The sequence below is a fragment of the Ambystoma mexicanum genome, chromosome 2p (assembly GCF_040938575.1).
Source record: "Ambystoma mexicanum isolate Mex_15411 chromosome 2p, UKY_AmexF1_1, whole genome shotgun sequence".
Taxonomy (NCBI): Eukaryota; Metazoa; Chordata; class Amphibia; order Caudata; family Ambystomatidae; genus Ambystoma; species Ambystoma mexicanum.
Genome location: NC_090923.1, coordinates 737463948 through 738040663, shown reverse-complemented (window position 1 = coordinate 738040663; position 576716 = coordinate 737463948). Strand labels below are relative to the sequence as shown.

General features: G+C 49.5%; 1 protein-coding gene across 2 annotated transcripts; it reads left to right on the top strand.

Annotated features, from left to right (window-relative positions):
- The first annotated feature begins 255974 nt into the window (after positions 1-255974).
- PSMD8 (proteasome 26S subunit, non-ATPase 8) lies at positions 255975-507267 on the top strand. Of its 2 annotated transcripts, XM_069644355.1 has the most exons (7): positions 255975-256239; positions 289036-289108; positions 290383-290485; positions 303522-303687; positions 358663-358763; positions 466547-466658; positions 506671-507267. In XM_069644355.1, the coding sequence occupies exons 1-7, from the start codon at positions 256108-256110 to the stop codon at positions 506806-506808; spliced, it is 825 nt and encodes a 274-aa protein (XP_069500456.1). In that variant the 5' UTR covers positions 255975-256107; the 3' UTR covers positions 506809-507267. The 2 variants fall into 2 exon arrangements, with proteins under 2 accessions (XP_069500456.1, XP_069500457.1); XM_069644356.1 differs by lacking the exon at positions 466547-466658 and having other exon boundaries at positions 256054-256239.
- The last annotated feature ends 69449 nt before the right edge of the window (positions 507268-576716 follow it).

Below are 576716 nucleotides of genomic sequence, written 5' to 3'. Positions count from 1 at the left end.
AATACCATGGTTGTGGCTGGCCCTGCCTCCAATACCATGGTTTTGGCTGGCCCCGCCTCCAGTTACATGGATTTGTCAGGCCCTGCCTCCAGTTACATGGATTTGGCTGCCCCCGCCTCCAATACCATGCTTTTGGCTGGCCCCGCCTCCAATACCATGCTTTTGGCTGGCCCCACCTCCAATACCATGCTCTTGGCTGGCCCAGCCTCTAATACCATGGTTTTGGATGGCCCTGCCTCCAATACCATGGTTTTGGCTGGCCCCGCCTCCAGTACCATGGTTTTGGCTGGCCCTGCCTCCAATACCATGGTTTTGGCTGGCCCCGCCTCCAATACCATGGTTTTCACTGGCCCCGCCTCCAGTTACATGGATTTGGCTGGCCCCGCCTCCAATACCATGGTTTTGGCTGGCCCTCCTCCAGTTACATGGATTTGGCTGGCCCCGCCTCCAATGCCATGGTTTTGGCTGGCCCCGCCTCCAATACCATGGTTTTGGCTGACCCCGCCTCCAATACCATGGTTTTCGCTGGCCCCGCCTCCAGTTACATGGTTTTCACTGGCCCCGCCTCCAATACCATGATTTTGGCTGGCCCTGCCTCCAATACCATGGTTTTGGCTGGCCCTGCCTCCAATACCATGGTTTTGGCTGGCCCTGCCTCCAATACCATGGTTTTGGCTGGCCCACTTCTAATACCATGGTTTTGGCTGGCCCCGCCTCCAATACCATGATTTTGGCTGGCCCTGCCTCCAATACCATGGTTTTGGCTGGCCCTGCCTCCAATACCATGGTTTTGGCTGGCCCGCCTCCAATACCATGGTTTTGGCTGTCCCCGCCTCCAATACCATCATTTTGGCTGGCCCTGCCTCCAATACCATGGTTTTGGCTGGCCCCGCCTCCAATACCATGGTTTTGGCTGGCCCCGCCTCCAGTTACATGGATTTGGCTGGCCCCGCCTCCAATACCATGATTTTGGCTGGCCCCGCCTCCAGTTACATGGATTTGGCTGACCCCGCCTCCAATACCATGGTTTTCGCTGGCCCCGCCTCCAGTTACATGGTTTTCGCTGGCCCCGCCTCCAATACATTGGTTTTGTCTGGCCCTGCCTCCAATACCATGGTTTTGGCTGGCCCGCCTCCAATACCATGGTTTTGGCTGGAGCCGCCTCCAATACCATGGTTTTGGATGGCCCCGCCTCTGGTTACATGGTTTTGGCTGGCTCCGCCCCAATACCAAGCTTTTGGCTGGCTCCGCCTCCAATACCATGATTTTGGCTGGCCCTGCCTCCAATACCATGGTTTTGGCTGGCCCGCCTCCAGTTACATGGATTTGGCTGGCCCCACCTCCAATACCATGATTTTGGCTGGCCCCGCGTCCAGTTACATGGATTTGGCTGGCCCCGCCTCCAATACCATGATTTTGGCTGGCCCTGCCTCCAATACCATGGTTGTGGCTGGCCCTGCCTCCAATACCATGGTTTTGGCTGGCCCCGCCTCCAGTTACATGGATTTGTCAGGCCCTGCATCCAGTTACATGGATTTGGCTGCCCCCGCCTCCAATACCATGCTTTTGGCTGGCCCCGCCTCCAATACCATGCTTTTGGCTGGCCCCACCTCCAATACCATGCTTTTGGCTGGCCCAGCCTCTAATACCATGGTTTTGGATGGCCCTGCCTCCAATACCATGGTTTTGGCTGGCCCCGCCTCCAGTACCATGGTTTTGGTTGGCCCTGCCTCCAATACCATGGTTTTGGCTGGCCCCGCCTCCAATACCATGGTTTTCACTGGCCCCGCCTCCAGTTACATGGATTTGGCTGGCCCCGCCTCCAATACCATGGTTTTGGCTGGCCCTCCTCCAGTTACATGGATTTGGCTGGCCCCGCCTCCAATACCATGGTTTTGGCTGGCCCCGCCTCCAATACCATAGTTTTGGCTGACCCCGCCTCCAATACCATGGTTTTCGCTGGCCCCGCCTCCAGATACATGGTTGTCACTGGCCCCGCCTCCAATACCTTGGTTTTGGCTGGCCCTGCCTCCAATACCATGGTTTTGGCTGGCCCGCCTCTAATACCATGGTTTTGGCTGGCCCCGCCTCCAATACCATGATTTTGGCTGGCCCTGCCTCCAATACCATGGTTTTTGCTGGCCCCGCCTCCAATACCATGGTTTTTCACTGGCCCCGCCTCCAGTTACATGGTTTTCGCTGGCCCCGCTTCCAGTTACATGGTTTTGGCTGGCCCGCCTCCAATACCATGGTTTTGGCTGGACCCACTTTCAATACCATGCTTTTGGCTGACCCCACCTCCAATACCATGCTTTTGGCTGGCCCCGCCTCCAAAACCATGCTTTTGGCTGGTCCTGCCTCCAATACCATGGTTTTGGCTGGCCCCGCCTCCAGTTACATGGATTTGGCTGACCCCGCCTGCAATACCATGGTTTTGGCTGGCCCCGCCTCCAGTTACATGGTTTTGGCTGGCCCCGCCTCCACTACCATGCTTTTGGCTGGCCCCGCCACCAATACCATGCTTTTGGCTGGCCCTGCCTCCAATACCATGGTTTTTGCTGGCGCTGCCTCCAATACCATGGTTTTCGCTGGCCCCGCCTCCACTTACATGGTTTTCGCTGGCCCCGCTTCCAGTTACATGTTTTTCGCTGGCCCGCCTCCAATACCAGGGTTTTGGCTCGCCCCGCCTCCAGTTAGATGGTTTTGGCTGGCCCACCTCCAATACCATGGTTTTGGCTGGCCCCGCCTCCAATACCATGGTTTTCGCTGGCCCCGCCTCTAGTTACATGGTTTTCGCTGGCCCCGCCTCCAATACCTTGGTTTTGGCTGGCCCTGCCTCCAATACCATGGTTTTGGCTAGCCCCACCACCAATACCATGCTTTTGGCTGGCCCTGCCTCCAATACCATGGTTTTTGCTGGCCCCGCCTCCAATACCATGGTTTTCGCTGGCCCCGCCTCCAGTTACATGGTTTTCGCTGGCCCCGCTTCCAGTTACATGGTTTTGGCTGGCCCGCCTCCAATACCATGGTTTTGGCTGGACCCACTTTCAATACCATGCTTTTGGCTGACCCCACCTCCAATACCATGCTTTTGGCTGGCCCCTCCTCCAAAACCATGCTTTTGGCTGGCCCTGCCTCCGATACCATGGTTTTGGCTGGCCCCGCCTCCAGTTACATGGATTTGGCTGACCCCGCCTCCAATACCATGGTTTTGGCTGGCCCCGCCTCCAGTTACATGGTTCTGGCTGGCCCCACCTCCACTACCATGCTTTTGGCTGGCCCCGCCACCAATACCATGCTTTTGGCTGGCCCTGCCTCCAATACCATGGTTTTTGCTGGCCCTGCCTCCAATACCATGGTTTTCGCTGGCCCCGCCTCCAGTTACATGGTTTTCGCTGGCCCCGCTTCCAGTTACATGGTTTTCGCTGGCCCGCCTCCAATACCAGGGTTTTGGCTCGCCCCGCCTCCAGTTACATGGTTTTGGCTGGCCCACCTCCAATACCATGGTTTTGGCTGGTCCAGCCTCCAATACCATGGTTTTCGCTGGCCCCGCCTCCAATACCATGGTTTTCGCTGGCCCCGCCTCTAGTTACATGGTTTTCGCTGGCCCCGCCTCCAATACCTTGGTTTTGGCTGGCCCTGCCTCCAATACCATGGTTTTGGCTGGCCTGCCTCTAATACCATGGTTTTGGCTAGCCCAGCCTCCAATACCATGATTTTGGCTGGCCCTGCCTCCAATACCATGGTTTTGGCTGGCCCTGCCTCCAATACCATGGTTTTGGCTGGCCCCGCCTCCAGTTACATGGATTTGGCTGGCCCCGCCTCCAATACCATGGTTTTGGCTGGCCCCGCCTCCAGTTGCATGGATTTGGCTGGCCCCGCCTCCAATACCATGGTTTTGGCTGGCCCTGCCTCCAATACCATGGTTTTGGCTGACCCCGCCTCCAATACCATGGTTTTCGTAGGCCCCGCCTCCAGTTATATGGTTTTCACTGGCCCCGCCTCCAATACCTTGGTTTTGGCTGGCCCTGCCTCCAATACCATGGTTTTGGCTGGCCCGCCTCCAATACCATGGTTTTGGCTGGCCCTGCCTCCAATACCATGGTTTTGGATGGCCCTGCCTCTGGTTACATGGTTTTGGCTGGCCCCGCCTCCAATACCATGCTTTTGGCTGGCTCCGCCTCCAATACCATGGTTTTGGCTGGGCCTGCCTCCAATACCATGGTTTTGGCTGGCCCCGCCTCCAGTTACATGGATTTGGCTGGCCCCGTCTCCAGTTACATGGATTTGGCTGGCCCCGCCTCCAATACCATGATTTTGGCTGGCCCTCCCTCCAATACCATGGTTGTGGCTGGCCCTGCCTCCAATACCATGGTTTTGCTGGCCCCGCCTCCAGTTACATGGATTTGGCTGCCCCCTCCTCCAATACCAGACTTTTGGCTGGCCCCACCTCCAATACCATGCTTTTGGCTGGCCCAGTCTCTAATACCATGGTTTTGGATGACCCCGCCTCTAATACCATGGTTTTGGCTGACCCTGCCTTCAATACCATGGTTTTGGCTGGACCCACTTTCAATACCATGCTTTTGGCTGGCCCCACCTCCAATACCATGCTTTTGGCTGGCACCGCCTCCAAAACCATGCTTTTGGCTGGCCCCGCCTCCAATACCATGATTTTGGCTGGCCCTGCCTCCAATACCATGGTTTTGGCTGGCCCTGCCTCCAATACCATGGTTTTGGCTGGCCCCGCCTCCAGTTACATGGATTTGGCTGACCCCGCCTCCAATACCATGGTTTTGGCTGGCCCCGCCTCCAGTTACATGGTTTTGGCTGGCCCCGCCTCCACTACCATGCTTTTGGCTGGCCCCGCCTCCAATACCATGCTTTTGGCTGGCCCCACCACCAATACCATGCTTTTGGCTGGCCCTGCCTCCAATACCATGGTTTTTGCTGGCCCCGCCTCCAATACCATGGTTTTCGCTGGCCCCGCCTCCAGTTACATGGTTTTCGCTGGCCCCGCTTCCAGTTACATGGTTTTGGCTGGCCCGCCTCCAATACCATGGTTTTGGCTGGACCCACTTTCAATACCATGCTTTTGGCTGACCCCACCTCCAATACCATGCTTTTGGCTGGCCCCGCCTCCAAAACCATGCTTTTGGCTGGCCCCGCCTCCAATACCATGATTTTGGCTGGCCCTGCATCAATACCATGGTTTTGGCTGGCCCTGCCTCCAATACCATGGTTTTGGCTGGCCCCGCCTCCAGTTACATGGATTTGGCTGACCCCGCGTCCAATACCATGGTTTTGGCTGGCCCCGCCTCCAGTTACATGGTTTTGGCTGGCCCCGCCTCCACTACCATGCTTTTGGCTGGCCCCGCCACCAATACCATGCTTTTGGCTGGCCCTGCCTCCAATACCATGGTTTTTGCTGGCCCTGCCTCCAATACCATGGTTTTCGCTGGCCCCGCCTCCAGTTACATGGTTTTCGCTGGCCCCGCTTCCAGTTACATGGTTTTCGCTGGCCCGCCTCCAATACCATGGTTTTGGCTCGCCCCGCCTCCAGTTACATGGTTTTGGCTGGCCCACCTCCAAAACCATGGTTTTGGCTGGCCCCGCCTCCAATACCATGGTTTTCGCTGGCCCGCCTCCAATACCATGGTTTTCGCTGGCCCCGCCTCTAGTTACATGGTTTTCGCTGGCCCCGCCTCCAATACCATGGTTTTCGCTGGCCCCGCCTCCAGTTACATGGATTTGGCTGGCCCCGCCTCCAATACTATGGTTTTGGCTGGCCCCGCCTCCAATACCATGGTTTTGGCTGACCCCGCCTCCAATACCATGGTTTTCGCTGGCCCCGCCTCCAGTTACATGGATTTGGCTGGCCCCGCCTCCAATACTATGGTTTTGGCTGGCCCCGCCTCCAATACCATGGTTTTGGCTGACCCCGCCTCCAATACCATGGTTTTCGCTGGCCCCGCCTCCAGTTACATGGTTTTTGCTGGCCCCGCCTCCAATACATTGGTTTTGGCTGGCCCTGCCTCCAATACCATGGTTTTGGCTGGCCCGCCTCCAATACCATGGTTTTGGCTGGAGCCGCCTCCAATACCATGGTTTTGGATGGCCCTGCCTCTGGTTACATGGTTTTGGCTGGCTCCGCCCCCAATACCAAGCTTTTGGCTGGCCCCGCCTCCAATACCATGATTTTGGCTGGCCCTGCCTCCAATACCATGGTTTTGGCTGGCCCGCCTCCAGTTACATGGATTTGGCTGGCCCCGCCTCCAATACCATGATTTTGGCTGGCCCCGCGTCCAGTTACATGGATTTGGCTGGCCCCGCCTCCAATACCATGATTTTGGCTGGCCCTGCCTCCAATACCATGGTTGTGGCTGGCCCTGCCTCCAATACCATGGTTTTGGCTGGCCCCGCCTCCAGTTACATGGATTTGTCAGGCCCTGCCTCCAGTTACATGGATTTGGCTGCCCCCGCCTCCAATACCATGCTTTTGGCTGGCCCCGCCTCCAATACCATGCTTTTGGCTGGCCCCACCTCCAATACCATGCTCTTGGCTGGCCCAGCCTCTAATACCATGGTTTTGGATGGCCCTGCCTCCAATACCATGGTTTTGGCTGGCCCCGCCTCCAGTACCATGGTTTTGGCTGGCCCTGCCTCCAATACCATGGTTTTGGCTGGCCCCGCCTCCAATACCATGGTTTTCACTGGCCCCGCCTCCAGTTACATGGATTTGGCTGGCCCCGCCTCCAATACCATGGTTTTGGCTGGCCCTCCTCCAGTTACATGGATTTGGCTGGCCCCGCCTCCAATGCCATGGTTTTGGCTGGCCCCGCCTCCAATACCATGGTTTTGGCTGACCCCGCCTCCAATACCATGGTTTTCGCTGGCCCCGCCTCCAGTTACATGGTTTTCACTGGCCCCGCCTCCAATACCATGATTTTGGCTGGCCCTGCCTCCAATACCATGGTTTTGGCTGGCCCTGCCTCCAATACCATGGTTTTGGCTGGCCCTGCCTCCAATACCATGGTTTTGGCTGGCCCACCTCTAATACCATGGTTTTGGCTGGCCCCGCCTCCAATACCATGATTTTGGCTGGCCCTGCCTCCAATACCATGGTTTTGGCTGGCCCTGCCTCCAATACCATGGTTTTGGCTGGCCCGCCTCCGATACCATGGTTTTGGCTGTCCCCGCCTCCAATACCATGATTTTGGCTGGCCCTGCCTCCAATACCATGGTTTTGGCTGGCCCCGCCTCCAATACCATGGTTTTGGCTGGCCCCGCCTCCAGTTACATGGATTTGGCTGGCCCCGCCTCCAATACCATGATTTTGGCTGGCCCCGCCTCCAGTTACATGGATTTGGCTGACCCCGCCTCCAATACCATGGTTTTCGCTGGCCCCGCCTCCAGTTACATGGTTTTCGCTGGCCCCGCCTCCAATACATTGGTTTTGTCTGGCCCTGCCTCCAATACCATGGTTTTGGCTGGCCCGCCTCCAATACCATGGTTTTGGCTGGAGCCGCCTCCAATACCATGGTTTTGGATGGCCCCGCCTCTGGTTACATGGTTTTGGCTGGCTCCGCCCCAATACCAAGCTTTTGGCTGGCTCCGCCTCCAATACCATGATTTTGGCTGGCCCTGCCTCCAATACCATGGTTTTGGCTGGCCCGCCTCCAGTTACATGGATTTGGCTGGCCCCACCTCCAATACCATGATTTTGGCTGGCCCCGCGTCCAGTTACATGGATTTGGCTGGCCCCGCCTCCAATACCATGATTTTGGCTGGCCCTGCCTCCAATACCATGGTTGTGGCTGGCCCTGCCTCCAATACCATGGTTTTGGCTGGCCCCGCCTCCAGTTACATGGATTTGTCAGGCCCTGCCTCCAGTTACATGGATTTGGCTGCCCCCGCCTCCAATACCATGCTTTTGGCTGGCCCCGCCTCCAATACCATGCTTTTGGCTGGCCCCACCTCCAATACCATGCTTTTGGCTGGCCCAGCCTCTAATACCATGGTTTTGGATGGCCCTGCCTCCAATACCATGGTTTTGGCTGGCCCCGCCTCCAGTACCATGGTTTTGGTTGGCCCTGCCTCCAATACCATGGCTTTGGCTGGCCCCGCCTCCAATACCATGGTTTTCACTGGCCCCGCCTCCAGTTACATGGATTTGGCTGGCCCCGCCTCCAATACCATGGTTTTGGCTGGCCCTCCTCCAGTTACATGGATTTGGCTGGCCCCGCCTCCAATACCATGGTTTTGGCTGGCCCCGCCTCCAATACCATAGTTTTGGCTGACCCCGCCTCCAATACCATGGTTTTCGCTGGCCCCGCCTCCAGATACATGGTTGTCACTGGCCCCGCCTCCAATACCTTGGTTTTGGCTGGCCCTGCCTCCAATACCATGGTTTTGGCTGGCCCGCCTCTAATACCATGGTTTTGGCTGGCCCCGCCTCCAATACCATGATTTTGGCTGGCCCTGCCTCCAATACCATGGTTTTGGCTGGCCCTGCCTCCAATACCATGGTTTTGGCTGGCCCGCCTCTAATACCATGGTTTTGGCTGGCCCCGCCTCCAATACCATGATTTTGGCTGGCCCTGCCTCCAATACCATGGTTTTGGCTGGCCCTGCCTCCAATACCATGGTTTTGGCTGGCCCCGCCTCCAGTTACATGGATTTGGCTGGCCCCGCCTCCAATACCATGATTTTGGCTGGCCCCGCCTCCAGTTACATGGATTTGGCTGGCCCCGCCTCCAATACCATGATTTTGGCTGGCCCTGCCTCCAATACCATGGTTGTGGCTGGCCCTGTCTCCAATACCATGGTTTAGGCTGGCCCCGCCTCCAGTTACATGGATTTGGCTGGCCCTGCCTCCAGTTACATGGATTTGGCTGCCCCCACCTCCAATACCATGCTTTTGGCTGGCACCGCCTCCAAAACCATGCTTTTGGCTGGCCCCCCTCCAATACCATGATTTTGGCTGGCCCTGCCTCCAATACCATGGTTTTGGCTGGCCCTGCCTCCAATACCATGGTTTTGGCTGGCCCTGCCTCCAGTTAAATGGTTTTGGCTGGCCCCGCCTCCAGTTACATGGTTTTGCCTGGCCCCGCCTCCAATACCATGCTTTCGGCTGGCCCCGCCACCAATACCATGCTTTTGGATGGCCCCGCCTCCAATACCATGGTTTTCGCTGGCCCCACCTCCAGTTACATGGTTTTCGCTGGCCCCGCTTCCAGTTACATGGTTTTGGCTGACCCTGCCTCCAATACCATGGTTTTGGCTGGACCCACTTTCAATACCATGCTTTTGGCTGGCCCCACCTCCAATACCATGCTTTTGGCTGGCGCCGCCTCCAAAACCATGCTTTTGGCTGGCCCCGCCTCCAATACCATGATTTTGGCTGGCCCTGCCTCCAATACCATGGTTTTGGCTGGCCCTGCCTCCAATACCATGGTTTTGGCTGGCCCCGCCTCCAGTTAAATGGATTTGGCTGACCCTGCCTCCAATACCATGGTTTTGGCTGGCCCCGTCTCCAGTTACATGGTTTTGGCTGGCCCCGCCTCCACTACCATGCTTTTGGCTGGCCTCGCCTCCAATACCATGCTTTTGGCTGCCCCCGCCACCAATACCATGCTTTTGGCTGGCCCTGCCTCCAATACCATAGTTTTTGCTGGCCCCGCCTCCAATACCATGGTTTTCGCTGGCCCCGCCTCCAGTTACATGGTTTTCGCTGGCCCCGCTTCCAGTTACATGGTTTTGGCTGGCCCGCCTCCAATACCATGGTTTTGGCTGGACCCACTTTCAATACCATGATTTTGGCTGGACCCACCTCCAATACCATGCTTTTGGCTGGCCCCGCCTCCAAAACCATGCTTTTGGCTGGCCCCGCCTACAATACCATGATTTTGGCTGGCCCTGCCTCCAATACCATGGTTTTGGCTGGCCCTGCCTCCAATACCATGGTTTTGGCTGGCCCCGCCTCCATTTACATGGATTTGGATGACCCCGCCTCCAATACCATGGTTTTGGCTGGCCCCGCCTCCAGTTACATGGCTTTGGCTGGCCCCGCCTCCACTACCATGCTTTTGGCTGGCCCCGCCACCAATACCATGCTTTTGGCTGGCCCTGCCTCCAATACCATGGTTTTTGCTGGCCCCGCCTCCAATACCATGGTTTTCGCTGGCCCCGCCTCCAGTTACATGGTTTTCGCTGGCCCCGCTTCCAGTTACATGGTTTTGGCTGGCCCGCCTCCAATACCATGGTTTTGGCTCGCCCCGCCTCCAGTTACATGGTTTTGGCTGGCCCACCTCCAATACCATGGTTTTGGCTGGCCCCGCCTCCAATACCATGGTTTTCGCTGGCCCCGCCTCCAATACCATGGTTTTCACTGGCCCCGCCTCTAGTTACATGGTTTTCGCTGGCCCCGCCTCCAATACCATGGTTTTCGCTGGCCCTGCCTCCAGTTACATGGTTTTCGCTGGCCCCGCCTCCAATACCTTGGTTTTGGCTAACCCTGCCTCCAACACCATGTTTTTGGCTGGCCCAGCCTCTAATACCATGGTTTTGGATGGCCCCGCCTCCAGTTACATGATTTTGGCTGGCCCCGCCTCCAGTACCATGGTTTTACCTGGCCCCGCCTCCAATACCATGCTTTTGGCTGGCCCCGCCTCCAGTTACATGGTTACGGCTGTCCCCGCCTCCAATACCATGGTTTTGGCTGGCCCTGCCTCCAATACCATGATTTTGGCTGGTCCCGCCTCTAATACCATGGTTTTGGATGGCTCCGCCTCCAGTTACATGGTTTTGACTGGCCCCGCCTCCAATACCATGGTTTTGGCTGGCCCGGCCTCCAATACCATGATTTTGGCTGGTGCCGCCTCCAATACCATGCTTTTGGCTGGCCCCGCCTCCAATACCATGCTTTTGGCTGGCCCAGCCTCTAATACCATGCTTTTGGCTGGCCCCGCCTCCAGTTACATGGTTTTGACTGGCCCCACCTCCAATACCATGCTTTTGGCTGGCCCCGCCTCCAATACCATGCTTTTAGCTGGCCCCGCCTCCAATACCATGCTTTTGGCTGCCCCAACCTCTAATACCATGGTTTTGGATGGCCCCGCCTCCAATTACATGGTTTTGGCTGGCCCCGCCTCCAGTACAATGGTTTTGGCTGGCCCTATCTCCAATACCATGGTTTTGGCGGTCCCCGCCTCCAATACCATGCTTTTAGCTGGCCCTGCCTCCAATACCATGCTTTTGGCTGCCCCAACCTCTAATACCATGGTTTTGGATGGCCCCACCTCCAGTTACATGGATTTGGCTGGCCCCGCCTCCAATACCATGGTTTTCGCTGGCCCCGCCTCCAATACCATGGTTTTCGCTGGCCCCGCCTCCAGTTACATGGTTTTGGCTGGTCCTGCCTCCAGTTACATGGTTTTGGCTGGTCCGCCTCCAATACCATGGTTTTGGCTGGTCCCGGCTCCAATACCATGGTTTTCGCTGGCGCCGCCTCCAATAACATGGTTTTCGCTGGCCCTGCCTCTAGTTACATGGTTTTGGCTTGCCCCGCCTACAATACCATGGTTTTGGCTGGCCTCACCTCCAAAACCATGGTTTTGGCTGGACCCGCCTCCAGTTACATGGTTTTGGCTGGCCCCGCCTCCAATACCATGGTTTTGGCTGGACCCGCCTCCAGTTACATGGTTTTGGCTGGCCCCGCCTCCAATACCATGATTTTGGCTGGCTCTGCCTCCAAAACCATGGTTTTGGCTGGCCCCGCCTCCAATACCATGGTTTTGCTGGCCCCGCCTCCAATACCATGGTTTTGGCTGGCCCCGCCTCCAGTTACATGGTTTTGGCCGGCCCCGCCTCCAGTTACATGGTTTTGGCTGGCCCGCCTCCAATACCATGGTTTTCGCTGGCCCTGACTCTAGTTACATGGTTTTGGCTGGCCCCACCTCCAATACCATGGTTTTGGCTGGCCCCGCCTCCAAAACCATGGTTTTGGCTGGCAACGCCTCCAGTTACATGGTTTTGGCTGGCCCCACCTCCAGTTACATGCTTTTGGCTGGCCCCGCCTACAAAACCATGGTTTTGGCTGGCCCCGCCTCCAATACCATGCTTTTGGCTGGCCCAGCCTCCAGTTACATGGTTATGGCTGGCCCCGCCTCCAATACCATGCTTTTGGCTGGCCCCGCCTCCAATACCATGCTTTTGGCTGGCTCAGCCTTTAATACCATGGTTTTGGATGCCCCGCCTCCAGTAAAATGGTTTTGGCTGTCCCCGCCTCCAATTCTGGCCCTGTCTCCAATACCATGGTTTTGGCTGTCCCCGCCTCCAATACCATGGTTTTGGCTGGCCCCGCCTCCAATGCGATGGATTTGGCTGGCCCCGCCTCCAATACCATGGTTTTCACTGGCCCCGCCTCCAATACCATGGTTTTAGCTGGCCCTGCCTCCAGTTACATGGTTTTGGCTCGCCCCGCCTCCAGTTACATGGTTTTGGCTGGCCCACCTCCAATACCATGGTTTTGGCTGGCCCCGCCTCCAATACCATGGTTTTGGCTGGCCCCGCCTCCAATACCATGGTTTTCACTGGCCCCGCCTCTAGTTACATGGTTTTCGCTGGCCCCGCCTCCAATACCATGGTTTTCGCTGGCCCTGCCTCCAGTTACATGGTTTTCGCTGGCCCCGCCTCCAATACCTTGGTTTTGGCTAACCCTGCCTCCAACACCATGTTTTTGGCTGGCCCAGCCTCTAATACCATGGTTTTGGATGGCCCCGCCTCCAGTTACATGGTTTTGGCTGGCCCCGCCTCCAGTACCATGGTTTTACCTGGCCCCGCCTCCAATACCATGCTTTTGGCTGGCCCCGCCTCCAGTTACATGCTTACGGCTGGCCCCGCCTCCAATACCATGGTTTTGGCTGGCCCTGCCTCCAATACCATGATTTTGGCTGGTCCCGCCTCTAATACCATGGTTTTGGATGGCTCCGCCTCCAGTTACATGGTTTTGACTGGCCCCGCCTCCAATACCATGGTTTTGGCTGGCCCGGCCTCCAATACCATGATTTTGGCTGGTGCCGCCTCCAATACCATGCTTTTGGCTGGCCCGCCTCCAATACCATGCTTTTGGCTGGCCCGGCCTCTAATACCATGCTTTTGGCTGGCCCCGCCTCCAGTTACATGGTTTTGACTGGCCCCACCTCCAATACCATGCTTTTGGCTGGCCCCGCCTCCAATACCATGCTTTTAGCTGGCCCCGCCTCCAATACCATGCTTTTGGCTGCCCCAACCTCTAATACCATGGTTTTGGATGGCCCCGCCTCCAATTACATGGTTTTGGCTGGCCCCGCCTCCAGTACAATGGTTTTGGCTGGCCCTATCTCCAATACCATGGTTTTGGCGGTCCCCGCCTCCAATACCATGCTTTTAGCTGGCCCTGCCTCCAATACCATGCTTTTGGCTGCCCCAACCTCTAATACCATGGTTTTGGATGGCCCCGCCTCCAGTTACATGGATTTCGCTGGCCCCGCCTCCAATACCATGGTTTTCGCTGGCCCCGCCTCCAATACCATGGTTTTCGCTGGCCCCGCCTCCAGTTACATGGTTTTGGCTGGTCCTGCCTCCAGTTACATGGTTTTGGCTGGCCCGCCTCCAATACCATGGTTTTGGCTGGTCCCGGCTCCAATACCATGGTTTTCACTGGCGCCGCCTCCAATTACATGGTTTTCGCTGGCCCTGCCTCTAGTTACATGGTTTTGGCTTGCCCCGCGTACAATACCATGGTTTTGGCTGGCCTCACCTCCAAAACCATGGTTTTGGCTGGACCCGCCTCCAGTTACATGGTTTTGGCTGGCCCCGCCTCCAATACCATGGTTTTGGCTGGACCCGCCTCCAGTTACATGGTTTTGGCTGGCCCCGCCTCCAATACCATGATTTTGGCTGGCTCTGCCTCCAAAACCATGGTTTTGGCTGGCCCCGCCTCCAATACCATGGTTTTTCTGGCCCCGCCTCCAATACCATGGTTTTGGCTGGCCCCGCCTCCAGTTACATGGTTTGGGCCGGCCCCGCCTCCAGTTACATGGTTTTGGCTGGCCCGCCTCCAATACCATGGTTTTCGCTGGCCCCGCCTCCAATACCATGGTTTTCGCTGGCCCTGACTCTAGTTACATGGTTTTGGCTGGCCCCACCTCCAATACCATGGTTTTGGCTGGCCCCGCCTCCAAAACCATGGTTTTGGCTGGCAACGCCTCCAGTTACATGGTTTTGGCTGGCCCCACCTCCAGTTACATGCTTTTGGCTGGCCCCGCGTACAAAACCATGGTTTTGGCTGGCCCCGCCTCCAATACCATGCTTTTGGCTGGCCCAGCCTCCAGTTACATGGTTATGGCTGGCCCCGCCTCCAATACCATGCTTTTGGGTGGCCCCGCCTCCAATACCATGCTTTCGGCTGGCTCAGCCTTTAATACCATGGTTTTGGATGGCCCCGCCTCCAGTAAAATGGTTTTGGCTGTCCCCGCCTCCAATTCTGGCCCTGTCTCCAATACCATGGTTTTGGCTGTCTCCGCCTCCAATACCATGGTTTTGGCTGGCCCCGCCTCCAATGCGATGGATTTGGTTGGCCCCGCCTCCAATACCATGGTTTTCACTGGCCCCGCCTCCAATAACATGGTTTTAGCTGGCCCTGCCTCCAGTTACATGGTTTTGGCTGGCCCTGCCTCCCATTCCATGGTTTTGGCTGGCCCCGCCTCCAGTTACATGGTTTTGGCTGGCCCTGCCTCCAATACAATGCTTTTGGCTTGCCCCGCCTCCAATACCATGCTTTTGGCTGGCCCCGCCTCCAGTTACATGGTTTTAGCTGGCCCCATCTCCAATGCCATGGTTTTGGCTGGCTCAGCCTCGAGTTACATGGTTTTGGCTGGCCCCGCCTCCAGTTACATGGTTTTGGCTGGCCCCGCCTCCAATACCATGGTTTTGGCTGGCCGCGCCTCCAGTTACATGGTTTTGGCTGGCCCCGCCTCCAATACCATGATTTTGGCTGGCTCTGCCTCCAATACCATGGTTTTGGCTGGCCCCGCCTCCAATACCATGGTTTTAGCTGGCCCTGCCTCCAGTCACATGGTTTTGGCTGGCCCCGCCTCCAGTTACATGGTTTTGGCCGGCCCCGCCTCCAGTTACATGGTTTTGGCTGGCCCTGCCTCCAATACCATGGTTTTCGCTGGCCCCGCCTCCAATACCATGGTTTTCGCTGGCCCTGCCTCCAGTTACATGGTTTTAGCTGGCCCCGTCTCCAATACCATGATTTTGTCTGGCTCTGCCTCCAAAACCATGGTTTTGGCTGGCCCCGCCTCCAATACCATGGTTTTGCTGTCCCCGCCTCCAATACCATGGTTTTGGCTGGCCCCGCCTCCAGTTACATGGTTTTGGCCGGCCCCGCCTCCAGTTACATGGTTTTGGCTGGCCCGCCTCCAATACCATGGTTTTCGCTGGCCCCGCCTCCAATACCATGGTTTTCGCTGGCCCTGCCTCTAGTTACATGGTTTTGGCTGGCCCCGCCTCCAATACCATGGGTTTGGCTGGCCCTGCCTCCAAAACCATGGTTTTGGCTGGCAACGCCTCCAGTTACATGGTTTTGGCTGGCCCTACCTCCAGTTACATGGTTTTGGCTGGCCCCGCGTACAAAACCATGGTTTTGGCTGGCCCCGCCTCCAATACCATGCTTTTGGCTGGCCCCGCCTCCAGTTACATGGTTACGGCTGGCCCCGCCTCCAATACCAGGGTTTTGGCTTGCCCTGCCTCCAATACCAGGGTTTTGGCTGGCCCCGCCTCCAAAACTATGCTTTTGGCTGGCCCCACCTCCAATACCATGATTTTGGCTGGCCACGCCTCCAATACCAAAGTTTTGGCTGGCCACGCCTCTAATACCATGGTTTTGGCTGGCCCCACCTCCAGGTATGCCATGGTGTTGGTTGGCCCCACCTCCAATACCATGATTTTGGCTGACCCATCCTCCAATACAATGGTTTTGGCTGGCCCCACCTCCAGTTACATGGATTTGGCTGGCCCCGCCTCCAATACCATGGTTTTGGCTGGCCACGCCTCCAATACCATGGTTTTGGCTGCACCCCGCCTCCAGTTACATGGATTTGCCTGGCCCCGCTGTTAGGCAGAAACCTGTGCAGTTCCTCCAGCGGTGGCAGTTGTTCCTGGCAGTGGGTGCAAGTCGCATCATCGTCCAGAGGAAGAGAAGATCTCGACGTGGAGGAAAGATGAAGGTCGTTGCACTGCCAGGGAAGAAACCAGCCGCGGAGTTTTCCGGTTAAAGGTACTACCCTTTGATTCGCGGTAGTGGTAAAACGTGGTATCCCGGTTGCCGGGTGCTTGGCACAGGCAAGGCAGCCACGAGATGCTCCAGGAAGCGAAAAAGGAAGCAGACTGGTTATCCCCACCAGTCGAAGGACGAAGACTCTCCGGGCTGGAGATCTCCTCTGTCGTTGGGAAAAGTGGTGAGACGGTTCAGAAGGGCTCCACCGGTGGTGTCGTCGTAGCAGGTCAGCTCAGCTTTTCCCTCGTCGGATTCTTAGGTCCTGTGGCGACTTCTGAAGTTCCAGTCCCCAAAGCCCTGCTTTTATGCAGAAAACCCCCATTCACTCAGCCTAGCTGTCACTCAAACATGCTAAGTGGTGAGCCAGCCTGCTCACCACTTGGGCCAATCAGGACGGAGTGCGACTTGAGTTGCCTAGGCAACTCAGTCCAGGGTGCCTAAATCCCCCTCCATCCCTCCTAAGTACCCCAGACAGAGTGGCACCACTTTGGAGGGCTTCTGTGGAGAAGCCTGCCAAAAAGTGGAACAAAGGGCTCAATTTGGGTTGGAGTCACAGAAGGGAACACAAACGCCCTTTTAGAACTGAGTTCTGGCAAAAAATACCAATGAGTATGTTCGAGGCTATAGGAATTAAATAATTAAAGTTGGTAGCCTCGAACAATGGGAAATCCCATAGGGATATATTCGCGGTCGAATATAAAAAGTAGTATCCACTGCCACCATCCAAAACTCGACCAGGAGGGACATAGACGTGCCCCCTCGACTAACAGACCCCGGGGCAATCGAATTGCCCCGGCCAGTACGTCCACAATATGATAGTTTGTACTGGTTCTGTTCAGAATTTGTAGACTAGTAAAGTCAATGGTGACTTTACATGCCCTGGGAGACAGTAGTCAGTCCCAGGGTATGGAGTCTATACTGGGGGGTCACTATGACACCCCTGTGTTACTGCACTGAGGGTGCTGTGTAACACACATCACAAAAACACATGATGCCCTATGGAGTAAAAGACCCCATAGCCCATTAAACACATATAGAATCAAAGAGATACACTCAAATCATGTCCAAGAGTGAGGGTAAAAGAGTCTCACTCTTGGCAGGAGAAAAAAATAAACCCCAAAAATCCAGCAAAGCTGTTGGGGGACTCACTAGGTTAGGAAAATCAGCCTAAACAGAGAATTCTCCCTAACACTCGCCCCCCCAGACTAAGGGACAGGAGGATTTAATCCACTCCTGGATGAACCTCATACCTCTAGTCGATGACATACATCCTAGCGAGTCCATCAGCATTTTGATGGTGACACCCTGACCTGTGCTCAATGGTGAAATCAAACCCTTGAAGGCAGATTGACCATCTCAATAGTTTTGGATTTTCCCCTTTCATTTGCATCAACCATCTCAAGGGTTGGTGGTCAGTCTGAATGACAAAAGTAGAACCATACAAGAATGGCCTAAACTTCTTCAGTGCCCACACAATAGCAAAGCACTCTCTTTCGATTGTTGCCCACCTTGTCTCAGGATCCTTCAGTTTACGGCTGATGAAGCAAATGGGGTGCTCCCTACCCTTCTCATCCAGTTGGCTTAGGACTGCACCTATACTTACATTGGAAGCATTAGTCTGTACAATGAAAGTTTGGTGGTAATCAGGAGCTCTTAGTACTGGTGCTTGGCACAGAGCTTTCTTCAGGTTTTCAAATGCCTGATTGCACTCCTCATTCCATTTGACCTTCTTAGGGAATTTTGGAGAGGAGATTACATTCAGTGGAGAAGCTATGGTCCTATAGTTCTCTATGAAACTCCTGTAATACCGAGTGAGGCCTAGGAAGGCTCTCACTTGGGTTTGCGTAGTAGGTGTTGTCCAATTCTGCACATCTTCAATCTTGCTGAGCAGAGGCCTTATTTCTCCACCTCCTACCTCATGCCCAAGGTAGACCACTTTACTCTGTCCAATTTGGCATTTACTTGCCTTTATGGTCAGATGGGCCTGCTCAAGAGCCTGCAAAACATGTCCCAGGTGGTTCAAATGTTCCTCCCAGGAGTGGCTGAAGATTGCAATGTCATCCAAGTATGCCATGCAGAAGTCCTCCATCCCAGCTAGAACTTGGTTTACCATCCTTTTAAATGTAGCAGGTGCATTTTTCAGTCCAAAAGTCATAACCTTGAATTGGTATAAGCCAACTGGTGTAGAAAATGCAGTTTTCTCCTTGGCATGGTCTGTCAGGGCTATTTGCCAATAGCCTGACGTAAGGTCAAATGTGCTGAGGTACTTGGCTGCACCAAGCCTATCCACCAACTCATCTGTCCTTGACAAAGGGTGGGCATCAGTCTTGGTGACTGCATTAAGAGCTCTATAGTCCACACAGAATCTCAACTCTTTGGATCCTGCCTTTGGTACTAACACAACTGGGCTAGACCATGGATTAGTAGAGGGCTCGATTACCCCGAGATCAAGCATCTTCTTGACCTCACCTTTGATGTGGGTTCTGACATGTTCTGACATTGTGTACCCTCTGCTTTTGACTGGCAGACAGTCACCAGTGAGAATATCATGCTGGCCTCAAGGGGTCAAGCCTGGTGAAAGTGAGAACAGGGAGGCAAACTGATTTAACATAGATTTGCACTCCTCTTGTTGCTCAGGTGTCAGATCTGAAGAGAGATTAACTCCTTCAACCTTTTCGTCCAAAGGTAAGCCTCTAAGGAGGTCAGGTAGAGCTTCACTCTCCTCCTCCTCTTCCGATGAAGCTAGAAGCAAGGCTCCTACTTCAGGTCTAGAGACATAGGCTTTGAGGCGGTTGGTGTGGAAGACTCTGGGAGCTTCCCTCGGTTTGCCCAGATCCACCAGATAGTTGACCTCTCCAAGTTTTCCCACAACCTTGAAGGGTCCCATCCATTTGTCTTGCAAGGCCCTCTGCCTTGTTGGGAGCATAACGAGAACTAGCTGGTCTTAAGTGAACTCAACCATGTTAGCATTCTGATCATGCCAATGCTTGACCAGAGCTTGTCCAGCTTTCAAGTTGTCATTTGCTTCTGCCATCATGTGGGACATTCTCTGTAGGAGACCTATCACATAGTCAGTCACTCAGACTGGCTTGGGGGAAGGAGCACTCTCCAACCCCTCCTTGATCAGGGCCAATGGACCTCTGACCGGATGGCCATTAAGAAGCTCAAAGGGAGAATAACCCACTCCCTCCTGAGGGACTTCTCTATAAGCAAAGAGAAGGCATGGCAGTAGAAGGTCCCACTTTCGTTTAAGGGGTTCCTCTAAAGCACCTATCATGCTCTTCATGGTTCTGTTAAACCTTTCTACCAATCCATTTGTCTGAGGGTGGTATGCTGTTGAGAACTTGTAAGTAACTCCGCAGGTTTTCCACATGGCTTTCATGCAGTGGGACATAAAATTTGACCCCCTGTCAGAGATTACTTCCTTGGGAAACCCAACCCTGGTAAAAATACCAATACCAAGGAGGGCCTTAGCCACAGCGGGAGCTGTAACAGTCCTCATAAGAATTGCCTCAGGGTACCTAGTAGCATGGTCTACTACAACAAGGATAAACCTGTTGCCTGAGGAGGATGGGGGATCAAGGGGACCAACAATGTCAATCCCTACCCTCTCAAATGGGACTCCCACAACTGGGAGAGGCACTAAGGGTGCCACATTCTTGGAACCAACCTTACCAGAAGTCTGGCAGGTATGGCAGCTCTTACAGTACTTATCTACTTCAGCTCCCATCTTTGGCCAATAAAAGTAGAGAGAGAGTCTTTCCTTGGTCTTCTTGAAACTCAAGTGACCAGCCAAAGGTATCTCATGGGCTAGTTGTAAGAACTGTTGTCTGTTTTCTTGAGGTAATACAAGGCGCTTGTAGTCTCCAGGTTCAGACTCAGTTGGTTCACTGTAGAAGAGGCCATCTTCAAGTGTAACCTGTACTTCCCAGGCTCTTGCCCATCAGCCTGAGAAGTTGCCTGTTGGCGGAGACCTTCCAGAGTTGGACATTCTCTTTGGCCCTTACGGAAAGCTGATCTGCTGGGTCCACCTTCTGCCTGTAAAGACTGCAGCTCAGGATGGTCAGCTGGGTCTAAATCTCCAATAAGGTCTTGGCCTCCTACTAGCTCTTCTTCAGAGTCTAGTTCCACCACACAGGGTTCAACCATCCTCTCAGCCTCAGCTGGAGGGGGAGTTACTGGTGTAACTTTGGACATCCTAGGGGAAGTCCTTGTTGGAAGCACTGGAGTGCTTGCTGCAGGCTTTTTCCTTGGAGTCTTGGGTTGCCCCTTGGCTCCTGATCTGGTTGAGACTTCAGTAGTTTGCCCCAGTGGAGGAGAGGTGATATCTTTCTTCATCATCTCCTGAGAAGAACCTCTCAAGGTTTTCTATCTTGCAGGTTTAGTGAGCTCCTGTAACCTTTTACTAGGAGGTCTGGGGGTATGTGACACAACTCCAAGAGCTTTCAGGTCATTACCTAACAGAACCCTTCCTGGCACCTCGCATTGTACACTGACAGGTATCTTTACAGTCATATCATTGCACTGGATGAGAACTGGTAACTGGGGACACATCTTCACAGGCCCTCCAGCTAACTTGGTGAGGCATTTGGGTGCCTTAGCAACATCCTCTGCCTTGAAAAATGATTCATCCACCACAGTTATGCTGGCCCCAGTGTCCCTAATGGCAGGAGTCTCCTGACCATTCACTTGGACACTGTCTTTATAATACTCTTTAGTATTATCTGGGATAGAATTATACACATCTAAATTCTGTTGTTCCCACAACCCCAGAGAGACTAAAGAAACACTGGCTGAGACTCCCATGGGTTCAACAGCCAGCAGTAGAAAGTTTCCACTTGCTATTGGGACTTCCTCTTCTTGAGCGAAGGCTAAGGAGGCAAGTTGGATCCCTGAAGGTTTGCCCATACATCTGGGATCTCCTTTCAGGTGGTCAGTGGCCTTACAAACATAACAAGAGCCAAAGGCTCTCTGGAATGAAGGCTTGTTATGACCTCCTTCTGGTCTGGGACCAGAAGGTACACTAGCCGGATTTGGTTTCCCTTGTGGCTTACCTTTATGGTTTTGTTTGGGGCCCTCTTTGGAATTTGTACTATTGGAATTCTCTTTGGAGTCCTTTTTAGGCTGTCTCCCCTCATCCTTTTTCTGAGTTACCCCAGAATCCTTGTGAGTGGCCCGGTTGGCAACCCACAAGTCAGCAGCCTTAGCTAGTTTTCTGGAATCTATTTCCTTTGAATCAGCAAAGTGCTGTCTGTGCTCAGGAGAGCAGACATCATAAATTGACTCCAACATAAACAAATTTCTCATACCTTCATAAGTGTTCACCTTGTAACCCTTAATCCATCCCTCTAAGTTTTTCAACCCTTCACTCACCCAGGTAGCCCAAGGGGTACCATCATGCTTTTTGAGGGTTCTAAACCTCTTAAGATACTGGAAAGTGGTCTTCCCAAATCTAGCTATCAAAGCTAGTTTCACACATTCGTAATCCTTCTTATCCTCCTCCCCCATTTCCATTACCACATCAGTTGCAACAGGGGGAAGCCTATAGAGCAACCAGGTGAGTAAGTCATTTCCTGTGATGTTCTGGAGCCCATGATTATATTCAAACAGAGACAACCAATCCAACACATCCAACTTAGGCTCATACATACCAATCAATTCCTTAGTCATCCGGGGTCTTTTAGGACTGGAACTTCTAGAGGAGTCAGAGAGAGAAGCATTGCCTACAGATAATTTCTTCATTTCTAGCTCGTGCTTGAGCTCCATTTCCCTTAGCCTGAGTTCTTGATTCAGTTCCTGGTGTCTTTGTTCAGCCTGAATATTCTGTCTCTTGAATTCTAATTCAAGTTTCATTTTCTCTAGCTCAAGATATTGAGGACTAAGTGTGGGACCTGGTAAAAGTCCAGTAGGTACAGCTGGCAGAGCAGACAGAGGCCCAGGGGGGACAGTCACAGCAGCCTCACCCTCCTCTTCTGACTCTTCCTCAAGATTATCAACATTTTGATCAACATCAATCTCTATACTGTTATCTACAGTTCCTGGCATGGTAGGTTCCTCTGAACCATCATCCAAACTTTGGTTAGCTAACAACCTTTCTATCAATTCCATTTTCTTGCCTTTAGTCAGGAGATTCTTATGCTTACAGAGAACTCTTAAACAATCAGCAGTTTTTGTAGCAAGGGACTCTTGACTATAATTTTCCATAGTTGACATGTTAGAAAGATTACTTTTTCAGTGCTAAGCTTTGTGGTTAGTTCCACTAAGGTCTCTTAAAGCCCTCTAAAGTGTATACTCAATACAAATCCCACCGCTGTACACCAGTGTTAGGCAGAAACCTGTGCAGTTCCCTTGGGGACCACTGCAAAAGATTTAGGACTACAGGTGTTGGCAGTAAACCCACTTGGTAGCAGTCTGTACCACCCAGATTTACCTGGTAGCTGTGGCTGAGCAGTCAGACTTCCCTCAAGAAGAGATAGGCAGTATGCAAAGTATACCCAATAGGCACTCAGATACAATAGCACAAGCAAACACTGACCAGAGCTTTGGTATCAAGGTATATAATTATTTATTTAAAAACACACTTATTGAAACACTCCAGCACTATTATGGTAAATCACTCTAAACACAGTTACTATTATTATATATACATCCCTTATTCCTTAACAGACAAGTCTTAATTAACACCACTTATTTCCAGACAGAGGTGAGCGCTTAACTATAGATGGCCCTCCAATAAGTTAACGAAAAAGGGAGGGAAAAAGACAGAATGTAGGAAAATACACCACACTAATACTTAGGAACTCTTAAGCAAGGCAGGAAAGTCAAAAGTTACTTGTGAGCCAAAGTCCATAGGCCGGGCCCACTCTTGGAGAGAGCAGGGCACAAATGCACCCGAGATCACACAATGACAACAGGCTTAAAAAGTCTTGCAGGGAGTTCGGAAAGGTTTTAGTTAGGCTCAGAAAAGTTTAGCCAGGGTGTCCCAGGCTAACCCAGGGTTGAAAGCCGGGGGCTAAATCTACACCGTACAGTCAGTTGCAAGGGAAGCCAGGCGGAACACGGTACCTTATGTGGAAAGGATCCTCCAGCGGGGGCAGTTGTTCCTGGCAGCGCGTGCAAGTTGTGGCGTCGTCCAGAGGAAGAGAAGATATTGACGTGGAGGAAAGATGAAGGTCGTTGCACTGCCAGGGAAGAAACCAGCCGCGGAGTTTTCCGGTTAAAGGTACTACCCTTTGATTTGCGGTAGTGGTAAAACGTAGTATCCCGGTTGCCGGGGTGCTTGGCACAGGCAAGGCGGCCACGAGATGCTCCAGGAAGCGAAAAAGGAAGCAGACTGGTTATCCCCACCAGTCGAAGGAAGAAGACTCTCCGGGCTGGAGATCTCCTCTGTCGTTGGGAAAAGTGGTGAGACGGTTCAGCAGGGCTCCACCGGTGGTGTCGTTGTAGCAGGTCGGCTCAGCTTCTCCCTCGTCGGATTCTTAGGTCCTGTGGCGACTTCTCAAGTTCCAGTCCCCAAAGCCCTGCTTTTATGCAGAAAACCCCCATTCACTCAGCCTAGCTGTCACTCAAACATGCTAAGTGGTGAGCCGGCCGGCTCACCACTTGGGCCAATCAGGACGAAGTGCGACTTGAGTTGCCTAGGCAACTCAGTCCAGGGTGCCTAAATCCCCCTCCACCCTAAGTACCCCAGACAGAGTGGCACCACTTTGGAGGGCTTCTGTGGAGAAGCCCGCCAAAAAGTGGAACAAAGGGCTCAACTTGGGTTGGAGTCACAGAAGCGAACACAAACGCCATTTTAGAACCGAGTTCTGGCAAAAAATACCAACCAGAGAATTAATGTTAAATAAATAAACCGGCGGTATGTTCGAGGCTATAGGAATTAAATAATTAAAGTTGGTAGCCTCGAACAATGGGAAATCTCATAGGGATATATTCGCGGTCGAAAATAAAAAGTAGTATCCACTGCCACCAGCCAAAACTCGATCAGGGGGGACGGAGAGGTGCCCCCTCAACTAACAGACCCCGGGGCAATCGAATTGCCCCGGCCAGTACGTCCACAATATGATGGCTTGTACTGGTTCTGTTCAAAATTTGAGACTAGTAAAGTCAATGGTGACTTTACATGCCCTAGGAGACATTAGTCAGTCCCAGGGTATGGAGTCTATACTGGGGGACTCACTATGACACCCCTGTGTTACTGCACTGAGGGTGCTCTGTAACACACATCACAAAAACACATGAAGCCCTATGGAGTAAAAGACCCCATAGCCCATTAAACACATATAGAATCAAATAGATACACTCAAATCATGTCCAATAGTGAGTGTAAAAGAGTCTCACTCTTGGCAGGAGAAAAAAATAAACCTCAAAAATCCAGCAAAGCTGTTGGGGGACTCACTAGGTTAGGAAATTCAGCCTAAACAGAGAATTCTCCCTAACACCCGCCTCCAATGCCGTGGTTTTGGCTGGCCCCGCCTCCAGTTACATGGATTTGGCTGGCCCCGCCTTAAATGCCATGGTTTTGGCTGGCCCCACCTCCAGTTACATGGTTTTGACTGGCGCCGCCTCCAATGCATGGTTTTGGCTGGCCCCGCCTCCAATACCATGGTTTTGGCTGGCCCCGCCTCCAATGCCATGGTTTTGGCTGGCCCCACCTCGAATACCATGGTTTTGGCTGGCCCCACCTCCAGTTACTTGGTTTTGGCTGGCCCCGCCACCAATACCATGGTTTTGGCTGGTTTTGATGGCCCCGCCTCCAATACCATGGTTTTGGCTGGCCCCGCCTCCAATGCCATGGTTTTGGCTGGCCCCGCCTCCAATACCATGGTTTTGGCTGACCCCGCCTCCAGTTACATGGATTTGTCTGGCCCCACCTCCAATGCCATGGTTTTGGCTGGCCCCGCCCCCAGTTACATGGTTTTGGCTGGCCCTGCATCCAGTTACATGGTTTTGGCTGGCCCCGCCTCCAATACCATGGTTTTGGCTGTCCCCGCCTCAAATACCATTCTTTTGGCTGACCCCAACTCCAGTTACATGCTTTTGGCTGGCCCCGCCTCCAAAACCATGCTTTTGGCTGGCCCCACTTCCATTACAATGCTTTTGGTTAGCCCCGCCTCCAATACCATGGTTTTGGCTTGCCCCACCTCGAATACCATGGTTTTGGCTGGCCCCGCCTCCATTACCATGGTTTTGGCTGGCCGTGCCTCCAGTTACATGGTTTTGGGTGGCTCTGCCTCCAATACCATGCTTTTGGCTGACCCCGACTCCAAAACCATGCTTTTGGCTGGCCCCACTTCCAATGCCATGGTTTTGGCTGGCCCCGCCTTCAATACCATGGTTTTGGCTGGCCCTGCCTCCCGTTCCATGGTTTTTGCTAGCCCTGCCTCCAGTACCATGGTTTTGGCTGGTTTTGGCTGGCCCTGCCGCTAATACCATGTTTTTGGCTGGCCCCACCTCCAATACCATGGTTTTGAATGGCCCCACCTCCATTTACATGGATTTGGCTGGCCCCGCCTCCAATACCATGGTTTTGGCTGGCCCCGCCTCCAATACCATGGTTTTGGCTGGCCCTGCCTGACATTCTGTATCCTCTGCTTTTGACTGGCAGACTGTCACCAGTGAGTATATCAGGCTGGCCCCAAGCGGTCAAGCCTGGTGAATGTGAGAACAGGGAGGCAAACTGATTTAACATAGATTTGCACTCCTCTTGTGGCTCAGGTGTCAGATTTGAAGAGAGATGTACTCCTTCAATCTTTTCATCCAAGGGTAAGCCTCTGAGGAGATCAGGGAGAGCTTCACTCTCTTCTTCCTCCTCTGTTGAAGCTAGAAGCAAGGCTCCTACTTCAGGCCTGGAGAGTTACGCCTTTAGTCTGTTGGTGTGGAAGACTCTGGGAGCCTCCTTGGGATTGCCCAAGTCCACCAGATAGTTCACCTCTCCAAGTTTACCCACAACCTTGAAGGGTCCCATCCATTTATCTTGCAAGGCCCTCTGCCTTGTTGGGATCATAACTAGAACTAGTTAGTCTTGAGTGAACTCAACCATGTTAGCTTTTTGATCATGCAATGCTTGACCAAAGCTTGTCCAGCTTTCACGTTATCACTAGCTTCCGCCATCATGCGTGACATTCTCCTCTGGAGACCTATCACATAGTCAGTCACTCTGACTGGCTTGGGGGAAGGAGTACTCTCCAACCCCTCCTTAATCATGGCCAATGGACCTCTGACTGGATGGCCATAAAGAAGTTCAAAGGGAGAATAACCTACTCCCTCCTGAGAGACTTCTCTATAAGCAAAGTGAAGGCATGGCAGTAGAAGGTCCCACTTTCTTTTAAGAGGATCTTCCAAAGCACCTATCATGCTAGTCATGGTTCTATTGAACCTTTCTACCAACCCGTTTGTCTGAGGGTGGTATGCGGTTGAGAACTTGTAAGTAACTCCACAGGTTTTCCACATGGCTTTCATGTAGTGGAACATAAAATTTGACCCCCTGTCGGAGATTACTTCCTTAGGAAACCCAACCTTGGTAAAAATACCAAGGAGGGCCTTAGCCACAGCCTGAGCTGTAACAGTCCTCATAGGAATTGCCTCAGGGTATCTGGTAGCATGGTCTACTACAACAAGGATAAACCTGTTGCCTGAGGAGGTTGGGGGATCAAGGGAACCCACAATGTCAATCCCTACCCTCTCAAATGGGACTCCCACTACTGGACGAGGCACTAAAGGTGCCACATTCTTGGACCCAACCTTACCAGAAGTTTGGCAGGTGTGGCAGCTCTTGCAAACCTTATCTACCTCATCCCCCATCTTTGGCCAATAAAAGTAGAGTGAGAGCCTTTCCTTGGTCTTCTTGAAACTCACGTGACCAGCCAAAGGAATCTCATGGGCTAGTTGCAAGAACTGTTGTCTGTTTTCTTGAGGTACTACAAGCCGCTTGTAGTCTCCAGGTTCAGACTCAGTCGGTTCACTGTAGAAGAGGCCATCTTCCCACTGCAACCTATACTTCCCAGGCTCTTGTCCATCAGCCTGAGAAGCTGCCTGATGGCGAAGCCCTTCCAGAGTTGGATATTCTCTTTGTCTCTTACTGAAGTCTTCCCTGTTGGGTCCACCTTCTGCCAGTAAAGACTGCAGCTCAGGATGGTCAACAGGATCCAGATCTCCAATAAGTTATTGGCCTTCTACTAGCTCTTCTTCAGAGTCTAGTTCAACCATACAGGGTTGTACCTCCCTCTCAGCCTCAGCTGGAGGTGGAGTTACAGGTGTAACTTTGGACAACCTAGAGAAAGTCCTTGTTGGAAGCACTGGAGTGCTTGCTGCTGGCTTTTTCTTAGAAGTCTTGGGTTGCCCCTTTGCTTCTGTTGATTTAGAGACTGCAGTAAGCTGCTCCAGTGGAGCAGTGATATCTTTCTTCATCATCTCCAGAGAATAACCTCTCATGGTTTTCTCTCTTGCAGGTCTGGTTAGCTCCAGTAACCTTTTACTAGGAGGTCTGGGGGTGTGTGACACTACTCCAAGAGTTTTCAGGTCATTTCCCAACAGAACCTTTCCTGGCACCTCACATTGTACACTCACAGGTATCTTCACAGTCATATCATTGCACTGGATGAGAACTGGTAATTGGGGGAGCATCTGCACAGGCCCTCCAGCTAACTTGGTGAGGCGTTTGGGTGCCTTAGCAACATCCGCTGCCTTGACAAATGAATCATCCACCACAATTATGCTGGCCCTAGTGTCCCCAATGGCAGGAGTCTCCTGACCATTTACCTGGACACTGTCCTTATAATACCCTTTAGTATTATCTGGGATAGAATTATACACATCTAAATTTTGTTGTTCCCACAACCCCAGAGACACTAAAGAAACACTGGCTGAGACTCCAATGGGATCATCAGCCAGTAGTAGAAAGTTTTCACTGGCTATCTGTACTTCCTCCTCTGGAGCGAAGGCTAAGGAAACAGTGTGGACCCCTGAAGGTTTACCCTTCATCAAACCATCATACAGGCAGGAGACCCTCCAGAGTTGGACATTCTCTTTGTCCCTTACGGAAAGCTGCCCTGCTCGGCCCACCTTCTGCCAGTAAAGACTGCAGCTCAGGATGGTCCTCAGGGTCTAGATCTCCAATAAGTTCTTGGCCTCCCACTAGCTCTTCTTCAGAGTCTAGTTCAACCATACAGGGTTGTACCTCCCTCTCAGCCTCAGCTGGAGGGGGAGTTATGGGTGTAACTGTTGGAAGCACTGGAGTGCTTGCTGCTGACTTTTTCCTAGGAGTCTTGGGTTGCCCCTTTGCTCCTGATCTGGTAGTTACTGCAGTGAGTTGCTCCAGTGGCAAAGGAGTGATCTCTGTCATCATCTCCTGAGATAACCCTCTCAGGGTTTTCTCTCTTGCAGGTTTTGTGAGCTCCTGTAACCGCTTACTAGGAGGTCTGGGGGTATGTGACACAACTCCAAGAGCTTTCAGGTCATTACCCAACAGAACCCTACCTGGCACTTCACATTGTACACTGACAGGTATTTTCACAGCAATGTCATTACACTGGATGAGAACTGGTAACTGGGGACACATCTGCACAGGCCCTCCAGCTAACTTGGTGAGGCATTTGGGTGCCTTAGCAACATCCTCTGCCTTGAAAAAAGATTCATCCACCACATCCTTTTTCTGATTTACCCCAGGATCCTTGTGAGTGGCCCTGTTGGCAACCCACAAGTCAGCAGCCTTAGCTAGTTTTGGGGAATCTAATTCCTTTGAATCAGCCAAGTGCTGTCTGAGCTCAGGAGAGCAGGCATCATAAATTGACTCCAACATAACAAGATTCTTCATACCTTCATAAGTGTTCACTTTGTAACCCTTAATCCATCCCTCTAAGTTTTTCAACCCTTCACTCACCCAGGTAGCCCAAGGGGTACCATCATGCTTTTTGAGGGCTCTAAACCTCTTAAGATACTGGGAAGGGGTCTTCCCAAACCTATCTATCAAAGCTAGTTTCACACATTCATACTCTTTCCTATCCTCCTCCCCCAACTCCATTACCACATCAGTTGCAACAGGGGGAAGCCTAGAGAACAACGTTAGGTGAGTAAGAAATTTGCTGTGATGTTCTGGAGCACATGATTATATTCAAACAGAGGCAACCAATCCAACACATCCAACTTAGGCTCATACATACCAACCAATTCCTTAGGCATCCGGGGTCTTTTAGGACTGGAACTTCTAGAGGAGCCAGAGAGAGAAGCATTTTCGACAGACAATTTCTTCATTTCTAGCTCATGCTTGAGCTCCATTTCCCTTAGCCTTAGTTCTTGATTCATTTCCTGATGTCTCTGTTCAGCCAGAGTATTCAGTCTCTTGAACTCTAGTTCAAGTTTCATTTTCTCTAATTCGAGATGTTGAGGACTTAGTGTGGGACTTGGTAAAGGCCCAGTAGGTACAGCAGGCAGGGCAGACAGAGGCCTAGGAGGACAGTCACAGCAGCCTCACCCTCCTCTCCTGACTCTTCCTCAAGATTATCAACATTTGGATCAATATCAATTTCTATACTGTTATCTACATTTTCTGGCATGGTAGGTTCCTCAGACCCATCATCCAGACTTTGGTTAGCTAACAACCTTTCTATTAACTCCATTTTCTTGCCTTTAGTCAGGAGGTTCTTATGCTTACACAATACTCTTAAACAATCAGCAGTTTTTGTAGCAAGGGACTCTTGGCTATAAGTTTCCATAGTTGACATGATAGAAAGATTACTTTTTCAGTGCTAAGCTTTGTGGTTAGTTATACTAAGGTATCCTCAAGCACTCTAAAGTGTCTACTCAATACAGAACCCACCGCTGTACACCAGTGTTAGGCAGAAACCTTTGCAGTTCCCTTAGGGACCACTGCAAAAGATTTAAGACTACAGGTGTTAGCAGTAAACCCACTTGGTAGCAGTCTGTACCACCCAGATTTACCTGGTAGCTGTGGCTGAGCAGTCAGACTTCCCTCAAGAAGAGTTAGGCAGTATGCAAAGTATACTCAATAGGCACTTAGATACAATAATACAAGCAAAAAATGACCAGAGCTTTGGTATCAAAGTATATAATTATTTATTCATAAGCACACAGTGAAACACTCCAGCACTCTTATTGTAAAATATTCTAAACACAGTTACTATTATGATATATACACCCCTTTTGCCCTTATTAGAAAATCACAGTAAGACACCACTTATTTTCATACAGAGGTGAGCGCTTAACTAGATTGCACTCTACTAAGGTTGTGAAAAAGGGAGGGAAAAAGGCAGAATATGCAGGGTTACACCACTCTACGATTCAGGAACACTATTAGCAAGGCAGAGAGCAAAAAGTCACTGGTGAGCCAAAGTCCAAAGGCTGGGCCCACTCTTAGAGAGAGCAGAGCACAAATGCGCCCAAGATCACACAGTTACACTAGGCTTAGAAAGTCTTGCAGAGGGTTCAGAAAAGAGTTTAGAGAGGCTTTAGAAAAGTTTAGCCAGGGTGTCCCAGGCTAACCCAGGTTCGAAAGCCGGGGGCTAAATCTACCCGTACAGTCGGTTGCAAGGGAAGCCAGGCGGGACACGGTACCTTAAGTGGGAAGGATCCTCCAGCGGTGGCAGTTGTTCCTGGTAGTGGTTGCAAGTTGCGGCGTCGTCCAAGGGAAGAGAAGATCTCGACGTGGAGGAAAGATGCAGGTCGTTGCACTACCAGGGCAGAAACCAGCCGTGGAGTTTTCCGGTAAAAGGTGGTACCTTTATCTCGCAGTCATGGTAAAACATGGTATCCCGGTTGCCGGGGTGCTTAGCACGGGCAAGGCGGCCACGAGATACGTCGGGAAAGCGAAAAGACGGTGAAACTGGTTATCCCCACCAGTCAAAGGAAGAAGACTCTCCGGCAGGAGATCTCCTCTGTCGTTGGGAAAAGTGGTGAGACGGTCCAGCAGGGCTCCACCGGTCGTGGTGTCATGGCAGGTCGGCTCAGCTTCTCCCTCGTCGGATTCTTAGGTCCTGTGGCGACTTCTGAAGTTCCAGTCCCCAAAGCCCTGCTTTTATGCAGCAAGCCCCCATTCACTCAGCCTAGCTGTCACTCAAACATGCTAAGTGGTGAGCCAGCCGGCTCACCACTTGGGCCAATCAGGACGGAGTGCAACTTGAGTTGCCTAGGCAACTCAGTCCAGGGTGCCTAAATTCCGCTCCACCCCGCCTAAGTACCCCAGACATAGTGGCACCACTTTGGAGGGCTTCTGTGGAGAAGCCCGCCAAAAAGTGGAGCAAAGGGCTCGACTTGGGTTGGAGTCACAGAAGAGAACACAAACGCCATTTTAGAATCAAGTTTTGGCAAAAAATACCAACCGGGGAATTAATATTAATTAAATAAACCAGCGGTATGTTCGAGGCTACCGTAAATAATTAAATAAAGATAATAGCCTAAAACAATGGGAAATCCCATAGGAAAATATTTGCGGTTGAATATAAAAAGTAGTATCCACTGCCACCAGCCAAAACTCAATCAGGGGGGACGGAGACGTGCCCCCTCGACTAACAGACCCTGGAGCAATCGAATTGCCCCACCCAGTACGTCCACAATATGATGGTTTGTACTGGTTCTGTTCAGAATTTGAGACTAGTAAAGTCAATGGTGACTTTACATGCCCTGGGAGACAGTAGTCAGTCCCAGGGTCTGGAGTCTATACTGAGGGGTCACTATGACACCCCTGTGTTACTGCACGGAGGGTGCTGTGTAACACATCACAAAAACACATGAAACCCTATGGAGTAAAAGACCCCATAGCCCATTAGACACATCTAGATTCAAAGAAACACACTCAAATCATGTCCAAGAATGAGGGTAAAAGAGTCTCACTCTTGGCAGGAGAAAAAAAATAAACCCCAAAAATCCAGCAAAGCTGCTGGGGGACTCACTAGGTTAGGAAATTCAGCCTAAACAGAGAATTCTCCCTAACACTGGCCCCACCTCCAATACCATGCTTTTGGCTTGCGCCGCCTCGAATACCATGCTTTTGGCTGGCTCCGCCTCCAATACCATGGTTTTGGCTGGCCACGCCTCCAATACTATGGTTTTGGCTGGCCCCGCCTCCAGTTACATGGATTTGGCTGCCCCTGCTTCCAATACCATGGTTTTGGCTGGCCCCGCCTCCAATACAATGGTTTTGGCTGGCCCAACCTACAGTTACATTGATTTGGATGGCCCCGCCTCCAATACCATGGTTTTAGCTGGGCCCGCCTTCAATACCATGGTTTTGGCCGGCACTGCCTCCAGTTACATGGTTTTGGCCGGCACCGCCTCCAGTTACATGGTTTTGGCTGGCCCCGCCTCCAATACCATGGTTTTGGCTGGCCCCGCCTCCAGTTACATAGTTTTGGCTACCCCGCCTCCAGTTACATGGTTTTTGCTGGCCCCGTCTCCAATGCTATGGTTTTTGCTGGCCCCATATCCAGTTACATGGTTTTGGCTGGCCCCGCCTCCAATACCATGGTTGTGGCTGGCCCGGCTTCCAATACCATGGTTTTGGCTGGCCCTGCTTCCAATAGCATGGTTTTGGCTGACCCCGCCTCCAATACCATGGTTTTGGCTGGCCCCACCTCCAATACCATGGTTTTGGCTGGCCCTGCCTCCAATACCATGATTTTGTCTGGCCCTGCCTCCAATACCAGGGTTTTGGCTTGCCACGCCTCCAAAACAATGCTTTTGGCTTGCCCCGCCTCCAATACCATGGTTTTGGCTGGCCGCGCCTCCAATACCATGGTTTTGGCTAGCCACGCCTCCAATATCATGGTTTTGGCTGGACCCCGCCTCCAGTTACATGGATTTGCCTGGCCCTCGCTGTTAGGCAGAAACATGTGCAGTTCCCTTGGGTACCACTGCAAAAGATTTAGGACTACAGGTGTTGGCAGTAAACCCACTTGGTAGCACTCTGTACCACCCAGATTTACCTGGTAGCTGTGGCTGAGCAGTCAAACTTCCCTCAAGAAGAGTTAGGCAGTTTGCAAAGTATACAAAATAGGCACTCAGATACAATAGCACAAGCAAACACTGACCAGAGCTTTGGTATCAAGGTATATAATTATTTATTTAAAAACACACTTATTGAAACACTCCAGCACTATTATGGTAAATCACTCTAAACACAGTTACTATTATTATCTATACATCCCTTATTCCTTATCAGACAAGTCTTAGTTAACACCACTTATTTCCAGACAGAGGTGAGGCTTAACTATAGATGGCACTCCAATAAGTTAACGAAAAAGGGAGGGAAAAAGACAGAATGTAGGAAAATACACCACACTAATACTTAGGAACTCTTAAGCAAGGCAGGAAAGTCAAAGGTTACGTGTGAGCCAAAGTCCATAGGCCGGGCCCACTCTTGGAGAGAGCAGGGCACAAATGCACCCAAGATCACACAATGACAACAGGCTTAAAAAGTCTTGCAGGGAGTTCGGAAAGGTTTTAGTTAGGCTCAGAAAAGTTTAGCCAGGGTGTCCCAGGCTAACCCAGGGTTGAAAGCCGGGGGCTAAATCTACCCCGTACAGTCGGTTGCAAGGGAAGCCTTGCGGAACATGGTACCTTATGTGGAAAGGATCCTCCAGCGGGGGCAGTTGTTCCTGGCAGCGGGTGCAAGTCACGGCGTCGTCCAGAGGAAGAGAAGATCTCGACGTGGAGGAAAGATGAAGGTCGTTGCACTGCCAGGGAAGAAACCAGCCGTGGAGTTTTCCGGTTAAAGGTACTACCCTTTGATTCACGGTAGTGGTAAAACGTGGTATCCCGGTTGCCGGGGTGCTTGGCACAGGCAAGGCGGCCACGAGATGCTCCAGGAAGCGAAAAAGGAAGCAGACTGGTTATCCCCACCAGTCGAAGGAAGAAGACTCTCCGGGCTGGAGATCTCCTCTGTCGTTGGGAAAAGTGGTGAGACGGTTCAGCAGGGCTCCACCGGTGGTGTCATCGTAGCAGGTCGGCTCAGCTTCTCCCTCGGCGGATTCTTAGGTCCTGTGGCGACTTCTGAAGTTCCAGTCCCCAAAGCCCTGCTTTTATGCAGAAAACCCCCATTCACTCAGCTTAGCTGTCACTCAAACATGCTAAGTGGTGAGCCGCCGGCTCACCACTTGGGCCAATCAGGACGGAGTGCGACTTGAGTTGCCTGGGCAACTCAGTCCAGGGTGCCTAAATCCCCCTCCACCCCTCCTAAGTGCCCCAGACAGAGTGGCACCACTTTGGAGGGCTTCTGTGGAGAAGCCCGCCAAAAAGTGGAACAAAGGGCTCAACTTGGGTTGGAGTCACAGAAGCAAACAAAAACGCCATTTTAGAACAGAGTTCTGGCAAAAAATACCAACCAGAGAATGAATATTAAATAAATAAACCGGCGGTATGTTCGAGGCTATAGGCATTAAATAATTAAAGTTGGTAGCCTCGAACAATGGGAAATCCCATAGGGATATATTCGGGGTCGAATATAAAAAGTAGTATCCACTGCCACCAGCCAAAACTCGATCAGGGGGGACGGAGACGTGCCCCCTCGACTAACAGACCCCCGGGCAATCGAATTGCACCGGCCAGTACGTCCACAATATGATGGTTTGTACTGGTTCTGTTCAGAATTTGAGACTAGTAAAGTCAATGGTGACTTTACATGCCCTGGGAGACAGTAGTCAGTCCCAGGGTATGGAGTCTATACTGGGGGGTCACTATGACACCCCTGTGTTACTGCACTGAGGGTGCTGTGTAACACACATCACAAAAACACATGAAGCCCTATGGAGTAAAAGACCCCATAGCCCATTAAACACATATAGAATCAAAGAGATACACTCAAATCATGTCCAAGAGTGAGGGTAAAAGAGTCTCACTCTTGGCAGGAGAAAAAAATAAACCCCAAAAATCCAGCAAAGCTGCTGGGGGACTCAAGGGTTAGGAAATTCAGCCTAAACAGAGAATTCTCCCTAACACCCGCCTCCAATGCCATGGTTTTGGCTGGCCCCGCCTCCAGTTACATGGATTTGGCTGGCCCCGCCTCCAATGCCATGGCTTTGGCTGGCCCTGCCTCCAGTTACATGGTTTTGACTGGCGCTGCCTCCAATGCCATGGTTTTGCCTGGCCCCGCCTCCAATACCATGGTTTTGGCTGGCCCCGCCTCCAATGCCATGGTTTTGGCTGGCCCCGCCTCGAATACCATGGTTTTGGCTGGCCCCACCTCGAGTTACTTGGTTTTGGCTGGCCCTGCCACCAATACCATGGTTTTGGCTGGTTTTGGCTGGTCCCGCCTCCAGTACCATGCTTTTGGTTGTCCCCGCCTCCAATACCATGGTTTTGGCTGGCCCCGCCTCCAGTTACATGGTTTTGGCTGGCCCCGCCTCCAATACCATGGTTTTGGTTGGCCCCACCTCCAGCTACATGGTTTTGGCTGGCCCACCTCCAGTTACATAGTTTTCTCTGGCCACGCCTCCAATAGCATGGTTTTGGCTGGCCCTGCCTCCAATACCTTGGTTTTGGCTGGCCCTGCCTCCAGTTACATGGTTTTGGCTGGCCCCGCCTCCAATACCATGGTTTTGGCTGGCCCCGCCTCAAATACCATTCTTTTGGCTGACCCCGACTCCAGTTACATGGTTTTGGCTGGCCCCACCTCCAATACTATGCTTTTGGCTGGCCCCGCCTCCAAAACCATGCTTTTGGCTGGCTCCGCCTCCAGTTACATAGATTTGCCTGGCCCCGCCTCCAATGCCATGGTTTTGGCTGGCCCTGCCGCCTGTTACATGGATTTGGCTGGCCCCGCCTCCAATGCCAAGGTTTTGGCTGGCCCCGCCTCCAATTACATGGTTTTGGCTGGCCCCGCCTCCAATACCATGGTTTTGGTTGGCCCCACCTCCAGCTACATGGTTTTGGCTGGCCCCGCCTCCAAAGCCATGGTTTTGGCTGGCCCGCCTCCAATACCATGGTTTTGGCTGGCCAGCCACAATACCATGGTTTTGGCTGGCCCCACCTCCAATACCATGGTTTTGGTTGGCCCTGCCTCCAGTTACATGGTTTTGTCTGGCCCTGCCTCCAATTTCATGGTTTTGGCTGGCCCCTCCTCCAATACCATGGTTTTGGCTAGCCCCGCGTCCAATACCAGAGTGTTGGCTGGCCTGGCCTCCAATACCATGCTTTTGGCTGGCCCCGCCGCCAAAACCATGCTTTTGGCTGGCCCTGCCTCCAATACCATGGTTTTGGCTCGCCACGCCTCCAATACCATGGTTTTGGCTGGCCCCGCCTCCAGTTACATGGATTTGGCTGGCCCCGCCTCCAATGCCATGGTTTTGGCTGGCCCCGCCTCCAGTTACATGGTTTTGGCTGGCGCCGCCTCCAATACCGTGGTTTTGGCTGGCCCCTCCTCCAATACCATGGTTTTGGCTGGCCCTGCCTCCAGTTGCATGGTTTTGTCTGGCCCCGCCTCCAATACCATGGTTTTGGCTGGCCCCGCCTCCAATACCATGGTTTTGGCTGACCCCGCCTCCAATACCAGGGTTTTGGCTGGCCCTGCCTCCAAAACCATGGTTTTGGCTGGCCCCGCCTCCAATGCCATGGTTTTGCCAGGCCCCGCCTCGAATACCATGGTTTTGGCTGGCCCCGCCTCCAGTTACATGGATTTGGCTCGCCCCGCCTTCAATGCCATGGTTTTGGCTGGCCCCCCTCCAGTTACATGGTTTTGGCTGGCGCTGCCTCCAATGCCATGGTTTTGGCTGGCCCCGCCTCCAATGCCATGGTTTTGGCAGGCCCCGCCTCGAATACCATGGTTTTGGCTGGCCCCGCCTCCAGTTACATGGTTTTGGCTGGCCCCGCCTCCAACATCATGGTTTTGGCTGGCCGTGCCTCCAATACCATGCTTTTGGCTGGCCCCGCCTCCAATGCCATGGTTTTGGCAGGCCCCGCCTCGAATACCATGGTTTTGGCTGGTCCTGCCTCCAATACCATGGTTTTGGATGGCCCTGCCTCCAGTTACATGGTTATGGCTGGCCGTGCCTCCAATACCATGCTTTTGGCTGGCCCTGCCTCCAATACCATGGTTTTGACTGGCCCCGCCTCCAGCTACATGGTTTTGGCTGGCCCGCCTCCAGTTACATAGATTTGGATGGCCCCACCTCCAATAGCGTGGTTTTGGCTGGCCCTGCCTCCAATACCATGGTTTTGGCTGGCCCCGCCTCCAGCTACATGGTTTTGGCTGGCCCGCCTCCAGTTACATAGTTTTGGATGGCCCCGCCTCCAATAGCATGGTTTTGGCTGGCCCTGCCTCCAATACCATGGTTTTGGCTGGCCCTGACTCCAGTTACATGGTTTTGGCTGGCCCCGCCTCCAATACCATGGTTTTGGCTGGCCCCGCTTCCAGCTACATGATTTTGGCTCGCCCCACCTCCAGTTACATGGTTTTGGCTGGCCCCACCTTGAATACCATGGTTTCGGCTGGCCCCGCCTCCAATACCATGGTTTTGGCTGGCACCGCCTCCATTTACATGGTTTTGGCTGCCCCTGCCTCCAATACCATGGTTTTGGCTGGCCCCGCCTCCAGTTACATGGTTTTGCCTGGACCCTCCTCCAATGCCATGGTTTTGGCTGGCCCCGCCACCAATACCATGCTTTTGGCTGGCCCTGCCTCCAATACCATGCTTTTGGCTGGCCCCGCCTCCAATACCATGCTTTTGGCTGCCCCTTCCTTCAATACCATGGTTTTGGCTGGCCCCGCCTCCAGTTACATGGTTTTGGCTTGTCCCTCAACCAATGCCATGGTTTTGGCTGGCCCCGCCTCCAATACCATGATTTTGGCTGGCCCAGCCTCCAATACAATGGTTTTATTGGCCCCACCTCCAGTTACATGGATTTGGCTGGCCCTGCATCCAATACCATGGTTTTGGCTGGCCCCGCCTTCAATACCATGGTTTTGGGTGGCACCGCCTCCAGTTACATGGTTTTGGCTGTCCCCGCCTCCAATAGCATGGTTTTTGCTGGCCCTGCTTCCAGTTACATGGTTTTGGCCGGCACCGCCTCCAATTACATGGTTTTGGCTGGCCCCGCCTCCAATACCATGGTTTTGGCTGGCTCCACCTCCAGTTACATAGTTTTGGCTACCCCGCCTCCAGTTACGTGGTTTTTGCTGGCCCCGTCTCCAATACCATGGTTTTTGCTGGCCCCACCTCCAGTTACATGGTTTTGGCTGGCCCTGCCTCCAATACCATGGTTTTGGCTGGCCCTGCCTCCAGTTACATGGTTTTGATTGGCCCCGCCTCCGATATCATGGTTTTGGCTGGATCCACCTCCAATTACATGGTTTTGGCTGGCCCCGCCTCCAATACCATGGTTTTGGCTGGCCCCGCCTCCAATACCAGGGTTTTGGCTGGCCCGCCACCAATACCATACTTTTGGCTGGCCCCGCCTCCAATACCACGGTTTTGGCTGGCCACGCCTCCAATACTACGGTTTTGGCTGGCCCTGCCTCCATTTACATGGATTTGGCTGCCCCTGCCTCCAATACCATGGTTTTGGCTGGCCCCGCCTCCAGTTACATGGTTTTGGCTGGACCCTCCTCCAATGCCATGGTTTTGGCTGGCCCCGCCACCAATACCATGCTTTTGGCTGCCATTGCCTCCAATACCATGCTTTTGGCTGGCCCCGCCTCCAATACCACGGTTTTGGCTGTTAACGCCTCCAATACTATGGTTTTGGCTGGCCCCGCCTCCAGATACATGGATTTGGCTGCCCCTTCCTCCAATACCATGGTTTTGGCTGGCCCCGCCTCCAGTTACATGGTTTTGGCTGGACCCTCAACCAATGCCATGGTTTTGGCTGGCCCCGCTTCCAATACCATGATTTTGGCTGGCCCAGCCTCCAATACAATGGTTTTACTGGCCCCACCTCCAGTTACATGGATTTGGCTGGCCCCGCATCCAATACCATGTTTTTGGCTGGCCCCGCCTTCAATACCATGGTTTTGGCTGGCACCGCCTCCAGTTACATGGTTTTGGCTGGCCCCGCCTCCAATACCATGGTTTTTGCTGGCCCTGCTTCCAGTTACATGGTTTTGGCCGGCACCACCTCCAGTTACATGGTTTTGGCTGGCCCCACCTCCAATACCATGGTTTTGGCTGGCCCCACCTCCAGTTACATAGTTTTGGCTACCCCGCCTCCAGTTACATGGTTTTTGCTGGCCCCGTCTCCAGTTACATGGTTTTGGCTGGCCCTCCCTCCAATACCATGGTTTTGGCTGGCCCTGCCTCCAGTTACATGGTTTTGGTTGGCCCCGCCTCCAATATCATGGTTTTGGCTGGATCCACCTCCAATTACATGGTTTTGGCTGGCCCCACCTCGAATACCATGGTTTTTGCTGGCCCCACCTCCAGTTACATGGTTTTGGCTGGCCCTCCCTCCAATACCATGGTTTTGGCTGGTCCTGCCTCCAGTTACATGGTTTTGGTTGGCCCCGCCTCCAATATCATGGTTTTGGCTGGATCCACCTCCAATTACATGGTTTTGGCTGGCCCCACCTCGAATACCATGGTTTTGGCTGGCCCCGCCTCCAATACCATGGTTTTGGCTGGCACCGCCTCCAATACCATGGTTTTGGCTGGCCCCGCCTCCAATACTATGATTTTGGCTGGCCACGCCTCCAGTTACATGGATTTGGCTGTCCCTGCCTCCAATACCATGGTTTTGGCTGGCCCCACCTCCAGTTACATGGTTTTGGCTGGACCCTCCTCCAATGCCATGGTTTTGGCTGGCCCCGGCTCCAATACCATGATTTTGGCTGGCCCAGCCTCCAATACAATGGTTTTGGCTGGCCCCACCTCCAGTTACATGGATTTGGCTGGCTGTTAGGCAGAAACCTGTGCAGTTCCCTAAGGGAACACTGCAAAAGATTTAAGACTACAGGTGTTGGCAGTAAACCCACTTGGTAGCAGTCTGTACCACCCAGATTTACCTGGTAGCTGTGGCTGAGCAGTCAGACTTCCCTCAAGAAGAGTAGGCAGTATGCAAAGTATACTCAATAGGCACTCAGATACAATAGTACAAGCAAACACTGACCAGAGCTTTGGTATCAAAGTATATAAGTATTTATTTAAAAACACACAGTTGAAACACTCCAGCACCCTTATTGCAAACTTATTCTAAACACAGTTACTATTATGATATATACACCCCTTTTTCCCTATTAGATAAATCACAGTAAAACACCACTTATTTTCATACAGAGGTGAGCGCTTAACTAGATTGCACTCTAATAGGTTTGCGAGAAAGGGGGGGAGACAGAATATGAAGAGGTACACCACTCTATGGTTAAGGAACACTGTTAGCAAGGCAGAGAGCAAAAAGTCACTGATGAGCCAAAGTCCAAAGGCTGGGCCCACTCTTAGAGAGAGCAGAGCACAAATGCACCCAAGATCACACAGTTACACTAGGCTTAGAAAGTCTTGCAGAGGGTTCAAGAAGAGTTTAGAGAGGCTTAGAAAAGTTGAGCCAAGGTGTCAGGCTCCTGTTGTCTGGCGCAGAGGCAGCACAAACACCTGCCTCCCCGTTGGGTCTTAGCACCTGGATTGTAAAAACCACAGGCCACCTTGACCCGCCGGGGAAAGAGGGTTAGGGTCCGTTGGTTTGGATGGGTAGAGGGAGTTCAGGATAACCGGAAAGAGGGTTAGGAAGTTGTTATGGATAGGTGGGGGTTCTTTAGGGAAACATACTCCTCGGCTCCTGTGCGCCGCTCCGATGGACAAACTCCGCCCATGCACTCATGCACCTCACCCACACTGTGTGCCCTTCGAAGGGAGCCTTTGTACTGGAGCTCCTAAACCAGGACACTACGACATTAGAGTACTGACCAGTGCAGTAGGACACTTATGACATTAAAGTGCTGACCAGTGCAGTAGGACACTTATGACATTAAAGTGCTGACCAGTGCAGCAGCAACATGAAGCACACCGGCATTAACTCATGCAGCATGCTTCCCAAATCATGTGCGTGAACACCAACCCCCCTCACATTATTCTCATGCACCAAAAACTGCACTTAGCTCTGATTGCTGGCTGGTGCCTCCGATCCTCCTGACTTGTTTGTGTGCGCTCAGCCGAAGTACGCTCAGCTTTCACTGCAAAATACCAAAACACATTGTTAGTGCGGGCGAAAACAACTCGTAGTTGACTTCACTCTGAGTTGCCTCAGGAATGTTTTCCCCGCATTCAGTGCGTGGGCAATTAGTCACGGCATTGCCCAAATCATGCAGGGTCTATGTATGGATTCCCAGTTTACAAGGGGACTCGTGCGCGATGCTTCTCGTGCCTCTGCCCCAGTTCGCGGTTCGGTATCTAAACCGACAATCCCAGCCGAAAGCACAGTCGACAACAAGTGCTTCAAAAAGAGAAACTTATCTTTGGTTGTGCGCGGGGCCTGGGGTGTTCAGGCGGAAGCTTATGCCCCGCGTAGGCGTGCCTGCCGGAGCTCGGATGAAACACGTCTTCTCTCCTCTGCGTCCGGAATTGCGAGCGTCGTCCCGATGGCGCGGCTCGCGCATGCGCATTAGCGCGGGCGTGGCATTTCCTGACAGCAGGCTCGTGCAAGGCACGGCCTGCTGGGAAATGTAGTTCCAAGGCGGTTCTCCATCCCAGGGACTTCTTTCTGCAAAAGGGATGGAGAACCCGCCTTGAGTACTGGGTAGGGCTTTTTAGGGGGGCTAACACCCCTTCTGCAGCCCCCACAATGGCTGCAATCTGCTTTTTGGCCCCAACACGTGGCCCAGCCCTGACAGTACTCCCCCTCCCTTTTGCAGGCCCTGGTTTAGTGGGGTACCTAAGATGGAATTGGCGAAGGAGTCGAGGAGCATGGATGTTTTGTGCCGGTTCCCAGGATTGATCCTCAGGGCCGTACCCCTCCCAGTCTATGAGGTACCATAGCTTCCCCAATCTAAAGCTTGAATCCAAAATAGCCCCTACTTCGTATTCCGGATACCCATCCACCAACATGGGTGGGGGCCTTTTTGTTTTTACAGAAGCCGGGGCTGGTTTTAATAAGGCCACATGGAATACCGGATGTACCTTCATATGTTGTGGTAATTATAGTCTGACCGCCACTGGATTGATGATTGACGTGATCGGGAACGGGCCAATGAAACGAGGTTGGAATTTACGAGGCCCTTGTAGGTGGAGGTTTCGAGTTGAAAGCCATACCCGATCTCCTGTCTTATAGGGTGGGCTCACTCTCCTTTTCTTGTCGGCATAATGTTTATATGATGATTTTGCTGAGTTCAAGGTATGTTGTATGGACAGCCAAAGGGTTTCAAGCTGTCTTTTTCGTTCCTGCGCAGCTGGTACTTCCGGTACATCGACCTGCGGTAATGGCTGGAAACGTGGATGGTATCCATATGAACCATAGAATGGTGTTACCTTGGTTGACGAGTGGACAGCGTTATTATACGCCATCTCTGCCAGCCAGATGACCTCCGCCCAGGTATTGTCTTTGCCTTGAATGAGACAACGCAGGTATTGCTCCAGTGTCTGGTTTAAGCGTTCCGTTTGTCCATCCGTCTCTGGATGGTAAGCAGTGGACAAACGTATATTCATTCCTACAGTGCTACAAAATGCTTGCCAAAAACGTGAAGTGAATTGTGGCCCTCTGTCCGAGATTACATTATATGGGATTCCGTGCAGTCGAACTATGTTCTGCAGGAACAGATCGGCCAGTTCACTAGCTGTTGGCGTGCTCTTACAGGGTATGAAGTGAGCCATCTTGGTGAGGTAGTCTACGACTACAAGGATGGATGTGAATCCGTGGCTGAGGGGTAACTCCACTATCAAGTCTAAAGAAATGGTATGCCAAGGAGTTGGCGGTGTTGGCAATGGTTGCAGATGTCCTGCTGGTTTCTTATGTTCGGATTTGTTTCTCATACAAGTATCACAGTTGGAAATGTAACATTGCACATCCCTCTTCATGCCCGGCCACCAAAAGTGCCTCCTTAGTAGTTCTATGGTTTTTGTCGAGCCGGGATGACCTACAAAAGGCGAGTCATGACACCACTGAATTGCTTGTCGTTGAAGTGGTGTAGTGGGTATGTATAGGGCTTTTTTGAAAAAAGGCAATCCATCCTTGATTGTCCGATCCGCATCCTGCGCCATCCATTGCGCTAAATCTAGTACAGACATTGCTTTCCGGATGTCTTCAAACATGTTGTCTACTACGATGCTTCCTACAATGCAACTTGGTTTTATTATTGGCTTGACCTCTTCCTTGGGTTCTGAGTGTTCAGTGTTGGGCTCGGGATATCGTGACAGAATGTCCGCTTTCCTATTGTCTATGCCCGGACGATATGTTACAACAAAGTCAAACTCTGAAAAGTACATGGCCCATCGTAGCTGTCTGGGACTAAGGGCCTTGGCCGACTTCAAGAATTGTAAGTTACGATGGTCAGTAAATATAGTGATGGTGTGTCGGGCCCCCATTAGGTAATGGCGCCATTCCCCAAAGGCTGCTTTGATGGCTAACAGCTCCTTGTCTGCTATTACATAGTTCCGTTCTGCAGGTAACAATGTCCTGGAGTAATAGGCGACGGGGTGCAACTGTCCGTTGTCATCACGTTGTGACAGGATGGCGCCGATGGCATAGCTTGATGCATCAGTCTCTACTACATAGGGTTTGGTTGGATCTGGATGCATGAGAACCGGTGCTGTGATGAACGTGTCCTTCAGGGCTCGGAACCCTGCTTCTGCCTCTGCATCCCACTGGAATGGTATTCCCTTTCGTAAGAGACGGGTAATAGGCTGAACCTTTTTAGCAAATCCCTCTATGAAGCGACGGTAGAAGTTCGCGAAGCCTAGCACCGTCTGGACGTCCTTTACTGAAGGTGGAGATGGCCAGTCGATGATAGCTTGTACCTTCTTCTGGTCCATATTCACTCCTTGGGGTGACAAAATGAATCCCAGAAACTCTACCGTGGATTGGTGGAACTCACATTTTCTAATTTAGCGTAGAGCTGGTGCTCCCTCAATCTCTGCAACACTGCCCTCACATGGCCCCGGTGTTCTTCCATGCTTTGTGAATAGATCAGTATATCATCGATGTACACCACCGCGAACACATCCAGATATCCTCGTAGAACCTCGTCCAGGAAGTGTTGGAATGCGGCAGGGGCGTTGCAAAGTCCAAAGGGCATAACTTGGTACTCGTATAGGCCGAATTTTGTGCGGAAAGCTGTCTTCCACTCATCCCCTTGTCTTACTCTCACAAGGTGATATGCCCCTCGCAAATCAAGTTTCGTATATACCGTCGAACCACGCACCTGGTCTAATAACACTGGAATCAAGGGAAGAGGGTAGCGGTTTTTGATGGTAATGCGGTTGACCGCTCTGTAGTCGATGCATGTCCTGAGTTCTCCGGATTTTTTGGGCACGAAAAACAGGGGCGAAGAGACTGGAGATGTTGAATGCCTAATAAATCCATTTGCCAAGTTGGTGTCAATGTATTCTTTTAGATGTTCGTTTTCTGACTCCGTAAGGGCGTAGATTCTACTGCAGGGGAGGATCGCTCCATCCTCGAGATCGATCCTGCAGTCAAACGATCGGTGTGGAGGCAAGGTCTCAGCTGCCACTTTACTAAAAACATCCCGGTAATCTGCATATACTTCCGGCAACACTGTCTCCACGCCTCCTATGAAGTGAGACGAATCCCCCGGCGTTCCGCAGATCCTACGGCAATGTCTTGACTGGAACAGCAACGTTCCCGAACTCCAGTTGACGGTGGGGTTATGGAGCCTTAACCATGGTAACCCCAAAATGAAGCCAAACTGTGGAGCTGCAATAACATCGAATTGTATTGTCTCTTGATGACACTTTCCGCATTCCAGGTGTAAGAGATGAGTTTGCTGGGTAATGGGTCCTGAGATTAGGGGTGAACCATCCACCGATTTAACTTCTTCTTTCAGTGCCTTGTTGCTCAACGGAAGACCTAATCTTAGCGCTACCTGCTCGTCTACAAAATTGCCTGTAGCTCCAGAATCTACCATTAAAGACACAGGAATGCGTTTGCCTTGCCAACTTAGATTGCCTGGAAGCATGACATGTGCTGCCTGGTTGTGTTGAGTATTGGCCAGTAGCCTCGGGGTGTTTTTAGTTTCGCTCGTCCTTGCCACCCTCATGGGCGAGCTGCGGCGTTTCCCGAACCCCCTTCTTTAGGTGGTTTGGCAGAACATTCACGTACGAAATGGCCAGCCTTACCACAGTACAAGCATAATTTTTCTCGTCTTCTTTTGTCCTTTTCCTCCTTGGACAGCGGGCCGCGAACCGTCCCGATCTGCATGGGTTCGTCAGCCGCTCTTTCCACCGCTCTGTAAGTTTTCTGCTGATCCAGTCGTGCCAAGGGTTTAGTATCCCACTTACGTTTATCCAGCCGGCGTTCACTCTGCCGTTGCTCCAAGCGGAGTGCTAAGTCTATCATTGTGGAGCATGTTTCAGGCTGTGGGTCCACCTGAGCAATGAGGTCTTTTAGATCTTCCCTAAGGCCTTGATAAAACAGAGCCATTCTTTTGTCCTGTGGCCAATCGGTCTCCATAGCCAATCGGTTGAAGGCTGTCACGTAAGACACTAGGTCTCTGCTTCCTTGCTTTAAAGTGAGTAGTTCCCTGTCCTTAATCAAGGATGCTGAGCGTCGATTGAATATTTTGCCAAACTCCTCCAGGAACGTGTCCCAATTGTATAGCAAGGCGTCATCTTTACGAACCAAGGGTGTGGCCCAAGAAGCAGCATCCCCAGTGAGGTAGGAGATTACAAACGCCGTGCGCGCTTGAGCTGTCCTGAACACAGCTGGTTTAGTCAGAAAGTGCAATTGGCACTGCATGACGAATTGGTTGAATTGTTGGGGGTCTCCATGGTACCTCTCTGGGGCAGCTAAGGGTAAGGGTGGCTCCGTGGACACCTGCACCTGCACGGGGGTTTGAGGGGAAGCTCTGGGTAAGGGGGTTGCTTTGGCCTGGGTTTGAATCGTTAGGTTGTGTACTTGCCCTGCCAGGTCTTGATAATCCTGTCTAGTTGCGGCTAATTCCGCCTTTAGTTCCTGAAGTAGGGTCACTACGTCAGCCATGGTTGTACTGCCCGGGCGCCTAGTATACTTGGGCTCGCAATTCTGTCAGGCTCCTGTTGTCTGGCGCAGAGGCAGCACAAACACCTGCCTCCCGGTTGGGTCTTAGCACCTGGATTGTAAAAACCACAGGCCACCTTGACCCGCCGGGGAAAGAGGGTTAGGGTCCGTTGGTTTGGATGGGTAGAGGGAGTTCAGGATAACCGGAAAGAGGGTTAGGAAGTTGTTATGGATAGGTGGGGGTTCTTTAGGGAAACATACTCCTCGGCTCCTGTGCGCCGCTCCGATGGACAAACTCCGCCCATGCACTCATGCACCTCACCCACACTGTGTGCCCTTCGAAGGGAGCCTTTGTACTGGAGCTCCTAAACCAGGACACTACGACATTAGAGTACTGACCAGTGCAGTAGGACACTTATGACATTAAAGTGCTGACCAGTGCAGTAGGACACTTATGACATTAAAGTGCTGACCAGTGCAGCAGCAACATGAAGCACACCGGCATTAACTCATGCAGCATGCTTCCCAAATCATGTGCGTGAACACCAACCCCCCTCACATTATACTCATGCACCAAAAACTGCACTTAGCTCTGATTGCTGGCTGGTGCCTCCGATCCTCCTGACTTGTTTGTTTGCGCTCAGCCGAAGTACGCTCAGCTTTCACTGCAAAATACCAAAACACATTGTCAGTGCGGGCGAAAACAACTCGTAGTTGACTTCACTCCGAGTTGCCTCAGGAATGTTTTCCCCGCATTCAGTGCGTGGGCAATTAGTCACGGCATTGCCCAAATCATGCAGGGTCTATGTATGGATTCCCAGTTTACAAGGGGACTCGTGCGCGATGCTTCTCGTGCCTCTGCCCCAGTTCGCGGTTCGGTATCTAAACCGACAATCCCAGCCGAAAGCACAGCCGACAACAAGTGCTTCAAAAAGAGAAACTTATCTTTGGTTGTGCGCGGGGCCTGGGGTGTTCAGGCGGAAGCTTATGCCCCGCGTAGGCGTGCCTGCCGGAGCTCGGATGAAACACGTCTTCTCTCCTCTGCGTCCGGAATTGCGAGCGTCGTCCCGATGGCGCGGCTCGCGCATGCGCATTAGCGCGGGCGTGGCATTTCCTGACAGCAGGCTCGTGCAAGGCACGGCCTGCTGGGAAATGTAGTTCCAAGGCGGTTCTCCATCCCAGGGACTTCTTTCTGCAAAAGGGATGGAGAACCCGCCTTGAGTACTGGGTAGGGCTTTTTAGGGGGGCTAACACCCCTTCTGCAGCCCCCACAGTGGCTGCAATCTGCTTTTTGGCCCCAACACGTGGCCCAGCCCTGACACAAGGTATCCCAGGCTAACCCAGGTTCCAAAGCCGTTGGCTAAATCTACCCCGTACAGTCAGTAGCAAGGGAAGCCAAGCGGGACACGGTACCTTAAGTGGGAAGGATCCTCCAGCGGTGGCAGTTGTTCCTGGTAGTGGGTGCAAGTTGCGTCGTCGTCCAGGGGAAGAGAAGATCTCGACTTGGAGGGAAGATGAAGGTCGTTGCACTACCAGGGAAGAAACCAGCCGTGGAGTTTTCCGGTTAAAGGTGGTACCTTGGTTTCGCAGTCGTGGTAAAACGTGGTACCCCGGTTGCCGGGGTGCTCGGCATGGACAAGGCGGCCACGAGGTACGTCGGGAAAGCGAAAAGACGGTGAAACTGGTTATCCCCACCAGTCAAAGGAAGAAGACTCTCCGGCGGGAGATCTCCTCTGTCGTTGGGAAAAGTGGTGAGTCAGTCCAGCAGGGCTCCACCAGTGGTGGTATTGTGGCAGGTCGGCTCAGCTTCTCCCTCATCGGATTCTTAGGTCCTGTGGCGACTTCTGAAGTTCCAGTCCCCAAAGCCCCGCTTTTATGCAGCAAACCCCCATTCACTCAGCCTAGCTGTCACTCAAACATGCTAAGTGGTGAGCTGGCCGGCTCACCACTTGGGCCAATCAGGATGGAGTGCGACATGAGTTGCCTAGGCAACTCAGTCCAGGGTGCCTAAATTCCCCTCCACCCCTCCTAAGTACCCCAGACATAGTGGCACCACTTTGGAGGGGTTCTGTGGAGAAGCCTGCCAAAAAGTGGAACAAAGGGCTCGACTTGGGTTGGAGTCACAGAAGAGAGCACAAACGCCATTTTAGAATCAAGTTTTGGTGAAAAATACCAACCGGAGAATTAATATTAATTAAATAAACCGGCGGTATGTTCGAGGCTACCGTAAATAATTAAATAAAGATAGTAGCCTAAAACAATGGGAAATCCCATAGGAAAATATTTGCGGTTGAATATAAAAAGTAGTATCCACTGCCACCAGCCAAAACTCGATCAGGGGGGATGGAGACGTGCCCCCTCGACTAACAGACCCTGGGTCAATCAAATTGCCGCACCCAGTACGTCCACAATATGATGGTTTGTACTTGTTCTGTTCAGAATGTAAGACTAGTAAAGTCAATGGTGACTTTGCATGCCCTGGGAGACAGTAGTCAGTCCCAGGGTATGGAGTCTATACTGGGGGGTCACTAAGACACCCCTGTGTCACTGCACTGAGGGTGCTGTGTAACACACATCACAAAAACACATGAAACCCTATGGAGTAAAAGACCCCATAGCCCATTAAACACTTCTAGGTTCAAAGAAACACACTCAAATCATGTCCAAGAGTGAGGGTAAAAGAGTCTCACACTACCATGGTTTTGGCTGACCCCGCCTCGAATACCATGGTTTTGACTGGCCAAGCCTCCAGTTACATGGTTTTGGCTGGCCCTGCCTTCAACACCATGGTTTTGGCTGGTTTTGGCTGGTCCTGCCTCCAATACCATGGTTTTGGCTGGCCCCGCCTCCACTTACATGGTTATGGCCGGCCCTGATCCAATACCATGCTTTTGGCTGGCCCCGCCTCCAATACCATGGTTTTGGCTGGCCCCGCCTCCAGTTACATGGTTTTGGCTGGCCACGCCTCCAATACCATGGTTTTGGCTGGCCCAGCCTCCAGCTACATGGTTTTGGCTGGCCCGCCTCCAGTTACATAGTTTTGGATGGCCCTGCCTCCAATAGCATGTTTTTTTCTGGCCCTGCCTCCAATACCATGGTTTTGGCTGGCCCTGCCTCCAGTTACATGGTTTTGGCTCGCCCCGCCTCCAATACCATGGTTTTGGCTGGCCCCGCTTCCAGCTACATGGTTTTGGCTCGCCCCGCCTCCAGTTACATAGTTTTGGCTGGCCCCGCCTCCAATACTAGGGTTTTGGTTGGCCCCGCCGCCAATAACATGGTTTTGGCTGGCCCCACCTCCAATTACATGGTTTTGGCTGGCCCCACCTCAAATACCATAGTTTTGGCTGGCCCCACCTCCAATACCATGGTTTTGGCTGGCACTGCCTCCAATTACATGGTTTTGGCTGGCCCCGCCTCCAATACCATGCTTTTGGCTGGCCCCGCCTCCAATACCATGCTTTTGACTGGCCCTGCCTCCAATACCATGGTTTTGGCTGGCCCCACCTCCAATACCATGGTTTTGGCTGGCCCTGCCTCCAGTTACATGGTTTTGGCTCGCCCCGCCTCCAATACCATGGTTTTGGCTGGCCCCGCTTCCAGCTACATGGTTTTGGCTCGCCCCGCCTCCAGTTACATAGTTTTGGCTGGCCCCGCCTCCAATACTAGGGTTTTGGTTGGCCCCGCCGCCAATATCATGGTTTTGGCTGGCCCCACCTCCAATTACATGGTTTTGGCTGGCCCCACCTCAAATACCATAGTTTTGGCTGGCCCCACCTCCAATACCATGGTTTTGGCTGGCACTGCCTCCAATTACATGGTTTTGGCTGGCCCCGCCTCCAATACCATGCTTTTGGCTGGCCCCGCCTCCAATACCATGCTTTTGACTGGCCCTGCCTCCAATACCATGGTTTTGGCTGGCCACGCCTCCAATACTATGGTTTTGGCTGTCCCCGCCTCCAGTTACATGGATTTGGCTGCCCCTGCCTCAAATACCATGGTTTTGGCTGGCCCCGCCTCCAGTTACATGGTTTTGGCTGGACTATCCTCCAATGATATGGTTTTGGCTGGCCCCGCATCCAATACCATGGTTTTTGCCGGCCCTGCTTCCAGTTACATGGTTTTGGCCGGCACCGCCTCCAGTTACATGGTTTTAGCTGGCCCCCCCTGAATACCATCGTTTTGGCTGGCCCTGCCTCCAGTTACATAGTTTTGGCTACCCCACCTCCAGTTACATGGTTTTTGCTGGCCCCGTCTCCAATACCATGGTTTTTGCTGGCCCCACCTCCAGTTGCATGGTTTTGGCTGTCCCCGCCTCCAATACCATGATTGTGGCTGGCCCGGCTTCCAATACCATGGTTTTGGCTGGCCCCGCTTCCAATACCATGGTTTTAGCTGACCCCGCCTCGAATACCATGGTTTTGGCTGTCCACTCCTCCAGTTACATGGTTTTGGCTGGCCCCGCCTCCAACACCATGGTTTTGGCTGGTTTTGGCTGGTCCTGCCTCCAATACCATGGTTTTGGCTGGCCCCGCCTCCACTTACATGGTTATGGCTGGCCCTGCCTCCAATACCATGCTTTTGGCTGGCCCCGCCTCCAATACCATGGTTTTGGCTGGCCCTGCCTCCAGTTACATGGTTTTGCCTGGCCTTGCCTCCAATACCATGGTTTTGGCTGGCCCCGCCTCCAGCTACATGGTTTTGGCTGGCCCGACTCCAGTTACATAGTTTTGGATGGCCCTGCCTCCAATAGCATGGTTTTGGCTGGCCCTGCCTCCAGTTACATGGTTGTGGCTGGCCCCGCCTCCAATACCATGGTTTTGACTGGCCCCGTCTCAAATACCATTCTTTTGGCTGGCCCGGCCTCCAGTTACATGGTTTTGGCTGGCCCCGCCTCCAATACCATGGTTTTGGCTGGCCCTGACTCCAATACCATGGTTTTGGCTGGCTGTCACGCACTCACGGCTCCGTTCAAGTACGCCAGTCATACACCCCTCATCCTCACACAGCTCTCACACACGCTCTCATGTCCGGGGGGTGTCACGTGAGCAGGCTCATCTCTGGGGTCGGAAGCACCAAACAACCAGGTACAATAGGAGCTTTCCATACCTCCACTGGCGGCTTCCATGGCGCTTACGGGACAGCAACTACAGACAAACGCCTCGGCATTCGTCAACACAGTTCCGGCGTGCACTTCCTGGTCCCGGGTCACGTGACACGCTCACCTGTCCCGCTCGCGGATCAGCTGACACAGGGACACACAGGATTTAAACGCTGGACTCCCGCGAAACAGCGCTTCACAGCTGTTCGCACCGGAGGACTCTGTTCAGCTATTCTGCTTCTTGGATTCACGGCTTTTGACACGGATTTCGACTCTGGACCTTGCTCTGCTCCTCTGCCCCTCCTGACTACTTGTTTGCTTTGGAACGTTTTTCGGAATTGCCTTTGGATTGCCCCTTACGGATTTTGTGTCTCGGATCTGGCTTCTCGCCATTCCAGCTTGCGCATATATCTCTGCAGGTTGGTTGGGTGGACCCTCGCACGACATTGGTCTTGATACTACTGGGAGGCCAGCTCACTTGATCACCCCCCCTCTCCACGAAGTATCCCAGCATAGGTATACGGCATACCAACTCTCCACATAGGTAAGACTCTGCCTTCTGTTTTCATCAGTGTGTTTTATTGTGCTCGCTTGGTAACTAATCAGACCTTTTTCTACAGCTGGGTGGGGTCAGCAGTTTCGTGGTATTAGACCGGCGAGGGAAACCCACCTGTGGCCCCAAAAACCGCAGAGGGAGTGCTTCTACTCTTCCTCTGTGGTGCTTGGGGACGGAGGTTCCATACTCTGCATGACAATCAAGAACAGAACAGACTGTGAAGCCTCTTGTCGTGCGGAGTATGGAGGGTTCTGCGAATGACCCCATGGAGGCCTTAGTGCAAGCGATCACAATACTCAGAGCTGACATGGCCGCAGAAACCACAGCCCTTCATCAGCGGCTAGACACCCTCAAAAGCACACGCCACCCTCTGCCCGTTGATACGGAGTTCGGAGAGACGGTACCACCATTGTCCACGCCCCGAGGCTCGACCTCGACTTCGCCCTCTCCCCTGGTTCTCCCTACTCCTTTCCCCCTGGCTGCACCCGAAAGGTTTCAAGGGGACCCTGACAAGTACCGCACGTTTATCAATCAGTGCAAGCTACACTTCCTTTGTCGTCCCACTTCCTTCCCCGATGCCACCTCAAAAGCTGCCTTTTTGTTATCACATCTGACTGGTACCGCGGCAGCCTGGGCTAACCCCCTACTCGAAAGCAATAGCCCAATGTTATACGACTTTGATCTTCTTGTAGTCGAAATGTCACGCATCTTTGATACTCGCCACAAGGTACAATCCCGGGATTTGGAACTCTTGTATCTCCACCAGGGCAAGGGAACACTCATTGAGTATCTTACGCGGTTTAACCAGTTGTCCGCAGAGACTTCCTGGCCAGAGGGTAAGAAAGCCGTCGTCTTTTATAAGGGCTTGAACAATTCCATGAAAGACGCGCTTACCGCAGTGCCTTCCCTGCCCACTTTGTTCCCTGATTTAGTGGACCTGGCTCTTCAGATCGATGCCAGACGTCTTGAACGCCGATCCGAAGCCCAGTTCTCTGGTCACGCCTCTACCACTGTCTCTCCGTCCTCCGAGACTACTGCGGAGCCCATGCAAATCGGAGGGCTCCGTAGTCCGTTAACTTCCTCCGAAAGGGAGCGCAGGAGACAGGACAATGCCTGTTATTACTGTGGGTTACTGGGACATTACGTAAAAAACTGTCCTCGTCGTCCCAAGCCCGGGATGCAGGGTTTTCGGGAGGCTCGACCCTAGAATCGGGGGCAGGATCGAGCACTGTTTGTCCTTCCCCGAACCCCTCGCCTGCCTTTGGTACCATCCGACCCCTTGCGGTGCAGGCTTTGTTACAACCTAGTACAAACAACCAACACCCAGTCACCATCATCATAGACTCAGGTGCCACTGGCAACTATATGGACATTTCTTTGGCCCTCTCTTACAACTTGCCGCTTATCAACAAAACCCGACCAGAGAAGGTACACTCCATTGATGGCAGCACGTTGGTCTCTGGGCCTGTTAAACACCAGACAGCCCCCCTTATGTTGATCGTACAAAGCATTCACAAGGAAACCATTAGTTTTGAATTGATTACCATGCCACAATACGGGGTCATCTTCGGTATTCCATGGCTACGGCTACACAATCCACTGATTGATTGGAAAGCGGGTACGGTACACTTTGAGTCGGATATTTGTCAGGAGTTTTGCCTATCGACTCCCCCTGGTGAGGATTCCCCTGCCCAGGTCCTTAGCTCCATCGCGCATCTCTCCATGGAGGTACCTTTCACCTCTGGGCTCGATGCACACACAGTGGGTCTGGTTTCTGATGTAATTCCCGAGGCTTACCGTGACTATGGCGATGTTTTTGATAAAGGGTCCTCGGAACTACTCCCTCCTCATCGGGAGTACGATTGTCCCATCGATTTGCTTCCTGACTGGGATTTGACGGTGCGGGACGGCCTGCCCTTTTTCCATGACAAACTGTTTTTGCCCACTTCTGATGCCCGGAACCTGGCCCTCGAATGGTCACATGACCTTCCTGTTCACGCACATCCTGGTCAGCGTCTGACTCTCTCCTTGTTACAGCGGTGGTGCTGGTGGCCCTCTATGAGGAGAGACGTGGAGTGCTACGTCAGCACCTGCTCTGTCTGTTCCCAATGCAAGCACCGGAGAGGCCGTCCGTTAGGCTTGCTTCAACCCCTGCCCGTCCCTCCTCGGCCTTGGCACACTTTGTTGATGGATTTCGTAACAGACCTCCCCTGGATCCAGGGTTACGATACTATCTGGGTAGTGGTTGACTCCTTCACCAAGATGGCACGGTTCATCCCGTGCACTGGTATCCCCTCGGCCCCGGCGTTGGCAGGGTTGTTTTTTCGTTCCGTCGTCTGTCTCTTCGGTTTGCCGTCTGTCTTGGTATCCGACAGGGGTTCCCAGTTCACCTCCCGCTTTTGGCGAGCCTTGACCACGTTAGTTGGGATCGACTCCCGCTACTCTTCGTCATATCATCCCGCGACGGACGGCCAGACCGAAAGGGTCAACCAGACTATGGAACAATACTTACGCTGTCTGACCCTCCAACACCAACGGTCCTGGTTGCGCATCCTGCATTTAGCCAAATTTGCCTATAACAATGCAACTCATTCATCCACAGGGTTCACCCCATTCTACGCCTTGTATGGCCAGCACCCTAAGATCCTGCCCATTCCCGACTATTCGCTATCTGGCAATCCGGCCGCCTCTTCGTGCATCCGTGATATCTCTGCTGTCCACTCGCAGACCCTGGTGCATCTCAGAGAGGCTCAGGCCTCGATGAAAGCCTCTGCGGATCTGAAGCGCTCTGACGCTCCTTCCTTTTCTGTTGGGGATCGAGTGTGGCTCTCGTCCCGTCACTTGCATTTGCGGGGTTGTTGCAAGTTGATACCCCATTTTGTGGGCCCTTATCTGGTCTCTCGGGTCATCAATCCGGTGGCTTATCGCCTTCGGGTCCCTTCCTCTTGGCGGCTGCATCCTGTCTTTCACGTTTCTCTCCTCAGGCCATGTCCTAGCCCTACTCGTCTTCGCTTCCCTGCTGCCCCGGTTTCTCCGTCCTCTCCGGACGTTTTTGAGGTGTCTGCCATTCTAGGTTCCCGTCTTTTTCGGGGGGGTCTTCAGTACTTAGTGGACTGGGTCGGTTATGGTCCAGAGGAGCGGTCTTGGATCCCTGCTGGGGATGTCTCTGCCCCTCGTTTAGTCTCCCGTTTCCATAGGGATAATCCGTTGTGCCCACGGGGTCGTGGGCCTTTGGGGGGGGCTCTGTCACGCACTCACGGCTCCGTTCAAGTACGCCAGTCATACACCCCTCATCCTCACACAGCTCTCACACACGCTCTCATGTCCGGGGGGTGTCACGTGAGCAGGCTCATCTCTGGGGTCGGAAGCACCAAACAACCAGGTGCAATAGGAGCTTTCCATACCTCCACTGGCGGCTTCCATGGCGCTTACGGGACAGCAACTACAGACAAACGCCTCGGCATTCGTCAACACAATTCCGGCGTGCACTTCCTGGTCCCGGGTCACGTGACATGCTCACCGGTCCCGCTCGCGGATCAGCTGACACAGGGACACACAGGATTTAAACGCTGGACTCCTGCGAAACAGCGCTTCACAGCTGTTCGCACCGGAGGACTCTGTTCAGCTATTCTGCTTCTTGGATTCACGGCTTTTGACACGGATTTCGACTCTGGACCTTGCTCTGCTCCTCTGCCCCTCCTGACTACTTGTTTGCTTTGGAACGTTATTCGGAATTGCCTTTGGACTGCCCCTTACAGATTTTGTGTCTCGGATCTGGCTTCTCGCCATTCCAGCTTGCGCATATATCTCTGCAGGTTGGTTGGGTGGACCCTCGCACGACATTGGTCTTGATACTACTGGGAGGCCAGCTCACTTGATCACCCCCCCTCTCCACGAAGTACCCCAGCATAGGTATACGGCATACCAACTCTCCACATAGGTAAGACTCTGCCTTCTGTTTTCATCAGTGTGTTTTATTGTGCTCGCTTGGTAACTAATCAGACCTTTTTCTACAGCTGTCTGGGGTCAGCAGTTTCGTGGTATCAGACCAGCGAGGGAAACCCACCTGTGGCCCCAAAAACCGCAAAGGGAGTGCTTCTACTCTTCCTCTGTGGTGCTTGGGGAAGGAGGTTCCATACTCTGCACGACAATCAAGAACAGAACACTGGCCCCGCTTCGAGCTACATGCTTTTGGCTCGCCCCACCTCCAGTTACATAGTTTTGGCTGACCCAGCCTCCAATACCATGGTTTTGGTTGGCCCCGCCTCCAATATCATGGTTTTGGCTGGCCCCACCTCCAATTACATGGTTTTGGCTGGCCCCACCTCAAATACCATGGTTTTGGCTTGCCACGCCTCCAATACCATGGTTTTGGCTGGCACCGCCTCCAATTACATGGTTTTGGCTGGCCCCGCCTCCAATACCATGCTTTTGGCTGGCCCCGCCTCCAATACCATGCTTTTGGCTGGCCCCGCCTCCAATACCATGGTTTTAGCTGGCCACGCCTCCAATACTATGGTTTTGGCTGTCCCCGCCTCCAGTTACATGGATTTGGCTGCCCCTGCCTCAAATACCATGGTTTTGGCTGGCCCCGCCTCCAGTTACATGGTTTTGGCTGGACCCTCCTCCAATGCCAAGGTTTCGGATGGCCCCGCCTCCAAAATCATGATTTTGCGTGGCCCAGCCTCCAATACAATGGTTTTGGCTGGCCCCACCTCCAATACCATGGTTTTGGCTGGCCCGCCTCCAATACCATGGTTTTGGCTGGCCCCGCCTCCAATACCATGGTTTTGGCTGGCCCGCCTCCAATACCATGGTTTTGGTTGGCCCCGCCTCCAATACCAGGGTTTTGGATGGCCCTGCCTCCAATACCAGGGTTTAGGCTGGCCCCGCCTCCAAAACTATGCTCTTGGCTGGCATTGCCTCCAATACCATGGTTTTGGCTGGCCACGCCTCCAATACCATGGATTTGGCTGGACCCTCCTCCAATGCCATGGTTTTGGCTGGCCCCGCCTCCAATACCATGATTTTGCCTGGCCCAGCCTCCAATACAATGGTTTTGGCTGGCCCCACCTCCAATAGCATGGTTTTGGCTGGCCCGCCTCCAATACCATGGTTTTGTCTGGCCCCGCCTCCAATACCAGGGTTTTGGATGGCCCTGCCTCCAATACCAGGGTTTAGGCTGGCCCCGCCTCCAAAACTCTGCTCTTGGCTGGCATTGCCTCCAATACCATGGTTTTGGCTGGCCACGCCTCCAATACCATGGATTTGCCTGGCCCTGCCTCCAATGCCATGGTTTTGGCTGGCCCCGCCTCCAGTTACATGGATTTGGCTGGCCCCACCTCCAGTTACATGGTTTTGGCTGGCCCCACCTCCAGTGCCATGGTTTTGTCTGGCCCGCCTCCAATACCATGGTTTTGGCTGGCCCCGCCTCCAATACTATGGTTTTGGCTGGCCCTGCCTCCAGTTACATGGTCTTGGCTGGTCCCACCTCAAATACCATGGTTTTGGCTTGCCCCGCCTCCAATACCATGGTTTTGGCTGACACCGCCTCCAATTACATGGTTTTGGCTGGCCCCGCCTCCAATACCATGCTTTTGGCTGGCCCCGCCTCCAATAACATGGTTTTAGCTGGCCACGCCTCCAATTCTATGGTTTTGGCTGTCCCCGCCTCCACTTACATGGATTTGGCTGCCCCTGCCTCAAAAACCATGGTTTTGGCTGGCCCCGTCTCCAGTTACATGGTTTTGGCTGGACCCTCCTCCAATGCCATGGTTTTGGCTGGCCCCGCCTCCAATACCATGATTTTGGCTGGCCCAGCCTCCAATACAATGGTTTTGGCTGGCCCCACCTCCAGTTACATGGATTTGGCTGGCCCCGCCTCCAATACCATGGTTTTGGTTGGCCCCGCCTTCAATACCATGGTTTTGGCTGGCACCGCCTCCAGTTACATGGTTTTGGCTGTCCCCGCCTCCAATACCATGGTTTTTGCTGGATCCGCTTCCAGTTACATAGTTTAGTCTACCCCGTCTCCAGTTACATGGTTTTTGTTGGCCACGTCTCCAATACCATGGTTTTTGCTGGCCCCACCTCCAGTTACATGGTTTTGGCTGGCCCCGCCTCCAATACCATGATTTTGGCTGGCCCCGCCTCCAGCTACATGGTTTTGGCTGGTCCCGCCTCCAACACCATGGTTTTGGCTGGTTTTGGCTGATCCTGCCTCCAATACCATGGTTTTGGCTCACCCCGCCTCCACTTACATGGTTATGGCTGGCCCTGCCTCCAATACCATGCTTTTGGTGGGCCCCGCCTCCAATACCATGGTTTTGGCTGGCCCCGCCTCCAGTTACATGGTTTTGGCTGGCCTCGCCTCCAATACCATGGTTTTGGCTGTCCCCGCCTCCAGCTACATGGTTTTGGCTGGCCCGCCTCCAGTTACATAGTTTTGGATGGCCCTGCCTCCAATAGCATGGTTTTGGCTGGCCCTGCCTCCAATACCATGGTTTTGGCTGGCCCTGCCTCCAGTTACATGGTTTTGGCTGGCCCCGCCTCCAATACCATGGTTTTGGCTGGCCCCGCCTCAAATACCATTCTTTTGGCTGGCCCCGCCTCCAGTTACATGGTTTTGGCTGGCCCCGCCTCCAATACCATGGTTTTGGCTGGCCCCGCTTCCAGCTACATGGTTTTGGCTCGCCCCGCCTCCAGTTACATAGTTTTAGCTGGCCCTGCCTCCAATACCATGGTTTTGGTTGGCCCCGCCTCCAATATCATGGTTTTGGCTGGTCCACCTCCAATTACATGGTTTTGGCTGGCCCCACCTCAAATACCATGGTTTTGGCTGGCCCCGCCTCCAATACCATGGTTTTGGCTGGCACTGCCTCCAATTACATAGTTTTGGCTGGACCCTCCTCCAATGCCATGGTTTTGGCTGGCCCCGCCTCCAATAACATGATTTTGGCTGGCCCAGCCTCCAATACAATGGTTTTGGCTGGCCCCACCTCCAGTTACATGGATTTGGCTGGCCCCGCCTTCAATACCATGGTTTTGGCTGGCACCGCCTCCAGTTACATGATTTTGGCTGGCCCGCCTCCAATACCATGGTTTTTGCTGGATCCGCTTCCAGTTACATAGTATTGGCTACCCCGTCTCCAATACCATGGTTTTTGCTGGCCCCACCTCCAGTTACATGGTTTTGGCTGGCCCCACCTCCAATACCATGGTTGTGGCTGGCCTGGCTTCCAATACCATGGTTTTGGCTGGCCCCGCTTCCAATACCATGGTTTTGGCTGACCCCGCCTCCAATACCATGGTTTTGGCTGGCCCCGCCTCCAGTTACATGGTTTTGGCTGGCCCCACCACCAATATCATGGTTTTGGCTGGCCCCGCCTCCAATACCATGGTTTTGGCTGGCCCCGCCTCCAATACCATGGTTTTGGCTGGCCCGCCTCCAATACCAGGGTTTTGGATGGCCCTGCCTCCAATACCAGGGTTTAGGCTGGCCCCGCCTCCAAAACTATGCTCTTGGCTGGCATTGCCTCCAATACCATGGTTTTGGCTGGCCCCGCCTCCAATACCATGGTTTTGGCTGGCCCGCCTCCAATACCAGGGTTTTGGATGGCCCTGCATCCAATACCATGGTTTTGGCTGGCCCCGCCTCCAGTTACATAGATTTGGCTGGCCCTGCATCCAATGCCATGGTTTTGGCTGGCCCCACCTCCAGTTACATGGTTTTGGCTGGCCCCGCCTCCAATGCCATGGTTTTGTCTGGCCTGCATCCAATACCAGGGTTTTGGATGGCCCTGCCTCCAATACCAGGGTTTAGGCTGGCCCCGCCTCCAAAACTATGCTCTTGGCTGGCATTGCCTCCAATACCATGGTTTTGGCTGGCCCCGCCTCCAATACCATGGTTTTGGCTGGCCCGCCTCCAATACCAGGGTTTTGGATGGCCCTGCATCCAATACCATGGTTTTGGCTGGCCCCGCCTCCAGTTACATAGATTTGGCTGGCCCTGCATCCAATGCCATGGTTTTGGCTGGCCCCACCTCCAGTTACATGGTTTTGGCTGGCCCCGCCTCCAATAAAATGGTTTTGGTTGGCCCCACCTCCAGCTACATGGTTTTGGCTGGCCCCGCCTCCAATGCCATGGTTTTGTCTGGCCTGCATCCAATACCATGGTTTTGGCTGGCCCCGCCTCCAATACCACGGTTTTGGCTGGCCCTGCCTCCAGTTACATGGTCTTGTCTGGCCCCGCCTCCAATACCATGGTTTTGGGTGGCCTCGCCTCCAATACTATGGTTTTGGCTGGCCCCGCCTCCAATACCAGGGTTTTGGCTGGCCCTGCCTCCAATACCATGCTTTTGGCTGGCCCCGCCTCCAAAACCATGGTTTTGGCTGGCCTCGCCTCCAATACTATGGTTATGGCTGGCCCTGCCTCCAATACCATGCTTTTGGTTGGCCCCGCCTCCAATACCATGCTTTTGGTTGGCCCCGCCTCCAATACCATGGTTTTGGCTGGCCCCGCCTCCAGTTACATGGTTTTGGCTGGCCTCGCCTCCAATACCATGGTTTTGGCTGGCCCCGCCTCCAGCTACATGGTTTTGGCTGGCCCGCCTCCAGTTACATAGTTTTGGATGGCCCCGCCTCCAATAGCATGGTTTTGGCTGGCCCTGCCTCCAATACCATGGTTTTGGCTGGCCCTGCCTCCAGTTACATGGTTTTGGCTGGCTCCGCCTCCAATGCCATGGTTTTGGCTGGCCCCGCCTTAAATACCATTCTTTTGGCTGGCCCCGCCTCCAGTTACATGGTTTTGGCTGGCCCCGCCTCCAATACCATGGTTTTGGCTGGCCCCGCTTCCAGCTACATGGTTTTGGCTCGCTCCGCCTCCAGTTACATAGTTTTGGCTGGCCCTGCCTCCAATACCATGGTTTTGGTTGGCCCCGCCTCCAATATCATGGTTTTGGCTGGCCCACCTCCAATTGCATGGTTTTGGCTGGCCCTGCCTCCAGTTACATGGTCTTGGCTGGTCCCACCTCAAATACCATGGTTTTGGCTTGCCTCGCCTCCAATACCATGGTTTTGGCTGGCACCGCCTCCAATTACATGGTTTTGGCTGGCCCCGCCTCCAATACCATGCTTTTGGCTGGCCCCGCCTCCAATAACATGGTTTTAGCTGGCCACGCCTCCAATACTATGGTTTTGGCTGGCCCCGCCTCCAATACCATGATTTTGGCTGGCCCAGCCTCCAATACAATGCTTTTGGCTGGCCCCACCTCCAGTTACATGGATTTGGCTGGCCCCGCCTTCAATACCATGGTTTTGGCTGGCACCGCCTCCAGTTACATGGTTTTGGCTGGCCCGCCTCCAATACCATGGTTTTTGCTGGATCCGCTTCCAGTTACATAGTATTGGCTACCCCGTCTCCAATACCATGGTTTTTGCTGGCCCCACCTCCAGTTACATGGTTTTGGCTGGCCCCACCTCCAATACCATGGTTGTGGCTGGCCTGGCTTCCAATACCATGGTTTTGGCTGGCTCCGCTTCCAATACCATGGTTTTGGCTGACCCCGCCTCCAATACCATGGTTTTGGCTGGCCCCGCCTCCAGTTACATGGTTTTGGCTGGCCCCACCACCAATACCATGGTGTTGGCTGGCCCCGCCTCCAATACCATGGTTTTGGATGGCCCTGCCTCCAATACCAGGGTTTAGGCTGGCCCCGCCTCCAAAACTATGCTCTTGGCTGGCATTGCCTCCAATACCATGGTTTTGGCTGGCCAAGCCTCCAATACCATGGTTTTGGCTGGCCACGCCTCCAATGCCATGGTTTTGGCTGGCCCCGGCTCCAGTTACATGGATTTGCCTGGCCCAGCCTCCAATGCCATGGTTTTGGCTGGCCCCGCCTCCAGTTACATAGATTTGGCTGGCCCTGCATCCAATGCCATGGTTTTGGCTGGCCCCACCTCCAGTTACATGGTTTTGGCTGGCCCCGACTCCAATAAAATGGTTTTGGTTGGCCCCACCTCCAGCTACATGGTTTTGGCTGGCCCCGCCTCAAATGCCATGGTTTTGTCTGGCCTGCATCCAATACCATGGTTTTGGCTGGCCCCGCCTCCAATACCACGGTTTTGGCTGGCCCTGCCTCCAGTTACATGGTCTTGTCTGGCCCCGCCTCCAATACCATGGTTTTGGCTGGCCTTGCCTCCAATACTATGGTTTTGGCTGGCCCCGCTTCCAATACCAGGGTTTTGGCTGGCCCTGCCTCCAATACCATGCTTTTGGCTGGCCCCGCCTCCAAAACCATGGTTTTGGCTGGCCTCGCCTCCAATACTATGGTTATGGCTGGCCCTGCCTCCAATACCATGATTTTGGTTGCCCCCGCCTCCAATACCATGCTTTTGGTTGGCCCCGCCTCCAATACCATGGTTTTGGCTGGCCCCGCCTCCAGTTACATGGTTTTGGCTGGCCTCGCCTCCAATACCATGGTTTTGGCTGGCCCCGCCTCCAGCTACATGGTTTTGGCTGGCCCGCCTCCAGTTACATAGTTTTGGATGGCCCCGCCTCCAATAGCATGGTTTTGGCTGGCCCTGCCTCCAATACCATGGTTTTGGCTAGCCCTGCCTCCAGTTACATGGTTTTGGCTGGCTCTGCCTCCAATACCATGGTTTTGGCTGGCCCCGCCTCAAATACCATTCTTTTGGCTGGCCCCGCCTCCAGTTACATGGTTTTGGCTGGCCCCGCCTCCAATACCATGGTTTTGGCTGGCCCCGCTTCCAGCTACATGGTTTTGGCTCGCTCCGCCTCCAGTTACATAGTTTTGGCTGGCCTTGCCTCCAATACCATGGTTTTGGTTGACCCCGCCTCCAATATCATGGTTTTGGCTGGCCCACCTCCAATTACATGGTTTTGGCTGGCCCCGCCTCAAATACCATGGTTTTGGCTGGCCCCGCCTCCAATGCCATGGTTTTGGCTGGCACTGCCTCCAATTACATAGTTTTGGCTGGCCCTGCCTCCAATACCATGCTTTTGGCTGGCCCCGCCTCCAATACCATGCTTTTGGCTGGCCCCGCCTCCAGTACCATGGTTTTGGCTGGCCACGCCTAAAATACTATGGTTTTGGCTGCCCCCACCTCCAGTTACATGGATTTGGCTGCCCCTGCCTCCAATACCATGGTTTTGGCTGGCCCCGCCTCCAGTTACATGGTTTTGGCTGGACCCTCCTCCAATGCCATGGTTTTGGCTGGCCCCGCCTCCAATACCATGATTTTGGCTGGCCCATCCTCCAATACAATGGTTTTTGCTGGCCCCACCTCCAGTTACATGGATTTGGCTGGCCCCGCATTCAATACCATGGTTTTGGCTGGCACCACCTCCAGTTACATGGTTTTGGCTGGCCCGCCTCCAATACCATGGTTTTTGCTGGATCCGCTTCCAGTTACATAGTTTTGGCTACCCCGTTTCTAATACCATGGTTTTTGCTGGCCCCACCTCCAGTTACATGGTTTTGGCTGGCCCCACCTCCAATACCATGGTTGTGGCTGGCCTGGCTTCCAATACCATGGTTTTGGCTGGCCCCGCTTCCAATACCATGGTTTTGGCTGACCTCGCCTCCAATACCATGGTTTTGGCTGGCCCCGCCTCCAGTTACATGGTTTTGGCTGGCCCCACCACCAATACCATGGTTTTGGCTGGCCCCGCCTCCAATACCATGGTTTTGGCTGGCCCGCCTCCAATACCAGGGTTTTGGATGGCCCTGCCTCCAATACCAGGGTTTAGGCTGGCCCCGCCTCCAAAACTATGCTCTTGGCTGGCATTGCCTCCAATACCATGGTTTTGGCTGGCCACGCCTCCAATACCATGGTTTTGGCTGGCCACGCCTCCAATGCCATAGTTTTGGCTGGCCCCGCCTCCAGTTACATGGATTTGCCTGGCCCAGCCTCCAATGCCATGGTTTTGGCTGGCCCCGCCTCCAGTTACATGGATTGGGCTGGCCCGCATCCAATACCATGGTTTTGGCTGGCCCCGCCTCCAATACCATGGTTTTGGCTGGCCCTGCCTCCAGTTACATGGTCTTGTCTGGCCCCGCCTCCAATACCATGGTTTTGGCTGGCCTCGCCTCCAATACTATGGGTTTGGCTGGCCCCGCCTCCAATACCAGGGTTTTGGCTGGCCCTGCCTCCAATACCATGCTTTTGGCTGGCCCCGCCTCCAAAACCATGGTTTTGGCTGGCCCTGCCTCCAATACCATGGTTTTGGCTGACCACGCCTCCAGTACCACGGTTTTGGCTCACCACGCCTCCAATACCATGGTTTTGGCTGGCCCCGCCTCCAGTTACATGGATTTGGCTGGCCCCGCCTCTAATGCCATGGTTTTGGCTGGCCCCGCCTCCAGTTATATGGTTTTGTCGGCGCTGTCATGGTTTTGGCTGGCCCCGCCTCCAATACCATGGTTTTTGCTGGCCCCGCCTCCAATACCATGCTTTTGGTTGGCCCCGCCTCCAATACCATGCTTTTGGCTGGTCCTGCCTCCAATACCATGGTTTTGGCTGGCCCCGCCTCCAGTTACATGGTTTTGCCTGGCCTCGCCTCCCATACCATGGTTTTGGCTGGCCCCACCTCCAGCTACATGGTTTTGGCTGAACCGCATCCAGTTAGATACTTTTGGATGGCCCTGCCTCCAATACCATGGTTTTGGTTGGCCCTGCCTCCAGTTACATGGTTTTGGCTGGCCCCGCCTCCAATACCATGGTTTTGGCTGTTCCCGCCTCCAATACCATGGTTTTGGCTGGCCCCGCCTTCAATACCATGGTTTTGGCTGGCCCCGCCTCCAGCTACATGGTTTTGGCTGGCCCGCATCCAGTTAGATACTTTTGGATGGCCCTGCCTCCAATACCATGGTTTTGGCTGGCCCCGCCTCCAGCTACATCGTTTTGGCTGGCCCGCCTCCAGTTACATAGTTTTGGATGGCCCCGCCTCCAATAGCGTGGTTTTGGCTGGCCCAGCCTCCAATACCATGGTTTTGGCTGGCCCCGCCTCCAGCTATATGGTCTTGGCTGGCCCGCCTCCAGTTACATAGTTTTGGATGGCCCCGCCTCCAATAGCATGGTTTTGGCTGGCCCTGCCTCCAATACCATGGTTTTGGCTGGCCCTGACTCCAGTTACATGGTTTTGGCTGGCCCCGCCTCCAATACCATGGTTTTGGCTGGCCCCGCTTCCAGCTACATGGTTTTGGCTCGCCCCACCTCCAGTTACATGGTTTTGGCTCGCCCCACCTTGAATACCATGGTTTCGGCTGGCCCCGCCTCCAATACCATGGTTTTGGCTGGCACCGCCTCCAATTACATGGTTTTGGCTGGCCCCGCCTCCAATACCATGGTTTTGGCTGGCCCCGCCTCCAATACCAGGGTTTTGGCTGGCCCCGCCACCAATACCATGCTTCTGGCTGGCCCCGCCTCCAATACCACGGTTTTGGCTGGCCACGCCTCCAATACTATGGTTTTGACTGGCCCCGCCTCCATTTACATGGATTTGGCTGCCCCTGCCTCCAATACCATGGTTTTGGCTGGCCCCGCCTCCAGTTACATGGTTGTGGCTGGACCCTCCTCCAATGCCATGGTTTTGGCTGGCCCCGCCACCAATACCATGCTTTTGGCTGGCCCTGCCTCCAATACCATGCTTTTGGCTGGCCCAGCCTCCAATACCATGCTTTTGGCTGCCCCTTCCTCCAATACCATGGTTTTGGCTGGCCCCGCCTCCAGTTACATGGTTTTGGCTTGTCCCTCAACCAATGCCATGGTTTTGGCTGGCCCCGCCTCCAATACCATGATTTTGGCTGGCCCAGCCTAATACAATGGTTTTACTGGCCCCACCTCCAGTTACATGGATTTGGCTTGCCCTGCATCCAATACCATGGTTTTGGCTGGCCCCGCCTTCAATACCATGGTTTTGGGTGGCACCGCCTCCAGTTACATGGTTTTGGCTGTCCCCGCCTCCAATACCATGGTTTTTGCTGGCCCTGCTTCCAGTTACATGGTTTTGGCCGGCACCGCCTCCAGTTACATGGTTTTGGCTGGCCCCGCCTCCAATACCATGGTTTTGGCTGGCCCCACCTCCAGTTACATAGTTTTGGCTACCCCGCCTCCAGTTACATGGTTTTTGCTGGCCCCGTCTCCAATACCATGGTTTTTGCTGGCCCCACCTCCAGTTACATGGTTTTGGCTGGCCCTGCCTCCAATACCATGGTTTTGGCTGGCCCTGCCTCCAGTTTTGGCTGGCCCTGCCTCCAGTTACATGGTTTTGGTTGGCCCCGCCTCCAATATCATGGTTTTGGCTGGATCCACCTCCAATTACATGGTTTTGGCTGGCCCCGCCTCCAATACCATGGTTTTGGCTGGCCCCGCCTCCAATACCAGGGTTTTGGCTGGCCCCGCCACCAATACCATGCTTTTGGCTGGCCCCGCCTCCAATACCACGGTTTTGGCTGGCCACGCCTCCAATACTACAGTTTTGGCTGGCCCCGCCTCCATTTACATGGATTTGGCTGCCCCTGCCTCCAATACCATGGTTTTGGCTGGCCCTGCCTCCAGTTACATGGTTTTGGCTGGACCCTCCTCCAATGCCATGGTTTTGGCTGGCCCCACCACCAATACCATGCTTTTGGCTGCCCCCGCCTCCAATACCATGCTTTTGGCTGGCCCTGCCTCCAATACCACGGTTTTGGCTGTCCACGCCTCCAATACTATGGTTTTGGCTGGCCCCGCCTCCAGATACATGGATTTGGCTGCCCCTTCCTCCAATACCATGGTTTTGGCTGGCCCCGCCTGCAGTTACATGGTTTTGGCTGGACCCTCAACCAATGCCATGGTTTTGGCTGGCCCCGCCTCCAATACCATGATTTTGGCTGGCCCAGCCTCCAATACAATGGTTTTACTGGCCCCACCTCCAGTTACATGGATTTGGCTGGCCCCGCATCCAATACCATGGTTTTGGCTGGCCCCGCCTTCAATACCATGGTTTTGGCTGGCACGCCTCCAGTTACATGGTTTTGGCTGGCCCCGCCTCCAATACCATGGTTTTTGCTGGCCCTGCTTCCAGTTACATTGTTTTGGCCGGCACCGCCTCCAGTTACATGGTTTTGGCTGGCCCCGCCTCCAATACCATGGTTTTGGCTGGCCCCACCTCCAGTTACATAGTTTTGGCTACCCCGCCTCCAGTTACATGGTTTTTGCTGGCCCCGTCTCCAATACCATGGTTTTTGCTGGCCCCACCTCCAGTTACATGGTTTTGGCTGGCCCTCCCTCCAATACCATGGTTTTGGCTGGCCCTGCCTCCAGTTACATGGTTTTGGTTGGCCCCGCCTCCAATATCATGGTTTTGGCTGGCTGGATCCACCTCCAATGACATGGTTTTGGCTGGCCCCACCTCGAATACCATGGTTTTGGCTGGCCCCGCCTCCAATACCATGGTTTTGGCTGGCACCGCCTCCAATTACATGGTTTTGGCTGGCCCCGCATCCAATACCATGGTTTTGGCTTGCCCCGCCTCCAATACCAGGGTTTTGGCTGGCCCCGCCTCCAATACCATGCTTTTGGCTGGCCCCGCCTCCAATACCATGGTTTTGGCTGGCCACGCCTCCAATACTATGATTTTGGCTGGCCACGCCTCCAGTTACATGGATTTGGCTGTCCCTGCCCCAATACCATGGCTTTGGCTGGCCCCGCCTCCAGTTACATGGTTTTGGCTGGACCCTCCTCCAATGCCATGGTTTTGGCTGGCCCTGGCTCCAATACCATGATTTTGGCTGGCCCAGCCTCCAATACAATGGTTTTGGCTGGCCCCACCTCCAGTTACATGGATTTGGCTGGCTGTTAGGCAGAAACCTGTGCAGTTCCCTAAGGGAACACTGCAAAAGATTTAAGACTACAGGTGTTGGCAGTAAACCCACTTGGTAGCAGTCTGTACCACCCAGATTTACCTATTAGCTGTGGCTGAGCAGTCAGACTTCCCTCAAGAAGAGTAGGCAGTATGCAAAGTATACTCAATAGGCACTCAGATACAATAGTACAAGCAAACACTGACCAGAGCTTTGGTATCAAAGTATATAATTATTTATTTAAAAACACACAGTTGAAACACTCCAGCACTCTTATTGCAAACTTATCCTAAACACAGTTACTATTATGATATATACACCCCTTTTTCCCTATTAGATAAATCACAGTAAAACACCACTTATTTTCATACAGAGGTGAGCGCTTAACTAGATTGCACTCTAATAAGTTTGCGAGAAAGGGGGGGAGACAGAATATGAAGAGGTACACCACTCTATGGTTAAGGAACACTGTTAGCAAGGCAGAGAGCAAAAAGTCACTGATGAGCCAAAGTCCAAAGGCTGGGCCCACTCTTAGAGAGAGCAGAGCACAAATGCACCCAAGATCACACAGTTACACTAGGCTTAGAAAGTCTTGCAGAGGGTTCAAGAAGAGTTTAGAGAAGCTTAGAAAAGTTGAGCCAAGGTATCCCAGGCTAACCCAGGTTCGAAAGCCGGGGGCTAAATCTACCCCGTACAGTCGGTAGCAAGGGAAGCCAGGCGGGACACGGTACCTTAAGTGGGAAGGATCCTCCAGCGGTGGCAGTTGTTCCTGGTAGTGGGTGCAAGTTGCGTCGTCGTCCAGGGGAAGAGAAGATCTCGACTTGGAGGGAAGATGAAGGTCGTTGCACTACCAGGGAAGAAACCAGCCGTGGAGTTTTCCGGTTAAAGGTGGTACCTTGGTTTCGCAGTCGTGGTAAAACGTGGTATCCCGGTTGCCGGGGTGCTTGGCACGGGCAAGGCCGCCACGAGGTACATCGGGAAAGCGAAAAAACGGTGAAACTGGTTATCCCCACTGTTAGGGAGAATTCTCTGTTTGGGCTGAATTTCCCTACCTAGTGAGTCCCCCAGCAGCTTTGCTGGATTTCTGGGGTTTCTTTTTTTTCTCCTGCCAAGAGTGAGACTCTTTTACCCTCACTCTTGGACCTGTTGAAGTGTGTTTTCTTGGTTAAACCTTGTGTTGAATGGGCTATGGGGTCTTTTACTCCATAGGGCCTCATGTATTTTTGTGATGTGGGTTACACAGCACCCTCTGTGCCGTGACCCAGGGGTGTCCTAGGGACTCCCCAACATAGACTCCATACCCTGGGACTGACTACTGTCTCCTAGGGCATGTAAAGTCACCAAAGACTTTGCTAGTCTTGAATCCTGAACAGAACCAGTACAAACCATCATATTGTGGACGTACTGGCTGGGGCAATTCGATTGCCCCAGGGTCTGTTAGTCGAGGGGGCACGTCTCCGTCCCCCCTGATCGAGTTTTGGCTGGTGGCAGTGGAAACTACTTTTTATATTCGACTGCGAATATTTCCCTATGGGATTTCCCATTGTTTTAGGCTAACACATTTAATTATTTATTTACGGTAGCCTTAAACATACCGCCGGTTTATATATTTATTATTATAACTCCGGTTGGGACTTTTTGCCAAAACTTGATTTTAAAATGGCGTTGGCGTTCGCCTCTGTAACTCTGACCCAAAGTGGAGCCCTTTGTTCCACTTTTGGCGGGCTTCTCCACAGAAGCCCTCCAAAGTGGTGCCACTCTGTCTGGGGTACTTAGGAGGGGTGGAGGGGGATTTAGGCACCCTGGACTGAGTTACCTTGGTAACTCAAGTCGCACTCCGTCCTGATTGGCCCAAGTGGTGAGCCGGCCGGCTCACCACTTAGCATGTTTGAGTGACAGCTAGGCTGGGTGAATGGGGGTTTGCTGCATAAAAGCAGGGCTTTGGGGACTGGAACTTCAGAAGTCGCCACAGGACCAAGAATCTGACGAGGGAAGAGCTGAGCCGACCTGCTTCGACGACACCACCCGGTGGAGCCCTGCTGAACCGTCTCACCACTTTTCCCGACGACCGAGGAGAACTCTTAACAGAGTGGCTCCTTCCCTTGACTGGTGGGGACAACCAGTTTTCGCCTTCTTTTCGCTCCTCGAGGTATCTCGTGGCCGCCTTGCCCGTGCCAAGCACCCCGGCAACCGGAATACCACACTTTTACCCCTAACCGCGAAAGTCGGTACAACCCTTTAACCGGAGGACTCCGCGGCTGGTTTCTTCCCGGGCAGTGCAACGACCTTCTTCTTCTGCTCTTCAGCGAGAACTTCTTCTCCCCTGACCGACGTTGAGCCTTGCTGCCACTGCCTGGAACAACTGCCACCGCTGGAGGATCCTTTCCGCTTAAGGTACCGTGTTCCGCCTGGCTTCCCTTGCCACCGACTGTACGGGGTAGATTTAGCCCCCGGCTTTCGAACCTGGGAGTGCCTGGGACACCCTGGCTAAACTTTCTAAGCCACTCTAAACTCTTTCTAACTCGTTGCAAGACTTTGAATCCCTAATAACAGTGTGATCTTGGGCACATTTTCGCTCCGGCTACTCTAAGAGTGGGCCCTGCCTAGTGACTTTTGCTCACCTGTGACTTTTTACTTCTTTGAGCCTATTGCAAGTGTTCTGGACCTTAGAGTGGTGTGTCTAACCTATTTCTGTTTCTTTTTATCCCTTTCTTGAATCTACTAGAGTGTCATCTAACGTTAAGCACTCACCTCTGTTCGAATTATGTGGTGTTAACCTAGAGTTGTCTAGATAGGAGTAAGGGTTGAAACTGCTTTCATTATAGCTGTGTTTGAAGTGATTTTTACTATATTTTGCTAGAGTGATTTCAACTTATGTGTGTTTAATAAATAAATAACTATATACTTTTGAAACCAAGCTCTGGTCAGTGTTTGCTTGTGCTATTGTATTTGAGTACCTATTGTGTATACTTTACATACTGCCTAACTCTTCTTGAGGGAAGTCTGACTGCTCAGCCACAGCTACCAGGTAAACCTGGGTGGTGCAGACTGCTACCAAGGGGGTTTACTGCTATACCTGTAGTCTTAAATCTTTTGCAGTGTTCCCTAAGGGAACTGCACAGGTTTCTGCCTAACACCCACCAGTCAAAGGAAGAAGACTCTCCGGCGGGAGATCTCCTCTGTCGTTGGGAAAAGTGGTGAGTCAGTCCAGCAGGGCTCCACCGGTGGTGGTATAGTGGCAGGTCGGCTCATCTTCTCCCTCATCGGATTCTTAGGTCCTGTGGCGACTTCTGAAGTTCCAGTCCCCAAAGCCCCGCTTTTATGCAGCAAACCCCCATTCACTCAGCCTAGCTGTCACTCAAACATGCTAAGTGGTGAGCTGGCCGGCTCACCACTTGGGCCAATCAGGATGGAGTGCGACATGAGTTGCCTTTGGCAACTCAGTCCAGGGTGCCTAAATTCCCCTCCACCCCTCCTAAGTACCCCAGACATAGTGGCACCACTTTGGAGGGGTTCTGTGGAGAAGCCTGCCAAAAGGAGGAACAAAGGGCTGGACTTGGGTTGGAGTCACAGAAGAGAACACAAACGCCATTTTAGAATCAAGTTTTGGTGACAAATACCAACCGGAGAATTAATATTAATTAAATAAACCGGCGGTATGTTCGAGGCTACCGTAAATAATTAAATAAAGATAGTAGCCTAAAACAATGGGAAATCCCATAGGAAAATATTTGCGGTTGAATATAAAAAGTAGTATCCACTGCCACCAGCCAAAACTCGATCAGGGGGGACGGAGACGTGCCCCCTCGACTAACAGACCCTGGGTCAATCAAATTGCCGCACCCAGTACGTCCACAATATGATGGTTTGTACTGGTTCTGTTCAGAATGTAAGACTAGTAAAGTCAATGGTGACTTTACATGCCCTGGGAGACAGTAGTCAGTCCCAGGGTATGGAGTCTATACTGGGGGGTCACTAAGACACACCTGTGTCACTGCACTGAGGGTGCTGTGTAACACACATCACAAAAACACATGAAACCCTATGGAGTAAAAGACCCCATAGCCCATTAAACACTTCTAGGTTCAAAGAAACACACTCAAATCATGTCCAAGAGTGAGGGTAAAAGAGTCTCACACTACCATGGTTTTGGCTGACCCCGCCTCGAATACCATGGTTTTGGCTGGCCAAGCCTCCAGTTACATGGTTTTGGCTGGCCCTGCCTCCAACACCATTGTTTTGGCTGGTTTTGGCTGGTCCTGCCTCCAATACCATGGTTTTGGCTGGCCCCGCCTCCACTTACATGGTTATGGCCGGCCCTGATCCAATACCATGCTTTTGGCTGGCCCCGCCTCCAATACCATGGTTTTGGCTGGCCCAGCCTCCAGCTACATGGTTTTGGCTGGCCCGCCTCCAGTTACATAGTTTTGGATGGCCCCGCCTCCAATAGCATGTTTTTTTCTGGCCCTGCCTCCAATACCATGGTTTTGGCTGGCCCTGCCTCCAGTTACATGGTTTTGGCTCGCCCCGCCTCCAATACCATGGTTTTGGCTGGCCCCGCTTCCAGCTACATGGTTTTGGCTCGCCCCGCCTCCAGTTACATAGTTTTGGCTGGCCCCGCCTCCAATACTAGGGTTTTGGTTGGCCCCGCCGCCAATATCATGGTTTTGGCTGGCCCCACCTCCAATTACATGGTTTTGGCTGGCCCCACCTCAAATACCATGGTTTTGGCTGGCCCCACCTCCAATACCATGGTTTTGGCTGGCACTGCCTCCAATTACATGGTTTTGGCTGGCCCCGCCTCCAATACCATGCTTTTGGCTGGCCCCGCCTCCAATACCATGCTTTTGACTGGCCCTGCCTCCAATACCCTGGTTTTGGCTGGCCACGCCTCCAATACTATGGTTTTGGCTGTCCCCGCCTCCAGTTACATGGATTTGGCTGCCCCTGCCTCAAATACCATGGTTTTGGCTGGCCCCGCCTCCAGTTACATGGTTTTGGCTGGACTATCCTCCAATGATATGGTTTTGGCTGGCCCCGCATCCAATACCATGGTTTTTGCCGGCCCTGCTTCCAGTTACATGGTTTTGGCCGGCACCACCTCCAGTTACATGGTTTTAGCTGGCCCCCCTCAATACCATCATTTTGGCTGGCCCTGCCTCCAGTTACATAGTTTTGGCTACCCCGCCTCCAGTTACATGGTTTTTGCTGGCCCCGTCTCCAATACCATGGTTTTTGCTGGCCCCACATCCAGTTGCATGGTTTTGGCTGTCCCCGCCTCCAATACCATGGTTGTGGCTGGCCCGGCTTCCAATACCATGGTTTTGGCTGGCCCCGCTTCCAATACCATGGTTTTAGCTGACCCCGCCTCGAATACCATGGTTTTGGCTGTTCACGCCTCCAGTTACATGGTTTTGGCTGGCCCCGCCTCCAACACCATGGTTTTGGCTGCTTTTGGCTGGTCCTGCCTCCAATACCATGGTTTTGGCTGGCCCCGCCTCCACTTACATGGTTATGGCTGGCCCTGCCTCCAATACCATGCTTTTGGCAGGCCCCGCCTCCAATACCATGGTTTTGGCTGGCCACGCCTCCAATACTATGATTTTGGCTGGCCACGCCTCCAGTTACATGGATTTGGCTGTCCCTGCCTCCAATACCATGGCTTTGGCTGGCCCCGCCTCCAGTTACATGGTTTTGGCTGGACCCTCCTCCAATGCCATGGTTTTGGCTGGCCCTGGCTCCAATACCATGATTTTGGCTGGCCCAGCCTCCAATACAATGGTTTTGGCTGGCCCCACCTCCAGTTACATGGATTTGGCTGGCTGTTAGGCAGAAACCTGTGCAGTTCCCTAAGGGAACACTGCAAAAGATTTAAGACTACAGGTGTTGGCAGTAAACCCACTTGGTAGCAGTCTGTACCACCCAGATTTACCTATTAGCTGTGGCTGAGCAGTCAGACTTCCCTCAAGAAGAGTAGGCAGTATGCAAAGTATACTCAATAGGCACTCAGATACAATAGTACAAGCAAACACTGACCAGAGCTTTGGTATCAAAGTATATAATTATTTATTTAAAAACACACAGTTGAAACACTCCAGCACTCTTATTGCAAACTTATCCTAAACACAGTTACTATTATGATATATACACTCCTTTTTCCCTATTAGATAAATCACAGTAAAACACCACTTATTTTCATACAGAGGTGAGCGCTTAACTAGATTGCACTCTAATAAGTTTGCGAGAAAGGGGGGGGGACAGAATATGAAGAGGTACACCACTCTATGGTTAAGGAACACTGTTAGCAAGGCAGAGAGCAAAAAGTCACTGATGAGCCAAAGTCCAAAGGCTGGGCCCACTCTTAGAGAGAGCAGAGCACAAATGCACCCAAGATCACACAGTTACACTAGGCTTAGAAAGTCTTGCAGAGGGTTCAAGAAGAGTTTAGAGAAGCTTAGAAAAGTTGAGCCAAGGTATCCCAGGCTAACCCAGGTTCGAAAGCCGGGGGCTAAATCTACCCCGTACAGTCGGTAGCAAGGGAAGCCAGGCGGGACACGGTACCTTAAGTGGGAAGGATCCTCCAGCGGTGGCAGTTGTTCCTGGTAGTGGGTGCAAGTTGCGTCGTCGTCCAGGGGAAGAGAAGATCTCGACTTGGAGGGAAGATGAAGGTCGTTGCACTACCAGGGAAGAAACCAGCCGTGGAGTTTTCCGGTTAAAGGTGGTACCTTGGTTTCGCAGTCGTGGTAAAACGTGGTATCCCGGTTGCCGGGGTGCTCGGCACGGGCAAGGCCGCCACGAGGTACATCGGGAAAGCGAAAAGACGGTGAAACTGGTTATCCCCACCAGTCAAAGGAAGAAGACTCTCCGGCCGGAGATCTCCTCTGTCGTTGGGAAAAGTGGTGAGTCAGTCCAGCAGGGCTCCACCGGTGGTGGTATTGTGGCAGGTCGGCTCAGCTTCTCCCTCATCGGATTCTTAGGTCCTGTGGCGACTTCTGAAGTTCCAGTCCCCAAAGCCCCGCTTTTATGCAGCAAACCCCCATTCACTCAGCCTAGCTGTCACTCAAACATGCTAAGTGGTGAGCTGGCCGGCTCACCACTTGGGCCAATCAGGATGGAGTGCGACATGAGTTGCCTTTGGCAACTCAGTCCAGGGTGCCTAAATTCCCCTCCACCCCTCCTAAGTACCCCAGACATAGTGGCACCACTTTGGAGGGGTTCTGTGGAGAAGCCTGCCAAAAGGAGGAACAAAGGGCTGGACTTGGGTTGGAGTCACAGAAGAGAACACAAACGCCATTTTAGAATCAAGTTTTGGTGACAAATACCAACCGGAGAATTAATATTAATTAAATAAACCGGTGGTATGTTCGAGGCTACCGTAAATAATTAAATAAAGATAGTAGCCTAAAACAATGGGAAATCCCATAGGAAAATATTCGCGGTTGAATATAAAAAGTAGTATCCACTGCCACCAGCCAAAACTCGATCAGGGGGGACGGAGACGTGCCCCCTCGACTAACAGACCCTGGGTCAATCAAATTGCCGCACCCAGTACGTCCACAATATGATGGTTTGTACTGGTTCTGTTCAGAATGTAAGACTAGTAAAGTCAATGGTGACTTTACATGCCCTGGGAGACAGTAGTCAGTCCCAGGGTATGGAGTCTATACTGGGGGGTCACTAAGATACCCCTGTGTCACTGCACTGAGGGTGCTGTGTAACACACATCACAAAAACACATGAAACCGTATGGAGTAAAAGACCCCATAGCCCATTAAACACTTCTAGGTTCAAAGAAACACACTCAAATCATGTCCAAGAGTGAGGGTAAAAGAGTCTCACACTACCATAGTTTTGGCTGACCCCGCCTCGAATACCATGGTTTTGGCTGGCCAAGCCTCCAGTTACATGGTATTGGCTGGCCCTGCCTCCAACACCATGGTTTTGGCTGGTTTTGGCTGGTCCTGCCTCCAATACCATGGTTTTGGCTGGCCCCGCCTCCACTTACATGGTTATGGCCGGCCCTGATCCAATACCATGCTTTTGGCTGGCCCCGCCTCCAATACCATGGTTTTGGCTGGCCCAGCCTCCAGCTACATGGTTTTGGCTGGCCCGCCTCCAGTTACATAGTTTTGGATGGCCCCGCCTCCAATAGCATGTTTTTTTCTGGCCCTGCCTCCAATACCATGGTTTTGGCTGGCCCTGCCTCCAGTTACATGGTTTTGGCTCGCCCCGCCTCCAATACCATGGTTTTGGCTGGCCCCGCTTCCAGCTACATGGTTTTGGCTCGCCCCGCCTCCAGTTACATAGTTTTGGCTGGCCCCGCCTCCAATACTAGGGTTTTGGTTGGCCCCGCCGCCAATATCATGGTTTTGGCTGGCCCCACCTCCAATTACATGGTTTTGGCTGGCCCCACCTCAAATACCATGGTTTTGGCTGGCCCCACCTCCAATACCATGGTTTTGGCTGGCACTGCCTCCAATTACATGGTTTTGGCTGGCCCCGCCTCCAATACCATGCTTTTGGCTGGCCCCGCCTCCAATACCATGCTTTTGACCGGCCCTGCCTCCAATACCCTGGTTTTGGCTGGCCACGCCTCCAATACTATGGTTTTGGCTGTCCCCGCCTCAAGTTACATGGATTTGCTGCCCCTGCCTCAAATACCATGGTTTTGGCTGGCCCCGCCTCCAGTTACATGGTTTTGGCTGGACTATCCTCCAATGATATGGTTTTGGCTGGCCCCGCATCCAATACCATGGTTTTTGCCGGCCCTGCTTCCAGTTACATGGTTTTGGCCGGCAACACCTCCAGTTACATGGTTTTAGCTGGCCCCCCCTCAATACCATCATTTTGGCTGGCCCTGCCTCCAGTTACATAGTTTTGGCTACCCCACCTCCAGTTACATGGTTTTTGCTGGCCCCGTCTCCAATACCATGGTTTTTGCTGGCCCCACCTCCAGTTGCATGGTTTTGGCTGTCCCCGCCTCCAATACCATGGTTGTGGCTGGCCCGGCTTCCAATACCATGGTTTTGGCTGGCCCCGCTTCCAATACCATGGTTTTGGCTGGCCCCGCCTCCAACACCATGGTTTTGGCTGGTTTTGGCTGGTCCTGCCTCCAATACCATGGTTTTGGCTGGCCCCGCCTCCACTTACATGGTTATGGCTGGCCCTGCCTCCAATACCATGCTTTTGGCAGGCCCCGCCTCCAATACCATGGTTTTGGCTGGCCCCGCCTCCAGTTACATGGTATTGCCTGGCCTCGCCTCCAATACCATGGTTTTGGCTGGCCCCGCCTCCAGCTACATGGTTTTGGCTGGCCCGCCTCCAGTTACATAGTTTTGGATGGCCCTGCCTCCAATAGCATGGTTTTGGCTGGCCCTGCCTCCAATACCATGGTTTTGGCTGGCCCTGCCTCCAGTTACATGGTTGTGGCTGGCCCCGCCTCCAATACCATGGTTTTGACTGGCCCCGACTCAAATACCATTCTTTTGGCTGGCCCGGCCTCCAGTTACATGGTTTTGGCTGGCCCCGCCTCCAATACCATGGTTTTGGCTGGCCCTGCGTCCAGTTACATGGTTTTGGCTGGCCCTGACTCCAATACCATGGTTTTGGCTGGCCCCGCTTCGAGCTACATGCTTTTGGCTCGCCCCACCTCCAGTTACATAGTTTTGGCTGGCCCAGCCTCCAATACCATGGTTTTGGTTTGCCCCGCCTCCAATATCATGGTTTTGGATGGCCCCACCACCAATTACATGGTTTTGGCTGGCCCCACCTCAAATATCATGGTTTTGGCTTGCCACGCCTCCAATACCATGGTTTTGGCTGGCACCGCCTCCAATTACATGGTTTTGGCTGGCCCCGCCTCCAATACCATGCTTTTGGCTGGCCCCGCCTCCAATACCATGCTTTTGGCTGGCCCCGCCTCCAATACCATGGTTTTAGCTGGCCACGCCTCCAATACTATGGTTTTGGCTGTCCCCGCCTCCAGTTACATGGATTTGGCTGCCCCTGACTCAAATACCATGGTTTTGGCTGGCCCCGCCTCCAGTTACATGGTTTTGGCTGGACCCTCCTCCAATGCCATGGTTTTGGCTGGCCCCGCCTCCAATATCATGATTTTGCCTGGCCCAGCCTCCAATACAATGGTTTTGGCTGGCCCCACCTCCAATACCATGGTTTTGGCTGGCCCGCCTCCAATACCATGGTTTTGGCTGGCCCCGCCTCCAATACCATGGTTTTGGCTGGCCCGCCTCTAATACCATGGTTTTGGCTGGCCCCGCCTCCAATACCAGGGTTTTGGATGGCCCTGCCTCCAATACCAGGGTTTAGACTGGCCCCGCCTCCAAAACTATGCTCTTGGCTGGCATTGCCTCCAATACCATGGTTTTGGCTGGCCCAGCCTCCAATACAATGGTTTTACTGGCCCCACCTCCAGTTACATGGATTTGGCTGGCCCCGCATCCAATACCATGGTTTTGGCTGGCCCCGCCTTCAATGCCATGGTTTTGGCTGGCACCGCCTCCAGTTACATGGTTTTGGCTGGCCCCGCCTCCAATACCATGGTTTTTGCTGGCCTTTCTTCCAGTTACATGGTTTTGGCCGGCACCGCCTCCAGTTACATGGTTTTGGCTGGCCCCGCCTCCAATACCATGGTTTTGGCTGGCCCCACCTCCAGTTACATAGTTTTGGCTACCCCGCCTCCAGTTACATGGTTTTTGCTGGCCCCGTCTCCAATACCATGGTTTTTGCTGGCCCCACCTCCAGTTACATGGTTTTGGCTGGCCCTCCCTCCAATACCATGGTTTTGGCTGGCCCTGCCTCCAGTTACATGGTTTTGGTTGGCCCCGCCTCCAATATCATGGTTTTGGCTGGCTGGATCCACCTCCAATGACATGGTTTTGGCTGGCCCCACCTCGAATACCATGGTTTTGGCTGGCCCCGCCTCCAATACCATGGTTTTGGCTGGCCCGCCTCCAATACCATGGTTTTGGCTGGCCCCGCCTCCAATACCAGGGTTTTGGATGGCCCTGCCTCCAATACCAGGGTTTAGGCTGGCCCCGCCTCCAAAACTATGCTCTTGGCTGGCATTGCCTCCAATACCATGGTTTTGGCTGGCCCAGCCTCCAATACAATGGTTTTACTGGCCCCACCTCCAGTTACATGGATTTGGCTGGCCCTGCATCCAATACCATGGTTTTGGCTGGCCCCGCCTTCAATACCATGGTTTTGGCTGGCACCGCCTCCAGTTACATGGTTTTGGCTGGCCCCGCCTCCAATACCATGGTTTTTGCTGGCCCTGCTTCCAGTTACATGGTTTTGGCCGGCACCGCCTCCAGTTACATGGTTTTGGCTGGCCCCGCCTCCAATGCCATGGTTTTGGCTGGCCCCACCTCCAGTTACATAGTTTTGGCTACCCCGCCTCCAGTTACATGGTTTTTGCTGGCCCCGTCTCCAATACCATGGTTTTTGCTGGCCCCACCTCCAGTTACATGGTTTTGGCTGGCCCTCCCTCCAATACCATGGTTTTGGCTGGCCCTGCCTCCAGTTACATGGTTTTGGTTGGCCCCGCCTCCAATATCATGGTTTTGGCTGGATCCACCTCCAATTACATGGTTTTGGCTGGCCCCACCTCGAATACCATGGTTTTGGCTGGCCCACCTCCAATACCATGGTTTTGGCTGGCACCGCCTCCAATTACATGGTTTTGGCTGGCCCCGCATCCAATACCATGGTTTTGGCTGGCCCCGCCTCCAATACCAGGGTTTTGGCTGGCCCCGCCTCCAATACCATGCTTTTGGCTGGCCCCGCCTCCAATACCATGGTTTTGGCTGGCCACGCCTCCAATACTATGATTTTGGCTGGCCACGCCTCCAGTTACATGGATTTGGCTGTCCCTGCCTCCAATACCATGGTTTTGGCTGGCCCCGCCTCCAGTTACATGGTTTTGGCTGGACCCTCCTCCAATGCCATGGTTTTGGCTGGCCCTGGCTCCAATACCATGATTTTGGCTGGCCCAGCCTCCAATACAATGGTTTTGGCTGGCCCCACCTCCAGTTACATGGATTTGGCTGGCTGTTAGGCAGAAACCTGTGCAGTTCCCTAAGGGAACACTGCAAAAGATTTAAGACTACAGGTGTTGGCAGTAAACCCACTTGGTAGCAGTCTGTACCACCCAGATTTACCTGGTAGCTGTGGCTGAGCAGTCAGACTTCCCTCAAGAAGAGTAGGCAGTATGCAAAGTATACTCAATAGGCACTCAGATACAATAGTACAAGCAAACACTGACCAGAGCTTTGGTATCAAAGTATATAATTATTTATTTAAAAACACACAGTTGAAACACTCCAGCACTCTTATTGCAAACTTATCCTAAACACAGTTACTATTATGATATATACACCCCTTTTTCCATATTAGATAAATCACAGTAAAACACCACTTATTTTCATACAGAGGTGAGCGCTTAACTAGATTGCACTCTAATAAGTTTGCGAGAAAGGGGGGGGAGACAGAATATGAAGAGGTACACCACTCTATGGTTAAGGAACACTGTTAGCAAGGCAGAGAGCAAAAAGTCACTGATGAGCCAAAGTCCAAAGGCTGGGCCCACTCTTAGAGAGAGCAGAGCACAAATGCCCCCAAGATCACACAGTTACACTAGGCTTAGAAAGTCTTGCAGAGGGTTCAAGAAGAGTTTAGAGAGGCTTAGAAAAGTTGAGCCAAGGTATCCCAGGCTAACCCAGGTTCGAAAGCCGGGGGCTAAATCTACCCCGTACAGTCGGTAGCAAGGGAAGCCAGGCGGGACACGGTACCTTAAGTGGGAAGGATCCTCCAGTGGTGGCAGTTGTTCCTGGTAGTGGGTGCAAGTTGCGTCATCGTCCAGGGGAAGAGAAGATCTCGACTTGGAGGGAAGATGAAGGTCGTTGCACTACCAGGGAAGAAACCAGCCGTGGAGTTTTCCGGTTAAAGGTGGTACCTTGGTTTCGCAGTCGTGGTAAAACGTGGTATCCCGGTTGCCGGGGTGCTCGGCACGGGCAAGGCCGCCACGAGGTACATCGGGAAAGCGAAAAGACGGTGAAACTGGTTATCCCCACCAGTCAAAGGAAGAAGACTCTCCGGCGGGAGATCTCCTCTGTCGTTGGGAAAAGTGGTGAGTCAGTCCAGCAGGGCTCCACCGGTGGTGGTATTGTGGCAGGTTGGCTCAGCTTCTCCCTCATCGGATTCTTAGGTCCTGTGGCGACTTCTGAAGTTCCAGTCCCCAAAGCCCCGCTTTTATGCAGCAAACCCCCATTCACTCAGCCTAGCTGTCACTCAAACATGCTAAGTGGTGAGCTGGCCGGCTCACCACTTGGGCCAATCAGGATGGAGTGCGACATGAGTTGCCTTTGGCAACTCAGTCCAGGGTGCCTAAATTCCCCTCCACCCCTCCTAAGTACCCCAGACATAGCGGCACCACTTTGGAGGGGTTCTGTGGAGAAGCCTGCCAAAAGGAGGAACAAAGGGCTCGACTTGGGTTGGAGTCACAGAAGAGAACACAAACGCCATTTTAGAATCAAGTTTTGGTGACAAATACCAACCGGAGAATTAATATTAATTAAATAAACCGGCGGTATGTTCGAGGCTACCGTAAATAATTAAATAAAGATAGTAGCCTAAAACAATGGGAAATCCCATAGGAAAATATTCGCGGTTGAATATAAAAAGTAGTATCCACTGCCACCAGCCAAAACTCGATCAGGGGGGACGGAGACGTGCCCCCTCGACTAACAGACCCTGGGTCAATCAAATTGCCGCACCCAGTACGTCCACAATATGATGGTTTGTACTGGTTCTGTTCAGAATGTAAGACTAGTAAAGTCAATGGTGACTTTACATGCCCTGGGAGACAGTAGTCAGTCCCAGGGTATGGAGTCTATACTGGGGGGTCACTAAGACACCCTTGTGTCACTGCACTGAGGGTGCTGTGTAACACACATCAAAAAAACACATGAAACCCTATGGAGTAAAAGACCCCATAGCCCATTAAACACTTCTAGGTTCAAAGAAACACACTCAAATCATGTCCAAGAGTGAGGGTAAAAGAGTCTCACACTACCATGGTTTTGGCTGACCCCGCCTCGAATACCATGGTTTTGGCTGGCCAAGCCTCCAGTTACATGGTTTTGGCTGGCCCTGCCTCCAACACCATGGTTTTGGCTGGTTTTGGCTGTTCCTGCCTCCAATACCATGGTTTTGGCTGGCCCCGCCTCCACTTACATGGTTATGGCCGGCCCTGATCCAATACCATGCTTTTGGCTGGCCCCGCCTCCAATACCATGGTTTTGGCTGGCCCCGCCTCCAGTTACATGGTTTTGGCTGGCCACGCCTCCAATACCATGGTTTTGGCTGGCCCAGCCTCCAGCTGCATGGTTTTGGCTGGCCCGCCTCCAGTTACATAGTTTTGGATGGCCCCGCCTCCAATAGCATGTTTTTTTCTGTCCCTGCCTCCAATACCATGGTTTTGGCTGGCCCTGCCTCCAGTTACATGGTTTTGGCTCGCCCCGCCTCCAATACCATGGTTTTGGCTGGCCCCGCTTCCAGCTACATGGTTTTGGCTCGCCCCGCCTCCAGTTACATAGTTTTGGCTGGCCCCGCCTCCAATACTAGGGTTTTGGTTGGCCCCGCCGCCAATATCATGGTTTTGGCTGGCCCCACCTCCAATTACATGGTTTTGGCTGGCCCCACCTCAAATACCATGGTTTTGGCTGGCCCCACCTCCAATACCATGGTTTTGGCTGGCACTGCCTCCAATTACATGGTTTTGGCTGGCCCCGCCCTCAATACCATGCTTTTGGCTGGCCCCGCCTCCAATACCATGCTTTTGACTGGCCCTGCCTCCAATACCCTGGTTTTGGCTGGCCACGCCTCCAATACTATGGTTTTGGCTGTCCCCGCCTCCAGTTACATGGATTTGGCTGCCCCTGCCTCAAATACCATGGTTTTGGCTGGCCCCGCCTCCAGTTACATGGTTTTGGCTGGACTATCCTCCAATGATATGGTTTTGGCTGGCCCCGCATCCAATACCATGGTTTTTGCCGGCCCTGCTTCCAGTTACATGGTTTTGGCCGGCACCGCCTCCAGTTACATGGTTTTAGCTGGCCCCCCCTCAATACCATCGTTTTGGCTGGCCCTGCCTCCAGTTACATAGTTTTGGCTACCCCGCCTCCAGTTACATGGTTTTTGCTGGCCCCGTCTCCAATACCATGGTTTTTGCTGGCCCCACCTCCAGTGCCTGGTTTTGGCTGTCCCCGCCTCCAATACCATGGTTGTGGCTGGCCCGGCTTCCAATACCATGGTTTTGGCTGGCCCCGCTTCCAATACCATGGTTTTAGCTGACCCCGCCTCGAATACCATGGTTTTGGCTGTCCACGCCTCCAGTTACATGGTTTTGGCTGGCCCCGCCTCCAACACCATGGTTTTGGCTGGTTTTGGCTGGTCCTGCCTCCAATACCATGGTTTTGGCTGGCCCTGCCTCCACTTACATGGTTATGGCTGGCCCTGCCTCCAATACCATGCTTTTGGCAGGCCCCGCCTCCAATACCATGGTTTTGGCTGGCCCCGCCTCCAGTTACATGGTTTTGCCTGGCCTCGCCTCCAATACCATGGTTTTGGCTGGCCCTGCCTCCAGCTACATGGTTTTGGCTGGCCCGCCTCCAGTTACATAGTTTTGGATGGCCCTGCCTCCAATAGCATGGTTTAGGCTGGCCCTGCCTCCAATACCATGGTTTTGGCTGGCCCTGCCTCCAGTTACATGGTTGTGGCTGGCCCCGCCTCCAATACCATGGTTTTGACTGGCCCCGCCTCAAATACCATTCTTTTGGCTGGCCCGGCCTCCAGTTACATGGTTTTGGTGGCCCCGCCTCCAATACCATGGTTTTGGCTGGCCCTGCGTCCAGTTACATGGTTTTAGCTGGCCCTGACTCCAATACCATGGTTTTGGCTGGCCCCGCTTCGAGCTACATGCTTTTGGCTCGCCCCACCTCCAGTTACATAGTTTTGGCTGGCCCAGCCTCCAATACCATGGTTTTGGTTTGCCCCGCCTCCAATATCATGGTTTTGGCTGGCCCCACCTCCAATTACATGGTTTTGGCTGGCCCCACCTCAAATACCATGGTTTTGGCTTGCCACGCCTCCAATACCATGGTTTTGGCTGGCACCGCCTCCAATTACATGGTTTTGGCTGGCCCCGCCTCCAATACCATGCTTTTGGCTGGCCCCGCCTCCAATACCGTGGTTTTAGCTGGCCACGCCTCCAATACTATGGTTTTGGCTATCCCCGCCTCCAGTTACATGGATTTGGCTGCCCCTGCCTCAAATACCATGGTTTTGGCTGGCCCCGCTCCAGTTACATGGTTTTGGCTGGACCCTCCTCCAATGCCAGGTTTTGGCTGGCCCCGCCTCCAATATCATGATTTTGCCTGGCCCAGCCTCCAATACAATGGTTGTGGCTGGCCCCACCTCCAATACCATGGTTTTGGCTGGCCCGCCTCCAATACCATGGTTTTGGCTGGCCCCGCCTCCAATACCATGGTTTTGGCTGGCCCGCCTCCAATACCATGGTTTTGGCTGGCCCCGCCTCCAATACCAGGGTTTTGGATGGCCCTGCCTCCAATACCAGGGTTTAGGCTGGCCCCGCCTCCAAAACTATGCTCTTGGCTGGCATTGCCTCCAATACCATGGTTTTGGCTGGCCACGCCTCCAATACCATGGATTTGGCTGGACCCTCCTCCAATGCCATGGTTTTGGCTGGCCCCGCCTCCAATACCATGATTTTGCCTGGCCCAGCCTCCAATACAATGGTTTTGACTGGCCCCACCTCCAATACCATGGTTTTGGCTGGCCCGCCTCCAATACCATGGTTTTGTCTGGCCCCGCCTCCAATACCAGGGTTTTGGATGGCCCTGCCTCCAATACCAGGGTTTAGGCTGGCCCCGCCTCCAAAACTATGCTCTTGGCTGGCATTGCCTCCAATACCATGGTTTTGGCTGGCCACACCTCCAATACCATGGATTTGCCTGACCCTGCCTCCAATGCCATGGTTTTGGCTGGCCCCGACTCCAGTTACATGGATTTGGCTGGCCCCGCCTCCAGTTACATGGTTTTGGCTGGCCCCACCTCCAATGCCATGGTTTTGTCTGGCCCGCCTCAATACCATGGTTTTGGCTGGCCCCGCCTCCAATACCATGGTTTTGGCTGGCCCTGCCTCCAGTTACATGGTCTTGGCTGGTCCCACCTCAAATACCATGGTTTTGGCTTGCCCCGCCTCCAATACCATGGTTTTGGCTGGCACCGCCTCCAATTACATGGTTTTAGTTGGCCCCGCCTCCAATACCATGCTTTTGGCTGGCCCCGCCTCCAATAATATGGTTTTAGCTGGCCACGCCTCCAATACTATGGTTTTGGCTGTCCCCGCCTCCACTTACATGGATTTGGCTGCCCCTGCCTCAAATACCATGGCTTTGGCTGGCCCCGCCTCCAGTTACATGGTTTTGGCTGGACCCTCCTCCAATGCCATGGTTTTGGCTGGCCCGCCTCCAATACCATGATTTTGGCTGGCCCAGCCTCCAATACAATGGTTTTGGCTGGCCCCACATCCAGTTACATGGATTTGGCTGGCCCCGCCTCCAATACCATGGTTTTGGTTGGCCCCGCCTTCAATACCATGGTTTTGGCTGGCACCGCCTCCAGTTACATGGTTTTGGCTGTCCCCGCCTCCAATACCATGGTTTTTGCTGAATCCGCTTCCAGTTACATATTTTTGGCTACCCCGTCTCCAGTTACATGGTTTTTATTGGCCACGTCTCCAATACCATGGTTTTTGCTGGCCCCACCTCCAGTTACATGGTTTTGGCTGGCCCCGCCTCCAATACCATGATTTTGGCTGGCCCCGCCTCCAGCTACATGGTTTTGGCTGGCCCCGCCTCCAACACCATGGTTTTGGCTGGTTTTGGCTGATCCTGCTTCCAATACCATGGTTTTGGCTGGCCCCGCCTCCACTTACATGGTTATGGCTGGCCCTGCCTCCAATACCATGCTTTTGGTTGGCCCCGCCTCCAATACCATGGTTTTGGCTGGCCCCGCCTCCAGTTACATGGTTTTGGCTGGCCTCGCCTCCAATACCATGGTTTTGGCTGGCCCCGCCTCCAGCTACATGGTTTTGGCTGGCCCGCCTCCAATTACATAGTTTTGGATAGCCCCGCCTCCAATAGCATGGTTTTGGCTGGCCCTGCCTCCAATACCATGGTTTTGGCTGGCCCCGCCTCAAATACCATTCTTTTGGCTGGCCCCGCCTCCAGTTATATGGTTTTGGCTGGCCCCGCCTCCAATACCATGGTTTTGGCTGGCCCCGCTTCCAGCTACATGGTTTTGGCTCGCCCCGCCTCCAGTTACATAGTTTTGGCTGGCCCACCATGGTTTTGGTTGGCCCCGCCTCCAATATCATGGTTTTGGCTGGCCCACCTCCAATTACATGGTTTTGGCTGGCCCCACCTCAAATACCATGGTTTTGGCTGGCCCCGCCTCCAATACCATGGTTTTGGCTGGCACTGCCTCCAATTACATAGTTTTGGCTGGCCCCGCCTCCAATACCATGCTTTTGGCTGGCCCCGCCTCCAGTACCATGGTTTTGGCTGGCCACGCCTAAAATACTATGGTTTTGGCTGCCCCCGCCTCCAGTTACATGGATTTGGCTGCCCCTGCCTCCAATACCATGGTTTTGGCTGGCCCCGCCTCCAGTTACATGGTTTTGGCTGGACCCTCCTCCAATGCCATGGTTTTGGCTGGCCCCGCCTCCAATACCATGATTTTGGCTGGCCCAGCCTCCAATACAATGGTTTTGGCTGGCCCCACCTCCAGTTACATGGATTTGGCTGGCCCCGCCTTCAATACCATGGTTTTGGCTGGCACCGCCTCCAGTTACATGGTTTTGGCTGGCCCGCCTCCAATACCATGGTTTTTGCTGGATCCGCTTCCAGTTACATAGTATTGGATACCCCGCCTCCAATACCATGGTTTTTGCTGGCCCCACCTCCAGTTACATGGTTTTGGCTGGCCCCACCTCCAATACCATGGTTGTGGCTGGCCTGGCTTCCAATACCATGGTTTTGGCTGGCCCCGCTTCCAATACCATGGTTTTGGCTGACCCCGCCTCCAATACCATGGTTTTGGCTGGCCCCGCCTCCAGTTACATGGTTTTGGCTGGCCCCACCACCAATACCATGGTTTTGGCTGGCCCCGCCTCCAATACCATGGTTTTGGCTGGCCCGCCTCCAATACCAGGGTTTTGGATGGCCCTGCCTCCAATACCAGGGTTTAGGCTGGCCCCGCCTCCAAAACTATGCTCTTGGCTGGCATTGCCTCCAATACCATGGTTTTGGCTGGCCACACCTCCAGTTACATAGATTTGGCTGGCCCTGCATCCAATGCCATGGTTTTGGCTGGCCCTACCTCTAGTTACATGGTTTTGGGTGGCCCCGCCTCCAATAAAATGGTTTTGGTTGGCCCCACCTCCAGCTACATGGTTTTGGCTGGCCCCGCCTCCAATGCCATGGTTTTGTCTGGCCTGCATCCAATACCATGGTTTTGGCTGGCCCCGCCTCCAGTTACATGGTTTTGTCTGGACCCTCCTCCAATGCCATGGTTTTGGCTGGCCCGCCTCCAATACCATGATTTTGGCTGGCCCAGCCTCCAATACAATGGTTTTGGCTGGCCCCACCTCCAGTTACATGGATTTGGCTGGCCCCGCCTCCAATACCATGGTTTTGGTTGGCCCCGCCTTCAATACCATGGTTTTGGCTGGCACTGCCTCCAGTTACATGGTTTTGGCTGTCCCCGCCTCCAATACCATGGTTTTTGCTGGATCCGCTTCCAGTTACATATTTTTGGTTCCCCCGTCTCCAGTTACATGGTTTTTGTTGGCCACGTCTCCAATACCATAGTTTTTGCTGGCCCCACCTCCAGTTACATGGTTTTGGCTGGCCCCGCCTCCAATACCATGATTTTGGCTGGCCCCGCCTCCAGCTACATGGTTTTGGCAGGCCCCGCCTCCAACACCATGGTTTTGGCTGGTTTTGGCTGATCCTGCCTCCAATACCATGGTTTTGGCTGGCCCCGCCTCCACTTACATGGTTATGGCTGGCCCTGCCTCCAATACCATGCTTTTGGTTGGCCCCGCCTCCAATACCATGGTTTTGGCTGGCCCCGCCTCCAGTTACATGGTTTTGGCTGGCCTCGCCTCCAATACCATGGTTTTGGCTGGCCCCGCCTCCAGCTACATGGTTTTGGCTGGCCCGCCTCCAGTTACATAGTTTTGGATAGCCCCGCCTCCAATAGCATGGTTTTGGCTGGCCCTGCCTCCAATACCATGGTTTTGGCTGGCCCTGCCTCCAGTTACATGGTTTTGGCTGGCCCCGCCTCCAATACCATGGTTTTGGCTGCCCCCGCCTCAAATACCATTCTTTTGGCTGGCCCCGCCTCCAGTTACATGGTTTTGGCTGGCCCCGCCTCCAATTACATGGTTTTGGCTGGCCCCACCTCAAATACCGTGGTTTTGGCTGGCCCCGCCTCCAATACCATGGTTTTGGCTGGCACTGCCTCCAATTACATAGTTTTGGCTGGCCCCGCCTCCAATACCATGCTTTTGGCTGGCCCCGCCTCCAATACCATGCTTTTGGCTGGCCCCGCCTCCAGTACCATGGTTTTGGCTGGCCACGCCTAAAATACTATGGTTTTGGCTGCCCCCGCCTCCAGTTACATGGATTTGGCTGCCCCTGCCTCTAATACCATGGTTTTGGCTGGCCCCGCCTCCAGTTACATGGTTTTGGCTGGACCCTCCTCCAATGCCATGGTTTTGGCTGGCCCCGCCTCCAATACCATGATTTTGGCTGGCCCAGCCTCCAATACAATGGTTTTGGCTGGCCCCACCTCCAGTTACATGGATTTGGCTGGCCCCGCCTTCAATACCATGGTTTTGGCTGGCACCACCTCCAGTTACATGGTTTTGGCTGGCCCGCCTCCAATACCATGGTTTTTGCTGGATCCGCTTCCAGTTACATAGTATTGGAAACCCCGTCTCCAATACCATGGTTTTTGCTGGCCCCACCTCCAGTTACATGGTTTTGGCTGGCCCCACCTCCAATACCATGGTTGTGGCTGGCCTGGCTTCCAATACCATGGTTTTGGCTGGCCCCGCTTTCAATACCATGGTTTTGGCTGACCCCGCCTCCAATACCATGGTTTTGGCTGGCCCCGCCTCCAGTTACATGGTTTTGGCTGGCCCCACCACCAATACCATGGTTTTGGCTGGCCCCGCCTCCAATACCATGGTTTTGGCTGGCCCGCCTCCAATACCAGGGTTTTGGATGGCCCTGCCTCCAATACCAGGGTTTAGGCTGGCCCCGCCTCCAAAACTATGCTCTTGGCTGGCATTGCCTCCAATACCATGGTTTTGGCTGGCCACGCCTCCAATACCATGGTTTTGGCTGGCCCCGCCTCCAGTTACATGGATTTGCCTGGCCCAGCCTCCAATGCCATGGTTTTGGCTGGCCCTGCCTCCAGTTACATAGATTTGGCTGGCCCTGCATCCAATGCCATGGTTTTGGCTGGCCCCACCTCTAGTTACATGGTTTTGGGTGGCCCCGCCTCCAATAAAATGGTTTTGGTTGGCCCCACCTACAGCTACATGGTTTTGGCTGGCCCCGCCTCCAATGCCATGGTTTTGTCTGGCCTGCATCCAATACCATGGTTTTGGCTGGCCCCGCCTCCAATACCACGGTTTTGGCTGGCCCTGCCTCCAGTTACATGGTCTTGTCTGGCCCCGCCTCCAATACCATGGTTTTGACTGGCCTCGCCTCCAATACTATGGTTTTGGCTGGCCCCGCCTCCAATACCAGGGTTTTGGCTGGCCCTGCCTCCAATACCATGCTTTTGGTTGGCCCCGCCTCCAATACCATGCTTTTGGTTGGCCCCGCCTCCAATACCATGGTTTTGGCTGGCCCCGCCTCCATTTACATGGTTTTGGCTGGCCTCGCCTCCAATACCATGGTTTTGGCTGGCCCCGCCTCCAGCTACATGGTTTTGGCTGGCCCGCCTCCAGTTACATAGTTTTGGATGGCCCCGCCTCCAATAGCATGGTTTTGGCTGGCCCTGCCTCCAGTACCATGGTTTTGGCTGGCCCTGCCTCCAGTTACATGGTTTTGGCTGGCTCCGCCTCCAATACCATGGTTTTGGCTGGCCCCGCCTCAAATACCATTCTTTTGGCTGGCCCCGCCTCCAGTTACATGGTTTTGGCTGGCCCCGCCTCCAATACCATGGTTTTGGCTGGCCCCGCTTCCAGCTACATGGTTTTGGCTCGCTCCGCCTCCAGTTACATAGTTTTGGCTGGCCCTGCCTCCAATACCATGGTTTTGGTTGGCCCCGCCTCCAATATCATGGTTTTGGCTGGCCCACCTCCAATTACATGGTTTTGGCTGGCCCCACCTCAAATACCATGGTTTTGGCTGGCCCCGCCTCCAATACCATGGTTTTGGCTGGCACTGCCTCCAATTACATAGTTTTGGCTGGCCCTGCCTCCAATACCATGCTTTTGGCTGGCCCCGCCTCCAATACCATGCTTTTGGCTGGCCCCGCCTCCAGTACCATGGTTTTGGCTGGCCACGCCTAAAATACTATGGTTTTGGCTGCCCCCGCCTCCAGTTACATGGATTTGGCTGGACCCTCCTCCAATGCCATGGTTTTGGCTGGCCCCGCCTCCAATACCATCATTTTTGGCTGGCCCAGCCTCCAATACAATGGTTTTGGCTGGCCCCACCTCCAGTTACATGGATTTGGCTGGCCCCGCCTTCAATACCATGGTTTTGGCTGGCACCGCCTCCAGTTACATGGTTTTGGCTGGCCCGCCTCCAATACCATGGTTTTTGTTGGATCCGCTTCCAGTTACATAGTTTTGGCTACCCCGTCTCTAATACCATGGTTTTTGCTGGCCCCACCTCCAGTTACATGGTTTTGGCTGGCCCCACCTCCAATACCATGGTTGTGGCTGGCCTGGCTTCCAATACCATGGTTTTGGCTGGCCCCACTTCCAATACCATGGTTTTGGCTGACCTCGCCTCCAATACCATGGTTTTGGCTGGCCCCGCCTCCAGTTACATGGTTTTGGCTGGCCCCACCACCAATACCATGGTTTTGGCTGGCCCCGCCTCCAATACCATGGTTTTGGCTGGCCCGCCTCCAATACCAGGGTTTTGGATGGCCCTGCCTCCAATACCAGGGTTTAGGCTGGCCCCGCCTCCAAAACTATGCTCTTGGCTGGCATTGCCTCCAATACCATGGTTTTGGCTGGCCACGCCTCCAATACCATGGTTTTGGCTGGCCACGCCTCCAATGCCATGGTTTTGGCTGGCCCCGCCTCCAGTTACATGGATTTGTCTGGCCCAGCCTCCAATGTCATGGTTTTGGCTGGCCCCGCCTCCAAAACAATGGTTTTGGTTGGCCCCACCTCCAGCTATATGGTTTTGGCTGGCCCCGCCTCCAAAGCCATGGTTTTGGCTGGCCCGCATCCAATACATGGTTTTGGCTGGCCCCGCCTCCAACACGATGGTTTTGGCTGGCCCTGCCTCCAGTTACATGGTCTTGTCTGGCCCCGCCTCCAATACCATGGTTTTGGCTGGCCTCGCCTCCAATACTATGGTTTTGGCTGGCCCCGCCTCCAATACCAGGGTTTTGGCTGGCCCTGCCTCCAATACCATGCTTTTGGCTGGCCCCGCCTCCAAAACCATGGTTTTGGCTGGCCCTGCCTCCAATACCATGGTTTTGGATGACCACGCCTCCAGTACCACGGTTTTGGCTCACCACGCCTCCAATACCATGGTTTTGGCTGGCCCCGCCTCCAGTTACATGGATTTGGCTGGCCCCGCCTCTAATGCCATGGTTTTGGCTGGCCCCGCCTCCAGTTACATGGTTTTGGCGGCGCTGTCATGGTTTTGGCTGGCCACGCCTCCAATACCATGGTTTTTGCTGGCCCGCCTCCAATACCATGCTTTTGGTTGGCCCCGCCTCCAATACAATGCTTTTGGCTGGTCCTGCTTCCAATACCATGGTTTTGGCTGGCCCCGCCTCCAGTTACATGGTTTTGCCTGGCCTCGCCTCCCATACCATGGTTTTGGCTGGCCCCGCCTCCAGCTACATGGTTTTGGCTGGCCTGCATCCAGGTAGATACTTTTGGATGGCCCTGCCTCCAATACCATGGTTTTGGTTGGCCCTGCCTCCAGTTACATGGTTTTGGCTGGCCCCGCCTCCAATACCATGGTTTTGGCTGGCCCGCCTCAAATACCATTCTTTTGGCTGACCCACCTCCAATACCATGGTTTTGGCTGGCCCCGCCTTCAATACCATGGTTTTGGCCGGCATCGCTTCCAGTTACATGGTTTTGGCTGGCCCCGCCTCTAATACCATGGTTTTAGTTGGATCCGCTTCCAGTTACATAGTTTTGGCTACCCCGCCTCCAGTTACATGGTTTTTGCTGGCCCCGCCTACAGTTACATAGTTTTGGCTGGCCCCGCCTACAGTTACATGGTTTTGGCTGGCCCCACCTCCAATACCATGGTTTTGACTGGCCCTGCCTCCAATACCATGGTTTTGGTTGGCCCCGCCTCCAATACCATGGTTTTGGCTGGCCCCGCCTCCAGTTACATGGATTTGCCTGGCCCCGCCTCCAATACCATGGTTTTGTCTGGCCTGCATCCAATACCATGGTTTTGGCTGGCCCCGCCTCCAATACCACGGTTTTGGCTGGCCCTGCCTCCAGTTACATGGTCTTGTCTGGCCCCGCCTCCAATACCATGGTTTTGGCTGGCCTCGCCTCCAATACTATTGTTTTGGCTGGCCCCGCCTCCAATACCAGGGTTTTGGCTGGCCCTGCCTCCAATACCATGCTTTTGGCTGGCCCCGCCTCCAATACCATGCTTTTAGTTGGCCCCGCCTCCAATACCATGGTTTCGGCTGGCCCCGCCTCCATTTACATGGTTTTGGCTGGCCTCGCCCCCAATACCATGGTTTTGGCTGGCCCCGCCTCCAGCTACATGGTTTTGGCTGGCCCGCCTCCAGTTACATAGTTTTGGATGGCCCCGCCTCCAATAGCATGGTTTTGGCTGGCCCTGCCTCCAGTACCATGGTTTTGGCTGGCCCTGCCTCCAGTTACATGGTTTTGGCTGGCTCCGCCTCCAATACCATGGTTTTGGCTGGCCCCGCCTCAAATACCATTCTTTTGGCTGGCCCCGCCTCCAGTTACATGGTTTTGGCTGGCCCCGCCTCCAATACCATGGTTTTGGCTGGCCCCGCTTCCAGCTACATGGTTTTGGCTCGCTCCGCCTCCAGTTACATAGTTTTGGCTGGCCCTGCCTCCAATACCATGGTTTTGGTTGGCCCCGCCTCCAATATCATGGTTTTGGCTGGCCCACCTCCAATTACATGGTTTTGGCTGGCCCCACCTCAAATACCATGGTTTTGGCTGGCCCCGCCTCCAATACCATGGTTTTGGCTGGCACTGCCTCCAATTACATAGTTTTGGCTGGCCCTGCCTCCAATACCATGCTTTTGGCTGGCCCCGCCTCCAATACCATGCTTTTGGCTGGCCCCGCCTCCAGTACCATGGTTTTGGCTGGCCACGCCTAAAATACTATGGTTTTGGCTGCCCCCGCCTCCAGTTACATGGATTTGGCTGCCCCTGCCTCCAATACCATGGTTTTGGCTGGCCCCGCCTCCAGTTACATGGTTTTGGCTTGACCCTCCTCCAATGCCATGGTTTTGGTTGGCCCCGCCTCCAATATCATGGTTTTGGCTGGCCCACCTCAAATTACATGGTTTTGGCTGGCCCCACCTCAAATACCATGGTTTTGGCTGGCCCCGCCTCCAATACCATGGTTTTGGCTGGCACTGCCTCCAATTACATAGTTTTGGCTGGCCCTGCCTCCAATACCATGCTTTTGGCTGGCCCCGCCTCCAATACCATGCTTTTGGCTGGCCCCGCCTCCAGTACCATGGTTTTGGCTGGCCACGCCTAAAATACTATGGTTTTGGATGCCCCCGCCTCCAGTTACATGGATTTGGCTGCCCCTGCCTCCAATACCATGGTTTTGGCTGGCCCCGCCTCCAGTTACATGGTTTTGGCTGGACCCTCCTCCAATGCCATGGTTTTGGATGGCCCCGCCTCCAATACCATCATTTTTGGCTGGCCCAGCCTCCAATACAATGGTTTTGGCTGGCCCCACCTCCAGTTACATGGATTTGGCTGGCCCCGCCTTCAATACCATGGTTTTGGCTGGCACCGCCTCCAGTTACATGGTTTTGGCTGGCCCGCCTCCAATACCATGGTTTTTGCTGGATCCGCTTCCAGTTACATAGTTTTGGCTACCCCGTCTCTAATACCATGGTTTTTGCTGGCCCCACCTTCAGTTACATGGTTTTGGCTGGGCCCACCTCCAATACCATGGTTGTGGCTGGCCTGGCTTCCAATACCATGGTTTTGGCTGGCCCCACTTCCAATACCATGGTTTTGGCTGACCTCGCCTCCAATACCATGGTTTTGGCTGGCCCCGCCTCCAGTTACATGGTTTTGGCTGGCCCCACCACCAATACCATTGTTTTGGCTGGCCCCGCCTCCAATACCATGGTTTTGGCTGGCCCGCCTCCAATACCAGGGTTTTGGATGGCCCTGCCTCCAATACCAGGGTTTAGGCTGGCCCCGCCTCCAAAACTATGCTCTTGGCTGGCATTGCCTCCAATACCATGGTTTTGGCTGGCCACGCCTCCAATACCATGGTTTTGGCTGGCCACGCCTCCAATGCCATGGTTTTGGCTGGCCCCGCCTCCAGTTACATGGATTTGTCTGGCCCAGCCTCCAATGCCATGGTTTTGGCTGGCCCCGCCTCCAAAACAATGGTTTTGGTTGGCCCCACCTCCAGCTACATGGTTTTGGCTGGCCCCGCCTCAAAAGCCATGGTTTTGTCTGGCCCGCATCCAATACCATGGTTTTGGCTGGCCCCGCCTCCAACACGATGGTTTTGGCTGGCCCTGCCTCCAGTTACATGGTCTTGTCTGGCCCCGCCTCCATTACCATGGTTTTGGCTGGCCTCGCCTCCAATACTATGGTTTTGGCTGGCCCCGCCTCCAATACCAGGGTTTTGGCTGGCCCTGCCTCCAATACCAGGGTTTAGGCTGGCCCCGCCTCCAAAACTATGCTCTTGGCTGGCATTGCCTCCAATACCATGGTTTTGGCTGGCCACGCCTCCAATACCATGGTTTTGGCTGGCCACGCCTCCAATGCCATGGTTTTGGCTGGCCCCGCCTCCAGTTACATGGATTTGTCTGGCCCAGCCTCCAATGCCATGGTTTTGGCTGGCCCCGCCTCCAAAACAATGGTTTTGGTTGGCCCCACCTCCAGCTACATGGTTTTGGCTGGCCCCGCCTCCAAAGCCATGGTTTTGTCTGGCCCGCATCCAATAGCATGGTTTTGGCTGGCCCCGCCTCCAACACGATGGTTTTGGCTGGCCCTGCCTCCAGTTACATGGTCTTGTCTGGCCCCGCCTCCAATACCATGGTTTTGGCTGGCCTCGCCTCCAATACTATGGTTTTGGCTGGCCCCGCCTCCAATACCAGGGTTTTGGCTGGCCCTGCCTCCAATACCATGCTTTTGGCTGGCCCCGCCTCCAAAACCATGGTTTTGGCTGGCCCTGCCTCCAATACCATGGTTTTGGCTGACCACGCCTCCAGTACCACGGTTTTGGCTCACCACGCCTCCAATACCATGGTTTTGGCTGGCCCCGCCTCCAGTTACATGGATTTGCCTGGCCCCGCCTCTAATGCCATGGTTTTGGCTGGCCCCGCCTCCAGTTACATGGTTTTGGAGGCGCTGTCATGGTTTTGGCTGGCCCCGCCTCCAATACCATGGTTTTTGCTGGCCCCGCCTCCAATACCATGCTTTTGGTTGGCCCCGCCTCCAATACCATGCTTTTGGCTGGTCCTGTCTCCAATACCATGGTTTTGGCTGGCCCCGCCTCCAGTTACATGGTTTTGCCTGGCCTCGCCTCCCATACCATGGTTTTGGCTTGCCCCGCCTCCAGCTACATGGTTTTGGCTGGCCCGCATCCAGTTAGATACTTTTGGATGGCCCTGCCTCCAATACCATGGTTTTGGTTGGCCCCGCCTCCAATACCATGGTTTTGGCTGGCCCGCCTCAAATACCATTCTTTTGGCTGACCCACCTCCAATACCATGGTTTTGGCTGGCCCCGCCTTCAATACCATGGTTTTGGCTGGCATCGCTTCCAGTTACATGGTTTTGGCTGGCCCTGCCTCCAATACCATGGTTTTAGTTGGATCCGCTTCCAGTTACATAGTTTTGGCTACCCCGCCTCCAGTTACATGGTTTTTGCTGGCCCCGCCTACAGTTACATGGTTTTGGCTGGCCCCGCCTACAGATACATGGTTTTGGCTGGCCCCACCTCCAATACCATGGTTTTGACTGGCCCTGCCTCCAATACCATGGTTTTGGTTGGCCCCGCCTCCAATACCATGGTTTTGGCTGGCCCCGCCTCCAGTTACATGGATTTGCCTGGCCCCGCCTCCAATACCATGGTTTTGGCTGGCTCCGCCTCCAGTTACATGGATTTGCCTGGCCCCGCCTCGAATGCCATGGTTTTGGCTGGCCCCGCCTCCAGTTACATGGATTTGGCTGGCCCCGCCTCCAATGCCATGGTTTTGGCTGGCCCCGCCTCCAGTTACATGGTTTTGGCTGGCCCCGCCTCCAATACAATGGTTTTGGTTGGCCCCACCTCCAGCTGCATGGTTTTGGCTGGCCCCGCCTCCAAAGCCATGGTTTTGTCTGGCCCGCATCCAATACCATGGTTTTGGCTGGCCCCGCCTACAACACCATGGTTTTGGCTGGCCCTGCCTCCAGTTACATGGTCTTGTCTGGCCCCGCCTCCAATACCATGGTTTTGGCTGGCCTCGCCTCCAATACTATGGTTTTGGCTGGCCCCGCCTCCAATACCAGGGTTTTGGCTGGGCCTGCCTCCAATACCATGCTTTTGGCTCGCCCCGCCTCCAAAACCATGGTTTTGGCTGGCCCTGCCTCCAATACCATGGTTTTGGCTGACCACGCCTCCAGTACCACGGTTTTGGCTCACCACGCCTCCAATACCATGGTTTTGGCTGGCCCCGCCTCCAGTTACATGGATTTGGCTGGCCCCGCCTCTAATGCCATGGTTTTGGCTGGCCCCGCCTCCAGTTACATGGTTTTCGCGGCGCTGTCATGGTTTTGGCTGGCCCCGCCTCCAATACCATGGTTTTTGCTGGCCCCGCCTCCAATACCATGCTTTTGGTTGGCCCCGCCTCCAATACCATGCTTTTGGCTGGTCCTGCCTCCAATACCATGGTTTTGGCTGGCCCCGCCTCCAGTTACATGGTTTTGCCTGGCCTCGCCTCCCATACCATGGTTTTGGCTGGCCCCGCCTCCAGCTACATGGTTTTGGCTAGCCCGCATCCAGTTAGATAATTTTGGATGGCCATGCCTCCAATACCATGGTTTTGGTTGGCCCTGCCTCCAGTTACATGGTTTTGGCTGGCCCCGCCTCCAATACCATGGTTTTGGCTGGCCCCGCCTCCAATACCATGGTTTTGGCTGGCCCCGCCTTCAATACCATGGTTTTGGCTGGCCCCGCCTCCAGCTACATGGTTTTGGCTGGCCCGCATCCAGTTAGATAGTGTTGGATGGCCCTGCCTCCAATACCATGGTTTTGGTTGGCCCTGCCTCCAGTTACATGGTTTTGGCTGGCCCCGCCTCCAATACCATGGTTTTGGCTGGCCCGCCTCAAATACCATTCTTTTGGCTGACCCACCTCCAATACCATGGTTTTGGCTGGCCCCGCCTTCAATACCATGGTTTTGGCTGGCATTGCTTCCAGTTACATGGTTTTGGCTGGCCCCGCCTCCAATACCATGGTTTTAGTTGGATCCGCTTCCAGTTACATAGTTTTGGCTACCCCGCCTCCAGTTACATGGTTTTTGCTGGCCCCGCCTACAGTTACATGGTTTTGGCTGGCCCCGTCTACAGTTACATGGTTTTGGCTGGCCCCACCTCCAATACCATGGTTTTGACTGGCCCTGCCTCCAATACCATGGTTTTGGTTGGCCCCGCCTCCAATGCCATGGTTTTGGCTGGCCCCGCCTCGAATATCATGGTTTTGGATGGCCCCGCCTACAGTTACATGGTTTTGGCTGGCCCCACCTCCAATACCATGGTTTTGGTTGGCCCCGCCTCCAATACCATGGTTTTGGCTGGCCCCGCCTCCAGTTACATGGATTTGCCTGGCCCCGCCTCCAATACCATGGTTTTGGCTGGCTACGCCTCCAGTTACATGGATTTGCCAGGCCCCGCCTCCAGTTACATGGTTTTGGCTGGCCCCTCCTCCAATGTCATGGTTTTGTCTGTCCAGCCTCCAATACCATGATTTTGGCTGGCCCCGCCTCCAATACCATGGTTTTTGCTGGCACCGCCTCCAATTACGTGGTTTTGGCTTGCCCCGCCTCCAATACCAGGGTTTTGGCTGGCCCCGCCTCCAATACCATGCTTTTGTCTGGCCCCGCCTCCAATACCATGCTTTTGGCTGGCCCCGCCTCCAATACCATGGTTTTAGCTGGCCACGCCTCCAATACTATGGTTTTGGCTGGCCCTGCCTCCAGTTTCATGAATTTGGCTGCCCTGCCTCCAATACCATGGTTTTGGCTGGCCCTGCCTCCAGTTACATGGTTTTGGCTGGACCCTCCTCCAATACCATGTTTTTGGCTGTCCCAGCCTCCAATACAATGGTTTTGGCTGGCCCCACCTCCAGTTACATGGATTTGGCTGGCCCCGCCTCCAATACCATGGTTTTGGCTGGCCCCGCCTTCAATACCATGGTTTTGGCTGGCACCGCCTCCAGTTACATGGTTTTGGCTGGCCCCGCCTCCAATACCATGGTTTTGGCTGGCCCGCCTCCAATGCCATGGTTTAGGCAGGCCCTGCCTCCAATACCATGGTTTTGGCTGGCCCTGCCTCCAGTTGCATGGTTTTGACTGGCCCCGCCTCCAATACCATGGTTTTGGCTGGCCCCGCCTCCAATACCATGGTTTTGGCTGGCCCCGCCTCCAATACCAGGGTTTTGGCTGGTCTTGCCTCCTATACTATGCTTTTGGCTGGCCCCACCTCCAAAACCATGCTTTTGGCTGGCCCCGCCTCCAATACCCTGGTTTTGGCTGGCCCCGCCTCCAGTACCATGGTTTTGGCTCGCCACGCCTCCAATACCATGGTTTTGGCTGGCCCTGCCTCCAGTTACATCGATTTGGCTAGTCCCACCTGCAATGCCATGGTTTTGGCTGGCCCCGCCTCCAGTTACATGGTTTTGGCTGGTGCCGCCTCCAATGCCATGGTTTTGGCTGGCCCCGCCTCCAAGACCATGGTTTTGGCTGGCCCCGCATCCAATGTCATGGTTTTGGCTGGCCCCGCCTCGAATAACATGGTTTTGGCTGGCCCCGCCTCCAGTTACATGGTTTTGGCTGGCCCCGCCTCCAATACCATGGTTTTGGCTGGTTTTGGCTGGTCCTGCCTCCAATACCATGGTTTTGGCTGGCCCTGACTCCAATTCCATGGTTTTGGCTGGCCCCGCCTCCAGTTACATGGTTTTGGCTGGCCTCGCCGCCAATACCATGGTTTTGGCTGGCCCCCCCTCCAGCTACATGGTTTTGGCTGGCCCGCCTCCAGTTACATAGTTTCCTCTGGCCCCGCCTCCAATAGAATGGTTTTGGCTGGCCCCGCATCCAATACCATGGTTTTGGCTGGCCCTGCCTCCAGTTACATGGTTTTGGCTGGCCCCGCCTCCAATACCATGGTTTTGGCTGGCCCCGCCTCAAAAACCATTCTTTTGGCTGACCCCGACTCCAGTTACATGGTTTTGGCTGACCCCACCTCCAATACCATGCTTTTGGCTGGCCCCGCCTCCAATACCATGGTTTTGGCTGGCCCCGCCTCCAGTTACATGGTTTTGGCTGGCCACGCCTCCAATACCATGGTTTTGGCTGACCCCGCCACCAGCTACATGGTTTTGGCTGGCCCGCCTCCATTTACATAGTTTTGGATGGCCCCGCCTCCAATAGCATGGTTTTGGCTGGCCCTGCCTCCAATACCATGGTTTTGGCTGGCCCTGCCTCCAGTTACATGGTTTTGGCTGGCCCCGCCTCCAATACCATGGTTTTGGCTGGCCCCCCCTCCAGCTACATGGTTTTGGCTGGCCCGCCTCCAGTTACATAGTTTCCTCTGGCCCCGCCTCCAATAGAATGGTTTTGGCTGGCCCCGCATCCAATACCATGGTTTTGGCTGGCCCTGCCTCCAGTTACATGGTTTTGGCTGGCCCCGCCTCCAATACCATGGTTTTGGCTGGCCCCGCCTCAAAAACCATTCTTTTGGCTGACCCCGACTCCAGTTACATGGTTTTGGCTGACCACACCTCCAATACCATGCTTTTGGCTGGCCCTGCCTCCAGTTACATGGATTTGCCTGGCGCCGCCTCCAATACCTTGGTTTTGGCTGGCCCCGCCTCCAGTTACATGGATTTGGCTGGCCCCGCCTCCAATGCCATGGTTTTGGCTGGCCCCGCCTCCAATTACATGGTTTTGGCTGGCCTGCCTCCAATAGCATGGTTTTGGCTGGCCCCGCCTCCAATACCATGGTTTTGGCTGGCCCTGCCTCCAGTTACATGGTTTTGTCTGGCCCTGCCTCCAATACCATGGTTTTGGCTGGCCCCACCTCCAATGCCATGGTTTTGGCTGGCCCCGCCTCCAATACCAGGGTTTTGGCTGGCCTGCCTCCAATACCATGCTTTTGGCTGGCCCCGCCACCAAAACCATGCTTTTGGCTGGCCCCGCCTCCAATACCATGGTTTTGGCTGGCCACGCCTCCAGTACCATGGTTTTGGCTCGCCACGCCTCCAATACCATGGTTTTGGCTGGCCCCGCCTCCTGTTACATGGATTTGGCTGGCCCCGCCTCCAATGCCATGGTTTTGGCTTGCCCCGCCTCCGGTTTCATGGTTTTGGTTGACGCCACCTCCAATGCCATGGTTTTGGCTGGCTCCGCCTCCAATACCATGGTTTTGGCTGGCCCTGCCTCCAATGCCATGGTTTTGGCTGGTCCCGCCTCGAATACCATGGTTTCAGATGGCCCCGCCTCCAGTTACATGGTTTTGGCTGGCCCCGCCTCCAATACCATGGTTTTGGCTGGTTTTGGCTGGTCCTGCCTCCAATACCATGCTTTTGGCTGGCCCCGCCTCCAATACCATGGTTTTGGCTGGCCCCGCCTCCAGTTACATGGTTTTGGCTGGCCTCGCCTCCAATACCATGGTTTTGGCTGACCCCGCCTCCAGCTACATGGTTTTGGCTGGCCCGCCTCCATTTACATAGTTTTGGATGGCCCCGCCTCCAATAGCATGGTTTTGGCTGGCCCTGCCTCCAATACCATGGTTTTGGCTGGCCCTGCCTCCAGTTACATGGTTTTGGCTGGCCCCGCCTCCAATACCATGGTTTTGGCTGGCCCCGCCTCAAATACCATTCTTTTGGCTGGCCCCGCTTCCAGCTACATGGTTTTGGCTCGCCCCGCCTCCAGTTACATAGTTTTGGCTGGCCCTGCCTCCAATACCATGGTTTTGGTTGGCCCCGCCTCCAATATCATGGTTTTTGCTGGCCCCACCTCCAATTACATGGTTTTGGCTGGCCCCACCTCAAATACCATGGTTTTGGCTTGCCCCGCCTCCAATACCATGGTTTTGGCTGACACCGCCTCCAATTACATGGTTTTGGCTGGCCCCGCCTCCAATACCATGGTTTTGGCTGGCCCCGCCTCCAATACCAAGGTTTTGGCTGGCTATTAGGCAGAAACCTGTGCAGTTCCCTTAGGGACCACTGCAAAATATTTAAGACTACAGGTGTTAGCAGTAAACCCACTTGGTAGCAGTCTGTACCACCCAGATTTACCTGGTAGCTGTGGCTGAGCAGTCAGACTTCCCTCAAGAAGAGTTAGGCAGTATGCAAAGAATACTCAATAGACACTTAGATACAATAATACAAGCAAACACTGACCAGAGCTTTGGTATCAAAGTATATAATTATTTATTTATAAACACACAGTGAAACACTCCAGCACTCTTATTGTAAAATATTCTAAACACAGTTACTATTATGATATATACACCCCTTTTGCCCTTATTAGAAAATCACAGTAAGAGACCACTTATTTTCATACAGAGGTGAGCGCTTAACTAGATTGCACTCTACTAAGGTTGTGAAAAAGGGAGGGAAAAAGGCAGAATATGCAGGGTTACACCACTCTACGATTCAGGAACACTATTAGCAAGGCAGAGAGCAAAAAGTCACTTGTGAGCCAAAGTCCAAAGGCTGGGCCCACTCTTAGAGAGAGCAGAGCACAAATGCGCCCAAGATCACACAGTTACACTAGGCTTAGAAAGTCTTGCAGAGGGTTCAGAAAAGAGTTTAGAGAGGCTTTAGAAAAGTTTAGCCAGGGTGTCCCAGGCTAACCCAGGTTCGAAAGCCGGGGGCTAAATCTACCCCGTACAGTCGGTTGTAAGGGAAGCCAGGCGGGACACGGTACCTTAAGTGGGAAGGATCCTCCAGCGGTGGCAGTTGTTCCTGGTAGTGGTTGCAAGTTGGGGCGGCGTCCAGGGGAAGAGAAGATCTCGACGTGGAGGAAAGATGCAGGTCGTTGCACTACCAGGGCAGAAACCAGCCGCAGAGTTTTCCGGTAAAAGGTGGTACCTTTATCTCGCGGTCGTGGTAAAACGTGGTATCCCGGTTGCCGGGGTGCTTAGCACGGGCAAGGCGGCCACGAGATACGTCGGGAAAGCGAAAAGACGGTGAAACTGGTTATCTCCACCAGTCAAAGGAAGAAGACTCTCCGGCGGGAGATCTCCTCTGTCGTTGGGAAAAGTGGTGAGACGGTCCAGGAGGGCTCCACCAGTCGTGGTGTCGTGGCAGGTCGGCTCAGCTTCTCCATCGTCGGATTCTTAGGTCCTGTGGCAACTTCTGAAGTTCCAGTCCCCAAAGCCCTGCTTTTATGCAGCAAGCCCCCATTCACTCAGCCTAGCTGTCACTCAAACATGCTAAGTGGTGAGCCGGCCGGCTAACCACTTGGGCCAATCAGGACGGAGTGCGACTTGAGTTACCTAGGCAACTCAGTCCAGGGTGCCTAAATTCCCCTCCACCCCGCCTAAGTACCCCAGACATAGTGGCACCACCAAAAAATGGAACAAAGGGCTCGACTTGGGTTGGAGTCACAGAAGAGAACACAAACGCCATTTTAGAATCAAGTTTTGGCAAAAAATACCAACCGGAGAATTAATATTAATTAAATAAACCGGCGGTATGTTCGAGGCTACCTCAAATAATTAAATAAAGATAGTAGCCTAAAACAATGGGAAATCCCATAGGAAAATATTTGCGGTTGAATATAAAAAGTAGTATCCACTGCCACCAGCCAAAACTCGATCAGGGGGGACGGAGACGTGCCCCCTCGACTAACAGACCCTGGGGCAATCGAATTGCCCCAGCCAGTACGTCCACAATATGATGGTTTGTACTGGTTCTGTTCAGAATTTGAGACTAGTAAAGTCAATGGTGACTTTACATGCCCTGGGAGAGAGTAGTCAGTCCCAGGGTATGGAGTCTATACTGAGGGGTCACTATGACACCCCTGTGTTGCTGCAAGGAGGGTGCTGTGTAACACACATCACAAAAACACATGAAACCCTATGGAGTAAAAGACCCCATAGCCCATTAGACACATCTAGATACAAAGAAACACACTCAAATCATGTCCAAGAGTGAGGGTAAAAGAGTCTCACTCTTGGCAGGAGAACAAAAATAAACCCCAAAAATCCAGCAAAGCTGCTGGGGGACTCACTAGGTTAGGAAATTCAGCCTAAACAGAGAATTCTCCCTAACACTCGCCCCCCCAGACTAAGGGACAGGAGGATGTAATCCACCTCTGGATGAACCTCATACCTCTAGTCGATGACATACATCCTAGAGAGTCCATCAGCATTTTGATGGTGACACCCTGACCTGTGCTCAATGGTGAAATCTAACCATTGCAGGCAGATTGATCATGTCAATAGTTTTGGATTTTCTCCCTTCATTTGCATTAACCATCTCAAGAGTTGGTGGTCAGTCTGAATGACAAAAGTAGAACCATACAAGTATGGCCTAAACTTCTTCAGTGCCCACACAATAGCAAATCATTCTCTTTCTATTGTTGCCCACCTTGTCTCAGGATCCTTCAGTTTACGGCTGATGAAGCAAATGGGGTGCTCCCTACCCTTCTCATCCAGTTGGCTGAGGACTGCACCTATACCTACATTGGAAGCATCAGTTTGTACAATGAAAGTTTGGTGGTAGTCAGGAGCTCTCAATACTGGACCTTGGCAAAGAGCTTTCTTCAGTTTTTCAAAGGCCTGATTGCATTCCTCATTCCATGTGACCTTTTTAGGGAATTTTGGGGAGGAGATTACATTCAGTGGAGAAGCTATGGTCCCATAGTTCTCAATGAAATTCCTCTAGTACCCAGTGAGGCCTAGGAAGGCTCTCACTTGGGTTTGAGTAGTAGGTGTTGTCCAATTTTGCACAGCTTCAATCTTGCTGAGCAAAGGCCTTATTTCTCCACCTCCTACCTCATGTCCAAGGTAGACCACCTTACTTTGACCTATCTGGCATTTACTTGCCTTAATAGTCAAATTGGCCTGTCCAAAAGCCTGCAAAACATGTCCTAGGTGGTTCACATGATCCTCCCAGGAGTGGCTGAAGACTGCAATGTCATCCAAGTATGACATGCAGAAGTCCTCCATCCCAGCTAGAACTTGGTTTACCATCCTTTGGAATGTGGCAGGTGCATTTATTAATCCAAAAGGCATGACCTTAAACCGGTACAAGCCAACTGGGGTGGAAAATGCAGTTTTCTCCTTGGCATGGTCTGTCAAGGCTATTTGCCAATAGCCTGACGTAAGGTCAAATGTGCTGAGGTACTTGGCGGCACCAAGTTTATCCACCAACTCATCTGTCCTTGGTAAAGGGTGGGCATCAGTCTTGGTGACTGCATTAAGAGCTCTATAGTCCACACAGAATCTCAAGTCTTTGGATCCTGCCTTTGGTACTAACACACCTGGGCTAGACCATGGACTAGTAGAGGGTTCTATTACCCCGAGATCAAGCATCTTCTTGACCTCCCCCTTGATATGGGTTCTCACATTTTCTGACATTCGGTATCCTCTGCTTTTGACTGGCAGACAGTCACCAGTGAGTATCTCGTGCTGTCCCCAAGGGGTCAAGCCTGGTGAGAGTGAGAACAGGGAGGCAAACTGATTTAACATAGATTTGCACTCCTCTTGTTGCTCAGGTGTCAGATCTGAAGAGAGATTGACTCCTTCAATTTTTTCATCCAAAGGTACACCTCTGAGGAGGTCAGGGAGAGACTCACTCTCTTCTTCCTCTGCTGCTGAAGCTAGAAGCAAGGCTCCTACTTCAGGTCTGGAGATGTACGCCATCAGTAGGTTGGTGTGGAAGACTCTAGGAGCTTCCCTGGGTCTGCCGAGATCCACCAGATAGTTGACCTCTCCAAGTTTTCCCACAACTTTGAAGGGTCCCATCCATTTGTCCTGCAAGGCCCTCTGCCTTGTGGGGAGCATAACGAGAACTAGCTGGTCTTGAGTGAACTCAACCATGTTAGCCTTTTGATCATGCCAATGCTTGACCAAAGCTTGTCCAGCTTTCAGGTTATCACTAGCTTCTGCCATCATGTGTGACATTCTCCTTCGGAGACCTATCACATAGTCAGTCACTCTGACTGGCTTGAGGGGGGAGTGCCTTCCAACCCCTCCTTAATCAGGGCCAATGGACCTCTGACCGGATGGCCATAGAGAAGTTCAAAGGGAGAATAACCTACTCCCTCCTGAGGGACTTCTCTATAAGCAAAGAGAAGGCATGGCAGTAGAAGGTCCCACTTTCTTTTCAGGGGTTCCTCTAAAGCACCTATCATGCTCTTCATGTTTCTGTTAAATCTTTCTACCAGTCCATTGGTTTGGGGGTGGTAGGCGGTTGAGAACTTGTAAGTAACTCCACAGGTTTTCCACATGGCTTTCATGTAGTGGGACATAAAGTTTGATCCCCTGTCAGAGATTACTTCCTTAGGAAACCCAACCCTGGTAAAAATACCAAGGAGGGCCTTAGCCACAGCCGGAGCTGTAACAGTTCTCATAGGTATTGCCTCAGGATTTCTAGTAGCATGGTCTACTACAACAAGGATAAACCTGTTGCCTGAGGATGTAGGGGGATCAAGGGGACCAACAATGTCAATCCCTACCCTCTCAAATGGGACTCCCACAACTGGGAGAGGCACTAATGGTGCCACATTCTTGGCGCCAACCTTACCAGAAGTTTGGCAGGTATGGCAGCTCTTGCAAAACTTATCTACTTCGGCCCCCATTTTTTGGCCAGTAGAAGTAGAGTGAGGGCCTTTCCTTGGTCTTCTTGAAACTCAAGTGACCAGCCAAAGGAATCTCGTGGGCTAAGTGCAAGAACTGTTGTCTGTTTTCTTGAGGTACTACAAGGCGTTTGTAGTCTCCAGGTTCAGACTCAGTTGGTTCACTGTAGAAGAGGCCATCTTCCCAGTGCAACCTATACTTCCCAGGCTCCTGCCCATCAGCCTGAGCAGCTGCCTGCTGGCGGAGACCCTCCAGAGTTGGACATTCTCTTTGTCCCTTACGGAAAGCTGCCCTGCTGGGCCCACCTTCTGCCAGTAAAGACTGCAGCTCAGGATGGTCCTCAGGGTCTAGATCTCCAATAAGTTCTTGGCCTCCCACTAGCTCTTCTTCAGAGTCTAGTTCAACCATACATGGTTGTACCTTCCTCTCAGCCTCAGCTGGAGGGGGAGTTACAGGTGAAACTGTTGGAAGCACTGGAGTGCTTGCTGCTGACTTTTTCCTAGGAGTCTTGGGTTGCCCCTTTGCTCCTGATCTGGTAGTTACTGCAGTGAGTTGCTCCAGTGGCAAAGGAGTGATCTCTGTCATCATCTCCTGAGATAACCCTCTCAGGGTTTTCTCTCTTGCAGGTTTTATGAGCTCCTGTAACCGCTTACTAGGTGGTCTGGGGGTATGTGACACAACTCCAAGAGCTTTCAGGTCATTACCCAACAGAACCCTACCTGGCACTTCACATTGTACACTGACAGGTATTTTTACAGCCATGTCATTACACTGGATGAGAACTGGTAACTGGGGACACATCTGCACAGGCCCTCCAGCTAACTTGTTGAGGCATTTGGGTGCCTTAGCAACATCCTCTGCCTTGAAAAAAGATTCATCCATCACAGTTATGCTGGCCCCAGTGTCTCTAATGGCAGGAATCTCCTGACCATTTACCTGGACACTGTCTTTATAATACTCTTTAGTATTATCTGGGATAGAATTATACACATCTAAATTCTGTTGTTCCCACAACCCCAGAGAGACTAAAGAAACACTGGCTGAGACTCCAATGGGTTCATCAGCCAGTAGTAGAAAGTTTCCACTTGCCATTGGGACTTCCTCTTCTGGAGCGAAGGCTAAGGATGCAAGTTGGATCCCTGAAGGTTTACCCTTGCATCTGGGATCTCCTTTCACATGGTCAATAGAGCCACAAACAAAGCATTTACCAAATGCCTTCTGGAATGGAGGCTTGTTCTGACCTCCCTCTGGTTTAGCACCAGAGGAGACGCTATTCTGCTGTGGTTTCCCTGGTGGCTTATCCTTCTGGTTTTGTTTGGGGCCCTCTTTGGAATTTGCAGTATTAGAATTCTCTTTGGAGTCCTTTTTAGGCTGTTTCCCCTCATCCTTTTTCTGAGTTACCCCAGCATCCTTGTGAGTGGCCCTGTTGGCAACCCACAAGTCAGCAGCCTTAGGTAGTTTTGGGGAATCTAATTCCTTTGAATCAGCCAAGTGCTGTCTGAGCTCAGGAGAGCAGGCATCATAAATTGACTCCAACATAACAAGATTCTTCAGACCTTCATAAGTGTTCACTTTGTAACCCTTAATCCATCCCTCTAAGTTTTTCAACCCTTCACTCACCCAGGTAACCCAAGGGGTACCATCATGCTTTTTGAGGGTTCTAAACCTCTTAAGATACTGGGAAGGGGTCTTCCCAAACCTAGCTATCAAAGCTAGTTTCACAAATTCATACTCTTTCCTAACCTCCTCCCCCAACTCCATTACCACATCAGTTGCAACAGGGGGAAGCCTAGAGAACAACCAGGTGAGTAAGTCATTTCCTGTGATGTTCTGGAGCCCATGATTATTTTCAAACAGAGACAACCAATCCAACACATCCAACTTAGGCTCATACATCCCAACCAATTCCTTAGGCATCCGGGGTCTTTTAGGACTGGAACTTCTAGAGGAGCCAGAGAGAGAAGCATTTTCGACAGACAATTTCTTCATTTCTAGCTCATGCTTGAGCTCCATTTCCCTTAGCCTTAGTTCTTGATTCATTTCCTGATGTCTCTGTTCAGCCAGAGTATTCAGTCTCTTGAACTCTAGTTAAAGTTTCATTTTCTCTAATTCGAGATGTTGAGGACTTAGTGTGGGACTTGGTAAAGGCCCAGTAGGTACAGCAGGTAGGGCAGACAGAGGCCTAGGGGGTACAGTCACAGCAGCCTCACCCTCCTCTCCTGACTCTTCCTCAAGATTATCAACATTTGGATCAATATCAATTTCTATACTGTTATCTACATTTTCTGGCATGGTAGGTTCCTCAGACCCATCATCCAGACTTTGGTTAGCTAACAACCTTTCTATTAACTCCATTTTCTTGCCTTTAGTCAGGAGGTTCTTATGCTTACACAATACTCTTAAACAATCAGCAGTTTTTGTAGCAAGGGACTCTTGACTATAAGTTTCCATAGTTGACATGTTAGAAAGATTACTTTTTCAGTGCTAAGCTTTGTGGTTAGTTGTACTAAGGTATCCTCAAGCACTCTAAAGTGTATACTCAATACAGATCCCACCGCTGTACACCAGTGTTAGGCAGAAACCTTTGCAGTTCCCTTAGGGACCACTGCAAAAGATTTAAGACTACAGGTGTTAGCAGTAAACCCACTTGGTAGCAGTCTGTACCACCCAGATTTACCTGGTAGCTGTGGCTGAGCAGTCAGACCTCCATCAAGAAGAGTTAGGCAGTATGCAAAGTATACTCAATAGGCACTTAGATACAATAATACAAGCAAACACTGACCAGAGCTTTGGTATCAAAGTATATAATTATTTATTTATAAACACACAGTGAAACACTCCAGCACTCTTATTGTAAAATATTCTAAACACAGTTACTATTATGATATATACACCCCTTTTGCCCTTATTAGAAAATCACAGTAAGACACCACTTATTTTCATACAGAGGTGAGCGCTTAACTAGATTGCACTCTACTAAGGTTGTGAAAAAGGGAGGGAAAAAGGCAGAATATGCAGGGTTACACCACTCTACGATTCAGGAACACTATTAGCAAGGCAGAGAGCAAAAAGTCACTGGTGAGCCAAAGTCCAAAGGCTGGGCCCACTCTTAGAGAGAGCAGAGCACAAATGCGCCCAAGATCACACAGTTACACTAGGCTTAGAAAGTCTTGCAGAGGGTTCAGAAAAGAGTTTAGAGAGGCTTTAGAAAAGTTTAGCCAGGGTGTCCCAGGCTAACCCAGGTTCGAAAGCCGGGGGCTAAATCTACCCCGTACAGTTGGTTGCAAGGGAAGCCAGGCGGGACACGGTACCTTAAGTGGGAGGGATCCTTCAGCGGTGGCAGTTGTTCCTGGTAGTGGTTGCAAGTTGCGGCGTCGTCCAGGGGAAGAGAAGATCTCGACGTGGAGGAAAGATGCAGGTTGTTGCACTACCAGGGCAGAAACCAGACGCAGAGTTTTCCGGTAAAAGGTGGTACCTTTATCTCGCGGTCGTGGTAAAACATGGTATCCCGGTTGCCGGGGTGCTTAGCACGGGCAAGGCGGCCACGAGATACGTCGGGAAAGCGAAAAGACGGTGAAACTGGTTATCCCCACCAGTCAAAGGAAGAAGACTCTCCGGCGGGAGATCTCTTCTGTCGTTGGGAAAAGTGGTGAGACGGTTCAGCAGGGCTCCACCGGTTGTGGTGTCGTGGCAGGTCAGCTCAGCTTCTCCCTCGTCGGATTCTTAGGTCCTGTGGCGACTTCTGAAGTTCCAGTCCCCAAAGCCCGGCTTTTATGCAGCAAGCCCCCATTCACTGAGCCTAGCTGTCACTCAAACATGCTAAGTGGTGAGCCGGCCGGCTCACCACTTGGGCCAATCAGGACGGAGTGCGACTTGAGTTGCCTAGGCAACTCAGTCCAGGGTGCCTAAATTCCCCTCCACCCCGCCTAAGTACCCCGACATAGTGGCACCACTTTGGAGGGCTTCTGTGGAGAAGCCCGCCAAAAAGTGGAACAAAGGGCTCGACTTGGGTTGGAGTCACAGAAGAGAACACAAACGCCATTTTAGAATCAAGTTTTGGCAAAAAATACCAACCGGAGAATTAATATTAATTAAATAAACCGGCGGTATGTTCGAGGCTACCTTAAATAATTAAATAAAGATAGTAGCCTAAAACAATGGGAAATCCCATAGGAAAATATTTGCGGTTGAATATAAAAAGTAGTATCCACTGCCACCAGCAAAACTCGATCAGGGGGGACGGAGACGTGCCCCCTCGACTAACAGACCCTGGGGCAATTGAATTGCCCCAGCCAGTGCGTCCACAATATGATGGTTTGTACTGGTTCTGTTCAGAATTTGAGACTAGTAAAGTCAATGGTGACTTTACATGCCCTGGGAGACAGTAGTCAGTCCCAGGGTATGGAGTCTATACTGGGGGGTCACTTTGACACCCCTGTGTTACTGCACGGAGGGTGCTGTGTAACACACATCACAAAAACACATGAAACCCTATGGAGTAAAAGACCCCATAGCCCATTAGACACATCTAGATTCAAAGAAACACACTCAAATCATGTCCAAGGGTGAGGGTGAAAGAGTCTCACTCTTGGCAGGAGAAAAAAAATAAACCCCAAAAATCCAGCAAAGCTGCTGGGGGACTCACTAGGTTAGGAAATTCAACCTAAACAGCCTAAACAGAGAATTCTCCCTAACACTGGCCCCACCTCCAATACCATGCTTTTGGCTTGCGCCGCCTCCAATACCATGCTTTTGGCTGGCTCCGCCTCCAATATCATGGTTTTGGCTGGCCACGCCTCCAATACTATTGTTTTGGCTGGCCCCGCCTCCAGTTACATGGATTTGGCTGCCCCTGCCTCCAATACCATGGTTTTGTCTGGCCCTGCCTCCAGTTACATGGTTTTGGCTGGACCCTCCTCCAATGCCATAGTTTTGGCTGGCCCCGCCTCAAATACAATGATTTTGGCTGGCCCAGCCTCCAATACAATGGTTTTGGCTGGCCCCACCTACAGTTACATTGATTTGGCTGGCCCCGCCTCCAATACCAGGGTTTTGGCTGGGCCCGCCTTCAATACCATGGTTTTGGCTGGCACCGCCTCCAGTTACCTGGTTTTGGCTGGCCCCGCCTCCAATACCATGGTTTTTGCTGGCCCCGCTTCCAGTTACATGGTTTTGGCCGGCACCGCCTCCAGTTACATGGTTTTGTCTGGCCCCGCCTCCAATACCATGGTTTTGGCTGGCCCCGCCTCCAGTTACATAGTTTTGGCTACCCCGCCTCCAGTTACATGGTTTTTGCTGGCCCCGTCTCCAATGCCATGGTTTTTGCTGGCCCCACATCCAGTTACATGGTTTTGGCTGGCCCCGCCTCCAATACCATGGTTGTGGCTGGCCCGGCTTCCAATACCATGGTTTTGGCTGGCCCCGCTTCCAATACCATGGTTTTGGCTGACCCTGCCTCCAATACCATGGTTTTGGCTGGCCCCGCCTCCAGTTACATGGTTTTGGCAGGCCCTGCCTCCAATACCATGGTTTTGTCTGGCCCCGCCTCCAATACCATGGTTTTGGCTGGCCCCGCCTCCAATACCATGGTTTTGGCTGGCCCCGCCTCCAATACCAGGGTTTTGGATGGCCCTGCCTCCAATACCATGGTTTTGGCTTGCCCCGCCTCCAAAACAATGCTTTTGGCTGGCCCTGCCTCCAATACCATAGTTTTGGCTGGCCGCGCCTCCAATACCATGGTTTTGGCTGGCCACGCCTCCAATACCATGGTTTTGGTTGGACCCCGCCTCCAATACCATGGTTTTTGCTGGCCCCGCTTCCAGTTACATGGTTTTGGCCGGCACCGCCTCCAGTTACATGGTTTTGGCTGGCCCCGCCTCCAATACCATGGTTTTGGCTGGCCCCACCTCCAGTTACATAGTTTTGGCTACCCCGCCTCCAGTTACATGGTTTTTGCTGGCCCCGTCTCCAATGCCATGGTTTTTGCAGGCCCCACATCCAGTTACATGGTTTTGGCTGGCCCCGCCTCCAATACCATGGTTGTGGCTGGTCCGACTTCCAATACCATGGTTTTGGCTGGCCCCGCTTCCAATACCATGGTTTTGGCTGACCCCGCCTCCAATACCATGGTTTTGGCTGGCCCCACCTCCAGTTACATGGTTTTGGCTGGCCCTGCCTCCAATACCATGGTTTTGTCTGGCCCCGCCTCCAAAACCATGGTTTTGGCTGGCCCCGCCTCCAATACCATGGTTTTGGCTGGCCCCGCCTCCAATACCAGGGTTTTGGATGGCCCTGCCTCCAATACCAGGGTTTTGGGTTGCCCCGCCTCCAAAACAATGCTTTTGGCTGGCCCTGCCTCCAATACCATAGTTTTGGCTGGCCGCGCCTCCAATACCATGGTTTTGGCTGGCCACGCCTCCAATACCATGGTTTTGGCTGGCCACGCCTCCAATACCATGGTTTTGGCTGGACCCCGCCTCCAGTTACATGGATTTGCCTGGCCCCGCTGTTAGGCAGAAACATGTGCAGTTCCCTTGGGTACCACTGCAAAAGATTTATGACTACAGGTGTTGGCAGTAAACCCACTTGGTAGCAGTCTGTACCACCCAGATTTACCTGGTAGCTGTGGCTGAGCAGTCAGACTTCCCTCAAGAAGAGTTAGGCAGTATGCAAAGTATACAAAATAGGCACTCAGATACAATAGCACAAGCAAACACTGACCAGAGCTTTGGTATCAAGGTATATAATTATTTATTTAAAAACACACTTATTGAAACACTAGCACTATTATGGTAAATCACTCTAAGCACAGTTACTATTATTATCTATACATCCCTTATTCCTTATCAGACAAGTTTTAAAATAACACCACTTATTTCCAGACAGAGGTGAGCACTTAACTATAGATGGCACTCCAATAAGTTAACGAAAAAGGGAGGGAAAAAGACAGAATGTAGGAAAATACACCACACTAATACTTAGGAACTCTTAAGCAAGGCAGGAAAGTCAAAGGTTACTTGTGAGCCAAAGTCCATAGGCCGGGCCCACTCTTGGAGAGAGCAGGGCACAAATGCACCCAAGATCACACAATGACAACAGGCTTAAAAAGTCTTGCAGGGAGTTCGGAAAGGTTTTAGTTAGGCTCAGAAAAGTTTAGCCAGGGTGTCCCAGGCTAACCCAGGGTTGAAAGCCGGGGGCTAAATCTACCCCCTACAGTCGGTTGCAAGGGAAGCCTTGCGGAACATGGTACCTTATGTGGAAAGGATCCTCCAGCGGGGGCAGTTGTTGCTGGCAGCGGGTGCAAGTCACGGCGTCGTCCAGAGGAAGAGAAGATCTCGACGTGGAGGAAAGATGAAGCGCGTTGCACTGCCAGGGAAGAAACCAGCCGCGGAGTTTTCCGCTTAAAGGTACTACCCTTTGATTCGCGGTAGTGGTAAAACGTGGTATCCCGGTTGCCGGGGTGCTTGGCACAGGCAAGGCGGCCACAAGATGCTCCAGGAAGCGAAAAAGGAAGCAGACTGGTTATCCCCACCAGCCGAAGGAAGAAGACTCTCCGGGCTGGAGATCTCCTCTGTCGTTGGGAAAAGTGGTGAGACGGTTCAGCAGGGCTCCACCAGTGGTGTCATCGTAGCAGGTCGGCTCAGCTTCTCCCTCGTCAGATTCTTAGGTCCTGTGGCGACTTCTGAAGTTCCAGTCCCCAAATCCCTGCTTTTATGCAGAAAACCCCCATTCACTCAGCCTAGCTGTCACTCAAACATGCTAAGTGGTGAGCCGGCCGGCTCACCACTTGGGCCAATCAGGACGGAGTGCGACTTGAGTTGCCTAGGCAACTCAGTCCAGGGTGCCTAAATCCCCCTCTACCCCTCCTAAGTGCCCCAGACAGAGTGGCACCACTTTGGAGGGCTTCTGTGGAGAAGGCCGCCAAAAAGTGGAACAAAGGGCTCAACTTGGGTTGGAGTCACAGAAGCGAACACAAACGCCATTTTAGAACTGAGTTCTGGCAAAAAATACGAACCGGAGAATGAATATTAAATAAATAAACTGGCGGTATGTTCGAGGAAATAGGAATTAAATAATTAAAGTTGGTAGCCTCGAACAATGGGAAATCCCATAGGGATATATTCGGGGTCGAATATAAAAAGTAGTATCCACTGCCACCAGCCAAAACTCGATCAGGGGGGACGGAGATGTGCCCCCTCGACTAACAGACGCCGGGGCAATCGAATTACCCCGGCCAGTACGTCCACAATATGATGGTTTGTACTGGTTCTGTTCAGAATTTGAGACTAGTAAAGTCAATGGTGACTTTACATGCCCTGTGAGACAGTAGTCAGTCCCAGGGTATGGAGTCTATACTGGGGGGTCACTATGAGACCCCTGTGTTACTGCACTGAGGGTGCTGTGTAACACACATCACAAAAACACATGAAGCCCTATGGAGTAAAAGACCCCATAGCCCATTAAACACATATAGAATCAAAGAGATACACTCAAATCATGTCCAAGAGTGAGGGTAAAAGAGTGTCACTCTTGGCAGGAGAAAAAAATAAACCCCAAAAATCCAGCAAAGCAGCTGGGGGACTCACTAGGTTAGGAAATTCAGCCTAAACAGAGAATTCTCCCTAACACCCGCTTCCAATGCCATCGTTTTGGCTGGCCCCGCCTCCAGTTACATGGATTTGGCTGGCCCCGCCTCCGATGCCATGGTTTTGGCTGGCCCCGCCTCCAGTTACTTGGTTTTGGCTGGCTCCGCCACCAATACCATGGTTTTGGCTGGTTTTGGCTGGTCCCACCTCCAGTACCATGCTTTTGGTTGGCCCCGCCTCCAATACCATGGTTTTGGTTGGCCCCACCTCCAGCTACATGGTTTTGGCTGGACCGCCTCCAGTTACATAGTTTTCTCTGGCCCCGGCTCCAATAGCATGGTTTTGGCTGGCCCTGCCTCCAAAACCATGCCTTTGGCTGGCTCCGCCTCCAGTTACATGGATTTGCCTGGCCCCGCCTCCAATGCCATGGTTTTGGCTGGCCCCGCCTCCTGTTACATGGATTTGGCTGGCCCCGCCTCCAATGCCATGGTTTTGGCTGGCCCCGCCTCCAATTACATGGTTTTGGCTGGCCCCGCCTCCAATACCATGGTTTTTGTTGGCCCCAACTCCAGCTACATGGTTTTGGCTGGCCCCGCCTCCAAGGCCATGGTTTTGGCTGGCCCGCCTCCAATACCATGGTTTTGGCTGGCCTGCCTCAATACCATGGTTTTGGCTGGCCCTGCCTCCAGTTACATGGTTTTGGCTGGCCCCGCCTCCAATACCATGGTTTTGGCTGGCCCCGCCTCCAATACCATGGTTTTGGCTGGCCCCGCCTCCAATACCAGGGTTTTGGCTGGCCCGGCCTCCAATACCATGCTTTTGGCTGGCCCTGCCTCCAATACCATGGTTTTGGCTGGCCACGCCTCCAGTACCACGGTTTTGGCTCGCCACGCCTCCAATACCATGGTTTTGGCTGGCCCCGCCTCCAGTTACATGGATTTGGCTGGGCCCGCCTTCAATGCCATGGTTTTGGCTGGCCCCGCATCCAGTTACATGGTTTTGGCTGGCGCCGCCTCCAATGCCATGGTTTTGGCTGGCGCCGCCTCCAATACCATGGTTTTGGCTGGCCCCACCTCCAATACCATGGTTTTGGTTGGCCCTGCCTCCAGTTACATGGTTTTGTCTGGCACCGCCTCCAATACCATGGTTTTGTCTGGCCCCGCCTCCAAGGCCATGGTTTTGGCTGGCCCGCCTCCAATACCATGGTTTTGGCTGGCCCGCCTCAATACCATGGTTTTGACTGGCCCCACCTCCAATACCATGGTTTTGGTTGGCCCTGCTTCCAGTTACATGGTTTTGTCTGGCCCCGCCTCCAATACCATGGTTTTGGCTGGCCCTGGCTCCAATACCATGGTTTTGGCTGGCCCCGCCTCCAATACCAGGGTTTTGGCTGGCCCGGCCTCCAATACCATGCTTTTGGCTGGCCCCGCCTCCAAAACCATGCTTTTGGCTGGCCCTACCTCCAATACCATGGTTTTGGCTGGCCACGCCTCCAGTACCACGTTTTGGCTCGCCACGCCTCCAATACCATGGTTTTGGCTGGTCCTGCCTCCAGTTACATGGATTTCGCTGGCCCCGCCTTCAATGCCATGGTTTTGGCTGGCCCCGCATCCAGTTACATGGTTTTGGCTGGCGCCGCCTCCAATGCCATGGTTTTGGCTGGCCCCGCCTCCAATACCATGGTTTTGGCTGCCCCGCCTCCAATGCCATGGTTTTCTCTAGCCCCGCCTCGAATACCATGGTTTTGGCTGGCCCTGCCTCCAATACCATTTTTTTGGCTGGTCCTGCCTCCAATACCATGGTTTTGGCTGGCCCTGCCACCAGTTACATGGTTATGGCTGGCCCTGCCTCTAATACCATGCTTTTGGCTGGCCCCGCCTCATATACCATGGTTTTGGCTGGCCCCGCCACCAGTTACATGGTTTTGGCCGGCCTCGCCTCCAATACCATGGTTTTGGCTGGCCCCGCCTCCAGCTACATGGTTTTGGCTGGCCTGCCTCCAGTTACATAGTTTTGGATGGCCCTGCCTCCAATAGCATGGTTTTGGCTGGCCCCGCCTCCAATACCATGGTTTTGGCTGGCCCTGCCTCCAGTTACATGGTTTTGGCTGGCCTCGCCTCCGATACCATGGTTTTGGCTGGCCCCGCCTCCAATACCATGGTTTTGGCTGGCCCCGCCTCCATTAACATGGTTTTGGCTGGCCTCGCCTCCAATACCATGGTTTTGGCTGGCCCCGCCTAAAATACCATGGTTTTGGCTGGCCCCGCCTCAAATACCATTCTTTTGGCTGGCCCCGTCTCCAGTTACATGGTTTTGGCTGGCCCCGCCTCCAATACCATGGTTTTGGCTGGCCCCGCTTCCAGCTACATGGTTTTGGCTGGCCCCGCCTCCAATACCATGGTTTTGGTTGGCCCCGCCGCCAATATCATGGTTTTGGCAGGCCCCACCTCCAATTACATGGTTTTGTCTCGCCCCACCTCTAATACCATGGTTTTGGCTTGCCCCGCCTCCAATACCATGGTTTTGGCTGACACCGCCTCCAATTACATGGTTTTGGCTGACCCCGCCTCCAATACCAGGGTTTTGGCTGGCCCCGCCTCCAATACCATGCTTTTGGCTGGCCCCGCCTCCAATACATGCTTTTGGCTGGCTCCGCCTACAATACCATGGTTTTGGCTGGCCCCTCCTACAAAATTATGGTTTTGGCTGGCCCTGCCTCCAGTTACATGGATTTGTCTGCCCCTGCCTCCAATACCATGGTTTTGGCTGGCCCCGCCTCCAGTCACATAGTTTTGGCTGGACCCTCCTCCAATGCCATGGTTTTGGCTGGCCCCGCCTCCAATACAATGATTTTGGCTTGCCCAGCCTCCAATACAATGGTTTTGGCTGGCCCCACCTCCAGTTACATGGATTTGGCTGGACCCACCTCCAATACCATGGTTTTGGCTGGGCCCGCCTTCAATACCATGGTTTTGGCTGGCACCGCCTCCAGTTACATGGTTTTGGCTGGCCCCGCCTTCAATACCATGGTTTTTGCTGGCCCCGCTTCCAGTTACATGGTTTTGGCCGGCAGCGCCTCCAGTTACATGGTTTTGGCTGGCCCCGCCTCCAATACCATGGTTTTGACTGGCACCGCCTCCAGTTACATAGTTTTGGCTACCCCGCCACCAGTTACATGGTTTTTGCTGGCCCCGTCTCCAATACCATGGTTTTTGCTGGCCCCACCTCCAGTTACATGGTTTTGGCTGGCCCCGCCACCAATACCATGGTTGTGGCTGGCCCGGCTTCCAATACCATGGTTTTGGCTGGCCCGGCTTCCAATACCATGGTTTTGGATGACCCCGCCTCCAATACCATGCTTTTGGCTGGCCCCGCCTCCAGTTACATGGTTTTGGCTGGCCCCGCCTCCAATACCAGGGTTTTGGCTGGCCCTGCCTCCAATACCAGGGATTTGGCTTGCCCCGCCTCCAAAACTATGCTTTTGGCTGGCCCCGCCTCAAATACCATGGTTTTGGCTGGCCACACCTCCAATACCATGGTTTTGGCTGGCCACGCCTCCAATACCATGGTTTAGGCTGGACCCCGCCTCCAGTTACATGGATTTGCCTGGCCCGCTGCTAGGCAGAAACCTGTGCAGTTCCCTTGGGGACCCCTGGAAAAGATTTAGGACTACAGGTGTTGGCAGTAAACCCACTTGGTAGCAGTCTGTACCACCCAGATTTACCTGGTAGCTGTGGCTGAGCAGTCAGACTTCCCTCAAGAAGAGTTAGGCAGTATGCAAAGTATACACAATAGGCACTTAGATACAATAGCACAAGCAAACACTGACCAGAGCTTTGGTATCAAGGTATATAATTATTTATTTAAAAACATACTTATTGAAACACTCCAGCACTATTATGGTAAATCACTCTAAACACAGTTACTATTATTATATATACATCCCTTATTCCTTATCAGACAAGTCTTAGTTAACACCACTTATTTCCAGACAGAGGTGAGCGCTTAACTATAGATGGCACTCCAATAAGTTAACGAAAAAAGGGAGGGAAAAAGACAGAATGTAGGAAAATACACCACCCTAATACTTAGGAACTCTTAGGCAAGGCAGGAAAGTCAAAAGTTACTTGTGAGCCAAAGTCCATAGGCCGGGCCCACTCTTGGAGAGAGCAGAGCACAAATGCGCCCAAGATCACACAGTTACACTAGGCTTAGAAAGTCTTGCAGAGGGTTCAGAAAAGAGTTTAGAGAGGCTTTAGAAAAGTTCAGCCAGGGTGTCCCAGGCTAACCCAGGGTTGAAAGCCGGGGGCTAAATCTACCCCTTACAGTCGGTTGCAAGGGAAGCCAGGCGGAACACGGTACCTTATGTGGAAAGGATCCTCCAGCGGGGGCAGTTGTTCCTGGCAGCGCGTGCAAGTTGCGGCGTCGTCCAGAGGAAGAGAAGATCTTGACATGGAGGAAAGATGAAGGTCGTTGCACTGCCAGGGAAGAAACCAGCCGCAGAATTTTCCGGTTAAAGGTACTACCCTTTGATTCGCGGTAGTGGTAAAACGTGGTATCCCGGTTGCCGGGGTGCTTGGCACAGGCAAGGCGGCCACGAGATGCTCCAGGAAGCAAAAAAGGAAGCAGACTGGTTATCCCCACCAGTCGAAGGAAGAAGACTCTCCGGGCTGGAGATCTCCTCTGTCGTTGAGAAAAGTGGTGAGACGGTTCAGCAGGGCTCCACCGGTGGTGTCGTCGTAGCAGGTCGGCTCAGCTTCTCCCTCGTCAGATTCTTAGGTCCTATGGCGACTTCTGAAGTTCCAGTCCCAAAGCCCTGCTTTTATGCAGCAAACCCCCATTCACTCAGCCTAGCTGTCACTCAAACGTGCTAAGTGGTGAGCCGGTCGGCTCACCACTTGGGCCAATCAGGATGGAGTGCGACTTGAGTTGCCTAGGCAACTCAGTCCAGGGTGCCTACATTTCTCTCCACCCCTCCTAAGTACCCCAGACAGAGTGGCACCACTTTGGAGGGCTTCTGTGGAGAAGCCCGCCAAAAAGTGGAACAAAGGGCTCAACTTGGGTTGGAGTCATAGAAGCCAACACAAACGCCATTTTAGAACCGAGTTCTGGCAAAAAATACCAACCGGAGAATTAATATTAAATAAATAAACCGGCGGTATGTTCGAGGCTCGTTTTTACATAAACGGCAGCGGCTTTCGGTTCCATTTCTTCTTAAAGTTATGATCTCTCTCATAGGGAGGAGGTTGAATATGGCTCTCATGACAGAAATTCTCAGCTTCTTATTTGGAAACTTTACACAGTACTGGAGCGTTTTTTTCCCCTTGTTGAAAGTGGGTGGGAGATGTTTCAGGAGTTTGTTTTCCACCGCCTTTTCTGTTGTCACAATCCAGTCCATGTTTTCCGTCTTTTTTTTAATTCTTTCTGGGTTTTCTATTAGCTCTTTCTCGGTGCATTCAACTTTTCTCAGATCATTCTTTCTCGCTTCCACCCATTTATTCAAAGCCGTATATTTGCCTAAATCAATTTCTTCCCGTATGGTATTATAAATGGGTAGGGTGTCAGACATGATGATTCGTCTGTAGAGGCGCAAGGCGCTTTGATCCACTGTCGATGCTAATGATATGAGCCCCAACTCTCTCCTTATGGCTGGCATGGCGGTAGATTTGGGTAGGCCTAAGACCGTTTTCCAGAGGTGGCCTTCGATTCTGCTCCAGATGTTGCGCTGGAGATATAGCACACACTCCGTACCATACGTCAGGGTCGGAACAACCTTAGTGTTATAGAAAGTTATAGCCGGGATCAGGGAGAATTTGCCATATTTGCGGTCTACTGCTCTGGTTTGAGTAGTCAGTCTTTTCACTTTTTCCCAGATCTGGTCAACAAGGCTCTTTTCCACACCTGAACTGTCTAATTGAATCCCCAGATATTTAAAGTTGGTTACGATTTCAATTTTTGACTCGTCCAGGAAGATCTTTAGATTTTATGTCTTTTTGCAGGGGACTTTCTCGAGCACCATGACCTTTGTCTTCGATTTGTTGAGTTCCAGCTTATTTTCCAGGATGTAGGCCTCCAAATTACGGAGTTTTCTTTGCAGGCCCACCTTCGTCTGGTCGATCACAATGATGTCATCTGCATAGAGTAAACGTGGGATCTCAGTTTTCCCGATTTTGGGGGGAAAAGATCAAATTTTTTCTTCGGAGAGTTGATAGTCTCCCAAGAAAGCTGTGAACAGTACCGGTGCCAAAGGACATCCCTGCTTTACTCCTTGTTTAACATTTATCTCCTCTGAGAGCATGCCCTGATTGTTGAGTTTAACTCTTATTTTGGTGTTCGAATGGAGCGCTTTTATTGGCTCCAATATTTTTGCCGGGCAGTTCCAATCTTGAAGCTTCGTCCACAGGCTTTTTCTGACGATCTTATCAAAGGCCTTTGAGAGGTCCACGAATGCCAAATATACTTTAGGCGCCCCCTCTTTGACTTTGGCTTTCATGATGTTAAGTATGAGAAGGTTGATTGATGTACACCCATTTTTCTGGAAGCCAGTTTGAAGCTGATCTTTGGCCTGGCTGACTTTTTCCCAAGCTCGAAAATGGACGAGTAGCAGGGTCGCGTAGATTTTACCCAGAATGTCCAAAAGGGCGATTGGTCTATAACTCGCCGGTTCTTGTCTTGTTCCCTTTTTATAAATCGGGACAATTACTGCTTTCTGCCATGATTCCGGCACCATGTTGGTTCTACCACATTCCGAATAGATACCACTGATCATTTCGGCCCATTTTTTCGGGAACATTTTCAGGTCCATGTTGGAGAGTCCATCAGGGCCCGGCGCTCTAGATGTTTTCAGGTTCCGTATGGCTGTTTCGATATCCATAGTATTAGACAGATCGACCCACGTTATCACTTGGTTTTGCTTTGCCCCTTGGCTATCACTGGTGGGGCCGTCGAATTCAGCCGTAAAATATTGGATCCAGTTTTCTTCCGCTACAGCATTTCCCATTGCGGCGGACAGGGGCCTGTTCATCTCTTTTATTAAACCCCAAAAGTCACTAGATTTTTTTGTGTGAAGTTTTTGCATCATCGCCTCGGCATCGTTTTGGTACAGAGTGGCTTTGTGATGTTTATGCCAATTTTTGTAGCTTAAATTTTCCTTGCGCCAATTTTCCCAATCAAGCTCATCGTTGGATTTCTTAGCTTTTCTTCGCAAACGACGGACAATTTTTCTTTTTTCTACCACCGTCTTATCATACGTGTGATTGTTCTGGGGCATATTCTTCGCTTTCCCTGCTCCTTTGACCTGGAAAGCTAGCAATAACGGTAGGTAGTTTGGTCTTTCTCTCTTGTCTGTCCAAGCCTGATCTTTTACTCTCATCTCCCAGGTATTTCTAATTTTCTCAATATCTCGTTCGGTTAACCACAGGCGAGTCTGTTGCTGGTTTACCTCTGTCGTCCAATTGTAGGTTTTGGATATCCTGGTAGTGATACTCCATGAACAGCACAGAAGGTTGTGATCACTATGGATGGTTTTTTTGACCTCGAAACCTGACAGCTCCTGGATGAAGCCAATGGAGATAAAGATGTAGTCCAAAGTTGCTTTGGATTCATTACGTTCCCATGTTGGACAGTTAATTTGATAGGGGAATAACCTCGCCACATTTTGGACATTTCTTTTACTCATAACTTCGTTCAAGGCTTTGCCTCTTTCGGTAGCAGAATCCATGTCTCCCCAATGGACCCTCGGAATGGACTCCAAGACCTCGGTACATTTGGCGTTCATGTCGCCGCATATGATGAGCTCGATTTTATCAAATTCTGCATATAGCTGGTCAATTGTTTCGGCGATGTTGTTGCAGAATATTTTGGTAGACATTCGCTGGGGGTTCCAATAGCAGTTTATAATAGCTATCGTAGCTATCGTCTTCTGATGGCCATTTTTCCTTTTGATCTTTCCCTGGGATATGGATGTCAAGATGACAAGCATTTCGTAGGACTGTTTCCAGTTTTTAGGTTCACTCAGTCCTGTCCCTGTTTTTATAGCTGTAAGTAAACCCGATGATGGTCTACCTAAGAGGCCTTTAACTGCAGGAGAGATCTTCACGGAGAACCCGTCCAGAAACGGTTGATGGATGAGCCAGGTTTCTTGGAGGCAGAGAATATCATAGGCGCCCAGATCGACATCTCCCGGTGACGTGAGGTGCATATGGCCTCTCGTGTTCCATGAGCCCAATTTTAAGGCTGCCATTTCGGGTTGCTCGTTGCATTTATCGTTGCAGGTTTTATTAAAGTCACTGCGACAAGCTAACCCAGGTCGTTGCTATTTGTCATTCTTTTTCGACCAATTTAACATGAGCCACTTCCATGGGCCTTTCGGTTTTCTTTCATCTTCCATATTTTTCCGATGATTGTCAGAACTATTTGTGAACACTTCGGGCGATAGACAGTCCGATCTGGAGGAGTATTTAATCGATCTCTGATCATTTTTATTGCTTTTTGCAGTGTTTTCTATCCAGTCACAGTGTATTTTGGTGTATTGGCTGTGACTTTGGTTTATATATTCTCTCCCCCTCCTATCTGAGGGCCGTCTTGTACCCCGGCCTTGGTAGAAAGGTCGCCTGTGCATCTCCCTACTTTCTCGAGTGTTATACCCTCGGGTTTGCTGGTATAGATCCTCCATTTTCGATCTGTAGTGAATTTGTCGTTTATATTGTTCTGTCCTTTCCTCTTCGGGTTCCTGGTACTCCGTAATTCTCTTATGTTCCATCAAGGACAGGCCTAGTTGCTGGAATTCCTCATAGACTGCCTCGTCGATATGTTCGATGGCAGCTGATTTCAGGTGTATAAATGCTTTCGCCTTCTTTTCCCTATGATAGGGTTCGGCAAGCACCAGATCCTCTGTCCTAAGTTTTTTTAGGGTTTTCATTTTTTTTGTTATCTGGAGTATTGTTGGTCTATTCAAAATATGGAAGTTTCTCTCCAGTTCCCTTTGCTCCAGCTTGAAAATTCGTATCGCTTCTTTGGGTACCTTTCTGTTACCCACATCTCTTCTTTCCGTTCGATGCTTACGTGGACTTTTTTGAGAGTCTTCACCTTCATACCATGATCGCTGTTTGTGAGGGCTTTTTCTTGATTTCTCACCCTCCGTTTGAATTTTTTCACTTTCCGGCATTGGTTGAAAAACAGCTCCCTGTCCACCAGACAGACTTGGTGCAGTCTTTTCCATCTGGCTAGGTCTCTCACTGTCATTTTTAGACTTTGCTGTATATGTTTCTGCAAGATCTCTGTACTTTTTCGCCCCTACTTCTTTGTTGTTCTCCTTTAGTTTAACTGACCCATTATCTGAATGAGTAGAGATATTCATTAAGTCAGTGCATTGTAGGAAATCCTCTGTTGATCGTGGTGATCGCGTCAGGCCAATCGCCTCTGATTTAGTGCTTGACTCTTGTAGTTTTTTACTCGCCAGCGGTTCGCTGGGCCTCGGCCCCAAGCTGACTTCTTTATCCGCTGATATGGCTTCCTTTTGTTCATTTATTATTTTCTTACTCAGATCTGTTTTTACGAGATGCGTCTTTTGTGCTTTAGCCTGCAGCCTACCATCTGGTTTGTCTTGAGCCAGAATCAGCACAGTTTTCTTTTTTCCATTCGCGTGGGTCAGTGACTCATCTGCACCTTCGTCGGAGATCGTAGGGATGGTTGAGAAACCTTTATTCAAGGTTTCCAACCTTTCGATCTTTTTTTCCAATGCTTCAAAGTTGGTTTCCCAAGTTGTTTTCTGATTTGGCCACATTTGCGATCTGTCTATCGCTCTCTCACCTTGGGTCCCCGTCGCATTTTTCAAGTTCTCAATCTTTTTTTCCAATGCTTCAAGTTTCCTTTCATACGAAAGTTTCTGATTGAGCATGAGGTCTGCATTTCCTGGTAAATTGGACCCCATCTTGGCTAATTTAGCCATTAGGTTGGAAAGGATTGCTGCATTGTCTTGTACGCTGTCTTTAATTGTTTCGTACAGCTTGCAGAAAGGGGCCAGTACGATTGTCATAGCTGACATGATGGCAATCATTTCTGGTTTTTTATTTGGCGATTCGTTTTGTAGAGCCACAGCGATTTCACTGAGACGTCTCTTTTTTGGTGACTGTTCACTTTTGTCAGATCTTCTTGAAGGTGTTGAAGAGTTAAGATCCGGGCGTTCCCCTCTCGTTTCTGTCGTTGTTAGGGGGGTTTCTTTGAAATCCGGAATTCGTCAATAAAGGCGGAGACGCAGCGTCAGCCCTCCTGGAAAGATGGGGTTTTGTCGAAGCCAAACGCTCTTCTTTATCTTGCTGTATCTGATTCGTTCGGTTGGCCTCCCAGTCGAGACTCGCCCCCTCAGAGGGCTCTTCTTACTGATCATTATCGGACACTAAGATCTCCTCTATAAATTGATGAACCCCTTTAGGCGTGGATATAGTCTGAGGCATCTCGGTCCTACCTCTTTGGGGGACCTTTTTGCCCACTTGGCTAATTTCAGTGGTTTCTGATTCTTTAACTTTTTTGATACCACTATTTAGATTTGAGATAGCCATGATTTTATCCTGCACACATCCATTTGGCCGGACTTGTTTATCTGTTGCCGCTACAAGCGGTTCAGTTTTTCTCTGTTTTTGTACCGGCTGGGTTAGGTTTGCTATTTCCAACATCTCTGCGTCCGATACTTCGGTATCGGCGCTCTGTTTTCTTTTCTGTTGTAGTGTGAAAAAGGCTTTTAGCGGGCGTGAAAGTAACGGCTTTGGCAACCCTTTTTTGTTTAATTTTCTCGCTTTTTGATCCCCCAGAGTGGTATTTTTTTGCGCTCGTATTTTCACTGTTTTTTTTGCTCCTTGAGGCCCAGATTTTACTATGGTGTTTGCTTTGCCTCGTTTTTTCTTTTAGGGCAAGAGCCCATTTTTAGCTGTTCCCCATCTGTTTCTTTATTGGAGTCATCCGGCTCGCCCTCAAGAGAGTTTTCACTCTCAGAGTCTTCATTATCCGAATCCGTGTCTTTATCATGATCGGGAGTTCTCACACAGTCACTGGCTTCCCTTGAGAGCTTTGCAATCTTTGCCTGGTTTTCCCCCAGGCCTTGCGCCATTTTTTCGGTGTCCTGCTCCAATGCGTGGAGCTGGGCTCGAATGGCTATCCCATTAGGCATGGAGTTTTCCTTTAGTGAAACTAAGGGTAGTTTAGTCGCCCTTATTCCTTCCACTTCAAGACTTATTTCCCCCTCCTCACCGGGTTTGCTGTGACTTGCTGTTTCTCTTTTTTCTGATTTGTCCGATATTTTTTCTTGGAGCGCTATCCCCCTTGTCCCTTCTGAGTCACCATTGGCAATAGTAGCATTTCTCAGTCCAGTCCGTCTCACCTCTTTAGATGAGACTGGATTGGAGAGGGGAGGTGTTGCAGGGCACTCACTTTTTTCATCAGGTTGCGCGTCTTTCAGGTCTTTCTCTCCACTGTGACTCAACTGGCTGTATGGATCCTGCTGGTCTGTCTCTTCCGCCGCACCGGGCTCCTCTCCGAGCCCACACCTTGGACTCAGGTCAACGTCCCATGAGCTGAGGACGGCCGCCGACCGCGACGCCCGGATACTCGAGAGCTGATTTTCTGCTCTTGTCGTCGTCGGCGGCGGCGGCGGCGGTAACGGTAGCGGCGCCAGTAGGGGAACCGCCACCCCGACAAGCTCCCCCACTTGTCCTCGTGGGTCAGGTATGGTCGTCATTCCTGCTTTGGTATTCTCTGGCGTCTCGGACGCCATGGCTGCGTCTTGAGTATTCCTCAGTGCCTTGCATAAGGCAGGCTTCGAGTTTTGCTGCTTCGTGTGTAACAATTCTAGAATCGATAGAGGCACCGTTTGGGAGGCCCCCAGCCCAGGAGTCGAATCGGACTTGCTCCTCCTCCACCTCATATCGGGGTTGGATTTCCCCTCCGGGTATGCCGATTTTTTTGGGTGCGACTCTTTCAGGAGTGTTTTTGGGCTCTTGAATACTTTAGAGGTTTTCAAAGGACATGCTTCTGGACGTACCTCTGGCTCCATTTGGCTTTGGCTTCGCGTCCGCAGCGTCCGCAGCGGACTGCAGTAGACTGGCTCACACCTCAGGCTCACAGCTTCCCTCACCGCTCCGCAGTGTATCTCAGCAGAAATAGGCACTTCCTGCTGGTTTAGCACAACGATGTGGATAGCTGCAGTAGACTGGCTCACACCTCAGGCTCACAGCTCCGCTCACCGCTCCGCGGTGTATCTCAGCAGAAATAGGCACTTCCTGCTGGTTTAGCACAACGATGTGGATAGCTGCAGTAGACTGGCTCACACCTCAGGCTCACAGCTCCGCTCACCGCTCCGCGGTGTATCTCAGCAGAAATAGGCACTTCCTGCTGGTTTAGCACAACGTTGTGGATAGCTGCAGTAGACTGGCTCACACCTCAGGCTCACAGCTCCGCTTGTTTTGTTTGGGGCCCTCTTTGGGATTGGAATTATTAGAATTCTCTTGGGAGTCCTTTTTTGGCTCTTTCCCCTCATCCTTTTTCTGAGTTGCCCCAGAGTCCTTGTGAGTAGCCCTGTTGGCAACCCACAAGTCAGCAGCCTTAGCTCGTTTTCTGGAATCTAATTCCTTTGAATCAGCCAAGTGCTGTCTGAGCTTAGGAGAGCAGGCATCATAAATTGACTCCAACATTACAAGATTCTTCACTCTGTAACTCTTAATCCATCCCTCTAAGTTCTTCAAACTTTCACTCACCCAGGAAGCCCAAGGGGTAACATCATGCTTTTTCAGGGTCCTAAACCTCTCAAGGTACTGGGAAGGGGTCTTCCCAAATCTAGCTATCAAAGCTAGCTTCACACATTCATAATCCTTCTTATCCACCTCCCCCAATTCCATTACCACATCAGATGCAACAGGGGGGAGCCTAGAGAACAACCAGGGAAGTAACTCATTCCCTGAGGTGTCCTGGAGCCCATGATTATACTCAAACATAGCCAACCAATCCAACACATCCAACTTAGGCTCATACATACCCACAATCTCTTTAGGCATCCGGGGTCTTTTGGGACTGGTACTCCTAGAGGATCCGGAGAAAGAAGCATTTTCACCAGACAATTTCTTCATCTCTAGCTCATGCTTGAGCTCCATTTCTCTGAGCCTTAGTTCTTGGTGCCGTTGCTCTGTTTGAGCATTAAGTCTTTTAAACTTCAATTCAAGTTTCATTTTCTCTAGTTCAAGACATTGAGGACTAAGTGTGGGACCTGGTAAAGTTCCAGTAGGTACAGCTGGTAGAGCAGACAGAGGTCCGGGGGGGACAGTCACAACAGCCTCACCATCCTCTTCTGACTCTGCCTCAAGATTTTCAATACTTTGACCAATATCAATATCATCACTGTTATCTATATGTTCTGGTAGAGGGGATTCCTCTGAACCATCACCCAGACTTTGGTTTGCTTACAATCTTTCTATTAGCTCAATTTTCTTGCCTTTAGTCAGGAGATTATTTTGCTTACAGAGAACTCTTAAACAATCAGCAGTTTTTGTAGCAAGGGACTATTGACTATAACTTTCCATAGTTGACAGGTTAGAAAATAAACTTTTTAGAGCTAAGCTTTTTGGTTAGTTGCACTAAGGTATCAAACAGCACACTAAAATGTATACTCAATACAAATCCCACCGCTGCCACCAGTGTTAGGCAGAAACCTGTGCAGTTCCCTTAGGGACCACTGCAAAAGGTTTAAGACCACAGGTGTTAGCAGTAAACCCAATTGGTAGCAGTCTGTACCACCCAGATTTACCTGGTAGCTGTGGCTGAGCAGTCAGACTTCTCTCAAGAAGAGTTAGGCAGTATATAGAGTATACACAATAGGGCTAAAAATACAGTAGCACAAGAAAACACTGACCAGAGCTTTGGTATAATAGTATATAATTATTTATTTAAAAACACACTTATAAAATACACTGGCACTAATATGTCAAGCAAGTTCAAACACAGTCACTAGAAATATATACACCTCCCTAATTAATTATTTGACAAGTCTAGGTTAAGACACCACTTATTTAGCAAAACAGAGGTGAGCGCGTAACCATAGATGGCACTCAAATAATTTGTTAAAAAAGGGAGGAAAGGCAGAATAGGAAAATCACACAGTACCAACACTTTTAAAGAACCACAGCAAGTCAAGAAAGGCAGGGTCTACTGTAGAGCAAAACGTTCATAGGCCAGGCATACTCTTGGAGAGAACAAGGTGGAATGTGCCCAAGATCACACAGTGGAAATGCACTCAAAGTCTTTGCAGGAAAGTCAAAAAGAGTTTGGATCAAGTTAGAAAGGAAAGGTTAACAGGTCCGAGGTCACCCCAGGATAGAGAGTCAAGGATTTACGGGACACCTTGGACAGTCTGTTGCAAGGGAGACCAGGCGGGACACAGTACCTGAAATGGTGAGAAAGCTCCAGCGGGGGCAGTTGTTCCTGGCAGCGAGTGCAAGTTGGGGCTTCGTCCAGGGGAAGAGAAGATATCGACATGGAGGAAAGCTGGAGATCGTTGCACTGCCAGGGAAGAAACCAGCCGCAGAGTTTCCCGGTTAAAAGGTACTACACTTTTATTCCCGGTAGTGGTGAAGCGTGGCTATCCGGCTGCCTGGGTGCTTGGCACGGGTGATTTGACCATGAGACGATCCAGGAAGGTGAAAAAGGCGAACTGGTTGGTCCCACCAGCTCAAGGGGAAGAAGACTCTCCTGGAAGAAGATCTTCTCTGTCGTCGGGAAAGTGGTGAGTTTCGTACAGCACGGCTCCACCGGTGGTGTCGTCGTTGTAGATGGCTCCGCTTCTCCCCTCTTCGGATTCTTTAGGTCCTGCGGCGACTTCTGAAGTTCCAGTCCCCAAAGCCCTGCTTTTATGCAGCAAATCCCCCATTCATCCGCCTAACTGTCAATCAAACATGCTAAGTGGTGAGCCGGGCGGCTCACCGCTGGGCCAATCACACAAGAGTGTGACTTGAGTTGCCAAGGCAACTCAGTCCAGGGTGCCTATTCCCCCCTCCCACACATCCTGTAGACCCAGACAGAGTGGCACCACTTTTGGAGGCTTCTGTGTGGAAACCCGCCAAAAGTGGAACAAAGGGCTCGACTTGGGTTGGAGTTACAGAGGCGAACACAAACCTCATTTTAAAACTGAGTCCTGGCAAAAAGACCCAACCGGGGAATAAATATTAAATAAATAACACAGCGGTATCTTTAACATTGCACCAAAAAAGTGGTGCATTTAAAATGAATGGGAAAATCCCATAGGAAATATTCCGGTGGAATATTTCGCATGGTAACCACTGCCACCAGCCAGAAACTCGACAAGGGGGGACTGGACAGTGCCCCCTTGAAAAACAGACCCAGGGGCAATCTAATTACCCCTACCAGTACTTCCACAATATGATGGTTTGTACTGGTTCTGTTCTCAATTTAAGACTAGTAAAGTCAATGGTGACTTTACATGCCCTGGGAGACAGTAGTCAGTCCCAGGGTATGGAGTCTATGTTTGGGGGTCACTATGACACCCCTGTGTTACTGCACTGAGGGTGCTGTGTAACACATATACCAAAAACACATGAAGCCCTATGGAGTAAAAGACCCCATAGCCCGTAAAACACATTACAAAGTCAAAGGACATTCTCAAATCATGCCTAAGAGTGGGAGAAAAAGAGTCTCACTCTTAGAAGGAAAAAAAATTAAACCCCAAAAATCCAGCAAAGCTGCTGGGGTACTCACTATGTTTGGGAAATTAGCCTTTTCAGAGAATTCTCCCTAACACCCGCCTCCAATACCATGGTTTTGGCTGACCCTGCCTCCAATACCATGGATTGGGCTGGCCCCACCTCCAGTTACATGGTTTTGGCTGGCCCCGCCTCCAATACCATGGTTTTGGCTGGCCGGCCTCCAATACCATGGTTTTGGCTGTCCCCGCCTCCAATACCATGCTTTTGGCTTGCCCCGCCTCCAGTTACATGGTTTTGGCTGGTTCCGCCTCCAATACCATGCTTTTGGCTGCCCCCGCCTCCAATACTATGGTTTTGGCTGGCCCCGCCTCCAATACCATGGTTTTGGCTGGCCCCTCCTCCAATACCATGGTTTTGGCTGGTCCCGCCTCGAATACCATGGATTTCGCTGTCCCCGCCTCCAATACCATGGTTTTGTCCGGCCCCGCCTCCAGTTACATGGTTTTGTCTGGCCCCGCCTCCAATGCAATGGTTTTGGCCGACCCAACCTCCAATACCATGGTTTTGGCTGGCCCCGCCTCGAATGCCATGGTTTTGGCTGGCCCGCCTCGAATACCATGGTTTTGTCTGGTCCCACCTCCAGTTACATGGTTTTTGCTGGCCCCGCCTCCAATGGATGGTTTTGGCTGGCGCGCATCTAATACCATGGTTTTGGCTGGCCCCGCCTCCAGTTACATGGATTTGGCTGGCCCCGCCTCCAATACCATGGTTTTGGCTGGCCCCGCCTCCAGTTACATGGTTTTGGCTGACCCCACCTCCAATACTATGGTTTTGGCTGGCCCCGCCTCCAATACCATGCTTTTGGCCAATACCATGGTTTTGACTGGCCCTGCTTCCCGTTCCATGGTTTTGGCTGGCCCCGCCTCCAGTTCCATGGGTTTGGCTGGCCACACCTCCAATACCATGGTTTTGACTAGCCCGCCTACAATACCATGGTTTTGGCTGTCCCAGCCTCCAATACCATGGTTTTGGCTGGCCCTGCCTCCAGTTACATGGTTTTGTCTGGCCCTGCCTCTAATACCATGGTTTTGGCTGGCCCCGCCTCCAATACCAGGGTTTTGGCTGGCCCTTCCTCCAATACCATGCTTTTGGCTGGCCCCACCTCCAAAACCATGCTTTTGGCTGGCCCCGCCTTCAATACCATGGTTTTGGCTGGCCATGCCACCAATACCATGGTTTTGGCTGGCCACGCCTCCAATACCATGGTTTTGGCTGGCCCCGTCTCCAGTTACATGCTTTTGGCTGGCGCCTCCTCCAATGCCATGGTTTTGGATGGCCCCGCCTCCAATACCAGGGCTTTGGCCGGCCCCACCTCCAGTTACATGGTTTTGGCTGGCCCCTCCTCCAGTGCCATGGTTTTGGCTGGCCCCGCATCCAATACCAGGGTTTTGGCCAGCCCCGCCTCCAGTTAGATGGTTTTTGCTTGCCCCGCCTCCATTACCAGGGTTTTGGCTGGCCCTGCCTCCATTTACATGATTTTGGCTGGCACCGCCTCCAATACCATGGTTTTGTATAGCACTGCCTCCAATACCATGGTTTTGGCTGGCCCGCCTCCAATACCATGGTTTTGGCTGGCCCTGCCTCCAATACCAGGGTTTTGGCTCGCCCTGACTCCAATACCATGCTTTTGGCTGGCCCTGCCTCCAAAACCATGGTTTTGGCTGGCCCTGCCTCCAAAACCATGGTTTTGGCTGGCCCCGCCTTCAATACCATGGTTTTGGCTGGCCACGCCTCCAATACCATGGTTTTGGCTGGCCCCGCCTCCAGTTACATGGTTTTGGCTGGCGCCGCCTCCAATGGCATGGTTTTGGCTGGCCCCGCCTCCAATACCAGGGTTTTGGCCCGCCCCCGCCTCCAGTTACATGGTTTTGGATGGCCCCGCCTCCAATACCATGGTTTTGGCTGGCCCCGCCTCCAATACCATGGTTTTGGATGGCCCCGCCTCCAATTCCATGGTTTTGGCTGGCCCTGCCTCCAGTTACATGGTTTTGTCTGGCCCCGCCTCCAATACCATAGTTTTGGCTGGCCCCGCCTCCAATACCATGGTTTTGGCTGGCCCCGCCTCGAATACTAGGGTTTTGGCTGGTCCTGCTTCCAATACCCTGGTTTTGGCTGGCCCCGCCTCCAATACCATGGTTTTGGCTGGCCACGCCTCCAATACCATTGTTTTCGCTGGCCCTGCCTCCAGTTACATGGATTTGACGGGCCACGCCTCCAATGCCATGGTTTTGGCTGGCCCCGCTTCCAGTTACATGGTTTTGGCTGGCGCCACCTCCAATGCCATGGTTTTGGCTGTCCCCAGCCTCCAATACCATGGTTTTGGCTGGCCTTGCCTCCAGTTACATGGTTTTTTCTGGCCCTGCCTCTAATACCATAGTTTTGGCTGGCCCCGCCTCCAATTCCAGGGTTTTGGCTGGCCCTGCCTCCAATACCATGCTTTTAGCTGGCCCCATCTCCAAAACCATGCTTTTGTCTGGCCCCGCCTTCAATACCATGGTTTTGGCTGACCATGCCACCAATACCATGGTTTTGGCTGGGCACGCCTCCAATACCATGGTTTTGGCTCGCCCCGCCTCCAGTTACATGCTTTTGGCTGGCGCCTCCTCCAATGCCATGGTTTTGGCTGGTCCCGCCTCCAATACGAGGGCTTTGGCCGGCCCCACCTCCAGTTATATGGTTTTGGCTGGCCCCTCCTCTAATGCCATGGTTTTGGCTGGCCCTGCCTCCAGTTACATGGTTTTGTATGGCCGTGCCTCCAATACCATGGTTTTGGCTGGCCCGCCTCCAATACCATGGTTTTGGCTGGCCCTGCCTCCAAAACCATGGTTTTGGCTGGCCCCGCCTTCACTACCATGGTTTTGGTTGGCCACGCCTCCAATACCATGGTTTTGGCTGGCCCCGCCTCCAGTTACATGGTTTTGGCTGGCGCTGCCTCCAATGCCATAGTTTTGGCTGGCCCCGCCTCCAATAGCAGGGTTTTGGCCCGCCCCCGCCTCCAGTTACATGGTTTTGGATGGCCCCGCCTCCAATACCATGGTTTTGGCTGTCCCTGCCTCCAATACCATGGTTTTGGATGACCCCGCCTCCAATACCATGGTTTTGGCTGGCCCCACCTCCAGTTACATGGTTTTGGCTGGCCCTGCCTCCAATACCATGGTTTTTCCTGGCCCGGCCTCCAATACCATGGTTTTGGCTGGCCCGGCCTCCAATACCATGCGTTTGGCTGGCCCCGCCTCCAGTTACATGGTTTTGGCTGGCTCTGCCTCCAAAACCATGCTTTTGGCTGACCCCGCCTCCAATACCATGGTTTTGGCTGGCCCCGCCTCCAATACCATGGTTATGGCTGGCCCTGCCTCGAATACCATGGATTTGGCTGGCCCCGCCTCCAGTTACATGGTTTTGTCCGGCCCCGCCTCGAATGCCATTGTTTTGGCTGGCCCCGCCTCGAATGCCATGGTTTTGGCTGGCCCCGCCTCGAATGCCATGGTTTTGGCTGACCCTGCCTCCAATCCTATGGTTTTGGCTGGCCGCGCCTCCAATGCCAATGTTTTGGCTGGCCCCCCTCCAATACCATGGTTTTGGCTGGCCCCGCCTCCAGTTACATGGATTTGGCTGGCCCCGCCTCCAATACCATGGTTTTGGCGGCTAGCCCCGCCTCCAATACCAGGGTTTTGGCTGGACCTGCCTCCATTTACATGGTTTTGGCTGGCACTGCCTCCAATACCATGGTTTTGACTGGCCCCGCCTACAATACCATGGTTTTGGCTGGCCCTGCCTCCAGTTACATGGTTTTGTATGGCCGTGCCTCCAATACCATGGTTTTGGCTGGCCCGCCTCCAATACCATGGTTTTGGCTGGCCCTGCCTCCAAAACCATGGTTTTGGCTGGCCCCGCCTTCAGTTACATGGTTTTGGCTGGCGCTGCCTCCAATGCCATAGTTTTGGCTGGCCCCCGCCTCCAATACCAGGGTTTTGGCCCACCCCCGCCTCCAGTTACATGGTTTTGGATGGCCCCGCCTCCAATACCATGGTTTTGGCTGGCCCTGCCTCCAATACCATGGTTTTGGATGACCCCGCCTCCAATACCATGGTTTTGGCTGGCCCCACCTCCAGTTACATGGTTTTGGCTGGCCCTGCCTCCAATACCATGGTTTTTCCTGGCCCGGCCTCCAATACCATGGTTTTGGCTGGCCCGGCCTCCAATACCATGCGTTTGGCTGGCCCCGCCTCCAGTTACATGGTTTTGGCTGGCTCTGCCTCCAAAACCATGCTTTTGGCTGACCCCGCCTCCAATACCATGGTTTTGGCTGGCCCCGCCTCCAATACCATGGTTATGGCTGGCCCTGCCTCGAATACCATGGATTTGGCTGGCCCCGCCTCCAGTTACATGGTTTTGTCCGGCCCCGCCTCGAATGCCATGGTTTTGGCTGGCCCCGCCTCGAATGCCATGGTTTTGGCTGGCCCCGCCTCGAATGCCATGGTTTTGGCTGACCCTGCCTCCAATCCTATGGTTTTGGCTGGCCGCGCCTCCAATGCCAATGTTTTGGCTGGCCCCCCTCCAATACCATGGTTTTGGCTGGCCCCGCCTCCAGTTACATGGATTTGGCTGGCCCCGCCTCCAATACCATGGTTTTGGCGGCTAGCCCCGCCTCCAATACCATGGTTTTGGCTGGCCCCGCCTCCAGTTACATGGTTTTGGCTAAATCCACCTCCAATACCATGGTTTTGGCTGGCCTCGCCTCCAATAGCATGCTTTTGGCCAATACCATGCTTTTGGCTGGCCCTGCTTCCCGTTCCATGGTTTTGGCTGGCCCCACCTCCAGTTCCAGGGTTTTGGCTGGCCCTGCCTCTAATACCATGGTTTTGAGTGTCTCCGCCTACAATACCATGGTTTTGGCTGGCCCCGCCTCCAATTCCATGGTTTTGGCTGGCCCTGCCTCCAGTTACATTGTTTTGTCTGGCCCCGCCTCCAATACCATGGTTTTGGCTGGCCCCGCCTCCAATACCATGGTTTTGGCTGGCCCCGCCTCCAATACTAGGGTTTTGGCTGGTCCTGCTTCCAATACCATGCTTTTGGCTGGCCCCGCCTCCAATACCATGGTTTTGGCTGGCCACGCCTCCAATACCATTGTTTTCGCTGGCCCCGCCTCCAGTTACATGGATTTGGCTGGCCACGCCTCCAATGCCATGGTTTTGGCTGGCCCCGCTTCCAGTTACATGGTTTTGGCTGGCGCCGCCTCCAATGCCATGGTTTTGGCTGTCCCCACCTCCAATACCATGGTTTTGGCTGGCCCTGCCTCCAGTTACATGGTTTTGTATGGCCCTGCCTCCAATACCATGGTTTTGGCTGGCCCGCCTCCAATACCATGGTTTTGGCTGGCCCTGCCTCCAATACCAGGGTTTTGGCTCGCCCTGCCTCCAATACCATACTTTTGGCTGGCCCTGCCTCCAAAACCATGGTTTTGGCTGGCCCTGCCTTCAATACCATGGTTTTGGCTGGCCACGCCTCCAATACCATGGTTTTGGCTGGCCACGCCTCCAATACCATGGTTTTGACTGGCCCCGCCTCCAGTTACATGGTTTTGGCTGGCGCCGCCTCCAAGTCCATCGTTTTGGCTGGCCCCGCCTCCAATACCAGGGTTTTGGTCCACCCCCGCCTCCAGTTACATGGTTTTGGCTGGCCCCGCCTCCAATACCATGGTTTTGGCTGGCCCCGCCTCCAATACCATGGTTTTGGATGACCCCGCCTTCAATACCATGGTTTTGGCTGGCCTCACCTCCAGTTACATGGTTTTGGCTGGCCCTGCCTCCAATACCATGGTTTTGGCTGGCCCGGCCTCCAATACCATGGTTTTGGCTGGCCCCGCCTCCAATACCATGCGTTTGGCTGGCCCCGCCTCCAGTTACATGGTTTTCGCTTGCTCTGCCTCCAATACCATGCTTTTGGCTGCCCCCGCCTCCAATACCATGGTTTTGGCTGGCCCCGCCTCCAATACCATGGTTATGGCTGGCCCCGCCTCAAATACCATGGATTTGGCTGGCCCCGCCTCCAATACTATGGTTTTGTCCGGCCCCGCCTCCAGTTTCATGGTTTTGGCTGGCCCCGCCTCCAATGCCATGGTTTTGGCTGACCCTGCCTCCAATCCCATGGTTTTGGCTGGCCCCGCCTCCAATGCCCTGGTTTTGGCTGGCCCGCCTCCAATACCATGCTTTTGGCTGCCCCCGCCTCCAATACCATGGTTTTGGCTGGCCCCGCCTCAAATACCATGGATTTGGCTGGCCCCGCCTCCAATACTATGGTTTTGTCCGGCCCCGCCTCCAGTTACATGGATTTGGCTGGCCCCGCCTCCAATACCATGGTTTTGGCTAGCCCTGCCTCCAATACCATGGTTTTGGCTGGCCCCGCCTCCAGTTACATGATTTTGGCTGAATCCACCTCCAATACCATGGTTTTGGCTGGCCCCGCTTCCAATACCATGCTTTTGGCCAATACCATGCTTTTGGCTGGCCCTGCTTCCCGTTCCATGGTTTTGGCTGGCCCCACCTCCAGTTCCAGGGTTTTGGCTGGCCCCGCCTCCAATACCATGGTTTTGGATGACCCCGCCTTCAATACCATGGTTTTGGCTGGCCCCACCTCCAGTTACATGGTTTTGGCTGGCCCTGCCTCCAATACCATGGTTTTGGCTGGCCCGGCCTCCAATTCCATGGTTTTGGCTGGCCCCACCTCCAATACCATGCGTTTGGCTGGCCCCGCCTCCAGTTACATGGTTTTCGCTTGCTCTGCCTCCAATACCATGGTTTTGGCTGCCCCCGCCTCCAATACCATGGTTTTGGCTGGCCCCGCCTCCAATACCATGGTTATGGCTGGCCCCACCTCAAATACCATGGATTTGGCTGGCCCCGCCTCCAATACTATGGTTTTGTCTGGCCCCGCCTCCAGTTACATGGTTTTGGCTGACCCTGCCTCCAATCCCATGCTTTTGGCTGCCCCCGCCTCCAATACCATGGTTTTGGCTGGCCCCGCCTCCAATACCATGGTTATGGCTGGCCCCGCCTCCAATACCATGGTTTTGGCTGGCCCCGCCTCCAATACTAGGGTTTTGGCTGGCCACGCCTCCAATACCATGCTTTTGGCTGGCCCCGCCTCCAATACCATGGTTTTGGCTGGCCACGCCTCCAATACCATTGTTTTCGCTGGCCCCGCCTCCAGTTACATGGATTTGGCTGGCCACACCTCCAATGCCATGGTTTTGGCTGGCCCCGCTTCCAGTTACATGGTTTTGGCTGGCGCCGCCTCCAATGCCATGGTTTTGGCTGTCCCCACCTCCAATACCATGGTTTTGGCTGGCCCTGCCTCCAGTTACATGGTTTTGTATGGCCCTGCCTCCAATACCATGGTTTTGGCTGGCCCGCCTCCAATACCATGGTTTTGGCTGGCCCTGCCTCCAATACCAGGGTTTTGGCTCGCCCTGCCTCCAATACCATACTTTTGGCTGGCCCTGCCTCCAAAACCATGGTTTTGGCTGGCCCTGCCTTCAATACCATGGTTTTGGCTGGCCACGCCTCCAATACCATGGTTTTGGCTGGCCACGCCTCCAATACCATGGTTTTGACTGGCCCCGCCTCCAGTTACATGGTTTTGGCTGGCACCGCGTCCAAGTCCATCGTTTTGGCTGGCCCCGCCTCCAATACCAGGGTTTTGGCCCACCCCCGCCTCCAGTTACATGGTTTTGGCTGGCCCCGCCTCCAATACCATGGTTTTGGCTGGCCCCACCTCCAATACCATGGTTTTGGATGACCCCGCCTTCAATACCATGGTTTTGGCTGGCCCCACCTCCAGTTACATGGTTTTGGCTGGCGCTGCCTCCAATACCATGGTTTTGGCTGGCCCGGCCTCCAATACCATGGTTTTGGCTGGCCCCGCCTCCAATACCATGCGTTTGGCTGGCCCCGCCTCCAGTTACATGGTTTTCGCTTGCTCTGCCTCCAATACCATGCTTTTGGCTGCCCCCGCCTCCAATACCATGGTTTTGGCTGGCCCCGCCTCCAATACCATGGTTATGGCTGGCCCCGCCTCAAATACCATGGATTTGGCTGGCCCCGCCTCCAATACTATGGTTTTGTCTGGCCCCGCCTCCAGTTTCATGGTTTTGGCTGGCCCCGCCTCCAATGCCATGGTTTTGGCTGACCCTGCCTTCAATCCCATGGTTTTGGCTGGCCCCGCCTCCAATGCCCTGGTTTTGGCTGGCCCGCCTCCAATACCATGCTTTTGGCTGCCCCCGCCTCCAATACCATGGTTTTGGCTGGCCCCGCCTCCAATACCATGGTTATGGCTGGCCCCGCCTCAAATACCATGGATTTGGCTGGCCCCGCCTCCAATACTATGGTTTTGTCCGGCCCCGCCTCCAGTTACATGGATTTGGCTGGCCCCGCCTCCAATACCATGGTTTTGGCTAGCCCTGCCTCCAATACCATGGTTTTGGCTGGCCCCGCCTCCAGTTACATGATTTTGGCTGAATCCACCTCCAATACCATGGTTTTGGCTGGCCCCGCTTCCAATACCATGCTTTTGGCCAATACCATGCTTTTGGCTGGCCCTGCTTCCCGTTCCATGGTTTTGGCTGGCCCCACCTCCAGTTCCAGGGTTTTGGCTGGCCCCGCCTCCAATACCATGGTTTTGGATGACCCCGCCTTCAATACCATGGTTTTGGCTGGCCCCACCTCCAGTTACATGGTTTTGGCTGGCCCTGCCTCCAATACCATGGTTTTGGCTGGCCCGGCCTCCAATACCATGGTTTTGGCTGGCCCCACCTCCAATACCATGCGTTTGGCTGGCCCCGCCTCCAGTTACATGGTTTTCGCTTGCTCTGCCTCCAATACCATGGTTTTGGCTGCCCCCGCCTCCAATACCATGGTTTTGGCTGGCCCCGCCTCCAATACCATGGTTATGGCTGGCCCCGCCTCAAATACCATGGATTTGGCTGGCCCCGCCTCCAATACTATGGTTTTGTCCGGCCCCGCCTCCAGTTACATGGTTTTGGCTGACCCTGCCTCCAATCCCATGGTTTTGGCTGGCCCCGCCTCCAATGCTCTGGTTTTGGCTGGCCCGCCTCCAATACCATGCTTTTGGCTGCCCCCGCCTCCAATACCATGGTTTTGGCTGGCCCCGCCTCCAATACCATGGTTATGGCTGGCCCCGCCTCAAATACCATGGATTTGGCCGGCCCCGCCTCCAATACTATGGTTTTGTCCGGCCCCGCCTCCAGTTACATGGATTTGGCTGGCCCCGCCTCCAATACCATGGTTTTGGCTAGCCCTGCCTCCAATACCATGGTTTTGGCTGGCCCCGCCTCCAGTTACATGATTTTGGCTGAATCCACCTCCAATACCATGGTTTTGGCTGGCCCCGCTTCCAATACCATGCTTTTGGCCAATACCATGCTTTTGGCTGGCCCTGCTTCCCGTTCCATGGTTTTGGCTGGCCCCACCTCCAGTTCCAGGGTTTTGGCTGGCCCCGCCTCCAATACCATGGTTTTGACTGTCCACGCCTACAATACCATGGTTTTGGCTGGCCCCGCCTACAATTCCATGGTTTTGGCTGGCCCTGCCTCCAGTTACATGGTTTTGTCTGGCCCCACCTCCAATACCATGGTTTTGGCTGGACCCCGCCTCCAATACCATGGTTTTGGCTGGCCCCGCCTCCAATACTAGGGTTTTGGCTGGTCCTGCTTCCAATACCATGCATTTGGCTGGCCCCGCTCCAATACCATGGTTTTGGCTGGCCACGCCTCCAATGCCATGGTTTTGGCTGGCCCCGCTTCCAGTTACATGGTTTTGGCTGGCCCCGCCTCCAATACCAGGGTTTTGGCCCGCCCCCGCCTCCAGTTACATGGTTTTGGATGGCCCCGCCTCCAATACCATGGTTTTGGCTGGCCCCGCCTCCAATACCATGGTTTTGGATGACCCCGCCTCCAATACCATGGTTTTGGCTGGCCCCACCTCCAGTTACATGGTTTTGGCTGGCCCTGCCTCTAATACCATGGTTTTTGCTGGCCCGGCCTCCAATACCATGGTTTTGGCTGGCCCGGCCTCCAATACCATGCGTTTGGCTGGCCTCACCTCCAGTTACATGGTTTTGGCTGGCTCTGCCTCCAAAACCATGCTTTTGGCTGCCCCCGCCTCCAATACCATGCTTTTGGCTGGCCCCGCCTCCAAAACCATGCTTTTGGCTGCCCCCGCCTCCAATACCATGCTTTTGGATGGCCCGGCTTCCCGTTCCATGGTTTTGGCTGGCCCCACCTCCAGTTCCAGGGTTTTGGCTGGCCCCGCCTCCAATACCATGGTTTTGACTGTCCCCGCCTACAATACCATGGTTTTGGCTGGCCCCGCCTCCAATTCCATGTTTTTGGCTGGCCCTGCCTCCAGTTACATGGTTTTGTCTGGCCAGGCCTCCAATACCATAGTTTTGGCTGGCCCCGCCTCCAATACCATGGTTTTGGCTGGCCCCGCCTCGAATACTAGGGTTTTGGCTGGTCCTGCTTCCAATACCATGGTTTTGGCTGGCCCCGCCTCCAATACCATGGTTTTGGCTGGCCACGCCTCCAATACCATTGTTTTCGCTGGCCCTGCCTCCAATTACATGGATTTGAGGGGCCACGCCTCCAATGCCATGGTTTTGGCTGGCCCCGCTTCCAGTTACATGGTTTCGGCTGGCGCTGCCTCCAATGCCATGGTTTTGGCTGTCCCCAGCCTCCAATACCATGGTTTTGGCTGGCCTTGCCTCCAGTTACATGGTTTTGTCTGGCCCTGCCTCTAATACCATAGTTTTGGCTGGCCCCGCCTCCAATACCAGGGTTTTGGCTGGCCCTGCCTCCAATGCCATGCTTTTGGCTGGCCCCACCTCCAAAACCATGCTTTTGTCTGGCCCCGCCTTCAATACCATGGTTTTGGCTGACCATGCCACCAATACCATGGTTTTGGCTGGGCACGCCTCCAATACCATGGTTTTGGCTGGCCCCGCCTCCAGTTACATGCTTTTGGCTGGCGCCTCCTCCAATGCCATGGTTTTGGCTGGTCCCGCCTCCAATACGAGGGCTTTGGCCGGCCCCACCTCCAGTGCCATGGTTTTGGCTGGCCCCGCCTACAATACCAGGGTTTTGGCCGGCCCCGCCTCCAGTTAGATGGTTTTTGCTGGCCCCGCCTCCAATACCAGGGTTTTGGCTGGACCTGCCTCCATTTACATGGTTTTGGCTGGCACTGCCTCCAATACCATGGTTTTGACTGGCCCCGCCTACAATACCATGGTTTTGGCTGGCCCTGCCTCCAGTTACATGGTTTTGTATGGCCGTGCCTCCAATACCATGGTTTTGGCTGGCCCGCCTCCAATACCATTGTTTTGGCTGGCCCTGCCTCCAATACCATGGTTTTTTCTCGCCCTGCCTCCAATACCATGCTTTTGGCTGGCCCTGCCTCCAAAACCATGGTTTTGGCTGGCCCCGCCTTCAATACCATGGTTTTGGCTGGTCACGCCTCCAATACCAGGGTTTTGGCCCGCCCCCGCCTCCAGTTACATGGTTTTGGATGGCCCCGCCTCCAATACCATGGTTTTGGCTGGCCCTGCCTCCAATACCATGGTTTTGGATGACCCCGCCTCCAATACCATGGTTTTGGCTGGCCCCACCTCCAGTTACATGGTTTTGGCTGGCCCTGCCTCCAATACCATGGTTTTTCCTGGCCCGGCCTCCAATACCATGGTTTTGGCTGGCCCGGCCTCCAATACCATGCGTTTGGCTGGCCCCGCCTCCAGTTACATGGTTTTTACTGGCTCTGCCTCCAAAACCATGCTTTTGGCTGACCCCGCCTCCAATACCATGGTTTTGGCTGGCCCCGCCTCCAATACCATGGTTATGGCTGGCCCTGCCTCGAATACCATGGATTTGGCTGGCCCCGCCTCCAGTTACATGGTTTTGTCCGGCCCCGCCTCGAATGCCATGGTTTTGGCTGGCCCCGCCTCGAATGCCATGGTTTTGGCTGGCCCCGCCTCGAATGCCATGGTTTTGGCTGACCCTGCCTCCAATCCTATGGTTTTGGCTGGCCGCGCCTCCAATGCCAATGTTTTGGCTGGCCCCCCTCCAATACCATGGTTTTGGCTGGCCCCGCCTCCAGTTACATGGATTTGGCTGGCCCCGCCTCCAATACCATGGTTTTGGCGGCTAGCCCCGCCTCCAATACCATGGTTTTGGATGGCCCCGCCTCCAGTTACATGGTTTTGGCTAAATCCACCTCCAATACCATGGTTTTGGCTGGCCTCGCCTCCAATAGCATGCTTTTGGCCAATACCATGCTTTTGGCTGGCCCTGCTTCCCGTTCCATGGTTTTGGCTGGCCCCACCTCCAGTTCCAGGGTTTTGGCTGGCCCCGCCTCTAATACCATGGTTTTGACTGTCTCCGCCTACAATACCATGGTTTTGGCTGGCCCCGCCTCCAATTCCATGGTTTTGGCTGGCCCTGCCTCCAGTTACATTGTTTTGTCTGGCCCCGCCTCCAATACCATGGTTTTGGCTGGCCCCGCCTCCAATACCATTGTTTTGGCTGGCCCCGCCTCCAATACTAGGGTTTTGGCTGGTCCTGCTTCCAATACCATGCTTTTGGCTGGCCCCGCCTCCAATACCATGGTTTTGGCTGGCCACGCCTCCAATACCATTGTTTTCGCTGGCCCCGCCTCCAGTTACATGGATTTGGCTGGCCACGCCTCCAATGCCATGGTTTTGGCTGGCCCCGCTTCCAGTTACATGGTTTTGGCTGGCGCCGCCTCCAATGCCATGGTTTTGGCTGTCCCCACCTCCAATAGCATGGTTTTGGCTGGCCCGCCTCCAATACCATGGTTTTGGCTGGCCCTGCCTCCAATACCAGGGTTTTGGCTCGCCCTGCCTCCAATACCATGCTTTTGGCTGGCCTTGCCTCCAAAACCATGGTTTTGGCTGGCCCTGCCTTCAACACCATGGTTTTGGCTGGCCACGCCTCCAATACCATGGTTTTGGCTGGCCACGCCTCCAATACCATGGTTTTGGCTGGCCCCGCCTCCAGTTACATGGTTTTGGCTGGCGCCGCCTCCAAGTCCATCGTTTTGGCTGGCCCCGCCTCCAATACCAGGGTTTTGGCCCACCCCCGCCTCCAGTTACATGGTTTTGGCTGGCCCTGCCTCCAATACCATGGTTTTGGCTGGCCCGGCCTCCAATACCATGGTTTTGGCTGGCCCCGCCTCCAATACCATGCGTTTGGCTGGCCCCGCCTCCAGTTACATGGTTTTCGCTTGCTCTGCCTCCAATACCATGCTTTTGGCTGCCCCCGCCTCCAATACTATGGTTTTGTCCGGCCCCGCCTCCAGTTACATGGTTTTGGCTGACCCTGCCTCCAATCCCATGGTTTTGGCTGGCCCCGCCTCCAGTTACATGATTTTGGCTGAATCCACCTCCAATACCATGGTTTTGGCTGGCCCCACCTCCAGTTCCAGGGTTTTGGCTGGCCCCGCCTCCAATACCATGGTTTTGGATGACCCCGCCTTCAATACCATGGTTTTGGCTGGCCCCACCTCCAGTTACATGGTTTTGGCTGGCCCTGCCTCCAATACCATGGTTTTGGCTGGCCCGGCCTCGAATACCATGGTTTTGGCTGGCCCCGCCTCCAATACCATGCGTTTGGCTGGCCCCGCCTCCAGTTACATGGTTTTCGCTTGCTCTGCCTCCAATACCATGGTTTTGGCTGCCCCCGCCTCCAATACCATGGTTTTGGCTGGCCACGCCTCCAATACCATGGTTTTGGCTAGCCCTGCCTCCAATACCATGGTTTTGGCTGGCCCCGCCTCCAGTTACATGATTTTGGCTGAATCCACCTCCAATACCATGGTTTTGGCTGGCCCCGCTTCCAATACCATGCTTTTGGCCAATACCATGCTTTTGGCTGGCCCTGCTTCCCGTTCCATGGTTTTGGCTGGCCCCACCTCCAGTTCCAGGGTTTTGGCTGGCCCCGCCTCCAATACCATGGTTTTGACTGTCCACGCCTACAATACCATGGTTTTGGCTGGCCCCGCCTCCAATTCCATGGTTTTGGCTGGCCCTGCCTCCAGTTACATGGTTTTGTCTGGCCCCACCTCCAATACCATGGTTTTGGCTGGACCCCGCCTCCAATACCATGGTTTTGGCTGGCCCCGCCTCCAATACTAGGGTTTTGGCTGGTCCTGCTTCCAATACCATGCATTTGGCTGGCCCCGCCTCCAATACCATGGTTTTGGCTGGCCACGCCTCCAATGCCATGGTTTTGGCTGGCCCCGCTTCCAGTTACATGGTTTTGGCTGGAGCGGCCTCCAATGCCATGGTTTTGGCTGGCCCCGTCTCCAATACCAGGGTTTTGGCTGGCCCTGCCTCCAATGCCATGGTTTTGGCTGGCCCCGCCTCGAATACCATGGTTTTGGCTGGCCCCGCCTCCAGTTACATGGTTTTGGCTGGCCCCGCCTCCAATAACATGGTTTTGGCTTGTCCTGCCTCCAATACCATGGTTTTGGCTGGCCCCGCCTCCAGTTCCATGGTTATGGCTGGCCCCGCCTCCAATACCATACTTTTGGCTGTCCCCGCCTCCAATACCATGCTTTTGGCTGGCCCGCCTCCAGTTACATGGTTTTGGCTGGCCTCGCCTCCAATACCATGGTTTTGGCTGGCCCTGTCTCCAGCTACATGGTTTTGGCTGGCCCGCCTCCAGTTACATAGTTTTGGATGGCCCTGCCTCCAATAGCATGGTTTTGGCTGGCCCTGTCTCCAATACCATGGTTTTGGCTCGCCCTGCCTCCAGTTACATGGTTTTGGCTGGACCCGCCTCCAATACCATGGCTTTGGCTGGCCCCGCCTCAAATACCATTCTTTTGGCTGGCCCCGCCTCCAGTTACATGGTTTTGGCTGGCCCCACCTCCAATACCATGGTTTTGGCTGGCCCCGCTTCCAGTTACATCGTTTTGGCTGGCCCCGCCTCCAATACCATGGTTTTGGCTGGCCCCGCCTCAAATACCATTCTTTTGGCCTGCCCCGCCTCCAGTTACATGGTTTTGGCTGGCGCCGCCTCCATTGCCATGGTTTTGGCTGGCCCCGCATCCAATACCAGGGTTCTGGCTGGCCCTGCCTCCAATGCCATGGTTTTGGCTGGCCCTGCATCGAATACCATGGTTTTGGCTGGCCCCGCCTCCAGTTACATGGTTTTGGCTGGCCCCGCCTCCAATATCATGGTTTTGGCTGGTCCTGCCTCCAATACCATGGTTTGGCTGGCCCTGCCTCCAGTTACATGGTTATGGCTGGCCCCGCCTCCAATACCATGCTTTTGGCTGGCCCCTCCTCCAATACCATGCTTTTGGCTGGCCCCGCCTCCAGTTACATGGTTTTGGCTGGCCTCGCCTCCAATACCATGGTTTTGGCTGGCCCCACCTCCAGCTACATGGTTTTGGCTGGCCCGCCTCCAGTTACATAGTTTTGGATGGCCCCGCCTCCAATAGCATGGTTTTGGCTGGCCCTGCCTCCAGTTACATGATTTTGGCTGGCCCCGCCTCCAATACCATGGCTTTGACTGGCTCCGCCTCAAATACCATTCTTTTGGCTGGCCCCACCTCCAGTTACATGGTTTTGGCTGGCCCCACCTCCAATACCATGGTTTTGGCTGGCCCCGCTTCCAGTTACATCGTTTTGGCTGGCCCCGCCTCCAATACCATGGTTTTGGCTGGCCCCGCCTCAAATACCATTCTTTTGGCTGGCCATGCCTCCAGTTACATGGTTTTGGCTGACCCCACCTCCAATACCATGGTTTTGGCTGGCCCCGCCTCCAGTTCCATGGTTTTGGCTGGCTCCGCCTCCAGTTACATGGTTTGGATGGTCCCGCCTCCAATACCATGGTTTTTGCTGGCCCCCCCTCCAATAACATGGTTTGACTGGCCCCGCCTACAATACCATGGTTTTGGCTGGCCCCGCCTCCAATAAAATGGTTTGGCTGGCCCGGCCTCCAGTTACATGGTTTTGTCTGGCCCCATCTCCAATACCATGGTTTTGGCTGGCCCCGCCTCCAATACCATGGTTCTGGCTGGCCCCGCCTCCAATACCATGGTTTTGGCTGGCCCCGCCTCCAGTTCCATGGTTTTGGCTGGCCCCGCCTCCAGTTACATGGTTTGGATGGTCCCGCCTCCAATACCATGGTTTTTGCTGGCCCTGCCTCCAATACCATGGTTTTGACTGGCCCCGCCTACAATACCATGGTTTTGGCTGGCCCCGCCTCCAATACCATGGTTTGGCTGGCCCTGCCTCCAGTTACATGGTTTTGTCTGGCCCCACCTCCAATACCATGGTTATGGCTGTCCCCGCCTCCAATACCATGGTTTTGGCTGGCCCCGCCTCCAATACCAGGGTTTTGGCTGGCCCTGCCTCCAATACCATGCTTTTGGCTGGCCCTGCCTCCAAAACCATGCTTTTGGCTGGCCCCGCCTCCAATACCATGGTTTTGGCTGGCCACGCCTCCAGTACCATGGTTTTGGCTGGCAACGCCTCCAATACCATGGTTTTGGATGGCCCCGCCTCCAATAGCATGGTTTTGGCTGGCCCTGCCTCCAATACCATGGTTTTGGCTGGCCCTGCCTCCAGTTACATGATTTTGGCTGGCCTCGCCTCCAATACCATGGCTTTGGCTGGCCCCGCCTCAAATACCATTCTTTTGGCTGGCTCCACCTCCAGTTACATGGTTTTGGCTGGCCCCACCTCCAATGCCATGGTTTTGGCTGACCCCGCTTCCAGTTACATCGTTTTGGCTGGCCCCGCCTCCAATACCATGGTGTTGGCTGGCCCGCCTCAAATACCATTCTTTTGGCTGGCCCTGCCTCCAGTTACATGATTTTGGCTGACCCCACCTCCAATACCATGGTTTTGGCTGGCCCCGCCTCCAGTTCCATGGTTTTGGCTGGCCCCGCCTCCAGTTACATGGTTTGGATGGTCCCGCCTCCAACACCATGGTTTTTGCTGGCCCCGCCTCCAATACCATGGTTTTGACAGGCCCCGCCTACAATACCATGGTTTTGGCTGGCCCCGCATCCAATACCATGGTTTGGCTGGCCCTGCCTCCAGTTACATGGTTTTGTCTGGCCCCGCCTCCAATACCATGCTTTTGGCTGGCCCCGCCTCCAATACCATGCTTTTGGCTGGCCCCGCCCCAAATTACATGGTTTTGGCTGGCCTCGCCTCCAATACCATGGTTTTGGCTGGCCCCGCCTCCAGCTACATGGTTTTGGCAGGCCCGCCTCCAGTTACATAGTTTTGGATGGCCCCGCCTCCAATAGCATGGTTTTGGCTGGCCCTGCCTCCAATACCATGGTTTTGGCTGGCCCTGCCTCCAGTTACATGATTTTGGCTGACCATGCCACCAATACCATGGTTTTGGCTGGGCACGCCTCCAATACCATGGTTTTTGCTGGCCCCGCCTCCAGTTACATGCTTTTGGCTGGCGCCTCCTCCAATGCCATGGTTTTGGCTGGTCCCGCCTCCAATACCAGGGCTTTGGCCGGCCCCACCTCAAGTTACATGGTTTTGGCTGGCCCCGCCTACAATACCAGGGTTTTGGCCGGCCCCGCCTCCAGTTAGATGGTTTTTGCTGGCCCCGCATCCAATACCAGGGTTTTGGCTGGACCTGCCTCCATTTACATGGTTTTGGCTGGCACTGCCTCCAATACCATGGTTTTGACAGGCCCCGCCTACAATACCATGGTTTTGGCTGGCCCTGCCTCCAGTTACATGGTTTTGTATGGCCCTGCCTCCAATACCATGGTTTTTGCTTGCCCGGCCTCCAATACCATCATTTTGGCTGGCCCGGCCTCCAATACCATGCGTTTGGCTGGCCCCGCCTCCAGTTACATGGTTTTGGCTGGCTCTGCCTCCAAAACCATGCTTTTGGCTGACCCCGCATCCAATACCATGGTTTTGGCTGGACCCGCCTCCAATACCATGGTTATGGCTGGCCCTGCCTCGAATACCATGGATTTGGCTGGCCCCGCCTCCAATACCATGGTTTTGTCCGGCCCCGCCTCCAATCCCATGGTTTTGGCTGGCCGCGCCTCCAATGCCAATGTTTTCGCTGGCCCCCCTCCAATACCATGGTTTTGGCTGGCCCAGCCTCCAGTTACATGGATTTGGCTGGCCCCGCCTCCAATACCATGGTTTTGGCTAGCCCCGCCTCCAATACCATGGTTTTGGCTGGCCCCGCCTCCAGTTACATGGTTTTGGCTAAATCCACCTTCAATACCATGGTTATGGCTGGCCCCGCCTCAAATACCATGGATTTGGCTGGCCCCACCTCCAATACTATGGTTTTGTCCGGCCCCGCCTCCAGTTATATGGATTTTGCTGGCCCTGCCTCCAATACCATGGTTTTGGCTAGCCCTGCCTCCAATACCATGGTTTTGGCTGGCGCCGCCTCCAGTTACATGATTTTGGCTGAATCCACCTCCAATACCATGGTTTTGGCTGGCCCCGCTTCCAATACCATGCTTTTGGCCAATACCATGCTTTTGGCTGGCCCTGCTTCCCGTTCCATGGTTTTGGCTGGCCCCACCTCCAGTTCCAGGGTTTTGGCTGGCCCCGCCTCCAATACCATGGTTTTGACTGTCCACGCCTACAATACCATGGTTTTGGCTGGCCCCGCCTCCAATTCCATGGTTTTGGCTGGCCCTGCCTCCAATTACATGGTTTTGTCTGGCCCCACCTCCAATACCATGGTTTTGGTTGGACCCACCTCCAATACCATGGTTTTGGCTGGCCCCGCCTCCAATACTAGGGTTTTGGCTGGTCCTGCTTCCAATACCATGCATTTGGCTGGCCCCGCCTCCAATACCATGGTTTTGGCTGGCCACGCCTCCAATGCCATGGTTTTGGCTGGCCCCGCCTCCAGTTACATGGTTTTGGCTGGCCTCGCCTCCAATACCATGGTTTTGGCTGGCCCTGTCTCCAGCTACATGGTTTTGGCTGGCCCGCCTCCAGTTACATAGTTTTGGATGGCCCTGCCTCCAATAGCATGGTTTTGGCTGGCCCTGTCTCAAAGACCATGGTTTTGGCTAGCCCTGCCTCCAGTTACATGGTTTTGGCTGGCCCCGCCTCCAATACCATGGCATTGGCTGGCCCTGCCTCAAATACCATTCTTTTGGCTGGCCCCGCCTCCAGTTACATGGTTTTGGCTGGCCCCACCTCCAATACCATGGTTTTGGCTGGCCCTGCTTCCAGTTACATCGTTTTGGCTGGCCCCGCCTCCAATACCATGGTTTTGGCTGGCCCCGCCTCAAATACCATTCTTTTGGCCTGCCCCGCCTCCAGTTACATGGTTTTGGCTGGCGCCGCCTCCATTGCCATTGTTTTGGCTGGCCCCGCATCCAATACCAGGGTTCTGGCTGGCCCTGCCTCCAATGCCATGGTTTTGGCTGGCCCCGCCTCGAATACCATGGTTATGGCTGGCCCCGCCTCCAGTTACATGGTTTTGGCTGGCCCCGCCTCCAATATCATGGTTTTGGCTGGTCCTGCCTCCAATACCATGGTTTGGCTGGCCCCGCCTCCAGTTACATGGTTATGGCTGGCCCCGCCTCCAATACCATGCTTTTGGCTGGCCCCGCCTCCAATACCATGCTTTTGGCTGGCCCCGCCTCCAGTTACATGGTTTTGGCTGCCTCGCCTCCAATACCATGGTTTTGGCTGGCCCCACCTCCAGCTACATGATTTTGGCTGGCCCGCCTCCAGTTACATAGTTTTGGATGGCCCCGCCTCCAACAGCATGGTTTTGGCTGGCCCTGCCTCCAATACCATGGTTTTGGCTGGCCCTGCCTCCAGTTACATGATTTTGGCTGGCCCCGCCTCCAATACCATGGCTTTGACTGGCCCCGCCTCAAATACCATTCTTTTGGCTGGCCCCACCTCCAGTTACATGGTTTTGGCTGGCCCCACCTCCAATACCATGATTTTGGCTGGCCCCGCTTCCAGTTACATCGTTTTGGCTGGCCCCGCCTCCAATACCATGGTTTTGGCTGGCCCCGCCTCAAATACCATTCTTTTGGCTGGCCCTGCCTCCAGTTACATGGTTTTGGCTGACCCCACCTCCAATACCATGGTTTTGGCTGGCCCCGCCTCCAGTTCCATGGTTTTGGCTGGCCCCGCCTCCAGTTACAGGGTTTGGATGGTCCCGCCTCCAATACCATGGTTTTTGCTGGCCCCGCCTCCAATACCATGGTTTGACTGGCCCCGCCTACAATACCATGGTTTTGGCTGGCCCCGCCTCCAATAAAATGGTTTGGCTGGCCCGGCCTCCAGTTACATGGTTTTGTCTGGCCCCATCTCCAATACCATGGTTTTGGCTGGCCCCGCCTCCAGTTACATGGTTTTGGCTGGCCCCGCCTCCAATATCATGGTTTTGGCTGGTCCTGCCTCCAATACCATGGTTTGGCTGGCCCCGCCTCCAGTTACATGGTTATGGCTGGCCCCGCCTCCAATACCATGCTTTTGGCTGGCCCCGCCTCCAATACCATGCTTTTGGCTGGCCCCGCCTCCAGTTACATGGTTTTGGCTGCCTCGCCTCCAATACCATGGTTTTGGCTGGCCCCACCTCCAGCTACATGATTTTGGCTGGCCCGCCTCCAGTTACATAGTTTTGGATGGCCCCGCCTCCAACAGCATGGTTTTGGCTGGCCCTGCCTCCAATACCATGGTTTTGGCTGGCCCTGCCTCCAGTTACATGATTTTGGCTGGCCCCGCCTCCAATACCATGGCTTTGGCTGGCCCCGCCTCAAATACCATTCTTTTGGCTGGCCCCACCTCCAGTTACATGGTTTTGGCTGGGCCCACCTCCAATACCATGGTTTTGGCTGGCCCCGCTTCCAGTTACATCGTTTTGGCTGGCCCCGCCTCCAATACCATGGTTTTGGCTGGCCCCGCCTCAAATACCATTCTTTTGGCTGGCCCTGCCTCCAGTTACATCGTTTTGGCTGACCCCACCTCCAATACCATGGTTTTGGCTGGCCCCGCCTCCAGTTCCATGGTTTTGGCTGGCCCCGCCTCCAGTTACATGGTTTGGATGGTCCCGCCTCCAATACCATGGTTTTTGCTGGCCCCGCCTCCAATACCATGGTTTGACTGGCCCCGCCTACAATACCATGGTTTTGGCTGGCCCCGCCTCCAATAAAATGGTTTGGCTGGCCCGGCCTCCAGTTACATGGTTTTGTCTGGCCCCATCTCCAATACCATGGTTTTGGCTGGCCCCGACTCCAATACCATGGTTTTGGCTGGCCCCGCCTCCAATACCATGGTTTTGGCTGGCCCCGCCTCCAGTTCCATAGTTTTGGCTGGCCCCGCCTCCAGTTACATGGTTTGGATGGTCCCGCCTCCAATACCATGGTTTTTGCTGGCCCCGCCTCCAATACCATGGTTTTGACTGGCCCCGCCTACAATACCATGGTTTTGGCTGGCCCCGCCTCCAATACCATGGTTTGGCTGGCCCTGCCTCCAGTTACATGGTTTTGTCTGGCCCCACCTCCAATACCATGGTTTTGGCTGTCCCCGCCTCCAATACCATGGTTTTGGCTGGCCCCGCCTCCAAAACCAGGGTTTTGGCTGGACCTGCCTCCAATACCATGCTTTTGGCTGGCCCTGCCTCCAAAACCATGCTTTTGGCTGTCCCCGCCTCCAATACCATGGTTTTGGCTGGCCACGCCTCCAGTACCAGGGTTTTGGCTGGCCACGCCTCCAATAGCATGGTTTTGGCTGGCCACGCCTCCAATACCATGGTTTTGGCTTGCCCGCCTCAAATACCATTCTTTTGGCTGGCCCTGCCTCCAGTTACATGGTTTTGGCTGACCCCACCTCCAATACCATGGTTTTGGCTCGCCCCGCCTCCAGTTCCATGGTTTTGGCTGGCCCCGCCTCCAGTTACATGGTTTGGATGGTCCCGCCTCCAATACCATGGTTTTTGATGGCCCCGCCTCCAATACCATGGTTTTGACTGGCCCCGCCTACAATACCATGGTTTTGGCTGGCCCCGCCTCCAATACCATGGTTTGGCTGGCCCTGCCTCCAGTTACATGGTTTTGTCTGGCCCCGCCTCCAATACCATGCTTTTGGCTGGCCCCGCCCCCAGTTACATGGTTTTGGCTGGCCTCGCCTCCAATACCATGGTTTTGGCTGGCCCCGCCTCCAGCTACATGGTTTTGGCTGGCCCGCCTCCAGTTACATAGTTTTGGATGGCCCTGCCTCCAATAGCATGGTTTTGGCTGGCTCTGCCTCCAATACCATGGTTTTGGCTGGCCCTGCCTCCAGTTACATGATTTTGGCTGGTCCCGCCTCCAATACCATGGTTTTTGCTGGCCCCGCCTCCAATACCATGGTTTGACTGGCCCCGCCTACAATACCATGGTTTTGGCTGGCCCCGCCTCCAATAAAATGGTTTGGCTGGCCCGGCCTCCAGTTACATGGTTTTGTCTGGCCCCATCTCCAATACCATGGTTTTGGCTGGCCCCGACTCCAATACCATGGTTTTGGCTGGCCCCGCCTCCAATACCATGGTTTTGGCTGGCCCCGCCTCCAGTTCCATAGTTTTGGCTGGCCCCGCCTCCAGTTACATGGTTTGGATGGTCCCGCCTCCAATACCATGGTTTTTGCTGGCCCCGCCTCCAATACCATGGTTTTGACTGGCCCCGCCTACAATACCATGGTTTTGGCTGGCCCCGCCTCCAATACCATGGTTTGGCTGGCCCTGCCTCCAGTTACATGGTTTTGTCTGGCCCCACCTCCAATACCATGGTTTTGGCTGTCCCCGCCTCCAATACCATGGTTTTGGCTGGCCCCGCCTCCAAAACCAGGGTTTTGGCTGGACCTGCCTCCAATACCATGCTTTTGGCTGGCCCTGCCTCCAAAACCATGCTTTTGGCTGTCCCCGCCTCCAATACCATGGTTTTGGCTGGCCACGCCTCCAGTACCAGGGTTTTGGCTGGCCACGCCTCCAATAGCATGGTTTTGGCTGGCCACGCCTCCAATACCATGGTTTTGGCTTGCCCGCCTCAAATACCATTCTTTTGGCTGGCCCTGCCTCCAGTTACATGGTTTTGGCTGACCCCACCTCCAATACCATGGTTTTGGCTCGCCCCGCCTCCAGTTCCATGGTTTTGGCTGGCCCCGCCTCCAGTTACATGGTTTGGATGGTCCCGCCTCCAATACCATGGTTTTTGATGGCCCCGCCTCCAATACCATGGTTTTGACTGGCCCCGCCTACAATACCATGGTTTTGGCTGGCCCCGCCTCCAATACCATGGTTTGGCTGGCCCTGCCTCCAGTTACATGGTTTTGTCTGGCCCCGCCTCCAATACCATGGTTTTGGTTGGCCCTGCCTCCTATATCATGGTTTTGGCTGGCCCCACCTCCAATACCATGGTTTTAGCTGGTCCCGCTTCCAGTTACATCGTTTTGGCTGGCCCTGCCTCCAATACCATGGTTTTGGCTGGCCCCACCTCAAATACCATTCTTTTGGCTGGCCCTGCCTCCAGTTACATGGTTTTGGCTGACCCCACCTCCAGTTCCATGGTTTTGGCTGGCCCCGCCTCCAGTTACATGGTTTGGATGGTCCCGCCTCCAATACCATGGTTTTTGCTGGCACCGCCTCCAATACCATGGTTTTGACTGGCCCCGCCTACAATACCATGGTTTTGGCTGGCCCCGCCTCCAGTTCCATGGTTTTGGCTGGCCCCGCCTCCAGTTACATGGTTTGGATGGTCCCGCCTCCAATACCATGGTTTTTGCTGGTCCAGCCTTCAATACCATGGTTTTGACTGGCCCCGCCTACAATACCATGGTTTTGGCTGGCCCCGCCTCCAATACCATGGTTTGGCTAGCCCTGCCTCCAGTTACATGGTTTTGTCTGGCCCCACCTCCAATACCATGGTTTTGGCTGGTCCCGCCTCCAATACCATGGTTTTGGCTGGCCCCGCCTCCAATACCAGGGTTTTGGCTGGCCCTGCCTCCAATACCATGCTTTTGGCTGGTCCTGCCTCCAAAACCATGCTTTTGGCTGGCCCAGCCTCGAATACCATGGTTTTGGCTGGCCACGCCTCCAGTACCATGGTTTTGGCTGGCCACGCCTCCAATACCATGGTTTTGGCTGGCCCCGCATCCAGTTACATGGATTTGGCTGGCCCCGCCTCTAATGCCTTGGTTTTGGCTGGCCCCGCCTCCAGTTACATGGTTTTGGCTGGCGCCGCCTCCAATGCCATGGTTTTGGCTGGCCCCGCCTCCAATACCATGGTTTTGGCTGGCCCCTCCTCTAATGCCATGGTCTGGGCTGGCCCTGCCTCCAGCTACATGGTTTTGGCTGGCCCGCCTCCAGTTACATAGTTTTGGATGGCCCCGCCTCCAATAGCATGGTTTTAGCTGGCCCTGCCTCTAATACCATGGTTTTAGCTGGCCCTGCCTCCAGTTACATGGTTTTGGCTGGCCCCCCCTCCAATACCATGGTTTTGGCTGGCCCCGCCTCAAATACCATTCTTTTGGCTGGCCCTGCCTCCAGTTACATGGTTTTGGCTGGCCCCACCTCCAATACCATGGTTTTGGCTGGCCCCGCTTCCAGCTACATGGTTTTGGCTCGTCCCGCCTCCAGTTAAATAGTTTTGGCTGGCCCCGCCTCCAATACCATGGTTTTGGTTGGCCCTGCCTCCTATATCATGGTTTTGGCTGGCCCCACCTCCAATTACATGGTTTTGGGTGGCCCCACCTCGAATGCCATGGTTTTGGCTGGCCCTGCCTCCAATACCATGGTTTTGGCTGGCACCGCCTCCATTTACATGCTTTTGGCTGGCCCCGCCTCAAACACCATGGTTTTGGCTTGCCCCGCCTCCAATATCATGGTTTTGGCTGGCCCCGCCTCCAATAGCATGCTTTTGGTTGGCCCCGCCTACAGTTATATGCTTTTGGCTGGCCCCACCTCCAATACCATGCTTTTGGCTGGCCCCACCTCCAATACCATGGTTTTGGCTGGCCACGCCTCCAATACTATGGTTTTGGCTGGCCCAGCCTCCAGTTACATGGATTTGGCTGCACCTGCCTCCAATACCATGGTTTTGGCTGGCCCCGCCTAAAGTTTCATGGTTTTGGCTGGACCCTCCTCTAATGCCATGGTTTTGGTTGGCCCCACCTCCAACACCATGGTTTTGGCTGGCCCAGCCTCCAATACCAGGGTTTTGACTGGCCCCGCCTACAATACCATGGTTTTGGCTGGCCCCGCCTCCAATACCATGGTTTGGCTGGCGCTACCTCCAGTTACATGGTTTTGTCTGGCCCCACCTCCAATACCATTGTTTTGGCTGGCCCAGCCTCCAATACCATGGTTTTGGCTGGCCCCGCCTCCAGTTCCATGGTTTTGGCTGGCCCCGCCTCCAGTTACATGGTTTGGATGGTCCCGCCTCCAATACCATGGTTTTTGCTGGTCCAGCCTCCAATACCATGGTTTTGACTGGCCCCGCCTTCAATACCATGGTTTTGGCTGGCCCCGCCTCCAATACCATGGTTTGGCTAGCCCTGCCTCCAGTTACATGGTTTTGTCTGGCCCCACCTCCAATACCATGGTTTTGGCTGGCCCCGTCTCCAATACCATGGTTTTGGCTGGCCCCGCCTCCAATACCAGGGTTTTGGCTGGCCCTGCCTCCAATACCATGCTTTTGGCTGGCCACGCCTCCAGTACCATGGTTTTGGCTGGCCACGCCTCCAATACCATGGTTTTGGCTGGCCCCGCCTCCAATACCATGGTTTTGGCTGGCCCCGCCTCCAAAACCATGCTTTTGGCTGGCCCAGCCTCCAATACCATGGTTTTGGCTGGCCACGCCTCCAGTACCATGGTTTTGGCTGGCCACGCCTCCAATACCATGGTTTTGGCTGGCCCCGCATCCAGTTACATGGATTTGGCTGGCCCCGCCTCTAATGCCTTGGTTTTGGCTGGCCCCGCCTCCAGTTACATGGTTTTGGCTGGCGCCACCTCCAATGCCATGGTTTTGGCTGGCCCTGCCTCCAATACCATGGTTTTGGCTGGCCCCTCCTCTAATGCCATGGTTTTGGCTGGCCCCGCCTCCAGCTACATGGTTTTGGCTGGCCCGCCTCCAGTTACATAGTTTTGGATAGCCCCGCCTCCAATAGCATGGTTTTAGCTGGCCCTGCCTCTAATACCATGGTTTTAGCTGGCCCTGCCTCCAGTTACATGGTTTTGGCTGGCCCCCCCTCCAATACCATGGTTTTGGCTGGCCCCGCCTCAAATACCATTCTTTTGGCTGGCCCTGCCTCCAATTACATGGTTTTGGCTGGCCCCGCCTCCAATACCATGGTTTTGGCTGGCCCCGCTTCTAGCTACATGGTTTTGGCTCGTCCCGCCTCCAGTTACATAGTTTTTGCTGGCCCCGCCTCCAATACCATGGTTTTGGTTGGCCCTGCCTCCTATATCATGGTTTTGGCTGGCCCCACCTCCAATTACATGGTTTTGGGTGGCCCCACCTCGAATACCATGGTTTTGGCTGGCCCTGCCTCCAATACCCTGGTTTTGGCTGGCACCGCCTCCAATTACATGCTTTTGGCTGGCCCCGCCTCAAACACCATGGTTTTGGCTTGCCCCGCCTCCAATATCATGGTTTTGGCTGGCCCCGCCTCCAATAGCATGCTTTTGGTTGGCCCCGCCTACAGTTATATGCTTTTGGCTGGCCCCACCTCCAATACCATGCTTTTGGCTGGACCCTCCTCCAATGCCATGGTTTTGGTTGGCCCCACCTCCAACACCATGGTTTTGGCTGGCCCAGCCTCCAATACCAGGGTTTTTGCTGGCCCTGCCTCCAATACCATGGTTTTGGCTGGCCCCGCCTCCAATGCCATGGTTTTGGCTGACCCCGCCTCCAGTTACATGGTTTTGGCTGGCGCCGCCTCCAGTTACATGGATTTGGCTGCACCTGCCTCCAATACCATGGTTTGGCTGGCCCCGCCTCCAGTTTCATGGTTTTGGCTGGACCCTCCTCCAATGCCATGGTTTTGGCTGGCCCCGCCTCCAATACCATGGTTTTGGCTGGCCCAGCCTCCAATACCAGGGTTTTGGCTGGCCCTGCCTCCAATACCATGGTTTTGGCTGGCCCCGCCTCCAATACCATGGTTTTGGCTGGCCCCGCCTCCAGTTACATGGATTTGGCTGGCCCCGCCTCCAATGCCATGGTTTTGTCTGGCACCGCCTCCAGTTACATGGTTTTGGCTGGCGCCGCCTCCAATGCCATGGTTTTGGCTGGTCCCTCCTCCAATACCATGGTTTTGGCTGGCCCTGCCTCCAGTTACATGGTTTTGGCTGGCCCCGCCTCCAATACCATGGTTTTGGCTGGTTTTGGTGGCCCTGCCTCCAATACCATGGTTTTGACTGGCCCCGCCTCCAATACCATGGTTTTGGCTGGCCACACCTCCAATACCATGATTTTGGCTGGCCCCGCCTCCAATGCCATGGTTTTGGCTGACCCCGCCTCCAGTTACATGGTTTTGGATGGCGCCGCCTCCAGTTACATGGATTTGGCTGCACCTGCCTCCAATACCATGGTTTGGTTGGCCCCGCCTCCAGTTTCATGGTTTTGGCTGGACCCTCCTCCAATGCCATGGTTTTGGCTGGCCCCGCCTCCAATACCATGGTTTTGGCTGGCCCAGCCTCCAATACCAGGGTTTTGGCTGGCCCTGCCTCCAATACCATGGTTTTGGCTGGCCCCGCCTCCAATACCATGGTTTTGGCTGGCCCCGCCTCCAGTTACATGGATTTGGCTGGCCCCGCCTCCAATGCCATGGTTTTGTCTGGCCCCGCCTCCAGTTACATGGTTTTGGCTGGCGCCGCCTCCAATGCCATGGTTTTGGCTGGCCCCGCCTCCAATACCATGGTTTTGGCTGGCCCTGCCTCCAGTTACATGGTTTTGGCTGGCCCCGCCTCCAATACCATGGTTTTGGCTGGTTTTGGTGGTCCTGCCTCCAATACCATGGTTTTGGCTGGCCCCGCCTCCATTTACATGGTTATGGCTGGCCCCGCCTCCTATAGCATGCTTTTGGCTGGCCCCGCCTCCAATTCCATGCTTTTGGCTGGCCCCGCCTCCAGTTACATGGTTTTGGCTGGCCCGCCTCCAGTTACATAGTTTTGGATGGCCCCGCCTCCAATAGCATGGTTTTGGCTGGCCCTGCCTCCAATACCATGGTTTTGGCTGGCCCTGCCTGCAGTTACATGGTTTTGTCTGGCCCCGCCTCCAATACCATGGTTTTGGCTGGCCCTGCCTCAAATACCATTCTTTTGGCTGGCCCCGCCTCCACTTACATGGTTTTGGCTGGCGCCGCCTACAATACCATGGTTTTGGCTGGCCCCGCTTCCAGTTACATCGTTTTGGCTGGCCCGGCCTCCAATACCATGGTTTTGGCTGGCCCCGCCTCAAATACCATTCTTTTGGCTGGCCCTGCCTCCAGTTACATGGTTTTGGTTGACCCTTACTCCAATACCATGGTTTTGGCCAATTCCATGCTTTTGGCTGGCCCTGCTTCCCGTTCCATGGTTTTGGCTGGCAACGCCTCCAGTTCCATGGTTTTGGCTGGCCCCGCCTCCAGTTACATGGTTTTGGCTGGCCCTGCCTCCAATACCATGGTTTTGTCTGGCCCCGCCTACAATACCATGGTTTTGGCTGTGTTAGGCAGAAACCTGTGCAGTTCCCTTAGGGACCACTGCAATATTTTAAGACTACAGGAGTTAGCAGTAAACCCAATTGGTGGCAGTCTGCACCACCCAGATTTACCTGGTAGCTGTGGCTGAGCAGTCAGACTTCTCTCAAGAAGAGGTAGGCAGTATACAGAGCATACACAATAGGGCAGGTACACACAGTAGAACAAGCAAACACTGACCAGAGCTTTGGTGTAAAAGATATATAATTATTTATTTAAAAAAACATCTAAAAAAACACACTGGCACTAATCTCAAGCAAGTTCAAAAACACAGTTACTAAAGTATATACACTCCCTTAAAAGAATATTAGATAAGTCTTAAGTAAAGCCCCACTTATTTTCAGACAGCGGTGAGCGCTTAACGCAGATGGCACTCTAATAATTCGGTTTCAAAGGGATAGAAAGGCAGAGCATAAATTGAAACACATCCCAACACTGTCAAAAGAACACAGCAAGAGAGGAAGGCAGAATCAAACCGTGAAGTTAGAGTTCAGAAAGCCAGATCCACTTTAAGAGGATCAGAACGAAATGTGTCCAAGGTCACACGGTTGAAAAGTGCACAAAAGTCTCGAAAATGTTCAGAAAGAAGTTGGACCAAAAGAAAGGGACCAGTTAGATGGTCAAGAGGCCAGCCCAGTTTAGAAGGTTAAGAATTTACTGTCACCTTGTAGCAATCTATAAAGAAGGGAGGCCAGGCGGACACAGTACCTTGAAATGGTGAGAACACTCCAGCGGGTGCAGTTGTTCCTAGCAGCGGTTGCGAGTTGGTGCTTCGTCTGGCAGAAAAGTAGATCTCGTCGGGGAGGAAAGCAGGGGGTCGTTGTACTGCCAGGGAAGAAACCAGCCGCATAGTTTCTCGATTCAAAGGAGTGGTCCTTTTATTCGTGGTTCAGTGGTAAGTGGCTATCCGGTTGCCGGGGTGCTTGGCACGGGCAATCCGACCAGTAGACATCCTGGTAGGCGAAAAGGAAAGCGAACTGGTTGTCCCCACCAGCTCAAGGGGAAGAGACTCCCCGGCAAGAAGATCTCCTCTGTCGTCGGGAAGTGGTGAGATGGTTCAGCAGGGCTCCACCGGTGGTGTCATTGTTGCAGGTCGGCTCAGCTTCTCCCTCTTCGGATTCTCAGGTCCTGTGGCGACTTCTGAAGTTCCAGTCCTAAAAGCCCTGCTTTTATGCAAGAAACCCCCATTCATTCAACCTAGCTGTCAATCAAACATGCTAAGTGGTGAGCCGGCTGGCTCACCACTTGGGCAATCACACAAGAGTGCGAATTGAGCTGCCAAGACAACTCAGTCCAGGGTGCCTAAACCCCCTCCCACATCCCCTGTGGTACCCAGACAGAGTGGCACCACTTTTGGAGGCTTCTGTGGAGAAACCCGCCAAAAAGTGGAACAAAGGGCTCGACTTGGGTTGGAGTCACGGAAGAGAACACAAACGCCATTTTAGAATTGACTTCTGGCAAAAAATACCAACCGGTGAATTAATATTAAATAAATAACCCGGCGGTATGTTTGAGGCTACAGGAATTAAATAATTAAAGTTGGTAGACTCGAACAATGGGAAAATCCCATAGAGATATATTTGCGGTCGAATATAAAAAGTAGTATCCACTGCCACCAGCCAAAACTCGATCAGGGGGGATGGAGACGTGCCCCCTCGACTAACAGACCCCGGGGCAATCGGATTGCCCTGACCAGTATGTCCACAAAATGATGGTTTGTACTGGTTTCTGTTCATAATTTGGGACTAGTAAAGCCAATGGTGACTTTACATGCCCTGGGAGACAGTAATTAGTCCCAGGGTATGGAGTCTATGGTAGGGTGTCACTATGACACCCCTGTGTCACTGCACTGAGGGTGCTGTGTAACACATATAGTAAAAACACATGAGACCCTATGGAGTAAAAGACCCCATATCCCATAAAACACATTAACAGTCAAAGGAACCCCTTAAATCATGTCCAGGAGTGTGAGGAAAAGAGACTCACTCTTGGCAGGAGAAAAAAACAACCTCCAGAAATCCAGCAAAGCTGCTGGGGGACTCACTAGGTTAGGAAATTCAGCCTAAACAGAGAATTCTCCCTAACACCCGCCTCCAGTTACATGGTTTTGGCTGGCCCCACCTCCAATACGTGGTTTTGGCTACCCCCGCCTCGAATACCATGGTTTTGCCTGGCCCCGCCTCCATTAACATGGTTTTGGCTGGCCCCGCCTCCAGTTACATGGTTTTGGCTGGCCCCGCCTCCAATACCATGGTTTTGGCGGGCCCCGCCTCCAGTTACATGGTTTTGGCTGGCCCCACCTCCAGTTACATGGTTTTGGCTGGCCCCACCTCCAATACCATGGTTTTGGCTACCCCCGCCTCCAATACCATGGTTTTGGCTGGCCCCGCCTCCAATAACATGGTTTTGGCTGGCCCCACCTCCAGTTACATGGTTTTGGCTGGCCCCGCCTCCAATACCATGGTTTTGGCTGGCCCTGCCTCCAATACCATGCTTTTGGCTGGCCCCGCCTCCAATAACATGCTTTTGGCCCGCCTCCAATACCATGTTTTTGGCTGGCCCTGCCTCCAATACCATGGTTTTGGCAGGCCCTGCCTCCGATATCATGCTTTTGGCTGGACCCGCCTCCAATACCATGGTTTTGGCTGGCCCCGCCTCCAATACCATGCTTTTGGCTGGCCCCGCCTCCAGTTACATGGTTTTGGCTGGCCCCGCCTCCAATACCATGGTTTTGGCTGGCCCCGCCACCAGTTACATGGTTTTGGCTGGCCACACCTCCAATACCATGATTTTGTCTGGCCCCGCCTCCAGTTACATGGTTTTGGCTGGCTCTGCCTCCAATACCATGGTTTTGGCTGGCCCTGCCTCCAGTTACATGGTTTTGGCTGGCCCCGCCTCCAATACCATGGTTTTGGCTGGCCCCGCCTCCAGATACATGGTTTTGGCTGGCCCCGCCTCCAATACCATGGTTTTGGCTGGCCCCGCTGTTAGGCAGAAACCTGTGCAGTTCTCTCTGGGACCACTGCAAAAGATTTAAGACTACAGGTTTTTGGCAGTAAACCCACTTGGTAGCAGTCTGTACCACACAGATTCACTTGGTAGCTGTGGCTGAGCAGTCAGACTTCCCTCAAGAAGAGTTAGGCAGTATACAGAGTTTTCACAATAGGTCAAAAGAACACAGTAGAACAAGCACACACTGACCACAGCTTGGTGTAAAAGAGATATAATTATTTATTTAAAACCACATCTAATAAAACACACAGGAACTAATATTAAGCAGTTCAAAAACACGGTCACTAAAAGATATACACTCCCTTAAAAGAATATTAGACAAGTCTTAAGTAAAGCCCCACTTATTTTCAGACAGCGGTGAGCGCTTAACGCAGATGGCACTCTAATAATTTGGTTTAAAAGGGAGAGAAAGGCAGAGTATAAATTGAAACAGATCCCAACACTTTTACAAGAACACAGCAAGAGAGGAAGGCAGAATCAAACCGTGAAGTTAGAGTTCAGAAAGCCGGATCCACTTTAAGAGGATCAGAACGAAATGTGTCCAAGGTCACACGGTTGAAAAGTGCACAAAAGTCTCGAAAAGGTTCAGAAAGACCGAAAGAAAGGACCAGTTAGATGGTGAAGGCGGCCAGCCCAGTCCAGAAGGTTAAGGGATTATTATTACCTTGTAGCAATCTTTAGAAAGGGAGGCCTGGCAGACACGGTACCTTAAAGTGGTGAGAATACTCCAGCGGGGGCAGTTGTTCCTGGCAGCGGGTGAAAGTCGGTGCTTCGTCCGGGGGAAGAGAGGGTCTCGTCGGGGAGGAAGACAGGAGTCCGTTGCACTGCCAGGGAAGAAACCAGCCGCGGAGTTCTCAGTTAAAAGGAGCAGTCCTTTTATTCGCGGTCCAGTGGTAAGTGGCTACCCGGTTGCCGGGGTGCTTGGCACGGGCAATTCGACCACAAGACGTCCTGGGATGCAAGGAAAAGAAGTTAAACTGGTTGTGCCCACCAGCCAGGGGAAGAAGCCTCTCCAGCCGGGAGATCTTCTCTGTCGTCGGGAAGTGGTGAGTCGGTTCCGCAGGGCTCCACCGGTGGTGTCATCGTGGTAGGTTGGCTCAGCTTCTCCCTCGTCGGATTCTCAGGTCCTGTGGAGACTTCTGAAGTTCCAGTCCCCAAAGCCCTGCTTTTATGCAGCACACCCCCATTCACTCAGCCTAGCTGTCAATCAAACATGCTAAGTGGTGAGCCGGCCGGCTCACCACTTGGGCCAATCACACAAGAGTGTGACTTGAGTTACCAAGGTAACTCAGTCCAGGGTGCTTAAACCCCCTCCCACACCCCCTGTGGTACCCAGACAGAGTGGCACCACTTTTGGAGGCTTCTGTGGAGAAGCCAGCCAAAAAGTGGAACAAAGGGCTCGACTTGGGTTGGTGTCACAGAAGAGAACACAAACGCCATTTTAGAAATGAGTCCTGGCAAAAAATACCAACCGGCAAATTAATATTAAATAAATAAACTGGCGGTATGTTTGAGGCTATGAGAATTAAATAATTAAAATTGGTAGCCTCGAACAATAGGAAAATCCCATAGGGATATATTCGCGGTCGAATATAAAAAGTAGTATCCACTGCCACCAGCCAAAACTTGATCAGGGGGGACGGAGACGTGTCCCCTCGACTAACGGACCCCGGGGCAATCGAATTGCCCCGACCAGTACGTCCACAATATGATGGTTTGTACTGGTTTCTGTTCATAATTTGGGACTAGTAAAGCCAATGGTGACTTTACATGCCGTGGGAGACAGTAGTCAGTCCCAGTGTATGGAGTCTATGGTGGGGTGTCACTATAACACCCCTGTGTCACTGCATGTAGGGTGCTGTGTAACACACATAGTAAAAACACATGAGGCCCTATGGAGTAAAGGACCCCATGGCCCATAAAACACATAAACAGCCAAAGGAACACCATAAATCATGTCCAAGAGTGGGAGAAAGAGAGTCTCACTCTTGGCAGGAGAAAAAAACAAACTCCAGAAATCCAGCAAAGCTGCTGGGGGACTCCCTAGGTTAGGAAATTTAGCCTAAAGAGAGAATTTTCCCTAACACTCGCCCCCCCCCCCCAGACTAAGGGACAGGAGGATTTAATCCACTCCTGGATGAATCTCATACCTCTAGTCGATGACATACATCCTAGAGAGACCATCAGCATTTTGGTGGTGACACCTTGACCTATGTTCTATGGTCAAATCAAAGGTTTTCCTTTGTAAGCTATATGACCTACAAACCCTTTGAGGAACATCAGTCTTTTTAAAGTTATAGGGGATCTTGTTGACCAGTCCCTCAGAAGTTGTTATAACTTCTGAACCTGTGTTAGGCTTTTTCAAGGGGTCCTTATAAAGGATTCCCTTAGATCTAGAGGGGCCTCCAGAGGTCCTCACCACCTCTCTGTTGGGAGAAGGTTGGGTTTTAGGCCTCTTGGTTGGAGGGGATGGAGATAAGCAAGGTACATGCTTCTCCTTCCTCTTAGATCTACCTTTACCTACTTTAGGAGTTTCCCCCCTTAAGTCTAGGAATTGGGTTGGAGTCTTCTGTGGAAGGTCCAACAGTCTGAATGGTTTTGGCCTTAGACTTTTCTTTTCTGGTTTTCTACCAGAACTGAGAATTACCAGTTCTCTTAGGCCTAGTTAGGGTTCCAGTAGGTCTATCCACCTCTTCCTCAGAAGCAGGGGGAGTCACAGACTCTATAACTGGGGGAACAATGATGGGGCTTTGTTGGAGCTCCCATTTCCCTAACATGTTAGCCTGAAATTTGCCTGGGTCAGAGGTCAACTTACCAACACCAGGGCTTGTAGTGGGGTTCTCAATAGAGGTTCCCACAGGCTTAGAGTGGCTCCTTAAGGTGACCTCTCTACCCAATTTGGTTTGGTTCTGGGTCTCCATACTGGGAGGCCTGGGGGTACTAGATACTACTCCTAGAGTTCTTAGATCATTCCCCAACAGGACTCTCCCAGGCACCTCAGTCTGAACACTGACAGGAATCAACACTGTCTTGTCATTACACTGAATGAGGGCTGGTAGAATTGGAACCGTTTGGACAGGGCCCCCAGACATCTTAGTGGGACCTTTGGGTGCCTTAGCAACATCCTCAGGCCTGAAAAAGCTTTCATCCACTACTGTTCTGCTGGACCCAGAGTTTCGCCTGGCAGGGGTATCCTGACCATTGACAAGAACACTGTCCATATAATAAACTTTAGAGTTTTCTGGTATGGAGTTATAAACACTCCTATTCTGATTACTAACCAGACCCATGGACTCTACTGTTACACTTGCTTGAAGACACAAAGGTTCTTCAGCAAAGACTTCAAAGTGAGCACTAGCCATTTGGACTTCCTCCTCAGGAGTGAAGGCTAAGGAGACTGTGCTGATCCCTGTAGGTTTACCCTTGCACCTGGGATCTCCTTTGATGTGGTCAGTTGCCCCACAGAGATAGCATGTTCCAAATGCTCTCTGGAAGGGTGGCTTGGCCTGACCTCCTTCTGGTTTGTGACCAGAAGGTACACTAGCCTGTTGTGGTTTACCCTGGGGCTTATCCTGGTTATTTTGTTGTTTGGGGCCCTCTTTGGGTTGGGAGGTATTAGAAATCTTGTGGTTCCCTTTTGGTGGCTGCTTTCCCTCATCCTTTTTCTGAGTGACCCCTGAATCCTTGTGAGTGGCCCTGTTGGCAACCCACAAGTCAGCAGCCTTAGCTAGCTTCCTGGAATCTAATTCCTTTGAATCAGCCAAGTGCTGTCTGAGCTCAGGAGAGCAAGCATCATAAATTGACTCCAACATAACAAGATTTCTCATTCCCTAAGTGTTCACCTTGTAACCCTTAATCCATCCCTCTAAGTTTTTCAAACACTCACTCACCCAGGTAGCCCAAAAGGTACCATCATGCTTTTTGAGGGTCCTAAACCTCTTAAGATACTGGGAAGGGGTCTTCCCAAATCTAGCTATCAAAGCTAGTTTCACACATTCATAATCCTTCTTATCCACTCCCCCAACTCCTTTACCACATTAGTTGCAACAGGGTGTTAGGGAGAATTCTCTGTTTAGGCTGAATTTCCTAACCTAGTGAGTCCCCCAGCAGCTTTGCTGGATTTCTGGAGTTTATTTTTTTCATCCTGCCAAGAGTGAGACTCTTTTCCTCCCACTCTTGGACATGAATGTGGTTGATTTCTTTGAATGTCAATGTGTTCTAGGGGCTATGGGGTCTTTTACTCCATAGGGCCTCATGTGTTTTGCTATGTGTGTTACACCGCACCCTCCGTGCCGTAACACTGGGGTGTCCTAGAGGATCCCCACCATAGACTCCATACCCTGGGACTGACTACTGCCTCCCAGGGCATGTAAAGTCACCAATGGCTTTACTAGACCTAAATTTACTAACAGAACTAGTACAAACCATCCTATTGTGGACGTTCTGGTAGGGGTAATTCGATTACCCCTGGGTCTGTTGTTCGAGGGGGCACTGGCCCATCCCCCCTCATCGAGTTTTGGCTGGTGGCAGTAGATACTACTTTTTATATTCGACCGCAAATATATTCCTATGGGATTCTTCCCATTGTTGGAGGCTAATACATTTTCACATTAGTCTCTAACATACCGCCGGTTTATTTGTCTTAAATAAATCCACCGGTTGGTATTTTCTGCCAGAACTCGGTTTTTAAAATGGCATATGTGTTCGCCTCTGTAACTCCGGACCAAAGGTTGAGCCCTTTGTTCCACTTTTGGCGGGCTTCTACACAGAAGACCTCCAGAGTGGTGCCATTCTGTCTGGGTACCACAGAGGGTGTGGGAGGGCGTTTAGGCACCCTGGACTGAGTTGCCTTGCCAACTCAAGTCACACTCTGGTGTGATTGGCCCAAGTGGTGAGCCGCCCCGCTCACCACTTAGCATGTTTGAGTGACAGCTAGGCTGAATGAATGGGGGTTTTCTGCATAAAAGCAGGGCTTTTGGGACCGGAACAAAGTTGGATGTTTTGGATTGGCTGAGTTTGTTTGAGTACAATCATGGGCTCCAGAACATCACAGGTAATGAGCTACTTACCTGGTTGTTCTCTAGGCTCCCCCATGTTGCAACTGATGTGGTAATGGAGTTGGGGGAGGAGTGTTACGCTCACCTGGTTCCCACGGGGGCGTCGACCGGAACTGGGCCGCTGTTATTTCCACCAGCGTGACGTGTAGCGCTGAGATGACTGACTGGACTGGCCCGCTCAGCCTAGTTTGTCTGGCTCGCAAGAATATTCTTCTGCAAAGGAGAAGAGGAATTAACCACCCGTGGAATTGAGTGTCAACCCACCTTCCCCACTCCCGTTGTCTTCCCACTGATCACTCTTGATGTCCCCTCCTTAGTCTCACCTGATGGTTTGGAAGGATGAGCTCTCCATCCTGTGTCGACCGCAGGGGCGCGTTGATGACCAGTTACTTCACTGGCATAGAGGAATTGGTGAGTTCCAGTATTGACTCTAAAGTCCAATTGTTCATAAGAGTTCAAATGTCTGCTCTTCACTCTGTCCGATTCCTTGCAAGTTGCCGATTAATCCACTCGAAGATTTCCAAATGGCACTCGGTAAGATTCAGGTAAGTCTATTGTGTTTTTCCCCTTAGGGGCCGGGGTACGGCGATGAAGCAGAGTTGACTGTGCCGACCCGAAATGAGGTGAGTACCTCCCGTGGTAAATCAGGTAAGTCCTTGGGGGTAGCTTGTATGGCCTTAGAGAGTCCCCTTGCTCACCTTGCTGTCTTTGTCTCCTTAGGTGTCGGAGGGCGGCCGCGAGATGGAGAGAGCGTGATGGAATGCTAAAGTACCGCCAAGCAGGTGAGTTCAGCGCGGCGCCCTAGAAATGCGAAGCGATGCTTCAAAGACTTCTGCCTTTCAGTTCTGTGGCGAAATGGATCAGGATTCAGGTAAGGATTAAAGTTAAAACTCCTGTTCTAACCTTTATCCTTTTTGTCTTCTTGTTTCAGGAGTCCCAGGACTGAAGCGGGCGTGGCTGAAGACTGGAGCTGCTGAAAACACAGTGAGCGTTATGCTGCAGCAAGCAGAATAACGCGAAGCACGTGTGGCTGTCCGGGTGTGGTTTAAATAGCCTTGGAAGAAGATCCAGGTAAGTATTCTTCCACAGCCCCACCCAAGTAACAAAATAGTCCCTTCAGTAAAATAGTCCCACCTAAGCCTCATTTGGCTTGAGTCTTCATGCAGCATGGTCTGCCTCAGGTGAGTATGCAGCATGGTCTGCTTCAGGTAAGTTATCAATAATGAGCCTGGCGCCCATGGCACCAGGACTGACTTTATCTTTATGAGCCTGGCGCCATAGGCGCCAGGACTATACCCAAACAGCCCCTAACTGGGGCTTTTGGGCATGCTCCAAGTCTCATGATGCCTGCTTCCGGAGCTGCTGGGCCTGGTCTGGTCTTCCGGGGGCAGGCATCATGACAGCACTCCCCCTCAAGGCCCCTCCTAAAGTCGTTCTCCCCCTTGGCCGTGGTTTGTCTGGAAATTCCCGATGGAACCTCTTCCCTAAACGAGGTGCATGCACGTGGTCACTAGGTTCCCAAGACCTTTCCTGTGGACCATAACCTTTCCAGTCAATTAGGTAAAAGAGTTTTGATCTCACTCTTTTTGAGTCCAAAATATTCTTGACTTCGAACTCGGGCTCCCCGTCTATGAGGATAGGTTCAGGTGGAGTGGTTAGCCTTGTTCCTGGTTGCACTGGCTTCAAAAGAGACATGTGGAAAACGGGATGGATTCGCATATGAGCAGGTAGGTCCAACTTGACGGCCACTGGGTTAATAATTGCCTTGACAGAAAAAGGTCCCAAATACCTGGGGTTAAAGGTCTGAGTCCCCTTGAGTGGTAAGTGCTTAGTGGCTAACCATACTTGGTCCCCTATTTGGTATTGAGGAGCTTCACTTCTATGCTGATCCGCATCCTTTTTGTATTTTTCCTTAGCCTTTTGCTAATGGATGGTTGCTTCTTTAAAGGCTTGTGTAATAACAGCGTGGAGATGGTCCACTGCGGGCATCTCTAAATGCTGGGGTGAGTCCAAATCCGAGGTTCGAGGATGGTGCCCATAATTGGTAAAAAAAGGACTTTGTCCAGTTCCTGAGTGTACGGAATTATTGTACGCATACTCTGCGATCCACAGAATGTCTTTCCAATTCCCCTCAGACTGATGTAGCATACAACGGAGGTACTGTTCAAGAGTATGGTTGGTCCTCTCCGTTTGACCGTCGGTCTGAGGGTGGTGACTGGTCGAAAGCCTAACATCAATTTGTGCCAGTTGGCATCATTTCCTCCAAAAATGTGAAATGAATTGACTGCCCCGATCTGAAATTAACACTGAAGGAAAGCCATGCAGGCGGACAACATTTTCAAGGAATTCCTTGGCCAGGATTGAAGCTGAAGGTATCCCTTTTAAAGGAATGAAGTGGGCCATTTTAGAAAAAAGATCTACAATAACTAGAATAGTATTGTAACCTTGGTACGGGGGTAAATCCGTGATGAAGTCTAATGACAAGGTATGCCAAGGGGTAGGTGGTATGTCTAATGGTTGCAATAATCCAGCAGGTTTTTTCTTTTGCCCTTTATTTTGTGCGCAAATGCCACAAGACATGACAAATGACTTGACATCCTTTCGCCAGGTAGGCCACCAAAATGGCTTCCTAATTTTAGCTTCGGTTTTTGCAATACCCGGATGCCCTTCTATTAAGGTGTCATGGTAATGGGAAATGACAAGTTCCTGTAGTTCCTTTTGCGGTAAAAATAGCCGGCCTTGGTAATAAGGTAAATCATCGATGACAGAGTACTCTGGACCTTTCTTTGCCCAGTCCTGTAGGGCAACGGAATCAAAGAGTTGGTGGATCTTGTTTTGAATGTTCTCCAGTGTCTGTATGGAAGTCAGGCCAAGGATTCTCTGTTCCGGAATTATGGGTACGGGTTCTAAAGTTATTTCTGCTTCTACCATTCCAATCCGGGACAAGGCGTCTGCTTTACCATTCTTACAACCTGGTCGATAGGTTATTACAAAATCAAACTCGGCGAAGAACAATGCCCAACGGAGTTGGCGCGAAGATTGGGCTTTGGCTGTCTTTAGGTATTATAAGTTGCGGTGATCGGTGATGACCGTGATGGTATGTCTGGCACCCAGTAGATAGTGCCGCCAAGCCTTGAAGGCGGACTTGATGGCCAGCAGCTCCTTGTCGGTTATGGCATAGTTTAATTCGGGGCTGAACATTTTCATGACCAAAACGCCACTGGGTGAAGCTGGTTAGTTTCGGGATCCTTTTGGGAAAGGACTGCTCCCATGGCTGAACTGGATGCATCTGTTTCCACTATGTAGGGAAGCTCGGGGCGCGGGTGTCTTAATATGGGAGCAGATGTGAATTTAGCTTTTAACTCTTGGAAGGCGTTCTCGGCTTCCTCTGTCCACACAAAGCGTTTGTTTTTTCGCAATAGTGTTGTGATGGGATGTACAATGTGCGAGAAGTCCGGGATAAACCTGCGGTAGAAATTGGCAAAGCCAAGCATGCTTTGAACTCCTTTGATTGAACTTGGCAAAGGCCAATTAAGAATGGCATCCACTTTTCGTGTATCCATCCGGATTCCTCTCGGGGTCAGAATAAATCCAAGGAATTCCACTTCCGTAGTGTGGAAGATGGATTTTTCCAGTTTAGCATATAATTTATGCTGGCGTAACTTCTCTAGGACTGCTCGGACGTGTTTTACATGCTCAGATTCTGATAAAGAGTATACTAAGATGTCGTCGATGTAAACGACCACACAAACGTCGATAAGCTATCGGAGGACATCGTTCATGAAGAACTGGAAGGCTGCTGGTGCATTGCATAGTCCGAAGGGCATCACCTGGTACTCAAATAGTCCGTACTTGGTGCGAAAAGCAGTCTCCCATTCGTCACCCTCTTTGACACGTACCAGATGATATGCCCCCCGAAGGTCTAGTTTCGTGTATATACAAGCGTCCTTCACCTGGTCTAGTAGTTCTGGGATCAAAGGCAGTGGGTATCGATTCTTGATGGTTATCTGATTCAGTGCGCGGTTGTCTATACATGTTCTAAGGTCGCCTTCCTTTTTCGGTACGAAGAACAAAGCTGAAGATGCAGGGGATTTGGACGGGCGAAAGAAGCCATTAGCAAGGTACTGGTCTAGGTACTGGCGCAAATGAAGATTTTCGGGTTCCGTAAGGGCATAGATTCTGCTGCAAGGTGGTTGTGCTCCAGGTACAAGATCTATTTGACAATCATACGATCTGTGAGGTGGTAAGTTGTTTGCCTGTTCCTTTTGGAAGACATCCTGAAAGTCTTGGTATTCAACAGGTAATTGCATGGCTACTGGAATTACTGGGGCCAGGACTGAGTTTTGAGTTTTCCTTGGGTAGCAGGTGTGAGCACATTCTGGGAAGGTTAGTCTCTTCTCTCGCCAATCAATACAGGGATTATGTTTTTCCAACCAAGGTATCCCCAGTATCAGCTGAAATTGTGGGGCCTTGATTAAGTCAAACACCATAGCCTCTCGATGCCCATCTTGACTCAGCAATTTCATCTCTGCAGTGGAATGAGTTATGGGTCCAGAGGCGATTTCCGTTCCATCTACAGTGGTGACAACATCGGCCGTGGTCTTGCAGGTGAGAGATAGATTCATCCTGGTAGCCAATTCCCAGTCCAAGTAATTTCCTATGGCTCCACTGTCTACGTACGCCTTTACCGCGTGCATGCGTGATGGCTGCTCTGGATCTACAAGGACCATGGGTATGGTGAAATGCGAGGTCAGAGTGTCCTTCTTTAAGCTCGGCAAGCGGACCCCTACGCTTGCCGGGCGTGGTCGTTTCCCGAGTCAGATTTCACATGGTTTTCGTCTGCTGCTCCTATAACTTTCTTGGGTGGTTTTACAGGGCAGTTCCAAAGAAAATGACCAGCATTTCCGCAATATAAACATAATTGCAGTTGCCGTCTTCTATCTCTCTCCTTTTGGGTTAGGGGTCCTTTAACCCCCCCGATTTGCATTGGTTCTGAGACATCTACTCCCTTGGAGCTTACGTGGGTTTTAACCAACACCCTGTTCTCAAACTTGGTTCGGTCAGCCTTCCTGGTTTGAAGTCTGTGATCGAGCTGGACCACTAGATCTATATATTCAGCACAGTCTTGAGGCGGGTTCACGATTTGGGCCAAAACATCTTTGAGTTCTCCTCGAAGTCCTCGATGGAATAATGTGATTCGCTTGGCTTCAGGCCATTCGGTTTCCACTACTAATCTATTGAAAGTTGCAATGTAAGATAAAAGATCCTGGTTAACTTGACGTAGGGATAAAAGTTCGTTGTCCAAAGCCTGTCCTCGGGAGTGTCGGGCGAATAGTCTTTCCATGCTTGTTCGAAAACCCTGGAAATCTCGAAGAATCGGGTCATCCTGGTTAACTAGTGGAATGGACCAATCCGCCGCACTGCCGCTGAGATATGACAGTACAAAGGCTACCTTGGCCTGATCGTTTGGGAAAGCTCCAGGTCTACATAAAAAGTGCAAGCGGCATTGATTCATGAATGTTGCAAACCCTTTTAGGTCTCCGGCAAAGCGTTCAGGCGGAGCCAAATGAACGGCTCCAGGTAAATTTATCTGCACCGGGTTACTCGATGGTACAGGAGCTGGACTTGCCCCAAGTCCTGGTAGAGGTGTTTGTCCAGCCTGGCTCTGTAATAGTTGTCAGCCCAACTCATCAGTTTGTTCTTTTGACACTATCAGTTCCCTCCTGAGGGAATTGGTTTCTTGGCGGGCGGAATGCACTTCGGCCCTTAATTCCCCTAATAATTGGGCCAACTGATCAGTTTCCGAGGTCTCCATGACGCCCAGGTGGGTATTTGTGGGTAGGCTTTGCGTTCTGTTACGCTCACCTGGTTCCCACGGGGGCGTTGACCGGAACTGGGCCGCTGTTATTTCCACCAGCGTGACGTGTAGCGCCGAGATGACTGACTGGACTGGCCCGCTCAGCCTAGTTTGTCTGGCTAGCAAGAATATTCTTCTGCAAAGGAGAAGAGGAATTAACCAGCCGTGTAATTGAGTGTCAACCCACCTTCCCCACTCCCGTTGTCTTCCCACTGATCACTCTTGATGTCCCCTCCTTAGTCTCACCTGATGGTTTGGAAGGATGAGCTCTCCATCCTGCGTCGACCGCAGGGGCGCGTTGATGACCAGTTACTTCACTGGCGTAGAGGAATTGGTGAGTTCCAGTATTGACTCTAAAGTTCAATTGTTCATAAGAGTTCAAATGTCTGCTCTTCACTCTGTCCGATTCCTTGCAAGTTGCCGATTAATCCACTCGAAGATTTCCAAATGGCACTCAGTAAGATTCAGGCAAGTCTATTGTGTTTTTCCGGGGCCGGGGTACGGTGATGAAGCAGAGTTGACTGTGCCGACCCGAAATGAGGTGAGTACCTCCCGTGGTAAATCAGGTAAGTCCTTGGGGGTAGCTTGTATGGCCTTAGAGAGTCCCCTTGCTCACCTTGCTGTCTTTGTCTCCTTAGGTGTCGGAGGGCGGCCGCGAGATGGAGAGAGCGTGATGGAATGCTGAAGTACCGCCAAGCAGGTGAGTTCAGCGCGGCGCCGTAGGAATGCGAAGCGATGCTTCAAAGACTTCTGTCTTTCAGTTCCGTGGCGAAATGGATCAGGATTCAGGTAAGGATTAAAGTTAAAACTCCTTTTCTAACCTTTATCCTTTTTGTCTTCTTGTTTCAGGAGTCCCAGGACTGAAGCGGGCGTGGCTGAAGACTGGAGCTGCTGAAAACACGGTGAGCGTTACGCTGCAGCAAGCAGAATAACGCGAAGCACGTGTGGCTGTCCGGTCGTGGTTTAAATAGCCTTGGAAGAAGATCCAGGTAAGTATTCTTCCACAGCCCCACCCAAGTAACAAAATAGTCCCTTCAGTAAAATAGTCCCACCTAAGCCTCATTTGGCTTGAGTCTTCATGCAGCATGGTCTGCCTCAGGTGAGTATGCAGCATGGTTTGCTTCAGGTAAGTTATCAATAATGAGCCTGGCGCCCATGGCGCCAGGACTGACTTTATCTTTATGAGCCTGGCGCCATAGGCGCCAGGACTGTACCCAAACAGCCCCTAACTGGGGCTTTTGGGCATGCTCCAAGTGGCATGATGCCTGCTTCCGGGGCTGCTGGGCCTAGTCTGGTCTTCCGGGGGCAGGCATCATGACAAGGAGGATAGGAAAGAGTATGAAAGTGTGAAACTAGCTTTGATAGCTAGATTTGGGAAGACCCCTTCCCAGTATCTTAAGAGGTTTAGATCCCTCAAAAAGCATGATGGTACCCCTTGGGCTACCTGGGTGAGTGAAGGGTTGAACAACTTAGAGGGATGGAATCTTTTTATGTTGGAGTCTATGTATGATGCCTGTTCTCCTGAGCTCAGACAGCACTTGGCTGATTCGAAGGAATTGGATTCCAGGAAACTAGCGAAGGCGGCTGACTTGTGGGTTGCCAACAGGGCTACTCATAAGGATTCTGGGGCAACTCAGAAAAAGGATGAGGGAAAACAGCCTAAAAAAGACTCAAAAGAGAATTCTAATAACTCAAATTCTAAAGAGGGACCCAAACAAAACCACAAGGGTAAGCCACAAGGAAAACCACAGCAGAATAATGTACCTTCTGGTGCCAAATCAGAGGGAGGCCAGAACAAGCCACCATTCCAGAAAACATTTGGAAAATGCTTTGTTTGTGGCTCTACTGACCATGTGAAAGGAGATCCCAGATGCAAGGGTAAACCTTCAGGGGTCCAGCTTGTCTCCTTAGCCTTCGCTCCTGAGGAGGAAGTCCAAATGGCAAGTGGAAACTTTCTACCGCTGGCTGATGAACCCATTGGAGTCTCAGCCAGTGTTTCTTTAGTGTCTCTGGGTTTGTGGGAACAACAGAATTTAGATGTCTATAATTCTATCCCCGATAATACTAAAGAGTATTATAAGGACAGTGTCCAGGTGAATGGTCAGGAGACTCCTGCCATTAGGGACACTGGGGCCAGCATAACTGTGGTGGATAAATCTTTTTTTTCAGGCTGAGGATGTTGCTAAGGCACACAAACGCCTCGCCAAGTTAGCTGGAGGGCCTGTGCAGATGCTTCCCCAATTACCAGTTCTCATCCAGTGTAATGACATGACTGTGAAGATACCTGTCAGCATACAAAGTGAGGTACCAGGACGAGTTCTGTTGGGTAACGAATTAAAAACTCTCGGAGTTGTGTCTCATACCCCCAGACCTCCTAGTAAACGGCTACAGGAGCTAACCAGACCTGCAAGGGAGAGAACCATGAGAGGTACTCCCGAGGAGATGATAAACAAGGATATCACTCCTGCTCCACTGGATTTGTCAGCTGCTGTCTCAAAGAGATCAGAAGCGAAAGGGAAACCTAAAACTTCTATACCGAAACCAGCAGCCAGCACTTCAGTGCAGCCAACAAGGACTTCCCCTCGGTTGTCCAAAGTTACACCAGTAACTCCCCCTCCAGCTGAGGCTGAGAGGGTGGTACAACCCTGTGTGGTAGAATTAGACTCTGAAGATGAGCTAATGGAAGGCCAGGTACTCATTGGAGATCTGGATCCTGTTGACCATCCTGAGCTGCAGTCTTTACTGGCAGAAGGTGGACCCAACAGGGCAGACTTCAGTAAGGGACAGAGAGAATGTCCAACTCTGGAAGGTCTTCGCAACCAGGCAGAAGCTCAGGCTGAAGGGCAAGAGCCTCGGAAATACAGGTTGCACTGGGAAGATGGCCTCTTCTACAGTGAACCGACTGAGTCTGAACCTGGAGACTACAAATGACTTGTAGTACCCCAAGAGAACAGACAACAGTTCTTGCAGTTAGCCCACGAGATTCCTTTGGCTGGTCACTTGAGTTTCAAGAAGACTAAGGAAAGGCTCTCTCTCTACTTTTATTGGCCAAATATGGGGGCCGAAGTAGAAAAACGCTGCAGGAGCTGCCACACCTGCCAGACCTCTGGTAAGGTTGGCGCCAAGAATGTGGCACCTTTAGTGCCTCTCCCAGTTGTGGGAGTCCCATTTCAGAGAGTAGGGATTGACATTGTTGGTCCCCTTGATCCTCCAACTTCCTCAGGCAACAGGTTTATACTTGTTGTAGTAGACCATGCTACTAGGTATCCTGAGGCAATTCCTATGAGGACTGTTAGAGCTCCGGCTGTGGCTAAGGCCCTCCTTGGAATTTTTACCAAGGTTGGGTTTCCTAAGGAAGTAATCTCTGACAGGGGGTCAAACATTATGTCCCACTACATGAAAGCCATGTGGAACACCTGTGGAGTTACTTACAAGTTCTCAACAGTTTACCACCCACAAACCAATGGATTGGTAGAAAGGTTCAACCGAACCATGAAGAGCATGATAGGTGCTTTAGAGGAACCCCTTAAACGGAAGTGGGACCTTCTACTGCCATGCCTTCTCTTTGCTTATAGAGAAGTCCCTCAGGAGGGAGTAGGTTATTCTCCCTTTGAGCTTCTCTATGGTCATCCCGTCAGAGGTCCATTGGCCCTTATTAAGGTGGGGTTGGAGAGTGCTCCTTCCCCCAAGCCAGTCAGAGTGACTGACTACGTGATAGGTCTCCAGAGGAGAATGTCGCACATGATGACAGAAGCAAGTGCTAACTTGAAAGCTGGACAAGTATTGGTCAAGCACTGGCATGATCAAAAGGCTAACATGGTTGAGTTCACTCAAGACCAGCTAGTTCTCGTTATGATCCCAACAAGGCAGAGGGCCTTGCAAGACAAATGAATGGGACCCTTGAGAGTTGTGGGAAAACTTGGAGAGGTCAACTATCTGGTGGACTTGGGCAATCCCAAGGAGGCTCCGACAGTCTTCCACACCAACAGACTCAAAGCGTATGTCTCGAGACCTGATGTAGGAGCGTTGCTTCTAGCATCATCAAAGGAAGAAGAAGAGAGTGCAGCTCTTCCGGATCTCCTCAGAGGCTTATCTTTAGACAAAAAAATTGAAGGAGTAAATCTCTCTTCAGATCTGACACCTGAGCAACAAGAAGACTGCAAATCTATGTTGAATCAATTTGCCTCTCTGTTCTCACTTTCACCAGGCTTGACCCCTTGGGCCAGCATGACATACTCACTGGTGACTGTCTGCCAGTCAAAAGCAGAGGATACAGAATGTCAGAAAGTGTAAGAACCCACATCAAAGGTGAGGTCAGCAAGATGCTTGATCTCGGGGTAATAGAGCCCTCTACTAGTCCATGGTCTAGCCCAGTTGTGTTAGTACCAAAGGCAGGATCTAAAGACTTGGGATTCTGTGTGGACTATAGAGCTCTTAATGCAGTCACCAAGACTGATGCCCACCTTTTGCCAAGAACAGATGAGTTGGTGGATAGACTTGGTGCAGCCAAGTTCCTCAGCACATTTGACTTGACGTCAGGCTATTGTCAAATAGCCTGACAGACCATGCCAAGGAGAAAACTGCATTTTCTACCCCAGCTGGTTTATACCAGTTTAAGGTAATGTCTTTTGGATTGAAAAATGCACCTGCTACATTTCAACGGATGGTAAACCAGGTTCTGAATGGGATGGAGGACTTCTTCATGGCATACTTGGATGACATAGCAGTGTTCAGCAATTGCTGGGAAGAACATGTAACCCACCTAAGAGATGTTTTGCAGGCTCTTGGACGAGCCTATGTTTCGAAGGGGGGGCCACTCAGGGGTGGCAGTGGTCTGCCCTCGGGGTAGCATACCAGTGAAGGGCTAGAAAGACTTATATATACAACAAAAGGGGTACTGGTAACGCAGGGGACGGCCCCTAAAACCTCATAGGGAGTTAAGTCCTGTATGGGTCCTATCCCCGAAATAACCTCATTGGTTATGTAGAACACTACACCCATTTGTATATTTTAAAGTCATAACCTCACATAACAATTGAGTTTTGTGTAAGATAAAAAACATATTTAATACGAGATATTTATACATACAATTAAGTCAAACATGTAATACGCATACATAACAATAAGTGAAAATCATTGAAATCATATATTAACTGGTTGAAGCCATATACTACACATATATATAACAATAGGTGAAATCATTGAAGCCATGTATTAACTGTCAAATCAACACTTTTAACCAAACAAGGCCAAAGGGCAAAAAACAAGAGAAAAAAGAAAAGGGAAGATGCCGGACCAAAGCCGGACATAAGCAGGAGTTCTTAAATTGTTTTCAAGCTTACACTATTACTTAACAACAATAAGAGTTCCTAGAATACATATTCCTTTGAAAATGAAATCCCAGGTTGAAAATATTAGGAAGCTGGGATTGGGTCTGCCAACGCAACAGAGGGGAGTTTTCAGAACCCAAAGTAATAAATGCCACTGCTATGTGTCCTAAGCAAATAAAGCACAAGGGGCAGGGTTCGAGACCCAAAATGGGTGAGGCGTGTTAGTTAAGAGCCTCCAATGTCCTCTGATCAAGAAAGTGCGTTTCGGCGGTGGTAACAGTGCGGAGAAAATGGAATCTTCACAGTTGAAAGACTGTTCCGCCTTCGTCAGGGCAATGAGTAGCAAGACCCTGTTATAGTGAGATGAAGGAAATAAATAGAAAACAAGTGCATGAGGGTATGGAAGAAAAAAGAAAACGAATTGCTGTCAATAGAAATACAATGTAAAGAGGTTATGAAACAAACATATACAAACTTGAGTTTCAAGTGTAGGGAAAATACACAAATGTATGTGTGCAAGTATAAGACCTTGGTCCTGTATGCACTGAACTATTAAGGGCCATGTAAGGTTGAGCCTCTAATCCAGGGAGTACTCTGACAAATTGCAGATGAATCCCTGTCTGGTAAAGTATGAATAATGGCCCTTAGTCCCTCCCAGGGGATCCTAAACCACCCAGGGCCCCGGCCCACCACATGTATCCCCGGGTGATCCCCATGGTATGAGGGCACGGAGGGAGGCGGGAGAGGGGGAATATCCAATCATGCAGGGTTCAAAATAAAAGGGGGTGTAGCTTACCTAGAGTGGTACCAGGAGAACTTGCTGTAGATAAATCGGTCCTCATGTACTCAAATGAGAAGATGGGATGTGAGTCGAAACCAGCTGATGAGCTAAAGATAGCCGTTTGGGGAGAGCGCAAACCCTAAATGTGGGAAAACAGGAGGAGCTGGACCTAAAGTAACCGACAAAGTTTTTTTTATTATTTTATCATGAAAAGTAAGCACTCCTGTGCCATAGGGGCAGGAAATACATAAGAGGTACCCCGATGCGCTGAAAATGGAGGTTACCTTGAAATGGATCCTCTGCAGAAAGTGTTAGTGCGGGAGCTTACTCCGCGCAAAGGGAGCGTCCGCGTCTTTCATAACATGGAGGCTGCGTCTTAAATCATGTAAGAGCACGTTCAGGTATGCTGGCTCTGAAGTGTGGAGAAAGAAATAAGGGAGAGTCTATGAGGCAATCTGACCATAAAGGCAAGTAAATGCCAAATTGGACAGAGTAAGGTAGTCTATCTTGGACATGAGGTAGGAGGTGGAGAAATAAGGCCTTTGCTCAGTAAGATTCAAGATGTGCAAAATTGGACAACACCTACTACTCAGACCCAGGTGAGAGCCTTCTTAGGTCTCACTGGGTATTACAGGGATTTCATTGAGAACTATGGGACCATAGCTTCTCCTCTGAATGTCATCTCCTCTCCAAAATTCCCTAAGAAGGTTAGATGGAACGAGGAGTGCAATCAGGCCTTTGAAAACCTGAAAAAGGCTCTATGCCAAGCCCCAGTACTCAGAGCTCCTGATTACCACCAAACTGTCATTGTGCAGACAGATGCTTCAAATGTAGGAATAGGTGCCGTACTCAGTCAACTGGATGGGAAAGGTAGGGAGCACCCCGTTTGCTTCATCAGCCGCAAGATGAAGGATCCTGAAACAAGGTGGGCAACAATTGAAAGAGAGTGCTTTGCTATCGTGTGGGCTCTGAAGAAGTTTAGGACATACTTGTATGGTTATACTTTTGTCATTCAGACTGACCACCAACCCTTAAAATGGTTAATGCAAATGAAAGGGGAAAACCCAAAACTACTGAGATGGTCAATCTGCCTGCAAGGGTTTGATTTCACCATTGAGCACAGGTCAGGGTGTCACCACCAAAATGCTGATGGTCTCTCTAGGATGTATGTCATCGACTAGAGGTATGAGATTTCTCCAGGAGTGGATTAAATCCTCCTGTCCCTTAGTCTGGGGGGCGAGTGTTAGGGAGGATTCTCTGTTTAGGCTGAATTTCCTAACCTAGTGAGTCCCCCAGCAGCTTTGCTGGATTTCTGGAGGCGGGGCCAGCCAAAACCATGTTATTGGAGGCGGGGCCAGTCAAAACCATGGTATTGGAGGCGGGGGTAGCCAAAACCATGTAACTGGAGGTGGGGCCAGCCAAAACCATGTAACAGGAGGCGGGGCCAGCCAAAACCATGGTATTGGAGGCAGGGCCAGCCAAAACCATGTAACTGAAGGCGGGGCCAGCCATAACCATGGAACGGCAGGCGGTGCCAGCCAAAATCATGTAACTGGAGGCGGGGCCAGCCAAAACCATGGTATTGGAGGCGGGGCCAGCCAAAACCATGTAACTGGAGGCGGGGCCAGCCAAAACCATGTTATTGGAGGCGTGGCCAGCCAAAACCATGGTATTGGAGGCGGGGGTAGCCAAAACCATGGTATTGGAGGCGGGGCCAGCCAAAACCATGTAACTGGAGGCGGGTGTTAGGGAGAATTCTCTGTTTAGGCTGAATTTCCTAACCTAGTGAGTCCCCCAGCAGCTTTGCTGGCTTTCTGGAGGTTGTTTTTTTCTCCTGCCAAGAGCGAGTCTCTTTTCCTCACACTCTTGGACATGATTTGAGGGGTTCCTTTGAATGTTAATGTGTTTTATGGGCTATAAGGTCTTTTACTCCATAGGGTCTCATGTGTTTTTACTATGTGTGTTACACAGCACCCTCAGTGCAGTGACACAGGGGTGTCATAGTGACACCCCACCATAGACTCCATACCCTGGGACTGACTACTGTCTCCCAGGGCATGTAAAGTCACCATTGACTTTACTAGTCTGAAATTGTGAACAGAACCAGTACAAACCATCATATTGTGGAAGTAATGGAAGGGGTTACTTATATTGCCCCTGGGTCTGTTTTCAAGGGGGCACTGTCCAGTCCCCCCTTGTCGAGTTTCTGGCTGGTGGCAGTGGTTACCACGCAAAATATTCCACCGGAATATTGTCTATGGGATTTTCCCATTGATTTTAAACACACCACTTTTTGGTGCAATGTTAAAGATACCGCCGGTTTATTTATTTAATATTAAATTAACGGTTGGGTCTTTTTGCCAGAACTCTTTTCTAAAATGGCGTTCGTGTCCGTCTCTGTAACTCTGACCAAGGTCGAGCCCTTTGTTCCACTTTTTTGGCGGGCTTCTCCGCAGAAGCCCTCCAAATGGTGCCACTCTGTCTGGGTTCCACAGGATGTGTGGGGAGGGGAATTGGCACCCTGGACTGCGTTGCCTAAGCAACTCAAGTCGCACTCTATTCTGATTGGCCCAGTGGTGAGCCACCCAGCTCACCACTTAGCATTTATGAGTGAAAGCTAGGCTGTTGAGTGGGGGTTTTTCTGCATAAAAGCAGGGCCTTTGGGATTGGAACTTCAGAAGTCGCCACAGGACCTAAGAATCCGAAGAGGGAAGAAGCTGAGCCATCTGCAACGATGACACCACCGGTGAAGCCCTGCTGAAACTACCTCACCACTTTCCCGACGACAAGAGAAGATCTTCTGCTGGACGAGTCTTCTTCCTCTGAGCTGGTGGGACCAACCAGTTCGCCCTTTTTGCCTTCCAAAACGTCTCTTGGTTGAATCGCCCGTGCCAAGCACCCCAGCGGCCGGATAGCCAAGCTTCACCAGTTTGACTGCGAATAAAAGGAACGCACCTTTTATCGATGAACTCCGCGGCTGGTTTCATCCCTGGGCAGTGCAATGACTCCACGTTTCCTCCTCGATGAGATCCTCTCTTCCTCTGGTCGAAACAATGAACTGCAACCACTGCCAGGAACAACTGCCACCGCTGGAGCTTCCTCTCTGTTTAAGGTACTGTGTCCTGTTAGGGAGAATTCTCTGTAAAGGCTAATTTCCCAAACCTAGTGAGTCCCCCCAGCAGCTTTGCTGGATTTTTGAGGTTTATTTTTTTCTCCTGCTAAGAATGAGACTCTTTTTCTCCCACTCTTAGGCATGATTTGAGAATGTCCTTTGACTTTGTAATGTGTTTTATGGGCTATGGGGTCTTTTCCTCCATAGGGTTTCATGTGTTTTTGGTAAGTGTGTTACACAGCACCCTCAGTGCAGTAACACAGGGGTGCCATAGTGACCCCCAAAAATAGACTCCATACCCTCGGACTGACTACTGTCTCCCAGGGCATGTAAAGTCACCATTGACTTTACTAGTCTTAAATTGTGAACAGAACCAGTACAAACCATCATATTGTAGAAGTACTGGTAGGGGTAATTAGATTGCCCCTGGGTCTGTTTTTCGAGGGGGCACTGTGCAGTCCCCCCTCATCGAGTTTCTCGCTGGTGGCAGTGGTTACCACGCAAAATATTCCACTGGAATATTTCCTACGGGATTTTCCCATTCATTTTAAACGCACCACTTTTTTGGTGCAAATGTTAAAGATACTGCTGGGTTATTTATTTAATATTTATGCCCCCGTTGGGTCTTTTTGCCAGGACTCGGTTTTAAAATGGCGTTTGTGTTCGCCTCTGTAACTCCAACCTAAGTCGAGCCCTTTGTTCCACTTTTGGCAGGCTTCTGCACAGAAGCCTCCAAAAGTGGTGCCACTCTGTCTGGGTCTACAGGATGTGTGGGAGGGGGGAATAGGCACCCTGGACTGAGTTGCCTCGGCAACTGAAGTCGCACTCTTGTGTGATTGGCCCAGTGGTGAGCCGCCCAGGCTCACCACTTAGCATGTTTGAGTGACAGCTAGGACTGATGAATGGGGGTTTTCTGCATAAAAGCAGGGCTTTGGGGACTGGAACTTCAGAAGTCGCCACAGGACCTAAAGAATCCAAAGAGGGAGATGCTGAGCCGACCTGCAACGATGACACCACCGGTGGAGCCCTGCTGGACCGACTCACCACTTCCCAACGACAGAGAAGATCTTCTTCCTGGAGAGTCTTCTTCCTTTGAACTGGTGGGGTTAACCAGTTCGCCCTCGTTTTCCCTTCCTGGATCAACTCGTGGTGGAATCGCCCGTGCCAAGCACCCCGGTGGCCGGATAGCTACGCTTCACCACTACCGTGAATAAAAGGGTAGTACCTTTTAACCGGGAAACTCTGCGGCTGGTTTCTTCCCTGGCAGTGCAATGACCTCCAGCTTTCCTCCATGTCGAGATCTTCTCTTCCCCTGGACGAAGCACCGACTTGCACCCGCTGCCAGGAACAACTGCCCCCGCTGGAGCTTTCTCACCATTTCAGGTACGTTGTCCCGGTTACCAGACATTTGGTCGAAAAAAATTGGTTGACCAGACAAATGGTCGAACCAATTTGGTCGAAAACCAAATGGTCTAATTTTTTATTTTTTTTATTTTCACCCCTTTTTTTGGGGGGGTGGTCCCCCCAACCCCCTTTTTTTTCTAAAAACCGCTTTTTTTTTTAAAAACGAAAACCCAAAAAATAAATATATAATTAAAAAAAAAATTCGACCATTTGGTTTTCGACCAAATTGCGTCGACCAAATGTCATTCGACCAGTTTTCAGTCGACCAAATGTCTGGACACCCGTTGTCCCGCCTGGTCTCCCTTGCAACAGACTGTTCAAGGTGTCCCGTAAATCCTTGAATCTCTATCCTGGGGTGACCTGGGACCTGTTAACTAACTTTTCTGAACTGATCCAACTCCTTTTTGAACTATCTGCAAAGACTTTTAAAATGGACTTCAACTGTGTGATCTTGGGCACATTCTACCTTGCTCTCTCCAAGAGTGGGCCTGGCCTATGAACTTTCTTTCTCTACAGTATACTCTGCCTTTCTTGACTTGCTGTGGTTCTTTTAAAAGTGTTGGTATTGTGTGCTTTCCTAATTCTGCCTTTTCCCTCCCTTTTTAAATAATTATTGGAGTGCCATCTTGGTTAAGCGCTCACCACTGTATTGATAATAAGTGGTGTTCTTTTCCTAAGACTTGTCGAATAATTAATCAGGGAGGTGTATATATTTCTAGTGACTGTGTTTGAACTTGCTTGACATATTAGTGCCAGTGTATTTTTACAAGTGTGTTTTTAAATAAATAATTATATAATTTTATACCCAAGCTCTGGTCAGTGTTTGTTTGTGCTACTGTATTTTTGTACCTAATGTGTATACTCTATATACTGCCTAACTCTTCTTGAGAGAGGTCTGACTGCTCAGCCACAGCTACCAGGTAAATCTGGGTGGTACAGACTGCTACCAATTGGGTTTAATGCCAACACCTGTAGTCTTAAACTTTTTGCAGTGGTCCCTAAGGAAACTGCAGAGGTTTCTGCCTAACACTGGTGGCAGGGGTGGGATTTGTATTGAGTATACATTTTAGTGCGCTTATAGATACCTTAGTGCAACTAACCACAAAGCTTAGCACTAAAAAGTTTATTTTCTAATCTGTCAAGTATGGAAAGTTATAGTCAAGAGTCCCTTGCTACAAAAACTGCTGATTGTTTAAGAGTTCTCTGTAAGCATAAGAATCTCCTGACTAAAGGCAAGAAAATGGAGCTAATAGAAAGATTGTTAGCAAACCAAAGTCTGGGTGATGGTTCAGAGGAACCCACTCTCCCAGAGAATGTAGATAACAGTAATGATATTGATATTGATCAAAGTATTGATAATCCTGAGGAAGAGTCAGAAGAGGAGGGTGAGGCTACTGTGACTGTCCTCCATAGGCCTCTGTCTGCTCTACCAGATGTACCTACTGGACCTTTATCAGGTCCCACACTTAGTCCTCAATATCTTGAACTCGAAAAAATGAAGCTTGAATTAGAATTCAGGAAACTAACTGCCCAATCTGAACTAAGTCTCAAAGAAATGGAGCTCAAGCATGAGCATGAGATGAAGAAATTGTCTGTTGAAAATGCTTCTCTCTCCGGATCCTCTAGGAGTTCCAGTCCCAAAAGACCCCGGATGCCTAAAGAGATTGTGGGTATGTATGAGCCTAAGTTGGATATGTTGGATTGGTTAGCTATGTTTGAGTATAATCATGGGCTCCAGGATATCTCAGGGAATGAGTTACTTCCCTGGTTGTTCTCTAGGCTCCCCCCTGTTGCATCTGATGTGGTAATGGAGTTGGGGGAGGTGGATAAGAAGGATTATGAATGTGTGAAGCTAGCTTTGATAGCTAGATTTGGGAAGACCCCTTCCCAGTACCTTAAGAGGTTTAGGACCCTCAAATAGCATGATGGTACCCCTTGGGCTACCTGGGTGAGTGAAAGTTTGAAGAACTTAGAGGGATGGATTAAGGGTTACAAGGTGAACACTTATGAGGGAATGAAGAATCTTGTGATGTTGGAGTCAATTTATGATGCCTGCTCTCCTGAGCTCAGACAGCACTTGGCTGATTCAAAGGAATTAGATTCTAGAAAACTAGCTAAGGCTGCTGACTTGTGGGTTGCCAACAGGGCTACTCACAAGGACTCTGGGGCAACTCAGAAGAAGGATGAGGGGAAACAGCCTAAAAAGGACTCCAAAGAGAATTCTAATAATTCCAGTCCCAAAGAGGGCCCCAAACAAAACAATACGGGTAAGCCACAAGGGAAACCGAATCAGGCTAGTGTACCTTCTGGTGCCAAACCAGAAGGAGGTTAGAGCAAGCCACCATTCCAAAAATCTGGTAAATGCTATGTTTGTAGCTCGCCTGACCATGTGAAAGGGGATCCCAGATGTAAGGGTAAACCTTCAGGGGTCCACACTGTCTTCTTAGCCTTCGCTCCAGAGGAGGAAGTACAGATGGCTAGTGGAAACTTTCTACTACTGGCTGATGATCCCATTGGAGTCTCAGCCAGTGCATCTTTAGTGTCTATGGGGTTGTGGGAACAACAGAACTTAGATGTTTATAATTCTATCCCAGATAATACTAAAGAGTATTATAAGGATAGTGTCCAGGTGAATGGTCAGGAAACTCCTGCCATTAGGGACACTGGGGCCAGCATAACTGTGGTGGATAAATCATTTCTTCAGGCAGAGGATGTTGCTAAGGCACCCAAACGCCTCACCAAGTTAGCTGGAGGGCCTGTGCAGATGCTTCCCCAATTACCAGTTCTCATCCAGTGTATTGACATGACTGTGAAGATACCTGTCAGCAAACAAAGTGAGGTACCAGGAAGTGTTCTGTTTGGAAATGACCTGAAGACTCTTGGAGTAGTGTCACATACCCCCAGTCCTCCTAGAAAAAGATTACCGGAGCTCACCAGACCTGCAAAGGAGAGAACCATGAGAGGTACTCCCAAAGAGATGATGAAGAAGGATATCACTCCTACTCCACTGGAGTTACAACTTGCTATCTCTGAACAACAAGAAGCAAAGGGGAAACCCAAGACTTCTAGGAAACAGCCAGCAGCAAGCACTCCAGTGCTTCCAACAAGGACTTCCCCTAGGTTGTCCAAAGTTACACCTGTAACTCCACCTCCAGCTGAGGCTGAGAGGGAGGTACAACCCTGTGTGGTTGAGCTAGACTCTGAAGAGGAGCTAGTGGAAGGCCAAGAACTCATTGGAGATCTGGATCCTGTTGACCATCCTGAGCTGCAGTCTTTACTGGCAGGAGGTGGACCCAACAAGGCAGACTTCAGTAAGGGACAGAGAGAATGTCCAACTCTGGAAGGTCTTCGCCAACAGGTAGCTTCTCAGGCTGATGGGCAAGAGCCTGGAATGTATAGGTTGCACTGGTAAGATGGCCTCTTCTACAGTGAACCGACTGAGTCTGCACCTGGAGACTACAAGCGGCTTGTAGTACCTCAAGAAAACAGACAACAGTTCTTGCAACTAACCATTAAGATTACTTTGGCTGGTCACTTAAGTTTCAAGAAGACCAAGGAAAGGCTCTCACTCTACTTTTATTGTCAAAAGATGGGGGCTGAGGTAGATAAGTTTTGCAAGAGCTGCCACACCTGCCAAACTTCTGGTAAGGTTGGTTCCAAGAATGTGGCACCTTTAGTGCCTCTCCCAGTAGTGGGAGTCCCATTTGAGAGGGTAGGGATTGACATTGTTGGTCCCCTTGATCCTCCAACCTCCTCAGGCAACAGGTTTATCCTTATTGTAGTAGACCATGCTACTAGATACCTTGAGGCAATTCCTAGGAGGACTGTTACAGCTCAGGCTGTGGCTAAGGCCCTCCTTGGTATTTTTACCAGGGTTGGGTTTCCTAAGGAAGTAATCTCTGACAGGGGGTCAAATTTTATGTCCCACTACATGAAAGCCATGTGGAAAACCTGTGGATTTACTTACAAGTTCGCAACCGCATACCACCCTCAGACAAAGGGGTTAGTAGAAAGGTACAACAGAACCATGAAGAGCACGATAGGTGCTTTGGAAGATCCCCTTAAAAGAAAGTGGGACCTTCTACTGCCATGCCTTCTCTTTGCTTATAGAGAAGTCCCTCAGGAGGGAGTAGGTTATTCTCCCTTTGAACTTCTTTATGGCCATCCAGTCAGAGGTCCATTGGCCCTGATTAAGGAGAGGTTGGAGAGTGCTCCTTCCCCCAAGCCAGTCAGAGTGACTGACTATGTGATAGGTCTCCGGAGGAGAATGTCACACCTGGTGGCAAAAGCTAGTGATAACCTGAAAGCTGGGCAAGCTTTGGTCAAGCATTGGCATGATCAAAAGGCTAACATGGTTGAGTTCACTCAAGACCAGCTAGTTCTAGTTATGATCCCAACAAGGCAGAGGGCCTTGCAAGATAAATGGATGGGACCCTTCAAGGTTGTGGGTAAACTTGGAGAGGTGAACTATCTGGTGGACTTGGGCAATCCCAAGGAGGCTCCCAGAGTCTTCCACACCAGCAGACTAAAGGCATATATCTCCAGGCCTGAAGTAGGAGCCTTGCTTCTAGCTTCAACAGAAAAGGAAGAAGAGAGTGAAGCTCTCCCTGATCTCATCAGAGGCTTACCCTTGGATGAAAAGATTGAAGGAGTAAATCTCTCTTCAAATCTGACACCTGAGCAACAAGAGGAGTGCACATCTATGTTAAATCAGTTTGCCTCCCTGTTCTCACTTGCACCAGGCTTGACCCCTTGGGGACAGCATGATATACTCACTGGTGACTGTCTGCCAGTCAAAAGCAGAGGATACAGAATGTCAGAAAATGTGAGATCCCACATCAAAGGGGAGGTCAGAAAGATGCTTGACCTCAGGGTAATAGAGTCCTCTACTAGTCCATGGTTTAGCCCAGTTGTGTTAGTACCAAAGGCAGGATCCAAAGAATTGAGATTTTCTGTGTGGATTATAGAGCTCGTAATGCAGTCACCAAGACTGATGCCCACCCTTTGCCTAGAACAGATGAGTTGGTGGATAGACTTGGTGCAGCCAAGTTCCTCAGCACATTTCATGTAACATCAGGCTATTGGCAAATAGCCTTGACAGACCATGCCAAGGAGAAAACTACATTTTCTAACCCAGTTGGTTTATACCAATTTAAGGTTATGCCTTTTGGACTGAAAAATGCACCTGCAACATTCCAAAGGATGGTAAATCAGGTTCTGGCTGGGATGGAGGACTTCTGCATGGCATACTTGGATGACATTGCAGTGTTCAGCCACTCCTGGGAAGAGCATGTTAACCACTTAGGACATGTTTTGCAGGCTCATGGGAAGGCCAACCAGACCATAAAGGCAAGCAAATGCCAAATTGGGCAGAGTAAGGTGGTCTGCCTTGGGCATGAGGTAGGAGGTGGTGAAATAAGGCCTTTGCTCAGTAAGATTGAAGCTGTGCAAAATTGGACAACACCTACTACTCAAACCCAGGTTAGAGCCTTCCTAGGCCTCACTGGGTATTACAGGAATTTCATTGAGAACTATGGGACCATAGCTTCTCCACTGAATGTAATCTCATCTCCAAAATTCCCTAAGAAGGTCAGATGGAATGAGGAGTGCAATCAGGTCTTTGAAAACCTGAAGAAAGCTCTTTGCCAAGCACCAGTACTGGGAGCTCCTGACTACCACCAAACTTTCATTGTACAGACAGATGCTTCTAATGTAGGTATAGGTGCAGTCCTTAGCCAACTGGATGAGAAAGGTAGGGAGCACCCCATTTGCTTCATCAGCAGAAAGCTGAAGGATCCTGAGACAAGGTGGGCAACAATTGAAAGAGAATGTTTTGCTATTGTGCGGGCGCTGAAGAAGTTTAGGCCATACTTGTATGGTTCTACTTTTGTCATTCAGACTGACCACCAACCCTTGAGATGGTTGATGCAAATGAAGGGGGAAAACCCAAAACTATTGAGATGGTCAATCTGCCTGCAAGGGTTTGATTTCACCATTGAGCACAGGTCATGGTCTCTCTAGGATGTATGTCATCGACTAGAGGTATGAGATTCATCCAGGAGTGGATTAAATGCTCCTGTCCCTTAGTGTTAGGGGGAGTGGGGGAGTGTTAGGGAGAATTCTCTGTAAAGGCTAATTTCCCAAACCTAGTGAGTCCCCCAGCAGCTTTGCTGGATTTTGGGGGTTTATTTTTTTTCTCCTACTCAGAGTGAGACTCTTTTTCTCCCACTCTTAGGCATGATTTGAGAATGTCCTTTGACTATGTAATGTGTTTTATGGGCTATGGGGTCTTTTACTCCATAGGGCTTCATGTGTTTTGGCATGTGTGTTACACAGCACCCTCAGTGCAGTAATACAGGGGTTTCATAGTGACCTCCAAACATACCCTGGGACTGACTACTGTCTCCCAGGGCATGTAAAGTCACCATTGACTTTACTAGTCTTAAATTGTGAACAGAACCAGTACAAACCATCATATTGTGGAAGTACTGGTAGGGGTAATTCGATTTCCCCTGGGTCTGTTTTCCAAGGGGGCACTGTGCAGTCCCCCCTTGTCGAGTTTCTGGCTGGTGGCAGTGGTTAACATGCAAAATATTCCACCGGAATATTTCCTACGGGATTTTCCCATTCATTTTAAATGCACCACTTTTTTGGTGCAAATGTTAAAGATACCGCCGGGTTATTTATTTAATATTTATTCCCCGGTTGGGTCTTTTTGCCAGGACTCGGTTTTAAAATGGCATTTGTGTTCGCCTCTGTAAATCCAACCCAAGTCGAGCCCTTTGTTCCACTTTTGGCTGGCTTCTGCACAGAAGCCTCCAAAAGTGGTGCCACTCTGTCTTGGTCTACAGGATGTGTGCGAGGGGGGAATAGGCACCCTGGACTGAGTTGCCTTGGCAACTCAAGCCGCACTCTTGCCACTTAGCATGTTTGATTGACAGCTAGGCTGATGAATGGGGGTTTTCTGCATAAAAGCAGGGCTTTGGGGACTGGAACTTCAGAAGTCGCCACAGGACCTAAAGAATCCGAAGAGGGGAGAAGCTGAGCCATCTACAACGACGACACCACCAGTGGAGCCCTGCTGTACGAAACTCACCACTTTCCCAACGACAGAGAAGATCTTCTTCCAGGGGAGTCTTCTTCCCTTTGAGCTGGTGGGACCAACCAGTTTGCCCTTTTTTCGCCTTCCTGGATCGTCTCGTGGTCAAATCGCCCGTGCCAAGCACCCCGGCAGCCGGATAGCCACGCTTCACCACTACCGTGAATAAAAGGGTAGTACCTTTTAACCGGGAAACACTGCGGCTGGTTTCTTCCCTGGCAGTGCAACGACCTCCTGCTTTCCTCCACGTCGAGATCTTCTCTTCCCCTGGATGAATCCCCAACTTGCATCCGCTGCCAGGAACAACTGCCCCCGCTGGAGCTTTCTCATCATTTCAGGTACTGTGTCCCGCCTGGTCTCCCTTGCAACAGACTGTCCAAGGTGTCCCGTAAATCCTTGACTCTCTATCCTGGGGTGACCTCGGACCTGTTAACATTACCTTTCTAACTTGATCCAACCTCTTTTTGACTTTCCTGCAAAGACTTTAAGTTCATTTCCACTGTGTGACCTTGGGCACATTCCGCCTTGCTCTCTCCAAGAGTGGGCCTGGCCTATGAACTTTTTGCTCTACAGTAGACCCTGCCTTTCTTGACTTACTGTGGTTAAAAGTGTTGGTACGGTGTGATTTTCCTATTCTGCCTTTTCCCTCCCTTTTTAAACATATTATTGGAGTGCCATCTATGGTTACATGCTCACCTCTGTTTTGCTAAATAAGTGGTATCTTAACCTAGACTTGTCAAATAATTAATTAGGGAGGTGTATATATTTCTAGTGACTGTGTTTGAACTTGCTTGACATATTAGTGCCAGTGTATTTTTCCAAGTGTGTTTTTAAATAAATAATTATATACTTTTATACCAAAGCTCTGGTCAGTGTTTGTTTGTGCTACTGTATTTTTAACCCTAATGTGTATACTCTATATACTGCCTAATTCTTCTTGAGAGAAGTCTGACTATTCAGCCACAGCTGCCAGGTAAATCTGGGTGGTGCAGACTGCTACCAATTGGGTTTACTGCTAACACTTGTAATCTTAAACTTTTTGCAGTGGTCCCTAAGGGAACTGCACAGGTTTCTGCCTAACACTGGCCCCACCTCCAATACCATGCTTTTGGCTGGCCCCGCATCCATCCAGTTACGTGGTTTTGGCTGGCCTGCCTCCAGTTACATGGTTTTGGCTGGCCAGCCTCCAATACCATGGTTTTGGCTGGCCCCGCCTCCAGTTACATGGTTTTGGCTGGCCCTTGTTAGGGAGAATTCTCTGTAAGGCTGATTTCCCAAACCTAGTGAGTCCACCAGCAGCTGTGCTGGATTTTTGGGGTTTATTTTTTTCTCTCCTGCTAAGAGTGAGATTCTTTTGCTCCCACTCTTAGACATGATTTGAGGTGTTCCTTTAACTTTCCATGTGTTTTATGGGCTATGGGGTCTTTTACTCCATAGGGTCTCATGTGTTTTTTTTGATGTGGGTTACACAGCACCCTCCGTGCCGTAACCCAGGGGTGTCGTAGCGACCCCCCCAACATAGACTCCATACCCTGGGACTGACTACTGTCTCCCAGGGCATGTAAAGTCACTATTGGCTTTGCTAGTCCCAAATTATGAACAGAAACCAGTACAAACCATCATATTGTGGATGTAGTGGTCGGGGCAATTCGATTGCCCCGGGGTCTGTTGTTCGAGGGGGCACGTCTCAGTCCCCCCTGATCGAGTTTTGGCTGGTGGCAGTGGATACTACTTTTTATATTCGACCGCAAATATATCTCTATGGGATTTTCCCATTGTTCGAGGCTACCAACTTTAATTATTTAATTCTTATAGCCTCGAACATCCTGCCGGTTTATTTATTTAATATTAATTCGCCGGTTGGTATTTTTCACCAGAAATCGATTCTAAAATGGCGTTTGTGTTCTCTTCTGTGACTCCAACCCAAGTCGAGCCCTTTGTTCCACTTTTTGGTGGGCTTCTCCACAGAAGCCTCCAAAAGTGGTGCTACTCTGTCTGGGTACCACAGGGGGCGTGGGAGGGGGGCTTAGGCACCTTGGACTGAGTTACCTTGGTAACTCAAGTCGCACTCTTGTGTGATTGGCCCAAGTGTAACTGGAGGCGGGGCCAGCCAAAACCATGGTATTGGAGGCTGGCCAGCCAAAACCATGTAACTGGAGGCGGGCCAGCCAAAACCACGTAACTGGATGGATGCGGGGCAAGCCAAAAGCATGGTATTGGAGGTAGCATGTTTGATTGAAAGCAAGGCTGAGTGAATGGGGGTATGCTGCAATAAAAGCAGGGCTTTGGGGACTGGAACTTCAGACGTCGCCACATGACCTAAGAATCCAAGGAGGGAGAAGCTGAGCCGACCTGCAACGACGACACCACCGGTGGAGCCCTTCTGAACCGTCTCACCACTTATCCCAACGACAGAGGAGATCTCCAGCCCGGAGAGTCTTCTTCCTTCGACTGGTGGGGATAACCAGTCTACCTTCCTGGAGCATCTCGTGGCCGCTTTGCCTGTGCCAAGCAGCCCGGCAACCGGGATACCACGTGTTCACCACTACCGCGAAACGAAAGGGTAGTACCTTTGTACCGGAGAACTCCGTGGCTGGTTTCTTCCCTGGCAGTGCAACGACCTTCATCCTTCCTCCACGACGAGATCTTCTCTTCCTCAGGACGACGCTGTGACTTGCACCCGCTGCCAGGAACAACTGCCCCCGCTGGAGGATCCTCTCCATTTAAGGTACCGTGTTCCGCCTGGCTTCCCTTGCAACCGTTTGAACGGGGTGTATTAAATCCTCATCTCTCGAACCTGGGTTAGCCTGGGACACCTTAGCTAACTTTCCTGTACTGAACTAAACCTTTTTCGAACTACCTCCACAAACTTTGAAGACTCTGTGCAACGGTCTGATCTTGGGCATCTTCCGCCTGGCTCCCTTGAAAGTGGGACTGGCACCTAAACTTCCTTGCTCACCAGTAGACTTTGCCTCCCTAACTTGCTGTGGTTCTTTAAAAAGTGTTTAGTGTGCAGGCTTACATAATTCTGCTTTTCCATCCCTTTTTATTTAACTTGTTGGAGTGCCATCAGACGTTAAGCGCTCACCTCTGTTTGGAAATAAGTGGTGTTAACTAGGACTTGTCCAACAAGTAATCAGGGATGTACATATGATAATAATGATTGTGTTTTGAACTTATCTTACCAATTTAGTGCTAGTGTGTTTTATAAGTGTGTGTTAAATAAATAATTATATACTTTTACACCCAAGCTCTGGTCAGTGTTTGCTTGTACTACTGTATTTCTGTACCTATTTTGTATGCTCTGTATACTGCCTAACTCTTCTTGAGGGAAGTCTGACTGCTCAGCCACAGCTACCAAGTGAATCTGTGTGGTACGGACTGCTACCAAGTGGGTTTACTGCCAAACACCTGTAGTCTTAAATCTTTTGCAGTGGTCCCTAAGGGAACTGCACAGATTTCTGCCTAACACTGGTGTACAGCAGTGGGATTTGTATTGAGTATACATTTTAGTGTGCTTAAAGATACCTTAGTGCAACTAACTACAAAGCTTAGCACTGAAAGAAGTATTTTCTAAAAACCTGTCAACTATGGAAAGTTATAGTCAAGAGTCCCTTGCTACAGAAACTGCTGATTGTTTAAGAGTTCTCTGTAAGCATAAGAATCTCCTGACTAAAGGCAAGAAAATGGAGCTAATAGAAAGGTTGTTAGCAAACCAAAGTCTGGATGGTGGTTCAGAGGAACCTACCACTCCAGCAACTGTAGAGAACAGCAATGATATTGATATGAATGTTAGTATTGATAACTTGGAGTCAGAAGCAGAAGAGGAGGTGGAAGATATTAGAGTTGTCTCCCCAGGGCCTCTACCTGCCCTGCCAGCTGTGCCTACTGGACCCTTACCAGGTCCCACACTTAAACCTCAATATATGGAACTAGAAAAAATGAAGCTTGAATTAGAATTCAAAAGAATTAATGCTCAAACAGAACAACGGCACCAAGAACTAAGGCTCAGAGAAATGGAGCTCAACCATGATCCAGAAATGAAAAAATTGTCTGTGGAAAGTGCTTCTCTCTCCGAATCCTCTAGGAGTTCCAGTCCCAAAAGACCCCGGATGCCTAAGGAGTTGGTGGGTATGTATGAACCTAAGTTGGATGTATTGGACTGGTTGAGTTTGTTTGAATATAATCATGGGCTCCAGAACATTACAGGAAATGAGTTACTTTCCTGGTTGTTCTCTAGGCTCCCCCCTGTTGCAACTGATGTGGTAATGGAGTTGGGGGAGGAGGATAGGAAGGATTATGAATGTGTGAAGCTAGCTTTGATAGCTAGATTTGGGAAGACCCCTTCCCAGTACCTTAAGAGGTTTAGGACCCTCAAAAAGAATGATGGTACCCCTTGGGCTACCTGGGTGAGTGAGTGTTTGAAAAACTTAGAGGGATGGATTAAGGGTTACAAGGTGAACACTTATGAGGGAATGAGAAATCTTGTAATGTTGGAGTCAATTTATGATGCCTGCTCTCCTGAGCTCAGACAGCACGTGGCTGATTCAAAGGAATTAGATCCTAGAAAGCTAGCTAAAGCTGCTGACTTGTGGGTTGCCAAAAGGGCTACTCACAAGGATTCAGGGGTCACTCAGAAAAAGCATGAGGGAAAGCAGCCACCAAAAGGGAACCATGAGATTTCTAATACCTCCCAACCCAAAGAGGGCCCCAAACAACAAAATAACCAGGATAAGCCCCAGGATAAACCACAACAGGCTAGACTACCTTCTGGTCAAAATCCAGAAGGAGGTCAGGCCAAGCCACCGTTCCAGAGAGCATTTGGAACATGCTATCTCTGTGGGGTAACTGACCACATCAAAGGAGATCCCAGATGTAAGGGTAAACCTACAGGGATCAGCACAGCCTCCTTAGCCTTCACTCCTGAGGAGGAAGTCCAAATGGCTAGTGCTCACTTTGAAGTCTTTTCTGAAGAACCTTTGGGTTTCCAAGCAAGTGTAACAGTAGAGTCCATGGGTCTGGTTAGTGATCAGAATAGGAGTGTGTACAACTCCATACCAGAAAACTCTAAAGTTTATTATATGGACAGTGTTCTTGTCAATGGTCAGGATACTCCTGCCAGGCTAGACTCTGGGGCCAGCAGAACAGTAGTGGATGAAAGCTTTTTCAGTCCGGAGGATGTTGCTAAGGCACCCAAAGGTCCCACTAAGATGTCTGAAGGCCCTGTCCAAATGGTTCCAATTCTACCAGCCCTCATTCAGTGTAATGACATGACAGTGTTGATTCCTGTCAGTGTTCAGACTGAGGTGCCTGGGAGAGTCCTGTTGGGGAATGATCTAAGAACTCTAGGAGTAGTATCCAGTACCCCCAGGTCTCCCAGTATGGAGACCCAGAACCAAACCAAATTGGCTATAGAGGCCACCTTAAGGAACCACTCTAAGCCTTTGGGAACCTCTACTGAGAACCCCACTACAAGCCCTGGTGTTGGTAAGTTGACCTCTGACCCAGGCAAATTTCAGGCTAAAATGTTAGGGAAATGGGAGCCCCAACCAAGCTCCATCATTGTTCCCCCAGTTATAGAGTCTGTGACTCCCCCTGCTTCTGAGGAAGAGGTGGATAGACCTACTGGAACCCTAACTAGGCATAAGAGAAATGGTAATTCTCAGTGCTGGTGGAAAACCAGAAAAGGAAAGTCTAAGGCCAAAAACCTTCAGACTGTTGGACCTTCCACAGAAGACTCCAACCCAATTCCTAGTCTTAAGGGGGAAACTCCTAAAGTAGGTAAAGGTAGATCTAAGAGTAAGGAGAAGCATGTACCTTGCGTATCTCCATCCCCTCCAACCAAGAGGCCTAAAACCCAACCTTCTCTCAACAGAGAGGTGGTGAGGACCTCTGGAGGCCCCTCTAGATCTAAGGGAATCCTTTATCAGGACCCCTTAAAAAAGCCTATTACAGGTTCAGAAGTTGTACCAACTTCTGAGGGACTGGTCAACCAGATCCCCTATAGTTTCAAAAAGACTAATGTTCCTCAAAAGGTTTGTAGGTCATATAGCTTACAAAGGAAATCCTTTGATTTCACCATTGAGCACAGGTCAGGGTGTCACCATCAAAATGCTGATGGACTCTCTAGGATGTATGTCATCGACTAGAGGTATGAGGTTCATCCAGGAGTGGATTAAATCCTCCTGTCCCTTAGTCTGGGGGGGGGCGAGTGTTAGGGAGAATTCTCTGTAAGGCTAATTTCCCAAACCTAGTGAGTCCCCCAGCAGCTTTGCTGGATTTTTGGGGTTTATTTTTTTCTCTCCTGCTAAGAGTGAGATTCTTTTGCTCCCACTCTTAGACATGATTTGAGGTGTTCCTTTAACTTTCCATGTGTTTTGGAGCTATGGGGTCTTTTACTCCATAGGGTCTCATGTGTTTTTTTGATGTGGGTTACACAGCACCCTCCGTGCCGTAACCCAGGGGTGTCGTAGCGACCCCCCAACATAGACTCCATACCCTGGGACTGACTACTGTCTCCCAGAGCATGTAAAGTCACCATTGGCTTTGCTAGTCCCAAATTATGAACAGAAACCAGTACAAACCATCCTATTGTGGACGTACTGGTCAGGGCAATTCGATTGCCCAGAGGTCTGTTGTTTGAGTGGGCACGTCTCCGTCCCCCCTGATCGAGTTTTGGCTGTGGCAGTGGATACTACTTTTTATATTCGACCGCAAATATGTCTCTATGGGATTTTCCCATTGTTCAAGGCTACCAACTTTAATTATTGAATTATTATAGCCTCTAACATACCGCCGGTTTATTTATTTAATATTAATTTGCCGGTTGGTATTTTTCGCCAGATCTCGATTTTAAAATGGCGTTTCTGTTCTCTTCTGTGACTCCAACCCAAGTCGAGCCCTTTGTTCCACTTTTTGGCAGGCTTCTCCACAGAAGCCTCCAAAAGTGGTGCCACTCTGTCTGGGTACCACAGGGGGTGTGGGAGGGGGTTTAGGCACCCTGGACTGAGTTACCTTGGTAACTCAAGTCGCACTCTTGTGTGAGTGGCATGTTTGATTGACAGCTAGGCTGAGTGAATGGGGGTATGGGGTATGCTGCATAAAACTAGGACTGGAACTTCGCCACAGGACCTAAGAATCCGAGGAGGGAGAAGCTGAGCCGGCCTGCAACGACGACACCACCGGTGGAGCCCTGCTGAACCGTCTCACCACTTTTCCCAACGACAGAGGAGATCTCCAGCCCGGAGAGTCTTCTTCCTTCGACTGGTGGGGATAACCAGTCTACCTTCTTTTCGCCTTCCTGGAGCATCTCGTGGCCGCCTTGCCTGTGCCAAGCACCCCGGCAACCGGGATACCACGTGTTCACCACTACCGCGAAATGAAAGGGTAGTACCTTTGTACCGGAGAACTCCGCAGCTGGTTTCTTCCCTGGCAGTGCAACAACCTTCATCCTTCCTCCACCATGAAATCTTCTCTTCCTCTGGACGACGCTGTGACTTGCACCCGCTGCCAGGAACAACTGCCCCCGCTGGAGGATCCTCTCCATTTAAGGTACCGTGTTCCGCCTGGCTTCCCTTGCAACCGTTTGAACGGGGTGTATTAAATCCTCGTCTCTCGAACCTGGGTTAGCCTGGGACACCTTAGCTAACTTTCCTGCACTGAACTAAACCTTTTTCGAACTACCTCCACAAACTTTGAAGACTCTGTGCAACTGTCTGATCTTGGGCATCTTCCGCCTGGCTCCCTTGAAAGTGGGCCTGGCACCTAAACTTCCTTGCTCACCAGTAGACTGTGCCTTCCTAACTTGCTGTGGTTCTTTAAAAAGTGTTTAGTGTGTAGGCTTCCATAATTCTGCTTTTCCATCCCTTTTTATTTAACTTGTTGGAGTGCCAACGGACGTTAAGCGCTCACCTCTGTCTGGAAATAAGTGGTGTTAACTAAGACTTGTCCAACAAGTAATCAGGGATGTACATATGATAATAGTGATTGTGTTTTGAACTTATCTTACCAATTTAGTGCTAGTGTGTTTTATAAATGTGTGTTAAATAAATAATTATATACTTTTACACCCAAGCTCTGGTGAGTGTTTGCTTGTACTACTGTATTTCTGTACCTATTTTGTATGCTCTGTATACTGCCTAACTCTTCTTGAGGGAAGTCTGACTGCTCAGCCACAGCTACCAAGTGAATCTGTGTGGTACAGACTGCTACCAAGTGGGTTTACTGCCAAACACCTGTAGTCTTAAATCTTTTGCAGTGGTCCCTAAGGGAACTGCACAGGTTTCTGCCTAACAGCCCTGACTCCAATACCATGGTTTTGACTGGCCCTGCCTGCAGTTACATGGTTTTGGCTGGCCCCGACTCCAATACCATGGTTTTCGCTGGACCTGCCTTCAATACCATGGTTTTGGCTGGCCCCGCCTCCAGTTACGTGGTTTTGGCTGGCCCTGCCTCCAATACCATGGTTTTGGCTGGCCCCGCCTCCAACACCATAATATTGGCTGGCCCCGCCTCCAATACCATGGTTTTGGCTGGCCCTGCCTCCCGTACCATGGTTTTGGCTGGCCCTGCCTCCAATACCATGGTTATGGCGGGCCCCGCCTCACGATCCATGGCTTTGGCTGGCCCCGCCTCCAGTATACATGGTTTTGGCTGGCACTGCCACCAATACCATGGTTTTGGCTGGCCCCACCTCCAATCCCATAGTTTTGGCTGGCCCCGCCTCCAATACCAAGGTTTTGGCTGGCCCTGCCTCCAATACCATGGTTTTGGCTGGCCCCGCTTCCAATACCATGGTTTTGGCTGGCCCCGCCTCCAGTTACATGGTTTTGGCTGGCTCCGCCTCCAATACCATGGTTTTGGCTGGTCCCGCCTCCAGTTACATGGTTTTGGCTGGACCCACCTCCAATACCATGGTTTTGGCTGGCCCCGCATCCAGTTAAATGGTTTTGGCTGGCCCCGCCTCCAGTTACATGATTTTGGCTGGCACTGCCTCCTATACCATGGTTTTGGCTGGCCCCGCCTCCAGTTACATGGTTTTGGCAGGCCCCGCCTCCAATACCATGGTTTTGGCTGGCCCTGCCTCCAATACCATGGTTTTGTCTGGCCCCGTCTCCAGTTACATGGTTTTGGCAGGCCCCGCCTCCAATACTATGGTTTTGGCTGGCCCAGCCTCCAATACCATGGTTTTGTCTGGCCCCGTCTCCAGTTACATGGTTTTGGCAGGCCCCGCCTCCAATACTATGGTTTTGACTGGCCCTGCCTCCAATACCATGGTTGTGGCTGGCCCTGCCTCCAGTTACATGGTTTTGGCTGGCCCCACCTAAAATACTATGCTGTTGGCGCGCCCCGCCTCCAGTACCATGGTTGCGGCTGGCCCTGCCTCCAGTTACATGGTTTTGGCTGGCCCTGCCTAAAATACCATGCTGTTGGCTCGCCCCGACTCCAGTACCATGCTTTGGATCGCCCCACCTCCAATACCATGGTTTTGGCTGTCCCCGCCTCCAGTTACATGGTTTTGGCAGGCCTGCCTCCAATACCATGGTTTTGGCTGGCCCCGCCTCCAGTTACATGGTTTTGGCTGGCCCCGCCTCCAGTTACATGGTTTTGGCTGGCCCCGCCTCCAATACCATGGTTTTGGCTGGCCCCGCTTTCAATTCCATGGTTTTGGCTGGCCCCGCCTGCAATACTATGGTTTTCACTGGCCCCGCCTCCAATACTATGGTTTTCACTGGCCCCGCCTCCAATAACATGGTTTTGGCTGGCCCCGCCTCCAGTTAAATGGTTTTGGCTGGCCCCGCCTCCAATACCATGATTTTGGCTGGCCACGCCTCCAGTTACATGGTTTTTGCTGGCCCTGCCTCCAATACCATGGTTTTGGCTGGCCACGCCTCCAATACCAGGGTTTTGGCTGTCCCCCCTTCCGGTTACATGGTTTTGGCTGGCCCTGCCTCCAATACCATGGTTTTGGCTGGCCCTGCCTGCAGTTACATGGTTCTGGCTGGCCCCGACTCCAATACCATGGTTTTCGCTGGCCCTGCCTCCAATACCATGGTTTTGGCTGGCCCCACCTCCAGTTACGTGGTTTTGGCTGGCCCCGCCTCCAATACCATGGTTTTGGCTGGCCCTGCCTCCAATACCATAATTTTGGCTGGCCCCGCCTCTAATACCATGGTTTTGGCTGGCCCTGCCTCCAGTACCATGGTTTTGGCTGGCCCTGCCTCCAATACCATGGTTTTGGTGCGCCCCGCCTCGCGATCCATGGTTTTGGCTGGCCCCGCCTCCAGTATACATGGTTTTGGCTGGCCCTGCCACCAATACCATGGTTTTGGCTGGCCCCGCCTCCAATACCATAGTTTTGGCTGGCCCTGCCTCCAATACCATGGTTTTGGCTGGCCCCGCCTCCAATACCATGGTTTTGGCTGGCCCCGCTTCCAATACCATGGTTTTGGCTGGCCCCGCCTCCAGTTACATGGTTTTGGCTGGCTCCACCTCCAATACCATGGTTTTGTCTGGTCCCGCCTCCAGTTGCATGGTTTTGGCTGGCCCCACCTCCAATACCATGGTTTTGGCTGGCCCCGCAACCAGTTAAATGGTTTTGGCTGGCCCCGCCTCCAGTTACATGGTTTTGGCTGGCCCCGCCTCCTATACCATGGTTTTGGCTGGCCCTGCCTCCAATTACATGGTTTTGGCAGGCCCCGCTTCCAATACCATGGTTTTGGCTGGCCCTGCCTCCAGTTACATGGTTTTGGCTGGCCCTGTATCCAATACCATGGTTTTGGCTGGCCCAGCCTCCAGTTACATGGTTTTGACTGGCCCTGCATCCAATACCATGGTTGTGGCTGGCCCTGCCTCCAGTAACATGGTTTTGGCTGGCCCCGCCTAAAATACTAAGCTGTTGGCTCGCCCCGCCTCCAGTACCATGGTTGCGGCTGGCCCTGCCTCCAGTTACATGGTTTTGGCTGGTCCCGCCTAAAATACCATGCTTTTGGCTCGCCCCACCTCCAATACCATGGTTTTGGCTGTCCCCGCCTCCAGTTACATGGTTTTGGCTGGCCCGCCTCCAATACCATGGTTTTGGCTGGCCCCGCCTCCAGTTACATGGTTTTGGCTGGCCCCGCCTCCAGTTACATGGTTTTAGCTGCCCCCGCCTCCAATACCATGGTTTTGGCTGGCCCCGCTTCCAATTCCATGGTTTTGGCTGGCCCCGCCTGCAATAATATGGTTTACACTGGCCCCGCCTCCAATACCATGGTTTTCGCTGGCCCCGCCTGCAATAACATGGTTTTGGCTGGCCCCGCCTCCAGTTACATGGTTTTGGCTGGCCCCGCCTCCAATACCATGATTTTGGCTGGCCACGCCTCCAGTTACATGGTTTTTGCTGGCCCTGCCTCCAATACCATGGTTTTGGCTGGCCCCACCTCCAATACCATGGTTTTGTCTGGCCCCTCTTCCAATACCATGGTTTTGGCTGGCCCCGCCTCCAATACCATGGTTTTGGGTGTCCACCCCTTCCAGTTACATGGTTTTGGCTGGCCCTGCCTCCAATACCATGGTTTTGGCTGGCCCCGCTTCCAATACCATGGTTTTGGCTGGTACCGCCTCCAGTTACATGGTTTTGGCTGGCCCTGCTTCCAATACCATGGTTTTGGCTGGCCCCGCATCCAGTTAAATGGTTTTGGCTGGCCCCGCCTCCAGTTACATGGTTTTGGCTGGCCGCGCCTCCAATACCATGGTTTTGGCTGGCCCCGCCTCCAGTTACATGGTTTTGGCAGGCCCCGCATCCAGTTAAATGGTTTTGGCTTGCCCCGCCTCCAGTTACATGGTTTTGGCTGGCCCCGCCTCCAATACCATGGTTTTGGCTGGCCCCGCCTCCAATACCATGGTTTTGTCTGGCCCCGCCTCCAGTTACATGGTTTTGACTGGCCCTGCCTCCAATACCATGGTTGTGGCTGGCCCTACCTCCAGTTACATGGTTTTGGCTGGCCCCGCCTAAAATACTATGCTGTTGGCTCGCCCCGCCTCCAGTACCATGGTTGCGGCTGGCCCTGCCTCCAGTTACATGGTTTTGGCTGGTCCCGCCTAAAATACCATGCTGTTGGCTCGCCCCGCCTCTAGTACCATGCTTTTGGCTCGCCCCACCTCCAATACCATGGTTTTGGCTGTCCCTGCCTCCAGTTACATGGTTTTGGCTGGCCCGCCTCCAATACCATGGTTTTGGCTGGCCCCGCCTCCAGTTACATGGTTTTGGCTGGCCCCGCCTCCAGTTATATGGTTTTGGCTGGCCCCGCCTCCAATACCATGGTTTTGGCTGGCCCCGCTTCCAATTCCATGGTTTTAGCTGGCCCCGCCTGCAATACTATGGTTTTCACTGGCCCCGCCTCCAATACCATGGTTTTCGCTGGCCCCGCCTGCAATAACATGGTTTTGGCTGGCCCCGCCGCCAGTTACATGGTTTTGGCTGGCCCCGCCTCCAATAGCATGATTTTGGCTGGCCACGCCTCCAGTTACATGGTTTTTGCTGGCCCTGCCTCCAATACCATGGTTTTGGCTGGCCCCACCTCCAATACCATGGTTTTGTCTGGCCCCGCCTCCATTTACATGGTTTTGGCTGGCCCCTCTTCCAATACCATGGTTTTGGCTGGCCCCGCCTCCAATACCATGGTTTTGGCTGTCCCCCCCTTCCAGTTACATGGTTTTGGCTGGCCCTGCCTCCAATACCATGGTTTTGGCTGGCCCCGCTTCCAATACCATGGTTTTGGCTGGCACCGCCTCCAGTTACATGGTTTTGGCTGGCCCTACTTCCAATACCATGGTTTTGGCTGGCCCCGCCTCCAATACTATGGTTTTCGCTGGCCCCACCTCCAATACCATGGTTTTGGCTGGTCCCGCCTCCAGTTAAATGGTTTTGGCTGGCCCCACCTCCAATACCATGGTTTTGGCTGGCCCCGCATCCAGTTAAATGGTTTTGGCTGGCCCCGCCTCCAGTTACATGGTTTTGGCTGGCCCCGCCTCCAATACCATGGTTTTGGCTGGCCCCGCCTCCAGTTACATGGTTTTGGCAGGCCAAGCCTCCAATACCATGGTTTTGTCTGGCCCCGCCTCCAGTTACATGGTTTTGACTGGCCCTGCCTCCAATACCATGGTTGTGGCTGGCCCTGCCTCCAGTTACATTGTTTTGACTGGCCCCGCCTCCAGTTACATGGTTTTGGCTGGCCAGGCCTCCAATACCATGGTTTTGTCTGGCCCCGCCTCCAGTACCATGGTTTTGGCTGGCCCTGCCTCCAATACCATGGTTTTGGTGGGCCCTGCCTCGCGATCCATGGTTTTGGCTGGCCCCGCCTCCAGTATACATGGTTTTGGCTGGCCCTGCCACCAATACCATGGTTTTGGCTGGCCCCGCCTCCAATACCATAGTTTTGGCTGGCCCCGCCTCCAATACCATGGTTTTGGCTGGCCCCACCTCCAATACCATGGTTTTGGCTGGCCCCGCTTCCAATACCATGGTTTTGGCTGGCCCTGCCTCCAGTTACATAGTTTTGGCTGGCTCCACCTCCAATACCATGGTTTTGGCTGGTCCCGCCTCCACTTACATGGTTTTGGCTGGCCCCACCTCCAATACCATGGTTTTGGCTGGCCCCGCATCCAGTTAAATGGTTTTGGCTGGCCCCGCCTCCAGTTACATGGTTTTGGCTGGCCCCGCCTCCTATACCATGGTTTTGGCTGGCCCTGCCTCCAATTACATGGTTTTGGCAGGCCCCGCCTCCAACACCATGGTTTTAGCTGGCCCTGCCTCCAGTACCATGGTTGCGGCTGGCCCTGCCTCCAGTTACATGGTTTTGGCTGGCTCCACCTCCAATACCATGGTTTTGGCTGGTCCCGCCTCCACTTACATGGTTTTGGCTGGCCCCACCTCCAATACCATGGTTTTGGCTGGCCCCGCATCCAGTTAAATGGTTTTGGCTGGCCCAGCCTCCAGTTACATGGTTTTGACTGGCCCTGCCTCCAATACCATGGTTGTGGCTGGCCCTGCCTCCAGTTACATGGTTTTGGCTGGCCCCGCCTAAAATACTATGCTGTTGGCTCGCCCCGCCTCCAGTACCATGGTTGCGGCTGGCCCTGCCTCCAGTTACATGGTTTTGGCTGGTCCCGCCTAAAATACCATGCTGTTGGCTCGCCCCGCCTCTAGTACCATGCTTTTAGCTCGCCCCAACTCCAATACCATGGTTTTGGCTGTCCCCGCCTCCAGTTACATGGTTTTGGCTGGCCCGCCTCCAATACCATGGTTTTGGCTGGCCCCGCCTCCAGTTACATGGTTTTGGCTGGCCCCGCCTCCAGTTACATGGTTTTGGCTGGCCCCGCCTCCAATACCATGGTTTTGGCTGGCCCCGCTTCCAATTCCATGGTTTTGGCTCGCCCCCGCCTGCAATACTATGGTTTTCACTGGCCCCGCCTCCAATACCATGGTTTTCGCTGGCCCCGGCTGCAATAATATGGTTTTGGCTGGCCCTGCCTCCGGTTACATGGTTTTGGCTGGCCCCGCCTCCAATACCATTATTTTGGCTGGCCACGCCTCCAGTTACATGGTTTTTGCTGCCCCTGCCTCCAATACCATGGTTTTGGCTGGCCCCACCTCCAATACCATGGTTTTGTCTGGCCCCGCCTCCATTTACATAGTTTTGGTTGGCCCCTCTTCCAATACCATGGTTTTGGCTGGCCCCGCCTCCAATACCATGGTTTTGGCTGTCCCCCCCTTCCAGTTACATGGTTTTGGCTGGCCCTGCCTCCAATACCATGGTTTTGGCTGGCCCCGCTTCCAATACCATGGTTTTGGCTGGCACCGCCTCCAGTTACATGGTTTTGGCTGGCCCCGCTTCCAATACCATGGTTTTGGCTGGCCCCGCCTCCAATACTATGGTTTTCACTGGCCCCGCCTCCAATACCATGGTTTTCACTGGCCCCGCCTCCAATAATATGGTTTTGGCTGGTCACGCCTCCAGTTACATGGTTTTGGCTGGCCCCACCTCCAATACCATGGTTTTGGCTGGCCCCGCATCCAGTTACATGGTTTTGGCTGGCCCCGCCTCCAATACCATGGTTTTGGCTGGCCCCGCTTCCAATTCCATGGTTTTGGCTGGCCCCGCCTGCAATACTATGGTTTTCACTGGCCCCGCCTCCAATACCATGGTTTTCGCTGGCCCCGGCTGCAATAACATGGTTTTGGCTGGCCCCGCCTCCAGTTACATGGTTTTGGCTGGCCCCACCTCCAATACCATGATTTTGGCTGGCCACGCCTCCAGTTACATGATTTTTGCTGCCCCTGCCTCCTATACCATGGTTTTGGCTGGCCCCACCTCCAATACCATGGTTTTGTCTGGCCCCGCCTCCATTCACATGGTTTTGGCTGGCCCCTCTTCCAATACCATGGTTTTGGCTGGCCCCGCCTCCAATACCATGGTTTTGGCTGTCCCCCCCTTCCAGTAACATGGTTTTGGCTGGCCCTGCCTCCAATACCATGGTTTTGGCTGGCCCCGCTTCCAATACCATGGTTTTGGCTGGCACCGCCTCCAGTTACATGGTTTTGGCTGGCCCCGCTTCCAATACCATGGTTTTGGCTGGCCCCGCCTCCAATACTATGGTTTTCGCCGGCCCCGCCTCCAATACCATGGTTTTCACTGGCCCCGCCTCCAATAATATGGTTTTGGCTGGCCCAGCCTCCAGTTACATGGTTTTGACTGGCCCTGCCTCCAATACCATGGTTGTGGCTGGCCCTGCCTCCAGTTACATGGTTTTGGCTGGCCCCGCCTAAAATACTATGCTGTTGGCTCGCCCCGCCTCCAGTACCATGGTTGCGGCTGGCCCTGCCTCCAGTTACATGGTTTTGGCTGGTCCCGCCTAAAATACCATGCTGTTGGCTCGCCCCGCCTCTAGTACCATGCTTTTGGCTCGCCCCACCTCCAATACCATGGTTTTGGCTGTCCCCGCCTCCAATTACATGGTTTTGGCTGGCCCGCCTCCAATACCATGGTTTTGGCTGGCCCCGCCTCCAGTTACATGGTTTTGGCTGTCCCCGCCTCCAGTTACATGGTTTTGGCTGGCCCGCCTCCAATATCATGGTTTTGGCTGGCCCCGCCTCCAGTTACATGGTTTTGGCTGGCCCCGCCTCCAGTTACATGGTTTTGGCTGGCCCCGCCTCCAATACCATGCTTTTGGCTGGCCCCGCTTCCAATTCCATGGTTTTGGCTGGCCCCGCCTGCAATACTATGGTTTTCACTGGCCCCGCCTCCAATACCATGGTTTTCGCTGGCCCCGGCTGCAATAACATGGTTTTGGCTGGCCCCGCCTTCAGTTACATGGTTTTGGCTGGCCCCGCCTCCAATACCATGATTTTGGCTGGCCACGCCTCCAGTTACATGGTTTTTGCTGCCCCTGCCTCCAATACCATGGTTTTGGCTGGCCCCACCTCCAATACCATGGTTTTGTCTGGCCCCGCCTCCATTTACATGGTTTTGGCTGGCCCCTCTTCCAATACCATGGTTTTGGCTGGCCCCGCCTCCAATACCATGGTTTTGGCTGTCCCCCCCTTCCAGTTACATGGTTTTGGCTGGCCCTGCCTCCAATACCATGGTTTTGGCTGGCCCCGTGTTAGGCAGAAACCTGTGCAGTTCCCTTAGGGAACACTGCAAAAGATTTAAGACTACAGGTATAGCAGTAAACCCACTTGGTAGCAGTCTGCACCACCCAGATTTACCTGGTAGCTGTGGCTGAGCAGTCAGACTTCCCTCAAGAAGAGTTAGGCAGTATGCAAAGTATACACAATAGGTACTCAAACACAATAGTACAAGCAAACACTGACCAGAGCTTGGTTTCAAAAGTATATAGTTAATTATTTTAAGAACACATAAGTTGAAAACACTCTAGCAATACATATATAGTAAAAACACTCTAAACACAGTTATATGGAAAGCAGTCCCAACCCTTATTCCTATCTAGACAACTCTAGGTTAACATCACATAATTCAAACAGAGGTGAGTGCTTAACGTTAGATGACACTCTAGTAGGTTCAAAGAAGGGAGGGAAAAAGAGCAGAATTAGGATCAACACACCACTCTAAGGTCAAGAACACTTTCAGTAGGCTCAAAGAAGCATAAAGTCACAGGTGAGCAAAAGTCACTAGGCAGGGCCCACTCTTAGAGCAGACAGAGCGAAAATGTGCCCAAGATCACACCGTTATTAGGGATTCAGAGTCTTGCAAAGAGTTCAGACGGAGTTTAGAGAGGCTTAGAAAGTTTAGCCAGGGTGTCCCAGGCACTCCCAGGTTCGAAAGCCGGGGGCTAAAACTACCCCGTACAGTCGGTGGCAAGGGAAGCCAGGCGGAACACGGTACCTTAAACGGGAAGGATCCTCCAGCGGTGGCAGTTGTTCCAGGCAGTGGCAGCAAGGCTCGACGTCGGTCAGGGGAGAAGAAGTTCTCGCTGAAGAGCAGAAGAAGAAGGTCGTTGCACTGCCCGGGAAGAAACCAGCCGCGGAGTCCTCCGATTAAAGGGTTGTACCGACTTTCGCGGTTGTGGTAAAAGTGTGGTATTCCGGTTGCCGGGGTGCTTGGCACGGGCAAGGCGGCCACGAGATACCTCGAAGAAACGGAAAGAAGGTGAAAACTGGTTGTCCCCACCAGTCAAGGGAAGGAGCCACTCCGTTAAGAGTTCTCCTCGGTCGTTGGGAAGAGTGGTGAGACGGTTCAGCAGGGCTCCACCGGGTGGTGTCGTCGTAGCAGGTCGGTTCAGCTCTTCCCTCGTCGGATTCTTGGTCCTGTGGCGACTTCTGAAGTTCCAGTCCCCAAAGCCCTGCTTTAATGCAGCAAACCCCCATTCACCCAGCCTAGCTGTCACTCAAACATGCTAAGTGGTGAGCCGGCCGGCTCACCACTTGGGCCAATCAGGACGGAGTGCGACTTGAGTTACCAAGGTAACTCAGTCCAGGGTGCCTAAATCCCCCTCCACCCCTCCTAAGTACCCCAGACAGAGTGGCACCACTTTGGAGGGCTTCTGTGGAGAAGCCCGCCAAAAGTGGAACAAAGGGCTCCACTTTGGGTCAGAGTTACAGAGGCGAACGCCAACGCCATTTTAGAATCAAGTTTTGGCAAAAAATCCCAACCGGAGTTATAATAATAAATATATAAACCGGCGGTATGTTTGAGGCTACCGTAAATAAATAATTAAATGTGTTAGCCTAAAACAATGGGAAATCCCATAGGAAAATATTCGCGGTTGAATATAAAAAGTAGTTTCCACTGCCACCAGCCAAAACTCGATCAGGGGGGACGGAGACGTGCCCCTTCGACTAACAGACCCTGGGGCAATCGAATTGCCCCAGCCAGTACGTCCACAATATGATGGTTTGTACTGGTTCTGTTCAGGATTTAAGACTAGTAAAGTCTTTGGTGACTTTACCTGCCCTGGGAGACAGTAGTCAGTCCCAGGGTATGGAGTCTATGTTGGGGAGTCCCTAGGACACCCCTGGGTTACGGCACAGAGGGTGCGGTGTAACCCACATCACAAAAATACATGAGGCCCTATGGAGTAAAAGACCCCATAGCCCATTCAACACAAGGTTTAACCAAGAAAACACACTTCAACATGCCCAAGAGTGAGGGTAAAAGAGTCTCACTCTTGGCAGGAGAAAAAAAGAAACCCCAGAAATCCAGCAAAGCTGCTGGGGGACTCACTAGGTAGGGAAATTCAGCCTAAACAGAGAATTCTCCCTAACACTCGCCCCCCCCCCCCAGACTAAGGGACAGGAGGATTTAATCCACTCCTGGATGAACCTCATACCTCTAGTCGATGATATACATCCTAGAGAGTCCATCAGCATTTTGATGGTGACACCCTGACCTGTGCTCAATGGTGAAATCAAACCCTTGCAAGCAGATTGACCATCTCAATAGTTTTGGATTTTCCCCTTTCATTTGCATTAACCATCTCAAGGGTTGGTGGTCAGTCTGAATAACAAAAGTAGAACCATACAAGTATGGCGTAAACTTCTTCAGTGCCCACACAATAGCAAAGCATTCTCTTTCGATTGTTGCCCACCTTGTCTCAGGATCCTTCAGTTTCCTACTGATGAAGCAAATGGGGTGCTCCCTACCCTTCTCATCCAGTTGGCTTAGAACTGCACCTATACCTACATTGGAAGCATCAGTTTGTACAATGAAAGTTTGGTGGTAGTCAGGAGCTCTTAATACTGGAGCTTGGCAAAGAGCTCTCTTCAGTTTTTCAAAGGCCTGATTGCACTTCTCATTCCATTTTACCTTTTTAGGGAATTTAGGAGAGGAGATTACATTCAGTGGAGAAGCTATGGTCCCATAGTTCTCAATGAAATTCCTGTAATACCCAGTGAGGCCTAGGAAGGTTCTCACTTGGGTTTGAGTAGTTGGTGTTGTCCAATTTTGCACAGCTTCAATCTTGCTGAGCAAGGGCCTTATTTCTCCACCTCCTACCTCATGTCCAAGGTAGACCACTTTACTTTGACCAATCTGGCACTTACTGGCTTTGATTGTCAAATGGGCCTGTTCAAGAGCCTGCAACACATGTCCTAGGTGGTTCACATGTTCCTCCCAGGAGTGGCTGAAAACTGCAATGTCATCCAAGTATGCCATGCAGAAATCTTCCATCCCAGCCAGAACTTGGTTCACCATCCTTTGGAATGTGGCAGGTGCATTTTTTAATCCAAAAGGCATGACCTTAAACTGGTACAAGCCAACTGGGGTTGAAAATGCAGTTTTCTCCTTGGCATGGTCTGTCAGGGCTATTTGCCAATAGCCTGACGTAAGGTCAAATTGCCGAGGTACTTGGCTGCACCAAGTTTATCCACCAACTCATCTGTCCTGGGCAAAGGGTGGGCATCAGTCTTGGTGACTGCATTTAGAGCTCTAAAGTCCACACAGAATCTCAAGTCTTTGGATCCTGCCTTTGGTACTAACACAACTGGGCTAGACCATGGACTAGTAGAGGGCTCTATTACCCCGAGATCAAGCATCTTCTTGACCTCTCCTTTGATGTGGTTTCTGATGTGTTCTGACATTCTGTACCCTCTGCTTTTGACTGGCAGACAGTCACCAGTGAGTATATCATGCTGGCCCCAAGGGGTCAAGCCTGGTGACAGTGAGAACAGGGAGGCAAACTGATTTAACATAGATTTGCACTCCTCCTGTTGCTCAGGTGTCAGGTCTGAAGAGAGATTGACTCCTTCAACTTTTTCATCTAAAGGCACACCTTTGAGGAGATCAGGGAGAGATTCACTCTCTTCTTCCTCTGCAGCTGAAGCTAGAAGCAAGGCTCCTACGTCAGGTCTGGAGATGTATGCTTTTAGTCTGTTGGTGTGGAAGACCCTAGGAGCTTCCCTGGGTCTGCCCAGATCCACCAGATAGTTGACCTCTCCAAGTTTTCCCACAATCTTGAAGGGTCCCATCCATTTGTCTTGCAAGGCCCTCTGCCTTGTTGGGAGCATAACTAGAACTAGCTGGTCTTGAGTAAACTCAACCATGTTAGCCTTCTGGTCATGCCAATGTTTGACCAGAGCTTGACCAGCTTTCAAGTTGTCACTTGCTTCTGCCATCATGTGTGACATTCTCCTCCGGAGACCTATCACATAGTCAGTCACTCTGACTGGTTTGAGGGGAGGAGCACCTTCCAATCCCTCCTTAATCAGGGCCAATGGACCTCTGACTGGATGGCCATAGAGAAGCTCAAAGGGAGAATAACCTACTCCCTCCTGAGGGACTTCTCTATAAGCAAAGAGAAGGCATGGCAGTAGAAGGTCCCACTTCTTTTTAAGGGGTTCCTCTAAAGCACCTATCATGCTCTTCATGGTTCTGTTAAACCTTTCAACCAACCCGTTTGTCTGAGGGTGGTATGCTGTTGAGAACTTGTAAGTAACTCCACAGGTTTTCCACATGGCTTTCATGTAGTGGGACATAAAGTGTGACCCCCTGTCAGAGATTACTTCCTTAGGAAACCCCACCCTGGTAAAAATACCAAGGAGGGCCTTAGCCACAGCCGGAGCCGTAACAGTCCTCATAGGAATTGCCTCAGGGTACCTAGTAGCATGGTCTACTACAACAAGTATAAACCTGTTGCCTGAGGAGGTTGGGGGATCAAGGGGACCAACAATGTCAATCCCTACCCTCTCAAATGGGACTCCCACAACTGGGAGAGGCACTAAAGGTGCCACATTCTTGGAACCAACCTTACCAGAAGTCTGGCAGGTATGGCAGCTCTTACAATATCTATCTACTTCAGCCCCCATCTTTGGCCAATAAAAGTAGAGAGAGAGCCTTTCCTTGGTCTTCTTGAAACTCAAGTGACCAGCCAAAGGTATCTCATGGGCTAATTGTAAGAACTGTTGTCTGTTCTCTTGGGGGACTACAAGGCGCTTGTAGTCTCCAGGTTCAGACTCAGTTGGTTCACTATAGAAGAGGCCATCTTCCCAGTGTAACCTATATTTCCCAGGCTCTTGCCCATCAGCCTGAGAAGCTGCCTGGTGGCGGAGACCTTCCAGAGTTGGACATTCTCTTTGCCCCTTACGAAAAGCTGCCCTGCTAGGTCCACCTTCTGCCAGTAAAGACTGCAGCTCAGGATGGTCCTCAGGGTCCAAATCTCCAATAAGGTTTGGGCCTCCTTCTAGCTCTTCCTCAGAGTCTAGCTCAACCACACAGGGTTGTACCTCCCTCTCAGCCTCAGCTGGAGGTGGAGTTACAGGTGTAACTTTGGACAACCTAGGGGAAGTCCTTGTTGGTAGCACTGGAGTGCTTGCTGCTGGCTTTTTCCTAGGAGTCTTGGGTTGCCCCTTTGCTCCTGATCTGGTTGTTACTGCAGCAAGTTGCTCCAGTGGGAGAGGAGTGATTTCTGTCATCATCTCCTGAGATAACCCTCTCAGGGTTTTCTCTCTTGCAGGTTTTGTGAGCTCCTGTAACCTTTTGCTAGGTGGTCTGGGGGTATGGGACACAACTCCAAGAGCTTTGAAGTCATTACCCAACAGAACCCTACCTGGCACTTCACATTGTACACTGACAGGTATTTTCACAGCCATATCATTACATTGGATGAGAACTGGTAACTGGGGACACATCTGCACAGGCCCACCAGCTAACTTGGTGAGGCATTTGGGTGCCTTAGCAACATCCTCTGCCTTGAAAAATGATTCATCCACCACAGTTATGCTGGCTCCAGTGTCCCTAATGACAGGAGTCTCCTGACCATTCACCTGGACACTGTCCTTATAATACTCTTTAGTATTATCTGGGATAGAGTTATAGACATCTAAGTTCTGTTGTTCCCACAACCCCAGAGAGACTAAAGAAACACTAGCTGAGACTCCAGTGGGTTCATCAGCCAGTAATAGAAAGTTTCCACTTGCCATATGTACTTCCTCTTCTGGAGCGAAGGCTAAGGAGGCAAGCTGGACCCCTGAAGGTTTACCCTTACATCTGGGATCTCCTTTCACATGGTCAGTAGCCTTACAAACAAAGCATGAGCCAAAGGCTCACTGGAATGGAGGCTTGTTCTGACCTCCTTCTGGTCTGGGACCAGAAGGTACACTAGCCTGATGTGGTTTCCCTTGTGGCTTACCCTTATAGTTTTGTTTGGGGCCCTCTTTGGAATTTGTAGTATTAGAATTCTCTTTGGAGTCCTTTTTAGGCTGTTTCTCCCCATCCTTTCTCTGAGTTACCCCAGAGTCCTTGTGAGTGGCCCGGTTGGCAACCCACAAGTCAGCAGCCCTAGCTAGTTTCCGGGAATCTAATTCCTTGGAATCAGCCAAGTGTTGTCTGAGCTCAGGAGAGCAGGCATCATAAATAGTCTCCAACATAAACAAATTCTTCATACCTTCATAAGTGTTCACCTTGTAACCCTTAATCCATCCCTCTAAGTTTTTCAACCCTTCACTCACCCAGGTAGCCCAAGGGGTACCATCATGCCTTTTGAGGCTCCTAAACCTCTTACGATACTGGGAAGGGGTCTTCCCAAACCTAGCTATCAAAGCTAGTTTCACACATTCATAGTCCTTCTTATCCTCCTCCCCCATCTCCATTACCACATCAGTTGCAACAGGGGGAAGCCTAGAGAACAACCAGGTGAGTAAGTCATTTCCTGTGATGTTCTGGAGCCCATGATTATATTCAAACAGAGACAACCAATCCAACACATCCAACATAGGCTCATACATACCAACCAATTCTTTAGACATCCGGGGTCTTTTAGGACTGGAACTTCTAGAGGAGCCAGAGAGAGAAGCATTCTCAACAGACAATTTCTTCATTTCTAGCTCATGCTTGAGCTCCATTTCCCTTAGCCTTAGTTCCTTTTCAGTTTGAGCATTAAGTTTTTTATACTCCAATTCTAGTTTCATTTTCTCTAGTTCATAGTACTGAGGACTAAATGTGGGGGACCTGGTAAAGGCCCAGTAGGCACAGTAGGTAGAGCAGGCAGAGGCCTAGGGGGGACAGTCACAACAGCCTCACCCTCCTCTTCTGACTCTTCCTCAAAATCATCAACATTTTGTTCTATGTCAATTTCAATACTGTCATCTACATTTGCTGGGGTGGTAGGTTCCTCTGAACCATCACCCAGACTTTGGTTAGCTAACAATCTTTCAATCAGCTCCATTTTCTTGCCCTTAGTCATGAGATCCTTATGTTTACAGAGCACTCTTAAACAATCAGCAGTTTTGGCTGCAAGGGACTCTTGACTATAGCTTTCTATAACTGACATGTTAGAGGTTTACTTTTACAGTGCTAAGCTTTGTGGTTAGTTGCACTAAGGTATCTAAAGCACACGAAAATGTATACTCAATACAAATCCCACCGCTGTACACCAGTGTTAGGCAGAAACCTGTGCAGTTCCCTTAGGGAACACTGCAAAAGATTTAAGACTACAGGTATAGCAGTAAACCCACTTGGTAGCAGTCTGCACCACCCAGATTTACCTGGTAGCTGTGGCTGAGCAGTCAGACTTCCCTCAAGAAGAGTTAGGCAGTATGCAAAGTATACACAATAGGTACTCAAACACAATAGTACAAGCAAACACTGACCAGAGCTTGGTTTCAAAAGTATATAGTTATTTATTTTAAGAACACATAAGTTGAAAACACTCTAGAAATATATATATAGTAAAAACACTCTAAACACAGTTATATGGAAAGCAGTCCCAACCCTTATTCCTATCTAGACAACTCTAGGTTAACATCACATAATTCAAACAGAGGTGAGTGCTTAACGTTAGATGACACTCTAGTAGGTTCAAAGAAGGGAGGGAAAAAGAGCAGAATTAGGATCAACACACCACTCTAAGGTCAAGAACACTTTCAGTAGGCTCAAAGAACCATAAAGTCACAGGTGAGCAAAAGTCACTAGGCAGGGCCCACTCTTAGAGAAGACAGAGCGAAAATGTGCCCAAGATCACACCGTTATTAGGGATTCAGAGTCTTGCAAAGAGTTCAGACGGAGTTTAGAGAGGCTTAGAAAGTTTAGCCAGGGTGTCCCAGGCTCTCCCAGGTTCGAAAGCCGGGGGCTAAAACTACCCCGTAGAGTCGGTGGCAAGGGAAGCCAGGCGGAACACGGTACCTTAAACGGGAAGGATCCTCCAGCGGTGGCAGTTGTTCCAGGCAGTGGCAGCAAGGCTCGACGTCGGTCAGGGGAGAAGAAGTTCTCGCTGAAGAGCAGAAGAAGAAGGTCGTTGCACTGCCCGGGAAGAAATCAGCCGCGGAGTCCTCCGGTTAAAGGGTTGTACCGACTTTCGCGGTTGTGGTAAAAGTGTGGTATTCCAGTTGCCGGGGTGCTTGGCACGGGCAAGGCGGCCACGAGATACCTCGAAGAAACGGAAAGAAGGTGAAAACTGGTTGTCCCCACCAGTCAAGGGAAGGAGCCACTCCGTTAAGAGTTCTCCTCGGTCGTTGGGAAGAGTGGTGAGACGGTTCAGCAGGGCTCCACCGGGTGGTGTCGTCGTAGCAGGTCGGTTCAGCTCTTCCCTCGTCGGATTCTTGGTCCTGTGGCGACTTCTAAAGTTCCAGTCCCCAAAGCCCTGCTTTTATGCAGCAAACCCCCATTCACCCAGCCTAGCTGTCACTCAAACATGCTAAGTGGTGAGCCGGCCGGCTCACCACTTGGGCCAATCAGGACGGAGTGCGACTTGAGTTACCAAGGTAACTCAGTCCAGGGTGCCTAAATCCCCCTCCACCCCTCCTAAGTACCCCAGACAGAGTGGCACCACTTTGGAGGGCTTCTGTGGAGAAGCCCGCCAAAAGTGGAACAAAGGGCTCCACTTTGGGTCAGAGTTACAGAGGCGAACGCCAACGCCATTTTAGAATCAAGTTTTGGCAAAAAATCCCAACCGGAGTTATAATAATAAATATATAAACCGGCGGTATGTTTGAGGCTACCGTAAATAAATAATTAAATGTGTTAGCCTAAAACAATGGGAAATCCCATAGGAAAATATTCGCGGTTGAATATAAAAAGTAGTTTCCACTGCCACCAGCCAAAACTCGATCAGGGGGGACGGAGACGTGCCCCTTCGACTAACAGACCCTGGGGCAATCGAATTGCCCCAGCCAGTACGTCCACAATATGATGGTTTGTACTGGTTCTGTTCAGGATTTAAGACTAGTAAAGTCTTTGGTGACTTTACCTGCCCTGGGAGACAGTAGTCAGTCCCAGGGTTTGGAGTCTATGTTGGGGAGTCCCTAGGACACCCCTGGGTTACGGCACAGAGGGTGCGGTGTAACCCACATCACAAAAATACATGAGGCCCTATGGAGTAAAAGACCCCATAGCCCATTCAACACAAGGTTTAACCAAGAAAACACACTTCAACATGCCCAAGAGTGAGGGTAAAAGAGTCTCACTCTTGGCAGGAGAAAAAAAGAAACCCCAGAAATCCAGCAAAGCTGCTGGGGGACTCACTAGGTAGGGAAATTCAGCCTAAACAGAGAATTCTCCCTAACACCCCGCTTCCAATACCATGGTTTTGGCTGGCACCGCCTCCAGTTACATGGTTTTGGCTGGCCCCGCTTCCAATACCATGGTTTTGGCTGGCCCCGCCTCCAATACTATGGTTTTCGCTGGCCCCGCCTCCAATACCATGGTTTTCACTGGCCCCGCCTCCAATAATATGGTTTTGGCTGGTCACGCCTCCAGTTACATGGTTTTGGCTGGCCCCACCTCCAATACAATGGTTTTGGCTGGCCCTGCATCCAGTTAAATGGTTTTGGCTAGCCCCGCCTCCAGTTACATGGTTTTGGCTGGCCCCACCTCCAATACCATGGTTTTGGCTGGCCCCGCCTCCAATTACATGGTTTTGGCAGGCCCAGCCTCCAATACCATGGTTTTGTCTGGCCCCGCCTCCAGTTACATGGTTTTGACTGGCCCTGCCTCCAATACCATGGTTGTGGCTGGCCCTGCCTCCAGTTACATGGTTTTGACTGGCCCCGCCTCCAGTTACATGGTTTTGGCTGGCCCTGCCTCCAATACCATGGTTTTGGCTGGCCCCGCCTCAAATACCATGATTTTGGCTGGCCCCGCCTCCAGTTACATGGTTTTGGCTGGCCCTGCCTCCAATACCATGGTTTTTGCTGGCCCCGCCTCCAATAAGATGGTTTTGGCCAGTCCGCCTCCAATACCATGGTTTTGGCTGGCCCCGCCTCCAATACCATGGTTTTGGCTGGCCCCGCCCCCAATACCATGGTTTTGACTGGCCTCGCCTCCTATACCATGGTTTTGGCTGGCCCCGCCCCCAATACCATGGTTTTGGCTGGCCCCGCCTCCAATACCATGGTTTTGGCTGGCCTCGCCCCAATACCTTGGTTTTGGCTGGCCCTGCCTCCAGTACCATGGTTTTGGCCGGCCCCGCCTCCAATACCATGGTTTTGGCTGGTCCTGCCTCCAGTACCATGGTTTTGGCTGGCCCCGCTTCCAATACCATGGTTTTGGCTGGCCCCGCCTCCAATACCATGCTTTTGGCTAGCCCTGCCTCCAATACCATGGTTTTGGCTGGCCCCGCCTCCAGTTACATGGTTTTGGCTGGCCCTGCCTCCAATACCATGATTTTGGCTGGCCCCGCCTCCAATACCATGGTTTTGGCTGGCCCGCCACTAATACCATGGTTTTGGCTGGCCCCGCCTCCAGTTACATGGTTTTGGATGGCCACGCCTCCAGTTACATGGTTTTGGCTGGCCCCGTCTCCAGTTACATGGTTTTGGCTGGCCCCGCCTCCAGTTACATGGTTTTGGCTGGCCCCGCCTCCAATACCATGGTTTTGGCTGGCCCCGCCTCCAGTTACATGGTTTTGGCTGGCCCCGCCTCTAATAGCATGCTTTTGGCTGGCCCCCGCCCCCAAAACCATGCTTTTGGCTGGCCCCGCCTCCAATACCATGGTTTTGGCTGGCGCCGCCACAGTTACATGGTTTTGGCTGGCCCTGCCTCCAGTTACATGGTTTTGGCTGGCCCCACCTCCAATACCATGGTTTTGGCTGGTCCCGCCTCCAATACCATGGTTTTGGGGTATACACGCATTTTGTCGAATGATTTTACAACGTGGGACTTTTCATCGCCAACCCTTTCATCGCCGAAAACATTTTTTTTTGTACTTGTTTATGGGGGGGGTGTTTGGTGCGGTTTGGGGAATGTTTATTTAAGTAAGGGGGGGTTTGTGGAGGCAAAGCCCCCCATAAATAAAACAAATTAAAAAAAGGAGTTTTTGGCGATGAAAGGGTGGCGATGAAAAGTCCCACGATGTAAAATCATTCGGTGAAATAACGTAGAACTGGTTTTGGCTGGCCCTGCCTCCAATACCATGGTTTTGGCAGGCCCGCCTCCAATACCATGTTTTTGGCTGGCCCCGCCTCCAATACCATGCGTTTGGCTGGCCCCGCCTCCAATACCATGGTTTTGGCTGGCCCTGCCTCCAATACCATGCTTTTGGCTGGCCCCGCCTCCAATACCATGCTTTTGGCAGTCCCCGCCTGCCGTTCCATGGTTTTGGCTGGCCCCGCCTCCAGTTACATGGTTTTGGCTGGCCCTGCCTCCAATACCATGGTTTTGGCTGGCCCCGCCTCCAGTTACATGGTTTTGGCTGGCCCCGCCTCCAATACCATGCTTTTGGCTGGCCCTGCCTCCAATACCATGCTTTTGGTTGGCCCAGCCTCCAGTTACATGCTGTTGGCTGGCTACCGCCTCTAATACCATGGTTTTGGCTGGCCCCACCTCCAATACCATGGTCTTGGCTGGCCCCGCCTCCAGTTACATGGTTTTGGCTGGCCCTGCCTCCAATACCATGGTTTTGGCTGGTGCCGCCTCCAGTTACAAGGTTTTGGCTGGCCCTGCCTCCAGTTACATGGTTTTGGCTGGCCCCACCTCCAATAACATGGTTTTGGCTGGCCCTGCCTCCAATACCATTGTTTTGGCTGGCCCCGCCTCCAGTTACATGGTTTTGGCTGGCCCCGCCTCCAATACCATGCTTTTGGCTGGCCCCGCCTCCAACACATGCTTTTGGCTGGCCCAGCCTCCAGTTACATGCTTTTGGCTGGCCCCGCCTCTAATACCATGGTTTTGGCTGGCCCCACCTCCAATACCATGGTCTTGGCTGGCCCTGCCTCCAGTTACATGGTTTTGGCTGGCCCTGCTTCCAATACCATGGTCTTGGCTGGCGCCGCCTCCAGTTACATGGTTTTGGCTGCCCCCGCCTCCAGTTACATGGTTTTGGCTGGCCCCACCTCCAATACCATGTTTTTGGCTGGCCCTGCCTCCAGTTAAATGGTTTGGGCTGGCCCCGCCTCCAATACCACGGTTTTGGCTGGCCCTGCCTCCAAAATCATGGTTTTGGCTTGCCCCGCCTCCAATCACATGGTTGTGGCTGGCCCCGCCTACATTAATATGGTTTTGGCTAGCCCTGCCTCCAATAACATGGTTTTGGCTGGCACCGCCTCCAGTCACATGGTTTTGGCTGGCCCTGCCTCCAATAGCATGGTTTTGGTTGGCCCTGCCTCCAATACGCTGGTTTTGGCTGAACCCGCCTCCAGTTACATGGTTTTGGCTGGCCCCACCTCCAATACCATGGTTTTGGCTGGCCCTGCCTCGAGTTACATAGTTTTGGCTGGCCCCGCCTCCAATACCATGGTTTTGGCTGGCCCTGCCTCCAATACCATGGTTTTGGCTGGCCCTGCCTCCAGTTACATGGTTTTGGCTGGCCCCGCCTCCAATACCATGATTTTGGCTGGCCCCGCCACCAATGCCATGGTTTTGGCTGGCCCCGCCTCCAGTTACATGGTTTTGGCTGGCCCTGCCTCCAATACCATGGTTTTGGCTGGCCCTGCCTCCAATACCATGGTTTTGGCTGGCCCTGCTTCCAGTTACATGGTTTTGGCTGGCCCCAGCTTCAATACCATGGTTTTGGCTGGCCCCGCCTCCAATACCATGGTTTTGGCTGGCCCCGCCTCCAGTTACATGGTTTTGGCTGGCCCCGCCTCCAATACCATGGTTTTGGCTGGCCCCGCCTCCAATACCATGGTTTTAGCTGGCCCTGCCTCCAATACCATGGTTTTGGCTGGCCCCGCCTCCAATACCATGGTTTTGGCTGGCCCCGCCTCCAGTTACATGGTTTTGGCTGGCCCTGCCTTCAATACCATGGTTTTGGGCGGCCCCGCCTCCAATACCATGGTTTTGGCTGGCCCCGCTGTTAGGCAGAAACCTGTGCAGTTCCCTTAGGGACCACTGCAAAAAGTTTAAGTCTACAGTAGTTAGGAGTAAACCCAATTGGTAGCAGTCTGCACAAGCAAACACTGACCAGAGCTTTGGTATAAAAGTATATAATTATTTATTTGAAAACACACTTGTAAAAATACACTGGCACTAATATGTCAAGCAAGTTCAAACACAGTCACTAGAAGTATATACACCTCCCTAGTTAATTATTCGACAAGTCTAGGTTAAGACATCACTTATTTAGCAAAACAGAGTTGAGTGCGTAACCGTAGATGGCACTCCAATAATTTGTTTAAAAAGGGAGAGAAAAGACAGAAATAGGAAAAACACACAGTACCAACACTTTTAAGAAACCACAGCAAGTCAAGAAAGGCAGCGTCTACTGTAGAGCAATAAGTTCATAGGCCAGGCCCACTCTTGGAGAGAGCAAGGCGGAATGTGCCAAGATCACACAGTGGAAATGCACTCAAAGTCTTTGCAGAAAATGTCAAAAGAGGTTGGATCAGTTCAGAAAGATAAAGCTTCAAGGTTTGGGGGCCAACCCAGTTGGAAAGTCAAGGATTTACGGGACACCTTGGACAGTCCGTTGCAAGGGAGGCCAGGCAGGACACAGTACCTTAAATGGTGAGAACGTTCCAACGGGGGCAGTTGTTCCTTGCAGTGGGTGCATGTCGTGGCTTCGACCAGAGGAAGAGATGATCTCGACGAGGAAGAAAGCTGGAAGTCGTTGCACTGCCAGGGATGAAACCAGCCGCGGAGTTCCTGATTAAAAGGTACAACCGTTTTATTAGCGGTCAGTGGTGAAGCGTGGCTATCCGGCTGCCGGGGTGTTTGGCACGGGCGATTCGACCACGAGACGTCCTGGAAGGCGAAAAAGGCAAACTGTTTGGTCCCACCAGCTCAAAGGGAAGAAGACTCTCCTGGAAGAAGATCTCCTCTGTCGTCGGGGAAGTGGTGAGTTCTTTACAGCAGGGCTCCACTGGTGGTGTCGTCGTTGTAGATGGCTCAGCTTCTCCCCTCTTCGGATTCTTTAGGTCCTGTGGCGACTTCTGAAGTTCCAGTCCCCAAAGCCCTGCTTTTATGCAGAAAAACCCCCATTCAACAGCCTAGCTGTCACTCAAACATGCTAAGTGTGAGCCGGGTAGCTCACCACTGGGCCAATCACACAAGAGTGCGACTTGAGTTGCCGAGGCAACTCAGTCCAGGGTGCCTAATCCCCCTCCCACACATCCTGTAGACCCCAGACAGAGTGGCACCATTTGGAGGGCTTCTGTGCAGAAGCCCGCCAAAAAGTGGAACAAAGGGCTCGACTTGGGTTAGAGTTTCAGAGGCGAACACAAATGCCATTTTAAAACCGAGTCCTGGAAAAAAGACCCAACCGGGGAATTAATATTAAATAAATAATCCGGCGGTATCTTTAACATTGCACCAAAAAGTGGTGCGTTTAAAATCAATGGGAAAATCCCATGATGGTATCCACTGCCACCAGCCAGAAACTCGACAAGGGGGGACTGGACAGTGCCCCCTTGAAAAACAGACCCAGGGGCAATCGAATTACCCCAACCAGTACTTCCACAATATGATGGTTTGTACTGGTTCTGTTCACAATTTGAGACTAGTAAAGCCAATGGTGACTTTACATGCCCTGGGAGACAGTAGTCAGTCCCAGGGTATGGAGTCTATGTTTGGGGGTCACTATGACATCCCTGTGTTACTGCACTGAGGGTGCTGTGTAACACACATACCAAAAACACATGAAGCCCTATGGAGTAAAAGACCCCATAGCCCATAAAACACATTACAAAGTCAAAGGACATTCTCAAATCATGTCTAAGAGTGTGAGAAAAAGAGTCTCACTCTTAGCAGGAGAAAAAAATAAAACCCCAGAAATCCAGCAAAGCTGCTGGGGGACTCACTAGGTTTGGGAAATTAGCCTTAACAGAGAATACTCCCTAACACTTACCATGGTTTTGGCTGGCCCCGCTTCCAGTTACATGGTTTTGGCTGGCCCCGCCTCCAATACCATGGTTTTGGCTGGCCCCGCCTCCAGTTACATGGTTTTGGCTGGCCCCGCCTCCAATTACATGGTTTTGGCTGGCCCCGCCTCCAGTTACATGGTTTTGGCTGGCCCTGCCTCCAGTTACATGGTTTCAGTTGGCCCCGCCTCCAATACCATGGTTTTGGCTGGTCCCGCCTCGAATACCATGGTTTTGGCTGGCCCCGCCTCCAGTTACATGGTTTTGGCTGGCCCCGCCTCCAGTCACATGGTTTTGGCTGGCCCCGCCTCCAATACCATGGTTTTGGCTGGCCCTGCCTCCAATACCATGGTTTTGGCTGGCCCCGCCTCCAATACCATGGTTTTGGCTGGCCCTGCCTCCAATATCATGCTTTTGGCTGGCCCCGCCTTCAATACCATGGTTTTGACTGGCCCCGCCTCCAGTTACATGGTTTTGGCTGGCCCCGCCTCCAATACCATGGTTTTGGCTGGCCCCACCTCCAATACCATGGTTTTGGCTGGCCCCGCCTCCAGTTACATGGTTTTGGCTGGCCCCGCCTCCAATACCATGGTTTTGGCTGGCTGAGGAGGTGGCCTCTCAACCAGCTGCTCCTTCGGCTAGAGGGTCCCTTCCGGTAAAGGTTGGCAAAATCAGGACAACCGCAAGCCAAAACTCTTCTTCCTGTCCCTGGGGAGAGGAAGAGGCTTGAGGCATGGTGGGAAGCAGCCACCCGCCAATCTAGTTGACAGTACTTCCCATGCCGCGCAGTGAACTATCAAGCACGAAAGACCCTCCAGTTGGGAGGAGGCTAGCGCAGAAAGATGGTTAAACATCACCAAAGATGCATAGGTGTTGCAAGCAGTACGGGGCTCTGTTTGGAATTTTATCAGTAGCCCACACAAGTGCAGTGTTCTCAGCAGAAGACGAGCACCTGTGAGGGGAAGAGATCACGCAGCTGTAGCTCAAAGGAGAGATTGGGCAGACAGACAGAGGCCCCAGCTCCTTTGTGAGCAACATGTTTCAGGTCAGACGTAAAACCAACCTGTGTCCAGTGATAAATCTCAGGGCACTGAATGCCTTGTTGGTGTACCATCACTTCAAATTGAGGGCATTGATCTCCTGTGAGACATCCTTCAGATGGGAGATTGGCTAGCAAGGGTAGATCTGAAAGATGCTTACCTCACAGTGCCCATCGCGTAATGATTACACTGTTTTCTGCACTTCCTTTGGCACAGCCAAAGGTGGGACTTCATCTGTCTCCCATTCGGACTGGCATCTGCGCCTTGGTGCTTCACCAAGATAATGAAACCAGTTGTGTCCAAGCTGAGAGAGCAGGACATCCAGCTCATTATCTACCTGGATGATGGGTGTCTGATGTGTCAGGACAAACCGCTGTTGCAGAAGTAAGTTGCAGACAGAGTCAGGTTACTGCAGGATCTGGGGTTCCTGATCAATTGGGACAGGTCAGATATAGCTCAGTGCCAAACGATGGAATTCTTGGGCTTTGTTGTGGATTCAGCTCGAGGGACCCTCAGCCTACCTCTGGCCAAGGTCAATGCGATCAGGAAAGAAATCAAGGCATTCATGTTGAAGGACTAGGTCTCGCTCTGGGAATTGGCTAGGCTAGTAGGGCGCCTTGTGTCATCTAACCAGGCGATCTTTCCCTGGCCTCTCCACTAACGTGCGCTTCAACCCCTCAAGATAGAGCATCTCTGGAGGGGCATTTCATATGAGCAGAGTCCCACTCTCCCCAGAAGCGAAGACGGAATCGTCCTGGTGGTATCACCACATGGAGGCTTGGAATGGGAGAGTGATTTTCGGATCCTTCCCGGACCTAGTCATAGAATCGGATGCCAGCCGTTGGGGCTGGGGAGCCCGATGCGGGCGTCGACGACCGGAGGCAGGAGGTCAGGAAAGGAACTCAGTCTCCATATCAATTGCCTGGAGTTGCTGGTAGGCTCCTTCGCAGTAAAATGTTGGGCGTAAGAGAGGGCGCAATGATGCATTCTGCTCAAGTCTCTGTGGTCCGATACATCAACCAGCTAGGCGGGATGAAGTCCAGGATGCTATTAGAGCTAGTGAAAGACTTCTGGCAATTGTGCCTGTGAAACAACATCAGCATGACGGCAAGAGTATCTTGCGTGGCTACATAATCCGATGGGCACTCAAGATATCTCAGTGATTCCAGCGACTGGCAGCTGAATCTGGTGGTGTTCCTTAAGATCAAGGCTCGGCAGGGGCCCTGCCAGATGGACTTGTTCGCCTCCAGGGTCAATAGGCAACTTCAGCTCTTTTACAGTTGGAGGCCGGACCCTGAGGCTGCGGCGACAGATGCTTTCCGTTAATCTTGGGGTCAAAGCACAGAGTATGCGTTCCATCCTTTCACTATGATAGCGTGAAAGCTAGCTCAGGTGAGAAGGCAGAAAGCGAAGCTTGTGCTCGTGACTCCAGATTGGAAGGGGCAAGAGCTGTCATCCCAGCCTCCCATTTTACTGCCTCAAGATCTGATGATAAAGCGGGTCCCAGCAGGCGAGAAGCATCCGCCGGATTAGACTGACATTTTGAGCCTAATAGCCTGGATGATTTCCAGAGAGCCTGGTCTCTGTCAGGCATTTCATGAGAGGCTGAACAATTTATTGGGGAATCCTGGGCCCCTGGGACAACAAAAGCCTACAAAGCCGCCTGGGGAGGTGGCGCAGCTGGTGCCTGGCTAGGGACGTTCAACCTGATATATATAGTCCACATAGTGAACTTTTTGGTGCCACTGGCGGTGCAGGGTAAGGCATGCCTGATGGTCAACACAGCACGCTTGGCTATAGCAGCGGAGCACACATGTGTGGGAGGGCTCTCAGTAGGGGAGCATCCTCTGGTGTGCAAACTGCTCAAGGGAGTATGGCTCTTGAAGCCTCCTGCGCTAAAGTACTCCCAAGTGTGGGATGTTGATGTGGTCCTCAGACTCTTTCAATCATAGGCAGCGAATGAAGCATTGCCAGGCAAGGCTCTGTTGGCTAAACTCGCTACCTTGCTTTGTCTCATTTCATGGAAGAGGACGTCATGCATTACAGCCTTAGAGGTCAGTAACAAGTCTTTCTCGCCAGTGGGGGTGACATTTCACGTCACCAAGAGAACAAAAACCGGTATTAGGTCAGTAATGTATCTGGCTTTCCCAGATCAGCCAAAACTGTGCCCAGTCAAATGTCTGGTAGCGTGCAAAGCAATGACAGCACAGCTTACACCACCGGAGCAGTCCCGACTGCTGTTAGCCTTACGGAAACCGTTACAGCAGTATCCCCCTTACATTGGCTAGATGGGTGCGTTGGTGCATGCAGCAAGCACGCATCAATATCATGGCTTATGGAGCCCATTTGACTCAAGGCGCTTTGGCAGCCAAGACATTTAGCGTAGGGGCTCGCTTACGAGATATTATCAGGGCAGCCGACTGGTCTAACTAATCACATTTCAAGACCTTCTACTTTAGGCCAATTGAGCAAGTGTCAATGTTGGTGGTAAGCTTTAAACAAGCATAATCCTAGCCTCCGGTCTTGACATAGAATTCAGATTTTCCCTACTATCGTAACAAAAAGTAATCATTTCTATTGAAGACACAGTGGCAAATGATTATCCCACTCAGGTAGCGAAGGATTATCCCACCCAGGCAATCGTGTAGAGGTATGCATGGGAGCAGTATGTGTGGTGCAGCGCGTCAGATAATCATGTTGCGATTGCCCGTCCTGTGGTTGGCCTTCCTTCAGTGTCGGTATATTCTGGGGTTTTCCATGCAGGTGCAGAGGCCAAGCCAGCAAGCTTGTGAAGTAGCAGGAAAGGATTTGTTGGATACAGAGCGTTTACCAGTTGGGACGCCAGTTCGGTTCCGAGGCAGCAGAAGGAAGAGGAAGATGTTCAGTCAGTTAGTGGTGGTCTAGTACCAGGTGGAGCAGGATTAGATGGCAGTGTCACATGGACTTAAACACCCTACCAAGTTAGACTACCAAAGACTCTATTTCCTCTTAATGTTGTATATTTTTCTTGTATTGTGTTGCTTTATAGTGTTGGGTGTCCTGACCCACGTTTGAGCTATCATGCTGCAACATTTGGTGCTGTGGGCTTAGAAAATCCAAGATGGCCAAAAAGCCCACATGTGCGCCAGAATCCAGGAGAACCACGCAGTTTGTGCGCACACCAAAATGGTTACCTAACTTGCCACCCACCAGTGTAAAGAAAGATCTTTGTTAACAAAATCCACTGTTACTGATGTCAAAAAGTTGCTGAAATCGTGGCTCATCGGACCACTTTAAAGATTCAACCCTTTTGTGGGGTTCCACATAACCATTTTACTGTAAGGAGCCCCATCAAAACAATGTTAAGCAAGGATTATTTACTACCATGTAAGAACCATTCCTGTTTGGAATGCATTAATCCAAGAAAGATCCCAAAAATGGATGCAGTACCAACAAAATCCTCAAGGTGGCGCTAGCGGTCTAAACTCTGACAGGAGAACTGAGTGCAGTTGCTGACAAAGGAATTTGACTCAGCTGACTTCAAAGGCTGCATTTTAATCAAACATTAGCCACCTGCTGTTCCCAGAGGCCAGAAGCCTGGGAAACCTTCTCACCTCAAGAGATTCACACCACAGCCCAGGATATCACATAGTCATAATAACCAAATGCAAAGTGACCCCCTGGTCTGCTGACCTCAGCCTCCTGGAGACCACACAATAGGCTCTTGCACTTGAATAGAATATGTTGATTTTGACTGTTTCCGGTCAACAAAGGCCTGCCTGCCAGCAGAGGCATGGTCACTGACCCACCCAAGTCTTGGAGGCGGACTCCAACACTCTGAGAACTGAATTGAAAGCAAAATATATATTTTACAGAAACACTGATAACTCTTTGTAATCAAATGACAGGAATGTATAACTTTGAGAGCCTTAATTTGAAAAATGTACCTTCGATTCAAGCCCAAACTCCAATTTGTGTGATGTTCTGGGGCAAAACCCCGCTATTTATTGACACCACATACTCTGTGTTTAAGCTAGAGATATGGGAATTTACTGGAGTAGGTATGGGCAGCCTGTGTACATGTGTATAACTTTTAATGAAGAACCAAGGTTGCATAACCCACTAAAATCGAAAATAAGTTGCCATTTTTTAATGCAAGCCCTCAGGAAGAGCAGATTTGGGACAGAGACTACCTCGTGTGATAGGTAATATGTACATGCAATGACAAACCACTATGTATTTGAGAAATGTGTATTTTGATCAAATATAGATTTGTGTGCAATTTGACAGGGGAGTGTCCTTTCTGCAGGCCATATAATGACATCGCTCTGACACTCCACTTCTTTCCCCCAATCAAGAGAGAAAGGAAAGCTTGACCAATGATAAATTGAGAGAGGGGCTGGCTTAGTGATGCTGCGCACACACCCACTTTCAAAACATATAAAAGGAACATTGAAACCCAGGTGGAGAGATTCAATTCCATTTGCTGCGGAGCATGCTGACCGACGACTTCACATCCAGAGATCCAGACTTCAAATCCATCAATCTCCAGAACCTGTAGCAGTACCCAGAAAGCAGAGCAGTATCCAGAATCCAGAGAGGCTAGACCAGCAGAGCAGAGCTGACCCAGATCACTGTGCAGTGCCGAGACCAGAACCAGAGTCCAGTCCAAAACCTGACCAGATCCGTGTCGAGGCCTATTTCAAAAATATATTGTGAGTACCTAGCAGAACTGTGCAGAACCAATCTCTTAGTTAAAATAATCTAATCCAAACTATTTTAATCTAACCAGCACTGCCTCCTAGAAGTTGTCACTTGTTATTTTGTAAAGCTGCACCACTGTCATTTGTCAATTCTGCAGCTGCAAAGCTGTCACCTGTCATTTTCTAGCTGCAAGCTGTAACCTGTCGCTTTGAACTTTTAAAATTTCAAATCCGAAAAACAACCTTCACAAAATCGTTCATAACTCCGTAACCGTTCGTGCTAGGAACTTGGGTTAACTTTCCTCTGAAAGCTTAGAATCTCAGCTTCTCAACAAGCATAGAACCGACGTGCTACTCCTTATACTTTTGCCGTAATCACGTTTTGTTTGCCTCTTAAGAACCATCCCTGAATCATTGCTAGAGTGAGCCTGGACTAATATTAACTAGATACCACTCACCCTGGACCTCCTGAAGGGAATTAAAAGCATTTTCAGCATATTTCTCACTGCATTGTCACCATATTCAAAGCATTTTGCCTGTGTTTCAAAACTCCTATCTGTTGTATAAGCTGCTGGGGGGGAATTGAACTGAATTCTATTTGATTGCATTCCTAAGAACTGTGTGCTCTCATCTTCATCTCCTTACATTGCATAAAGGGGGGGGTGAATTGTCCAAGAAAGTGATTACATTGTCTTTTGCTGAAATCCTATCAAGTTATTTTCTGTACTGCATTTTCATTCCACATTGCATCTATTTGAAACCATAAAAGTATTGTTGCTATCTTATCCATCCTATACCCACTCATCATTAATTATAAAGAAGTGTGCTAGTGCCAGACTATCCATTATTGATTACTGCTCAGATTAAGTGTGATATTCAATTATTAATTCATTATAAAAGTGTGATATAAATATATACTGTTAATTTTTTTTTCAAATAAACCTTTTAAACTTGCAAAACAGAACTACTTCTTGGCTCAGTGGGGTCAGGGGGATTCTAAGAGAGGGGTGTTATATAGGGGTAGTCATCCAGAACTCATGAACTGGACATAAAGATATATCAATAAGGGTTTCCATTCAGTATCCCAGACGAGGCATTGACTTAGCTGTAGTGTTGAATTGAATCTTCTTACAAATTGGGGGCTCGAGCCGTACGTCTGGGTTAGACCTATCACTTGTGCAGATTAATACAGTGTGCCAGCTGACCAGATACACATATCCGGTCGGATCACCACGCTGTGTTACGCTGTAAAGCACTCCTCAAAGGAACGCTCTAAGGAAAAGGTCTGTTTTGCAAAAATAAAATACAAACTTCTGTAAGTCAGGAAGGAACTCAAATTCCAGAATGACGACCTTGGTAGATATGAAAATAGCCAGAGAGCACTTCTTACATAAGCTATTTGTGAGAGGTGAGTGGACTCATCAGGACCAGACGGTCTGGTTGCAGGCAATCGCACCCCAGATCACTGAAACAGGGTCAGATATATGGAGAGACCAGGGTCCCTTACATGTGGCCCTGAGTGAACTATATATGTCCCCTAAGGCCAAGGATGAGCACAACAAGATTGCCAGGGTAGCGGCATATTTATATTTACATATGGGAGCCATGCAGGACAAATGTGCTGAAGGCCAAGATCTGGCGAGTAGGCAACTGCTGGCGTTAGAGAAGGTCCAATCTGACCTGGTCTCTTCTGAGCAGAGGCTGCAGAGGAGCCAGGAGTCAGAAAATGATAGTAGGCAGTATATCATTAAAATAAAAGAGGACATGGTGTTAGGCAGAAACCTGTGCAGTTCCCTTGGGGAACACTGCAAAAGATTTAAGACTACAGGTATAGCAGTAAACCCACTTGGTAGCAGTCTGCACCACCCAGATTTACTTGGTAGCTGTGGCTGAGCAGTCAGACTTCCCTCAAGAAGAGTTAGGCAGTATGTAAAGTATACACCATAGGTACTCAAATACAATAGCACAAGCAAACACTGACCAGAGCTTGGTTTCAAAAGTATATAGTTATTTATTTATTAAACACACTTAAGTTGAAATCACTCTAGCAAAAATATAGTAAAAACACTTCAAACACAGTTATAATGAAAGCAGTTTCAACCCTTACTCCTATCTAGACAACTCTAGGTTAACACCACATAATTCGAACAGAGGTGAGTGCTTAACGTTAGATGACACTCTAGTAGGTTCGAGAAAGGGATAAAAGAAACAGAAATAGGTTAAACACACCAATCTAAGGTCCAGAACACTTGCAATAGGCTCAAAGAAGTACAAAGTCACAGGTGAGCAAAAGTCACTAGGCAGGGCCCACTCTTAGAGTAGCCGGAGCGAAAATGTGCCCAAGATCACACTGTTAGTAGGGATTCAAAGTCTTGCAAAGAGTTAGAAAGGGTTTAGAGTGGCTTAGAAAGTTTAGCCAGGGTGTCCCAGGCACTCCCAGGTTCGAAAGCCGGGGGCTAAATCTACCCCGTACAGTCGGTGGCAAGGGAAGCCAGGCGGAACACGGTACCTTAAGCGGAAAGGATCCTCCAGCGGTGGCAGTTGTTCCAGGCAGTGGCAGCAAGGCTCGACGTCGGTCAGGGGAGAAGAAGTTCTCGCTGAAGAGCAGAAGAAGAAGGTCGTTGCACTGCCCAGGAAGAAACCAGCCGCGGAGTCCTCCGGTTAAAGGGTTGTACCGACTTTCGCGGTTAGGGGTAAAAGTGTGGTATTCCGGTTGCCGGGGTGCTTGGCACGGGCAAGGCGGCCACGAGATACCTCGAGAAGCGGAAAGAAGGTGAAAACTGGTTGTCCCCACCAGTCAAGGGAAGGAGCCACTCCGTTAAGAGTTCTCCTCGGTCGTCGGAAAAAGTGGTGAGACGGTTCAGCAGGGCTCCACCGGGTGGTGTCGTCGAAGCAGGTCGGCTCAGCTCTTCCCTCGTCGGATTCTTGGTCCTGTGGCGACTTCTGAAGTTCCAGTCCCCAAAGCCCTGCTTTTATGCAGTAAACCCCCATTCACCCAGCCTAGCTGTCACTCAAACATGCTAAGTGGTGAGCCGGCCGGCTCACCACTTGGGCCAATCAGGACGGAGTGCGACTTGAGTTACCAAGGTAACTCAGTCCAGGGTGCCTAAATCCCCCTCCACCCCTCCTAAGTACCCCAGACAGAGTGGCACCACTTTGGAGGGCTTCTGTGGAGAAGCCCGCCAAAAGTGGAACAAAGGGCTCCACTTTGGGTCAGAGTTACAGAGGCGAACGCCAACGCCATTTTAGAATCAAGTTTTGGCAAAAAGTCCCAACCGGATTTATAATAATAAATATATAAACCGGCGGTATGTTTAAGGCTACCGTAAATAAATAATTAAATGTGTTAGCCTAAAACAATGGGAAATCCCATAGGGAAATATTCGCGGTCGAATATAAAAAGTAGTTTCCCCTGCCACCAGCCAAAACTCGATCAGGGGGGACGGAGACGTGCCCTCTCGACTAACAGACCCTGGGGCAATCGAATTGCCCCAGCCAGTACGTCCACAATATGATGGTTTGTACTGGTTCTGTTCAGGATTCAAGACTAGCAAAGTCTTTGGTGACTTTACATGCCCTGGGAGACAGTAGTCAGTCCCAGGGTATGGAGTCTATGTTGGGGAGTCCCTAGGACACCCCTGGGTCACGGCACAGAGGGTGCTGTGTGACCCACATCACAAAAATACATGAGGCCCTATGGAGTAAAAGACCCCATAGCCCATTCAACACAAGGTTTAACCAAGGAAACACACTTCAACAGGTCCAAGAGTGAGGGTAAAAGAGTCTCACTCTTGGCAGGAGAAAAAAAAGAAACCCCAGAAATCCAGCAAAGCTGCTGGGGGACTCACTAGGTAGGGAAATTCAGCCCAAACAGAGAATTCTCCCTAACACTCGCCCCCCCCAGACTAAGGGACAGGAGGATTTAATCCACTCCTGGATGAACCTCATACCTCTAGTCGATGATATACATCCTAGAGAGTCCATCAGCATTTTGATGGTGACACCCTGACCTTTGCTCAATGGTGAAATCAAACCCTTGCAGGCAGATTGACCATCTCAATAATTTTGGATTTTCCCCTTTCATTTGCATTAACCATCTCAAGGGTTGGTGGTCAGTCTGAATAACAAAAGTAGAACCATACAAGTATGGCCTAAACTTCTTCAGTGCCCACACAATAGCAAAGCATTCTCTTTCGATAGTTGCCCACCTTGTCTCAGGATCCTTCAGTTTTCTACTGATGAAGCAAATGGGGTGCTCCCTACCCTTCTCATCCAGTTGGCTTAGAACTGCACCTATACCTACATTGGAAGCATCAGTTTGTACAATGAAAGGTTGGTGGTAGTCAGGAGCTCTCAAGACTGGAGCTTGGCAAAGAGCTCTCTTCAGTTTTTCAAAGGCCTGATTGCACTCCTCATTCCATTTTACCTTGTTAGGGAATTTGGGAGAGGAGATTACATTCAGTGGAGAAGCTATGGTCCCATAGTTCTCAATGAAATTCCTGTAATATCCACTGAGGCCTAGAAAAGCTCTCACTTGGGTTTGAGTAGTTGGTGTTGTCCAATTTTGCACAGCTTCAATCTTGCTGGGCAAAGGCCTTATTTCTCCACCTCCTACCTCATGTCCAAGGTAGACCACTTTACTTTGACCAATCTGGCACTTACTGGCTTTGATTGTCAAATGGGCCTGTTTCAGAGCCTGCAACACATGTCCTAGGTGGTTCACATGTTCTTCCCAGGAGTGGCTGAAGACTGCAATGTCATCCAAGTATGCCATGCAGAAATCTTCCATTCCAGCCAGAACTTGGTTCACCATCCTTTGGAATGTGGCAGGTGCATTTTTTAGCCCAAAAGGCATGACCTTAAACTGGTACAAGCCAACTGGGGTTGAAAATGCAGTTTTCTCCTTGGCATGGTCTGTCAGGGCTATTTGCCAATAGCCTGACGTCAGGTCAAATGTGCTGAGGTACTTGGCTGCACCAAGTTTATCCACCAACTCATCTGTCCTGGGCAAAGGGTGGGCATCAGTCTTGGTGACTGCATTTAGAGCTCTATAGTCCACACAGAATCTCAAGTCTTTGGATCCTGCCTTTGGTACTAACACAACTGGGCTAGACCATGGACTGGTAGAGGGCTCTATTACCCCGAGATCAAGCATCTTCTTGACCTCTCCTTTGATGTGGGTTCTGATATGCTCTGACATTCTGTACCCCCTCCTTTTGACTGGCAGACAGTCACCAGTGAGTATATCATGCTGGCCCCAAGGGGTCAAGCCTGGTGACAGTGAGAACAGGGAGGCAAACTGATTTAACATAGATTTGCACTCCTCTTGTTGCTCAGGTGTCAGGTCTGAAGAGAGATTGACTCCTTCAACTTTTTCATCTAAGGGCACACCTCTGAGGAGATCAGGGAGAGATTCACTCTCTTCTTCCTCTGCAGCTGAAGCTAGAAGCAAGGCTCCTACATCAGGCCTGGAGATGTATGCCTTTAGTCGGTTGGTGTGGAAGACTCTAGGAGCTTCCCTGGGTCTGCCCAGATCCACCAGATAGTTAACCTCTCCAAGTTTTCCCACAATCTTGAAGGGTCCCATCCATTTGTCTTGCAAGGCCCTCTGCCTTGTTGGGAGCATAACTAGAACTAGCTGGTCTTGAGTAAACTCAACCATGTTAGCCTTCTGGTCATGCCAATGTTTGACCAGAGCTTGGCCAGCTTTCAAGTTGTCACTTGCTTCTGCCATCATGTGTGACATTCTCCTCCGGAGACCTATCACATAGTCAGTCACTCTGACTGGTTTGAGGGGAGGAGCACCTTCCAATCCCTCCTTAATCAGGGCCAATGGACCTCTGACTGGATGGCCATAGAGAAGCTCAAAGGGAGAATAGCCTACTCCCTCCTGAGGGACTTCTCTATAAGCAAAGAGAAGGCATGGCAGTAGAAGGTCCCACTTTTTCTTAAGGGGTTCCTCTAAAGCACCTATCATGCTCTTCATGGTTCTGTTAAACCTTTCAACCAACCCGTTTGTCTGAGGGTGGTATGCTGTTGAGAACTTGTAAGTAACTCCACAGGTTTTCCACATGGCTTTCATGTAGTGGGACATAAAGTTTGATCCCCTGTCAGAGATTACTTCCTTAGGAAACCCAACCCTGGTGAAAATACCAAGGAGGGCCTTAGCCACAGCCGGAGCTGTGACAGTCCTCATAGGAATTGCCTCAAGGTACCTAGTAGCATGGTCTACTACAACAAGTATAAACCTGTTGCCTGAGGAGGTTGGAGGATCAAGGGGACCAACAATGTCAATCCCTACCCTCTCAAATGGGACTCCCACAACTGGGAGAGGCACTAAAGGTGCCACATTCTTGGAACCAACCTTACCAGAAGTCTGGCAGGTATGGCAGCTCTTACAATATCTATCTACTTCAGCCCCCATTTTTGGCCAATAAAAGTAGAGTGAGAGCCTTTCCTTGGTCTTCTTGAAACTCAAGTGACCAGCCAAAGGTATCTCATGGGCTAGTTGTAAGAACTGTTGTCTGTTCTCTTGTGGGACTACAAGGCGTTTGTAGTCTCCAGGTTCAGACTCAGTAGGTTCACTGTAGAAGAGGCCATCTTCCCAGTGTAACCTATACTTCCCAGGCTCTTGCCCATCAGCTTGAGAAGCTGCCTGGTGGCGGAGACCTTCCAGAGTTGGACATTCTCTTTGTCCCTTACGAAAAGCTGCCCTGCTAGGCCCACCTTCTGCCAGTAAAGACTGCAGCTCAGGATGGTCCTCAGGGTCCAAATCTCCAATAAGGTTGGGGCCTCCTTCTAGCTCTTCCTCAGAGTCTAGCTCAACCACACAGGGTTGTACCTCCCTCTCAGCCTCAGCTGGAGGTGGAGTTACAGGTGTAACTTTGGACAACCTAGGGGAAGTCCTTGTTGGAAGCACTGGAGTGCTTGCTGCTGGCTTTTTCCTAGGAGTCTTGGGTTGCCCCTTTGCTCCTGATCTGGTTGATACTGCAGTAAGTTGCTCCAGTGGGAGAGGAGTGATTTCTGTCATCATCTCCTGAGATAACCCCCTCAGGGTTTTCTCTCTTGCAGGTTTTGTGAGCTCCTGTAACCTTTTGCTAGGGGGTCTGGGGGTATGTGACACAACTCCAAGAGCTTTGAGGTCATTACCCAACAGAACCCTACCTGGCACTTCACATTGTACACTGACAGGTATTTTTACAGCCATATCATTACATTGGATGAGAACTGGTAACTGGGGACACATCTGCACAGGCCCACCAGCTAACTTGGTGAGGCATTTGGGTGCCTTAGCAACATCCTCTGCCTTGAAAAATGATTCATCCACCACAGTTATGCTGGCTCCAGTGTCCCTAATGGCAGGAGTCTCCTGACCATTCACCTGGACACTGTCCTTATAATACTCTTTAGTATTATCTGGGATAGAGTTATAGACATCTAAATTCTGTTGTTCCCACAACCCCAGAGAGACTAAAGAAACACTAGCTGAGACTCCAGTGGGTTCATCAGCTAGTAATAGAAAGTTTCCACTTGCCATATGTACTTCCTCCTCTGGAGCGAAGGCTAAGGAGGCAAGCTGGACCCCTGAAGGTTTACCCTTACATCTGGGATCTCCTTTCACATGGTCAGTAGCCTTACAAACAAAGCATGAGCCAAAGGCTCGCTGGAATGGAGGCTTGTTCTGACCTCCTTCTGGTCTGGGACCAGGAGGTACACTAGTCTGATTTGGTTTCCCTTGTGGCTTACCCTTATAGTTTTGTTTGGGGCCCTCTTTGGAATTTGTAGTATTAGAATTCTCTTTGGAGTCCTTTTTGGGCTGTTTCTCCCCATCCTTCTTCTGAGTGACCCCAGAATCCTTGTGAGTGGCCCTGTTGGCAACCCACAAGTCAGCAGCCTTAGCTAGTTTCCGGGAATCTAATTCCCTGGAATCAGCCAAGTGTTGTCTGAGCTCAGGAGAGCAGGCATCATAAATAGTCTCCAACATAAACAAATTCTTCATACCTTCATAAGTGTTCACCTTGTAACCCTTAATCCATCCCTCTAAGTTTTTCAAACATTCACTCACCCAGGTAGCCCAAGGGGTACCATCATGCTTTTTGAGGCTCCTAAACCTCTTAAGATACTGGGAAGGGGTCTTCCCAAACCTAGCTATCAAAGCTAGTTTTACACATTCATAGTCCTTCCTATCCTCCTCCCCCATCTCCATCACCACATCAGTTGCAACAGGGGGAAGCCTAGAGAACAACCAGGTGAGTAAGTCATTTCCTGTGATGTTCTGGAGCCCATGATTATACTCAAACAGAGACAACCAATCCAACACATCCAACTTAGGCTCATACATACCAATCAATTCTTTAGGCATCCGGGGTCTTTTAGGACTGGAACTTCTAGAGGAGCCAGAGAGAGAAACATTCTCAACAGATAATTTCTTCATTTCTAAGTCATACTTGAGCTCCATTTCCCTTAGCCTTAGTTCTTTGTCAGTTTGAGCATTAAGTTTCTTATACTCCAATTCTAGTTTCATTTTCTCTAGTTCAAAGTACTGAGGACTAAATGTGGGACCTGGTAAAGGTCCAGTAGGTACAGCAGGTAGAGCAGGCAGAGGCCTAGGGGGGACAGTCACAACAGCCTCACCCTCCTCTTCTGACTCTTCCTCAGAATCATCAACATTTTGCTCCATGTTAACTTCAATACTGTCATCTACAGTTGCTGGAGTGGTAGGTTCCTCTGAACCATCACCCAGACTTTGGTTAGCTAACAATCTTTCAATCAGCTCCATTTTCTTGCCCTTAGTCAGGAGATCCTTATGTTTACAGAGCACTCTTAAACAATCAGCAGTTTTGGCTGCAAGGGACTCTTGACTATAGCTTTCTATAACTGACATGTTAGAGGATTACTTTTACAGTGCTAAGCTTTGTGGTTAGTTGCACTAAGGTATCTAAAGCACAATAAAATGTATACTCAATACAGATCCCACCGCTGTACACCAGTGTTAGGCAGAAACCTGTGCAGTTCCCTTGGGGAACACTGCAAAAGATTTAAGACTACAGGTATAGCAGTAAACCCACTTGGTAGCAGTCTGCACCACCCAGATTTACTTGGTAGCTGTGGCTGAGCAGTCAGACTTCCCTCAAGAAGAGTTAGGCAGTATGTAAAGTATACACCATAGGTACTCAAATACAATAGCACAAGCAAACACTGACCAGAGCTTGGTTTCAAAAGTATATAGTTATTTATTTATTAAACACACTTAAGTTGAAATCACTCTAGCAAAAATATAGTAAAAACACTTCAAACACAGTTATAATGAAAGCAGTTTCAACCCTTACTCCTATCTAGACAACTCTAGGTTAACACCACATAATTCGAACAGAGGTGAGTGCTTAACGTTAGATGACACTCTAGTAGGTTCGAGAAAGGGATAAAAGAAACAGAAATAGGTTAAACACACCACTCTAAGGTCCAGAACACTTGCAATAGGCTCAAAGAAGTACAAAGTCACAGGTGAGCAAAAGTCACTAGGCAGGGCCCACTCTTAGAGTAGCCGGAGCGAAAATGTGCCCAAGATCACACTGTTAGTAGGGATTCAAAGTCTTGCAAAGAGTTAGAAAGGGTTTAGAGTGGCTTAGAAAGTTTAGCCAGGGTGTCCCAGGCACTCCCAGGTTCGAAAGCCGGGGGCTAAATCTACCCCGTACAGTCGGTGGCAAGGGAAGCCAGGCGGAACACGGTACCTTAAGCGGAAAGGATCCTCCAGCGGTGGCAGTTGTTCCAGGCAGTGGCAGCAAGGCTCGACGTCGGTCAGGGGAGAAGAAGTTCTCGCTGAAGAGCAGAAGAAGAAGGTCGTTGCACTGCCCGGGAAGAAACCAGCCGCGGAGTCCTCCGGTTAAAGGGTTGTACCGACTTTCGCGGTTAGGGGTAAAAGTGTGGTATTCCGGTTGCCGGGGTGCTTGGCACGGGCAAGGCGGCCACGAGATACCTCGAGAAGCGGAAAGAAGGTGAAAACTGGTTGTCCCCACCAGTCAAGGGAAGGAGCCACTCCGTTAAGAGTTCTCCTCGGTCGTCGGAAAAAGTGGTGAGACGGTTCAGCAGGGCTCCACCGGGTGGTGTCGTCGAAGCAGGTCGGCTCAGCTCTTCCCTCGTCGGATTCTTGGTCCTGTGGCGACTTCTGAAGTTCCAGTCCCCAAAGCCCTGCTTTTATGCAGTAAACCCCCATTCACCCAGCCTAGCTGTCACTCAAACATGCTAAGTGGTGAGCCGGCCGGCTCACCACTTGGGCCAATCAGGACGGAGTGCGACTTGAGTTACCAAGGTAACTCAGTCCAGGGTGCCTAAATCCCCCTCCACCCCTCCTAAGTACCCCAGACAGAGTGGCACCACTTTGGAGGGCTTCTGTGGAGAAGCCCGCCAAAAGTGGAACAAAGGGCTCCACTTTGGGTCAGAGTTACAGAGGCGAACGCCAACGCCATTTTAGAATCAAGTTTTGGCAAAAAGTCCCAACCGGATTTATAATAATAAATATATAAACCGGCGGTATGTTTAAGGCTACCGTAAATAAATAATTAAATGTGTTAGCCTAAAACAATGGGAAATCCCATAGGGAAATATTCGCGGTCGAATATAAAAAGTAGTTTCCACTGCCACCAGCCAAAACTCGATCAGGGGGGACGGAGACGTGCCCCCTCGACTAACAGACCCTGGGGCAATCGAATTGCCCCAGCCAGTACGTCCACAATATGATGGTTTGTACTGGTTCTGTTCAGGATTCAAGACTAGCAAAGTCTTTGGTGACTTTACATGCCCTGGGAGACAGTAGTCAGTCCCAGGGTATGGAGTCTATGTTGGGGAGTCCCTAGGACACCCCTGGGTCACGGCACAGAGGGTGCTGTGTGACCCACATCACAAAAATACATGAGGCCCTATGGAGTAAAAGACCCCATAGCCCATTCAACACAAGGTTTAACCAAGGAAACACACTTCAACAGGTCCAAGAGTGAGGGTAAAAGAGTCTCACTCTTGGCAGGAGAAAAAAAAGAAACCCCAGAAATCCAGCAAAGCTGCTGGGGGACTCACTAGGTAGGGAAATTCAGCCCAAACAGAGAATTCTCCCTAACACATGGATATACTGCAACAGGAAAAGACAGACCAGGATACCAGAATTCTGGCTTTGCAGAAGGAACGCCAAGACAGTTTGGACTCCCTACTGCAGAGCCAGAAAAAGCTGGAGCAACAGATCAATTTCAACAGGGCATGCACAGAGCAGGTAGCCACCCTGCAAATCCAACTAGACAGAGAGAAAGAGGAGAGCAATAAACTGATCCTGAAAGACCTGGATACCCAGGCAGAGTTTGATCAGGAGCGCCAGAAAGCTGGTGCCTTCCAAAGGCAAAGGGACGACCTGACGTCACAAATTCAAGCTCTTGGTCAGGAAAGGGACACCTTAGGCCAGGAAGTCTGCCACTTAAGAAGAAAAATGGAAGAAAATCACCTGGCCCACCAGGGACTGGGTGACCTCCAAAAAGAACACCAGGACTTGCTAGAGCACACCAGGAGGGTGGAGGAGGCTCTGGCAAGACAGGAGCAGGCCAATAGGGACACAGCTCAGGAGGTAACCCTCCTGCAGCAAAGACTGGCCCAGTGCTCCAGGACCAATCAGGAAATGCAGAGAGAGAATGAGGCTCTCTGCCAGCACAACGATAAGCTCCAACAACAGGTAGCGATGCAGGAGAGACTGATAGAGTCCAGTAAGGCCTTAACTGAGGAACTGAAGGCGCAGGCTCTTGCATTGCAACAGGGAGCAGGGGCGGATAGAGCCAAGGTTCGCTGGGAAAGGGAAACTCCTGAGCATAACCTCAGGAGCCCTAGTACCAGAGGCCTTTATCTCTCTCAGTCCCTGGACTCTGCCATCCCCATGTCCCCTGGCGCATATGAGCACCGGGCCACAGGGATGGCAGATTACTATCCAGCCAAAAGCATGGGGCTCATAGGCCAGTACCACCCAGGTATGGAGGGGCGGGCATCTGGGTATGGGCACCCAAGCACAGTGCAATTTAGTGGGGAACCCCAGGAGAGTAGGCCCATTAAGGGCATCCTGAAAACCTCTGCCCAGTTAGGTCAGTGGGGGGGTACCCATCAAATCCTGGCAGCAAGGAGGGATCTGAAGACTCCTCTGAGCGGTACAGGACACAGGAGACCAGATCCCCACATTCTGCCAGCCACTTCCAGGCTCGCAGAATCCGGGAAAACCTGGAAGATCAGACAGGAACCTCTGGGAGCAGTGCCTCTGAGTCAGAGGATGAATGGACCAGAGTTACCTGAACCAAAAAGGCCCTTAAGGCAAAAGGGGCCTTGCTTAAGGACCCATTGAAACAGATTAAGGCAATCAGGAGTGTCATCACGCCTTATCATAAGAACGCCAAGTATTCTGTTTGGGAACACTTGGAGCTCTATGAGCAAATGATGGAGACCTTTCATTTGAAGGACAGCCAAAGCTGTATTCAGTATGTAAAGTGGACATTCTCCCCAGAGTACTCCAGTTTCTTTTTCCGGGGCCGGAGGACCAAAATCATTCAAGGTGGTCCACCTATAGGGCGGCCATCTTGAAACATTTTTCTGTGCACAGAAATCCCCAAGAGGCTCACAAGGCAGCCTACAATTTGCAATGTGGGGAGGATCAGGCCCCACAAGAATTTGTGCAAGAACTGAAACGTGCCTTTGCGCAGAGCACCAGAAGGGTGCGCACAGACAGCAGAGAATTTGTCAATACATTTTTCCATGCCTTGCCCAAATACATAATGACCCAGCTCGTGAGAGATTTTCATGAGAAAAGATCTTTAGACTGGGTCATTGAACAGGCTACCCGGATCTATGAGGTGCAGAAGCCTATCGAAAATAAAAATAACGCGCCGAAAAACCCCAAAACCAACAGCACCCCTGCTGCTGCCAAGGTGGCAGAGGTAAAGGTCGCCCCCGTTTTAGATTTGGAGATGGGGGGGCCTAAAAACCTGCCTGCACCAAATAATTCACAGCCCAGAAGGCCCTCGGGCCAGTCACAGACAGGGAGTCGAGGAGGTAGTCCCACAAATGGGGTCCCCCGCTCCCCTGACTATGTAAGTCCCCGCTACAAGGGAAACCGACCAATCCTGGGTTATGTGTGGACTCCTCCAGCCCAAGGGGGGGATCCAGCCAAGCACCTGACCCGGGGAACTTCCCTCCTAACTTCCCCCAGGAGGGCAGAAATTCTCCAAATCCTGGGCAGAACTTTTTCCCCAGGTATCCACCCAATTTCCAGCCCCAAAATCATCCATCCTTCTTTCCCCAATTCCCTGAGCCCAGACAACCTAATCCGGGAGAGGGGAGGCCAAGGGTGGAGGGGTACCAAAATCTTCCCAACCAAGGGTACTACCAGAGAAGGGATAGCTACCCTCCCCAGGATCAGCCCAGGGGAGAAAATAGAGCCCCGTATCAGCCTGAGCGGGTTTCACAACTTGAGCGCCAGGTCCAAAATATGGCACGAGATCTGGGTCACATACTGAGGGCTCAACAGAACCCTCAGATGAGCATGCCACCGCAGAATGCCCCAAACTCGGGACCTGGTGCTCCAGAACAATGACGGGGGCAGCACCCCGATAACACACCGGTTCCCAGGGAGGAGGCACAAGGGGAAGGGGGGTGTAAAGCCTTGGAGGAAGCTTCCTTCCCAACTTGTAAACAGCCCCTGGAAAACCAGGAACCGGAAACAAAATCTCCTGCCCCTGAAAGCCTGCCTCCCAAGGAGCAGAGGGGGGTAGGAGAAACAAAGGACCCAAACAGACCCACTTTGTGGAGGAGGTACAGGTCTTCCAATTTGAGGGAGAGGGATCCTCAGAAGATCCTGGGAAAAGGATCTTCTCCTTCAGAGATGGGGGAACTCCTCCCAAGGAAAAATGGGTCCCAAGGGATGTCAATTCAGACTGGGGAGATATGGAGACTGAGCTACCGCCGCCCATCATCTCATCCCAGAACCCACAATACCGAAATCCCCTGGTTCAAACCCATCCTGGTGACTGCCTCCAAGAAGGGGGGGGCAGCCCAGAACCGGAACCAGGGGAACCCACAATGGCTCTGATCTCCAGTTGCCAACTTTTTCTTTCAGATTCCCAAGGCTCTCCACAGAATTCTGCCCAAATCTCTTCACTAGCAATGTCCAAAACCAGAAAGTTAGCCCACCGGTTGTTTAAAAATGTGCATTATCTGTGCCCCCTTGAGGAGAAGGAGGGAAGATACTATGCCCCGGTACAAGTACAGGGGCAGGGTACAATTTTGGCACTGGTGGACACTGGATCCCAAGCTACCCTTCTGTCCAAAAGGGCCTTTGAGGAACTAAATGCAGGAAGGGGGAGAATTACCAAATTCCTCTCACCTCTCTTCCTGGACAACTGCAGAACTTTGACGGGAAGGAAATTCCCGTTGAGGGGACTGCAGACTTGGACATTAAAATTGGGCGACACAAGGTGAAACACCCGGTCATAGTAGTGACTCCAGAGGGCACCCCTTGTTTACTAGGGAATGACCTCCTGAGAAGGTTGTCACCCCTAATAGATTGTGTAAACAAGGTCCTCTGGACCCAGACTAGCCGACCAATAAAATTAAAACAGAGTGTCAACCATGTTAGTTTAAACGGCACCTGCCACATGGTTGAACAAAAATCTGACCAAGTAGAATTTCACTTCCGGAACAACCAAACTCCAGATGTGACAGTAATAACAGTAGGACAACAGACTGGTGATGGGGGGTCCTCTCTATTTCTGAAAATCAAACTTTCTTCCAGTTTAAGGTGGTATTCCACACTGGAAGGAAACACCCTGAAATTCTTTACTAATCCACAATCAGAAACTCCCACTCCTATAGTCCAGAAAGATGTGAAATCAGCTCAGAGCCTGGCTGATATTCAGCAAATTGGAGAGCAGTTGTTCATCCCTGTTCAGTTAAATGATGGGAAGGACTCTGTTCTCGCTCGAGTGTGTGTGAACAACGGTAAGAGCTTAATCAGCGAAGCCATGTTCCGCCAACTCCCAAAAGATCCAGCCATTCCCACATTCAAACTGATAGACAAATGGGAAATGGACCTGGAAGCACCTAATTCCAAACATCTCCTGCCAAGCAGGTGTATGCTCAAAATCTCCATTGGCAACAAGAGCATAGTCCATAATTGTTGGGTCGTGCGAGACGTCACTGCCGCCTTTTACTTAGGCAGTGACATTCTCAATCGCTTTGCCATTAGTTTAGACCTAATAAACTTCAAAGCTTGGTCCCGATTAGCGGATAACCCCATGGGCTTTGATGATCCAGAAAAAGCATTTAGGTCAGCTCAATTGCTACCTTATGCAGTTGAAATTCAGATCAAAGAGGAAGTCACCATCCCAGAAAGGACCTGACAATTCTCCCTGGAAGTGAAAGTTAAAAGAGGACAAAAATTGCAAAACCCTGAGGCTTATATTCATCTAAATGCTTCTCTCCAACAGCAAGGGTTGGGGGTAAACCCAACACCATTAGTCAACATAGAACATGACACCATTCCAATAGAGGTGGATAACAGCGACTTAAAGAGTATTACTCTAGCCGCAGGCACCATTATTGGAGTGGTGGTTGATGACCGACATTTTTCCATTGATTTAGGAAATTAACTGTTAGGACCAATCCCCAAGGACTGCTTTGACAGTGACAGTGATGACAATACAACACCAGACAGGATTTTTACCCGGCATGGGGGGAACTTCCTGGTGTACACTTCCTGCCCCTATGGTAAGGAAGATGTGACTTGTGACTTCAGGAGAGATGAGGTGATTTTCCAGGTCCATGAGGGCTGCCTTTCCCACCTGAAGCCTCCAGTCCAAATCAGCACTCTGACCAGGGACTTCTCCACCCAGCTGGAGGAGGCCGCTGAGATAGCCAAACCAGATGTCTTTCCAGGCTTCAGGCAGATGGTGGAAGAGAGAGTCAACCTAGCTGATGCCTGTGTGACTCTGGAACAGAAGCAAAAGTTGAAACAAGTTTTCTTGGATTTCCAAGATCTCTTTGCGGTAGACTCATATGACTGTGGTCGCACCGACATCCACACCACAACAATCCCCACGGACCCTGGAATGACTCCAGTGTTTGTGAAGCAATATCGCTTGCCTCTCGCATCAATGGAGTCCCTTACTGAAATAATTAAGAACCTGGAGTACCGGGGAATAATCCGTCCAGTTCACAGCACCTTCAATAACCCGGTGCTGGGAATATTGAAGCCAAACGGCCAGTGGAGACTCTGCGCCGACCTCAGGGAGCTCAACAAACGGGTCCATACTTCCCGATGGCCTCTGCCCTACATTGACCAAGGACTGGCCCAGATTCAGGGGTCACAGGTATTCACAGCAATAGATCTGACTAATGGATACTGGACCGTGCCTGTCAGTAGGGAGGACCAATACAAACTGGCTTTTACCTTTGGGGGCCAGCAGTACACATGGACCCGGACTCCCTTCGGAGACCTCAACTCCGGCAATTAATTCAACATTTTCCTACATAAGGCCATGCCCGACCTGGGTGCGAGGGGTAACCTGGCTTATGTAGATGATGTCCTCATCAAAAGTTCATCTGTGGAGGAACACATAGCGGAGATCCGTTATGTTCTGACACAGTTGAGGGCCGCCGGAGCAAAACTTTCCTTTCAGAAAGCACAGTGGTGTAGAACCCGTGTTAATTTTTTGGGGCATGAGATTACTCCTCAGGGTCTCTGTCCCCAAGAAAAGAAAGTGGAAGCACTCCAGAAACTGAAAGACCCCACAACTCTGCGGGAACTAAGGAGCCTCCTTGGACTGACTAATTGCAGCAGAAAGTTCATTGAGGGCTACGCAGAGATCACTAGACCCCTGATTCATCTCCTGAAAGGGGGGGTCAAGTGGGAATGGGGTCCAGAACAATCCGAGGCAGTAAGACAACTCAAAAGAAGCCTCTCGCAAGCGCCTTGCCTAGCTTACCCTGTCAGAAACAAGGAGTTCTTCCTGGAGACAGGGTTCTCTAATACGTGCTTGACGGCAGTATTATACCAAAAGCATGACAAGGTCAATAAAGTAATCTCCTATGCGAGCAAAACTTTATCCTCTGTGGAGGAAAAATTCAACGATTGTGAGAAGGCATTCCTGGCAACGGTGTGGGCATTGAAGAATTACCGCCCGTTTATCCAGGGGGAACACATCATAGTGGAAACTCCCCACCAGCCTCTGCAATTTCTCCAAAGTGACACAATCCGCGCCGGAAATGTGAGTAATTCCCGAATTACTTCCTGGATTCTGTCAATGCAAGGCTTTCCTGTGGAGGTCAGATTTGGCCAAAACAAGAAGAGTCCCCTCGCGCAAGGTCTGGCTGACTTGCATGATTGTGCCAGAGAAAACTGTCTCGAGGACGAAAGTCTAAAAATCAAGGACAACATGGAGGCATACCTTAATTCCCCACACAAAGTCTTTGAAGAGGACAAGTGTGAGGGAATGCCCACTGTCTATGTGGATGGATGCCCTTACCATGTTGACAACAACGGGGAGAAAGAACTGGTGGCCGGCGTAGGGAATGCATGGGTGAAGGAGTTCCCAGAACCCTCCGCTGGATACAAAATTGGTCCCCGAAGTAGTCAGGTGGCAGAATTGATGGCTGTGCATCAGGCCATCCTCACTGCTGTCCAGCATCAACTCCACGAACTGGTCATAATCACAGATTCGGATTATGTACGGAACGGGTTTGTGGAGCACCTGGTCAACTGGAAAACCAGAGGCATGTTATGCGCTAATAACAAACCCCTGAAACATGGGAAGTTAATCCAAAACATTGATGATCTGGTCACATCGAATGGGATGACCATCTACTGGAAAAAGATCAAGGGTCATTCCAAAGTAGAGGGACCAGACAAAACTGGAAATGACTTAGCTGATCAGCTGGCCAAAACCGGGGCCATCCAAGGGGATCTAATCGAAATAGAGTCCCTGTTGGGGGAAATCCAGGTCACTGCTATCACTAGGTCCCAGACAAATGCACAATGATCTTTCAACTGCCCAATGGAGCAAGGAGACCCCTGATGCTGATTTAATTACAGCTCAGAAGGGGGATCCAATTATTGGTAAGTTTTACCAACACCTTGAGGACCCTGAGAACTTTCCCCTGATGGATACCGATTACATTGGGAAAGAGGACCTAAGAGTGTTGATGAAATGTCCAAAAATGTTCCGAATCCAAGACGGTTTGCTGGTAAGGAAATCCAAAGCTGGCCACGATCAGTGGGTGGTTCCTACCTCATTCCGAAGCCTGATGTTAAGTCACGCCCATGATGCGGCCACCGCCGGTCATAGGGGGTTCACACAACACTGGAAATCTTAAGAGAGGTTGCATACTGGCCACACATGGGCCAGGACCTCAACCAATATTTGAAGGGTTGTCTTGTGTGTGCACAATTTCAACCAACATCCCTCACACACCGGGCACCTCTCCAAAAGAAGGGAATGACACTCCCATGGTCAGAATTGCAAATCGACTTTGTAGGCCCTGTAATCCGCTCGTCTAGAGGAAACAAGTACATGTTGACCGTTACATGCTTGTTTACCAAGTGGGTGGAATGTCTCCCAGCTCCAAATTGCAAGGCAGAAACAGCAGCTGCCCTGATGATTAACCACATCTCTTCCCGTTTTGGTCTACCTCAAAGGATTGAGTCCGACAGAGGTAGCCACTTCACCAGTGAAGTAATGACAAAGATGTGGGAGATACTAGGGGTTAAAAGGAAGCTACACATTGCTTACAGGCCAGCTTCTTCTGGAGCAGTGGAGAGATACAACCGAACCATTGTGAGCATATTAAAGAAGTTTGTGGCAGATTCTTGGCCAAGTTGGGATATCCGATTACCTCTGGTCCTAATGGCCATCAGATCTACCCCTTCATCTGCAACCAAAATGTCACCATTTGAGTTGATGACTGGACGCAAGATGGTGCTTCCTCAGCATTTGCTCTACAGGACCCAAGAGCAGACCTTAATAAATGCCTCCACTACTCATGAGTATGTGGAGAATTTAAGGAAACACCTTCAACAGGCTTTTGCCTATGCTCAGAGGAATCTAGAAAGATCAACCGAGAGTATGAAGACCCACTATGATCTGAAAACTTCCAGGAAGGAATATCAGGTGGGGGATCGGGTCTATTTATACAACTTCCAAAGAAACCAGGCAAAACAGCGAAAATTCTTGCCTACATGGAAGGGACCCTTTGAGATTATAGACAAGATCTCCCCTGTGGCCTACAAGATCCGCATCCCCAAAGGCGGTTTGGCAGAGGGGGAAGACAAGTGGGTCCACATAAACCAGTTGAAGTGTTGCCATCCCAGGCACACTTTGCAGCAACTGGAGGAGTCCTCTGCAATCCCAGAGGATACCGCTCCAGAGTAATTCAATTCCAACCCTAAAAGATCCTAAATATAGCCTATCAAATTCTGTGTTTCTCAAGTTTATGTGTTCCTGTCTCTTAATTTAAAAAAATGTGCATGTTCATATCTGTTGAGTTCTAAAATATATATGCCACCCCACTATATCAATGGTGGGGGAGAAATGTCCATGAATAGGTATTGCCGCTTTTCCTTTGTCGTCCTAGGAGAAAGAAAACCTGGAGACTGGCCAAGGAGGACGATCCGGAGACCGGGAGCAGAGACCCACGGGGCCCGGGGTACCGCCCAATATTCCCATCAGGACCGGCAAGGAGAACCGATCGATCAGTACCGGATGGAGGAAAAGATGCTGAACTGTGCCATTTGCAGAATTGGGAGAAGATTATGCGGACATACCAGTACGTGGGTCAAAACACTCTTTGCACCCGACTCCCCATCGACTCAGATTTAAAGTGCAGTCGGGTGGGGGGGCCTTGTTGGGTGTCCTGACCCACGTTTGAGCTATCATGCTGCAAAATTTGGTGCTGTGGGCTTAGAAAATCCAAGATGGCCAAAAAGCCCACGTGTGCGCCAGAATCCAGGAGAACCACGCAGATGGTGCGCACACCAAAATGGTTACCTAACTTGCCACCCACCAGTGTAAAGAAAGATCTTTGTTAACAAAATCCACTGTTACTGATGTCAAAAAGTTGCTGAAATCGTGGCTCATCGGACCACTTTAAAGATTCAACCCTTTTGTGGGGTTAAGCAAGGATTATTTACTACCATGTAAGAACCATTCCTGTTTGGAATGCATTAATCCAAGAAAGATCCCAAAAATGGATGCAGTACCAACAAAATCCTCAAGGCGGCGCTAGCGGTCTAAACTCTGACAGGAGAACTGAGTGCAGTTGCTGACAAAGGAATTTGACTCAGCTGACTTCAAAGGCTGCATTTTAATCATAAAATAGCCACCTGCTGTTCCCAGAGGCCAGAAGCCTGGGAAACCCTCTCACCTCAAGAGATTCACACCACAGCCCAGGATATCACATAGTCATAATAACCAAATGCAAAGTGACCCCCTGGTCTGCTGACCTCAGCCTCCTGGAGACCACACAATAGGCTCTTGCACTTGAATAGAATATGTTGATTTTGACTGTTTCCTGTCAACAAGGGCCTGCCTGCCAGCAGAGGCATGGTCACTGACCCACCCAGGTCTTGGAGGCGGACTCCAATACTCTGAGAACTGAATTGAAAGCAAAATATATATTTTACAGAAACACTGATAACTCTTTGTAATCAAATGACAGGAATGTATAACTTTGAGAGCCTTAATTTAAAAAATGTACCTTCGATTCAAGCCCAAACTCCAATTTGTGTGATGTTCTGGGGCAAAACCCTGCTATTTATTGACACCACATACTCTGTGTTTAAGCTAGAGATATGGGAATTTACTGGAGTAGGTATGGACAGCCTGTGTATATGTGTATAACTTTTAATGAAGAACCAAGGTTGCATAACCCACTAAAATCGAAAATAAGTTGCCATTTTTTAATGCAAGCCCTCAGGAAGAGCAGATTTGGGACAGAGACTACCTCATGTGATAGGTAATATGTACATGCAATGACAAACCACTATGTATTTGAGAAATGTGTATTTTGATCAAATATAGATTTGTGTGCAATTTGACAGGGGAGTGTCCTTTCTGCAGGCCATATAATGACATTGCTCTGACACTCCACTTCTTTCCCCCAATCAAGAGAGAAAGGAAAGCTTGACCAATGATAAATTGAGAGAGGGACTGGCTTAGTGATGCTGCGCACACACCCACTTTCAAAACATATAAAAGGAACATTGAAACCCAGGTGGAGAGATTCAATTCCATTTGCTGCGGAGCATGCTGACCGACGACTTCACATCCAGAGATCCAGACTTCAAATCCATCAATCTCCAGAACCTGTAGCAGTACCCAGAAAGCAGAGCAGTATCTAGAATCCAGAGAGGCTAGACCAGCAGAGCAGAGCTGACCCAGATCACTGTGAAGTGCCGAGACCAGAACGGGAGTCCAGTCCAAAACCTGATCAGATCCGTGGCGAGGCCTATTTCAAAAATATATTGTGAGTACCTAGCAGAACTGTGCAGAACCAATCTCTTAGTTAAAATAATCTAATCCAAACTATTTTAATCTAACCAGAACTGCCTCCTAGAAGTTGTCACTTGTTATTTTGTAAAGCTGCACCACTGTCATTTGTCAATTCTGCAGCTGCAAAGCTGCCACCTGTCATTTTCTAGCTGCAAGCTGTAACCTGTCGCTTTGAACTTTCAAAATTTCTAATCCGAAAAACAACCTTCACAAAATCGTTCATAACTCTGTAACCGTTTGAAAGCTTAGAATCTCAGCTTCTCAACAAGCCTAGAACCGACTTGCTACTCCTTATACTTTTGCCGTAATCACGATTCACGCACTCGCGGATTTTTACCGCGATTTGCGATTTGGCCTGATTTCAGCCACCTGTAAAAATCAGCAGCTTTTGCCTGAACTGCTAAATTTCGTTTGCCTCTTAAGAACCATCCCTGAATCATTGCTAGAGTGAGCCTGGACTAATATTAACTAGATACCACTCACCCTGAACCTCCTGAAGGGAATTAAAAGCATTCTCAGCATATTTCTCACTGCATTGTCACCATATTCAAAGCATTTTGCCTGTGTTTCAAAACTCCTATCTGTTGTATAAGCTGCTGGGGGGGAATTGAACTGAATTCTATTTGATTGCATTCCTAAGAACTGTGTGCTCTCATCTTCATCTCCTTACATTGCATAAAGGGGGGGTGAATTGTCCAAGAAAGTGATTACATTGTCTTTTGCTGAAATCCTATCAAGTTATTTTCTGTACTGCATTTTCATTCCACATTGCATCTATTTGAAACCATAAAAGTATTGTTGCCATCTTATCCATCCTATACCCACTCATCATTGATCATAAAGAAGTGTGCTAGTGCCAGACTATCCATTATTGATTACTGCTCAGATTAAGTGTGATATTCAATTATTAATTCATTATAAAAGTGTGATATATATATATATATACTGTTAATTTTTTTTTCAAATAAACCTTTTAAACTTGCAAAACAGAACTACTTCTTGGCTCAGTGGGGTCAGGGGGATTCTAAGAGAGGGGTGTTATATAGGGGTAGTCATCCAGAACTCATGAACTGGACATAAAGATATATCAATAAGGGTTTCCATTCAGTATCCCAGACTAGGCATTGACTTAGCTGTAGTGTTGAATTGAATCTTCTTACAATAGTTTGTTTTTAAAGCTGCTCGAGAAGTAAAGAGTAGAGTTGAACATAATCCTTTGTCTCTATGATTTGCTGTTACGATAGTAGGGTACAATTTGAATTATCTCTCTGTTATTTCTATTCTGTGATACTGGGGGCAAAACAAACAAGTACGCAGTGCAGACATAGTTCCTTGCATGCACACTCAGGCACATGCATACTTCTCATCTTACATGCTCTTGGTGGGTGTCACCCACCTTTTAATAAGCTGTCTCCCCCGCCAAGCACCCAACATGCCCACACAAAAGGTTGAGCGCTATGCACATATAGACGTCCTCTGTATGTGACAGATATATGCCAAATGCGCATGGTGTCAACAGACCCCTCAATTATTGCAAATCTTGGTACACTTTGAAAATCGTGCTGTGACCATTATCGTCTTGTTTTGGTTTACCAGATTCTCAGGATCATACTGCACGTAGATCAAGTGCACATGTCTTCTGCCTTATATGAGAAACCTGAAGGTGTCTCACCCGCTAGTCCCCGGGGATCTGTCATCCGGGTGGCCAGGACATTGCCATTGCTTTTGGATACAGTTCCTGGGGGTGGACCAGTGCGGGAGTTTCACCTGGGTGAGGGGTCTTCGGGGAGTGGAAGTTGGACACTGGATGACGAGACACGGTTTCCCCTTCCTTTTAACACCTTTACCCCATCCTACCAAGTAGGATACTTTGAATGACTGGACTTTATTAATGTGCTTTGTTGGAGAGGTGCAGAGTGGATGTGAATGTGAGTATGGTGCTTGGTTAATATAGATATATGTCACCTAAATAATGCTGAAGCGAATAACACCAAAACAAGACATCAACATTTTTAGTTGTTTAACAATTTTTCAGGATTTTCAGGTTCTCCATTTTGGACTGCAGTTTTGGACATTTTATGCTATTATTCTGTTTTTGAAATAATATTTTGCTCTGGTTCTTTTATTAACTGGTCTATTAAGAAATTGGTCATACAGCAATGATCAATGATGATGATATATATTATATTTATTCCATGATGAGAATTGTCATGAGCATATGGGTAATGGCACAGCATCGTTCTGATGTCATGAAATACATGAGCCTGGAATAGGCGTATGTCATGTTATGATTTTCGGTGGTACATGAGGATTCATTCTGCATGTTCTAAATGAAGTGTGACAGTGTCATTCATGTTGAGAATTATGAACTCAATATATAGATGTTATATGAATGATGCGTGATATCTACGTAGGTTTATGGGCGTATGATAGATGGCATGCATATTATAATTAATAATTATCCGGTTTAATCTTTGGCCATACATGTTTTAAACTCTGAATGCTTTCACAAGTTGACTGCATTCACCTGATTAACATTCTTTGAGGTTTTGCAAGTCTATGGATTGTGAGCACCGCCCTGGACTTTAGGGTATGGACTTATAAATGGTGGTGATGGTTTAATTAAAACATTTAATGCATTCTCATATGATCTTATAGATATTTCTGCAAGTTGATTAAAGACTGTAAATTAGTTGTACCTGCAACAAACAAAATGAAATGCATTTATGAATTAGTATGGTGTATGTAGCATAGTATGCTCAAGGGTGTGAATGAGGTATAAATTAATATGTTATATGCAATTATTTCCATAGAGATAGGCACACATTTATTTCGGAAAATTGGTGCCATGGAAAGAGATTGCGTATGCAAGTGCACAAAATATTTTGACGGTCATTCACTTTTATGGTTTGGTGTTGTGGACTAATAGATGGGTTGAATATCACATATGTGTGTGTACAATTACGTTGATAGGTCATGAGTTATTAATTGCGGCTTATAACAATAGATTAATTGGTGCACGTTGTTTTATGATACATTGTGTTTGTATGTTTTGTTGTTATCTCTGCAGGGAAGTTGTTATGCCGGATGTTATTTACAATACCTAGATGCCAAAATGAATATTAGATACCCAGATGAATATTAGATGCCGGAAGACAGTTGTGGTGCCTGGATGGATATTAAATATATTATACCCAGATGAACATTGGATGCCCAGAGATACCCAGATGACAGTTGTGGTACTTGGATGGATATTAAATATATGATACTCAGATGAATATTGGATGCCCGGATGACTGTTGTAGTGCCCGGATGGATATAAAATGTATGATACCCAGATGAATATTGGATGCCCAAATGAATATTGGATGCCCGGATGACTGTTGTGGTACCGGATGGATATTAAATATATGATACCCTGATGAATCTTTGGATGCTTGGTTGATAATTGTGATGCCCAGGTCAAATTTAGGTTTACCAAGATATGTTATGAGTAGTGGTAATATTGACGATATTGTTATATTATATTAATTGATAGGTGGTCAATAGTTTAACTTTGACGCTGCACCTTTCAGTGGTCATGTTGTACATGAGTCTGCATTTGGGCAGATGTGAAATATGACTGGAATATATTGTTATAAGTTAAATGTTACTGTCACTGCATCGTTCAGTGGTCAGGTGGTACATCAGTCTGCATTAAGTGGATGTGATCAGTAGTGACTCTGCATCGTTCAGAGGTCATTTTGTTTATGAATCTACGTGTGGGCAGATGTGAAATATGAAGGGAATATACATTATGAGTAGTGACACTGCATTTTTGGTAAAAGTGCGCTAGTGTCATGAAGGTTTTAATGAGCCCTATGAGAATGTATTATGAATAGTGAATAATCGCTGTATGTTTGAATGGCTTGTATGCAAGTGATGTTAATGCACGGGTGTTAGCTGTATATTGAACATGTTATTTACACTGTGATGTTGCGTATTATAACATTGTTCTGGACCGGTATATTTTGGTCATACTTTCTTGCAAGATTGAATGCAATATTTGTTGGTTTAAGACCAGTTGCATTGTTTTCATGTGATCTTTGTCTTGTATCTTTTCTTTCTTTTCCCACTTTTATGTGTTTTCTTCAAGGCAGTGGGAGTGTGTGTATACGGTACAAATGGAAGATGCAAATGACGGGTGTTTTTCTGAGAAGAATGGTGGTGTATTGTAGTTATGGTTGTGACGCAGTTCTGATAAGGATGCAAATCGGTGGTCTATATGGATGTTAGCAAGTTACCCGACGGTTGCGTGAGTACGCGGTTGTGCTGGGGGAGTGGCAGACCCTTGCCTCCAGGTGGCAGATGGAGTGGGAGGAGATACATGTCGGTAGCTGAGAGTGTGGCAAGGAATGTATGTGCTCGCAGGTGGCAGCTGTGAGGTCTGGGAGTGGCAGTCCCAGGCAAGTGGTGAATTGTGTACTTGTTTGTTTTGATTGTTAGTTACGTGAATGTGGCATACGCTTTTATGGTTGTGATTGTTGTATGGCTTTTACAGATGTGCAGAAGTGTGGAAATCTTGATGGTCTCTGAATGCCTGGTCTGTGGTATCTTGTTGTGTGTTCAGTTGGAAGAGAGGGAGATGTGTAGCATTTACAGTATCTATCTGTACTGAGTGCACTCTGTGCAGATAGTGGAATACTGTGATGTCATTTAGAATTATATGGCACATTATTGTTCCAATAGCTACAGTTGGGGAAACAGGATGGGAGAACCTAACTGAAAGGATGTTAGCTATTTAGCTCCTGCCTTTTCCTACTTAACTTGCCCTGTAGCTATAAATAAACTACTCATTTATATATGTCTCCAGTGCTTTACCTGATTCCTGATGACTTCTTACCATCTTCCAATACTACAGAAAGCAACTTATCCCACACACAGATGAAAAAAGGGCTGAGCAGCTGGCAAAGAATCAATATACTGCTAAACAGGATATGAAAGCATGTGGCGCTTTAAAACATAACTCCTGATTGACACACTCATTCCTAAACATTAACTCATTCATTTGTTTAAATGGCTCCAGGACACAGAAATTAACATTTAGTGATGGGACAAATTCATAACTGGTGATTTTCAGTTACCACGCCAACCACAAATTAGATTCTCAATTCCCTTTTACTCTTTTTTCTGTTAGCAATACTTTGGTTACATAGGTGGCGCTATCGGGAGCACCAAAACCAAAAAGCCTCGCCTGATATTGCCACATAGGTAACTATTACCAGTGACAACTCGTATACTGGATGTCACAGTGTATTTGTGTTTTGCCTTACTCATGGTAACGTGTCTTACCACGATACCTTTGCAAATTAAAAACATATTCTGTAATATCATTTTATGTAAGATCACTGATATCACTAGGTCTGCAAATAAGGTGGGGGGGCGTGCACACACCTTTTGCGGTACGCAAATCCTAGGGCTGGCCCTGGACACAATACTTAACAGGAGAGATGCCGTTTGGTTAGCTCCGCTGATCACCATTTTTGCACAGTATCCCTGCTATAGTCTAGACTCTAGTAGAACTCTGTGGGTTGAATGCAATGATGATGTCTGATGGCCATCTTGAAACGGGAAAAGCTCTATCCTTTTCAAGGGAATTTCGTAGTGTGTATGTTTTATTGACAAAAAGGATGACGTCATGGCGCTAGCTGTCAGTCCACCTTTGCGACATTGCCGAAAACCACGTTAAGACGTAAAGTGTCGTGCTACAGCAGCCGTCAACGCTTTGCCGATTCATTGTGAGCCGGGTCCATGGCGGTGAACGGAGGAGAAGGCAGTGCGGGGCTGCGGCAAGCAGGGCTGATGTACGAGCGGCTGCGAACGGAGTGGAGCCGCAAAAGCCCCGATCTCCGAGAGTGCGGGGAGAGTCTTGGAAAGCTCAAGGTATGACATTCAGACTCCGGGCCAATCCAAGATAGTGGGGAAGGGATATATTATGGCACTTCAAGGTTTAAGTAAGCGGAACCTCTTGTAGGGGAAGGTCTTGGGACTACAGGAGTGGAGATCAGAGCCTGACGGGACTCGTGGATGGAGGCTGGAGTGTAAATAATGTAGGATGATAAGGAAAGCTGGTGTCAAATTACATCTACGGGATGAGAGTATCCGGCAAATCGCGGTACGCGAGTGAGGCCATCGGGTTAGTGTTGGAGAAGCTGCCGAATAGTTAGGCGTCTAGAGTTTAACTTTTCTAGAACTAGATCCCTTCCTCTGTAATTCCATTCCCTCAACATGCGCTGTTGGAATACCATCTTCAGTTGTAGAGAATGGAAATTCAGTGTTGCGAGAGGGAGAGCAAACACTGTGGTAATTGCGCCAACCTCTGTAACAGGTTACCCTAGGCCAACTTCATGATGGCCTAGGCATTTTATTTCATGACATGCAGTAGACTCGCCCTCATCAATGGGCATGGAGGGATGGCAAATATAACAACTGTCGTCCAACATGGTAAAAATTGCATTCTATTGGCCAGGCTGGTTGATCTTTGGCTCAGGAATAGTGATGGCTTACAAACAAATGGATCGGGCAACGAAGCCGCAACATCCCTCTGAAAACCACCTGGTGCGTGAGGAAGTGGGATGTAGAAAGCAACCTGTGCAGGGAATCTTCTGCTCGTTTCTGTCTCGCGGGATGTATATTGCTTGAAATGAGTCAATGTTTTACCACATTCATAGCGCCAGACAGTTCAGTGATGGAGACCTGGAGCAACCGCCCCTTCCTGGATCCCATAGTCGTGGTCCTTCAACCTGTGTTTATGTTCACTGCATGTGCCTGTAGGCGGGGCGAGAAGTATTGGGGTAGTTCAGACAATCCCCACCAGTATGCTCAAGCTGAATACTACCAACCATGTTTACCTGTCGTGAAGCCTGTTCCCTCGTAGCTGCATGTTGGACAAGATTTTCACAGAACTGGTAAATCTTCCTGACCTGGGTCAACCCCAGAACTTTTTGCTTTACTAGTTGGATATTTTTCCTTAATACCTCTGTGAGTAGGAAAAAAAATGTCCACACTCATAGCATCTTTAACTCTTTTTTTATGGGTGTCTTTTTAAAGTTATCCTCTTTAACAATTGGCAATAAGTGCCTGTTGTTGCTGGGCTGCCCTAGGGGCTCCCCTTTTAACTTTCATTTGCTAACCTTGAGTGAACTACAGTTGCCAAGGATAGAAATAATCTTTGGATCCCTCTACATTTTATTCTGTGAAGCCAGCACACCCCACCTTATGTGGAGTGCTGGGGAGATCCAATGTATCCCCTTTCACATTAAAACTGTAACAATTCTGTTACCGGGACAAGCTTACCTTCAATGGTTGGTGGCAGTGATACCTTGTATTAATTTGGTGAACCTTTACCGCGGGCTGTGTTCACAGCTGCAGTAAAGGCTCCCAATGGTGCTCATTTTGCCAAAATGGCTTTTTCGCCATTTTAGTGTTTCTTGCCATTTCTTGTTCCTTCCCCTGACATTCAGTATGGGAAATTCCTTTGTGTGATTTTTATCTTTGGCGGGAGTCCTGTGGATTCCCAGGCTCCAGTCTGTCTATGAGGGCAGGAAGCGAGGGGGAGTCCAAGACTCCACAGCCCTTTTGTCTTCCACCTTGCTTGAATGGGGACAAATCCCAGAGGGGTGCTGGCTGTCCTGATTGGACAAATCAGATCGCCCCTTATTGTAAAATGCGGGGAGAGAATGCAGAGGTTTTGCTGTGTTTCCTGATAAATACTGCAAACCTGGAAGCTGAAGAGAAGTCGACCACTGGACCCGAAACCAGAGAGGATGATTAAGGAAAAGGTGCTGAAATGATTTCCAGCGACGTGAGAGCCTGCTGTGTAACCAGAGCCTGCTGTAGCCCTTCCTTCCAATCGACCTGGGGACTCCGAAAATGACGACCTAGAGCCTGGTGAAACCCACTAGACTCAAGAAGACCTGCATTTTGAGCCATCCCATGTGTTGCTGCAATACCCCAATACCCTGGGACCTCGAGCCACTGCGGTGAATGGTCTTCCGAATTCCGAATCTTGCTGAAACTTCGTGGACATCCTGGGAGATCTCCAAAGACTCACATTGACTCAGAAAAGTTCCCTCAACAGAGTGCTGGACCTTTGTGACAACGAGAATTCAACTGTGATTTTCTGTCTTCTGTACTCCTTGAAAAAGGCGCCAAATCCACAGAGCCACATTCAGCTGCGAGAGGAAACCTTGCCTAGAGCCTTCGTCGATCCCACCTGCAAAATTCCTTCCAAGGTCGTGTTTTCAGTCACAACAAGGAACCCGTTGACCTTTGGCTTCAGATCCTGGAGTAGTCCTGCTGCAAAATCTTCAATGCTGAGGCACTGTGTTGGCTTGGGTATGTACTTACCTTAAGTCTGGTAGGATTTGTGTGTGTTGTTTTCTGTGATGGGGAGCCCTCTCATCCAGAATCCTGCTAGGGTGTCTTCTGCGAAGATCCTGGACCCTCTTCTAACTCTGAAGTAAAGTACTTGCCTGTTTGCCCAGTCTTCCTAAGGAACTCTGACTTTTGCTACTAAAGAACCTATCCTAATACTGCCTGTTGGACACCAGATCCTAGTGACCCTCCTTCTGCCACTGAGAACACTCATGCTACAAGAATAAGGGAAAGACTTTGAAGGGATTGGGTCTTTTACCTAGAAAAGAAAGTAAGTGTTTCAAAGTTACTTGTAAAGAGTTGGTTGATAACTTTAACTCGGAGTGAACATTCTTACCTTGGATGTGTGATGCACTATTCTTAAAAGTATGGTTAACAGCTTTTCTTCCTTAGAAACTGTTTTGCCAGTCTAATAGAAAGTAGATGTGAAGGTATATTACTCTCCTGTGCTTAGGTTGTACCTCTTACCAAAAGTAAAGTGTTGGTATCACCAGATTAGTCCTTTAAGGATAATTGTATGAGTGTTCCCCCACCTGGGTCTTGCTTCCCCTGGCTTGCTGCTAACCTGTCCTGAATAAGTCTGTATTAGGTTGTTGCCTACCTAGAATAACTTTGAGTCATTCAGTAAAGTGTAACATGGGTTTTACTTTCCCTGTGCTATCTAACCTAGAGTCTGTGATTCAAACTGTCCTACATCAGTTGTCCTTTTAGCTGGGAAAGATCTAACCTGGACTGCTTGTGATATATACAAAGTATATGGGTTTGACCTACTTGAGTTAGCTGTGTGCTTTCCCAAAAATACGTTTTTTATTTTTTAATACATTTTTATTGGTTTTTACAACAATCAACATCCAACAAAACCAGTAGTACTTATCGTAATTCTTTAGCATCATGTACATATTGTCAAGTATCTACCGCTTACCCCTTACCCTACCCGCAACTCGAGCTTACTCCACTTCGCATTCTGCTTCTCTTTCCTCCGGGGGAACCTCCCCTTCCGTATTCTCAAGTTTCCTGATCGCTTAACCAGTCCTGGGTGGACCCATACAATGTGGCCTCTAAGTGTTTCCAGGCCGTCAGGTTTTATGCTTCCTCCTCCCCTCCCTACTGACCGCTTCGTGCCATACTGCTGTTTCGTCTTCGGTCCATTTCTGGAGGTCACTCCACCAAACTTCACCCATCGGTCAGTTGCATGCTTTCCACCCCATGGCAATTCTGTGCTTGGCAAGTATATATGCCAAGTCCTTAAGCTTGCTCACATGTTTAAGTTGGCATGGTCTAGGGAACCCCCCTACCATACAATCCCACACTGATTCAACATTTAGCTTGATCCCTTTCTCATTTAATCGTTGGGCTGCTTCTCCCCAGATCTTCCCAATTTCCGGACATGCCCAAAACGCGTCATCCCTGCGTTTTCTTTCCCGCATTTTGGCCATGTTTGTCGTTCAGCGTTCTTAAACAGAGCTATCCTCTGGGGGGTCATGTATGCCCTGTGGGTTACATATAGCTGTATTTGTTGTAGCCTTGCGTTCTTTTTTATGGTACCCTTGAGCCCGCTCCCATAGCACGTCACTCATGAGTTCCCAGTCTTGTCTTAATTGGGCCACTTGCTTTCTCACCTTGGACATCAGCAGCTCATAGATTCGAGAAACCTCATGCCCTCCCTCTGCGATATCGTATATTGTTTCTATGGCTGTCAGGTTGATCTTCCAGTATTATTTCAAACCATGTCTCTCTGATCCTCCATACCATTCTAGTATAAGTAATATACTGCCCTATGTGTAAACCTGTTTCCTCTGCCAGCACCCCGAATTCCTTTGCTTCCCCCTCCTGCCAAATGTCTCCCACTGTTGTGATCCCAACCGGTTCCCAGTGCCTTTTGAATAGTCCTTCCTCAGTTGCACGTCTCCTCCGGTCAATGCCACTAGCGGCACTTGCGGAGAACACAGGGTTGGGTTCGCCATGACCTGACAAGCTTTGCGCCATATCTTCCATCCCAATTCCAACGTTCCAGGGTGCCCTTTTAGTTCAAGTTTGGGCAGCCATATCACTTCTTTCAGAAAAAGCGAGGCACACTCCGATTTCAACAGTCTGAACTCTGATGTCGAGTCTTCCGTTAACTATTTGGCAACGTATTGCAGTTGACTGGCCAAAGAATCGATCTCAAAATTAGGTAGTTTTATACCCCCTTTATCATACGTGTTCTGTAACTTCCATAGGGCAATTCTGTTCCTAGTTACATACCAAGTGAAGCCCATGCATATGCTCTGGAGTTTGACAAAGAAACGCTTTGGTATCATATATGGTATGTTCCCAAAAAAATGTAGTAGCCTAGGCAATACGACCATCTTCAACAGCGCCCCCCCCCTCCCCATCATGGCCAAGGGGAGCTTAGTCCAGAACCTCATGCTATTTTCATTGTTCACTACCGCTTTCTCGGTGTTGTGTTTATATTCTGCTTCCACCGTATGATGTCTATCCCCAGGTATCTGAACATGCTGGTCTACCACCATATTTTTAGACTGGCAGTTGTTCCTACGGGACCCCTATGTACCTCCCCAGGGGGAATATACATGATTTCTTGGGATTAATTGCAATGCCAGAGAGCAACGCAAATCGCTCCATTGCTTCTCAAAGGTATTGAATATTTTCCTCAGGGTATCTCAAGTATAGTAACATGTCATCTGCATATAATGAAATTAAGTGTGGTCCCCTTTTGTGTAGATCCCGACTTCCTTGTGTTGTTGTCTCAAGAATATCACCAGGGGTTCCTACGCCAGGATATACAGCATCGGGGACCAATGGCATCCCTGTCTGCCCATACTGAGTTGCCACCTCTCTGCGATGATTGCTCCCGTTTTAACTCTGTCTAGCGGTGAGCTGTATAGTAATTTCACCCACTTGAGGTACCAAGGTCCCATCCCATATTCTTAGAGCTGCCATCAGCCAAGGCCATTTGACGGAATCCAAGGCCATTACTGCATATAATTGCAATCTCGCTCGAGTCTCCTACTGTGTGCTCTATTACCCGGTGAAGTCGTCTGAGGTTACCTGATGATGTGCTTCTGCACGGGACATATCCAGACTGATCAGGGTGTATTAATCTGCTGATGACCTGTCCCATTCCCCAAAAATAAGTTACAAGAGTTACTGCTTATCGCTATCCGTGGTTCACTGGTCTCAGAAGCACCTGTAATTGAATATTACATCCTTAGGTCTTACTCACCTATTATAACTGTGTTATCACAAAAGTAGTTATAGGTTTTTACTGCACCTGGAATAAGTGTTCCACTAGTCACATAAGGTATATTATCCAGTTGACTGATTAAGTGATTTGTACTGAGAGTCATTGTATAACTGGTAGGGTCTATTGCCCTTGCATTACTGAAGGTAATTGTGAAAGTAACCATTGGTTTTTACTCCCCAAGAATAGGTGTCCTATACTAAATGTGTATGAAAAGGGGATGACTTCCCTAGAACTACTGTTGGGTGTTCCATATAAGGTCTATACTTTGGTCTGTGTATCTTCAAGTATAGTGTTGTGTTTTTATAATTGTTATTGTGTTTTTATAATTGTGATTTCATATGTGTTATATGACAATTTATAACACGCTTAATACCCAGAGGTTTCTAAACGCAGACCCAGGGATCGAATCTGTGTTACTCCGTGTTGTCTTGCTTCCATGTGTTAGTTCTTATTTACCCCAAGATTTATCTGTGCCTACCTGTAATTAAATAAATCCTTTATATTTACATACATAGTGTTTCTTTGGACCATTTGTATTACAATTTCATGTGTACTGATTCTACAGTCCTCTCTCCCTCCTAAGATAAGCCTAGCTGCTCTGTCTACGCTACCATGTAATCGGGTGATACAGCCTTATACTAAGAGTGGAGTCTTGTACTGGTTCAGTTGAATAGTTTTGACGAAGTTGGTAGCACTTCAGAAAAACTGTCCTAACACTGCACCTCTTGCTTTTGGCATCCGTTGTGATAACCATTGGCAGGGTTAGGGAGAATGCCTTAGAACAGTTCAGCCACCATATTATATTGCTCTTGTAAAGTAGGGAGTGGACGGGACTGCTGGGCAGTAGATTATCCTGTGATCTGAGACACAGGAGGCAATGATCTCGAAAGAGTCCGCATCTTAAACAGAGGGTGCACCTTGGTGACAAAAGGATGATTTGAGACCTGAACCACAATTTGTTTGTGGTCCATGTGTCCATCAACAGTTCTTAGATGGCACAGAAGCTTAAGGGATCCACCCCTATATTAGAAGGACCAAAGAAGGATGTAGGGCATTTTCTTTCCAGTCAATAGCAGGGCTGTAATATTTTCACTGCCATGCTGAAATTGGACTCCTCCTGGAAGGTGTGATTGAGCATCATCTAGACCTTCAAACATGGATTACCAATTCTGTCCCTTGCATGGCTCTACCAGTGGTGCCGTGGTTGTTGGCACTCTTGGATTGGCATTGCATAAATGGCAGGAGTTTGACATGTAACTAATATACTGAAGGGGGGGAACTCCAGGGTGGTAAGCAGTCCGGTCAGCCCCGGTTACACTTAAGGAAAACTTGACACAAGGACCGGATGCTGAAATTCACTCTACTTAAACCGAGCAACTAAGAAGGGGAAAATAATTCAATGTACCCTTATTTGTATAAAAATATCAATTGTATTTAAATATATTGTTAAGAAAACACAAGACAGACGCTGGTAAAACATTCAATTAATACTTTACACTCTTGTGTCATACCACCACCACAGTTAAGTTACCAAAACACCACAAATTACATTTACACATCAATGACTCCCAAATAACTATTAACCAACAATGGAAAACACATTTCAGCAATAAAACCTTAAAGAAAATCCACAAAAAGCTAAAGAATCCTAGAATTCATAGAGCATGTTTTAATATAGCTCCTTATCACCCAACATGTTTAATTCCCATACAACCAATAATATGTGCAATTGTGGGAATTTCTTCAGTGGGTTTCCAATGTATTTCTGTGTAGCCACTAGCCTTTGGGTACGGTGTATCTTGCTCTGTTACTTCGTGATGCTTTGTAACGTGAACAAGAGCAACTTATTAGTAGTTGCTAATGGTTGATTATTAATTATTGGACAAGTGAGTTGCGTAGCGCATTAATGCCGAATTCATTTTACAAGGTACTCAAAGCACTTCGCATTGACTATCAATAGTAGTGCATCTGGGGGGCGGGGTCTTAATCCACCTCTCGGCTGCCTACCGAAAAAAGGCATAGAAGTACGGACCATAAGTTAGTGACCAAAAGTCACTCGTTTTTATACCATTTCATTAATGACTTTCAACATATACATTATTGCCATAAAATCACTAGTCTTTTACAGTTTGTTGACAAAGCTCAACCTATAACCACTTATTAGCGAAGTCGGGTCGTTCATAATGAAGTTAATCAATTCTCTTAATATCAACATTCCTCTCTTCACAACGTGATCACCACACACGATCTGCAATTAGAAAGTAACTCTGCAGTGCTCATTCCTTATTGTCTACATCGACTTCTAAACTGGTCAGTTCATAACCAGGTATAACGCAGCAGGACTCTATACTCGAAGCCACAGTCCTTATACAAAAGAATACTCTTGAGGCATCTAATAAGGTTTTAGCTAGTGGCATTACAATTGGAGTCAACGAAAAGTATTTATATTCATCACAGCTCGTGTTACTGTATGTTGTGCCCTTCAATATTAGGACTACAAGTGTAAGCACAATTTCACCTTTGGTACAACCCTGTACTACGCAGTAAAGTGGTAGTGATGGCTGAGCAGCCAGACTTATGTCAGGAGTTTAAGTGAGCAGGTGAACAAGTTACACAAAGGACCAACCAATACAGTGATTCAAGTAAACACTTAAGGTTTTTTAGTAAAAGAATATATATTTATTTACTCAATCATTAACATTACACTAGCATAAGCAGCTCAATATCCCACAAAAATCCAACCGGTATGTAATTGAACAAGTTTAGCTCAAAAATGAATTGTGAGCAAAACGGCACTTCAGATACTTAAGAAGGGAGGCAAAAGACAAGGTTATAAGAATAGACAGCCCAAATACATTCGTAGGCAGGGCAAAGGGTTTCAGTTAAATACAACCAGCAATTCTTCTCAATAGGCCTGGGCCAAAGTCAATGGTTCAGAGCCTTTTGTATAGAATAGCACAGTTCTGGTATGTAACGGTTAAGTCTTTGCCACAGATTTTTAAAGGATTTGGCTAGGTGAAAAGTTTGATGAATGTTTAGGGAAGGACAAGCACGACGACGTTGGGAGGTTGGTGCACTGCCCAGGGAAGAGGCCAAAAGCTGTAGCAAGACTTTGGTTTAAGGTGCGAGTGCCTTAAAGTCCCCCTGATTTCCTTCCATCTGACTATCCAGTTTTCAACAGCACTCGGATGAAAATTCGACCACAATAGGATGGTGTCCAGGTGGCTTTTGAGTTGGTTGTTCCCACCAAACTCAAGGGAAGAAGTTAACCTTGAAGGGCTTCTCTGTCATCCGAGTTTCAGGCAATTTGGACCTGCAGCAGGGCTTCACCGGTCATCCAGGATTTGCAGCAGTCCTCTTCCTTCCTCTCCTCTTCGGTTCTTTCGTTCCAGTGGTCGACTCTGCTTTCCAAGTCCCAGAGACTTGCTTTTAAAACAGTTTTCCCCAATTCATTCCGGCCTGGCTGTCACTCACACAGCAGGGTGGCTGTCCTTGCCGCACTGAAACCAAAAAAGTGATGGGTGGAAGGTTTTGAATTAATCTGAACCACTGGCGTTGCTCTGAGCAACCTTCCACACCACCGTTTTTTAGCCCGTCTGTGCCATTGCAAAAGGGGTCCAGCCATATGCAAATCAGTCAGGTACTGCCACCAATGGAACCAGCCCTGCCTGAACTGCTAGGCCAGGTCCCCTCTGCGCAGAAACGCAAGCAACCCCAGACATGTTTCGGCCTTGTTGGGCCTCCTCAGTGAGGTGCAGCTTGCTTCCCTATGGCGCAGCGAGCAAGGGACCCACGTCAGGGGCATACCCTCTCTCAGATAGGGAGACAATCTGAAACCAAAAAAGTGATGGGTGGAAGGTTTTGAGTTAATCTGAACCACTGGCATTGCTCTGGGCAACCTTCCACACCACCGTTTTTTAGCCAGACAGCCAGCTGGCCAATCACACCAGAGTGCATTCAGGTCTCCTAGGAGACTAAGCACAGGGAGTTTTGAGCACCTCCCCCCCCATATCCTGTCCACCCCAGACACTGACACCAGAGGAGGGCTTCAGTACAGAAGACCGCCAAAGGGCACAAACAAAGGGACCAAACCTGGTTTGGCGCGCAGATACAAACACAAGAAGGACTTTTCCTAAAAGAAATAGTGAAAAAAGATGACCAGAGTCTGTTTTTACAGATAGATCTGGGGCGCCATATTGAAAAACATGGCTACCCCTGATTTTTAGCTACCGTTGTTAGCGGTCGCAAAAAATCACGGTAGTTGATCTAAACCTCTGCCACCAGCCATTTAAAATAGGAAAAGGTCACATTTTACTGTTACCTGAGTGTAGGCAACCCCTTCAGCGCACTCTAGTAATTTTAATGAGACTAGTAAAGCCACTTTAACTTTACATGCCCTCGGAGACAGTCAGTCCCAGGGAAGGTATTTAAACCTTGGGGAGTCTGAGACACCCCTGTGCCACTGCACTGAAGGTGCTGTGTGACACACAGAAAAAGATGCTGCCACTGGATTGTTTTAAAACTCTATAACCAAAGAGCACAAAAGTAAAACGCATTGAAAATTAAAACTTCAAAGCGCCAAAATATAGCAGAAGAGCTGGAGTGCTCTAAGGTAGAGGGGAATAGCACTTGTGTGAGAAATCTCCCTAACAGTGTCGTACCATTGGCACTGTGAATCACTGACTTATAGGAAATACCTGTGGACTCTGTCTTGGAGTTTAAAGATTTCACCATCTCTGCTCAGGGCGCCTGCCCATTCTTTCTCTTGATGCCTCTGCTCTACCATCCCTTGGTCAGAGCCTTGGGTCTTCACCTCCCTTTCTTTCCCTCATCAAAGGCCTCCACGTTTGCTTCCTCCGCCCTTTTCTTGACTAGGCGGTGGTCGGGTCGCTATTCACCTGCCTTTTGGTCTCTGCTTCAATCTCCTACTTTTTCTGTGTTACTGGTCTCCTGGTTTTACAATCCGTCTCTTCTCCAGGAGTTAAAAATGTATCACTCCACTCCGTCATGGCATCTTCCCCTCCAGGTCTTACAATCTGGTCTTCCATTCCGGTCTTCCATTCCGGGTCTTAAAACCAGCCCACTAACCTCCCTCTGCTCCAACAACCTCTTCCTCTTTAACACCACACCACGCGTTTTTGTTCCACAAAACTTCCTACCACTCTTGTTTTGAGAGCTGGCCCTTATGTAATGCTTGGACTGATTAGTTTCCCGCTGATTTGCCAGTGGGATCCTGTGCACACTGTGGGCGTGCTCCAGTTCTGTCGGAAAACACTCAGTGTGCTAATCCCAGTTTTTTCCCATGATCCCGAACTGTGTGTTTTGCTTGTCCTTTTTTTTTTTTTTCTCTGTTGGGAAAGGGTTATTGGCAGATGTAGTATTTATTGTTGGTCTGTTAACATGGTTTGGGCACAGACTGGCCCAGGGATGTAGTTTCCAGCCTACTTCCTCGACCTAAGTGACCTGACTGGTTCTTCTGTATTTGGTCCATCCCCTGTGTTTTGTGTGTTGGGAGCCGGAGATGTAAACCGTGGCATTACGCTGTGAATGTTAATGCAGTCTTTATAGGTAGATCACTACCTTGTGTGCATTGCACAGTGGTATGCTTTGTGAATTTAGTATTTGGGATCTGGAGAGGGAATTGAGATTGTGGACGGCCCTCCAGCCAAAGTAGTTTTAAACCTAGATTGAACCAGTGTGTTGAGCCTGTTTATTCGTTCTTTTTTTTGTTTTGTTTTTGGTGCCGTTGTCGATCAGAATGCAGATATCTGTTCCGAATTGCATTGTATGTGAACCGCAAGGAAGGGCGATGATACTTAGTCCAATCTCCCTTTGTGTTGGTGAGACCGACCAGGAAGCGTCCCTGCTACGCAAGTTCGTTTTCCTTGTCTTTCTTGCGCCGCATGATGTTCGATTGAAGGCTCCCCTTTTTCCATTTGTATTGATTTTTATGTAAAAATGCAAACAGAAATCGCTATTTTGTTTACGAATAAACACTGAAAAGGAAATGCAAGTCTCATGCTCCTCTCCATGCTAGATCTCAAGGCCACTTTGGGTACACAGTAACACCAGGGCAAGACTATGCTTGGAATGTATAGTGGCACCATTTTGCATGGTAGAATTTTTTTTTTTTTTTTGAAAATGTGGTTTTATTGTAGTTTTACAATTATGACATAATTCAAAAAATAATGCAAACATTGGTATATATCAAAGTAAGGTCACAATTTAAAACCCCGCCCGCCCCCCATCCCATGGTTTAATGGTTGATATCAACAGGGTCCAGCAAATCATGTGAAGATGCAAAGCGAGCATAGGGTTGCTTCCGAAAGAAAGACGGTGCTCAAAAAACAAGGTCCAACATATAAAAGTCACGTTTCCTGTAACAATCGGAATCTTCCCACTCCAAGGGGGGTTGCCCTGATAGTATTGTTCCCATCGAGAGGACCGTCTGAGCTGGTTACTTATGCCTCAGGCTATTTTCCCATATTTATCAAAAAATGGCAACCATAGGGCTTCGATGTTAGATTTGGGTTCATCGATCAGGTGGGTGAGATACTCCATATCGTAGATTGCCCGTGTTCTCGCTACCCACTCCCCTTCCCCAGGAGGTCGGGGTGATTTCCATTTGTGGGCCCAGCAGCATCTAGCCGCGACTAGCATGACCTGCAACCAGCCTACCAGTTAACGTGCGTATCTTGCCCTTTTACGCATGTAAATATGGCAAATACGGACCATTTAATTTTGTACTGCGTACCGTGTACGCTTTGATTTATTCATTAAAAAAAAAATACTTTCCACCACTAGATGGAAATGTAGCATTTCTTTTGTCAGCAGCATAGCCTTCTTATGCATGATGGTGAATTTCCAACTGAAAGACCAAATCTGTGACAGCTAAGCGAGCAACACAATAAAGCACGCAGTCTTTTAAAATGTGTTCATACCCATAACGTATGTGTTGGATAAGTTTTACTCTCTTGCAGAGGAGAAAACAAATTTTTACTCTCTTGAAATTGCATTTACGCTCTAATTTGAAAAATCATGCGTAAAATACTCCCACCTCAAAATCTTATCTGCAGCACTTCCTGCAACATATGGTCGTGTTTCACCTTGGGGGGGCCCCCCCTCAACCTCAATGCCGAACAACAGCAGCCAAGGGGACAGAGTTCTCACCATTCCGTCTACTCCTCTTATCCATGACAGGACCGCACTCCAATAGGTCTGTGCCACCTGGCACTTCCACCACATATGGACATAATCCCTCTTTTCAACATGGCATTTCCAGCAGTGGGGGTCGTAACCTTTTCTCATTCTGGCTATCCTCTGTGGGGGGGGGTAGTGCCATCTGTGTATCAACTTCAGGGCCTGGTGGCGGTATTGGGGTGCAGTTGTGGAACGGTGTGCCTGCCTACAAATCTTGGTCCATCTTTTTTCCGTTATGGTGGTGCCTAAGTCCTTCCCCCATTGTACTTGGTAAGATGGGGGTCCCTTGGGGTAGAGAACAAGAAGCTATAAAGCTGCGATATCACCCCCTTGGTACCTTTGTGTGTTATGAGGAATTTCTCAAAACCGGTTAGGTCCCGCCTAAGTGTCACCCCATCTGCTCTCGGTAAGGGCCCCCTTAAGCTGTAGGTATCGAAAGGGGGTGAGGTTAGGGAGGCCCAGGGCATCCTTTAGGTCACCTAGAGATATAAACACCCCATCCACCCAATGCTGTCCGGCCCTACAAAGACCCACCTCGTACCATTGCTGGAAGGCTAGTGGTTCGTTGATCCCTTCCCAAAGTGGCAGGGCCCAGATGCAGCTCAAAGGTGAGGGCCACATTGTGAGCCATCTTAGGTAACCCCCCTTCCTTCCAAATAGACCACAGCACTCCCAACATTGAATTTTTTAGAACCCTTCTCGGAATAGATGTCTTGGGGACCCATAGCCACTCGTCCAATGTGACCGGCGAGAAGAGTGTGTTATCCAGTGTTACCCATTGTTTCTTTGGGCCAGTCGTCAGATGATCAACCAGGACTCGCAATTGTGACGCCTTATAAGTGTTTAGATCTGGGAAATTAACTCCACCCTCATCCTTGTGTCTAGTGGAGTGTCATAAGCAATCCTGTGGGATTTACTGGCCCATAGATAGCGGAGAAGGACCCCTTGATCTCTAGGAAAAATGAGTTCGGTATCTGGGTTGGCAGCATTTGAAACAGATATAAGAATTTGGGGAGGATTACCATTTTGATGGAGTTGAGGTGAGCCATCCAGGAGAGGCCGGATTTTGACCAGCGTCCCAGGTCGTGTTTGATTGACCTCCATAGGGGCGGGTAGTTTACCTTAAAGAGATCTTCTAGGTGTGATGGAATTCGGCTCCCCAGGTGAGAGAGTCCCTCGGTTCGTTTACAAAACGGAAGGTTATCGATGTATTGTCTCTCGGCCTCGTTGAGCTGGCCTGCCGGGAAAGCCACTGATTTATCTACGTTGACCTTATAGCCTGCCAGGGAACCATATCTCTCCAAATTATTTAACACCTTTGGGACTGATTGGGATGGTTTAGAGAGGTACAGGAGAACATCGTCTGCAAACAGGGTTATTTTGTAGTCAGTTCCCCCTATTTTTAACACCCTGGATCTGATCATTAGTCCTGATTGCTATGGCCCAGGGTTCCATCACCAGGGCGTAGATGAGGGGAGACAGTGGGCATCCCTGTCTTGTGCCTCTCTAAAGGAAAGGACTCCGACTCTCCTCCATTGACCACCACTTTAGCGGAAGGGCGGGAGTAAAGGGCCGTCATCCATCCCCGCGACCTGGGTCCCATACCCAAGGACGACAGAACCCCCTCCATGAAGGCCCAGCTCACCCTGTGAAACGCCTTCTCTGCGTCTAGAGACGAGAAGAGCACCGTCGGTTTTCACTCCATTTGAGCTCAGTATGTGCAGGGTTTTGCGCATGCTGTCTGCTCCTTGTCTATTTACCTCAAAGCCTACCTAATCGGGATGGATCACTCGGGGGAGACACCTTTCTAGACGTGTCGCCAGGATCCTGGTGAAGATCTTGGCATCTGTGTTCAGAAGCGAAATGGGCCTGTATGAGCCACACTCAGCTGGGTCTCTGCCCGGCTTAGTGATAACTGTAATTATGGCCTGCAGGAGTGTCAGTGGAATGGTTTCTAAGGTTTTGATTTGGTTGAATAATTTGGTCAGTGGTTGGGTTAGTTCGGACTGGAATTGTTTATAGAAATCCGCTGTGAACCCATCTTCTCCTGGGGTCTTGCCTATTTTAAGCTTTTTGATGGCCTCTTCCACCTCCTCCTCTATCTCCTTGTCTAATGTCTCCCTCTCTAGGTCTGTGAGCTTGGGTAGGGGGTAGTCTTCAAGATATTTTCGAATTTCATCCAGTGATTCACCCTCTTGTTTAGTGTAGAGGGCCTTGTAGAAGGCCGCAAATGATTCAGCTATGTCTTCAGTTTTTATCTGGGTGTTACCCACCCCATCCTTGACCTTTTCTATGTGTCTGCCCGCCCTGTTTCCCCTCAGCCTATGTGCCAGAAGAGCTCCAACCCTGTCGCCCCTCTCATAGTATCTCTGCTTCGTGTATCTCATTTTTTTAACTACCTCTCCAATCAGGATTGTATGCAGAGTTTGTCTCTTCTCTCTCATTTCACTCAGGAGGTTTTTGCGGTCTATGTTTCCCTTGGTGAGCTGTGCCCTCGTGGCCCGCAGGTCTTCCCGGATTCTGGATTCTATCAGGGCCCTCTCTCACTTCTTGCTCGAACCCTCTGCGATGAGGAGACCCCTGAAGGTGGCCTTCGCTGCTTCCCAAACTGTAACCATTGGGACTTCCCCTGTGTCGTTTGATAAGAAGAAGGCTTTTATTTCTTTCTTAAGGAATTCCCTAAACACCTGGTCCCTCATGAGGGTGTCGTTACAGCACCACCTACGTGATTTCACGGTGGCTTGCAGCCGCCATTCCATAACGAAGAGTTCATGATCCGACCAGGTCACAGATTCAACCGTGGGGTTTCCAACCTCTCCCCCTCCCTCCTCCAACACCAGCAGCAAATCAATTCTGCTATGTTTGGTGGGGAGGGGAGAAGAACGTGTAACCCCAGGGGTTTGCCAGCATTTGCGCCATACGTCGACCCAGTAGTACTCTTGTAGGAGGTCCCTCAGGGCGAGAATATCTTTTGTGAGGGCTTTTGGTTCCGTCCCTTTGGCCGACCACCAGTCAAGATGGGGGTCTGTAATGAGATTGAAGTCTCCGCCCAGGATTGTGGCTCCCTCTGCCCACCCGTCCATGACCCCAAGAACCTTGTGGATAAACTTGATTTGGCAGGCGTTGGGCGCGTACAGGGTGGCCAGTGTGACTCGTGTGCCCTGGGCTGACCCCTTGATCGCAAGAAATCTACCTCCAAAGCCCCTTTTCGTCTCTACATCAGTGAGCTGCAGCGATTTACCCAAGAGGATACCCACTCCCTACTTCTTTGAGGATTTGTGCGAGGCCCAGAAGTTTCTACCTATCTCCTTTCCTTTGATCGTTGACTCAGCCCCCCTTCTATAGTGGGTTTCTTGTAGGAAGAGGGCCAGTAATTTCTGTTTGCGGAATAAGTTACTTGTGAGAGACCGCTTGTTTTGCAAGTTGAGACCTTTCACGTTGAGCGTACCGATCCGACCTTCAACCATGGTCGTCGCTATCCTTGCCCTGTAAAGCCTCAGTGAGTGCCCCTGTTATCATCCGTAGACTTGAACCCCAGAACCATGGCATGGCATTACCTATTTCTTTCCCCTCCCCGGTTCCCCATTTCCCTTACCCATTTTGGTAGGCGTCCGTCTCCATCGCCCGACATACATCGGGTTTAGTCAACGGACCACCAGGGCCGCTGCCTGGGCCCCGAGAGAGAAATAGTGTGGATCGTACCCTCCAGGTTATACCCATAGGAACATTTTACAGGTTTTAGTCAGAGTCCAATCCTTCTACAAGACCTCCCCCGCCCCCTCTACTCCCACTGCGTGTCTTGTGTCTCATAGGAGCTGGGTCCAACCGTGAACTAGCTTCCAGTGTGAGTCGGGGGTGTTTTCGAAGGTCTCAGGATGCACCTGGCCACCTTCTGACAACCGAGAACACCATCACTCCGTGTTTCAGACAGGTGGGACCCGAAACCTTCAACCATCAATTTCGGCATACGCCTCGCCAACCGTGGCAACATAACAATACAACATAACACGCCCCCAAACATGGAGGGGCCCATGAGGGCCCTGCGGGCAAATGCAATACAATACAATGCAATAACATCACATTTCTTAACTTTCTCCCCTTCCCTCTTAATCATTTGGATCCATCGCGCAGGCCTTGGCGTCAACAAAAGTGGAACAAATGTTTCTCCCCAATTCGCCAACGGCCACAGAGGGCGAGTGAGCGAGTGAACCACAACAGATCGGCACTGCATTCCTTTTAATTTCTCTGCTGTCCGATACTCATGCGGGTCCTCCACGTCCCTCCGAGGGGTGCCTTTCACTTTGAATGGGTGTCCCCAGCGGTACCGGACCCCCTTCTCCTGCAGCCACCTAGTGATCGGACCGCATTTTTTCCTCATTTGTAGCGTGAGAGCGGATAGGTCCTGGTAGATTGCCACCCTGGAGTTGTCGTATTGTATCTCTCTTAGAGTTCTAGCTCTTTCAAGTATTTTTGCTTTCTCTGTAATAGTGGAACTTCGCAAGCGTGGAGCGTGGGCCCCTACCGCCCCCGCCAGCTCAATCAATCAGGATGGTTTCCCCGGAGTCAATTCCCAAGACAATCCTAATGATCTCCTGCACTTTGCCCTCCACGCCGGTCTGGGTCTCCACCTCCGTCAGGCCGAAGAATCGCAGGTTACATCTCCGTTCACGATTTCCCATGTCATCCACTTTGAGGCGGAGTTCCCCCTCGCGCCGTTGCATCTCTTTAAACCTTGCCTCCATCTGGGTCTCCAAGAAGACGGACGCCTGGTTATTCTCTACCCCCTCCATTCTGTCCTCCAACGTGGAGACCTTGGCGGTGAGGTCAGCTAGCTTGGCTCCCATGTCCGTTCTCATCCCCCTTCTCATCCGCCTGATTTCGTCTAGGATAGTCTGGATATTGTTCTGCATGGTGTTCATGTCGGGGTTGGCGTAGGTGGGGAGTTGATCTCATCTCTTGTTTTCGGTAGTGAATTGGTATCCTGCCAGGGTTTCTTTCCAACTCATGGGGCTGTCTCCACCTCTAGATCTTCGTGGTTTCCCAATGTTCCTCGAGGTCTCCCCCCCCGGTTCTGTACCAACTCCGATGAGGTGTGGTGGTTAGGACGGGCGGGTCGGGCCACAAGCCCCCCCCCCCACGACAGCCAGTACTCAGTTACTCCGACGTGGGGCCGGTGGGTGCGTTCAAAGGTCGCCGGGGTGGTAGTCGCTGTGGATGGCAAGTAGTAGACCCCTAAGTAGGGTGGTGAACCCCACGATGAGCCCGGCACTCGGCAGAGGGGCCCAGGCGCGCTCCTGCGTCGGCCCGGGCCTATTAGGTGTAGGCCTCTGAGGGTTGTGTCGCAGCAGCAGCCGGGGGGAGTCCTTATGGTAGTTGTTGCAAAGATGTTCCCCACCGCCGGGGGGGCGAGGAGAGGAAGGGGTCCGGGCGAGCTCCTGCGACGGCCCGGGTTGAAATACACAGACGTGTGTGCGGCAGGCTGGGGTCCGGCCGCGGAGGCCCGGGGCGTACTGTCATACAAAAGTGCCGCAGCGGGAGCCGAGGGTGGGCTCGTCGGACGAGGGCTTTCAACGAAGCCGGCAGAGGCACGGGGTGTCGATTCCTCAGATTGATCACAGCGAAGCGCCCATCGGCGGGGAGGAGGGGCCCGGCCACGGAGCTTCACCTTGTGTGTGGCACTAGCCTGGAGGGGGGGGGAGGGGGAGCGCGGAAGCTCCAAGTCAGATATCTCGGGGACCTGGGCACCCCCAGAGCTCGGGAAGTTATTGCCGGAATCCCCAGGAGTTCCCCACCTCCACCCCCCTCTCCCCCCACCTGGATTCAGCCTTTGTAGGAGGATAACGTTCCTTTTATCGCACTTTACTCCACAAATCTCTCGGGGCTTCAGGGGAGCCGAACGATCAGGCAGCCATCATGCCTGCATGCCCTGGTGGCCTCTCGAAGTTTGTTTTTAAGGTGGTAATTTCAAGTGTAGGTCTTTATAGCTGGGCTTTGAGGTGGTTTTACTCGGAGCACAGATGCCTTGTGACGAGTTCCAGAACATGAGTCATTACAAATAACATTAGTGATCTGCAGTTACAGTTCTGGTTGAAACTTTGCATTCATTATGGATGCATTTCTGGATAGAATTGTTCTTGTTGGCTTCTAATGGATGCTTTTCCTTGTGGTAGATTCTGGGCCCTTGCTGTGAAAGAAATTGTGAGCTGTAGTGTTGTGAATAGTAGTACAGTGCGGCAGCAGGCAGGGTGATGGGCATGGCCCTTGCCTGTCAGCAATGGTAACTGTTTTCAATATAGCGATAAATACTACTTTCTGGGCCGGTAACACCCTCAAGCCCAAACCAGGTAGGCCTAAGCGCAGCATTCCATCCCTTTTCGCCCCACCCTTGAAACCGGGATTTATCGATATTAGCACTCTGGCTGGTTTGCTGATTTTTTTTTTTTTTGTTTGTGTTTAAGGGAACCAGGCTTTGTGCAATTTGCATCACCCGTAAAAAGAAATTACACGCATGTCTAAGAATGGACATTTTTTAAGGACGAGGAGTTTGGCCATGTTTGCCGGTGGGGGGAGCGCAGAGGCAGATATGAGGCACGGTGCACGCTCGGCCTGGGGCACTTCCTCCCAGGACAGGGTGAAGGCTGTGCAGAGGTGCAGCTGACTGGCATGAGGTGCGGGCAGTTACTTGCTGGTTCCTCTTATTTTCCGGGCCTGCTGCCCCCCCCCCCAATATATATGCAATTCCTATTCATAGGGCAAAGTGAGCTCTGGAGACTGTATGGTGTTGTACTAGGTCTGTAAATGTATAGACTAGATGGAATTACTGATCATTACTTTGTCAAAGCATCTAGTTAGCTTTGTGTATTCATTACAGACGAGGAAAGTAAGACTAAGCCGAGTGGATGGTGTAGTGGGTAGAAAACTGAGCAAACTAAGTGGAATGTTTGTAGTTGGTGGATATCTCTTTTTTTTTTTTTTTTTTTTTTTTAGGGTAGCAACAGAGTGATCAGCTAGAATGTCAAGGAGTTTGGGATCCGTTCACGGTTGAGCATCAGTTGAACATATGAATGCAACCAGCAGTACACAGAAGTGGGTTTATAATCAAAAGAATTTGCCCGTGTACTCCTGTAAACTTTCAGAAGTGTTGACTGGTCAACATGATGCACCTTCGCCCTACCAAATGAAATGTAGTTGACACTATAAGATGTAGATACACTAACCTAAACTTTACTACGGAGGCAGTTGAGTGTTTTGCAGTACCAATAGTATATTTCTGCATTATCTAACAACTTACATTTTTAGGAATGGAATTACCGGACTGTCTTTTTAAAAGAAAAATAAAGTTAACACATACTGGTCTTTGCCACACAGAATATAGTTGGCTTAATAAAATATTACTTATTCCTACACAGGCCTTTGGTACTTTTAAGAGTGGAGGAGATTACTGCTGCACTCTCTCCATTCGCCCCTTTGAACTTGCAGTGTACAGGGGGTGGAGAGAACCTTGGAACATGAGAGGAAATACAGGGCAGGGTGAGTTGTGTTTTCATTGAATAGGGTCATTTAAATAGCAATCTGTGCCACATAAGTGCCAATTTAAGTAGCAGACCAACAGAATTACATAGCAAATTGCTGTGACTCGATTTGTTTTATGCCTTGTAAGTGCCCCTGGTTGCTAATGTCAGTGCCTTTGAGTGTCCCTAGAGTGTGTGTAGATTCTCTTCCTCTTGTTGTTCTAAATCCATGCTGAGACCCGTGAAGGAGGTGGTTGGTTTCCACATGTTCCTAGAGTTGTTGCTATATTAACTATTTTTGCAGTGTAGACGCTTGGCCGGTTGTTGGGGTTGGCATTCACTTTTGGAATGAAGGTGCTAAGGAGCCTTGGCCAGCTAATAAAAGGGGATCGATTGGAATAAGGGGCCAAAACAGGCTTCTGGGTTATGGCCCCTCAGATGTTAGGGGCATGGCTCTCATGGTGTACCTGCTGGATTGCTACTGTGGACCACAATTGTAAAGCCTTTTCTGGAAGGGATGGAATTAGTGTAGGCATTGGAGGGCAGCTATTAGGGGGAAGATGCAGGGTCTGCTCAGTGACGCTTCCAGTGCCAGGATTGGTAGTGTTAGTCTTTCCTTGTCTAGGTGGCCTTGGATTTGTCTAATTCTGTTGCTGAACCGTGCTGTGATAAAAGTCACAGAGCTGTTGTGGTGGGTTCAGCATTGCTGTTGCAGGCTGATGGGTGATTGATCTCTGTAATGTTAAACATTTCCTTAATAATGTTAAACATTTCCTTGTCATGTTGCACTGCTACTGTATGGCGTGCAGAGGAACTTTGTTTTTTGTTCTGTAGACTCGCAGTGGTCTGTAGTAGGTTGTCTGTTGGTGTTGGTTTGATAATTTACTCGCTGCTTTGAGTGTGCAGTTTTCTTTTTATAGGTGGTTCAATTTGGGGGTGAACCATTTGGTGTCTTGCTGCTTCTGCCTGTGATTTTAAGGGTGAGTCAGTAAGTCTTTACAATATCCATGTGCGAAGGTTGCAGAGGTGTTCATGTGGGGCTTCTGTCGGATTTTTGAATGGGTTCTAGGCATTGGAAGTTTCCAGTTTATCAATTGTGTGTCCCGTTTCATCTTCTCCAAGGGCATACTGGTTGAATAGATGGGAAGGTTTGGGAGTGTATGGTCGAGGGTGGTGCCAGATTTTGGTAGAGGTGCAGCTCCTTTGTGTCCCCTCCACACCACTGCCAGGCAATATCAGTGGGATGGGCATTCACTTTTTATTTATTTTTATTTGTTTATATATAAAGGTTTCCATTCAAGTCTATTGGCTTTCGCTAGTTGCACTGTTTTCTGTCATTTCCATCCACAATTATTTCATGCACATAGAGAGGCTTGCAATTCCATCTGCCAGGGCATGTGGGGCTGAGAGTTTGTGTGAAAAGGCTATGTAGATAAAAGCTCCTTGTGAGTGGTGTAACAAAGCGATTTGCAGTGTAGAATGTTGACTGTGATATTTTAATTTCGCTAGTCTGTGTACCTGTTAGGCAAGATTTGGAGCAGTACCCTTTGGGTGCACTACACCAACCTTGACCTCTTCACAATAGGAACCCAACCTTTGGTATACGTCTGTACTAAACGGGTTGGTAGCGTGTTGAGCAGTCAGGCTTATCTCGAGGGGGTCAATGTGAGCTGTAGGGGAGTTACAGAGATTCACAGTGACAAGTATTCATATAAACTCTTACACACACAGTTTCTGGATTAAGCAATTATACATTTATTTAACAGTCGGTTTGAATACGCCTTCTTCAGAAGGGGCAATATAATGGTAACGCACAAATACACTCCAAAATACACACACACTTAGTTTCTCTAAGCAAGTACCCATTAGGGATGGCACACAAGACACTTCCTACACCTTCAGGTGACTTAAATAGTTAGGACACTGTGGCCATTAATATATCACTTGTACATTTAGAGCAATGCTGAAGTTGGTGTCGAAGAATAAAACGAGATCATACAAATATTCTGAAACGGGTAAGTACTTTGGAACCACCCCAATGCAAAGCAAATTAACCCTTTCCTGGAAGGAAGGTAATGCACAGTATCGGAGGAGAGAACTGTCATTCAGGGAGCCAGGCCAGCCAATGTCAATTGGGCAAAAGTTTAGGTAAGCTGAAGCACTTCTTGCAGGTAAGTAAAAGTCTTGCACAATGTTTTAGAAGTCTTTGTAGAAAAAGTAGAATCAAGTAGGGCCACAAGTTGGGAGGCATGGGAGGTGCAGAAGAGGCAAGCAACTCTACAGGAGCAACCAAGCCTAGTCTCAACTGTCAACAAGTAAGGTTACGAGACAAGAGGTAAGTTCTCTTAGACTGTACAGTACCTTTGGTTTGAAGAGATGGTTCCAGCTGGCTTCTGTTCCTCTATGGCTCTGCTGATCCTTTTGTTTGTGGGCCTCAGTCGTAGGGACAAGAGGGAGGACGTCTGGGGACTCCTGCAACGGAACAGGCAGACTTCAATTCAGTGGCACTGAAACGCCGCACAACAACTAGCAACACAGCGGTTCTCGGATAGCACTTCAGACTTTCCTTGCTTCTGGCATCCAGCACTCTGTTGAGGTGGCTCAGGCTTGGTCAGTCCTGCATCAGGGAAGTCCAGAGGATCTTCCTAGCGCTCGGGTCCAACTTAAAAGGGATCCACTCGATTTGGTGTTCCTCACCCTGGCACTACAATTCCAGCAGCAGTGGAAGTAGAGCCAGCTTCGAGAGGATGTCCAAACGAGTTCACTTTGCAGTTGATTGATTCCCACCAACTCAAGGGGAGAAGTCGTCCTTGCAGGGCTTCTCTAGTCGAGCCGAATTCGGAGCTTCAGCACAGCAGAAGGGCTTCACCGGGCAAACCAATGGTTCAGGATTTGCAGCAGGAGTCTCTTCGAAGTTCTTCTTGGGATTCCTTTGTCCAGTGGTCGACTTCGACTCTGCCTTCCAAGTTAAAAAGCCTCACTTTTTTTAATTTTAATTTTTTTAATTTTTGTTTTTATTCAGTTTTCTCCCATTCATTCCAGCCTAGCTGTCAGTCACACAGCAGGGTGGCTGTCCTTGCCGGACAGCCAGCCGGCCGATCACATTTGGGTGTACTCCTGTATCCAGGGGGATTAAGCACAAAGAGTTTCGGGCACCTCCCTCACTGCTTGCCTCTGCCAGACATACTGGAGTCGGAGGCGGGCTTTACTCGTGAATCCCGCCAAAGACCAAACCTGATTTGGCGCACAGAGTAAATATCAGGAAGGACCTTTCCAACAAGAAATGGTGAAAAAAGACCAGACCATTTTGACAAAATGGGCACACATGGGTGCTTTACTGCAGCTGCGAACGCAGTCCGCGGAAAAAACACACAATGGTAGTTAAAGGCTGGTGGCAGTGGCTTACTTTTAATTATAGAAAGGGTAACAAAAATGTTACATGAGAAACTAGACAAAGAGGATAACCCCTCCACCACCCTATTGTAAGATAGTGTGTGCTGGGTCTAGAAAGGTAAAGTCAATTTCACTTCACTTCTCTTGGAAACATTAGTTTATCCAAGAGAAGGTTTGTAAACCTTTGGGAAATCTGAAAGACTTCCCTGTGTCACTGCACTGCACTGAAGGTGCTATGTGTCACAATGTAAAAAAGATAATGCATATGGAGTTTGTCAGATTCCATAACCAAAAGAAACAGTTCAAATCAAAGAAAAAAACACGAGAGGGGGGGGGGGGAAGGGTCTCGCTCTCTCCAGGTTAAAAATTAAAAAGGTGTAAAGTCCAGCAAAAGTGCTGGGGGTCTCTAAGGTAGAGAGAAATTCGCACATTTCTGAGAATTCTCCCTAACAGTACCACTGGCAAAAACGTCTTCTCTTGCAATTCTGTTTGTATGTTCTGGGTGGTGATGGCCTGATGTATAACCGTAAAGCAATCCCCCCTCTAAGCAAAGTGTCTATGATCATTAGAATCAATGTATGTGCAATATTTTGCTATGGTCTGGGTGTTGAGGAGTACGTTATCGGGTCCAGTTTCTCTTGCTGCTCCCAACCCTTCCTGTATTTTATGTATGGTATTTCTCCTCCTAGGCGCTAGGATTCTGTGTTTTCGCTGAGTGCAGTCGACTTCAGAGGCCGAGAAGGTGGTTCTTTTGACTGGGGTTGTCCTCTTGGTTCCAGTGAATGTTGGATGGTGCTTTGTGACGAAAGGTTTGATGTGTGCTTACCCCATGTGTAAAGGTGTTTCTGGAGGTCCGGTCAGAGGTGTTGGGGAGAATTTTCATTTTAGTGCCGAATTCCTCCCACTTTGAAGACATTACTACATTCACTACTTTTAAATGGATGGTGGCAGTGGTTACATTTTCCTACCATTGTGCTTTTGTACCGCAGGCTGAATCCTCAGCTGCACTATAGCACCCATGGGTGACCATTTTGTCAAAATCGCCCTGTTCTTCTTTTGTCACCATTTTCTGTTTGTGAGGTCTTTCTTGGGTTTTACACTGCGTGCCAAGCCAGGTTTGAGCCCGTTGTTCATTTGACGGGCTTCGGTACTGAACCCCACCGCTGGCTCCAGTTTGTCTGGAAGGGCAGAAAGTGAGTGAGGTTCCTGAAACTCCCCTCTCCTTTGTCTTTAGGAATGCCTGAATGCACCCAGTCATGATTGGCTGGCTGGCTGGCCCTGCTGTTTGAGTGACAGCCTAGGCTGTGCATGAATGGGAGAAAACTACTTAAAAGTCGAGGGTTTTGGGACTAGAGGTAGTAGACCACTGGTAAGAACAACTGGCAAAGAAACTGAGAACGAAGCTTGCTGCATCCTCCTGGACCTTTGAATTGTCCTGTGAAGCCCTGCTGCTGTGCTGAAACTCCTTTTTCTGATCGACAAGAGAAGCTCCGTAAGGGGTGACTTCTTCCCTTGGGTTAGTGGGACCAACCAACACCAAGACGAACTCCACTGGTCCATCTTCTCTGACTGGCTGTACTTCTTTACTGGTCCAGGAACCGAGTGCCGAGAAAGCCATAGTCGAGTGCAATGTCTGCAATTTGGCCATAAGCTCCAGGAATCTCCGAAGGAAATTCCAGAAGCAGGACGATCCGAGCTTGATTCCCCTCACCAGAGTGCAGGAAGATCCACAGTGGTGCTGTTTACCATCCGCTGAAACCGCGAAGTGCTGCTGATCTGAAAAGAACCCATAGCTGCTGCAGGAGTCCTCCATACGTCTTTCCTCTTGTCCCCACGACTGAGGCTCAGGAACCCAGGCTCTGCATCGCTACAAACAGACAGAAGCCAGCTGGACCAGGGGTACTTGCCTCTGTGTCATTTGCTTTGGTCTTCCCAGTTGAGACTTACAGTAGCTACTTTGCTAGAGTTGGTTTCAGCACGAACCTCCACAAGTGTAAGTGCTTTTGACCCTACAGTGATTGGTCTTCAGAAACCCTAACTTTGTCAAGACTTTTATTATCTAAGAAGTGCCTCCGCTCCGGCTATCCTGGCTCCCTGCAGACTCCTCTAGTCCATTTGACTTTGACATTTTCTGTCCTTCAGAGGTGATATCTTGTTTTTGAACTATTATTGCTGGGAAAGGTCTTGTCTAGCCTTCATTGAAAGATTCAGTATACACCCATGCCCTGAGAACCTGTTAACCTTTTTTTCCTGCCTTTAACCTTTCCTTTCTACAAACATCAGAATCTAAAAAGTGTACTAGTGATATATAAATGCCATTACTGTCCTAGTTGGTGTCACCTCGGGGTGTAGGAAGTGTTTTTAAAAAAATAAATAAATACATTTTTAAAAAAGCATCTCTAAAGAGGATCTACTAGCTTTGTGTTGATTCTAGAAAAGTATTTTAAAGTATATTTGATTGTTACCTATATTGCCCTCTTTAAAGAATGCTTTATTTTTATTTTATTTTTTTTACTGTTTTTCTTAGGAGTTAGCCTAAGAACATTTATCAAAAGGGTCGATTTCTGTAGTTTCAAACTTCTTCTTACTATTGTGCCATTTCAGAAGTTTCCTGGGTACAGAGTCGCCTCTTGATACCAGTCATTTGTTTGTTTCCAGATGTCATTTAGGTAGACAGATGTTCCTCTTTGATTTGTCGAAATATTGCATCAATTTGGCTTACCAACGCTATCGTCCATCTTGTGGTTTCACCAGCTATCAAGCGATTCCATAGGTAAAGAATGCTTTATTTAAAAACTGAGGTTAAATTAAACTATTTTATAACTACATCCTTGAATGTAGTGTTCCTTGGCTACCTGTATTTGCGAAGTTAATTGCTACATCTCCTATTTACCCCTCTTGAGATGAGCCTGGCTGCTCCAAAAGGTGGGTTGCCCATTTCCAAGAGGACAAGTGTTGTGTAGTCTCCGACAGGGTTACTACATCAACTCTTGCCTAACAAGAGGGCTTCTAGGTAAGTAATCAGACTTTCTGGTCGGCCGATTGGTTTGTTGATTCATTGTATCGATGACATAACTTGTGTTATGGTAGCAGGGTTTTCTGACTGTGACTTTGTCCTGAAAAAAAGGCAATGGACTGGCTCTGGAGTAGTCCATTATTGTATTTGAGTGTGGACCAAGCTTCGAGAAGCAACAGTGATTTTACAGATGTAGACAGCAGTGCAGGTGCATAACAGAGCGGTTTTCAGAGGGAACCGCAGAACACACATACTGATACTGCAGCTGTTGGGATACAGAGGAGGGGTACAGCTGAACAGGGTGGCAGGGAGGAGAGGGTCGAACGGCATCGATCAGTGGTCCGGGGAAGGTCAGAGGGGGCGATGTGATGGCATAGGTGTTGATGAGGAGAGACTCCTTGAAGAGGTGGGTCTAGAGTTCTTTTCTGAATTGTTGAAGTTTGTGGAGAGTCTGCTGATGGGGATCAGTTTCCATAGTCTTGTGGCGTAGGCAGAGAAGGCTTGTTTTCTGGTCTTTTCCTTTTTTGCAGCAACGGATTTCATGCCTGCACCTGTCCTGGCTTCTGGTGATGCGCTGTCTGCTGGAGATGCTGTGTTTCTGTGTGGTATCCTGGTGATTTGAGGGCGACTGCCTTATAGATGATGCAGCAAGACTTGAAGGTGATTTATGCGTGCATTGGGAGCCATTGAAGGTAGATGAGGGCCGGGGTGATGTGGTCTCATCTGCGTAGACCCTTGATGAGGCGGGCAGCTGCTTGTAGGACACTTCTCAGGGGCACAAGGGAGGAAAATGGCCAGCCTTCGAGGAGGGCATTGCCCTCATGTACCAGTGCTTGAATGGTGGATCTAAAGTTGTCCAGAGGGAGGAAGGGCTTGACTTTCCTTAGGCGGGAGAGCTGATGCAAAGCTGTCTGAATTTCCGTAGCCATGTGTCTTGAAGGAGAGGTGTGTGTCGATGTGGAACCCGATGGACTTGGCACATGTGGTGTGCTTGGGTGTGAAGCCCTCTGGGTATGAATTCAGTCTTGGAAAGGTTAAGCTTCAAGTATGTACTGAACATCTAAGACTGGATCAGTGAGGAGCAGGTTTTGAGCCTGTGGATGCCCTTGATGGAGTCGATCTTGAGGTATAGCTGTGTGGTGTCGGCGTATTGGTGGATGTTGTGTTTGGCTAGAGTTCTCCCAGCGGCTCCATGTACAGATTGAAGATCATAGGGGAGAGGATGGAACCCTCTGGGACTCCACAGGTGATGGGTAGCATTGGAGGTCTAGTATGGAGTCCATCTGAACAAACTGCTGGTGGTTGGCGAGGTAGGACTGGAACCAGCATAGGACAAGGCAGCTGATCTGCCCCCCCCGACCACCCCCCCCCCAATGCCTCCCATGCACCTATGTAGGTTGCCCGTGAGCACCTTGTGGTCTACCGTGTCAAATGTGGCAGAGAGGTTGAGTAGAACCACAAGGCTGGGGTGGCTGTTAAGGATTTTGAGGGTGTCGTTGACCACCTGTATGGTTGCCCTGTCTGTGCTGTTTTTCGGTCTGAATCCGGATTGGTAGGTTTGGAGAACATTGTTGGTGTCAATGTGTTACTGCAGTTGAACGGCTACTGCTTTCTTAATGATCTTACCTAGAAAGGGAAGATGGGTGATGGGGCGATGGTTACCTAGGTTGTTGGGATCCAGAGGGGGTTTCTTTTGAGGGAGTATTTGTCCTGTCTTTAAGGTCGATAGGAATGTACCTCGAGTTTGGGAGCTGTTGAAGATTTCCAGGTAGGGAAGGAGACCATATGCACAGAGGATGCTTGAGGATGGGTGCTGTGAGGATGTCCGTATACAATGTGGTGTTGAGAGCAGCCAGAGTTCCTCTGTAGAGAGTGTCTTGAATATTGTCTATGGTGTGGAGATTTCGCAAGGAGGGACATGAGGTGGGTCTGTGGATGCAGAGCTGGTGTGTATGTGCTTGCAAATCTTGCTGAAAAGTGTTTGTGGAAGTGCTTATTTTGATGTTGTGCTATGGCAGAATTGGGTAGCAGGTTTATGCAGTGCTTGACCACTTTGAAGAGGGCTCTGCTTTTGTCTGCTTCTGCTATGGTGGCCGTGCTGATTAGTTGTCGGTGTAACTTGGAATGTGTATGAATAGCGCTGTGCAAAGAAATATTTATTACAAAGCATTTCTGTTTTATAGTTGAAACATATTTTTACTTGCTTATAAAATAGTCCCTTCTGGGACTATCATTTGTATTCCCCAAAATATAATTTTACTCCCACGTTAATCTTATCTGGAGCACTGCGTGTGTCGGTTGAAGGAGGCTGAGAGTAAGCGGTGAGTGCTTCCAGCAGAGTCACAGTTCGGTTGGGGGTTCTCGGTCCATGTGATGTGGAGGTTGCCATGGTGTTAAGTTCTTTCAGGACCTGAAGGCTTGTCTGATAGGTTTCTGCTGAGAGTGCTTGACTGGGGTGGTGTGCTGGATGTTAAAAGGCACAGCCAACTGGTCAGACCAGTCAAGCGGGAGAGGAGAGCTGTAGTGGAGAGAAGGCAGTGCAGTGGCAATTGGGTCGAGGATGTTACTTTTCTCGTGTGTTGGATCTTTCATGTGCTGCATGAGACTGAGGGTTTCGAGAAGGCAGAGAAGAGTTTCCTTCATCGGTTTGGTGACCTTGTTGCATGAGAGGTTGAAAATCGCCTAGGAAGATGTTGGTGTGTGTGAGGGACATGGTGGTGACCAGGTCGTTGAAGTCTCTGATGAAGGCAGTGTTGGGTTTGGGTGATCTGTAGATGAGATGGTATGTGAATGTGTCATCTGGGAAAGCGGAAAGTGGCAGGAGAGGACTTCGAAGGAGCCAATGTTGTCGATGCCCAGTTTGGTGCAGGGCCTCAAGGTCTTGTGTATGACCTGAGGTCTCCGCCTGTGTTGGATGCTGTAGCCAACGTGGAACAAGGATGTCTTGGATGTGGGTGGGTGTCAGCCAGGTCTCAGCGATGATGGCGTCAAGGTCGTGTGTAGTGATGATGATGGCAATGTCCGCTGCATAGGTGATCGCTGAGCAGACATTGGCGAGCATCAACCTCTGTGTTGTGGGTGCTGATGGGCTTGAGGCTGATGTGGGTGAGGTCGGTACATCTCATTTTGGCGCTGCTGTTTCGCCGCGGGCCGGTTTGCCGCAACTGCTTTGGCGCGGCGGTCAGTTCGGCGCGCCCATTTTGGCGCATAAGCCTTTCTGGCGCCGTCGATTTGGCGCGAGGGACGTTTGGACGTGACTGACCTTGCAGCCACGTCTAAACTCCCTCACGCCAAATTCAAAAGAATAATTATTTTTATGGTGTGGAGATTTCGCAAGGAGGGACATGAGGTGGGTCTGTGGATGCAGAGCTGATGTGTATGTGCTTGCAAATCTTGGTGAAAAGTGTTTATGGAAGTGCTTATTTTGATGTTGTGGTATGGCAGAATTAGGTAGCAGGTTTATGCAGTGCTTGACCACTTTGGGCTCTGCTTTTGTCTGCTTTTCAAATGCATCACGTTGGCAGGTAATGTTAACGTGTTGCATTTGAAAAAAATTGTGGGTGTGGGACCGGAGCAGAGCCTACCTGAGCAACTGCTGCGAGAGCCAGCATACCAGCCCCCAACCCTGCCAGCCCCCCACCCTGCCCCAGCGGTGCGCTGCTTGAGGCACAGCGGGAAGTGCACCAGGATCACACAGCTTGTGACAAGAGTCTCCAGCTGCACAGAGGGGGGGGGGGCAGTGCGCAGAGTGAGCACAGATGGGGGAGTGGCTGCTCGGTCCACAATTCCCTGCATGGGAGGACTCTGAATGCCAAGGGCAATGCTGACTAGACCTCGTGTGACCGTGACAGCACCCCTGGGACTGGCACCCCACTGACCTGCCCACATCATGGGGGGGGTTCTGTGAGGCGTTCCTGATCTGCTGCTCTCTGTTAAGGGTCCCCTGGATCTATGTTAGATCAATGGATCCAAGGGACCCTGGATCTATGTGAGTACCAGGGCTGGGGGCAGCGGGGCTGTGTGAATGACTGACCGCACATAGGGCTGAATCTACTCTGGGCGCTTCTGGGGTATCCGCTCCGTGAGTCCCTCTGCATGTGTAGTGTGGAAGGCTGCTACAGGGCACCCTCACAACGTCACAGAACCAGGAGAAATGTGGGGCTGTTTGAATTAGTGAGCTAGTGAAATGGCATAGCACTTCCTCTCCTCTCTGCGCTTACCGGAGGATCGGGGCTATAAGAGTGCCAGCGGTGATGTCTCTGCATTTGTACTGCCTGAGTCGCCAGGGGGGGGGCGGGGTAGGGTGGCTGGGGGGTAATCCCTAAGCAAAGGATACGATCCTGGGAAAATCATGTAATATAAGTAGCGCCTTAATGCACTCCGGTTAAGAATGCTTTACAAATGTATTTAGGTTTACATCTCCATGTGTCGTTTCTGGAGTCCCTATAAGGATTCAGTGCATAGTTCGTGTTTTCATGTTATAATCTTCTATTAAGGCAACCCTCACTCGTGGTTTAATGAATATGGAGTTGCTTCTGGCACGGGGGAATACACTCCCACTCCCTTGCTGCATTCCCAGGGTCGCCCTTTTCATTCTGGGACTTGTAGTCTGTTCCATCGTTATGGCGATCTAAACGGTGCCCAAGGAGCATTGGGGCGAGCTCTCCTCCCGCGCAAAAACATCCTGGCGCCTGAACATCCCCGTGGCGAACTGGCCGCGCCGAACTGGCCGCGCCAAATCGTCCTGCTCCGGGGTGAGATTGCTGCACTGTCAGGGTACATGCCTTAGACGGGGCTGCCTGCTTGCAGTGCTGTGGTGGGAGAAGTAACTTTCATTTTAGTATGTTGGTATAAATACGGCATCCACAGCACTTCCATGCTGTACCCATCTGTCATGGGTGCAGGGATGAAGGGCAAACTGAGGCATACAGAAATGGAAGTGCCAGGAGGTAGCAAATGCTGCAGCAGTGATGTGGTTGGTGTCTGTGTGTGATTTGTCTTTTGTTTTGAATATAGTTTGTGGCACAATCAAGCTTTGGTAAGATGTCTTGAAGTACATTATGCAGAGGCTGTTAAACTGCTCTACCTTGGTATGTGAATGCATTACACAGTTTTACAGCCAACAACTTCTGTGAATGTGGACTTTGTGGCATTGACCTGTGGTATGTAGAGGATGTACCAGAGGTGGGGGTATGAACGAATTGACAAGTGCATTGACACAACTAGGATTTACTTGAAGCTACGACACAAGTACGGAATTCTCACACTTTGGCATTATTTTAGCAATATTATTTCAGCCAGAACTCATTAGAAAGATGGAACCTGGGAGGTTTTTTCGAATGTAATGGCTGGGGAAGCCTGCTTTTCTGGAAAGTTGGTAGACTGCTGTAATGGTAAGCAAATTGGAGTCTTGGGATGGGGAACATGAATGTAAGTGGTGAGAGCTGTTGCATAGTGTGACTTTGAACGAAATTGCTGCGGCACACTGCTGATTAAAGGAGCAGACCTAGGCTTGTCCGAGATGAGGTTTATTTAGTGTATTTTTTTTTTTTGTATTTTATTTTCCTCTCTTCAGACCTTTTTCTCACCAGGTTTATTTAAGGTGTCTCTGCCGGTCCTAAAATCACTTGTCAAGTTGTGTTTTGGGATTTTATTAAACTGTTTGTCAGCACCACATAGTTCTGGAGCTCAACACAATTCTCATGTAAGCTAAACTGATTTTGGGGTGTCTAAGCCATCTTCTCAGGCTGTGGGGAGGAACCACTCCATTATTAAATTGCATGCAAATGTGTGTCATATTCGCTTTTTTTTTTCCTTCACTTTTTTATGAAGTGAAACGTTTAGTTGTAAAAAATGTTGTTAGTAGTGTATGGGAGTAGTAGTATGTAGGTTAAAAAAAATACAATGATTTCTCTGTCTTGTTTTGGTGCTTTCAGCTAGCTCTTTTGGAGCTCAATTTCTTACCCACCACTGGAACCAAGCTGACGAAGCAGCAACTCATACTGGCTAGTAAGTGTCTATTATTTTAAACTATGCCATTATTTTAGTTTTAAAGCTTGTCTCCGTTTTGTGACCGTTCTGCAACATTGAACCAGTCTTCCTATTATCTGACACCTCTAGATTTCATTGACAATACAAAGTGAATATTATCTATCTGGAACAAATTACTTTTGGCTTAATGAGGAAAAAAGTGAACCGAGGACATCTTGCATGGTGGATATTTCAGACACTGAAACCAGTTTGCTGTGCATAGAGGTGCTCGGTTATTCTGCCCCCGCCCCCCCCCATACTTTAGGTTTCAATGGCAGACTAAAGAAAAAAATGTTGTGCATGGATCAAGATTGTGCAAGACGTAATGGTCGATGAAAATGTGATGTGGGTGACGTGGAATGGCTTAATAGGAGCCCGTGGCTTTGGGAACATGATATTTCTAATTTCGTCTGGAAATTGCTGCATTTCAGTTAAAAACAGGTTCTCTGTCTTGAGGGTCACATAATGCAGATTGAGGTTTGAAATTAGTTTGAATGTGAAACTAATTTACGAGCAGTCTGCTGATGTTGGAATATTCCCATGATCCTCCCAACCCTGAAGGGTTCAGTCCTAGTTGTTCTGGCTTGATGGACCCCACAGGTTTGAAATATCAGTTCCAGTCCACTGTATTACCTTTCTGGCCCAAGTCATTGATGGGCTTGTGGAATGCAGTTGGATCATGGCGATCTGAGCGCTTTTGATGAGTGTGCTTTAATTTTTCTATACTGCTCTTGGAGGAAGGATGTAAAACATTACACTTTACAAAATCTAAGTATTTTTCTTTTCTGATACCATGACACTGGGAATGGGATGTTGGTTTCTGAACAAGTAAAATGTACTGTCTGTCTTTATCACTTCATTTCATTTCCCCATCTCTTCAGTGCCCTCTTAGGTTAGTTTCAGTTTTTATCGGCAATCAAGAAGTGTAACAATCCCTACTTGCTGGGGTACCAACATAAAGACTTTCCTTTGTGACCTGCCTAACAAAGATATGGTAACACAGGGTATATAGAGCCTTTGGGTATTGCTAATTGCCACCCCTCAAAGACTATTTCTTGCCTCCATAAATAGTGTAGGATGCCACTTCGGAGCAACAGCCATTGTGCCCTATTCTAAAATGATCCTGCTTCATAAACATTGCATCAAAAGCTTAGTTTTTGCAACATAAGATATTATCAAATGATACTGAGTTGGGAGTGACTTCTTCTGGGTCTGAGCTGAGCCATTGACCATACTTGTTTAATTTCCCAAAGGAGACATTCTTGAGATTGGCGCACAATGGAGTATCTTGAAGAAGGACATTCCATCGTTTGAAAGATACATGGCTCAGCTGAAATGTTATTATTTTGACTACAAGTGAGTAATTCTGTTCTGTGGTTCTTGTGAAATGTTTGAAAATGTTGTATTTGCTTATCTGTGCACTTGATGCAATGCCTCCACCCTGTTGATTTAAGTCAATAAAGGAGTAACCTTTTCCTAAAAACTGATTCCTCACATGGGCACTCATAGTTAATAGTAATATAGACGGAAAGTGCTTGCTTACAGAGCAAATATTTGAGCTAAAGCTGCTTTTGAAGAATGAGTCCTGGACAATTCCCCTTTCTTGGAATCTCCTGTACATTTGAGCAGTGTGGCATGAATAAGAATGTACTGGTGGCCACCAGAGGAGGAGGGTGCAGTGAAGCAGCTAGGGAACAGGGTGCCTCTGGGCTGGCAAACCGCCCAAGGAATGTGGTGAGGAGAAACTAGGGCATTGAAGGGTGTAGTTAGATTAGAGGGGCCAAGTGGGTGGGAAATGGAAGGGGGTTGTGCGACTCTCCACTGCATGCTGGAAAAGGGCAGGGTGCTGGGGGGAACTGGACTGTTGAGGGGTGGGGAAATTGTGCAGGCTCCCTGGCATTTATTGGTTCTCTCGCCAGCATGGTGAAAGGAAAAAGCAGCATGCCTGATCAGGCACAGCATTTGTGTGGTAAAGGGATCAGTGCCACAATTTTTTACAAAAACTGGCAGGCAGGCGGTGGTGTGACTAATCCAGGGAATTTGTCCCTTCTCCCCAAGGGGGAACCCACACCTGTTGAGACTAGGGAGGCGAGCCTGCTACACCAAACCCTCTAGGGGTTTGGGCAAGCGGGATCTCACTGGAAGTGACTTCCCCCTTGGGGGACAAGGATTCCCAATCTTAAATTCTATGTTTTCATCCTACACTGGTATTGATGATCGTGATGACCTGTTGGGGAGAATTTCCATCTTGTGTTTAATTCTTCCCCACTTAGTGAGTCCCCCAGCACATTTTGCTGGGATATTGGCTTTTTATCAGACTCTCCGGAGTGAGAGGGAAGCTTTTTATTTACTAATTCGTTGTCTATGACTCTGGGATTCCGTTTTGTCTAACTTTGAGGGAGTCTGCTTCTTTTAATGGCATCTGTATTTTCCTATTGCAGCACACTGCACCTTCAGTGCAGTATTGCTGGAAGCTCCTTGAGCTTCCCTCTTTGATTTTCTTTTATATTCCTTTGATTACGTTTACCAGTATAGGGGGATATTTGTTAACCTACCTATACTTGTAGGGCTGAGGGAATAGATAATATTCCTCCTCTCACTTCACTTGTAACTTGGTGTCAGCATATCTGAATGGCTGGTGGCAGTGGTTATTTTCTACTGACTTGTGACATGCAGGCTTCCGTTGCAGCTGCTGTAAAGGACATATGGGTCACCATAGACCCAAAATGGTGCTGGTATTCTTTTTTTCGCAAACTTACGATGGCTTACCCTTTCTTGAACTTTCCTCTGTTAGCCTTTGTTTGTTGGGGGGGGGGGGGTTATGGGGGAGGGAACGGCAGGAAGACCTGCTCATTCCTTTCTTTGGCTTGCTCCCATTGGGAAGCCCGCCCAGAGGTGACAGTGTGTCTGGGAGGACAGGAACCTGGGAGTGTACCGAAACTCCCCTGGTCTTTGTCCTAAAGTATGTCTGCTTATATCCAGTTCTAACTGGGTGCCTGGCTGTCTCATTGGGTCACCCACCACCCAAAGTTTTACATGAATGCTGATTGGCTGGGTTTGTGCATAAAAGGTGAGGGTCATGATGCTCAAGTCAGACGACCACTGGAAGATCTATTCCGAAGAAGAGAATGTCTGCAGCGACTGCCAAGCTGACTGAGTGACCGCTGCAGCTCCAGCTCTTTCTTCTAAGCAACAGGGACAGACCGGACGACTTCCTCCCTTGAACTGGTGGGCCTAACCAGTCTCAAGAACATGTGAAAACTTGTGGAATCTTCCTGAGCCTACAGAGACTCTATCCTGATCGTAGAAGTCCCCTCCGAGAGAAGGAAGCCAGTATGCCAAGTGACAACCGTCACTGCTCCAAAGCCTGTGTCGGGCCTCCACAACCAAGTGCTGTGAAGATTGTCTGCTGTTCATCCCTGTGACAGAGTCTGACCGTCTGCTCCCACCAGAAGTTCATCCAGCCACCAAGGCCAGATACCTGAACCAAAGTTGTTGTTGTCTTACATTGGGGACCCGCTGGTGACCTTGCTCTTCATCCCAGACGATACTGTCTAACTCCTGGGTAATTATCTAGTCAGTTGCTGTTGGCTCCACCTGAGCTTCTTGAGTTGCTTTGGGGTGGATGCTCCCAACCGTGTTCTCCCATGCCCAGGACACCCGTCCGAGGGCCTGAAATTCTTCAGGTGGCCTAAGTTGTCACACTGAACCCTTCCAATCAACACCTGTTACTACAAAAAGTGTCATTTGTACATTTGGCAACTTTTGACAGCATCTGCCTTCCTTTGTTCTGCTGTCCATGGGTTACTGGTCCCCCAGTGCCCCCTTCTGACTTTTTGAGACTCTCCCTTCCCAGATAGGGTTGGACCTCTAAAGATCAGCCTTTCCTAGAGTTAAGTTTTCAGTAATGCTAGTTCAGTAATTGTTGCTTAATGTATGATTGCTAACCTAAAACTACTCCTGTAATTACCTGATTATCATCTAAATGTGTTTGAAATGAGTATTGCTACAGCAAATATCTAGTGTAAACTATCTCTGTGAACTGTTTTTATTTACCTGAATTGCTTTGAATTTAACATTGCCTAGTGTATATAATAAACCTGTTTTTATATAACTACAGTGTCTAGTGTTTCCTTGACTAAAAGTGTGTGCAGCGGTCTTTGCACTCAACTAACACCCCTGTCCCACTCAGACTAAGCCTGGCTACTCGCCCATTGCTACAACATACTTGTGTAGTTCAGGCCTATACTAAGAGTTGGAGCCCTGTGGCCCCCAAGTAAGAGTCTTGTACATTGCTACCACTGGTGAACTTGAGAGACACTCCCTAACACCTTTCCCTATTAATAATGTGCTTGTTGAACCCGCCTAAAAAGTTCACTGGACCGTGCTTCTCATTGTGGAAAACTACACATAACCAACGCAGCAACCAGGGAGAGGAAGCTGCCATGAATGTGCCGAGAGGTAGCTGCCGCATGGGTCCGAGGCACCTTTGAGGCAGGACCACCAATGTTGCATGGTGGGCTAGAGGCCAGCAGTACAGCAGTGAATCCATAGAGATGCCAGAGGAGCGAGACGCCTATCTCTGACCAAGTGCACCGGCAGAAGCCGAAAGGAACAAAGGTGCCGAGGCAGAAGGACAGAAGTTGCCGGATGCAAGAAACCTGCGTCCCACAGAGAACGACCCTGTCACAGGAGCGAACACCTCCCCACCCCCCCCCCCCCACTCAAGGAGAAGATGACAGGATCTTTTGAGATGGATTTCTAGAATCTGGCCTGGTGGTCAGATTTTAGGAGGCCACCCTAGTTATGATAAAAAGGGAAATGAGTGGTTCGCCAAAACCCCGATCAAGGTATGTGGATAAACCGGCAAGGCTTTCTCAGGAAATTAGGAGTGTGGTCAGGGGCTCTCAATCAGTTAATACAGTATGGCACACAATTAAATTTAGACAGCCATGTTCAGTTATTATAGACTATCTGGATACACTGGAAAATTAATCCAACAGGTAGTATTATCTCAACACTGATTATGTACAGTCGCCAAAGGTTCAAATTACATTAAATCAACAGCAAAGCAGGTAAGTATTTTAGATGCAGAAAATAATGGAACAAGAGCACAATACAATGTCTCAACTAAGATGAATGGGGCCTTGTACCCAAAAGTCACAGGAGCCACATTGTTTCTCACTACAATGTCTGAGTAGGTTTCATGGGTCTTGTGTTGGTGATAGTTTTAAAGCTCTGCAAAAATGTGTAAATCTCTGCACCAATTTTACCAGATATGTTTTCCTTTTTTCCAGTACCAAGGCTTCTTTCACATGGTCTTTCTTCTCTTCCCCACCGAACCCCCCCTCCAACCTCCCCCCCACACCCTCCTCTCTGTCCCCCTCCCACACATGTATGACTGTGTAAGGACTTTCCTGACCTGAGTGCAGGATGAAGAGCGAACCACAATATGGCCAAAGAACAAGTGAAAAATCTTGTGGCATGGTCATTTTAGGGCACTAGCAATGTTAAGTAGCCATACGCGGTAAACGCAAATGTGCACACCAAAAATTGTGCCGAAATGGTAAAAATGTATCTGTCAGCAGCTCGTCTTTAGGGACATAAATAAATTGACCAAATATCCCATGTTTAAAAAGCTATGGTAATACAAAACTATCCCTATTACACTGCACTGCACAGGGCTGTGTGCAATGTAAAAAGTACAAGAATTAAAAAGGGAAACTTAGTTTCCCAGTAATTATACTTTGAAGGGGTGATCGGTTATCCCATAACCATGAGTGCAAGGCATGTGGAGCTGAAGGCTTAACCTCCCTTTTTAAAAAGTTAGGACCGGATAAAATGAAGCAAAAAGAATGGGGTACCACAGGAAACTATGGCAAAAAAAAGTAGTTTGTAACAGGATCCCAGGTACGCGGTGGGAAACGTTGCGAGGGGAAGCGGGCAGTTGTATTCCACAAGATGCAGTAACGTGCTAAAGGCAATTGGTGATCTACCTCAAGAAGGGGAAAACTTATGATGTAAAAACTAAAGACAAACACCATCCCGTTCTGGTAAAGTGGACAGATTAATTATTTTGGAAAATTGAACCTTGAAACTCATAGAGATGCTGAGTACCAAAGAAGGGGAGCAAAGGAAGGGCCATTGGGCCCAAAGGAGATGTACATCATAGCTGCATACTGTCAGACATTTGAACACCATGAACTAAATGGGTGCAAAGTACCTCGCTAGATGAGGAGGGATCACCAGATATCTACCTGAGAATAAGTCTCTTTGCATACTCCGAAAGCAAATACAAAACATATGGGACAAACTTAAGCAGTTTGCTCAACGAAACTGGGAGAGACCTAGGGAAAACGCCATTGTTCAACCATACAAAGGTTTGGCTATGGACATTTGGGGTACAAAGTCAGCTACCGGAGCAAACGGAGTCTAATTGCTGATCCCTATTGATACTGTTCGTTTGTTTTGTGATGCTAGGGCCCGTTAGTGTAGGTTTGGATGGGTTATTTTGGTGAATCGTCCAGACCAGCCCTTTAACTTAGTTTGAAAGATGGGGAAGTCCCTTTTATAGAAATGGGGTCCAGTGAAAGTTTGTGTATTTTTTTTATTTTTTGTTTTGCTTTTTTTTTTCTAAATGAATACTGCTATTTAGGAAAAAAATGGTCTTGCTGTCCGAGTTTCTCTCATTGGCTCTCTACAGTGGACATAGAACCAGTGGTTTAAGTGAGAATAAAAAAGTTGCAGGGCAGATAAAGTGATGGTTGCCCTCCTGGATTTCTTGGATTCACTTTAACAGTTCAGATAACATCTGGAGTTGTAGTCCAGCTACCTCCTCGTTTTGTTTAGGTGGCTGGTTAAGCTGCACACTTAAGTAGATTCTTTAAGTACATGGATTTAAACTATATATTTTAGTGAACCTTTCATGGGCTGAGTTTAAAAATGTAAAAGATTTGGCAGAATTCAAAATTGCTGTGAGCAGTTCAGCGCCTCGTTAGCTGACCCCAACATCGACCAGGAACTTCCCAGGCCAACTGGTACTATTCAAACCTAATTATGTAGCATTATCCTGCATGTTGAGGAATTTGCATGAAGGAGCATTGGGACAATTACATTTTGCTTCTTGTGTGAAAGTTGGATTTCTAGCACACAATGTATTCGCTCCTCATTCCCCCAAAGGTATTGCCGGTTTCCTGGGTGGTGACTGGTACCCAGGAGCTCCATTTCAACTCCTTTATTTTATTTCAATCCCTGTTCTAGCATTTAAGTTTTGCTCCAATGTTATAACATGAACTTATGTAATGTTTTTAACACTAAAATCTGCCACAGCCCCAGATTATGCAGATGGTTCCTGCTCCAATTTAAAGGGTTTGTTCCCACATTAGCCTGTGCTAAACCTGTAAGAGCTCTCAGTAAATTATGGTCTGCAGAGAAATTGGTATATCATAGGGGTAAACACTTTAAATTCCATCAAGACCTACTCCTTTCCTCCTTAGTGTGATGAGTACTGTTAAGTTTGAGAGCAGTAACCATGGTGATCAACAGGACTTTGGAACTAGGGCATTCTGTGGTAGCAAGTGCTCCATAAATAGGTAAGTTCCTCCGTGCACCAAAGGGGACAGAGCTGTGGGGTACATTGGAAGTTAAATTGGCACATTACTCCAGCTTGCTTGAGAGCAGAACAGTGAAATGTGTTGTGTGATGTCCCTTTGTGGTTTGCAGAATTGTGCTCCATACAGGAAATGTGGATAGCCTATTGTGGTGCATAATTTTATTTTCTGATGTTTGTTAATCTGCTTAGAATCACATGCTGTGCATAGGTCCGACATCCAGTGGTCACTGCGGAGTATTGCATTTTGTTTTTCGTAGTCGAAAAGGGGACGTCGACAAGGCGTGTCTGAAACACTATCCCTATAGTGACGTGCGTTGTACCCACAATCCCTCACGCGTCGAGGTCCCTCAGATTGTTTTTTTCCGCCCAGCTACAGGTCGCCTTTACGCGGAGCTCCTCGAGAGACATTGCAGATTTCATCTCCTCGACCTTTGGTCGTTTCCTATTAATATATAACACATAGATCCCTCCCTCGACGCAGTTGTGAAGCTGTTTCTCCGCCGAGCAAGATCTTCGACGGAGGGGACGAGCGGAGGAGATCCTTCGGCGTTGCCGAACACGTGGCCTGGCCTCGCAGGCCAAATACAGTAGGGAGAGTGGGGTCGTGGGACATCTCTGTTTCCTTCTGAGAATGCCTTTCCTTTTCCCCTTCCTTTCCCTTGGGGTCGTTATCACGATTTACTGCCTCGGCTATGGAGAGGACACCCTTTAGGTTTTGCCCGCGTTGCAAGGGCAAGTTCACTTGGAAGGACAAGCATTCACGGTGTAACCGCTGCTTGCCCCTCTATCACAAAGAGGAGGGTTGCACGGCTTGTCGGCTTCTTAAGCCAAAGACTCTAAAAGACCGTAGGGTCAAGAGGTGGGCGGCCTACGCTATGTCGAAGGCCGATTCCTCACCCGCCGCTGCTACCACCGACAGTGACGAGGAACGTGATAACACGACCTCCGCTACGGAAGTCGTAGACCCCTCTAAAGAGCGCTCGTGCTCTTCGTCGTCTGTCCCCGGCCCCGACGGGCTCGGCTCACGCCCTGCTTATGGGGATGAACACCCCGCCGACACTGACGCACACGATACCACACATAAGCACACAACCCACGGCTCTTCTTTGTCAAAGACAAAGAAAGCATCAGCGCCCAAGGAGACGCAGGTTCCACCGGCAGCCTCCTCGGACCGTTCAGGTTAGAAGCCCCTCTCGCAACCGCAGCCGCGACCAGCGACTGGGCTTTCGGCAAATAAGGGCGCTGCCCCCAAACCATCGGCCGGCGCGCACCAGCAGAGAGCGCACGCCGCCGTAGAACGATAGACACCCGTAACGTCGAAACCACAGCCCTCCTCTGACAAACGAGTCGCAGAGAGCTTGGCGAGGATCGTTGTAGCCGATGCCCAGAAGCGTACGCCGAAAGACACGTCGAGCGCTACGCAAAGGTCGAAAGACACGCCGAAAAAGCCCGAAGAAAGACAGGGACTACCCCCTTCAGTCGGGGGGACCCCCAGCACACGGAAGGCTTTTCGGAAGGCGACGGGACACTTTCCTCGACGTTATGGGAGAGGTCGAGCCGTTTTCAGGCAGAAGACACTAATTTTCCCCCGCTAGACCGCTCAGGGGTACCCCATGAGACCATGGAAAGGCTCCATCTCTGCATGGAGAGAATGGAGAGGTTTATGAAAACCCAGAACCCTCCCACTCCCAAGAGAAGGGCCTCAGGAGGACCCCAGGGCTAAATATCCGAGACTATTCAATCCCTCCCAGCAGGACACAGCCTCAGATTTCCATAATGTGTATGACCTCACTGGTGAGGAACAATACTTGGAGGAGGAGGATGAATTTGTGGACGATGAAGAGGGACAGAACCAGGAGGAAGGTCTGGAAGACAGCCAAGACATGGTAGGGGAAGGCTTCGGAGAAAATCCAGAAGAAGGGCCTTCACATCCCTGGCAATCCCCATCAGTATATTCGGACACTGATGTCCTGAACCTAAATCCTCCTGACAATTCACCTGTTAGGAACACGTCTCCCATAGACGATCAGCCCACATTCAATGCCCTGTTGCGCAGAGCAGCAGCACATTTCGAACTGGACACTGGGGAGATCTCTCCTGAAATAGACTTTGTGGAAAGAGTAATTAAGGAGAAACCCCCGGTCAGCCAGACCATTCCCCTCCTCGCTTCAGTGAAGAGGAGAATCATCCCTTCACTATCCACGCCCGCACTAATCAGAGGAGTTAATCCAAGAATTGAAAAACTTTTCACTCCTTCACCCTCAGACCCGCTGTACATCAGGGGACATTCTATTCCAGACTCCCTTGTAGTAACTAATACAAGGAAGAGGGCAGGGGTGCCGCTGTCCACCAGCGAGGCACCACCTGACAAGGAGGGCAAGAGATTATATGCCCTTGGAAAGAGTCACATCCTCGGCTGCCTTTTCTGCAAGAATTGCGAACAACAATTCTTTGCTAGCTAGCTACGCGGACGCGCAGTGGGTCAAACTGCGCAAAGACGCCGAAGAAGCGCCAGAACCACTACGGACACGCCTGAAGGAACCCAGGTCAACCAGAGCATTGTGAAGAACTCTCTGGATGCTGCAGAGACAGCGGGACGTTCCCTGGTTCAGGGAATACTCCTAAAACGCCATGTATGGCTGCGTAACTCAGGGTTCAAACCGGAGACACAGGCGTCTGTAATAAATAAACCTATTGAAGACTCAAACCTCTTCGGGAAAGCGGTGGATGGGGCTCTGGAAATGGCTAAAAAACAGTTCGATACTATCAAAACACTTGACCAGATCTCTAAGCCCACTACCAGACGCGGCTATGGCAACAAACGCTTTTTTCGTGGCCAACGCCAACAGCAGAATCAGCAGCAACAGTACCCTGCCACCAATTACCAGACCTATAGTGGGCAGTACAGCCAAAGAGGCCAGCGCTGTGGCAAAGGGAGAGGTCGGGGGTCCACCCCCAGAGGCTCCCAAGCCCCCAACAACACCAAGTGACGCAAAGATTTGCGTCCCCTCCCATGCAACACCGGTCGGGGGACGGCTAACATCCTTTCTTCCAGCATGGGAGGGAATAACGTCAGACCGCTGGGTACTTTCCACCGTAGCCCACGGATACTGCATCGAATTCAACGGTTCCCCATCATACAGACCCCCGAGGGGACGACGCATGACACCAGAACACCTTGCCATCCTTCTCCGAGAAGTAGAACTGCTGGAAAAAGGAGCCATAGAGGTCGTGCCTCTATCTCAGGTAACAGAAGGTATTTATTCAGTGTACTTCCTTGTACCCAAAAAGGATCTAACCATGCGCCCTGTATTAGATCTGCGCCCAGCGAACAAGTTTGTCAGACCACAGAAGTTTCGTATGGTGACCTTACAGGAAGTGATCAACCTGCTATCACAAGGAGATTACATGACAACACTAGACATGAAAGATGCATACTTTCATATTTTAATGTTGCCAGCGCACAGAAAATACCTCCGGTTCATGAGAGAGGGCAAACACTACCAGTTCAGAGTGCTACCCTTCGGCATAACATCTGCACCAAGGGTATTCACGAAGGTACTGGCAGTGGCAGCGGCCCACCTGCGCAGGTTATCCATCCCAGTATACCCTTACCTCGACGACTGGCTCATAACGGGATTCTTACGAAACATGCTTCTCCAATACCCAAAAGACTGTAGACCTTTTGTTCCAGCTGGGCTTCTCCATCAACGAAAAGAAGTCCAGCCTAGACCCCAGCCAGATCAAACAATTCCTAGGGGCTCTAATTCAAACAAAGGACGGCCTCGTCTTCCCCTCCAACGAGAGGGTCCAAAACATGCTGTTTCAGATCCCTCAATATGTGGCTGGTCGAGAGGTGACGGTACGCAAAGCAATGCGCTTGCTAGGCATGATGGCGTCGTGTATTTATTTGGTACCTCGCGCGCCTGCGCCCAATGCAAGATTGGCTCAACAGCCAGTGGTGTCAGGCCAGCGGACTATGGGACGATCTAGTGGTGGTCTTGCAAGCCTTGGTTCTCTCGCTACGGTGGTGGACAAAGGAAAACCTGGAAAGAGGGAAACCTTTTGCCACACCCGCGGCGGAAGCCACTCTAACCACAGACGCATCCCTCACAGGATGGGGGGCTCACCTATCCCATCAGACTGCTCACGGAGTGTGGACTCCGAACGTAGCATCCAAACACATAAATCTACTGGAGCTACTAGCTGTGTTCAAGACGCTAAAAACCTTCCAGGAACACCTACAAGGCAAAACAGTGATGGTCCTTACAGACAGCACCACAGCCATGTACTACATCAACAAGCAGGGGGGCACCCACTCTCCAGGACTGTCCAAACTGGCCCAAAATATATGGAAGTGGGCTCTCAAACCAAACATGTTCCTACTGTCACAACATGTACCAGGGGAACTCAATCTGCTGGCAGAAAAACTCAGCAGAGATTTCCCCCTGCCCGAAGAGTACGAATGGCGACTGCACGAAGACATCGTCTTCGACGTCTTCACACAATGGGGATTCCCAGAAATAGACCTGTTCGCAACCCTGGAGAACTCACAATGCCTAAGTTACGCCTCCAGGTACCCCCAGAACCAATCCAAGGGGAACGGTCTGTCGATGCAATGGTCAGGGAAATTTGTTTACGCTTTTCCCCCCCGACTCCCCTTCTCAACAAGGTGGTGCACAAGATGCACCAGGGACAAGTGACCATGATACTGGTGGCCCTAATGTGGGCCCGACAGCCATGGTTCGCTCACTTGATGGAGATGTCTCTATCTCCCCCAGTGAAACTCTCCTGCCCGTACAACATGCTGTCACAAGACAAGGGCAGGACTCTGCATCCATGCCCCCAGAACATGAACTTAGCAGCCTGGCTCCTGAGATCATAGAATTTGGACATCTACAGCTCCCGCAGAGATGCATGGATCTCCTCAGGGAAGCCAGAAAACCTAACACTCGCCACTGCTATTCTAGCAAGTGGAAGAGATTTGTCATCTGGTGCAGAGGAAAGAGCATCAACCCGATTGACTGCTCTCCCACACATATTGTTCTATACCTGACCCATTTATTGGATTCAGGTCTAGTGTTCAATTCCATTAAAGTCCACCTAGCGGCACTTTCTGCATACACCACTTCCCAACTCAAGGTGTCGTGGTGGAGGATCCCTGTTATAAAGGCCTTCATGGAGGGAGTAAAGAGAATACACCCCCGATAGCTGACCCAGCTCCCGGATGGGACCTTAACGTGGTACTTACCAGACTCATGGGCTCACCATTTGAACCCATCCACAAAGCATCTCTTAAAGACCTCACTCTTAAGACTGCTTTTCTAATAGCTATCACCTCCATCAGGAGAGTAAGTGAACTACAGGCTCTTTCTGTTCTAGACCCCTTCGTTACAGTTTTTCAGAGATAAGGTGGTTCTACGCACGCACCCTAGGTTTGCTCCGAAATTCATCTCGAAATTCCACGTAAACCAGTCTATAGAACTACCAACGTTCTTTCAAAATCCTTCCAATTTGGGAGAAAAAAGTCTGCACACACTAGATGTGCGCAGAGCGGTCATGTTCTACATGGAAAGAACCAGACCACTGAGGAAGACTAATCAGTTCTTCGTCTCGGTGGCAGCAGGAAGAGAAGGGGATGCAGTTTCAAAGTCCACTATTTCTAGATGGATTGTTCAATGCATCACTCTCTGCTATACTCTTGCTAAGAGAGAACTGCCCTTTAAGCCAAGAGCACACTCTACTCGAGGCACGGGGGGCGTCGTTAGCATTCATTGCAAATGTTCCCCTTGAGTCCATCTGCAAAGCGGCTACCTGGAGTTCTGTGCACACCTTTACAAAACACTTCTGTCTAGATGCACACTCGAGATCTGACTCCCAGGTGGGACAGGCAGTATTAAGACATCTTTTCTCTACTGTTCCTTCTCATAACCCACCGCCAACTCCGGGTACTGCTCGCTAGTCTATGCACAGCATGTGATTCTAAGCAGATTAACAAACATCAGAAGACCATGCATTACTTACCGTAAAAGCATTTCTGATGGTTGTATCTGCTTAGATTCACATGCGCCCACCCTTCCTCCCCGCTCGGATGGAAGGAACATAGACATCCTTTATATATATATATCTCTTTTCTGTACTCACTCACGTCTAGACGGCTCCCTCAGGGCATAAAAATACAAACACAGGGACCTCGACGCGTGAGGGATTGTGGGTACAACGCACGTCACTATAGGGATAGTGTTTCAGACACGCCTTGTCGACGTCCCCTTTTCGACTACGAAAAACAAAATGCAATACTCCACAGTGACCACTGGATGTCGGACCTATGCACAGCATGTGAATCTAAGCAGATACAACCATCAGAAATGCTTTTACGGTAAGTAATGTATTGTCATCTGGAGCTATTGCCCAAGTTACACCATTTGTCTCCAAATATGTAAGTTTTCTCTATAATGCCCGTCTTGTCTTTAGACTTATAAATCCTAGACTTTAACCATGGCTCAAAACAAAATGTTTACCTTGCAGTTCACAGATCATATGGGAAATATAATTTACTTAAGGTTTACTGCAAACACTGAAGTGATTTATTTTTAAGCAAAGCAGAGGGTATTGAAGGGTGACACTCTTCTATAGATGGGACATTCTGGGAGTGCAATCATTTGTGATCGAGGATTGCTAGAATTGTGGTGGACGCCTTTAGCAGAGCTTGGTTTAAAGAACGCTTCTCATAATTGGGAAAGAAATGTGTATTAATTTTTATTTTTTTCTCCTCCACAGGGAAGAGCTGCCAGAATCTGCTTACAAGCACCAGCTTCTGGGGCTGAACTTGCTGTTTCTGCTGTCCCAGAACAGAGTTGCCGAGTTCCACACAGAGTTGGAGCGACTACCAGCGAAGGACATCCAGACCAACGTTTACATTAAGCACCCAGTCTCTCTTGAACAGGTATATTTTCTGTATATCGCTAAACATACAGATGCCCCATGTATTTAGCTGATTCGTTTCATAGGAGGGTGCTCAATAGAATCTTCACTCACTTACTGCTCTTGCCTCAAAACCGAATCCGGAACAGCAAGAATGCTGCATTCCGATGGAGAATAACACAAGAAAACCACTCTGTCTACAACAGACTGGAACTTGCATGGCCCAGTGTAGTACTAAACGCCATAACGGGAGGATACACCAATCCGAAATGGCTCTCGCTGCTCCTCATACCCCTCCACCTTACACTAGCGCTCACACACAAATTCATGCCTACCAATACCACATTAACTTGGGCAGCCCGAGGCCTAAGCACCTATCTTTTAACTCTATAAAAAAAACCTGCCACTCTATCCTGCTGCTGCTGCTGCGCGCGTGTGTGTGTGTGTGTGTGTGTGTGTATATGTATCTATGTATGTATGTATGTATGTATGTATGTGTGTGTGTATATATATATATATATTTCTGATGTTTGTTAATCTGCTTAGAATCACATGCTGTGCATAGGTCCGACATCCAGTGGTCACTGCGGAGTATTGCATTTTTTTTTTCGTAGTCGAAAAGGGGACGTCGACAAGGCGGGTCTGTAACACTATCCCTATAGTGACGTGCGTTGTACCCACAATCCCTCACGCGTCGAGGTCCCTCAGATTGTTTTTTTCCGCCCAGTTTCTGGTCGCCTTTCGCGGAGCTCCTAGAGAGACATTGCTATACTTGCCATGGACCTCGGTCCTTTTGTCATAACTTAATATACTGATAACGATCCCTCCCCCTCGACGTTAGCTGTGAAGCTGTTTCTCCGCCGAACTGATTTTCGACGGAGAGGAAGAGCGGAGGAGATCCTTCGGCGCTGCCGAACACGTGGCCTGGCCTCGACAGCCAACTTACAGTAGGGAGAGTGGGGGTTAGAACTTTGTCTCTTCTCTTTGAGAATGTCTTTCTTTCTCCCCTTTCTTTCCCTTGGGGTTGTTATCGCCAGCTATTATTGCCTCAGCTATGGAGAGGACACCATTTAAGTTTTGCCCACGCTGCAGGGGCAAATATACTTGGAAAGTTAAGCACAAGCTCTGTAATCGTTGCTTACCCCTCGATCACATAGAGAACAGCTGCGCAGCCTGCAAGCTCTTAAAACCCAGGACTCTTAAAGAACGTAGGGTTAAGAGGTGGGCGGACTACGCGATGTCGAAGTCCGTTTCCTCACCCGCTGCCGCTGTTACTGAAAGTGACGAGGAGTGCGATAACTCGACATCCGTTACGGAAGTCATGAACCCCCAGAAGGAGCGCTCCCGCTCCTCGTCGTCCGTCCCCGGCCCCGACGGGCTCGGCTCACGCCCTGCTTATGGGGATGAACACCCCGGCGACAAGGACGCACACAAACCCCATAAGGCTAAACACACTACCCACGGCTCTTCTTCGTCGAGAACGAAGGATCCATCAGCGCCGAAGGGGACGCAGGGCACTCCGGCGTCTACCGCAGACCGTAAAGGTCACAAGCCCCACCCGCAAACGCAGCCGCGACCAGCGATTGGGCTTCCATCTAACACGGGCGCTACCCCAAAAACATCCGGCGCAACGCTCAATAGAGCGACCGTCGAGGTACAACGCGCAACGCACACAACGTCGACACCAGAGCCCTCGACGGACAAGATCGTGGTCGAGAGCCTAGCGAGAATTGTCGCCGAAGACAAACGTACGCGGACGACGAAACAAACGTCGAATACCGCGTCGAAAAAACATAAAAGTAGCCAGGAACTGCCCCTTTCTCCAAAGGACGCTTCCGAACTACCTGAAGGCTTTTCAGAAGGAGACGGGAACCTCTCGTCGACGTTGTGGGAGCGTTCGAAACGATTCGAAGGCGAAAACACTAATTTCCCCCCTCTAGACTATTCAGGGGTACCCCATGAGACCCTTGAAAGACTCCATTCTTGCATGGAGAAAATGGAAAGGTTTCTAGGAAACCAAGACCCACCCACTCACAAAAGACAAAGAGAATGGCCACAGGATGACCCTACAGTCAAGATTCCTAGACTGGTTGACCTCACTGAGGAGGAGCAATACCTCCAAGAAGATGAGGAGTGTTTGGGTGGAGAAGAAGAGGTAGAACTTGAGGAAGAGGGGTTCGAAGAAGATCCTTACACCACTGCTACAGGTTTTGAAGAGCATACAGCTACCTCGCAGCCCTGGCATTCACCGTCAGTGCAGCCTTGGCAATCCCCATCAGTACATTCAGACCCTGATGCCTTTCTCCCTTCTCCTCTCAAGGTTTCACATGGGAACTCCTCTCCCATAGATGACCAACCTTCCCTCCATGCACTATTGCGCAAGGCAGCAGCGCATTTTGAAATTGATACAGGGGAAACTCTTCCAGACATTGACTTTGTAGAAAAAGTCATCAAAGAAAAAGCCCCTGTTAGCCAATCTATTCCACTCCTGGCTTCTATTAAAAGAAGAATTTCTCCTTCCCTTACTAACCCAGCTTTAGTAAGAGGGGTCAACCCTAGAATAGAAAAGCTCTTCAGCCCTTCATCCTCTGACCCTTTATACATCAGAGGACACTCTATTCCGGACTCCCTTGTGGTTACCAACACAAGAAAAAGAGCAGGGGTGCCACTATCCACTAGTGAAGCACCTCCAGACAAAGAAGGCAAAAAACTCTACGCACTGGGGAAGAGAATCACGACCTCCGCCGCCTTCTCTACTAGAATTGCTAATAACAACTCACTTTTAGCTAGCTACGCAGATGCACAGTGGAACAAGCTGCGCAGCGAAGCAGAGGAAGCACCTGAACCTCTGCGTTCTCGCCTGCTAGCTATAATATCAGAGGGCACACTGGTAAACCAGGGCATCGTTAAGAACTCCCTAGATGCCGCTGAGACGGCTGGCCGCTCCCTAGTGCAGGGAATACTTCTCAAACGCCACGTTTGGCTACGCAATTCAGGTTTTAAGCCCGAAACCCAAGCCTCCCTCATAAATAAACCCATTGAACAAACGCATCTGTTTGGGAAAGCAGTAGATGAGGCCCTAGAACATGCTAAAAAAGAGTTTGATACCATCAAGACTCTTGATCAAATTTCTAGGCCCCCTAACAGGCGAGGCTATGGTAATAAACGCTCCTTTCGTGGCCAAAGACAGCAGCAGAACCAACAACAACAATATTACTCTGGCTCCAACTGGCCCACTAACCAGGGTAACACCCAGTTCAGTCAAAGAGGCCAACGCCGTGGCAGAGGAAGAGGTGGTGGCTCCAGCCCCAGAGGTTCCACGCCCAATACCAGCAAATGACCCGAAAATTCGGGTCCCCTCCCATGCATCACCGGTCGGGGGCCGGCTAACATCGTTCCTTTCAGCATGGGAGGGAATCACGTCAGACCGTTGGGTATTATCCACCATAGCCCACGGATACTGCATCGAGTTCAACGGTTCCCCGAAGTACAAACCCCCACGGAACCGACGCATGACACCGCAACACCTCTCCATTCTTCTTCAAGAGGTGGAAGAACTACTGAAGAAAGAAGCTATAGAGCCCGTCCCCCTATCACAGGTAACAGAAGGTATTTATTCAGTGTACTTCCTTGTACCCAAAAAGGACTTAACCATGCGCCCTGTATTAGATCTGCGCCCAGCGAACATATTTGTCAAACCCCAAAAGTTTCGTATGGTGACCTTACAGGAGGTAATCCCACTGTTATCACAAGGGGATTACATGACAACACTGGACATGAAAGATGCATACTTTCATATTTTAATGTTGACATCGCACAGAAAATACCTCAGGTTCAAGATAGAGGACAAACACTACCAGTTCAGAGTACTACCCTTCGGGATAGGATCTGCACCAAGGGTATTCACGAAAGTACTGGCAGTGGCAGCGGCCCACCTGCGCAGATTATCCATCCCAGTATACCCTTACCTCGACAACTGGCTCATAACGGGGGATTCTTACGAAACATGCTTCTCCAATACCCAAAAGACCGTAGACCTTTTGTCCCAACTGGGCTTCTCCATCAACGAAAAGAAGTCCAGCTTAGACCCCAGCCAAATCAAACAATTCCTAGGGGCTCTAATTCGAACAAAGGACGGCCTCGTATTCCCCTCCAACGAGAGGGTCCAAAACATGCTGTTTCAGATTCCCCATTATGTAGCAGGCCAAGAGGTGACGGTACGCAAAGCAATGCGCTTGCTAGGGATGATGGCGTCATGTATTTATTTGGTACCTCACGCGCGCCTGCGCCCAATGCAAGAGTGGCTCTACAGCCAGTGGTGTCAGGCCAGCGGACAATGGGACGATCTAGTGGTGGTCTCGCAGGCCTTGGTTCTCTCGCTACGGTGGTGGACAAAAGAAAACCTGTTATTAGGGAAAACTTTTGCCACACCCGCAGTGGAAGCCACTCTAACCACAGACGCATCCCTTACAGGATGGGGGGCTCACCTATCCCATCAGACGGCCCACGGAGTTTGGACTCCGAGCTTAGCATCCAAGCATATAAACCTGCTGGAACTACTAGCGGTGTTCAAAGCAATGAAAGCCTTTCAGAAACAGCTACAAGGAAAGACAGTGATGGTCCTCACAGACAGCACCACAGCCATGTACTACCTCAACAAGCAAGGAGGCACTCACTCTCCAGGACTGTCCAAACTGTCCCAGAACATATGGAAGTGGGCTCTCAGACACAACATGTTCCTACTATCACAACATGTACCAGGGGAACTCAATCTTCTAGCAGACAAACTCAGCAGAGACTTCCCCCTGCCCGGAGAGTACGAATGGCAATTACACAAAGACATCGTCTTAGACGTCTTCACTCAATGGGGATTCCCGGAAATAGACCTGTTCGCAACTCTGGAAAACTCACAATGCCAAAGTTACGCCTCCAGGTACCCCCAGAACCAGTCCAAGGGGAACGGTCTGTCGATTCTATGGTCGGGGAAATTTGTTTACGCCTTTCCCCCGACTCCCCTTCTCAACAAAGTGGTGCACAAGATGCATCAGGAGCAAGTTACAATGATACTAGTGGCCCCAATGTGGGCCCGGCAGCCATGGTTCGCTCACTTGATGGAGATGTCCCTATCTCCCCCAGTGAAACTTCCCTGCCCGTACAACATGCTGTCACAAGACAAGGGCAGAGCACTGCATCCATGCCCTCAGACCATGAACTTAGCAGCCTGGCTCCTGAGATCATAGAATTTGGACATTTACAACTCCCACAGAGATGTATGGACATCCTCAGGGAAGCCAGAAAACCTAATACTCGACACTGCTATTCTAGCAAATGGAAAAGATTCGTTATCTGGTGTAGAGGTACTAGCATCAACCCAGTTGACTGCTCTCCTACTGACATTATTCTATACTTGACCCATTTACTGGATTCAGGTTTAGTGTTCAATTCCATTAAAGTCCACCTAGCGGCACTTTCTGCATACACCACTTCCCAACTTAAAGTGTCGTGGTGGAAGATACCAGTTATCAAAGCCTTCATGGAGGGGGTAAAGAGGATACACCCTCCGATAGCTAACCCAGCTCCCAGATGGGACTTAAATGTGGTACTTTCCAGACTCATGGGCCCTCCCTTCGAACCCATGCACAAGGCAACTCTTAAAGATATCACCCTTAAGACTGCTTTCCTAATAGCTATCACCTCCATTAGGAGAGTAAGTGAACTACAGGCTCTTTCTGTACTAGACCCCCTCGTAACAGTTCACAAAGATAAGGTGGTTCTACGCACACACCCAAGGTTTGCACCTAAATTCATCTCGAAATTTCATGTAAACCAAACTATAGAACTACCAACGTTCTTTCAAAACCCTTCCAGCTCGGGAGAAAAAAGTCTGCATACACTAGATGTACGCAGAGCTGTCAATTTCTACATGGAAAGAACCAGACCACTGAGAAAGACTAATCAGTTCTTTGTCTCGGTGGCAGCAGGAAGAGAAGGAGATGCGGTCTCAAAATCCACTATGTCTAGATGGATTGTTCAATGCATCACTCTCTGTTTCACTCTTGCTAAGAGAGAACTACCCTTCAAGCCAAGAGCACATTCCACTCGAGGCACGGGGGCTTCCATAGCATTCATTGCAAATGTTCCCCTTGAGTCCATCTGCAAAGCGGCAACCTGGAGTTCTGTGCACACCTTTACAAAACACTACTGTCTAGATGCACACTCTAGATCTGATTCCCAGGTTGGGCAGGCAGTATTAAGACATCTTTTCTCTACTGTTCCTTCTCATAACCCACCGCCAACTCCGGGTACTGCTCGCTAGTCTATGCACAGCATGTGATTCTAAGCAGATTAACAAACATCAGAAGACAATGCATTACTTACCGTAAAAGCATTTCTGATGGTTGTATCTGCTTAGATTCACATGCGCCCACCCTTCCTCCCCGCTCGGATGGAAGGAACATAGACATCCTTTTATATATATTTCTCTCTTTTCTGTACTCGCTCACGGCAAAAGGCTCCCTCAGGGCAGAAAAATACAAACAGAGGGACCTCGACGCGTGAGGGATTGTGGGTACAACGCACGTCACTATAGGGATAGTGTTACAGACACGCCTTGTCGACGTCCCCTTTTCGACTACGAAAAACAAAATGCAATACTCCGCAGTGACCACTGGATGTCGGACCTATGCACAGCATGTGAATCTAAGCAGATACAACCATCAGAAATGCTTTTACGGTAAGTAATGCATTGTCATCTATCTTTGCCATAGCAGCGCTCGGGACTCTGGTTTCACACCTGCCCTGTGCTCTCTCACTAAAACTTACTCTATTTATGGGTGCCATTTTTTACACACTCAATAGTCTTTTTGTCTTCTTTAACAACTTTCTGGTAATAAGTGCCTGTTGCTGGGTTGCCCAACAGGCTCCTTTTTTAACTTTCTCTGGCTAACCTTGAGAGCACTACATTTTCCAAGGGTAGAAATTATGTTTGGATTCCTTTTACATTTTGTTAGGTGAAGTCAGCACACCCCACCTTATGTGGAGTGCTGGGGTGATGCAATGTATCCCCTTTCACACTAAAACTGGGACAAGCTTATCTTCAGTGGCTGGTGGCAATGATACCTTGTATTCATTTGGTGCACATTTACCGCGGGCTGTGTTCACAGCTGCAGTAAAGGCACCTAAGGGTCCTCATTTTACCAAAATGGCCCTGGTCTTCTTTTTTTGCCATTTTTGTGTTTCTTGTCCTTTCTTGTTCCTTCCCTGCCCAGGCTCCAGTCTCCAGTCTGTCTTTGAGGGCAGGAATCGAGGGAGGAGTCCAAAACTGAATGGGGACAAATCCCAGTGGGGGGCTGAATGTCCTGACTGCACAACCAGACCACCCCTTGTTGTAAAATGCAGGGAGAGAATGCAGAAGTTGTGCTGTAGTTGCTTTTAAATACTGCAAACCTGGAAGTTTAAGTCAGGTCGACCACTGGAACCGAAACGAAGAGGATGACAAAGGGAAATTGGCTGAAATGATTTCCAGCGACCGACAAGCCTGCTGTTGTAACCAGAGCCTGCTGTAGCCCTTCCTTCCGATCGACCTGGCTACTCTGAAAACCCTGACCCAAAGCCTGGTGAGACCCACTAGACTCAAGAAGACCTGCATTTTGAGCCATGCTACCCGTTGTTACGACCTTGCGTTGCTGCAATACTCTGGGTCCTCGAGCCATTGTGCAGTGCATAGTCTTCCGAATCACGCTGAAACTTCGTGGGCATGCTGGTGGATCTCCCCTCACCAAAGTGCTGGACCTTTGTAACAACGAGAATTAAACCACAATTTTCCACAGAACCGCATCCAACCGCGAGGAAAACCTTGCCTAGAGCCTTCTTCGTTGATCCCTGCTCCTTCTGAGGTGTTGTTTTCAGTAACCACAGCAAGGAATCCACTGACTGGGATTTTGGCTGCAGTTTGGAAGTCCTCCTGCTGCAAAATCTTCTTCAATGCTGAGGTACTGTGTTGGCTTGGGTATGTCCTAATCTTAAGTCTCATAGGATTTCAGTGTAGCTGTGGGGTATTTTCTGTGAGGGGGAGGCCTCTCATCCAGTGCATCCAGTCCCACTGCTAGAATCCTGCTAGGGTGTCTTCTGTGAAGCCCCTGTACCCTCTAGAAGTAAAGTGCTCACCTGTTTACCCAGTCTTCCTTGCTACATAAGAATTTATTCTGACACTGTCTGTTGGTCACTAGTCCCTAGTGACCACCCCCCTGCTGCCACTGAGAACACTCATGCTCCAAGAACTAGGAAAAGACTTAAGTCCTTTAAGGCCTTTTCCCTAGAAAAGAAAATGACTGTTAAAAAGTTACTTTCTTATAAAGAGTTAGTTGGTAACTAACTCGAGTGATCAGTTACAAAAGTTCTTACTCATCTTGGATGTGTGATGCACTATTCTTAAAAGTATTGTTAATATCTTTCTTTCCTTAGAAACGGTTTTGCTATTCTAATAGAAAGTAGATGTGAAGGTATATTACTCACCTGTGATTAGGTTGGGCCTCTTCCCAAAAGTAATGTGTTGGTTTAACCAGATTATTCCTCTAAGGATAATTGTATGAGTGTTCCCCCAACTCGGTCTTGCTTCCCGTGACTTGCTGTTAGCCTGTCCAGAATACATCTGTATTAGCGTTGCCTACCTAGAATAACTTTCAGTCATTCAGTAAAGTGTAACATTAGGTTTTACTTTCTCTGTGCTATCTAACCCATTGACTTTGGTTCTAAAGGCCTCACGTAAGTCGTACTTAAGTTAACTTGTATTGATGGGAAAGGTCTAACCTAGACTTAATTGGGAGATTGAAAAAGTATATGGGTTTTACTTACCTTGAGTTAGCTGTGTGCCATCCAAAAATAAGTTACAAGAGTTACTGCTTATCTCAATCTGCGTTCCACTGATCTCAAAAGCACCTGTAATTGAATATTACATCGGTTTTACTCATCGAGTATAACTGTTCTATCAGAAAAGTAGTTGTAGGTTTTTACTGTACCTGGAATAAGTGTTCTACTATTCACAAAACGGATACTGTCCAGTTGACTGATTGTGATTTGTTACTGAGAGACACTGTACAACTGATAGGCTCTACGGCCCTTGCATTACTGAATGTAATTGTGAAAGTAACAATTGGTATTTACTCCCCAAGAATAGGTGTGACCTATACTGAATATGTATGAAAAGGTGTTGGCTTCCGTAGAAATACTGTTAGGTGTTCCAAATAAAGTTTATGTTTTGGTCTGTGCACCTTCAAGAATATTATTGTTTTTTTATTGTAATTAAGTATAATGTGTGATAGTACTTTATTACCCCTATATTTATCTGGGTCTACCTGTAATAAAATAAATCCTTTATTTTTACAAACAGTGTTTGATTTTCTTTGGGCCATTTGTATTACCATTTCATTTGTACTGATTCTACAGCTCTCTCCCTCCTAAAATACGCCTGGCTGTTCTGTCTAGGCTACCCTGAACTCTGGTTGTACAGCCTTATACTAAGAGTGGAGTCTTGTACTGCCTTAGTTGAATGGTTTTAGTTGGACTTCAGAAAAAACTGTCCTAAAAAGTGCAATTTGACCCAATTTGTTAATGGCCCATATGTGGCAATCCCAGTTGATTTTTGCCTGGCAAGCCTTTAATGCTGGGGTTACCACTTGGCCACCAAACGATGAAAAAAGCATAGTATACCCATTTTGCAGTTTCATTTTACCTACCACACGCTCAACCTGTGCTTTCCCAGTCTTTGCATCAGAAAATATAATGCCCAAGTGGTCAAAATAAGATACACTAGGCATGGCTACTGATTTCACATAAGTAGCCGAAATTCTTTTTACATGATTCCTATGATAAACTAACACCTGCATGCTTTTCGAGTTCACAAACCTGTGATACTCATTTAATAACTTCTGCAATACATTAGGGGTTCTCCCCTATAATACAGAGTGACTAAGTTGGTTGCTGGAAGAATTCTTCATTCATGGGTTTAAAACTTTTTTAAGGTAGCTGTGAAGGGCCCTGGGGGCTTAGGCCTATTGGGAGCCTGGTTACTGGTGTTCCTTTTCTTTGTTAGTCACTGAAATTGATTTGAAAGCTAGCATGAATGTTCTGGCAGTTGTGGTATATTTAGGGCTTACTGGGGCATTTATTAAATGCGTATATTCCAGACACCCGCCAACCCCCCCCCCCCCCACCCACCCCCCCCATAGACGCTCAAATGAGCTCCTTAATTCGTAACCTAGAAATGGACTAAAGGCATATTCTGATAATACAATAATATTGGTGTGGGGGAATTTTAGTAGATGGTGTGGCAGGCATGATGGCCAACACCTGAACTCTGGAATAATTGCCTGCCTGCTGTCATTTTAACTAAACCAAATGACAATCTGGCTAGCAATGCTCAGTTACATTTTATGGCAACAAATGATCTGGTCATGTTAAATGACAGAATGAGTGGTGATATTCCAGGGTCCCTGACGTGGCAATCCGGACCTAAGGGTTCCCACTTGGATTACTTCTTATCTAGCGACCACTTTGCGCATGTTGTTTCTTTGGTAGTATGTGATTCGCCGCTCAGTGACAATTGTATTCTGAATCTGATTTTCAGTTTTCAAATTAGAAGGGCAATATGTGTCTGTTAGGGGAGACTATCATTAATCACCAAGGTAATTGCAGTTGATGGTCTCATAACATTGAAGCCATGAATGCCCATATTGTTTCATTTAGAACTTTCCCATACCCCAAGACACTGATAACCTAGACATGATATCGAATTGGATAGAATGAAAACGGCACGTTACAGAATATATTAGCCCACTGAAAATGTACACCAATATTTCCAGCAGCCCCTTAAGAAAACATGATGCGCTGATAGCACTGGAAAAGAGCCTTCAGGTGCAATATTAGGAGGGCCCTAAAAACCTATGATGGCAACCCTGAAGATGTTGGATCCCTTATCAAGCAGTGTAAAACAGACTATCGCGCTTGCTTGAAGGGGCATTGCCAATCCACGCTGACTGGCAAATAATGCTTCACATACTATCAACGAATGACAGTGGAAGGTTTTGGAACAATTGTGGTAAACCTCTGGCTTTAAAGGAGGCAGCTTAAATTATCCCAATAAATAAAGCAACTTTGTCTGTCTATATACGGCTGTCATTTCATAAAAAGCCTTTCGGGACTATCGTACTCCATGAAGATGCAAAGATTTCTAACCTACAAATAGACGTCATTACTCTTGCAAATTAAGAATTTATAAGCCTCGGGGGTGGGGGCGGGTGGGGAGGCTGCTGGCTGAGGTGCCTTATCGAATGCAAATTTGTAATCTTCAGTGCGCAGTATGGGTATCTATATTGCAATGCATCTTCAGCCAAGTTCTAAGGGCAGGATTCTGTCTTCCAGTCAGAGATTGATTGTTCACTGTTGTCAAAAAGGAGGATAGACTTAACTCTACTCTTGGCGATGTTAGATGCCCAGGGATATTGTTCGCAACACTTCTGCACGATAAACTGATGAAATGGGCACATCAATATAAAATCTTAAACACCTTGCAAATTGGTTTCCGAAAGCAATGCTCCACCGTCGATATATATAATTTTCATTTTGAAGAGCTTAATTGCAAAAGCTAAGAAGAGAAAGTCTGCTGCTGGTTAGGACAGTTTTTCTGAAGTCCAACTAAGGGCTCAGTAAAACCATATTACTGAGACAGTACAAGGCTGTGCCACCTGAGTATTTGGTAGCCTAGACGGAGCAGCCAGGCTTATTTTAGGATGGAGAGAGGGCTGCAGCTTGATGCAAAGAAATTATTGCATACATCTGGTATACTGAAACACTGTGTATTGTAAAAATGGTTTATTTAAATACAAGTAGGCCAAGAGGAATCTTGGGTAAATAAGTACTAACACATTCTATATAAACAATTATAAAAACCAACTTCATACTTAAGGGATACAACACAAACTACTACCTTTTATAGGTTAGGTAAACTTATAACATGTTCAGAATGCAATCCGCTGTTCTTGGGGAGTAAAACCAGGTTACATATACTTTTTGAATAGTCAGTAATTGAAGGGTAGTAGACCTTGTCAGTCATGCAGTGACACTCGGTTAAGGATGAAGTAGTGTGAGAGTCCAACTGTGAACGAACATGGCTCAAATACCCTGTTCTATGGAATTTCTTCCACTCAGGCGGGTCTACAGCCACATTTTAGCTCACTGCAGCCTTCACAGAGGAGAAATAACCATTTGCATATCACTTTGTCCCACCCACAAGGGCAGCCCAGCACCAAAATGCTAGGCAAATCTCCTCTGAACAAGAGTACCATCAGCAACCCCAGACATGTTTCGGCCTAGTCTGGAACCATTGGGCGAAGCTGAGCCTCCCTAAGACAGAGTGAGCATGGGATCTACGTCTGGATTACTGTGAGCTAAAACATGGTTTTGGGCACTCCTGAATGGGTCCCTTCTCAGAGAACAGGTTATTTGTTTGTGTTTGCTCTCGGTAGAGGGGTCCCAGACTTCAGGATAACACTCAGTTATACCAGGCGAGTAAAACCTAATATAATAAACTATTAGTTGTTTTTCAGATCAGTGGAACACAGATTAAGTTGAGCACAAACTCTTTATGATATTTTTAGGATTGCACCAGGCAGAACAAGGTCGGCTAAACCCACAGTACACTTAATCAGAATGGCACACAGCTATTCAAGGGGGGGGAGAAGGCCAGTGCTTGGACTGTTTTTCTGAAGTCCAACTATGGGCTTCGTAAAACAATTCAACCTAGGCAGTACAAGACTCCACTCTTAGTACAAGGCTGTACCACCCGAGTTCTGGGGTAGCGTAGACCGAGCAGCCAGGCTTATTTTAGGAGGAAGAGCGGGCTGTAGAATCAGTACAAAGGTCCAAAAACACATACACTTTGTATTTGTAAAAAAATGGTTTATTTAAATACAAGTAGGCCTAGTTAGGATAACCTTATTTGGAACACCGAACAGGAGTTCTAGGGAAGTCAACCCAATAGTAACTTTAGATTACTTTCAGTAATATAAGGGTAGGAGACCGGATCATTTGTACTGTGATGATCAGCAAGATCACATAGTAATATCAACTGGACAATATTTTTCTGATCTAGTGAAAAACAGATTCTAGGAAGATTCTGCAATTGTGAGTGGCTGAGAGCAGCAGTGAGGCTTGACTACTACAGGATTGAGGTTCTTTCCTTTAACAGCGGTGAACGCCACAACACCAGCACGAAGGAGCGAGCACCAGAGCACGAGCATGAACGTGCTGCCACAGTGGGCTTTAGAGACGAGGAGTAGTGTGTGTGGAGGGTGCCGAAATTCGAGTTCGGGCCTGGTGTCTCGGTCGAGACCAGAATTGGTGGGTGGGAAGCGGCCTGGAGTTTTGGTGCATTGCGGTCCCTCACGACTGTGCAAGCGGGTAAGAGAGACCTGCTGTGGCGTGATTGTATTGGAGGAGCAGGCGGAATTTATATTCTTGTGCTGACCTTTTTACACATTTCCACACCTTTTGTTGCCTGGTGACTTGGGCAACTGTGGTTTGGGGTTTTTCTTCATCTTCTATCCTTACCCTTTGAGCCCATAAGTGGGTCGCCCAAGGGGAACCTATAATACACTGTCTGGTAGCAAGAGCCCAACGGGCAAACTTATCTGGGGGACAAAGGAGTGGTTTTCTACCCTTTACTAATAGAGATTCAGGAACTACGAGAACTCTGACAAGCTCAGTCTGCTCCCTTACATGAACATTACTTTCTCCAGCATGGGGTCTGGCATGGATTCACATGCTCGTGAATATTCCCCGTCGTCAGGCTGGGAATCCTCGGTAAAGAAAAAATCAGTATCAGTTTCGTTTCTAATCTGTCTTTCTTAGTAGTAACCAATCACTGATCTCTGGGTCATACTGCTCCCAGCCGATGACTGCCCTCTCCCTAAGCCCCGCCTCTGGCAGCCATCCTCAGATTTTTACCGCACGTTCAAGTGCTGGGAGTCCTCGTGCTTTAGCTCGAGTTTTTGCTGCGTTTTTGCACTGTTTCATGATTTTCTCATTTTTTTTCGGTTTAATCGAGCCTCAAGCTCCACCGTTTCTACTTCCGATAATGGGGCCCGTTTCGGGAATTCTTCTACGCCCCTCAAGGGTGAAGTTTTCATCGAGTTTACGCTTCTTGGAGAGATTCCGGAAGATCTGCGGCCTACCTCAACGGACATGGCCCAGGACAAGGGAAGCTCGACGCCCGGATCCAAGCTGTTCAGGTGCTGCCCTGGATGCGGATTACAAAATGTTTTCAAGGAGGACGAGCATTCGCGATGTCTCTACTGCCTTCATGAGGACAAGACGCACGTGGAGAAGGACTGTGCGTTCTGCAAGAACCTTTCGGAACGGACCCAACAAGATCGTCGTTCCCGCCTCGCCGCCTGGCTGGAGAAGGGCACAGCAGGTGAGAAGGCGAAGAAAAAGTCTGAGCGGGCTTCTAAGCCTTGTGAGGGCGCCCCAGCGACAGGGGCCCAACAGAAGGCCAAGCACCGCAAGTCCGCGGGCACCGGGAGCGCCGAAAGGTCAGGCTCTTCGGCTGCCAGGCAGGGCGCGACTTCCCCGGCACGTTCAACCACGAGCCATCGCTCTGGTTCGGGGAAGAGGAAGTCCGAGAACCCGGGTAAGCTGCTGGAGCGGCCCCGGTCGATCTCGAAGGCTCCCGAGGGGGAGCGAGGCGCTGACCCTCACCCCCTCCCCCACAAGGCGAAGGCCCAGGACGCACCTAAGGTGGTGAGGGCTTTGATCCAGCCGGCAAAGGCCTCTATCGAAGTGGTTGCTGTGACCCTGACGAAGCCGGCTGAGACTATGCCAGTGGAAACGGCCTCTGGGCCCAGAGTATCCCTGCCACCGCGGAGGGAATCCTCTTTCCAGCCCATTGTTAAGACCCCCGTGAAGACCCCGGCAGAAAAAACGGGGGGCGGTGGCCATTACAGACTCGGAATCAGCCTTTGAGGAGGATATGGTGGCATCCGGGAAGGGCCTCAACGAGAGGTTCATAGGCCTCAACGAGAAGTTCGAGAAGGTTCGATCCCAGGGGACGGTTCCCGCTGATGTGATCGACGAAGAGGGCCCAGTGGAGCGGCCATCCTGTCCGTTGCAGCCATTACCCGAGCCCCAGGATAGCTTGGCGGCCATTTTGTTGGCGATCCCATCCTTATATACTGAGATAAGATGAGGTTACCATGGACCCCGACGGAGGATCCAGAACCAGGCCCGTCGGGAACCCCTCCGAACAAGCCGAGGGCGAGGCCTGTGGACCCCTCATCCCCCTCGCCGGACCCTAGAGAGGATACAGCGACGGGGACGGATGATGATGATGACGACGGCAGCGATGACTCAACAGTCATCCCGTCATCAACCCCCCCCCCCCCCCTTTCGGGGTTCTCCACCCGACGAAATTGGCTCCTTTCATGCCATGATAACCAGGGCATCCGAGCTCTTCTAGCTCTGTCCTGAAGAACAGAAAAAGGAAGGGTTTCTTTACCAACGACGAGAGGCCAAGAGGAAGACGGTCCTCGCGGTGCCGTTGCTCGTCGACATCTGGGACGAGGGGCTGGCTATCCTCAAGAACCCTTCCACGACACCCGCCAAGAGGGACAGGTACGAGAATTACTGTGTCCCCGATGCCGCCCCCTTGTGCCTCAGAGCCCAGCCCACGCCGGTCTCGGCAGCGGCCAAGAAGAAAGCAGCGGGTGCGGCGGCTTCAACTTCCACTTCCCCGCTGGACAGCGAGGGCAAGAAGTTGGACTCCATGGGACGGTGAGTCATCTCGGCGGCGACGACGATTAAGGCGGCCAATGCCTTGGCGATCGTGGCCCGCTACGACAGGGAGCTTTGGTTCAAGATAGCTCACCTGCTAGACTTCCTACCGGACGACAAGAGGTCGGAGGCCCTACAAATTCTGCAGGAAGGAGATGTGGCGTTGGATCACGCCATAACGGTGGCAACGGACATTGCCGATACCGGATTTCGCCAACTAGGCAACTGGGTTTGCCTCCGACATCCTCTGGGTTTGCCTCCGACGACGAGGATGGCTCAAGGCGACGGACTTTCCCCAGGACGTCCAGACCAGAGTTTTGGATATGCCGTTCGACGGCAACAACCTTTTTGTGAAGACGGATGAGTCGCTCCAGGCCATCAAGACCGACTCGGAGACGGCCCGGGCCCTAGGGGGTACATCAATGACGACGGCCCTTTCGGAGCTCCGGTGGCAGACAGGGTGCCTCCAAGGGATCCAGTGGTGGCTCTTCTACATACCGCCAGGCGGCCTGCTCCTCGTCCCAGGATGCCTACAGAGGTTGCGGCAAGCAAGGGGGATCCCGCCATCGTCAAGGAGGCCAGGGCGGCAAGGCCTCCTCCAAGCAAGACTGAACCGGCCGTGGCGTCGGGCCCCCACCGAAGCACCCCGGTGGGAGGCCGGCTGACTAAGTTTGTCAGCGTTTGGGAGTCTATCTCCACCGACCGTTGGGTGCTGGTCACCCTGGCCTACGGGCACTCGCTGGAATTCCAAAAGAAGTGTCATCTCATTCCTCCCGTGGCCAGAAAGGATAATCCCGTCCCTCAACTGCTGTTGGAGGTGAGGGCGATGCTCAAGAAAGGTGCCATCGAGCTCGTCCCCAGGAGGCTCCGGGGCTCCGGAGTGTACTCGAGGTGCAGAAATTCAGGATGGTCACCCTCCAGCACGTGCTGGGACAGCTGGAGGAGGGCGACTTCCTATCGTTGGACCTGGAGGATGCTTACTTCCACATCCCCATTCTAAAAGGACACAAAGTTTCTCGGGTTTGTGGTTCAGGGACGCCAGAACCAATTCAGAGCCCTGCCGTTCGGATTAAAGTCGGCACCCAGGGTATTCACGAAGTGCCTGGATCGGTGGCGGCACGGCTGCGCCTGCAGGGGACCCACATCTACCCCTACCTGGACGACTGGCTAATCCAGACAAGGACAAGAGAACTTACCGTTGAACACACAGCGAGGACCGTCCGGCTGCTCATGGAACTGGGATTCGCCATCAACTACCCCAAATCCCACCTGGTTCCGTCGCAAGTAGCACTGTTTCTAGGAGCGAAGCTCGATACAGTGGGGCAATTGGCCTCCCCGTCGGAGGAGAGGACGAAGGCCATTCTGGGCAAGGTGCGGCGCCTGCTAGCCACGGACGTGGCCAGGGTGAGGTCCATCAAGTCCCTCCTCGGGATGATGTCCTCATGCATCTACCTTGTACCCCTTTGCAGACTTCGGATGCGTCCGCTACAGGAGTTCCTCGACGCCCGCTGGTTTCAGGCGACTGGCTGCTTCGAAGACCGGCTCCGTCTCGACGAGTATTTCCGTCGGGCAATCCTATGGTGGGGTACCCGTGCGTACCTCACTACAGGCACGGACTTTCAGACCCTGGCGTTCAGGAGACAGTGACGACGGACGCCTCTCTGGAGGGTTGGGGGGGGGGGGGGCCCACACCGGAGATCTCCACGCAGGAGGCCTTTGACTCCCAGAGGAGAGGTCTCTCCACATCAACATTCTGGAGCTCTGAGCAGTGTTCTGGGCGCTCAAGTCGTTCCTTCCGTCCCTCAAGGACAAAGTGGTGAGGATCTTCACCGACAACACCACCACAATGTTCTACATACGGAAGCGGGGAGGCACCAGATCCCCAGCCCTATCCAAGGAGGCCCAGGATCTGTGGCACCGGGCCGTCGCCCAGGGGATGTTTCTGGTTCCTTTCCACTTGGCAGGAATAAAAAAACACCATCGCCGGCTCACTCAGCAGGGAGCTGCGCTCGTGCCACGAGTGGGAACTATGTCAGGACCAGCTGGATCGGCTCTTTCGACGATGGGGCAAACCCCGGATCGACCTTTTCGCGACGGTGACGAACTCCAGTGTCAGGGGTTCGCCAGCAGGTTCCCGCAGCCGAGGAGCATGGGTGATGCTTTTTCGTTCCCTTGGGACGGCCTGTTTCTATACGCGTTCCCTCCGCTGCCATTGCTGCTCCGCCTCATCAACCAGCTCAAGAAGTCCAGGTGCAGAATGATCCTCGTCGCACCGGCGTGGCCGAGGCAGATCTGGTTCCCGGACCTTCTGGACTTGCTGCCGGCAGACGCGGATCTTCTCTCCAGAGAAGGAGGTGCCATTCTTCATCACGACCCGGAGTCGCTGAACTTGCAGGCCTGGCGCCTGCAGCACTAGAGTTTGGAGGGTACGATATCCTGGCTGACTGCAGAGAGGTTCTTGCAAAAGCCAGGGCGTCCTCAACTCTCAAGTGTTACGGTCCTATGTGGAAGAGGTTCTCTGTCTGGTGCCGTGCACAGAAGATTAACCCTCTGCGGATTACGGCCCCTCAAGTACTGCCGTACCTACTGTCGCTGGCCAAAGCTGGACTGGCTCACGCCGCCATCAAAATACATCTGGCTGCCATCTCCCGATATACCAGGACTACGGGACGGGCATCCTTGTGGTCTCATCGCCTGGTGAAGGAATTTATGAAGGGACTATTTCGATCGTTCCCGCCGGTGAAGGCTCCTGCCCCGGCGTGGGAGCTTAATGTGGTGCTGACCAGGCTCATGGGGGGGGCCCCCATTCGAGCCTATGCCTTCGGCGCCTTTGAAGTTCCTGTCAGACAGCATTCCTCGTGGCCATCACCTCCGCACGATGAGTGGGAGAGATCCAGGCCCTATCTTGCAAGCCTCCATACTTGACCTTTCATGACACGAGGGTGGTGCTGAGGACGCACCCCTCCTTCATACCCAAGGTGCCGTCTGACTTCCACCTCAACGAGCCCTTGGTGTTGCCAGTTTTCTTCCCGTCTCCTTCGATGCCGGCCGAGAGGACTTTGAACTCGCTGGATGTAGCTAGAGCGCTGAAGTTCTACGTGGACCGCACGAAGAGTTTTCGGAAGACGTCACAGCTGTTTGTGAACTTTGGGTCTGTGAATCAAGGGAAGGCTCTCTCGAAGACTTCCATTTCCAGATTGCTCAACCGGCTGCACCGCTGCCCGGCCGTCCGAGAGCCCATTCGACCAGAGCGATCGCTGCTACCACGGCGTTCCTGTCTGGTGTGTCCCTGCTGAACATCTGCAGGGCAGCTACGTGGAGGTCGACGCACACCTTCACAAGATTCTGCTGCGTCGATTGGGACTCCAGGGAGGAGTCCAGGGACGGCCAAGCAGTGCTGCGCAACCTGTTCGCCTAAGGTGAGCCTGGTGAGGAGGTAAGAATTGCTTAATGTTGAGTTTTGAATGCAATGCTTAATGTTGAGCCTTTGCCACCTCCCGTGGTTGTGCATGTGTGTACTACTATGTATTCTTTTATTCATGAGCATGTGAATCCATGCCAGACCCCATGCTGGAGAAGGAACAAGTTACCTCTAACTGTTGTTCTCCAGCATGGGTCTGGCATGGATTCACATGCTAACCCTCCCGCCTACCCCTCTGTGGCTCTTCACTTGGTCATACTGCCACTTTGCGTGCTACCAAATCTGAGGATGGCTGCCAGAGGCCGGGGCTTAAGGAGAGGGCAGTCATTGGCTGGGGGCAGTTTGACCCAGAAATCAGTGATTGGTTACTACTAAGAAAGACAGATCAGAAACGAAACTGATACTGATTTTTTTTTTCTTTACCGAGGATTCCCAGCCTGACGACGGGGAATATTCATTAGCATGTGAATCCATGCCAGATCCATGCTGGAGAACAGTTACAGGTAAGTAACTTGTTCCTTACCCCCAAAAACCACATTGAGGAGGGATTCCCATATTATGCCATAAATGGAAACCCGTGGCCCGGCTTCAATTTCAGCACTCCACATGGTACTGGAATCTCTATTAAGGCTGTATACAAAGTAAAAGAGCTGGTGCAAGCTAACGTCTTAAAGCCACATTCTTTGGACCATGAAGTAAAGACATTACTTGCAAATAACCCAGAAAATGCATGCCAGTGCAAGATAGTGTATGCGCACTCTGGAAATGGAGAAGGGGGGGTGGGCTACCAACTTTGACCGAGCTCCAAGAATCGCAGGAGCTGCAGGCGGCAAGGAAGACTGTCCAGGAGAACCTAGATTGAACAGTGAGGACCACCATTGAAACGCCAGACAGTCTGATGCTTGTTGAAATATGCCTTAAAGAGAAACTGCTTCAGAGGAAGCCAGGCCAGTGCAGGAAGTACACACAATGATGACTCGCGAGGGGAGGAGAGTGGTCGAGAGGGCTGGGTAAGGGTCAACAGACAAAGGAAAGGGAAAATGTCAACAGAGAAGTCTAAAAACCTGCCAGCCTTGTACGGTAATCTACTGAACAACTCCAGACAGTTTATTAATGCTCTGTCGGGAGAGGTTTTGGATCAAAATGAGTCAACCAACTCAAAAACCATGCACCGTAGGCACCATAAATGGGGCTGCAAAAAAACAAAAACCACCCTAAAATAACATCATAACTGGAACACTGAGATTTCTAAAGCGGACATGCCTCCCCAAGAAGTGGATATTACAAATACCTTGGCAGAGGACCAGGCATCATCAACTGATCAATTGAGTAAGGTGCCTCCCCCGTGGGGGGATGCTACCTTGGGTAGAGTGGACGTGGTGGCCAATGTTGCCCCCAATCTCTGCGGGGGATCAGGCCCTACTATACAGAAACATGAACCAGAGATCTTCTAGGGTACAATGATGAGTTGGCAGATGGGTCCATACATATAAACGGCAAATAATACGTTTTCAGGCCATCCCACAACTGCAGGTTCTGAGATCTGACGATATTCGAAGGGTTGGTATTGGGGAGAATGCTCATAAATGTGCTAATTCCCTTCACATTAGAGACCCCCAGCAACTTTTCTGGATTTTGAGGACTTTATTTTTTTACCTGGAAAGAGTGTGAGCCTTCCCCCCCCCCATTCTTTCATGTATTTTGATGTATGTTTTAGAGTTGTGTTCTTTGATTATGGAGTTTTGAGAACTCCGCCATCTTTTCATGTGTGTTACACAGCACCCTCAGTGCAGTGACACAGGGATGTCTTAGACTTTTTAGACTTCCCAAAGGTTTAAATACCTTCTCTGGGATAAACTACTGTTTCCCAGAGAATGTATGTTTAAATTGACTTTACTAGTCTTTTTAAATTCCTAGACCCAGCACACATTTTACAATGGAGTGCTGGAGGGGTTACCTAGTATCCCCTGTGTCTAAATACTCATGTAGCAGTCAAATGCTACCCTTTCCTATTGAAAAGGCTGGTGGCAGTGGTTTTACGACAAACTACCATGATGTTTCCAGACAGCAAGCACCGGTTGCTAAAAATCGCGGGAGCCATGTTTTTTAAGATGGTGCCATAAGCCCCTTTGTTTAAACAGGACCCGGTCTTCTTTATTCGCCGTTTCTTTTTGGAAAAGTTCTTCTAGTGTTTGACTCTGTAGGCCAAACCAGGTTTGGTCGCTTTGTTCGTGTGCCTTTTGGCGGGCTTCAGGACTGAAGACCGCCTCTAGTGTCTGAGTGTCTGGGGTGGGCAGGAAGTGAGGGAGGTGCCCAAAACTCCCTGTGCTTGGTCTCCTAGGAGACCCCAAATGCACTCTGGTGTAATTGGCTGGCTGACTGCCCTGCAAGGACAGCCACCCTGCTGGGTGAGTGACAGCTAGGCTGGAATGAAAGGAAGAGAACTGTTTAAAAGGCGAGTCTCGGGAACTGCAAAGCAGTCTACCACTGGAACGAGAGAACCGAAGAAGAGCTGGAAGAGGACGGCTGCTGCAACTCCTGGACCGTTGGTTTGCCCGTTGAAGCCCTGCTGCAGGTCTGAATTGCAAAGTTCATCTCGACAGAGAAGCCCCTTCGGGGACGTAGTCTTCCTTTTGAGTTGGTGGGACCAATCAACTCCTAGGCCACCTGGATACCATTCTCCTGGCTGGTTGGGATTAACCAGGGAGAGGGATATCGAGCTTTTGTGCAAGAATCTACAGCTGCTGGAACTGAAGCGACTCCATCTTGTTTGCTTTTTCGTGCATGGCAGGAGTACCCCGACGTCCTCCCTCTTGTCCCCACTACTGAGGCTTGGGAACAGTGAGATATGCAGGAACTGCCAGGAACCAACGACTTCAGCTGCATTTGATTCTTCATACTGAGGTACTGTGCCAACCCGATTGAGAGAACGGCACTCTCGTGATGAAAGTTCGTGGAACTTTCCCAACTTTCCAGGCCTAGTCGGCTTGTAACCCGACATGATTCTTTTTCGCCTAAACTACTTCTGAGAACTTATGCAAAGACTTTGCTGTTTGATACCAGAACTGCTCTTTCCGATCCAGAACACTAGCCCATTGACTTTGGCCTGGCCTGTTGACTTGAATTGAACTCTTCTGGTGAACTGAAACTATTTGCACTGTCTATGTGATCTATTCTACTTACCTTGTCCCTTTTGCTCACTTCTAAGTAACTGAACTGCCATTTGGCTCCTATTTCAGGGGTGCTCAAACTGTCTCAAAATCAAGAGTTTTTTATTGAAGTGTTTTTGTATATAATAAGTTGCCAATATTTTCCAAATGATTGTGTAATAGATTAATACGTTTATTACCAAGAAACCTTGAGTATAAGTGTACTTGAACCCTTTGATTGAAAGTCCTCTGTGTAATTACTTGTACTGCTCACATTCACTCTTGAGATAAGCCTGGCTGCTCAGCTCGCTACCAAAAACTGTTTGGTACAGACTTATACCAAAGGTTGGTTTGGCTACCACATGTAGTCCTAATTGTGTGTAGTGGTCCCAGAGGGTACTGCATGCAATTCTGCCTAACAGTTGGTTTTCCCAAAAAAAAGGTGCGGTGGGGTCTGTTTGGTACCATGTTTTCAATCTCATAGCACCGATCATTTGGAGCTCTCTTGGCGATCAACTGGGCCAACTAATTACAACAGAGGAGGTTGAGGCTTTCTCAGCCCCTGTACATCCAACACAAGCTTCTGATAATTTCATGAACAAGCCAGAAGGGGTGATGGATCAGACCTAGAAGATGGGCTTGGTTGGAATCCGCAATCGAAAATGTTCAAAAGGTCCAAAGCAAAGCAGCTGAGCCTTTGAGGAAGGTGGCATGAAGCTGTTGTCAGAGAATGTTTGGCTACCACAAATTGGAGGGCCAACGTGCTCCAGACTTGATGGCAACTGTGGTAATGCTACAAGAGTCCATGTCTATAAACGCTTTTGAACTAGAAGGGTTCCACACTTATTGTAAGCCAGCAACGAGTGTCTTACAAGGTAGGCTAACAAGTGGTCTTGGGATTACAGTAGACTTAAATTGTGATTGTACACATTATGAGGTAAAGGTCAAATCAAAAGATCTGATGGCATTCAACCTGCATTTATCCAGCTTAAATGCAAATGTACTGATTGTAAATCTTTACTATAACCATGCTAGCACCAAAATGGTAGATCTACAGCACGAACTAGATCTCCTGCTTTCGGAGTGGTTGGGTAGTTATGAAAAAGAGTTCCTTGTTGTGGGTGGGGACTTTAACGCTGCCTGTGTACTGCCTCAACTGTTAGGCACGATTGTATGCAGTAGCCTAAGGGCGCACTACGATAACCCTGACCTCCTGGCAATAGCAACCTAACCTTTGGCATAAGTCTGTACTACACAGGTTGGTAGTGTGGACCAGTAACCAGGCTTATCTCAAGAGGGGTCAATGTGAGCAGTAGGAGTTAGAGGTTCACTGTGACTAGTATTCAAGCAAACACTTACACACAGTGTTTCTTGATAAAACAATGAATGTATTTACCAGTCAGTTAATATAAGCCTTCTTCAGAAGGGAGCACTGTAAAGCACCACACAGATACTTCAAAATTATACACTTGCTTAAATTCAGAATCCGTAAATACCCATTTGGGATGGCATACAGCAGAGACCTACACCCACAGGTGACTTCAGTTACCAGGGTGCTGTTGACATTAATGTATTACTGTTGGCATTCAGAATTGTTTAAGAGCAGGTCAAAAAGGGAAAGATTATTAGAGCAAACAAGATACCACGAATATTTCTTAAGTAGGCAAATGCTTTCAGATTCCACAATAAGAGTTATTCAATTTAGAACCGGCTAAGCTAAAGTCAATAGGCAAGAGTCTATGTGGGCTGAAGCACTTCTTTGAAGGTGAGTAGAAAAGTCTTTTCACAATGTTTCAGTAGTCTTGGAAGAAAAAGGTGAATCAGTGTTGGGCCACAAGCGGTTAGGCTTGTGAGTAGTAGAAGATGCAAGCAACTCTCCAGTAAAAGGTAAGTTCTCTTAGACTTTGTACAGTACCTTTTTAAAATGAAGAAAAAGATGCAGCAAATGACTTCTGTTCCTGTGCAGAGCTGCAGATCTCGCTGTCCTGGGCCTCAGTCGTGGGGACAAGAGGGAAGACATCGGGGGACTCCTGCACTGCACTGGGACGGTCAAAACATGCAACCAGCAAACTTCACTTGAGTGGCTGTTCGGTGTTTCAGCTCCTCGCGTCTACCGCAAATAGCAACACCACAGTTCCTGGCTGTTGAGATGGACTTTCCTTGATTCTGGGGTCCCGCACTCTTGGGGGGCTCAGGCTCGGTCAGTCCTGCTTCCTGGGAGTTATCCAGGAGGTTCATGCTGGAGCTCTTGGCCACTTAAAAGCAATGCACACAAACTTCTCTCCTTGGCTCTACGGTTTCCAGCAGCAACTCTGTGGAAATTCAACCAGCCCCGAGAAGGATGTACAGATGCCTTACTTTGGAGTTTATTGGTCCCACCAACTCAAGGGGAGAAATCCTTGCAGGGGCTTCTCCGTCGATGCGAACTTGGTGTTTCAGCACTGCAGCAGGGCTTCACCGGGAAAACCAACGGTCTAGAGGAGTTGCAGCAGACGTCCTCTTCAAGTTCTTCAGTTCCTTCGTTCAGTGGTCTACTCTGCTTTCCAAACCAAAAGACTCGCCTTTTATACTGTTCTCTCCCTTTCATTCCAGCCTAGCGCTCAGTTACCCAGTAGGGTGGCTAACCTTGCCGGACAGTCAGCCGGCCGATCATCACAGAGTGCATTTGGGTCTCATAGGAGACAAAGCACAGGGAGTTTCGGGCACATCCCTCACTTGCTCCCTACCCCAGACACCCTGGAGCCAGAGGCGGGCTTCACTGGTGAATCCCACCAAAGACAAAACAAAGGGACCAAACCTAGTTTGGCGCGCAGAGCAAATCTCAAGAAGGACATTTCCACAAAGAAATGGTGAAAAAAAGAAGACCGGAGCAATTTTCACAAAAATGGCACCTTTGGGTGCTTTACTCCAGCTGCGAACGCAGCCTGCGGTAAATGCACACCACGGTTGTAAAAACGAAACCACTGCCACCAGTCATTCAGTGAGGAAAGGGTAACATAAATTGTTACATGAGAAGCTATACGAAGGGGATACTAGGTAACCCCTCCAGCACTCTAAAAATAGTGTGTGCTGGGTCTAGAAAGTTACCAATGTAAGTAAAGTCAATTTCACTTTACTGCTCTGGGAAACAGTTTATCCCAGAGAATGTATTTAAACCTTGGGGAAATCTAAGATTTCCCTGCGTCCCTACAGTAAAAGTGGTGTGTGTGCCACAATGTAAAATATGATGCTTATGGAGTTTGTCAGACTACACAACCAAAAGAAACAGAGTTCAAAAATCGCATTAAAATACACGAGAGAGTGGGGAAAAAGGGTCTCACTCTTTCCAGGTTAAAAAAAATAAATAAAAATCGGTCCTCAAAATCCAGCAAAGTTTCTGGTGGTCTCTAAGGTAGAGGGAATTGGCAGAGTTCTGATAATTCTCCCTTACATTACAGGGGGTTCCTACTGGGCAAAGAAGTCCTCTACCTTAATGGTGCGACACGGGGTGGCATGGAATCGATATCTTGAGCTGTGGGAATTTAAGGCCTGTTTACCAGGGTAACAGGAGCTGAGGGATATGTTTACTTAGAGCAGTTGGGGCAGGGGTGAGGGGGGACGTCATGTATTGACGATGTCTGTGTCAGAGGATCTAGCATGTCTGTGATCCATTGATGAAGGGAGACCCATTGGGTAGTGATCATTATCCTATAATTCTCTGTCTGCCTAACAGTTTGTCACCTGCAGTATGCTACTGCTTTCACTACAGAAGAGAGGGGGTGGGGGGGGGTTGATCATGAAATGGAACTCCAAAGCATATAGGACATAAGAATTGTTGAAAATGGAGCTGAAGGGGGTCAGATTGACTGCCAACAACTATACTCGTAGCCTATTAGAATGCATAAAGCTACTATCTAAAAGGGGTCAAATAAGTGGAGGGAATCGTAATCGCCCCTTTCACTTAAAGGTCAAGCAGGCAAAACGGTCTAAAAGGGCAGCTATTAAAACTTCCCTTCTAATGATGGTTGACAGACGTGCATTCTTAGAGAATGTTTGTCGGAAATTACAAACTTTCCCTCCAACTAATTGGCTGAACAAAAACCAAGAGGTCGTCATGACCCTCATCAAGAAAGACAGTTTGAACTTCTGGAACAAAATGGGGGTGGAGGGGAGTTACCAAGGGTGTGCAGCACTACATTGAATGTAATATTACGGCACAGGAATGGGTAGGATACATCTCCGAAAAGTACTCTATGCCATGTGGTGAGCAGGACCAATTCCCGCTAATCAATGCGGTAGTGACTCATAGTGCACTTATATGCAGACTGACATACTGTGGGCAATTGGTAAGGTAAAACCATTGAGGGCTCCGGGCCCCGATAATATACCTCCCGCTCTAATTAAAACTAATCCAGAGCTTTGGGTTATTCCTCTGCAGGATTTATATATTCTTTGACTTGAACCCTGACAGTTCCCGGCACTTGGAGAGAATCTACAATTATTCCGATCTTTAAACAAGGTGACAGGAAGGATCCTAAGAACTTTAATCATATCAATAGCCCTTCTGGATTCTTCCAGTAAGACCTTTGGAACTCTCCTGCTAAGGGAAATCAAGGCTCAAATTACATTACGAGGCCTGTATTCTCACCATCAAATTGGGTTTTGAGCAGGGATGGGAACCTCTCTAAATGCCTTCACCTTGTCACACCTTCTAGCAGTGGTTAAAAATCAATCACTGGGTATAGTCTATATTGCATCAATCGTCATGTCCAATGCCTTCGATACAGTAAGTAGAGCGAGGCAGTGGAGGAAACCTTTGGACATGAATCTTCCATTAACTCTGGTGCAGCTATTGGCTCTGCTGCACAGGGACACAACCCTCAGCGGGAGCAAGGAGGGAGCCATGACTATTGCTACATACGTGTGTTTGCGGCAGGGGTGCGTCATGGCTCCCACCCTGTTTAACCTCTACCTTGCAGATCTTAAACATTTTTTGGGAGGGAGGTACCACTAATTGTTAGGCTGGAGTCTGTATCCCTGGCCTATATTGCATTTGTGGATGACATCGTCTTGTTCGATTCGATACCTATTGGGCTGCAGACAAACTCTTTTGAGTATGCAGTCCCAAACAATCTAAAGATAAACAGACAAAAGTCTAAGGTCATTATATTTTCTAACACAAAACAGCCCAAAACTATGATGTGGCGAGTAGGAGGTAATCCTTTAGAAAGGGTGGTAGCCCTTAGAGATCTGGGTTATCATATAACTAACAAAGTCCAAATTGGAAATTCTTGATTAGGGGCAAGTGTGTGCCTCTGCTGGCAAAAATGAAGAGGGTCTGCTCGCAATTGTGCCACTTTTTGTTCAAACCCCAGCTTCAGTGTTACCTGTCTAGCGTGGAGGTGGTATTGTTTATACGGTCTGGACCGTTCCCTGATCGATTTTGGGGGAATATCTCAATTCGGTTCAGGGAATGTTCTGGAAGAATGGCTAATTTGGTTGGCCTAATCTCGTTGGTAGAGAGAGCTAAATGGAGAAAGATGGCGGAGTATGCCAAGTTGTCAAACCCGCCTCCCATGTCTCTTTACCAGAGCTGGGGTGATGAACAAACTAGGGAACCTGGTGTCTGCATTACTAAATTCAAATAACAAATGGTGGACACACTCTCACTGATGGGCTCATGTAAAGTAGAACATACCCACAGTACAGATGAAGCTCTTCAAATATGATTGGGTGGCCTCCTCTGATCAAGTGGGAAGATATTACCTGCATGGTGAATATGCTAAATATATCACAAAAAGAGAAGCTTTCTGTGTACCAAGTTAAGGTCAATCTATCTTTGCTTCAGGCTAAACCAAATTCTGACCTTAGAAAGAACAATTAAGTGGGACTCGGGTGTGGGTGACCAGACCTATAGATTTTGTACTAATTTGAGTGCCAAAGAGACCATCAAACACCTAGTAACCAACTGTCGGCATTAATTGAAGAAAGAGGGCGATCTAGGGTTGGCAATTATAAATTACTTTATGTGGACTGGCCTGATGGGAGGACAACGACAGAGCACAGTTCTTGCATTATGTGGTTTTCTCGCCTTGTTAATGAAAAGAATGGCAGAGTTAAGACCATAATCCATGGGAAGCTGAACCTCCAATGAGCTTATTGTGAAGTTATTTTTTTAATGGATGTCAATTTAATGTGATCTGAATAATTTTGTGGATAATTTTTGTACGTATGAGGATGTTTTCTTATCTTTTTGTATTTTTTTCTTTCCTTTTGTATACTAGTGGTAAGGCTTATACATTTGATGTCTGAACTAAAACACTAATAAATAAATACAAATATAAAAAGAACAAATTCTAGGAACAGTATAAACCTATAACTCTGATTTAGGCTAAGTTATTCTGTGTGAGTTGGACCTTGGGGGTGTAATACTCAATTCCAGTTGCTTTTCCGTTCACAGACTAAGGAAAGCAAAACCTCTTACCTTGAGTATTACTGTTATCTTAAAATTAGTGAAGTAAAACCTACATACTTTTTACAGGAGCTATAAGCAAATTTAAAGGCAGGTGTAAACCGAAGACTGTTTTTGTCTGTCTAAAACAGCCCAGGGAAAGCAAAACCCAGTATTACACTTTATGAATGACTCAAAGTTCGTCTAGGTAGGTAAAACCTAATGCAGACTTATTCTGGATAGGCTATCGGCAAGTCCGGGGAAGCAAGATCCAGTTGAGGGACACTCCTACATTTATCCTAACAGGAATAGTTAAGTGAAACCAACAGCATTACTTTTGGCGAAGAGGCACAGCCAATTTACAGGTGAGTAAAATAACTTTAGATCTACTTATAGGAATGGCAGAACATAAGTAATAACTTTTGTAACTGTTCACTCTCAGAGTTACTGTTACCAACCAACTCTTTTACAAGTAACTTTTAAACGCGTATTCTCTTTTCTAGGCGAAAGGCCCCATCCTTTAAAAGTATTTCTCTTATTCTTGGAGCATGAGTGGTCTCCGTGGCAGAAGGTGGGTCACTAGGTTCTAGTGTCCAACAGGCAGTGTCAGGATAGGTTCTTAAGTAGTACAGTTCCTAAGGAATACTGTTCAAACTGGTGAGTATTTTACTTTAAAGTTCATTGAGGGTCCAGAGGCTTTACAGAAGACACCATATAAGGATTCAAGCAGGGGCCTGGGTGCCCTGGACGAGAGTATGCCCAATCGCAGAAAACGCCCCAAAACTACACAGGAATCACAAGAGACTTGAGCTAAGTACATACCCAAGCCAGCATAGTACTTCAGCACAGAAGGTTTTTTTAGCAGGAGAACTTCAGGATATGCAGCCAAAACCCTGGTCTTTTAATTCCTTCATTAAGAAGACAGGACACTTGAAGGACTTTTGCAGCAAGTTTCACAGGGAATGCTAAATGGACAAGTTTATTCGCAGCTGGATGAGTCTCTGTGGATTTGGCAAATTTTTCAGGAGAACAGAAGACAGAATTCGGATTCTGGTCTTTTGCAATGTCCAGCACTCTGGTGAGGGGACTTCTCGGACTGGACTCGTGCCTCTGGGGATCCAGCAGGATGTCCCCAAGGTTTCAGCGAGATTCGTAATTCAGAAGACCGTGCACCCCACAATGCCTCGAGGTTCCAGAGTATTGAAGCCCCACAAGGTCGCAGCATGACGTGGGATGGCTCAAAATGAGTCTTCCTGAGTCTAGTGGGTCTCACCAGGCTCTGTCGTCGTTTTTGGAGTCGCCAGGTCGATATGAAGGAAAGGGCTACAGTAGACTCTCTGGTCGCTGGAAAACACTACAGCTGTCTTTTCTTCATCTTCCGTTTCAGCTCCAGTGGTCGACTACCTCTTCAGCTTCCAGGATCGGACTTTTATGCAGGAACTCAGCCAATCGTACAGTCCTGCAACATTCAAACTCCCCACCCCAAGAGTGGGGAGCGGTGGGTTGGCAGTCATTTCAGGACAGCCAGCCTCCCATTTTGAACTGGATTTTCGCTGTTGGGCTGGAAGACAAAGGGTTGCAGTGTTTTGGACTACTCCCTCGCTTCCTGCCTTCGCAGACATTCTGGAGCCTGGGCAGGCTCCCCCCCTCAAAGATGACGCAAAGGATTTTCCCACCTTGGAGGTCGGGGGAAGGAACAAGAAAGGACAAGTAACACTGAAATGGCAAAAAAGACAATTGGGGCCATTTTGGTAAAATGGTCACCCTTGGGTGCAGCTGTGAATACTGCCCCCGGTAAAGGTGTACCGTGGGGGGGTGGTAAAAAGGTTCACTGCCACCAGCCATTAAAGGTAAGCTTGTACCTGTAACAAATGTTAGTTGGGAGAAAGGGGAGTTGTATCTCCCAGCACTCCACATAAGGTGGGGTGGGCTGGTGTCACCTAACAAAATGTAAAAGGGATACAATGATACTTTCTATCCTTGGGAAGTGTAGTTCTCACAAGGTTAGCCAGATAAAGTAAAAGGGGAGCCCTAAGTGCAAATCTGCAACAATTAAAATAAAAAAATAAATAAAAAGGTATACCAATCATTGTCAAAGATACTATGGAGAGTCTTAAAAATGACACCTGTTAGCACATTTTTGAGAAGTCGCCCTAATTCCCTTCTAGCTTAGAGACCCCAAGCTCTTGCTGGACTTTAGGACCTAATTTCAAACCTGGAGACGGTGAGACCTTTTGCTCACCCTCTCATGTATTTTATTGTAATTTGGACTGTTTCTTTTGACTTTGGAGTCTGACAAACTCCATAGGCATCATCTTTACATTGTGACACACGGCACCTTCAGTGCAGTGGCACAGGGAAGTCTTAGATTTCCCAAAGGTTTAAATACCTTCTCTTGGTCAAACTGTTTCCAAGAGCAGTGAAGTGAAATTGACTTTACTTACATTTTGTAACTTTCTAGTCCCAGCAGACACTTACCATAGAGTGCTGGAGGGGTTACTTAGTATCCCCTGCGTCTAGTTTCTCCTGTAACATTTTTATGTTGGCCTTTTTACAATGAATGGCTCGTGGCAGTGGTTTACTTGTTACTACCATTGTGTGTTTTTACTGCAGGCTGCGTTCGCAGCAGTAAAGCACCCATGGGTGCCCATTTTGTCAAAATGGCTCTGGTCGTTTTTTTTTTTTTTTTTTGCTATTTCTTGTTGAAAGGTCCTTGAGATTCTCTGCGCGCAAAACCAGGTTTCGTCCTTTTGTTCGTTTTGTCTTTGGCAGGATTCACGAGTGAAGCCTGCCTCTGGCTCCAGTATGCCTGGCAGGAAGTGAGGGAGGTGCATGAAACTCTGTGCTTAATCCCCTTGGTTACAGGAATGCACCCACAGCTGATTGGCCGGCTGCCTGTCCAACAAAGACTGCCACCCTGCTGTGTGATTGACAGCTAGGCTGGAATGAATGGGCGAAACCTGCTAGGCTTTTTGGCTTGGAAAGCAGAATCGACCACTTGACGAAGAAATCCGAAGAAGAACTTGGAAGAGACGCTTGCTGCAACTCCTGGACCATTGGTTTGCCTGGTGAAGCCATGCTGCTGCGCTGAAGCTCCGAATTCGCCTCGACTAGAGAAGCCCCGCAAGGACGACTTCTCCCCTTGAGTTGGTGGGACCAATCAACTCCAAAGTAAGCCCGTCTGGACATCCTCTGGGAGCTGGCAGTACTTCTGCTGCGTATTTATATCCAAGGTTGGATCAGTAGAATGGGATGACACTCTTTTAGTACATATTCAACATTTTTATTACATCAATTCATTACACAAGATAAATCATCTACATATCATAAAACCTAATAAAAAAACAATTTCATGCCAACAATCATGGCCACATCCAAAAATTCATTCAGACATTCACACAATAAGAGCACCCAAGGTGTTATATGCATCAATGGGCATTGGAAATATAATATTTCCCTTCATTTAGTATATTCAATAATGACCCTGTCCCTAATATTAGGTGTCGTGGTATATCCGATGCCGAATTGAGGTCAGATATATTTCACAAAAAAGCATCGACACGTGTTTCGGTCGGGGACCTTCTTCAGGACGTAGGGCAAAGGAAAGTACTTCACCCTGTTCTCAACAAATATGGGCCCGTAACCAATCTAAAAACAATAATAAAAACAAAGTGTCATCCCTAGTTCTTCAGAAAAGTGACTAATAATGTCACAAAGTGTCTCAGATCTCTTCACACTTCAGTCCCTACTCACCCTCAGGTCCAAATCAAGGGTAGGTGAACGGGATAATGGACATTAATCCTCCACTGGAAACAGTATAAATCCTGTACCTGTGGAACCAACACAAACGCACGCTTTAGTGTCCATGAAGATATTAAAATCACTGCAAGTTATACCGTGAGGTTAAGAAAAACCCATGAAAAACACTTACAGGCACCCATAGTGAGGTTCAAGAAGCTTCACCGAGATGTCATGACCCGTGGTCGCTCTTGGATCAGTATATGAAGTGCCGGCTCAATAGGCCATATAAAATGCTGTAAGGGAAACGCATAGTGAGACCCTCTATTGGCACCTAAAAAACATGTGTCCACACAATGGAAAACATTACATCCCATTATATAGTCCATGTCCCCATGCGTGCGTCTCCATGTGTGCACAACTTAGTCCAATACAGAGTGAAATCTCGTAACAAGATATGGTCGGTGATTGCACCACTTGTGGCGTCCACCCTCCAGTGCTAGATGGCATTAATGTGTGACACATCGGTCCTTTCGTAACAGGACCCTTAACCCGTAAATAGCGCAACCCAAAGCACAATCCATGGTGCTTGTTTCCTTCTTTTCATATTAAACACGCGATCTTACCCGTGTACTTTGTTCAACGCCCCCCCACCCCACTCTCCTGGGGGGCGGTTCTATGGTGCTATAACAGACTATTGCTAGGTAGCAACATTCAACGCAGCCTGAACATAGCAAGGCACCAGCCTGTTTGTGGCACAATCAAAAACAGCAGCTCGCTGGAAACCCGTGTGCTCCCGAGCGTCAGCCAACTCGAACAAACAAAGCGTTACCCTTCGGTACGTCAGAAAGAGCCCAAACCGGCCCCCACACGTGTGTGTGTGTGTGTGTGTGTGTGTGTGTGTGTGTGTGTGTGTGTGTTTGTGTGTGAAAATTGGATCAAACAAACAAAGCGTTTACCTTCAGTATGCAAAACCATTCCAAAAACCGGATGCCACCATTCATTCGGCTCCAGTCATTCAAACCAAATGGACTAGACATAAGAGAAGGACTACCCCTTTATAAGGACAATCACTAACACTAAAAAAGGAACACAACTCCAAAAAGGACCCAAAAGCCGTCTCTATTAGACCAACACACGCTCACCAACCAGTGGGCTAAATTCCTGCCTGGTCAGACCTCATATAAAAGACCATAGCACTGAAGCGCATTTTTACCTCATTCCCTAATTAAAGGAACTGGGTCCATGTATCAGTACAGACATGTAAATTAATTCCACCTGACAGATTCTTTTATATTAGAGTAACACATATTCAACATGAGTATTGGGATACCACAGGGACAATTCCTTGTCTTCAAATTATCAAATTTTTAGAACATTTTTTGAAAACTTTTTTTCATTTTGGGTACATTGTATTTACATTTCAAAGTATGCAAACAATTTGTAATGCAGACATATGGGTCATGACAGCCATTTCATCACACAGGAGAGAGATCTTTTACATATCGTCTGTGGCCCCTTAGGATATCACATCTAATAATGCAGCCCCATGAAACTTTCAATGTCCACCACTGGACTTATTCGTATTAGTCGTGCCACATCTTATTCCCGCAACAATTGTGTACATTCACATTTTTCTCATCCTGTGTGATGAAATGGCGGTCATGACCCATATGTCTGCATTACAAATTGTTTGCGTACTGGGGGGGGGTGTTGAACAAAGTACACGGGTAAGATCGCGTGTTTAATATGAAAAGAAGGAAACTAGCACCGTGGATTGAGCGGTGTTGCGCTTTGGGTTGCGCTATTTACGGGTTAAGGGTCCTGTTACGAAAGGACTGGTGTGTGACACATTAACGACATCTAGCACTGGAGGGTGAACGCCACAAGTGGTGCGATCACTGACCATATCTTAAGAGATTTCACTCTGTATTGGACTAAGTTGTGCACACATGGCGACACGCATGGGGACATGGACTATATAATAGGATGTAATGTTTTCCATTGTGTGGAGACATGTGCACATGTTTTTTAGGTGCTAATAGAGGGTCTCACTATGTGTTTCCCTTACAGCATTTTATATGGCCTATTGAGCCGGCACTTCATATACTGATCCAAGAGCGACCACGGGTCATGACATCTCGGTGAAGCTTCTTGAACCTCACTATGGGTGCCTGTAAGTGTTTTTCATGGGTTTTTCTTAACCTCATGGTATAACTTGCAGTGATTTTAATATCTTCATGGACACTAAAGCGTGTGTTTGTGTTGGTTCCACAGGTACAGGATTTATACTGCTTCCAGTGGAGGATTAATGTCCATTATACCGTTCACCTACCCTTGATTTGGAACCTGGGGGTGAGTAGGGACTGAGGTGTGAAGAGATCTGAGACACTTTGTGACATTATTAGTCACTTTTTTGAAGAAATAGGGATGACACTTTGTTTTTATTATTTTTTTTAGTTTGGTTACGGGCCCATATTTGTTGAGAACAGGGCGAAGTACTTTCCTTTGCCCTACGTCCTGAAGGTCTCCGGCCGAAACACGTGTCGACGCTCTTTTTTTGTGAAATATATCTGACCTCAGTTCGGCATCGGATATACCATGACACCTAATATTAGGGACTGGGTCATTGTTGAATATACTAAATGAAGGGAAATATTATATTTCCAATGCCCATTGATGCACATAACACCTTGGGTGCTCTTATTGTGTGAATGTCTGAATGAATTTTTGGATGTGGCCATGATTGTTGGCATGAAATTGTTTTTTTATTAGGTTTTATGATATGTAGATGATTTTTCTCTTGTGTAATGAATTGATGTAATCAAATTTTTGTATATGTACTAAAAGAGTGTCCTCCCATTCTACTGATCCAACCTTGGATATAAATATACTACACCTGAAGGATCAGGGTTCTGAGTGCAGGACTACCCCTTTATTTTCCCTTTTCCTAGTACTGCTGCTGGTACCAAAGTGCCAGGGAGAGGAACACCAGATTGTGTGTGTTGCTTTGAAGTCTGAACCGAGCACCAGGAAGATCCTCCGGACTTCCCTGAAGCAGGACTGACCAAGCCTGAGCCACTTCAACAGAGTGCTAGACCCCAGATGCGAGGAAAGTCAAGAGTGGTATCCAAGAACCGTGGTGTGGTTATTTACTGTCAGACGCGAGGAGCTGAAACACTGAAGAACCGCTGAATTGAAGTTTGCCGATTTGCTGCTGACCTTTCCATTGCAGAGCAGGAGTCCCCAGACGTCTTCCCTCTTATCCCCACGACTGAGGCCCAGGAACAGGATCTGCAGAGCTGTACAGGAACAGAAGCAAGCTGGAACCATTTCTTCAAACCAGAGGTACTGGAAATAAGGGAACCTACCTATTGTTGTGTAGCATTGCTTGCTCTCAGTTGAGACCTGTCTTTGTTACCTTGCAGAGTTGCTACAGCTTTGCCCCTCATACCCCTCAGTGTGCGGCCCTTCAAGTGTTCTGTCTTCTACAAACTTTTCTAAAAACATTGCAAGACTTTTTACCTACCTGCAAAGAAGATCTTCAGCTCCCCTAGACATTGTGCAATTAACATTGGCTGTCCTGGCTCCCTTAGAGACTCTTCTTTACCTCTGACTTTGTGCTTTGGCCGTTCCCCCAGGAAAGGGTTCATTTTACTGTGTCTTGGAAGGTTTCAAAAGTACAGTTTGTGAATTCTTTATTCCTCTCTTCTATCTTTTACACCAAACCCGGTATTGCTAAAAAAAAGTGATAAATCAATGGCCAGTGTCCTAGCTATTTGGCCACCTGGGGTGTATAAAGTGTCTGTGTGCCATCCCCAATGGGTATCTGTTTAGAGATTGAAGTGTATTATAAGTGTTGCATATATTGCTCCCTTCAGAAGGCTTATGCAACTGACTGTGAAATAAATTACTTGTTTGATCAAGGAACCTTGAGTGTAAGAGTTAATTTGAATCACTGTTACTGTGAAACAACATTACTGCTCAAATTGACCTCTCTTGAGATGAGCCTGGCTGCTCAGCCACACTACCAACCTGTGTAGTTCAGACTTGTACCAAAGGTTGGGTCCCTATTGCCAGGAGGGCAGGGTTGTTGTAGTGCACCCAAAAGGTACTGCATACTATCTTGCCTGACAACACACATGAAAAAGAGTAAAATATTCTGAGTGTGGAAAAAGGTTCCCATGCATGGTGCAATCCTCAATTAGTGTACAATGTTCTTACTGAGCTTAGATTGTATTTTATTTGTATTTTGTTTTTGTAAAGCACCTCAATCCCTGAGGCATCTGGAACTGTGTTCCACTGAGCTGAAAAGCAACTGTAATAGTTTAATTACAATATTAGGTCTTACTCACCAGGTAGAACTGTGGTTAACCTGAATGTAGTTATAGGTTTATACTGTTCCATGAATTTGTGTTCTACTATTCAGAAAGGTATCTTTGCAACAGGGTTGGTTTACCAAGTGATTGCTTAACTTGTTGTCACTGCATGACTGACTGGGTCTACGACCCTTGAATTACTGACTGTATTCAAAAAGTATATGTAACCTGGTTTTACTCCTCAAGAATAGCAGATTGCATTCCGGATGTGTGTTGCCTAATATCGAACTGCTGACTGCTATTCTTAACAAGGTACTACTTTGGGTTGTATCCTTTAGTATTGAGTTGGTTTTTATAATTGTGCTTATATATAATGTGATAGTACTTAATTACCCAAGATTCATCTTGGCCTACTTGTATTTAAATAAACCATTTGTTTTTACAATAAATAGTGTTTCTTTGGACCATATGTATGCTACAATTTCTTTGCACCAAGCTATTGCCCTCTCCCTCCTAAGATAAGCCTGGCTGCTCTATCTATGCTACCAGATACTGTGGTGCCTACTGGCAAGAATTGATGTAGTCGCACTGCGTGAGACTACACAACACTTCTCTGCTTGGTATTAGGTAACCCACCTTTTGGTATAGGTCTATTCTACACAGGTTGGTAGTGTGACTGAGCAGCCAGGCCTATCTCAAACGGGGTAAATGAGCTGTAGCAATTAAATTGGCAAATACAAGTAACCCTTATACTCAAGGTGTCGGTTATAAATAGTTAATTATTTAACATCAACTTTTTAAATAAGCGTTCTTTAAAAAGGGCAAGATATGTAACAAATATACTTTAAAATACTTTTTCAGAATCAGCACAAGTTGGTGGATACTCTTTGGATATGCTGCTTACACACTTCCTACACCCGGAGGTGACTTCATTCACAAGGACAGTAATTGTATTTATATATCAATAGTTCTACTTTGCCGATTCTGAGGTTGCAGAAAGGAAAGGTTAAAGGAAGGAAACGATGGTTAAACAGGTTCTTGGGGTATGTGAGTATACTTAAATCTTCCAATGAAGTCTAGACAAGCCTTCCCCAGCAATAACCGTCTAAAACAAGTTACCACCTATGAGGGACAGAAATATCAAAAGTCAATGGACTAGAAGAGTCTGCAGGGACCCAGGACAGCCAAAGTCAATTGGAGCTGAGGCACTTCTTAGATAATAAAAGTCTTGCACATAGTAGACTTTTGTAGAAATCACAGCTGTTACAATTGTGGAAAGCAGAGTTGTTATCGACTCTACAAAGTAAGCCAGTGCAAGTCTCAATTGAGAAAAGCACAGCTAAAGAGACAATGAGGTAAGTACCCAAAGCTTCAACAGTACCTCTGGTCTGAAGAGTGGTCCAGCTGAATTCTGTCCTATCGTAGCCATGCACTCCATGGGTGCCTTAGCTTCAGTTGTAGGGACAAGAGGGAGGACGTCTGGAGGGCTCCTGTGGTGGCAATTTGGAGGTCGCCGGCAGCTACTGGCTCTTTTTGGATCAGCGATACTTCATGGTTTCAGCGCTCAATAAACGGCACAGTGCGGATCTCTGATACCGGTTGGGCTTCCTTCATTCCTTGGGTCCTGCACTCTGGTAAGGAGACTTGAACTCTGGTCGTCCTGCTTCTGGAGGGTCCTTGGGCGACTTCTGGAGGTTCTGGAAGGATTTCGGACGTTGCACTCGACTAAGGATTGCTCAGCCCCTGGCAACCGGTTCTTGCAGCAGCAAAGAAGTACAGCGAATCGAGGAAGATGGTCCAGTGGAGTTCATCTCAGGGTTAGTTGGTCCCACTAACCGAAGAGAAGAAGTCGTCCCTTCCGGAGCTTCTCTTGTCGATCAGAATTCAGCACAGCAGCAGGGCTTCGCTGGGCAATTCAAAGGTCCAGGAGGATGCAGCAAGCTTCGTTTGCGGTTTATTCGTCGGGTGTCTCTCCCAGTGGTTGCCTCTAGTCCCAAAATCCTCGTCTTTAAGCGGGTTTCTCCCATTCGTGCACAGCCTAGGCTGTCAATCACATCCAGCCAGCCAATCAGGACTGTTTGCATTCAGGCATTCCTAGAGGCAATGGACAGGAGTTTCGGGAACCTCCCTTACATCCTGCCTTTTCAGACACACTGCAGCCAGCCCGCCTAAGCCAAAATGAACAAAGGGCTCAACTCTGTCTCGATGCACAGAGTTAAACTCGAGAAAGACCTCACAAACAGAATGGCAAAAAAAGGCGACGGGGGCCATTTTGACAAAATGGTCACCCATGGGTGCTATATACTGCAGCTGAGGGTTCAGCCTGCGGTAGAAAAGTACTATGGTAGGAAAATTAAACTGCAACCAGCCATTTAAAGTAGGGAGGGTAACATAAAAAAAATGTACATGAGAATGTTGGATAAGGGGCTACTAGGTAACCCCCCAGCACTCCACATGTGATGGCGTTTGCACGACCTACAAAGAGAAAAAGGTAAGTAAAGTCAATTTCACTTTACTATTCTTAGGAGCAGTAGTTCACACAAGAAATGGTATTTAAGGTGCTGTGTGTCACCATACAAAAAGTAGATGCCTATGGTGTTTGCCAGACTCCAGAAACGGAGGAGACGCATAATCCAGATCGGGTCAAAACACGAGAGAGTGAGCAAAAGGTCTTGCTCACTCCAGGGTACAAATTAAAAGTCCAGCAAAAGAGCTGGGAGTCTCTCTAAGGTTGAAGGGAATTGGCATAGAAATGAGAATTATACCTAACTCAGCCTTCTGCTAAGAATGCATTCTGTCCTAACAGAATGCAACTCAACGGTAGGCATGAACTTAATGACTCTTTGTAACTTCTTCTTTCAAAGAGATAGTTACCACACTAACCTCTTTAGCAAGTACTTTTACACTTGTTATACTTTGAAGGCAGAATCCTTTTCTTATCCAGTCCTTCCCTAGTCTATTGCATGAGTTCTCTGAGGCAGAAGAGTGACCCTAGCCGTCTAGGTGCCAGCTGTAGGCAGGTTGAGATGGAGTTCAATTGCAGGAAAGTCAAAGTTCCAGATATCATCTTTAAATGGACACTCCAGGATTTTGCATCTTGAAATGGCATATTTTGCAGCACAATTTTTATTGGTACATTTGTAGGAAAGAGGCTGTGTACAAGGCTACAAGAGTGACAGGGTGAAGAGTCCTAGATGTCTCTGGCTTGGCATAACATTGTTTGTTTTGGCTACTTTTTTTGGTTTAATGTGCATGCCTATTTAATATTAATGGTATTGATCATTATCAGTTGTAATGCTGAAAATATTCCCCTTCTATGTTCTTATCCCCCAAACACCTACACACCTATCACCCAACACATCTCACATGTCTCCCCAATTCCCCATCACAATTTGTATTTTCGAACCACTCTCATGCACATACTTGCATGCTCTGCCAAGTCACTATTTGCGCTCCCCAATTCCTCCTGCAGTATACAGTCCTTCATTCCTGCGTGCTACTTCTGCATCTTGCATCCTTTCTCCCTATCGAACGCACTCTTCCCTCATCCTTTCTCCCAAAAATGCAGCTTACTGTCTTTCTGGCCAAACTCTCTATGCTTTTGGCCCACTACTAACTCTGAGCCTGCACTCCTTCCACTTTCTGTAACTGCTCCCTCTCCGATTTCTGGCCCACTGCATCCTCTGTTCTCTTGCCCACCGCTCCCCCCCCTCGCCCCCTCTGGCCTACTGCTCTGCCTCTGATCTCCCTTTTGCTTTCTTGCTTTCTCTTCCCCTCTCTTCCCCTCTCTTCCCCTCTCTTCCCCTCTCTTCCCCTCTCTTCCCCTCTCTTCCCCTCTCTTCCCCTCTCTTCCCCTCTCTTCCCCTCTCTTCCCCTCTCTTCCCCTCTCTTCCCCTCTCTTCCCCTCTCTTCCCCTCTCTTCCCCTCTCTTCCCCTCTCTTCCCCTCTCTTCCCCTCTCTTCCCCTCTCTTCCCCTCTCTTCCCCTCTCTTCCCCTCTCTTCCCCTCTCTTCCCCTCTCTTCCCCTCTCTTCCCCTCTCTTCCCCTCTCTTCCCCTCTCTTCCCCTCTCTTCCCCTCTCTTCCCCTCTCTTCCCCTCTCTTCCCCTCTCTTCCCCTCTCTTCCCCTCTCTTCCCCTCTCTTTGAAAACTGTAGATTTTGGCCCAGGTCCTCAAAATAAATGGGGCATCTAAAAATAGAGCAGAGGATGTGCTGTTTTTAGATGACCCCTTTTGGAAATTAGCTGGTCACCTTATTGTCAAAGGTGACCGGAGCATTTCCATTGGGCAGAGCTGTAGCGCAAATGATATGCTGGCCAGCCGCCTTACATTTGTGTTGGAGGCGCTCTCCGGACAATGGTCCACAGGTTCCCCGTGCATTTCAGTGACGGGCCCTGAAGTGTCCTGCCACTGTAAAATGCAACTCAAAAAAACACATTTCTATCCCATTTGGAGAACAGAAATGCAAGTGTGACTGCAGCTGTCGCATTTAAAAAAAAAAAAGTATTGCATGAGTCAGTAGGGTCACTAAACACCCTGTTATGCAGTGGCACCCCCCATGCACCTATTCAAAGTTAGCGCATAGGGTTGCCTACAATTTCTGCACGTTTAAAAGCGCATCTTGTTTGTCTATTTGGGATGTGCTTTTAAATGCACAGAAACACCCCGTGATAAGCGCAAAGGGGTGAAAAAGGGCGCCTGAATGGGCGCATACAAGCGCCCATTCAGATGTCCTTTGTGGATTGGACTGTGCTTTTTCTGCGCAAGTGACGAGGTGCGCTTGCGCATTGAGTAAAAAAAAAAAAAAAAAATTGAGAAACTGGCCCTTGAGGAATTTTGATCTGTTTTGCAAAAACGCCAATTTCTGTGGGTATATTTGCAAAAACAGAAGTTTTTGTGGCATTTTGCAGGATCACAAAAATTGATATGCTTGAGGGTCTGTTTTAAACAAATAGGTATCAACTTTAGAGTTACTTAAATGTGTTCAGGAACTTCTGAGTAAGCTCCCTATATGTATTCCAGCATTGGGCCCGGGCAAGTGGTGTGGCAAAACTCCCAACCACACAAATCACCCACTCTTCCTCACAGGATGCACACCAGACTTAAGGTAAGTATTACCCAAGCCCACACAGTACCTGTGGTAAAAGAGCTTCTGGGTGGATGCCTTGAGGATGCAGCAGCTCCGGACTTGGTCCGTGGATTCTTGGTTTGGAGACAAAAGAACTGGACACTGGATGGGAACTTGCTGCAGCAATTGTCGGAGGAGGCTTTCAGCAAAGGTTTCTTCATGGATTCTCGCAGCTCTGTGGATATGGCACCTTTTTACAGCAGCCAGTTGAATAGCGAATATCGCTGGTCGGATTCTCTTCACTCTCGGTTCTGCATTCTGGTGACGGGACTTCAGGGATTCGAATCATGTCTCTGGAGATCCACCAAGTTTTGGATGGATTCGGACTTCGGAAGACCATGCCGTGCTCCCTGGCTCGAGGTCCCAGGATATTGGCGGTTTGTAGGCAAACGAGGTCGCAGCACTTCATGGGATGGCTTAAAATGCAGGTCGTCTTCAGACTAGTGGATATCACCAGCCTCTGGGTAGGAATCGTCATGTTCGTGACCACCAGGTTGATTGGAAGAAAGGGTTACAGCAGACTTCGGTAACACAACAGGCTCCCAGGTAGCTAGAAATCGCTACATACGTCTTTTCTTCTTCCTCTTCGTTTTCTGCTCCAGTGGTTGACATGTCAGCAGCTTCTAGGTTTGGAGTATTTATCAGGAGCTACAGCACAACTTCTGAAGTCTTTCCCTGCAATTTACAGAAGAGGGGCGTTCTGGCTGTCCAATCACGACAGCCACCCACCCACTGGGAGTTGGTTCCTTCCAGACAAGATGAAAGGGCTGCAGAGTTGTGGACTCCTCCCTCACTTCCTGCCTCCTCGGACACCCTGGAGCCTGGGCGGGCAATACAAAGGATTCCCGCTGAGGACAAAACTTCCACCAAGGTCGTTCCCACCTAGGATGGCAGGGGAAGACCTCAGGAACAGCAAGACACTTGAAAATGGCAAAAACAAAGGAACCCACCATTCTACAAGAATGGTGGCCCTTCTGTGCATTACCAAGGCTGATTTGACAGCTTGCAAGTAATAAAACAAGTCACTAAGGTAAAACCACTGCCACCAGCCATTCAAGTAAACTTGCAATTGTAACAATAATGCTACAGGTTAGGGATATTAATAATGATACATTAGATCCCCCCAGCTCTCCACATAAGGTGGGGTGTGCTGGCTCACTATAAAAAATGTAAAGGGGGATGAAAATCCCTCTTTACCCCTTGGGAACAGTAGTTCACCCAAGTACATTAAAGAGAAATTAACGGGGCAACCCAAAGGGGCGACCAGCCTAAGCCCAAAAGTTATAGGAAACTATAAATCAGCCCGACACTATGGAGAGACAGTCGCCCATAAAGAGTATGACGAGGTGAGGGGGGAAGATTCCCACTCACCTGGGGACGAGGAGAAATAATCCCCAAGTCCAAGCAAAATGTTCAGAGGTTGACACAGGTCAGTAAGATTTATTACAAATATGAAAATGTTACCTAACAAGTGAGGATTGTATTGCACTTGGATGGCTCTTGCGGTGGAAAGTGTCGTCGCAACTTGATGATTTTTGTGGGGTGGGGAATGACACTGCACTTAGACTGCACATGTAGGCTAACATGAGTTGCCCCTGGAGAAAACAATGTAAGTTATAACATGAACTGCACTTGAATATCTGAAGACTAGCACGTGCTTGGCACTTAGAAGAGATTTGTAAGACTGCATTTAAATGTAATCCCCCTTTTCTGCTCAAGATCTATACTGGTAACCTTCACTGCACCTAAAGATCCTCAGTCTGCATTGGTGTCCTGATATCGCAGGTAGTAGATGGCTGTTAGTAGCGTTTATAGAACTGGGAAGATGGTAAGAATTTCAAGGTAGCCTCTCTAAGAATCCTATACCCTAGATCACATGGTAGCATGTCCATCACACCTAGAAGAGGTACTAGGACAGCCAGTCTATTGCATTTAGAAGACTTGAGTAGCCTACTCATAGTGCCTAGAAGAGTCTACGAGGGTGGCTGGCTTTTGTCACCACAGAAATTCTGATGATGCAGCAACATCAAAAACGAGCTCCAGGTACATATAAATGCACAACTTTGGTGGACATCTGCTGCATGCACGGCTATCCATTCACACAGATTAGAATGCAGCTATGACCTATGACAAAATTAATTCTAGTTGGACAAGTAATGTTTTTAAGACTACCCACTCCAGACTTGCCTCAACACTTCTTCCATTGTAATACATCGACAACCTACGACCATTTCCGTTTAGCTGAACACATAACAAGTCTCTTGCAATCGCGCGCGCGCACACTTGTGCCCTCCAAGCACCCACCCACATGCCTGATGTCTTGGATTGATTACCGGAGCTTAGCCAGCCCATCCAATCCCTAATCTTGGCCATATGCACACACGCATTCTAAACCTCTGAGAATCTTCCCATTCTCTATACTGTGGTCCCCAAGCGCATTGAGACTATACTAATGGTAAAAAGCACTATACAAATGTCAATTACAATTTTGTTTTTCAAAAGGGGAGACCTCTGTGAAAGGCTCCCTGTATGCACACAAGCGTTGGGCCTGGGCGAGCGTGTATGGGCGAACACTAACACCGGAATTGGCACTCCAGCAACAAAGGAGCGACAGAATTACTTCAGGTGAGCCTTACCCAGAGTCCCACAGTATCCGAGTACCTGATAAAGAAGAAAAAGCTGGAAGCCTTCATGATGCAGCAGCGCTGGACCTGGGCACCTGTTCCTTGGTCATGGTGTCGAAAGGAAGGACTCTGCTGGGAGTCCCATCTCCAGAATGCTGCCGCAAAATCCCATCCCAAGGATTCTTCATGCGCCTACATGGATCTGAGGTTTTGTTGCCTTTTTACAGACTCCACTGAAGAGCGGTTCTCGCCCTATCGATTTGCCTCACTTGCTCGGTCCTGCACTCTGGTGAGGGGACTTCGAGGAGGAGGATCTTGCCTCTGGAGATCCGGAAGGCGTCCACCAGAAGTTTCAGGAGAATTTGTTTATGGCAAGACTATGCATTTCAGGATGGTTATGTCCCAAGCGGTTTGCAGCCCAGAAAGGTTGCTGGTCGTAGTGGGATGGCTCAAATTGCAGGTCGTTTTAGGACTATTATGCCCACCAGTCCAAGGGGAAGATGTCCTCTTTGGAGCTACCCGGTCTATTTGAAAACTGGGTCAGGATAGCAGCTGTCACTTCAGCTGGCTTCATCGGTTGCTGGAAGGTGCTGCAGGCATCTCTGGTGGTAGTCTTCTTCTGTTGCAGTGTTCGACTTGTATTCAGCCTCTGGATCCGCACCTTTTTGTCCAGGAACCCAGCCAATCAACACTCATGCTGCATTCAGACTTCGGAGGGGGTGGCTGTCCATTTAGGACAGCCAACCTCCCTGTTGGAACTGATTCCAGGCAGGCACGCTACAGGACAAAAAACAGCTGGGTTTCAGACTCCTCCCCTGCTTCCTGTCCTCGGACACACTGGAGCCTTGGCAGGTGTTGGGGAGACTTCATTTTAGTGCTCAATTCCTCCCATCTTGGAGACCCTCAGCTCTTTTGCTGCACTTTAACCCTGGAGAGTGAGAGCCCTTTTTCTCACTCCCATGTATTTTGATCTGATATGGATTTTGTTTCCTTTGTTTTTGGAGCCTGACAAACTCAATAGGCATCTACTTTTTGTATGGTGGACCTTTAGATTTCTCATAAGGTTTAAATACCTTTTCTCGGGTGAACTACAGTTCCCAGGAATAATAAAGTGAAACTGACGTTACTTACCTTTTCTCTACTTGCCTTTTCTTTGTCGGTCCAGCACATCTTATGTGGGCTGCTGGGGGGGTTACTTAGTAGCCCCTTTTCCTACTTACTCATGTACAAATGTGTACGTTATCTTCAAGACTTTAAATGGCTGGTGGAAGTGGTTTTATTTTCCTACTATTGTGCTTTTCTACCGCAGGCTGAATCCTCAGCTGCAGTATAGAACCCATGGGTGACCATTGTGTCAAAATGGCCCTGGTCTTCTTTTTTCGCCATTTCTTGTTTGTGCAGTGTTTCCTGGGTTTTACGTTTGTTTTGCCTTTAGTACCCGCCTCTGGCTCCAGTGTGTTTGAAAGGGCAGGAAGTGAGGGAGGTGCCTGAAACTCCCCTGTCCTTTGTCTCCATAGAAACCTGAATGCACCCAGTCCTGATTAGCTTCTGGCTGGCTGTCCTTTCAGGACAGCCACCCTGCTGTGTGAGTGACAGCTAGGCTGTGCATGAATGGGAGAAACCTGCTTTAAAAGGTGAGGCTTCTTGGACTGAAGACAGTCGACCACTGGGAAGAACAACCAGACTAAGAAAGCATGGACGAAGCTTGCTGCATCCTCCTGGACCGTTGAACTTCCCGGAGTAGCCCTGCTGCTGTGCTGAAACTCCTTTTCTGATTGATGAGAGAAGCTCTGGAAAGGACGGCTTCTTCCCTTGGGTTAGTGGGACCAACTAACCATGAGACTAACTTTGCTGGAGGACCTACCCCCGACTGGCTGTACTACTTTGATGCTGCAGGAACCGAGTGCCAGGGGTCGAGAAATCCGTAGTCGAGTGCAACGTTTGTAAGCAGGCCAAAAGCTCCAGGAGTCTCCCCTGGACCCTCCAGAAGCAGGACAACCAGAGCTCTGGCCACCTCACCAGAGTGCAGGATTCAAGGAGTGAAGGAAGCCCAACCGGCGTCCAAGATCCGCAGTGGTGCTGTTTACCGAGCGCTGAAACCACGAAGTGCTGCAGATTGTGAAATTGCTGCTGCAGGCGTCCACAGAAGTCCTACCCAGTGTCCCCACAACTGAGGCCCAGGAACACAGGATCTGCATCACTGCAACCAGACAGGAGCCAGCTGGATCCTCTTCTAACCAAAGGTAATGTTCTGATTTTGGTGTACTTGCCTCATTGGCTGTAACTTGCTCTTCTCAGTTGAGACGTGCAGAAGCTGCTTTTCTAGAGTTGATCAGCTCTAAATTTCACAAGTGCAACAGCTTGTGACGCTACAGTGATTTTGAAAAAAAATATTTTTTTTCCTTCAACAAACTAACTTTGACTTTTACTATCCAAGTGCCTCAGCTCCATAGACTTTGCTCTAATTGACTTTGGCTGTCCTGGCTCCCTGTAGACTATTCTATTCCATCGACTTTGATTTTTACTGTCCCTCATAGGTGATGCATTAGTTTTAAGCTAATATGGCTAGGAAAGTTTTTTTTTTTTGTTAATTTTTTTAAAAAAATATATTTTATTGGATTTATAACATACATCCATTGGGCCTTCCAGGGCCAACATTTAAACATTACTGATAATAATAGAAATAATAAATAACGTTGGATGGGAAAAGCACTCATATGGAACACATGTTAAATGCTATTATGTAACATTCGGTACATAGCGTAATAATGTTTGGTACAAAAGTAGGTATTCAGCATCATTGTCCATAACCCTTAGTCTACGATGTTATAATTAGAAGTTCAGTAGTTCATATTGTGTCTTCCCAGCGTTGCCATACTCTATCTGCTTTTCCAGGGCAGCCTCTGGCTCTGTATACCCTTCTTTCTATTGCGATGCAGATTTCTACATCTGTCATCCACTGATTCACCTGCGGTGGTTCCGCTGCCCCCCCATAGGCGTGCTATGTTTCTTTTAATGATTGCTGTTGTGGTCATGAGGCAGAGCTTTTCGTATTTTGAGAGATCTATTTCACTGTCCACTCCCAGTAGCAACAGTTTGGGATCTCTGGGGATCATCTGGTTCAGGACTCTTGATAACACGTCGCAGCATTGCTGCCAGTAATTACTGGGCATTCCCACAGTATATGGAAGAAGGTTCCTTCCTCTACCCGGCAGCGCAGGCAGTTGGGTTCAGCTATTTTGCCCCATTGGTACAGGGCTACCCTCGGGTAATAGATCCTGTGCAATATCTTCAGCTGTACTAGGCATAGTCTGGCTGATATGGTGACCTCACGGGGGTACATCAGAATTTGGACCCAGTCTTCCAACATAATTTCTCCCACCTCAACCTCCCATTTCGACTTCAGTCGTTCCAGTTCTGGTGTGGCAAAGGAGGTGATAACACTGTACATAACAGTGGTGACTTTGGCTGTAATATGGTCTTCCACTATGTTCCGTTCCAGTGGAGTAGAGTCTGCCATGTCGGAGAGAGCAGGGAGGTGCTGTTGCAGGGCATGTCGGAGCTGTGTGAGTGATATCTCTCAGTTTCCGGGAGGTCAAAGGTCGAAATGAGTTCATCAAAAGGTCTAATAGATCCTTCTGCTATAATGTCTTTCACCTTTTCTATACCGTGTCTCATACAGATCGGCCATTTCGGCAGTTTGATTACCTCGGGGAGGTTCCTGTTGCTCCACAGCGGTTGCAGTGGAGGGATTTTTGTCTCCCCAGCCTGTGAAGGTATGTGACTCTGCCCAGATACGTGGCATGTGCAAGTTGATGTCACGTGGAAATGTCCTAGGTGTCGCGGCGTATAATTCCATGGGGGGTGACGCTCTCACATGTGGTAGTGTTGGATCAGTGTGTAGTGTCGTTTATCACCGCCATCTGACTGGCCGACTAGTATGTCTGTAGCCTCGGTAGACCGATACCTCCTTCCCATATTGATCTCTGTAGAGTTCGAAGTGCTATTCTCGGGTGTCCGCCACCCCACAGGAGTTGCCTAAGTACATGCTCTATCACCTGGAACGTCTTGGTTGGTATGTGCAGCGGAGCATTCTATAGCACATACAAGTAGCAGGGAAGTGTTAACATTTTGAACAATGCAGCTCGCCCTAGGAGGGTCAGGGGTGGAGATTTCCAATGTTGCACATCACTTCTGAACCTTTCCGAAATGGGCTGCAGGTTGTCGGGTATAGTCGTTGAGATTTCTTGTAATCTGGACGCTCAGATATCGAAACTGTTCATGCGTGACTTTATATGGGCAGGCGTCAGGGAGCTCGTTTCCCAGTTGGTTCTGTGCAAATAGTGTGGTTTTGGATTGGTTCACTCTCAGACGGCTAAAGGTGCCATATTCTTGTAATAGCTGTGTTACCACTGGGCAAGTTGTTTTAGGTTCTTGAAGGTATATCAGTAGGTCATCCGCGTATAGTGAGACTCTGTCCTCCCACTCTGGTCCTCCGGGGATGCCTTTTCATGTGCGCGTGTCTCTCAGCCATTGGGCCAGTGGTTCCATGGCTAGCGCGAAGAGAAGGGCTGATAGTGGACAGCCTTGTCGTGTCCCCTTCCCCAGGGCAAAGGATCGTGACGTCCAGCCGTTCACCCTCACTTCGGCCGTCGGCGCCTCGTACAGCAGTTGGATCCAGGTTAGGAATCGCTCGGCAATCCCCATTTTACGCATGATAGCCCAGAGTGCTTCCCAGTGGACCGAGTCGAAGGCCTTCTCAAAGTCTACCGCGAGTACTGCCGTGGGGATGTCCAGGGTCTGGGCGCGCTCAATGGCCAGGTGTAGTCTGCATATGTTCATTCTCGTAGATCTACCAGGCATAAAACCACATTGATCTGGATGTATTAGGGATGTTATGACTTGTTGTAGGCGCATCGCCAACAGTTTCGCCAGTATCTTCGTCTCGCTGTTAATTAGAGATATTGGTCGATGAGAGCCACATTCGTCTGGGGGTTTGTCTGCTTTAGGTATCACCACTATTGTCGCCTTCCTTAAATCCGCTGGTAGGCTGCCTTTGTCTCGGGCCTGCTGATATAGTTTGAGTAAGTGTGGGGCCAGTTCAGGTCCGCCTATCTTCTTCCAGGTTTCAATGGGGAAACCGTTCGGACCAGGTGTCTTTCCGGACTGGAGTTGAATCATAGCTGCTACTATCTCGTCTTCTGTGATTTCCATTTCTAGCCCAGCCGTTATTTCAGCATTAAGAGAGGGAAGGGCGATCTTGTCTAACGGAGGTTTCAAGGGGAGTTTCAGGTGCCCTGTATAGTTTTTCATAATATTTTGCAAATTCCTCTGCAATATCTGCATCTGTTGATCTTGTTTCAGCGTTTTGTGTTATCGCTCTTACTTGGTTGTGTCCCTCATCTCTCCGCTCCAGCCATGCTAGCATCTTTCCAGCTTGGTCTCCTGTTTCATAGACTCTGGCTCTCATCGCCCTGTGTGCCTGTTTAGCATTGTCCAATGCAATGTTTTGTAGCTTTTTTTTTGAGCTAGGATCAGAGCTCTGTTCGTGTCGGGAGTGTCCTGGATTAGGTGTGTTTCCTCCGCTAGTTTGACATTTGCCTCTGCTTCTCTTATTGATTCCAGGTGTGCTTTTCTTTGTGCCGCGGTCCAGGAGATGATCTCTCCACTAATCACAGGTTTGTAGGCTTCCCACAGAGTGATGGGGGAGTCCACCGTTCCTTCATTTAGCTCGAAGTATGTTGTGCTAGCGTGTTGTAGACGTTCTAGCAGTTCCGGGGACCCTAGATGGTAATTATTCAGCCTCCATACCAGAGGCGGGGTTGGTTTATACGTCGTAATTGACATTAGTTGGGGGGGTGATCCGAGATGCCTCTTGGGAGGTACTCTGCCTGTGTTGCCGTGTATATTATTGATGCTGGTATAAAGAAGTAGACCAGGCGCGACAGTGATGCGTGCACCCCAGAGTGATAGGAGTATTCTTTGCTTTCCGGGTGAAGGTCCCACCATACATCCCTAATTCAAAATGCTTCAACAAAGGTGGCCAGATTAGTTTGGCGATTGGGGTCTCTACTGTGCGGTCTCGGGTATTATCCATTACATCGTTGAAGTCTTCGCCCCCAGGATTAGGATGTCTGAGGTGTCCATAGTGATCAGTGGCGTGATGTCTTCTATCAGCGTGGCTTGCAGTGTGGGTGGGGCATAGATCGCCAGTAGGGAGATCGTTTTGTTCCAGAGCGTGCCTGTGACATGCGTGTATCTGCCTCCAGTGTCCTGTATTCTGGTCGTAAGGGTAAAGGGAAGTCCTTTATGTATCAGTATTATTACTCCTCTGGCTCCCATCGTGAATCCTGCTTGTATTGCTGTGCTGTAGTTGGACCGCTTAAAAAGTGCATTGGTTGTTCCTGCTAGGTGGGTTTCAGTTAGGAAAGCAATATCTGGGCTGTGCCTATTCAGGAATTGTCGCACTAATCGTCTCTTCAGACTGCTTCCTAGACCATTCACGTTCCAGGTGAGGAGCTTTAAAGTTCGGATCTTAGTGTGTTGCAGAGTCATTTAGGCGTATGTGGGTGTAAGTGACAGTAACATCCTTTGGGGTCTGGCCATTGCGTTCATTTGTATCATGGCAGGGAACAACGGTCTAGGCCGCACCAAAACCTGTGTCTCGAGAACTTCACTGTTCCATTGAGTTTGTCCATCCTTTAAACAAAAAAACATATATCCAACTCCCCCCTCCCCATACTTCACCCCCAACTGAAGCATCTGTCACCCCATTACAACTCTAATACAAATTAAACAAAAGCTGTAGACTCGCAGCCCATCGCTCGTAAATTCCCACCGTGCTCCAACGCAGGGAGGCAGGGGGGAAACTTTCCAGGGGGAGGGGGGCTTCCACCTGTTCTGGCCGCTTTTCTATGAGTCTCTTCATGGCTGTTTAGGAAAGGTTTTTATCTAGACTTCATTGGAAGATTTAAAGTGCTCACCTGCCTTGAGAACCTGTTTAACCTTTTTCCTTTCTCTAAACTTGCCTTTCTGCCAACCTCAGAATATACCAAAGTATACAAGCGATATTTATTTTATTTATTACATTTATATAGCGCACCTAGCTCTCGGGCATCTGGGCGCTTGAATTAAGAATATGGTGACATATACATTGCTTACTTGTACATAGAAAGGTATGTTATTCAATGGGTTTTTGTATACAGACATCGGGTGCTTGGTGATGTATAGCGTAGTTAAACAGTAGCAAAGGTCTTTGTATAAAGCCCCAATTTGTTATAAATTGAGCAGGCAGTAGCCTTCACCTCAGTATTACAAGGTGGTTGGACAGTACAGTGGCAGGCTTGCAGATGACAGATACAGGCGTAAGCGTAGATGGGTCTCGTGATTTGCATTAGTTATGACAGGAGGTGGCTAGGTGAATAGTGCTTAATGCTTGTTAACAGGAGCTGCGCTGAATCCTGATGTCCAGAACAAAATGGAAAACTTGCCTTTTTTAACCTGAAGGACCACAGGGAAGGGTCCGTCCTAAGTTCAGGCGGCATGGCATTCCAGTAGTTTGTAGCGAGAACAGGGAAACTGGAGCCACCAGCTTTCTGTCTTTCAAATCTTCCTGAGTTCAGTTGCCCTAAGTAGGCTGATTGGGTAGATCTAGCTGATTGCGTTTTTGAGATCATGTTGGATAGATGGCGCAGAGCGGTGTTACCAAGGTATTTATGGGTGGGGGACAGTACTTTGAATTGCGTTGTTTTGAATAATTTGGAGCTTTTTAATGTTTTTAGTAGAAGTACCCTTTACGCATAGAGCTCACTTGACGCAGGCACAGGGGCTACCATAGCATTTATTGCAAATGTTCCTCTAGATTCCATTTGCAATGCAGCAACTTGGTGTTTTTGTTCATACTTTCACCGAACACTACTGCTTGGACACACTCCACCTCTGATTCTCAGGTTGGACAAGCGTTACTAAGACATCTCTTTGCTACTGTTCCTTCACACATCCCACCACCATACCATGGTAGTGCTCGCTAGTCTATGCACAGCATGTGATCCAAGCAGATTCACAAATATCAGACGAAAATGACTCACCGTAATCGTATTTCTGATGGTTGGGTCTTCTAAGATTCACATGCGCCCACCCTTCCTCCCCTCGTGGAGTAGAAGGAACATGGACATCTTACACCTACTTTCTTCTGTACTTCACCTCTGTAAGGCTCCTTGACGACAGAACAAAAACAACCTGTGGGTCCTCGACTCGTGAAGGATTTTGGGTACTACATGTCGCGCCCATGTCGATGTCCCATTTTAATCTTCGAAAATAAAGCTGCAATTAACTCTAGATGTCGTACTATGTGCACCGCATGTCAATCTAAGCAGATACAACCATCAGAAATATGTTTACTGTGTGTAATTTGTCTTATGACAAATGAAGTCACTCTGTGAGTGGATATGAAAAGTTACTCACCTACATTGTTCTAAAGCTTATTCAATTTTTCCATTTTTAATTTAATGTTAATAGTAGTTGCAGCATTTTAGAATGGCTTTTGTGTGCGAAGAGGAACCACTACGATAACTGAATCTTCAAAGCGCCAAACACCCAAAAAGAACTTTTCAAAATCATAAATGAAATTAAAATCCCACCGGAATTCAACACGCCAATTCCATCGATAAAACTATGCAATGACCTAGGAGACCATTTCAAAAATAAAATCATTACCATCCAACAAACCATACAAAGCAGACCATGCGATCACACTACAGACCCCACCTTTCCTCACAAAGAATACCCGAACAAACTACAAAGCTTTCTGAAATATCAGTGGAGATTTTCATCAAACTGGTAAATCAAAGCAACAAATCAGGCTCTCCCGAAGACCCCTGCCCCCTGGACATCTACAAATCTATTCTCATGCAAGGAACTCCATGGAATACCATAGGAATGTCCTCAAACTTTAGATCTCAACAGGTAAAGTACCACAGGCCTTCAAATCGGCGTACATCAGGCCGCTACTCAAAAACACAGCAGGAAACGTAGAGGACTTATCCAACTACAGACCCATCTCCAATATCACGTACATAGCCAAACTGCTAGAAACGTACGTTTACAAAACTACCCAAGCATTCATAGAAGAGCACTGCCCACTAGACCAGGCACAAGTTGGCTTCTGACCAATGAGAGGCACGGAATCAGCTCTCCTCTCAATATGGGATGACCTAAAAGCAAACGCAGTTTCTGACGGCAGTACCGCCTTGATAATTCTAGACCTATCCATACAACATCCTCATAACGAGAATAGAAGGAATGGGAATAACAGACACCGCCTACTATGGTTCAAATCCTTCCTAACAGATCGGAAACCGTATGGATGAAACCTTTTCAAGTCCAACTCAAGAGAACAAGGTTTATGCTTTGCTCTGTGTACCATATAGCCTTGTGTTGTGTTTTTATAATGTGTTTATGACTCTATGGCAAAGTACTTACCCCAAGACTTAACTTGGCCTAACTGTATTTCTAGTAAACCTTATAATAATTCTGGTTGTAAGTCTTTCTGTTGAACCCTTAGTAAACTACAAGCTCTTTCTACCTTCCTACAGCCCTCTCTTCCTCATAAAATGAGCCTTGTTGCTCAGTCTACGCTACCATATACTTGTTTGCTACAGCCCTATACTAACAATGGAGTCTTGTACTGTTTCAGAATGGTTTTGCTAGGACTTCAGAAAAACTGTCCTAACAGTTTCACCAAAATGCACCAAATGTTGCATAGTTACCTGTTGGGACCCTTGGACATGGCTACAATCATTTGTATTCAGATACCCCTTTCCCTGGATTTCAGCACCTTCACACATGAGGTTGCCTGAAATCGGCAGAACATAAATGTGGTCGTTGAAGGATTGGTCCCAACACGAGGAACAAAACAGGAGGTCCCTAGGATGCACGGTTTCTGAAATATTTCCACCGCAATTAACTGCACCACACCAGAATCAGGCGACCGGTGGGGAGAGAGCACAGAATGTCCCAGTATGCACCAGCACACCAACTCTCGCTCCCACCCAATGTCTGCTCCACGGTATGTCGGCCAGCCACACACGCCCATTCTGACTGCAGTTTACTTCAGGGTGCAAAGCACATCAAGCGATAAGCGAATCAGAATATTGACCTAAAGGATCATTGATTTTCAACAATTGAGAGTTCTCATCTGTCTACAGAGCCCATTCGGAGAACTGGTACTTTTGCTATTGTTCTAAACGCTATGCCCAGTTCACTTACTGCAATGATATTCAACTGCGTTATTACCCCGTTCTTATATGAAGTGCTTGACAGTGGTTAATTTGGCACATTTTGAGGACCCCATCTTTTTGTATTTCAGTATTTGATGGAGGGGAGTTATAACAAGGTGTTCTTAGCAAAAGGAAACATTCCTGCGGAGAGCTACACGTTCTTTATCGATATTCTGTTGGACACCATAAGGTAAGTTACCAATTATCCCAACATCATCTTGCCACCTGGCAAATCTCTTTTCTGGGCACCGATATTTGCGGTCCGAGTCTATCTCAGCAGAAAGTGGTTATGTGAAGGTATTTTAGAACGGCACACTGCCATTGCAAAGACCAAGTAAAGTGCACCAAAAACCAGCTCTTACATTGGCTTGGTTAGCCAGCTATTCACAGGGAATAGTTTTGTTTAACAAGATAAAAAAAGAAAAATGTATTGCCTTATGCACTTTTTATACTACTGACCTATATTTTCTTCAGGTTGTGTGCATATGTATTTGTCCAGCTTCCGTCTGGGTGCGACTCGGAAAAGCATCAGCATTGCACTCAAGACAATTTGTTCCTCCTCATGCTCATGAAGTCGGAAGATCAGGCACAGCAGTAAATGGCATTTACTATCTCTGTTAAAGCATCATTTCACTTACTAGTCTTGATATTCCATATAGCCCTGTTCACAATACTGCCAATACGCCAGGGGTGGTGCAGGGGGTGGGAGTTGCTTATAAACTATATTAATTTGCCCTCTAAGGATTTTAGCTGGCAACATTCGTGCGCCAACTCTCCTACTTTAGCAGTGCTAAAATTACCCTATGAAGAGAGAAACATTGCAATATCATTTGCTTTGGCTGTAATGGATTATTTGTTTTTACATAAGTATAGCGCACTAAGTCCAGGGCCATCAAGGCACTGGGAGAGTTCAAATTAGGTCTTTGGATGCGGTTAGGTTGCATTCCAGTTACATATGTATAGTTACGTATCTTGTTTGTGCATGAAAAAAGCAGACGTTGTGTCTTGTTTGAGGAAGAGAGAAGTTAAATACAGATGTGTGGGTGACTCGTGAAGAGCCAGGTTTTCAGACTTTTTCAGAAGGCCCAATAGGATTGTTCCGCCCTTATACAGGAGGGCATTTCAAGGTTTAGTGGCGATGACATGGGAGCTGGACCCTCAAGCTCTGGCAAGTCTGATTTTAGGCGAGGGCAGAAGATTGCTGTATGTGGTTCTGACTGATCTCCTTGATTGGGTTTTGGTGAACTTCTTCGAAAGGTAGGCCAGTGCTGAATTGGAGGGGCACCTGTGAGTAATCGCTAGGGTTTTGAAAGTGATTCTCTTATGGGTAGCCAGTAGGCATTTCTTCTTGCCTCGGCAATGTGGGCTTGCCCTGGATGCGGAACGTACATCATTATTCTTTATGACTTGCATTTTCTGAATCTCGCAGGTGGAGGTTCCTGCGAAAAGTGCATTAAAATAGTCAAGCCTGGGATTCCAAGATGGCCGCAGACGCATGAGGATGTACCATCCTGTCCTCGGTCTGGGCCTACTGCAGCTGCCCTACGCGATAACCGAGGAGGAGATCCCTGCGAACACTGAAGAACGGAGCAGTAAATGCACCAGAGGCGCGAAAGCGAGTTCTCCCCAAGCATATGGGCAAATGCATAGCCAAGCGTCTCCTGACGGAGGAAGCAATGCCCCAGCGAGCTAAGAGTTAAGTTGTAAGACGCACCTCCTGTTGCCGCATGTGGAGCGGAGAGGCTGCAGATGAGGCATTGTGATTTCTCCCCAACCCCCCCCCCCACTGCATTGAGCGGTCGGGTGGGGGCCCTGTGACACCTTGCACCCCCCTCCCCCCACAGTAGCGACCTGCTGGAACAAGTTGCTAGGACCACCCATAACCTTGAACTGCAAGAAGAGGACCTGGAGAATCGTTCCCACAGATAAAATATACGGGTAAAAGGACTGAGCGATCTGTCCTCGACAGAGACCTGAAAGACACTATACAACAATGCTTCGGAAGCCTTTTGGTTGAGTTGCAAACTGAGAATAGACCGGATTCATAGGGTGGCCCAACAAGACCCAGGCTCAAGGCCAAGAGATGTCCTAGCGGCACTCTCCTCCTATACAATGAAGGAGGACCTACTCCGCACCACAAGGGCCCATCCAGGAGTTAAAATAAACGTGGCCGAAATTAATCTCTACCAAGACTTGGCTCTTTCGCCCCTACAAAAAAGGAAGGCTATGAGCCCAGTAACTATCAATGGCTAAAAATATTGCTTACAAATGGACATTCCCGGCTCCTCTTGATGTGGGAAGGTAGGCAGCAGCGAGTCACGACATGTGAAGAGGGCCTGTCGGTGATTAACTTGGAAGAAGACTAACAGATCCTACTGCGACCATAGAGACAACTGTACGTTACAGGGGGCAGCATGCCCTGGGAATGGACTGATGCTTGTGGGAAGAGAGGCAACAAACGCAAAACTGAGGGTCCCCCTCACTTAAGACGGAGGACAAATGACAACCTACCGGAGGTCTGGAGTACATCCTATTAAAACAAGGGTCATACATGCTAAGCGCCCTAAACACAACTGGCTACTGGTAAGATGAAGGGAGCAAAATAGTGCAGGTTAGGCGGAGGGTGAGAAGTTGAGATGTCCCCGTTGTTGTACCAGGGCCAAAGCCTCAGTATCTGGGTTAGTTCAAGGGAACACTGGCCCTGACCAGGGAAGGGGAGGGGGAGTTGGGGGCAGGGTGGGGGGGAAAATGTGGTAGGGAAAGGGGGAAATCGCCTTCAATAAAGGAGAAGCGAGACTGGGTTGGTGAAGACCTACATGGGCAGAATAAATGGACAACATAGTCGAGACTTGCCAGATACAGGGGGAAAGGGTTGGACCCATAATACACAATGACATTCTTGATAATGTTCCGTAACATACGGGGACTGAACTCCCTTAGCAAGCACAAGAAAGTGGAGGGACAACTGAATAGATTCCGAGCAGACATCATAATGCTCCATGAGACCCATATTACAAAAACAGATAACTCTGTTCCCCCCGATTCCAACGTTACAAACATCTCTACCAGGCGGACACACAGGGAAGAATGGCTGGGGTGCTGATGGGCTTCAGAAACTCACTCCAAGCAAAGGACACACACACACGCACGCACGCACACGCACGAGAATGACGCTGGCTGGCTACAGTGTATGCACCAAATACAGGGCAGGAAGGATTTTTACGACGGATGTTATTGAAACTAGAAACATTTGCAGTAGGAGACAAGTGTCCTGGTGTGGGACCCCTTAACAGACAGCTCAGGAACAGCCACGGAGGATGAGGTAATGGTGGAACGCTTAGAAGATGGGATAAACGCGTAATTTATGGACAGCGACAACCAGGGAACATAGCAAGGGATCTAGGAGACATTTAAGGTGGTAATAAGGGAAGAGATTACAAAGATCCAAGCCCAAAATCAGAAACGAAGGTCTGTCTTGGAGGCAGATTTGGAAACCCAAATACAAGAGACCATGGGGGCCTTAGGCAGGAAGAAGTGTAAAGCCACTTACAAAACACTGAAAGAACTTAGAGGCCAGCTAGAGCTACCCTGTTCATGAAGAGCGGAAGGTTCCCTTCTCAACACAAGGCAACACTACTACATAAATGCAAACCGAGCAAGCAGGCTCTTAGCCAGGCAGCTGAGACAGGCGGAAGCAAGCCGAACTATGTTGGCCTTCAGACAGACTGATGGAACAATAATTACAGACACTGAAACGATAGTAGGCTCCTTTTGAAGATTTCTACGGGACACTATACAAATCAGACAATCCAAACCAACAGGCAGCCTGGCAGTTTTTAGGGATGGTTCAACTGCGCAAGCTGGCAACTTCCGACGAGGAGAGCCTAGAGGAGGAAATCGCCAACGAAGAGGTCGGAGAGGTAATCCAAAGATTAGAGGAACAAAACTCTGAGCCCAGACTTAGTTCCTGCGCGCTTCTACCAAGGCTGTGGCGCTCCTCTTCAATCCAATTAAGCATAATGGCTCTGTGACCCAGTCGATGATGGAGGTGAAGGTGGTAGTGCTTATCAAACCTAACAAAGACCCAATGCTATATGGATCTTACCGTCCCATAGCGCTGCTGAACCAAATTCTAAAAATGTTTACTGGGGTCCTTGCAAGCAGACGGACACCTTTTCGGCAGTACCTGGTGGGTACAAAACAAGCAGGATTTGTAAAGGAGCGATGGACAACACCAAAAGGCTCGCTCATCTGATAGAAAGTAGAGCGTTATCTAGTCCCGGCTGTATTAATATCATTGGACGCAAAAAAGGCCTTCGACCGCGTCGAGTGGCCTTTTCTGTTTGAGACAATGGAACAAATAGGGCTAGGTCCAAAAGGTATAAGCAGAGTCGAAGCCAGCTATAGCAACCCCATGTTACGGCTCTTAACTCCCATCTATCCAGGAAAGTACAGATCTCAACAGGAACAAGACTGGGTTGTTCCCTATCCCCACTTCTCTATGCACTTTACCGTGAGCCACTTCCGGTAGCTGTCTGACAGAACCTAGTCATAAAAGGATGTGCTTCGGCAAAGAGGAGCACAAGGTAGCCACCTTTGCCAATGACAAGACCCTGACAGACGCAGACACCTCTATAGTAGCCCCATTTGCTGAGTTTTCCAATATGGAGAGGGTGGCAGGACTTAAGATTAATATGAACAAATCTGAGCTGCTGAACTAGGACTACAGGGAATCTGGGGGACGACAGCAGACACTCTTCTCATTTAAGTTAGCTAGGAACAAGATCGCTTACCTGGGAGTGAACCTAACCGACTCCATCGCTGGGCTATACTGGGTAAACTACCGGAGCTGCTGTGTAGGTTTAAAACGGGCCTAAATAGATGGACCCCCCCCCCCAATGTGCAGATCCTGGCTGGGTAGGATAGCAACGATAAAAATGGTTACACTTTCCAGACTTGTATACCACTTCCAGGCGCTTAAGCCCACAATCGTTCTTTAAGGCAGTTAACTGATATCACAATTCATATGGTAACCAAACGCCCAAGATTAGTTCTGACCAAGATTAGCTTTGGACACCCTGATGGCTCTGAGATCAAGGGGTGGGTTGGGGCTGCCGAACTTCACCAAATACTAAAAGGCGGCCAAGCTGCGGTCTTGCGTGACTGTTTTCGAACACTTTGTCTACACCGGGGGCAAAGATGTATCCGGCGGTAGCAGGGGTTCCCCTGGGGGGTCAATTATGGCTGAGAAGACAAGACTGGCCACGGAGTGCAAGGTTAAGCCAGGTTGTGACTGTGGTCTGTGACATGGGACCGCCTTCTGAGAAAAGGCTGTTTGACAGCTATCCCATCGCCATTCACTCCCTAGTTCGACAACGCACAGTTCGCCCCGGGGACGAACCCAAACTCATTTACGAAGTCGCGGGTGGTGGGCCGCAGGAAGGCAAGAGATGTCAGACAGGGTTGTGGTCATTTGACAACTGGAAGCAAGAAGTAGGACTAGAAGAAAGACACATTGGAATATCAGCTGAGGCACTGGTTGAAACATCCAGACAAAAAAAAATGCAGCCCTAAGAGATCTCACCCCGTTTGAGAAGTTCATCACAACTCACTCGGGGGGAAAAGTGGTTAGTATCAAAACTATACACAATACTACCAGGAGAGAGTCCGAATCGTATCTGGCCAAATATAGAACAATGGTAGAAGTCGCTCTGGGAAGAAATGCCTGTAAAACATTGGGAGAATCTATGGGGTCAAATATAGAAACTAACACAATCCTTTCAAACCAGGGAGGCATTGTGTAAGGTGGTGGTACAATGGAACTACACCCGTGAAAGACTACACTCGATGTGCGTATGGGTTGCACAAGAATGCTGGAGGGGCTGCTCAGGGAGAGGAGATTGGAGGCACATATGGTGGGATTGCCCAGTACTGGAGGGTTTTTGGAGGGAGGTAAAGAGCCAGATACAGCAAATGGTAGGAAGTCGACCGTCCTACTCCCTCAAGGAATGGATGTGTGGCCTCTTCAACCAGAGTTTCAGATTCCTACAAAGCCCCAACGGAAAGCGTTTGAGTAGCAGCCTGGTTAGTTCTGGCAAGGAGTGGAAACCAAGGATACTCCCCACGAGCACTGAGTGGCTGCATAAGATTTGGGGGATTCTAGCTATGGAATGGGTGACCTATGGGATGCAAGGAGAGAGACGGACATTCTGCTGTAAGGATTGGGGATCAATATTGGCCTACCTTCGGGAGATTACATGCAACAATGGTGTCCCCAAAACTTGAAAATATTGGACATCATGTAGGCACTAAACTGCAAAGAGAGGGAACCATGTATGCAAGGTCTTGTGGGTTTCAGAATCGGGTGTGGTGAGAGGTGGGGAGGTGGGGAGGGGGGGACTCTTTTTTTTTTTGGTTATATACTTGTTGAAAATGCCAATAAAAAAAATTGTTCAGCCTGGAGCCGAGGATTGCTTGAGCGATGGTTAGGCAGCTGTCTGGGGAGAGGAAGGGTCTGGATGCATTAATGAGTTTGGTGGTGTAAGCTGCCGAGGAGGCATTGGCGTGAACTTGGTGAATGAGGGTCAACGAGGCGTCCAGGTATACTCGCAGTGTTTTTACTTAAAAAGGATTTCCGTCTTGTTGTTAAGACACAGGTAGTGGGTGGCCATCCAGCTCTGGAAACATTTGGTAGACTAAGTTTAGGGTGGAGGAGTCTGTGTCATGGTTCCCAGTGAGGGAAAGGAAGATTTGGGTATCTTCTGGATAGTTGATGTAGGAAATGCCTGTAGAGCCTAGGAGGTCAAAAAGGGGGTTTGTAGTGTTGGGGAGACACAGGATCTTTGGGAAACGCCGTGGGAAATTGGTGCGGGGGGAGGGGGCGCACATGCTTTGAATGCCAAGGCCCTGACCTGCCTTCCAGGACGGAGGTGACCCCGTTTGTTGCTTTCAGTGAGAAGTTGGCGGCTCACGTGAGGTGGTGGCATAGGATTTTGTGGTCGACCAGTCTGTCTGATCTTGTCTAGCTGATATTTTTTTATGATCTAAAAGCTGATTACGTGCCTTGTCCTGTTCTGAAACCTAATTGACCCAGCCCCTGAATGTGATTTGTTTCTAGATGGTGCTGAATTTAAGGATGAGCAGCTCTGTCTATGACCTTAAAGAGGAAGGGGACTGTGGTAATAGGTCTGTATTTCGTATGGTTGGCTGGCTCTATGGTTGGTTTCTTGAATAAGGGGAAGTACCCATACTTCCCTGAGAGAAGCCAGAGCCCGGTATTATGGGTATGGAAATATTCTTGGCCCTATAGTATTAGGGCAACATCTATTAGAAATCTGCATACTTTTCAGGTTTTCCGAGTTAAACCGGGCATAAACTTTAATAAAGGCTATAACACTTTCCTGTAAATGATTGGTTTCCCTAAGCATTTGTAGATCCCCACCCAACAATGTAAGAGGGAAGCAGATGATCTTATTTGCACTGCAACATGATGTGCCGATTCATGGCCTTTTCTTAATCTGCCCCATAATATGGTGAATACTTTGTGCATCCAAATAATTGTAGGTATTCGAACATTCCAGTGAGTATTACTGCTATTGATGGGCCTACCTCCCTTTTTACTGAGCCCTATCATCTAGTATTCAAGGCCAGCACTGGTGAGGGAGGGTGAGGTTTGGGGGCTGACATGAATGGAGCACATTCCTTGGATGAGGACATGTTGGCCATTTTCAAAAACATGGTCCAATGCTTTGGTAGTTATGTTATGTGCATACTTCTAACGCGCCGAAAGCCCACGGGCAGCAGGCCGCTGAGAGCCAGAAATTACAAATTCACATTTTTATCTCAATTAGCAGTTGGACCCAGCTTGATGAAAGGCTGCCACGTTTTATTGAAACAGGAACATTTTCAGCGATTTCCTGAAACTCAGATAATTCTCCTGTTGCCAAAGAGTCAACAGCAGTTTGTTCCAATATTGTGCTTCCTTGACTGGAAAAGATCTCCCTCGTCCTAGAACACGGTTTACACAGGGTATATTCAGTAAGCCCGTGTCAGCTGACCTTGGGCATCTCTGAGGTGTATAAAGAGAGAATTGTTTTTTGAAGTAACTCTGGCCCTCTCCAAATAAACTCCTGTGGGCTATTGTTGTGGCTTTGAATTTGACTCTATCTTCCACTCTGAGTCAGTGTAAAGCTCTTCTCCCTGTTGATATGTTCTTTATTTTTTATTCCCATAACTATGCAAACTGCATCATTTTCCATTAATTGGCACCTTCCCACTTCCCTCTTGGTGGCTCCAAGCAATAGGGCGTTGCCATAGTCTAGGCGTGACAGTATAATTGCCTTTGTGATGCTGGCTATTTTCTTCATTGTTGTAAGGTCTTATAGCTCTCAGAAGGTGCAGATATTAGGCATTATTTTTATGCAGATAGTTGACCTGTGCTCCAGAGCCCACTGTAGTACAATACAATGAAGGAAATGTTAATTTGGTTTGCATTGAATGATGGCAACTTCTAATTACAGTATAGCAAACCCCTCCTAGATTCTGTGTGTAGTACCTCTTTATTTCCTATGACCAGGTTACACGCAGGATCCGGTAATCTTGCTCCATATTTTTGGGCTTTTGGGCCCCATAGTTTCTCTAGAGTAAAGGGTAATTCCCATTTCCAATGGGGATACTTTTTAGGGAGTAGTAACTTATTTTAACTCTAGAATTGGATATCTTGTAGTCTTTACCTGGTAATTCACCTATCGCATGATCTTATTGGGCAGTAAAATGGGGGCTCATTCCTGTGCCACTGCTGTACTGGTACCACCTGCTAGGAAGGATTTTCATTTCTGTGCCATTTCCCTTTAACCTTGGAGACCCGCTGCACTCTGGGCTTTTTAATTTTTACTCCTAAGTGAGTGGGACTTTTTCCCACCACTCCATGTGTTTTTTGGTTTTACTGTTTAATGGAGCCTGGTAAACTCCATAGGCATCTGCTTTTTGCATGGTGACACACAGCACCTTCTGTGCAGTGCCGCTGTGAAGTCCCTTGGACGTCTCTTAATGTTTAAATACATTTTCTTGGGTGAACTACTGTTCCCAAGAATAGGAAGATGACTTTTGCCTTAACTTTTCTTTTGTAGGTCCAGCACACACCACCCTTATCCCACTTCTCATGTAACATCTTGTTACACTAACTAACTTGATTGGCTGGTGGCAGTGGTTTCTTTTTTTACTACCTTTGTGCCATGTATCTGCAGGCTGATTTCTCAGCTGCAGTACAGCACCCAATGGTGACCCAAAATGTGCCCTGTCTTCTTTTTTGCCATTTCTGGTCAGTTCTTTCTGTGGTTTACTGTTTGAATCAGGTTTGAGTCCTTTGTGCTTTTGGCGGATTTCAGCCCTGAAGCCCTCCCAGGCTCCAGTTTGTCTGGAAAGGCAGGAATTGAGGGGAGGGCCCAGAAACTTCCCTGTCCTTTGTCTCTAGGTGTGCCTGAGTGAAACTAGTTCTGATTGGCTGGCTGGCTGTCCGGCCGGACAGCCACCCTGCTGGGTGATTGACAGCCCTAGGGCTGTGAATGAATGGGAACTTGCTTAAACAAATAGTGCGCAAAAAAATGTCATTGTCCAGAGCCTTTGGGCATGTGGTTTTAAGCAAAATGTGAACAATCGTAAAAACACTTCCTATGCACTTTACCTTAGTTTTCCGCACTTTTACACATGCAAAATCAACGAGCGGGCACGGCCATCTTGTGCTAATCTAATCGGTGGATCGATCGCCCTAAATTCAAGTGCCCTCGTTGGCACTAAATCATATCACCCGCCGCTGAAGCTGACATCACTGTTCCTAGCGATATTCTCCACCTATTTTCATGAGGTTGGTGGGCAGCATAGCCAAACGCACGCTCCGTCATCACCTATGTCTTAACGTCAGTTGAAGCAGAACCCGCAATATCAACACACATCCTCTCACAGCACAGCGCGTCCCAAATCGGAATAGAAAACACAATTTTTAAAGGAAACATCAATACTCAGCAATTTATAATGTGCTTTTATTTCGCAAAAAACGCTCGGAGAACCATGATCTGTTAATTTCCGATTAAGCACCAATTTTTGAATATCCTTGGGTTAGAGCACCAAAACTTTATCATGACGCACACAGTGTTCCTTTCGGGAGAAGATATGCATTCGAAACACCTTTGAATCGCAAGGCTTCGGCATCAGCTTCTTGCTAGACCGTAAATGATGACCGGTTCCTCCTTGTCGCTGGTATCGCCAAAGGGCATATCGGTCCCGGGTGATCGTCCCACATCAGTGTAATGGAAATCCATCAGTTTAGGCGCAGCTGTTGGTATCTTGAAACTATGGCATTTGCAGAAAGGCAAAATATAGCTGTGTAGAAAACATAATAAAATATATTTTAGTAGCTTTTCTATATTCAAATGTATCCATTTTCCCTATAATTCTGCACCGGATGAAACCAAATAACGAACATAAACCACAAACAATGGAAACGCACAGAAAACATTGGGGGTGGTTTGAGACTACGATATGCTTGAGGGGTTAGCGGTGTGGAGTATGTATAGCTCCAAATGGGATGCAGAAGCTGATGGAAAAATTGAAAAGATAGATGGCATTCTAACTGAATATTTGAAACAAACTTGGGGTTAGTGCCCCTAAGTTCCCTGTGGGAACCCAGGCGTGGACTCCCGTGCTCAGAGAGGCACAGCTCCACCTCACTGGTGAGGCTCAGCAAGGCTAAAACACGTGTATGGGGTTGCTTTAGGTACTCTTGTTCAGAAGGGAATTGCCATAGCATTTCGGTGCTGGACTGCCTATGTGGATGGGACAAAGTCTGATACACAAACGGATATTTCCAAACTGTGAAAGGTACAGTGAGCAAAAAGCAATGGCTGCGGTCTCTCAAAGTGGGGGGGAAAAACCCCACAGATAAGGTTATCATGCCATGGTCCTTAATAATGCAATGGAACTGGCTTGGAAAATGTTCTGCATCCGGCACATCCAATAATACGTTGATAGCACACCCTGATATGCCATGGTACAAAGTGGTTTAGATATCACTAACCTGCTTGCAGGTTGTTTGCTGGTGTCACGGTATAAATGTAAACTATGCAATAAATTGTTGTGTAGTTTTTTTCGTCAAATGGCATATTCGCACGTCCTTGAATTGTTCCATATGCATACATCACAAATGCTGTTTCGAAACGCAAAATAAATGTTGAATAGTTATACTTACATTATATTTGGTTGCTCCATTCTCTTGGCGTAATGCAGTGTCGGCTCAGAACAACGGTTTGCATAGATTGAAAGTGAATGTTTCAAAATAGTGAATGTTATCATTTCTGTTGGTTTTTGACCCCTTGTGTCCTTCAAACCATAGCGATTCCTCCCTTTCGGCCAAGGTCGAATTACAATTGAACCTTGTTTCGAGCGTCTATGCCTGGTAGACGCGTAGGTGTGAACTACCCACAAGCAACATCACACATATTGACCTTCACTCCATGGGATTGATGAGCCAGGCCGACCAACGTGACATTAGAAATATGCCCAAATAAAAAACTTTTTTTTTTTTTTTGCCAGCATCCACTGTTGCTGCGCGATCATGAGACATTTTTTACCCATCAACAGTGCTAGAGATTTATTTATTTTTGGACAACAGTTACACTGAAGGTAAGTAAAACAGATAATACAAGCCACTGAAAGTCTGGTGTAACCCCAAGATTCAATTTGTGTCTGTCTGAAACAGACCATGATATTGCATTTATAACGCGCCTATGCACAAGTGCTTCAAGGCGCAACGAGGCAATGCAGGGTGAACAGAGGGAAAACAGACAGAGATCTTACTAGTGTTGGGAAGTAGATGATCCTTGCCCCCTCCATCCACCTTGTTGGGCAAGGTTTGAATGCAGTACCCTCTGGGAACACTACACACAACTAAGACTACAGGTATAGGCAACCCATCCTTTGGTATAAGCTTGTACTACAGTTTTGGTAGCCTGTTGAGCAGCCAGGCTTATCTCAAGAGGGGAAATGTGAGCTGTAGTGGAGTTACACAAGGATTCACAGTTTCAGGTGTTCAAATAAACTTACACTCAAGGTTTCTTGCATAAACAATTAATAACTTATTTATTAGTCGGTTATAAAGCCTTCTTCATAAGGGAGCAATAGAATAGTAGCACACAAATATACGTCAATACTGTTCACTTGAGTTTCTGAATCGGACGAGGCCCTTTTGGGATGGCCCACAGACACCTACACCCACAGGTGACTTCGGTAACAAGGGTGCTGGGGACATTAATACCTTACTGTTGGTAATCAGAATACTCTTTAAAAGTTGGTAAAAGGCAAAGGTTATTAGAACACAAGAGACCACAAATATTCTTAAGCAGTGCAGATACTTTTAGAGTTCACTAGAAGAGCCATTCAATTCAATAGGCTGACCCAAAGTCAATGGGCAAAAGTCTTGGATAGGATAAAGCACTTCTGGTAAGAAATGGAAAAGTCTTTGCACAAGTTCTTAAGATGAAAAGAAGAATCAAATGTTAGGGCCACAAGCTGATTTGACTTGTGAGTTGTGGAAGTTACAAGCACTTCTACAGTAAGAGATGTTCTTAGACTTGTTTTACAGTACCTTGGTAAAGAAGAAAAGATGCAGCAGATGACTTCTGGTCCTGTGCAGCTCTGCAGATTTCACTGTTCCTGGGCCGTGGTTGTGGGGACAAGAGGGAGGACGCAGGGGGACTCCTGCACTGTACTGGCATTGTTAAACTGCCAAACTTTACTTTCAGTGGCTGTTTCGCGTTTCAGCTTCTTGCGGTACAGCAAATGGCAGTAAGCGCGGTTCCTGTCTGTCAAGGTGGACTGTCCTCACTTCTGGGGTCCCGCACTCTGCTGGGGGGGTTCAGGCTTGGTCAGTCCGGCTTTGTCTTCCAAAAGCTTTAGGCTAGCTTAAAAGTAGCGCACACAATCTGGTGTCCCTCTCCCTGGCCATGCTGTTCCTGCAGCAACTGAGGAAATTCAACCAGCTCCGAGATGGGTGTCCAGGTGGCTTACTTTGGAGTTAATTGGTCCCACCAACTCAAAGGGAGAAGTTGGCCTTGCAGGTGTTTCTCCGTCGATGCAAACTTGGCAAGTAGTCCCTGCAGCAGGGCTTCACCGGGCAAACCAATGGTCCAGGAGTTGCAGAAGGCGTCCTCTTCAAGCTCTTCGGTTCCTTCGTCCTGTGGTCGACTCTGCCTTCCAAGCCAAAAGACTCGCCTTTTATTCAGTTCTCCCATTCATTCCAGCCTAGCTGTCACTCACCCAGCAGGGTGGCTGTCCTTGCCGGACAGTCAGCCAGCCAATCACCACAGAGTGCATTTGGGTCTCCTAGGAGACTAAGCACAGGGAGTTTCAGGCACCCCCTCACTTCCTGCCTACCCCAGACACTCAGGAGCCTGAGGCGGGTTTCACTCCTGAAGCCTGCCAAAGGCGAATGAACAAAGACCAAACCTGGTTTGGCGCGCAGAGGAAAACTCTAGAAGGACCTTTCCACAAAGACATGGCGAAAAAAGACCAGGGACCATTTTGTCAATGATGGCTCTGCGCCGTTTTGAAAAAGATGGCTCCCGCAGTTAACGTTACCGGGTCCGCGAACGGTCACCGTAAATGCAAACCTTGGTAGCTGAAACAAAACCACTGCCACCAGCCATTCAATTAGGAAAGGGTAACATAAAAAATGTTACATGAGCATTTAGACACGGGATACTAAGTAACCCCTCCAGCACTCTATTGTAAGATAGGGTGTGCTGGGTCTAGCAAGTACATTGCTAAGTAAAGTCAATTTCACTTTACTGTCCTGGGAAACAGTAGTTGATCCCAGAGAAGGTATTTAAACATTGGGAAATCTATGACTTCCCAGTGCCACTGGACTGAGGGTACTGTGTGACACCATTGTAAAAGATGATGCCTATGGAGTTTGTCAGACTCCATAACCAAAAGAAACATAAAATTACATGAGAGAGTGGAGAAAAAAGGGGTCTCACTCCCCCCAGGTAAAAAAATAAAGTCCTCAAAATCCAGCAAAGTTGCTGGGGATCTCTAATGTGGAGGGAATTGGCACATTTTTGAGAATTCTCCCTAACACCCCTCTTTCCCCAAAGTGCGTGAAATGTATTCAATTGACAGACTACATTCTTTTGGCAGTGATGAATCAAAGTTACGACAATATAGGAGACAAACGTGAAATGTTAGTGGCCTCAGTGGTCAAAATGACATCACATCTAGAGTACACTCACTCGTTACTTGGATTGCAAGGGCAAACAGGTTCGTGCTTAAGCACCATCATAAGCCTCAACACGGACCTTGTGCGGCAGGCTGCCCTGAAGTCATGCAGCTAGGTAACGCATAGCGGTGTCGTCTTCCGATATGTAGGCCAAGCATCCAGAGGTTTCTCGGCAATGGCAGTTCTCCTCGGTTGGTATGACGTTGCAGAGATTGCAGGTACACCAGGTGGGAACGTCTTCACTGCGTCCTGAGCCAGACCCTAGTCGCATGGATTAGTCTTCCCAACTGTCGTCCAATGCCCCATCGTTTCCGCATCTTTCGCTATCAAGTAATTCCGCCTCAGAATACTCCGGCTCGTACTTGTAGGGCTGTATTGTTGCCAATATACAACAACATTGAAATCCATATTAATGCTAGTATAAATATATGTTCGCAGGGGCTCCGTGCAATGAAGATAGCTGAACACAGCAGAAACGAGTCACAGGCTACACAAAATAAAAACTGTGAACGATTGAAAAAGCAACTCTGTCTAATGAGAAACGGTCTGTTTACACTTATTGACGAAAGAGGCTTCCTGCCATTTCCATAGACACACGTCGTTAGCTGGCGCACTTTGACAGGAGATGTGCATTCACGGTGTGATGTGAAATGGGGCATACACGTCTAGTGATATCAGCTTCAGGGGCGGGGGGTGATCTGATTTAGTACTGCAGGGGCACTTTAACTTAACGATTAATCCACGGATAAGATTAGCACAAATGGCCACACCCTGCTCGTTGATTTCACATGTGTAAAAGTGCGGAAAACTAAGGTAAGGTGCATAAGAAATGTTTTTACGATCAATCTCATTTTGCTTAGAACCACATGCCCGAATGCTCGGGACAATGACGTTTTTGAGCGCACTATTCCTTCAAAAGGCAAGGTTTTTGGAACGAGAGGCTGAGTTGACTACTGGAGGATAACATCTGCCAGCAGCACCCTCCTGGACCGCAAAGTGCCCAGTGAAGCCCTGCAGGGCTGCCAACCCAATTTTCGTTTAGACTGGAACACCTGCAAGGGACGACTTCCTCCCTTGGGCTGGTGGGACCAACTAGCCTCAAGAAGTGCTTCATTTTTGTTGCACTCCTGACTTGCTGCGACTTTCGAAGGCTGCAGAATCCCAATGCTCGGGGACCCCTGACCATCCTCAAGTGCATTGTCTTCGGAAGTGCAAATCCAGCCAAAACTTTGGGCATCCGAAGGACCCTACAGAAGTGGGAAATCGTCATCCAGAGTCCAGGACCGTGGGATTAATTAACTTCCAACCTGAGCTGTTGGGTCTTCTTTGGTGCTGAGAAAAAGTGCCAAACCCACACATAGTTGCAGAATCAAAGGGAATCCATTTCTACAGAGTCCCTCTCTTGAGTGCTGCCGCATTAGCCCGCCGACATCCTCCCTTTTACCACGACCAAGGACCAGGAACAAGGGTCTGCTACACAGCTGGAACCAATTCTTCATTTCACAGGTACTATGTGGCTTGGGGGTACATCTACATTTTGCCTTTTTGTGGTGCTTCCTAGCTTGGGAAGTAATTTCTTTAACCCTTTTGAGTTGCCCCCAACTCGCCTGCGCTGGCCTCCCAGCTTGTGCTTCTTCGAGGTTGCTCCCCTTGAGCTTCTGTGATTTTTCTACTGAACTGCAGACTATTTTAAAACATTGTTCTGAAAGAGTGCATCAGAACTTTGAACTGGCCCATTGATCTAGGCTGTCCTGGCTCCCCAAAGCCCCCCTTCTGAACCTATTGGCTATGGCAGTGTGTGTTCCCCTACAGGTTTTAATTGTTTGAACACTATTATTGCTGGGATACAAGACTGCTTACATCCCTCTGGGAGAATCAAACTGTTTTATTACTTACAAAGTATGTTCTGGTCTGACTTTAACTTTCCGTCCTTGAAACTCAATATTGTAATGCTGATCACAAATAAGTGCTAATACTGACCTCAAATGATGTCGCTCATTGTGCTGGAATATGTTCAGCATAAGACGATATTTACTCACCTACTATATGGCTCTTGGAACTGAATCCTAACTTTTGATTTAATGTTACTATTGCTGTTTTTAAAGATTGTCTAATTATCCTTGTGTATATATAAATTATACTATAACTAAGTGTGTCAGTTTACTTGGATACCAGCATTTACTGATTTCATTATACAGCTTTACAGCTCAAATTACCCCTCTTAAGATGAGCCTGGCTGCTCAGTCACTCTACCAACTTGTGTAGGACAGGTCTATATTAAAAGGTGGGTTACCTAATACCAAGCGATAAGTATTGTAAAGTCCCATACCAGTTGGGCTTGTATGAGGGACACAAAGCTTGTAGATGTTTGGTTATTTAACTGTCCATGACCATGCTAATCCCTATGGCCATTCCCAACCACTTCCTGACCCTCCCTGCCCAAAACTCATCCTGCTCGGATCTCTCTGAGCTAGCTTTATCAAGCCTAACCATAAAACGTTGTGCTCGGAAGTGCCTACCAGTGTTTTATCTAAGCAGTCTTTTGAAAGTTAATGACTTAATTGGAGCTGTAAACCCACTGCCAGCATAATAGAAATTGTCTTGGCCAGGTCTTCCTTAAGCCATTAGATTTATTACCACTATTCATGTCGTTGACTGAACTCCTGTTAAAAGCCAACAGCTTTGCCTTGCGTAAAAGTATTGGGCATTTGTCCGAAACTGTTTGGGTACTTGCACCCTTTTGCAGCTGTTACCATTGATGGCCACTTAATACCACTAGCTTAGCAAGTGCATTTCCCATGCCTACACAATTGTTGGTATTGCCTGTGCTTTTTTTTGGGTTGGGCTTTTTGATGGGAGGATTTGCCTTTTTTGAGGAGTACATTTGGCTGATATGCTTCATCTATAGGACTGACGTTTGCCTGCTTTGTTCTCAGGGCAATGTAATATATATATATTTTTTTTCTTTTACAAAAGTACTGTCTGAGGTAGCACTTGAGAAAAGCCCACCTTTGGTGAACAGGGTTACTTACAATTCTTAGATTTAGCCTGAATCACGCAAGGGTTTGGTAGAATGGCGAGCAGCCAGGCTTGGTCTAAGGAGGGAGGACGGCTGTAGTAAGGTACAAAGAACACAAAGCATACACTTAGTCCAAGAAAAACACTGATACACTTAGAAGTTACAAATCTATGTATGCTTACGTCCTGTCCCCTTTCCTCCATACGGCATGGGTGTCCCTTCCAAGGGACAGGAGACGGAACCGGTTTCACCAGAAAAAAACCTTCTTCCCCCTTAAAATTTAGAGGCGCTCAGGGGTGCTGCCCTGACTCTGCCCTCCAGCGCCACACCTCAGTCCCCTTTTCTGCATCGACAGGAATGGGCAGAATTCACCAGCGCTCCTGGGTTTGGCTTCGACCATGTAATTCCACGTGCGGTTTCTACTTTGTCTTTTTTATCATCCCGGTGCTCGGTCCTCGGGTGCCACGCTCCACCCTGGCACATGTCGACTTCCACAGGGTTCAGCAGGTGTCCATCCTGCGACGGGCTCTTCCTAACTTCAGACCCCCACGCCCTCTGCCTATGTTGTCTTGGCCCAGACCACGGTTGGCAAACTTGTACAGTGTGCAACGCCCTTTCATCGAGGTTTCTGAAGAACAGACTAGCCAGGTGGAGAGAGCTCTTCCAGAAGTCGCCTCCAGAGGACCTCAAGAAATTCATGAAACATCAAGCCAGGCCCAAGGTAGGGCCTCTATTTTCCATAGCACCCTGAAAGGGAGACTCCTTCCCAAGGACTCGCTTGCGCGGGAGGGACCGCTCAGATCCTTGTACCAGCACATGCACCGAGGCTGCACCAGCTACTGGCCGAGGGATCCTCTGATCCTCCCGGTGACAGTGTTGAGGGACCGGAAGGTTCTTTGACCTAGTCTACACCCGAGGGGCTCTTCCCCTTTATCGGCATTATGTCTGAGGGGCCACACCCTAGTACCGGCAATATGGCCGAGCAGGCGCCTAAACGCAGCGTCACACCTACCGTGTCTAGGCCCGAGCAGCAGTGTAGGCCTTGAGATCCACAGAGGAGGCTGGGCCTAGCGAGCCAAGCTACGCGACGCAGGCACATGGCAGGCAGCTTGACAAAATGGCCGACGCGCCAGACTTCGGCACTCGTCTGACGCCATTCCAGGAGTTAGGCAAAGAACGAGTCAAGGTCGGACTGGCCTCAACCAGGTACGTGGCCTACAGCCTATCCTTCAATTGCGCAGGGCAGGTTCCCTCTGCGTCCGTACAGACAGGGTATGCAGTGGCTCCAGCAGCCTCCCGCTACCCCGTCTGTATCCCCTACCACGCCTCCGGCCTGTGAAGACAGGTTTTTTGAGAGGTTCCTCTGGCTCATGAACTCACCTCGGATGGGAGTTATCCTCAGGGAGGCCATCAGACGTGCTCCCTCTGATGCTACCGGCACCACAGGCTCCTCCGCTGGCGGTCCCAGCGCAGCCTCTGCCTCCCCAGCCGATTCCTCAAGCGGTTCCATACCAGCCTCTGGCTCTGGTCCCTGTACCCAAGCCTCTGGCTCCCACTACTCCTCCACCTACGCAGGATCCTCCTGACCCACAGGATACGGATGAGGAGGATCCTAACATGCCAGCCTCAGCCAGGGCCTTCCATGAACGTCTTGCGGGGCTGGCAGAGTATCTGGGCCTACCTCCACCCGAGGTCGAGCAACCGGTCGGAGGGGGTGCTTGCTGAAGTCCTCACGCGACGCCCCCTCTGCCAAAACAGGAATTCCACTGCAGACCGATGTAGTCTCCCTGGCCAAGAAGGGTTGGCTCAAGCCCCACTCTGTCCAGCCGGTCAATCGATGCCTGGAGGCCAATTACAGGCAGGTGGAGGGGGGGGGATACACTCTTGCTTTCGGTCCATCCTCAGCGACACTCCTCAGTGATCACTGCAGCATCACTATACTCCAAGCCTCAGTCATCAGCCTCCTCCTCGGCGACGGTGCTAGGCAAGAAGTAGAAGATCTTGGAGGCGTATGGAAGAAGCTATATTCCAACGCGTCCTTGCATCTTCGTTAGGCCAACGCTGGTGCCATGCTGGTGGGAAATTGCAGACTTCCTCCTGGAACTTCCTACTCGGAGCCAATCGAATTTTAAGGCGGACTGGCTGAGGCCAAGCTGGTGGCGCAGGACCTCCTCGAATCCACCATGGCCCATATTGACGCCTCTGGCCATGCCAGCTGTATCGCAACGGACAGCCAGGCTCTGCAACCAAATTCAACCCGGAAGTCCAGGAACACATATTAGACTGGCCATTCAAGGGGGGGGATGGGGAGGAGACCTCTTCCACTCCAACACGGACGAAGAGCTGGACAAGAAGATAAACCGCTCTCAGACGGCCAAGTTTTTATCCATCTTGACAAAGACCCCGGCCAATTCGTACACCCAGTCACAGCAGCGCTCTGACAAGGGGCGTACATACGGAGGGTGCCGCGGCTTCCAGGAACAGAGATCCAGGCAGCCTGACCGCTCGCCAACTCCAAATCGGCGCAAGCAACAAAAAAGGGTGGGGATGGGATTTAAGAGTAAGAGCTTTTTTCAGTCCCCCTCCTCTGCGACAGCCTCCGAGGGAAAGAAGCCACGTGTCTCCAGTGGAGGGGGCAGGCTTGTTCTCAATGCACATTTCTGGTTCCAGAATTTCACGGACCCCTGGATTCTCTCCATAGTATCCAGAGTACCGCCTGCCCATCCCAGCCTCTCCTCCCTCCACCCCTCCGCTCCCTCAAGTTGGGACAGCAACTTTTCTGGCGGAGATCCGGTCGCTCGTAGAGAGCCAGGCAGTGGAGGACGTCCCATCCTCCCAGCGAGGCTTGGGCTTTTACTTCAGGATTTTTGCCATTCAGAAGAACCAGGCAGGCCCGAGAGTTGTGCTGGACCTTTTCAACCTCTCCTTACCCCTACAAAAATTCAAGATGGTTACGGCAGCTTTTATAGCGGAGACATTGTGCAAGGGAGACTGGATGTGCTCCCTGGATCTGAAGGACACATATATACACGTCCCGATTTGGCAGCCCCATCGCTCTTTCCTCCAGTTCAGGATCATGGGCTCCCATTTCCAATACAAGGTCCTTCCTTTTGGCCTCAACTCGGCCACCAGGGTCTTTACCAGACTCATGAATACTGTGGCTGCCCTCCTCACAGCACAGGGCCTCCATATCTACCCATATCTCGACGACTGGCTCGTCAGGGCTACATCTCCGAATGCGGTTCACCACTCTTCCCATGCCCTTATGAACACACTGCACGATCTGGGCTTTTCGCTCAATCTCAAGAAGTTGCAGCTGCAGCCCATGTAGACCTTGGCATTTTTGGGCCTCATCTGGGACATGTGCTGCGAGAAGGTATTTCCATCGGAGGACAAGATCTCGGCCACGAAGAAGGCCACCACCCACTTCCTCAGCAGGGAAGTGACCTTGGCATGGTGGTACCAGCATCTCCTAGGTCTCTTGGCGGCGGTCCTATTAGCCATCCCACACACAAGATTGAGGATTAAGCTGCACTTCGCAGGATCATGGAATCAGGATTGGGGGCTCTCAATCCGAGATGATCAATGTTCCTCCATCTCTCCACCCGGACCTAACATGGTGGTCCAGGGACTGCAACCTACGGACGGGCAAGCCCTTTCGGCCTCCCTCCCCGCAGGCCACCACACCAGACTCCTCGCTCGAGGGCTGGGGAGCCACCCTGGACGATCTCTTGGTCCAAGGCACCTGGACTAGACTGGAACAGGAATACCACATCGATTAGTTAGCGCTCAGAGCATTCCTCCCACTTCTCAGGAGCAAGGTTGTCCTCATCCAGACAGACAACTCGACCAGCATGTACTATGTCAACAAGCAGGGAGGCACCAGATCCCCTCCTCTGTGCATATCAACAATCAACCCTGGAAAACATCTACCTCCCGGCAGCCCACCTCCCGGGGGAATCCAACCTGAAGGCAGACAGGCTTAGCAGGTTGGGGGCGGACAATTACAAGTGGCAGCTAAACTACTTCGTTATTCAGGAGATCTTCAAGAGGTGGGGTCATCCCCAGGTGGATCTTTGCCACCTGGCACAACAAGAGCCCTCAGTTCGCCACCTGGCAGGGGCAGGGCCCCGGCTCCCTGGGTGACGCATTTCAGCTTCAGTGGAAAGGCATGACTGCTTACACCTTCCCGCCCACTCTGCTGATTCACAGTGATTTGCAAGATCGCCAGCTCAACATCATTCTAATAGCTCCATGGTGGCCGACCAGGCCATGGTTTTCGGAGCTGCTCAGCCTCTCGGAGATGCCTCCGATTCACCTCCCGACGGGCCCAGCAAATCTTCTGGTGCAGCATGTGTGGGGGGGGGGGGGTTTGGGGGTCGGGTCATCCACTCGCGTCACAGAAGCTAGCCCTCACAGCGTGGTGCCTGAGCAGGTAACACTAAGGCACCTCTGCCTCTCCCAGGATAATCTAGAAATCATACAGGGCGCTAGGAGCTAGGCTCCCAGGGCCCAGTATAAAAGTAAATTGATAAGGTTCTGCCACTGGGCAAACTCAAGGGAAATCAACCCACTGGCATGTACCTTGGACGACGTGCTCTCCTTCCCGGCGCACCTCGCCCACTTGGGTGTGCAGGTGGACACCTGCCGTACGTACCCCGCAGCCATTGGACCTTTCAGGAACTCTGAGGAGGGGGATCTTCTCCTCCAAGCCTATCATCAAACATTTGACGGGGCTTGCAAGGCTCTACCCGCCCACCAAGAGACTGCACCCTGTGTGGGACCTTAACATAGACTTGGGCGCCCTGGCGCACAAACTGTTTGAGCCAATGGCGTCTACAGACATCAGGCTGGTTGCCATAAAGACAACCTTACTATTCAGCCTCACCTCGGCTTGTAGAGTCAGCAAAATCTACGCGCTGGTGGCCTCGGAGCCATATACAACCCTTCACAGGAACAAGTTAGTCCACCATAGTGACTACTTATTCTCCTTTCCTCCATACGTCCCCCCCTCCCCCCCAACCTCCCTCAACCTCCCTAATAAAACCGATGTTAAATCTATTGTCAACGCGTCCATGGGGACTGAGGTGTGGCGCTGGAGAGGGGAGTCAGGGCAGCGCATGCTCCCAGGGCCACACCCCTGCGCGCCTCTAAATTTAAAGGGGAAGATTTTTTTTTTCTGGTGAAAAAGGTTCCATCTCCCTTGTAAGGGACGCCCATGCAGTATAGAGGAAAGGGAACTACGGACTAAAAGTACGTTAGTCACCACTACAGTGAGTAACTTATAATTTATTTAATATATACAATAAGGCACACTGTTGTAACTTTCAGATAAGTACTTTAACAGAGTAAAACAATAGAACACTTGCAATATTCTTTGGAGAATAAACCACTGTTTTAGTTATACCAGAATTGCTTTTTCAGTAACAGATCACATAGTAAAACCATCTGAAACGTATATGCAAACTTTTCTGAACTCATCATTTTTTATAACTTTAATACAACCTGTATTAAGAATCCCCCCCCCCCCGATCTTATGAAGTCCCACAATGTTCAGAGGGGACACTGGGCCACCAGTGATCAGGAGTTGAGCAGAAAAGGTTTGGAAAACTACAAGGTTCAGAGTGGCAGATTCCAACAGGATCTCGTCTTGGTTTTGCAGCTAAGTAAACATTTGGTTTTACAAGTCAAGAGGTCTCCTTGAAGGATTGCCCTAAGGACAAATGTCCTACGGTAGGGTAAGAGTACAATGGATTGTCCGCCCCATATGTTTATAACTTTTAAGTGTATCCGTGTTTTTCTGGTGCAGCAATTCTGATGCGATTGCATCCTGGTACAAACTATGAGGTATGTTTTGCTAGCCCATGAAATGCTTGGTTCTACTGGGTCATAAACCTATATTGGAATGTTTTTGGAATACTCCATTTGACTGCCAATTTTCTATCTGGCAAATAATGTATCTTGTCTGACTTTCTTGCCAGCCAGATGAGTGCCGAGCAATATGTGTACTTTGCAACACAGAGTATTTTCTTTTCCTGTTGTGTGTATATGATCTGCATTGCCCGTTAGCGGAGATTATCACTTGGCAAAAAGCGCATCTAAAGCTATTGTTTTATACGGAGCATACAGTGCTTTGTTTTGGTACATCTATTTTTCTCTGCAGAAGAGGACTATCGCTAGATACTGTCGTAGATCTTGGAAGTCTTGGATTGGTTTATGTGCTCTCAGGCAGCCGCATATGAACATTTTTTGAATCCATATATTTGGAAAAGTGCTATAAGATGCACTTTTTTAATGATGTGTAAGGAGTTGCAGTGGTGGGAGGGGGACATTTCCTTTCACGCTCCCTGCAGATATGATTGCTCACAATGCAATCAATTACCACATGGGTTGCATCATGGTAGTAATATTGGCACAAAAGTAAACCATGTCCTCCCTTAGAGTAAAGTAATTGGAGGGAACATTGTTAATGACCCCATTTAATTACCTGTTAGGATTAGGCATGTAGAAATCTATTTAACCAAATGTGAACTTCTGTCCGAATTGTAGGCAGACTTTGGATGAATACCTACAGGAACATGACATTTCAGTTTGTTAGGACAATTCTGAATGCCAACTAAGGATTTAGTAAAACCATTCAATTTAGCCAGTACAAGACTCCAACTCTTAGTATAAGGCTGTACCACCTGAGTATATGGTATTGTAGACCGAGCAGCCAGGTTCATCTTGGGAGCGAGGAAGGGCTGTAAGAAAGTACATATAACCTGTAGTATCCTAAGGGTTCAATAGAAACACTTACAACCAAAAGTATTATAAACAATACAGGTTTATTATAAGTACAGGTAGACAAAATTAAGTTTTGGGGTAAGTACTGTCATAGTCATTAACACATTTTATAAAAATGCACCACTGCGCTATAAAGTACACAGACCAAAGCAGTTCAGAAAACTGTAGTTCTAGGCAAGTCAGACCTTATCAAACACATGCAAGTATAGGACACACGTGTTCATGGGGTGTAAAACCAGAAGTTACTTTTTGATTACTTTACAGCAAGTCAAGGGTTGTAGACCCTGTCAGTCATACAGTGACACTCAGTTCAGGAATCACAAAATCAACCAACCCTGTTAACAGAATACTTTTCTGAATAGTGGAACACCGATTCAAGGTACAGTATGTACCTATAACTACATTTCTCCAGCATGGAGTCTGGCATGGATTCACATGCTCTTGAATATTCCTGTCAGACCGGGAATCCTCAGTGAAAGAAAACAGTTTCATGTTCACTTGCAAACTGTATTTCTCCTCTAAACCAATCACTTTACTCTGAGTCATACTGCACCCAGCCAATCACTCCCTAAGCTACTCCTCTGGCAGCCATCTTCAAATTTTTACTTCACGTTCAAGTGTTGGGAATCAGAGTTTTTTTTCAAATAGAGGCCGTGTGCTCTTCTCTTCATTGGCTGACAAGCGCGAATCCGTTTGTCGGTGTATTTCAGCGCCCCTCAAGGGCAAGGATTGTTGAGTGTTCATCGAAGTTTCCAGAAGGCCATTGGGCCTACTCCACACCTCCGACCATGGCGGATGAGAAGGAGGGAAGTTCCCTCTTCAAGCTCTACACCTGCTGCAGACTGTGTGTGTTTGTGGAGGACAAACCCCTTCAATGCCTCTGTCTTCACCCAGAGAAGGGGATTGCGAGAACTGCCTAGGGTTCTCCAGAGAACGATGAAGGATCGTCACATTAAACTGGCGGCATGGCTAAGCGCCAAGGCCTCTTTGCCATGCCCGAAGCAGGGTCATGCCTCACCCAGGACCGGCCAAACTGAGGAACGGGCTTCTAAGTGCTTTCAGGGCGCTCCATCCGTGGGGGCCCAGGAGAAGGCCAAGCACTAAAAGTCAGTTTCCGTCAGAGGTTGCCACGCAAGAGCGTCCCGCGATAGGCAGGGCGCGTTCAGCTTCACCATCTGACTCCATCGAACAAATTTGTCCTCAAAAAAGAAATTGGCCAACCCAGCTAAGCTGCGGGAGAAGCCAGAGAAGCCTAGAATGGAAGAAAAAGCTGCCGACAGCCCAAAAAGGCTCAGGCGGTGCCGGAAGAATAGTCGTCGGCAATTGAGATGGTAGCAGCCGCTCTCTCAAAGCGGAACACAGGTGCCGAAGTAGGACTGAACCGGCCAGGACGTCGAGCTCCCACCCATGTACCCTGGTGGGAGGCTGGCTGACGGGGTTCGTCAGCAAGTGGAAAAAGACCTCCACCGACAGATGGGTGCTGGACGCTCTCGCCCATGGACATACCCTAGAATTTCAACAAGTGTCCAGATCTCTCCGGTGACCCAGTAGGAGCAGCCCATCCCTCAGAGGGGCTGATTCAGCTAGTCCCAAGACTCCTCCGGGGCTCCGGAGTCTACTCCAGATACTTCTTAGTCAAAAAGAAGACTGGGGGCCCATTCTGGACCTGCAGTATCTCAACTACCTCAAGTCCCAGAAATTCCGGATGGTTCAGTTGCAGCACGTGCTCGGCCAACTAGAAGAAGCAGACTTCTAGACTTTGCTGGATCTGGAGGACGCCTACTTCCACGTCCCAATTCACAGGAAGCATCGGAAGTTACTATGCTTAGTGGTGCAGGGAAGGCACTACCAATTCAAGGCCCTCCCTTTTGGCCTAAAGTCTGCTCACAGGGTGTTCACGAAGTGCCTGGCACCAGTGGCGGCCCATCTACTGACTGGCTCATCCAGGCCAACTCGGGAGAGATTGCCGTCAAACACACAGACGACCGTCCAGCTGCTGACGGATCTGGTATTCTCCCTCAATTATCCAAAGTCCTGCTTGATGCCATCGCAGAACGCACTGTTCCTCGGAGCCAGGCTCAACACGGTCTCCTGCCTGGCGGCGCCCTCAAAGGATAGCATCCCTGCTGGGCAAGGTGCAGTGGCTGTTGCTGAAGACCACCACAGCGCGGACCATCAAGTTGCTGCTCAGCATGTCATTGTGCATCTACTTTATCAGACTACACAGGTTGCGGATGCGGCTTCTTCTGGAGTTCCTGGACACCCGCTGGATACAAGTGGCCGGAAGTTTTGCGGTCAAGATCCTTCTTGACGAGAGTTTCATCGGCAAGGTCCACCCAGGATTGCTGAACCTTAGGGCTCCTGCAGCTCTCGAGTTGGGAGTTTAAGCGTTGCCGGCGGACTGCAGGGAGGTCATTGCCAAGGCCATAGTATCAACTCGGTGCTACAGTCACAATTGGAGGGTTTCACTGCGTGGTGCCGGTCGCAGAAGATCACCCCTCTGAAGGTCACGGCCCAGCAGATTCTCCGTACTTGTTGTCCTCGGCCAAGGCAGGGCTCATGCACGCCTCTGTCAAGGTGTATTTGGCGGCTATCTCCTTCTACACCAGGTCTCCAGGAAGATCTTTTCTTTGGTCCCACCGTCTCGTCAAGGAGTTACACAAAGGACTGTTTCGATCTTTCCTGCTGGTGAAAGTTCTTGCCCTGACATGGGAGCTCAACATTGTGCTGACAAGGTTCAAGGCACCTCTCATTCCTCTCGTGAAAAACAGCTTTCCTTGTGGGCTTCACCTCTGCCAGGAGGCTGGGTGAGATCCAGGCCCTATCCAAGGCTTCCATCTCCAGGTGGCTCTCCGGCTGTATCACACAGTCATCGGTTGGCAAATGGACCACTGCCCAGCTGTCCGAGAGCCCATTCCTCCAGAACGATCACTGCGACGGTGTTGTCTGGTGTGCCCCTGCTGGACATCTTCAGGGCTGCTACGTGGAGGTCCACACGTCGACGGATTCCAGAGAGGAGTCCAGGGTCAGCCAAGCAGTGCTAAGCAACCTGTTTGGTGGAGGCGAGTCTGTTCAGAGGTAAGAGTATTTGCTTCTGTTGAAACTTGCCACCCCCCATAGTTATGTAATCTGGTACTGCTATGTATTCTTTATTCATGAGTATTTGAATCCATGCCTGACCCCATGCTAGAGAAGGAACAAGTTACTTACCTCTAACTATTGTTCTCCAGCATGGGTTTTTGGGTAAGAATTGATGTAGTCACACTGTGTGAGACGACACAACACTTATCTGCTTGATATTAGGTAACCCACATTTTGGTATAGGTCTGTACTACACAAGTTTGTAATGTGACTGAGCAGCCAGGGCCAAGAGGGGTAAAACAAAGGGGGGGGGGTCTGGGCATCTCTCTACCAGCACGAACACAGCCTAATGACCTGTTCTTGGGTGAATAACCCCTGGGAGAGACTCTACCAAGTCTTTAGCTCACTGTCCCTTTCACAGAGAAGAAATGTCCCTGCATATCAGCCTTTGTCCTGCCCAGGGGCAGTCCAGCGCCGAAATGCTAGGCAATACTCCTCCGAACAAGAGTACCAACAGTAACCCCATACACGTGTTTCAGCCTTGTTGGGCATCCTCAGTGAGGTGAAACTGTTGCCTCTCTAAGAACAGTGAGCAAGGGGTCCACGTCTGGATCGCCCTGTTAACTTAGGGTAAATGTGAGCTGTGGAGCAGTACAAATGAAATATGTAAATACAAGTAACACTTACACTCAAGGTTTCTGTTATAAATAGTTATTTAATGAACATCAATTTTTAAATAAGAGTTCTTTAAAAAGGCAATTCATGTAACAATGTTTCTGATGTTTGTTAATCTGCTTAGAATCACATGCTGTGCATAGGTCCGACATCCAGTGGTCACTGCGGAGTATTGCATTTTGTTTTTCGTAGTCGAAAAGGGACGTCGACAAGGCGTGTCTGAAATACTATCCCTATAGTGACGTGCGTTGTACCCACAATCCCTCACGCGTCGAGGTCCCTCAGATTGTTTTTTTCCGCCCAGCTACTGGTTGCCTTTACGCGGAGCTCCTCGAGAGACATTGCAAATTTCATCTCCTCGACCTTTGGTCGTTTCTCATTAATATTAAACACATAATCCCTCCCTCGACGCAGTTGTGAAGCTGTTCTCCGCCGAGCAAGATCTTCGACGGAGGGTACGAGCGGAGGAAATCCTTCGGCGTTGTCAAACACGTGGCCTGGCCTCGCAGGCCATATACAGTAGGGAGAGTGGGGTCGTGGGACATCTCTGGTTCTTTCTGAGACTGCCTTTCCTTTTCCCCTTCCTTTCCCTTGGGGTGGTTATCACGATTTATTGCCTCGGCTATGGAGAGGACACCCTTTAGATTTTGCCCGCTTTGCAAAGGCAAATTTACTTGGAAGGACAAGCACTCACGGTGTAACCGCTGCTTGCCCCTCAATCACAAGGAGGAAGGTTGCGCGGCTTGTCGGCTTCTTAAGCCTAAAACTCTAAAAGACCGTAGGGTTAAAAGGTGGGCGGCCTACGCGATGTCGAAGGCCGAAGGTTCACCCGCCGCTGCTACCACCGACAGTGACGAGGAACGCGATAACACGACCTCCGCTACGGAAGTCGAAAACCCCTCTAAGGAGCGCTCGCGCGCTTCGTCGTCTGTCCCCGGCCCCGACGGGCTCGGCTCACACCCTGCTTATGGGGATGAACACCCCGGCGACTTTGACGCACACAAAAACTCACTTAAACGCACAACCCACGGCTCTTCTTCGTCAAAGACGAAGAGAGCATCAGCTCCCAAGGAGATGCAGGTTCCACCGGCGGCCTCCTTGGACTGTTCGGGTTCGAAGCTCCTCTCGCAACCGCTGCCGCGACCAGCGACTGGGCTTTCGGCAAATAAGGGTGCCGCCCCCAAACCATCGGCCGGCGCGCATCAACAAAAGGCGCATGCCGCCGTAGAGCGATCGACACCCGTAGCGTAGAAAACGCAGGCCTCCGCTGACAAACGAGTCACCGACAAACGAGTCGCCGAGAGCTTGGCGAGGATCGCTGTAGCCGACGCCCAGAAGCGTACGTCGAAGGACACGTCGAGCGCTACGCAGAAGTCGAAAGACACGCCGAAAAAGCCAGAAGAAAGGCATGGACTACCCCCTTCAGTCGGGGGGTCACCCAGCACACCTGAAGGCTTTTCGGAGGGCGACGGGACACTTTCCTCGACGCTTTGGGAGAGGTCGAGCCGTTTTCAGCTAGATGACTCTATTTTTTCCCCCGCCAGACCGCTCAGGAGTACCCCATGAAACCATGGAAAGACTCAACCTCTGTATGGAGAGGATGGAAAGGTTTATTAATACCCAGACCTCTCAAACTCCCAAGAGAACTAGAGAAGGGCCTCAGGAGGACCCCAAGGCCAAAAATCCGAGGCTAGTCAATCCCCAGCAGGACACAGCCACAGACTTCCATGATCTGTACGACCTCATTGGGGAGGAACAATACTAGGAGGAGGAGGATTTTATGGACGATGAAGAGGGACAGTACCAGGAGGAAGGTCTGGAAGACAGGCCAGACATTATAGGAGAAGGCTTCGGAGAAAACCCAGAAGAAGGACCGTCGCACCCCTGGCAATCCCCATCAGTATATTCCGACACTGATGTCCTAAACCTAAATCCTCCTGACAATTCACCGGTTAGGAACACGTCTCCAATTGACGATCAGCCCACTTTCAATGCCCTGTTGCGCAGAGCAGCAGCACATTTCGAACTGGACACTGGGGAGCTCTCTCCAGAATTAGACTTTGTGGAAAGAGTAATTAAAGAGAAACCCCCGGTCAGCCAGACCATTCCCCTCCTCGCTTCAGTGAAGAGAAGAATCATCCCTTCGCTGTCCACTCCCGCATTGATCAGAGGGGTCAATCCAAGAATTGAAAAACTTTTCACTCCTTCACCCTCAGACCCGCTCTACATTAGGGGACATTCCATTCCGGATTCCCTGGTAGTATCTAATACTAGAAAGAGGGCAGGGGTACCACTTTCCACCAGTGAGGCACCCCCTGACAAGGAGGGCAAGAGGCTATATGCCCTTGCTAAAAGAGTAACTTCCTCGGCTGCCTTCTCAGCAAGAATTGCGAACAACAACTCTTTGCTTGCTAGCTATGCAGACGCGCAGTGGACCAAACTGCGCAAGGACGCCGAGGAAACACCGGAGCCATTACGTACACGCCTGCTTTCAACTATTGGCGAAGGAACCCAGGTGAACCAGAGCATTGTAAAAAACTCTCTGGACGCGGCAGAAACAGCGGGACGTTCCCTGGTGCAGGGAATACTCCTAAAACGCCATGTATGGCTGTGCAACTCGGGGTTTAAACCGGAGACACAGGCGTCTTTAATAAATAAACCTGTGGAAGACTCTAACCTCTTCGGAAAAGCGGTGGATGAAGCTCTTGAGATGGCTAAAAAAGAGTTCGATACTATCAGGACTCTTGACCAAATCTCTAAGCCCACTACCAGACGCGGCTATGGCAACAAATGCTTTTTTCGTGGCCAACGCCAACAACAACAAAGTCAACAACCACAGTACCCTGCCACCAATTACCAGACCAATAGTGGGCAGTACAGCCAAAGAGGCCAGCGCCGGGGTAAAGGGAGAGGTCGGGGGTCCACCCCCAGAGGCTCCCAAGCCCCCAACAACTCCAAGTGACGCGAAGATTCGCGTCCCCTCCCATGCAACACCGGTCGGGGGCCGGATAACATCCTTTCTGATGTTTGTTAATCTGCTTAGAATCACATGCTGTGCATAGGTCCGACATCCAGTGGTCACTGCGGAGTATTGCATTTTGTTTTTCGTAGTCGAAAAGGGGACGTCGACTAGGCGTGTCTGTAACACTATCCCTATAGTGACGTGCGTTGTACCCACAATCCCTCACGCGTCGAGGTCCCTCAGATTGTTTTTTTCCGCCCAGTTTCTGGTCGCCTTTCGCGGAGCTCCTAGAGAGACATTGCTATACTTGCCACGGACCTCGGTCCTTTTGTCATAACTTAATATACTAATAACGATCCCTCCCCCTCGACGTTAGCTGTGAAGCTGTTTCTCCGCCGAACTGATTTTCGACGGAGAGGAAGAGCGGAGGAGATCCTTCGGCGCTACCGAACACGTGGCCTGGCCTCGACGGCCAATTTACAGTAGGGAGAGTGGGGGTTAGAACTTTGTCTCTTCTCTTTGAGAATGTCTTTCTTTCTCCCCTTTCTTTCCCTTGGGGTTGTTATCGCCAGCTATTATTGCCTCAGCTATGGAGAGGACACCATTTAAATTTTGCCCACGCTGCAGGGGCAAATATACTTGGAAAGATGAGCACAAGCTCTGTAATCGTTGCTTACCCCTCGATCACATAGAGAACAGCTGCGCAGCCTGCAAGCTCTTAAAACCCAGGACTCTTAAAGAACGTAGGGTTAAGAGGTGGGCGGACTACGCGATGTCGAAGTCAGTTTCCTCACCCGCTGCCGCTGTTACTGAAAGTGACGAGGAGTGCGATAACTCGACGTCCGTTACGGAAGTCATGAACCCCCAGAAGGAGCGCTCCCGCTCCTCGTCGTCCGTCCCCGGCCCCGACGGGCTCGGCTCACGCCCTGCTTATGGGGATGAACACCCTGGCGACAAGGACGCACACAAACCCCATAAGGCTAAACACACTACCCACGGCTCTTCTTCGTCGAGAACGAAGGATCCATCAGCGCCGAAGGGGACGCAGGGCACTCCGGCGTCGACCGCAGACCGTAAAGGTCACAAGCCCCACCCGCAAACGCAGCCGCGACCAGCGATTGGGCTTCCATCTAACACGGGCGCTACCCCAAAAACATCCGACGCAACGCTCAATAGAGCGACCGTCGAGGTACAACGCGCAACGCACACAACGTCGACAACAGAGCCCTCGACGGACACAATCGTGGTCGAGAGCCTAGTGAGAATTGTCGCCGAAGACAAACGTACGCGGACGACTAAACAAACGTCGAATACCGCGTCGAAAAAACATAAAAGTAGCCAGGTACTGCCCCTTTCTCCAAAGGACGCTTCCGAACTACCTGAAGGCTTTTCAGAAGGAGACGGGAACCTCTCGTCGACGTTGTGGGAGCGTTCGAAACGATTCGAAGGCGAAAACACTAATTTCCCCCCTCTAGACTATTCAGGGGTACCCCATGAGACCCTTGAAAGACTCCATTCTTGCATGGAGAAAATGGAAAGGTTTCTAGGAAACCAAGACCCACCCACTCACAAAAGACAAAGAGAATGGCCACAGGATGACCCTACAGTCAAGATTCCTAGACTGGTTGACCTCACTGAGGAGGAGCATTACCTCCAAGAAGATGAGGAGTGTTTGGGTGGAGAAGAAGAGGTAGAACTTGAGGAAGAGGGGTTCGAAGAAGATCCTTACACCACTGCTACAGGTTTTGAAGAGGATACAGCTACCTCGCAGCCCTGGCATTCACCGTCAGTGCAGCCTTGGCAATCCCCATCAGTACATTCAGACCCTGATGCCTTTCTCCCTTCTCCTCTCAAGGATTCACATGGGAACTCCTCTCCCATAGATGACCAACCTTCCCTCAATGCACTATTGCGCAAGGCAGCAGCGCATTTTGAAATTGATACAGGGGAAACTCTTCCAGACATTGACTTTGTAGAAAAAGTCATCAAAGAAAAAGCCCCTGTTAGCCAATCTATTCCACTCCTGGCTTCTATTAAAAGAAGAATTTCTCCTTCCCTTACTAACCCAGCTTTAGTAAGAGGGGTCAACCCTAGAATAGAAAAGCTATTCAGCCCTTCATCCTCTGACCCTTTATACATCAGAGGACACTCTATTCCGGACTCCCTTGTGGTTACCAACACAAGAAAAAGAGCAGGGGTGCCACTATCCACTAGTGAAGCACCTCCAGACAAAGAAGGCAAAAAACTCTACGCACTGGGGAAGAGAATCACGACCTCCGCCGCCTTCTCTACTAGAATTGCTAATAACAACTCACTTTTAGCTAGCTACGCAGATGCACAGTGGAACAAACTGCGCAGCGAAGCAGAGGAAGCACCTGAGCCTCTGCGTTCTCGCCTGCTAGCTATAATATCAGAGGGCACACTGGTAAACCAGGGCATCGTTAAGAACTCCCTAGATGCCGCTGAGACGGCTGGCCGCTCCCTAGTACAGGGAATACTTCTCAAACACCACGTTTGGCTACGCAATTCAGGCTTTAAGCCCGAAACCCAAGCCTCCCTCATAAATAAACCCATTGAACAGACGCATCTGTTTGGGAAAGCAGTAGATGAGGCTCTAGAACATGCTAAAAAAGAGTTTGACACCATCAAGACTCTTGATCAAATTTCTAGGCCCCCTAACAGGCGAGGCTATGGTAATAAACGCTCCTTTCGTGGCCAACGACAGCAGCAGAACCAACAACAACAATATTACTCTGGCTCCAACTGGCCCACTAACCAGGGTAACACCCAGTTCAGTCAAAGAGGCCAACGCCGTGGCAGAGGAAGAGGTCGTGGCTCCAGCCCCAGAGGTTCCACGCCCAATACCAGCAAATGACCCGAAAATTCGGGTCCCCTCCCATGCATCACCGGTCGGGGGCCGGCTAACATCGTTCCTTTCAGCATGGGAGGGAATCACGTCAGACCGTTGGGTGTTATCCACCATAGCCCACGGATACTGCATCGAGTTCAACGGTTCCCCGAAGTACAAACCCCCACGGAACCGACGCATGACACCGCAACACCTCTCCATTCTTCTTCAAGAGGTGGAAGAACTACTGAAAAAAGAAGCTATAGAGCCCGTCCCCCTATCACAGGTAACAGAAGGTATTTATTCAGTGTACTTCCTTGTACCCAAAAAGGACTTAACCATGCGCCCTGTATTAGATCTGCGCCCAGCGAACATATTTGTCAAACCCCAAAAGTTTCCTATGGTGACCTTACAGGAGGTAATCCCACTGTTATCACAAGGGGATTACATGACAACACTAGACATGAAAGATGCATACTTTCATATTTTAATGTTGACATCGCACAGAAAATACCTCAGGTTCAAGATAGAGGACAAACACTACCAGTTCAGAGTACTACCCTTCGGGATAGCATCTGCACCAAGGGTATTCACGAAAGTACTGGCAGTGGCAGCGGCCCACCTGCGCAGATTATCCATCCCGGTATACCCTTACCTCGACGACTGGCTCATAACGGGGGATTCTTACGAAACATGCTTCTCCAATACCCAAAAGACCGTAGACCTTTTGTCCCAACTGGGCTTCTCCATCAACGAAAAGAAGTCCAGCTTAGACCCCAGCCAAATCAAACAATTCCTAGGGGCTCTAATTCGAACAAAGGACGGCCTCGTATTCCCCTCCAACGAGAGGGTCCAAAACATGCTGTTTCAGATTCCCCATTATGTAGCAGGCCGAGAGGTGACGGTACGCAAAGCAATGCGCTTGCTAGGGATGATGGCGTCATGTATTTATTTGGTACCTCACGCGCGCCTGCGCATGCGCCCAATGCAAGAGTGGCTCTACAGCCAGTGGTGTCAGGCCAGCGGACAATGGGACGATCTAGTGGTGGTCTCGCAGGCCTTGGTTCTCTCGCTACGGTGGTGGACAAAAGAAAACCTGTTATTGGGGAAAACTTTTGCCACACCCGCAGTGGAAGCCACTCTAACCACAGACGCATCCCTTACAGGATGGGGGGCTCACCTATCCCATCAGACGGCCCAAGGAGCTTGGACTCCGAGCTTAGCATCCAAGCATATAAACCTGCTGGAACTACTAGCGGTGTTCAAAGCACTGAAAGCCTTTCAGGAACACCTACAAGGAAAGACAGTGATGGTCCTCACAGACAGCACCACAGCCATGTACTACCTCAACAAGCAAGGAGGCACTCACTCTCCAGGACTGTCCAAACTGTCCCAGAATATATGGAAGTGGGCTCTCAGACACAACATGTTCCTACTATCACAACATGTACCAGGGGAACTCGATCTTCTAGCAGACAAACTCAGCAGAGACTTCCCCCTGCCCGGAGAGTACGAATGGCAATTACACAAAGACATCGTCTTAGACGTCTTCACTCAATGGGGATTCCCGGAAATAGACCTGTTCGCAACTCTGGACAACTCACAATGCCAAAGTTACGCCTCCAGGTACCCCCAGAACCAGTCCAAGGGGAACGGTCTGTCGATTCTATGGTCAGGGAAATTTGTTTACGCCTTTCCCCCGACTCCCCTTCTCAACAAAGTGGTGCACAAGATGCATCAAGAGCAGGTTACAATGATACTAGTGGCCCCAATGTGGGCCCGGCAGCCATGGTTCGCTCACTTGATGGAGATGTCCCTATCTCCCCCAGTGAAACTCCCCTGCCCGTACAACATGCTGTCACAAGACAAGGGCAGAGCACTGCATCCATGCCCTCAGACCATGAACTTAGCAGCCTGGCTCCTGAGATCATAGAATTTGGACATTTACAACTCCCACAGAGATGTATGGACATCCTCAGGGAAGCCAGAAAACCTAATACTCGACACTGCTATTCTAGCAAATGGAAAAGATTCGTTATCTGGTGTAGAGGTACTAGCATCAACCCAGTTGACTGCTCTCCTACTGACATTATTCTATACTTGACCCATTTACTGGATTCAGGTTTAGTGTTCAATTCCATTAAAGTCCACCTAGCGGCACTTTCTGCATACACCACTTCCCAACTTAGTGTCGTGGTGGAAGATACCAGTTATCAAAGCCTTCATGGAGGGGGTAAAGAGGATACACCCTCCGATAGCTAACCCAGCTCCCGGATGGGATCTAAATGTGGTACTTTCCAGACTCATGGGCCCTCCCTTCGAACCCATGCACAAGGCAACTCTTAAAGATATCACCCTTAAGACTGCTTTCCTAATAGCTATCACCTCCATTAGGAGAGTAAGTGAACTACAGGCTCTTTCTGTACTAGACCCCTTCGTAACAGTTCACAAAGATTAGGTGGTTCTACGCACACACCCAAGGTTTGCACCAAAATTCATATCGAAATTTCATGTAAACCAAACTATAGAACTACCAACGTTCTTTCAAAACCCTTCCAGCTCGGGAGAAAAAGGTCTGCATACACTAGATGTAAGCAGAGCTGTCATGTTCTACATGGAAAGAACCAGACCACTGAGAAAGACTAATCAGTTCTTTGTCTCGGTGGCAGCAGGAAGAGAAGGAGATGCGGTCTCAAAATCCACTATATCTAGATGGATTGTTCAATGCATCACTCTCTGTTACACTCTTGCTAAGAGAGAACTACCCTTCAAGCCAAGAGCACATTCCACTCGAGGCACGGGGGCTTCCATAGCATTCATTGCAAATGTTCCCCTTGAGTCCATCTGCAAAGCGGCAACCTGGAGTTCTGTGCACACCTTTACAAAACACTACTGTCTAGATGCACACTCTAGCTCTGATTCCCAGGTTGGGCAGGCAGTATTAAGACATCTTTTCTCTACTGTTCCTTCTCATAACCCACCGCCAACTCCGGGTACTGCTCGCTAGTCTATGCACAGCATGTGATTCTAAGCAGATTAACAAACATCAGAAGACAATGCATTACTTACCGTAAAAGCATTTCTGATGGTTGTATCTGCTTAGATTCACATGCGCCCACCCTTCCTCCCCGCTCGGATGGAAGGAACATAGACATCCTTTATATATATATCTCTTTTCTGTACTCACTCACGGCTAGAAGGCTCCCTCAGGGCAGAAAAATACAAACAGAGGGACCTCGACGCGTGAGGGATTGTGGGTACAACGCACGTCACTATAGGGATAGTGTTACAGACACGCCTAGTCGACGTCCCCTTTTCTACTACGAAAAACAAAATGCAATACTCCGCAGTGACCACTGGATGTCGGACCTATGCACAGCATGTGAATCTAAGCAGATACAACCATCAGAAATGCTTTTACGGTAAGTAATGCATTGTCTTCTTTTTGCATGGGAGGGTATAACGTCAGACCGTTGGGTACTTTCCACCGTAGCCCACGGATACTGTATCGAATTCAACAGTTCCCCATCCTACAGACCCCCGAGGGGACGTCGCATGACACCGGAACATCTTGCCATCCTTCTCCAAGAAGTACAACTACTGCTGGAAAAAGGAGCCATAGAGGTCGTGCCTCTATCTCAGGTAACGGAAGGTATTTATTCAGTGTACTTCCTTGTACCCAAAAAGGATCTGACCATGCGCCCTGTATTAGATCTGCGCCCAGCGAACTAGTTTATCAAACCCCAAAAGTTTCGTATGGTAACCTTACAGGAAGTGATCCCACTGCTTTCACAGGGAGATTACATGACAACATTGGACATGAAAGATGCATACTTTCATATTTTAATGTTGCCAGCGCACAGAAAATACCTCAGGTTCATGATAGAAGGCTGACACTACCAGTTCAGAGTGCTACCCTTCGGCATAGCATCAGCACCAAGGGTATTCACGAAGGTGCTGGCAGTGGCAGCGGCCCACCTGCGCAGGTTGTCCATCCCAGTTTACCCTTACCTCGACGACTGGCTCATAACAGGGGATTCTTACGAAACATGCTTCTCCAATACCCAAAAGACTGTAGACCTTTTGTTCCAGTTGGGCTTCTCCATCAACGAAAAGAAGTCCAGTTTAGACCCCAGTCAAATCAAGCAATTCCTAGGGGCTCTAATTCAAACAAGGGACGGCCTCGTCTTCCCCTCCAAAGAGAGGGTCCAAAACATGCTGTTTCAGATCCCTCAATATGTGACCGGTCGAGAGGTGACGGTACGCAAAGCAATGCGCTTGCTAGGAATGATGGCGTTGTGTATTTATTTGGTACCTCACGCGCGCCTGCGCCCAATGCAAGAGTGGCTCAACAGCCAGTGGTGTCAGGCCAGCGGACTATGGGGGGATCTAGTAGTGGTCTCGCAAGCCTTGGTTCTCTCGCTACGGTGGTGGACAAAGGAAAACATGGGAAAAGGGAAACCCTTTGCCACACCCGCAGCAGAAGCCACTCTAACCACAGACGCATCCCTCACAGGATGGGGGGCGCACCTATCCCATCAGACTGCTCACGGAGTGTGGACTCAGAACGTAGCATCCAAACACATAAATCTACTGGAGCTACTAGCTGTGTTCAAGGCGCTAAAAGCCTTCCAGGAACACCTACAAGGCAAGACAGTAATGGTCCTTACAGACAGCACCACATCCATGTACTACATCAACAAGCAGGGGGGCACCCACTCTCCAGGCCTGTCCAAACTGGCCCAGAATATATGGAAGTGGGCTCTCAAACAAAACATGTTCCTACTGTCACTACATGTACCCGGGGAACTCAATCTGCTGGCAGACAGACTCAGCAGAGATTTCCCCCTGCCCGAAGAGTACGAATGGCGCCTGCACGAAGACATCGTCTTCGACGTCTTCACACAATGGGGATTCCCAGAAATAGACCTGTTCGCAACCCTGGAGAACTCCCAATGCCTAAGTTACGCCTCCAGGTACCCCCAGAACCAATCCAAGGGGAACGGTCTGTCGATGCAATGGTCAGGGAAATTTGTTTACGCTTTTCCCCCGACTCCCCTTCTCAACAGGGTGGTGCACAAGATGCACCAGGAACAAGTGACCATGATACTAGTGGCCCCAATGTGGGCCCGACAGCCATGGTTCGCTCACTTGATGGAGATGTCTCTATCTCCCCCAGTGAGACTCCCCTGCCCGTACAACATGCTGTCTCAGAACAAGGGCAGGACTCTGCATCCATGCCCCCAGAACATGAACTTAGCAGCTTGGCTCCTGAAATCATAGAGTTCGGACATCTACAACTCCCGCAAAGATGCATGGACATCCTCAGGGAAGCCAGAAAACCTAACACTCGCCACTGCTATTCTAGCAAGTGGAAGAGATTTGTCATCTGGTGCAGGAGTAAAAGCATCAACCCTATTGACTGCTCTCCCACACATGTTGTTCTATACCTGACCCACCTATTGGATTCAGGTCTAGTGTTTAACTCCATTAAAGTCCACCTAGCGGCACTTTCTGCATACACCACTTCCCAACTCAAGGTGTCGTGGTGGAGGATCCCTGTTATAAAGGCCTTCATGGAGGGAGTAAAGAGAATACACCCCCCGATAGCTGACCCAGCTCCGGGATGGGACCTTAATGTGGTACTTACCAGACTCATGGGCTTACCATTCGAACCCATGCACAAAGCATCTCTTAAACACCCCACTCTTAAGACTGCTTTTTTAATAGCTATCACCTCCATCAGGAGAGTAAGTGAACTTCAGGCTCTTTCTATTCTAGACCCCTTCATTACAGTTCACAGAGATAAGGTGGTTCTACGCACTCACCCTAGGTTTGCTCCGAAATGTATTTCTAAATTCCACGTAAACCAATCTATAGAACTACCAACGTTCTTTCAAAATCCTTCCAATTTGGGAGAAAGGACTCTGCACACACTAGATGTACGCAGAGCGGTCATGTTCTACATGGAAAGAACCAGACCACTGAGGAAGACTAATCAGTTCTTCGTCTCGGTGGCAGCAGGAAGAGAAGGGGGTGCAGTTTCAAAGTCCACTATTTCTAGATGGATTGTTCAATGCATCACTCTCTGCTATACTCTTGCTAAGAGAGAACTGCCCTTTAGGCCAAGAGCACACTCTACTCGAGGCACGGGGGCATCCATAGCATTCTTTGCAAATGTTCCCCTTGAGTCCATCTGCAAAGCGGCTACCTGGAGTTCTGTGCACACATTTACAAAACACTACTGTCTAGATGCACACTCTAGATCTGACTCCCAGGTGGGACAGGCAGTATTACAACACCTTTTCTCTACTGTTCCTTCTCATAACCCACCGCCAACTCCGGGTACTGCTCGCTAGTCTATGCACAGCATGTGATTCTAAGCAGATTAACAAACATCAGAAGACAATGCATTACTTACCGTAAAAGCATTTCTGATGGTTGTATCTGCTTAGATTCACATGCGCCCACCCTTCCTCCCCGCTCGGATGGAAGGAACATAGACTTCCTTTATATCTCTCTTTTCTGTACTCACTCACGTCTAGAAGGCTCCCTCAGGGCAGAAAAATACAAACGGAGGGACCTCGACGCGTGAGGGATTGTGGGTACAACGCACGTCACTATAGGGATAGTGTTTCAGACACGCCTTGTCGACGTCCCCTTTTCGACTACGAAAAACAAAATGCAATACTCCACAGTGACCACTGGATGTCGGACCTATGCACAGCATGTGAATCTAAGCAGATACAACCATCAGAAATGCTTTTACGGTAAGTAATGCATTGTCATACTTTTAAAATTATATTCCAGAATCAACAAGTTGGTGGATAATCTTTGGATCTGCTTCATACACAATCCTACACCCTGAAGCGACTTATGGCATTTATACATCACACTAGTATACTTTGTAGATTGAGGTTGCAGAAAGGTTAGGGAAGGAAAAAAAAAAGGTCAGTTTCTCAGGATATGTGAGGACCATTTACTCTTCCAATGAAATCTAGATGAGCCTTGCCCAGCAGTAACCGTATAAAACAAGCTACCACCTATGAGGGACAAACGGTATCCAAGTCAATGGACCAGAAGAGTCTTCAGGGAGCCAGGACAGTAATGTCGATTGGAACAGTTTATAGTTCTGATGTACTGCTTAAGTCAAAGTCTTGCACAAAGTTTTGTAGAAAAAAAATCACTTGTAGGGTCACAAGCTGTTAAGCCTGTGCAAAGGGCAGTTGGAATCAACTCTAAAAGGTAAGCCAATGCAATTCCCAGCTGGGAAAAGCACGGCTAAAAGGCAATAAGGTAAGTACCCCAAGCCTAGAAAGTACCTCTGGTTTGAGGAGTGGTCCAGCTGGATTCTGTCTTGCTACAGCGGTGTCGACCCTTGTTCCTGAGCCTCAGTCGTGGGGACAAGAGGGAGGATGTCTGGAGGGCTCCTGCAGCGGTACTTGGGAGGTCGTCAGCAGCTACATGCTCTTTTTGTTTCAGTGGGGATTTGTGGTTTCAGCGCTTAGCAAACAGCACCGCCGCTGACTTCCTTGGATCATGTACCGTGGTGAGGGTATTCTGGAATCTGGTCGTCCTGCTTCTGGAGGGTCATTGGAAGACTCCTGGAGCTTCTAGCTGGATTTGTTACTGTTAGGGAGATTTTGCATTTCTGTGCTAATTCCCTTCTACATTAGACCCCCAGCTCTTTTGCTGGACCCTAGGACTTTACAGTTTTATCCTGGAGTTTTTTATCACTCTCGTATTTTGCTTTGATTTGAACTTGTTTCTTTTGGTTTTGGAGTCTGACGAACTCCATAGGCATCATCTTTTTGTATTGTGACACACAGCACCTTCAGGGCAGTGCCAGAGTCATTGGGGTTTCTCTTAAGGTTTAAATACCTTCTCTTGTTTAAACTATTGTTTCCAAGAGTAGTAAAGTGAAATTGACTTTATTTACCTTTTTTCTCGTTGTAGACCCAGCACACACCATCTTACATGGAGTGCTGGGGGATACTTGGTATCCCCTTTTGTCTACTTTCTCATGAAACATGTTTGCTGCACTTACTTTAATTAATGGCTGTTGACAGTTGTTTAATTTTTCCTACCATTGTGCATTTTTACCGCAGGCTGCATTCTCAGCTGCAGTATTGCACAAATGGGGCCCATTTAGCCAAAATGGCCCCGTCTTCTCTTTTTGACATTTCTTGTTTGTAAGGTCCTTCTTGATTTACTCTGCACGCCAAACCAGGTTTTGGCCCCTTTGTTTGTTTTGTCTTTGGCGGGGATTCATGGGTGAAGCCCGCCTCTGGTTCTAGTGTGTCTGGCAGGGCAGGAAGCCAGGGAGGTTTCCGAAACTCTTTCGTCTCCTTGGTTACAGGGATGCTCCCAAAGGTGATTGGCCAGCTGGCTTTCCTTGGAGGACAGCTACCCTGATGTATGAGTGACAGCTAGGCTTCGAATGAATGGGAACGACTTGCATAAAAGGCGAGGTCTTTTGGAAGGAAGGAAGGAAGGAAGGGAGAGTCGACCACTGGACGGAGGAACCGAAAAAGAAACTGGAAGAGTGGCTTGCTGCACCCTCCTGGACCGTTTGTTTGCCCTGTGAAAGCCCTGCTGCAGTGCTGAAGCTCCATATTTTGAATCGACTAGAGAAACCCGGAAAGGACAACTGCTCCCCTTGGGTTGGTGGGACCAACTGACATTAAAACGAACTTGACTGGAACTCCTCTCCCTGCTGGCTGTACTTCTTCGCTGCTGCTGGAACCGAGTGCCAGGGGACCGGCACACCAGAATCGACTGCATCGTTTTTTTTAATTTTTTTTTTTTAGCTGGACCCGAGCTCCAGGAAGATCCTCCGGACTCTCTCGAAGCAGGACTAACCAAGCCTGAGCCACCTCAACAGAGTGCTGGACCCCAGAAGCAAGGAAAGTCAACAATGTGTCTGGTTCTATTTGCAAGTAGTTGAAACCACAAAGTGCTGCTGATCTGAATTGTGCCCATTGGTGCCGCTGAACTTCAAACCGTAGTGCCGGAGTCCCCAGAGGTCCTCCCTCTTGTCCCCACGACTGATGCCCAGGAACAATATGACCTGCAGGACTACTGTACTGTGTAACTAGGGGTACGTACCTCTTGTTGTGTGTAGCTTGCTTGCTCTCACTGGAGACTTGCATTTGCTGCCCTTTGCAGAGTTGCTTGCATCTTTGCTTTTCACAAACCTCCCAGCGTGTAGCCCAACAGTGATTCTTTTTTACAACAAAACTCTCTTTAACATTATGTAAGATTTCAAGAAGTGCCTCGGCTCCCCTAGACTTTGCTCAATTGACATTGGCTGTCCTGGCTCCCTGCAGACTCTTCTTACCCTCTGGCTTTGTGTTTAACTGTCACTCAGTCATAAAGTTTTTAAACTATCTTTATTGGCATTTGAGAACACAAAGGAAAAAACACAGTGAGGACTGTGTGCTTACAGTCCCCATTACCCTCCCTCCCCATCCCTGGTATACTCCAACCATCCCCAATTTAGACATTGTGCATGTGATCGAACTAGTTAGTCTTCTGTACCTTAGGTTACAACCATCTTATACTCCATTGTTGGCATCAATGGTATTGCTCTGCCACAGCACATGTTGCCCCCACATCTCTACACCATACTCGTATGACTTTAGCATTCAACGTCTGGCATGGTTGGAACGTCCTCCGTGCCTTCTGCTGGTTGGATCAAGAAGTGCTCATCCCACATGGTACCTACGTTACTTTGGCTACAATTCAGAGATCACCAGCCATTTTCCATGTCAAAACAATACATTTTCTGATGTTTGTTAATCTGCTTAGAATCACATGCTTTGTATAGTCCGACATCCAGTGGTCACTGCTGAGTATTGCATTTTGTTTTTCGTAGTCGAAAAGGGGACGTCGACAAGGCGTGTCTGTAACACTATCCCTATAGTGACGTGCAGTGTACCCACAATCCCTCATGCGTCGAGGTCCCTCGGATTGTTTTTTTCCGCCCAGATATTGGTCGCCTTTACGCGGAGCTCCTCGAGAGACATTGCAAATTCATTTACTCGACCTTTGGTTGTGCCTTATTAATATCCATTACATAGATCCCTCCCTCGACATAGCTGCAAAGCTGTTTCTCCGCCGAGCGAGAACTTCGACGGCGGGGACGAGATGGATGAGATCATTTGGCGTTGCCAAACACGTGGCCTGGCCTCGCTGGCCAAAAGACAGTAGGGAGAGTGGGGTCGTGGGACATTTCTTGTTTCTCTCTGAGAATGCCTTTCCCTTTCCCCCTCCCTCGGGGTTGTTATCACAGCTAAATATTTCTTCAGCTATGGAGAGGACACCCTTTAGGTTTTGCCCGCGTTGCAAGGGCAAGTTCACCTGGAAAGACCAGCATGCTTGCCCCTCGATCACAAGGAAGACGGCTGCGCGGCTTGTCAGCTTCTTAAGCCTAAGACTTTAAAGGACCACAGGGTCAAGAGGTGGGCGGCCTACGCCATGTCGAGGTCAGATTCCTCGCCCGCCACCGCAGAAAGTGACAAGGAATGTGATAACCCGACTTCCGTTTCGGAAGTCGTAGACCTCTCTAAGGAGCGCTCGCACTCCTCGTCTGTCCCCGGCCCCGACAAGCTTGGCTCACGTCCTGCTTATGGGGGATCGACACTGACACACACAAAAAACACTCACATAAACGCATAACCCACGGCTCTTCTTCGTCAAAGACGAAGAAACCATCAGCGCCAACGGAGACGCAGGTTCCACCGGCGTCCTCCTCAGACCGTAAGTCTTAAGCCCCCCTCGCAACCGCAAACGCGACCAGCGACTGGGCTTCCCCCAGATAAGGGCGCTACCCCCAAACCACCAGACGAAGCGCTTCGTCAGAGTGCCCGTCGCCGTAGCACACGCGACGCCCGTAACGTCGAGACCAGAGCCCTCCACAGACAGATTAATCGTCGAGAGCCTGGAGAGGATCGTTTCCACCGATAGCCAGAGGCAGACGGCGAAAGATACGTCGAATACCGCTCAGAAGGCTAGAGAAATGCCGAAAAGGCCGGAAGGAAGGCAGGAACTGCCGCCTTCATCTAGAGGGACTCCAAGCCTGCCAGAAGGCTTTTCAGACGGCGACGGAAACCTTTCTTTGACGTTATGGGATAGGTCAAAGCGTTTTCAGGCCGAATACCCCATTTTCCCCCCCTCCCCTCCCCCCACCCAGACCGCCCAGGGGTACCTCATGAGACCCTGGAGAGACTCCAGTTCTGTATGGAGAAAATGGAGAGGTTTATGGAGACCCAAAACCTACCAACACCCAAAAGGGCAAGAGAGGGACCTCGGGAGGACCCCAGGGCTAAATGTCCTAGGCTGTTTAATCCCTCCTAAGAGGATGTAGGTTTATGACCTCACTGGAGAGGACCCCCACTTTCAGGAGGAGGACGACGAATTTTTAGGCAACGAAGAGGAACACAACCTAGAGGAGGAGGGCTTTGAAGATAATCCAGATATAGGTGGGGAGGGCTTCGGAGAAGACCCAGAGGAAGGTGCGTTACAGCCCTGGCAGTCCCCATCAGCGTTTTCGGACCCTGATGCCCTAAACCTGTCCCCTCCCAAGGACTCGCCTAAAAGGAACACGTCATCTATAGACGATCAAACTACATTTAATGCACTACTATGCAAGGCAGCAGCGCATTTCAAAATAAACACTGGGGAGATTTCTCCTGACATTGACTTTGTGGAGAAGGTAATCAAGGAGAAACCCCCTGTCAGCCAAACCATTCCCCTCCTCGCCTCAGTAAGGAGATGAATAATCCCTACACTATCTACACCCGTGTTGGTCAGAGGGGTCAACCCGAGGATAGAAAAACTATTCAGTCCCTCTCCTTCAGACCCGTTGTATATCAGGGGCCACTCTGTACCAGAATCCCTAGTGGTGAAAAATACAAGTAAAAGAGCAGGGGTCGTGCTGTCAACCAACGAGGCACCACCAGATAAAGAGGGTAAAAAATGGTATGCCCTAGGGAAGAGGATCACAGCCTCTGCTGCTTTTTCCGCAAGGATTGCAAACAACTCCTCCTTGCTAGCAAGTTACGCAGATGCACAATGGAGCAAGCTATGTAAGGACATCGAGGAGGTGCCAGAACCCCTACGTACATGGCTTCTGGCCACGATTACTGAAGGGACCCTAGTCAACCAAAGCATCGTGAAAAACACTCTGGATGCTGCAGAAACGGCTGGCCGTTCCCTAGTCCAAGGAATACTCCTCAAACGCCATGTCTGGCTGCGTAATTCGGGATTTAAACCTGAAACACAAGCATCTCTAATCAACAAGCCTATAGAAGATGCCAATCTCTTTGGGAAGGCGGTTGATGAGGCACTAGAAACGGCAAAGAAAGAGTTTGACGCTATCAAAACCCTAGACCAGATTTCTAGGCCTGCTAACACACGGGGCTATGGCAATAGATGTTTTTTTCGAGGCCAACGCCAGCAGCAAAATCAGCAGCAGCAATACTCTGCAAACAACTGGTCCTCTAACCAAGGTACCAGTGGACAATACAACCAGAGAGGACAACGCCGTGACAAGGGGAGAGGTCGGGGTTCCACCCCTAGAGGTTCCCAAGCCACCAACATCAAATGACTCGAAGATTCAGGTCCCCTCCCATGCATCGCCGGTCGGGGCTGATTAACATCCTTTCTTCCAGCATGGGAGGGAATAACATCAGACCGCTGGGTACTTTCAACCATTGTCCGCGGCTACTGTATAGAATTCAGTTTCCCAACGTACAGACCACCAAGGGGACTACGCATGACACCAGAACACATCGCCATCCTTCTGCAAGAAGTGGACCAGCTACTGGAAAAAGGGGCCATAGAGGTTGTTCCTCGATCTCAGGTAACGGAAGGTATTTATTCAGTGTACTTCCTTGTACCCAAAAAGGACTCAACCATGCGCCCTGTACTAGATCTGCGCCCAGCGAACAAATTTGTCAAACCTCAAAGGTTTCGTATGGTGACCTTACAGGAAGTGATCCCCCTGCTATCACAAGGAGATTACATGACAACACTGGACATGAAAGATGCATACTTTCATATTTTAATGTTGCCAGCGCACAGGAAATACCTCAGGTTCATGATAGAGGGCAAACACTACCAGTTCAGAGTGCATCAGCCCCGAGGGTATTCACGAAAGTACTGGCAGTGACAGCGGCCCACCTGCGCAGGTTGTCCATCCCAGTATACCCTTACCTCGACGATTGGCTCCTAACGGGATTCTTACGAAACATGCTTCTCAAATACCCAAAAGACTGTAGACCTTTTGTTCCAACTGGGCTTGTCCATCAACGAGAAGAAGTCCAGCTTAGACCCCAGCCAGATCAAACAATTCCTAGGGGCTGTAATTCTAACAAAGGACGGCCTCGTCTTCCCCTCCGAGAGGGTCCAAAACATGCGGTTTCAGATCCCTCAATATGTGGCAGGTCGAGAGGTGACGGTACGCAGAGCAATGCGCTTGCTAGGAATGATGGCGTCATGTATTTATTTGGTACCTCACGCGCGCCTGCACATGCGCCCAATGCAAGAGTGGCTCAACAGCCAGTGGTGTCAGGCCAGCGGACAATGGGACGATCTAGTGGTGGTCTCGCAGGCCTTGGTTCTCTCGCTACGGTGGTGGTCGAAGGAAAACCTGGTAATAGGGAAACCATTCGCCACCCCTGCAGTGGAAGCCACTCTAACCACAGACGCATCCCTCACTGGATGGGGGGCTCACCTGTCCCATCAGACTGCTCACGGGGTGTGGACTCCGAGCATAGCATCCAAGCGCATAAACTTACTGGAGCTCTACTGGCTGTGTTCAAGGCACTAAAAGCTTTCCAGGCACACCTACGAGGGAAGACAGTGATGGTCCTCATGGACAGCACCACAGCCATGTACTACCTCAACAAGCAAGGGGGCACTCGCTCTCCAGGACTGTCCAAGCTGTCCCAGAACATCTGGAAGTGTGCTCTCAAACACATGTTCCTACTGTCACAACATGTACCAGGGGAACTCAATCTGCTAGCAGACGAACTCAGCAGAGACTTCCCTCTGCCCTCAGAGTACGAATGGCGGTTACACAAAGACATCCTCTTCGACGTTTTCACACAATGGGGATTCCCAGAAATAGACCTGTTTGCAACTCTGGAGAACGCACAATGCCAAGATTATGCCTCCAGGTACCCCCCCCTCCCTCCCCCCACTCCCCTTCTCAACAAGATTGTGCACAAGATGCACCAGGAACAAGTTACCATGATATTAGTGGCCCCTATGTGGGCCTGGCAGCCATGGTTCGCTCACTTGATGGAGATGTCTCTAGCTCCTCCAGTGAAACTTCCCTGCCCGTACAACATGCTGTCACAGGACAAGGGCAGGACACTGCATCCATGCCCTCAGACCATGAACTTAGCAGCCTGGCTCCTGAGATCATAGAATTTGGATATTTACAGCTCCCGCAGAGATGCAAGGACATCCTCGGGGAGGCTAGAAAGCCTAACACTCGTCACTGTTATTCTGGCAAATGGAAGAGATTTGTCATCTGGTGTAGAGGAAGAAGCATCAACCCGGTTGACTGCTCTCCCACGCACATCGTTCTGTACCTGACCCATTTACTGGACTCCGGTCCAGTGTTCAATTCTATTAAAGTCCACCTAGTGGCACTTTCTGCATACACCACTTCCCAACTTAAAGTGTCATGGTGGAAAGGCCCAGTTATCAAAGCCTTCATGGAGGGGGTAAAGGGAATACACCCTCCGATAGCAAACCCAGCTCCCGGCTGGGACCCAAATGTGGTACTTACCAGGCTCATGGGCTCACCCTTTGAACCCATGCACAAGGCAACTCTTAAGGACCTCACTCTTAAGACTGCTTTCCTAATAGCTATCACCTCCATTAGGAGAGTAAGTGAACTACAGGCTCTTTCTGTTCTAGAGCCCTTTGTAACAGTTCACAAAGATAAGGTGGTTCTACGCACACACCCGAGGTTTGCACCGAAATTCATCTCGAAATTCCATGTCAACCAGTCAATAGAACTACCAACGTTCTTTCAAAACCCTTCGAATTTGGGAGAAAAAAGCCTGCATACACTTGATGTGCGCAGAGCTGTCATCTTTTATATGGAAAGAACTAGAACACTAAGAAAGACTAATCAGTTCTTTCTCTCGGTGGCAGAAGGAAGAGAAGGGGATGCAGTCTCAAAGTCCACTATATCTAGATGGATTGTTCAATGGATAACTCTGTTTCTCTCTTGCTAAGAGAGAACTACCCTTCAAGCCAAGATCACACACTACTCTAGGCACTGGGGCATCCATAGCATTCATTGCAAATGTTCCCCTCGAGTCCATTTGCAAAGCGGCAACCTGGAGTTCAGTACACGCCTTTACAAAACACTACTAACACTACTGTCTAGATGCTCACTCTAGATCTGATTCCCAGGTGGGACAAGCAGTATTAAGACATCTTTTCTCTACTGTTCCTTCTCACAACCCACCTCCAACTCCGGGTACTGCTCGCTAGCCTATGCACAGCATGTGATTCTAAGCAGATTAACAAACATCAGAAGACAATGCATTACTTACAACCAGCAGAAATGCTTTTACGGTATCTGCTTAGATTCACATGAGCCCACCGTTCCTCCCCGCTCGGATGGAAGGAACATAGACATATTTTTATATCTCTTTTCTGTACTCACTCACGTCTAGAAGGCTCCCTCAGGGCAGAAAAAATACAAACAGAGGGACCTCGACGCGTGAGGGATTGTGGGTACAGCGCACGTCACTATAGGGATAGCGTTACAGGCACGCCTTGTCGACGTCCCCTTTTCGACTACGAAAAACAAAATTCAATACTGCGCAGTGACCACTGGATGTCGGACTATGCACAGCATGTGAATCTAAGCAGATGCAACCATCAGAAATGCTTTTACGGTAAGTAATGCATTGTCATGTCAAGCCGCCATTGAAAGTGATTTGGGCTCCTTCCCGCCCCCTTATCTCCCCCACTGTATTTTCACCTGCCGCGTAGCCAATATGAGTAGCAAACTCACCAGTTTTCTTGTATGCCTGGGGACCTCCTTGGTGTATACCAGCAAACATATTAACTGATCCGGGCTTAACGGTTTACCTGTTATTGTTATTGTTATTTTGCATTTATATAGCGCCTTGGTATGGTCTGAAGGCGCTGGTAGGTTGAACGCCCTTAGGAACCGAGGTTTTGGTCAGTGGAGAGATTAGAGAGGGTCAAAGGTGCGTTTGCGCACCAGGTATGTGTGCAGCTGGTGCGGAATTTCTGTGGTAGCTGCTTCCTAGCGATAGGTGTGGTGGTTGAGGAATCAGGAGTATGTGTTCGGTCTGGCAGGAGTTATCCAGTCCGAGTGAGGCAGCGTTAGGCCTGTCGAGAACGCTTGGCTGGGTGTGAGAAACCAGCAATGTTTACTTAGAGTGATGGGGAGTGAGCGGCGGATGTTGATATGAGAACAGTTATACCGAATGGTGTCATAGTATCTCTGTGTTCTACTTGAGTGGTGGTGTAAGGAGAGAGTAAGCGTGGGGTGTGAAATGAAGTATGCTCTTACAACGGTTCCTTGCGTTCCACATCAAAGTCTGCACATCACGCAATTCAGAGGGGTCCGGTCCGGTTCCGTGCAATGTGTTTTGTTTCTCATCTGCTCTTATGCACTATTCATCGGGTCAGCGAATTCATCCGTATAGCGTACTCCTCCATCTAGCATAATCATGCTCTCTGGTCCATTCATTCATTTGTTTCGTGCGTTCACCCGCTCCCCAGGCTCATCTGTTACGCACTCATTCGCATCAGATGCTCATCCGCCACTTGTCAGTTCTGCATTCATCAGCTCCGTTCACTCTTCCGTACAATGTACATATCTGTTTTGTGTACACTCGTTTTCTCGCTCTTATTTCTCGTTCGTTCGACGCATACCCGTTCTCTCGCCATACTCAGCCGCTTACTACACTCGGTCGCCCGACATACTCAGCTGCTTGCCATACTCAGCCGCTCGCTACATTCCGTCGCTCGCCAGATTCAGCCGATAGCTGTACTCAGCCGTTCCCTAAGCTCCTCCGCGGTCCATGTTCTTCCCCTCATTACACTCAACCGTTTTCTACATTCATGTGCTCTCCATATTCATTCAGCCGCATTCTACACTCATGTGTTCTCCACATTCATCTGTCCACCACATTTATTGGCTCTTCATATTCGTTCGCTCTGTACGCTCACCGCCCTCCGCAGTCATCAGCCCTCCGCAGTCATCAGCCCTCCGCAGTCATCAGCCCTCCGCAGTCATCAGCCGCTAATCATGTGGAATAACTCTTCCCGGTATTGTTGGGTGGCCGGGCAGTTCCAGGACACCTGAATGAAGTCTGCCTGTTCGGCATTGCACTTTATCTCCCTGGTGTGTCTGGGAAGTATTCTTTTAGTTTAGCCGGCGTGTGGTAAAACTGGTGAATGTATTTGAAGTGAATGAGCTTCTACATTGCGTTAATAGCTCCTTTTGGATCCCCCTACAGCAGTATGTCCATACCTCTTCTGGGATGTCCCTCCCCAAAGATTTCTCCCATTTCATCTTAAGTGAGGTTAGGACCCCGTTCCCGGGATGCATGTACATATTATATAATCCGGACGTCCCCTTGCTTCCCACTGTGCCTTGTTGCAGTTTATCCAACAAGGTGGAAACTTGGGGTTGATTCCCGAAGCGCAGTGAATATTCGGTGCAAACTCACCCGTAGGCAGAGTATGTGAATATATCCAGAGCGGACATTGACCCATTCCCTTTCATTTCCTCTAGGGTTATACATTTCCCTTCTGGGAACAGGTCCCCAAAGTTGGTCATCCCTAGCCTTTTCATCAAGGTGCCAAAACTAGATTCCGTAGTGATTGGGATTCCAGGTACGTGCACCACGGGGAGTCTAGGTGAATTTAGTACCTCCCCTTTTTTAATGTTTTAGACTTGTCCATGCCCTGCAAGTCGCCTCTACTAAATTTTGCACTGAGTGTGCCCTGTCGGGTGCTGTCAGTATCACTTACCTTAGGAGGTTCGGAGCAGCTACTGCTCTTTCTACTGCTCTTTCTACTTCCACATGCCTTCTATCTCCATTTGTTTTATACCAATGTTTAAGATATCCAGCCTGTGCCACATTGTAATATATTTCTAAGACGGGAAGCGCTAGCCCTCCTTCAGGAATCATCGCCACTAATTTATGCCACAATATTCAGGCATATTTCCCCGCACCTAGGAACTGCGTGATCGCTGACTTTACAGTGTGAAAGTACTCCTTGTGAACTGCTATTGGAGGGTTCAGGAATACATGAAGGAATCTAGGGAGTACTGTCATTTTAATGAAGGATATTCGGCCATACAGGTAAGAGGGAGATTTTTCCAACGTGACATTGCTGCCCGGGCCTGATCCAGGACCATCAAGTAATTTCTATGGTACACCACAATGTCGTCTCAGGCAGATTCCCAAATAGCAAGTCTCAAATCATGTGCCAATGAAAACCCCAGCCGTCCTGATATTATTCGACCGTGTCAGTCAGTGGGAAAAGCACCGATTTAAAGGCATTCCCTTTTAGGCCTGATACCTCACCGAAGATTTGAACATCCCTCATTATTGGGTCTAGGTTGACAAATCCAGAGGTGATCTGATGATTCTGCTCACCCAGGGGTTTTGTGCTCCTTTGAGGAGGGGTTTGGGCCAGATCACCGGTTTCCTCTCTCCTGTGTCTGCTCCAGAGCAAGGCACCAGTCATGCAGTGTTTCATGTGTCGAGGAGCGTTTCTGGATGGTTCCCTTAGGTGTGCCCACATATAGAAAATTATTTGTGTCCCCACTGCAACGGCCTTAGGTTTCTATGGTTGCTTTTGTACCAAGTGTGAAGTGGGCTGTATTCTCCCTCGTATGCAGGCTTATCTTGGGCCTTTTACCGTGCTGCTCGATGGTGGCCAGGTCTCTTAGCCACATCCTCTGCTCCGGAGCGCCGTGTTCTCCAGCTTATCGTTGTGCTACCCTTGCAACTTTCTTTCTAATGGTGTGCTGGGCAAATGCAGGGTGATCCCAAGAATAGTAAAGTGAAATTGACTTTACTTACCTTTTTTCTTTGTAGGTCCAGCACACAGTCTTATGTGGAGTGCTGGGCGTTTACTTAGTAGCCCCTTATCCTACCTACTCGTGTAACATTTTTTGTTACCCTCACTACTTTAAATGGCTGGTGGTTTAATTTTCCTACCATTTTGCTTTTTACCGCTTGCTGAATTCTCAGCAGCAGTATAGCACCCATGTGTGACCATTTTGTCAAAATGGCCCCAGTCTTCCTTTGTCGACATATTCTGTTGGGTCTTTCTTGAGTTTTACTCTGCGTGCCAAGCCAGGTTTGAGCCTTTTGTTTGTTTTTGCCTTTGGCGGGCTTCAGTACAGAAACACGCCTCTGGCTTCAGTGTGTCTGAGGGTGTTGGGCAGAATTGAATGCAGTACCCTCTGGGACCACCACATACAAATAGGACTACAGATCTAAGCAAAAAACAACCTTTGGTATAAGTTTGTACTACACAATTTGTGGTAGCGAGCTGAGCAGCCAGGCTTATCTCAAGAGGGAATGTGAGCAGTAAAAGAGCTTACACAGAGGTCTTGCAATCAGTGGTTCAAGTAGACACTTATTCTCGAGGTTTCTTGGTAAAATACGTATACATTTATTACACAATCATTTAGAAAACATTCACTAGAAGGCGGCAACTTAATATCATATACTAATATACTACAATACAAATCATTAGGTTTCTGAGACAGTTTTGGCTCCCATGAAATAGGAGCCAAATAGTATTTCAGGTACTTTAAAGTGAGTAAAAAGGCATAGGTCAATAGAAATGTAATTCAAAAACTCTTTAGATGGTGCAAATGTTTTCAGTTTACCAGAAGGGTCAATTCCAGTCAATACAGGGGATTCTATGTAACCCCTCCAGCACTCTATTGTAAGATAGTGTGTGCTGGGTCTAGGAATTTAAATAGACTAGTAAAGTCAATTTAACCGTACATTCTCTGGGAAACAGTAGTTTATCCCAGAGAAGGTATTTAAAGCTCTGGGAAGTCTAAATGTGCTGTGTAACACACATGAAAAGATGATGCCTATGGAGTTATCTAAAAACTCCATGGAAAAAAGGAAACCAACACAGAAAACACATTGAAATGAAAAGTTCTAAGCTCCAAAGGTCAGCAAAAGAGCTGGGGGTCTCTAAGGTAGGGAGGAATTGGCACATATATGAGCATTCTTCCTAACACTGGGCAGGAAGTGAGGGAGGTTCCCGAAACTGTCCTGTCCTTTGTCTTTAGGAATGCCTGAATGCACCCAGTCTCCTGATTGGCTGGCTATCCTGGCTGGCTGTCCTTCCAGGACTGCCACCCTGCAGTTTGAGTGACAGCTAGGCTGTACATGAATGAGAAACCTGCTTAAAAGGTGAGGGTTTTGGGACTGAAGAGTCGACCACTGGGAAAAACAACCTGATTAAGAAACCTTCAACTAAGCTTGCTGCATCCTCCTGGACCTTTTGAATTGCCAGGTGAAGCCCTGCTGCTGTGCTGAAACTCCCTTTTCTGATCGACCAGAGCAGCACCGGAAGGGACGATTTCTTCCCTTGGGTTAGTGGGACCAACTAACCCCGCGACGAACTCCACTGAACCACCTTCCCCGACTGGCTGTACTTCTTGGCTGCTACAAGAACCGAGTGCCGGGGGTCGAGAAATCTGTAGTTGATTGCAACTTCTGCAATCCGGGCAGAAGCTCCAGGAGTCTCCCCAGAACCCTCCAGAAGCAGGACGGCCAGAGCTAGAGTCCCCTCACCAGAGGGCAGGACTCTAGGAGTGAAGGAAACCCAACCGGTGTCCAAGATCCGCAGTGGTGCTGTTTAACGAGCACTGAAACCGCAAAGTGCTGCTGATCTGAAAAGAGCCCTTAGCTGCCGCCGGCTCCCTCTTGTCCCCATGACTGAGGCCCAGGAACCTAGGATCTGCATCACTGCAACCAGACAGAAGCCAGCTGGGCCACTTCTAACCAAAGGTACTGTTGCGACTTGGGGTACTTATCCTGGTGCCTGCCTTCTCAGTTGAGACTTGCAGTAGCTACTTTGTTAGTTGATTTTAGCTCTACCCTTCAGTAGCTCTACCTACCAGTGTAACAGCTTGTGACCCTACAGTGATTTTTCTTCAACAAACCCTTTAACTTTGTGCAAGACTTTTTATCTAAGAAGTCCCTTAGCTCCATAGACTGCTTCAATTGACTTTCTCTGTCCTGGCTCCCTGCAGACTCGTATAGTCCATTTGACTTTGATATTTACTGTCCCTCAGAGTTGCTAACTTGGTTAACTATTATTGCTTGGAAAGGTTTTTGGCTAGACTTCACTGGAAGATTAAATGCTCTGAGAACCTGTTTAACCTTTTTCCTTCCTTTTAACCTTTCCTTTCTACAAACCTCAGAATCATCTACAAAGTGTACTAGTGATATATAAATGCGCTTACTGTCCTAGTTAGGGAAGTCACCTCACGGTGTAGGAAGTGTGTAAGAAGCATCTCTAAAGAGTATCCACTAGCTTTGGGTTGATTCTGGAAAAGTATTCAAAAGTATATTTCATTGTTACATACATTTGCCCTTTTTAAAGAATGCTTATTTAAAAATGTATGTTAAATAACTGTTTATAACAGACATTGAGTGCAAGTGTTACTTGGTTACTTGTATTTGTGGATTTCATTGCTACAGCTCTACAGCTCATATTTTCCCCTCTTGTGATAAGATAAGCCTGGTTGCTCAGTCACACTATCAACTTGTGCAGTATAGGAACAAAAGGTGGGTTACCTAATAGGTCAAGGGTTGTGTAGTCTCCCACGGGGTTACTACATCAATTTTTGCTTAACACACAGTGAAAAGGTAGATCAAGTAAATTCCACTTTACTATTCCTTTTAACTGTAGTTCACACAAGAAAAGGTAGTTCAACTCTGTCTCTGCTGTTCAGGTAGGAGCAAAACTCAGTCCACACATTTTTGGGGCGAGATGTCTTGGGGGAGGGAGCCGATGTATTCCTCTTCGCACATTTGCGTCCAAGTGAGGGAATTCAACCACATTTCGAATGTAGGGGGGGGAGCGGCGCTTCCAGCATTGCAATATACACTTTTTGGCTACTATGGTGCTTATGTTAAAAAATGTAGACCTTTTTTTAACATAATAACCGGACCATATTCCAAACAACAAGGCAAGTGGGTTGGGGACCACCGGGGTCCAGATTATTTCTGAGAGCTTTCGTCACTTCCCTCCAGAACGCCCCAAGTGCATTGCAGGACCAGAACATATGGATCTGGTCTGCCCCTTTCGATTTACATTTCAGGCATATGCGAGTCGTGTTAGTGAATTTCGCTACTTTGAGGTGTGTAGTATAGTCTGTTGAGGAGTTTGTATTGAATGCACCTGAATCTAGCGTTAAGGGAAACTTTGCGCGTGTGCGCACACATTTTGTTCCACATGCCTTCCCAGCTCCCCGGCCCATTCCTCACGTGGCATGAGGGATTCATGCCCTGTTTTTCCCAACAGTATTTTATATAGGGAGGATATTATGCCTTTGCCGCCCGCCGAGTTGGCTATGTATTGGATCTCGGAGGAGTCTGGGGGTTCATCTGGATAGCTGGTCCACATTTCCCGGACTGCTGCTCTTAGTCTGAAGTGCTGTAGTGCCGAGCCAGAGTGCTCGGGGCGCCATGTCTTGGGGGTGGTGGGGGAGGGGGGGTTATGAATTTCCCATCTGGGTAGAAGTCTGTCAATGCTTGGTAGCCCAGATCCACCCAGTGTCGCAGGAGGTGTCTATCATGTGTGGGGGAGAGTCTCGGGAACTGCCAGATGGGGAGCCACTTATAGTATGGGCAATGCTCCGGTCGAAGGTGCACTATGCTGTTCCATGCCCTGATCGTGGTAGCCACAGGGTACGCTGGGGCATCAGTTTGGAATGTGCGATGCAGTATTAGGGACATAACGTTTGTTCCCTCTCACGCTAGTTTCTCTAGTTTCACATGTGAGGGGGGGGTGCAAGTGTGTGTACCAGTGTGTGGCATGTTGGGCCTGTGCCGCAATCCAGTACAGTGTAAAGTCAGGGGCCGCAAAGCCCCCCTTTTCATAAGGGAGGGTCATATGTTGCCACTTCTTGCGGAGGGCCTCGGAGTGCCAGAGGAATTGAGCACACACCGAGTGCAACTTCTTGAAACATTGCTTCCCTGGCCGTACCGGTACATTGGCAAAGACATAGAGGAGCTTGGGGACCGCAATAATTTTTATTAGGGATAGTCTGCCCGCGAGAGATGGCGCCATTGTTACATTTTATTTTACACTTTATTTTTTATTAAGCTTTTCATTACACAACAAATCATCAGGCAATCCCGACATTTCCAAACAAAAACATGCAGAAAATACCGAACATACCCAATTTCCCCCCTACCCCACTCCACCCCACCCCCTTCCCAACAAAGGCATACCAGGTTTCCCAACACAATTACCTGAGGCAAGAAGTTAGAGCAGGACATAAATGCAAACCTTAGAGAGCGACCCAAAATAAAGTGAGGACCCAGGAGATGTGGCGAAGAGTCCCAACTTGATGGGGCAACAGCCAAAAACAATGCCACCCCAAATAAATCAAAGCCGCACAGTCTGTACTAAGAATAACCACAGTCCAATCCTCCAGAAAAGAAGGCATAGAGTCATTAGCGATAGCTGGCAGTTTCTCATAAGTGAAAATAGCATCAGTTTATTAAACCACTCTACCTTAGTGGGGGCAGAGGAACTCTTCTACTTTTGGGCCAAGGCCAAACTCCCCGCCCTCAGCATGGCCCCCGTCACCCTGGAAAAAGGTAAGGATACACTATCAGGCATAGGCGTGCCCAGCAAAACTTCCAGGGGAAGAAGGGCAGGGCTCGTAACCATCAAGTCCTTAATCCAGCTGAGCAACTCCGCCCAATAGACGCACCTTAGCTAGTCCTGACCTTCTTCGGGTGTACCTGAACATCTTCCACGTATGACCAATACGTCCTAAGGTCGTCCCAACATCACACGCATCTCAGATGCCTTATAATACAACCTAAAGTCCGGGAGACCGAAACCTCCAAAAGATTTAGGCAAGGTCAAGGTAGAGTATTTCACCCTCGCTCTTTTGCCCTTCCATATAAAGCGGAGAAGGCTAGACTGCAGACGGTCTAAGGAGTCAGGAACTAAGCAGGGGAGAGCTGAAAAAAGATACAGAAGCCGTGGAAGAACATTCATTTTAATCGTTACCATTCTGCCCAGCCAGGAGAGGGTAAGAGGGGCCCAACGCAGGAGATCACTTTGGATCTTCGCCTGGAGCGGGGGTGAAGTTAACTCAAACACCTTCTCTAGATCTCTGGGAATGCAGGTGCCGAGGTACCTGGTAGATTCTCGGTCATCCCGGTCCAACCTTTCCATTGGTATCAGGCCAGACTTGGCGACATTGACCTTTAGCCCCGAAAAGGACCCAAAGTGGCGAATTAAGCCCAATAAGCGTGGGAGGGATACCTGAAGGTTGGTAAGGTATACCAAGATATCGTCAGCGAAAAGGGAAAGCTTGAACTCACACTCCCCACATGTCACCCCCCGAGATACCACCATCAGCCCTGGCCGCAATGGCGAAGGGCTCCATTGCCAGGGCGTACAAAAGGGGGGACAGAGGGCACCCTTGACGCGTACCCCTGGAGAGCGAAAGACTTGCAGACATACAGCCGTTAACCAACACTCTTGCAGAGGGGCCGTTGTACAAAGCAGAGATCCACCCACAAAATCTGCTCCCCAGACCCATTTTATGGAGCACTTTTCCCATATAGGGCCATTCGACCCGGTCACAGGCCTTTTTTGAATCCAAATACAAGAGATAGGCCTCTGTCTCGTCTCGCCACCTCATGCATAAGGTCAAGGGTCTTCCTCACGTGATCTGACCCCTGGCGACCGGGGATGAAACCGACCTGGTCCCCATGAACCAATGAAGGGAGGAATAGTTTAGCCAAGATTTTAACATCTATATTAAGAAGGGAGATGGGCCTATAAGACTGGCAACACGAGAGGTCCTTCCCTTCTTTCGGGATAACCACAATAAGTGCCGACATCATGGAATGGGCGAGAGAGCCTGTTTCTAGGGCTGAATTAAACAGCTTAGCCAGAAAGGGAGCTAATGTGGACCGGAAAGTTTTATAGAAGGTGACCGTGAACCCATCATCACCCGGAGTGGTACCGCTCTGCAACAATGAAATGACGTCCATGATTTCCTGCGGCGAGACCAGGAGCTCCAACAAATCCGACTTCTCGGGGGGGGGGAGAGCCAAGGAATGGAAAGTGAATCCAAAAAACTGTCTACATCGGTCCCATCTCCCCGATAGTCCGACGCATAAAGGGATTCGTAATATTGTTTAAACTGATCTGCAAGAATGTTTCCCCTGTCTGGCCGGAAATAAAACACACTCCTACTATTCCGAAGCTCCCTGAGCCTCCATGCCAGAATCTTGTCCGCCTTCACCCCCTTTTCCATGTACCGCTGTTTTAAAAAGGCTAGTTTTCTCTCCGTCTGCCCCACCATCAAGGCGGCCAATTTCGCCCTTAGCCCTTGGAGTTCCTCCCACTTGCCCGGGCCCATCTGCAATTTCAGCTTCCCCCAGGCTGAATAGCTGCTATTTGTGCTTTAAGCTTTGACTCTTCACTTCCCTTCTCCCTCCTTGAGCCCATCTCCATCAGGGAGCCCCTAATCGTGGCCTTAAGTGTCCCAGGTTCCCCTAATATCTACCTCCCCCGTATCGTTGAGGGCAAAGTATTCCTTGATAGCTGTATGGAGAGACTGCTTCAACTCCCTATCGTGCATCAGGGAGTAATTGCAGATCCACCAAGCCCTCGCTGGTGGTGGAGGGGGCACCCCCAGGTTGACTTTGACCAGGTCATGGTCAGTCCACGGGATAGTTTCTACCCCGGACTCATGATGCAGTCCCGAATCGAGGAATCTACCAAAACATAATATATTCTCAAATAACAAGTGCACTTTGGAAAAACAAGGGTGAAGAAAGGTTCGTGGTTGCACTCGGCGTAGTGCGCTTCAGTCAGGCCTAGTTCCTCGTTAACTCGGTGGAACACACCCACCATTTTCATTTGGGACCTTAGATCGAGGCAGGTCTTGGAGGACTTCCTATCCTTTTCCAGGCAAAGAACCATATTAAAATCTCCCTCTGCAATTAGAGAGCCCTCCCAGAAATCCCTGATCTTTTCCCCCACCTCTGCCCAAAAGACATCCTGTGCTTCATTCGGAGCGTACACTCCCACCAGCGTAAACCCTCTGCCCCTCGCCACCCCCTTGACCATAATAAAACGCCCTTCTGGGTCCGACCTATGAGCTCTAGGGGAAAAGTGAGCGTTTGGAGAAACCAATAGGGCAACCCTCCGCTTCTTCCCTGAATAAGAGGACATAAACACATGCTGGATGGCCCTCGACCGCAGGGCTGGCTCCTTTCCCCTGACCCAATGAGTTTCCTGTAAGAAGAGAAAGTGAAGCTTTAGCTTGGAAAATTCCCTCACCACGAATGATCTCTTGATAGGGGAATTTAACCCCTGTACATTTAGGGATCTGTAACGCTCACCTGGTATCCACGGGGACGTCACTCAGCCTGTTCTGACCTCTTACAACCTCTTACGACCTTGCACCCTTCCATGGAGTCTACTCGACCGGAGACTGGGCCTGAAACACATGATTGGTAGAGTTTAACTCCCTATTGTCTCTGTGTGCTTGAAACCCTTCTTCCCGGGCGTCCAACCCTTCCCTTTGATCCATAGCTCACCTTGTTTTCTTGGAAAGTGTGCTCTCCGTCCTGCTTTCAGCACAGGGGCACGTTGATTGATGCGGGCTCGTTGCTGCCTATTTACTTCACTGGCAAGAGTCTGACAGGTAAGTATGAGTCTTTTGAACAGTTCTCTAACTTCGTTCCTTTCCTTCCTTAGATGATGGCCGGCGTCCGGGGATGGCGACGTGCTGCTGAGATGAGTAGCGCTGAAGGTGAGTGAGAGCGTGATGCGCAATGCGCCCCTTTCGTATTTGTATTGAACTGAGTTCTTTTTCTGTGCCTTATGTGCTGCGACGTTGTCAGCGTGGATGCCGGTTATGAAGAAGAAATGCGGTGAGTAAGTGCGGTATGCGGCACCTCTAGATGTTTCCACGCTAACCTGGAGTGTCTTTTCCCTCTTGCAGATGGTTGAGAAGTTCCAGAGACAGAGTTCCCCCAGAGCAGCTGGGATTCAGGTAAGCATTTGAAGCTCGTACAGTGTTTAATAAATAAGCAAAGATTTGCTGAATGCTTACTAATGCATTTTTTCTGTTTTCCCTTTTCCTTAGGAAGCGGCGTGCCGGGATGGGAATGACACCGCCGTAGATGCCCGCAGAACAGAAGGAGCGATGAATGATGGGCAGAAGCGCCGCAAGGTAAGGCTGTTCCTAACGGTGTTCTTCTGCGCTCAGCTCCTGCAAGAACAAGGATGATGCAGGCCTACTGGAGACGGATCCGAACACGGTGAGTGTCAAGCTGCAGGTGCAGAAAAAGCAAAGCATGTTTCTCAGCCTGGGCGTGGCTTAAATAGTCTCTGGGTATCCCAGGTGTCTCTGGGCTGAACCACATCCAAAGGACTAGGCTGCATATGCAGTTCTGGGAACCGAAATATGTGGGGGCATCCATCTTATCCCCAACAATGCACTACAAGTCCAATCCCCAATGTTATCCTATGGGAGTGAGTATGGTGCCACAAGCCCCAAGTCTGACTCCAAGTGTATCTTTGGAGGGATGGAGAGGCCCTTGAGGGCCATGTAGGTGATCGTGGCCTGGCTCCAGCCTGACATCTTGGAGGGCTGGGGACATGAGGGGCAGGAATCATGACAGGACCCCACCGATAAGAACTGAAGTCACCCATTTGAAGACCCAAAACAAACCTCAGACTCCCCTCGGAGGTCATCTGTGCCCGTCCACACCCCCCGCTTCCGCCTGCAGATGAAAACCCACAGACACCAAATGAATCTCCTTTTGATCAAAAACTCTGGCTGCCTAAAGAACCCCATCCCAACAACAAGGAAAAAACCCCGTCCCCTTAGACCCCCCCCCACCCGAACACCCTCCAACCAAGTTACCCCCTCCCACTCTCAACCTTCCCTTTCCCCCGAGCGCCTGGCAGAGCTGTGACATTGACCTGCCGCACAACCAGGCTACCAAGTATCGCCTCCACCAGGGCGAATACCTCAACAAAAAAAAAAACTCAAACCTTCTGAGCCCCCCCACCAGCAAAACTAAGCCCAATGACGACAAATTACTCAACCCCCCCCAACTCCAACTACCCCCCCCCTGCCTCGACAGAAGCCAAAAAAAGGCCGTCACCAGCCCCTCAACACCCTAAAGAAAAACGAGCCATTAAGAACAGGCTTCCCACTCAAAACTAATTCGGGGGGATGCCCTGGGGATGGGGGGGGCACCTTCCTATACTTCCTATGGCCTCGGACGCGACACCTCCCCACGAAACTCAGAGGCTTCTCGAGGACCACCGCTGCCACACTGCTCACCATCCCCCACCGGCCTCGAGGATGAGGCCCCCAACAGTTCACTGGTCACCCTCTGGATCTCCGACACAAGGGAATATTTATAACCGTCCACCTCAACCAAGAGTGAGAACAGATGAACCCACCTGTACCGCACACCTTTTGACTGCAGCCAATTTGTCAGGGGCCCGCATAATCTCCGACGCGAGAGGGTGAGCGCAGAGAGATCCTGGTAAATGGTTTTATGATGCTTGTTAATCTATACAATGCAGCAACACAACATGGTGCTCGTTAATCTGCTTAGAATCACATGCTGTGTATATGGTCCGACATCCAGGGTAACCATGGAGTATTGCATCTTGTCTTTCAGGGACCAAAATGGGACGTCGGCATAGGCGTGTCTGTAACACTATCCCTATCGTGACGTGTGTAGTACCCAAAATCCCTCGCGCGCCGAGGTCCCTCAGAGGTTTTTTCCGGCCAGATAACTGGTCGCCCTACAGCGGAGCTCTTACTAGAGACATTGTTTATCTTTACCGAATTTTTGGTTTATGCCCCATTAAGTCACTTCGCCTAATAAGAACATCTTCGATGAAGACTACAGAGGAATCGTCTACAGCTGTGGTCTCGGCGCCTAAGATCTGGCGGCCGGATTTCCACGTGGTCGGGCCCTCTGGCCGACCTATACAGTAGGGACAGTGGGTTCGAGGTTGGCCATGTTGTTATGTCTTTCCTCCTTTCCACTTCTTTCCCTTTCGGTCTGGTCATCCTTTCCTTTTGCTATGGAAAGGGTTCCTTTTAGATTCTGTCCCAAGTGTAGGGTCAGATCCTTGGAAGGACGAACACAGGACATGTAACGCCTGTCTCCCCCTAGAGCATGACGAAAAGCTGTGTTCGAAGTGCAAGCTCCTTATGCCTAAAACCCTTAAGGATCGCTGTGTAAAGCGGTGGGCCGCGTACGGCATGTCATGCGTGGATCCTCCCTCCCCTACCGCAACACCAGCTAAAAGTGACGGGGGGGTACTTCGGATGACCATACGTCCAATGCGGATGTTATAGACCTTGAGGTGGACACTTCTAGGTCTGCCACGCGCGTCCCCCACCCTTCCAGGCTCGACTCTGGTCTTGCTACAGGGACTACACCCGGCGACAAGTGCGTACATAAACATTGCACTAAACACACAACCTCTACGCCATCTTAGATGCCTTCGAAAAAGGTGAAAGCGCCAACGGGTCAGTCGAAAATTTCAACGGTTCCCTCGGATCGTGTAGATCCAAAGCCTTCCACGCATCTGCAACAGCGCACGACAACTGGGCAAACGAAAATTAATAAGGGCGTTACTCCCCAATCTACACACAGTGAAGTTTTGGAGTCCGAAACTTCAACGCTTTCCAAGGCCTCAATAGGCCCCACAGTTACGACTAGGCCTCTACCCGGCACTCTGACCGCTGGGCCTTCTGGTGCCGCGGACGGCGTTTCGGCTACCACTACATCATCGGAGGCTTTGTCTCACGACGATTCGGTTACTATCCGGAAGAGCATGAGTAGGATCGCAGTGGCGGTGGGCCTTATCCCGGTCCCGCAGAAAGTTTTGGGCCAGGCCGTGGAAAATTTTTCGACGGACTTGGCCAGTGATTCCGATGACTTTTACGTGGATAGTCAAGAGCCTCTCTGACACCCTGAGAAGTTCCTCTTGATGCCAAAGGGCGGGGAACGTTTTCTCCCCACCTAGGACCTTTTGGGTCCTCGAAATTGACTACTGAAAAGTTCAAGGGATGTATGGATCGGCTGGAGCAGATTATCAGTTCTGCTGACCAGACTCCGCTGAAAAAGGCTCGGGTAGGCCCTAACCTCCAAATACAAGATGTTCAGCCTCATGTTTTCCAACAGGAAGACGTGGCCCACATGGACACATGCAGGGACACCTATACTGAAGAAGAGGAATCCTCTTTTCTCTAAAATTATGAAGATCAACAGGAGATGACTGAGAACTGGGAGCAAACCCAGCAAGAAGGACCGGATCCTTGGTCACATCAAGATCAGGACTTGGATATTTTGTGCATCGATTCTCCTCCTTCCACCCCGGCTCGCCAGGCCTCCCCTGTGGATGACCAAATGGCTTTCAACACCATGCTTAAAAAAAAGCAGCAGAATTCTTCAAAATTGCCACTCAAGAGGCTTTGCCTGAGCAGGATTTTGTGGAGGACATTATTAAGGAAAAACCTCCGGCAAGTCAATCCATTTCCCTCCTTAACTCTGGTAAGAGGCGGATAGCTCCATCTTTAGTCGCACCTGCCCGGACAAGGGTCGTGAACCCGAGAGTCGAAAAATTCTTTCGTCCTTCTCCTTCCAACCCTCTATCAAGGGGCATGCCATCCCGGACTCACTGGTGGTGACCACTACTCGTAAGTGGGCAGGGGTACCCCTTGCCACTGGAGAATCCCCTCCGACAAGGAGTCTAAAAGATTGCATGCCCTAGGCAAATGCGCCATGTCAGAAGCTGCATATACCATTCAGGTTGCTAATAATACTACGCCATTAGCAAGCTATGCCGATGCCCAGTGGAACCTGCTCCAAGAAGGCCTTCAGGAGGTCCCGGAACTGGCCAGGACCAAGCTTCTCGCCATTGTTGCAGAAGGAAAACTGGTTAACCAGAATGTGGTTAAAAACATCCTGGATACTGCAAACATCTGGCAGATCCCTTTCACAAGGGACTATTCTGAAGAGAGACGCATGGCTGCGTACATCAGGAGGTAGACCTGAAACTCAGGCCTCCCTCATTAATATGCCCATCAGAGTCAAACCTCTTTGGGAAAGCAGTTGATGAAGCGTTGGAGACAGCCAAGAAGCAGCATGAGACCTTAGTCTCTGCAACAAATTGCACAAAAACCCTCTTCCCAGAGGGGTAATAACTCTCGGCGGTCCTTTCGGGGACAAGCTCGTGCCGGTCAAAACTACGGCACGGGCAGCTTCAACAATATCCAAACATCTGGAAAGCCCCTCTTACTCCCTCAAGGGGTTAGAAACACGGCAAAGGTAGAGACAGAGGCCACAATCCCAGAGGAGCCTCAGGTCAGAAATGACCAAGTCCAGGTCCCCTCCCATGCCTCCCCGGTCGGGGGGCGATTAACATCTTTCCTCAAGTCATGGGAGGGGATAACTTCCGACTAGTGGGTCTTAAAGACGGTCACCCACGGTTATTGCGTGGAATTCTCCTAACCTCCACAGTTCAGACCGCCGCGCTCACGGCACCTTTCACCGGACCATCTAAACATCCTGATTCAAGAGGTGGAAGCACTGCTGGGAAAGGACGCCGTCCCTATTCTTCAGGTAAACGAGGGTATTTATTCAGTGTAGTTCCTTGTACCCAAAAAGGATCTCTGCATTCGTCCTGTTCTAGATCTTTGCCCTGCGAACAAGTTCATAAAACCCCAGAAGTTTTGCATGGTAACACTACAAGAAGTGATCCCATTGCTGAAACGGGGGGACTTCATCATGGCAACATTGGATATGAAAGCTGCATACTTTCATATTTCAATGTTGCCAGCGCACAGAAAATACCTAAGGTTCATGATCCAGGACAAACACTACCAGTTCAAAGTACTCCCCTTCGGCATCGCCTCGGCACCAAGAGTGTTTACCAAAGTCCTGGCAGTGGCAGCAGCACACCTGCGCAGACTATCAGTCCCAGTTTACCCTTACCTCGACGACTGGCTCATTACGGGGGACTCGTTCGACGCTTGTTTTTCGAACACCCACAAAACAGTAGATCTCCTCTTCAGCCTGGGCTTTTCAATCAACGAAAAGAAGTCCAGCCTAGTCCCCAGCCAAGTAAACCAATTTCTGGGGGCACTAATTCGGACGGAAGACGGTCTTGTCTTCCCCTCCAGCGAGAGGGTTCAGAACATGCTCTCTGATTCCTCAATCTGTAGCCAGTCGAGAGGTGACGGTACGCAAAGCCATACGGTTGCTAGGGATGATGGCATCAGGTATATACTTGGTTCCCCACGCGCGGCTGCGCATGCGTCCCATGCAAGAGTGGCTCAATAGCCAGTGGTGTCAGGCCAGCAGACAATGGGAAGATTTGGTAGTTCTCTTGCCAGCCCTCGTTCTCTCTGCAGTGGTGGTCGAGGGAAAACCTCCTGAAGGGGAAAACCTTCACCACCCCTGCAGCGGAAGCCACTCTTGCGACAGACTCATCTCTCACGGGGTGGGGGCTCACCTGCTTCAGCAGACAGCACATGGAGTGTGGTCCCTTCAAGTAGCATCCAATCGTATAGACTTACTGGAGCTACTAGCAGTGTTCAAAGCATTGAAAGCCTTTCAGGTACAACTGCAAGGGAAGACGGTGCTGATCTTAACCGACAGCACTACAGCAATGTATTACCTGAACAAACAGGGGGGCACTCTCTCCAGGGCTATCCAAGCTGTCCCAAAACATTTGGATATGGGCTCTCAAACACAAGATGTTTTTGTTGTCCCAACATGTTCCAGGGGAACTCCATCTTCTAGCAGATGTACTCAGCAGAGATTTTCCCCTGCCAGAAGAATATGAATGGCGACTGCACGAAGACTTTGTATCCAGCGTCTTCGCAGAATGGGGGGTCCCAGAGATCACCTGTTTGCTACTCAGTAGAATGCCCAATGCCAAGACTACGCTTCCAGGTACCCCCAGAACCGGTCCAAGGGGAACGGTCTCTAGATAACTTGGTCGGGGAAATTTGTCTACGCTTTTTCCCTTCCCCCCGACTCCCCTTCTCAACAAGATAGTGCACAAGATGCACCAGGAACCAGTTACCATGATACTAGTGGCCCCCATGTGGGCCCGCCAACCCCGGTTCGCTCACCTGATGGAAATGTCCCTTTCCCCACCAGTCAAGCTGCCCTGCCGGTACAACATGCTGTCTCAGGACAGGGGGGGGAACCCTACACCCGTGCCCCCAAACCCTGAACTTAGCAGCCTGGCTCCTGAGATCATAGAGTTTGGACACCTGCAACTCCCTCAGAGGTGCATGGACATACTCGGGGGGGGGGGGGGGGGGGGGGGGGGGGGGGGGGGGGGGGGGAAGCAAGTGGAAACGTTTCGTCATCTGGTGCAATTCCAAGGGTGTCAATCCTATAATATCCTTTAATTCCCTAAAGGTTCATCTGGCTACACCACATCACAGCAAAAGGTATTGTGGTGGAAGATACCGGTGATTAAAGCCTTTATGGAAAAGGTTAAGAGGATTTAACCTCCCATCTCTCTCAGCCCCTGGATGGGATCTGAATGTGGTTTTAACCAGGCTCATGGGAGCTCCCTTCGAGCCTATGCATAAAGCAAGTCTGAAAGACCTGACTTATAAAACAGCCTTCCTAGTGGCTATTACTTCTATCAGAAGGGTTAGCGAACTACAGGCTCTTTCTGTTTTAGACCCGTTTGTTACAGTCCACAAAGATAAGGTAGTTCTGCGCACACATCCCAGGTTTGCGCCTAAATTTATTTCGAAGTTCCATGTGAACCAGTCAATCTAACTACCCACTTTCTTCCAGAACCCTACTAACATGACCGAAAGAAGCCTTCACACACTAGATGTGCGCAGGGCAGTCATGTTTTACCTGGAGAAAAGTAAACCACTAAGAGACTAAACAATTCTTCGTTTGTGGCAGCTGGTAGAGAAGGGGATCCTGTCTCTCAGCTATCTCGAGGTGGATTGTCAAATGCATCAAACTATGTTACACTCTTGTGAAGAGAGAACTGCCCTTCAAGCCTAGAGCACATTCTACTCGAGGCACTGGGGCATCCATAGCATTCATTGCAAATGTTCCTCTTGAGTCCATTTGCAAAGCGGCAACCTGGAGTTCTGTACACACCGATTGCCTAGACACTCATTCTAGGTCTGATTCTCAAGTGGGACAAGCAGTACTAAGACATCTTTTCTCTACTGTTCCTTCTCACAACCCACCTCCAACTCCGGGTACTGCTCGCTAGTCTATGCACAGCATGTGATTCTAAGCAGATTAACGAGCATCTGAAGACTTGCATTACTTACAATCATCAGAAATGCTATTACGGTATCTGCTTAGAATCACATGCGCCCTCCCTACCGCACCGCTCGGGGTGGAAGAAACATAGACTTCTTACTACTTTCTCTTTATGTACTCACCCACTATAGCCTTGGGCTCCCTCATGGCAGAAAAAATACAATCGGAGGGACTTCGGCGCGTGAGGGATTTTGGGTACTACACACATCAGGATAGGGATAGTGTTACAGACACGCCTATGCCGACGTCCCCTTTCGGTCCCCGAAAGAAGAGATGCAATACTCTGCGGTTACCACTGGATGTCGGACCATATGCACAGCATGTGAATCTAAGCAGATACAATCATCAGAAATGCTATTACGGTAAGTAATGCATGTCATTTTAGCACCCTCCCAGTCAATGGGGCCCTTCTTACGTGCTAACTCCAGAATCTTAGCCTTTTCAGCGTAGTAGTGAAATCTAACAAGGACCGATCTCGGCCCACCTGCACGTCCTCCCGCCCTATGGGCTCTATCAATCGTCGGATCACTCGTGTTTCCTCCATCAAACAGCTTGCTTATGATTGCCTTAATCCCTCCCTCAATGTCTGTCGGGGACTCCCCTTCCTGTTCCGGAATGCCCAAAAACCTTCGGTTGGAGCTCTGTTCCCTATTCTCCAAGTCATCTAGCTTAAGAGCAACCTTCTCCTCTCGCCTTTCCAACTCTGCCAAACGTAGATCGAACTGGGTTTCAAAAAGATCAGCTGAGGTCTGGTTGGCCTACAGGGGCTGCACACGGTCCTCAACCGCATCCACCTTCTTATCCAGGGAGTTGAGCCTCCTGCCAATGTCCACTCTGAACCCGCAGATCTCCTCCAAAAGGGCAGCGATATTGCGACTCATTGACAAGGCCTCCGCTGAGTCGGGCTGACTGGTCGACTGCATAGTGGCCCGCTCTGGGGAGTGCTCAGTGGCACGCCGGAACTTCTGCAGTGACGGGGCCCAGTCCATCGAAGTAAAAAAGAAAGGGGGCACAGATTTCCCAGAGCATCGTCAATTGAGGACACAAACGGGGCCCCTCCACCAACTACACAGCACCCTCCCAACTGCTGACCAGTCTCTCCAAGCTGACCGCCCCAACCCCTTAATCCACAGCACCACCACGAGGTAGGGTAGTGGCCTAGTCAACCACTGCAGTCCAGCAACCCGGCTGGGTCAGGTCTTTGAGAGAGGACACCCAGAGGGGCTCCAAAGGATCAACTTCCTCCCGCAAGGCCACAATCGATCCGCAGGCAGGGCCCACCTCCTCCTGGACCCTGAGCCGGAGCCCTTCCCAGGACAAACGCTCCTCCAGTCCCCCTGGGCTAGGGTTCACCTCACCGCGCCTGCTCCCTCAGGTTGCAATTCCACTTCCAAACTGCTCAGTGAGAGGTAGAGAGCATCTGACCGAACGAGCACTATGCCCAAGCCCAGAGGGCCAGCCCTCCCCTCTTCCCCAACAGGTCCAATGATCCAACGGACCCCCTGCCGCGCAGCACGCACACCATCAGGCTTAGGTGTACCCCCTGCAGAAGGTGTTGAATGGCTCACAAATTCTCATAGGGGGTGGGGGGGAGGTCCCGACCTCCGTGATGAAATGAAAAACTCTTACTGTCCACGCTGCAGGCCGGCAAACGGGGCTTGATTGCCGGCCTGCAGCGTGCAGGGCTTGTCCTCAGCCGCGATATGGGGCTCCACAGTGCAGCGCCCGGGGCCTCCGCCCTCCCCGTGAGCCCCACCGGGTTCCCTCTACAGTCACACAGCCACCACTGCCAGGATCCACCTGGGGGCCCAGAATGTCCCTCGCTGCCGCCCGAGTCCCACAGTCCGGACTTCGGGCGCTCCTCGCACTTGCCTTCACAGGAGATGAGCCCGTGGCCCAGGCTCCAGCCCCTCCCCCACCGCCAGGCAGCCGGCGCTCGCGCGGTCACCGAAGCCGGGAAGGCCAACCCTCTGCTCTCGCTCACAGACTGCGTATGGTCGATCTCCGGTCCGCAGCACTTCGGAATACTGGGGCCACGCGCCATCGTCCTTCACGTCTTTAGCCTCCCCAGGGATGGGGGGGGGTCAAGTTTCATCTCCCACAGGGCTTGGGGTGCTCAGAAGCAAAATACCAACGCCCGAGGTGGAGACCGGCCGTGAAGCTTCAGCTCATCTCACCGCCCCCTGGTGGCTCACATCGTTCCATTTTTGATTCTATGAGCTGCGCCATAGTCACATAATTATCTGCTAGCAGGGAGGGTTTGGCTAGCAATACTTGGACCTCCAAATACTTAATGCCTCCCAGGGACCAGCCTAGGGGGAATTCACATGTTGGCTGCTGGGTTGCTGCCGTGAGCCGGAATATTTCAGATTTGGAATAGTTAATGGTGAAGCCAGAGTATGTGCCTATTTTGGTTATGTCGGGGATGATCGGGTGTAGATCTGTGGATGGGTTTCTGATATGAGTACATCGTCGGCGTATAGTGAAATAATTTAGTGAAATCATTTCCGGCGTGTCTTGTGTTAGGCAGAATCCTGTGCAGTTCCCTTGGGGAACACTGCAAAAAGATTAAGACTACAAGAGTAAGCAGTAAACCCAATTGGTAGCAGTCCGCACCACCCAGATTTACCTGGTAGCTGTGGCTGAGCAGTCGGAACCCTCTCAAGAAGAGTAGGGCAGTATATAGAGTATACACAATGGGGCTAAAAACACAGTAGAGCAAACAAACACTGACCAGAGCTTTGTATAAAAAGTATATAATTATTTAAAACACACTTTAGGCAATATACTAGCACTCTAAATCAAAAGCAAGTCAGGTAAAGTATACACACCTCCCTTGATGACTATTAGACAAGTCAGAGTTAAAAAAACACGATTTGTTAAAACAGTTGTGAGCGCGTAACCTGATGGCACTCCAATAGTTCATTTAAAGGGAGGGAAAAAGGCCCAACACTTGAGTTCTCAGCAAGGGAATAAAGGCAGTATACACTGTAGAGCCAAAGTTCATAGGCCAGGCCCACTTTAAATGGAGCAAAGCGAAATGTGCCCAGGATCACACGGTTTAAAATGCACTAAAAGTCTTTGCAGAATGTTCAAAAGAGCTTGGGGCGATTCAAGAAGGTAAAGTTAGAAGGTCCGGAGCCAACCCAGTTGTAAAGCCAAGGATTTAGGGTCCCCTTGGGCAAACCGAAGAAAGGGAGGCCAGGCAGGACACAGTACCTTAAATGGAGAGGAAGCTCCAGCGGTGGCAGTTGTTCCTGGCAGTGATTGCAGTTTGTTTTTTCGACCAGGGGAAGAGAGGATCTCGTCGAGGAGGAAACGTGGAGTCGATGCACTGCACAGGGATGAAACCAGCCGCAGAGTTCGTAGGTAAAAGGTGCGTTCCTTTTATTCACAGTCAAAGTGGTGAAGCTTGGCTATCCGGCCGCCGGGGTGCTTGGCACGGGCGATTCGACCAAGAGACTTCTTTGGAAGGCGAAAGGGGCAAACTGGTTGGTCCCACCAGCTCAGAGGAAGAAGACTCGTCCAGCAGAAGATCTTCTCGTGTCGTTGGGAAAGTGGTGAGTTTGTTGCTGCAGGGCTTCACCAGTGGTGTCGTCGTTGCAGATGGCTCAGCTTCTTCCCTCTTCGGATTCTTAGGTCCTATGGCGACTTCTGAAGTTCCAGTCCCAAAGGCCCTGCTTTTATGCAGAAAACCCCCCATTCAACAGCCTAGCTGTCACTCTCACATGCTAAGTGGTGAGCCGGGTGGCGCGCCACTGGGCCAATCAGATTAGAGTGCGACTTGAGTTGCTAAGGCAATGCAGTCCAGGGTGCCAATTCCCCTCCTCACACATCCTGTGGAACCCAGACAGAGTGGCACCATTTGGAGGGCTTCTGTGGAGAAGCCCGCCAAAAATGTGGGACAAAGGGCTCAACCTTGGTCAGAGTTAGAGACGGACACGAACGCCATTTTAAAACCGAGTTCTGGCAAAAAATACCCAACTGTTGGTTTACTATTAAATAAATGAACCAGCAGTATCTTTAACATTGCACCAAATAGTGGTGCGTTTAAAATCAATGGGAAAATCCCATAGAGAATATTCCGGTGGAATATTTTGCGTGGTAACCACTGCCACCAGCCAGAAACTCGACAGGGGGGGGGGGACTGGAAAGTACCCCCTTGAAAACAGACCCAGGGGCAATATAATTAACCCCTTCCAGTACTTCCACAATATGATGCTTTGTACTGGTTCTGTTCACAATTTAGGACTAGTAAAGTCAATGGTGACTTTACATGCCCTGGGAGACAGTAGTCAGTCCCAGGGTATGGATTCTGTTTGGGGGGGTAACTATGGCACCCCTGTGTTACTGCACCGAGGGTGCTGTGTAACACACACATAAAAAATAGATGATACCCTATGGAGTAAAAGGAAAACCCCATAGCCCATAAGCACACAGTCAGACCTGCCTCAAATCATGCCTAAGAGTGGGAGGAAAAGAGTCTCACTCTTAGCAGGAGGAAAAAAAAATCCAGCAAAGCTGCTGGGGGACTCACTAGGTTTGGGAAATTAGCCTTATAAGAGAATTCTCCCTAACATCTTGTAGGCGTATACCCTATGTGTGTGTGTGCCGATCTCTAACGTTGTATGCCATGGGCTCGATGGCGGGCGTGAATAGAATAGGGGAGAATGGGCAGCCCTGGCGGGTACCCCTATATAGTACAGAGGGGGGAGATGTTAAAGAATTTACCAAGACTTGGCCATTGGTCCTGTATATAGCAGTTTTATGTAGGAGATCATTTGTGGTCCCCCCCCCCCCATTTTTTCCAACACTGCCCACATGTATGCCCACATGTATTTCCAGGAAACCATGTCAAAGGCCTTCTGGGCGTCCAGTGTGACCGCTACTGCATGGGCCATCTGGTCAATTCTGGACATCACATTAAAAAGTCGGCGGATATTGAGGGCAGTTGAGCGACCGGGGACAAACCCGCTTTGGTCTGGATGTGTGGCATGATTGGGAGGAACCTATTCGCTATAACCTTAACAAAGAGTTTCGTGTCCGTATTTATGAGCGATAAGGGCCTATAGGAGCTGCATTAATCTAGGGGTTTCCCCGGTGTAGGGAGGACAGTTATCAGGGCTTCTCTTAAGGATTGAGGGAAGGCGGCTAGGTGGAGTGACTACCTCGTGTAGTATGGGTGCCAGGATGGCAATGTGTTCTTGGTGGAACTCTGCTGTGAGCCCGTCTGGGCCCGGGGCCTTGCCCTTTGGGAGGTCTGAGATGACCTGGACTATCTCTTCCAAGGTGAATGGGGCATCTATTTGTTCTTTGGTGCTTTGGGAGATAAAGGTCATCGGGATGCGTTCAAGCAGGGCATCCATGTCGTGGGCTGAGTGTTCCTGCTGGGGGCTGTATAGATTAGCATAAAAGTTTGCAAAGGTGTCTATTACTGCTTCGTCCCGTCCCCTTTCCTCCATACTTATGGGACATCTCTCCGTCCTGTGGGACGGGACTGGAGCACTTTTGTAAAAAGCATCCACATTTTTTTCAAAAATGTGTCCCTCTCTTTCCTGCGCGGAGCCCGGCACGCGGCCGTAACCCCGCCCACCTTGGCTCCGCATCGCCCATCAGTCCTTTTCTCTGCACGATCGGGGCCGAACGCACTTGCATCCTCGGAAGATTTTCTTCCCTTTTTTCCCCTCTGACTCTCGCTAGCGTTCGTTTACTAGTCTGCTTATGTCTTTTAAACTAGATTTTCCAGACTGTTCATCGTGTCACCGTCGCTTCGCGAGGGCGGATCCCCATCCTCTTTGTTTAGAGTGTTTGGGTCCGGAACACCGTTGGGGTGACTCCCTTTCAGTCCGGGCACTGCAACGTCGGTTGGAGCAGGTGTTCGGACGGACTCCTCCTTCGCATTTTCAGGCGTTCATCGACGAGAAGAAAAAACGCCGGTAAGTTCTTTCATTTTCAGAGCACCCCGGCCGGGGGATACCTTCCCTGGTTCCTCTCGAGCCGGGAGGGGCGTTGATTGCTCCGTTACCGGGGTTCGCCCTGAGGTGCCTGTCGGGCCTAATAATTCTACCGGAGTTTTCTCCGAGGGTCTCTCCGTAAGGGGCCTGTGAACACCGGAGTACGCTCCGAGGCCCCTCCTGTGGGGGATGTTTGTAGACCCAGTTCTACTGAGTCGTGGGGTACCGGAGCTTGCTCTGAGGCCGCTCTTTCGGCTTCCCTCAAACAAAACCGGGGTACGCCCCGAGGTCTTGGCTGGGCTTGAGGTTACCGAACGGATGTTCGAGGCCCGTGCTGATAAGGCTTCTACCGGGCCTAGGTCCGAGGTCCCTCGTACAGAGGCTAAGGAAACCAACAGTTCTGAGGGGCCGGGCAAGGCCCTGTCGGTGACAGCGCACCGTTCCCGCTCTTGTGGTGACACCAGATCTGTTGAGGGGGCAAAGAAGAAAGTTCCTTCTTTTACTGGCAGTGCCGAGGCTCTTCTTCGAAGGCTCAGTTGGCGGTTGGTATGTTGCAGAAACATTCCAGGCCTCATAGTACCGGCTCTGCCGAGGTTCCTTACGTTAAGGCTAAAATTAAGACCCTTGATCCATCGACGGGGACCCCTGCCTCACTTCCTCACGTGCCGCAGTTCCCCTCAGATGAGGACAAAATGGCAGCCGTTCCCGCCACGTCCATGGCGGCCATTTTAGGTACTACCCCCTACAACTACACCATCGGCCCATGGTGTAGGGTTCGGTCCTTCGGGTGAACCCAAGGTCCCTTGTGCGCATCCTTACCGGCCGGTTTATGATTGGAACGCCCGAATGCCTCTTCCGCACAATGTTTTGTTGCCCGCGGGGGTGGCTCCCTTGATATGTGGATACGTCGGCAGAGGGGCCGGTGTGGCACCCTCCCCCGTTACGTCCCTGGATTTGTCCACCTCATGAGAGGCCTCCTCAGGTTCCGAAACAATCTCCTGAGGATGCTTTTTTCGGTAAATTTCAAGGGCTTATGCGCTCCGACCCCATGGGGGAATATTTCAAAGGGCTTTTCAAGGAGATATGTCCACCCGCGCCTCCGGCTCCGCCCGTTCCGACGGTGGTTCCGCCGGCGACTCCCTTGCCCGTGGTGCCTCCCCCCCTGCGTTTCCGCCTGTGCCACCATTGTCCCCAGTGGACAAGGCAGTGCCTGACACGGTTCAGCAGGATCCTGACCTGTCAGATGACCCTCAAGGCGATCAGGACAACGAGGACCTGCCCCGCTCTACCAGAGCTTTCCATGACCGGGTACTGGACATGATGAGCTTCTTAGATGTTCCGGTGCCTGAGGCACCTGCTCTGCAGGAGTGCGTGCTTTCTGGGGCGTTCACCTTGTCTCCTTTGGAGCGTACCGGCCTGTTCTTGCAGAAGGATGTTCTGCCCGAGGTCCGAAGAGTTTGGGAAAAGCCACACTCGGGACTTTTTGTCAATAAAAAGATTGACGCGCGGTACAGGCTACATTCCTCGGAAGAAGTGGCCTTGTCGTCTTGTCCGCCTCCCTCCTCCACAGTGGTGGTTGCGGCCATGTTGCAATCCAGACCTGCAGCATCCTCCTCCGTGACGGCTACTCAGGTCTTGGGAAAGGAGGACAAGCTCCTGGACTCCCTAGGGAGGAAAATCTTTGCCAATTCGGCCTTGCAGCTCAGGCAGGCCAATGCAGAATTGATTTTGGCGGGAGCTAACATGCGTGGAGAGGTCTGTCGGAGTTTGAGGAGCACATTCCGGTCGAGAAGCTGGAGGATTTCAGAGGAGGCCTTTCCGATGCCAGAGTCTTAGCCCAGGATCTCCTGGAGGCTGTAGCTCATCACGTAGACACCTCGGCTCGGGGTCTGATGCTTGGGGTTGATACCTTGCGGCAAGCATGGCTACATGCCACTAAGTTCTCGAAGGAGGTGCAAGACCAGGTTCTGGACCTTCCATTTGATGGTAAGGAGCTTTTTCACTCTTCTGATGTAGAACTCACCAAAACCAAAGACAGCACTCAGACGGCCAAATCATTGTCTGTTCTGGTCAGAGCGCCCTTCAAGACTCAAAGGCCGTTGTCGCAAGGTCAACCTTCCTCTGGTTTTAGGGGCTTCCTCGACTGAAAAAATCGCAGAGTGGATACCCCTGCAGGGAATAACCGCCGTAGACAACAGCGTACGCGGTATTTCTCCCACTCCTCAGCCTCATCAGGTTCAGGTGGCACCGCCACCGATAAACCTGCCAAATGAGGGTTTTCCGCGCTCGCACGAGACCCCGGTAGGAGGACGCATTGCTTCTCCTTGGGAGGCGTGGCAAGCCATCACAGAAGACAGATGGGTCTTTTCAGACGCTCGAGCGGGCTTCCGCTTACCTTTACCCCCTACCCCACCCCTCAACCCTCCTTTTCAGCTGTCAGGCTCACCCTCCCTTCAGGCCGAGGTTCAGAAACTTCTGCTCCTCAGAGCTATGGAACCCGTTCCCCTTGGGGAGCGAGGGGAGGGCTTCTACTCCCGGCTGTTTATGGTGCCCAAACCCAACCAGGCTGGACTGCGCACTATCCTAGACCTTTCCCAGTTCAATCTTTCCCTACCCCAAAAGAAATTCAAGATGATCACGCCCGGCCAGATTCGCTCCTCGTTGCAGGCGGGCGACTGACACAGTGTGGTGGATCTTCAGGATGCGTACATGCATATCCTGATTTGGAACCCACACAGGAGATACCTCCGTTTCCATTTGGGAGAGGAGCACTTCCAGTTTCGGGTGCTTCCTTTTGGCCTCAGTTCGGCGCTGCGTGTCTTCACGAAGATGTCGGTGATCGCGGCCTATCTTTGTCTCCAGGGTATCCATGTGCATCCCTATTTGGACGAATGGCTCCTACGCAGCCCTTGTCCGTTGACGGCAGCGGGCAACCTCCAGTCTCTCCTTCAGCTCCTGTTCCATCTTAGGCTGTCGGTGAACTTGCGGAAGTCCTCCATGACGGTCTCGCAGGACCTGATTTTCCTGGGTTTTCGTTGGAACACGATAGACTGCCGAGTGTATCTGACCGGGGACAGAATGGCGGATCTGTTGGCCATGTGTCAGATGTTTACGCAGTCAGAACTTGTCGGCCTGGTGGTTCCAGAGGCTTCTGGGCCTCATGGCCTCGTGTGTACTGGCTCTTTCTCTTGCTCGTCTCAAAATGAGACAGACCCAGGTGGCTCTTCGGAGTTCCTGGCGTCCGGCTGTGGACCCGGATTCCATACGGATAATGATTCTGGATTCCATGAGAGTGGACCTGGACTGGTGGTCATCTCTCAGCAACCTGTCAGTAGGCGTGGGGTTCCAGGACCCAGCCCCCACGGTGACGATCATGACAGACTCCTCCCTTTTCAGGTGGGGCGCGACGTTAGATCTTCTTCAGGTCTCGGACCTCTGGTCACCTCAGGACAAGCTCCTGCACATAAATCAATTGGAGCTTCTGGTGATTTTTCTGGTGCTCAAGGCGTTCAGACCTCTCATTGTCAACAAGGTGGTCCGCATAAGAACAGACAATGCGGTGTCATTGTACTACATAAACAAGCAAGGGGGAACAAAGTCTCCCCCTCTCGTGGATCTGTCCATCCAGATTTGGGAGTGGGCCATGCTCCATGAGGTCTGGCTGCTTGCAGTGCACATCCCGGGCCAGCTGAATGTCACCGCGGATGCCCTCAGCCGGCGGACAGTGGTCAGCTACGAGTGGGAGTTGAAGGCGGAGATCCTCTCATGGATATTTTCACGTTGGGGCACACCGGAGGTGGACCTTTTCGCCACGGCGGTAAACAAGAAGCTTCCTCAGTACGCCTCCAGAGGGGGGCTGGGAGCCTCCTCTCTGGGGGACGCACTCGAGATCCCATGGCACAACATGAGCTTACGCCTTCCCGCCTCTTCCTCTGGTTCATCGAGCAATTTGGAAGTTGAAGAGCTCTGTCAACTGTTCTTTTCTACTGATAGCTCTGTGGTGGCCGGCCAGGTTTTGGTTCTCAGAACTTCAACACCTGTCGGTGTGTCCGCTGATCAGGTTACCAGTAACTCCTGATCTTCTTCACCAAGAGGAACAGCAGATGTGGCACCCCTCCCCACAATCGCTCAACTTGGCGGCATGGTGCCCAAGTTCACGGCTCTAGAGCATTTGGGTTTGTCTGCGGATAACATGCACATTATCAAAGCAGCCAGGAAACCCTCAACCAGATCTCGATACAAGAGTAAATGGCTCAGGTTCTGTCATTGGTGTTTGGAGAAAGAGGGTGGCGACGATTGACACAGTGCTGTCCTTTGTCTCTTCCCTAGCAGAATCAGGGGTTCGTGTCTTGTCCTGCAGGTCTCATCTTTCGGCGATTTCCGCCTACCACTCTACAGACCGGTGTTCTTATTCGTTAACTAACCCGGTGGTGAAGAGACATTTTGCTGGTTTGACACGCATCTACCCTCTGGTTCGTAGTCTGCACCCGCCCTGGGACCTAAATGTAGTCCTGACGGGGCTGTGCCATAAACCTTTCGAGCCAATGGCTACAGTTGACCTCAGGTACGTGTCCTGGAAAGTGTCCTTTCTGGTCGCCGTTACGTCAGCGAGGAGAGTGAGTGAGCTCCAGGCATTGTCGGTGGAGCATCCTTTCTTGGTCTTTCACAAGGACAATGTAGTCCTTCGGATGAACCCAGCTTTCCTACCAAAGGTAGTGACCAAATTTCATCTGAATCAGTCAATTTCCCTTCCGGTCTTTTTTCCGAACCCTGCCTCGGAGACGGAAAGGGTTCTACACTGCCTGGATGTCCGAAGAGCTCTTCAGTTCTACCTGGACAGGACTGCCGAGCTTCGGAGCTCTTCCCAACTGTTTGTGACCTTCAGTAAACCCCAGGGCAGGCCGGCGTCTAAGGCATCCATTTCCAGATGGATTGCTGCCTGTATCACGGAATCTTTCACCGTCCAAAAGCTGAAACCTCCTAAGGGTATCCATGCAAATCAGGTGCGAGGCAAGGTAGCTGCGGTTGCTTTTCAGAAGGATGTTCCCTTGGAGTCCATCGCTAGAGCGGCTACTTGGGCCTCCCCATCTGCTTTCTGTAAGCATGAATGCCTCGATATGAGCTCTAGGGCTGACGCTCAGTTCAGCCAGGCTGTGCTGAAGAACCTGTTTCAGTAAGGGGTATTTCAATCCACCCATAGTTCCTGTAAGGAGTGCTTGGGAATCTCCCATAAGTATGGAGGAAAGGGGACGGGACGTAGGAGTATTACCAGGTTACTCACCGTAGTGACCACCTTACTCCTAGTCCATAGTCCCTTTTCCTCCATACGCCCGCCCGCCGTCCCCTCTAATAAGGTTCCTCTGTTAATGGGTCTTGGACCCTGCGATAGAAAAGGACTGATGGGCGATGCGCGGGGTGGAGCCAAGGTAGGCGGGGTTACGGCTGCGTGCCGGGCCCTGCGCAGGAAAGAGAGGAGGGACACATTTTTGAAAAAAATGTGGATGCTTTTTACAAAGTGCTTCGGTCCTGTCCCACAGGACGGAGAGATGTCCCATAAGTATGGAGGTAAGGAGACTATGGACTATGGTGAGTAACCTGGTAAATCTTGATCTGACCAGTGTCTTGTGCGTCTATGATGCTGTCTATACGGGTCCTGCCTCCCTCCGTGCGTATCAGTCTAGCTAGGGTTCTACCTGGTCTATCTCCCTCGCCATATCTTTGCGCCGCCACGGGATGAGCATAGTACTGCACCTCACTGAGGGCGTGCGATTCAGAGAGTTCACACTCGGCTCTGGTCTTCGCCAAGGTTGTCGGGGTGGGTGTAGAGACATATTATCGTTCCAGTGCTTTGAGCTTAGTTTCGGAAGTGTGTAGGGCTTGTCTGATGGCCTTTAGTACCCCCGCCTCCCTAGATATGCACATTCCTCCAATATATACTTTGAACCCCTCCCATCGGGTCCCTTTAGATGTGACATGTCGTTTATTGCTGTCAAAAAAAGTGTTTATATCGGATAGAATCTCGGCCTTAAACTGTCGCGCAGGGCCTCGAATTTGAACCGCCAGGCAGGACGGGCGGGCGGGCGGGCAGGGAGGGGCCCAGTTGGATCTGCATAACCACCAGGGAATGATCAGAATGTGTGTGCGCGCAAGTATCTGGACTTCTGCTATCCTACCAACCTGACAACCCGACACTAGGAACATAACTATTCTAGAAGAGCTTTCATGTACTGTTGAATGGGGATGGAATGTTCTCCATACGTCATTTAGATTCAGGGACAACATGTATGCGTGGAGTCGTTTGGCGGCTCGGGATGTGGGCCTGCAGGTATTGCCTGTTCTATCCAGGACATCGTCCAATATGAGGTTTATGTCTGTCCCCCCATATAATGGGGACCTCCACGTACCTCATGTGGCCACCTCAATGATGAATTCAGGAGAGTCGATATTTGGACCGTACGAGTTTACAAGCAAGCATTCCTCATTCGCCAGTGTACAGTGGAGGATCACGTATCTGCCCCCCGTATCTCTGGGACGTGTGGAGTGTGAATTTTACTGATTTGTGGATCAGGGTCAGCACTCCCCTAGCTTGAGTGGAGTATTGTGTATAAAACCTATTGGGGCCCCAAGTCTGTGCCAAGTTTGATGCAAGGTGCTCCAGAGCGTGTCTCCTGCAGCAGGAGTATCTTGATTCCATGTCTCTGCGCATAAGCAGTGATCCTGCGGGCCTTTGTGAAATTGGTTAACCCCCGGACATTCCACGCCATCATTTTAATAGCCATGAGAGATGTCTATGGGACATACCAGTTGAAGTATCTGTTTCTGCCTACCGTGCTATGCGCTGCTGCGGCGTGTACACGCCTCTTTTCAAAACCAGTCACCTCTTTCCTGCCAGTTTTTACGTAGCATTCCCCAACATCACCACCCCCCACCCTCACCGCCCATTTCCAAGTAGCAGTGTAGAATTTCCCACCCCTGGAGCGAACAATCGCATGCCATCCCCAACTTGGCCTCGCTCGACCAATAGCCCAACAGGGGCTTAAACTCAAAAGCTCCATTTCAGAAGACATTGCAGCTGCAGAGGGGGCTGCCGTGTGACCAACATTAACAAATACTCTTATGATGAAACATCAATTATCTTCAAACGGCTGATGACATGTTAGGTTACAAGAACGAACTTATCATTGAGATTCGAGATCTGACCAGTTGAGGCACATATATGGTCTATAGAGGCGGGGCCGGTCTGTCGGGGTTCTATATCGGCATTTAACGCTATAGTTAGCAAAGCTAAGGCCTTTTCACCTGCCAGCGATGGTACCCTCAGATTGGGAGCGTGTGGCTCCATCAGTTCCAAGTGCCACGGATCATATCATTGAGGCTCGAGATCTGACCGTATGGGGCCCAAGTCTGGTGTATACAGGTGGGGCAGGTCCACCAGGGCTCCACCCCAGTGAAAGAAGTTACAGTAAACGGAGAAGGACAACAGGTTGAGACCCGAGGGCGGGCCACCATGACGGTTGAAGGGGCGTCTGCCCTAGTCGTTGACCATCTGTTCTACCGGGGGTTCCGATAGCGGGATTTGTGCCTCAATGAATTTGACAGCTTCGTCTGGGACCGTGAAGAAGTTGCGGTAAGTGAATTTTAGGTGAGCGGGGAAAAGCATTGCATATTCGATCTTCCTATCTCTTAGCATTTTTTTTCACACCTCCGAATTGCCGGCGCTCCATCTGTACCCCCACGAGAAGTCCAGGAAGATCCTAATGGTTTGTGAGTCCAGCCTTAGCTCTCCTTTTTCCCTGGCCAGACGGAGTATGTGGTATCTGTCTTTATAGCTTAGGAGCTTTGCAATTATCGGTCTGGGAAAGTCTCCCGGTTTGGGGAGGGGTGCCAGTGAGCGGTGCTCTCGCTCGACAGTAAAGAACGGAGACAGCATAGGATTGTCTAGGAGATCTTTGAGTAGTTGTTCAACCGCCGTTTCCATTCGCCCTTTGAGTGCCGATTCGGGCACTCCCACGATGCGAATGTTGTTCCTCCGCGACCTGGATCCAGGTCATCGCACTTAGCTTTGACTTGTTTCATGTCGTGCACAAGCTCCGTGACCGTATTTTGTAGGGCATGGACACTGTCCTCATTGGTTACATTTCTATTTCTCCAGCATGGGGTCTGGCATGGATTCACATGCTCATGAATATTCCCCGTCGTCAGGCTGGGAATCCTCGGTAAAGAAAAAACCAGTATCAGTTTCGTTTCTGATCTGTCTTTCGTAGTAATAACCAATCACTGGTCTCTGCGTCATACTGACCACAGCCAATGACTGCCCTCTACCTAAGCACCGCCTCTGGCAGCCATCTTCAGATTTTTACCGCACGTTCATGTGTTGGGATCCTCGTGCTATTGCTCTCGAGCGTTAGTGCTATTTTTTCGCGCTTTTTCTCAAAAACTTCGATTCTTTCGGTCAAAAGAGCCTCAAGCTCCACCGATCCTACATCCGATCAACGGGGACCCGTGTCGGATTCATCTGTGCCCCTCAAGGGTGAAGATTTCGTCGAGCTACACTTCGGAGGACTCCAGAAGCTTCTCAGGCCCGGTCTCGGAGATGGCCCAGGAGAAGGGAAGCTCGACGCCCGGAAAGCTGTTCAGGGCCTGCCCTGGATGCCAGCTGCAGAACGTCTTCAAGGAGGACGAACACTCTTTCTGCCTTTACTGCCTTCATGGGGACAAGACGCACGTGGAGAAGGACTGTGCGTTTTGCGGCAACATGTCGGAACGGACCATGAAGGACCGCCATCAACGTCTCGCCAGCTGGCTGGAGGGTAAGAGCCCGTCTGGCGAGAAGAAGAAGAAATCTGAGCGGTCTTCTAAGACCTTTGAGGGCGCCCCGGCGACGGGGGCCCAACATAAGGCCAAGCACCGCGAGTCCGCTGGCACCGGGAGCGCCGAACGGTCGGGCTCTACGGGCGCCAGGCAGGGCGCACCCTCCCCGGCACCATCAACCACGAGCCAACGCTCTGGGTCGGGTAAGAGGAAGGCCGAGCACCCGGCGAAGCTCCTGGAGAGACCCCGGTCGAGCTCTAAGGCAGAGGAGGAGCGTGGCAGTGCCCCCCCCCCCTCAAGGATAAGGCGGTGAGCGCACCTAAGGTGGTGAAGGCCTTGATCCATTCGACCAAGCCCTCTATCGAAACGGTCGCGGCGGCCCTGGCCCAGCCTGTGGAGGCTGCACCAGTGGTGGCGGCCTCGGGGCCCAGAATCTCCCTGCCTCCTCGGAGGGAGTCTTCTTTCGTGCCCATCGATAGGACCCCCGTGAAACCCTCCGTGGGGAAGAAGGGGGGGCAGGGCGTCGTCGTAGATTCGGCCTCAACCTCAGAAGAGGAACTGATCGAGGTCTTAAGCCACGGCCTGGGCGTGGAACAAGACCAGCCCGTCGGAATGGGCCCCGACGCAGGTGACGACGACGACATCGTCGAGGATACCGACGGGGCTCCTGCTCGCCCGTCGGATTCCCCTCTGCCAGCACCGCAAGACAACTCAGCGGCCATTTTGTTGGCTATACAGTCCTTATGCTCCGAGATAAGGACGAGACTACCGTTACCGACGGAGGAACCTCTCCCGTCGGGGGATCCAGAACCGGGACCTTCTGGTGTTCCCCCTACCAAGAAAAGAAGGATCCATCCACCGCCTCCTTTTCAACCGTCGCGCCCCGTCCAGCCCTCCTCCCCGTCCACCCGAGGGGATGATACGGGGACTGACACGGCAGCGACGGGTACGGACGACGAGGCATACGACGAGGATTTTCCGTCGTCGCCTCCCACCAGGGCTTCTCCGCCCGACGAGATTGGATCGTTCCACTCAATGATCGCCAGGGCATCCGAGCTTTTCCAACTCTGCCCTGAGGAGAAGAAAAAGGAAGGCTTCCTTTACCAACGGCGCGAGACCAAGAGGAAGACGGTCCTCGCAGTGCCTCTGTTGGACGACATTTGGGATGAGGGCCTTTCCCTCCTCAAGAACCCTTCCACGACGCCAGCGAAAAGAGACCGGTACGAGAAAAAGTACCGGGTCCCGGACTCGGCCCCCCTATGCCTCCGGGCGCAGCCTACCCCGGACTCCGTCGTCTCCGCGGCAGCCAGGAAGAAAGCGGGGGGGGGTGCGGCCTCCGCGTCGACTTCCCCGCCGGACGGCGAGGGAAAGAAATTGGATGCCATGGGACGCAGAGTCATCTCGTCGGCGGCGACGACGATTAAAGCGGCCAACGCCTTGGCTATCGTGGCCCGCTATGACAGGGAACTCTGGTACAAGATAGCTCCCCTGCTGGATTTTCTGCCGGACGACAAGAGGGCGGAGGCCCTTGAGATCCTGCAGGAAGGTGAGGTGGCCTCGGACCACGCCATCACCGTGGCGACGGACATCGCCGACACTGGGTTCCGCCAGATGGGCAACGGCGTTTGCCTTCGACGTCGAGGATGGCTCAAGGCTACGGACTTTCGGCAGGACGTCCAGACCAGGGTCCTGGACATGCCCTTCGACGGGAACAACCTGTTTGGGAAGACAGTGGACGATTCCCTTCAGGCCATCAAGGCGGATACTGAGACGGCCCGGGCCCTTGGAGTACTGCAGCAACGGCGGACGCCCTTTCGGAGCGGCGGAGGCAAGGGCGCCTCCAAAGGTTCCGGCGGCGGTTTCGCTTCCTACCGTCAAGCGGCCCGCTCGTCGTCGCAAGAGGCCTACAGAGGACGAGGCAAGTCTGGCGGCCCCCGCCGTCGTCGCCAAGGAGGCCAAGGCGGCAAGGCCGCGTCCAAGCAGGATTGAACCGGCCGTGGGGTCGGGCCCCCACCGAAGCACCCCGGTGGGAGGCCGGCTGGCGGGCTTCGTCAGCGCGTGGGAGTCCATCTCCACCGACCGTTGGGTGCTGGACGCCCTGGCCCGGGGCCACGCGCTCGAGTTTCAAAGAAGGTGCCCGCGCGTCCCCCCCGTGGCCAGGAAAGAACTTCACGTCCCTCAACTTCTCCTGGAGGTAAAGGCGATGCTCAGAAAGGGCGCCATCGAACTCGTCCCAAAGAGGCTTCGGGGCTCCGGAGTCTACTCGCGTTACTTCCTCGTGAAGAAGAAGACGGGAGGATGGCGCCCCATCCTGGACCTGCGACGCCTGAACAAGTTCATCAAGGCGCAGAAGTTCCGGATGGTCACCCTCCAGCACGTCCTGGGTCAGCTGGAGGAAGGAGACTTCCTATCGTCGTTGGATTTGGAGGATGCCTACTTCCACATTCCCATCCTAAAGGGGCACCGAAAATTCCTCAGATTCGTGGTCCAAGGGCGTCATTACCAGTTCAAAGCCCTTCCCTTCGGACTGCGGCCGGCACCCAGGGTTTTCACCAAGTGCCTCGCACCGGTGGCGACGCAGCTGCGCCGCGAGGGGATTCACGTCTACCCCTACCTGGACGACTGGCTCATCCGCGCCAAGACGAGGGAGCTCGCCGTGGTCCACACGGCAAGGACCGTCCAACTCCTCACGAACCTGGGATTCTCCGTGAACTACGCCAAATCCCACCTGGTGCCCGCGCAAGTCGCACTGTTTCTGGGAGCGAGGCTCGACACAGTGTCCCTTCTGGCCTCCCCGTCGGAGGAGAGGACCAGGACCATCTTGGGCAAGGTGCAACGGATGTTGGTGGCCGACGCGGCCAAGGTGAGGTCCATCAAGTCCCTCCTCGGGATGATGTCTTCCTGCATCTACCTCATTCCCATGTGCAGGCTCCGGATGCGCCCGTTGCAAGAGTTCCTGGATGCGCGCTGGATCCAGACGACGGGCAGCTTCGAGGAAAGGATCAAGCTCGACGAGAGTTTCCGACGAGCGATACGGTGGTGGGGCACCCGCGCGCATCTGACGGCGGGCATGGACTTCCAGACCCCAGCCCACCAGGTGACTGTGACCACGGATGCCTCCCTAGAAGGGTGGGGAGCGCACACCGAAAATCTGCACGCAAGGGGACTCTGGCTCCCGACGGAGAAGTCCCTGCATATCAACGTCCTGGAGCTCCGTGCAGTGTTTTGGGCCCTCAGGTCCTTCCTTCCGTCCCTCAAGGGCAAGGTGGTGAGGATCTTCACCGACAACACCACCACCATGTTTTACATCAGGAAACAGGGCGGAACCAGGTCCCCAGCGCTGTCCAAGGAGGCGCAGGGCCTGTGGCATTGGGCCGTCGCCCAAGGGATTCTTCTGGTGCCGTTTCATCTGGCAGGGATAAAAAACACCATCGCCGACTCACTCAGCAGGGAGCTGCGCTCGTGCCACGAGTGGGAACTACGGCAGGATCTGGTGGATCGCCTCTTCCGACGGTGGGGCACACCCCAGATCGACCTGTTCGCGACGGCGACGAACACCAAGTGCCGGAGGTTCGCCAGCAGGTTTCCCCAGACGAGGAGCATGGGCGATGCTTTCTCGTTCCCCTGGGAGGGCCTGTTCCTCTACGCGTTCCCTCCCTTGCCTCTGCTAATCCGGCTCGTCAACCAGCTCAAGAGGTCACGGTGCAGGATGATCCTCGTCGCACCTGCGTGGCCGAGGCAGATATGGTTCCCGGACCTTCTGGACTTGTCGGCGTCCCTGCCAATCAAGCTGCCGGCGGACGCGGATCTACTCTCCAGGGAAGGAGGCGCCATCCTCCACCACGACCCGAAGTCGCTGAACTTGCAGGCCTGGCTCCTGCAGCGCTAGAGTTTGGAGGATACGACATACCGGCCGATTGCAGAGAGGTTCTTGCAAAGGCCAGGGCGTCCTCGACTCTTAAATGCTACGGACACAAATGGAAGAGGTTCTCTGTCTGGTGCCACGCACAGAAGATTAACCCTCTACGGATTACGGCTCCCCAAGTGCTGCCGTACCTGCTGACGCTGGCCAAAGCTGGTCTGGCACACGCGTCCATCAAGATTCATCTTGCTGCGATCTCCCGATACACCAGAACCACGGGCCGGACGTCCTTGTGGTCTCATCGTCTGGTGAAAGAGTTCATGAAGGGACTGTTCAGATCGTTCCCGCCGGTGAAGGCTCCGGCCCCGGCGTGGGAGCTCAACGTGGTGCTGACCAAACTCATGGGACCTCCGTTCGAGCCTCTGCACTCGGCCCCGTTGAAGTTTTTATCGTGGAAAACAGCTTTTCTCGTGGCCATCACCCCCGCACGACGAGTGGGAGAGATCCAGGCCCTTTCCTGCAAGGCCCCGTACTTGACTTTCCACGACACGAGGGTAGTGCTCAGGACGCACCCCTCCTTCATGCCCAAGGTACCGTCGGACTTTCATCTCAACGAACCCTTGGTGTTACCTGTGTTCTTCCCGTCGCCTTCGTCGCCGGCTGAGAGGACTTTGCACTCGCTGGATGTAGCTAGAGCGCTGAAGTTCTACGTGGACCGCACGAAAGGTTTTCGGAAGACGTCACAACTCTTTGTGAACTTTGGACCTGTCAATCAGGGGAAGGCTCTCTCGAAGGCTTCCATCTCCAGATGGCTCTCCGGCTGTATCATGTACTGTCACCGGTTGGCAAACCGACCGCTGCCTGGCCGTCCGAGAGCCCATTCCACCAGAGCGATCGCAGCTACCACGGCGTTCCTATCTGGTGTGCCCCTGCTGGACATATGCAGGGCTGCTACGTGGAGGTCGACGCACACCTTCACGAAATTCTACTGCGTCGACTGGGATTCCAGGGAGGAGTCCAGGGTCGGCCAAGCAGTGCTGCGCAACCTGTTCGCCTGAGGTGAGCCTGGTGAGGAGGTAAGATGCTTAATGTTGAGTTGATGTGATGCTTAATGTTGAGCCTTTGCCACCTCCCGTGGTTGTGCATGTGTGTACTGCTATGTATTCTTTATTCATGAGCATGTGAATCCATGCCAGACCCCATGCTGGAGAAGGAACAAGTTACTTACCTGTAACTGTTGTTCTCCAGCATGGGTCTGGCATGGATTCACATGCGAACCCTCCCGCCTACCCCTCTGCGGCTCTTCACTTGGTCATACTGCCACTTCACTTGCTTCCAAATCTGAAGATGGCTGCCAGAGGCGGTGCTTAGGTAGAGGGCAGTCATTGGCTGTGGTCAGTATGACGCAGAGACCAGTGATTGGTTATTACTACGAAAGACAGATCAGAACCAAAACTGATACTGATTTTTTCTTTACCGAGGATTCCCAGCCTGACGACGGGGAATATTCATGAGCATGTGAATCCATGCCAGACCCATGCTGGAGAACAACAGTTACAGGTAAGTAACTTGTTCCTTTCTTCCTCTGATTCTGGCCCCATGTTGGACTAGTTTGGATTTTAGCGAGGCCACGTTCGCGTTGATATCGAGTTTCTCATGAAAGGCTGCAAAGATTTTGGCGATGGACTCCATCATTGTTAGGTCGGGCTGAGGTGGGTCCGGTGGCATGTCTGAGTCTACCTGTCCTGCGGAGGAGGGCCCCTGCTCCGCCCTAGGTGTCGCCTTTGCAAACTTGTCCATTGCCCCAACCTTGTTGGCCCCCCATGACCTGTTAGACATTACTGTGGTGAGGGGTAGCGCCTCACTGGGCAGGATTGTTGCCGGTCCACAGTGGGAATTGTAGCACGTCCCCGGCTCCGACTACTGGATGATCCAGCCCTAGCAATGTTGGTAGTTGCTCCCGGCGGGGGTGAGAGCGCACCCGCAGCAGGGTAGTGTGAGTAGGGTTCCTGTGAGCGTCAAGCGGCTTGGGGTCGTATTACAGTAATTCCGCAGACAAGCTGCAGCGGGCACGGGCGCAGAGCTGAGGGGTACCGAGCGAGCTCCAATGTATTTAGGGTGTTTCTTAGCGACTCTGTGGAGGTGCTGGGCTGTTTGCTGTTGGTGGGGTGGGTCAGGGGGAGCCCATCAGTGTCCATGGAAGTATGTTATGCACTCAATGAGCGTGGGGAGTTGTGGCAAGGCTCACCTTCTCCAATTCCACACTGCAGGGGTGGCTTCCGGCTCCCAAGGGAGCTATTTTTGCAGATGAGGGCTAGACTTGCAGCATGTTGTGTGATGTCACTCACACAGCCCCTAGGGGCGCTGGCGAAAGTTGGAGCGCTGCTGGGCTGGTCAGGGGATTCAATGTTAGCAAGGCGCTCCATGTAGGCACCGGGCCAGGAGTGCGGGGGGGGGGGCGCGCTGGCACCAGTGGATGAGGTTCCTTGCACGGTGGCCCGGCGCTGGATGTACGTGGCCGGGAGATGGGATCTGCCGCGGCGCTTCAGTGGGACGGTGAGGGGGGGGCAGGATAGCGCTCAGCCACGGCGTGACTGCTGGGCCTCATGGAGGTCTCACTGGCAGGGCGGCAGCTGCCACGGCAACACCCCCACTCTCCTCCGCCCGGGGGCACCTACCGTTGCCGCCCACAGTTAGTCGAGGCCCGCTGCGGCAGAACGGCTCCACGATCAGCTGTCGGTCCCTTCGCAGCTCCGCTGCCTCCTCCAGCAGGCACTGGGGGCTCGCAGGCAGCGTCCCTCGCTGCACATCGGCTAGCACGGCGCAGGGCCCCAGTGCCCGCATCGAGTCCAAATAGTTCAAAAGGGAGGCCCAGCTCGATTCCCGCGCGGCAACGGCACAGATAGACGTTTGTTAGTATCGCCAGCCCGATTTTGGCTGTTTTTGGAGCAGTGTATGCTCCGAAGTGCCAGGATGCTCTGGAGTACCCTGTAGGTTTTTTTCAGCAGGATTCCGCCATTGCACACGGATTGAAGTCTGTGGGTCACGGAGCTCCAAAGCTAGGCAGCCATTTTGTCGGCTGCTCAACAGCGCCCCCCCAGGTCTTTGTAATTTTAACCCTGGAGTGAGTGAGGCCTTTTTCTCACTCACATTTGTTTTGACCGGAGTTGGATTATGCGTTTCCTTTGTTTTTGGAGTCAGACAAACTCCATAGGCATCTGATTTTTGTATGGTAACACACAGCACCTTCAGTGCAGTGTCAGAGAAATCCTTAAGATTTCTCATGAGGGTAAAATACCTTTTCTTGTGTCAACTACTGTTTCTGAGAATAGTAAAGTGAAATTGACTTTACTTACCTTTTCTCTTTGTAGGTCCAACGCACCCCATTTTATGTGGAGTGCTGGAGGCGGTTACCTAGTGGCCCCTTATCCTACATTTTTATGTAACATGTTTAGGTTACCCTCACTACTTTTAATGTCTGGTGGCAGTGGTTTAATGTTCCTACCATTGTGATTTTTACCGCAGGCTGAATCATCATCATCATCATCATCATCATCTGCAGTACATCACCCATGGTTGACCATTTTTTTTCAAAATTGCCCGGTCCTCTTTTCTGTTTGAGTTTTTTATTTTTTGGGGGGTTTTACTCTGTGCATTGAGGCAGGTTTGAGCCCTTTGTTCGTTTTGCCTTTGGTGGGCTTCAGTACTGAAACCCACCTCTGGCTCCAGTGTATCTGGAAGGGCAGGAAATGAGGGGGGTTCCTGAAACGCCCCTGTCCTTTGTCCGTAGGAGAGCCTGAATGCAACCAGTCCTGTTTGGCTGGCTGTCCTTTCAGGACAACCAGGTGTTAGGCAGAAACCTGTGCAGTTCCCTTAGGGACCACTGCAAAAGTCTTAAGACTACAGGTGTTGGCAATAAACCCAATTGGTAGCAGTCTGTACCACCCAGATGTACCAGGTAGCTGTGGCTGAGCAGCCAGACCTCTCTCAAGAAGAGTTAGACAGTATATAGAGTATACAAGATAGGTACCAAAATACAGTAGCACAAGCAAACACTGACCAGAGCTTGGGTATAAAAGTATATCATTATTTATTTAAAAACACACTTTGTAAAATACACTATGGCAAGCAAGTTCAAACACAGTCACTATTAATATATATACATCACTGATTACTTATTGAACAAGTCTTAGTTAAAACACCACTTATTTTCAGACAGAGGTGAGCGCTTAACCTAAGATGGCACTCCAAAAAGGGAGGGAAAAAGGCAGAATTAGGAAGATACACAATACCAACACTTTGAGGAGAACCAGAGCAAGTCAGAAAAGGCAGAGTCTACTGAGGAGCAAGAAAGACATAGGCCAGGCCCTTTCTTGGAGAGAGCAAGGCGGAATGTGTCCAAGATCACACAGTTGAATAGTACTTCGTTGCAGATAGTTCGAAAAGGGTTGGATCAGTTCAGAAAAAGTTAGTTAGCAGGTCCCAAATCACCCCAGGATAGAAAGTCGAGGATTTACGGGACACGTTGAACAGTCTGTTGCAAGGGAGACCAGGCGGGACACAGTACCTGAAATGATGAGAAAGCTCCAGCGGGGGCAGTTGTTCCTGACAGCGGGTGCAAGTCATGCTTCGTCCAGGGTAAGAGACGATCTCGACGTGGAGGAAAGCTGGCGGTCGTTGCACTGCCAGGGAAGAAACCAGCCGCGGAGTTTACCGGTTAAAAGGTACTACCCCTTTATTTACAGTAGTGGTGAAGCGTGGCTATCTGGCCGCTGGGGTGCTTGGGACGGGCGATTCGACCACGAGACGATCCAGGCAGGCGAAAAGGAGGGCAAACTCGTTATCCCCACCAGTTCAGAGAAAGAAGACTCTCCGGGATGAAGATCTTATCTGTCGTTGGGAAGTGGTGAGACGGTTCAGCAGGGCTCCACCGGTGGTGTCGTCGTTGCAGGTCGACTCAGCTTCTCCCTCCTCGGATTCATTGGTCCTGTGACGACTTCTGAAGTTCCAGTCCCCAAAGCCCTGCTTTTATGCAGAAAACCCCCATTCATCAGTCCTAGCAGTCACTCAAACATGCTAAGTGGTGAGACGGGCGGCTCACCACTGGGCCAATCACACGAGTGTGACTTGAGTTGCCGAGGCAACTCAGTCCAGGGTGCCTAAACCCCCCCCCCCCCCCCCCCCTCCCATACATCCTGTAGACCCAGTCAGAGTGGCACCACTTTTGGAGGCTTCTGTGGAGAGGCCCGCCAAAAAGTGGAACAAATGGCTCGACTTGGGTTGGAGTTAGAGACGACCACAAACGCCATTTTAAAACCGAGTCCTGGCAAAAAGACCCAACCGGGGAATAAATAACCCAGCGGGATCTTTTGCATTGCACCAAAAAAAAGTGGTGCGTTTAAAATGAATGGGAAATATTCCGGTGGAATATTTCGCGTGGTAACCACTGCCACCAGCCAGAAACTCGGCGAGGGGGGACTGCACAGTGGCCCCCTCAAAAAAACAGAGCCAGGGGCAATCTAATTATACCCCTACCAGTACTTCCACAATATGATGGTTTGTGCTGGTTCTGTTCACAATTTAGGACTAGTAAAGTCAATGGTGACTTTACATGCCCTGGGAGACAGTAGTCAGTCCCAGGGTATGGAGTCTGTTTGGGTTCACTATGACACCCCTGTGTTACTGCACTGAGGGTGCTGTGTAACACACTTACCAAAAATACATGAAACCCTATGGAGTAAAAGACCCCATAGCCCATAAAACACATTACAAAATCAAAGGATATCTCAAATCATGTCGAAGAGTGGGAGAAAGAGTCTCACTCTTAGCAGGAGAAAAAAATAAACCCCAAAAATCCAGCAAAGCTGCTGGGGGACTCACTAGGTTTGGGAATTTAGCCTTAACAGAGAATTCTCCCTAACACCAGCCTGCTGTATGATTAACATCCTAAGCTGTACATGAATGGGTGAAGCCTGCTTCTCCAGCATGGGGTCTGGCATGGTTCACATGCTCATTCCCCATCAGGCTGGGAATCCTCAGTAAAGAAAAAATCTGTTTCTTTTCTGAACTGTCTTTCTACTAGTAACCAATGACTGGTCTCTGGGTCATACTGCCCCCAGCCAATATGTAAACCCCTCCTCTGGCAGCCATCTTCAGATTTTTACTGCACGTTCAAGTGTTGGGAGTCCTCGTGCTGTAGCTCTCAAGCTTCTTTTGCGTTTTGTGTTTTTTCGAAGAGTTTACTCCTATATTTTCAGTCAAACGAGCCTCAAGCTCCACCGTTTTCACTTCTGATCAACAGGGACCCATTCTCGGAATTTTTCTACGCCCCTCAAGGGCATTTTTTCATTGGGTTTCCACTTCTCTGAGGATTCCAGAAGAACTTTGAGGCCTGCCCTGCGTGGATATGGCCCAGGACAAGGGAGGCATGATGCCTGTTGGAGCCAAGCTGTTCAGGAGCTGCCCTGGATGCGGGCTTCAGAACATCTTTAAGGAGGATGAGCACTCTCGGTGCCTTTACTGCCTTCATGATGACAAATCACATGTGGAGAAGGACTGTGCGATTTGTAAGAACATGTCCGAACGGACGATGAAGGATTGTCGTATTCGACTCACCAACTGGCTGGAGGTGAAGAGTCCAGCAGAGGGTGAGAAAAGGAAGAAATCAGAGTGGTCTTCTAAGACCTTTGAGGGCGCTCCGGCGATGGGGGCCCAACAAAAGGCTAAGCACCGCCAGTCCGTGGGCACCGGGAGTGCCGATCGGTCAGGTTCCTCGGCTGCCAGGCAAGGCGCATTATCACCGACGCCGTCAACCACGAGCCAACGCTCTGGCTCGGGGAAGAGGAAATCGGAGAACCCGGGTAAACTTCGGGAGAAGCCCCGGTCGATCCTGACGGATTCAGCCGAGGGGGAGCGAGGCAGTGACCCCCCAAGGTGAAGGCCTCCGGCACGGCCAAGGTCGTGAAGGCCCTGATTCACATGGCTAAGGCCTCGATTGAGGGAGTCGTGGCGGCCGTGGCGAAACCTGCAGAGGATTCCCCAGTGGAGACGACTTCAGGGGCTACAGTTTCCCTGCCACCCCGGAGGGAATAGTCTTTTCTGCCTATCGAGAAGACCCCTGTGAAACCCCAGCAGGAAAAAGAGGGGGGACGCGATGGCCTTAATGGACACGGATACCACCTCTGAGGATGAGTTGGCGAGCGTCCAAAGGATCCTGGACAAGAAGTTCAAGGTATCCAGGGCCCACGGGAAGGATCCTGATGAGGCCGATGAGGAAAGCAACGAGGGGGCCGACGAGGAAGACAGGACTGCGGAGGACCCCACGCTTCAACTGTCGGTCCCGTTGCAGCCAGTACCCTTACCGCAGAACAACTCGGGAGCTATCCTGATACAGAACCTGTGCACAGAGATAAGGACAAGGATGCCTTTACCCCCCACCGACGACCCAGCGGAATCTGGTCCGTCGGGGAGCCCGCCTAACAAGCGGAGACGAGTCCATCCTCCTCCCCCTTCCAGCCTTCACCCCCATCCCCTCCTCCAGGGGATGAGACGGGAGCGGAGACTGCAATGACGGGGACGGATGACGACGGTGGTGACAGAATGGACCTCCCTTCACCACCTCTTCGCCCTCCTCCCCCCCCCTCGACGAAATTGGCTCCTTCCACGCCATGATCGCCAGGGTATCGGAGCTCTTCCAGCTCTGCCCCAAAGAACAGAAGAAGGAACCAACAGGGGGAGGCAAAGAGGAAGAGTGTCCTCAGTCCTGTTACTGGATGACATCTTGGACGAGGGGCTGGCGCTCCTGAAGAACCCGTCCACTGCTCCTGCTAGGAGGGACCGGTACGAGAAGTAGTACCGGGTCCCGGACTCCGCCCCAATGTGTCTCAGGGCACAGCGGTCCCCAGATTGGGTGGTCTCCGCGACAGCCATGAAGAAAGCGGCGGGGGCGACGGCGTCAACTTCAACATCCCCACCGGACGGCGAGGGGAAGTAGCTGGATGGGTCATGTCGGCGGCGACGATTAAAGCGGCCAACGCCCTCACAATCATGGCACGCTACGACAGGGAGCTGTGGTTCAAGATCGCTCCCCTGCTAGACTTCCTCCCGGACGACAAGAGGGCTGAGGCCCTGGAGATCCTACAGGAAGGCGAGGTGGCTGCGGACCACGCCATCACGGTGGCCATGGACATCGCCGACACCGGCTTTCGTCAGATGGGCAACAGCGTTTGCCTTCGCCGGCACGGTTGGCTCAAGGCCACCGACTTTGTCAGGACATGCAGTCCAGGGTAATGGACATGCCCTTCGACGGGAACAACCTGTTCGGCAAGACAGTGGACGAGTCCCTGCAGGCCATCAAGGCGGACACCGAGACGGCTCGGGCCTTGGGTGTTCAACAGCGACGACCGTCCTTTCGGAGCTCCAGAGGCAAACAAGGAGCAAGGATTTGGCGGCAGTTCCTCGACGTACCGCCAAGTGGTCCGCTTCTCATCGCAGGAGGCCTACAGAGGACGCGGCAAGCCAGGAGGATCCCGTCGTCGTCAAGGAGGCCAAGGCGTTGGCGAAACAGGACTGAACCGACCGTGGCATCGGGCTCCCGCCGAAGCACCTCGGTGGGAAGCCGGCTGGTGAAATTCGTCAGCGTGTGGGAGTCCATCTCCACCGACCGTTGGGTGCTAGATGCCCTGGCCCGCGGGTACACCCTGGAATTCCGAAAGAGATGTCCCCTCAATCTACCCGTGGCCAGAAAGGAAAACCACATCCCACAACTGCTTCTGGAGGTACGAGCAATGTTAAGGAAGCGAGCCATAGAACTCGTCCCAAAGAGTCTCCGGGGCTCCGGAGTGCACTCGCGATACTTCCTTGTCCGAAAGAAGACCGGTGGGTGGTGACCCATCCTGGACCTTCGTCTGAACAAGTACATCAAGTCCCAGAAGTTCCGGATGGTCACCCTCCAGCACGTACTGGGACAGCTGGAGGAAGGCGACTTCCTATCGTCGCTGGACCTGGAGGATGCCTACTCCCACCAAGGCCCTTCCCTTCGGATTGAAGTCAGCGCCCAGGGTTTTCACCAAGTGCCTAGCACCAGTGGCGGCGCGGCTGCGCCTGCAGGGGATCCATGTCTACCCCTACCTGGACGATTGGCACATCCGAGCAACGTCAAGCGAACTCGCCGTCGATCACACAGCGAAGACCGTCCAACTTCTCACGGATTTGGGATTCTCAATCAACTTCGCAAAATCCCACCTGTTACCGTCGCAAGTCGCCCTGTTCCTGGGAGCCAGGCTCGACACAGTGGCGCGATTGGCTTCACCGTCGGAGGAAAGGACGAAAGCCATCTTGGGCAAGGTACAACAGCTGTTGACCATGGACGTGGCCAGGGGTGAGGTCCATCAAGTACCTGCTCGGCATGATGTCCTCGTGCATCTACCTCGTGCGCCTATTCAGGCTGCAAATGCGACCCCCATAGGAGTTCCACAATGTCATTTGGAGGCAAGCGGCGGGTAGCTTCGAAGACAGGATCTCTCTCAACGAGACTTTCCGACAAGCGATCCGGTGGTGGGGCAACTGCGTGCACCTAGTGGCAGGCATGGACTTGCAGACCCTGGCGCATCAGGAGACGGTGACGGCAGGTGCCTCCCTGGAGGGATGGGGAACGCACTCCAGCGATCTCCACGCAAGAGGCCTCTGGCTCCCGGAGGAGAGATCACTACACATCAACGTCCTGGAGCTCCGAGCCATGGTCTGGGCCCTCAGGTCGTTCCTCCCATCCCTCAAGGGCAAGGTGGTAAGGATCTTCACCGACAACACCACCACGATGTTCTACATCCGGAAGCAGGGGGGTGCCAGATCCCAAGCCCTATCCAAGGAAGCGCAGGACCTGTCACTGGGCCATCGCCCAAGGTATGTTCCTGGTACCCTGCAGAAAGCAAAAAAAGTGGGCACCACTGCACAATGTTCACGTTTCTCAAATATTTGTTTCTGTGAAGAAGTTCGAATTCTCTGAAAATTCCTTGTCAACAAATTAAAAAAGGAGCTGGCTGTGATGAATAAGGAGACACCCTAATTCAAAATACACAGGAAGCAAAGACCAAGTGGGATACAAGGTCATACAGCCGCTCTCTCAAAAGACCCAATCAGGGTATAGAAATAATGTAAACTCTCCAAAGCTAGGTAGATTCCAAAGTGAAATGTTTGCATATTCAAAATTGATAATAATAAAAGTTCAGTGATTTTTCATAAAGACTTTTATCAGCAAATGATTTTGTGAAAAAAATAATAATGCGTCACTTGGTGTGAGGCGTCACTAATATCTTCTTGGTGAGAAAGGAAAAAAGCCACTAGCATTTTACATCAGACCAAAACATTTTTTGCCAATGCATTTCGGATTTACAAATCCTTAGTCAGGGCAAGTCTGTAATTAACATGTACGATTTCATAACATCCAAAAGACAGTGTATCACAATGTACATTCACATAAAAAATGTAAATAACATGTAAATAACATACCAATCATTGTAGTAGTAGAAGAAGCCGAAATTGATCGATACATAAAAGATAAAATGGAAAAAGAACGAGCAATAATAGTAATGAGGTTGGCGGTGACAAGAGATGCAACACGCATTTACCTGAGAAAATGGCAGAATGCTTGCATGGGAAGTGGCTTGGTGAACCAGAACCATGAGGTGGGCAGAAAGCTGCCCAGACAAAATCAGCGCCGAGGCGCAGATAGGCTGCAATGTAAGAAAGACATTTTAAGAAACCCGGGTGGGATCCGTGTGGACAGTACGTGTCATAGCTTCCGGGGGGCTTACCATAAGGACAGCGAGGAGACGGACTGTTCCTCTCGCTTGCCGGCGTGTAACTGCGTTGTTCGCATCGGAGCGTTGCCCAGACAACGCTCCTTAAATAAACCACGTGACCGCGGCCTGGCGGGGCGCGTGGTCTGGGACAAATGACTGCATATGGTTTCTGAGCAACTGTACAGAGCTATAAACTAATTATTAGCCTTGATGGGAATATGTCAAGAATTATGGAAACAAAATAATATAATGTAAAAAACGAGGAAAGTAAAAAGCATAGAGATAAAAGATACTCAAACGAAGGAAAACATCATAAGTGGACAACTTATAACAGGAGTGAAAACAAGTGAAAGATATTAACAAGGAGAGAGTCATAAAAGGGAAATAGTGAATACAAAAGAGCCAAAAGGAATGCTGTGCTGCTAGAAGGAAGTTGCAAAGTAAGCACATGGTAATAAAATCTACATCAACATTAATATATGTCCTAACTGGACCGTGTCGTCGAACGACGGCATCTGAGGCTGTTTATACAGTCATAGGGAAAACCAGCGGATAGATTAGTTACATGAGACATTATTCGAGTCCCACCCCACTGTAATGGTGTCGTCGCCAGACGGCACCTTGGGACCCAGACAAAAGTCCAGGAAACACAGCGGGGTGGCCTCGGTCCATAACACATCAGGTATAGTGCAGCATATGGTAGCTAGAAACATATACCTAAAAGCAAAGAAATTACAAAATTATAGAAAACAATGATAATTAATCTCCTCGTTGATCCCATTGGGAACCAGACTCCCAAGTTTGTCAATCCAAAATGACTCCCTGCGATTCAGCCGCTGGTTAAGGTCTTCATGTGGGCTGTTTCTTGTGAGTACCTCCAAAACCACAAATCTAATCTGAGTCAAATTATGTCCATTTTCCAACCAGTGCCGTGCTACGGCAGAGTTGGTGTTAGCATTTCGAATACATGAACGATGCTCATTCCACCTTGTTTTGGCCATTCTTGTGGATTGGCCCACATAGAATTTTACACACGGGCATTTAATGCCATAAATTATGTTGGTGCTGTCACAGGTACCATAGTTTTTGAGCAAAATCTTTTTCCCTGTTCTGGGATGGTTAATGGAATTACCCTTGATAACTAAATTGCAGTTAGTACAGTTCAGACAAGGGTATGTGCCCGTCCGTTGGGTTATCGGTTCCTTAAGGGGTGGTCTTGTGTGCACAAGTTCATCTCTCAAATTCCTGCTACGTTGGTAGGCAAACACTGGTAGTTCTGTGAATAAACTTTGTACTCTATCATTTTTAAAGATCCCCCAGTGCTTGCTGATCGTTTTCTTAATTCTGTTACTCTGAATAGAACATTTAGATACAAATACAGGTGTTTTCAGTTCTCTCTTCTTTATAGGATTTTGGGTAGATAACAAGGTCTCTCGTGCCAGGCTGTTGACCCTAGCTGATGCTGTATCAAGTTCTGCTTGTTTGTAGCCCCTGGCTAGAAATTTCTCTTTCATGATCTGTTGTTGGGCTAAACAGTCATCAGGGTCGCTAACAATCTTCTTAACCCTTAGGAGTTGACTATATGGGAGATTCTTGAGTAAACTGGGCTGGTGAAAACTCAGACGATGTAAAAGGTTGTTGCGATCAGTTGGTTTATGGAAGATTGAGGTGCTGTTGCACGTGGTCTCCTTTTTAATGAAAACATCCAAGAAGGTGATAGTGTCATGTGAATTGAATCCGTTTGTCTATGTTGTTGAGATATTCAAAGAAAGTGTCGAAGGCTATCCTGGTGCCCCTCCACACTCCAAAAATATCGTCAATGTAACGAGTCCAAAGGTGAATGTCATTCTTCCAAAGCTGATTATTAAGTACATTATCAGTCTCAAACTTATACATGAAGCTGTTGGCATATGAGGGTGCCATTGTTGCTCCCATGGATGTCCCCGAGGTTTGGAGGTAAAACTGATTACGGTATTGGAAGTAAGAATTTTCTGAAATGAATTGTAGGAGGGCTAGTATGAACTCTTTCTGTGCTCGGATTTCAGATGATTGTAACAGTAGCCATTCTACAGATTCTATCCCGAGGTCATGTGGTATAGACGTGACCTTGGGAAAGAATCTGTAGAATGGCTACTGTTACAAGCATCTGAAATCCGAGCACAGAAAGAGTTCATACTAGCCCTCCTACAATTCATTTCAGAAAGTTCTTACTTCCAATACCGTAATCAGTTTTACCTCCAAACCTCTGGGACATCCATGGGAGCAACAATGGCACCCACATATGCCAACAGCTTCATGTATAAGTTTGAGACTGATAATGTACTTAACAATCAGCTTTGGAAGAATGACATTCACCTTTGGACTCATTACATTGACAATATTTTTGGAGTGTGGTGGGGCACCAGGATCGCCTTCGACACTTTCTTTGAATATCTCAACAACATAGACAAACGGATTCAATTCACGAGAGAAATTTCACATGACACTATCACCTTCTTGGATGTTTCCATTAAAAAGGAGACCACGTGCTACAGCACCTCAATCTTCCGTAAACCAACTGATCGCAACAACCTTTTACATCGTCTGAGTTTTCACCAGCCCAGTTTACTCAATCTCCCATATAGTCAACTCCTAAGGGTTAAGAAGATTGTTAGCGACCCTGATGACTGTTTAGTCCAACAGATCATGAAAGAGAAATTTCTAGCCAGGGGCTACAAACAAGCAGAACTTGATACAGCTTCAGCTACGGTCAACAGCTTGGCACGAGAGACCTTGTTATCTACCCAAAATCCTATAAAGAAGAGAGAACTGAAAACACCTGTATTTGTATCTAAATTTTCTATTCAGAGTAACAGAATTAAGAAAACGATCAGCAAGCACTGGGGGATCTTTAAAAATGATATCAGAGTACAAAGTTTATTCACAGAACTACCAGTGTTTGCCTACCAACGTAGCAGGAATTTGAGAGATGAACTTGTGCACACAAGACCACCCCTTAAGTAACCGATAACCCAACGGACGGGCACATACCCTTGTCTGAACTGTACTAACTGCAATTTAGTTATCGAGGGTAATTCCATTAACCATCCCAGAACAGGGAAAAAGATTTTGCTCAAAAACTATGGTACCTGTGACAGCACCAACATAATTTATGGCATTAAATGCCCGTGTGGAAAATTCTATGTGGGCCAATCCACAAGAATGGCCAAAACAAGGTGGAATGAGCATCGTTCATGTATTCGAAATGCTAACACCAACTCTGCCGTAGCACAGCACTGGTTGGAAAATGGACATAATTTGACTCAGATTAGATTTGTGGTTTTGGAGGTACTCTCAAGAAACAGCCCACATGAAGACCTTAACCAGCGGCTGAATCGCAGGGAGTCATTTTGGATTGACAAACTTGGGAGTCTGGTTCCCAATGGTATCAACGAGGAGATTAATTATCATTGTTTTCTATAATTTTGTAATTTCTTTGCTTTTAGGTATATGTTTCTAGCTACCATATGCTGCACTATACCTTATGTGTTATGGACCGAGGCCACCCCGCTGTGTTTCCTGGACTTTTGTCTGGGACCCAAGGTGCCGTCTGGCGACGACACCATTACAGTGGGGTGGTACTCGAATAATGTCTCATGTAACTAATCTATCCGCTGGTTTTGCCTATGACTGTATAAACAGCCTCAGATGCCGTCGTTCGACGACACGGTCCAGTTAGGACATATATATATTAATGTTGATGTAGATTTTATTACCATGTGCTTACTTTGCAACTTCTGTCTAGCAGCCCAGCATTCCTTTGGGCTCTTTTGTATTCACTATTTCCCTTTTGACTCTCTCCTTGTTAGTATCTTTCACTTGTTTTCACTCCTGTTATAAGTTGTCCACTTATGATGTTTTCCTTCGTTTGAGTATTTCTTTTATCTCTATGCTTTTTACTTTCCTCGTTTTTTACATTATATTATTTTGTTTCCATAATTCTTGACATATTCCCATCAAGGCTAATAATTAGTTTATAGCTCTGTACTGTTGCTCAGAAACCCATATGCAGTCATTTGTCCCGATCGCGCGCCCCGCCAGGCCACGGTCACGTGGTTTATTTAAGGAGCGTTGCCTGGGCAACGCTCCAATGCGAACAACGCAGTTACACGCCGGCAAGCGAGAGGAACAGTCGTCTCCTCGCTGTCCTTATGGTAAGCCCCCCGGAAGCTATGACACATACTGTCCACACGGATCCCACCCGGGTTTCTTAAAATGTCTTTCTTACATTGCAGCCTATCTGCGCCTCGGCGCTGATTTTGTCTGGGCAGCTTTCTGCCCACCTCATGGTTCTGGTTCACCAAGCCACTTCCCATGCAAGCATTCTGCCATTTTCTCAGGTAAATGCGTGTTGCATCTCTTGTCACCGCCAACCTCATTACTAACAGACTTATTACTCTTTCTTTTTCTATTTTATCTTTTATGTATCGATAAATTTCGGCTTCTTCTACTACTACAATGATTGGTATGTTATTTACATGTTTACATTTTTTATGTGAATTTACATTGTGATACACTGTCTTTTGGATGTTATGAAATCGTACATGTTAATTACAGACTTGCCCTGACGAAGGATTTGTAAATCCGAAATGCATTGGCAAAAAATGTTTTGGTCTGATGTAAAATGCTAGTGGCTTTTTTCTTTCTCACTAAGAAGATATTAGTGACGCCTCACACCAAGTGACGCATTATTTTTTTCACAAAATCATTTGCTGATAAAAGTCTTTATGAAAAATCACTGAACTTTTATTATTATCAATTTTGAATATGCTAACATTTCACTTTGGAATCTACCTAGCTTTGGAGAGTTTACATTATTTCTATACCCTGATTGGGTCTTTTGAGAGAGCGGCTGTATGGCCTTGTATCCCACTTGGTCTTTGCTTCCTATGTTCCTGGTACCCTTCCATCTGGCAGGAATAAAGAACACCATAGCCGACTTGCTCAGTAAGGAGCTACGCTCGTGTCACAAGTGGGAACCTCGGCAGGATTAGGTGGATCTCGTATTCAGACGATGGGGCACTCCCCAGATAGACTTATTCGTGATGCCGACGAACGCCAAGTGCTGGAGGTTCGCCAGCAGGTTTCCCCAGCCGGGGAGCATGGGCGATGCCTTCTCATTCCCCTGGGATGCCCTGTTCCTGTATGCTTCTCCCTGCCCCCCTGATCCCCCACCCCCCCCATTGCCATTGCTGCTATGTCTCATCAGTCACCTCAGACGGTCCCGGATGATCCTCGTCGCACTGACGTGGCCGAGACAGATCTGTTTCCTGGACATGTCCGCGTCCCTTCTGGTCAAACCTCCGATGAACGCGGATCTTCTCACCAGGGAAGGAGGCGCCATCCTCCATTACGACCCAGGATCGTTGAACCTGCAGGCCTGGCTCATGTAGCACTAGAGTTTGGAGGGTACGATATCCTGGCCGACTGCAAGGAGGTACTTGCTAAGACCAGGGCATCTTCGACTCTTCAAGTGCTATGGACACAAATGGAAGAGGTTCTCTGTCTGGTGCTGTTCACAGAAGATTAACCCTCTACGGATTACGGCCCCTCCAAGTGCTGCTGTACTTGCTATCGCTAGCCAAGACGGGTCTGGCACATGTCTCCATCAAGATCCATCTGGTGGCTATCTCCCGCTACACCAGAACTCCGGGACGATCATCTCTGTGGTCCCATCGCCTGGCGAAGGAATTTATGAAAGGACTGTACCGATTGTTCCCGCCGGTGAAGGCCCCGGCCTGGGGGCTAAACGTGGTGCTTGCCAGACTCATGGGGCCGCCATTCGAGCCTCTGTATGCGGCACCGTTGAAGGTCTTGTCGTGGAAGACAGCGTTTCTTGTGGCCAACACCTCCGCACCACGAGTGGGAGAGATCCAGGCCCTCTCATGTAAACCGCCGTACCTAACATTCCACCAGACGAGGGTAGTGCTGAGGACGCACACCTCCTTCATGCCCAAGGTGCCGTCGGACTTCCATCTCAACGAGCGCTTGGTGCTACCTCTTTCCTTTTCGTCGCTGGCTGAGAGGACTTTGCACTCGCTGGATGTGGCTAGAGCGCTGAAGTTCTACGTGGACCGCACGAAAGACCTTCGGAAAGACATCACAGCTGTTTGTGAATTTTGGACCTGTGAACCAAGGGAAGGCCCTCTCGAAGGCTTCCATTTCCAGATGGCTCTCCGGCTGCATCATGCACTGTCACCGGTTGGCAAACCGACCGTTGCCCGGCCGTCCGAGAGCCCATTCAACCAGAGCGATCGCTGATACCACGGCGTTCTTGTCTGGTGTGCCCCTGCTGGACATCTGCAGGGCTGCTACGTGGAGGTCGACGCACACCTTCACGAGATTCTACTGCGTCAACCGGGATTCCAGGGAGGAGGCCAGAGTCAGCCAAGCAGTGCTGCTCAACCTGTTCGCCTGAAGGTGGGCCTGGTGAGGAGGTAAGAGATGCTTAATGTTGAGTTGTTGATATGCTTAATGTTGAGCCTTACCACCTCTTGTGGTTGTGCATGTGTGTACTGCTATGTATTCTTGTATTCATGAGCATGTGAATACATGCCAGACCCCATGCTGGAGAAGGAACAAGTTACTTACCTGTAACTTTTGTTCTGATGCTCGTTAATCTACTTAGAATCACATGCTGTGCATATGGTCCGACATCCAGGGGTAACCGCAGAGTATTGCATCTTGTCTTTCGGGGACCGAAAGGAGACGTCGGCATAGGCGTGTCTGTAACACTATCCCTATTGTGACATGTGTAGTACCCAAAATCCCTCACGCGCCGCGGTCCCTCCGATTGTATTTTTTTTTTTGCCATGAGGGAGCCCAGGGTTCTAGTGAGTACATAAAGAGAGAAAGTAGTAGTCTGTTCCTTCCACCTCGAGCGGGGAGGTAGGGGAGGGTGCATGTGAATACAAGCAGATACAATCATCAGAAATGCTATTACGGTGAGTAATGCATGTCTTCTGATGCTTGTTAATCTGCTTAGAATCACATGCTGTGCTTAGACTAGCGAGCAGTACCCGGAGTTGGAGGTGGGTTGTGAGAAGGAACAGTAGAGAAAAGATGTCTTAGTAGTGCTTGTCCCTCCTGAGAATCAGACCTAGGAGTGTCTAGGCAATAGTGTTTTGTAAAGGTATGTACAGAACTCCAGGTTGCCGCTCTGCAAATGGACTCAAGAGGAACATTTGCAATGAATGCTATGGATGCCCCAGTGCCTCAAGTAGAGTGTGCTCTAGGCTTGAAGGGCAGTTCTCTCTTAGCAAGAGTGTAACAGTGTGATGTATTTGACAATCATCCTTGAGATAGCTGATTTAGAGACAGGTTCCCCTTCTCTACCAGCTGCCACTGAAAAGAAGAATTGTTTAGTCTTCCTTAGTGGTTTAGTTCTTTCCAGATAAAACATGACTGCCCTGCGCATGTCTAGTGTGTGAAAGCTTCTTTCGGCCATGTTAGTAGGCTTCTGGAAGAAAGTGGGTAGTTCGATTGACTGGTTCACATGGAACCCTCCAGAAGTAGGACGACCAGAGCTGGAGCCCCTCGTCAGCGTGCTGGACTCAAGGAGTGAAGGGAAGCCCAACCTGGCTGCTCAGTCACACTACCAACTTGTGTAGTACGGGCCTATACCAAAAGGTGGGTTACCTAATACCAAGTAGACAAGTGTTGTGAAGTCTCGCACAGTGTTACTACATCAATTATTGCCCAACAGTGGGACTGACTAGCCTCAAGACACTCTATTTTGCTGCAACTCCCAACTTGCTGCGACTTTCCAACGCTGCAGAATCCCAATGCCGGGGGTACCTCCACCACCTGTGAGTGCATTTTCTTCTGAAGTGCGAATCTGGCTAAATCTTTGTGGGCATCCAGAGGACCCTACAGAAGCAGGAAACTCAGGACAGAGGGATCAAGGAACTTCTAACAGGAGCTGTTTGTTCATCCATTGCTGCTGAGTCCCTCTCGAGTGCTGCCACAGGAGCCGGCCAGGGGTCCTCCCTTTCATCACCACGACCAAGGACCAGGAACTAGGGTTTGCTGCTTTGTATCCAGAAGCCATCCAGCTGGAACAACTTCTTCAATTCAAAGGTACTGTGGGGGTTGGGGTATATTATCCTTTTTTCCATTTGGTTTGCATCCTACCTTTTGGGAAGGCTATTTAACCCTACTCCTGAGTTGACCTCAACTCACTAGCATTGGCCTTGCAGCTTGTGCTTCTTGAAGGTGATTCCTCTTGAGTTGCTGTGATTTCTTGAACACCGACTATTTTTTTCTGAGAAGACTTGCATCGAGGGGGAGAGGGGGGGGCAGAAGAGGGATCGCCCAGGGGCAACGCGCTCGCCTTGGAAGCAAGACAAAACCGAGCACCACAGGTTCGATCCACGGGTCCGTGCTCAGAAACCTCTGGGTATTAAGCACGTTAGCATATCAGAACTTTGACTTTGGCTGTCCTGGCTCCCTAAAGGCCTCATTCTGAACCTATTCATTTTGGCAGTGCTTGTTCCCTTACAGGTTTTAAATGTTGAACACTTTAATGCTGGAATAAGACAACCTGCATCCCTCTGGGAGAATCCAACTATAATAGCAGTCAATTCTTATCTAACCCTAACCTGTCCCTCCTTAATAACTCAATACTGCAAAGGTGATACAAAATCAGTGTTATACTGACCTCAACTGACGTCACCTCTGGGTGCTGGAAAATGTGTAACATATGAATGAATTACTCACCTACTTTATTGTTCACTTTTGGAATTGAATCCTAACTTGGGATTAATGTTACAGCCAATTACTGCTTTTTAAAAGATTCTTTAAATATCTTTGTATTAAATGTATTAAATGTATTATATAACTTTAAGTGTGTATGTGTTTACTTGTATACCTGGATTTACTGATTTCATTGTACATCTTTACAGATCACATTACCCCTCTTAAGATAAGCCTGGCTGTGTATTACAGGCCTATATTAAAAGGTGGGTTACCTAATAACAAGAGATGGCTTGTGTAGTCCCACACCAGTTAGATGGCACTAATTGTTACCCAAATAGTAGACTGTTCAAACAAGTAAGTAGTTCACTTTAAGGGGTCCAGGGACTTCATAGAAGACACCCTAGAAGGATTCCAGCAGTGGGCTTTGTGAACTGGATGAGTGGCCTCCCATTCACAGAAAACACCTCAAAGCTACACAGGAATCACAAAGGCTTAAGCTAAGTAAATACCCCAGCCAACACAGTACCTTAGCACGGAAGAAGAGTTGCAGCAAGAAGACTTCAGGATCTGCAGCCAAAACCCGGTCGCAGAATTCCTTGTCATGAAGATTGAAGACATGACACTAGAAGGGCTTCTGCAGCAGGGATCAACAGGGAAGGCTCCAGACAAGAGTTTCAGTGGTTTTTGGTGCCCTTTTTAAGGAGCTAGAAGAAGACTGAATCTCGCTGATTGGATTTGTGTCGCTAATCTGGTCCAGTACTCTGGTGAGGGGACTTCAAGGACTGGAATCGCGTCTCTGGAGGTGGTGGTGCGGGGGGATGGGGTTAATGTACTGTAGTTTTCACATGGTTGGCCCAAGAAATTAAAAGGGGAGCCCAAGGGCAACCCTGTAATAATAAAAAAGCTATATACAAAAAGTTGTCCGAGGATAAAATTAAAAGGACACTACGTAGATTCTTGGAGTAAAAGTATCTGTGTGTGGAAAAAGTTTCCCACTCACTGAGGTATAGGGAAATATAATCTACCAGTCCAGCAAAAAGTTCTGGGGTTCTCGGGTATATTTAGCACTAAAGTTAAAATCTTAGATAACACCGTTCCCATCAGATTTTCTTCCCTGGCAAGTTGCTGTTTTAGACTGGTTTGTGCACATGGTTTCGTGAATAAAGGCACAAACTATACCGGAAGTAACTTTTGTGCTGTTTGCTGAGTTTGTACATACCCTGTGCTTATGCAGAAATGTTTTCAGTGACTTGCTGGAGGTTTGTTCCCTGTAACATTAACTCTTTTACTGTGTAAGGACGTGTGTTTGGATCCGAAAAACGTCTGTTTTTATGGCTCAGGAACAAAAGGATTCCCATTGGGAATAGTTTTGTTTCAAATGGCTTCTGCCACTGAGGGCTATTTCACTAGATCCGTCTTTAGAAGCAACCTGCATGATTGATGAAAGCAAAAGCAATAGCTTTTCCCATTTTCTATAATTCTGTTCATTAAACCTGCTGCAGTTTCTTCATTTTTGTTCTCTTCTGTTTCTTTGCTTTGTCACCAGAGATGAAATAGCTGGTTGCATTGAGAAGGCCTATGAAAAAATCCTCTTTAATGAAGCAACCAGAGTATTGTTCTTTGACACTCCAAAGAAAATGACCGAATATGCAAAAAAGGTACACTGGTTACTAATGCACTGAAAACAACAAACTGATTTGACTGTGGTTAAGAGAGCCTTCCAATATTGTAAACATAAACTGAAAAGGTTTGTTTTATTGCATTACATCCTGTCTTAACCATGCCTAAAAACAATTGTTAGTTATAGGTGTTCATTGATGCAGCAGATTTTTTATTTTTATTTTAGTTTGTCTTCAGCTCTCCAGATAATTTGGTCTAGAACTGGCTTCAACCCAAGCCTGCATGGCCAATGGTGAAGAATCAGGAGTCTTAGTTCAAGACATCTGTAGTACCACAGGTTGCATTGCATACTCCTGATATATAAACATAGTAAAGGTTGAAATGACTTGTTTTGCATCTTCTCAGCTATAGGGCCCTTTTGGCATAACTGTTTATTGGGCGAGTGGTTTTTTTTTTTTTGTTGCCTTATTTAACCTGCTGAACTAATTTTTCTTTTGTGTTGTACTTTGTGATCCTTCAAGCTCCCAGTGCAGGGAGATTTCTAATGTTTATTTTTTACCTTAGTTTTTGCACTGCAGCACCAGCAGCCTAAGTGGAGTGCTACAGTGACAGTCACTTTATTGCACAAAGTAACATTCTGGTTACTTTTGTGATTGGTGCAGAACAGTCTTGTGGAATTGAACTGATTTTTACTCTTCTGGTGCACTACCTGCATATACATTTTTATTGCTCTATAATTCTGAGGACCATATACTCATAGCTGCTCCTCATGTTACATGCTCTTTTATTATGCAATCTTGCTTTTTGGCCTTGCTGTTCTTTTAGGGCAGAAGTTGCCATCTTTCTGTGTCCTCCAAACAACTCCTGGCTAGGCTTTGTGTGTCTGAACTGGTTGGTACTAGAAATTGGGAAGGGCTGGGTCCCAATCTGCGTACCTTAAGTCTGATTCATTGCTGGGCATATTATGTACTAATGTGGAATATCAGGGAAGCCTGCTTGGAACCCAATTAAGACTGCAATGAGAAGAGCGTCAAACTCCTGTTTCTACCAGTGTGCCAGTGCTCTCTTGGCAGAAATAAGACTCTAGCGTATCTAATTTTCCAAATATCGCCTCCACGGTCAAGACTGTTATCAAGCTAGAGTTCACAAAGCAGAACCACCCCTGTTAACCTGCTTGAGAGCAATCTTCCAAGAGGCAGCTGTTGGGGAGATTTCATTGTTCTGCTTCAGCCCCTCTCCTAATGAGACCCCCCAGCACTTTTGTCTAAACTTCTGGACCTTTCTTTTAATCCTGAATGAGTGGAGACTTTCCTCTCATTCATTCTTGTGGGCTCTGTCTTTTGGAACTCTATTCTCTGTATCATACCTGTACTATTGAATCGGTTTGCTCCATAGCTCTTGAAGGCGTCTGTGTTTTTTTTTTTACTACTGCAGCACACTGCTCCTTATGAGCAGTGATGCTGTGGACCCTTGGAGTCCTCCTTTAAGACTTTTTTTTTTTCCCTATATCCTCAAGTAACTAAGTTCTTAAGGATGGGGAGATACTTAGAGGGTAATTCCTAGAATTCAGCGCAAAAGCAGCGCATGCGGGCAGCGCAGAGAGGGAGCGTGCGCCAGCCGTGTGCGCTAAACAGTAGTTTGGCGCACCGCGTATTCATTGATTTCCCAAGCCATTTGGAGCCGTGGCGCAGCAAACATCCAGCAGCGCCAGTTACGCCCCCAAGAACACCCTTTGCACAAGGAAAAGCCATCAAAATCCCCAATACGGCGCAAAGGGCTGCGCTAACCCTGGACCAATTTACAGGGCCGTTGCACTTTAATCGCGTGACAAATTATGCATACCCCGCTCACGGCAGCCAAAACGCGTGAAAATGTACTCGCCCACCCTCTTGAATACGGGTAACCCGCTTGCGGGTGCCAAAACACGTGGAAATCTCCCTGCGCACCCTCTGCCATACGCGTACCGCGCTCGTGGCTGCCAAAACATGTGGAAAACACGTACCCAGGCCAATCACGTGTGAAAAACCAGGCACACCCCTCCAAATACATGTACCCTGCTTGCGTCAGGTAAATGGCGTGGAAAAAGTCCCCCCTGTGGTGTGTGCTGCCTGCGGGGCATGGGAAGGGTGGATGGGCTGCCTGCGTGTGTATTTCAGGGGTGCAGGGGCTTTTCACGCGCACGTGGGCTACAGGGGTCGCATATCTTTTTCTTGTTTATTTTTATTTTTTTTTTTTTTTGGGGTGCCTGAGCGTTGCGTGACATCTCATTTCTCCTCGGGGGGCCACAGAATGGGACATTCATCATAGCTCTATATACGTGTTTGTTGTTTGTGCTCACTTTTATGCTGCGCGGGGCCGCTTACACCTGCTTCCTGCTGGCGTACGCGCTTATGGATTAGCGCGTCTTTTTTTGGCGCACAAGTTTGCCCTGTTAGATTCCATGAATACGTGTTAGCGTGCATGTGGGCGTTGAGAGCATTTACCTCCGGTACTTAACCCCCCCCCCGTAACGCCCACATTTTCACGCGTTGTTCCCCATTCCGTGTGTTACGCCCCATGTTCCGCCCACTTTTCTTGTGTGCGCTACACGTTGTGCGCTTTCGCTGTGCGCATCGCGCACATCGTTTAGTGACGTGTGCGCCACCCACGGATTTGGCGCACATCCCAGGATTTACACACGCAGCGCATTCCATGGCTTTAGCACGCGTGCGCAGCGATTTTCACGCTTCGACGCACATTTATTCCATGAATTACCCTGTTAGTATCTCTCCCAAAACTCTATAGTCTGAGAGATTGGCACACTCCACCTTCAGTGGAGTGCCAAATGGATACCCAGTATTCCCCCATGCCACTGCTCAGGTTACCTTTTTAGTCACATAGACAATCACCTAGTTATGGCTGGTGGCAGTGGACGCCTTCTACCAACTATTGTGTATTTTTTGTACTGCAGGCTATGTCCATAGCCTCGGTAGTGCACAGTACGGACACCCAAGTACCAACTTGGGTCCCTCCCTTCTTTTTTCGCCATTACTAGTGTGGCTGTTCTTAGCCCTTGTACCATTCTGAGAGGTGGAGGTCAGTGTGCGTGTTTTTGCCTTTGGTGGGAACCAGTATGTATCCCCGTCTTGGCTCCAAATTGTCTGCGCAGGAAGTGGAGGAGGAGTTTTCCACCCCCCCTGTCCTTAGTCTGCCAGAGTGCCTGAATAGGTCCAGTTCCTACAGGGGCTCTGGCTGTCCTAATTGGACATCCAAACGCCCCTTTTTTGTAAAATGCTGAGAGATTGCAGAAGAGTGTGTGCTGGAACTGTATAAAAGGTGAGGTTTATGGAGTGAGAAGTAAGTCGACCACTGGAAACAGAAGTAACCGAAGAAGAGAGGCACCTTCAGACCCTTTGAAACAGGAGCTCCGAAGAGGACGACTCCTTCCCTTTGACTGGTGGGGAAAACGACCAGTCCCAAGACAAACTTTGAAACAAGCCATCTTGCGAGGTCCTAGGTGTTTCCAGAGCTGCAGAACCCCTATACCAGGAGACATTCTGCCCATTTCGAGTGCATCGTTGTTGAAAGGCTGAATCCCTCCATTTCCTTGTTGACCCTGTAAGGACGCTCCAGAGATCAGTTTTCAACTCGCCCCAGACCCTCTCGCCAGAGTGTGGGACTGCAGGAAGTGAAGAAGTTTGACCAGGCGATCAGTTTACTTTGTTGGTGCTGTAGAAAAGGCACCAAAACCGCAGTGAACCAAGAAGTTGCTGAAGTCATGCCACAGGTCCTTTCTCGAGACTGATGCTGAGATCACGTCCATTGTCCTGCCTTCAGTCACCAGACCCAGGAATCCAGAGATCGGGTCCAGAGCTGCAACATTGCAGAGCATCCAGCACACACCTTTTCTTCTAACCGAAGGTCCTGTTGGGGAAACGGGTATTGCTTACCTGATTCCAAAAAGTTGCTCCAGTATTGGAGTGCACGTAGAGGTGTTCAGGGTAACCCCCTCTTACCTCTGAACCAAGCCGCTGCTTGTGTCCCCTTCTGGAGCCCGTTTTTAAGGTCTCCTTTGTTAACTTTCTGCTTCAATAACTCTAGACCCTGGAAAAAAAACACAGAAACTCTTCATTATTCGCTGACTGTCAAGAATTCAAGCCCTTTCTGAGCTGCCTTTAGCTAAGGTTGCATTTTTAGACTTAAGACTTACGAGGCAAAGAAACAGTCTCTAGACCTTTGAACTAAGTTCATGCTACACTAACCAAACATTTTCCTCCCTTTAAGTGACTTTACTATGTGTTTGCAGAGTAAATGTATTACTCTATAGACCGTTAACCTCATGAGTGTGGAATAACCAATAATATGATAATACGATGTTCTCCAGCATGGGGTCTGGCATGGATTCAAATGCTCAAGAAATGTTCCCTGTCGTCAGGCTGGGAATCCTAGGTAAAAGAAAAAACTGTTTTAGTTTTGTTTCTAAACTGTCTTTCTCCTCTAAACCAATCACTGAGATCTGGGTCATACTGCCCTCAGCCAATGACTGCCCCCTACCTAAACCCCTCCTCTGGCAGCCATCCTCAGATTTTTACTGCATGTTCAAGTGTTGGGAGTCCTCGTGTTTCACTCCAAGATTTTTCTGTGTTTTTTTTTTGCTTCCTCACTTATTCTTCCGATTAATGGGGACCCGATTTTTAGTTTTTTTTTCTTTTTCAGCGCCGCTCAAGGGCTGTTTTTGTCGAGTGTTGTTCTTGGAGGCTTCCAGAAGTTTCTTCAGGCCTACACTGCGTGAATCATGTTGGACGAGAACGACAGTGCTTCCCTCTTCAAGCTTTGCTCCAACTGCGGTTTGCAGAATGTGTACATGGACGACAAGCATTCCCAGTTTCTGTGGTGCCTGCACCCGACTTGTAAGGAGGAAGATTTTGTGATTTGCCGTGGCTTCACGAAGTGCACAATGAAGGATCGGCGCAAGTCGTGGCTGCAGGCCAAGGCCTCTGCCCTGGGTGGTACTCGGGGACATACCTCTCCTGGATCTGGAAAACCTGAGCGGGCTTCTAAGTCCTTTTGAGGGTGCCCCACCCCTGGGGGCCCAACACAAGGCCAGGCACCGCAAGTCTGCTTCCGTCGGGGTCGCCGCCGCTGCTGCTGGTCCTGCGATGGTCAGTGCGCAATCGTCATCCCCATCTGCATCGATTTCCAGTCACCACTCTGGCTCTTCATCCAAGAGGAAGTCAGCTACCCCAGAGAGCTCGAGTGGCAGCTCAGCGGAAACATCTTGGATGATATTTCTCCAGCATGGGGTCTGATGTGGATTCACATGCAGTTTCACTTTCACTCTCAAACTGTATTTCTCCTCTAAACCAATCGCTGTCCTCTGGGTCATACTGCCCCCAGCCAATGACAGTCCTCTCCCTAAGCCCCTTTTCTGGCACATCTTCAGATTTTGACTGCACTTTTCAGTGTTGGAAGTCCTCTAGTTTTGTTGAGTTACTTTTCAATTTTTTTGTCTTTCAGACCGGCAATTTTTGTCAAAAAAGAGCCTGTGTGCTCTTCTCACCATCTGCCGACAGCAGAGGTCCGTTTGTCGGTGAATTTCAAGGGCGAGGATCGTCCAAGTTTCCAGAAGCCCATCGGGCCTACTCCGCACCTCCAGCCATGACGGAGGAAAAGGAAGGTCCCATTTCAGGCCCTGCACCAGATGCGGACTATGGAACGTGGACCAACGCCTCCAAAGCCTCTACTGTCTTCACCCGGACCACAAGGACGGAGAGTGCGATATCTGCCTCGACTTATCCAACATAACGATGAAGGATGGACAGTCGACTGGCGGCATGGCTGAACACCAAGGCCTCTGCAATGTGCCCCGAGAAGGGTCATTCCTCACCCGGGACAGGCTGGTCCGAGGAGCAGGCTTCGAAGTGATTTTGAGGGCACCCCATCCGTGGGGCCCAAGACGAATCCAAGCACCACAAAGGTTCCATCAGAATCGCTGCGCAAGCAGGTCCCGCGATGGGCAGGGTGCGATCAACCTCACCATCCGCCTCCATCGCAAGCCAGCAATTGAGCTCCTTCTCAAAAAGGATATCGCCCAATCTGGCAAAGCTGCAGGAGAAGCCCGAGAAGCAAAGGGTGGTGGAAAAGGTAGCTGACCTGCCCAAGAAGGCCCAGGGGGCGCATGAGGAGTCTTTGTTGATGATTGAGCTGGTGGCGGCTGCTCTCACGAAGGCGAAGGGGGCTGACCCTGTGAAGTTAACCCCTACTGCGTCCATGGTGTCCCTGCCTCCGAGGCGGGAGACCTCCACTGTGACTGGCAAAGCCGGCCGCACACCGGAGAAGAGAATGCCATCTCGGAGCCTGGCTCTGAACCCTCAGGGTTCCAAAAGGGGGATGGGGGAGAAGAGTCCCAGGCCATGCCCCAGGCCATAGAGGTTTTGTCTAGACTAGGACCTGGAGTCCCTGCACACGGTCCACGAGGACGACGACAACACTGACAACAGTGCGGGGCCTAGTGTTCCGATCACGCCAGCTCCACTGAGGGATGTATCCTTGGACAGCCTATCGCCCCTGCACACTTTAGTTTCTGCAACCCAGAAGAAGATGCTGCAGGGCCCCCGATCGGCCTCCGGCTAAGAGGAAGCGCCATCCAACAACCCCGTATCTGCCTCTGCGTCGGGTAACCCCATCTCTCCCCACCCTCCCCCCACCCCCCTGTGAACCCAGACACAAAGACGGACACAGTGGCAAAAGACTCCGACGACTCATCACGGGGGGGTGTTAGGCAGAATCCTATGCAGTGCCTTTCGGGACCACTACACACAATTAAGAACACGGGTGGCAATACAAGTTTACCTTTGGTACAAGCCTGTACTACTAAGTTATAGTGGTAGTAGTAGCAGAGATTACACAAAGGGACCACAATTACTGTGACTCAAGCAAACACTGACTCAAGGTTTCAGAAAAAAAAAATAAGTACATTTATTTTTAAACCATCAGTTATAAACACAACACCTCTATTAAACTTGAAACAAAACCACACGTTAAAAATATATTACAACTAACCAATTCACTTTGTACAGTAATGTCTCAAGATAAGTACCCTGTGTTTGAATGAATCGGTGTTATGAACAAAACACGATACCGCGGATACGGTTGCGATCCCTTTTTGACAGTTCGGTCTACTCAATAAACGCGTATCCGTGACATGAAATGCTACCGGGGCAAAAAGCACACTTAGCACCTGAGATACCCAGAGGGAGTTGGAGGCAAAAATCGCAGGCAATATTGTCATGATCTCTGCTTCCAAAAGATCAGGACTTGCCCGACTCCCTTGGAAGCAGACCCATAACCCTGGTTCCGAGTGCCAGCCAGTCCCAATTGGGACCTTTTGGACCCTGCCTGGCGCCAGTGGCACCAGGCTCATAAAGATGCCCAGTCCCAGCACTGGAAGCGCCGGGCTCATAATGCTTGGGTGGACTTGCCTGCAGCAGACCATGCTGCTTACTTACCTGCCAGTTGAACCCCTGATCCTCTTCTGTTTGGGACTACTTTTCCTGTTGGGTGGGGCAGGAGCCACTCCCTAGGTTCAGAACACTGGAACTCTTCTGGAAAGCAGGAACTCTTTTCTTACCTAGGCGTGGCTGTGGAAGGAGACACCTAAGCACTACAGGAGGCTATTTAAACCACACCCGATGGATGAATCTTGCTTTGTGTTATTCTGCATTCTCTGCAGCAGAACGCTCATCGTGTCTTCTGCTTCTGATCCTGGGCCTAAGGGAACAAAGGCTTACCATCCTGGAATCCAGTCTTCAGCAGCACCTGTAAAGACAAAGAAAGAACAGGTTAGCACTACGGTCTTCAGTGGCAGCACATCTCTTACCTGGTCTATCGGCTGTCACCCAACGCCGCGCGCTGCATTCCGGCATCTGAAAGACAAAGGCTTACCTACTCTTCGCATGCTCCGGAGGTCTTCGCACTGCATTCCGGCATCTGAAAGACAAAAGCTTACCAGCTCTTCGCACGCTCCGGAGGCCTTCGGCGCTGCATCCCGCATCTGAAAGACAAAAGAAGGTGCGTTTAAAGACATTGGGCAACTTTATTACTCACGTGCCATTCCTCCTTCCCACGCCGAATCCAGTGGATATTCCAGCACCCTTCAGCTTCTCTAAAGCTCCGAACTTGTACCTGCAAGATAAAAGGGACAGTTAGTGCGCATCGTGAAGCAGGCTACAAGCGCTTACTTACGTGCTTCCAGGCGCTTCTATTCCTCACGCGGGTTCGATCCTCAACTCTCATCAGCCCGCCATCCTCCATCGCCGGAACCCTGCAAAACAAGAGATATCATTACAAAAGACTTTTAAGACATTTGAAGTGCCCAGAACTTACCGTTCGTGCAGTTAACGACGGACAACAGTCCTCTGAGGTCAAGAGGCCTGCACCCTTATCCAGTGAAGAAACTGGTTACGGCACCCTGCCCCGAGGCAGATGGAGAGCTCGGCGTTCACTTAACCAAGACATCTTACTCTTCGAGTCAGACATACAGTGCACAGAGGTCCAGCCCAAAGAGCCAACCGTGTGTTACACATCACCTTTGAAGATACGGCATTCACCCAGTCAAGACCGGCGCCTCTGCGGGAATCAGGTGAGCGTTACACATATTTAGGTTAGGCAGACAGTATCGAGAAACACTCAGAAACAGGAGTTCAAAAGTCAAAGGGTCGGAGCCAGGTTTAATTGACACCGGAGACCTGTGCCGAAGATCACACCGTTAGCCAGTTCACGATTCAGCGTAGCCCAAAAGTACTTGGATATTGTCCATGTTCGTAAGCAAAAGTTATAAGGAGGGGAAGACAAGGACGAGCCTTGAACGAAGAAAAGGGATTCGACCAGTTTCCTAGAGTAGAACACAGTACCTTATTTCCACGATGCAGCTGGTGCTCTTGAAGGGGCCCCTGAGGGACCCTCGTTTGTGGAAACTAGGCACATTCACCACACACTAACTGATACGCCAGATACAAGGTTGTATTGCAATAAACCCTAGATTTTGGCAAACAAATAGTCTCAGTTGCCCAACTGGTCCCACGCCCCGCGACGTGTGTCTCAGACCTCGGGGGACGCAAGAGAGCGAAATTCATACAACAGTTATTTATATACAAAACAAGCATCTAGTAATCAGTAGTGTCACAATTTATACTGCCCCTATTTATTGCATTTCCTTTGAACTAGGCACGATGATTGACAATGGTAACGAGTTTGACACCTTCAAACATTCATTGTGTAACAGTTTGCAATTTTATAAGCCCACAGACATTAAGTCTGTGTTTTAAAGAACACAATGCTTCTGTTTTCTGCAAGCAAGCTGTGCATAGGGAAGAGACCCATTCCAGGCCTTGCTGTCTTCTAGTTTCTATTCGTGTGCCGGGAGGTCAACTTGCTATCCAGAGCTGTACCGGGCTCAGGGAAGGGGGGCTGCAAAGAAGAGCATAATTCAGTCATTTAATATTCGTTCTAGCGTTTCTACTGTGCTTACCGAGACTAGCTGGCACCTGCTATACTGATTAGAATGTCTTGCTGCTCACTTTCCAAGGATATGCGAGGGAGGGGACCGGACATTTCTGTCTGAGTTACTGCGTTCTATTTCAACATGCCACTCGCGGCCTTGCATTGTGCACCAGTGAAGCAGAATAACATTTCAGCAAAGCAGTTTTACATGAGGCAAAAAGCAAATGTTCGAGAAACAAAATGGCGATTTCAGTCGCTTCAAAATGGCCGCACCTTCGTCAAGCTTATGGCTATATATTTCTGATACTAGATGCATGAGGTGGTTGGTCTTCGGCCAATATAATACATAGCCTTATGACCGAGGGGTGTCTATTTTTCTAGATCGACACCCTGGCAGTTGTTCCTGTTGGTTTCCCGCAGACCTATGATTCCTGGAGCTTCGTTGTGAAGGAGGACGTCTGAAGGGGGTCTGCATCACACAGGGATGAAGCCGTCAGTAGCGACAACGAAAAAGGTGTGCTCCTTAAACAGGAGAGGCTCAGCAGGTGGCTATCCGGACCACTACAGCAGTGTGCAGCGATTTCGACCACGGCAGAGATCTCTGGCTGAAGATGATGAGCTGGTTATCCCCACCATGCTCAAGGGAAGAAGACTCCGGACTGGATCTCCTCTTAGTCGTCGAAGGGTAGATAGCTCAGGACTGCAGCAGGGCTTCACCGGGACGGGGAAGTTGCAGCAGCCGTTGTTCTCTCCGCTTCTCTTCGGTTCCTTGTAGTCCCAGAGGCGACTCTGACTTCGAGCCCAAGAGACCTGCCTTTTATGCGCAAAACCCCCATTCACAGAGCCTGGCTGCCAATCATGCAGCAGGGGGGTTGTCCAGCGGGACAACCACCTCAGCCAATCATGGCAAAGTGTGACTTTGGTTCCCTAGGATACCCTGTGCAGGGGGTGACTACACCCCTTCCCCACATTCAGTCTACCTAGACACCCAGGCGCCAAGAGGAGGGCTTCTCTGCAGAAGCCCGCCAAAAGACGGTGAACAAAGAAGGCGAACCTAGTTTGCCGCGCAAAGTAAAACACAAGAAGGACTTTAACAAAAAGAAATGGCGAATAAACCCAACCGGAGCCAAAAGAAAGACTATTTGGTCAAGTGGGTTTATGTTCGAGGCGAATATAATAGCCAAGAACAGTACCACGTTTATCTAGTATAATCGCGGTAGAAAAGTTAGGGTAGATACCTCTGCCACCAGCCAAGTCTAAATGTTAAGAGCGAAACAATGCTCAGAGAGGTACAGACGGAAAAGGGGCACAGTTTAGCCATTTCCAGTACTCCATGTCAGATGGGGTGTACTGGGTCTGTGGTAAAAATGACTATGTAAAGTAAATGGCAACTTTACCTTTCTCTGGGGGACAGTAGTCCGCCCCAGCAAAATGGAGTCCGAGGGAAGTCTTAAAGGCAACCCAGGGTTATTACACTAAAGGTGCTGTGTAAACCCGTACAAGAACAGGGGCACCTGGAGTGGTGTGCTCCAGTGCCCAAGATCACACAATAAGTAAAAACACATAGGCCAAAACACATGTAAGAGTGGAAAAAGGATGTACTCTTACCAGGTGGAAAAAAAAACTCCAGAAATCCAGCAAAGCTGCTGGGGGACTCACTAGGTGAGGGAAGTTAGCCCTAGAAGGAGAATTCTCCCTAACGGGATGCCTCTCCATGGTTGCCAAAGCTTCCGCGCTTTTCCAGTTTACGCCTGATGAGACCAGGAAGGAGGGTTTGCTGTACCAGAGGCACAAGGCCAAAAGGAAGACCATCATGCCGGTACCCCTTCTGGACGACGTGTGGGAGGGGAGCCTGGCACTCTTGACGAACCACGCCACAGCTAAACTGGATAGTCTGGAGAGAAACTACCGGTGTTGAGTCTGCACCCAAGTTCCTACAGTTGCAACAATCGCCGACTCGCTGGTTTCGGCGTCCGCGAGGAAATGGTCATCTAACCCTTCCTTGTCGTCCTCGGTCCCTCTGGATAGCAAGGGGAAGAAGTTGGACACCATAGGAAGGAAGGTTATTTACAAGGCATGAATTAGTTACCAAAAATTGATTAGCAGAATTTGCGAATTATATTTTTGATTAGCTAGCAAACTTATTTGATAAGTAATTTTGTATTAACATTTAATGTCACCAGATTTAGTTGTACCCCAAGACCTAACATGAGTAAGAATGCAGAAATGATTTCTATGTACCTCCCTGAAGTATAGCATTAGTGCAATGTCTGTAAAATGTAAAGGTTTGCTACATGCATGGGAAAACGATGATAAAGCTCTAAAAACATTTTTCATTTCAAGGCTGTGTGGCTGGGTCGTACTGTTTTAACTGGAAAAATTGTCTTGCACCTAGTTATTCATGCACAATAAAAGCTACAGCTTTACTTCTGATCAAGAAGTTATAATGGTAGTTTCTTCCTGTGGTACTACTTGCGTTATTGGTCCTAACATATCCATGGAGCTGCATGGGTGAAAGCAGTGGCACAAGGTCTGTTTCCTATTTTTATTGTTGTATTTGTACTCCCTATTTTTATTTTTAGGGAATATTTGCATTTAGGGAGTAAAAGTGGCTGATACACCCCTTATCTGTAGGGTTTAGGCCACAGACACTGCCCAAGCATAACATGCACATTTCTATTCTTGCCAGCACTGGGGTGGTTGGGTTGCGTCAAATGATTTGCCCAGGATCACTTACTTTGGTGAAGCCAGAATGTGCCAGCAATTTAAGCAACTTACCTGCCACAAACTTCCGAGCTCTAATTGGTACAAATTAGTGTTTTGGTTTCAAGAACCACAATGGTGGTTTTGCAGGTACACCCAAAGCAACCTCCTTGGAATATTTGCTCCACCCTGAACAGAAGACTACAAATCTCAGAATGCAAAACTGTGTTTGACCTCCTGGATGATATCGGCGTTAAAAAAATAAAAAAAACAGCTTTTAGTCACTTTCTGTGCAAATGTGGTTAAGGAATCTAATTCTTTACACATTGTAAGACTCTTCACAGTTAGCTTTAACGTTAAATCAGATTGAATTCTCAGGTCTCCCATTTCCTCTTGCTTCTGAGCACCATTGTGATGCAAGTGCCAAAAAATGCAAGTCGTAGTTGCTGCTGACAAGTTTACAGCAGTTATCGCCAGGCCTCTATCTGTGCAGCAAGCCAACGGGAAAGAATAAGTGATTTAGCCTTCTGCAGGCTTTATCAGTATAGAGGTGCATGCTAGCAAAGGGCTCTGAGCCTAATATTTCGCAACCCAATGGGATCTAACAGCACTGCAATTTTAACACAGCCTGCTGGCAGAAAGCATTGTAAATACTCATTAAATTTTGATTGAATATTTAGAAGGCTTTCAGTCAGCATTGGCTGTGGTTTTAGTGCAGGGCTGAGTGCAAGCAAGTGGCTGCAATTGATATTTCTCCCACCCGAACGGGTGATATTGCAGCCACTTGCATTCTCGTGATTAAAGGGCTAGCTGTGGCACCAAAAACAAGATGACTATTTTTTTACAATAAAAAGTTGGGCTAGGCTTCTTAACCACTCGGGCCTGTTAACAAAGTCACAGTGGGAAGGTCGACTCTGCCTAATCTTCCTCTACAGACAAATTCCAATTCCTACAAAATAGGCAAAAAGCAACGGATTACCCACAGCAATGCACAGGCTTATTATGGGGGTGCTCGAGAATCGACAGGGCCCCTCAGCACCCGGGAATAATATTTCGCCCACCTGAGTGGGCGGGAGAAATATTATTTCCAGCGCAGACACTTGCTAACACTCAGCCCCTGTCAGGTCCCAGCGCCCAAATCCCACAGGAGCAGACAAATATCTCACCAGATTCCCCCCACCCTAACCGGTACACCCAACAGTCAAGTGTAACAACTGCTGAGTTGACCAGACTGGGGGGAAAAGGGGAAGTGGGAAAAAACGGACAGGATTCTTCTGGGTCCCTTCAACTTTCCTGACGACTTGGAACACTGGAAACCCTGAAAATAACAGTTTGGATTTACATTAGGCACAACACTCTCTTGCTTTTGAGTATAATATATACTTTACTTCCTACCCCTCCTTTACCTGTCTGCCTCTGCTAAATGCCAAGAGGCAATCTTTGAAGATGCAGTAGTTCTTTAAACTTTGCTTGCCAACTTGTAACTGAGGTTCCCTTCAATGACTACTGATTCTTCTGCATAAAGTTGCTTTAACTTACTCTTTAACTATTGCTTGCAAACTTTACTCCTCTTGACTATTGCTTTACCTTAAAACAATAACTATTTTCTCTGCTTACTTTGGCATTCACAATAAATGTGTTGCATTGTTTTTAGAATGGTTTCTTAGTTGCTATACAGTCTCTAAATTCAAAACTCAACACACTGCCTCAAAGTTCCATCTGACTGTCATCTTTAAAGACAATCTTAAATGGACGTCACCTTATTAAACTAAATGTTGCCGCTACATTCCGATAGCCTTTTACTCACTCCTTGGTTCAATCCGTTACAGCAGTGTGCGTACATGAACAGCTGAGCTGACTTCACGCCTTGCTTCGATCCGTTACAACGGAACGCGTGCATGAACAGCTGACTCGCAGCGCTTTCACTGATGAACTGGAAATGAAACACGCCATCAGAAAACCATTACCTGATCACCTCATCTGTGAATTATTACTGCCTTACTCAGCTGACTATGGAATCGTGTTATGTGCTCACTTCCTGACTCAAAGGACACGCCGGGCCTCGCCGCTAGGTCCTTTCTTCTAACACGGCTCATGCGACACGCTAATAACAAGCATTGCGATGCTTTTAAAACTCACACGTAACCCGAACACTATGTTCTAATTCAAGTGAATGCTTGCATGCTTTAAAATAGCCATTTACAAATATATTACACTATTTACAAATGCCAATGAGAAGCCTGAAGTTTCACAACGGAAAACAAATGCTCTTCTTTATACTTTCAGTAAACCGATCTCCACAACAATTCTGAACTTGCAATTTAGATTTAACTTTTCTCTAGTTCATTCACAGTCAGTTATCTGAATCTTGTCTCTGGCTCTTTCTGATGTCTTTTCCTCCTGATGGTGTGATTTTATTTTTTTCTTTAGTTTCTTTAGTCTTCTATGGAGCTCCTGAGCGCTGTGACCACTCCTATACAGGTCTTGAATGAAAGGCTGTTTAGAAACTCTCCAAACTGCATCACAGTAGTCTGTAGCCAATTATAACCAGGGACCTGACAGCCCCGCAATCAGGGACAGCGTCTGGGCCTTTTGACCCTTAAAAACAAGAGGCCTCGAGTATCTAGGTGGAGGCGGTCAGCAACTGCCCCCAATGTTTCCAGTCTGCAGTCACTTAAGCACAGCATGAAAGCCTCCATTTTCATGCATGGACTTAAATATGCGCTTTGTAGTGCTTGCATTAAAGCCGATGTCAGTTTGTAATGCTTCCTGCTAGCTGGCTGCTTGCCTCCTTAATAGTCTACAGCTATTAACCTCCATGCACCACTGTTAGGCAGAATTTACCCTTTGGGAACACCACACACAATTAAGACTACAAGTGACAGTACAAATTCACCTTTGGTACAAGCCTTTACTTCCCAGTAAAGTGGTAGCGATGGCTGAGCAGCCAGACTTATCTCAAGAGCAAGTGAGCAGTATCAATAGTTACGCAAAGGACAGCAATTGCTATGATTCAAACAAACACTGACTCAAGGTTTCTGAGTAAAAGAATATACTTTTATTTACACATCAGTTGTAAAACATTTCACTAAAGTAAAGCAGTTGAAAAATCACTCTTAATACACCACACCACTCCCAATAGATTCTGGACAAATTTAGCTCAAAATGAAGTGTGAGCAAAATGGCACTCCAATAATTCCAAAGGGAGGGAAAGACGAGGTTAGACTAAAATTGAGCAGCATCAACAGGTAAGGAAGCAGGGCAATCTAGAAAGAGGAACTACAGTGATGGAATCAAATCAAAAAGGCTTAGGGCCAAAGTCAATAGGACAAACTTCTTTTGCCAAAGATCACACAGTTCAGGGTAGTTCGCAGTTAAGTCTTTGCCAAGAGTTCTGGACGAAGTTGGTCGGTAGAAAAGAGTAGAAAAAGGACAAGCCCTCGGATTGGCAAAAGGTTTCACACACCTTCACCGCGGCTGGACGAAATGAACAACTGGATTTGCACAGTACCTTTTAAATGGAGAAGAAGCTGTAGCTGAGGCGGACGTTCCTGGCAGGTCCTGCAGGCTCACGGTTCCTGAAGCGACTGTCGGACTGACATAAAGTAGGAAGACTGGAGGGTCCTGCACTTCCCAGGGAAGACACCAGCAGCAGAGCAAAGCAACGAATAAAAGGTGTGCTCCTTAAAACCCAACCAGGGTCCGAACTTCCTGGCTATCCGGTTCACTGTGGCTCTGTACAGCAAATTCGACCAGAGGAGGGAGTCCTGGCTTGGGGTTTGGGCAAACTGGTTGGTCCCACCAGCTCAGGGGAAGAAGATTCCTGGTGGATCTTCGGACCTGCATCAGGGCTTCACCGGGCAGTTGAGTCCTTGTAGGGGTCCTCTTCTGTGAGCTCCTCGTCGGGTCTTTCGTTCCAGTGGTGACGCTGCCTTTCCAGACCCAGAGACCTGCTTTTTATGCAGTTTTCCCCCATTCACACTGCCTGGCTGTCAATCACACAGCAGGGTGGCTGTCCTGGCGGGACAGCCACCTAGCCAATGAAACGGGAGTGTGACTTGGGTTACCAAGGGAACCCGTGACAGGGGTCCTAAAACCCCTCCCTCACATCCTGCCAACCCAGGATTTCGGGCGCCTAAGGAGGCCTTCTGTGTAGAAGCCCGTGAAAGGACGGTGAACAAAGGGACCAAACGTGGTTTGGCGCAGAGTAAAACACGAGACACATTTTCAAAAAGAGATGGCGAAAAAACCCAGCCAGAACCGTATAAAAATGTATATGGTCTAGCGGGTTTAAGTTCGAGGCTATGAAGATAGCCTAAAACAATACCAAGGTTATTTAAGATCGCGGTAAGAAAAATAGGGTAGTTGCCACTGCCACCAGCCAAGTCTTGATGAAAAGAGAGCGAAACAGTGCTCCAAGAGAAACAGACAAACGGGGATAAGTATTAACCCTTTCCAGTACTCTTAGTTTGTACTGGGTCTGTGGATTTAAAGAGGCTAAAAGTCAATGGCAACTTTACATGTTCTAGGAGACAGTAGTCAGTCCTAGAAAATGGAGTCTGAGTTGGGAAGTCTAAAAGACAACCCTGTGTCACTGCACTGAAAGTGCTGTGTAACACAATAAAAAGATGATGCCCGTGGAGTAGGTGAGGCTCCACAATCTATGAACACAAGAAAATGTTAAACACGCACAGCAAAACACTTGTAAGAGTGGGAAAAAAGACTCACACTCTTACCAGGTGAAAAAATAAATCCTAGAAATCCAGCAAAGCTGCTGAGGGACTCGGTAGGTAAGGGAAATTAGCCACTCTGGAGAATTCTCCCTAACAATCACACATGTGCCTTGCACTGTTTTCGATCTCAGCAGGGAGGGCCGGGGACACACATCTTCAGTGGGGCCTGATTGCACATATCAGCCTGCAGAAGCCCTATTGAAAGGCCTTCTGCAAGCAGCAGGCTGTGTTATTACTGCAGGGCTTTGGTGTTTGAAAATGGCTGCAAACAATATTTCCCCACCCAGACACTTGTTAACACCGAGCCCTGCATTTAGGGACAGCATCAGGGCCTTTCGACCCTTACAAATAAGAGGCCTCGCGCCTCTGGGGGCCAAGCAACTGCCCCCATATTTCTAGTCTGCAAAACACAGCAAGAAAGGTCTGTTTACGTTCTAGGGCTATTAATATGCGCGTTGCAGTGCTTGCATTAAAATTATGGCCAGTTGGTGTAAAGCTTCCGGCTGGCTCTGGATGCCTGCCTCGTGATACATTTGACAGCTAACCTCCATGCACCACTGTTTTTGCTCTCAGCATGCAGGCTCGGATTGGCCTATAGGTCAATAGGCCCATGGCCCAACTAAAAACACACAATGCTGGTGTGGGGCAGTTTTTGTGGTCAAAGAAGGCCACTTATTTGGCCAATATGATGAGTTAATTCACTCTGCAGCTGGTCGTTTTAACCACTGTTGCTGAATACATATTCTTTCAAATGAACAAATTGCATTACAATTTATCAGAAAAAAACTCCCCCTTGGTTATTCAAACAGTGTTACAAAAGGAATAAATTGCCATTTGCAACTGTGGGCCGCTTTTTCATTGGTGCCCGAGACAAGGCATTGGTCCACTCGGACCCTGTCAGCATGTGTTGGCCGAGGGCCACACATCTTCAACCAGGCCTGTCTGCTGCTCGCAGAAGCCCTTTTTAAAGGGCTTGTGCAAGCCGCAGGCTGTTATTTCTGTGGTGCATGGGTGTTAGCAGCCACTTGCTAACAACCAGCGCCCGCAGTTATAACACAGCATGCTCGCAGAAGCTCTTCTGAAAGGCCTTCTGCAAGCAGTAGGTTATTACTGCTGGCCTGGGTGTTAGAAAGTGGCTGACAATAATATTCTCCCGAACGGGCAAGAGAAATATTGCCAGCCGCTCGCTAACACCCAGCACCCGCAGTAATAAAACAGCGTGCTTGCAGTAGGCCTTAAATATTCTTTCAGTCTTGTGATTTAAAGCGGCGCTTGTCACTAGAATGAGAAAATAGTTGAAAGCCTTCTGCCTGCATGCTATTACTCAAACACATTTGCTTGTAGAAGGGCTCACTCACCCCAGCACTCCACCTTACCTAGGAAGAAGCCAGAGCCGAGTGGGGATCAGAGATCCTTGTGCTGTTGACGTCTCTCCATGTGATGACATTGCACCGGGGCTGGGCTCAAACATTGATACAATGTATTCAGCCCAGCCCGGGCCCTTCTGCTTCGTCTGCACGCTGTACACAGAGGCAGAGTTTAAAGGCACACACTTTATTTAATCTATGTGGAAATCATATCGCAGTTGGTGCAACATCGTTGTTCAATCAAACAGCAAACCAGCAGTATTATATCACACATTGCAATACCGTTTTTATGCCTTGATTTACACTGCAGCGTCAACCATCAAGGCGGCCAATGCACTGGCGGTCCTGGCCGGGTACGACAGGGAGCTGTGGTACAAGCTGGGCCTGATTATGGATTTCCTCCCCGACGACAAGAGGATGGAGGTGATCACCCTCTTCCAGGAGGGAAAGGTGGCTTCACACCATGCCAACACGGTGGCGCTGGACATTGCCGGCACAGGGTTCCGGCAGATGGGGAACGGTGTCTGCCTCAGTTGTCAAGGCTTGCTGAAGCCTACACATTTCCACCAGGATGTCCAGGAGAGGGTACTGGACATGCCATTCGACAGAGAACCTTTTTGGTAAGGTTGGTGGCCTATCCCTGCAGGCCATCAAGGCAGATACAGAGACGGCCCGTGCCCTGGGCAAGCTCCAGCAACACTGTTCTTCCTTTCGTTCGAGGAAAGTTGGGCAGGTCGACGAAACTCATCACAGATGCTTCCCTGGAAGGTTGGGGGAGCCCACACCGGACGTTTGCATGCCAGAGTCCCGTGGCTGCCGGAGGAGAAAATCTCCATATCAACATCTTGGTGCTACGGGCAGTGTTCTGGGCCCTCAAGCCATTCCTTACGTCTCTGAAGGGCAAGGTGGTGAGGATCTTCACAGACAACACCCCAACAATGTTCTACATCAGGAAGCACGGGGGCACTCGATCCCCAGTGCTCTTCAAAGAGGCGCAGGACTTGTGGCACTGGGCCTTCGGACAAGAGTGGTTCTGTGTCACCTTTTACCTGGTGGGAGCCAAGAACACCATTGCAGACTCCCTCGGCAGGGAGTTGCACTTCTTCCACGAGTGGTAACTTTGGCAGGAACAGGTGGACCGCATCTTCATCAAGTAGGGCAGGCCCCAGATCGATCTGTTGTGACGGTGGCAAACTACAAATGCCAGAAGTTTGCCAGCAGATTCCACCAACAGTCGCATGTGGGACACATTCTCCTTCCTGTGGGAAGGCCTGTTGCTGTCTGTGTTACCCCTGTTGCCTCTCCTGCTGCCAGTCATCCATCAACTCTAACAGTGCTGATGCAGGATGATACTCGTCGCCCCAGCGCGGCTGGGGCAGATTTGGTATCCGGAACTTTTCAGCTTGTCAGCATCGCCCCTGGTCAAACTGCCAATGGTCTCGGATCTCCTCATCAGAGGCGGCTATGCAATCCTGCATCACGACCCAGGATCTCTGAACCTGAGGGCTTGGCTCCTGCAGCCCTAGAGTTTGGAGGCTACAAGTTGCCAGCAGACTGCAGGTAGGCCCTTGCCAAGTTCAGAGCATCATTGACTCTGAAGTGCTACGGTTACAAGTAGAAGCGTTTTTGCTAAGTGTGGCTGTTCACAGAAAATCACCCCTCTGAGTGTCACGTGCCCGCCGATTCTTCCATAATTATCCTTGGCCAAAGCGATATTTGGTCTCATTGTCTCATCAAGGAGTTCTTCAAAGGACTGTTTCGATCTTTCCCGCCGGTGGAGGCTCCTGCCCCGGCATGGGAACTCAACGTGGTGCTGACAAGGCTCAGGAGAGGCCTTCTTCCCTATGCATCAGGCTCCTAAGTTCCTCTAATGGAAAACTGCTTTCCTTGTGGCCATCACCTCTGCCAGGAGGGTGGGTGAGGTCCAAGCCCTATCCTGCAAACAGTCATATCTGACGTCTCAACTGTTCATGAACTTTGGTCCTGTGAACCATGGCAAGGCCTTGTCCAAGGCTTCCATCTCAAGGTGGCTCTCCGGCTGCATCACGCACTGTCATCGGTTGGCGAACGGATTGCTGCCCGGCCTCCTGAGAGCCCACTCTACCAGAGCGATCGCTTCGACAACGGCGTTCCTGTCTGGTGTGCCCCTGCTGGACAACTGCAGGGCTGCTACGTGGAGGTCCACGCACACTTTCACAAAGTTCTACTGCGTCGACAGGGATTCCAGAGAGGAGGCCAGAGTCGGCAGGCAGTGCTGCACAACCTGTTTGCTGAGGTTAGTCTGTTCCAGCGGTAAGAGTATTGCTTCTGTTGAGCTTGCCACCTCCCATGGTTGTCTTATGTTGTACTGCTTTGTATTCTTTATTCAGGAGCATGTGAATCCTTGCCAGACCCCATGCTTGAGAAGGAAAAAGTTACTTTAATATTATTCTCCAGGATGGGTCTGGCATTGATTCACATGCGAACCCTCCCACGTACCCGTCTGCGGCTCTTCTTGGTCACACTGCCGCTTTACGTGCTTACCAAATCTGAAGCTGGCTGCCAGAGGAGGGGCTTAGGGAGAGAGCAGTCATTGGCTGGGGGCAGTATGAACCAGAGGACAATGATTGGTTTAGAGGAGAAATACAGTTTGTATGCGAGACTGTTTTTCTTTTACCAAGGATTCCCAGCCTGACGGGCAATATGCAGAAGCATGGCAATCCAGGCCCGACCCATGCTGGAGAACAATAGTTAAAGGTTGGTAACTTGTTCCTTCATAGGCTGACCAGCACCAACAATCACTACGTACTTAACATAAGAGGTTTAGGGTGTAACCTCTCGGTGCTGGAGACGCAGCTCACCAAACCAGAATTCGAATGGCCAAAGCGCACTCTCAAACATTTGTACCTTCAAATACCCACACTTCTGTCCCTGTAAAACACAGCTAGTGAGAAAGGTGATGCATTGTATCTCCCCAGCACTTCACATGGTGGGGTGTGCTGGTTTCACCTAACACAAATGTTGAAGGGATTTAAATATCCTTTCTATCCTCGGGAACTGTAGTTTTCACAAGGTTAGCCAGAGAAAGTAAAAAGGACACTATGGCGAGTCATAAAGAGTAAAATGCTCTGCAAGTGTGGAAACCTTTTCCCACACACTGAGGTATAGGGAAAAATAATCTACTAGTCCAGCAAAAAGTTCTAGGGTTCTCACAAGTGAGGTAGATTAAGCACTAAGGTTAAAATCTGATGGAAGATCAACACGATGTCAAACCATGTCAAAGGACTCGCTAAAGGGACAAAAGGAGCAGCTTGAGTCGGAGGTAAGAGGGGGGATACCCTGGACTCCTCTGCGTGCACTCCCAACGCTCTGGAGCGACTTCTCAGATTACTGTAAGCAATACCTTTTTCCTCACAGTACTCTTAGTTTCAAGAAATGTTTGTGGCTGGGTTCTCCTTGATGTGGCAGCGCTGGACCCGATCTCCGGATTCCCTGGTCTGGTGATGAAAGGCAGGACAATGGACGGGATCTCAGCAGCAGATTTAATCAGCTCCTCTGGTCATTCGGTGGCTTTGGTGCCTTTTTTTTTTTTTTTTTTTTTTCATTTTTTTGCAGCACCAACAAAGGACACCATTCGCCCGGTCAATCTTCTTCGATTCCTGGAGTCCTACAATTTGGTGAGGGGGCTTGGATGATTTGGATTGTGTCTCTGCAAGTTCACCTGGAGATCAGCAAAGACTTGGACGGATTCGGCCTTGGCAAGATGATGCACGAAGATTGGGTCAGAGGTCTACTGGTATTCACGGTTTGCAGCTCTGGATTGCCACTGCACCTCGTGAGATGGCTCAGATTGTAGTTCATCTCAGGGCTAGTGTCACATAGAAAACGGGGTCAGGACAGCAGTGGTTGCTTCAGTGCTGAAAAGGGTCTGCAGGCATCTTTGATCGTATTCTTCAATTACTTTAGTTTCAGTGGTCGACTTGCCTTTCACCTCAGGAACCTCACCTTTTGTATACAGTTTCTGCACACACTCCTCTGCAATATCTCTCAGCAGTTTACAGAAAGGGGCGGGTTGCTGTCCAATCAGTACAGCCTGACCCCCAGTGGGAGCTGGTTCCACTCAGGCAGACAAAGGGCAAGGCAGTGAACAACTCTCCCCACTTCCTGCCTGCCCGCCCAGACACGCTGGAGCCTAGGAGGGGGACACTAAAGGGCAGGCAGGAAGGCAAAACACTCACACAGACGACCTCCTCCCAGAATGTTACAAGAGCTAACCAAGAACAACCACGCTAGAAATGGCAAAAAAAGAAAGAAGCCCCAAGTTAGTACTTGGGTGCTCCTATTGTGCACCACCAGGACTAAATAGCATAATAGTTGGTAGAACACGTCCACTGCCACCAGCCACGAATAGACGGTTGTCTGTGTGACTAAAACGTCATAGGAGCAGAGAGAATTGGATACTAGGTATCCCCTTGGCACTCCACAGAAGGTGGTGTGCCATTCTCTCAGAATATAAAGTTTTAGGAGCGATCCGTTGTAGCTCTATCCTTAGGAATAGTAGAAAGTAAGGAGAAAGAATGTCAAAAGGAGAGTTCCTAGCACTACTGCCCATAAGGAGCTTTGTGCCACAATAGTAAAATACAGTTACCTTTAAAAGAGATATGGGGGAAAGTAGACTCCATATAAAAAGTAAAACCGAGAACAGAGTTCCAAAAGACGGAGCCCATATGAGTGGAAAAAGGCTCCACTCATTCAGGATTTAAAGAAAAAGGTCCAGAAGTCCAGCAATAAGTGCTAGTGCATCTAACTAGGAGAGGGTGATGAAGCATAAAAATGTCTCACTAACAGGCCTGTCAAACTTCGGTGGGACCCACTGAACTCATGCTAAATCCTTGGCCCTCGGTGCGGTATCGTGGAAAGACGCGTCAAAACGGGCCCATTTGTCTAAAACGCTTCGAAATCTTCAGAGAAGCTTTCGAAAGCCAGCTTGCGTAGCTCTGACCCTACATAGGCCTCCCCTTTACCTGAGGGACATTACCCTGCCTCCCCTCTTCTATCTGGGGCCTGGCAGCAGAACCCTGCTCCAGATGTCCTACCCTTTCTTCCTACTGATGAATCTGGCTCCTCTGGGTGGACTACAGACCGATTTGAGGCATAAATGGATAAAATGGCTGAGTTTATTAACGTTTCATGCCAGTTTGACGATATCTTTAAAGACATAGGCCTGTTGATTCCTGTCCTATCCCTCAGAAGTCTCTGAGACTCCTTTCACCAGGTGCACGATTTGCATCCTTGGATGAACATCCACAAGAACCCCATGTAGGTGTTTCGGTCACCCCAGCCAGGGGACGTCTAACATCTTTTACCCACCCATAGGAGGGGATCACTTCAGATCAGTGGGTACTCAAGACCGTTGCCCAAGGGTCCTGCATTGCAGTCACCCCACTACCATCCACCCAAGAACAGACTGTCGGCAGAGCATCTGCAACTGCTGCTGGAAGAGGGCCAGATCCTTCTAGAAAAGGGAGCAATGGAAGTTGTCCCTCTTCTCTAGGTAAAGAAGGGTGGGTATGTATTCAGTATACTGCCTTGTACCCAAAAAGGATCCAACCATGCATCCCGTTTTAGATCTACATCCTGCAAAACAAATAGGTCAAGCCTCAAAAGTTCAGTTTAATCAATTATACTTGTTACTCACGCTCACCCTTAATTTAGCAATTCAACAAATATATCATTGCAATATAATGTGTCCAAAGATTTGGTTTTATTCTAGTCCAATTGTCTTTTGAAAACAGGAACACGTGTTTCGACACAAGGTCTTTCTCAAGGCTGTTATTAAAATATAACCATAAGTGTTGATAAATAATTAAATGCCAAATTAGGAATACATTGTACATATCATTCTCCAGCATTGGATCTTTAATGGATTCACATGCTTTGAATATTTCCCATCAGGCTGGGAAACCTCTAACTTTAACGTAGCGTTTTCCTATGGAAAACTTCGACACTTCGTGTCCCATCAACGTCTTTTTGGGTGCTTTAGGCTACACCAATAGGATGTCTGGTATAAATAGACCCGCCCCCGCGGCTTCCCTTCAGATTTCAACAGTCTCCAAACTGTTGGGATCACCTTGTGTTTGCTCTGGAGTGCATTGCTCTTTTCTACATGTGCTTTCGCTGTTCTGGGCCATCATGTCCTCTGTGGGCCAGAAAAAATCGTTGTTTTGCCCTTGTGAAACCTGCGGCCTGAAGAAAGTCTACGAGGGGATGGGCATGCAGATTGTCTGTATTACTATATGCCAATCATTTCGCGGACAACTGTGAGATCTGTCGAGGCTTTTCTCAGAAAATGCTGGAGGACCGTAACCACCGGTTGATTTGTTGGCTCAACAAAGGTACTTACCTGGGTTCGACCCGTGGGAGCAAGTCCTCTGCTACAGCGGTGAAGGTGTCATCTTCGCACCCCAGGTCCCAGTCAGCAGAACCCCCCCTCTAAGACGCAACACATGGAGTGCCAGCGTTAAAGGTGGGGAGAGGCACTGGGGCCTCTGGATCCAGGTCGCATCAGTCTAAAGGGGTGGGTGGCTCCTCTCTGGACAAGCAAACCCAACCAGACAAGTCAAAGGAAGCTAGTGCTAGGCCCAAGAAGTCGGCAGCGCTGACGCAGAAGTCCTTGCCGGCTGAGAAGAAGTCGAAGTCCTGCGAGTCGTCCTCCAAGCACTCATTGTCGAAGGACCCCCATAGGTCATCCTCAGGCTGTGAGTCTTCTAAGCATCGTTCCGGCACTTTGTCCAAGCGGTCCGCTTTGCCGGAGAAGGCCAGGCCGGTGGCGGCCTTAGTTCCGTCGACGAGGGGTTAGTTGACAGAAGTGCCTCCGTCAATGGTGGTGGTACTGCCTTCTATTGCTTCGACGGTTATGACTTCGGCTCAGTCGACGAGGCATCCAGCCTGGCTGTGGCTGCGAGTGGGCTGCTGTTGCTGTCCTTGGCTCTGCTGGGGGTCCTATGGTGGTCTGTTGACTACAGAGGTGCCGTGGCATTCGGCAGCAGGCTTTGGGCATTTGCTCCCGTTTGACATTCTTCAGCAAGACCAGGCAACATATCCTGTGGCTTAGAGTTCGGAAGAAGAACATGAGCCGTTGTTCGTTTTATCTGTGTTGGAACTGCAGCCGGCACAGCGTCTACGTCGGAGGGAGGTGGGGCTGTCCCAACACAGTATCCATTGGTGAATCTGCACTCTATGCTGTCCATGCAGGTGCTAAGCATGCTACAGTCGCTGTTGGGACAATTGGATGCAGAGCTTCCTGTGGCTCCGTGACGGTGGCTCCTGTGGAGCAGATGGTGACCGTGGTGCCCCGACCCACTGAGAGGGTGGATGACCCTCGCCAGAGTCTCCTGAGGAATTCTCCTTTGGTTCGGCAGCCTTTGCGGTTGCTTTCGGCCTTTCCAGCAAACATGCGGAGGAAGGGGAACTGGTGGCTTCGGATCCTGATGGTGTTCCTCGTGACACGGTGTCCTCATCACCCAAGAGGGCAGACACCTGGGATACAGACCCTGAAGTGGATCCTCCTAGTAGCCTTGCTTGGCCGTCTCCACCGGCTGATGTATGCACCTTTCACCCGATGATGGCGAAGGCTTGTCAAGAATTTGGCTTTACTTCATGAGAGAGAAAGGACTGGTTTCTCTTTGATCACATGGGGAAGCGATGGAAGGCTGTCTTACCCGTCCCCATTTTGGACCATGTGTGGCAGGAGGGTCTGTGCACAATGCGACCATCCTTTCTCGGAGCTGACGGTGAAGGTGCACCTGGAGAAGTTTAAAGCACCGTAATCTTCCCCCAAATGCCTCGCGTCGCAACCCACGCCAGTGTTTGTGCCGGCGGCAGCCAGTCAGAAGGTAAGGAGTTGGCACAAGTCTGAGAAGCCCCGGACAGTGAAGTCCAGAAGCAGGATGTGTCTAGCAAGAAGGTGCTTACGGTGGGCGCTACGGTGGTCAAGGCTGTCAACTCATTGGCCATTATGGCCCAGTATGACGGGGAGATGTGGCACCGTTGGCTCCACTCTAGGATAATCTCCCTGAGCAACAACAAAAGGAGGCTATGCTGCTGGTTCGGGAGGTGGGGAGGAAGCCTCCAACCACAGGATTAACATTGTGGTGGACCTGGCGGAATCCGGATTCAAACAAATCAACAATGGAGTTGTTCTCCAGAGGCAGGCAGGAATGCGCTGCACTGACTTTCGACCAGAGGTCCAACATATTGGTCGACCTGCCATGTGAAGGTGAGCAGCTGTTTGGCGAAAACATTGATGAGGCATTGAAGGGGAAGAAGGAGGACTCTTAATACAGCAAGATCCTTGGGTATGCTGAAGTGGCCGTTCTTTTTTGGCCATTTTGAGGGGCCTCTGGAAATGCCAGGTTTGCCGCTTCCCACGACAAGGGTTACGGTCCTCCCAGTTAATCATCCCAAGGGTTCCGGCATTAGTCCCTTTTCTTCTGCGTGGACTGGAACCCATCATGCGCAGCGGAAGAGGGGTCCAGCTGCCTCAGCTGCTAGAGACCGGCAGACCAAGACACAGCAATAACTGCCATATGGGCACTCAGCTAAGGGGCAGAGAAGCGCAATACGTTGAGGAGTGGGGTTTAATTAAGACGAACTGTTGGGTGCTGGATGCAGTGTAACATGGCCACACGGAGATTCAACGTCCGCAACTCCCTATTCCTCCTGTGAAGGTCACGCAGCCACATCTCCAAGTCTTGTGGCAAAAGGTGTGTCTAATGTTGGAGAAAGGGGCGATATAACCAGTCCTGGTATCAGAACAAGGCCAGGGGGTGTACTCCCGGTTTTTGTAATCAAAAAGCCAAATGGAAAGTGGCACCCTATTCTCGACCTTCAGGCATTGCAGATTCTTATTCAACGGCCGAAGTTCAAAATGCTCACGTTACAGGACGTCATTCGCTCGGTGCAACGGGGGAGTTCTGTATCTCAAGGACGCTTACTTCCACATCCCGATGCGGCAAAAACATGCAAGTTCCTGCGCTTTGTGGTCGGCGAGGAGCATTTCCAGTTTCGGGTGCTCCCTTTTGGGTTCAAGTCGGCTCCAAGGAAGTTCATCAAGTGCCTGGCTCTGGTGGCTGCTTTCCTCCGCATAGAGGAGCATCATGTGTATCCGTACCTGGACGACTGGTTGGTCAGGGGAACGTCTCCACAAGATGTCGGAATCTCTCCAGGCGTCGATGCTCTTGTTACAGCGGCTGGGCTTTGCTGTCATCTTCGCCAAATCCTGTCTGACTCCATCCAGGGATTTTGTTTTTCTCTGCGCTAAGTTTCATACAGAGAAATCTAGTGCAGCCAACCATCGAAAGAGTGGGGAAGTTGCTCGCCAAGGCGGGCGCGTGGGGCCCGGGAACTACGTTCTCGGTCCGGAGTTGCATGTCTCTTCTCTGGTCCATGACCTCCTGTATTCCGCTCATTCCCAATTGTCGACTTTTCAGTCGGGGGTCGATGTTCGGACAAGGTGCTCATCGCCCGGGTTCTAGTGGAGGCCGTGAGGTGGTGGAAGTGCTCGGAGAACCTTGTGCGGGGCATGCCCCTGGTGGAGCAGGACTTTCAGTTCACAATAGTGACGGATGCTTCCCATGTGGGTTGGGGTGCGCACCTCGAACAGTTTCAGGTTCAGGGCCTATGGTCCCTACAAGAAGCGTTGTTGCACATCGTGTTGGAGTTGAGGGCGGTGCATTGGGCTCTGAAGTCTTTTCTACCTCATTCAGGGTGCAGTGGTTCGAATTTTGACAGACCACACCACCACAATGTTTTATCTGCGCAAGCAAGGTGGCACACACTCCTGGCCCCTCTCGAGAGGCTCAGGCGGTCTGGCATTGGGCCATTGCTCACAGGATTCAGATCACTGCATTCCATTTATCAGGTGTTCCGAATGTGCAGACGAATGCTCTCAGCAGAGACGCGGGTAAGTTGCACGAATGGAAGTTGAAGGAGGCGCAGGTGGCGAGTATCTTCAAGAAATGGGTGTCTCCTCCGCTGGACTTGTTCGCCACGCCGGACAACAAGCAGTGTCCTCCAGCAGGTTGGCTCATTCGGAATCGAAGGGGGATGCCTTCTCCTTCCCGTGGACGGGCCTCCTTTTCTCCTGATTTGGAGAACGATCCAGTTGGTGCGCAAGTACCGGTGCAGAATGATCTTGGTGGCCCCTGTCTGGCCCAGGCAGACTTGTTTCTCGCATCGCCTTCACCTTGCGGTGGATGAACCGCTTCGTCTGGGGTCGGAGCCGGATCTGCTATCGCAGGACGACTGAAAGGTGTGGCATCACGACCCGGCATCACTCAGCCTGGCAGCATGGCTCCTGACCACTCAGTTTGGACATCTAGGAATCCCACAGGATTGACGGCGGTTCCTGGCAGCGGCAAGGTGCTCCATCTACCACTGTCTCTTACAGTAGAAAATGGTATAGGTTATGTGCCTGATGTATTGAGCAGCTCGACGTACAGCCTTTGGAGTTGTCTCCAGCCTAGATTCTCCTGTATCGTCTGCTACTGGCGAAGGGGGGGGGGGGCCTGGCGTTGTCGTCGATCAAGGTGCATTTGGCTGCCATCTCCGGGTTCACGAGACGGCGCAACTCTACTCCTTTGTTCAGTGACCGGTTGGTCAAGCATTTCCTCAAAGGACTTTTTAGGACATTTCCCCCGGAGAAGAGGTTTGCTCCGGTATGGAGTCTCAATGTGGTACTCTCCACTCTCATGAAGCCGCTGTTTGAACCTATGTCGACTGTGTTGTGGAAAGTCGCTTTTCTGGTGGCTATTACTTCTGCCAGGAGGATGTTGGAACTTCAGGCTCTGGTCATTGACCCTCAGTATCTGCGATTCATGAGGGGCAAAGTTCTCCTGTCTACTAATCCTCACTTTATCTCTAAAGTTCTGTCTGAGTTTCACAAACTCTACTATTGCCTTGCCCATTTTCTTCGCTAAGGCTACCACTCTGGTGGAAAGAGCGCTACATTCCCTGGACGTCAAGAGGGTGTTTATGTTTTATCTTGGCCGTACTCAAGTTTTCAGGAAGTCTAGACAGCTGTTTGTGGCTTTCGGCCCCTCCAACAAGGGGCAGTCAATTTCTAAGCAAGGACTTTCCTGTTAGGTCGCCACTACAATTTCATTTTGCTACGGAAAGGCTGACAAGCCTTTGAGGGGCACTCCTCAGGCCCACTCTACGGGATTCACTCTGTTGACTGCGGTGCTGTGGGCAGGTATACCGCTCAGTGACATTTGCCAAGCTGCATCTTGGGCGGTGCCGCATACTTTCAACAGACACTGTCTGGGAAAGCAACATGTGGAAGATGTGCAGGTGGGGCGGGCGGTCCTCCAATGCCTGTTTCAATAAGGTAGGCCTGCAGCTTCCGGGGTTTTTTGCTCTGTCTCTTGTTGGTTTTGTTATCCTGCATGTTGTTGGATGATCATTATGTTGATGACTGTGACCTGGGGCTGGTTTGACTGTCCTGCACCTCCGGGTTGTCATACTGCTATGTAATCTATTCACAGCATGTGAATCCATGAAAGATCCAATTCTGGAGAAGGGAGTAGTTTCTTACCTGCAACTCAATTTCTCCAGCGTTGGTATCTTTCATGGATTCACATGCACCCGTCGGCCGGCCGCCCCTGCAGGCAAACCTTGGTTTGGGTTTACTCTACTTTGGAGATTTAAAATCTGAAGGGAAGCTGTGGGGGCAGGGCTATTTATACCAGACGTCCTATTGGTGTAGCCTAAAGCACCCAAAAAGGTGTCAATAGGACACTAGGTGTCAAAGATTTCCATAGGAAAACGCTATGCTAAAGTTACTGAGGTTTCCCAGCCCGACGACGGGAAATAGTCACAGCATGTAAATCCATGAAAGATACCAACGCTGGAGAAATGGAGTTACAGAATGGTTGGGTGCAGGAAAACAAAAAGGGGAATACAAGCAAAAAACAAGGGTAAGCAGAATCTGGAAACACTGATCCAGTCATCAGAAACCTAGCTAATTGGTTGTATACTAATTCCCTTTTCACAATGTTAGGTCAATTAGGACATATATGCAGGGGGAAACCCCCCGCAACCCACCACCCAATCCAAAACCCCCCACCCAATCCGCTTATATTTAATCCAAAACCAACCCAATACATATATAAAATAACTAAAATAATATAAAGGTCAATTGTGCAGAAGGTCAATTGTAAAAGGTCAATTTGGGTAATACCAGCTAATTGGCATTCCATGTATCAATATTAGTTGGTGTATGGCCACTTGGTTTGAAACTGTAAGTACCAATAACACTATTATAATCAATTTTACTATTGTTAATGAGGTGAAGCATCCAAAATCCTGTCATACTAAAAAGTGGTTAGCTAATCACAAATCTGATCAGGCATTATGACACCTATGAATGTGATTTATAAAACGATACATTTAGCTAACCACTATTTGTTATGGTTATGTTTTAATAACAGCCTTGAGAAAGACCTTGTCGAAACACACGTTGGCGATCTTCAAAAGACAATTTGACTAATAAATTCAAACCGTATATTGCATTGATATATTTGTTGAATTTGTAAATCAAGGGCGAGCATGAGTAACATGTATAATTGTGTAATAGGAGGTTAAGGGTATAACCTCATACTAGTCACGCAGCACGCCATACCATACATCGCTGGACCAGAGCACACCGAGAGGTGGCCATACTCGGTTCTTGTTCTTCCTCCAAAGTTCAGGATGATCGATCTTCAGAAAGTAATCCCTCTGTTGCAAAAGGGAGTACATGGCCACATTGGATATGAAAAATGCATACTTTAATATGTCAATATTGCCAGCACACAAGTACCTCAGGCTCAAGATGGAGAACATTCAGTACTAGTTGAAGGTACTCCCCTTCAGCATTACCTCAGCCTCAAGGGTGTTTGTAAAGGTACTAGCGGTAGCGGCGGCTCACCTGTGCGGGCAATCCATCCTAGTGTATCCTTACCGCGACTGGCTCATAACCAGAGACTTTTATGAAACGTGTGAGGAATACCCCGAAGACAGAGCACCCCAGATTGAAAAGGAGATTAGCTGTCAAAGAGAAGAAATCAATTCTGACCCCCAGCCAAGTCAAACAGTTTCTGGGGGTTATAATTTAGATAGAAGATGGCCTCGTCTTCACCTCCGAGAGGGTTCAAAACGTGTAGCCAGTTGCTGGGTAACTGTATGCAGAGCCATGGTGCTGCTGGGAATGATGGCATCCTACGTCTTCCTAGTTGCACATGCCCGTCTGCACATGAGCACCATGTAGGAGTGGCTCTCGAGCCAGTGGTGTCAGGCCAGCGTCCCGTGGGACAATCTAGCGGTTGTCTCCACAGCCCTTGTTCAGTAGCTGCAGTGGTGGTCAAAGGAAAACCTTCTGCAGGGTGAAACCCTTTACCACCCCTGCAGTAGTGGCCACTCTCACCACAGACTCATCTATCGGGGTGGGGAGCTCACTTCTTCAACACAGCGCACAGAGTGTGGTCCCCATCAGTAGCATCCAATCATATCAACCAGTTGGAACTACTTGCAGTGTTCAAAGCCTTCCAAGCACACCTATAGAGGAAGACAGTTCTTGTCTTTACAGACAGCACCACAGCCATGTACCATCTGAACCAACAGGTGGGCACTCACTCTCCACGGCTATCCAAACTGTCTTAAACATTTGGAAGTGGGCACTCAAATGCATGCTCATTATCTTTTTTTTAATTTATTTTGGTTGGCTAACTAACCTTTCAAAACAAACATGTCATAGAAAAGGAAAATAATCATAAAATTTTCTAAAATGCATAAGACATTAAAAGTTACAGATAGAATACAACTATCTATTAACGACTTTGCAATATATACTTAAGAGAAACAGGAGCAATAATAACATATAAGGGGAGAGACATTAGGAGTAATAATAAGTAAAAGGAACATATAAGGGGAGATAAAGCCACAAATTTCTAAGAGCATACGTGAAAAAAACATTTTTTCTGCATTTCTTAGCTCAACTCATTTATAGTTTACCATTAATAATCCATCATTTATTTCTCAAAGCACGTGGTATACAATGCTGTATTTAAAAATGTCATTGTCGCTATTCTTATAGCAATTTTTGGAATGGCAAATAGCTCATGCCACAATTCATCATTTGACCGCTTAATGTGGTGATGTTGTTAATCACTTCTCTCTGCATTCTCAATTCATCACAATCAATTAGTAAATGCCTTAATGTTTCTTTGGTATTTGATACTTTGCAGAATCGACACGTTACATTTTCGAACTGTATTAGACCGCTTCTTACTAATACCTGATTGGTTGGCCATAGGTTCAAACAAAACCGTAATATTTGATTTCTTAAATTGAACAATGGACATTTTAGTAAGTAATCAGCCGCCTGTCCATTTTTTGTGACCGAAAAGCGCTCCATCAAAGTCTTTTAATTGCAGACATTTTTGTTGGGTGTTATTCCAATCAGACTGGTGCAATTTCAGTTTTGCCTTGTTAGGGTTGTTTAATAGAGTATCGAGCGAGATGTTAGCATTACTCATATCTGCTATTACAGCAGCTCTCCATTTCAACGGGAAAGCATGTTCTGATTTTAATAAGTAATTTGCCAACACTGTGAGCACGTTTTTTTTCAGCTAAACCCAGTACACTTTCGGAACAGGCAACATCTTTTCCAGGCTACTTGTACTTGTATAGATTAGTTACCCAGCTCAAAACGGAGGAGAGCAGTAGGAGTTGAATTAGGGAGATTCAATACTCTTTTCCAGAACTGTGCTTCTAGTTTATTCCAGTAAGTTATCTTTTGTGGCAGCCATGTGTCGGCTCCATAGGTAATGATAGGTACCACTTTTTGTTGGAAGAATACAAGAATATGTGCACAAGAGAATTTCCCAGACTTATATTGAAGAATCCTTGCTTGTGAGGTGAGCGCTTTTAGTTTATTATTTATACTGTTTAGCTGAGGTTTATTCACAATGGAGTTGCTGAATAGTACTCCAAGGTATCTATATTCATCAACTATGGTAAGCTTTTGATTTTTCAGGACCCAATGAAAACGATTTTTTTTTTTTTTTTTTTTTTTGCCTAGTATCATAATTTGAGTTTTTTTCTAGATTTAATGTTAAGTTGTTTTTGTCAACGTACAACTCTAGTTTATGTAGCATGTTTTGCAGACCACTAGGTGTCTGTGAGATAAGTACAAGGTCGTCTGCATACAAAAGCCAGGCAATGGACTGCCCTCCAAGTTTGGGTGCATCATGCGTTACTTCCATAATATCTAATCCTAGATCAAAAATGAATAGATTAAATAGAGTAGACGCTAGTATGCATCCTTGTTTTAGACCTCGCTCAGTATGAATCACCTCAGACAGTAACCCATCCAGATTCAGTTTCACTTGCATTGAGGTGTTTGAATGCAATAAATGTATTAGAGACTAATGCTGCTGGACACCCAAATCTCACTAGTTTTTGAATTAGCAAATGGTGATTTACAGAGTCAAAGGCAACTCGGAAGTCTACATACGCCAGATAAAACGGTTGTTTTTTCGACGCATAGAGCTCCTTGATCGCATTTAGAGTTGTAATATTAATCGCCGTGCCAAGGCCTGCAACGGATCCAGTTTGGAATGGATTGCGGCATTTCTCCTTAATCGTCAAGGCATTAAGATCTCTTAGTACGATTCTACTGAACTTCCTGGCGCATCCAGGAGAGAGATTGGCCGATAATTGCCCGGGTTTGTTCGATCTCCTTTTTTATATATTGGCACTGTAATCGCTTTGAACCACGACGCTGGCACACTTTGTTTTATTAATAATGTCTGAAAAACTGCATATAATATGGATCCCCATATTGTAGGGTTCCGTTTTATGACAAAGTTTGATATGCCATCCGGCCCAGGAGCTCTCGAGGAGCTAGCCTTTTTAATATAGAATAGCACATCCTCGAGGTCAAATTGGATTGCAAAAGTAGTTTTTTTCCAATCGTGGATTACTTGCGCAATACTTGTTTGAGGGAGCGCATACATATTGCTGAAATAGCTCACCCAATCCTTTTCAGAAACCCCATTTAGTTGCGATTGCATCTGCGGGCGTGTTGTACTCATATTTAGCAGCTTCCAAATTTGTGACGAGCGTTTGTTCTTAAATACTTTCAGCCAGTGTTCACCATCATTTTGGTTCATGGTAGCCTTATGCATACGCATCCAGTTTTTGTACTTGGTTTTTATTCTGCGTAGAGCAAGTTTGCGCTTCTGCACTGGCAGCAAGAGAATCTGTCTCTTTTCCTTCCGGAAAACCATTTTTCTAGTTCTTACAGATTGATCGAATATATGAGTTCGTACAATGTTGTGCTTATCAGAGACGTGTATTTTATCAGAGTACTCAGGAGGCGTCAATCCTCTCTCTGCACGATGTCGATCTTCTCTTAAGCTACCCGCGAAATCTTTCAGCACTGGAGCAGTCCAATGCAGTCTATTTCGTTGTGGAATTGTGACTAGATTCTCCAATATTTTTTGTTGTAATTGAACTTCTTGGGGCTGATCTAACGCAAATTCAGCTTCCACCATCAGATGATCACTTGTTGATGTTTGCACAACAGAGAATTTGACAGTTTTAGCAAACCAAACCTCTATCCACAAACATATAATCAATAGTTGCCTTTTGTCCTCCTCTAGACCAAGTATGAGAAGGAGGGGAGTCACTCTAGTGCTCCATTCAACATGATTAAGTCCCAAGCCTTGACAAAGTCGAGCCACTGTGTGGCCCATTCCGAATTCCTTTTTTTCCCTACTGCCACCAAATGAATATTCAAATCCCCGGCTAGAATCACATGGTCAATGTTTTGAGTAATCATGATTTGTTCCATCAATAAGTTCATATCTTTGAAGAATTTATCAGCTACAATTGTAATTGGATTAAAATATGTTATTGCAAATTTTGAGTTTTGTATTTCTATTATGGAACATTGCACAAAGGAATTCGGAGAGGGCCACTCAGCTAGATTGTTTGTAGTGGTCATGAGATGGTAACCAGGCCAGACATCGGCCTGCCTTTTTGACCTTTTAATGCTGGCAGTAAATAGACAAAATGGTTATCCCATGACAGAGGTACACTTAGCCAAGTTTCCTGCAATAACGCTACATCATTTTTCTTAAGATGGCGATTATCATTATTAAATAAGTGCTTGTGCCCTCTCGTGTTCCAACTCACAATAGTTATATTATGAGTTGCAGGACATACATCATTAAATTCTAGTTAGGTTTTATTACAATTACAGGTCATTTTTGCCAAACCCTCACTTTTGTCCTCTTGCATTCGAGGCTGTTGCAGCGCCTCATCACAAGTTCTCTTTCTGATTTATAGTTGCAGTGATGGAGGGCATATGCTGATTTGTTTTGAGGGATACTGGATGCTGGCCACTTGCGTTGGAGGGAGTGGTTTTGAATGCATTCTGGTGTGGGGTAGTGAACCGCTTTGGGGTCAGTCCTTGGCGGGCTGGAGCAGAGTTGGAGGGGGTAAGAGGAAGGAGTGAGTCATTGAGCCAGGAGTCTTCGAGGTCGATGGGTTGAGGTCTACCTGCAGCAGGCAATTAAGGCAGTGCTTCTGCCAGGTCTGGTGTTTTGACCTTGTTCCAACACTTGAGCGGCGACTGAGGAATAGAGCAGGCCTTTGGAGGCATAGGGTGTGTGCAGAGAGAAAGGGATGGCTGAGTGGTCTGTCCAGATGAGGAGTTTGGAGGTGAAAGTGGCAATTGGGTCGGTTGAGCTGGAAATGGCATCATGGGTGTGGCTGACGGTGTGGGTGGTTCCTGTGATCTGCTGGGTAAGGTTGAGTGCCTCCAAATTGTCGACCAGAGGTTGAGTCATGGTGTTGTTGTGGACGTCAAACCAGATGTTAAAGTCCCTCCGTATGGTGATTGCTGGGTGATTAACTAATGTGGCTGCTAGCAAGTCGCATAGGGAGTTGGCAAAATGTTTGTCGTATCGGTCGAGGCTGTGGTAGAGAGCGGGCGGGAGAGAGATTTTGATTAGAAGGAATTCGTAGTTGGCTGTGCAAGCATATGTTTCGGTGATGGTTGTGTGGTCTGTGTAGGAAAACTGTCTCCTTTAGAACGTCTGTTGTGGGTGATGAGTGAGTAGTCTGATGGAAGTGCTTTGTGTACGATCCGATTGAAGTCGTCAGAGTACCATGTTTCAGTGATAAATTCAGTGATAAATATGACATCCAGATGATTGGAGGTTAAGAGATCAAAGATGTCTGTTCCTGCCCACAAAGCGGGCATTGATAAGGAGGCAGGTGAGTGTGCGGTGTGACGGGGGTGGTGGTGATTCCCCCAGGTGTTGGGGGCTGGTGGCACTGGGGTGGTTGGTGCGAGTAGTGGGATGTGGTTGGACTCAGTTTTTTTTTATTTTGTTTTATGAGTGGGTGTGTGAGAGGTGTTGGGTGCGGGAAGAGGGAGCGTGTGGTCGCAGGCCTCCGAAAGAGGACTGGCATCGGTTGGTAAGGTAGGATTGTAGTGATGTCTCAGAGGTTTGGAGGTCTCTGGAGAGTGGGTGTTGGGTGGTAGCAAGCTTGGTGTGTTCGGGTATGGTGGCCAGAGGATGGGTGGGCTGGTGATTTGGTGTGGGTGTTTGGTGTTGGAAGGAGGGAAGGTTCTTGGTTGTGTTCAAGGGATCTGGGGGGGGGGGTGGGACATGACAGAGTGGGTATGATATGTGTAGTTGGTAAATGGTGCAGGGCTGGAGAGGCGTGTAGTGCTGAGGGGGGTGGGGGGCTGGTACCTGTCTCTGTTTTGTGTTTGGGTCCCTGTGAGGGTGATCTGGTGGGGGTGGTCGTGGGGGGTGGAGCGATTGTGGGAGGTTTTGATGATGGGTGTAGGTGGTGAAGCTTGTGGGGCTTGAGTGAGGTCGACGGGGATTAGTGGTAGAGGGGCCATGCTTATTGACCAAGATGTGAACGGGGCAAGGGTGGTGGTGCTTCGACATGGGTGGCGTAGGGAGCAGTGGATTGGGGCTTTGTCAGAGCGCCACTGGGTTTCCTTTGTAGGGGGTTTGGAGAGGGGGAGGTAAGATGCAGGAGTGATCAGGGTACTGGGTGCAGGGTTAGTGGGTGGTGGAGCTCACCGAGGTCTTTTGGAATACTAAAAAGCACCCCTGGTATGACAGTTGGATGATGTGTGTAGGTTCGTGGGGTTCTTGGCAGGGAGGGATGCGGTTGGAGGTGGAGAAAAGGAAGGCGAGTTCTTTAGAATTGGCATGAGGATTAAGCTAGCAGCGGGGAGTCGTGTTATGGAGCGCTGTAGGGCTCATCTGGCCTGAGAGTTGGAAGCTGGGAGGTGTGGGACCGTGACAGTGTGTAGGTCTTTGGGAAGGGTAGGCAGGTTGTGGGGGGGGGGGGTGGAGTTGAAGAGGGTGCGAGTGGAGGTAAATAGTAAGGGGCAGGGCTAGGTCATTTTTTGGTGTGCCAGAGGATTGTTGGGGTTTTGAAGGGGGTGTTTTTTTTGGAGTGCCAGAGAGCTCCTCTTGTCTGTGTTGGAGGATGTATTGGGTGCGGTTGTGTGTGTGGGAGTGTCACTCTGGCTGAGTCATTCTGATTCTAAGGGACGGTAGTTGTGTAAGGGGGGGGAGTGGTTGTCGGTGGACCCAGCTCGAGTGTGTGTTTGCTCTCATGGTGGTTTGGGTCTGGTTTGGGTGAGTGGCTGGGATGGAGGTGGTTCGTACAGGGGGTGCTAGGCCGACTGGCTTAGCAACAGCAGTAGAGGGAGGAGTACCTAGATTAGACACAACAGACATGGGGAAATACCTAGAATTGAAACGCAGCAGCAATGTAAAAGCACTTCAATTTGAAACACAGCAGTATTGGGAAAAACATCTACATTTGAAATGCAGCAGTACTGAGGGACAAAGCATTTAGAATTGGAACACAGCAGTGATGGGAGAAGCACCTGGAGAAAGGAACCAAGCAGTAATGGGAGAGGCACCCAGAATTGAAACGCAGCAGTAATGGGAATGATACCTAGATCTGAAACACGGCACTAATGGGAAAGCCACCTATAATTGGAACACAGCAGTAATGGGGTAGTTATGCTGGGTGCAGTAAGGTACAGAGTAATTGGGTACTAGAGGTGGTGGGGTTTTACTAGAGTGCACTCCCTGTCCAGGCCCACACTTAACTTTTCTGTCGCTGCTGGTTGTCTTCGGCAGTCTTCCCAGGCAAACACGAGTGGAGATGCTTGCTCTGAAGATCCCCTTTGCCTTGGCGCCCTTAGCTGAGGACTGCCTTATTGATCTTTAATGGGTCCAAGGACCATTGAGTGTACGTGGGTGGTGGGTGAGGGGAAAAGCAGTAAGCAAGGCGGCAGTACAGGGGAAAACTGGGGAATTTATGCCAAGAACGCAGAAAATGTAATATTGCCAAATGGACTCCAGCATTGTCTGGTGGTTCACCGGCGCAGAAGATGGCAGGAAATGCTGCAGAGGCACCTCGCAGTGCAGCTACACCCTTGTGGTGTTCTCCAGCAGGCCTAAGGCCCAATCAGCAGTTGTGGGGGATGGGTGGATGTTCAGGCAGGAGAACAGCCCACCTCCCAGTTGGAACTGGTTCCAAGGAGGCACGATGTGGAACAAAGACCAGAGGCGTTTTTCGGTCTCCTCCCCCACTTCCTGTATTTTCAGGCACAAGAGTCTTGGCGGGTTTTCCAAGCTAAACCCGCCTAAGACCAGACTCATCAAGACCACCTCCACCCAGCTAGGTAGTAGGGTTCACAAAGGACAAGTCATCAAGAGATGGTGAGAACAAATTACAGCCACCATTTTAAGGGAATGGGGCACTCTGTTGCAGTTGCGAAGTCAGCCTGCCTGCAACACAAGTTCACAAGTTGGTAGAAAAATGTCCACTGCCACCAAACACTCGGATAACTTGCCACTGTAACTGGGAAGTTACAGGAGAAGTGGAAAAAGGTATACATTGTGTCCCTTCAGTACTCCACAGAAGGTGGGGTGTGCTGATTCCACAAAATAGAGGTCGGAGGGAGGGGGGATTAAAAGGATCCCTTTGCCCTGATAACATGTTATCACAGAAAAGTCAAAAGGAAAGCTCAAAGAGCTTCCCAGCAACACTGTACAGAAAGTGTTGTGTTCTGCAATGAGAAATTACAGCTTCCATAAAGTTGGAGGAAAGCACAAAGGGTTCCCAAACACGGGGTAAACGCCGGAGTGTGTGGAAAAACAGTCCCACTCAGCAGAGTCGGATTAAAACTAAGTCTAGCAAAACATGCTGGGACTCGCAGGTGAGGGTAATGTCACATACAAAGGAATTCTACTCTAAGCAAAGAATGATAAGTATTCTGAGCACAAGATTAGTCTCGTAAGAAGAATGTGGTGCTAGTTAATGCAATGGTCCCATAATGTAAAAAACTTTCAAGCTGTCTTGTTCCAATCCTTGAGAGATTTTAAGTGAGAGTGGTTATAGCCCACTGAGAGATGTGGTCTTTCGCTTGATTTTCTTCATAGAGGTTTCATTGCAGGATTGTACCTAGTAAGAGATGCGACATTGAATGAATGTTTGTGTAATACTTTACATTGAAACACATTTTAGCTACCATGGACTGCTTATTCCATGCCTTTTGGCAATTTAGGTTTTACTTGCCATTGGAGTTAAACGCTGTACAATTAAGCATGTAATAATTTAATCACTTGCTCTGCTGTTTGAAATGTCAAATTCTAGGTGTAATTTTTGTTCATCTGTTTTACTTCTAGCGTGGCTGGACTTTGGATCCAAACAGTTACTACAGCTTCACGAACCAACAGCAAAAGCAGGAAGATGCCACTATCCCATCAACAGAGCTTGCCAAACAAGTTATTGAATATGCCAGGCAGTTGGAGATGATTGTTTAGTTAACAGTGTGAACTTTGTATATTTGTTTCCTTATATTCCCGTCATCCATTTGGCAGATTTTTTTTATTGAAATACTATGTGGGATCAGCAGCCTGTTGCAGTGCAATTCCAACTCACTGACTTGTTAAGGCTAATGTGTGGTATCTGGCTAGTTGAGGTGCGGGATTACCCTTTTGCACAACCCCTCTCACCTTGGCCAAAAAGCAAAGGCTCTTCTCGTATCTGCTCAGGACCTCAATGGCACCCAGGGATGAGTGACAGTTAAACTTGTGGGGTGGGGTGGGGGATAGAACACTGATGCTGTGAGAAACTTGGTTTCCAACAAGGGTGTTACTGTGCTGACCAGTCTGTACATAATCCTGTTTACTTTGTATGACTTGCGTGAAACCTTTATAAAATAACTGGTGTAATGGGCGATGGGCATTAAATAAAAAGTAAAATCTGCATTTGTAGCTGAATGTGTTGTTAAGCGTCTTTATTACTGCGTACATCACCATTGTGGTGCTCTTGTAGTGCTGAGTTTTGTCTGTATAGTGGTGCATTGTGTCCCTTCAGGGATAAACTAGACCATGGTCTGGTGTGGTTTGGGGTTGGGGGGCGCAGTTGAGGAGGGAGAGGTGGCTTGGATTTAAAAGTAGAGTAATATGGAAGCAGGAGTTGGAAAGGGACACAACTGCCAAATGGCTAAGTACAGGATGATTACAGGGAGGGGGTGGTGGTTAAAATGCAAACTTCATGGGTGCCGCCCATGATGGCAAGCAATTTTTCATGAAGGCTGTTTCTTATGTGTTACAGGTGTGGTACTAGTCAGAGAATGGTTGTTTGATGGCCTTGATGGTTTGAATGTGCATGCACAAAAGGGAGAAGGTGAAGTGTCCACTTAGCTTGACCAGTAGATGGAAGTATTTTAGTGGGTTATCACTTTTCATGAGTGCTGCGTATTGGCTAACAATGAGGCTGCTCATACGGCCCCCAAAATGTGTGATCTGGTGTCCCAATGTAGTTTGTGCCCTGCTTTGGCATTGTAACTTGTGCACTAATATGTTGCTCCTGAGGGTCTGAATGAGGTTTGTGCCCTAATGTGAATTTGTTTCTGGGTGTCCCAGTACAAGTTGTTGGGGCAATGGGCTCCTGTAGGGGAGATGAAGATTGATGCCACAGGGGCAGAGTGAACCAGGTGTTGTATAGGAGAAAAGTTGAGCCCCGGAAAGTGTAGTTGGAGGGGGGGTTTATAGAGTTTCTCTACTTCCTTATCCCTAACCCTTAACACTCACCATTATTCCCTTTGCTTATCTCGATCTCTTCACCATTCCCCCTCATCCTTTCTCCCCTCTCATTCTGAGTGCACCTCTACCGGAGAGGAATAAATATTGGTCAAGCTTTGCACTGCTCAGTGGGTGGTATGTCGGCAGTGCCGACAGAAGGGATTGGACGATCGCTTTGAGGGAGTCTCGTCTAATGCTGCAGGTGCACAGCCAAAGACCCAAAGCCCTTCCCATGCCAACCAGAGCTGCTAATCAACATCCACCTTTTTATTTGCACATGGGGACCTGCATTCTGATTTGGAGAAGCAATGCAAGTCGTAGAATGCAAAGGAGGGAAAAAAGACTTTACTAACACCTGACAAAAGATATTGCGCATGTTATGCATGCATGCCATGCTCTATTTTCACTGGAGTTCTCCCTGTGCCACCTGAGAAAATAGGCATTGAGTGTGTGTGTGTGTCTGTCTGTCTGTCTGTCTAATAAAGTTAAAGGGAAGAGTGGCTGGTAACTACTACTTTTCCAGGTGAATCTTATTTTGTGACCATGATAACATTATGTTACTACCTCTGAATCAGAACGCAGATTGCTTTGTAGACGGGCCAACTCTTAAACGCAAGATGTTTGGAAGGAATTCTCAGAGACCAAGAACAAAATGGCAAACACAAAGGATTGTAGCATTTTGTTTTTGCTATTTGAATCACATGGGACAATTGAAATATTGGCCTTGGATCATTTAGATTGTCACCAAACTTAACCCAGACGTTTGTGCCCTCACACAGGGTTTAGGTCAGTCTGGTTATTCTCGTCCCCAATATGAGGACCAATATGTTTACGTAGGTTTAACTTGTATATGCCAAGTTCATGGTTAACAACCACTATGCATGTTTTTCAATATTATTGAAACTCATTAACACAACAGCAAGGATTTTTGATGGTGTGATACGAACTATAAATTCATACTGAAATATAGTGGTGGGGGATACCCTTTTAATATTGCCGGTGGCTAATGTTTTGTTGCACAGCGGTTTATGTAGGGTCCTTGTATGCACTCTAAATGCTGCCTTTACGTCCTTAAAAATACTATAGAAGTGTAGAGTGCAGAGAAAGGGGTAGGTACGAAAGAGATGTATGCACGGCACTGAAAGTCTAGGATGGTGAGTTGAGCCTAGATAGGGAGCACAGTGGTAAAGGGATTAGGTAGGACCATGTAGTTCCAGCCGTTCCCTCCCTCCCCAATGAAACATGGTCTCTTGTTGGGTAGATTTTCATTTGTATGCATAAGCATCTCTACATGCGAGTTCCCCTCCACCACTTTTTGGTGGACTACTGGGTAGTTGATCTGTTCACCTGAGTGTGGGAACCTTTGTTCACACTCATTCTTTGACCCTATCCTTTGGGATACTTTGTATTTCTTTTTATACATTTTTCTTGCGTTATAATTTCCTCCAAGTGTTATGGCTTCTGTCTTTTCCCTTGTCCATCACACAGCACTCTGTGCAGTGTTGCTGGGAGCCCTTCGGGCTTCCTTTTTATTTTCTGTATAGGGGGATATATTGTGAGATCAGCACAATCCATCTTATGTGGAGTGCTGAGAGGCTACATGGTATCCCCTTTCTCACTGCTCCTGTAACTTTTTGGTTCCAGTGGCAAGCTAATCGGTTGCAGTGGTTTTATCCTACCGACTTTTGTGCAATTTGCGCTCCCAGGCTGTACTTACAACCGCGATAGTGCACAGAAGGGTCCCCATTTCACCAAATGGTGAATGTAATTCTTTCGCCATTTCTTATTTGCTTGTCCCTTCTTGGGCCTTCTGATGTGCTGGGTGGGGGAGGCCCTGATTGGACTTTTGTCTTCGGTGAGAATCCTTTGAAGCCTGCCAAGGCTCAGTGTGTCTGTGAGGACAGAAAGTTAGGTATGATTCCGAAACCTGTGGGTTTTTTTTTTTTTTTTGGTAATCGGTCTGAACTACCTGCATTTCAAGCCAATCGGCAGCAAGCTGTGACCTACAAAACTGCCAATACCGTTGGACCTGTAGCCACTGTGCAGTGTATTGACTTCCGAAGATCGAAACCTCCTGAAATTTGGTGGACTCCTTCCAGCTTGCCAGAGGCAGAATTCATATCCGTTAAATCCCCTCACCAGAATGCTAGACGGAGAAAGCGAGGCTAATCAACCGGGCAGTAATCATTCTTCACTGTTTTCTTGAAAAAGGTGCCAAAATCACAAACCCAAAGAATACTTTGTCTGAAGCCTCTTCACTCAACTGCTGCTATGAGATCCATTCCAGTGTCGCGTCTTTCGTCTGCCTCACCAAGAATCCAGTGACTGGGTCTGCTGCTGCATCAGTTTGTCATATTTTCGCTTTTTGCAGGCCGCATAACACAGATTTTTGTATATATTTTATAATTTAACAATTTCTTTGCACGATTTTAAGCAGCCAGATAAAAAGATAAAATATCCCCTTGCCTTGCCCCACACCTGCTCTGGCTGGATGACTTCCAAATTGGGGGGCGTTACACCCGCCAAACCCTCTGCCACTCACCACCCCAGAAACCCCTGTTCCCTTACACATACATCCACACTTACCTGTCATGCCTCTAAGCCCCTGCGCGCACTCATGTGTGGCAGGGGCAAGCATGATCGAAATAGAAAGACCGATCTGTGCGGTCACAGAGCAGTCTTTGTAAATTGATTTATTTTTTTTCGTTCCCTTGAACTATTTTTTTTTCACCTATTAACGCTGCATCCACTACTTCACTCCTAAGGTACTGTGAGATTCTTGGTAGAATTTACCTAGAGTTTCTTTGCTGCTCCTTCTCCGAAGGCCCGGATCCTTTTTCATAAGTGTTACTTTCTACAGAAGACTACCTCTGGAACTTTTGAACTTTCTACAACATATGCCTTTCACGTTTGCCCTCCAATCAGATTCTGAGACACTCATAATTAGAACGGGATGGACATCTAAAGTATAAGGCCTCTGTGAAATAATTACAAGTATTTACCTGCTTTTATGTTGGTTTTGTTTCATCCTTTTGTACCCGAAACTGATATCCTAAAAGTTATTACAAAAGTTTGACTTTACTTTGAATTGCATACTGCCATTCTAAAAGTATTTCAAAAGTGATTTACTTGCTGTAAGATTGCATTAGTTCTAAAGTTACTTATTGTGTGTTGTAGTACTTACCTTTCTGAAGTATACTGTTAATGATACACTAACGGTTATATAAAAATGTTTCTTTGGCCTATGTGTAGATTTTAATTTCTTAGTGCTACCCACAGCCCTTTCTCCCTCCTAAGGTGAACCTGGCTTCCATGCTATTGCTACCAACAAAATCTGTGTGGTTCAGTCCTATACTAGAGTTGGATCCCTGTGTCTTCACACATGTCCTACTATTGGTGGACATTTGTAAAACTCCCTTACAGTCTCTGCAAACGGGCCATTTTGGTTCCCATGCGCTTTGCCTAAAGAATGCATGAAACTGGTGTTGATGGGATAGTACATGGATTGGGGTTGTTTGTTCGTCTGATAATTGTTTGTAGTAAACTGTCTGCAATAAATCTGCTCGCATTAGAACAGTTATCAGATGAACAAACCACCCCAATAAATATGAAACCGAAATGCGGCCATCCCCACACTCCCCACTTATCTGTCTGCTCGCCTACACGTCCCCTGCACCATCAGATCTATCCCTCAACGCAGGTTGGATCTGATGCCACAGGGTCCCCTTTATTTTACTTTTTTTTGTTTTTTTTCTGGTCTCCCGCCTCCCCTATTGAAGCAGGGAACACCCCTACGGCCAAAAATACTGAACATTGGGAGTGGGGGACACTGCTGCAACCCCCGCTCAACATGTTCGGTATGTTTTATAATCGATCGAATGGTACTGGCTGAATTTGGTCAAATGTACCATTCATTCAAGTTTAAACTAACAATTTGGTTGGTATCTCCCATTTTGGTATACCGTAAGGCAATTCTCCTGTTAATAACTGTATTTCTGATGTTTGTCAATCTGCTTAGAATCACTTGCTGTGCATAGTCCGACATCCAGTGGTAACCCCTGGAGTATTGTATCTTTTCTTTCAAGAATCGAAAGGGGATGTCGACATGGGCGTGCCTGTAACACCATCTCTGTGACGTGTAGTGTACCCAAGATCCCTCTCGTCGGGGTCCCTCAGATTGTTTTTTTCTGCCCAGATAAATGGTCGCCCTTATGCGCAGTTCGTAAAGAAAATTGCTATTGTCCAGTGACCTTTGGTCGAATTATTCTATAGAAATATTCAGTATTGCCCCTTCTGTCCCTTGTCTCGACGGCTGTTCCAGTTTCCGCCGAGGACCTGCGAGATTCGACGGAAGGTGATCCTGTCGGCGTTGCCAACCACGTGGCCGGGCCTTAGCCGGCCTACACAGTAGGGAGAGTGAGGTTGGGTGGACATTTCTTTTTAAACTGAAAATTCCTTTCCCTTTCTTCCCCCTTTCCCAGTTGGTCTTAGTCACTCTGTATAACTTCAGCTATGGAGAGGACTCCTATTTGTAAGGGCAAATTCCCATGGAAGGACAAGTATAGACGGTGTAACCGGTGCTTGCCGCTCGATCATAAAGACGAAGGGTGTGCAGCCTGTAAGCTCCTCCGCCCTAAGACTTTGAAGGAGCATAGAGTAAAATGGTGGGCGGCCTACGGTATGTCCAAGGCCGGGACTTCTCCCACTGCCGCTACCACCGAATGTGACAATGGCGAGAGTGACTATCAGACCTCCAAACCAGAGGTTGACCTTTTGACGGAACGTTCCGTATAGTCTGTCCCAGCCCTGATAAGCATGGCGTAAGCCCTGCTATGGGGAAGTCGCACCCCAGCGACAAAGACAGACACATGCATGACACTAAGCACACAACCCCTAGCCCTATTTCTACTACGTCGAAAAAGACTTCGGTGCCAACGGGTGCACCGGTACTTCCGGTGATGCCCGCCGATTGACTAGTTCGGCAGCCCTCCCCACAGCCGCATGCGCACCTGACTGGACAGTCCAAGATGAAGGGCGCTACCGCCAAAACACATGGTTCCGTCGACACGCATCATGGGAAGGCGTACGGCGATGACAAGCATCAGAAAGATAAGGCCTTACCACCGCCGAAAGTTACGGCACCGCCAGAAAAGGTGGCCGATAAAGTCAAGGCCTCGATTCCCCTGAAACAGACTCCCTTGCAACCGTCTGAAGTACCTAACTCCTCCCGACGCGTGAGGACGTCAAGGTCAGCCTGGCGAGGATTGTAGCCGCTGATTCTCATAAACGGCAGGCTAGGGACTCTTGAGTCTCTGAAAGACCCAAAGATCCGCCGAGATCTAGGGATAGTGTTCAGAAGTCGAGGGAAGGGCACAGGGATACCCGACCTTCGTCGGCCCCGCTAGAGGATTTCTCTGAGGGAGAGGAACTACTTTCTTCGATGTTAAAGCTCTACGTTTTTCGACGGAAGATGGTGCTGGGGACACTTTTTTGACGGAAGACTGAGAGAGACACCTTTCCACCCCTAGACCGCTCTATATCATCAGTCTGGACTAGGGAAAAGTTTGAGGATTGCATGGAGAGGCTCGACACGTTTGTTTCACAGGCAGAACAACCTACACCTCACAAGCTAAGGGATGAAAGCCCTGCTAACCCTCGGTCTAAATTCCCAAGGCTTTTTGATCCCTCTTTAGAAGAGGACATATATAATTAAGACCTTACGGAAGAAAACATTCTACCAGTTTGGGTATAGGAGAATCCTTTTTATAACGAGGAGGAACATGAGCCCATTGGAGAGTAGCCCATTGAGGATGATCCTATTGAAGGCTGGGGGGAGGAGGCAGATGTGGGTGACCCTCAACCATGGCAGTCCCCAGAGCCACAAGACCCAGACCCAGATATTCTGGCCTTGGACTCTCCTCAGAATACTCCTACAAGAAATCCTACTCCTATTGATGATCAACTGACATTTAATGTAATGCTACGTAAAGCAGCTGATCACTTTAAAATTGCCACTGAAGAAATAGCACCTGAAGCCGACTTTGTTGGGGATCTACTCGAGGAGAAGCTGCCAACCAGCCAAGCCATACCTCTACTCAATTTAATTAGAAAACGCCTTGCACCATCTTTGTCTACGCGGCTCTTACGAGGGGTGTAAATCCAAGAATTGAAAAAAAATGTTTCCACCCCTCCATCAGACCCTCTATATATCAGGTCATTCCACCCCAGATTCTTTGGTAGTCACTACCACAAGGAAAAGAGCAGGGGTCCCTTCATCAACAGGCGAGGCTCCCCCTGACCAGGAAGGGAAAAGACGTTATGCCCTGGGTAAGAGGGTTACCACAGCGGCAGCGTACGCCACATGTATCGCCAATAACACTACTCTAATGGCTAGTTACGCAGATGCGCATTGGCCTTTAATACAAGAAGGCCTACGAGAGGCTCCAGAACCTCTGTGGAAGCGCCTAATTTCCACAGTCTCTGAAGGTAGGCAAGTTAACCAAAGTATTTTAAAGAACACTTTGGCTTCTGCCGAGACTGCCAGCCGAGCTCTCGCTCATGGCATTCTCCTTAAAAGACACGCGTGGCTTCGTAATTCACGGTTTAAACCTGAAACACAAGCGTCTCTTATAAACAAACCAGTGGAGGAATCCAACTTGTTCGGGAAGGCGGTCGATAAGGCCTTCGAGACCGCGAAAAAAGAACATGAAACCCTAAAGAGTTTGGATCAAATTACTCAGAGAACCTCCACAAGACGAGGATTGGGAAGCAGGTTTTATCGTGGCCAAAGCTCCGCTCACCAACAATACCCTTCAGGAAACCATTGGAACTCTCCACAGGGAAGCAATACTTAAATACCCTGTACTCCCAAAGGGGACAGCGGCGTGGTAAGGGAAGAGGCAGGAACCTGACCCCCAGAGGTTCTCCTGGCTCAGGCTCCAAATGCCTCGAAGATTCTGGTCCCCTCCCATGCCTCTCCGGTCGGGGGCCGGCTGACATTCCTAAAAGCATGGGAGGGAATAATCACGGAACAGTGGGTACTAAAAACCATAGCCCAGCGGTATACTGTGTAGAGTTCAACCAATCCCCAAAATACAGACCTCCACGTCAACAAAGACTAACACCAGAACATCTTTGTATACTTCGTCAAGAAGTTGACATACTGGAACAAAAAGGAGCCATAGAGATCGTACCTCTATCACAGATAAAGGAGGGTATTTATACAGTATACTTCCCGGTACCCAAAAAGGATCTAACCATGCGTCCTGTTGTAGACCTGCGCCCAGCGAACAAGTTTGTAAAACCACAAAAATTTTGCACGGGTCAACATGCAGGAAGTAATTCCTCTGCTTTCACAGGGGGATTACATGGCAACTCTGGATATGAAAGATGCATACTTTCATATTTCAATGTTGCCAGCGCACAGAAAGTACCTCCGGTTTATGACAAAAAACAAACATTATCAGTTCAAGGTACTACCCTTCGGCATAGCATCTGTGCCAAGGGTATTTACGAAGGTACTAGCAGTAGCGGCAGCACACCTGCGCAGGCAATCCATTCCAGTTTATCCTTACCTCGACGACTGGCTTGTAACAGCGGACTCCTACAAAACATGTCTGTCAAATACCCAGAAAACGATAGATCTTTTATTCAGCCTGGGGTTCTCCATCAGTGAGAAGAAATCAAACTTAGACCCCAGTCAAGTCAAAAAATTCCTAGGGGCTCTAATTCGAAAAAAGGACGTCCTCTTCCCCTCCGAGAGGGTTAAAAACATGCTGTTTCAAATCCCTCCCTATGTAGTCCAGTCGAGAGGTAACGGTACGCAAGGCTATGAGTCTACTGGGAATAATGGCGTCATGTATCTACTTAGTTCCTCATGTGCGCCTGTGCCCAATGCAAGAGTGGCTAAGCAACCAGTGGTGTCAGGCCAACGGACAGTGGGACGATTTAGTAGTGGTCTCGCCGGCCCCAGTTCTCTCGCTGCGGTGGTGGTCGAGGGTAAAACCTCTTGAAAGGGAAATCATTCACCACCCCCGCAGTGGAAGCCACTCTAACTACAGATGCCTCCCTTATCTGCTCCAGCAAACGGCAAGTGGGGTGTGGTCGCAGGACATAGCGTCCAACCACATAAACCTGCTAGGACTGCTGGCAGTGTTCAAAGCACTGAAAGCATTTGAAACACAACTACAGGGAAAGACTATTCTTATCCTCACAGACAGCACCACGGCCATGTACTACCTGAACAGGGAGGCACTCCTTCTCCAGGGCTGTCCAAACTGTCCCAGAACATTTGGTAGTGGGCTCTCAAACGCAACATGTTCCTATTATTATCACAGGGGAATTCAATCTTCTGACAGACGTGATCAGCAGAGACTTTCCGTTGCCCAGGGAGTACGAATGGCGATTACATGAAGACAGTCGCCGACGTTTTCGCACAATGGGGGTTTCCAGAGATAGATTTGTTTGCGACCCTGGAGAACGCCCAATGCCAAGACTGCTCCTCCAGGTACCCCCAGAACCGATCCAAGGGGAACGGACTCTGGATAACATGGTCAGGAAAATTTGCCTACGCCCCCCTCACCCCCCCCTCCCCCGATATTGGTGGCTACCATGTGGGCCCGCCAAACCTGGTTCGCTCATCTGATGGTGATGTCCCTATCTTTTTCAGTCAAACTTCCTTGCCCGTACAACATGTTGTAGCAAGACAAAGGGGAGACGCTTCACCCATGCCCGCAGACATTGAACTTGGCGGCCTGGCTCCTGAGGTTATAGAATTCGGGCACCTGCAGCTCCCTCAAAAATGTATTGACATCCTCAGGGAGGCAAGTAAACCAAACACTAGATATTGCTATTCTAGTAAATGGAAACTGTTTGTCATATGGTGTAACTCAAAGAGCATCAACCCTATCGACTGCTCTCCCACACATTGTCCTATACCTAACTCACTTACTTGACTCGGTCCTAGTCTTCAACTCAATAAAGGTACACCTAGCGGCACTTTCAGCATATACAAAATCACAACAGAAAGTGTCATGGTGGAAGATACCAGTGATTAAGGCTTTCATGGAAGCGGTAAAAAGAATGTACTCTCCCATTTCTAACCCGGCTCCTGGGTGGGACCTAAATGTGGTATTAACTAGGCTTATGGGAGCTCCTTTCGAGCCCATGCACAAGGCAAGTCTTAAGAACCTTACCCTCAAGACTGCCTTTTTAATAGCAATCACCTCCATTAGGAGGGTAAGTGAACTGCAGGCACTCTCTATTCTACATCCCTTCGTAATAGTTCGCAAAGACAAGGTGGTTTTGCGCACTCACCCTAGATTTGTGCCTAAATTCATTGCCAAGTTCCATGTGAACCAGTCAATAGAGCTACCAACATTCTTTCAAAATCCCTCAAGCCTGGGAGAAGGAACCCTGCACACACTGGATGTACGCAGAGCTGTCATGTTCTATATGGAAAGAACTTGTCCACTAAGGAAGACTAATCAGTTTTTCGTGTCAGTGGCCACAGGAAAAGGAGATGCAATCTCCAAATCCACTATTTCTAGATGGACTGTCAATTGCATTACACTCTGCTACCATCTTGCTAAGAGAGAACTGCCCTTCAAGCCTAGAGCACATTCCACTCGAGGCACTGGGGCATCCATAGCATTCATTGCAAATGTTCCCCTTGAATCCATTTGCAAAGCGGCAACCTGGAGTTCTGTACACGCCTTTACAAAACACTGTTGCCTAGATACTCATTCTAGGTCTGATTTTCAGGTGGGACAGGCAGTACTAAGACATCTTTTCACTACTGTTCCTTCTCAGAACCCACCTCCAACTCCGGGTACTACTCGCTAGTCTATGCACAGCATGTGAGTCTAAGCAGATTTACAAACCTCAGAAGACATGCATTAATTACCATAAAAGCATTTCTGGTGGTTGTATCTGCTTAGATACACATGCGCCCACCCTTCCTCCCCGCTCGGATGGAAGGAACATAGATACCTTACTACTTTCTCTCTTTTCTGTACTCAAGATAGTCATAAGGCTCCCTCTTGGCAGAAAAAATACCATCAGCGGGACCTTGACGCGTGAGGGATCTTGGGTACACTTCACGTAGGGATAGTGTTACAAGCACGCCCATGTGGACGTCCCCTTTCGATTCTCGAAAGACCAGATGCAATACTACGCGGTTACCACTGGATGTCTGACTATGCACAGCATGTGAATCTAAGCAGATACAACCATCAGAAATGCTTTTACGGTAAGTAATGCATGTCATTTCTTTAGGACTGACATCAAGCTTTATGAACCTTCCTTGAATTGGGACTCCGCTTTTCTGCTTTGATATGTGCTGCTGGTGAGAGCAGAGCCAGTTACCCCTTCTGTTTGAATTGAGGCAGGGTCAATCAAGCCCCACCATCCTCCTTTGGCATCCTTGACTTTGATTCCTCACACGGTTGCATCGACAGGGATTCCAGAGAGGATCCTGAGTCGGCCAAGTGGTTCTGCGCAACCGATTTGTTTGAGGCGAGTCTGTTCCAGAGGGGAGTGTTCATTGCTTCTGTTGAGTCTTGCCACCTCCCGTGGTTGTGTATATATACTGCTGTGTAATTGTTGTTCATGAGCATGTGAATCCATGCCAGATCCCGTGCTAGAGAAGGTTTAAGTTAGTTAACTCTAACTATTGTTCTCCAGCATGGGTCTGCCATGGATTCACATGCAAACCCTCCCACCTTCCCCTCTAGCTTTTCTTGGTTCATACTGCCACTTTACGTGCTTACCAAATTTGAAGATGGCCACCAGGGATGGCGCTTAGAAAGAGGACTGTCGTTGGATGGGGGCAGTTTGACCCAGAGGACAGTGATAGGTTTAGAGGAGAAATACAGTTTTAAAGTTAAAGTAAAACTGTTTTTTCTTTTACAGAGGATTCTCAGCCTGACTACTATATTTCAGGGGAAAACAAGAAAATTGGCCAGACAATAATATATGGTAAACGGAAGATGAGAAAAGCGAGTAATGGATGCATTAATGAAATTGAATTAGATCTAGTTACATACGAGATAGACAAAGTGATGGTTAATGGCAGTCAGACAAAGAGGGGAACCACCCAGGTCCAGAGAGTAGACAAGCCTGTTAATGTAACAATGATTCACCATAATGTTACAACATCAGATATCAATAGGTCCAGGGAGATGGCTCCTGTGAGTGATATTCGGCACTATCTATGTGAGTTTGGTGGTGTATGTGGGCCATCAAGTAATAAGGAGTCAGCTGGTGCCACTACTAGGCTGAAAACTGGCAAAAAGAATAAACAAAAACCGGTTGTAGGTGTTGGGGACTGCATATTAGAGGCAGTACATTGCTTGTTTGCTGGTGAAGAAAACACAATCTAGACTGGAGGTTGCAGGGGCTAATCAAAAATACATTGAGCACCGCAGTGGCCCTGATGGATGGGGAGTTTAGAGACTAACCAATATGGCTACTCGGATCTATCCACTTGGGCTTGACGTATTCAACTATTTGTTCTGTTAGACCTCAAAGTGATAAATTACGAAGAATCACTATGCGAAGACCAGGAAGGTGGATACAGTTAGAGCCTTGCAAATGAGGTCCGTGTCGGGAATATAGACAGACACCCCCCCCCCCTTAAACAGGACTGCAGTCCTTAAATTATTACATGGAATTGTCCCACTTTGAGCCATTAACACAGAAGATATTGTAGTGGTACATCAATTGGAAGGCAGGAGCAATATGACTTCCAATATATGGTTTAGAAATGAGTCCATTAAAGATTCAATACAAGGATTATCTGTTTAAGCTTGGGTATTGCGGCGGGGACATATGCATGTCTACATTTAAGTATAATATCAAATGCATGGTTAATTCTGAGTACACGCATAAAGAAAGTTTAACCAAAGTAAATGGTGGTGTCTCTCTTAATCAGAAACTAGGCAATCGGGTCTCGAAGACCTGTCATCTCAATAATGAAAAAGAAGCATACTTGGAGAAAGTAAGCAAAAGCAATGCATATTGGCAATGGCTTCCCATGGTCTTCCTGTCCCACCTTTCCAAAAACAGTCTAACAGTCTGATCTGCTCGTAGAATACAAGAGGCCACGTCCACCTGTCTGCAGAGTATGGTTTGTTGGCTAATATAAATCTTGATTGTATTGTCGCTCTCCAGGAAATGTGGACGACCACTATGTGTGAAATAGATGGTCGTAGTACTTCGCAGAGTCTGGCTACAAAGGGCCCTATAGGGGGACTGAAGGGTGGGCTTTTGGTTATGGTGTGACGTCCATGGGAAATGGTGGCAACAAAGTTGTCAACATCGATGGTGCAAGCAGTGGTAATCAGCGGTGTAATGATAGATCATAAAGAATTAGTACTAAAGAATGGTTATGATCCTCCAAATCTAGTGGCTCATACCCGTAATAAAGCTATAGTCGGAGACATCCTGAGTAAGATCACCCTTGAGACCCCTATTATAATTTTAGGCGATTTCAATGCCAAAATAGATGAGTCAAGGTGATTTTTCTGCCCAGTGTGTGTCCCCCCGTACAAGTCGTGGGAGAGTAACAAGCAGCAAATAATGGAATACCCATAATTCATGGGAACTCCCGTCCCCTGCACACCTGTAAGTATTGGAAGAATCCAATCGAAGTTTGTTTATTAGTTTTGCTGGACCATAATTGTTTTGTATTCATTATTCAAAAAACCCTTTTATGACTCTTGCTTATACACCAATGTAACTTAAGATTCAACTCAATAAGAGCATATTATTCAGTGTTTTCAAAGAAAATAATCTAGTATTCATAATCATACCAATTAATGTTTCAAAGCACATAAATTTCAAACATGATACATAACAATTAATAAATTAAGGTTGAAAAGCTCAACGCGTTTCTAGAGAATAACTTGTTCAGGAGGAAAACCATTTTTTTCGATGTCAATTATTAACACTTGATATCTTCCTTCTATTTCAATCTTTTAGATTCTCAGACTTCTCATTCTTTACCAATATGTATTTGAGTGGGACGACTGGGACGTTCTAGTACATGTAAATTATAGAGCCCCATTAATATATTGCTCATTTATCAAGTCATTGACTTAGAGAGTGTTGCCATTTCGTTTACCTGATGCTGGCAGGTGTTTGCTTCTGCAAATGCGTCAGACTGATGTCATTGGTGTCCATACAATGTTCTCTTAACGTCAGAGGATCAGTGATTCCCTGTAATGTAGGAAACTGAATTTCAATGCCATTGTAGACATACTATAGGTGAATGCGTGAAATGAATGACAGAGCAAGGGTTGTGTGTGAAAGAGAAGTCTCCATGTTAGTTGAGAAATTGGCAAATAGTAGCCTAAACAAGAGGGGTCCTGGGAGTGTCTCTCTACCGGCCTATATCCTGGGTTAGAGTCTCAACCAGAGTCTTTAGCTCACCATCCTTTCACGGAAGAGAAATGTCTACTACATATCAGTCTTTGTCCTGCCCAAGGGCAGTCCAGCACCGAAATGTCAGGCAATTCTCTTCTGAACAAGAGTACCAACAGCAACCCCAGACACGTGTTTCGGCCTGGTTGGGCCTCGTCAGTGAGGTGGAGCTGTGCCTCTCTAAGAAGATTGAGCAAGGGTTCCACATCTCGATTACCCTTGTAATTTAGGGTGAAAACCCAATGGTGTTATCGCCCTTTTGCAGTGACCCACATGCACACATTTCGGGTGCCCCAGAACTTTTTCTGCAGAGTTTGAGACAAGAAGCACGATGAATGGCCCTTTACATCTCGGTGCCAGCGTTGTCTTTCTCTGGTGTACCTTTACCAGTACACTGTCGCGGGGCTGTAGGGAATTATCTGGAGAGTCTGGTCCTGTGGCAGAGCAGCTTGAACCTGATTATGAATGAGACTGACAGAAGACATTAAGTACTTGACATATTCCAAAAGTCGATCATCTGACAATTGTAAGTCATTGGGCACAGTTTTCATTGATGGGGCAACAGGTAATCTTATAGGTCTTCCATAAAGGATCTCATATGGGCTCAAACCAATTTTCTTAACAGGAGTACTTTTCATACTAAAAACAGTGGAAGGGCTTCTGGAAACTTCATTCCCGTCTCCTGACACAGTTTAGCCAACTTATTCTTTAAAACCCCATTCCGTCTCTCCACTGTCCCTGGGGATGGTGAGGGCAATGTAAATTATGCTGAATTTTCAATGTGGAGAACAACGTTGTGGTGATATTACTTACAAAACGTGTTCCCTGATCACTATTTATGCACACAAGTATTCCAAATCTAGGCACTAGTTCTTGTATCAATATTTTTGTAACTGTCACTGCCTCAGCCTTACTACAGGGTAGGCTTCAACACATCAGAAAACACATCCACTATCACAAACAGATACCGCCATTGATTGCACTTAGGCAATTGTAGAAAATCAATCTGTAATCCCACAAAATAGCAGGAGGATGTGTCCCTTGTCTGACTGGCACACTTTTCCCTATGTTGCTCTGCAAACAAATCATGCAGCGCTGACCATACTCTTGGCCCGTGATTAATCCTGGCACATACCACGACTGTCCCACCGACATTGCCATTCCATCCCTAACTATGTGTGTCGACCCATGATATATCCTAACCAGATGGGATACTAAAATGTTTGGAGCCACTAACTGATCTTGTTCATCTCACCACTGAGAGTCTTCATGCAACCGGCTAACGTTCCTAATCCAATTGGCCTTTTCACTAGGTGGTTCATTTTCCTCTATATAAGCAATTTCTGACAATGTTTTATATGGTGTCTCTTCCTGCACAATTTGAACTGGCAGTACATACACCTCACTATCGTTGGAGGTAGCCGCCAACTTGGCTGTTCTATCAGCAAAATCATTTCCAATACTGATTGGGTCATCCAGTGCTGGGTGGACTGCACATTTTATAATGGCAATCCACTCAGGTAACATTGTGGTATCCAAAAGGGCTAGCACATATTGCCTGTTTTTATTTGGTGCGCCAGTTGATGTCATGAAACCCCTCTGCTTCCAGAGTTGATCAAAATCGTGGGCTACGACAAATATGTATCTCAAATCTGTGTAAATGTTAACTGACTGTTGAGCCGCCAACCGGCAAGCACATGTAAGCGCCGCTAACTCGGTATCTTGAGGTAATTTACCACTTTGCACCACATTTTCAGGAGCATAAACTGCATACCCTGAAACCACCTTCCCCTCCTGATTTTTGAAACACGATCTGTCCATGAAGTATTCGAGGTCCGAATCAGTCCATAACAGACAATCTGCCACGACAGTCATGTGGCATAGTATCATGTGGCTCTCCCTCCAAGGGAGTGGGCAACAGTGATGCTGGATTCAGAACTGAACACCTCGTCGGGGTGATATTAGACGAGTTCAATAAGAGCATCTCGTACTTGCTTGCTCTTCAAACAGACCTATGCTGAGTCTTGGTTTTCAGCAGAAATGACATTACAGCAAGTGGCACTGCCGCCTCTAAAGGCGATACCAAGACTGTATTTTCACTTTGTTCCACCATCAGAGCGGCAGTAGCCACTGATCAAACAGGGCAGCATTCCTGCCGCAACCAGATCTAATTCCTTACTATAATAGGCTATGGGTCTATGGTGGATTTCATGCATTTGGGTGAGAATTGCCAGAGCAAACCTGTTTCTTTCGTGACAGTACAAAGTAAATCCCATCTTGTAATCTTAACATTTAGCATTTAATCTGGCAGGCCCAATGCAGGGCAGGGGCTTTAGCCAAAAGTTGGTCTTAACAAAAGCCTCTCCAGCTTCTGGTGTTCATTGCAGTGGCTCAACCGTATTTAGTAGAGTATCATTCTGAAGTGGTTTGATTATTTTTCCGCAAATCCTGGTATCCAATGCTGGCGGTAGCCAACAGAACCGATAAATGGTGACAGTCGGAGTATTCAGAATATTATACACAACCTCCTTTCGGGAACTGGCTATCAGCCGACATCTTTTCATATTATCATGTCCCAGATAATGTACCCTAGGGGAACACAACTGTAGCTTCTTCTTTGAAGCTTTATGTCCTTTTTCCGCCAAAGCAGTCGGTAAAACCCTAGTATCCTCCTTGCAAGCCTCAAATGAAGGTGAGTCAATCGACAAATCACCCACATATTGTACTAACACGGATTTATTTACCTGGTAATTTAATTTCATCCAAGTCTTCCAAATCTTGCTGTTTTTGCTTTTTGGTTTAAAAGTCAAATCTTGCTGTTTTTGCATTTGGTTTAAAAGTCAAATCTTGCTGTTTTTGCTTTTTGGTCTGAAAGTCAAATCTTGCTGTACTTTGCTAACTTGCTCTGCACTTTGCTTGGAACTGTTACTTCTCTGTAAAATTGCCGGCCCAGTGACTTCACCACTCTTTGTTCCACTCCTGCCTGCCTTCCCCCACTGCTTCTCCCTCTTTTCCTCGCTACCACTCCCATGGCGCTTTCTGTTTCTCCTATCTTTTCCAACTGCTTCTCCATTGACTATCCTTCTCTTCTCATAAAGTTTGGTAGGAAGAAGTTCAAAAAGGATATTCTGGCCTCAAACTTGGGTCTCCCTATCGTTGACACCTACTCTGCTTCCTCCAGATAGACCCTCACCAACATCCTCTTATTTGTTCCTCGCCAGATCTATGGACTCTTCATATGATCTCTGTGCTCTGTCCTGTCTCCTCCACCCCCATTTATGGTGGCATCCACTGGGAAGTTCTCATTGCTTCCTTCAACTCCCCTAAAGTCGTCATTAATGTCTACCTTAATGACACTGTCATGGTCCAAAGACCTCAGGCCAATCTCCTCCTCTTTGATAGGTGTTTAGCTCGCCTCATCAATGTCCTTTCATCTCCAGATGCCCTCTCCTCTACCCCCTTGGCTACCCTGCCCTCTCTTTCCTCCTCCTCTGCCCCACCCCAGAAGGTCTTTAAGGCTGGCAACCTTCTTTATCTTGCCACTCTCAACTCACTCTGCTGTCAAACACTCCTGACATCTGTCATCTCCTTGAAGAACTTGACCTCGATGTCCTCGGTCTGAGACATGCTTCACGGCCAGCTTTGACACTCCTCCCTGATGGCTGCAAGATCAGATCCTCTCCTCAACTAGATCCTCTCGGTACGAAGGGGGTGTTGCCCTGATTTTTCCTGAGTGCCTGAGTGGATTCCTGCCTCTTTCATTCCTACCTAGATTTGCTCCCCTTGTCTGTAGTCTGTCTCTTTCTCTCTCGCTCTTTCTCTTTCTCTTCTCTTTCCCTCTTTCCCTCTTTCCCTCTTTCCCTCTTTCTCTCTTTCTCTTTCTCTTTCTTTCTCTTTCTTTGTCTTTCTTTCTCTTTCTTTCTCTTTCTTTCTCTTTCTTTCTTTCTTTCTCTTTCTTTCTCTTTCTTTCTCTTTCTCTTTCTTTCTCTTTCTTTCTCTTTCTTTCTCTCTCTTTCTCTCTCTTTCTCTTTCTTTCTCTCTTTCTCTTTCTCGCTTTCTCTTTCTCTCTCTTTCTCTCTCTTTCTCTCTCTTTCTCTCTCTCTTTCTCTCCCTCTCCTTCTCTCTTTCTCTCTTTCTCTTTCTCTCTTTCTCTTTCTCTAGCCATTCTCTCTTTCTCTCTCTTTCTCTAGCCATTCTCTCTTTCTCTCTCTTTCTCTAGCCTTTCTCTCTCTTTCTCCTGCCATTCTCTTACTGTAGCTACTATCTACCGTCCTCCTGGTCAAATCACCTCATTTCTCACTGAGTGGGCGGACCTCTCCTCCTTCCTGGCCTCAACCACTCAACTCCTCCTCCTTGGTGACCACAATATCCTTCTAGACTCTGCTTGTTCATCCTCTGTACTCTTCTGTGTCATTCCCTCTCTCTTTCTACCCTCCCCTCTGCCTCGACTTACTCTGCAGGGCACACACTTGATCTCCTCTGACCTCCCTTTCTCATCCCTCTGACCACACCCCTCTCCTGGAGAGATCACTCCCTCTCTTCTTCCCCAGGCCAAGCCTATCCCAACACTGCCACCTACCTTCTCGGACATCTGGCCCATGAAGCGTGTGTCATTGGAGGCTTTCGGCACCACCTTCTCACTCCCCCACCTCTGGCTGACTCACAGCCTGACACAGCCCTGTCTCTGCTCAACTCTTCTATTTCTGATACTCTTGATGCGCTTGCCCCTGTCATGAGGATCCGATTGAAGTCCAAAGCCAAGTGAAATTCTTGGTATGACTCTGACCTAGCTACACTTAAACGTAAGTGTAGGGCGGCTGAGAGGAAATTAAGGGCTTCTTGTTCATCCTCTGACGAACTGGCCTGTCACCTGCTCCAAAGGCAATACTGACACTGTCCACACCATGAAGAGAGCCCACATCCAAGCCTGTGTATCTGCAGCATCTAACAACTCGGACGAAATCTTTAAAATCTGCAAGGAGCTGGCCAACCCTGCCGCAGTCGCTACCCCTACTGTCGCCTCCCAAGTTCTTTGCAATGCCCTTGCCTCTCACTTCATCTCAAAAACCCAGGCCATCCTGTCCAACCTCTCCACCCCTCCCACACCTCTCCCCTCTCCTTCTGTGAACATTGACCCTTCTTCAGCCACCCCCACCCTCTTCTTCGTCCTTTCCTCTTTTCTCCCCTGACAAAGTCGCGAGACAAGTCCGATTTATGAAAGCCTCGTCAAAACTGGTTAATCCCTGCTCCCCTAAAACAATCAAGGACCACATTGATACCCTCGCTCCAGTCCTGCCGATTTCTGCAACCTCTCCTTTGCCTCAGGAGCCTTCCCCTCCCCTCTGAAGCACTCTCTTGTGCATCCTCTTCTCAAGAAACCCACAGCTGAGCCTTCTTTCCCAGCTAATTATCACCCAATTTCATTACTCCTTTTCTGGGAAAACTCCTGGAAAAGCTGCCCATCTCTCAGCGTACCTTTATTCTGTTGGCTGTCTCCATGACCATCATTCTGGCTTTAGCATGGAAGCTGATCTCCTGGACATCCATGAAAATTTGCTGTCCAACCTTGACACTAACATTCCTTCTGTCTTTATCCTACTTGATCTCTCTTCTACCTTTGACACGGTCAACCCTACCATCCTGCTCAACCGTCTGTGACAACCTGGGCATCACAGATCAGGCTCTGGCCTGGCTGACCTCTTTCCCCTCTGATCGAACTTCCCAGGTCCAACTTGGGTCCTTCCTTTCATCTACCTCCCTTTCTACCTGTGGTGTTCCCCGGGAATCTAACCTCTTGCCCTGGCTTTTCAAACAATACCTGTCAACTCTCGCTCACTGCATTGCCATTTTCTGCTCCAATTTCCAGGCTATGCTGACGACACAACTCATTTTCAGGCTTCCCTCGGCCCCCTCTTCTCCTTCTCTCATCTCTGATTGCCTAACTGCCATTCAGGATTGATGTGCCGCCAATGAACTCTGCCTGAATGCCAGCAAGACAGAGATCCTCCTCATAGGCACACCTTCACCCTCCTTTCCCCTCACTCTCTGGCCGCCTCCCTTGGCCGCCCTCCTACCCCCTCCTGCGAGGATAAGAACCTCGGGGTCATCTTTGATTCCACGCTTTCCTTCTCTGCCCACATCTCTGATGTCTCTAAAAAGTCTAACTTCCTACTGCATCTTCTCAGAGGTACTCTGCCTTTCCTCTCCTTCCCCCAGATGCTCACTGTCTCCTGACCCCTGGTTCTCTCTAGGTTGGACTATTGTACCAGCCTCTTTCTAAATCTACCTGCCACTACTCTCCACCCTTTGCAACTCATCCAGAACAGGACTGCAAGACTTGTCCTTGGCTTCAAGCCATTAGATCGTATCTCTCCAACCCTGAAATCTCTCCACTGGCTCCCAGTGGATGCAAGGATTAAATATAAAACCCTATGCATTGTTCACAAGGCTTTCTGGGGCCTGGGTCCAAAATACCTTCAGCTATCCCTGGGTAAATACCTCCCCTCTCGAGCTCTTCGCTCCTCTACGTCCCTCAGGATCAGTCGTTTTTCAAAGAAGCAAGCTGGGGGTAGATCTTGGTCTTCGGATGGGGCCTCCCTCTGGAACAGCCTCCCTGCCACTCTGAAAGTTGAGGAGAATCATCTCCGGTTCCGGAAGCACCTCAAGACCGTCCTCTTTGCTTCTGCCTTCGCCCCTCCTCTCCCCTACTGATCTTCTCTCTCTGCACCGTGCACCTGACCTAACTTCTGTCTTCCGGGCCCAGGTACCTGCTAACCCTTCCACCCACCCGTACTGCCTCCGGGCAATCCCTTGCACTGGGGTCTGTATCCGTGACCATACAGTCCCCCCTTTTTTCCTGCACTTATCAGACATACCCTGTCTTCTGCCTTAAAACCAGCACTTGCTACTTGCTGGCTGCACTACCACTGTTTCTTGCCTTTTTATTATTTATCTAATCATTTATCTGTTTTCCTTTGCTCTGCACTTTCCACTTCTCCGCCCTTCCATGCACTTTTCCCCTTTCCCTCTCCCATGCACTTACGCATTCTCAATGTCACAGGGTCTAGTAAGATCGTTGTTTTTGTTCTCCCTTGTTCCCCTCCCTTGCCTTGTCGCGCTCTGAAACACTTGTGCACGAGCGTGATACAAATAAAATATCAATTGTTGTGAAAAGAGGCTCAGGGACTCGGTATACCCTGGGACAAATAGGTCCATGTGTAGTGGACCCCCTATGTGAAAATGCAAATAGATACTGACTGTCCTTATGTATAAGAGCACAAAAGAACACTGAACATAAATCAACCACAGTAAAATGCGTGGTCTCCGGTGGTTTACAGGACATTATGGTAGCCGGATTTGGCACCACAGGGAAAGAAGGTATCCCTATAGCAGAGCATTTGTTGCTCTTAAATCCTGTTCAAAACGATTAACCTCCTTTCCAGGATTTCTCACAGGAAAAAAGTGGTATTAAATATACTACTTGTCAGTAATATAATTCCTGACTCAGCACAGATTCAATGACTGGGGTGATTCCTGCCTCTAGCTTTAAAGGATACTGGGGGTGTACAGGGTAATCTTTTAAACAGATCTACTCTTATCTCTAGCAGTTCAGCTGTATGGATGTATCCCACCTTATTATCATGGTTGGCTCACAGAAACTCAGGTATGGAGTCAATCAATTCCTGTATGTCCTCGGACCACTGCTCGTCTTTCTCCACTACACTTTCTCCGGTTTCTTCCCTCAATGCAGCCATTACTGCTACCACATTATCTGAGGGCATACTTAAGAACACTGGCATACAATAGATAGTGCACCTCATTTTACACAACAAATCTCTCCCTAAAATATTTACAGGCGATGTAGGACTTAAAAGAAAGGCATGTTTCTTTGTAATGGGTCCCAAAGTGACAGTTAAAGGATCAGTCACTGGATGTACAACAGTGGTATTCGATATATCCACTGCTTTCACCGTTTCTCCAGATATTGAGACATGGGGACGAATATTTGCAAAGCAGATTTATCTGCCCCTATATCCACCAGACACGGCACTGATATCCCTACACACTGCAGTGCACATAGGGACCCACCTGATCTATGGGAATCATTAATGCTTCCAGAGTCCGCTCCTCTTCAGGTTGTCAATCTACTCTAGTCCCCACCCACCCTCATCGGGTTTCCGGGGATGAAAGGATTAGAATTTGGGTTTAGAAACTGAGGCATTGGTCCAGCCAGCACTGATTGCCCTTGAACCTCTCCTCCCTGTTACACTAGCATATTATTTGGAATATTATTACCTCGAGGTGGTACCCTCTGTGGTCTAAATGGGCACTCATTCTTCCAATGAGTTTGTTGTTTACAATACTTAAAAGTCTAAGAATTTGGTAGCATGGCTCCAGGAGCCTGTTGATTATTCCAACTTCCCTGCAACTGTTGTCCCTGTGCTCTCCATGTCTGCTGCTGAGCCCCCCTGTCCCCACTGTCTTGGCTGTTGTGATTGTCCCACATAGCCCCCCCTTGAGTTGAATGCCCTTGTCCTCCACCTCTTGCTCTTCTCTCCCTACAAACCCTTTGGGACTGATTTCTATAAGAATATGCTGCTCCCTGAAGCTGTCCCTGAAGACTCTCTGCATTTGTAAGGACAGAAGTTTGTTCTCAAATGTCACTTTTTCCTCCTGGCAAGTGACAATGATTCGCCAATGCCACTAGCTCCGCTAACGGCTTGGTCTGGCATCCCATATGCACACACTCAAGTTATAATTGTACCTTTTGGGAGTAAACCCAAGACAACCTAATTCACGTTAGCCTCCTGAGCAGTTTCCTCCACCTTAGTAATGCCAGAACGCTGCGTGAATACCACCTTAAATCTGTCTAAATATTAGGTGGGCGATTCGCCTTTATTCTGCTTGCAGTTTGATATTTTTGCCCAATCAGTCTTTCTGGGGCACAGCTCTGCAACCACAGTGACTATTCTTTCCCTCGCTTGCACCAGGGCTTCCCCTGTGCCTGTATCAGCGGCAGGCCAGGTCACCCTCTCCACCAATTGCTGTCCCACCTACAGTGACATCACTATTCTCATAAGTGGATTCTTATCCACTCATGACACATAACACTGTATTACTGTCTGCAGCTCCTCCAGAGACCTTTGGGGTTCTTCCCTTATATTGGGAACCTCCTTTGCCAATGTCCGAAGGTCCCCCCATGTACACAGTACATGGACTGTGACCAAACCCTGTTGTTGCTCCCCATCATAACGAGATGATGGTACCTGTGTGAGGGGCACCTGAAAGGTGTGTGAATCCCTTCCATAAATGATACCTCCCCTTGTCATTGAGGATCATACGAAGGTGGCGGACCCCTGGGTGCTCCTGCCCCTGCAGACCCTAACGCGCTTGGACCTTGCGTCCCTGATGATATTGATCCCAAAGGCATAGCTCTACCATGATTGCCCCTTCCTGACCCTCCGCCACTCATGCCCGTATGAATGGTCTTATACTGGTGAAAAATGTGAGAATATTATCTGGTGTCTCGCTTTCATGATCCTTCTTATCTTCACTCTGTCTTATGTGGCTATATCAATTTCTCTTTCTCCACTATCTGGGGGCATAATTAGACACCATCTGTTCCCCTCCTGCCCTCCCACCCCTCAATCTGTCATTGATTTCCCTCGGTCCTCCAATCCTCCTGTCACATTTTCTAGCTGTAGCCTCTTCCAGCCATGGGGCAAATTCTCCCCACTGTACTGGTGATATTATGGTCCCTCCTGTTTCTAGAGCCCTCCTGAGATCTCCCAGTGTGTTCAAATTAATCGTCCCTTCAACAGGGAACTGCGCTTGTCTATTGCATCAAGTCAAATAATGCCATTTGTCCAAATAATCACAAGACAAAATTGCTAAACTGCCCAAACATATAATGGGCGGACGACCCCTTTGGGGGGGGGGGGGGGCTGGGGGTCTAGGTCCTCAGCCTTTTTCAATTGTTTGCCCATTTTTCCTTTCCCTGGTTAATTTCACATTCATCAGTCACTTGCCCCGTTACCAGGTGCCCCTGCTTCTTTCGTACTTTGACTCCACTCTTTCGCGGTACTGAGAGGGGGGAGGGTTTATATTTAACAACCAGAGCCATCGCAGTGTGGTCCTGACATTGATAAGGACACTCGCCCTTCTCTTGTTCACCTTTTCCTATTTCATTTTGGGGTCCACCTTTTTCCCCAACCAAATACCCAAATGCCACTCCAGAGTCAATCCTTATCCTTGATATTTTGCCAAATTAATTTCTAAATAAAATAAAACTACCAAGAAAACAATAACCAAACAAGTAAAAACAACCAACAGCACTGTATCCTACGCAAAATGTCCATCCCATGTCTGCATAACCCTTTAAAACGTCCCTTCCCATGTAGTCCATTTTATGGACCCAATAAGGACCCTCGATCCCTGTGCAGCCCCGTATGCACTCTCATCAGCCTGATATCCTCCTCTCAAAGCCCTACCTTATCGTCTTGAGCACTTTTGGTGGTGTCCGGACAGAGGTCCTCGGGATGTCTGCGACATTGCGTGATAATGTCTGAGTCACTTTCACCATATATCAGCGCCAAAATCAAATGAGAGACTCAGCAGTCTGATAGAGAATGAACAGCACAAGATTTGTATTCACAATGTTTGGAAACTGAATAAACGGACAGCACGCCACTTGCCGTTCAACCAATCTAACCCAACCCGCTTCCAACTTGGCTTCCCCCTATGTCCTCACATGGTCTGACCCCTTTTCTTATGTGTCACTTCCACTTGACCTTTCACACCCCCCATGGCCTCACAATTACTCTTATTGTTTATCACATTAGTCTGTCCTCTGTTTCCATCGGGATCCCTCTCATCACTGGGTCTTCTTTTTCTGAGTCGTCACTCTGGTCTGATCATATCCAGCATCCACCTCCTCAGACGATGGGCGTTGGGCCACCAACTCCTGACGTGTTTCCGGAAATGAATAAGAACCCATTGTCGTGTCCAGTTCAAACTTGCTGGATCCAAGATGTAGGCCAAAAGGCTTTCACCCAGTACCCCTGCAAGCTCCTCAAAGTGCTATTTCACCACTTGCACTGCGTATGCTTGGACAGAAGAGCTCCCGGGGCTGAGACAAGTACTACAAAAGCCAAGAGGTGGATTTTTCCTATCCAATGTCCGCTATGCTTGTATGAAAAATAATAAACGCTCAGGCTTTGTTCACATGACAAGTGACGCTTCAGGTTTTCAAATATCTCTCCAGACTCTTCCCATATTTTGATTTACCTTCCTACATGTTCATTGCCACTGTGCACCATTATGATGAGTGTCTCAACACAACTCCTATTCCCTCCTCCTAGGGGTCCTCAATGTTCACAGTATTCAGCAGGCAGACAATCTAGACAATCAAGGTCTTCATGGGCATACTGTTCCGTACAGCTGATGTTTTAGTTCACCTGCTGGATCTCTTTTCATAACCCGGTTCGGGCCACTGTGTTTCCACCTGGCTTTTTTCCAGCGGTTTTGAGAGTCTGGGCATCGTTGTTGTTTTTGGTTGGTGTTCTTTTGGTTGGCCTGGTTCCACAGTTCCGGTATACGATCTGCGTCAATTATGTTGTGGTGTTGCAGAAATTGCTAATCCGCCCCCAGGGACTCGAACATGTGCCATTGTGTCATGGCTACTGGGCAAGGGCCCAGTACTTCACTTCTTGCAGGGTCCCAATGGATCCAGTCTTGGTGCCTATGGCACCAAGCTCATTACAAAGTGTGCTTAGCACACAGAAGGCACTTGCAACAAGGCCATGGGGGCCCTATTAGCACCAGGTAAGGCACGTGCAGAAGACGGGAGACAGAACAAGGTGGGGCCACAAGGCGGGCCTAAGGGGAGTGGCTGGGGCCAGGCTATATAAGCCAGCCCTAGCCGCATACTGGCGCTTCGCGTTAGTCTGCTAGAGCAGCGTACCGCTTACCGCCATCCAGAAGACCCTTACCTGGTTCAGCACATGCGTCTTCATTCTCCGGATCCCTCCTGCATCTTCAGTCTTCGGAAACCTCCAGTACCTTACCTGGATGCAGCCACACCATTGCTGGAAGCACTGCCATCAGCTTTCCACTCTGCAGCTGTCGCGCGCATCTTACCTGGATTCAGCCATGCCACCACCCGAAGAATCACTGCTATCGCTTACGACTCTGCAGCAACCGCATTCATCTTACCGGTCTTCTTGAATCCTCTGCGGGTGCTGCGAGCATCCTTACCTGTCCCGAACTCCCAGCAACACGGGGCCATCTTCGAGCGTAGCACCCACGCGGATCTTCATCTCCGACAGCCTGCAGGAGTTCGGAAACCGCTCACCAGCTAACACCGATCAGCCGCACCTGCAAAGGGAATAAGAAACACAAGGTGAGCAATCACATAGACTTTAACACATTAAAGCAGCACAACTCACGAACTTGGTGTAACTTCTGGAACTGTCTACTTACCACTAGTGGTCGTCCGGAATAGACCTTTTCACCATTGCGCGCTCTTGAGCCATCTTCATCACTAAGGGGAAGAGAGAACAATACATGGTTATGAATCTTTGGGGGAAGAATTAACATAAAGAATACGGACAATAAACATAGCTATAAACACTTAACTTCAAGACAGAATGGTCGCAGTCGGCCTGGACAACCACAATCTGGACCAGTGATGCAACTAGGTCCATCCACAGCGCCCCTGCTGAAGGAAAGAAGGACGGGGAGCTCCTTCTTAAAAACAGGTGAGCTTGCATGGGCAAACTCCTGAAAACTACATTTTGGCAAGAAAGGGTCGAGGGGGAACTGCAACACCATCACGCTATCCTCACTTCCTCTCATCTTCTCTCAGGAACAGTTCCAGCATTCTGGGTCCACGAAAACGCAGCAGTTGGGGGAGAGAAGCGATCTGAGGGAGTAAACTCCTGGGAGGGCTCCAAACGTGCCCCAACGCCCCTGCAGAGACCAGGTGAGCGAAGCCTCTCCAAATCTCTGCCTGGGCGTTATGAATACCTCTGAGACCGACCAGTTGCCCCAATTGCTGGGGAACCTACAGGCTGAAGTACAGGCCTCCAGACAAGAGACGAACTCTTTAAGAAGGGACTTAATCGTTGCTCGAGAATGAACCGACGAACTGGCCGACAGGTGCTTCAAACTTGTGCAGGGCAGGTCCCGTTACCTGAAATTGCGCCAACCCCTTTGCCACCATCACCACCAGTTCAAATGGTACTCCAAGGGGCTGTACCGTTGGCTCCACCTGAACGGTTTACTGGCGACCCCAACAAATTTGCCATATTTATGAATCTGTGTCGCCTGTACTTTGTGCCGCCCAGGTGCATTTCCGAATGATAGTTCCAGGGTGGCTTTTGTACTTTCGTATCTAGGAGGCAGTGCAGAGGACTGGTCAACCAGGACGACCCTTTGCTGCACAATTTCAGGGAATTCCAACAAGAAACGGAAAACCTGTTTGCGAGGCACACCCAAGGACAGGCCCTGGTTAACAAACTGTTGTCCCTAAGACAGGGGAATAGTGATTTACTGACATATATAGCCACTTTCAATCACCTCATTGCACAAACCAACTGGCCTGAAGAGAAAAGAACCACACTATTTTATCGAGGATTATGTGGGAAACTAAAGGATGTGTTAACCCAGGTGGTCAACCCTCCTGAAGCCTGTGCAGAGTATATTTACTTAACACTGCATATGGATCACAGGTTACAAGACAGAAAACTGGATTGCACAAGAACTGAAGGGAAATAGGTCTACATGCGACCCAGGGACAATCCAGGCAGGGCCCACAAAAAAACTGAACCTATGCAGCTCGGGGGGTTACGGCCCCTATATCTAAGGCAGCGAGAGAGAGACAAAAGGAGGCAGCAACAGCTCTGCTTATACTGTGGCAAGGCAGGACATTTTCTTTGAGATTGTCCCACTAAACCACCCAAGAGAACTGTAGGTGCAACGGATAATACCGATAAGGAACAAGACACGGCTCCAGAAAACTCCAGTGCCCGACAAGGGTAGGGGTCCCCTTGTCGAGCAAAAACAAGAAGGTAGTTCAGACCTCACATCTAGTCATTCCAGTACTTATAGTCCACCACCAGCAAACATCAAGAGTACACGCCTTGGAGGCGTATATAGACAGTGGAGCATTAGGTAACTATATTGATCAGGCTCTAGCCGCACGAATAGGCCTCCCTCTTCGGCATAAACCACAGGTGGAAAACGTAACTGCAGTGGATGGCTCCCAACTATCCCCTGAACCAGTAACGCAGCACAACGAAAAGGTTATGCTGATATGTCAGGACGATCATCAAGAAGACATCTCTTTTGATCTTATTGAAGCACCACAGTTCCAGATGATCCTAGTAATGCCGTGGCTAGAGACCCATAACCCCAGAATTGACTGGAAAACACGGGTACTGACCTTTCCGCAAGAATATACCAAAACTTGTTATCGTAAGAATCTGCAAAAACCCAAATGCAAGGCAAAAACATTTCTGGCTCTCGCTGGTGCCTTACGTCTGGAATATTTAGACTATCAAGGTGTATTCCAAAAAGAACAGGCAAATACTTTGCCTCCACATAGACCCTACGACTGCCAGATCGACCTGATACCTGGAGCTCAAATCCTGTGAAGCCGAATATATGCTTTGACAGAGCAAGAAAATCGACACCTGTGAACCTACCTAGACCAGTGCCTAGCTAACGGATTCATCCGCCCATCTAAATCTCCTGCTTCCTCAGCGCTCTTCTTCGTACCCAAGAAGGAAGGTGACCTTAGAACGTGCATCGACTACAGAGCATTGAATCAAATGACGGTTAAGAATAGGTACCCCCCTGCCACTCTATCATAGAATTACTCAATCGGGTAAAGAGTGCCCAAATCTACACGAAACTGGACCTACGGGGTGCCTATCACCTTGTACGTGTTAAAAGTGGCGACGAGTGGAAAACAGCATCTCGGACCAAATATGGACTTTTGGAGTATCAGGTGATGCCCTTTGGGTTATGCAATGCACCAGCAGCATTTCAGTTCTTTATGAATGATGTACTCCATGAACTACTGGATGTCTGTGTTCTTGTCTACATTGATGATATACTGATCTATTCGCAGTCCAAAGAAGATCATGTTGGCCATGTAAGAGCGGTGTTGGAAAAGCTCTGTCAGCACTGGTTGTTTGCTAAACTAGAAACATGCTCCTTCCACGTCATGGAGGTCGAGGTTTTGGGCTTCATGCTTACTCCACGAGGGGTTCATATGGACACGCGCAAGGTGGAAGCCATCCTTAAATGGCCATCCCCGACATCTACCAAAGGGATACAAAGTGTACTGGGATTTACTAACTTTTATAGATGATTTATACCACAATACCCGCAAATCGTCCATCCGATCACATCTCTTCTAAAAAAGAACAAGAAATCTTATGGTCAGCTGAGGCTGAAAACGCCTTTCAAGAACTAAAACAAGCCTTCACCTCAGCGCCTATACTTCGACACCCTGGGCCTGATCTACCATATGTGGTTGAAACTGATGCCTCCAGTATTGCCATGGGAGCAGTGCTATCGCAAAGGGACCCTGAGAAGGGGCAGCTCCATCCCATAGCATTCTGGTCACGCAAGTTTTCTGCACCTGAACGGAATTACGCAATTACCGACAAGGAGCTCCTGGCAATCAAGGGAGCCTTCAAGACTTGGAGGCATTATCTTTTGGGAGCAAAACACACGCTTACTGTCATTACAGATCACAGTAATTACAATATTTGAAGACAGCCAAGGCACAATCCTCACGCCAACTCTGTTGGGCTTTATTCTTTGCCGAGTATGACTTTGTAATAACCTACCGGCCTGGAGTGCGTAACGGAAAAGCAGACGCTCTATCGAGAATGGGAGAGGACAAAGACGCCTTCAATCCATCCGATCCCATAGCCATTATTCCCGAAGAACGGATTCAGCACGAGATAGCCGTCACTACCTGCTAGGAAGATTTAAAGACTGACCTCCAAGCTCAGATGGACCCGACCGCCCAAAAGGAGTGGTTGAGTAAGGGAGATCAATACTCCATTTGAAATAATCTGCTGTATTTCCAGGGAAGACTATATGTTCAGGATAAGGAGATACATACTAAGATCATAGCAAATTATCATGAGTCATTGGTGGAAGGACACCGAGGGATCGCCAAAACCGGAGCCAAGATCCATAAGAATTATTGGTGGAGGAAGGATGACGCTCAGTTCATTACCACATGCGGTGTCTTCACACAAAACAAATCCCAAAAGCTAAATCCTGCAGGACTATTGAGACCATTGGAAGTACCATCAATGCCATGGCACACATGGGCTTCATCACCGATCTACCACCCTGCAATGGGTATAATACAATCCTGGTTGTGGTAGACCCATTCTCCAAAATGGCACATCTTATCCCACTGAAGGGGCTTCCCATTGCTGCTACTTTGGCCACAGTATTTTTGGAACAGATCGTCCGGCTGCATGGTTTCCCATCCGTATTGGTTTCTGACAGGGGAACTCAGTTTGTTTCAGCCTTCTGGAAAAGGTGGTGTAAGCTCGCCCAAATTGACCTTCGGCTTTCCACGAGTCACCATCCTCAAACCTATGGTCAAATGGAGAGGACGAACCAAACGCTCAAACAATATCTGAGATTCATGCTACAACAAACAGGGGGCTCCTGGAAAAACATTCTCTGGTTAAGTGAGTTCGCCTACAATAACTCTATTCATACCAGCACTGGACAAACCCCGTTTTACACTATGGACTGTCGACACCCAAGAACATCTTCCTTTGACCCCCTGGACGAATTGGAGATGCCAGCTGTTACACCTTTGCACAAAATAATCCCTCAATCTCTTAAAGAAGCCAGCGAAAACTTAAACAGAGCTAAAGAGCAACAAAAGAAATATGCAGACCGACACAGGAGAGAGGCTCCACAATATCACGTCGGGGATAAAGTATGGTTGGCGTCCAAAAACATTCCATTAAAAGGACCTTGTGCCTTTTGGCCACGATACTTGGGACCATATCCAATTAAAGCCATCATAAATCCTGCGTCCATGAAATTGGATTTACCTCCCAACATGCGAATCCACCCAGTTTTTCACATCTCTCTTCTAAAGCCAATGAAACGGGACACTCGAATTTCGACACCACAAGAACCAGAGATCATCATAGGTGAACTTGAGTACGAAGTAAAGAACATCCTGGACTCCAAGAAAATACGCTCAAAACTTTATTATCTCATTGATTGGGAAGGCTATGGGCCCCAGGATCATACATGGGAACCCGCTGAATTTGTCCATGCCCCACGACTCATCAAACAATTTCACCGGAACAACACCAACAAACCGGGATCGGAGGGAAGGTCCACCGTGACAGGGGCCTTGAGGGGGAGTGCTGTCATGGCTACTGGGCAAGGGCCCAGTACTTCACTTCTTGCAGGATCCCAATGGACCCAGTCTTGGCGCCTATGGCACCAAGCTCATTACAAAGTGCGCTTTGCACACAGAACACAGAAGGCACGTGCAACAAGGCCGGCCGGGGCCCTATTAGCACCAGGCAAGGCATGTGCAGAAGACAAGAGGCGGAGAAGGTGGGGCCACAAGGCGGGGCCTAAGGGGAGTGGCTGGGGCTAGGCTATATAAGCCAGCCCCACCTGCATACTGGCGCTTCGCGTTAGTCTGCTAGAGCAGCATAACGTTTACCGCCGTCCAGAAGACCCTTACCTGGTCCAGCATGTGCACCTTCAGTCTTCAGAAACCTCCAGTACCTTACCTGGATGCAGCTACACCATCGCTGGAAGCACTGCCATCAGCTTTCCACTCTGCAGCTGTCGCGCGCATCTTACCTTGAAGCCTCACCATCGCTAGAAACTCTGCCATCAGCCTTCTACTCTGCAGTCGCTGCGCGCATCTTACCTGGATTCAGCCACGCCACCGCCCGAAGAAGAACCGCTATCGCTTCTGACTCTGCAGCAGCCGCATTCATTTTACCTGTCTTCTTGAATCCTCCGCGGATCTCCCAGCAACACGGGGCCATCTTCGAGCGTAGCACCCATGCGGATCTTCATATCTGGCAGCCTGCAGGAGTTCGGAAACCGCTCACCAGCTAACACCGATCAGCCGCACCTGCAAAGGGAATAAGAAATACAAGGTGAGCAATCACATAGACTTTAACACATTAAAGCAGCGCAACTGACGAACTTGGCGCAACTGTCTACTTACCACTAGTGGGTCGTCCGGAATAGACTTTTTCACCATTGCGCGCTCCTGAGCCATCTTCATCACTAAGGGGAAGAGAGAACAATACATGGTTACGAATCGTTGGGGGAAGAATTAACATAAAGAATATGGACAATAAACATAGCTATAAACACCTTTAAGACGGAATGGTCGCAGCCGGCCTAGACCACCACAATCTGGACCAGTGACGCAACTAGGTCCATCCACAGCGCCCCTGCTGAAGGAAAGCAGGACGGAGAGCTCCTTCTTACTTAAAAACAGGTGAATTTGCATGGGCAAACTCCTGCGAACTACATTTTGGCACGAAAGGGTCGAGGGGAACCGCAACACCATCATGCTATCCTCACTGCCTCGCAACTTCTCTCAGGAAGAGTTCCAGCCATCTGGGTTCACGAAAACACAGCAGTTGGGGGAGAGAAGCGATCTGAGGGAGTCAACTCCTGGGAGGGCTCCAACCGTGCCCCAACGCCTCCGCAGAGACCAGATGAGCGTAACACATTGTTGTTGGAAGCACCACGCAGCGGGAAAGTTAAGATAGTAGCAGCAGCCTAGCCATTTTAAACCTCAAACAGCGGGTACAATTCTTTGCGTCGCCTAGACACCTCGATGCAGCAGTCATGAAAAAAGCATATATTCAATCCCTCTTTTGTATCACTAGTTTTGCTCGATATGCTTTCATCGCCTCAACCTTGTGATGGAAGTTCAAGAACATCAGTGTAATGATCCTCGTCAGTCACCTTTAAAGGGTTTAGGCACTGGTGCTCTGTACACCCTCTCAATCTATTTGCATGGGTACGTAATTTGCAGGCTGTCCTGAAATAGTGTATATAGGAAGCCTTCCATAGTTGAACCTTCCAGATTTTCAGAAACACCCACCAGACGCAGCTGATTGCGCTTAGAGCTATTTTCCTGATCTTCTATTGCCAAGCCTTTGCACATCCTTAATCGCAATTCAGTAGAGGGAGATTAATGATGGTCTTCCAATGCGCTTATTCTGCGTTCGTTCTCCATGGTAAGTTCAGCGTGTAGATTTATGCGGCTGTTGATGCCTTTCATTTGTTTCATTATCTCCAGTACCATGGTATTAGTCTTATGGGTATGTTGGTTTTGGGACTTCATCTCTGCTAAGCTAGCTGGTAATTATGCTGGCATGTCCATTTTGCTGGGGCGTCTGGAAGATCTCGGTGGGTTGAGGGGTTTTGTGCTATTCCCATCATTGTGGGCTGTATCTGAGTCAGACAATGTTCCAGATATCAAGCAATGGACTGTGTTCATGTGACCCATAGGTGTATACATCTGCTGCTGGGGTGATTCATGTACAGAGGTGCCACGGTGCAAACTACAGCTTTATGTCATTTTACAAGGCTAGAGTGAGTATATCACTGTTGTGAACTGGTCAGTGTTGGCTCAATGGTAGCCGGCAATTTATTCCTCAATCTATGGCACAGTGTCACCACTGCGGGCAAGGCTGCAATGTCAGACCAAGCATCCTAGAACCACTGCGTTATTGCGACACAATACGACCAGTGACCCTCTTAACACTGTATGGTAGGTCAGGTTATCTGCCCTCGGCTCCGATGCACCAAGCGTCATCATATATCTCGATCCGATCATCAGACCGAGTATGTCCCCTAACTCTCCCTCCTTGCTATTGGTGGCATTTGCCTCGCCAGGTTGGCCTCCGTTGGGCCGGGTATAGTATGCTCCGACTGCTGTTCACCCACACCTGGGGCAGCGAGCCAGGTGCCCCTGCGGTGTCTTCCTCTTGGTCCTCGATATATCATAGGCTGCGGTCAGACGTAGACCTACTGTTTGTATGCTGATCCGTTTTCATCAACCACACCTCAGTTCCAACATTGCGGGTCATATATTCCTCCAATTGTCCCCTTTCAGCATCTGAATTACAAAGCCGGCATTGGTACAGTGGTCTTGCAGGCGCCGGTACTCCATGGGCAGATCCCTATTGCAATGTGGACATGTGTAGGCCACTCTTCGACCCCCTAGGATCCAGCCTTCACATACTCTTCTAGGATATCGCGGGTGGTCCGCTCCTTCCTCATTCGGCTGAGATCTTGCCCATGTGTATTGCAAGTCAGCCCCAGCTTACATCACCACTTTCCTGGGACCCTCGGCCACACCTCACAGTTGAGCTTCATGTCAAATCATGGCAGTAGTGGTTACCAAGCGGCACGCCTGCATTTCCATAAAGGGAGCTCTGCTAGAAGGCAGCCATCTTGCTTGCGCTCTCAAGCGCCCCTTGCCCTTTTATTGTAAAATCACTGATTTATCCTAGTTGAACATGAACCCTCTGTGCCTGCCAAATTCCCCTGTCATGTTCATAGTCCTGTGGGAGGTTCCAAATAAAAACATTAGGTCATTCATATAAAAAAAGATTTGGGACTCCCATCCCTTGGAGTGATTAAGTCCCATCAGAACAAGGACTCTCCTCATCCACTATTAGTTCAATAGCTAATGTAAACAGTGGCGAGAGGGGGCACCCATTTTGGGTACTTCTGTGAAAGGGCACCAAGAAGATGTCTATTTACCCTCATGCTGCCCGCAGTTTGGTGTACACAAGTAGTATCCAGTCATTGTAATTGTCCTCAAACCCCATTTCACTCATTACCACTCGTACGTACTAAATCCCAGTTAACCGAGTCAAAGGCTTTCTCAGAATCTAGGAACATAATGGCTAAGGGGATGTGATCAAGTCACCTTACGGGACCGCTGTCTAGTGCCCATAGGTCAAGGGACGCAGGGAACCGGGCACTCGGGTAAGCCAGTATTGGAAAAATACAACTCCAACAATGCCCCTGAGAAACCAAAGCAAAACCCGAAACTGTGCCAGGAAGCAGAATTAGGGGTTAGGTAGACATTAAGCCTGGAAACGCCCCCCCCCCATTCCTTTCACTGAAGACAGGCAAGATACCAGAAAGCCGGTAACAGGACTGAAAGCGCGAAACCAAGCAGACAGACTACCCTCAGAGGGACTACCTCTCCCACAATGCCCTTCTTCTCTAATTAGAAAACCTGGGATGTATAAAGGACGTTAAAGTCTCCCTTAAAGGGACTGGAAGTCATAGGGAAACCTTTCAAAACTTAACCTAAACACTGCGAGAAAATTCTTAGCCCACTTGCCTGCCCAACAACATCCCAGCATGCTGTCTGTCACACAAGCTGCCTCCTCAGCTTCTCCCTGTATACAGAATTTCAAAATGTCCACCATGGTTTTTATAGAGTCAGCCCAACCCTCCAAGACTCAATCTGAATACCAGGAAGTGAGAGAGACCAGCCAATCCCAACACTCACACCCTTTAAGCTCCCAGCTGCAGATTATCAGCCCTAATGCCATTCAGGAGTTGTGCTATAGAAGACCAGCAGCTCAGTCTAGTGTGGGAGTTGACAGGCGGCTCCTGTTTGGAGAAGGTTGGAAAAGAGAGATTGTTGCAGAGGAGCAGCGCCTTAGAGATATTGAAGACTGTGGAGACAGGAATCTGCCAGACAAAGGAGCTGCAGAAAGGACAGCAGCAGAGAGGAAGAGGCAATCCTTATAGAAGAGAAGAAAGTGGTGAGATTTAAAGGTAAGAGAAAGGGGGTAAAAGAGAGCTGAAGCTCACCTGGGAGGGGCTTGTAGGCCAGTATTCGAAATAGAGGACAGAACAGTGGAAGGAAAACCTGGAGTGGATTCTTAGTCAATATTGGTTATAGAGGAAAACATGGAAGAAGTAAACCCAGGTGAGGGTTGGAAATCGGTAGTAGAAACAGATGACAGAAAGGAGGTAGAAAACCCAGGAGTGGAGTTAAAGAAGGGAATAGGAATAATACAAAAGGAGGAAATAAAACTTGAAGTGCAGTTGAGGGATTGAATAATATTAGAAGGTTGGTGAGAGAAAGTATTGCCCTAAGTGGAGTGGGAGGCACTGACAAAAGGCCAAAGTAGTAGAAAAGGGACATTGAGAAATCAGCAGGAGGAGGGTGTAGGCGAGTGAGGAAACTGAGAGTGATACAACTTCAGGTGATTAGAGTAAAAAAGATGTAGGGGTTGAGGAGCTTCGGAAGATAAAGAGTAGTACCATAAAGAAAAGAGATCATCTGTTTAATAAAATACTGAAAAGCGAGGCAAGGAGCCAGAGACCAACAGGATATTTAGAAATAGGAGGTTTAAGAGGGCCGGGTCAGGTCCTAGGTAGGTTCACTAGGGGGGGTCAGGGAGACTTGTGACAGTACAGAGAGTTGGTTGGAAAGAATCAAGGCAAGAAAGAAAGGCCTTGCTGACCCAAACAAGATCTCCAAACCACCACCACTGAAGAATTGACAGAACATTGACGACTGGTTTAGTCATGGGGTGCGGGTTGCCGGAAAGCCTGTAACTAGGCTCAGAGGAAAAGATTGAGGATTTGCCAGATATTAGAAAGAGGGGAGTGAAGCAACTTATTTCCGACTTTGGAGAAGTGGCACCAGCTTGAATTCTTGAACTCCCATCGTGACACTGGGAACATTATTGCAAGAGACACTGGAAGAAGAAGACACCATTATATCATTATTTTTTCGTTTGGAAAGATCCTGTTTATATTGCAGTTGGCCCATCCCTGTACACAGTCCCTAATAACATTTGTTAACTTTAATCCTCTGGTCTTTGTGTGTTTCTTGGTCCCAAATGTCTACTTTGTGACAGGCCCCCATATCATGCTTTGGATTTTACATTGTAAACCCATCTTAGGTTTCTTTTTGCAGTATTTCCCAGGATGAAGCCTTTTTGTCCTGGAATCACTATGGACTGAATTACAGGTAAGTGCCTGTACCACGGAATCTTGGCTAGGATTTTGTATTTATGTGGCTGTGTAAGCTGCACTCAAAAGTCATTGAGATAAACAGGAGGGGCTGATTACGAGTGTTACTGAGAATTCCCAATGGTTTTTGTAGCCTTGTGTTTGAATACATTCATATGAAAAATTAGAGGAATTGCGTGCCTGCTGAGGATTGTCTTTTTTTTCCAACTGCAATGTTTTTGGTGAGATGCACGAGCTGGAAGCTCATAAGGCTCATCTAATCAGGACTTGGGATAAGACAATAAAAGTAGGTGTCAATGGTTGAAGTTAATAGTTCAAATTGTGGAGATTATTTGAGGAAGTTAGAATCACCTACTCCTGAAGAAGTTATTTGATTTACTCGAAACTCTTTGAGCAAGTAAACTATTACCAGAACAGGACATCCAACATACATCTAAATTCTTATTAGCCTATGATAGTGGACCTTTTGTACAACTGGTTTTAAATTTGGGTGATTTATCAATGTTTGAAATGTATTTATACATTTTTTGTTTGCCAATAACGGATCTATGGAGAATGAATACTAAATTATGTTGTTGAATTTGTTCATGGGAATTTATAAAAACATTTCTTGTCTTGTTGATAACTGCATTTATGTATGTTAAAATATAAATATATATACAAAAAAGTGCATTCTAGAACTTTCAAATTAATGGTTTGATTCAATTTACTTTTTGTAAACTTTTTGAAATGTACTTCTGAGAAATCATTTTTGTCTGCAGTATTGATTACACTAACTTGTCAAGTGTAACACATGTATAGATGCCTATGTATAGATGCATGCTTCTGCAGCCCCCCTTTTTTATGTTTGATCCCAGTTATTGTTGGTACAAGTCCCTAGATAGTTCTCCTTTCTTATACTGGTCCCTCGCAATCTACCCGAGTGTGGAAATGACACTTCCCATAAGATCCCCTTATCTGCTGGTGCACACACATATTGACAATCTCACGTTTTAATCTTCCAAGACGCCCATCACCTCTGGATTACCCATGTAGTAGGTGTTAAGCAACAATATTTCGCCTCTCCAGCAACCATCACAAAGAGGAGAAAGTGGTCGGAGATGCCCTGTGGAGGTATCTACTCTCCAGAACCCAGTGGATCTCATCATTAGGTGCAAACACAATGATTAACCTAGGCATAGATGCATACACTCCCTAGTGGAGTGAGAACCCCTTCTCGCCGGGGTGTAGAGCCCTCCAATCATCTCCAAGCCCCATAGTCTGAGCAAAAGAGCACAACATTGACCTGTGCCGTTCCCCCGCCAACCAAACCACTGATCTATTCATACTCTGACTTATATCATCATCAAAGTCTCCTCCCACCAAGACCAAGCCCTCCCTGTGCTTCCCCAAAAGAGATTGATTCTCCTGCAACCTTTCTAACCCAACCTGGTGAGACAGGGCGCACATATGCTCACAATAGTAATCACTTCTTCCCATTGGTTGCCTTTTAGCCAGATGGATATTGCTTTTTTTGTCCCTCATGGTGTTTGGTATTCTGAGTGTATGGGATCTGTGTCTCAAAACCGCTACCGAGAGGGCCCTTAGAAAACGCTGCATGCCAAGCCGTTTAGCAAAATATCCTCCCAATAAAGTTATGTTGTAAACCCTCTAAATTAGTCTCCTGTAGAAACACCACATCGGTTGATGGCACCTTGGAAAGTGCATTACAGCATCCAGTTTAATTTTGCTGCAGAGGCCATTAGCGTTCTATGATATGCATGTAAGGGCCTTTGCTGTTTCCTCCATATTTCTAAGTATAGCCATTGAACATCTTCCCACCTGTGTCTATAGCCTTCCGCTAACCAACTGTGCTATTTCCACAGGTTTGCCTCCCAGGCAGTTTTATACGGTAAACCCCACTAAGTTCACAATCCATACTTTCTCTCAACCTGAAACATCTGTAACCCATGTTCATACGACCCAATTAATCCTAAAATTTAGCAAACTTAGTTGGGCGCAAATGTTACAAGGTTATTTCCAGTCCACCTTCTTCTTTGATGCGTGACAGCTAGCTCACCCTTACTGGCTGACGACAAACCTAGTTGAATCCTGCTCTAGAGAGATGCGTAGACAGGGTAGGGCCTGAGTGGACATGGGCCACCCAAAATCCGCGAATGCCCACTTGGCAGCGCTGTGTGGGCATTTACAGATGTCAATGTGACTGCGGTGGGCCCAACTACATTAGCTTCAGGCCCCACTTGTTCGATAAGCCTGGCTACGCCTCTTACTCTGGACCTATCACTTGCCCACCAGTGAGAGTGTTACCCCCCACCCCCAAGGGCTCCCAGAGGGAAAAGACGCCTAATTTTCCCTTCGCACCCCACCCCTCCAGGAGGCACAGCTGCTGACCCAGCGAACCTGGCTGGACTGCCCTTTTCTGATCATTCTGGCCATGTCCATTCCTTTAAGCCCTACAGTCCCCACTATCTGACCTGCCCCCTCTATGCCCTCTGCACACCTTTGCCAGGCTTCTTGTGGGTCCTTAAAATATGTGGTTTCTTCATCCTCCATGGTTTTAACTGTCACTGGGTACATCAGTGCATGTAATGTTCATGTAGTTATGTCAAAGGATTGCCTAGTATTTTGAACAGATCTTGTCCAGGAATATAGTGACTTTGGTGCTGTTCACTTACAATCTCACTTTCATTCCACTCTGTCTGTATGATTGCACCGCTGTTCCGCGACCCCCCCTGTAGGCCTTCTCAACTGAGAAAACATTCCCTTTTCTGTGGGTCTCCACCACGTCTCGTAACCACTCTTGCAGATACAGTTTCATTGTATGGGCCCTTCAGATGCTGTGGAAGGCCTACAATTTGAACATTACTCCTTCAGGTAATGTTAAAAACCACTGAACAGGTTATCCTGCTGTGTTCTTTCGAGAGAGGGGTGCCTGCTACCTTTTTGTATTCCTTCAGGTACACCCCTCTGCAACCTCTGCTTCCTCTTCAGATTCCATGTCTTATCCAGAAGCAGTGAAAAATCGTTTTGGAAGGTCGCCATAGTGTCTCTTCTACAGATAATCTTATTTCAGGCTACCACATGAGACCTTATAGAAGTTCTACATCCAACCTCATTGTGTCAATCTTCATCTCCAAATTGCCCATTGTATGCCATCCACTGATAGAGACCCAAGCATCCATCGTGGGTTGTTGGCTTTGCCTCTTGTGCTTATTTCGTGCCATCAGGGTCGGCCAGAGGAATGGATCCAGCAGCTGGTCATGTGGGAGACCACTCGGCTTCAATGTCTGCTCTCAGCAATACCGGGGGTGCACCCTATATCCTTCCGTTACCTCTGCTTTGCTGCGAGGTGCCCTGCCTTACCAACTGAAACCAGCTCCAGCCACTGATATTTCCTGCCACACACATTGCTTTTTTCGACTGGAGGACCCTGTCAGCCTTAGGTGTACCTGTTCTTCCACAACTTAAGTGTGTAACTAGACAGCGCAGATGACGACTTCCTCCCAGCCTGCATGCCAATCAGCCAATTTTCACCTTCTATGCAGCATTTCCACTGACTACAGCCCACCCCCATTTAACAGCATTTTTTTGTTGTAGTTGGACGTGGTGGTGGGATAGAGGCAATTCGCAACCCAGGATATTGCTGTATTTTGGCCCACACAGAGCTCGTGAATGCCCCCCTGAATTTGGGCCACCAAAGGTTTCTCAAGAACAAGGGTAAGGTTGCTGTGCACCCTGGACACCTGCCTATGGGGAATCGTGGCACCATTCCAAAACTTGTTTGCGAAACTGCTTGGTCGAAAGAGCATCCTCCTGGTAGTTAAGGCAATTCTTTTTTTTGTATCAGTGTTATAATGCACGTTTTAGTTTAAAAGAAACTGCATGCATTGAGAGGAGAGGAGAGAGTGTGTGTGTCTCTGTCTGTCTGTCTGTCCCCGTCCCCACAGGATGCCTGTCTAGCATAGAGTGGATTCTGTTCCTTTGTGTATGTGAGCCCTTCCGGATTACATGAGTGTTTTTGAAGATGTGGACAGCTACCATTGGACTGACCACACCTATTTGAATGGTGTTTGGTTTGTGAATGGGTGTGTCAACTCATTGCTTCCCTAATGGGGATAAATGCAGGGCCTCTTAACCCACTCACCTTTTCTACTGCTGGAATTCTAAACCAGTGCTCTTGGAAGACCTGCTGCTCAAGGAAGAGCCAGGTTTAGTATCACCCTCTTGGTATTCCAATGACGAATCTCTGCCTCTTAAGAAGACTGGAAGGAACAGACTGGTTTGGCTTGCTGCAAATATCATATTCACACCACTCTGCCTTCGGCCCACGTTACCCGAAATGTTGAATAAGGCGTGTCTTGACTGTGCTTATTTCACTCTTGTTTGGGATTACTGTTGATTTGTAGTATTGTGAAGGCTCAAATACGTAGTTTAGCCGCTATATTAATAAAACAGGTTGGTTATCCATTTAGATCTCTACGCCACCAGACTTCCCTTGTGTCTGTGCAGTGTACCTTGTTTGATACGGTCTTCAAAAATTGGGGCTGCTATACATTTAAAGGGCTTGGCATATCACCTTTATGCCTTTTAGAACTGTATGTGTTAATTGTGATGTCCTTTATTATACATATATTAGCTATATATACATAAATATATGTATATATAGATTCAATAAATGGCCTTTGCATTCCCAAAATGAAAAATGCGCTATTTTCTAATCATAACGTAAAAGAAAAAGGGTCGACATCATGGCCATGAGTTTTACCCACCGGGCTTTGTCAAAGCTTTTTACAAAATAATCAACTTTGCAAACTTTAGTACAATTCCATTAATTTCTTATGGGTTGTAATATCATGTCAAGTACCACAATGATGTGATTCAAATCATCCAAGGTTCACATTGCCAAGACCATTGCATATATATTCATGCAATCAGCATTACGGGTATCCAGTGATTTTACCAAAACATTTTTTTCTGATGGATTGTTTTACCAAAACAAATCCACTAAAAAAACACTGATTTAAAAAAGTATATGTATATATAAATATATATATTGTGGTAAGGGGTTGAAATGAGTGGTGTTAGAAAGATAGGGAAAGACAGATTTTGGTGGGGTAATGCCCCAAATAATAATAACGTATATTTGGTGTTTTTTCCGATGGATTATTTTCCAGTAAAAAAATCCATCAGAAAAAAACGTTGCAGTAAAATCACAGTGAAGCAGCATTACGTCATCCAATGTATATAGTAATGGCTAGTAGAATAACATAAGAAATAAAACATAAATATTTTTTAAGACAAATGAAGAAACAGAGTATTAGTTTTGCTACTTTATTGTTGCATTTGTTTGAATTAAAAGGGGTAGTTCGCTCAGAAATGTTATTGTCCCAATCGATCGATCCAACCATCCATCGTAAAAAAAAATGATGCTTCTTACCTTAGTTTTCCTCACTTTTATACATGCGAAAACACCTGCCTGGACAGTGCCATCTTGTGGAAAGCTCATCCGTTGATCTATTGCCCTAAGTTCAAGTGCCCTCAACGGCAGTAATATAGTTTACCCGCCCCTAAAGCTGACATCACTAGTCAAAACAATGTGCTCCAACTATTTTAATGATGTTGGTGGGCAGCGTAGCCAAACGTTCCCTGTCATCACCCACGTCATAACGTTATCTAATGCAGAACCAGGAACATATCCACACAGTACGCAAACCTTTCTTTCTTTTTGCAAAAAGGGTAAAAAACACATATTTAGAAGAAAACAGCGATTATCGGAATGGTAGCAATTACTTTTATTTTTGCCATAATGCTGAAAAGAGGAGATTATGTTCACAAAAACATCTTATAATGGCAATTCTGTTCAGCGATTGATTAATCACAATCTTTGTATTGTTCACAGAAAGTTCTTATTTTCCATCGCCGATTTTTGGATCCAAGGACATTGCCATCTGTTAGTGAGAAGAACAGAGTGGTTACAGTTCCAAATGCAACACTGCAACACTTTCACATTTGCACGTTTTCATAATCTATAGGCTGCCATGTTGCTCCTTGTAACTGCAATGGCACAAGGACAGATTGCTGTCTAATGATCGTCCCATATAATGTTTATCAAAGATGCATTTTTCACTAGTATTGTCCAATTTCGGTTGAAGAAGCTATCAACATTTGAGATTCACCCCATGACAGGCGCACATCTTGTAACTGTGTAAAATCACAAATAAAAAACAAATTTCAGTACACACTTTTTATAATAGCCATATTAGAAAAATGTGTTAACTATGAATTCAAGTTATAATTAACATGTACGATATCTATTCTTTGCGTCAAATTGAACATTCATCCGTGGCATTGTTAATTGTGTATCAAACAGCAAACTTGCCATCCTCACTTTCCTAAACATTAATTAAACTTTGCTTACATTGTGCATTAAGTTTCCATTCTCTCTATGTGAAAGATGACCAACTGCTTCCAAAGACAGCTCTCATTAATAGAAAACTAACTTTCCTATGTCTGCTTTCAATATAGTGAATCTTATCAATTGTTTGTGGTTATTAGACACACTGGGGGTAATTCATAGAATTCGGTGCACAAGTGTCGCACGCGAATGGCGCACAGAGTGCGCGTGCGGCAGTCTGCGCCAGCTGCGTGTGCCAAAACCCATTTAGGCGCAAAGCGTATTCATGTATTTATACATCCATAAGTAGCCGTGGCGCAGAGTGGCGCAGTGACCCTGCAGCAGCACCAGTTACGCCCCCAACCCTGCACCATGCGCCAAAAACATTGCACAAATCCAGTACATGGCGCAAAGGCCAGTGGACCAGCATACAGCCCCCAACCACGAAAAGGTGTGTAAAAGTCCCCGCGCACCCCCCAGAATACACGTACCCCGCTCGTGCCAGGCCTGTCGCCTGTAAAACTCCCTGCGTACCCCTCGGAATACATGTACCCTGCTCGTGCCAGCGAAATCGCGTGTAAAACTCCCTGCGCACCCCTCGGAATACACGTACCTCGCTCGCTCCAGTGAAATCTCGTGTGAAACTCCCCGTGCACCCCGCGGAATAAACGTACCCTGCTCGTGCCAGCGAAATCACGTGTAAAACTACCTGCACACCCCCCAGAATACACATACCCTGCTCGCACCAGGCCTATCACGTGTAAAACTCCCCACGCACCACTCGGAATACACGTAGCCCGCTCGCGCCAGGTAAATTGCATGGAAAAAGTCCCCCCTGTGGTGTGGGCTGCCTGTGGGGTGTGCCCAGGGTGGATGGGCTGCCTGCGGGGCATGGGGAGGGTGGATGGGCTGCCTGCGCGTAGGTATGGTGGAAACCTATACCTGCCATAGACCTGGTCGTCACGCATCCCAAAAAGGCTGGTCGGGGGCAAATAAATGCGGGGTCTGGCTATTCTCCTCCTCCTGCGGTGTCCCACGATCAGTGCTGCGACAAATGGGGCATTTATCGTAGCTGTATATATGTGTTTGTTGTTTGCAAGCACTTTTATACTGTGCGCGGGGACGCTTCCGCCTGCCTTTGTGTGGCGGACGTGTTGACACATGTGCGCGTCTTTTGCCGTGCGCAGGTTTCCCTATTTGATTCCATGAATACGTGTTATTCGCGTGAGTGTGGGTGTTCCGTGTATTTCCCTGCAGTACTTCCCCAGTTACGCCTTCTTTTTCACGCATTGTTCCCCATTTCGCGTGTTCCGCCCCCTGTTCCGCCCCCTTTTTGGTATGTGTGATAACGTTGTGCGCTTTCCCTGTGTGCGTCGCACACGGCTTTCATGATGTTGCAATGACGTGTGCGCCACGCACGGATTTGGCGCACATCCCGGGGTAAACACGCGCAGGGCCCTTCCATGAATCGCACGTGTGCCCATGCGCTTGCTTTTTCACGCTTGCGCCACAATTTTCAACGCACATTTGTTCCATGAATCGGCCCCCCAGTGTCCTTAAAATTGTTAGTGGTTAATGTGGTGGCTTGAAGGCCAAATAATAATGAGACCCTTTATCCAGTGTTCACAGCGAGTCACATTTCTGAGGGTGCACCTGCCACAAAATTGAGCAATATTCATGGGCGGCTGTGCCGTGAAATACAATGAAATATTTAAAGTATTCCGCATAGCAAAATATGTACTCCCATTGTAACGGGAACACGCCTGGTGACACAACATTTACAGATTATTTCACAGTTGCACCTAGTCGAGGTGCAAACAGGCTTGGACTGCCCTGTACGGCAATAGGGCAATGCTCTAAAAAATAAATAAAATTTTAATAAAGCAAAACGATAGTGTAGGGCTGTTTTTTGGGTGAAAGTAGGGCACCTTTTTATGTCAAAAAACTGAATTAGAATATACATCAGGAAAACAGGCTTTTGCACCGTGACCCTAATAGGCATCCTTGTGTTTAAAAACACAGAAACATTTGATTTGTGGAAACACAGATCTGCCTTCTTGAAAACCAAACAAACGGGTTACGTTTTTTCTTTTTTGGCATATTGTAGGTTGGCACTAACCAGGGATTTCAAGTACTGTGATGCTAAAAGCCAATGGTGGGCTTCACAGGCCCCAGACCATTCCACAAGTCTGGTTATGCAATGTCTTCTATTGTATTGTGCTGGGGCAGACATACGTGTGAAATCAAGATTGCTAATGGCCCCTTTCCCCGACAACCCACAGCTCACTGGGAAATTGCCATTTGCATTCCGAAGGCCCTCACTGTGCGTAGTCTCCACAGTAAATGGCTGCATCACATAAGCCTGAAACCATGTTATGCATGCACACTTGCAGATTTTATTTACAAGATGCTTGTGTGAAACAATTCTGTAATGTGAATACCGGTAGTGCAATACACAGAGATGTCTGGATGTCTTTTGCATGTAAGAATTTTTCAAGCATCAGGGTGTTGTAATTGTTCAGACTCCTTTATTTCGGGAACCAGTGGTGTTTAGAATGAATGTTGAAAACAAGAAAAGGGTGTCTTTTAGCAAAATGGTGGCGAGCATGGGTACAACTTTAAAGTGAGAGTGCCACCGCCGGTCAGCAGCGCATTCAGTCACTTTGTCCATTGCTTAAATAATGTTACCTTTTTGCCTATGCAACCTGTTTCAACATTAATCAATGCGCCTAGTTCCCAACACCTGATTAGTATGAATTGCAGTTCGCTAAGTAGCTAATTGCTACCCACTTTCACTGCGGTTTATAAACTCACAAACTTATTTCATCAATTTTACTTGATGTATGGAGGTGACTACACTATGGTATACAGATGCATGTATAAAGAAGGATGAAAAGCGGTGGGTTAATATATAGAGGCAACATGGGTGGACCGGAAAGGGGGTGAAAGGTTGCACAAAGTGTCTATTTTGCACCAGAATATGTGCACTGTTGCACCCAGGGCCACAAGTGCAATGATCAACTTAAAAAATAAAAATGTACATCACTACAATTGCTGCATGTTTAGTGTGAGTTCAGTTTTGAAAGCATTACTGGCTTATGTGTAGACTTATTAAAGCAAATATCTTCAGTTCTGCATCGATTTGACTGACTTGATGAGTATTTATAAGGTGCCTATACAACAAATAGTGATACCAGGTGCCACAATACATAAAGTGGGTAGGGAAACAAGGGGAGTAACTGAACAATAACAATAAACAAACAATAGTTGTCCTACTAGGCCTTGTCACATTTGTATCGTGCAAGTGCAGTTAGAAGTGAAGGAGAGAGGAAAGTGGGGGCTGGAGGGTGGTGGACCAAGGTATGGGCAGGTGCTACTGGGAGCCCAGGCAGGGCTGTCAGAAGATGTGTTGAGGCTCGGGGCAAAACATTTGGTGAGGCCCCCTTACAATTTTTTGCACTCGGCCAGCGGCGGCACCTCCGCAAACAGGAGACTCGAGACATCTACCCTTGAGTTTGTGTGCATTATCCCAAGTATGGTTAATTACTACAACTCCAAATCAACTACAGCAAAGTTAGATTTCTCTACTGAACAAAGGTTCATGCCAGATGAACTTTTTTATCATATGAATAAATATATATAAGGTGACATGAGCTCTCCACTGTGCCACCTCCAATTCTCTGAGGGTCAGTTACTTTTCCAAGCAAAGAGTTGAGGGCAGATCTCTTTCTTTGAGTGGGGCCTCCCTCTGGAAACAGCCTCCCTGACTCGCTGAAACTTAAGGAGAACCATCTCTGGTTCCGGAAGCACCTCAAGACTTGTCTCTTTGCTTCTGCCTTCTCTCTTCCTTGCTGATTACCTGCCTGATCCATGAACTGGTCACCTGGTGAAACTCTGAATTCGGGACCAGGTCCCTGCCTGTCCTGTTGCAATCCCACACTGCCTCTTGGCTCCCCTGCACTTGTGGTCTGTATCTGTAACCCTACAGTCCCCACTCTTGCTCTTACTCTCCACCCATTGGCTGCACTTATGAGTACCCACACTTGCCACCCGTTGGCTGCACTCTTGTTTCTCTTTTGTTACTGTACTTCTGTATCCTACCCCACCCTCCGCACTTCTCACCTCCCCCCCTTCCCTGCTCTTGCCCGATCTGAATGACACAAGGCCTAGTAAGATCTATGTTTTGTCCTACTCTTTTGTTTCTCCCTCCTTGCCTTGTCGATTCTAGAAACACTTGTGTAAAGGCACGTTATAAATGCCATATCATTAAGGAGCACCCTGCCCCTGTGTGCGCATTAAAACACACATACACAGCGACAAATGATGTACAGTGGAGGCTGGTACATTTCTGAACTTAAATGGCTTAAATGTTTGTGCCAATTAGGCAGGATCAACAGAGCACAGCGAGGGAACCCAAACCAGACAAGGGTTGCTTGAGGGGGGTTCTCACTCCCAAGACATTTTTTGAAATAGTGGGCCTCATTCCGAGGTGGGCGGTAAGGGATACCGGGCACCGTTAAGGAGAACGGTGCCGGTAATCCCTTACCGCCCAATTCCAAGGTCCCTTAGCGGGAACAGTAAAGGATGTGTGGTCTGACCACACATTCTTTACGGGACCCGTTAAGGGACTTTGGAGCTAATAACGGGCCCGCAATTAGAAGGCCCGTTATTAGCGCCTTCCCATTGAGCCCTATGGGGGGGTCAAATGGGAATGGGGAATGGCATTTGGAATGGGGACTTAACGGGTCCGCCTAGGGCGGACTGTCCCGGTAAGTCCCCTCTCCACCAGACCGGACCCGGACACAATTTTGGAGGCAGCCATGGCGCTAATAGTGCCATGGCTACCTCCAGAGTCGTAATGAGGGCTATTGGGTTAAAAGTATGCATTTTACAGCACTTTCTTTGCAAAATTGGGTAGAAATCCATATAGTTTGCAATTGATTTTGTATGGAAGCACATGGAAATTCCCAATAGTTGCAAATCACAAATTGTGCATAGGAACATTTTCCAATACATTTCATGACGCCTTTCCACGCGAGATATGCTGGTATAAAAATATATTCATGCTGGTTGTTCTAATTATGTAGATGCAGGCTGCATCAATATATGCCATTATTACCATGTACAGACTCCCAGCCAGTAAAAATGCCATGCCACAGAAAGTATATCCAGGCTGACTGTGTACCATAAGTGTTATTTCTGGCTAGATTGGCCTACATTCAATGTGGGCCAATTTAGCCAAGTAGTATGTTTGCTTTAACCTTGATGCATAGTCCTGTGCATCAAGGGTAAAGCAAAAAGAGCACTGGCAATGCTAACAGTTTGGGCATTCGTGTAGGCATGGGAAAGGCACTTCTGTATTGGTATTAGCTGGCCATTGATAGTGCCAGTGCAAAATGGTTTGAGTACCTGAGCAGCTAACAGCAGTGCCTGGTAAATGCCTAATACTTATACACAAGCCAAAACTGTTGGCTTTGCCAATGCTTATTTTTAAAAGAACTTCAGCGAAAGACACGCAGGGTGTTTTTAAATTGAGTGGCCAAAGGCAGACCTGATTAATACATTTTTATTACAACATTTACGTGTTTACAACTCCAATGAAGTCGTGATTTCAGAGGAAACACTTGCAGGCATATTGAGGGCAACGTTTGATGGCAAGGCATGTTTAAAGCTAGCTCAAAGAGTTCCAATGAGGAGGTGTTTTGGGTGGGGAGGGCAGGAACTGGGTGAGAATTGCCATAGGGATTAGCATGGCCATGAGAAGTCATTTCACTGTTAGCACCTGCATTCATATCCATACATTTTTAGGTACTTGAAATCGTGATGTGGGGTTAGCACTTGCATGCTAGGGGAGTGATTAGAAGGGAAGTGGTGACATGTGACATCTCATTCTCACAGCAGTCCTTACGTGTGATGTTTCAGAAATGAAGGCAAGAGGTAGCTGCTTGTAACATTGAAGCTTCACCAGAATAGCCTCATTCAAAACGTAGAAAGATGTTAGGTGCCCCCACACAAGGACGTTTGCCCCTTTCTCACAGCCTCTGACGTTAGCGTCTTTCCCAACATTTGAAGTGTTAGTCCCCTTCCCCCCTGACATTTTAGCCTAGGTGCACCTCTGATGCCATGAACTCACCCCTTAATGAAGTGGCTCCCAGGGCGGCTACTTTTAGGGGTGGTGCTGAACACACACTCACAAAGAACACTTTCACCCATGCATTCATCCACCAGTTACACAACTCCATACAAGCATGTATACATAAAACCAAACACAGCATTGACACAAACACCAACATGCACGCATGCATTCATAAATACACATATACATACTAATTTAAATAAACATATACACTTTTAATTTAAAATAAAAAACACTTACCTTACCTCCATCCACCCTTAAAAAGCATCCACGCAGCCGACACATAGACATGCTGCCTGACAAAAGAGAACTCCTCTCCCATCAGTCAGCATGATCACACTGACAACATCAACACATTGGCTGACAGGAGAGGAGTCCTCTCCTGTCAGTCAGCGTGGTGATGCTGAGCAGCGTGAACACACTGACTGATAAGAGAGAACTCCTCTCCCATCAGTCAGCGTGATCACGCTGACAACGTGAACACACTGACTGGCAGGGGAGAACTCCTCTCCCATCAGTCAGCGTGATCACGCTGACAACATGAACACACTGGTTGACAGGAGATTAGTCCTCTCCTGTCAGTCAGCGTGGTCATGCTGAGCAACGGGAACACACTGACTGACAAGAGAGAACTCCTCTCCCGTCAGTCAGTGTGGTCACGCTGAGCAACGTGAACACACTGGCTGACAAGAGAGAACCCCTCTCCCGTCAGTCAGCGTGGTCACGCTGACAACATGTACACACTGACTGACTGACAGGAGAGGACTCCTCTCTCATCAGTCAGTGTGGTCATGCTGACAACGTGAACACACTGACTGACAGGAGAGGAGTCCTCTCTTGTCATTCAGCAGGTCCATGTTGTCAGCTGAATGACGGGAGGCAGCAGAGGTCACTTCTGAGCCCTGCTGTCTCCCATTATTTTGCTGTTTGTTGCGGAGCCAAACGGCTTCGCAACAAACAGCAAAATCATTGCAGGGGCAGAGAGCAGACAGCACAGTCCCCCGTGTGAATAAAGGACACGGGTGGACTGTGCTGCCTGCTAGTTAGGAGAGGGGACTGCGAGGCCCCCTGCAAGCGCGAGGCCCGGGGCAGTTTGCCCCCCCCGTACCCCCCTCGGGACGGCCCTGAGCCCAGGAGGGGAATTGCCAGGGGGGGTTCCAGGGGAGAAGGTTATTGGCTAAGTGCTTGGGCGGAGGTGTCTCAAGGGATGGATGCCCAGCCACCCGGCGGGCAGGTGGGGGTGGGGCCCTAAGGCAGTGCTGATGGGGGTGGGTGCTGGTGTCGACTTGGCAGAGGGCTTGGTAGCCTGTAAGACTCATGAAGGACCAGGTTGCCTGCCACATCAGCTGTGGGTGACCAACGGGAACAAATGAGGAGATTTTAAAGCTGGAGAGATGCAGTCCCTGGGCTTCAGGGCAAGGATGAGTCTTGGAGCCCAAATCTGAATTAGTTGAAGGGTGCTGAAGAGAGGGTCCCAAGAATGCCCCTCTTCACCCCCAGATTCATGACAAAACAAAGAGCCAGGAACGCTTGCAGCCACCCATCTTACTTTGGTCGAATCCCGAGTGCACCAATAATTGACAAGTACACAGAGAGGTATCCTCTCAGTCAGCCATACAGACCGAATCCAATACACGTCTTCACAGGTATAGGAGAAGAACCATAGATCGTGGATGGAAACGCATATTTTGACAGTCTTGACTAAGCACCAAGAAGCCATGATGCTGACGGCACTAGTGACACCACCACGTAGCAGCGTTCGTCATGAAGAACGCTTCCAGTCCTGCACCGCATTACACAGACATGCACTCGCACACAAGAAGAACATGCTTATACAGTTCTATAGCTAGAGCATAAATACATACATATACATACTGTCAATGCCAGTAACGCAGAACCACAAGGCACAAGGGATCCTGAGCAAGCTTGCAGATGCTTAAACTCGAACAACCCAATGGGACTATAGGGATATATATATATATATATATATATATATATATATATATATATATATATATATCCATCCTGATAGGACCATGTGTGACAAACATATAGGGTACTTAGAATAGCAAGAACATGTATAAAGCATATTAGACATCTAAGAAAAATTACAGAAGGCCCATAGCAACAGAGCCTGAGACGAGGAGAGCTGATTCAGGCTGCACAGAGCATGAAGCAGGCTCACAGCCAAGTTCAGAAATACGCAGACACATTCCAATCGTCAGATGACAAGTGGACCAGCTGCAGAGAAACAGAATAAATCCTCATAAATGCAAGCTGAAAAGCTCGATTTTGTGGTCGCTAGGCACGTTGTACCGCCAGACGAGACAATGGACATTCACCCATGGTGGGAAAGCAGAGCTGATCCCAGCAAGTCAGACACAGACGGCAACAAAAGGAGCACATTCTCCTAGGCAAAGGTGGTACACACAAGCTGCAATACAGACACATAATGGTTCACATCACCTTGAACAGGTGCACAGCGAGCTGAGAACCAAATTGAGTCTCAGACCTGGGGAGATCAGCCCTAACCAATCACAGCTTAGAATATCTGGGGTGGTTGTTGCCAACACATCCACGCACATCCTTTTCACATTCTTTTTCCAGGCAGACGGTGAGTCGCGCACGTATTTTTCAACTGTGGTTGCCCCCGTGTGGCGCGTACCCATTCAGAGGACATTGTAGCCTGCAAGTACCATGCGTACACTTATTTTTGTGTTTCTGGGTGCCATAGCGTAGTACGGGTCCTTTATTCCACGCATGTGGGCTACCAGGGGTCAAGTGCATGTTACATTTTTTGTTTTTGGGGTGCCTGAGTGTTGCGTGGCCCGTCATCTTCCCCCAGGGGTCACAGACATTCTTGCTAGAGCACAGGGGTATGTTTAACATCTAGTACACTGCCCCCTTCACCCCAATTGCCCAGGACAATTGTTTACTGCACCTCCCATTCGCACAAGAACATCAGTGCCATGGTTGGGAGGTGACCAAGTGGTAAGGGAGGCAAAGGTGGCCGACCTCCAAGAGGTGTCCGCGGTAGGGGACGTGGCCAGGATGAGCAAGGTGGCCCAAGAGGCCAGTGTGTGGAGGACCAATCAGGGACACCTATGCCCCCCCCCAATGGGTTGGGGAGATGCAGCTGACACCATCCCAGCTCAGGCCCTGTTAACCCGGCCGATATTGTTCACTGAACTGGCACAGGATGACTCACAGGCGGACTTCCGTGTCACAGAGTCAAAGCCACGGGTGGCGGTGAAAGTTGCTGTCACCAGGCCACGTGGATCTGGGGCAGCAATGTCATCTGCTGCCCCAAGTAGTCAGGGTGAGGAGTCTGCAGGGGCAGCTGCAGCTCAATCCACCTCAGCTCTGAGTCACCCAGCCGGGACAGTGTTGGTCCCAGACCATCACACCAAGGTTGGTCCTGGCAACAGCACCCAGCAGCCAATGCCTGCAGTGAGACCTTTGGTCATCATGCCTTTGCCTGCTTCCAGTGCCCAGTCCACCTGTGCTTCAGCCCCTACCGACCAGAGCGGCATAATCCACTCAGGGTCCACACCACCTCTCAAGAGGAAGAAGCGTGCTCTTGCGGAACAGGCTGGGACCCCAGACACGGCTCACCCCTCTGGCACGTCAAGGAAGCAGAGTTTCAATGATGTGGGACTAGACGCACTTGTGGGCTACATGTCGGCCCATGGCCACGAAATGCTGGTGACTGCAGGGTGCAGGACTACGACTGCTCAACGTAGGGCCCACTGGCAGTGCATCGCGGACCAGATTAGTTCCCTTGGATTTGTGAGGCGCACGGCTGATGATTGCTCAAAACGGTGGAATTACATCAAACGCTGAGCAAAAAACAAGCTGGCTTCTAATCATGCCTCTACTCTGGTGACTGGCAGTGGGTCTCCACCAGAGGAGGAAGTACTTACAGAACACGAGTCAATCGCTGGAGGCTTCATCACAGAGGATCAGATCCAAGGCGTGGGAGACCTACCAGATCTTGAGGCAAGGTCCGGTGAGTGGCAATGCATGTGTGTGCAAACCATGTGTATGTTGCTTGGGTAATGTGTTCTGATTCAGTGCCAGGTGAGGCTGTGTAGTCATGACTGCTATAGGTCACCCATGTGGTGCCTCCAAACCATCACCTGGCCTTGGGTTTGGGTTTCACAGTATCCTTCTGACCACAGTTAACACTTTGCACCTGATTACTGCACTTGCCCTTCAACTGCCATCATGCCACAACATTGTTGATACTGTTTTCATGTTCATTCTTCCTGATTGATGGAATCATTTGCATGATAAACATTCATTTTGAGCAGCGGCCGTGCATGTGGTTGGGGATGTGGGGGCACCACCATGTCCACCGGCACACCCCGCCGGGTTGCAACGTTGTGCAGGACACATGCTGCCACTATGATCCTGCACACTACTGGGGGCACATATAGCAGCTGGCCATCAGAGCGGTAAAGGGACCGAAAACGTGACTTGAGCACTCCTAATGTGCGCTCCACTATGCCCCGGGTTGCAATATGGCCTGTGTTGTATCTTACCTCATGTGGTGTGGTGGGGTTCCGTATTGGCGTCATCATGTAGGTGCTCAGAGGGTAGGCACTGTCCCCTGGGGAGGTGATAATGGTTGTCATTAGTTGGGTTTTGCCATTTCTCAGTGTCTGACATGCATGCATGTGCAGAGGCATTTGTACTCACCAATGAGCCATGTGTCGCCATGCCTCCCAGCTTCCAGGTCCCGGTTTAGGGGTGACATTCTGAATATAAAACTGTCATGGCTGGACCCCGGATAGTTGGCATATACTGAGGTGATTATTCCCTTGGCATCGCATACCACCTGCACGTTGATGGAATGCCAGTGCTTGCGGTTTCGATAGGTGTGCTCAGTGGCCCTGGGAGGACGTAGAGCCAAATGGGTGCAATCAATGGCACCTAACACTTTGGGGAAGTGTGCCACCCCGTAAAAGTGCTGGTCCACGGCCTGCCTTTCTGCAGGTGTTCTGGGCATGTATATGTGCCTGCGGACTGAGAGGTGTGCAGTCATGATCGCCAACACCTGGTGTAGGCAGCGTGACTGTGGGGCCTGTGAGACACCCCCAACTATGGCACTTGTCTGCTGAAATGACCCAGTAGCCAAGAAATGCAGTACATTGAGCACCTTTTCCAAGGGACTCAGTGCTTGGGAGCACATGGTGGGTGATGTGAGGTCATCCTCCCACTCAGCAACCAGTTCTAGGATTATTTGTGGTCGAAACCTGTACCTCCCATACACCTGGTCATCAGGCATCCCAAAAAGGCTGGTATTCTTCCTACTCCTGCGGTGTCCCACAACCACTGCTGCGAGGAACAGTATATTCATCGTAGCGTATGAGCTTGTTTGTTTACGCTCACTTTTATGCTGCGCGGGGCCGCTTACGTCTGCTTCCTGCTGGCATACGTTTTTCCGGATTAGCGTGTCTTTTGTGGCGCACAGGTTTCCCCTGTTCGATTCCATGAATACGTGTTGTTAGCGCATGTGTGGGCGTTGCGAGGATTTAGCTGCGTTACTTCCCCTGTAAAGCCCACATTTTCACGTGTTATTCCCCATTCCGCCTGTTCCGCCCAGTGTTCCACCCCCTTTTGTTGTGTGCGTTAAACGTTGTGCGCTTTCGCTGTGTGCGTCATGCACAGCGTTTAGTGACGTGTGCGCCTGTGTGCGCCACCCGCGGATTTGGCGAACATCCTGGAGAAAACACACGCAGCACATTCCATGAATTGACAAACGGCTGCATGTGCAGCTTTAGCACGCGTGTGCTGCGATTTTCACGCTTGCACTCCACTTTTCAGCACACATTAATTCCATGAATTACCCTGTAAGTTTGTCAACTCTGCTCCCACCCATGCATACTTGACAACTGGGGCTGCTCCGACAAAACATCCAGGCCATCTTCTTCATCCAGACTGCTTTGATGCCACAGCACCTGTGCCTTTATCCACATACCATGAGCCTCGAGGGGGCGCCTGATGGAGTGACCCCCATGGTTATACAACTGTCTGCCCACCTTCCTGCTCCTTCCTCTTTTGCAGACCTCCCCAACTGTCCCAGCAGCCATTTCTTTAATCTTCATTGCCCCTCATCACGAGTTGGGCGGTAGCCCTTAAGTGCAACGGTAATGGTATTGCCGCTGCATTTAAGGGCTGGCCCTATCATGAGTCTGGCTAATTCAACCCTAGCTCTAAACTGGGGGTAAATTCACCCCCAAAAAAATCCCATTTTAGGTGCAAATATCGCTGGCGGCATTACCGCATGCTAATTGTGCCAATAATTCTCCATTGGGTCCAATGGGAAATGGGGATTAACAGTGAGCCCCCAAATCGTGATCCGGCGGGCGCTAATGCGGATATAGTTGGCCGGTATCGCAGCCGGGATACCGCCCAATTAGTGATCAGGCACAATGAAATAAAGCTCTACTACTGCCTTACTGCAAACATTGGATGCATAATTGTTTAAGCTACTTCCCTGCTCTATTTCCTTTGTGTATTCAAACACCAATACAGCACAGGTTTGACTTCTACTATTTCCTCAGTGTACTTATTGCTGTGTATAACAATGAGTACTAAGTTACTTGCTGGATTAGACATACCTATATAGAAAATAGGAGCAAATAAATGTTTATACATACGACAACACCATGCATTGTGTAACTGTAGTGGAATGACCTAAATGTGTGCCATGCCATCTCCAGTGTATAGAAGCTCACTAGTTCTAGTAGCATGTGTTTAGTGCATAGTGTAAATCAATAACAATAAGATTGAGACAAAATGTAAAGGTTTCAACAACCAGCTGTTAGAGGACCTCCAAGCAGAAACTTGTGGATACATTTGGAAAAACAGCCATTATAAAAAGCACATATAATTGATCTCATTGTTGATCCCATTAGGGGTCATAGCATCAAATCTCTCAGTTCAGAAAGTACTCTTTGGTGAAGTCTTTTTGCCAGGTATTCATAAGTATCTCTCCTTGTGATTACATCCACTACTTGAAATCTGATTTGCGTGATGAAATGTCGCTTTTCGATCCAGTGCCGAGCAACTGCGGAATTCATATTCTATTCCGAATACAAGAGCGGTGCTCATTCCAGCGTAGTTTACATTGTCTTTTGGATTGCCCAATGTAATACATTCCACAGGGACATTTAATAGTATAAATGAGATTACTCGTGTCACATGTTGCAAAACTATGGATCTTAATCTTTTCTCATGATCTATGGTGACTCAGGTTACAAACCCACTGTGGGAGCAATGCAGGCATGGGAACGTGCCAGTTTTCTTGTTTAAAGGTTGTTTCTTTGTTGGTCTACTGTTTACCAAATGATCTTTCAAATTGATACTCTGCTTATAGGGAAATGTTGATAATTTGCGGAATAGGTGTTCAACCCCTGTGTCGCAGGCGAGGGGTCAAAGATGGAGTTTTCTTCTCCTTGTGCTGTTCTGTGAGCATATCGGCCGTGTGACCTCAACTAGCCGTTCCTTGGATGCATTGACCCCCTCGTGTTTGTACCCTCAAGCTAAGAACTTCTCTCCCATTTTTTTAATCTGATCTTTGTAATCCTCTGGATCCCTTACAAATCTCCTAACCCTTAGCATCTGGATAAAGCATCTGGATAAAGGGTAAGTTCTTTATCAGGCTTGGCTGCTGAAAACGTAAGTAGTGTAGTAGGTTGTTTCTATCCACCTCCTTATGAAAGATATTGGTAGAGTATTTCCCATTTACTACCTTAATTTCGACACCTAGGAAATTAATGTGATTTTCTGAAAATTCACTCAAACTATATACGTGGATCAATGGTATACAAACAGGTCGGGAACCCTCTACGCTGTCCATAGTGCCATGCCACAGTCCAAAAACGTCATCAGTGAAGTGTACCCAAAATTTCAGATCATTTTGCCACACTGCATGATCTCACACATGATCCCTCTCGAACTTGAGCATAAAACAATTCACGTATGTGGTTGCCATAGTGGCACCCATCAGAATCCCTGATACTTGAAGGTAGAATCGATATTCAAACTGAAAATATGAAATATGAGTACTCGGATATGAACTGTAAAAGGATTCAAATGAATTCTTTTGATGCTTTCACATGTTCTTCACTGAGAAGAAACCACTCAATCGCTTCCATGCCTTGAACATGTGGAATGGGTGTGTACAAACCGTTAACCGCAACTGTAAACATGTTGTATGCTGTGGTGTATACCACTTGTTTGAAAAGCTGCACAAAAGCTGTACAAAATGTGTGGCATCTCGAAAGCAGGTGCTTGTTTTTTGGTTTGAAGTATGTTATCCACGGCAGTCACTATGGGCCTACCTGGTGGATTATTGGGACACTTATGGAGCTTGGAGAGAGTACAGAAATTCGGTACTCTTGGAAGGATCTTTTGTTAAGAAATCCCTAGTCTTGTGATTAATCCACTCAAGTTCTTCAGCCCTAATGAGTATGTTTGTTAAATTAGCCATAATCATTGGTGTAGGATCTGTTTCTAATAAAGCATATACAGTATTGTCATTAACTGTCTCTCACATTCTGTGTCATAGTCAGTTGGTTATAGAATAAACCATTCAAAAAGTGTGATGCTCCCTCCCTGGAAATTGCTTTCACGGCAATGTACAAATGTGTGCAACGAGGTGTAAACCAGACAGATTTATTTGGTAATTTTGTTTCCAGAGAAGCAAAATGAATTATAAAGGGCAACTTGCAGCCACCAATTGCTGCCTTGGGAAGGGTGGTGGGCGGCTGGGACGGATTAAAGCTATCACTATGGGGCAGAGTGAGTAGTTTTGAAATCCTGTTGTCCCAACAAGTGTTATAAGTTGAGTTCACTCCCCATTTGCTTTACTGATCAATACTGAAAGATAATGGTAGCTGTGACGAACCTAGGTGTTACATCCCTATTTTTTCTCTAGGAACCACTACTCCTGTACTTAAAACCCGACATGTCCTACAATCTCTGCCTTCTTTTCCACCGTCAGATATGGATATGCCACACCAGCTGACCTATTCCAAAATAATTACCCCAACCACCCCAGTCATTGGTACTGCGACGAGGAGGCCCTACAGGGAGCTGCTGGAAAAGCATCAGCAATGGTCTAGTGCTTATTCAGGGGTGGGAGACACTGGCCATGAAAGGAGGAGTAGAGGCTAGGTTGTTGTAGGAGTAGTAGTGCGAGTAGCAGGAGTCAATTAGAGAGAAGTAATAGTAGCAGTAATAGGAGTGGGAGCAGACGGCATAGCGGCAAAAAAAAGAAGGGAATTGGGATGGTGAAAGTAGGAGAATAAGAGGAAAGCACTGCACGAGAGAAAGAAAGAAGCAGACCTAACAGTTCCCCAAGTACAGAACTGGTGCAGAGTCGCTGTCAGAGCTCGAGAGATTGCAGAAACCAGGGCTTTAAGTGGTGGTGCCTACGCCATCTTTTTAAACTACCCCAAGGTGCAGACAGACAGTGTGAGACTGAGGAGCAAGACTCGCTCTGAGCAGCAACGCTGCAGGGGTGAAGCGGCTCGGCTATCTTGCATGGTAGCCTGCCAAATCCACAGTAGGGTTATCTGGGGCTTTGAGACATGGCCTGGTGTTGTTTGAGGCGTGCTCCGTGGCACAGGCATAGTGAGGGGTGCCGACTGTGAGAGAAACAGCCGAGGACTCAGTGGAGACCAAAAGAGAATCACAGTCTGTGCCAGCCCGAAGCAGAGCTGTAACTGCTGAACCCATATGCATGCAACTTACATTGGCCAAACCCTTACCCTCACCAGTGAATCAGTTAGAGCACACAGTTTGGCAAGTGTTGGCAATAAAAGGCCGTAGGATTTTATTGTGCAGATATGGTTATGGAAATAACAATAATCACATATCATAATAATATCATACTTTTGGGCACCAGGTCCTGAGGTTACCCCCTCTGGCCCGTGCCGCCTTCTTGTCCCACGGCTTGTAGTGGTCACCGTTCAGTGTCCTCCTTGGTCTTTTCTTTGTTCTTCTCCCTTCTTATGTAGGGTGGGAGGGTTTTGTGGTAAAGAAGCAAAGAGTGGAGGACGCAGAGTGAACAGCGAACCTCCTGTTTGGGTCCCCATTCAGGGTCCACAAACAGATTGTGTTGTCTTAGAGTTTGCTGCTCTTATTTATAAGACCCAGCGGAGCCCTGGGTCTTTGATGTGCATAGTGGTGGGGGCTGTAGTCCAGCCCCCAGGCCGGTGTAGCCGACTGTCTGTCCCACTGAAGGGGGGCAGGTCTTTGAACCTGCACCCTGCCTGACTGTTGGTTTCTCCTAGGTGCTTAGCACCTTGTTGCTTTGTGGAAGGGTGAGGTGATTGTTCACACCTCACCCTTCCCGGGCATTGTGTGAGAGAGACTGCTTGTCTCTGAGTCTGTGCGGGAGAGGAGCAGGCTTGGGAGGTTGGGGGCTGCCCCTCTCCCTGGCCTGCCGGACGGTAACAGCAGTTACCCTGCCTCGACTTGGGAGGCCCTGCGGCATTGCCCATAACTGCTGAACCCATATGCATGCAACTTACATTGGCCAAACCCTTACCCTCACCAGTGAATCAGTTATAGCTCACAGTTTGTCAAGTGTTGGCAATAAAAGGCCGTAGGATTTTATTGTGCAGATATGGTTATGGAAATAACAATAATCAAATTCATAATAATATCATACTTTTGGGCACTGGGTCCTGAGGTTACCCCCTCTGGCCTGTGCTGCCACACACGGGCAGGTTTGCCGGCTGACCGTGATCCCCCGAAAGTATCTCTTATTGGCAACCCCTGGAGGCTAGTGTTGCCGAAATTTCTCGAAAGAAATGCTCCATGCCCTGGTTTGATAGGTAGGTGCCGTCTTTGAGAAAAAGGTCTGGGTCACCCAAAGTAATGGCCCGTGTTTTATGAACCCCAGGCCTCTTGCTATACAGAATCTTTCTAGCCCCCTGTTCAGTTTCCGTCTGGAAATGTCTATTGATTTGTAACAGGTGGCCCGACCATTTATTTATGGGCGGGATGGCCGAGAAGTATATTTCTGTGTCCCTCCAGTTGTGTGAAATGCCCGCTAAGGAGGAGAAAATGTCCTCAACCTATTTTCTCCTTCCTGTGGTCACCAGGTCATTGCCCCCTAGGTGTATTATCAGGAATGCTGGTGGGTCTCTGTATGCGACCAGCTCAGCTAGCGTATCGTGGATGTCGGCCCAAAGGAGGCCTCTGTATCCCCACCAGGAAGCAATGGTGTTCCTGAAAGGTGGGCCTTCTTTGGTTTCTTCTGCCCATCGGCCTGTCCTGAAGACGAATGAGTGTCCGACTATCCATGCTGATAGGAGTGGGGTCTTCCCCCTTCTGATGTTTCTGGAGGAATGGAGAGAAAAGAAAAAGGGGGGGGGGGGGCTATATTAGCTGTGGTCTGATGTATCTTTTGTAACAGTCAGACTTCCATCCCCCTATGTTTTTTAGCTGTTGTGGTGTCAGCCCTCCTTGCCATGCTGCGGTAGCAGGCCCGATTCGGAAGGAGTGGGTGCCAAACTCGTTCGGATCCCATCCCGCTTTGCTAATAGCTTTCGTCAGCACCCCTTTAAATTGGTGGCGGCTTAGTGCCGAGGCATCCTTGTGGATTAGAAACCTCCCCCCTACTTTGGGCCTTTGTGCGTAGTAAAGGTTGGTGATGCACATCAGGCAGTTTGTTGCATCATCGATGCAGCAGATGTTGATGGTTCTTTTGGCTCCCGTTTTGGACTGTTGGATGTCTATGCTGACACTGTCCTGTCTGACCCTGGCCTCCATGATGCCTAACCCGTTGTTGGCTTTGGTGCTGGAGGCGATGAGTTCTCCTACCCGGAAGGCCCCACGAAATAAGCCAGTAAAAAAGCTGTTTTAAATAGCATGGTCTCGTATGAATGCCAGCATATGGCTTCCAGCTGGTCTGCTAATTTTACTAGTTTGTTAAAATCTAGAGGGCGGCGGGTGTCTACCTGGGGTACCTCTATTCTGCCCAGCCTTTCATGGCATAAGAGATCAGGACGTTCTGGGTGGGGTCCGAGTCTCCCCGTATTTTTGAAAAATATGAAATTGCTACTAGGTGTATTTTTGCCCAATCTCTCTTTAAACCCTGTTCATACGTCCATTTTAAGAATTGTTCTATGTCTTTGATCGTTATTAACTCTACATGCTTTAAACCTGTGGCTTTAAATACTGTTTGTAAGCACTTACTGTACTGAGCTGCGGTGGTGCTTGCCAGTGCTTTTTCTGCCATCTCTGCTAGGAACCCCGGGCCAGGGTTCGTGTTCTCTGTGGGCCGCGTGATGTTGGCACCCGTTTTTGAGGTGCCTGGTTCTTGTTGGGCATCCCGGCCTGAGCTCTCTGGCGCTGGCGTTGATGCCGTTATTCTTAGTTTCCCATTATATGCTGGTATTGCCGTCATCTGTTTGCGGGCATGTGGCGCTAGCTCCCGGTATCTTGGCCACTGAAAGCAAGATAAAGCATCAGCAATATTATTGTCTGCTCCAGCGATGTGTTTTGCCTTGACCACAATGTTTTCTTGCAGCGTGACTGCTGTAATGGCTCGTAGGACTTTCAGCACTAGATTGCATTTGGTAGATCTTCTGTTTGTGGAGCCTACTACAGCCATGTTATCACACCAGACCAAGAGTTCCGTGTTAGCTAGCTGTCTGCCCCAGATGTGTACGTTTAGCCAAATGGGGAATATTTCTAGGAGGGTGATGTTTTTTGTCCACCTTGCAGATTGCCATGATTTGGGCCAGTGTCCTGCCACCCATTTTGTGTCCAGTATGGCTCCAAAACCCCTGCTCCCGGCTGCATCAGTGAAAAGGACCCCTTTTGCCCATGTATTCAATGGCGTGCGCCAAAGTGAGGTCCTGTTGAAGTTTCTGAGGAAATTCCACCAAATTTCCAGATCTTGTTTCACCTCTTTGCCTAGCCGGATGTGTAGATGGGGTTTGGTGTATGATTTGATTTTCAGTTCTAGACTTTGTCTTTTGTTGTTAGGCCTTGTATTTTTTACAGGAGTTCAGCTATCTTTGTTTTTGGGATTCTGCATGAGCCACCTGCAGAATCTCAATGCCCAGGAAGGTTATGTCGGTGGGTTGGTGGCTGGTTTGGTCGTTTTCTCTGTTGCCAGAGGGATGACCCATAATGCGGCCATCCTTTCTAACAAGGCTAGGGCTCTACCGCATTCCCCGGACTTTGCTGGTCCCATCACCATGAAGTCATCGAGGTAGTGTACTACTTTGGCCCCTGCTCTCTGTTTGTGGAATGCCCATTGGAAAAAAGAGCTGAACTGCTCGAATAGGGCACAGGATACTGCGCATCCCATGAGGAGGTATCTGTCAACATAGAATTTGTTTTTGAAGGTAAACCCTAGCCATTGCTGGGAGTCTGGGTGAACTGGCAGTAGTCTGAAAGCAGATTCAATGTCTAGTTTGGCCATCAGGGCATCCTTACCACATTCCTGTATGAGTCTTACTGCTTCTTGGAAGTGTGTATAGGATACCGCAGATTCAGGATGCGCGATGCCGTTGTTCAGTGATAGGCCTTTAGGGTAGGATAAATGATGAATTAGCCTCATTATCCCAGGTTCCTTTTTGGGGACTAGTCCCAGGGGGGGATATTATGTAATCCCTGAAAGACATGGAGTCCCAGGGGCTTGCATCCTGCCTAATAGCAGTTCCTTTTCAATTTTGCTCTCCACTATTTGTGGGTTGTCCCTGGCTGACTTCAGGTTTTTGGGGATACTCTGTGTCCCTGATCCCTTGAAAGGGATGATGTAACCCTTAGTGAAACCTTGCAGGATTTCCTTGCTGGTTTCTTTCTCTGTCTGGGTAACTCATCAGTGCTTCTCTAAAATTGTTTGGATTGATAGGGTTCTACCTGGTTCTAAGAGTATGGTTGGCAGGGTGGGGTTGGTGCTAATCTTTTGCATTTTTGGCTGGGAGTCTGGTGCACTTGCTTGCAGGATGGTCACCGTTGCAGTTTGTGAAAGTGTGTTTGTACTAGCATTCTTTCCCCCAAGTGCACAGTTTTTTTGCAAAATTCCTGCATGGGATATTGTCTTTGGGGGAGTAGTTTTTGTTCTGACTGTGGGCATTAGACTTAGCCGACCATGGCTGGTTCTTCCGAAAGGGCTGTTCCCCCTTTTTGTGTTTTTCATTTTCAGAAAATCTGGGGCCCTGTGAATTATTGTTATTTTTGGGTGCTGCTTGATTGGCCTCTTCCTCTGATGAAGGCTCAGCATTTAGCATGTATAAGTCATTCTGTACCTTGTCCCATTCTGTGGCTGGCCTCTCTGACATGCTCCACCTGAAACTAATATCATATGCTAGTCAGGTTTTTCCTTTTTGCGTGATATTTACTTCTCTGATTTTGTCCATGTACGCCCATAGTTTTCTACCGTCCTGGGGACATTTTTCCTCGTATATATTTGCCAGGATGGCGAAAGATTGCAACCAGTTGTCCCAATTCTGCTCTACCTGGGCGTTCCTACCTATGGCTTTCTCCTCTATCTTTTTGGGATCCCTACAAGCATCTCTCCCTTTTCGTTGGGCTTCTATAAGTATAAAGATTTCGATGAACTATTTTTCCCATATAGCTTCTTTGATTGTAATGTCAATGTTCCATGCCAGGCATCTTTTGTATCTACTCAGGATTTCTGTCTGGAAGGATTTCAGCTTTTGGTCTAATTGGGCACTGCTGATCATGAGCATGTCTGATGGGCTGCTGTTGTTGCTTGCACCTGTCTGGCTTGGTGCGTTTGCATTGGGGGTTGCCCATGCTTTTAGTGCACCTGTCGGGTCTGGTGTTGCTGCTGTTGGTGTAAGTGGACCTTTGGCGGCTGCTGTTGGTGTTGCTGGAGGTGGTGGTGGTGATGATGATGATGATGTTGGTGTTGTTGGCATTGTTGCGGGTAGCATGGGATTTATAATGATGATGTCGGGTTCTAGTGGTATGATGGGGTTTGTGGCCCCAGGCCCGCCTGGGGGGGGTTGTTGTTTACCCCTAATTTCGAGCAATAATTGTTGCAGTTCACTCATGTTTTCGCATAGTTTTGACAGCTTTTTGTTTTTGTTACCTTTTCCCATGGCCTCTGACGACTTCCTTTTCTTTGGTGGTGATGAGTCATCCTCCAGGCCGGGTGGCATGTGTGCCCTTCCTTTGGTAGGCCATATACGTTTTCTCTAAACCCAGGCCCACCCATAATGTTCAGCTGCCTCAATTGCTGCTAGTAGGTGAGGTGATTTGGTTTCTGCGACAGGGTTATGGGTTCCTGTGGTTTTCGTTTGGGGGCCCTTTTTCTTTGCCTGTTTGAATGAAAAATATTGTATTTTGTGCAACTAAACAGCTGATTTTGTTACAAGTTGAAAATCCATGCACGGTTTGCTCGTTGCCCCATAAAAAATTACTTTATAATTTAGCATTTATATTGCTACGACCTTCGGGCATCTGAGTGCTGCATATTATTGCCCACGGTGTGCTGGTGCACCCTGCCTGACTGTTGGTTTCTCTTAGGTGCTTAGCACCTTGTTGCTTTGTGGAAGGGTGAGGTGATTGTTCACACCTCACCCTTCCCGGGCATTGTGTGACAGAGACTGCTTGTCCCTGAGTTTGTGGGGGAGAGGAGCAGGCTTGGGGGGTTAGGGGCTGCCCCTCTCCCTGTCCTGCTGGATGGTAACAGCAGTTACCTTGCCTCGCCTTGGGCGGCCCTGCGGCATTGCCCATCACTGAAGCCGCTAGCGGCACTGGAACGCGGGAAGCATTCATTGGTGACGCAGGTCAACAACCATAATACAAATACGAAGACCGGCATCGGATTGAAGAAGACATCCATCACCCAAAACCCCAGCCCCATATCAGCAGACAACCAAGGTGTCAAACCACCCCAGCTCTCACCGGTTATTGGGAAAGCAGATGAAACTTGACCCGGGCTGCGGCGCTGAGGTACAGGTACGTGCCAGTGGGGAAAGGGCTCCGGGAACATGGGTGAGGCAGCGGGCCTGCAAAAATCTTGATTATACGTTGTGCCAACGAGAGCCCCAGCAGAGCAGAGACCCAGAAACTAGGAGGGAAGCACAGTGAAACCTTCCCGTGCCAATGAGGAAGTGTGCAAACTTAAAAAGCACAAACCACTCCTGGGAAGAAGGAAACAGCAGCAGTTAAGGGTGGGAGTGGACCATGCTGGGTAAAGTAAATACCATAAAGTCCCCAATTCTTCCTCACCCTAGTGGAGCTGGGAATTAGCATTTGGAAAAACCTGGCAGAGAATACACCAAGTCAGCTAAAGCTTAGGGAAAGCCAATTGATCTCCCAACATTGTTTATGTATAACAAGGCTGTGGGTCCATTACAAACAGCAAAATACCTGCATACATGACAGACCCATATTAGTTAGCCTAAATTAACAAGTATAAACATTAGTGGGAATGAAACATATGTGACTCTAACAGAAGCCAAGACCAGGGGAAGAGGATTGTCTCCCTTGGCACTGAATACAACACAGTATAGTCTAGGGATGGGAATTTTTTCGCCTGGCACTTCAAGACCAAGGAATAGGATTTTCCCCTTGTTGGAAATCTTTAGTCAACCATTAAGAAAGGCTGCAGGAAGGCAGCTAGCATATTATTTCCTTCCCCAATAGTAGTATTAGTAGGATTAGAGTGTGAGGGTCAGATTAGGGTTTTGACACAGGACAGTGGACATTATTTTGGACATCCTGATGATGACGGGTCCGCTAGTTCTGTTGAGGCAGGGCAACCCCTCGGAGTTAGGGTCCATGAGGCGTTTCCCCTGCCAAACTTTTATTATTTAAATAAAAGCATTTGTGACCAACCCAACATTGTGTCAGACTCCTTAACTCAGGTACCCCACACATTGGGCCTCATTACACGGAAGGCGGTGAACCATGGCGCTATTAGCGCCATGGTTCATGCCGGTAAAATACTGGCACCGCCTTGGTGGAAAGGGGAATTACCGCCCCATTCCAAGGTTGGCAGGGCGGTAATTCCCCCTTCCACCATTGCCCTTCCCCATTCCCATTTTTGCCCCATAGGGCTCTATGGGAATGGGGAAGGCGCTAATTACGGTACCGCAAATTGCGGTACCGTAATTAGCTCCACTGGTCCCTTTGCGAGTTGGTTTTTAACGCCTGCAAAAAGCAGGCGTTAAATTCCCCAACCCGCAAAGGGACCTCGTAGTAAGGCGGTAAGGATTTACTGGTACCAGTAAAATACCGGTACCAGTAAACCCTTACCGCCTACCGTGTAATGAGGCCCATAGTGTTAGAAATGGGATGTTGCCTACCTGACACAAAGCAGGGATCCCACACAACTTGTAGCCCTAAGACTGATGTTGGGAGAAGATATGACCAATGTCTTTCCCCCCCACAGTATGTCCTATGACAAGGATATAGAGGATGACCAGTCACCCTTCACCGGCCTCAGAGCACAGGGACTAGGGGAAAACCAAGAACCCCCAAAACCCCCCAAATTTTAAGGGGGTTGCTTTCCATCAGTTAACACTCCAGGCCATTTCTCCATTAAGAAGAATGGTGTAGGGGGAATAGTTATAACCTCTATTTCACCCAAGATTATTGGGTTTGTGGAAGCGACAAGATCAGGATATCCATAAAACTGAGAGTAGACCTCCAACTACATGTTGCAATGTACATCATGCCACTTGACAAAAGTGAGCGGAAGAGAGGGAGCAAGTTACTACCCCTTTTTCCAATAAGGACAAAAGGGTGTTTGTGCTCTTTAACTTTTTGGCAACCCTAATTAACATCAAAAGAGCTGAAGGGATGCGACATTTGAAACACGAGAGCGTGTATGAGCGCCTATCTGAATTCTCACCCAGTTCCATCCCGGAAGAGGAACTGAAGTCCATGGTTGAACCAAACCTAACCAGGACAGAATCAGGACTGGAACAAAAATCTTACTAGTCTGATAACAGACCCAGAAGAACCGTTTGAGATCCTAGGATCTGCCCAACCATTGCAAAGTCGAGAGGTACATCCAAGAACATTTAAGGCCAGAGAGACCTCCTCCCCTTCCACAGGGAAACAGGAAGAGTCAGAAATCCTGATTTCCGATAACAAACAAGACACTGATGGTCATCTGGAAACATCTCAAGAAGAAGAAGATGTCTTCTATCTTAATGACATTCCCGATACAAGTCAACAGAGGACAGATGATCCCTTCTATGGGTACCCTGGTTACCAGGAGGAAGACCCTGAATATTGTCCTAAGTGGGACCAGGAAAAAGAAAGGATTTCATTCCCAACTAACTCGCCTACAGGCCTGGATATGCTGTCTGCCCGGGTGAACCAATGCCTGTGGTCACATAATAAAATCACTGGCCCCTATAAAGGGAAAACCAGTGTGGGCCCAGTTAGACACCGCTGTAAAAAGTCAGCTATTCGGCCAGAATGGTTGCCTAAAGGTTGGAAGAAGACTGGGAAGGGAGAGGTTGGCTGCATACATGGGGGCACTGACGAATATCTGGTGGCTGAAGTCCCTTTTACTATTCTGGGGACAAAGTCACCCAGAACTTTCTCAGTAATCCCCAAGTTACCGGTCCTGTTAATTGGGAGTGAAGTTCCCCAATTTCTAGAGTGGATCTCTCACATAATATAAATCGACCAAGAAACAATAACGCCAAAACTAGGTGAACTCCCAACTAGGTGAACTCCCTGTTGAGAAGATAGGTCATTTGAAAACACTGGAGATCCTACCACCTTCTGAATAAGGGGAAGCCAGCGAGTTGAGGGGAAGGGTATGTGATAGACATCCTGATGACAGGTCAGCTAGTTAGTTTTGTTGAGGCAGGGATACCCTCATAGAGTTAGTGTCAGTGAGGCATGTTTTGCTCCCTTTTTATTATTTAAATAAAAGCATTTGTGGCCAACCTAACACTGTGTCAGGCTCCTTAACTGTGGTACTCCCATATTGCACTATGTGAAGGATTCCAATCGGGCGCCACACACCGGACGAGGACCCTTGGCCTTAGCCTAGGAAGTAGCGCTCAATGAGAATACCTTTTCTTTATTTTCTATTAATTCAAATTGAGCTGATACCCAATCCGTCTCACACCCCCCTTTACAAATACCCCGGCTCACAATGGACCATGAACCAGGCCAAAGGGTGGTAATACAATATTTATTTATTTTAATTTCAAAGGAAATCACACAATTTTATATTGGGCAGCAATCACCAATGCGGTGATAATGACAATGCAAACCACTGAAATACATTTGGGTAACCTTCTACAAGAACATACCAAAAGCACACATGAATAGGAGCACTTTTTCTATTCAGGTAGATAGCACCTGAGTTAAGGTTTCCCCCTGAAATGTTCCCTCAAACCCCAATTAATTGAATTCTGAGTGGATAGAAAGAAGCAGTAGGGAGTCAAAATCAAAATCCTACATTCCCTCACAAAATGAGGCAAATGCCCTTTGCAATGGCACAAAATGACACTTGGAATTTGACAATTAATTATATGTGTGGTTAAATAATGATGTACATATGTTTTATCACAGTATCGGGGATTTTATATCACTAGCAACTACAAGGCAAAGTATCACAAAAGTATACAGTTCAAATGCAACTTAAAA

Excerpts from the sequence above, each read along its gene's own strand:
- PSMD8 (XM_069644355.1), top strand. The coding sequence starts at position 256,108 with ATGGCGGTGAACGGAGGAGAAGGCAGTGCGGGGCTGCGGCAAGCAGGG. Across the intron at positions 303,688-358,662 it reads ACCCAGTCTCTCTTGAACAG|TATTTGATGGAGGGGAGTTA; the intron begins GTATATTTTCTG and ends TTTGTATTTCAG. Across the intron at positions 358,764-466,546 it reads ATTCTGTTGGACACCATAAG|AGATGAAATAGCTGGTTGCA; the intron begins GTAAGTTACCAA and ends CTTTGTCACCAG.